A 574,307-nucleotide genomic window follows, 5' to 3' on the forward strand; every position below is an offset into this window, starting at 1 on the left:
GGAAACCGGCTCAGGGGAGGGAAGAGCTGCACTCCCCAGCGGGTATTTCCATTTTAGCCCTTCTCAGCCCTGTCTCAGAGCCAGGCTGCTGCTCGGGGGGAGGCAGCACACAGCCGTGACTCACAGGACAGGTCCTGTGACCAGCACTGCCCCGACCTTGGGTGACCTTGGGCTTCATCTCCACTGTGTCTTGGCATCATCCCCCTCCCTTAAAATGGGGGGAACACCCTCTATTTTGTTTAAAAAAGCCTATGGAGACACGGGAACCACTCCTGAAAACTCCAGTACCCAGCAGGGCAGCAGCTCAGCAGCTCCTGTCTGCTGTGGGAGAGGGAGGGAAAAAAAACCCAAACCAACCAAAATGAACTTTGAAAAAGCCCCAAAAGGGGCAACATCTGTGGGAAAAGTTTCACAGGACAGACCTGCACACCTTGCACCCACCACAGCATCTTCCTGGGTGGGAGGACCGGCTGCCCTGCAGCATCCCAAGGGAGCACAAACCCTCCCCACCCCACTAAAGATGCTCTGACTCCCCCCCCACACGGGGTCCATCCTTGGCCCATGAGCCCACAAGAGCCCTGCTCTCCTTGACAGAGCCACCAGCCCCCACCCCCAGCCAGTGTCCCCCAAGTCCATGTCCCAGGAGAGGTGGGCAGGGCTGGGCTGGGGTGGCAGAGGATGGGCGCAGGGTTGGGCAGGCTCTGCAGGGGGAGCTGCGCGGTCCAGCGAGGTCATTTTGGGGGTGAAACACAGACGGGGCAGGAGGAAGAGCTGGAGGATGCTCAGGCACCAGCAGCTCATGAGCGGGGGCATCTCCCACCCAGAGCCCAGAGAGCACCCAGCCAGTACCCACCCAAAACAGTCCAACCCCCCCTTCCCCTCGCAGGTTCCAGCTGCAGGAAGAGCTCTGTCCAGGGCAGTATTTGCCACGTAGGTGTTACTGCTGGAGCTGGGGTGTCAGCAGGCGTTACAAATGGGCCCTGGGCTCCTCTCCGGGCTCCCCAAGGGAGCTCAGGTGCCTTCTCACCCAGTGACAAATTCATCCTGCCATCTCAATGTGCTAACTTAGGCAAGACCCACTTTCCTGCCTCTTAACGAGCTCCAGCTCCCACACCCTGCTAACGACTCAGCACCGTGTCCACGCTCCCAAGAACGGAGGGAGGGAGAGGCAGGTGGTTTTTTTTGGCTCCTGCCCTCAGAGAGGGTCTGTGCCCAGCGGGGCACGATGCACACGTGTGCTGCACAGCAGGGAAGGGGGGGAACACGTCCTGCCCCATGGCTGCAGCTGGGCAGGGAACAGCCGTGTCCCTGCAGAGCAAAGCTGGGGGTCCTGGGCCAGGGCAGCCAGAGGAAGCCCCCAGCATGGAGCTTCCCTCTGTCCCCGCAGCCTCCAGAGGTGCTCCCAGCACCCCAGCGCTGCAGCCCGGTTACAGCCCCCATCCCCCCCCCGAGCCCTTGTCATTCAGCCCCGCTGAGGGGGGGTTTCTGCTTCGTAAAAGCCCCCGGACACCCGGCCCAGCGACACAGCGGGCAGGGAGCAGACTCGTTACCGGGAGCATCCCGGGCATCTGTCCCTGGACGGGGATGTTTTAGTGCTGGGGAACAACAGCAGCTGCGGCCCCAGCACGGCCCCAGCTTCGGGGACAGGAGCTCATCCCTCACCTTCCCCCATCCCAGCCCCGGGATGCTGCGCTGAGGCCGCTGCTGCATCCCGACACCGCTCCAGGTACCCGGGGAACCCATCGCCCCGCCGGGGACTCCTGCCTGCCAGGGTCCCCGCGGGCTCCCAGCGCCCGACCAGGGCACCGGGGACACGCAGCGAGGGGCCGCGGCAGAGCGGGACGGAGCCCGGGCTCCGTGCGGCGCCCCGGGGCCACCCCGGGCAGGCCGAGCCCCAGCCCCCGGGGTGTGTGTGTGGCCCCGACCCCTCCGCCGCTCGCCCCCCGGGGTCCCCACTCGCCCCCCGGGGGGTCCCCGCTCGCCCCCCCGTCCCAGCCGGTGCCGGAGCTCCCCCAGCGCGCTGCCCCCAGCGCACCGGGCACGGGGCACCGGGAGCTCCCGTTCCCCCCCCAGAAACACTCCCGGAGAAACTTCTCCGGCGGAGCCCGGGGCACCGGCGCCCGGGCCCGGGTCTCCCTCGGAGCGACGGCTGCCCCTCGGCTCCCGCTGCACCGGCAACGCCCGGTCCCCCGCCGCCCGCCCCGGCCCCCGCAGCCGCGCCGGTGCCGCCGGTACTCACATGAAGACGTGGTAGATGAAGGCCCAGCCGCGGGGCCGCTCCAGCACGTTGTACAGACAGTTCTGCAGCCGGCGACGGCAGCAGCGCGGGGGCCCGGCGGGGCGGGCGGCGGCCCCGGGGCGCGTCCCCGCCAGCAGCCCCCGGCGGCGGGGCGGGGCGGGGGTCCCTCCGGGCGGGGCGGGGGTCCCTGCGGGCGGCCCCGCGCCCTCGGTGCGCACCGCCGTCAGCCGCTCCCCGCTCCCCGCCCCGGCCATGGCCGCCGGCCCCGCTCAGGGCACCGCCGCCCGCCGCATGGCCCCGCCGGGGGCCGGCACCGCGGGACGGGGCGACCCCCCCGACTTCCCGTCCCGTCCGGCCCCCACCCCCAGCCCGCCCCTCCCCTGCTCCCGCTGCCGCTGGACGGCGGCGGCTGGTCCCGCTCCCCGGTGCCACCTGCCTTTAGCTGCCCGTCGCCACCGCCGGGCCCTCCCCCCGCTACCGCCCCGCCGGGCCCGGCCCGCCCCGCCGTACCTGGCCCCCGCCCCCGGGGCTCCGCCGGCACCGGGTGGGTGGGGAACGGATGGGGGGGAGGGGTCGCGGGGCCGGCTGCAGGAGCAGCACCCCACAAGGGGGTGGAGGGGTTCCCCCACTGGCACCCCCCCGGCCCGGCTGGGGGGACCCCATGAGGTCACTGGGGAGTGGGGACCTCCTGATGCTCACAGGGTGTCCTGGCCACGGGGCCTGGAGCATCCCAGCAGGGAGCATCCCAAACCACGGCGTGTGGAGCATCCCAGCAGCCAGCATCCCAAACCACGGGGCCTGGAGCATCCCAGCAGCGAGCATCCCAAACCACGGCGTGTGGAGCATCCCAGCAGCCAGCATCCCAAACCACGGGGTGTGGAGCATCCCAGCAGCCAGCATCCCAAACCACGGCGTGTGGAGCATCCCAGCAGCCAGCATCCCAAACCACGGGGTGTGAAGCATCCCACAAGTGAGCATCCCAAAGCACACACGTGGTGTGAGCATCTCCGGAGCCAGTGTCCCTGGGTACCAAGCAAGAAGTTTCCCAGGCATGAGCGTCCCATGCCAGCCAGCACCCAACCTCCCAGGCTGTCTGGCTGCCAGCCCCCCAGGCCAGGGCATCCCCCCTTCTCCTCCCTTGATCTAGATCCAGGAATTGCTGGAAGCACTGCAGTTTGGGACACCCCCCCCCCCCACCCCTAAATACCTACAGAGGGATTTTGTGCGCCATGGGAAGGGCACATCCTCATCCTCCCTGTCCCAGGAGCCCCTCCAGAGCCCGTTCCCCCCTGGGGGTCCCTGCAGCAGCCACACGCTCTGCTCCATTGCTCAAGACGGGGTGCCTGTCGCCCCCTGCCCGCTGCCCGGGGTCTGCGCTCCCGGGGAGGGGAGCAGGGTAAAGGCTTCGGCCAGTGAATTATTTAGCGCGGTGGTTGGAGCTGCCGGCGCTGGCACGGCCCCCGTGAGCACTGCGGTATCCGGGAGGGAACCACACACAATGAATAGATGGGTTCATTTACCCAGGCACGGGGGAAATGGGGCAGGTGACCCCCCCCAGCCTGCAGCTCCCGCTCCAAGGATGCCTCTCCCTCCTCCCACCCCCATGGCAGAGAGATGGGGATGAGCACTGTGGCTCTGGAGGGGGCCAAAATCCCACAAATCAGAACCAAATTCTCCCCCCATGAATCCACAGTGTCTCCTCTGGGATCCCCCACAGCCCTGACTGCTGCAGACCCCAGGGTGCAGCCCCTGGACCGTGGTGCTGGCAGCTCCCTGGTCCCCCCCCCAGCTGCAGCAGGAGCACCCTGACCTTCACCCTGCTGCTGTCGGGTTCAGCGTCTCCCCCTCCCAGCGAGGTTTAGGTTTCACCTGGCCATTGATTAAAGCCTCCTGGGCTGCAGGCAAGGGGAGGGGTGAGGGGCGGCAGAGTTAAGGTGACCTGGAAAGGACTCTGAGGTGGGTGCTGGCTTGAGAGGTGTCAGGGGAGGTGGGAGTTGTTTTATCCCTTCAATTGCAGCCAGATGGGGAATATCCCAGCCCATGTCCTGGCTTTGAAAGGGCAGCATCGGTGGGGCTGGGGGGGAGGAAGAAGAGCTGCTGATGTGTTTCTTCTCCCTTTACACAAAGACATCACTTCTCTAAATGTTTTGCTGGGAGAAGCTGTGCTATCAGCACCCACAGCTGCTTCCTGGCCTCGTGCTGTTCTGCTGGTGCAGGCTGGACCCTGAGCAGCCCCCCTGGGGGGGGTGAAGGGAGCTTTGGAAGGCTGCAGGAGCAGCCAGGTGGGACCAGCGATGCTGGGTGCTCCCCCTGGGGTGGTGGGTTAATGGGAGCTGAGCTGGTGCTGTGGGTCCCCACGCACAGGGAAGTGGCAGGGCCCATCCACACCGTGTCTCCTGGTCCCACCTCGCTCCTGGAGCTGGGAAGTTTGGGGATGGAGCTGGGAGGTTTGGGGATGGAGCCAGAGAGTCCGAATCTACACGGTACCAACCCCTCCATCAGAAGCAGGGGAGGTTTTGGGGAGCTCTGCCAGCTTTGCCCCTCACTGGTCTGGGGTCCCTCAGAGCCACTGGCATCCTCCAGCCCTGATGAAGAGGATACTTCCAAGGGAGTGGGGAGGCCTGTGTGCTTGGAGCCTGCTGCCCTCTTGGGATTGCAGCTCGAGTTCCTGGCACGGCCAGGAGGGCAGGATTTGCATCTACAGGATTTCCAGTAAGTTTTGCAGTCCTGGTATGCGGCTGCAGGGCCCTGGGCTGGGGAGAGGGGCAGGCGGGACTGGGGGGAGCCAGGACTCCTCTCCCGGGCATGGGAACCAGAACAGAGTCCCAGCCTGGCTCCCTGGATGGGGGGATGCTGGGGAGCCCTGGGCAGAGCTGGGGTGGCATCACAGAGGGGCGATGCACCAGCCCCTTCTGTGCGAGGGAGCCTGATTTGGGGCTCAGGGGCTGGGCCAGGCAGAGCTGGAGGGAGGTGGCCTTCGGGGGACCCAGAGCTGGCATTGCCCCAGGAGCTGGGTGAGCACTGGGGACAGCCGGCAGCGCTGGCAGCAGCACAGGGAGGGCTGCAGAGCACCTGCCTCTGCTGAAGGCTTGGCCTCTGCCCAGGGCAATTAGCTCCTGGCGTCGGTGCTCACAAATGCTTTGACAAACAAGTGGCTGGGATGTCCCAGCCTCGCTTCAGAGGGCTCCTTCTCTCCCTCCTTCCCTCCTTCCTTCCCTCCCCTCCCTCCCTCCTTCCCCTCCCTCCCTCCCTCCCTCCCTCCTTCCCTTCCTTCCACCCTTCCCTCCCTCTTTCCCTCCCTCCATCCCGCCACCAGACATGGGACCAGGACCCCTCCGGGCCAGGGGCTGTGGGGCTGTGCTGCCCCAAATCCCAGGCCAAGCCCGGTCCTGGCTCCCAGTGCTGCTGCGGGGCAGTGTCAGCGCTCACCTGCCCCGACCCTGAGCTCAGGAGCGTTGCTGGCAGCTGGGGCACATCCCGGGGTGAGACAGGGATTCTTCCACCCCACTCTGCCACAACACTGCCCGTGTGGGGAGCAGGATGAGTCAGGGACCCTTCTCCCAGCTCTGAGGGTGAGGAGGGAAGAACAGATGAGGACTGTGCACCCCACGGCTCCAGCAGCCTCTGGATGGTTCACAGCCAAATCCCCCCAGCAGCCCCCAGTCCCTGCAGACTGGAGAACCTCTCAGTGGAGAGGAGCCAGTGCTGGTCCCCGAGGAAACCCAGCTCGGGGGCACACCCAGAGCCCGTGCTGGGAGAGAGCTGAGCGGGGGGCAGCCTCACCCCAGCACTTTTCCCTACGTGCCCAGTGGCTCTTGCAGTCCCCGGCCCTCAGGGCTCCCAGTCCCCGAGGCAGCAGCGTGCCCTTCCCCGCAGCCAGCGTTGCCTTGGGAGAGGGTGGCCAGACGCAGCACCCCGAGGAAGGGCAGCTGTCAGCAGCAAACCCCGCAGGAAACCGAGCGGGACGGCTCCTGAGCATCCCTCTCCTGCACGGAGCTTTGTGCTGAGCTCATCAGCCCCGAGGAGAAACGGGAACCCAAACCGCTCCTGGGGGAGGAAAGTGCCGCATCCTCATCAGCTTCCAGCCCCCGGGCCCCTGAAGGGGCCGCCCCCCTCCCCACCCTCACACATCGTCACCTGCAGCCCGGTAGCACCCGCAGAGGTGCCCAGGGAGGGTCCGGTGTCCCTCCCCACCGGCTCCCCCAGCCTCCTGCACCGCCCCACACCGCTCGGTTTGTCACCAGGCGCCCTTGGGAGATCAAACGAAGTTGTGTGTCCTTATAGGGAAGGTTTGGCTCTTATTAAGGCCCGAGGTTTACAGTACCTGTGACAGACAAACGAGGGCAGCTCCCTTCAAAATGCCTTTCCTGCCCGGGTCAGCCGGGGCACTCCTCTGCCAGCGCTAATTACCCCCGTTATTAGCTAAATATTAACACGATCAGCTTCCCTTAACTGCCCGTTAAGTGCTCCTGGATGAGATCAGACTGCGGGCAACCGTGGGGATGATCCAGAGTGTGTTGAACCCGGCAGAGGCTGCGGCTGGGAACCCCCCTCCGCTCAGGGGCAGCGTCTCGCTCCCGTTTTCCGTCCTTCAAGCAATTTACTCCCATTCAATCTGAAACTCTTTCAAGCAAGAGCAACTTCTCTGGGTAAGGAGCTTTCCCTCAGAGGAGCCTCGCCCGCTCCCTCTGCAGCTGCCCGCCCCGGCTGCCCCTTCCCGGAGCCGCAGCGCTCCCCGGCCGCACCAGCCGAGCCCCCGGCTCCGCTCCCTGGCCCCAGCGGAGCGGATCCCTGCCAGCCCAGGATGCTTTGCCAGCGGAGCTGCTCGGGACAGGATCCAGCTCCTCTCGCCGCGCTGGGAGGCACCTTTAGCCGGGACAGGATCCGGCTCTCGGGGACCGACGGCAGCTCGGGGCAGGGGGCGGGGAGGATGCGGGTACCGGGCTGCGGAGCTCCCGGCCGTACACTGGCCCCAGCCTTGGGGAGGGGGGGGAGAAGGAACCGGCCCCCTCGGCCCCTCCCCGGGCAGCGGCCGCCCACGGGTGCCCTCCGGTGGCTGGTCCCGCACGGAGCTTCCACACAAAGTACCTTCCCTGCCCCTATTCCCGGTCCTTTCCGAGCGGAGCAGGAGCCGGGGAAGGCGCCGGGCGGCCCCGCTCGGCTGCTGCAGGGCGCTGCTGGCTCCCAGGCTCTGCGGGACCGCGGAAAAAGGCGAAGAAAGGAGAAAACCGCGATTTCCAAAGCCCAGGAGGTGCAGGTAATGCAGCAAGCTCCCCGGCCTGGCGGGAACAACCTGGCCCAGATTTCGCAGCTGGCACCAGCCAAGTGCTGAAGCGTTGTTTTCCTTCCCTAGCAGCAGCTGCCCCCCGCAGCTCTGTGCTGCTCGCCCCGCATCCCCCCCGCCTGCTGAAGGGGGGGTGCGGCCAGCACCGGGATGCTGGGATACAGGGCTGCCAGTCTCACCCTGGCAGAGCCACAGCAAGCCCCTGCTTCTGCCAGCCCAAAATAGGGGGGGTGGGAACCAGCCCCTGGCTCGGTCGGGGTGCTGCACGGAGCCCCACAGCTTCTCCTGGAGAAAGCCCCCACACAAAGGGTTGGGGTACAAACTCACACCCCTCTTTTAGCCAAGACCCAACACTGCTGGGAGTTGACTTCAACCCGGCCTCTGAAGTTGGCTCAGAACTACCCCAACCCCCCCAGTTCAGTCAGACACCCACCCAGTGGCTGGGGGAGAGGCCTTGGCCCTGCAGGTGGAAGCGCTGGGCTCCGGGGCCCGGATCACAGCACAGCATCTGCATGGAGCACCCACGGCAGGGCAGGCAGCCCCCACCTCACCCCTCACCTTCTCCGGGCAGCCCTTCACCCCTCTTGCTGTTTTCCAGGGACTGAGGATGCTCTTTGCCCAGATGGGGCTCTGGAGCTCAAAGAAAGCACACACATTATCTTACAAAGGGCATTTATTTCATTTTAGGAAGCTTATATATTACATGCATCAACTGAACAAGGGCTAAGGGCAGGGCTGGGCTTTGTCCAGACTTCCATGAGTGTTTCTGGAATAAGCCAGATGAAAAAATCTTTCTCCCTTAGAGAATAAAGTCATAACACAAGGAATGTTTTAATTTTTTGTGTCTTGTTTTCACTTTAATTACTCCTCCCCTACCCCCTCCCCTTGAGCCAATGCTCCAACTTACCAAGAAAGGAGGCAGGAGAAGAAAATCTAATACCTCCCTCTCCCCAAACACCCTAATAAACCACTGAGGGGGGGAGGCCTGAATCTAGCTCTATTCAGAGAAAAAGTACAAAACCAGAACACCAGGAATAAAGCTCTTGCAACGAAGCAGAGGCAGTACCCTTTAATAGTTTTACTTGATAAAAAGATTCTACAAGTTGTTGGTTGAGATGCTACACATCCCTTTTGCTTAGTTCTCTGTGTCATGGGTCTGAACAAGCAGCTGAGTACACTGAAATAGTGATTTCTAAAAATAAAAATACAAATATTGCCTTCTTGTCAGTGTCTGGTGGATATTGTCTCCTACCCACCGGAGGAAGGTGTATAGTGCAGCCTACTATAGGCTGAATATCAAGTAGAGATACAGAGAAGCAGATGTATTGGGACCAGGTTGGTACAGCACAGGTCAGGCTGGGGCGTGTTCCTCTCTGCACAGAGGTGACTGGCTGTCAGGACCCTGCTCAGTCCCCGGTCACCTGCGTGGCTTGGCCGTCTGAGGTCTGGTTGGTGGACTGGATGAACATGGGCTGGGTGATGTCCTGGCCTGCAGGCATGGTCACTTGCTGGATCTGATAGAGTTGCTGGTGGAGACAGGAGGGGAAGAGAAGGGCTGTCAGTTCTCCCCCCAGCCAGCTCGCTCTGTGCACACGCCGTGCATTAACCCCGCGAGTTCAGCGGTGGCACTGACAGCAGCTCTCAGGTCCAAGTAAAACCTGACCCCAAAAACCAGGCCACAAATTGCCAATAGGTATCTGCTGCTAAATTCTAGCACAGTAACACTGTGAATTTTGGATGCCCAAATTGAGTCCAGGCTGCTGATGCAGCCATCAACAGCTAGACGTTAGAGCCTTCATTCCTTAACCAGTCTGGGCTATACTGGATCCCACCCAGAGGGCACTGGAGTAATTTGGAGCAAAGGCAGCAGAACCTGAAGAATCCACCTGAATTAAGATGGCACAACACCCACTCACCCGGCTCCTGGTTAAGGTCTGGAAGCAGTATCAGCATTTTATCAGGAGAAGCCAATTTGCTAGAGCACATGGACTTTGGGAGAGTCTTCCCAGCCCCTGACTTCAAAGGGATGTCACACCAAGCATCAGGTCCTTACCTGTCCATCTGTGAACTGGCTGAACTGCTGCTGTCCTTGCTGGACTTCTGTCTGCGTTATCTACAAGGGTAAGAGAAGAAGGATCATTGCCAGCACTCTGGAGAGGGTTACAACCCCACTAACAAGATTCTGCTGCTGCCTCTCAAGAGCTGTTTTTGACTCTTTCAAACTTCATTACCCACCACGTGGCAAGTTACGGCTCATGCCGCCGGCCCGCAGTCATGCTGGTGCTAACCATGAGCCAGGAACAAAGGACACAGGATTTGGCCCTTACAAAACCAAACACAAGCATGTCCTGTCAGGACTTTCAGGAGGAGAAAGCAGCCTTCAGGATCACAGAAAAGCAGCAGCCTTCCCATCCTCTGAAGGCAGAGAAGAATCCCACAGCGACCGGTCCCAACAAGACCGTGAGACAACCCGCTGGCAGCCACGCTGGTCCTGATGTTCCACCTCTGCAACCGCTTTCCCCTCCCCACCAGAAGAGGTTGTGCCACTGCTCCTCCCTCACCCAGCCAGAAGGAACAGAAGTAAAGAGAAGGCTGATGAACTCAAGTTTTACCTGCAACCAGCTCAGAAGCAGCATGAGACACACACACATACAGATACGCATGCACCACGGCTAAAGGAGACTGCTGCTGTGCTCCTCGCTCCGTTACTCTGATGAAGGGAACAGGAAGGAAAGAAACGCAGGAATCCTACCCCAAGAGTGGCTCAGTTTGTCTGGGATTTGCAGTTTCAGGAGCTAGGGAACAACACTTTTCAACAGTTAAATGTCAGCCCTGCTGTTTTCAGTGCATACCTGCTGTGCATTGGTTGCAAGCGTCTGGATCTGCCCCTGGACTACCTGGGTGCCTGACACAGGTTGGGCTAAGCGGATATACTGCAGCTGGCCAGCATTCAACTGAACCTGGAGACAAGCGGAGGGGGCAGGGGGAAAGACAATTAAACAGGGAACTGTGTAACCTCAAACACACAAACTTGCCTTCTCGTGTCCACAACAGAAGCCAGAGCAACAGATGACACCGGGGGAAAAGCTTCAGTTGGTGAGGAACTAATCACAGAGCCTGCCCAAGCAAGGATGAAGTCTGCAGAGCTCCTGTGGGCTCTTGAAGTTAAGACTTCTTTATCCAGAAGGGGAGCAGTCAGTTAGTAGCCAAAGCATATTAAATCCCTAAATTTCAGATGGGTTTTGTTGAGAACACTTATTTCTTTTTTTCCTTTTGGGTTACAAGAAGCTGGTTACTTCTTCTGATGTATCATTTCACATAAGGAAAACTCAGGGAGCTGAAGGTAACGACACTCCTAGTACATCCTGCCAATAAAAAAGTTATAAAAGAATACAGGGGAATTTTTCACATGAGATGACAAACCCCAGGAATACGGCAAGGTAACACCTGGAAGCTTTAGTGCAAGTTTCTGCCAACACTTGTTGTCCATCCCACTTCACAGGCCAACACTCTGTGTGTCCATCCCTTCTTTGAGAACAACATTCAACCCCTACTTTAGTTCCTCCGACCCTGAGGATTAGATGTCTGGGGGAGTGGGATGAGAAGATGATGTCATCATGGTCCCCTCAGCTCTCACCTTGTGTTTTCTGTGGTACCAGCAGCCAACTCTACCACTACACACCTGGGGAGCAGTACACAGGTCACAGCACTGCTGAGACTGATGCTGAACCGTTCATTTAGTGGTATTTAACTTTAGTACCTTTGGAGTCACAGCTTTAGGGTTAATTATGTATTAAAAAAGTGTTTTGAGGGTTTTTTCATTGGCAAAAGGGGAAAGAAGGACATGGGAAAGCACTTGAAAACTGCTCCCTGACAGAGGTTCAAGTGCCTAGAACATGGTCTTGGCATTTACACAAACGCCACTGACTGCACCAGCTGCATCTAACAGCTCCAATATAATTCCAAGAGCAAATAAACTCCACATGAGCATAAACATTTCAATAAAGAATTTGTTTCTGCACCAAGATCTGCCTGCAGATCATGTTTTCCACACTGGGGGCTTCCTGCATGGATTTGTAACTGCACTGGTGTGGGTGAAAGGCATTTAAAGAGAGCATCGTTCCAGAAATGAGAATGAGCTTCAAAAGAACTCACCCAGCGAGGTTTAGCTAAAATACAGGTTAAATTTAACACAAAGACAAACAAATCATTACCATTTAATTGACATAAACACTTCCAGGCTTTTCTGGCTTTAAAAACTAAAAGCTACCTTTCCAGAGGCAACCCATGGCTCTTGAGTAACTGGGAAAATCGCTGCAGAGAAGCACACTGAGTATCAGGAGCGTGAGGAAAAGCAGCAGAGAACACCAGTAAGATCCTCTCAAGACTCCAGAGGCACTGCTAGTTTTATGAGTGCTTCAAACTGCCCTGTTTGTGTTACAAAGATTCTTTGCAGGAGCGAGAAGGAACCACCAGGAGACAGAAAGAAACTCTAGGGAAGAATAACCTGGGTGCAGAGCAGAGCAGCACTGAGGAGACCCTGTAATGCTGTGAAACTAAACAAGCTGCTCCCCAGGTTTGGGTGCTAAAGAGCTCTTGTAGTGAGCACACGGCTCCATCTTCCATTCTACTCCACGTGCTGGAGGTGAGCAAGGGGAGATGCTTCCTTCAGTATGGTGTGATTCTTCCACACGCTGCCATTAAGGAGAATCCTCTTAATTAGTCAGAGCAGTTCTTCCCCTAGATACAGAAGCGCAAATTGCAACCATCTAACTCAAACACTACTCCTGAGCTGCTCTGGTTTGCAGTCTTGTGCTTGTGAGAGACCCAAGGGTGCCCAAAGACAAAAGATGCCACGCTCTGGCACTCAGCAGGGTCTGTCCCATGCCTGCAGCACAAGAGGACCAGTCACAGGTACCTGTTCTTAGATGCTCCCAGGCAAGAAGGTGGCAGAAGCATTACCAAAAACCAGACACTAATTAAAGAGCTTCCAGTCACACTCCTAAAACACAGGAGCACTTGCAAGAGGATCTACCCATGCAGAGAACAGTGCCTTCTGCACTCACAGCTATGTTTGACCTGGATGATCTCCAAGCCCCCTTCTTGTAGGGAGTTAAGCCTTCACTGGAGACAACTGGAAAACAAAGTCTGATCTGTTCTTCTATAGCTGAAGCAAAGGAGGAGGATGCAACAGTTCAGTTGTAAGGGATTCACTTAGGCTGGGGGTGGAGATCTCCTTCCAAAATGCTCTGAAGAACAAGTATCTTGGAGAGACTTTCATCAGGAAAGGAAGGAAGGGAAGAGCAGCAGTGTCATGGCTTCAGCTGGGATGGGGTTAATTTTCTTCCTAGTAGCAGCACAGTGCTGTGTTTTGGATTAAGGGCAGGAATAATGTTGATAAGGCAGTGATGTTTTGGTTGTTGCCAGGCAATATTTACACTAAGTCAAGGACTTTTCAGCTCCTCACAGCACCTTGCCAGAGAAGAGGCTGGGGGTGCACAAGGAGCTGGGAGGGGACCCAGCCAGGACAGCTGACCCCAACTGGCTACAGAGATATTCCACAGTCACACTCAGTACACAAAATTTGGGGGAAGCTGGCTGGGGGTTCAGACTGCAGCTCAGGAACTACCTGGGCGTTGGTGGTCTGCGGGTGGTGAGCAACTGTGCTGAGCATCTCCTGTTTGGGATGTCCTTACATCCTTATGATGATTATTCTCCTCTTCCTTTTCTGCCATATTGAGCTGTCTTTATCTCAACCTCTGAGTTTTCCCCCCTTGTTTTGCTCCTCCCAATTCCTACCCCATCCCACCAGGCTGGGAGGTTGTTTAACTGATGGCTGGGCTAAGCCATGATGGAATGTAAGAAGAGAGGTGGTGGATAAGGCAGAGAAGAAGAAAGGTCACTCGTAGTAAAGCACCACACGTGGCAAAGCAACTCACTCCCTGTCTGACCAGCACCTTCAGCCGAGCAGTAGGAATGAGCTGAAGATTTAAGAGATGAAAAGAATTTGGAAGTGAATTGGCAAAACCTGGTGACAACCACAAGCTAAACCTCTTCCAAGATGCTGCCTCGAAGCACAACCACCGGCCAGACACGCAGAGGGGAGCTCAGCAAACCTTAAAGAGCCAAACCCATGGGAAAGATCAGCTCTGCCCCAGCTGTGGGGGCACCTCTAGATAACAGAGATCAAAGTGAAACGCTTGTCTTGGTCCCTTGGGCTGACCTTTGGTTGCTGGTTAAGTACACAGAACTGGATGGGGTTTTTTTATTTTAAGAGGTGTGAAATTTTCCAGATGGGAACCAAAAGACTTGGCTTTGTTGTGACTGAGTTACAGGGGGGTGGCAGGGGGGGAGAAGTGACATTTTTCTGACCCACACGTTTACCTAGAACGTTACTGCTGATGCTGAGTACTCAAAATCCCACTCTTAAGATCACAGCAGGTCTGTACTGATGTGAAAGCAAAGAGATCTTTTCTGGTTCTGCAAAGCCATCCTTCCAACCAGCTCTAAGGATTTTGTAGAAATATTTCTTATAGCATAAAATTTATTAATAAACTCACAGATGGCCCCTTTCCCACTCAGCCTGCCAGGTCAGATTGCAGAGGCAGAACCAAGTAAAGGCACAAGAAGTTAATTATGCTTTATTGAAACCACGCTGTAGTAAAGGAGTAAGGTTTATCCAGGAAATATTTCATTTATTGCTTCCTAATCGTAACTGTTTCACTCAGGGGGAAGCGTTGGGGCAACAAATCTGCACTGGATGGGTTAGATTTATTTCCCCCTTCATGTCACACCCTGTTAGTTGTCCTCTCTCAGTGCAGGAAACACACCACTCAATCCAAACTTCCTCTTGCAGATAAAAAAGCATACATATACCATCACACCAGCAGACAGTTTGCTCACAGGACTGTTAAACAGTTCTACCAGTAAAGCCTTACCGGTATCTGCTGGATCTCTCCTGTATTGGTGATGATCTGCTGCATGACTTGCATGGTCTGCCCAGTTCCACTCTGAGCCTGCTGGGTCTGTCCTTGGGGCTGGGCCTGCACTATCTGTACCTGCTGGCCTTCTCCAACCTGCATCGTCACGGGGGTGGTCTGCAGTCAGAACAGGGACAGGGACCGAGCGGGGACTGACCACCAGTGAAACACCCACACAGTACAGAGGCTGCAATGGGCAGAATGCTTTCTAACCCCACCCCCCCCAGGTATGTGTCGATGCTTCAATCACCACAGAGGCAACCCAGGACCTAACGATCCCTTATCAAGGTGTCTCAGCACCTGATCACGACCAGAAAACCCATCTCTGGATTGGCATTGCCTGTGGGACACTGCAACAGGAGCGAGTCCAGGCTCTGGCTCCACAGGAGCACAAAGCCCCTGAGCGCTGCTGGTGCCTCACCTGCCCTTGCTGGGGCTGGGCGATGATGATCTGTCCTGGCTGGATAGTCGTGGTGGACGTGGTGGTCTGTTGTCCTTGCTGCTGTCCCTGAACCTGCACTGCAGCAGGTTGCTGAGCCAGGGTGAAGTAATACTGTACGGGCTCAGCTGGGGTCACAGCCTGACGCACCTCTTCCTGTGGTACAGGGGAGAGAGGGGTAAACAGGGAGGGAACAGGTCAACAGCCCAACACCCCCACCGTGGCTGAAACACCCCTCCACCCTGTAAGCACTTTCCCATGGAGCATGCCTTTAATACCTTGTTTGTAACACTTTAACTAAGTCAACTGGCAATGATAAATCAAAATGGGTTCCCTCATTTATTCAGCTGTATGGAAATCCAGACCATCCCCAGTACCCCAAGCAGAATAACGTAGCCACCAATTTCATTATGAGAAGCAAATGAGTAAAATTACCATTAGTTGGAAACCACACAACTCCTCATCAGTGAGCTCCATCACTACCTGTTATCTTAACACAGGATGAATTGCAAATGCACCAGGAAGACTTACAAACCCCTCAGCTGTCAACTCCCCTCTTCTTAGCCTATGTGCCCAACACCAATCTCAATCCAGCTCCAATGTTAAACCACCAGGAATAAGTGTCATGGACTTGACATATACTTTTGTGCCTTTATTTATTGACTTAAATCCAGCTTTTCCAGAATTACAACTACTTCATTTTATACTGTGCCTTAACAGCCTGATTCTGCTGGTGGCCAGAGTATCTCCCACAGCATGAAAAAACCAGAAGCTCGCTCCCAGAAAGCACAGGCTGTGACACTGCTGGTTTGTTTTATCTAAGCATGTATTTAGGGGAGAAAAACTCCTTATGATTAATGATATTTCAGGCAAAGAAGCAGATTTTCAGAGACTACGTTAAGTGGCAAGCCGTTAACACTCAAGAATCAAAATTCTTAAGCTCCCCAGAGGAGCAGTTGGATCTTGCACCTGATGGAAGATGTGGCTCACCAGATGTTCACTCCATGGCAGAAGGCGTAAACAATCCTCTCCCAGCCACCTCGAGTTCACAGCTGAGAGTGTAGGATGTTTACACGTGCTACTACATGGTGGATTCCCCTTTACACAGGTCTGCTTGCCTCCCCTGCATTAAATGAGGTTTGTTCCAGTATATCCAGCTGGATGGGAAAAGAAGAACTCAGATTAAGCAAGATCAATGTATGTTGTCTAGATGGGCATCAGGCAGGAGTGAAAGAGGCTGTTTGCTCAGATGCTACTCGCTCAGAGACAGCAACTCAAGAAAAGCCTTACTACTGGGATGTTTCTCAGCAGCCCACCTGAAAAACCCCCTCCAAGGATGAAGCAGCTTGCAGGGAGTTGTAACCAAGAAGCGACTTCCAAGCCTGGCTCTCAGAGCCCACACCAGCACTATCCCACCACACCACAAACCACCACAACCAGACACTTCCAATACTTCCTACACGTGGTAGTTTGCTCATTATTCCTACCTGCTTCATCAAGAAGGATTAACAACACATTTTAAATACACATTCAGCAGGACCCATCTCCAGTTAATCATAAAACCACATGCACAGAAGAGCTGTGGCTGTGCCTGGAAAGCCCAGCCCTTTGTTCTGTTCTTTCTAGAGCTCTCCACCCCTCAATTCCTGGCTGAATCCCACAACAATTAAGGCAACCGAGTACTTCTGTGAGTACCTACTCCAGGTTCAGCTGCATTTGCTACAGGCAAAGATGGCTTTTAATCCCAACCTGCTGGAACTACAGGGTATCACATCGTTTGCCACCTTTTATTTTCCAGGCACAGCTTTAGTTACCAGAGCAACATAACAGTGGTGGATTCATTCCCAGCTCTTCCACGGAACCAACGCTGACTTGTCAAACAGTCTTTTCCACAGCAGAGATAAAATACAGATCACACCCCCAGCCAAACAGCACAGGCTGTCAGAGCCTCTAGCAGCTGCTTTTCAACACCGTTGAATCAAGGGAGTGTTTTGCATTGTGAAGTCCTAAGATGAGTTCTGTTGGGCAGCTATTTCTCCACTAAACTTCTCTTTAAGTTCTCCTTCTCTCATGAGTGGTATCTCCAGTGGCTCAGCAGTGTTCACAGGCAGCAGAGGGATTGTTGGGGCCCACAATACAAGATAGATGTAGAACTGTTGGAGAGGGGTCAGAGGAGCTATGGAGATGATCAGAGTGGAGCACCTCCCCTATGGAGAGAGGCTGAGGGAGCTGGGCTGGGTCAGCCTGGAGAAGAGAAGGCTGTGGGGGGACCTCATTGCAGCCTTCCCGTCCCTGAAGGGAGCAGAGGAACAGGAGGGGAATCAGCTTGTTAAAGGGCAGAGACTGGCAGGACAAGGGGGATGGAGTGAAGCTGGAGGAGGGAAGGGGGAAAGGAGATATTAGGGGGAAGTTCTTTCCAGAGAGAGTGGTGAGGGGCTGGAACAGGCTGCCCAGAGAGGGGGTGGGTGCCCCATCCCTGGGGGTGTCCAAGGCCAGATTGGATGGGGCCCCGGGCAACCTTGTGTAGCTCCAGGCCTGGAGGTTGGTGTCCCTGCCTGTGGCAGGGGGTTGGAGCTCTGTGATCCTTGGGGTCCCTTCCCACCCAGACCAGTCTGGGATTCTGTGATTTCTAAAGCCTGTTTCAAACTGAAAACCACAGGGTTTCACTGCTGATGCTGTGCCACACAGGAGACCCATCTCTGGTGTGATGCATCATCAAGACACTAACTGAGCAACCCATATGCACCCAGCACACTACCAAAACACTCCTGGCACTCGTTTGGTTAGAGAACTCCCATGTTCTGTAATCACAACGTTACAATTCGAATCAAAAGGCTCCAGCAAGGAAAAGATGTGAGTGATGTTCTCCCTCCCAAACATGGAGTACTTCTAAAAATAGCACTGCAAAGTAGAGTACCTGAGGCACCTAAAAGAAAAGAGGATGAGAGATTACAACTCAAGTCAGGGCATCAGCAGAAAGGACCAAGCGTGTCTCTCCTCCCTTTGGCTGTCACTTCAGGAGCACCATGAGGACTTCAAAGAAAAAACAGAAAATAAACCAGCAGCCTCCAAAATCCAGGTCCACAAAGGAACTGCTGGTGCCAGCACTCAAAGCACAGATATGTTTGCATGTTACCCAGATTTATATTGGAATAATGTAGAGAACCCATCCCAAACCCCCCACATGTCAAAGAAAAAACTGAAAGTAAAACACATGCCAAAAAAATGTTTAAAGTATGCCAGCCTTGAGTAGCACTCACTGGAGAGGCTATTTTAAGGACCACCTTGGATTCTTCCAAAGGTTAATACACAGCAAACCTTCTGAAACATCCAAAAAACCAGCTGAAGGAATTGAGAGCAATTGTTATAACTACTGAAATTTCCTGTTCAGAGAAGAAATTGCTCCTGATGAGTCCTGGGCTTTGATTCCAGGAGTTGCTGGACAAGGAACAGCGCTGTGTGAAGGGAGCTGCTCCCCACTGATGGCAGCCCACCCATTTTATCTCCCAGGCAACTTGTAAGGAAGACAGATGAGCAATTACCAAACTGGTGATCTCCCAGCAGCAAAACACCAAGCTTTTAGGTGAAGGAGATAAATTAGTCCAGCAGGAGCTGGATCTGTTTCTTTGTGCATCTGAAGCAGTGAGACTGAGCTTCAAAACCACCTCACCACATTTTTCAGCAGAGGGAAAGGAGCTGCTTTATAAAACACAAACCTGTGGAGTGTCCAAGATCTCGTGCTCAGAGGACTGCAGCAGCCTGCTGCTGTAAACATCCGACTGAAAGCTCCTTCCAACACCTTACAGCTTCCAGTCAAGGATGTTTACAGTAGCATTAACTGCCCCAAAGGATGCAGGAGGTGGCACTGCTAAGCAAAGAAGCCTCTTTACCCCTCTACAAGTCAAATCATGCATACTCAGCAAGCTTTTTTAAAGTTCAAATTTTTAACTTTAAACACATTTCATTGAGTAGTTTTTTGTGACTTAAGTAAATCCCCACATCAGACTTTTGTAAACCTCCACCCAGGCTCTACTTCCATTAAAAAAATCATTAAGAATGTGAAAACTGCTGTAAACACACATGTGAGAGAGAAGAACAAGTCTCATGTTTAAACTTGATTCTGTATTGCTTTCTAGGCTCTCTTAGAGACTGAAATCACACCAAGGAAAGGACAGAGAAGGTGGCAATCATTTCTGAGTCTCACCTGGCGCTTCGGAGGCTTCAGTTCATCTCTGGGAACGATATCGATAAGAAAGTCAAACTGATCAAACTTTGTAATTGCCATGGCAATGTCATTCCTCTGCAACAGCAAAAAGAGAGAGAAATCCTTCAGCTTTACAAGTCTGGTTCTGCTAGAGCTTTTTAATTGAGTCAAGTGAGAGGGTCTTCTCCAGATCCTGAGCAGGATGACTGCTCCATGTATTAGGAGCAACACGTGCAGAATCTGAGTTGGGGATGGGATTAAAGAGAAAATAAAAATAAAGCATTACAAGATCTTATTTTGGGCAGGGGAATCCCAAGAGGTGTTGAGAGAACAAGCTTCAGCATGTGGAAGGGCAAAATGGTTAAAAGAAAGCATGAAGATTAAAACATATAGTCAGCAAACTGGCCAAACATGTATCAGGAAAGCTGGCAAGGTGAGCATCCCAAAACAGCTGCTAACTTCACTTTTATAGCTTGCCTGAAAAGTAAATCCAGAGAATAGCATCAGGTCAAAGCATTAATGAAGAACTACCCAGCAGTAAGGCATCACTTAGATGGGTTTGCTTAAGATCTGAAACCACCCCCATGACAAAAATAAAAAGAACTTGTAAGGCACCTTAAAAAGCAGGGTAAATCAACAGGCTGTTAGGAGTCTCACCCTCATTAGCTGATGATAAATTTGTAAGGGTTACATAGGAACAGGGTTTGAGAGGAGGATGCCTGTGCTGCCTGATGAGTAGGTACAATCTGAAAGACTATCAATCCTCTCATTTCAGGCTAGCTGATGTTTCTAAGCCTCACAGTGTCTTGGCATTTAATTGCCAAACAGTGATCACGTAGAAAGCACAAGAGAGAGATTTCTGTTGTTCTGCAGGCAGAATACATCATAAAAGATTCTTCACCAGAAAGAAAACCTCTACTGAACAGATGATTCTCATATTTCATTCTCCATGCTGAGGACTGGGTGCAATCCAATTTCCTCAGGAACAGACTTCCAGAACTCAGACCTCTCCACTCAAAATTTTCTTCCCAATTACTTGATAAGGAGAGTCTGTGGCTCTCCAGCTGCATAGTCCATGCAGAGAGCAGCTGTTCCTGGAGGGCAGCTGCTGTGAAAGGCAAGGCAGTCAGAAATAAAACCTGAGTCAACTCAAGGTCTTCTGCATCAGGATTAAAGTGTGATTCTGAAACAAACGGGTCCATCTAGGCTTGAAAACTGTTAACAGGACATGCCTGAGTCAGCACTTGTACTCAGGAAGCATCTTGTTGGTGGGATACATATCACATACAGCCTTCCTACAGCAACTGCCTGCAAACCTGGGTTAAGCAGGTAGCATCAGCCCAGCTGAGTGGGGACTGAGCAGCTGGTGCCATCTGATAGGACAGTGATGGTCTGAAATCAGACATCTCTCCTGGCACCAAAGCAATCTCTGCACTAGTGTAGAGGAGAGCTGACGTGGTCCTACACATCACAATCCCCCACCTCTGATCTGAGGGTCTGCACTGATGGCTGCTGTAATTTCAAATAGTTCTGGTTTCCATGTAAGACAAAGTGAATGCCTTTTGCCTCCCCCCCACCCCCCAAAGACTCTGAAGAGGTCCAGTTTATTCTTGAGGTCACCCAGTGACCTCTTTACTCAGGTCACAAACGGCTGCAGTTTTGTTTGTTCTTGTTTTTCTGGGGGTTGTTGGTTTGTTTGAAAACAAATTAAGAAAAAAGCATTTCAGTTGCAGTGTCACTCTGGGCCCCACGCTCAGCAGGCAGGCGATAAACACAGACACTCAAGTTGCTGTCTGCAAAACATGCCTCATGTTATGGAAACACAGAGTTGGAAACAGTTTACAAAGCAGCTGAAGGCTGAACAGCTCTGTTACCTGCAGAGTCCTGCGCTTGTTGTCCTCTGTGTGTATCCAGGCTCGCAGTGTCAGCTCTGTTATGAATATCTGAGCTGCCTTGGCGAACAACACAGGAGCTTCTGCACTGATCATCTGCAAGGCAATTTAGGATTATAAAAAATTGCTCTTTCCAAGGCTGCCATTAGTGCTGTGACACTGTGACACGGTCCTCTCAGTCCCTTTATCATCGCAGCCAAAGCTGAATGCTCGCATTGTTTAACCCTGAGGCTTGGGGAATTTCCACATCAGAGTATCTTTAGGCCTGACAGCCTCAGGTGAAGTGGGGTTTAAAGAGTACTGGGCACCTAAAGTTTGCCTGGAAAGTTTGTTTCCCCTGTGATTAGGCAGATGCCAACTCCAGACCGTGCTGGATTACAGCAGGCCAGCAAATGTACAGTCACCCTGGGGCTGTCAACCAGCAGCTTCTCCAGGCAGCACCTGGGCATCTGCATGAACGACTCAGAAACTGGAGAGGACAGGTCAAGGGCTCGTTTTATAACCCAGTTCTTACTTTATATTTGGAGTATTTATGCAATTTGAAATAAATGCTGAAGTTGCAAAGGAGGCTTGGAGGCCTTGGTAGAGACTGTCTCACTCAAGTCCTTTTCCTTAAGGAGGATCTCACTCAGGTTTTACTCAAATCAAGCAGTTTCATTATTAGCCAGCTTGGCATTAGTGCTTTTCCCCACTCCAGCCTCCTCATTCAATAATATTCCAGGCAGACAAGGGACTTTCCCTCCCCACCCCCCGCCCTAAAACCCCATCTCCTCTTCCATCATCAAACCGTTGGCACTCGTTTGGTTCAGACAGTGAACTGGGACCCCGGGGGCCAGGGGCCGGTCCCTTTCCAGGCTGGATGAATAGCTCCCTTGTACAGGAAGACAACAGACACCTTTTTCAGGCTCTCATTTAAATGCTAAAGGTTATCCTCACAGAAGGATGGTGTCACATTGAAAAAAAGACACAAGAAGAAAGCCCAAACCATCTCCTCCCTCAGGAGTGAAGGGTCTGACAGGCTTCCAACTTGGAAAATAAAAACAAATAAATGGGGAGGAGTGGAGCAGCTCAAGAGTCAAACCCCACAGGCCATTTCCTTCTCCTGCCTTTTATGTCAGTCAATTCATGTGTTATCATCACCAGTCACACATCAAGGGTTCAGCAGAAATACTGGTAGAAAACCCACCTTACCCCCCTCAATTATTACTGGTTTTAAACTTCAGGCAGCGTAGCACATACTGAGTGACATCACCTCTCATGCTGAGCACCCTCTAGCTTTGTGAAAGGAAGAGTTGAGAGAAACAAGGAGGAAACACCAGGAGAGACAGTTAAGCACTAGGAACACCAGGGAACACACAGAGTTATGCCACAGGCTGGTATTTACCAGAAGGGAGCAAACCTCTCAACTAAAGATCCAAACAAGCTTTCTTTCCCACCCCAGTTTAATTACACAAAGCCTCTTCATGTTGTATCAAAGACAGCTGTTCCAATATGCTTTAAAAATAGTAATAAATAATAAGAAGTATGGAATTGCAAGGAATTATAGCTACAGCATCCACCAAAAGGATCATAAATACTTCAGCCAAAAGCCCAGGAGCGTACCTTCACATCTTCATCTAACTTCATTATCTTCTTAATGCGAGCCAGAGGGAGCTCCTGAACTCTGAAGTCTTTCTGCAGAGAGATTCACATTGGAGACTCTTTACTGATACTTAACTAAAAACAAAGGTAAGATAAGAAACATCAAAACAAGTCACAGATTTATAGAAATAACTGATTTTCTCTGAGGTCTGGCAGGTTCTCCTCAGGCCTGAGGATCCTCAGCTGCTTTTCTGTATTTTATACTGATATAACTCTACTTAAACCTCCCATCAGACACTGGTATCGACTATTTCACCTCCAAGCTGAAGTCACTCTGCAGAACAGAATGTTTCCAACGTTACACATTTCTGCATCTATTTATACTTGAAGCAACTAATTGAATTAGGTGTCTTGGGACCCAGAAACCATTGGAATTTACACAAAGTCACAAGAGAAAATAAAGGCAAACGAGGGCTCTGTGGGGCCACAGGGTGAAATCTTTGCTTTATTTGTACTTCCCTGTTGCCCAATACCAATTTTGGCATAAAAACCTTTCAAGAATCTTGTTAAAAAGAAAAAAACAAAACAAACCATCTCTTCTATTCCTGCTTTAAGATGGATTTCACAAAGAGGAGTGCTGACTCAAAATGATGTAATGGTGGTTTAGGAGCCAGCGCTGTCACTGTGCTGAGACACCCACTATCTGCACTAACGTGTCCCTTGGAGACCCTCGTGTTGAGGGGGCAGATTCCCTGCCCACAGAGGCCTTCTAAGAAGAAATATAATAAATGTCTTCCCTTCTTAGCAGATGTGTCAGAGGAAAGAAAAGGAAACTCATTTCTCTAGGGAAGAAGGCGCTGCAAGACATGTTAGTGAAACAAAAGAGGGGAAAAATATGCTGGAAATGCTCTTCCCATTGAGGCAGAAAGACAGAGGCTGGGCATGGTCTAGTCAGCACTCCCACAGGAGGCATCTCATTTAATTCATCTATCAAATCTTTATGTATATTTATATGCATTTTTGCAGATACTGAAATCTATTTTAAGAAGTGTTCTGTGCCCACGTTCTGTAGAGAAACACACTCCTCTTCCCATCCTGTCATCAGGACTAACCTGGAGTGGGAGGTTGTGTCATCAGGAGTGCCCAGCACCCTGCTGGGGTTTTGGGCAACGGGAGGAGAGGGCAGCCAGGGCTGGGACCTGTGCTCAAACACACAGTGGCATTTTCAACCAGTAAGCATCATATAAACAAGTTCAGGGGTTGCCAGGGCACAGAAAAATAGCCCAAAGCTTTTTTTTTTTGAGGTTTTTGTTGTTTTTTTATTATTTTTTTAAAGCCTGTTCCTTTTTAAAGAGCCCTGTGAGCTTTGAGCAGGGAGATGAGGACACAACTCCCTGTGAAACTCAAGTTTATTAACTTGTATGAACAGCAGAAGCACAAGGAGATGTGCACAGGCACGATGCTATTAAAATCTTTAGGGAAGAGAGACAGTGAGGAAAAAATTACAGGTCCTGTATTCCTTTAAGGCAGACAGGCAAACGTCACATAAATCACAATCAATACGCAAGTACCATGGTGAAGGGAAGCATGGCCACTGCTGGCTACTGCCCAGGAGAACAGGCTTCAGACACCAATTCTTCATCTTTTCTGTTTCCCAAATTAGGTCTCAATGCTTTCACTGGCCTCTTCTAACTCGTTGTGGAGCTGAAATGCACGTTTCAGCCTAGTCCTGTTTCACCAAGTGCAGGCTACAGTCCTTCTGGTTGGATGGGGCAGAGAAGAGGGAGCTCTGGTTTGTTCTTCTAAAGCAGCTCCCTTGTTTCTCCCCATGAATTTTTGGCTATTGGTGGCACGTGGCAACCACACAAACCCAGGCAGATAGTCCTGAAGAGCAGGCAACCAATAGCAGGCAACAGCTGCTCCAGCCTCCACCATGCAGTACATGTGGATGAGCTTTAACTGTGCTTACACTGTAAGATGCACAATTCATTTCAGGATTGGATTCTGCACAGGGATGCTTTGCAGTTATCCCTTTCCTTTCCAACTCCGTTCCCTGCCCTCAGTTAAAGTTTCAATGACTTACTAGCTGGCAATGCAGTAAACAGATTCATACAGCAGTTAAAAATTAAGCTGCCCATACTTGATAAGCTGCAGAATAAACCCCCTTTCATGTGGAGATGGAGACAAACTACAGCTCTTGAACACAAGAATTCACTGTGCTGAAAGAGGAAAGTAATTAATTCTGGTTATGCATACAAATTTCTACATCTGTTTCTTTAATCAACTATCTGCACACAGACTGAGGGGGAAAAAAAAAAAGCAGCTTATCTTCAGACTACTGGATTGGGGGTTTTCACTTTGAACAGCCCGAATTCAACTGGAGTTCTTTTGTTTTCAGCTACATTAAAAGCCCAGGAGTGTGCTTTCAGGTGTGCAGTATCACAGTGATCTATCAATCTCTCTTCAAAAGTCATCCTTGCTATATGCCCTTGTTCTCATGCACATCCCTTTTGGGGATGGAAAAAAATAGAAGCTACTTAGTCCTATTCTTATTCTCAGAGTATGCATGATTTTTTTGATCAAATGGCTTTAATAAAGCACATGATAATGATGCACTTGGTATTCAAGTGATTTTCAAAACTTCAAGCTCGCTCAAAGGAGTTGGTGCTGGAAAAAGGCATAGTAATTCTACACAGAACTCTAAACCCCAAAATTCATTCATAAAACCAGAACTGTCTGCCAACAGCCAGGTGTTTGGGGGGATGAAGGGGTGAAAGACTAAGTCGCAATTTGAGCAGCAGCATCTCCCAGAGTGTGCTGCTGCAGCCTGTCCTTTGATGTGGATAAGGGTTCCCTCACACACTGGTCACACACTGCATGTTACAGAACTTGAACAGTAGTTAAACAGCTCACAAAGTACAACATGAGGTGTGTTCTCAAATCCCTCCATCTTCTGTTCACTAAACCAGCTTCCAGCAGCTACATTTATACCTGTGGCTGCTTTAAAATCACATTCCTTTCATCCCCCAAACAGAAAACAATTCCTCTGCAACACCCCAGGACAAAGCTGCAGCTATCACTGAGCCTGTTAACAGGACATTTGAGTCAACTTTGTCGCCTTCCTTAGTCCAGAAGGACCTGCAGGTATGACTATTACATCTCATTATGTGAGGAATCAGCTGCAGTCAAGTTGTGTCCCAAGCAAACAGTCCGGCTGAGCGATCATTTACCACCTTGCAGTGTGTAAATAGCCAACTCTACTGGATCCCATAAGCAGCAGGAATACATCCAGGCTGAGGTTGATCTTGCTACCAGAGCCTGGAACTATTCGCTGTCAGTTCTACTGGAGTAACAGACCCAAGGAGGGCACTCACCACGGTGAGGTTGCGGATCTCCTCCATGACTCGCGGCCAGAAGGACTGGAGGCTTTGCTGGGCATCGCTGTTGCCAGCTGTGCCGAAGCCGCCATCCGTGGACATTCTGGGAGCTGGAAGAGACAAGCAGCAGCGTCAGCAATGAGGGAAGGAGACTGGAGTCGAATGCTGCCAGGTTCCCTCCAAGTCCCAGGAATACAGGAAGGGACCAGCCTGGCTCATGGCTCTGGAACACGTGCAGCTCTCAGAGCATCAATGCAGCGATCCTCACAGTCTCTGGGGTTTTTTAAATTTATTTTTCCAAAGATTGAAAAAGAACATAAAACCCAGGAAGAATTGAAAGCAAAAATAGTCTCCTTATTCCCTCATTAGAGCTGTGCCTTTTCTCAAGGAGCTCTGAAGCACACCCAATGACCAGTCACTGCTCACACTTCAGTGTGTGCCTATTATAACATCATTTTTTTCTTCTTGCTTGTTACAGCCAACAAGAGTGCAGGATATGGCAGTAACCCCCCCCCCCTCAAGCTGAAACCAGAATGTCAAGGTCAGCCCAGTATTATTCCTAAAAGCCTAATGAAACACTTGCTTCTGTGCCTATTCGAAAGGTGTCAGGTTTTGTGGCTTTACACTCTTTTTAAAAGTGCCTCTTTTCTTGGGGTTAATCAACAGGAGAAATTAACAGTCTGCATAATGCTGAATGCCAAAAGCAGGAAGATTTCAAAGTTAAATCTTTTAACTGAAACAATATTTTAAAAGCCCCATGTCTGTTGTTTAGTGTTCTGCAACTGTGGGATGAGAAGTGAGTCTGGCTACTGTTGAATTCACACTGGACGCTGCCTGTGCTTTCATGGAGACTCCTATCCGTGCAAGCAGCTCTCTAGATATTTCCAGGATGTAGGAACAGTCATCAAGGTGTTACATGGAAAAGACAAAGGGACAACAACTTGGTTCAGACCTTCCCCATCACTGTGCTGCAGTGAAGATGGTGAAGAGGTCAGGGCACCCAGCATCGATCGGCCTTGGGTGACCGAGACAGTGCCAGCCCGTGTGACATCGTCCAGGCACGTTTCAAGCTCCACTGACACGATTCCCTGTCCCCCAAACTCCTAGGTCAAGCTGTGCCTTTTTGATGAGGAACTCAACAGCTCTAGTTAATATTAAAACAAAGCCAGACGTGCAACTCGGGGATCCCTTGGAGCAGGAGGACCAGCCGCCTCTGTGCTCCCTCCTGCCTGTGGCTCCAGCCTGGAAGGATGGGGAAGAGGCACCAAAAGCACACACAGGACCTGCCCAGACACAACCCAGCAGGATGGGACTTGGTGCTTCCCATGCCCTGAAACCATCTTGCTGATGCCAGAAGTCACCACTCACTTCTCCAGTGAGAGAAGCAGAGGAAGCCAGCGAGTTCCTGACGTTGGATGCTCTCGGGGTCACCCAGAGCAGCTCTGGAGTCTTCATGATGACAGACACCACATACAAGCTGTAAGTCTCTGTCCCTCGGGTAATGGAGAAGGGAGCTCCATCTTCTGTGGGGAAATATCTCAAGGGGCATGCAGATGTGTCACCATGTAATGGGAAAAGACCCGAGGGCAGACTCAGCTCCAACAAACAGGCACGATCCCCCTTTCGGTCCTTCCTCGAGCCGAAGGGAAGCACAGCAGCACCATACAGCACAGAATCACAGGGCTGGAAAAGACCTTGAAGATCAGAGTCCAACCATTCCCATCCTAAGCTAAACCATATCCCTAAGTACCTCATCTACCCTTTTTTTAAACACATCCAGGGAAGGCGACTCAACCACCTCCCTGGGCCGCCTGTTCCAGGCCCAGACAACTCTTTCAGCACCAAAACACAGGAGGCAGCTGCCAGTTGCCAGCAATTTCAAAGCCTGCTGTTCCAAAGCCACGATGATCCACCAAATCTTCTTACCAGATCAAAGAGATGACGGTCAGACCATTAGTTCATTACCTCCCACAGCCCAGGCAGATTCTGAACCATCCCTATTTTTCTTTCATCAACCTGAGAAGGGGACACAGGAGGCGTGGGAAGAGCCAGAGGGGATTCTGACAGGGGATGTCAAAGAGGAGGGCAGAACGTAGTATTTGCAATCTCAAAGCACCAGTTCAAGACAGGAAAAGCTCCAGGTAAGGAACCCACAGAAATAACTGACAAGTTATTTTATGGCTCTTCAACAACTATTTGCATGATAATACCATCCTCCTACAAATGAAGAGATTTCAAGTATTTATAAGAAAATACAGAGAGATAAATATTCTAATGAGCGTTAAATTGGCATTTGATTCTTCCCTCCTTGATCTGCATTGTCAAATGTAGACAAAAAACATAGTTTAGGCACATAAATACAAGCTAATCCTTGAAGTCTGCTCTGTCCTGGCAATATTTCAATGCTAATGCTAGACAGGGTCTTTTCTGCAACCGGAGATGCAATTCATCTCAAAGACAAGCCAAATCACTTTTCAAGGCTTTATTTAAAAAAAATACAAATTACTCATGTTCAACCCACTTAAATTCTGCGCTGGAATAGAGTGCTCTACAGAACCCTGTGGATAAACACCCCAGCAAACCAACAATAAACCCCATGTTAAAAGGCAAAAGAGCTACTGGAGCAAAAGAGGAAGAAAATTCTACCCCCCCTCCACTCCCCAGCTTTACCCCCTACCACATGCAAAGTGAAGGGTGTTAAACACATGCCCTGTGGTATTCATCTGGATTTCAGGAGAGCCAGAAGTGGTTTCTAGTTTAAGAAGTCCTGGTGATGAATACAAGAATATTCCTATCTTCAGGGTGAACATGGGATGATGCCCTACGCTGCTGGAAAAGGAGCAGCCTGACACCCCACCCAAGGGACAACTGCTGCTTCAAGTGATGGTTTGGGATAACTGGTAGGAAATTGAGTAAACTTAGATCCACGAGTCACCAACTTAGAGAATTCAATCACTATAAACTCCAAAATAAAAGCTCACCAGAGCCAACGGGAGGCAGTTCCTCTGCTCTCATGGTATCAGTGCCTGAACTTGTCTGTGTTTTTCAATACGCAGCTCGCAGGGAAACGTCAGAGCTGTGATACACTTCATCCTTCCTCCTCTAGAGATCTCCTCCACAACCCTCCCGAGGAGGAGAGCTGCTCCGAGGACCATCGAATCATCAGATGCCTTAGGTTGGGAGGGACCTTTGGAGCCCATCTAGTCCCACCCCCCTGCAGTGAGCAGGGACATCTTCACTAGAGCAGGTGGCTCAGAGCCCCATCCAGCCTGACCTTGAATGTCTCCAGGGATGGGGCCTCCACCACTTCTCTGGGCACCCTGTGCCAGTGATCCACCACCCTCAGAGTGAAGAGCTTTTTCCCAATATCCCACCTAAATCCCCCCTTTTCTCGTAAATTGGCTACTCTGACACCAACTTGTTGCTGAGTAACAGATGCTGAAGTCCATCTCCTGTACCACCTGGATGGCACAAAACATAACTGCAACCAGAGAGAACACGCTGATCCCAGCAACACCATCTCCAAGTGGGCAAGTACCTTGACACCCTTCTGCTCCATACTGAACAAAAGCCATCAGCTGAGGCTGCAGAAGCAAACAGGGGTGTTATGCTGACCTTGGATTTGCTAAGCCACACCAGTGTGAGTCCCAGGAGCCTACAAACCAGGCTGTGTGGAGATGCTATTCAGGGATGCCCTGGCAGAAGAATCCAGATGAGGAGGTCCACACACACACAAACCACACTGACACGGCACTGAATTAGATACAAGCAACTCCTCCCAAAATGCACACACAGCAAGAAACAAGGGTGTAAGAACAGGAGTGACAGTGATATACCAGCTTCTCAGCAGCCAAGCCTGTCCCCACAGCCTGTGTGCCAGGAAGGCAAACACTTTGTTTCCAGACCGAGGGGAAAAAGAAACCCAAGGCCAAAAAGCTGAGGCCTACACATAACTGCCTGGAGGTGATTACAGAGCAGATTAGCAAGCACATCTCAAGAACTAAGACATCAACACTTTGCAATTAGAGCTTTTCTGCTCACCGGAGCAGAACACCTTTTACAAACACTAACCTTACAAAGATCCCAGGGCAGCTGACAAGGGCTTAAGAGCTTCACTTCACAGAAGCACAGAGCAAGCATGAAGACACTTCTGTGGCTGTGGTTGAGGTTTTTTTCGTTCCTTGTTGGGGTTTGATTTTGTGGTTTTGTTTTTTTCTTATTTTTTAGAGATGCTAGTTTGTGCTCTTTAATGCTGCTGAATCAGGGAAGCAGTCAAATGAAGCTCTCTCACCCTGGATGCCTACGCTCTGCACGCTTGAGCGAGAACCTGCTATTGGAAACACAAGCTGCAGTACAATCACAAATAAAAACCCAACAAGATCCCTGAACTTGTAATTCTACCCAGAGCAGGTACCCAGCTGGAAAAGCAACAGCCAGGAACAGCCCACCAGGCCCACCAGACAAGCAGCCATGGAACATTCCCAGGCATCACCGGCACGGCTCGCCAAGCGAGCTTGGGAACTGCAGGGCAACCTCCCTGGCCAGTGAGGACCACATCACAGCTTCTGATGTGCCTACTTTTAAGTTACTCCCAAGCTGGCCTTGGCTAAGAAATCACCCAAACAAAGCCTGCTGGGAGGAAAGCAGATCTAAATGAAATTTGCGTATCCCTTCAGATATTTGGATACACGGGGAATGCCGGAGGGAGGTGCTGGCAAGCCTGCAGGCTCTCTGTGAGGGAGGCACTAACTCAGCAACCTCATCAAGCACACAGACCCTGGTGATAGCAGAAGTGTCAGGTTCTTTGCATACAGTGCAGTCACATTCCCATGACTTTAGGTATGGGAATGGGCCTGTTTTACACGCTGGTGTGTTACATGGCAGGAGCAGCACGCTCCATCCAAACCTCAGCGAAACCCAAAGTGAGATGGAGACTGAAATCTGACAAACTTTTTGCCTCAGCATCCTTAGATTATAGCTACAAATAAGGACAAGACACAAACATCTCTGAAAAATGACAGTGCCAAACCAAACTCCCCCCACCTGATTCCAGCACCCCCCCAAATACAGATTTAACACCTCTGCATTGACAGAAAACACCCCCCACAAAATATCCCCACACAACACTTCTTAAGATGCTGCTGGTTTTACAGCCACCCATAAAATTCACACATTAATAATTAGGAATTAGTGTTATAAGAGAGGAGTAAATAAGCAAGGCAGTTTTGTTTGGAAAAATAGATACCATCTTTACTAGCAAAGAATAAAAACCCCAATGCCCCAGCACCCAGCAAAAACTCTGGAAGTCTGAGGAATTAAAAATAGATTCACAGAGCTGAAAAGTGAATATTTAGAATAAAAACCTAATCCCGGCATCCTGAGATGCTTCCAGTCTGATGTGCTAACTCTCCAAACTGTAATGTTCTGTTTTGGGAGCCTGTCCCTTGATTTAAAAGTAAAATGTGCAGAGCCACACTTGCATATCTAAAGAATGAGCTCTGGGTAGCAATAAGTGCCAGACACCTGATCTTGCCAGAATCAGAAGGAACAATCTAGCAACCAAGAACTAGTTTCACTAGAAGAAGAAATGGAGTTTTAGGTTAATTTAGTAACACCTCTCTATAAATGCAAGCCAGGGTGGCTTTGCTGTATGACAGAAAGCCAGAGAGCAGCACGTGTTGTGAGACGTCCCTCTCACGACTCCAGTTAGAGCAATTTACAGTATCAGAATATCAAATGCAGGATACACAGAGCCTGAAGTGGACTGTGGCAGCAGCCTTCGGTCTCAGCAGCAATCAGAGTGGCTGAAGGCATACTGAGAGGCTGTCTCTGTGCTGCAGCTCTTGTTTTGCATGATACCATGCCCTACGCTGTCTTATTTGAAAAGAAACCTCTGAGTAGTCATGCTAATGGGCTCAAATTGCTTCCACAGGGGTAGCACACCTTGATTCCATGCACATTTCCCTCTGCTTCAAGATCTACTCAAGTCAACACAGATGTTTGCAGCCAAGCCTCCTTGCAGAACATAAGATGCAATTTATTTCCATCACAGTCCCAAACTACACTGCCACTAAACAGAGGCCAAGCAGTGCAGGTGCACAGCAGGGCTGGAAACACTGAGGTGCCAGAGCCACTGCCAAGAATTACTTTTACTTGCTTTGGTGGTGTAAAAATAGCTCATAATTGTGTTTGAGATCAATGGCTTCTTCTACCTTAACGCTGATGCCTTGCACGGTCACTTATGTAAGAGGTTTTCAGTCAATAACTCAATTCTGGAAGTTGAGTCACGTTGGCACTGCAGACAGACAGGTATCTCATCCAAACCAGCGCTGTGGGCTGGGTGTTGTATCTGTTTTCTGCACCTCCTGTTCAGCACAGCTCCAGATTTGATCAGGAAAGCAGTAAGAGCTACTGGGACCTGCCAAGGGAACTCACCTGACTTGTGTCAGAGCACGTGAAAAGGAACCCAGTCTCAGATGGGTACCTACATTGGGGATCATCCTCTAGAGAAGGCTTCCCAGCTATGAAGTGAGGCACCACAGCTACAAGACCTATCAAAACCATACACGAACCCAACCTCCGTGGCCAGAGCAGCTCCCCTATGAAGAGAGGCTGGGGGAGCTGGGCTTGGTCAGCCTGGAGAAGAGAAGGCTGTGGGGGGACCTCATTGCAGCCTCCCAGTCCCTGAAGGCAGCAGAGGAACAGGAGGGGAATCAGCTTGTTAAAGGGCAGAGACTGGCAGGACAACAGGGAGTGGATTACAACTAAAGGATGGAAGGTTTAGATTAGATATTAGGGGGAAGTTCTGTCCAGAGAGAGTGGTGAGGGGCTGGAACAGGCTGCCCAGAGAGGGGGTGGGTGCCCCATCCCTGGGGGTGTTCAAGGCCAGGTTGGCTGGGGCCCTGGGCAACCTTGTGTAGCTTCAAGCTGGAGGTTGGTGTCCCTGCCTGTGGCAGGGGGTTGGAGCTCTGTGATCCTTGGGGTCCCTTCCAACCCAGATCAGTCTGGGATTCTGTGATTCTATGGCACACTCCTGACTTGATGACGAATCAGTAGCTGCCATCACTGGCAAGAGCTGAACCAACAAGTTGAAATCTTGCTATGGAAGCCTTAAAAAACACCCCCAAAACCCAACATCAGGCGTTGCTACAGCGTGGCACACAACTCTATAGCAGATGGAAGAAGCACCAATGAGATCTGTGCCTGGCCCTGCGAGACAAAAGGAAAGGCACAAGCTGCAACACGCCAGGCTCCGGCGTTACGACACACGAGCCTTTGGCTCCCGGTGTTGTGAGTGATTCCATGAGAAGCCAGTGAGCACAGGGCTTGGAGAGCACCAGGTGGGTGCTGCCACCCCGGCGTGTGCCAACCACCTTCCCAAGGGAGGAGGGACTCCAACGTACACAGCCCGTTGAGACTCATGTCCAGGGTCGGTGTGTTAACAAGGCTGCACAGACCGGGCTTTGCTGATCAACCATCACCTGAGGAAGTGCAGGGGGAGGAGGGAGGGGAGCAGCACATTGGGAGAGGTTCATGCAGTGGGTTTTTTTGAGAGATCAGCTTTAAGGAAACACAATACTCCACCACATAACAAAAAGGAAGTGGGGACACTTTAATTTGGCTATATAATCCACAACTGTTTCTGCACCTCACAGCAGTGAGGATGCTGCTGTTACAGCATAAAACTCCTATCATTACATATGGACAATAAATGATGAATAAAGTTATGGCTAAACTACAGGCCAAAAATCATAAGGCTTAGACTAAGCTTAACACTAGGATTATTTATTCAAGGAGAACTCTCTTCCTTTCCTATAAAATATCTCTACAAAGCCTAACACAGCCTTTCCAGCAGCAGGAAAAGGTGACGATCCCCAACTCAGGAAAGTCTGAACTACTCCTCCTGATGAAAACATAACCTTTCCACTCTTTAAAATGCAACTTCAAGAGGCCTTCAGTAAACCCAACATAATTCAAGACACAAGCACTTCCTCCCAACGTGCTGTTCTAAGAAACTTTTCCAATTCCTCTGCTTTATTTTCATCCCTCCCCTCTCCTGGTACTACAGACACACAACCCTCTGAGCATGCAGCTGGCACAGGAGTGGTTGATTTCAGCTGATGGGAGAATCACTCTGGGCTGGATAAGGTATGCACTCAGATTTCTCTTGTTCCATGTAATTAAAATTGAACAGAGCAGTCAGGGTAGTCAAATGCTGCCTTAAATGACCTATGGAGGGTATCAAGCACTTATTGCTAAAGGTTTTTAAGAGAATGCTGTAAAATGGTGTTTAAGTTGAGTTCATTTTGCCTCAGGGTAGAAAAAAATAAACAAATGACCTCTTCAGGTGCCTTCCAGCTCTTTTCTCCCATGAATATTCAGCAGCAGATTATTCCAGCTTCAAAGCACTGTCTGAACACTTAGCTCCCTAATACCTCCCATGCACTGCTTCCCTTTGCACTCACAGGAGTGACAGCTTTTAAGTCCAAATAGTTGTAAAGACAGAGGAAAGGAGCCTGGATCAGACCCCTTCCAACTACCCACAGCTTGTGTTAAACCAGCAAAGGTTCATTTCAGCAGCCCCAGCAGGGCCAAAGCAGCTTCACACAGCTCCCACTGCTGAGAGCACTGCAGCTGATGGTGCCGGGTCACAGGCAGTGGTACCTCCTACTCTCCCCTCTCAACCCCAGTCCCTACAGCAGGAATTCTGCTCCTCCCTTTTCCCATCCCCACACACTTGGGGTAAGAGCTGCCTCTCCACTGCCCACTCCACAGGGAGAAATCTGAAGGAGCAGAGCTGATGGTGGCTTCTCTGGAGGGGGAGGGGGCAGAGCCAGAGTAACCACCCCGACTTCATTCGTGCGGAGCAGCAGTGGGCCAGATAACCTTCCTGATAGAGGTGGTTATGAGATCACAGCCCTGATCTTGCAGAGATCCGGGCACTGAGGCACCCACCTGGGAATGAATGGCCTCACAGGGACAAGAGCTGAGTCTCCAAAGCTGCTTCAAGTGGCAGAGGACAAGAGAACATCCTGTATCCCAGACACCAAACGCACACAGGAGAGCCCAGAGAAACTGTTGAGTCTGATACCTTAACACAGCAGACAGCACGACCTAAGCAGGTGAAGGGAATTGCCAGGGCAGACAATGGTAGGATGAAGGCTCAGGCAGGCGACTGTCAGTTGGTTTTACTCCTTCAGGAGGAAGAAAAATACATTAAAAATTAGGAATAATGCCTACTTTTGCAGGAGCCCTGAGTTTCTGTACCTAAGAGCACAGTTAAAAGTTCTCTACCCAGCTGCAGTCAGCATCAGTTTGTGCACAGAGAGAGTGAGGACACACACAGACTGGGTTTCACTCTGGGCAGGGTTTGGGGAGCACACACCAATACAAGAGAGGCTGGCACCAGAAACGCCCCAGAAGCACAGCACGGCACCAGAAGCCACGCTACAGAATGGGAAAGTGACCTCTGCACAGTCCAGTGCTCAGACAAAAAGGAGGCTGCAAATGTTAGAAAACCAGACAAAAAAGCAGCACAGGAATAGGTTTTGGGGTGGGTTTGGTGGGGTTTTTTAAATGGTAAAGCAAACAGAATAATCTGAATTGTTGTTTGTGCTGGTTATTTTCCTTTCCTTTCTTCTTTGAATCACAGAGCACAAGGGTCACCCTTGATATTTGGTGTTTCAACAGTTAAACATTATTAAATAGCTGCTCTTTGCAGTGCCATGTTGGCAGGAGAGCACAGGGTATGAAGGAAAGGAAGAAAATTCCCAGACAAACAACAACAAAGAGCCTAAGACAGATGTGCCACCTCTCCAGCTCCCAATTTAAACACCCAGCAGAAATGGAAAAGCTCTTTTAAAGTAAAGCATCTTCCAGTTAGCCAGGTCTACTTCCCACACCAAACCAGCTGGCACACACCAAAACCCCACTGAGTATCATGTGCTTCACCTTACAATCTTTAATCTCAACCAGCTCAGCAAGAGAGGGATGTTATGCATTGTGGGTTTGAAAGTTTTAAAGCAATGACAAGCTACACACCTCACAGCGTGATTCCCAGTCCTGGTACAGGTGTGTTTTACTCACTTCCCATTCACAGGAGCCTTAATGAGGATAATAAGACCTAAAGTGACACCAAACTCACCTTAGCAAAACTACCTGGCCTTGGTTAGAGTTGGGTGCTTGCACTTTGCTAGGAAAAAAACATGTAGCTACAAACACTGATGCAGGTGGCACCTTGCAGGACTCACCTCACCCAGGCTCCTACTGCATGGGGATGAAGTTTCACAACTGCACTGACAGCAGACAGGCACAACACACACACACTTGCCACACCCCCTGAACTTGTACAACACCCACGGCACATGGTGCTTTAATAAGGCAAAGTTGAAATCCCAAAGAAGCATTTTCAGGTCTGTTGGGATGATTTCAGCACCAAGGAGCAGCGTTCACCAAGTGACAGGCTTTGTTTCTGCAGAAAGTACTTCAAATAGTCCCCAAATCGTTTGCAGCTTTGGTGGTGCCTACCAGGACTCATCACAGAGACCACTGCAGCCTGCTCTCCCCAATCAGAGGGGTGGTCTGACCCACATGTGGGTTGGTTTGCCTGTTTATTTTGTACTTTAAGGAGAAATTCTGGTAGTGTAACATACACACTTACTGCCCTGGAGAACAAGCAGAAGGCCTGTTAAGTCAGTAGGGATTAAACGGACATCCAGCCTGGGGGGGGGGGGTTAATGTTAGTCCTTAATACTGGGAATTATTTATGAATCCTTCTGCATTAGGAGATTTTATATAAAAAGTTCTAGGAGTCTCTCTCATCCCTCTGATTAGCCTCACCATTTAACTGGCTGCAAAAGCTGAACTGGGAGCTTGCTATCGACCTCCCAGCTACAGCAGGGCCCTCCCAGCCATCACACGATCCTGCACCAGCACAGAGGCTGCAGCACACTGAGGGCAAAGTCAGGCTTTCATTTCAGTCCAGCCCCAAGAGTAAGGTGCTGCTTTGCTCTTCTGCTGCGTTTTTAGGCTGAACCATCACCGTGCTGCTAGAGGGGAAGAGGGAAGAGCAGGGAGAAGGATTCAAACCACAGCAGGACAGGGGTGGGTACAGCCTAGAAAACCTTGAATGACAAACACGAGCTGTTCACAGGAACTTGTGGGGGTTTCAAAGCAGAGGGAGAGGCTGAACCAGCCTAGAGCTGGGCCCATCTTCTGCACACCTGCTTATTTGGGGTAGAAAAGTGGAATAAACGTACTGCTTCTAGGGGGGCTGCAGCATTTTCTAATATTCAATGTTCCTGTTTCTTTCTTCACTCGTTTTCACAGGTTCAAATATCAGATGGGAGCTTGTGAAAGTGAAAAACAATCATTTTCATAGCAAATTTCCAGAGGTTTTGTGTCTCCTGAGCGCAGCAGATCTTACTTCAACGAAGCCCAACCAGCACTGCTAGACAGGGCAGTCTCATCAGGCCTATTTTTGGTTTTAAACAATTATCCTGCATCATAAACATGCAAATCTCTCACCTTCAGTGAGGGAAAAGATGACTGAGAGTGACCCATTCTGATTTATCAGGAAGGGAGCAAATAACAGGGTGAGTTGTAAACAGACAAGGGGTGAAAATTCCCCCCTCCATGAGATCTCATCAAAAACATTAAGTGTTTGAGAAGAAATTAAACCCCCCAAACTTCCTGTAACTCCTGGGAAGCTTTGGCAGGTATCCTGAAGCTTGATCTTGCTGTCACAGTGCTGCATTTTTGACCCTCTGAAGCACAAGGTGAGCTGTTGTCTTTATCAAAAGATAGTAATTAACGAGTTTCAGTTAGCAGCCATAGGATCTTACTTCACTTACAACACAGGAGGATTGCTAAACCCCGCAATGAAGCCACCACTTTGCATGCCCACACTGTCAGAATACAGATGTCACGCCACATTATATAAAAGCAAGATGGGAGTCTGATTAAAACGAGAAAAAACCAACCCCAAACCCACTGGCTTGGAAGGTGACCTCCTGTGGGCATCCACCAGCATCCCAGCAAGGCACACAAGCATCCTCCTCCCACAGCCACTGAGGAGCTCAACCCAGGAACGTCCATTTCCCACAATAAACTCGTCCTTTAAACCTTCACTATTTGTACTGCCAGTTATATTGGTGCAGAAAGCCCCAAACCCCAAGCAGGGATGGCAAGGTCCCTTCAACAAACCCAGGAGCCTGTTTTCTGAGCCTGCTTTTCCAGCAGGTAAATCTACCAGGAAAGCCCAGAGCACCTTTGGGACACAGAGGACACACAACTAACTACAGTGAGCAGTGTAAAACAGGACCCAAGGACCTTCCTTTCCCTTACAGAGCTGCAATAAAAAGTCCAAACCTGGTATAATTTGTTAATAAATCTCTTTACAGTGCTACCAAAAGCTTTAGGTTTTTGCCTGCTGCTCTTGACCCAGAAAGATCAAGCAGCACCTATTCTTATGGGGCTACAACCTCTTGTAAGCTGCAGCAGTGAAGTGTAATGAACAAAAAGGTGTAACAAAGACCTCAGCAGGGTTTCTTCTCTCATCTTAGGGTAATGGCTGATTCCCTCACCTTCTGCCACCCCTCAAAAGAACGTAGCAGCTGAATGCATCCTAATGCCAAGGCACAAAATACATCTTAAAATATCTCATTTTTACTTAAAAGATGCTAATGATGACCTTGGTACTCACAATAAATCCCCTGATTCTGGCTGACAGCCTGCCACAGCAGTTCCTGCTACTCCACTAACATACCAGAGCAGCCACCATTATTAATAGATGACTTATGGTGACGATTCTCATTCCAGCTCCCTTCTTGGATTGAAACTAGTACGACACGCCAGGCGCCACAGAAAGTTGAACAAGCTCTGCCTGAGACAAGGGGATGCCAGTCACCAGCCTGAGCTTCAATTAAAATACTCCAAATAATCCTTGAAGGCCCTAACAATTCAAAAAACATCCAGGTTGAAGTTCAAGCAGAGATGCAGTCCTTTGTTAGCAGCTGACACCGACGTGGAGGTTGGGTTGGTGTGCTGCAGCCCACTCCTCAGTTGCACAATGTAGTTACCTCTGATTGTCAAAACAGCACGTTTAAGGTCAACCATTAGCAATCAGGAGGGAAAAAAAAAGAAAAAAGAGAAAAATAAGAGGCTGAGAGGCTTGAGAACACTGAGCTGTGTCACCCAGCTCGCCCCCGAGAAGGCAAGGGCGTAACAGCAACATTTAGCATCTCTCCCTAGGAGCGGGGGAGCAGGAATGTCTGCAATGTGCCTCGACTCCTCGCTGAAAACTAACTTTAATTCTAATCTACAAGCTGCCCTCTGTGTCCTCAGTGCCCTCAGCCATGGGGAGTAGCTTCATTTTTCAACTTGGGTTCTTTTTTCTGGTCCTTTTTTTCTTTTTTTCCCCTCCCCTCCAGTGCAGAGTGCTGTAAACAAACTTTGTCCTTCATTCTGGAAACTCGGAGCAGTGGTATTTCAAGGTCACTCCTGCTAGTGAAGGAAGGCCTAGCTCCCCAGCTCCAGCAACTTCAGCTGCAGCGCTGCTCTGGCAGTGGGAGTTGGGCAAGAGCCCAGCTGGAGCCCGGGGTGTCACCGGGATAACGGATAAAGCCCTTTATGCCGGAAAACTTCTAAAGCTGAGGCGCAGCCTCACCCGGTTCCTCCGCCTGTCACCGCCGGGCTGCGGGGCTCCCGTGACCTTCAGTGCTTATTTGCAAATAAAAGGGAAAACAAAGGGCTGCTCAGACGTGTCAGGAGTTCGGTTGGCGGTTTAGGGGGTGATGGGGGGGTCCGGGTGCCCCCCAGGAGCCGTGTGGCCGATGGGTGCCAGACGAGTGCCTGGGGGCCAGCTCCCAGCCAGCCCAGCCCAGCAGCCCCCTCCAAGGGCGGCCGGAGAAGACACCCACCACCTCCCGCGGCTCGGCGGCTGCCCCGGGAGCAGGAAAGGGGGGGAGGCGCTGCTATTTCGTACCCCTTCACTCTTCCCCCACCCCGGTTACCGGCTCCGGGACGGCGCGGGCCCCTCGACAGGGCGCGGCCCCGCGGTGCCCCCAGCCGCTCCGGGCAGCGCCGGGGGCTCAGCCCCAGGCCCCAAGCGCCGCCGATACTCGGACTCCACCCGCCGCTCTCCGAAGCTCCCGGGCTGCGCATATCGTCCCCCCCCCACCCCCTTCTCCCGCCGCCGGCACACCTCGAGGCCCAGGCGGGCAGCCCCCGCCGCCGGGGCCTGCTCCCCCCATCACCCGCCCGGGCCGCAGCCGCCTCCCCCCTCCCCGCCGCCGCCTCAGCCCGGCGAGGCTCCGACCGCCGCGATCAACTTACCGGGCCGCGGTGGCCGCAGGCCCTACCCGCCGGTTAGGGGGAGGCCGCGGCGGGGGGCGGCGGCCCCCGGGCCTCCCCGCCATCCCTTTGTCTTTGAGCTGACCCCTGCCTGCCGGGACTCCGCATCCCCGCCGGACCGGGCCGCCGGCCCCTTTAACAGCCGCCGCTCAGCCTACCCTGCTGCGCCCGCCCGGCCCGGCCCGCCCGCGCCCATTGGCTGAGCGCCGTAGAAAGGGGGGCGCGTCCCCGTAAGCTGATTGGCTGCCGCGAGGCAGCGCAACCTCGCCGTCCACTTCCTGTTTTAAAGTTACCTTGAGAAGGCGGCGCAGGGGTCAGAGCGGCGCGCGCCCGCCCCGCCGCCCTCTCCGCAGCGCGGCGGCCGGGCCATCCCCCCCCCCCCCCCCGCCTGCTCCTATTGGCCGTTGGGCTCGTGTTGCAAAGAGGCTGAGGGGTCGTGAGGCCGTCGCCGATTGGCCCGCCCGCCCGTCACTCCAGCAGAGCCCACCCCACTCCCCCCCCCCCCCCTCCAGCAGCCGTCGCCGCGTCACGGGGCGCCGAACGCACCGGCGGGTCACGGGGCCGCGCGCGCGGGCTGCGCGTGCACGCGCACGCGCGGCGGCTGTGCTGTGCTGGCGGGAAGGCGCGCGCGGGCCCTCCCGGCGCTCCCGTTCCCCCCCCCCCCCTCCCCTCCCCTCCCCGGTACCGGCCGTTAACAGGCGCGGCCCCTCCGGCGCCGTTATCCCCGGGCAGGCGGCGGGACGGGTCCCTCCCGGTTTGTAGGGCAAGAAGCCCAGATCCGCCCCGGTGGGTGGACGGGCGGAGCCGTGCCCGCTCGGTCAGGGGGTGAAGGGGGTCGGGACGGTGCAAGCGGCACCCTGAGGATGGGAGCAGCCGAGACACCCGCAGGGAGCGACCGGTGGCGCCGCCCGCCTGGGATGCGCCGGGAATACCGGGGCGGTGGCGCGGGGCATGGAGGGAATGAGACACACACACACACACAGAGACCGGGAAACTCACCCCGGAGCCACGGCAAATGCAGCCACACAAACCCCAGCTGGGCCGGCGGCCGCCCAAAGGCACCTCCCGGTGCAGAGCCCGGCCCCGCTCAGGTAGCCGGTACCTCCGACATCCCCTCCCCCACCCCGGGACGCGAGGAGGCTGCTGGCAGAGCTCTCCCCTCGGCCACGCAGGCTGGAGGGTCCCCTCCGCACCCTCATGGACACAGAACACATCCCAGCAGCCTCGCTTCACCCGCGACACCCTTCTCAGAGCCTCCACGAAGGCTCCAGTAGCTCTTGGATGGGGCTGAACAGCAGGAACAGCCTGTTCCTGGAGCACAGGGGGATGGACACAAGGTTAGCAACACCACCCAGATGGAGTTTGAGTTCCTTGGAAATAACCTGGGACAGGATCACGGATGGAGCAGCAGAGGGAAAAGCTGTTCTGAAGCAACGACCGTTTACTGGTTCCACAGACTGAATGAGTTCGGATCGGATAGGAAGGAGAAGCTGGTTTAAAAACACATCTGCCCCTGCCTTTGTTAAATATAATTAGTTAAAACCTCTCTTAGAAGGAATGCTGCCGCTTCGCAGGGCTTTGTCCTCTCCCTGGGTCGCTCCCTGGACTATCAGAGGTATGTGAGGTACCCTGAGGTGGTATGCACAACAACCCCCAACAGCCCTCTGCCTTTCCTGTGGGGAAGAGGAATGCCTGGCTGGCATTTCCAGCTGTACACACTGCCTAACGCGTTCCTGGCACCTGCAGCCCCTCTCCTGTACACGGGTCAGGGGAGCAGCCCCTGTTCTCACTGTGTGTAATAAACCCCCCCACACAACCCCATTCATTTTGGGAAGCCCTGCAGTAAAGGGGTTTGTTCCAGGCACTGCAGCCGTTCCTGCTCCAGAAGTCAGGCAGGGCAGTTGAGCAAATACTTGGGAATTGCTGAAATCCCACTTGCAAGATTTAACTACAGAGCTGCTGCATGAGGAGGCAGCCACACTCCTGATGTGGGAACTGTCACCCGTCACCACACTCCTGACGAGCATCACTGCACATTATTCAGCCAAGGCAGGAGAATGTCCACTGATGAACACGACTTATCCTTATAAAGTACTAATTAACGTGAGGGAACAGGTTGGCTGTGCAGGGTAAACAGCTCGAGGTCACCCAGGAACCCTCAGGGTTATGCCCAGAGCTTCCCGTGCTCTGCAGGAGTTTCAAAGGTCCCACTTGAGGTGCCGCTTTGTGCTTTGACCAAAAACTTCACATTCACCCCAAAAACTCTGCTCAAATCCTCTGCTCAGCGTGGTCACAGCGGCCCCAAGGCCCTGAGTGAGCCAGTCTGCCCTTGTAACAGTGACCCAAAACCCAGCGTGGTTATGACAGAGCTAGAAGTGAGATTACATCAGTGTCACCAGGGTGAGCAACAGGTCACCCCCCTGGCCCCAGAGAAGTTTAGGCTGGTACTGGAGCACAGCTCAACTGGAGACAAATTCAGATCCAGAAGTAGCCCAGTCCAAAGACATAACCTAGTTTAAGAAGGGCCTGGGTAAGCCTAAGAAAAGACGCCTGGTGTTGCCAAGGGCAACGGGAACAAACAAGCTGTGTGACCCAGGAGGTCTATTTTCTGGATGTGGGACTAGGGGAGAAGTTAACCACAGGGTTGTGGCCTCACTCTGCACTGCAAGTGAGGCCAGGGGAGACTTTCCTTTCAATTGCCCATACCCAGCCAGCTATTGAGACTGACAACGAGTATTTATTCAGGAGGAAGCACCGAATACTTCACTCAACAACTGGCTCAGAAGGTGCTATGTGCAGTCACGTTCCAAAAGATGTGGCCAGCACCACTGTTTCTTCTGAAGCCTGCCAAAGCCCGGGCTGGGACACAGCTTGGCCACCACAAAGAGTGCTGGCACCCAGCCCCCCAACACCCCCACAGCACTGATGATGCAGAATGAATGAATCTAAACGAAATCCAGACCAACCAACAAAGAGTTTGCTTTCACCTGTGCCACGCTCACCCTACTTTAAACAGGGAGTGCTTCACCAGTTACTGGGGGGCACCTGGTTCATTTTCTCAGCTCAGGAAGAAGCAGAGTCTACAGAGACCATATTTACGTGCGGGTATCTTCTCAGCTCTCAGTGCCCTCGGGCGGAGATTAAAACACTCCCTCGGAATTTACCGGAGAGCCACAAGTGATCCCTGAGCGCTGTGTGGCCTGGCTCGGGCCCTGCCCCTCTTCCCACCAAGTGCTGGGGCAGACCCCGGGAAGCCCCTCAAGGGGTTAAACCCACCCCCCAGCACCACCGGCCCGTGACACCGAACTGCACCGCAACGCGTTCCCCGACCGGGCCCGGCGGGTCGGGCCTGCACCGCCAACGCCCGCCAGCCGCCCGGGAAGGCCCCGGCCTCTATGGGGAGGCCTCCGGGCCTCGCCCTGCGCGTCGGCAGCCGGTCGGCAGAGGTGCCCGGGCGCCCCGTCGGCCCCGGGCCCGCGCAGGCCCCGGGCCCCTCCCCCACCCCCGGTCCGCGCCGAGAAACGGTTCGGTTTCCTGTCCTCTCCCCGGTCCGCTCCTCGGTAACCAATCAGCAGGCAGCTTACCTCGCCCGCCTCCCCCGGCGCGGACCAATCAGCGGGCGCGATACGGCTCTGCCAATGGGAACGGAGCCGTTGGGTAAGGGGAGGGGGGGGGGAAAGAGGAGGGGGGGGCGGGAAGAGCCCCTCGGGCCGCCCCCGCCTCGCGCCCCCTCACGGGCCGCCGACTCCCCCCCCCCCTCCCCCGCCGCGCCCCACCCCGTTCCCCGCTCACTCACCGGGGCAGCCGGCTCCACGACCTCCGCCTCCTGCGCCCAGCGCCCGCGCTGCCTCCGGCCCGGCTGTCGGGAGGCGGGAAGGAGGGGGAGGGAGGGAGGGGGGGAGGGGGCGGCCGGAGCAGAGCGAGCGCCCAGCGGCCGAGAAACAAGATGGCGGCGGATCCGTGAGGCGGCGGCGCCCGGGCCCCGCCCCTTTCCCCTTGGGCCGCGCTAAGGCGCAGGCGCATGACCCGCGGCTGGTCTCGCGAGAGCTTCGCAGGGGAGCGGCGGGGAGGCTCCGCAGGGCGGGGGGGGGTCTCGGTGAGGTGGGGGGGGGGGGCGGGACAGGGCCCCGGCTGAGGGGCCTCGGCTGAGGGGGTTGAGGGTCCCGGCTGTGGGGACCCGGCGTGAGGGGGCCCGGGTGTGTTTCGAGGGCGCCCCAAGGCCCGGCGAGCAGCAGGGCCCGTTCCGGGTCCTTCCTGGCCTAGGCCTGCGCGGCCCCAGAGCCGAGGCCTGGTGCCTGGGCCAGGAGCCCGCGGCCTGCCGCCCGGCCCGTCTCCTGGGGCGCTGGGGGAAGCTGTAGCCGTTGCCCGCCGTCCCCGAAGTGCGGGGATGCGGCACGGCCGGGCTGGGGCCGGCAGGTAGAGCCCTGCGCCCCTCGGCCAGCCCCGCCGCCCTGGAGGAGTTGCTGCTGCTCGTCCCCCAGGGACATTCCCAGCCCTGCCTGTCACGGCCCGGAGAGCTGTCCAGATTAAACCCTCGGTGAGCTGTCCAACACTTCACACAGGCCCCTGGGCTGTCATCACAGGGTAACCGCTGCTGTCCTCCCCGAGCTGGAGCAGATTCAAGCAAAAGCCTGCTCTGGCCAGTTCAGCTGGCTATCTCCTTTCCCAGGCACTGCTTTTCTGGCTCGGGGACATGTTACACTGTAGTGTGACTCATGCCAGTGTTTTTCCCATGAAAATAATGCATCCTGAAGAGCGACTCCCTCTCTGCGTCCTCACAGTCTTTACTGGTGCCCAAATGGTTTGCATCCAGTTTACAAGTAGAAGGAGGTATTCCCAGTCTCAAACGTCACTTGAGAGGTGGGAAAGTCAGGTCCTGTGTGGCCTCTGGCCTTCCCCTCACCCTTCCTGTGGAGTTTCCCAAATGGATGATGTCTCCTGGTGAAGTTTCTGGTCTGGTGGGTTGCTGTGTGGGCTCTGCACCCTGTGTGAGAGAGAATCACAGAATCCCAGACTGGTCTGGGTTGGGAGGGACCCCAAGGGTCCCAGAGCTCCAACCCCCTGCCACAGGCAGGGACACCAACCTCCAGGCCTGGAGCTACACAAGGTTGCCCAGGGCCCCATCCAACCTGGCCTTGAACACCCCCAGGGATGGGGCACCCACCCCCTCTCTGGGCAGCCTGTTCCAGCCCCTCACCACTCTCTCTGTACAGAACTCCCCCCTAATATCTCATCTCCCCCTTCCCTCCTCCAGCTTCACTCCATCCCCTTGTCCTGCCAGTCTCTGCCCTTTAACAAGCTGATTCCCCTCCTGTTTATATGAGGGAGGAGAAAATCCCCCCAGCATCCTGCACCCACTGAGAGTTCAGCCCTGTGGTTTGAGTCGTGTGTGACATTCTCCTGAGCAGAGGACACAGGACAAATCCCTGCCTGGGCATTTCAGAGCTGGGTGGCCCTGCAGACAACGTGCTGGCGCTGAAGAGGGAGAGATCGTGCAGCAAATTCCTGAAGCCTTGTAGACAGTCCCACAACTCGGTGATCTCAGGGCTCTTGCGAGGCAGCCAAGGGAAATAAAAGCCACACTAGTTGTTTTTCTCCATCCCTCACCCTCTCTCCCCTTGCCTCCTTCTGCTGGGAACACCCTGCTACACGGCCCCTCCTCAAGAGGGACTCATTTATAAACCAATTAGCTGCCCAGTGCTGCTGGCTTTGCTGCCAGGCACAGCTGGCCAGCCAGCCAGCTGTTTCTCCTGCCGGGCACCAGGCGTTTCACCACAACAAACCCCCTTCCTCCTCCTTTTGTGTGCCCTTGTGATGCTGCGTTTCCCCCCCACCTGCTCTCTCAGCAGCAGTAGGTCCATTGTCTGGAGCTGCCTGGCTTCCCCAAGAAGGAGCTCAGCCGCCTGCAGACACAGAGTGCTCTGTGTCAGCCTGCCTGAAGCCTGCAGGGGCCAAGGAAAACAAGAAAAGGGGGGGGAAAAACCCAAAAAGGGGCGTGCTTTCCCACTCTCTGCTTTGCATAAATCGGTGGCTTGTTGATGCCACACTTCACCAACATCTGCTACCTGCTTAGCTGATCCCCTCCTGCACCGGCACCGGCACCCCGAGGAGCTGTGCTGTGCTGGCAGCACCCCAGGGCTGGGTTTTGGGGGGGGGCTGGAGTTGTTTGATGCTTCAGAAAATCATCCCTGGGACGTGTGGCCCTTGTCAGCTCAGCCCCATCCCACCCCCCTGCTGTTAGAGCAGCCCCCTTGGACTCGCCCCAGATCGGAGGGTGTTTTGGGGTGATTACCCCCCAAGCCAAGGGAGCTGCAGGAAGGAAACCCCTGGGTGTCAATGTTGTACAGACACAGATGTGCCACCTTGTAAGATTTGAGGGAAAAACAGGCTATTTAGGGTCAGATTTGGGAGCCCAGGTTCTCCCAGTCCTCCATCTCCAGGCTGGAGATGACAGAAGTCATTAACCCCCCCCACCCCTGCCCTGAGCTATTGAATCTGGAACCTTCCCATCCAGAGCTGCAGAGGAGCCACTGCCAGCCCTGAGCCCAGCTCTAACTGGTTTCTAACTGGGACACCGCACTGTTCCAGGTGCCCACTTCCACCTCACGGGCAGAGGATGCAGCTCCCACCTCAGAGCTGGGATCTGGGATTGGGTTTGGATCCTGTCACCCCAGTGGGCTTCCCCGTGCCCCGCAGCATCCCGAGGAGAGGCAGATGGTGTGCCAGTGCCTCTCCCCTGGCTCTTGCCCAGCACGGATCAACCACGCCGGCTTTCCCAGTAGGATACTGGTGAGCCCACGTGATCTGGTTTCTCCCTGCAGAACGGGGAAAGGAGATGTGCTTTTTACAGCCTCTCCACACAGCTCCTTCTCCTGCAAGAAGTGGGACACGGTGCAGGAGGGAGAAGCAGGCTGCAGAGCTGACGCAGCGCCCAGAACCTCACGAAGCACCGGCAGCAACGTGCCCTCCCCTGTGGGCTCCAGCCCCTCTCTGCCCCCCCAGACCCAGCACAGGGAGTAACACCTGCCCAGAGCAGCATTGTTCTGGAAAACTCTCTGCAAAACACGCTGCATTTACCCAGTCCCAGCAGAAACCATCCCCTCACCATAACCCCTCACCAGGTACAGCTCTCTTCCTCGCCAGACACGCAGCCCCCAGAGATGCCCCAGAGCCCCTAGGGCAGCCCCAGAGCCCCCAGGGCAGCCTCAGGGCAGCCCCAGAGCTGCCCCAGAGCCCCCAGGGCATTCCTGTCCCCTTCCTTCTGTTTTCTGCTGCCTGGTACATCCCCCTCTCACTGGGAGGAGCAACAGCCACACCATGGGCAGCTCTGCCCTGCAGAGGTGGGGTGAAGGGGGAACGTGGCACCCACAGGGTCTGCAGCATCCTGGGGGTCACCCATACAGGGACACCGTGGTTTGGGGGTCCACAGGACAGCAGGGCTGGCAGAGCCTCTTCTGTGCTGTGTGTTAAGCCACGGGCAGCTCACACGTCCCCCTGCGGTACCCTAAAGCCAAGCCCCAGGAATCCTCTTACCGGGGGTTTTACTGGAGTAATCCCATTAACCCCACCCCTTTTCCAAACCAAAACGTGAAGGAGAAGGTGGTGAGGAGCTGACAAACCAGAGAGCTGAGCTCCTTAAGGAATTAAGAGACATCAGAGATGGGAGAGTCCTGATGGGAAACCAGCACAGCAGCGAGTCTGGGGTCCTTGTCCCTCCTGCTCCGAGGAAGCACGTTGCTGGGGATCAGCTGGGGGGGGGGTGTTGGTACCACACCAACGAGCCATCCAGCCTCTCCCAGTGGGATGTCAGCAAGCAATCCCGGAACAACCTGCCAAAGGAAGCAGGAAAGCCGTTGGCCAGAGTATTTCCCCCAGCTCCAGCTGAGAACTTCATCAATAGCACTTTATCATCGCCACACAGCTTCACCGTTTGCTGCTGGAACGTGGTGCTTGAACCAAAACCTGCGAGGAGGAGAGGCTTGCCACCCTCAGGGCACGTGCTCCCACCGTCTCATCCCCCAAAACAATGTGTTCCCAGGACTGACCCCTTCCCCACGAAGCTGGAAGCTCCCTGGGATGCAGCAGCCCTCCCTCCCGAGAGATTTTCAGCCAGTTTTTTTCTAAATATTACTCACAAAGGCCCCCTCCAGACAACCTCTCTCCCTCCCTGAGTTTGTTTATATGCTTTGAATTCTGTTAGGAAACCATCTCCCTACTTCAGCGATGTTTTATCCAAGTTTCCATATTTAGTTCTTTCAGCTATTCCTGCTCCTTAAGCAGCTTCCCCCGTGCACAGCGCCGGGACCCGCTGGACCCCACCTCTCCCCGGTGCCCCCTTCCCCTCCACGGTGCCTGGGGGGGTTGGATTCCCCCCCATCCTCCTTACACCGATGAGTATCTGTTGATCACTGTACAAGCCACGATCCCAAATCGCCCCTCAAGGTCCTGACACTGGAGAACCCAGCAGAGGTTTTGCCCACGAGGGTCGGGTGCTTCCCCACAGCCCGGGATGCGGGTGGCAGCCCCGGGGACCCCCCAGCATGGGGAGCCCACCCACTGGGATACCCAAACCTGGCATTATCCTAGGCAGGGACAGAGTTAAAGCTGGCAAAGGAGGGTTTCCTGCCGGCACGTGGCTCCTTGTCAGCCGCAGCCTGCGGAGGGAACGCAGGGAGAGCGCTGGAGGAATTTACCATGAGGAAAAGGAGACGCTGCTTAGAGGGAAATTAGCTGGAGCCAAGGTGAGTCCAAGGGCAGCGCAGGAACCGGGGCTGCACCTCCGCTCAGGCTCCCTCCTTTGGGAAGGGGCTGGGGCAGATGTCCCCCCTGGCCCTGTCCCCTTGGGAGGGCTGTGCTCGCGCTCTGGTGGCAGTTGGGAGGGATGGGAGTCGGGAAGTTCACGTGTTCCCCAAGGAGCTGACACCACGGCCACCCAGGCTGAGCAGGGACTGGCTGGAGGCCCCCCCCGGTCCTGTGTGCAGCCCTTGAGGGGGGGCTGGTTGACAGGGGTGAGTTGTGGCTGGTGACTTTTGGGGTCTGGGTGACAACTCTCGGGGTCCAGGTGATGGTTGTGGGGTCTGGCTGGTAGCTCTTGGGGTCCAGCTGGTCGGAGAAGGGGCGGGTTGGCAGCTGCTTGAGTCTGGCTGATGGGGTGTGGGTCCCGCGGGTGGTCTGTGGGCTCCAGCTGATGGGTGTAGCACCCGGCTGGTGGCTCTTGGGGTCTGGTTAATGCCTGGAAATCCTGCCTGGAGACTGCTGGTGCCCGGCTGGCAGGTGCAGGGTGCAGGAGCAGCCCCTCCACATCCAACTGGTGGCTGTAGGGTCCGTCCGGTGGCTTTTGGGGTGCCGCGGGCAGCTCCCGGGGGGCACCCGACAGCCCCGGGCTCAGACCCTCGTGGGGTGGGGGTGGGGGGAGGAGGGATGCCAGCCCCTCTCCGCGGCAGCCCGGGCCGTCGGGGCCGGGCCCGGGGCTCCCCCGCCCGCCGCTCCCAGCAGCCCGCCGGGGCCGAGGGGAGGAGCGGGCACGGGCGGCGGCGGCGGCAGCGGCGGTGAGTGCCCGCGGCGGCGGCGCGGGGTGGGGCGGCTCTCGGGCTCCCGGGACGGCGACCGCTCCGGTCCCGGTGGGTACCAGCGGGGAGCGAGGCCGCACCTGCCTCCGAGCATCCCCCGCCGGCGGCCGGGAGGGAGGCGGGGGGCAGTGATTTGGGGGATGCCCGTCGCGGATGCGGAGCTCGGGAGGAGCGGGACGGGCGCTCCGGCAGCCCCGGGAGAGGAGCGGGGCGGGGGGGACACAGAGGGAGGAAGGAGGGGTCCCGACCCCCGATGGGACAGCCCCGCTGCTCCCCCCCCTCCCCAAACCACGGCTACTACCGAGGTGCGCCTGGCACCCCTGAAACCTACCCCAGGCTCCGAGCCGGGACGTGAACACCCCAAAAACCTCGCGGGGGGCAGGGGGGGGGGCTGCTGCGGCCCTGCTACCCACCCCCCCTGCCCCCCAAAGCGCTCCCCCGCCGGGCGCTGCCGGGGCCGGTGCACCGGAGCCCTGCCCGGCTCGGGGCGGCCGGGAGCGATTCCCAGCCAGCAGCTCGGGCACGGGAGCGTTTTCCCGTGCCATCCATCATCCCTGCTGAAAGCCCGTTGACGTCAACCCCGTCCCGTGCCCGCCGGTCCCCGCTGCTGGGGAAACGGGGGGTAGGGACTGGTAGTGGGGGGGGCGTCCCGCCTGGGGAGGGTCTGCCTTGGGGCCGCATCCTCGCGCCGTAACGCTGGCACTCACCTCTCCCCGGGCTTCCCAGCACCGCCAGCCTGTGCTTCGTCCACCAGTTCGACTCTGCCCAGGTTTGGGGAGCCTGTTCTGCCTCGCAGGGTGTCTGGGGCAGGTGTTGGGGCTGGTTCTGGAGGGAAGCACATCGAAGAGCTGGTGAGGAAGAGTCAAGTGATGCCCCAGGACGGGCAGAGGCCCCTGTGCTGCTCCCTGCACCAGGGGTTACACGAGTGGGGAGCATCCTGGGGGCAGCGTGGGCATCGCTCATCCCTGCCTGGATGGGCCTGGGCATGGGCCTGGCTGTCTGTGAGGTGCTGTGGAGCTGTGGCTGCTCTGCACCCCAAAACGGTCCCCAGGGCCAGGGACACCGTGTGGGTGCTCACAGGGGGCTGTGGGGCCATCCCTGGGGTGGTGGCCATGCTGGGCTCTGTGACAGCCAGCGCCTGCTCTGGGGAGGGGTGGGGGGGGTCTGGGAAAAGCCATGAGGGGTCTTTGGAGGCTGAGCAAAACAATCAACTCAGGGCTGAATTGCATCACTCTGCGCTCAGGGAACGTCCCGTGGGGCCAGGCTGCTGATTTCATTAGTGTGCTGAGAGCAGGAGCCTGCCCACCCCCTCGGGCCCCTGGTGTGGGGATGGGCTTTGCTGCCAGGGTGGTTCCCCCTGCTGCAGGAGAAGGGGCTGCCTGCCTGACCCCCCCACCCCTTCCTGGCACGACCAGCTGCATCACACGGCCCCTTCCCCGAGCAGCACGGTGCCTGTTCCTGCACCTCTCCCCTCCAGCCCCAGGTTGGGTGTGTGCTCGCTCCTTTCCCCACCAACACCTCTGGAAAGCCTTCTGCTGTGCTCACACCTCTCCAAACAGCGACATACCTTCCCCAGCACCGCTTCACGAGGCCAAACGCCTGCTGCCTCCCCCAGGCCAGCGCTCCCCTCCGCAGGGACAGCGACCCAGGGCTCTTGCTTCGTCCCCGTCTCCATCTCATCCTCACGGCACCAGTCGCAGTGGCCTTTGTGGGACACAAACAGAGGATGAGATCGTGGCATCTCGGTCTTCCCCCCTTGCTCAGCCCCAAATCAGGGGGGGAAACACTGACCAGCATCCCCCACAGACCCCAGGTCCAGCCTGTGTGGCTCAGGCCCTTGGTGGGCTCCCACCAGCTCTTGCTGCTCCTCAGCTCCCCGGGAAGCATCACAACGATGTGAGATGCTGCTTAAGGTTCTGAAAAGCCCTGATTTCCCTGCTTCTTAAAACCCAAGCCGTGCAGCACCGTCTCCTCACCTCATTTCAAGGTGTTTTGTCCCAGCACCTCGAACAGCAGGGACACGGGCTGGCGTGGCAAGTGTTTTAAAGGGAGTTAGCACAGGATTGACAGCCCTGCTGACACACCCTGCTGGGTCTGGGGGCTCCCCACCTTCTCCTGGGATGCTGCCCCGTGTTGGGATAACGGTGGGAGCCTCTCTGGGCTCCTCTTCCATCCCTCAGGCAAAGGGACTCCTGGCACTGGAGATTTTTCAGGGTGTTTGGGCCCCTCTCCAGGCACCCTCATGCTCAGGCCCCAGTAAGCAGCGTCCTGCTGGAGCAGCAGCTCCAGTGCCCCAACCTGCCCGGGCTGCTGGTGCTGGTACCAGCCCAGGGGAGCTGCCCCAGCTGCTCTCAGCTCCAGCACAGCCCACGGGTGTTGCTGTGGACGCTGCCAGGCTCCCACTGTTTTGGCATCACTCCTGCTCTCCGAAGTCTTCCTACAGCAGCAAGTTTTCTGCTGATCCTTGAAGCAGCTTCGCTGTCAGGGTGCAGCCTCAGCATTTGACAGGCAACTTTGTTTTGCAAACAGCCTCCTTTACCCCCAGCTCCTGCTGGGCTCTGGAGCGAGCTGGGACCTGTGGGATGGATGTAGCCAGGCAGGATGCATCGGACCCGGTCGGATGGGCTCTGGGCTGCTGGCACCAAGGCGTCACAGAGCCACTCTCACCATCCAGCTGCTGAAAATAGGGTGGTGGGGGCAGCATGGGTGGGCTTGGTGACCCATCCTGGAGCTGTGGAGCTGGTGACTTGATCCTGGGTAGCCCAACACCCCACCACAGGCAGGCTGAAGCAACCAGGATACAGTCAGTGCTTTGATTTGACCCCAAGGGGACTTCGGTGCTCTTGGCCCACACGGGACGTGGACCCCCTGAAGAACAAGCCACAGCTGCTGATGCAGAAAGGAGAGGGAAAGGGGAGGCTGCTGGGTGCTGGCTGCCAGTGGAAGGAACTCAGCTGTTCTCTGCAGGAAGAGGAGCGCTGGTAGGAGCAGTGGAAAGCCAGAGCTGATAGCAGTCCTTTCCCTGGAGGAAGCAGCCCCATGAAATATTGATGGGATTCACACAGAAGCAGCTGAGTGGTGTGAGCTGCATTGCAGAGCTCGGAGCTGGGAAGGCAGCGGCTGCTGGATCACAGGAAAAGCTCCTTCCCACGGCCCCTCCAGTCCCAGCTGGTTGGTACCAGCCCTGCTGTGGCTGTGCAAACCCTCAGCGCTCGAGCTCCAGGCGAAGGGTTGGGGTCTGAGCATGGGTGAGCCCATCCCTGGGGCTGGTGTCTCAGGTGCCCATGGAAGCCGCCCTGTTTTGGGGGCTGTGGGAGGCATCGTGCTACCCAAGGCAGCTCCTGGCAGCAGCCACACTCCTCCTCGTGAGCATCCCCAGCGAGGGTCCCGCTCCCTCCCACCCATCCCACCCAAATCCAGCACCAGGGTGCAGCCAGCGCAGGGACACCCAGCCCAGCCCCCCGGGGAGCCCGTGATGGGCAGCGTGTGGAGCCGGGGCGTGGGGGATGCTGTGGTGTTTGCCATCACGCCACGACCCCTCCTGTGCCGGGCACCTGAGCCAGCGGCCGGGCTCAGCAGGAGCCGGCCACCCCCAGCCGCAGCCCCGCGGGTGGCTCTTGCTCCTCTGATTCTTTTATGTTGCCTTGGAAACGCCGGGATTCGGCACAGATCTGATTTAAGCGCCCGGCAGACGTCACGCGGGGACAGGGGGGAAAGGGGCCGCACGCTCCGGGCACCGGCCCCGGGCTCCTGGCAGCTCGGAGGGGCTCAGCCCAGCAGCACACAGGGGTGGATGTGGGTGCCCCCAGCTCCCCACAACGTGTCCCCCCCCACCACCCATCAGGCAGCAGCAGGTGGCTGCGAGGTGCCTGTGGGAAGATGCAGCGTTCCTTCCCATCCCTCCTGGAGACCCTCAGCTCCATGGACAGGTCTGGTCTGCCAGGAGCATCCCTTCCCCTGGAGCTGCGGCCCCCCCAGCCTGGCTGGAGATGGAGAGGGGGGTGCTCTGTGAGCAGGGATGGCAGGGAAATCCCCACAGAGGTGTGTGTGGCTGCAGCCAGGACTGAGACAGGCGCAGGCTCCAGCCTGTGTGTCACACTGTCACCGTGCCAGAGACCCCCGGGTCTCCAGGCTCTGGTTACCTGTCACTCCGGGGTCATCCCCGTGCCCAGGAGCATCCCAGTGGTGTGGAGAGCAGCCTGGCTGCTCCCAGGCTGGATGCTCACCGTCCCACTGCTTACCTTGGGAGAGATGCCACACGCCACTTGGGCGGTGGAGGAGCTGGTCTCCACCAAGGCATCTCCCAGCCCATCCTCAGCTGCTGCCACCACCGTCCCATCAGTACATCTGAGGACTGGACTCTTCAGCCCATTCTGTGGCCACCAGCGCTTCCCATCCTGGGGCAAAGCCTCCACCAGCCACGGGTGGACCAGGCTGTGCCAGCACGCTGTGACACAAGCAGCACCCAGTGCTGCTCTGCCAGCCCACCCAGAGAGCAGCCCCGATGCCACAGGGGTGGCTGAGCAGCTCTGGTGCCCCATCCTCCTGCTCCCACCTGGCCAGGAGCAACCTGGCAGGGTCATGCCCTGGGGTTTGCCTTGTCCCCTCCTCATCCTCATCCTACCAGGCACAGGCTTGCTAAGCCTTGCTCACATCAGGCCTTTCTCCCAGTGCAGGAGCTGCTCTCACAGGATCCAGCCAAGCCCAGCCCCAGCTCAGCCCCATCCCACCTCTTCCCCTCTGCTCCCCTTTCCCCACAAACAGGGCCCATCTGGGTCCATCCTCTCATTCCCAGGTTTCCATGTCCCACGCTGATCATGCAGGAGGACCAGTGCTGTGCCTCCAGCACTTCCCAGCTGGAATTTCCCTTGGATAACCTGCCAGAGTGGCTGGATGCAGATCTCAAGCAGCTGGGGCTACGTGCAAGTCCTCAGCTCCCCTGCACTGAGTTACACCTCTTGCCGGGCAATTAAATTCAAAGGAGCCTATCAAACCTGAAGCAATTAATTAGAATTAAGTACTTTTAGGGAAAATAAGCCTTTGCCTTCCCAGTACAAGGAGGAGCACGGGCTTGTGAGCTGCACTGCTGCAGCCTGCCCCAGCTCTCCGTGCCCTGCTCAGGACTGGCTGCGCTGCAGCAGCTCTGATGAGCTTTTCTGTCCTCAGGAGGGTTAATTGCAGGGTTAAATTTAGGGTTTACCTGCTCCAGACGCTGGCAGCACTCAGTCCTCTCTCTCCTGGGTGCTGCAGGGGCAGCCCAGGGCCAGAAGGACCATCCCTCCCTTGGGCCACCCACCTCTGGGCTCAAGGGAGCAGCCAGCTCCCCCAACTCACCCTGCATCCTTCCCCAGCAAGGCAACTCCCCAGGCAGCCCCAGCCATGCTCATTTATCACCTCCCTCCTCTTCCTCCTCCTCTTCCTCCTCCTCCTCTCCACACCTGCTGCCAGGGGCCCTGCCCCCACCTGTCTCCCACCTGCCCGGCTCCTCCCTCCTTTCCCTCTGCCTTTGCCGAAGCCCCGGGTCTCCCCCCACCCATGTCCTGCCCCCTGTTTCTGCCTCGGTGCCGTGGGAGGGGTGGGGGGTCCCTCCCAGCCCCTCTCCACGTGCAGCCCTGGACACTCTCTGGTGGCTGGGATGTGCAGCCCCATCCCAGCTCCCACGATGCCACCCCCTCCCCACCCATGCCACCCCCCTTTCCCCGGCTCCATCACCCCCTGCCAGCTCCGTGATGATCCCCTCGGGAGGGGGGGGGGACACACACGACATCGGGCCCCCCCCCAGCCCCATCAGGGCGCATCCCAGCCGGCTGGACCGCTCTGCCCCTGCTTGGGGCTGGGAGGAGAACTGGGTCAGCGGTGTAACCATGGAGATGCTGAAGGAGATGCTGAAGCGGCGCCAGCGCAGCCCCGCTCTCCAGCAGCCTTTAACGATTAACCAGACCCGCCACCCTCCGTCTCCAGGCGGGGATGGGGCTGGGGGCGCCGCAGCAGCGCTGCCCACCCCTCCTCCGGCAGCGCAGGGCGGTAAGACGCCTCCGGCGCCTCTTCTTTGAGCGGGGGGGTGCGGGAGGGGCTGGGCCGGGCTGCGGAGCCGCGTTCCCTGCTCGTCCCCGCGTTCCCCGCTCGTCCCCGCGTTGTGCAGCGGGGCCGGGTGCTGCCTGCGTGGCACCCCCGCAGCACCCCAGGAGAGGGGTGGGGGGGATGCTCCAGCCATGACACCCCCCGGCCGGTGCCCCGCAGCATCCCGCAGCCATCCCAGCCCGCGGCCGGAGCGGGAACTTCAGGGCTCTGGTGATGGTTGTTGTGGTTTCCCGAGAGGATGGGTGGTGCTGAGCGTGGGGTGGGGGGGTGTGGGTGCTGCCCCCCCCCTCCCACCCCCACCCAGCCCTGCCAGCTCGGGGGGCTGTGTTTCCACGGCAGTGAGGAGGGGGTTTGTGTGTGATCCGGCTGCTGGGGGGAGGGGGGTTGTTCTGAGAATCGGGGTGTTCTGCAATATGGAGAATAAATAATACATGGGGTGGGGGGTGGGGGGGTGAGGGGGAACCCGGTGCTGTTCCCTGCATCCCGCTCCAGGGCTCCCTGTGCCCCAGCATCGAGGGTCCCAGTGCCAGCCTGGGATGGATGCCAAGGCCAGTGGGACCCCCGGGCTCAGTGGTGAGCACCAGGCACCCCCAAACCCAGCACCCCCCCTCCACAGAGGCCAGAAGCAGCTTGGGAAGGGAGATACGGGGTAAAGCCAGGGGCAGGGTAGAGAAAAACCCTTCCTTTGGGCTGGGGAGTGTGCACGCTCCTCTTCCTCCTCTCTGCCTTGAGTTGGACGTGCTCCCGGCCGTGCTGCGCTCCCCTGATCTGATTTGCTGCCCCTGGAGCCTGGTGCTCTCCTGGCAGCCGCCCTGGAGCCGGGGAAGCGGCTGCAGGAGCCTCTTGTCTTCTCCCGGCTGGGGCGGGGTTGTGCCAGGGTTTGTGTCACCCGTAACTGGTGTGGATGAGGCCCGAGCTGGCTGCTGCGTGCTGGTTTAGGCACAGCTGCTGCCTCAGGTGGGGAAACTGAGGCACGGGGGAAGGGGCATGTGACTGAGGGTGCGCTGGGGCTGCAGTCGGGGGATGGGATGGGATGGGATGGGATGGGATGGGATGGGATGGGATGGGATGGGATGGGATGGGATGGGGACCCACTCCCTGCACAGGTGCTTCCAAGCAGGAACCCCTCGTGTTGGGAGCCCGAAGGGTCATGTGGGAACCTGCTGGTCCCAGAGGTCCCAGTCTGGACTGGGGGCCACTGGTGCCAGCGCTGCTGCTGGCTGCTCTCACCCACCTCAGCTCACCCTTGGCTCTGGCTCCATCCCAGGGGCTCAAGTGGTTGTTCAGCAGAACCCCCCTGGCAGATGAGGGTACAGGAGGGGGTGCATGTGGTGAGAGGGGTGGGTGCTGCCCAGGGCAGCCTGGGCAGAGCTGGGGAGGGGCTGAGGGGGCGGGGAGGACACCACCCAGAAGGGCCACACGGGATGGGTGCTGCTCTCTGGGAGCCCAGTAATGATTTTAATGACTAATCACCCACTTGCCCTGGTTTGTATTCCTTCTGGAATGGATAAATCCGCGGGACTGGGGATGCTGGAGCTGAGCCCACAGCTCCCATTCAGGGCCCAGCCCCACCGAACCCCCACAATGCTCCTTCCCCCCACGGCAGCAGCAGCAGAAGCCCCCCCAACACCCCCCAGCACCCCCCAGCCGTGACATTCTCTCTGTTCGTGGCCATTTCTCTTGAAAGAGAAATATTTTCCCAGGCTCTGGCTCCATCCATTATCACAAAGTGGCTTCACTTGGGCTGGAGTTAATAATTCACCTTTCCTGGGAAGATGGATGCTCCCATCCTGCCGGGGCTGAAGTGTTCTGGGGAAGGGAAGGGACACAGCCCCTGCCCCGTCCTGGCAGCACAGCACCCTGGCACGGCTCTGGGGCACCCCAGAGAGGTGTTTGGGCTGGGGGCAGCCCCGTTCCCCCAGGCAGGGTGGAGCCGCACGCCTGGAGCAGCCCCCGGGGATGCTGCGGCTCGGAGATGATGCGCGGGAGGGACCTTGTTGCTTTGGGCACCTTGGGCTGGGGTGGATGGGGCTGTCCGTGGGGCAGGGCGGGGGGGGGGGGGGCATCCCTGTGCCCCCTCCCTTCCCCCACGATGGGGACCCGCAGTCCCGTGGGGTCCCATTTGTCCCCCCGGGGCTGCTCTGGGTGGGACCGCGGTGCCACAGCCGGTGCCACAGCCGGTGCCACAGCCGGTGCCACCACCCAGCTTTGCTTCCCCCCCACCTCCAGCTGATCCCACCCAGCAGAGCCGGGGCCGGCGAGCGTGCGAGGGGCTGAGGATGCTGAACGGGGATGCCGGCTGCTCGGCGGGCAGGAGCGTGGTGCGCAGCTGCAGCATCAGCGGCGAGATGTTCAGCCTGGAGAAGAGCCCGCGGGGCAGCGCCGACGCCGGCGCCCTCAGCGCCAGCAAGAAGCGGCGCTCCAGCCTGGGCGCCAAGATGGTAGCGATCGTGGGGCTGTCCCAGTGGAGCAAGAGCACCCTGCAGCTCAACCAGACCGGTGAGCATCCTCCCCCCCGCCCCCCCCGACCAAATTCCAACCGCCACCTCTCCAGCTCGGCCCTTTGCCAGCAGCCCGAAGCGATGCTCTGGCTGCCCAGGTCTGATGGGGAGACATAAATCCCAACCCCCCCACAGCCCACTGGGGCTTCTCCGGGTGTTAACCAGACACAGGGATGTTGCCAGAGCTGTGGCAGCACCGGGGGGGCTGCGCTCAGCATCCCCCCTCTGAGTCCAGGCAGGGCAGGGTTGGGGTGGGGGGGGGGGCAGCTCAGAGAAAGGAGCAGTTCAGCTCTGGGGAATCTTGAAATGCTTAAAATAGATTTTTTTAAAGGGTGAGGGAAGCAAAAAGCTCATTTTAGCACCATTTTTTCCCCCTAAATCCTTTTTGCTCTGGTTCTTGTTGGCATCTCGTGGTTTGATAGGGAGAGGAGTTAATTTGGAGTCCCCCCCCCCCCATCCACGGTGCTTCCCAAGGGGGTAATTATCCCCCAGAGCCACGTCAGAGGTGCTGGAGCTGGGCAGAGCCACACCTGGGGATGGCAGGACCGGGACCCTCACGGCTCCCTGGGGAGCTGTGCCCGTGCTGGGGGCAGTGCCAGGATCAGCCCCGAATTCCCAGGACAGACCTGGCTGCCCCAGGAGCAGCCACACGCGGTGTGAAGCCAACACACACCTGCTCCCGTGGCAGGAGCAGGGCTGCTGGCGGTGCCAGGGGGGGATGCTCGTGCCACACTCCTCCTCCCACCATCTGCCACCCCCTGGGACACGCAGGGACGGTGTGAATGTGTGGAGAAAGGGAGATGTCAGTGTCGGGGCTGCACCTGCTTGTGGGTGCCCATTCCCCGTGGCATGGGGCACCCAGCGAGGGGCCCGTGGGGGTTTTTGGGGGCTGGGAGGTGGGGCTGCAGCAGCATAGGCCAGGTGATGGGCTGGGCTGGTGGCAGCACCCATGAGCTGAGTGTGGCAGGTCTCAGCACGGGGAGGGGGATGGCCGAGGGGCAGGAGGGCTCTCAGCAGGCGCAGCAGTGTCAGTGCTGAGCGAGGGCTGTGGGGCCATGGGGCTGGGACACAGGGGACACGGGCAGCCCAGGGCTCTCTGGCACTGGGACACACAGGGCCCCGCAGGGATTCATCCCCAGGGAAGGTTTAAACCACCACGAGGAACGTACCGAAGTGGGGAGCAGCACCTGGGGTGCCCAGCACTGTGGGTCTTCTGTCCGGCGTGGTGCCCATCCCGCAGCAGGGTCTGGGGGTGGTGGGTGCTGCCCGGGCAGGAGATGCTCACCCGGGGGTGGTGGGTGCTGCCTGGCTCACCCCATGTCTCGTCTCCCAGAGGGTGGCCCCAAGAAGCTGCGCAGCAACATCCGCCGCAGCACCGAGACCGGCATCGCGGTGGAGATGAGGACCAGGGTCACCCGCCAGGGCAGCCGCGAGTCCACCGACGGCAGCACCAACAGCAACAGCTCCGACGGCACGTAAGGCGCTGGGGGGCTGGGGCTGGGGCTGGGCACCCTCTCCGTGCTCCCGGGTGGGGGATCCCACTGGGGATCCAGCATCCCGAAGCTCCACGGAAACCCTTCGCTCTCCCTGCTCAGGTTCATCTTCCCCACCACCCGGCTGGGTGCTGAGAGCCAGTTCAGCGACTTCCTGGACGGGCTGGGACCCGGCCAGCTGGTGGGACGGCAGACACTGGCCACCCCACCCATGGGTGAGTGCTGGCTGAGCTCCCGACAGCCGCTCCCCCCCTGCTTTTTGGCAGCACCAAAGGGGAGAGCTGGTGAGGAGGTGGGGACGTGGCCAAGGGGGTGGGTGCTGAGCACCTCTCGTCCCTCTGCCTAGGAGATGTCCACGTGGGAATGGCTGACAGGAACGGGCAGCTGGAGGTGGAGGTGATCCAGGCGAGGGGACTGATCCCAAAGATGGGCTCCAAGTGCATCCCTGGTAGGTAGCTGGGTGGGGAGAGGGTGGGGATGGAGGGGGAGCGGTGGGGATGGAGGGGGAGTGATGGGGATGGAGGGGGAGCAGTGGGGACAGGCCCTGGGGACAGACCACCCCAGGACCCTGCTCCCAGGCAGCGTTCCCAGCCCCTTTCCCGACGCAGCCACCTACGTGAAAGTTTACCTGCTGGAGAACGGCGTCTGCCTGGCCAAGAAGAAGACCAAGGTGGTGAAGAAAACCTGTGACCCATCCTACCAGCAGCCTCTGCTCTTTGAGGAGAGTCCCCAGGGCAAAGTCCTGCAGGTGATGTGTAACCCCCCCAACCTGTATCACCTCGGGGACAGGGAGGGAGCAGAGGACTGACGGGAGGGCGCAGAAACCCAGAGTCCTTCAGCTTCATCACAGCGGGTCCTTCCCAGCCAAATTTGCCAAGTTTCCCCCCCCAAACTCCCAGCCAGGGAGCAGGGCGGGTCCCTTAACCCCCCCTCACACCCCCCTTCTGCCCCACAGGTAATCGTGTGGGGGGATTACGGGCGCATGGACCACAAGTGCTTCATGGGGATGGCCCAGATCGTCTTGGAGGAGCTCGACCTCTCCAGCGCGGTCGCGGGCTGGTACAAACTCTTCCCCACCTCCTCGCTGGCCGACTCCAGCATCGGACCTCTGACACGCCGCCTCTCCCAGTCCTCCCTGGAGAGCTCCACCAGCCCCTCCTGCCCGTAGGCAGCAGGTTGGCGGGAGAGGAGAGGCCGGGGAGGGGAAAGGAGACATCGAAACTGTTCCTGGATGGCTGTAAATATCCTGCCCTTTTTTCCCACCTCCTCCCTTTATTTTTTTTCTCCTTTTTTTCCCTTTTTTCCCCTCCCTTTTTAAACATTCTCCTTCCCCAAACGAACCCCCTCCCGACACGCCCCTCCCCGAGCACGCGTGCCGGCGCGCAGAGCGGGACGGCGGAGAGGGAGCGAGGGCTGTTTGAGGGGGGGGGCGGGCAGGAGAAGCATCAAACCCCCCCCAAACCCCCTCCCCACAACCCTGAGGCAGCCCGATCCCAGACTGTTACCACGCCTGATCCCAGCACCCAGTCGGAAAGGAATCGCCCCCTACCCTGGGGAGAGCATCTCGGCGCGCCCCAGCGCCGCGCCCGCGAGGCCTCTGCCCCTTCGCTCTCGGCTCCGAGGACAAGGAAGCTTCCCAAAGGGAAACCAACCCACCTGGGACAGCGGCTCCACCTCAGCACTCCGTGTTCCTTCCCGAGGAATGTAGCATCTTCTCTTATGTAGCTTGCCACGTGCTGACCACACACTCACTCTCTGCAATACCCGAAAGACTCCGAATCGAGCGGAACCATCTGCCAGTCGCTTCCCCTTCGTCTGTTTCCCAACACGAACCCTGAACGCTGCTGGTGGCCTCGTTTCTTTCTCTTTTTTTCCAGGTTTTCTTCTTCTTTCCCCTCCCCTCTCCCCCACACCTCTCGTTGGGTAACATGTAGCCTGTGACAGCACCAAAGCCAGAGAGAACAGGTCAAGGTGCGCTCGCCTCACCGGAGCATCCCGCTGGTCTCACCCTCGTGTCTCACCGTGGTCTTGTGGAGCTGAAACAAGACCCCCCACCCCCCCTCCCCAAAGTGTAAACTCTGCGATGCCTCACGTGAAAACTCGAGTCAGGAGAAGGTGACCCGATGGAGCAGGGACAGCGTGATGCTGGTGGATCGGCCACTTCCCAGCTCCTCCATCCCACGAGGGCCAGGTTTGAGGGCTGGGATGCTCTCCTCAATACTTGACCTCCAAGTAGGAGCAGCAGAGGGTTTGCCAGAGCCGGGGCAGGACGCCCCTTCCTCTAACTCTTGACTCGCTGGTACGCTACAGAGGAACATCTCAACAGCATCTTCTGCTGATCTGGAATTAGGGTGACTGAGAGGTTACACACAAAGGACTTGGATGCTTTGTCATTATCAGGATGAGTGTTTGGGGTTTGTTTTTCTGTTTGTATGTTTTGTTTGTTCGTTTTTAAAGCAGCATTTTTGGTTCCTCCCCCAAGGGACCAGATCTTGTAGCAAAACCGAGAATTACGGAAGCTTTTTTTGAAGGTGCCTAATGAAATTTGCTGAAAATACTCAGGGGAGACACCACTAGAGACTCTGGTTTCTTCATAAAATATACTTACAATGACTGTCCTGAAGGATCAGTTTCCAAAAGAGAGAGAAATAAAACCAACCCAACAAAAACCCAACCACCACCACAAGATGAGCAAGACTGGAGGAGGACTAAAGGTTACTGGGGGATTTGTACTGGGGGGATGGCTCTGACCTTCAGTCTTCACCACAGACCAACCCACAGCACAGTTGGGATTTGTTATTTTTGTTTTTAAACAGTTCTTTATGGGCAGAGAACTTCACCACCCACAGAGCACAACAGAACCAACCCGCCGTTCTCCTGGCGACACCAGGGGCGCTGGACCAGCTGCACCACGTTGCTGCCACAATGGAACAAACCCAAACCTGAAGGAATAAAGACTGTCCCAAGGGAGCTGTGTACCCCCCCTCCCCTAAAACCTGGGAGGGGGGGCAAGCAAAAGCCCCAGCAGCTGGTTTACCTGACACCAGGTCGAGGAATTTCAGCTGCTGCCGTGGACTTTGGATATTTACAGACTCAAAAAATCACTGGAGACCTTTGAGAAGAGCTGCTTGAGCAGGGATGGAGAGGGCTGTGCTCTGAGGTGACACGGGATGGATGAAACCTTCACCTGCTCAGTGCTCCTTGGAGCCCCACACGCCGCTTCCCGAGCGGCGCCGCCGGCACCATGGGACGTGTGACCCGTCCCCAGCAGCCTGAGGAAGCAACGTGGGGCCCTGACGACTGAAACCAGGAATAAACAACAGCCTGAACACCACGTCCCTGCCAGAGCACGCAGCAGTTACACGAGGTCAGTGACGCCTGGGTGAGGCTAAATATTCTCTGCCCTGGCACGCTGGGTTGGGGAGTGTAGGTGAGGGAAAGCATCTTCAGAGGCAAAGCTTTCCCCTCCTGCAAGCTGACATGGTTTGTTTCTGCTTTACCAACTCTTATTTCAGCAGCAAGGGGGGAAATCTGCCTGTGAGGGGACAATAACCACGTCCAGGGGGAAGGGGGGTGGCAGCGTGGGCAGAGCTGGGAGCGCTGCGGGTATGTTCTGCTCACCGGTGTGGAGACAGCATCCTCCAGCCTCCATCCCCCTTCCTCCCCACAGCTCCAGCGAGTCCCAGGGCTGTGCTGCTCCCCCTCTCCACCAGCATCATCAATGCTTTTCTAGAGATAACAAAGGGAAGGGGATGAAGAGCAGTGGGAGCACTGGGACAGCCGGGTGACATCCCCGCGGCAGCAGATGCCTGAGCTCTGGCAACAGGCTCACTGGTGCTGTGCCAGTTGGAAAAATCAACGTGCCCTTGCCTCAGCATGTGGAAAATCCAGAGGGAAGAACTCTCTTCTGGAAGGCAGAGCTGGGAATGGGAGAAAACCACATAGTTTGGCTGATTTTCGTATCATGGGTGGACTGAGGACACATCCCAGGGTCCCAGTGGAGTGAAGAGCTGAATGAACCACGTCCCACTCCTTTCTCAGGGTGGGATTTGCTGCAGCACAGTGGGAATGATTCCTCCTGCTCACAGAGAGCTCGGCGAGCTGGAGCCACCATGCCTGGGATGCCAATGCCTGTCGCTCACTGGGGCCACCTGAAACCCATCAGAACCTTAAAATTCATCACTTTTTGGCTGGAACTCACTTTTCTGGGGGAAAACATCTGGGTCAGCACTCACCTTAAGGCTTGAGTGGAGAAACAAGAAGATCCCACGTTGTGCCATGAGGATCTGGCAGCATCGGCTCCTCCTCACTTTCAAATGCAGGAGACCAGACATCAGAGGATCTCCCTCCTTGAACAAGGAGGAAAGCACCAGGACACCCAGTTGCTTTCTGCACACCAGAAAAGCCCCAAGCTTCTGGGCTCCAGGTTTTCCCCTTTTTCCTGGGGGAGTGTTTGATTGCAAAGGGCATTTTTCATTCCTTTGGATGTCCTATTTGGTTTGCAGAAGGGGGCTGCCCTGAGCAGGTTTTATGCCTTAGATTATTTCCTCCCTTTCCTCCACCTCCCACCAGGAAATTCAAACTTTCCAGATATTTCTTCCCTAGAAAGAGTAATTAATACTCAAGTGAATCGGCTTTGCAGCCCGTTTTGGACCCAGCAGTGAGCGAGCAACACCCACCTGAGACATGGAAAACCTTAGCACAGCCCACAGCAGATGCTGGTGTCAGGATCAAGGCACCCTGCCCGAGTAACAAGGGAGGATTTTTGCCAAAACAGCCTTGAAATGGTACTTAAACACCCCCCAAGCTCTCCAAAAACATCTCAGCCACACAGCAAAGCACAGAGAGCACGCTGCGGTTTCATGCCCAGGCCTGAGCTACCCCTGGGGTTTTCTAGAAGCCCAGAATGGGCTTTACTTGCCAAAGTTGAGTGACTGAAGAATTTCCAGGGCCCCAGAAGGTGGGCCAGGCTTCTGGGCTCAGTCAGGAAGGAGCTCGTTTCACTGTCACAGCATGTCCCAGGCGGGGGGGTGGGATGCTCAGATGAAGCTTTCCTGAAGTGAAGTCAGACACAGCACCAGTTACCTGGCCAGAAGACTAAACTGATCTGCAAAAGGTGCAGCTGGGATGTGGGAAGTGACCCCTCCACAGCTGCCTCTTCCAGCTCTGAATCCTTTCCTCCAGGAGCAGCTGGAGATGCAGCTCTTGCTTGTGACCAGAGATCCCCCCAGGAGCGAGATCAGGATGCTCTGGCTGGTGGGGAATGGCTTTTGCTGTGGTCTCACACGACTGCTCACAGCCATGGGATGGGGAGGGTCAGCCTGTGCTTGGAGGTGTTTACACACATCGGTGCACACAGGAGTTCCTGTGCTTCAACACCTGCGCTGCCTGAAGCCGGCTGGCGGGGAGCACGATCCCAGGGGCTCCACTGACACGAGCCCCCCTTGTGGGAACAGCCCCAGTGATGTTTTTCCAGGCATACAGGAGTTCAGCTTCTCTTTTCTTCCAGTTGACTCAGATGCTTCTCCCCAGGCTGATGAGAAGCGCTCGGATGATGCTCACCTGGCACCTCCCCTGAGGGTGCACGTTTGGGTACCAGCCTGGGAATCACCAGGGTGTAATGGTCACAGCACCCTGATTCCCAGTGGCTGAATTCACAACCCAGATGTCTGTTGCATCACAGGATGGAATAAGCTCTGCTCTCCTCTGGGGTGTCACACTTCCAGCTGGACCTGTGAAATCACCTTCAGGAAAAGCAGGGCTCTGTGTCCTGAGGCGTGCCCAGGGCACCACGGCTCGCTCCCACCTTTCAACTGGAAGTCTTCCTTCTACATCACGTTCCCAAGCAGAGGAAACCCCCCCCCAACCCTCAGCTGGTTGTTGGAGGTGTGAGCATTTGATCTGTGAGCTCAAGGGGAGGGTGAAGGGCTGCAGGAGAGATGTCCTCTGGAGAAAGCAGCACCTGCAGCGAGCCGGGCTGGACACACAGCTGAGGGGACGCAGAACAGCCCCCGTGACCAGACCTGACCATGAAGCTCAGCTTCACCCAGCTGCCCCCCTGTTTGGGGCAGATGTTTAGGTTAGAAAAGTGGACTTGGAAAACATGTACAGCAAAGGGCCGACGTGTTTGTCTCGCTGTCTGAAAACCGCCACACTGTTCAACCCCGACCATCCGCCGCGGGCGCAGCCACCAGGACGGGGCACAGGAGGGGCCCAGGAGGAAGCAGCTTGGTTTGGCAGCTGCCACCAAGCCCCAGGAGCTGGTGGGACCACTGTGCCTGTCTGGAGCGCTGGTTATTGGTATACCTCATTCTTTTTCTTGGTTTCCCCCCACCCCGACCCTCCTTTTCCTCCTCTTTCCGTTCCAGAACCAGAGCTTAGTGCACTCTACCACATTCAGGTGATTTTTTGTTGCTGTAACTGTGCAATGAAGAGCAATCCCAGGGGGTGCACCTTTCCCACCTGCTCCCATGCCAGCTCCCACCCTCTGCTTCATTTAGCACTTGCACTATTGATCGCTCAGCTAAGAGGGTGAGGGAAGAGAGGGGCCAGGGTGCTTCTCCGGAGGGAGGGATGATCCCACTGGGCAGGAGGGTACTCCTCTCATCTCTCCTGGGTCCAACAGCCACCCCTTAGCCCCACACGGGTGCGTTTTGGCAGCCCTGCTCCCCTGTAAGAGTCCTCCCCTCCCAGGAAGGGCTGGTGAGGAGGAGGTGAGCATCTCTGGAGCAATGAGCAGAGCACAGTGAGGCTGCTGCTCATGTAGGGGCACCAAACCCCACTAAGGCTTTTGCCAGAGCACTTCTCCAGAGGGAGGGACGATCCCTCATCCCAGCACGGACAGAGAGAGGGAGCCCCCAAAGCAGGCAGAAAGGGGTGGGGGGCTGTCCCTCCCGTGGGAGGACAGGCACTGAGCATCAACCCCATGTCCTAGCAGGATTGCTGTCTGTGTATAGAGATCCCTGGACTCCCTGGAAGAGAAGGGAACTTTGCCCTAACTCACTTTGCTGTGATGCAATGCTCGATGTCAGAGGGACTCTGGATGGAGCAGCACCCCCCTCCCTGCCCCTTGTACCCACCTGGCCAGGGACCCTGGCAGCGGATGCCTCTTGAATGTTAGCACTTTGAAGTTGGTGGCCTTGTTTTCTTAAAAGGGCTTGATGTTCTCATGCAGTTAAAACTAAACAATCTTCCCCATCATGTTGTCCTACTCCCTGCCTCAAAACTGAGGGATGAACAAGAACCTGGACTGTTTAAGATGTTGTCCAGGACTCAAGAATCTGTCATTAATCTCAGAAGTTTATACCTCAAATATAAAAACATATACATCTGTCTTGGGTAAAAACACTTGGTAAAGGAGCAGCTCCAAGTTCAGGTTAAACTCTGCCCTTGAATTGGATTACTAAGGGCACCAGGAAAAAAACCCAAACCCAAATCCACAAAAGCACCCAGAAAACCCCCCAGTTGATTTTCTTCTTAAGAAATACCAGAACCCAAGTGTCCACCCCATCCACAAACCCAGAATTTGCATTCCCAAACAGGACAGGAGGGATTTCTCATGGCTCAATAAGGATTTACACCCTACAGACCTTTAAACACAGCCTATGCCTTTTAAAACTGCATTACCCCCCTCAAAAAAGTATGAGGGGGGAGAATATTATCATGCACTGGTAAAGAAAATAGACATAAAAGGGTCCAAGACTGTTAAGGTAGGAGGCAGTGAGATGCACCCAGAACTTCCCAGCCAGCCACTCGCTTCTAGCCACAGCCTTTCTCCTCCTGGTACAGCTTCAGAAGGGCCACACCACCACCTTGCCAGGGGTGCAGCACCTGGAAGCAACACAACCATGCAAGGCCACTGAGATCTCTGCTACTTCCCATACTCACCCCCCAGAGAGTGGCACTGGAAAGGAATTACCTGAACTAAGAGTCCCAGTAGGCTGGGAACTCGCCAGAACCCCCTGAGCCACGAGCTCATCGCTCCCACAAGCTTCACCTTCAGTCCCTAAGGAGGAAGGTAGCAGGCAGCTCACCATCTGAGTACACCAACTGTGCATCTCTGTGTGCATCCATCACCTAAGGGGAAAAGGAGAGTTAGGCCAGGACTCACACGAGGACTAACAGCCACCCTGGGTAGCTTTGTCCCCTGGGAAGCCAGGATGGAACCCTGTCAGTGAGCAGATTTGGCTGCCTTCACCTACCCACTGGTATTTTGTGATAAACTTTGCTTTGATGACAGATTCATTAAGCTTAACAACTCCACCTTAATACAAACACCACAGAGGGGTGAACAGAGGGGTCCCTCAAGCCCCAGCTCCACCTTCGAGACAAGGGGCTGGGCTTGTGATGGTGACTTGAGAATGGGAATAGGTTTAAAAAGAAAAAAAAAAAACACAAAACAAAAGCAAATGGCAATTTTCTACCTGTGTTCTGTAACGTTTTATATGTGTGTGGTCTTTCTTAATGTCAAACTCTTGTATTTTTGTGGTTTATATGCAGCAGGACTGATGGCTGTGAGGGTGCACGCTGTTTTGTAAGATATTCTTAGCCAGATTTCCCCAAGAAGGGGGAAAAAAAGAACCCCAACCTGAAGTATTCACATTTTCATTGGCTTGTACCTGCATGTACAGTATTGGGGCAGCAAGTGAAGATGATTAAAGCCAGCTTGAAAACTTGTTCTTGTGCTTGAGTTGAAGCTTCTCAAAGCATCCAGCCCAAACCCATGTGTGTAGCTTAAAAAAGCCAACCTCCCCCACCCCAAGCTGATGCACCAGGGAGGAGGGGGATGAGGAAGAAACCCAGAAAGCCTCTTTTTTCTCTGAAAAGAGCAGGTTTTGACTTGAGGAAAGAAATCCCATAATTAATATGCAGAGTAGCATCAGCTCCAGGCTGAGCTGAGTGCTCCCCAGCTGCACGTAGCCACCCACAAGCCTGTGGAAAAGGGGTGTTTTGTATCCGTTCTTGGGGTGACTCCCAGATTCCCCCAACCTCTCATTTCTGTCACCACTTTTGTGAAAAGCTTAAGATTTACCTTTCAGTCAGGTTTTATGGACCATGGGGGTAAAGCTGGGGTCTCAGGGAAGCTCTTCCTGCAGCCACAGGAACACTGTGCTCACCCACACCCCAGAGCCATGAGTCTCTTGGCTATAAAAGCACCAACTGACCCAATTCTGCCTCTGCTGAGCCTGGTCCTTCCCATGCTGAGCATCCTGAGCTTTGAGGCCAACACCATTCCTGCTACAAAAGCAGATGGAGAGAGTTTGGATTGGGATGGAAAGCTCCAAACCTCCCCCCCCCCAAGCAAACACCTCAGACCCCAGGGCTGGTGTTTAAACACAACCTGTCCCACTGTGGAGGAAGAAGCCAGACTCAGTTGAGGTTTCACTGTGATGTTTTATTTGGGGGTCGAGATATGTACACAGGAGACAGTTGACCGCCAAAGTCTGACCCACACTGATGAGTTGAAGCGGTTGTGGTTCTACTGAAGATGAGAAAAGAAACCTGACCCACCTACTTTTCAATGCCTGGAGGTTAAAATGTCAGAAGCTAGCTGGGAAAGAGGTACCAGGGCTCCACAGGAATGGAAGGAAAGAGATGAAAAAAAGTATAAATTAGGATGTCAGAGTCGTTTTAAAAGTGTAAGAAAACTTGCAGTGGGCTGTGAGCCCTGGATAAGTTAACTCTCAGTGAGACTGTTAAAAGTTAAATACACCAATACCACATGTTAGAGAGAAAAGCCACTCTGAAGTGCAAGTTTCACATTCCAAACAGCCCCCACACTGCGCGAGAATCCTGCTTGCTCACGGGGGGAGGGAAGAGGGGTCTTCAAAATGACTTTGGTTCCAATGAGGGTTGGAGAGCCAAGCACAGCGAGGCCTCAGCTCTGGAGAGCTCCACTCAAGGGAAGAGGTAGCAAGGCTTGCTTGCCCCTGGGCTTGGGTTAAAATCCAGTTCCTCAGCACCAAACAAGGTTTGCACCCCTCTGCTAACCAAAACCCCTCCTAACACTGGTGTTTCAGTGATGAGGCCTGACACCACAGGCAGAAAGGAGGACAGGTTCCCCAAATTCCTCAGTCACACCTCTGCTAAACCACCCAGCAGGACATTTAAGTGCTACCCAGAAGCATTAGTGGAGGTTTGTGCAAGGAGGGGGTCCACCCCAGAAGTGTGCATTGACTGTGCTAAATACAGGGGAGCTCATGTTCTGGTCACTGAGGTTTCACCGTGTCTGACAGTGAGAAGGCAGAGATGGGTCTCAGGGATGGAAAGAGGTTCAGGCTGGGCAACCAGCCAGAAAGAAAAAACCCTGAATGTCTCATGGAGCAGTTTTGAAGAACAGAACAGAAGGCAAAACCGGCCACAACGTTAAGGGATCATTTCCACATCTGAGTGCTGAGGGACTGGTTGCTCCCCTGGGCACCTCCTCCACCCATTGACTGTCCATATCCCATCACGCCATTAGCTCCATAGAAGTTCATCCCAGCCATCTGCTGGGTCATCTGCAAAGGGGAGAGGAGAGAAGTCAAGGTGATGTCAGTGAGTTTGCAGCAGTCAAAAGTACAACTTTGGCTCCCCAACATATCACCAGCTCAAGCAGGTTCACAGAATCACCAGCTTGGGAAAGACCAACTGTCCCTGTTCCTGTGCTAAATCATATCCCTGAGCACCTCATCTCCCCATCTGTTAAACACACCCAGGGGTGGTGACTCAACCCCCTCCCCCTGTTCCATGTCCTGACAACTCTTTCAGTGGAGAACTTCTTCCTAACATCTGCTCTGCCCCTGCCCTGGGGCAGCTTGAGCCCATTTCCCCTTGTTCCTGTCCCCTGGCTGAACAGACCATCCCGCACCTCTCTGTACCCTCCCTTCAGGTAGCTGTAGGTGGTGAGAAGGTCTCCCTCCTCAGGAGTTATAAATGGAAGCCACCACCTCCTCAGATGCATGCCCACCTAGCAAGCTTTCAGTGTTAGCTGGTGTCACACTGATTGCTGCTCTCCACCAAGTTCCTCCTTCACGATCCCACAGTTCACCCGCGGGATCAGCAGACCTCACCCAGCCAGTCTAGATTTCATCCTCCTGCCCTCCCACCCACCCCAGGGCCAGCAGAAGCCACCCCTCACCTGAGCAATGTTCCACTGAAGCTGCTGTGCTGGCTGCACACCGTAGACGGGCTGGGGAACCGCTGCCATGCCAGCTACATAGCCAGCCTGCTGCGCAGCCATCATGCCGTTGGGGACACCGATGACAGCCGCCTGCACGTTCCCCACGTACCCAGCTGGTATGGCCATGGGAGTCACCATCCCTGCAGCTCCAGGCTGGGCCATCATTCCCACCGACGGGGCCATCATGCCTCCCATCATGTTGCTGGAGGGAGCTACTCCTGGAAAGCTGGTGTACGCCGCCGCAGGATAGGCCATCTGAGCTGGGGCCATGAACATCGCTCCTAGAAGAGACAGAGCAGGGGTGGAGGGGAGAACTGCTGCACTGTCAGGGGCTGCAGTGCCAACCTTCCAATCAGAGACTATCACAACATCCACTTGGCCATGGCATCCAGACCAAGCTGCTCATTATGCTACTCACTGGTTCTCAAGACCACCTACATCCCCACGTCTTCACATGTCAGCTGTCAGGACATCCCACCCACCCTGAATTAGCGTACTGCTGCTCAACAGCTCTGAGATCTGTTACCTTGTGCAGGCAGCTGAGGTGTTTGAGAGCCATACAAGGAGAGGATCGAGTCTTTAGAGAGCTGCTTCTTCCCCACTTCTTCCCCTTTGCTTCCTGGCTCCGGGAAGAGATTCAGGTTTTCAGGGACAGAACCAGCACTCCCAGCTGTTGGCATAGAGCCCGTGACCTGAGACAGAGACAGCACCAGCACAGCAGCTGCAGTTAGCACGAGGGGAAGGCACACATCTCAAGCATCTAAGTAGGCTTGGTCAGGCACTGGTGTTCCCTACGTACCTTCCTGGAGTCAGAGCTCGATCCCACCGATGCAAAAAGATCAAGATCCTTCTCCAAGCTGCTAGGCCTGCCATTTGTGATGGTGGTTGTCACAGGAGCATCTGGGAAGAGACAAAGCCATGTGAACATCCATCACAGATGGCCTGGGGCTGAGGGGCAGCCTCTGTGCCAAGGCAGCAGTCTGCACATATGCCACTCAGCCCAGTGACCCGACCTGTGACCTACTTTAGCCATCACACACACTGCCAGCTCTTCGCTCATCCTTCTGGTGCTGAGAAGCAACTGGCTCCACACCAAGGGAGTTCACTGCACCATGTCTGTCCTATTAACCTCAGAGCAGCCAGGAGCCAGACACTGCAGTGTCTGGGGACTGCAACAGCTGCTCTGTCAACTACAGGCACCAGCGCTGCACAGGCACGGAGGAAAACACACGGAGGTCTGTTCCTGCTGTAGGGCTGAGCAGGGTGCTCGACCTGCACTGCAGCAGTTTAAGCCAAACATCCCAGTATTCCTACCAGCTACTGTCCTCTAGGCATGGAAAGTCTGGGCTTCAAGCTCACCACATCCACAGGACCAAAGACAGTGTGTGGGGACATCGTAACAAGCAGAGTAAGACCAGAAAGGCTCTTACCAAGTCCTAGCAAGTCCATTACTGGCTCAGTAGACTTTGGAGAGCTTTTTCTAGACTGCTGTGTTTCTTCTTTCTTTTGAGGCTAGGGAGAAAGAACACCAGAAGTGTTGTTCAAATTTAGGTTGTCCTGATACACTGGAGAGTTTAACAAGATAAACCCTCACAACCCTTTATTCCAGCAGGTGTAATTGCTTCCAAGTGAGCAGCGTTTCAGAGTGAGCATCACCCAGTTGTTTTATCATCCCATTATGCTGGAACCCATTGCTAAACTTAAGCATGTGCTGAGGTATGAAAAAAAGTCCCTGCTCAAGCTGGAGAGTTAAGCAGGGAGTAGCAGGATTCCAATCTGCTCTGCAGTGCAAGGCAGAACACATCTGCTTAGTATCTGGGTTGAGCAGTGGAAAACAAGCTACCACCATTAGTGTGACTCAACACATCCACTGCTATGACTGAGGGCAGAAAAAATGCTTCCATATCAAGCTGGATTACAGAATTGTAGGGGTTGGAAGGGACCTCAAGAGATCATCAGGTCCAACCCCCAGATTACCTCTGCTCTGCTCAAGAGACGTTTTTACAACTGACCCATGACCATGCCTGTTGGCCTTACCATTTTCACCTTCTCAAAGATGATAGGTTCCAGTTTTCTTTCTGATACTGGCTCGTTACTCCTTTTCCATTTGTCATCCTTTTCTTTCTGTAAGGGGAAAACATACAGGCAGGAGGGTCAGAGCTCACGTTGTCATACCAAGAGGAAGTCCCTACAGAGCCTTACACGATGCTGCTACTAATTGAGAAAGCCTCAATGACACAGCTGAAGACCTATATTTGAGGCTCATCCTGCTTTGAGCAAGGAGCTGGAGGCACCAGCCAAAAGGTCCCCTCCAATTTAAATTCTTTCTACACAGCGATTGAATCAGCAATCAGCTTGGAGGGGAGATTAGTCACTGATACAGGAAACATTTCAACTGCATTTTCATGGAGTCACAGCTTACTCAGACACACACTTAGCCCTCAACATGTACCCAAGCCTCTGTAGCAGTGATCAGGCACTAACCCTAAAAGCACTGATGTCAATACTCCGGTCCATGTACTTCTTCTTCTCGTACTTGTCCCGAATGAAGCTCTCCACAGCTCTGCAGGCAGCTTGTTAAAGACAAATGATTCAAGAATAGAAGCCTGACGTAGCATTGTTTGACTCCTGGATACAAGGTACAGGCTGTAACTAAACTAATGACTGTTTAAAGAGCATTTCCAGCAGTAACTTTCTTAAAATAATTTAGTGTTGGGTCCAACTGCTTCAGCTACTCAATTTTTGCCCCTGGGTTATTCCAAGCACGACAGAGCTATAAAAGGTACATTAAATCAGGGCTTAAATTCCTAGTGTGCTTTCTCCACTGATGTGTATTTACTTCCAGCACAGCTCAGGAGCATGCATGTCACTAGCACACAGCACAGCAGTCAGAGAAACAGGTCTGTGCAGGCAAAGGGGCCTCAGCCACCAGCCTGGGACAAGAGTGATGGCTGAGATGCTCCTGTGTTTCTTTAGGTTCACATCACTACAGGCCTGCTGGACCAGACACCCAGAAACCCCCCCCTAAGGTAAAAGTTACTGCTTGATTTTTCAGCTTGTTAAAGCTTTTTAGCTGCCTCCACTGAGAATTTTAAGTCCTCAGCACTTGGAAGCCAACCCTCCTGTTTGCCACAGCCCCTAGAAGCACATCCCACGCGATAGCTTCAGGTTGTGGCATCTTTGTTCCAGTTCTCCACCCTCACAGCTCAGAAGCAATCCTTTAAAGCTCTCTTCTGCTTCCTTCTGTAAGCAGAGCTTGGGGGGTGTCTAGCTAGGGACTCATCCTCACAGCTGATGCCCAGGTACATGAAGTGAAGCCTCCTATGCAAGGAGTGCTGCTACTAAGTGCCAAGATGAAAAGACTCCACGTTGCCTCAGCAGCACAGGAAGAAAGGATGCTGGTCTGTTTGAGGTCTCCTGAAGTTCTCTGGCAGGTAGGCTTCATAAAGACGATTTGCTTTTCCATTTCCCATCTCTTGCATGCACTGCAATTCAAAAAGAGCTCCTGAGCCGTTTGCTTCTCAGACATGAAAGCTCTGACACAGACTGGCACACCAGGCTACCAAGCAAGATCTATCCACGTTCAATAGAAGGCCTGTGTAGGCTTTTAAAGTCTGTTCAGTACCCCAGAGTCCCTCTGCAGCCTTTTGGTGCAAGCCTACAAGCTGGGAACCCCTGGTGCACTTGCTATGACATGCTACCCCACCTCCCAATACAACCAGCCAGCCCTAAGCACCACTGCACAATAAAGACAGGGATAAACATCACATCAGCAACCTAATGTCACTCTGGTAGTCCAAGGCTTGTCTTCGGGGAGGCTGGAGGAGGCAGGCAGCAGCTCCAGCCCCAGACAGCAGCAGCCTGTGGCAGTGCTGGAGATGTGCAGTGCTTGGTTTCCCCTGCTGCTGTTTGCTAAGCCCGAGGTCACAAGGTTTTCCCTCCCAGTCCAAGTGGCCTCCTCCTGCCCTGCCTCCCACACGAGCCCCGCAGCGCACGTCCCGCCCGGTACCTGTATCTGCTCCTGTGTCCACTGGTCGAGGTTGACAGACTTCACCCTGGATATGTGGACCCCCAGGTTCCTGTGGATGCCAGCACAGCGGATGCAGATGAACACACCGATATTCCAGGACGCCCATCGTGGCCCTGCAGAGACACACAGGCGACTCTCACCATCAGCTCAGCCTGTAGTTTGCTCCCTCCAGTAACTGAGAAACTGTACCAAGTGAACTGGGACTGAGGTGTTTACGTTTCCATCCAGATTAGACATTGGAATGGGGCATCAGCAGGATGTTTAAAGGTTGCCTCCCAATCATTGTATTGTGAGCTCGTATTTTATTGCCTCCCTCTTCCATTTCAAGAGCTCTATGGCAAAACAAACAACTCCAAGAGGAGGAAGAGGGAAGAAAACAGGCACTCAAACCACCCAAGACAGTGCAACCCCCTAATTTCATCTTGCTTTAGCTGATGTTAACAGTCATGTCAACATAAGTGTGTTTCTGCTTTAGCAATAGAGAACCTCTCAGACATTTCTGCAGTCGAACCAGCCCCAGAATATTCACTATTGCCATGAGAAAAGCAGCATAAACCACTCAGCTTCCAACACACAGACTGTGCTATTGAATCCTGACAGTCTTATGCAGGAAGGCACAGCTGAGTGGGGGGAGCAGCACAGGTACCAGCCACCAAACCCCTCAGAGCTGGGGCACAGCCCAGGCTGTAACCCTGGCACAAGCCTGAGCAACAGTTCACTCCACAGTTTCTACAGCTCTGATCAGACCCAGGGTTGGCATGCGGCTTTCAGACAGGCAGGAGAGCTCCAAGGTACAGGAGAGACACCATGCTGTAAGGGGTAACACAAGGGGAAGATTAACAAGCTTAGTCTTACTCACTGCAAGCAGCTCTCTGAAGGAAACCTGGCAAAGCATTACCCAGGGGACAGCAGAGGGCCACAGGCACTCCCAGCCCCCCTCCCAGCAAGGGCCAACAGACCCTGGCCATCAACACCCTCAGTCCCACTGAAGGAAGATCAGCTTCAGTACTCATCCTGTGCAGGGCAAGACAAGCAGGATTTAAACCCAAATCCTCTGGGCAGAGCTGCTGGCCAGCCAGAGTTATCAGGGCCAGCTCCCACCACAGCTCAGGGACACCACTGTCCACTGGTAACTGGCCCAACAGCCACATCCCAAGTAGGGGACCCATCAGCCCCCCAAAAAGCTGGGCCAGCCCTTTTGGTAGGGATTGCAGGCAGTGCTGCAAATGAAGAGCTGTTCTGGCTTTTCTTGCCACAGTTAAAATAGCAAGCCTCAAAGCTAATGAGCCTGAGGTGGGAGGGGGAAGAGGGGGAAAGTGTAATTTCAAAGCCCTAAAAAAGCAGTGCTGTATTTGACTCCCCTGGATATGCTAGGTGGTTGGTAACAGCTTAACTCCTCTTTACTGGGGAAGTAAGAGATTCCTGATGGATCTGGTGCTGCTAGTGACCAGTGGCTCACGGTCCCTTCCAGGACAAAGACGTGCAGCCTCCAGCTCACCTCCAGCACCTATTCCAGTTAATTTACATGACAATTTTCAAAAAGCATTAAGTTTCCTGCTCTGCCCTGCCATTGCTTTCTGCTTTTGCACTAGAGGAGCAGCCCTTGCAAATGACACTAATTTAATGAAGCTGATCAAAGTCACTGCCCAGCTCAGGAGCAGCTCAAGGGCCTCAACAGAAGCAGCTCAGCTCCTGTATTATACCCACCAAAACACAGGGCTGGGTGCATCAAAGCAGGGCCCCATCCTTTTAGCAGCACCCCATCCTTTCAGCAGCACCCCAGTACAGTGACAGAGGCAGGCATGGGAATGAGAGGCTTGTTCAGTGCCACAGCCAAGGTGCAGCAGGAACTCTGACCCCTTGTTTCATCTCTGGAGTTCTCTCCCAGATACACCCTGAAGGTCATAACGTGAGTCTGCCAGCAGGATTAAGCATGAGATCCAAGGTTAGATTTAAACTCTAGATATATTTAGCCTTTACAGGACTAAAAGGATTAATAGCCAGCTAGATACTCCATCAGGGCTGTAGCAATCAGCTCACTGGTTTGTCACACGTGGTGGCTCGAGCCAGCGCAGCCCCCTGCCCCGCGATGGCACCCAGGAGGGACCCGGTGGTGCAGCTGGTTACACCCACCCTGCTGTAGTGTCACTGCATTTGTGATGTACAGTCTGAAGCAGCAAGGGCTGAGCACAGCACCAACAGCTGCCCATTGCTGCAACTCACAGAGCCCAGCTCTGGCAGAACCTGGTCCCAGAGCAGCTTCATTTCACCAGTGGATTTAACAACAAGCACGTAGCCTTTCAAGAGTGCTCCTAGGAGTAATGCTTCCTTAGGTGATAGACACATCATACAACCAAGAGTGGCTCTCTTCACATCCTTGCAGTGCCCAGATCTGCAGACTGGAAGTGCCAGAAGTTTGGGATGTGGGGTTGTTTGTGTGCAGAGCCAGGAGGAAGATGGTGATCTCACAAGTTCAGCAGTAACACACAGTGGTGACCCAAGGCACATGAGCAGGGTATGTGGACAGTTCTCAAAACACCCCCTGAAGCCTGCAGCCAGCTCTGCAAGGCACATGAAGTCCAACGCTGGAGCTGAGCCTCCCCTGCTTCTGGATATAACCAGCAATTTCTTCAGCCCAGTTGCACAGCCCTGTATTCTATCAACACTGTGATAAAAAAGGAGCAAGATGCAGCTACACCCCTTGAGAATGAAAAGCTACTCTGAGATAAGCAGCTGCACAAGAGAACCACTTGCCTCCCCAGCAGAGAAGGGCTGATACTGGGAGGCTCCATACAACGGGGGAAGAGCTGCTGCTCCAGTAATCAGCACTGGGCAGAACAGGAGCCTGTCAGCAGCAGTGTGAGGCAAGTGAAGTCTGTCCAGCTCAATCAAACTCCAAATGCTCATTAAAATAATAATTTGGGTAGTGAGGAAGCTGGAGGCAAGGGCAGTGCATGTGGGACAGCCCATCCAACCCAGGCTGCCACGGAGGGAGCAGCGGTGTCCCAGGGGTCCCAGTTCAGCTGGGACAGATGCAACAGGCAGAGGCACCACCCCAAAACACACTGGTACCCACCCCTCAGCTTTGACAGCATCTGAGGTCCCCAGACATAAAGCCAGACCAACAGTTCTACCATTTAACTTCTTACAAAGCACTCGGGCTCTGGGGGCAAGGGAGGGAAGGGCTTTGACGCAGATGTAAACAAGCCTCCCACTTCCCTCTTCTGAGGCCACGGTGAAGGAGCTCACATTAGAAATCACAGGAGGAAGCACCCAGCAAAGATCAGGCTGGGGAGAGTTTTGTGCAGTCATTTCCCCCCAGTTTCACACGCTGTTCTCAAGGTGACTGACTCACAGAAAGCCCCAGGTGGTGTTTACTGACACAAGTCTGGTCACACAGCATCTAACTTCCCAAAAACTCAACCCAGCTGAAGCCTGTGCAGAAGCTGCAGTGACTGAGGACCAACAGAAGGGGCAAAACACTTTAGTAGGACACAATTTTCCAGAGAAAAGTGGGGTTTTTTCTACTGGCAAGTCCCTTTAGAGGACTATGGTAGCATTTATCAGCATCGTTCCAGCCCAGGTTGGATGGGGCCCTGGGCAACCTTGTGTAGCTCCAGGCCTGGAGGTTGGTGGCCCTGCCTGTGGCAGGGGAGTTGGAGCTCTGTGATCCTTGAGGTCCCTTCCAACCCATTCTACGATTCTATGATCACTAGAGCTGCCATGGAGCCCCTATCTTCCCTCACAGCCTCTGTGCACACCCTGACACCACTAATTGCTTGCACGAGGGCACACACACTGCAGGGAGCACCTCACCCTCTGGTTGGGTCAGTCATGGATGCTGATACACCAGAGGTTTTAGGACAAAGCTAACAGCAGCATTGAGCTTGTTAAGCCACTGGAAAGAAGCATGAAAGGAATCATCCCTCACATGAGCACTCTGGCTAGTGTTACAAAAATAGTTCCCCCCAGGCTGGCGTCCTCGAAGCCACCAGATGGTTTTAGAGCTTTAAGGCCCAAAGGAGAACTCACTCCTCATGTGCAAAACCAGGAGGAGGTTGCTGCAATGACAACCCACCTCAGACACCAAGCCTGGTGCTGCAGTCGCTTCTGTTCCAGTGTTAGAGCAAAGCAAGTGAGCTCAGCACTAACCTGAGCTGGGCAAAGCTTTCTCTGCTCTGCAGAAGCATCTTGTGCCCCTGTGCATCACCTTGGAAGTGCTCAGTTCCTTCCTGGAGAAGGCCAGCTGTCTGCAGGTGAACGTGAGATTCAAGAAAATGACAAGTTTTGAGGAAGAACCCAACCAGACTGAAGAGCCCAGGAGACACTCAGTTCTGGCACGCTACCCACGGCAGATGAGGCCACCTTAAGATACATTCCTGGTCTGGCAGCAGCTGCAGGAAGATCATGAGTTTAAAAGCACCTATTGCTCAGTTTTCATTTCAGAAAGCTGCCTGGCATGCTTGAGCATATTCCTAAGTGAGGACACGGCCCCATCCAGCAGAGAGCAGAGAGCTATGTGCTACAAACTCTGCTGCCCAGGCAGCGCTTCCAGACAGCTTCACAGCCTGTTTCATATCCCAGCCTGTCAAAATAAACACCACATACCAAGCTGGTCATACCAGCTGAAGTTAGCAGCTAAGCTGGAATCATTAATGCCCACAAGGACTGGGGGAATGATCTGCCCTGGCTGAAAAGGCTCCCAATTCCCCTGAACCCCCCAGCACAGCCTGGCTGACCCACACCACATCTTAGTCACTTGCTGGAAGTTTACACCCTTGAGTGGTTTTAATCCCAAGGGGATTCGCTCCTCACCCTTTATTCAGGCATTAGATTTTTGGCTCAAGCCTCTCCTGCAACTTTCTCTGTTAATAACCCTCCAGAAGGCATTTAAAAATAAAACAGAAGTTGGCTGCAAAGCCACTGCTCTTTTGAGAAGCAAAGGGGGGGGGTTTGCTTGAGGAAAAAAATAGATGCTTTCAGAGGCAGGAAGGAGAGAGCATCACTATTCAAAGCCTAATGAAATATTCTCAGTGCAAACAATCCCTGCCTGCAAGCTCTCCAGCAAGAGCCCAGCTGTGAGAGGGAGCTGTGCCTGCTCAGCCCATTGATCCATGTGTTGGGCTACAGCATCCCACAGCCATCCCCTCTCAGCGCTCACTGGGCAGGTAGATGTGAAATTCTCCCTGGAGTGGGATAATCCCAGCAGGATGACATTCACAGCCTCTCACACAAGCCTTCTCCAGCACTTGGGAATGGCTCATCAAGAGTTGAAAAGCCTTACTTTCCAAATGAGGAAACAGCCAAGGATCCAAGAGCTTCCTTTGACCTCTGGTTTCCTCATTCTGGAAAGAGATTGCTTAATGACTTACTGAAATTCATTCCACCCATAGAAAAGCTATGACAAAGCCTGCCTTACACAACAGCTTCCTCTGCTCTTCACTGGAGATGCCTGTTTGACAGTTGAGTGTTCAGATTAGCTGGGGGGAAACAAGGGAAACTCTGCCAGGGAGTGAAAAGTACAGTTAATCTCCCTGAATTATGCTGTTTATCTCGTACAACAGGTAGTAGTTACTGGCCTGAGCACACACCCAGGCACAGGGATCTGAGATTCATGGAGCACTAACACATACCCCAGATCTAGTACCACACTGAGCTACTGGTGGCATATTCAGGAAGCCACTGGAAACCAGTGAAACATGGATGCTAGAGCCAAAAATCTCTGGTAACAAGGGAGCTTGATAAGGTTATACACCTAATTAAGTACTGTGGTGGTGCAAAACATCAACTTTATGCCATCCTTTGAAAGGAGGAAGGGCTGTTTTGGGGGTTATGTCTTTTAAGTAGAAGGTTTCTGCAGTATTTACAGGCTTCAAGCACTTCACAGGAAAAAGGAAGCATCTCTGAGGGTTGGGAGCATCGCTTCAAAACCAGCTTTGCCTTAAAAAGCTTTGCTGTAGTAGCAGCAACCACTATACTCTCCACTTCCCCAAAACACAGTGTTTGTTACTAGCCAAGTCAGACCAAGCTGGCTCCACAGGACCAGGGTTTGAATCTTCTGGTTTACCAGACACATGGAATAGTTGAGTGGCCTTGCAGGCAGCTACACTTGCTGGAGCAGCCTTCAACACACATCTTATCACTGTCAGCATCTTGTCCTTTGAAGAAGCACTGAGATGATACAAACCCAGATGGAGCAAGGTGGAGGAAATGAAAATAGATGCTGTGAACAGCAGGGTGGGGCTTTCCTGCTGTTAGAGGAGGTGATGCTTGTTACTTCAGTGAAACACTCTGAATGTGACAGTTTCAAGGAGATGCTGTAGAATCAGACTGGTCTGGGTTGGAAGTAAGAGCCCCAAAAGAGATGATCAGTATCAGAGACTGGGATTCCACAGCATCCCAGAAGCCACAGTTAACATCTCCAAGCACGAGGTTTTAGCCAAAACCTCACACGTGTCAGACTCAGAAGTTCCCAGGGTATTTAAAGCCTGAATTCCCCTGAAAGGCAAAAGGAAAACCCCATACATAATAGGTAAACCCCATCCCTGTGTCCAAACTCACATATAAGCAGAGCAGCAGGATGGACACTCACACTACCACTGCTGTTTCACACCATCAAAACTCAACTTTGAATTTCTCCAGCACTGAATCCTTTACAAAACATCTGGCTTGTGCAGCTTAAAGATACCCTAGACCTTCTCTTCCAGTCTAATTTGAGTCCTGGAGATATGCAGAAGTCACCAAGTACTTAAAATAGCTCCTGCCAGAGGAAGGCAGCTCAGCTCTGGGCCCCTTTTTTGCCCAATTGAGAATCTCTTTGGTTTCTAGAGCTGAACATGAGCTATTTCTATCAAAGTTACCAATCAATTCCTCAGGAGAGGGCATGACCTGGCCAGGAAGGAATGGCATGCTTCCCCAAAGAGACAGAGGTAAGCAGTTTAGCAAGGTCTGATCATCACACAGGTGAATCCAGCTTCAGCCAGAGGAAGCTTTGCTCCAGGACAGCTCCAACTTTTCCTGTCCTAGATTTCCCAGGACACATCAAGTAACCCCTGTTCTGGATCATTCTGAAGGAGACTGAAGCTATTCTTGATTCTCTAGCTGGTTTTGATAACCTACTTGTAATTTCAAAAGATGAAGCACCTTTAAATTGCAGAGGCACTTGCTGAAGAGGCTGGCACACCAGCTCCTGAGCACATTCCATACCTTATGTAATCCATCTGGCAGTTACTATAGGAACAAACTTTTCCTGAAGTTGCAGCTATGCTCTAAGAATCACATGGACCCCTTATTTACACCCTCAGCTCCACAGCCACTCCCCACACAGGCTCTCCATTTCACAGGCAGCTCGATATAGCTGGTATTAAAGCTGACATGGTTTGCTGAGATGCCCTCTGCTTGGGGAGGGGGGATTATCTTTGTTATCTATTTCTGGCAGATGTAGAGACATGGCTGGGTGGGTGTGACTCAGAGCTCTGTGTAGCTCTCCTGACAGGCTATCTGCCCACAGCTCTCCTAAGCACAAGCCAACTCCAGGCTAAGTCCCTGCTGGGAAGGGTGATGCTTTTCTCCCCTTGCTCTGTGGCTTGAATGGGAAGTTACAACCTCAAGTAGGTGTGTGTAGGGTCAGGCTCCCAGCTCCACAGGGCTGTGCTCCCCTCCCAGCCAGCCTCACACCACAGCAGCACCGCTCAGACCTCTCAGGTGAGGATCACCAGGGGCTAAAAATCAGTCCTGAAGATTCACATTCCCTTGAAATTAGGATCTCCTGGTGTGCAAGACTACTCCTTTCACACCTGACTTCAGGAGAGCAGCTAGAACCTGAAGGGAAACAGAGCACTCATTAAGGTAACTACAGCTGAGAATTAAAATGAGATACACAGCCCCAAAGCAGAGCTGCCATTACATAAGACTGAGCTTTCTCCTCATACAAGACCTTCTAAAGCAAGCTGAGAAGCTTTATTAGTCTTGCTGCTTTGGTTTTTGAAGCCCACTGCAGGCAAACAGTATGCATCACTACCCACTGCTCAATCTTCCCTAATTATCATTTCTTCATCATATGCAGTTGTTCTAGGCAGCTATTTAAAAAGCAACTCTTCACATGGGTTTCACTGAAAAGGAAATTCAGCTGCAATTCAATAGTCTGCTGATGGAGGAGTTGAGTCACAACAGATTTTGGTTGAATATTAGCAACATGTTTTACATCAATACTGGCTTGGCTGGACTACCCCAACTGGAATGGGCTACCTCCCCCAGTTCACTGGGAGCCACCCTTCCTTAACTGCACCTTAATGTAGCCCCAAGGCTTTTATCCTGCTCTTCCTGCTCCCCATCCAGTGTTTAACCACCTCTTACCACCCCTCCTGCAGACAGGGCTCCTTGAAGGGCTCTGGGTTCTCACTGTGTTCACAGCAGCGAGTCGTTCCCACCTTAAACCACCAACGTTAGGAGCAGGGGCTGGTTTTGGCATGGAACCCACAGTTCTCACAAGACAAGGGATGGAGGGAAGAGTCAGACAAACCCGGAGGAGCACAGGGCAACCTCAACTGATGGCCAGATCCAGCAGTCCTTGCTGGGGCTCCCTGGGGAGGAACCTGCTGTTCCGGCGTCAACGCAACGGGATCCAAGGAGCCTGTTGGATAGATGGGACTGGAAGAGCAGAGGGGGGGAGTTTGGGAGAAGGAGAGAATCAAATAGAGTTAGCTGCAAATCACAACACCAGGTCAGCACTGAGCTTTAGTCAGAAAGGCAGAGGAGAGGCCAGTAAATCAGTGTTGCTCAACACAAGACACCTTCCACTGCCTGGCAGACATCTGAGCACTCCAGTCAAGGACCACTTTGCACATGTTACCCCACATCCCCCCTCTCCATTGGAATCTCAGCCTCCAGACTCACTCTGATGTTCAGTGTGTACCTTCTGACAGATACTCAGTACAGTTGGACTGCCTGGTGGTCACTCTCACACACACAGAGCCACACCTGAGGGCAGGTGTGTTGCTGGAGACACTGGATGAAGAGATCCCACCCACCATGAGCTTGTTTCTCTTTCAAGGTGCTTTGTTCAAGCCACTCATACAGCAAAGGCCTTCCAAGAGAGGAGGATGGCAATCCACCACTCCAGCTGTTAGCAGAGACAGCCAGGCTGGGGGGTCACTGCAGGGGGTGCTGGGCTCCACAGGGCACCATGGCTTTTAATCATTAACAGTGATATCCTGAGAGCATCAGGGCTGCAGGTAAAAAAGCAGAGACAGGTAACCTCTGATAGTGCTTGCAAGAGGCAATCTGCTGCTCTGCTTGGCTAGACCACATCCTAAAGGCTCACAGAGCTCCCCAGCCCAGTCACATAATGCAGACACCTCTCACTCCTGAGCTCTGCTGCCAGGACAGCTTAGCCAGGTGCTGCTCTGGCACAGGATGCACTGCTCAGTACCTGTCCCCACATTCTTCAGCAAGTCACCAAGCTTACTCACTCTGGACAGGAATTTTGCAATGCAAAGAGGAAGCAGCAGGTGAGAGATCTCACCCAGCTTCCTCCAAAGCAACAGCCTGAACCACAGCAGTGTTTGTCCCACACAAGCAAAACCCACCCCCAGCTTCTTCTCCCAGTCTCCTTGTCCTTTTATCCCCCTCCAACAAGAAGGATCCAGGACATTAACAGCTGTCTAGGGAAGAACAGCAGCCACCAGGGTCAGGCTCTCCTTTCCAGCACATCTCTGTAGCTCTTACAGCAGATCTGTGCAGAGTGTGGGTCTCCAACTGCTCCCTGGAAGAACAGCCTTGGGTGTTGAGCTCCACAGAAGTTACATCCCAGACAGGAGGGGAATATGCTGGAGAAGCAGGATTTCCCCCTTACCACGCTTCCCTGTGCAAGTTGGACTGGGAATCACTTGTACACACTGCCTGATGGAAAGCAAGTACCACCCCAGGAGGAGACCTCCTCTCTGAGGAAGAGGGGGATGGGAGAGAGAGGGATGACACCCAACTGTTTCCCAACACAGCACACCACAGAAGCATGTTTGCTATGCTGGTCCCAGAGCCCAGGGCCCAGCCAGCTGCCAGCACTGGTGTTCCTGAAAACTGGACTTTTACCCCAACACCATGAGAACAGGAGGGTGCATGCTCACACTGCAGGCTCACCCCAGCAGGGACTGCAGCCTCCTGTGCTGTATAGAGATGTGGGGGGAAAACCACAGCACTGAAACCCAGCAAGAGTTAGGTCACTGGGAACAGGCATAATGGAAGTGTGGGTGGCATGTGAACAGTCTCTGCCTGTGTGTCACACCAGCTGCCACCCCCCCGGTCAAGCAGCAAAGCACCACAACATCCAGGAACTCCAGCAGCAAAACTGATGGCCAAAGCCCAGGGTTGTACTGGGAAAGCATCTTGGTGGTGCTGTGTGAGCTGCTGGGCTCTTACTCTGCCTCCAACTCTGTTGGAACTCCCCACAGAAGTCCTCAGGATCCTGAATGTGAGCTGGCAAAGGAGGGAGCTGCCTTCAGGAGCCCCATCTGCCTCCACTGGTAGGTGACAATTCCAGCTGTGACCTTGGGAAGCTGATTGCAGAGCTGTACACTTGTCTCAGCCAGAGTCCCACCGGCTGAGAACAGCAACCACCAGCTGCATGGAAAAGCACCTGTCCTTCCAGGCAGCACTGGGAATGCTGAGGGAAGCCATGGGAACACGTATCTCTCACCCTCATCAGGGCAGACCTACACAGTTGAAGTCTCCCAGCAGCTGTGGCTCAGCTGAGGTCTGCTCTCTACTCCTCACAGGTGCTCCTGGGGCTCGTTTCCACACACAGATCAGAACATCACAGGTACTTCCAGCAGCTGGGAGAACAGAACAACCATCAGGCCAGCCCTGCCACCACTGCAGACCAGTGCCGTGCTGGGAGAACACCCCACCAAGCCACAGGAACCAAAATGCAGCCCAGTAGGATGCTCTGACTGGCACCAGCTACCCTGGCTGGAGAGCTAATCCCACATCCACCTCCTGTGGCCACAAACTCCAGGGGTTGCCCTCAAGAAGGGGATCTCACACCTCTCCTTAGTGGGTAATTGTTTCAGCAGGTAACTCTGCACCAGGAGAAGCCTGGTCTCCACAGCCTGCCCATCCCACCAGGCACAAGCAGCCCCCAGCACCAGGGCTGAACCACACACTGGGACTGTTACACAGGATGGTCTGAAAGCTGCACCCCGGGCTGTGCTGCCAAGGGGAGAGGCTGTATCACCCCCCCAAAACAAGCAGCCTGGGGCTGTTATGAGAACTTGTTCCCATATTGTGTATGTTACTGTCTGAAGCCTCAAACAACAAGATAAGGCAGCTATTCCTGCCCTTGGGGCAGGCACCAGGAGCCAAGAGATAAGGGATTTGCAAGCCAGAGGCTGGTCCTGCTCCCTGCCAACACCATCATGTGCAACCCAAGTGCTCAACCAGAGCCAGGTGAGAAGCATCTCTCAGCACACCACCTCCAAGGACAGGTTGCTGGCAGTGAGGTTACTGGGTTTTGACACTGTTTTGGGGCTTTTTTCTTCAGGGCAGGGCTGAAAGGAAACCTTAAGAGCACCGTGTAGGTGCTTTCCAGCAGCGCTCACTGCAGGTTTTAGAGGTCACACCGAGGTGACTGACTCAGTCTCCCCCTCACAGAGGGACAACACAGCCCCTGTGCTGAGCTCATTCGTTGCAGTTCTTGTGCAATAACAAGGCTCCCCTTTCCATCTCCAAATTGTTATAGTGACTCGTTAAAAGAGGGTTTTGGAGAGGCAGGGGCAGAGCTTTAACCCCCACGCTGCTGGAGAGCAAAGTGTTTCAGAGTGGGAGGCTATGGAAAGGCACCTGCAGCACCATGGAACGTGTCAAGAGCTCCATTCACCTGGTTTGCCTCGCAGGACCCAGGGGTGCACACCTGCCCCCCTCCCCAGCCCGCTCTGCTCCCTCTGAAGGGGGTGAAAGGGTCTCTCGGGGCTCCAAAGCAGCGTGAGGTCAAAAAGGAAGCAGGGGGCAAGCACCCGACCCCCTCCAGCGCTGCCCGGGCGCAGGGCTGGGTCACAAGCCCTTCCCTCCCTTCCCCCGGAGCCTCCGCAGAGCACCCGCCGCTCACCCGCGGCCCTGACCCGCAGGGCAGCACCCCCGGAGTTGCGCAACGCCGGCTTCCCGGCTCCTCTCGCCGCAGGACCGGTCCCCGCGGCTCCGGGCCGAGGCCCCAGCGCGGCGGGGGAGCCGGCGGGTCTCCAGCCCCGGCTCTGGGGCAGCTCCCGGTGCCGGTGCCCTGCCCGGAGCGCGGCGGCTGCGGGGAAAGGGAGTGCGCCGAGCCGGGGCAGCCGCGCACCGCGCTGCGACCCCCAGCCCAGCCCGGGGGAGAGCCGGGGGGGGGGTGGGGGGGGCCCCAACGCAGCGGCCCCGGGCAGCGCCGCTGAGACCCCGCGGGGGACCCCCGGGGGGGGAGGAGGGAGGGGGGACCCCCGGTGGGGGGGAGGAGGGAGGGGGGACCCCCGGTGGGGGGGAGGAGGAGGAGAGGGAGGGGGGACCCCCGGTGGGGGGGAGGAGGAGGAGAGGGAGGGGGGACCCCCGGTGGGGGGGAGGAGGAGGAGAGGGAGGGGGGACCCCCGGTGGGGGGGAGGAGGAGGAGAGGGAGGACGACCCCCGGGGGGGAGGAGGAGGAGGAGAGGGAGGACGACCCCCGGGGGGGAGGAGGAGGAGGAGAGGGAGGACGACCCCCGGGGGGGAGGAGGAGGAGGAGAGGGAGGACGACCCCCGGGGGGGAGGAGGAGGAGGAGAGGGAGGACGACCCCCGGGGGGGAGGAGGAGGAGGAGAGGGAGGACGACCCCCGGGGGGGAGGAGGAGGAGGAGAGGGAGGACGACCCCCGGGGGGGGGGAGGAGGAGGAGGAGGGGGGAGACCCCCGGGGGGGGGAGGAGGAGGAGGAGGAGGGGGGGGAGACCCCCGGGGGGGGGGAGGAGGAGGGGGGGGGGAGACCCCCGGGGGGGGGAGGAGGAGGGGGGGGGGAGACCCCCGGGGGGGGGGAGACCCCCGGGGGGGGGGGAGGAGGAGGAGGAGGGGACAGACCCCCGGGGGGGGAGGAGGAGGGGACAGACCCCCGGGGGGGGAGGAGGAGGGGACAGACCCCCGGGGGGGGAGGAGGAGGGGACAGACCCCCGGGGGGGGAGGAGGAGGGGACAGACCCCCGGGGGGGGAGGAGGAGGGGACAGACCCCCGGGGGGGAGGAGGAGGGGACAGACCCCCGGGGGGGGAGGAGGAGGGGACAGACCCCCGGGGGGGAGAAGGAGGAGGAGGGAGGCCCCGGCGGGCCCCAAGAGCCCCCCCCACCCCCGCAGCGGGGCCGCGCCCCGCCACACGCCCGGGCCCACCGGTGCCGCCAGGCCCACGACGCCCGCTCGGCCCGGCGCGGCCCGCGGAGAGGCCGGCGGTACCTTTAGCCTGGCAGTCGGCGCAGAACTTGTTCTCCTCCTCCACCAGCAGGCCGGCCAGCACCGCCTGGTACCGGTCCACGTCGCGGACCGACTTGCCCGTCATGGCGCGGCCGGCGCAGCCCGCCCGCGGGTCACGACGGCGCCGCCGTCCCGGGCAACGGCCGCTTCCTGCTTCCGGCCGGCGGTGGGGGCGGGGCTAAGAGCGGGGAGGAGCCAATGAGCAGCGCGGTGCGGGCTGTAACGCCTTTCACCCGCCCACCCCCCCTCCCCCCCCCGCCGCTCGCTCTCGTCGCTGATTCGCTGCGGCGCGGCCGGAGCCCGCCAGAGCCAATCAGAGGAGGCGGGGCGGTGGCGGGGGGGAAGCATGAATGGGCAGGGTCACGTGACGGGATGGGGGCGTGGGGCCGCGGGGGCGAGAAGGGGGGGGGGGGGGGGCGTGCAAGGGGGGCTGGCTGCGGATGCGGGGGGATTCGGAGGGGCTGGGCTGCTGGCTGGGGGGGCAGTGATGCTGGCTGGGGGGCTTGGGGGGTCTGGGGCTGCTGGCTGGGAGTGTAGGGGGGACTGGGAGGGTCGGGGGGGGGTGTCTGGGGCTGCAGGCTGGGGATCTTGGGGGGCTGGCTGGGGGTGCAGGGGGAATTGGGGGGTCTGGGGCTGCTGGGATACTGGCTGGGGGGCTTGGGGATCCGGCTGTGGGACAAGAGAGGGGGCTGTGGGGGTGGGGGGGTGGTGGGGGGTTTGGGGGCTGAGCAGAGGGGTGCTCCCTGGAAAAGGCAGGGTGGGGGGTGTGTGGTCCCTGCTCAGCGTCTCCATCCTTGCCCGGGGCAGGCTCTGCCCCACGGACACCCGCAGCTGCCCCACGACTCTCCCGGCAGCCCCAGCTCCTCCTGACGCCGCTTCTCACAGCGGTCTGTGCCCGGTGCCAGGTCCCCGTGTGCCCCATCCTCCCCCCAGACCCCCCAGTCCAGCCCCGAGGTGCTGGGGAAAGGGGAGAGGGGGAGGATTCGGGAAGAATCCCAAAATCCACAATCCAATGAGCAACGGCATCAAAGGGAGGGGAAAACAGTCCCTGTGTAGCAACGTGAGAGGCTCTTGGAATGACATCACCCTCCCAAAAGTGCCACGGGTGTCCCAGAGAGGCGCTGGGCTCAGTGGTGGTGCTGGGGCCACATCTGCCTGGGGCAGGAGCAGAAATATCCCGGCGGCTCCAGGGATGCTGGGGATCCAAATTTAGATGTTCTTAAACATCCTAAAAAGGGGGGGTTCATCTCAAAACACCAGGGTTTTGGTGGAAGAGCTTCCCTGGTGCTGGGGCTTGGAGCAGCTCGTGTTGCCCACCGGGGGAGTGGGGAAGGCCGGGGCCCATCAGCCTTCCCCATCCCAGACTGGGATGTGGGGGGAAAGAACTGGAGGGGAGATGTGAGCCCATCACTGGTCCTGACTGGTCCATGTGCTGGGGTGGCCCTGTGCCCACCAGCAAGGACGCAGAGCCCTGCTCTGCCAGCCCGGATGGGCAGCAGCCTGGGGGAGGCCACCGAGCCCCCCCAGAAGCGATGAATCAGCCTGCAGTGGCTCGCTGCAGAGCCTGGGAGCCCTCGGGGAGGAGGAAGAGGAGGAGGAGGAGGAAATCGCCAAGATGAATCATCCCCACGTTCCCTGGGAGCTGGGGGGGCGGCAAGTTTGGGGGGGCGGCAAGTTTGGGGGGGCGGCTGCCAGTGGAGGTGGGAGCTGGGTGGGGGGAGCTGAGGCACAGGGTGGGGGGGGGTGATGGGGAGCAGCTGGTGACCCCCCCAGCACAGCCCCCTTTCCCTTCCCAGTGCTGCACACAGTTCCCAGGGGTGCTGGGCAGCGGGGTGGTCGCCCTGCCCAGGGCTGCACGGGAGCTGTGAGGGCAGAAATAGGGGTCAGACGCACCCAAAATCCCACAGGACCCTCCCCAGGGTGGCAGGAAGCAGCTCCCAGTGCCCCTCACCCCACCCCACCCCAGGGTGTGGGGGTAACCACAGCCCCAGCCCGGGCAGGACGATGCCCGTGACACTGGGGATGTGCCAGGGGACAAGGGGCACCCCCGGGGCTGCCCGTTCCCATGTCCTGGCTGGGGGGGCAGCCCCAGCAGCACCCCCCCAGCCTCCCCCTCTCCTCTCCCAGCCCTGTCCCGGCACTAAAGCCCCTTTGTGCCCCTCGTGCCGAACCTCCAGCCCAGAATAACCACGGGCGCACCTGAACGGGGCAGGAGGGGGGGGAATGGGGGGGAGGGAAGGCGGCGGGGGGGTGAGGGGGGGGAGGCCAGGGCTGCCCGCCTGCCCTCATCCCACTGCTCCATATTAATGAGCCCCCTCCTCCTCCTCCTCCTCCTGCTCCTCCTGCTCCTGCTCCTGGTCCCGGTCCCGCCGCGGGGCTGCTGCGGTACCTGAGCGCGGCGAGCCGAGCCCAGCGCAGCCGCCCGGTGCCGGCCGCCCCCAGCCCCGCCATGGCCTCCTGCTCCCCCAGGCTCCCGCTCTGGCTCCTGCTCCAAGCCGCCTGCCTCTGCCTGGCCCAGATCGTAAGTGCTCAGCCTGGGGCCCCTCCGCGCCGGGGTGGGGGGCAGAGAGGGGACGCTGCCCCCATTTTACCCCCCCCCCCCCCCCCCCCACCTCGGCAGATGCTGGAGCATCCCTGGGACTTGCTTATTCTCCCAGGGCTTTTGGCTCCCTTTTCCTGGGAATGGCCCAGGATGGGGGGGTGGGAGCAGCCCCCCCCCCCCCCCAGACCCACCAGGGATTTCTGTGCCCCCCGGGATGGGCACGGCCGGGCTGCACTCCGGGCAGCTGGGGGCTTGTCAGTTAAGTTCAGTTTTGGGGATGCAGTGTGTGAGGGGGGGGCTGTCTGTCCTTTCCCCTCCCAGGAGCTGCCTCCTATCCCCTGGGAAAATGCTTATTCCCTTCTGCTTTGCTGGGATGTGCTGCAGAGTGGGGCTGCAGGGGGCTGCAGGGGGATGTGGGGGGCTGAGAGGGGCTATGGGGGGGCTCTGCCTTTCTCAGGGCTGCCCTGGACTCCGTGGGGACTTGCCAAGGAGCAGTGGGGAGGGATGGTGCTGGGGTCTCTCCGGACTCACCCAGGCACAGGAGGAAGGGAAAGGGAAAGGGAAAGGGAAAGGGAAAGGGAAAGGGAAAGGGAAAGGGAAAGGGAAAGGGAAAGGGAAAGGGTCCCTCTGCTCCTCGGGGTGAGCAGGACAGGCAGTGTCCCAGGATCCCACTTGAATGGAGAAAAACTCTCCTGGTCTTGCAAGCACGAATATTTAGACCAGATTTTGGGGAAAAAAATCTGCCCCTGTGGCTCCTGAGGGACCAGCATGGACTGGCTCCGAGAGCTGGGGGAGCCGCTGCCTTCCCAAAACAGCCCCCCTGGCACGGCCACGGCTTGTGGCCATGGGACTGGCCAGGGGAGCGGGATCCTGCCTGGGGTGGGGGGGAATGTGGGAGCTCTGGGAACAAGGAGCCCTTTGGAAAAGCTTCGTGCAGCACAAAGGTGCCATTCACGGGGCTGGGGGTGGGGGGGGGGGTGCTCGCTCCCACCCCAGCTGTGGGGTTTGCTTCCAAGGAGAACCTGGGGCTCTCCTAGTTGTGTGACCCAGCCACCTCACACTGCCCAGCTTTACCCATTTCCCTTTAAAATAAACCAGCCTGGAGGGGCAGAGGGGTCCCAGTGCCTCGGCCCCAGCCAGCCCCTCTGGGTCCCTTTGCCAGGAACACGAGGGCTTCAGGCTCTGGGATCAGAGTGTCTCTCCCCCCCCAGCCATCCCGTTAGGATAACAGAGATTTCTTTGCAAAAATTGCTCCTGTGGAGTCCTGAGCAAACCTCAGAGAGGGGGTCAGGCTGCTGGGGGGGGGTGTCCCTGTGCCGGCTCAATGGGGCTTTTGTGTGATGCTGCAGGCAGCGGGCAGAGAGCCAGCCCGGCGCAGGCAGGAGGGCTCTGATGGAGGGGCTGGGGGTCCCCATGGAGGGGTTGGGGGTCTCCCTTTCATAGCAGGGCTTTGGGCACCTAAATCCTGCCGGTGCCATTGGAACCCAAGCGCTGCCATCCCCTTGTTGAGCCCCAGCCAGGGCAGGAGCCCCACGGGCAGCGGGGCAGGAGGGGCAAGGATGGGGTAGGAACCAGGGAGGGAGTGGGGTTGTGCTGGTGTGGAGGGGACACCCTGGGGGTCCCCAGCCATGCCTTTGCTGGGGGGACACCAGCCAGGCAGCAGAGGGGTGTGGGGAGGGGCAGAGCCTTGTGGTGCTCGCTCCCTCCGAGCTCTCCAGAGACTGGTGCCCAGCACACGCCAGTGGTGAGCACTGGGCCCTGGGCTCGCTCACTCTCAGCCCCATCATCCCCCCTGGTCTGGATGCTCCTTCTTGACGTGGGTCCCGTTTTCTCTCCCCTTAGCGAGGCCCCCCCGGAGAGCCCGGCCCACGAGGGCCCCCCGGCCCCCCAGGAGTGCCGGGAGCCGATGGCATCGACGTGAGTACGGGAGGGAGGGAGGGAAGGAGGGAGGGAGGGAGGAGACCTGCAGCACAAAGAGGGACTTTGTGTCAGGGCAGAGGCTCTGAGAGGGCAGGCAGTGCCGGTGCCACACGGAGCATCCGTGGCTCCTCTGGCTGTGCTGATGTCCCTGGGCAGCAGTGGTGGGCTGGGGCAGCACAGCTCCTGCATCCCGCTCCACCCACCCCCCCAGGACAGCAGCTCACAGCCTCCTCCTGACCACCCTGGGAAATGGGCCCTGAAATGCTTTTTGGGGAGCACAGCAGCAGGGACACCTGGGTGCAGGGTGCTTGGGGCAGCAGAAGATGCTCAGAGGGGCCAGCACAGGGATCAGCCCAGAGATGCCCAGTGAGGGGGGTGAGCTGGGTGTGTGGTGGGGTGCAGGACCCCCAGCTGGGTGCCTACAGAGCGGTGACGTGGCCAAGGGCTGTGGAGGGCAGCCGTGGCTCCCACACCCTCCCCAGGGGGGAAGCTTGAACAGGGGAGGTCTGTGCACCACAGAAAGCACCCTTTCTCTGCTGCTTGCCCCGGGGTGTTATTTTAGTGCTATTTATACCCAGCCCTCCCACCAGCCCTCCCCCTCAGCACCGGCCCCATCCTGACCTGGCTGCTGCGCTGGGGGATCCAGCATCTCACTGCAGCTTGGGAAGATGAATGGGAGACACAGGTCCTGAGCCCCCCTGTGCTGCTGAGCCCGGCTCTGGGGGGTGACAGACCCCTCTTTATATCTTTCTTCCCTCTCCCCCAGGGTGACAAAGGCTCTGCTGGAGCCCCCGGGTCCCCGGTGAGTACTCATGCCTCCCCACAGCTCACTGACCGTCCCTTCTGGAGGAGTCCCTTTCACCCTGCCCCACACCTCTTCTCTTTTCAAGGGTGCCAAGGGTGAGCCTGGAGCCCCCGGCCCAGACGGGCCCCCAGGGAAGCCGGGCATCGACGTGAGTACCGACCCCCCCAGCACCCCTGGGTCTCAGCAAAGATCCTGTCTGCCAACCCCCCTTTGAGTGGGACCTCATCCCACATCACAGCAGGACGCAGAGGCAGAGCCCAGGCAGGGCTCCTGCCACCCCAGCCACTGCCCCAGCTCCGACAGCCCTGAGCAGGACACGGCTGCTCCTCGCCCTTGGGAGTGGTTCTGAGCTGGGGTTCGGCTCCTGTCTCCTCCTGAAGGAACCTGGGGCGATGCTGTGACCCCTCCCTTGGCCCCCACGTCAGTCACTCCCCCCACTGTCCCCTCCTTGGCTGCAGCCCAGCCAGGGCACACGAAGGGGCCAGAGCTGCCCTCCTGGCCCTCTGTGGGGCTGTTGGGTGGCTCCTGGTCTCTCACTGCCCCAGCTGGGGTGCACAGGGGTGTGAGATGGCACCCAGGGGGGGCTGGGATGGGTGCCTGTCCCCCATCCCCAGTGCAGTGACACCTGTGAGCATCAGACTCTCATCAGAAGGAAACCCAAGCTGCAGGCTCTGCTTTTGCACCTCTGGCTGACACTTCCTAAACCTTTTGGGCTTTATCCTTCAACGATGTAAAGGAACAGAACCACCACTGTCAGCACAGGCACACATCACTCACCCAGGCTCACCTGCCTGCAGGAGGGTTCAGCAACTCCCAACAGGGGTGCTGAGCAGAGCTGGGCTGAGCAAGGGGCTCCCCACCCAGCGGGGAGGATCCCATGGGTGAAGCTCGAGCTGCAGAGAGCCAGACCTGGGGATGAGGTGGCCTGGGAGTGCCTCAGAGCTGATATAAATGGGATCATGGGGAGGCTGAGCTCCCTGAGCTCTGCCAGGGCTGGGGCAGCCCTGCTGGGTGCAAGGGGACTCTGTGCTGGGGGGTCTCAGAGCTGTGCAGCTCCTGGGGGTGGTAGAGCATCCCTGCAAGGTGCTCAGTGCCAGTGGGGTGGGGGGCCAGTCCCCAGCCCCATCTCTGGGGTTGCTGCGTGATGTGCTCAGCAGTGAGAAGCACAAAGCCCCCACCAATAACTCAGCCCCTTGGGGTGGGGAGAGCCCCAGGGACCCCCCCAGCTGGGAGGCAGGAGCCTCTCACCCACCACGTCTCCTCTTGCAGGGCCTGACGGGAGCGAAGGGGGAGCCAGGGCCCGTCGGTGGGCCAGGAGTTAAAGTGAGTGAGGAGCTCTGGGCTCCTGCCTTCCCCCCCCACAGCTGCCACGGGGGGTGCAGGAGCTGGGTGATGGAGTGTGGGGGCACTGAGGGGGCACTGGGGGGGGGCTGGGGGAAGGGTGTGAATTTTGGCAGTGCAGCAGGACTTGGTGGGGCCAGACCCCCCCCTGTTTCAGCCCCTGACTCCCCCCTTCTGTCCCAACAGGGCCAGCCTGGGCTCCCAGGGCCACCGGGGCTCCCCGTGAGTATCTGCCCCTCCCGTGGGTACCAGTGATGCTCCTGGCTCCAGCACCTGTCCCTGAGCAGGGTGGGAGCAGAGCTGGGATCCAGCCTTAGCCCCCCAGCCTTGGTGGTGGGGTGGGCATTGCCCTGCTCAGGGCAGGGGTGCTGGTGGCTTCAGGAGGGGGGGGGTGGAGAATTTGGGTCAACTGCTTTTCTTCTTGTTGCAGGGTCCTTCACTGCCAGGACCACCTGTAAGTGGGGTCTGGGGGGGTCTGGGGGCATCTGGGGACCCCATCCCGGGTTGTGCTGGAAGAGTTCAAATCTCAGCAGTCCCAAAGGGGAGGAGGGGGGGGGGGTCTTGGGGCTTGATCACTCACCTGATGAATGTCTCTCTTCTCCTTAAGGGGCTTCCAGGCCAGGTTGGGCTTCCTGGAGAGATTGGGGCACTGGGACCCAAGGTGAGAGATCAGGAGGGGATGCAGACAAACCTCCCCAGCATCCACATCTCTGCACTGCTGGGGTAAACTGGGATGACCCTGCAAAACCAGCAAGACCCAACAGTGAGGTGATGGGCTCCACACACAGCTGGGTCCATCCCCTCCCAGCCTGAGCTCCTGCTGTGACAGCCTGGGTGCTTCATCACCCCCCTGCACCCCAGCTCCAGCATCACCTGCCACCTCCTCACCCCTAAATCTCCTTCCCTGGGGTTCTTTCTTAGGGTGACCCTGGACCCGATGGCCCACGAGGTCCCCCAGGCCCCCCAGGGAAGCCTGTGAGTATCTCCCCAGCCTCAGCACTTTCTGCAGGAGGTTCAAAGTTCCCCCCTCGAGCCCAGGGTTTGGGGCCAGGACCTGGGCTCTGGGGTGCACCTCCCACCCCATGCCTCGCTCCCCTCCCCCTGGGTGTAACATCCCCCCCTCCTGTACAATGGTGCTGTGGATGCTGATGGTCTCCTTCCCTCCAGGGCCCCCCAGGACACATCCAGGGACTGGAAGGCAGCGCTGATTTCTTGGTGAGAGCTGCCATTGCCTTGTCCCTTCAGCTGCAGGGGAACAGCAGCTGCCTGGGCTGAGGCACGGCCACCAGTGCCGTTTGGTAACTGGGAGCTGATAGAATGGGGTGGGGGGAGGGCAGAGTCCCAGCTGAAATGATGCTGCACGTGCTGGGTCCCCTGTGTCACCACACAGCCCCACCCTCCCCAGCTCAGCTTCCCTGCAGCCTCCAGGCCCTTTCCCAACTCAACCTGTGTCTCTTCTCCCCCACCAGTGCCCGACCACCTGCCCACCAGGACCCAAGGGTCCCCAGGGGCTGCAGGGACTGAAGGTAAGGGAGCCCTGGAGCTGCCAGGGACCGTCTCCTCCAGCAAGCTGAGCCTGAGCAGAGGAGCCTTCCCTGCTCTGGAGGCACGAGGAGCTGAGCTGCTGCTTGGGGAGCAGGAGGACACACATGCACAGAGTCCTGGGGGGAAAAGGCGCTGTGGGAGGGGTCCCCTGTGGCTCCTCAGCTCCTGCCAGCCCCTTCCCTTTGGGGTGAGACCCCATGCCAAAGCCCCAGCCATGCTGCTGCCCAGCTCCTCTGCTGCACATCCCAGGGTTAAACCCAGCAGGCATCACCAGGGGGATGCTGAGCCCCAGCACCAGGGGGATGCTGAGCCCCAGCACCTCACCAGGGGGATGCTGAGCCCCAGCACCTCACCAGGGGGCATCCCAGGCTGGGATGTCATGGCCAGGGTGGCTCCAGCTGACAGGGCCATCAAGACACTGCCTTGGCCCTGCTGCTCTGCCAGGGATGCTCATGACCTGTCTCTTCACCCTTAGGGACACAGAGGCCGCCCTGGTGCCCTGGGGGAGCCTGGCAGGCAGGGCAGGCAGGTGAGTGAGCAGCTTCCCAGAAGGAGCCAGGTTTTCCTGGCACTGGGGGAACTGGGGCTGGACCAGGGGGAGGGGGGTGTCTGGGGAGAGAAAAGGGGAAGGGAAAAGAGAGGTGGGAGAGGGAGGAGGGAGATCTGGGGCTGGGAAAACGGGGGGTGGCAGGGTGGTCTTCCCACGGTGGCTCCCTGGGGGGATGACACCTGTCCCCATCCCCTGCCAGGTCCCAGGTAGGGGGGGGTTGGGTGCTCAGGGAGGTCTGTATTGCCACTCCACCCCACCCCAACACTCACCTGTTTCCTCTCCATCCCTCCCCAGGGCCCCAAGGGTGATGTTGGAGCCTCTGGAGAACAAGGCATCCCAGGCCCCCCGGTAAGGTACCCGTTCCTCTTCGCTGCTCTGCCCCTCGGGTGCCCCAGGGGGGCTGGGGGCAGCTGGTTTGTACTCGGCCCCAGACACCAGGGACAGGATATGAGTGTCCCACTGCTGGGACCAGAGCAAAGCCTTCACCCCATCCCTCTCCCTCCTCCCAGCCCCAGAGGGTGGCAAAGCCGCATCCTGACTGATGGAGACCTGTGTGGTCAGTGCCTGGCCCAGGCACCTCAGTACTTAGTGCTGGTTAACAAGGATACCTCACAGCCTTGGGACAAATGGCCTGTGCCCACCGAGCCCCCCCTCCCCTTACCCCAGCTAAGCAGGGGCTGTGGAGCCCAGCTCCCCATGGGGCTGTGGGGATTAGAGCTGTGGGAGCTCGTTAGTGCTTTGAAGATGAACAGCAATTAACAGGCTGAGCCCCTGGTCCAGGAAAGGGCAAAACCCCTTTGAAGCCAAGAGCTTTGTGGGGACACACAGAGCACCAGTTTGGGCCCCTGGCTGTTATGGAACTGACAGCTGGAAAGGTGCCCCGTGGGGTGCTGAGGAATGGGGGTGTGGGGGGGCTGAGGTACCTCCTGTGGGGCAAGGCTGGGCCCGTGGCCAGCACTGGGTTCTGCTTTAGTTGTGGCTTCCCCTGGGGCCCTTCCCGAGCTCAGCCAGGGGTTGTTTCCTTCCCCACAGGGACCCCAGGGCCTGAGGGGTTACCCTGGCGTGGCAGGACCCAAGGGTGAGACGGTAAGTGCTGGTGGGGTGCTGGGGTGGGTGTGCCTGGCTTTGGGGTCATGGGGGGACACACACCAGCTCCCCAGGGCTGAGCTGTGGTGATGCTTCCCAGGAGCATGGGGAACGGGGCTCCGTGGCCTCCCTGGGGAGCTGCCTCTTGCCAGGGGGGTGGGACCTGGCTGGGGGCTGAGGTTGGCATGGGAAGAACTGACCCCCCCACCCGTGTTCTCTTTGCAGGGTCCTGCTGGCTACAAGGGGATGGTTGGGACCATCGGAGCGGCTGGGCGGCCAGTGAGTACCCTCCCTCACCCCTGGGCTGGGGCAGGCAGGGGACCCCATGTTTCACTGCTCAGCACCCATCTTTCTCCCTCCCAGGGCAGGGAAGGCCCCAAAGGACCACCTGGGGACCCTGGTGAGAAGGGAGATCTGGTAGGTGACCCCCCATGTCGGGGGGGGGGGGAGGGGGGCAGTGCCCTGCCCTGTGTGATGTCACCACTCCCTCTCCCCATCTTTAGCCCCCTCCTCAGCACAGAGAGGGGCTCTGCCCAGGGTGCCCTGGAAGGGCATCTCCTCCTTCTCCCCACCCCACCCCCCTCCCCAAAAGGGCACCTACACTGTCCTCTGTTCCCTCCTGCTCTAGGGTGGCCGTGGCATCAGGGGCCCCCAAGGAGACATCGGCCCCAAGGGGGAGAACGTAAGTAGAGCCAGCAGCACCCGTGCCCCCACCCAGGGCTGAGCCCCTCGCAAGGAGAAGACCTCCCTGTCCTTCTTGGGGCCACCCCACGTCCTGACACCCCGGCTCTGCATGGGGCTGGGGGGCACAGAAGCCCCTCTGCCAGCCTGGCTGCTTTGTGAGCCCAGCTCCACCCAGGGCTGGAGGTTCCCTTTCCCTTCCCAGCCTTTTCCGTCCCTTCTCCTGAGCCCCTCAGTCCTGCCCAGGTGTCAGACCCAGCAGCTCTCCCCCCTTTGCAGGGTCTCCCAGGCATCGATGGCAAAGACGGCACCCCGGGTATCCCGGGCGTGAAGGTGAGGTGCTGGGGGGGAGGTTGGGGGGCTGCTGGGGGGGAGCTGTGGGCAGGGGCTGCTGGGGGGAGCTGTGGGCAGGGGCTGCTGCCCTTGTACTGGTGTTTGCTGGAAATAATGGGGATGGCAAGTCCTGCTCCTGCCGTGGCATCTCCTGACTCGTGGAGTGGGGCTGTCCCCACGGGGTCAAGGGTGGGGTTCCCCTTCATCCAGGACACCCTTGTCCCACCTGTGGCTCCCCCAGTTCTGCACCTTTCTCTGCCACGAGGTAACTGTCTGTCCCTCACAGGGCAGCGTGGGACAGGCTGGTCGCCCAGGGCTGCCAGGACACCGGGGACAAGCTGTGAGTATGGGAGACCCCTGCCCAGGCGGGTACCCTGTGGGGCGGGACCCCCACCCCTGGGTTGTGCCAGGGTGCAGGGCCAGCACCCAGCAGGGATGCTGCCTCCAGGAACAGGGCTCCAGGCAGGGCAGCTGCCTGTTTTGATCCTGGCTGTGTTTCCACAGGGCTTGCCAGGCCAGCCAGGAAGCAAAGGTGGCCCAGGAGATAAGGTGGGTTTGGGGACCAGGGTCACCCCTCAGGGGGCCGTGTCCTCCCTGCAGCCCCACTCACCTCTCACAGCGCTGCGGCGGCCTCCACACCCCATCCCCGAGCCCGGGGCATCGTCCCCAGGCCGTGTCCTCCCCTGTCCCTCAACTGCCCCCGTTTCTGTCCGCAGGGTGAAGCGGGTGCTCGGGGCCAGACTGGTGTCACCGGTGCCCCGGGGCAGATCGTAAGTACAGAGATGTCACCATCAGCCTCCTGGGCTCAGCCTGGGCTACCAAACAGAAAACAGAATCAGGCACTTCATCCCCCTCCCCAGTCCCTCTTCCTCATGGGAAGCCCCTGGGGTCACTTCTCTGGCCGTGCACCCAGCACCTCCTTAGTCACCAGCTGCAGTGGCAGCCCCTTGTGTGGCTCCAGGGGACAAGGACAGGGCCACATGCCCCTCGGGGAAGGATGAGGGGCAGATGGTGCTGTGTGGATGGGAGAGAGAAGCAGCTGGTGTGGGTTTGTTCTTCCTTCCCCCCCCCCCATCTCAGGGTGAACCTGGACCTCGGGGTGAGCAGGGACCGCCGGGCGTCCCCGGGATGAAGGTGAGTCTGGGGCTCTGGGGGGGGGTTCATGGCTCTACTGGGGGCTGCCCTGGACTCTGCTCTCCTCCTCTCTCCACAGGGTGACCGGGGTGAGCGTGGCCTCGTGGGCCCCCCCGGCGAGCAGGGGAAAGTGGTGAGTCCTCCCCACAGCCAGGCTGGGAAACGGGCATCACCCCAGCACGGCTCTGGGATGCTCAGCCCAGGGCGTGAGGCTGGGGGAGGGGGGGGAAGGGATGGGGGGGCACAGGACCTCTCATCTGGCTTGGGGCTGGGGTCGATCACGCGCCCCATCCCGCTGTGCCTGGCTGCTGGGCTGAGGGATTAGCCCACGGGGCGAATAGGTTGTGCAGGGATTAGTGGTCCTGGGGCCACGCTGGGTTTGCAGCCCCAGCGGGGAGAAGAATTTCCTGGCAGCCCAGTGGGAGGGGGGAGGCTGCCTGGCCCCCCCGCACCTTGGAGGCTTTCCCAGGGTGGGAAATGGCCACAAAGCCACTTTCATCCCTCTGGTTTGCTGGGGGCTGGGAACCTGTCCCTGGCAAAGCCCCTCACCACTTACACTGATGGAGAGGAGGGTCCTTCATCATTTTCTGCCCTGTACCCCCACTGAGGTTGGCTTGAGGGTGGGTGGGATGCAGCTGGAGCTGCTGGAAGGGAGTGGGGAGCTGCCCATGCATCTCCTTTCCGTGGGGAGTGTGGTCCCAGGGGGGTGGGGGGGTTTCCCATGAGCTCTTCTCACTCATTTTTCTCTTTCTCCCCCTTTCCTTGATCTCCAGGGACCCAAGGGTGAGCAGGGTCCGCAGGGGATCCCAGGACCTCAAGGCTTGCCAGGAGTCAAAGGAGACAAGGTGACTGCTCCTGGCTGCAGGGCACAGGCTGCTCTGGGGTCCGGCTCAGGGAAGGGGTGCTGACCCGAGCTCATCCCCTTCTCTCCTTTCTCCAGGGCTCCCCAGGGAAAACCGGCCCTAAAGGTGGCACTGTGAGTACATCACCCTCTTGTCAGGACCAGTGATCCTGTCAGGATCTCCACAGGCGCTTTCCCCATCACTACCCCCAGCATCCTGGTCAAGCCTGGCAGAGGGAAGGGGGGGGAGGTTGGGGGGTGAGGGCACTGGGGAGGAGGTGGGTGCTGGCAGTGAGGGGTCACATCTCTCTCTGCCTTTCCTCTAGGGAGACCCTGGTGTTCATGGCCTCGCTGGGCTGAAGGGAGAGAAGGTGGGTCCCTGCAGAGGGATGGGGTGGAAGGGGTGGGCTGGGTGTGGGTCCCTGCCCATGCTGGGGGGGATAGCCCTGGGCACCACAACACAGCCACGGTGTGCTCTGGGGGGGGCGGGGGCGGTACCTGTGCCTCCTGTGCAGCTGCAGCTCCAAATCGGCTCTGTCTCCATCACACTCCTTGTGTCCTGTGTCCCCAGGGTGAATCGGGCGAGCCGGGGCCGAAGGGGCAGGTGAGTGACTGGGGGATTGGGAGCCAGGGGCTCCCCGCAGCATCACGGGGGGTGGCTCTGCGGGACCCTCAGTTCCAGGTGATCCTCCTGGCCGAGGCAGCGGTGCTCCATGGAGCTGCTGCACACCACTTGCCTGAGGACAGCTTTTCCCTGGAGATGGGCTTCACAGTGACTGTGCTCAGCCCTGGATCTGGGCTCAGCCCTGGATCTGGGCTCAGCCCCCATCCTGTGTTCTGGGACAGGTCCTTGGGGTCTCGGGGCACAGCCCCTGCGCTGAGGGTGAGGCTGAGCTCCCCCCTCCTGACTTTGCTCTCCATCCCCACAGCAAGGCATCCGGGGCGAGCTCGGCTTCCCTGGCCCCTCAGGGGACGCGGGTGCACCCGGGGTGAGAGGTTACCCAGGACCCCCCGGCCCACGGGGGCTTGTCGGGGAGCGTGGCGTCCCGGGGATGCCCGGCCAGCGGGGCGTAGCGGTGAGTACCCCCAGCACCCACATCCCCCCTCACCTCCTGCACGGGGTGGGTGGGGACCTGGGGGCTGCCACCACCAGCTTGTGCAGCTCCAAAGGGCAATTGCCCCAACATTCTCCTACCGACTCATTCCTCTGGGATGCAGCTGCTGGTCCATCTGGGAGGTGCCAGTGCTCCCCTGTGAGCTCTCCAGGAGGGCTGAGCTGGGATCCAGCCTATCCAGGGGACAGAGTTTTTCCATACAAGCTCATTTAGGGTTGTGAAGCATCCCTGCAGCAGCATGGTGGGGCACAGCCTGAGCTGAGGCTGCAGCACTTCTACCCCTGGGAAACAAAGGGTTGGGAAGGTGGCATCGGGTGCAGGGAGGTGTTTGGGATGGGACCGGCTCTGTGGGTGCAGATGTGGACAGAGGCAGCGATGTCCCTTTACAGTGTGTCCCTGCTCTTCTCGCTGCCAGGGCCGGGATGCTGGGGACCAGCACATCGTTGATGTGGTCCTGAAGATGCTGCAAGGTGAGGGGGTGAGCGAGGCTCCTCTGGCCAGGTGGCTGTCACCACGTCCCATGCCACACCGGCCTCTCTCTACCCTACAGAGCAGCTGGCAGAGGTGGCAGTCAGTGCCAAGAGAGCAGCCCTGGGTGGAGTTGGTGCCATGGGACCCCCTGGACCACCTGGTCCCCCGGGGCCACCTGGTGAGCAGGGTCCACACGGACCTATGGGCCCTCGAGGTGTCCCTGGCATCCTTGGTGCTGCGGGGCAGATCGGCAACATAGGACCCAAAGGTAGGTGGTGGTGGTGGCCATCCCCACACTGTGACACAGAGTCCTCCCTGGGGCTGTTCCAGCCTCCTCCTACCACACACATCCCTCTCCTGAGTCCCTGAGTGGGGGCAGCCCCCTCCCCTCCTCTCCCCGCCCGTTTCCCACTGTGGCTCCAGCAGCTCATTCCCAGTCTCTCCCCACAGGGAAGCGAGGTGAGAAGGGCGAGCGGGGAGAAGCTGGCCGTGGCCACCCAGGCATGCCGGGTCCCCCGGGGATCCCAGGTAAGTCCCTCTACTCTCAGCACAGGCAGGGCAGGCAGCAGCAGGTCCCTGCAGCCCCCGTGCCCCTCCTGAGGCAGTGACCCAGCCAGCAGCACCTTGGGATGCTGTCACCTCCTGAACCTGCACGGTTCATTCCACAAATCCCCAGCATCCATCACTGCCTGGGGCTCGCCAGGCCTCTCGCTGTCACCCACATCCCATCCTTCCCAAACCCATCCTCCCCAGCACCCTTCCCCACACCCTGAGCCCACCTCTGCTCCGGGCAAGGCTGGGCTCAGCACCCACAGCAGGCACCAGGGACCCACCCCTGGCCCCCATCCCGTTGCAGGTGTCCCCGGCATTCCCGGCCACGCGCTGGATGGCAAAGCTGGGGAGCGCGGGCTGCCGGGCTCCCCGGGAGAAGCCGGCCGGCCGGGCTTGCCCGGTCCCACCGGGCTGCCGGGATTCTGCGAGCCGGCTGCCTGCCTGGGAGCCTCGGCGTACGCAGCCGCACGCCTGGCAGAGCCGGGGGCTGTCAAGGGACCCGTCTACTGAGGAGGCACCGTGGGCAGATCCGGCTGGGAAACCCACCCCGGGGCTGGCAGCAGAGAGACCAGAACACTGCAAATCCATAGGGAGCAACCCCAGCCCGAGCTGCAGGAGGGCACTGGGCTCAGGGCAGCTGTGGGGGGGTGAGAAATGCATCCTCTGGAGACTGATTTTAGTACAGGTATCCCCCTCCCGCCCCCACAACCTCCCACAGCTCAGGGGATGCTGGAGAATAAAGAGAAGTCACCCCAAGCCCCATCCTCATTAATGGGGCTCGTTACCTGCCCCCTCCCCCCCGTCCTCCACTCCCTGTGCTCCTTCCCAAAGAAATAAATTGTCTTTTATACAAACCCTCTTACTCTGGTATGTCCTGCTTGGTGCTGAAGCGGCTCGTTGCTGGCTTTTTTCTTTTTCCCCCAAAAAACCCTCAAAAACTCAGAAAAAATTGTGGTTGGATTATTTAAGGGACTCGCCAGATCCAGCCTTGTTCACTGCTGGGCACTCTCAGAGCTGTAAATCTTTGTAAAATAGGATTATTTTATAACTATGAGAAGGAAAACACCAATTTCTGGAAAAAAAATGGACAATAAAAAGGAGATGGATTGTTAATAAACTGAGCTGACACGTTGATTTCTTTGAATCAAACCAAGACCATACTGGGGGGAGGGGGGGGGGTGTTATTATTTGTGGGCTGAAGTTATTGTTTTGTGCTGTTTCAAGCCACTTACCAGGTGTCTCAATCGCTCATTCCCACCCCCAGGGATCATTTCAGCCTCTCAATAAGTTTCTTAAGGAAAAGCTCCTTCTTCCCCCCAAAACACAGAGGAATTTGCCACCCATGAGTCCCCCCCAATATCAGAGGCTGAGTTTGCCTGAAATGCATCAGGCACCTTCAGGTAAGACTGAGCCCCCCCCCCATCCCCATCCCCAATCAACAGGCTGGAAAACTATTAACAGCATCGCCCAGGGTATCGATCCCCCCGCAGTTCAACAGGCGGCCTGGGGCTGGAACAGGACCCGCCGGTGTCTCTCTCATTACTGCCATCGACAGCAGCCAGGATTAGAGCTGCTCAGCAGGAGCACAGGGGCGCCGCTCTGTAAGATAAATAAAAATCAATTTTTGTTTATTAGCAAAGCGTGTTGGGCTTGGCAGGGGAACAAATCCCAGGGAGAGGCGCTGGGAAAGGCTGGCTGGGGCCCTCCCGCTGCTCCGAGCATCTCAGCCCAGCCGGGGATGCGGTGGGATGGGATGGGTTTTGGCTGGAGGGGGTTGATCCTGCTCAGGACCAGACCCAAATCTAGGGATACCCAGCACCACCTCCTCTTCCCTCCCCATAACACAACATTTTCCCATATGGATCCTTATCCAGCCTCAGAAATGCTCATTGTCCATTTAAATTGCCTTCTCCGAGGGCACACCCCTGTCTCATCACTTCACATGCAATCAGATAACTTTAAGGGGGCTGTCTTCTTTTTTTTTATTATTTATTTTTTAAAAAAATTAATAATTTGGAAGCGAAATGCAAATGTTTTATTTGCAAGTTGGGATTTAATCAAGGAATTAAGAAGGCTGCATATAAATCAGGGGCCAGACTCCGGTTGCCTCCAATGAGTGGCAAACCCACTCCGAATCTGCCTCTTCATCAGAGCCCTCATAAATATTCATCCAATAAATAGCAGATTAGATGCCATTACGGAGACAAGAGAGATTGAAACCCAAGTATCTGTGGAAATGAAGCAGCTGGAAGGCATCCAACCTCAGCCCCAAATAATAACAAATCATTACCGGAGAGGCGAAGGACCAGGAGAAGGACCAGCCCTGCTGAGCGCTCGTCTCCACGGCTGGAAAAGTGGGGAGCAGCAGCTTGATTCACCCCAGGGAGGAAGCGAGGTGATCAAACCCCCACCCCGGGATAGCCCCAGGCTGGGCTTTGCCCCGGGGTTCCAGCTGTGCCGCACATCTGGGGCCGCATCCCGGCTGCGCATCCCGAAAAGAGCCATCCCGGATTTCTTTTCCCCCACGAGAGGGAGCTGCCTGCCCGCCGATCCCACCAAACCCAGTTTGTGTCCCTGGAAGGGGCCGGCTGCGGGGCTTTCCCCCACCCCCAGGCACAGGGCTGTGCTCTCCCCTTTGATTTGGGGAGGGGGTGAGAGGTGAACCCCACCTTGCTCATCCCCTTCCCACCTCTGAGGTGAAGCAAAGCCGGGGTGCAGGGGTTTGCTGCGGGGATGTGGGTACAAGGAGGATTGAGGGGTAAGAGCAGTCCTGGAGCAGGGAGAAGCCACTTCCAGGGATGCCAGGGGGTTGCTGGAGGCAGGGAAGCACCTGCTGTGCCTGTAGAAGGTCTTGGGCTGCCTGGGAGGACGTGGGATCCTCACCAAGGAGCCCCGGGGTCTCCTCACACCCAAGCGTGTGCATCCCCAGGAGGGCTGCCTGGGAAGGGATGGAGCAAGACCTGGTCTCACTGCCCTCGCTGCTGCTCCCAAGGGTGCCCATGGCAGTGCTGAGCTCTCAGCTAGTGAGAGGCAACCGCGCTCCCCAGCCGCATCCCGGGAGATGCTGCAGGGCACAGCTACAGAGGGCTCTGAGCAGCCTCCCAGGCCAGAGCCTGGCAAGGCCAGTGCTCAGGAAGATTAAGATTAGGTTGCAATTAAAGCACCAAGGAAGCAGCTGCCTGGGGCTCTTGCTCTTTCCCCCTCTCTGTTCACATCCGAATTGGATGTCGTGGGTCCTGCCGTGGACGTGGGAGCCAGCCCAGCTCCCGTGGGTCACAGAGGCTGAGAGCAGCCCAACCTACTCACCACCCCCATGGTTCCAACCCCAGGAGTGGGGCCACAGCCAAGCCTGGCTTATTTTCCCAGCAAAACCACGTGGAATCGTTTACAGTTATTCAGAAGGGTGTAAGAACCTCTCCCAGGCTCGTCCCTGCAGCTACACAGGCTCCAGAAGCCTGAAGGTGGGGGATTAAGCATCATCACATGGCTCTCATGTGGTGGGGAAGGGTAAAGGGGAGAAACAGGAGGAAATCAAGGCAGATACCTCCAGGGTGGCACTGATTGCCCCCCCCCCCCCCCCCAAATCCTGCTGAACCCCCCTGCAAGAGTCTCTGCTTTCACTCTCTTCCCCTCTCCTTCAAAAGCTTTGGGGGAACAACAGCAAAGCCCACCACTCTCTGTAGCCTGGAGTAATTAGGGGCCCCTGCATGGCCCTTCGGGGCTGGCAGTGGTGGCCAGGGTTTGCATTCAGACCAGCACAGAGTGACACAGCTCCCTTCCACACCCAGGAGAGAAGCTAAACCCTCCCACACAGCTCAGGGTGGCCAGAGGGTCCCAGCAGCAGCCAGGAGAGGGGACAGCCAGCACAGGGGTGAGACCCAGCAGCTCACAGACCACCCTTGCCACACAAAGGGGGTTTTCCATCTCTGGGACACCCCTAGCAGAGCCCTACAACCAGCATGGTTATCCAACATCACCCACCAGCATCACCCCTCCTCCCATCCCCCCCAGGTGACACTTCCTGGGTGCCCCTGGCCAGGGGCAGCCAATGCCACATGAATAATTCAGGGACCAAGATAAAAGTTTCCTTGAGCAAGCTAATGCATTGATTAGACCAAATTGCCTCCCTCACCCTCGAGGAGGTAAAAATGAGCTAATCACCGTTTGTTCTCTCTTGATAGATGATTAACCACAAATTAGAATATTAAACAGAGGACTTGGGGTACGTAAATTAACAGCTGAGAACTAAGTTAATTATTGGAGGAGCCATAAAACTGCTTATTTTTATCCTTGGGATTATTGTTTGATTTTTTTCCTCTCCCCCTGTTAAAAAGAGGAAGTTTATTTTTAAAACAGCTCAGTGCTGCTGCTTGTGGTGAGAAGGGCTGGACACTCAGGGCAAAGACATCTCATGCTCCACCAGTGACACACAGGGGACATGAACCTCCCCTCTACTGCCAGCCCTGCCCCATGGACAGGATGCCCCAAGCAGGGCACCCAAAGGCACCCAGGCAGCTTGGGGAACCCCATCCTACTTCTGCATGGAAAAGGTCAACCTCCAAAAGCACAAGACTCTGGGATAAAGGGTCTCAGGGAATTAACTTCGTTAACAGCCCGCTCATTTAAATGTAAATGGGGAGCCTGGCTGGTATAATGAGGCCGGGAAACCTTATTAGAGACCAAATTAAAGGTGCCCCCACACAGGGTGGTACCCGGGCAGAGAGCGAGTGGGGTGTCTGTGGGACAGGAGGGGTTAACCCCTGCCCTTGGCTTGGTGCTGCTCCCATGGCTGATGCCTGCAGTGGTCCCATGGCCAGTGCTGGTGCAGATGGGGAAGAAAGGGGCCAGGGGGTCATGCCACTGACCCCTCATGGGCAGAGCAGCAGCTCCACAAGGAGCTGGGGGCTGTGGGTACTCCTGGGCAGAGCAGGGCAAGGACACCCACCCACAAAAAGGGGTGCAGGTCCCCAGGACCTTCCTGGGGGGGTTTGGGGACAGCAGCCACTCCGAGCTCCTTGCAAGCAGGTCCCTTCCTCCCCAGTTCCAGCCAGCAGGGCCCTGGCAGGGTGGGTGCTCTCTGGGGCACACGCTCCCCCCTCGGAGGGGTCCTGCCACGCCGCTCGAGCCCAGCGGAGGAGGAAGGAGCCTGCTGACAAAAGGCTGATTTAATTACTAGAATTGTTCTGATTACAGCCTGCAAACACTGTTATCTTGTAATTATTGCCAAGAACATGCCATTAGTACATGATTAAACACAACGTCTTGTGGGCTGCTGGCTGATTGTCTGATGCCTTATGAACTTAATTACTTCTTGCGGATAGAAAGCAACTGCAAAGAAGGAGCAGGGCAGGGGCTCTTTGGGGGGGGGGGACTGGGGGCTCTTCTTCCCCCATGGTGAAGGGGCCCTCAGCTCCCTTTCAAGATGCTCAGCCCATGTTCACAGGTGCACTCATACCCTGAGCCCCTTGCAGTCCCTGCAAGCCTCAGCCAAGGCACAAGCAGGGGCAGGGTGAGTGCCTCTGGGCTTTCCTTGCTCTGTCAGATGCCACCTGTGCCACATTCAAACTCCTCCTGCCAAAGCAGGATGGTGAGCTGGACAGAGGCAGGATGCTGGGCTGGATGGATGCAGGATGCTAATCTTTGCTGGGGCATTGCTGCTCTGGGACACTCAGCAGGCAAAGGGAGAGGAGATCCTGCTGTTGATGGGTGAAGGTCCTGCCTCCCCCCTCACTGGGAGCTCTCCAGATGAGCACAGCAGGGCCTTGGTTTCCTTCCATGGGAAATCAAGTAGCTCCCTGCCTCAGGGACCCCTCAGCACCTCTCACACGCTGTCACCCTGCCCCAGTGACAAGGACATACAAACGAATCCTGACATCTCATTAGCAGGATTAATTCTCAACCTCATTCTCCTCTCAGCTGAGAAATTGGCACTTCCACTTGCTGCTTCCCAGGACACCAGGCTGCCCAGGCTCAGAAACCTGCAGGGAAACAGCCCCCCTGTCCATCCCTCTCCCTCCTGCCCTGGTACCCAGCACTCAGGTCCCCAGCACCCCCACCCCTCTCCATGCCCTCCACACTACCTGCTTGCAGAGGAGGGTCTCCACCTCCCCATGGGCACAGCATCCCCTCAGCAGCCAGGACACTGCAGACTTTCCAGGCACCAACTCCACACAGCTTCTAAAGACAGACATGATGCACCTGGTGGGACACACCCCCAACCTCCTAGGGGGGGTGGGTTACCCCTCCCCAGGGGCATTTATAGCAGAGCAGCCCCGTGCTTGAGCTGGGCTGGGGAGGCAGCTGGGCTGGGTGCTGCCCACCCTGGCAGGTGCCACAGGAAAAACTCATCAGTGCTGGTAATTGCTTTCAGGCTGCTCATCAGCTGGACTTCCTCATGCTTGCTATCTACAGAGGAAGAAGGAAAGTCCTCCCAGGAAAGGGAAAGTCAAGGAGACAACTCACAGCCCCTCTTCTCTGGGAGAGGTTCTCCCCCTGTTTCTCCATCCCCTGCTCGCAGTGCTGGAGTTCCATTGGCACACACGAACCACCCTCTGTGTGTGAGTGGTGACAAATCACCCCAGGAAAGGCAAAAGAAAAAGGGGAAAACACACTGGAAATGGATCTGTTTGCCCAGCCCGGGCTCAATAAAGGGCCTATGAATAAAATATGAAAAGCAGGAATTACAATGGCTCATAAACATTTAATCCCCTTATGCAGAACATACATATTTTCACATCCAGATGTATGGGCTGTGGAGCACTCTGTTTATGGAAGCACAGGCTGGGTGAAGAGCCAGGGACTGCAGATCGCTGGGTATGGGCCCACCCAGCCCCTTCCTGTGCCTGGACCCCCCCCTGGAGCTCAGCAGTGCCCGGAGGGGGATGGCTGCCCATGCCCGTGGCCCTGCCTGTGGTGCTGCTGGGATGGGGCTTGCCCAGCACTGGGAAAGCTCCTTGGGAAGGGGCTTGGGATGATGGTGGCTGTTCAGATCTGCACCACCCAGGGCACAGAGCGGGGTGTCACCCTGCCACCCTCCCCCCTGTGCGGGATGGAGCCCCCGTGTCGCTGCGGCAGGGATGGGGGGTGATGCTGGGGCTGGTGCTGGTGCCTTCCCCAGCTCCTGCTGATTTACCCCGGTGTAACTCAGGGCAGAACCTGCCCTTTCTGGGCTCAGAATGGTGATAAATGGAGAAAAGCAGAGGAAGAAGGGGACTGGCCCCATGTGGGGCAGCGCTGCCCCAGCCAGGTTCCAGCTCTGGCTGCTGAGCAGTGTGTGTATCTCTCTTCCAGGCTCATTTCCATCGCAGGAACTCTGCAGCCTGGTGTCAGCTCCATTTTTATGACCCGCTGAAAATGCCTTGTCCGTGCCCGTTCCTTCTCCAGCCTTTCTCTCTCCTGCCCTTCAGTTCCCATCTTGCAGGGAGAGGAGAGCAAATCCCCAGCAGATTTGCTGTTTATGGAGTCGTGTTCAACACGAGCGAATCAATACAACAAACTGCACTGTGTGATCCTGGGCCTCCAGTAAACACGGTCCCAGGCAATTTAGCTGGGTGCCTGTCATGTTCAGGCACTCTCTGGATCACAGCCTGGAAGGAAACTCAAATGTCTCCTTGCAGGAGTTAATTATGGCTCTAAATGTCCCACTTCTCCTCACCGTTGCGTGGTGTTGGGGGTGCAGTTAATCCTGCCCCGGTTGGAGGGGGCATCCTGCAGCATGTGTTGCCACCAGTGGGTACTGGTGAGTGGGGTGGGACATAGAGGGGAGGGGATGGGGGGTGAGGGCAGGACTGAGCCTGGCTGGGGAGATGCTTTGAGGGGGAGCAGTGCTGCCAGGAGTGACTGGGCAACCTCGTGTAGCTCCAGGGCTGGAGGTTGGTGCCCCTGCCTGTGGCAGGGGGTTGGAGCTCTGGGACCCTTGGGGTCCCTCCCAACCCAGACTGTTCTATGAATCTATGATCCTTTAATAACACCAGGGGTTTCAGTGGGAAAGCTCCTTCCCTGCAGCACACAGCGGGCAGCAGGCTGGGCCTGGCAGTCCTGAGAGGGGGAAACCTGCTGGGTGCTGAGCACCCACCAGAGACGCAGCCTCCCCCACCCAGCTCCTTGCCAAAGGCCAACTGCTGCCCCCGGGGTCTCTTGCACACTGCTGGGCTTAGGGAAGAGGACAAGCAGGTCCATAGGCAGCAGCTTCACCTCTGCTCCTCCTGGAAGGACTGGGGGCGGTGGGAATCCTCTTCCTGGCTGCGCTGTGCTCTGCTCACCACCCTAACCCTCCCTCACCTCAGGGCCCTGCCATTGTCTGGGCTGTACCAGGCCCCGAATCTGTGCTCAGGTCTTTCTGTGTGCATTATTAATCCTGTGTCTCCATTCCTGTGGAGATGGATTTAATGAGGGTAATTATGATTTGCAAGAGCAAAACTGCTCGAGCCGCAAATGGTGCCAACAATTCCCCTTCCCTTTCTCCCTCTGCAGCAGTCACCCTGCAAGCACCAAGAAACTCCCTGTTCCTTGGCAAAACCAAGGTCCTGCAGCTTTAACCCTGCATGGAAACCCCCGTTTCTGGGTGTTAAACTGTCTGCTGGGAGAGTTGCCCCCCGTTGTGGTGTTAAAGCAAGCTGCTGATGAGTTGGGAGCCCAGTTACCCCCCAGCAAGCTGCTGATGGGGTGGGAGCTGGGATACACCCTCTGCAGATACACCCAGCGACCTGCTGCAGCCCCCCAGGCTCCCTCTAATATCTAATTCAAACCTTCCTTCCTTTAGCTTTAATCCATCCCCCTTAAATCTCAGATGTCTCAGCTGCAAAGCCCGTGTTTCAGCTGCACAATGGCCAAAGGTGGTTGGGGGGACACACCTCTGGGTTGTGCAATTTTTTCCCCAAGGATTTGGCTGGGGATGGATATGGATTTTCATGGTTTGTCTCAACGCAAAGGGATCTGCATGTACATAAATACCAGTGCAGACTCAGCGCTTGTAGCGCCCGTGTCTGCTCTGCTGCACGTTGGTGTGAGCCAGGCAAGCCAGAAACCGAGACAAGCTGTGTCAACAGCATTGTAAGGAAGCAGAAATACAATGCTTCCCATAAAAATCCATCTTTCCATAAAGATGGATTGAAAGGTGCACGGCTCCTCCTGGGATAAACTCCCTCCCTATCTCCAGAGAGCAGACGTGGGGTTTCATGGCACCGTAAATCCAGCTTCAGGGCTTCTAGCACCAGATAAAAAGCCTCTGTGGCTATATGACATAACACACTGATCCAGTATAAATTCACTCTGCCAGTTCCTATTTGCTCAGGCCGTTTTGATAGCCCCTGTCTGCGTGACAGCTCTGTGCCAGATCAGGTATCATCCCTCCTCCTGTAAGCTGCAGAAAACTGGACTCAATTTCCTGTTGTCTGCTGGGGGCTGAGCTGTGTGTGCCGTGCTGATCCTGCTCCCAGCCAGGCTGCCCTGCCACCCAGGCTCCCAGCCAGGCTGCTGTGCCACCCAGCATCGCACCCACGCAGTGCCCGGGACTGGCATCCCTGCTGCAGGGGGCTCAGCTATCGACTTCCTTCCAGGGCTGGCTCTGGGTGCTGCTCGTTTAGGAGGGGAAGGAGTGGAGAGATGGGATATTTCCAGTCTGTAAGAACTTCCCAGCTTGCCTGGGCCCAGCCCCACAAGCTTTCAAATACGGGCAGCAGGAGCATCCTTATCCTCATGCCCATCCCAGTCCCCATCCCCATCCCCATTCCAGTCCCCATTCAATCCCATCCCCATCCCCACCCCATCCCTCTCCTTCCCCATCCCCACCCCATCCCTCTCCTTCCCCATCCCCATCCCCATCCCCATCCCCATCCCCATCCCCACCCCCATCCCCATCCCCTCCTGGTCCTGCGGGCGATGCTGAGCCGGGAAGGATGAAGCCCACAGCCCAGCCTGTCCCGGGGCAGCACGGCCGGTCCCAGCGCACCCCCGGGGCCGCTTCCCTCGCCTCCCCCCCGGCTCCGACACTAGGGGGGGGCCGAGCCCCGCGGATGCGGCCGAGCCGCCGGGATGGCCGGGGCGGAGCGGCCACGCGTGGGAGCTGCGGGTACCGCTCCTCCGCCACTTCATCCCCCTCAGCCTTAACGAGGGCTGATGGAGCGGCCGGAGCTCCTTTGCAGAACGCGGCTGTTTCTCTCCACCTCCTCTTGCTTCCAGCCTAAGCCCAACCGCCCCAGCCTCCCTTAACATCGTGGTCCAGCACACCGTGGGCTCCCCCAGCCCACCCAGGTTCTCCCTCAGCTCTGACCGCCCTGCTCCAGCTTTTGGCTTTAGACAGAAACCAGCCCGTGGTGGACAAAAGGAACCTCCAAAGCTCTTAGAAGGAGCCAAAATACATTAAACTATAAATAACTTTGTCCCTAACTACTCCGCTGGCTGCTGCAGATGTTCCCTGGCATTAGGAGTCCCCTTGGCCCTTCTCAGCTTGTACATATTTAATGGAAAATTAGGTCTTAAATCCTCCGTCTCCTGGAGCCCTCTCAGAGGTCAGGCAAAGGTTTGGCCTGTGGCCAAGTGTGGGATGAGGATGCAGCATTTCTGTGGGGAACCGGAGTGCTGGGCCCTTCCTCTGGGAATCCCAGCTCTGCTTTGTACCCACCCCAGCCATACCCAAGGGCCGTGGGAGCCTGAGCCAGACCCCCAGCATCCCCCCAAGCATCCCTTTTACCCTCGTTGTTCTCCAGCCTGAAGTACCTGCTGGAAAGCTGCGATGTCCTAGGGACCCTGCTTTGGCAGGGGGGTTGGACCCAATGACCTCTGGAGGTCCCTTCCAACCCCTGCAGTTCTGTGACTCTCTGATTTTGTACTTATTTCCTTTCATTTCAAACCCCTAGTTCGTGCTGTGATGGGGAAGCTCCTGCCCTTCACCCCACAGTGTGGGAGGGAGGCAACTTCCAGCACTCCAAAATCCAGCATCACCTCCTCCAAGCCCAGGTGAGCTCCCAGCGCCCTGCTGCAGCTCTGCTCCAACACACAGAGGTACCACAGAACCCCAAAAGCTCCCAGGGATCCCTTTGGGTTGGTCCCCCTGGTACATCCCAGCGCCAGACACAGGGATCCCACGGGCAGGGAGAGGCAGTGATTTCAGCTGTGGCACCGCAGGGTCGAGTTGCTGTTCAGGGCCCCCAGGCAGCAGCCAGCACCGAGGGCTGAATCGATTCTGTGCAGCCTCCACGTTAGAGCCAATTATACCTTATGATCTGGTCAAAGCCAGGATTTATCTCCTGCTTTGATAGGCAGCCCCTTCCTCCCTGTAGTGTTTTAGCTGTAAATCTCTCCCTCTCATTCATTGAATCCCAGACTGGGCTGGGTTGGGAGGGACCCCAAGGGTCCCAGAGCTCCAACCCCCTGCCACAGGCAGGGACACCAACCTCCAGGCCTGGAGCTACACAAGGTTGCCCAGGGCTCCATCCAACCTGGCCTTGAACACCCCCAGGGATGGGGCACCCACCCCCTCTCTGGGCAGCCTGTTCCAGCCCCTCACCACTCTCTCTGTACAGAACTTCTCCCTAACATCTCATCTCCCCCTTCCCTCCTCCAGCTTCACTCCATCCCCCTTGTCCTGCCATTACCTCCCCTTTTAAAAACCTTATCCCCCTCCTGTTTGTATGTTCATTACACTTTATCACTGTGCAAACAGGTTTGGGAAGGATATTTAAAAAAAACACCAAATTAACATATAAATGTAAAAAAACCCCACCTCAACCCCCAACCCCTGTGCCCTTCAAGAGCAGCATAAATACAGGGAAGAAAATAATTGTGCATTAATGCTAATTGAAACAGTGAGGGCCCCACTTAAACCACTTTGAATATGCATCAATTGAACAAAGAATTAATGGAACTTAGAAAAAAAATACCCCACCACACAACCCAACCCCACAAAAGGGCCCCTTGCTCCTTTTTCACCATTAATTTTGTTAAAATGCTTTACATCCTGGGATTAATTGTCTGTTTGTGGGTGAGAATTAACCCATGAGTCAGCAGATCATTGGGGATTATTATCTTTAATAGCTGTTATTGTTTTCACTCTCCCCAGAATGGTGCCAAACACACCACAGAAATAAATCAGGCCCAGCACTTAAAAGGAAAAGAAACCAGCACTGACCTGGCATCCTGTGTTAAGTTGCTTCCTTGCCTCAGTTTCCCCAGTGCAGCTGGAAATAGTTGGTCTCCTGCTCTTTTCTTGGGCAGGAGCTGCCCTGTCATGAGCAGTGAGGTTGCTCCTTCCTAAACCCATCAGCATCTTCCCTGGGTCGAGCTGCACCCTCAGGTCACCACAGCACTCTGCTCACGTGTGTGTCTGCACCCACTCCAGGGCATGTCAGGAGCTGAAGCTGCTCCTGGTATTTGTTTGATTTCCAGATGTGACCCTGGGGTCTGGGTATCCAATTAAAACCCCTCTATAAATCACCACATATGCTAACGGTGCTGGAAGCAGCTCAGTGTAACACCTGCATTCTGCAGATTATTTTTGCATTTCATTGAATTTTGGGGTTTTTTTTACATTATTTTTGCATTTCTTTGCAGTTTTGGGGTTTTTTTTTCCCCTTTCACAGACATTTAAACAAAACATTCCCACCTCTCTCCAGCATCTCCAGCTGCACTGTGAGTAAATCCCAGCGTCCTCTCCATGGTCCAGGCTCCTCCTGCAGCCCAGCCCGTTGCTCCTCGAGGCTTTGCTGGCTGCTGGCAGCCTGAAGCGCATCTGGGAGTTTGCAGGCTGCTCCCTACATCTTTAGTACCTTGAGGCCAGGCTGGATTTCTGGGAACATCACTGGGTTAGAGGAGAAAACAAAAGAAAAGAGAAAAAATACAGAAGAAAGAGATCCTGGCGTGTGGATGTAGGGCAAGGAGGCCACATGCTTTAGTCATCTTCAGGATGATAAATGGGAGAGAGGTGGAAAACTTTGTCCTGTCTGATATACCCTGTATGTATAGATATATATATATGTATTTTTATGGGTTTTTCTTTTGCCAAAAAGGCCATTTGTGGAGCTGGGAGCAGACCTCAAGCAGGATATAAAAAGGAGCTTTCCCAGGCAGGGCACTGAAGCCTTCCAGCTAAGCCTGAGCAGCCCCTGCAATGCCAGTGATGAAGAAGCAACCAGTGCCTGGGGTGGTCCAGCACCCCAAACCCAATGCTGGCATCACCAGGGGCTGACAGGCTCCCATCTCCCTCTTCTCCCTCCATCCATCCACCCTGTTTCTCTTCTTCCCCCGTGTAGTTTCTCCCCAGCAGCATCCCTCCCCACCTCTGAGCTGACCCAGCAGGGCAGGGTTTCAAGGGCATCACCCACACCACGAGCTCCTTGTAGCAGGTGCCACACCCTGCCAGCGGCTCCAGGCTCCGCTCTGAGGGTGCAGATGGTGTTTGTGTGGTGGGAATAACCCGGGCTGGCTGCTGCTGCCTGAGCCCCTGAATGCCAATCACAGCTCTGACAAGCTGCCCAGTCCCCCCAGGGCAGGACCCAAGCTCCATCTCCCCCGTTTCTGGAGAGCATCCCTGGTGCAGGGATCATGGGTGTGCTGTGCCCAGGGCTGTGCTGAGCCTTGGCCAGGCTCTGCCTTGGGCTCATCCTGCCTCTCATCGCACCCCTCAGCTCGCTGGTGCCTGGTGCTGAGCCTCCCTGCAGCGTGTGCCCCTGCTCACTCCTGCAAGGCAGAGGAGGGACAAGTTCCCAGCCCAGAAGGGCAGGGCAGGACCCTGCTCTGAGCAGCTCCTGGCAAGGCTGGAATAGTCTTCAGGTGCCTTAAACCCAACCAGGCACAGAGGGTGGTGGGTATAAACTGTGTGATGAAGCCAGTTCTCTCTGCTGAGGGGGAAAATCAGGCACTGGGGAGGCTGGAGAAGCTTCCAGCTGGGCTACACTGTGACAAGAAGAAATTCCTTATCTTTTAGGAGGCCAAATGCCTCTCTCCATCCACCCACATCTCACTTTTCCCATCGTCTGGGAGGCTCTGGCTGTCCAGAGGAGGATATCTGAGCAGCTGGACCCTTCCCTGGCCAGTGTGGGGCTGTGGGTTTCCACCCAGGCAGCTCCAAGGATGCTCAGAGCACTGTGCATCCAGCCAACTCCATCCCTGGGGCCAGGGGGCTCGGTGCAGGGCAAAGCAGAAGAGATTCCCATCTCTGTGGGCAGCAGATCCCCAACTAAATCAAAATCCCCCACGATGCCAAGGTGTGAAAAGGAAACCTGGATCTTTTCCCTTCTGGAGCATCCATAACACGCCCTGGAGAGCGATGGCAGGCTCCTTCCTGACGTCCTCTCTGCTTGGCAGGGCTGGTGAGCTGCACGAGCTGTGACGAGGCCTGTGACAGCTCCAGGATGTAGGACAAATTGCTGGGGACAGTGATGGATGGCTCGGTGCAGCTTGTGCTGTGCTGCTGCTCCCTCAGCTGCACAGGGTCTGCTGGAGTTGGCTCCAGGACAGATTGGGTGCAGGGTCGGTCACCTCTCTTCTGACCCAGCTGCAAAATTCATTATCCATCTTCCCTGGAAGGTGGTGTCCTCACCCTGGGTAACTCCCACCCAAAGGGGATCCCAGCACCAGCACTGCAGTGCAGGGATGGCTTCAGGAGCCAGGAACAGCCACCCTGGGAACATGCCCCACATCCTGCCCCTCCTTCAGGGACTCAGAGCTGGTGAAGGTCCAAGGGCTCCTCCCTGTCCCCACCCAGCATCCCAGCACATCCCACACAGATCCAGGCAGCAATGTGCTGCCCCAGCATGGGAAAGCTCTGGGAAGCACCGGACAGGTATGAGCCCAACACAGCCCCACACCTGAGAGCACACAGCAGAACCCCCTTCCCAGGCAGCCCTGCAGGGAGGGGTTAATGCATTTTAAACCCAGCTCTGTAAGCAAGGGGGGGGGACAGCTGCTTCCTGTTTATAAATGAAATAATGCTGATTGGGCCTCCTAATGCCGGCTTGCTGGAGAGCTCATTAGCTACCAGATGCTGAGGCTCAGCAGATGCTGGAAGGGGTCTGATCCCAGTGAGGCAGCTGTCATGCTGACTTGTGGGGGGGAGCAGAGCAGGGTCTGGGATGTAGAGACAGCCCAGCACTGTCCCAGGGAACCTGAGCCCTGGGGTGCAGCATTCCCAGGCATTATTCTGTTGTTATTACCCTGCGTCGACTTCAAACCCTGGCAGCTCCATCACTGGCTGGAGTGCTCTCTTCAGGCTGGAGACAACGTTTCAATGAGGTACCTTTAAACCATTCTATGCTGCCAAAATAATTTTGCTCCCATCTGTTTACCAGGGGGTTTCCTATGCACCACAGCCCAGCTCCAACCTGGCAGCACCATCCTGCTCCAAAAGCTGCTTTGCTCGTGGCCTGTATAGCTTTGCACAGGGCCCACACCTGCACGTGGCCAAGGGGCTCTTTTGTGGCATCAAAAGGCAGATTTTAAACTCTTCCTTTCAATTTTTGGGAAAAAAAAACTTGCTGGTAGGACAAGAGAGTTGCATGGAGGTAACCTGCTGCTGAGCCCCTGCAATGACAAGGCTGCCCCAGAGTGACTATCAGTTGCTACAGAGATGTTTTCCAGGCAGCTGAATAGTGTTAGAAGGAGGAAAAAAATCAATACCTACAATCCCATCGGCTTGGTTTTCCTGATGAGCATGCTTTCTGCTGAGAAAGCTTCTCCAACAGAGAATTACTTTATGGAGCAGGAGGTTTTTCAGTTGGCCAGGAACCATTCAGCCTGTGTGCAGGGAGAGGTTGGGGGTGTGAAACCCCCTCTGAACTTCTGAGGCTTTCAAAGGCCAATCTGGTGAAAACAACCTGATTAAATGTTGTAGGGCTGCAGACATCACCTGCTTAAACCTGCTCCGGTCCCTTCCTGGCTGGAGGAATTGCAGGGAGATTACAGGCAGTGAGAGGAGGAGATTTACTGACTCAGAGGGAAGTTTGGGGTCTGAATCTGCAGCTCAGATGCCACAGACAGTGATGCAGCCAGGGAAGGGGGTTTCTTCTGCTTGGCAGCCTGGGGATGAGCAGGGCATCACCCTCTGCCCTGTGCAGAGGGGCAAAGAGTGAGGAAGGAAGCCTCCCCCATGGTCACACTGGCTCCCAGGGGGGCATTATCTTTGGGTGGTATTTTCACACTGCTGCTGGGTGAGGTTACCATTTTCATGGCCCCGTGCCTCAGTTCCCCTTCTTGCTCTGTCCTGCCTGTTTAAAACATGAATTCCCTGGAGAAGGACCATCCCTCACTGCATGTGTGAGCCATGCCTCCTCCATCACCACATCCACAGGGGGATTTAAGGACACGGTGGGACAAGGCAGGTGGGACCCCTCCTCAGGAGCCCAGACTCCTCAGCCGAGGGGCAGTTAGTCACCACCTCTCTTTGGGGTCTAAACTGAGAGTTCCTCCCTTGTGGACTGGACTTTGGGCTACTCCATCACTTCCATGCTGCAGTGCCCAGACCCTGAGCCCAGGAAGCAGGGACAGGACCAGAGCATCAAGACAAGACCAGAGCTCATGGTCTTCAGCTCCTGGGGACAGGGAAGGGTCTGAATGTGTCTTGATTCTGCTGGGGAGCCACAGCGACTCCCCTGCTCCCATCTTCCCCCCTTCCTGGCAGCACACATCGCTGGCAGAGAAAGCAACGACCTGGTGATGCTGGTGCCCATAAGCCCCAAGGGTTTCTGTAAAGATGGGCTGGTGCTGCTCCCTTCCCCATTGGGAAGGGGGCACAGGAGGATGAGCTCCTGGCAGGGGAATCGGGGCACAGCTGAGCCAGCAGAGAGCGGAGGCAGAGAGAGCTTCACTGGAGAATAAATCACTGTCACAACATGTAAATGAAGATCACTCAGTGCAGGTGGCTTCTCCCAGGCAGCACAGACAGCGTTGTGGGATCAGGACCCAGACAGTTAAAAATCAAAGGGATTTGAGTCTTCCTTTAGTATCTGTCAGAGCTCTGCCCTGGGAAGCCTGCCTCCTGCAACGAATGGCTGGGATGCATGGCATCCCGTGCCCTTCCCCTTCCCAGGACAGCCATTCCCACCACGCTGCTGGCTGATTTCCTGCCTGGCTCCTCTCTGCAGCTGGAAAACGTCTGAGAATAACCTGGGAAGGCTGGCTTGCCTGTCAGCCCAGACCTTGACTAGCCAAGCAGGCGTCCTGGGGACAAAGCTGTTTGAGAGCCACTCAGTGCCATCAGCTTCACAGCAGTGGGTGGAAACTGCTGGTCAGGGGAAGCAGAGGCCAAAATATGCTTTGTGTGAGGGTTTGTACTCAGGCACGTACAGGTCCCATGGAGCACGAGGGTCTCTCCACTTCCCTGTGCCACAGGCAGCACAGGAGACGCAGCCAGAGCCAAAGAAATCATGAAATCCTTCTCCCATCCCTCTCCGTGGTTAACACTCTCCTGGATGGCTCCACCAACACTGGAAATCGGGTACCAGTGTCATAGAAGAGGGCTGGGCACTGGCATGATAACCGCTGCCTGACCTCACGCTCTAGGCAAGGGCTCCAATCCTCACGCCTGGCGAACGTTAGGAAGTTGTTATTGATACTGGTCTGGGTTGGGGTCACTGGGATTACCTTCCTAAGCTCGTGAGGAGCATTTGCAGGGTTGCTAATACCTTCTCTGCAGTATGGAATTAAAACACTCCTACCCCACAGACGAATTAGCCTCGTTAACGCTGCAAAGCTGCTTAAGGGCAGAGCTGCAGCATCGGGAGAGCCCAGCACCGGGGGTGACTGCACCCAGGCTCGGCGTTACCGTGCCTGGCACGAGACAGCATCCTCTCCCTGTGAAGGAGCTGCCCAGTCCAGCCCCTCCTGAGCAGCCAGCATCTCCCCACGCAGCACACAGGGCACCCAGACCAGGCAGCTCTGTACAGCAAGGTAATCTGCACGGGTACAAACTTCCATGAGGCTCTTCCAGGCAGGGAGCAGAGCCCATCCATCACCTAAATTACATTTCTGGCTACGACGCTGCCACGCACGTTGGGAGCTGAGGCAGCAGGAGAGGGCAGGGGATGGGAGGATTACAGGAGGGTTTTGTCACCGTCCCTTTACCAAGGAAAAGCTGCAGCGACGAGGCAGCTGCAGGGAAAACCTCACGTTCCTCAGACCTACCACAGGACTCTCCAGCCCCTGGGACAGAGGGGGCACAGGAGGGTTTTTTAGAAGCAGGGGAGGATGCTCCTCGAGCTGTCCTGGACCGCTGCCTCAGGGTCTGGCTGGAGCACGGGGCTCACCCCTGGTGCCTCTTCCACTTAACCTCATCTCTCCCCAGAAGGTGCCAACACGCCCCTCCAATTTCGGAGGCTTAATTTAATAACCCTGCTGCTGTGCACTGAAACCCTTTAATGGGAGAGAGAGAGAGAGGGGGGCCAAGGATTGCTGTGTAGGTGAAGGATTTCCAAGAAGCCACAGCGACTGTTGGGCAATGAGCTGAACTGTTTAAAAGGGCGAATGGAGCAATATTTCCTGAGAGCCCTCCTTGGATGCAGCATCCCTCTGCCCACACACCCCCTTATCAGGACATCTTCAGGCTGAGGAGCTAACACACAGTTATATTCAATTTATAAAAGGAGTAGTAGTAAATCACGTCTGGGGGAAGAAAAACCACTGCTTCAAGTCTTTTTGCTTTCCTGCTTGTACTTCACAGCACACACAGTCATTGCTCAGGGAGCTTTCCGGGGCTGGTATTATTTTTGGATGGCAGATGGCTGTTTTCTAAAGGAGTTTGTAGCTTTTGGGGATTTATTTTAAAATGGGAAAATTCTAATTAAAACATCTCATGAGTTTCTGGAACGAGCCAGCTGCTGATGGTGGGGCACGGATCTCCCCAGCGCCCATCACTGCGGGCAGTGAAGGCAGTTAGGGCTCTGCTTGAGTGACTGCAGGGATGCAGGAGCTGGGGGTCCCATGTGATGCTCATGGTAAAGCCCTCAGATATACTTCACGTGGTCCCCGAGGCCCTTTTACCCACGGCTCTGACTCAGGAGTGGCTGGAAGAGCCTTTTGCAGAGGCAGGGATGCTCCCCCCGCGCATGGGGAGGCCCCAGCACTGATGGGCTGGAGGATGTGGAGGAGGTGACATTGGGACCACCAACCAGGAGATAATCCCACTGATAAGCCCACCCCCTCACCTGCTTTGGACACATCTGCCCTCCCCATCACTGAGGCAGGTGGTGGAGGCTCAGCAGGTGATGCTGGGCTGCACCCACTGCTGCCATAGGAAGCCAGCTGAGAGTCGGGGCCACGTGTGCATTTTAAATGGCCCAAACCCCGACCTGCCTACAGACTTAATGAAGTGTTAATAAACAGAAATCTCCCATTAAAAAGCCAAACTGTGGGGACTTTCAATGACTGGCTGGCCAGACTCTAAACTGAGACCAATTAGACACACAGAGTTTCTCCAAAGACCTTCGTCTCCCCGCTGCCAGCTCACTCCCCCATCTCAGCACCATTTTTTTTTGTCCCCAGAAGACACCAGGTTGAAGCTCCAGCTCTGGGCACAGGGGTTGGTTTGCTGATCCATCTCCAGCCTTGGGAGCGAGGTGATGAGAGCTCCCACCCCGCTGTGGACCTGTGGAGGGAAAGCCAGGAGCCAGAGACACGGCTGCTTGCTTCTTGGCGGCGGCTGGGGCAGCACAGGAGGATGCTTTGTGTGTGTCTGTGGTTAGATCAGATTGTTGAGGCAGGGATGGAGCTGGTGAGATGTGGCTGGAGGGCTGTGGGCACAGCCCAGAGGGACAAGGAACACGCACCATGCTGGGTGCCCTGTCCTCTTCCACCATCATCCCTGCAGACCTGGCACCACCGTGGGTCCTGGCTCCTCATCACCACGAGCCTGCTGAATAATTCATCCCCGCTGCCCCCACAGAAGATGGAAATGGAAAGTGCTGTTATTCAGCTCATTTTTTATGTTCTGTTTCCCAGGGAGGGAGACAGCACATTTACTTTTAGTAGGGGCCATAAAACACGCTCCCAAGTCCTCCCCCATCGCTGCTGGAGGCAGGAGGGGGGTGAGGGCACGACTGTCCAGCTCCCTGCACAGGGCACTGGGGATGCTGCTGCTCACAGCCTGACACAGCCTCCTCCAGTGTCTCCTCTGCCTCCATCTCCTCCTCCTCCTCCTCAGCCCCACAGTGGATGCGCAGAGGGACTCGCTGTAGGGTTGAAGCACCCAAGAAGAGGCATGCTTTGATGAAGGAAGCAACCCCCAAATTTCATGGTTGAGAAAGAGCAAATTGGACACCGTAACAGGGGCACTGCTGAGTTATCTGAGCCCAAGGAGCCTGAATCCCCAGCACGGAGGGTGAGTGTTGGGCACACGGGTTGTCTGCACTGCCCCAGGCTTGGCACAGGATCCCCACCATGACGGGGTCAGCAGCCAGGGTGATGGTCCCCATGGGGACCTGTCCGAGTCGTGCTGGCATGGAGAGGCTCTTCCCACCCCTTGATGCTAAAGGTCCCTTTGACAGTGATGGAGATGTACAATGGCTCTGGTGTTGTCATACGTTGGTCCTGCAGGAGTGGGGTGAGGAGAGAAAACACCATTGGTTATGGTTATAAATGGGGATGGGTGGATGCAGCAGGCCCTGGGATGGGCTGCAGCTGCTGGGGCAGGGGGTACCCCAGATCCTCCTACACCCAGAGCAATACCCAAGCTGCAGATCTTGAAGCTTGTGCTGCCCACCCAGCCCCCAAGCTGCGTTATCCCTGCCAGCACCCACCCCGAGTGATGTGCTGGGGCCCTGAGCGAGGGGAGGGAAATGAAGAAGCATTATTGAGACACGAAGCTTATGTGATGCCTGATGTAATTAACTCACCTCTGTCCCTGCTAGTTAAAGGTATTAAAAACCCAACCCCAGTCCCCTGGGATTAACAGGAGGACTGAAGCTGAACCTCTGCACAAGGAGTGCTGCTGGGGGGGTAAAAACAAAAGGGGGAATGGGGGCTTTGGAAGCCACTCGTGGGCACAGCCAGGAGCAGCCATCAATCCCTGCATTCCCCAGGCACATCTTGCAGCAGCTGCTTCCCAGGGTGCTCAGGATGAGCCCCATCACCCTCTCTTTGGGTGTCAGCTGGATGCAAGGGGCAGGGATGGCACAGTGGGTGCCATGCCCTCTGCTGAAGCAGCCCTCCTGTTTTCCCTCCTCCCAGTACCTTTTCCTGTGTGTGGATGAATTATTTATGCAAATGTCTTTGCTATTTTTAAGTACTCAACAGATAACTTGGACAAACAGCCCGTGGCGATGGAGCAGCAATGCCCACTTCTTACCTAGCACGTGTTGCTCAGAGATGACAAAGAGTTTTACTGAGGAGCCCAGGCTTTGGTACCAGGACCACAGACCCCTGTAAGTGAATTACTTTTATAAAGTGCCTGAACTAAGTAAAGAATTAATATTGCTGGTGAGCTCACATTTACTGCCCAAGAGCCTGTGCCCTCATTAAAATGAGTAAAGGCTGAGTACCAGCCCTGTGGAGACCCAGGCTGTATAAATACTGTATCCTCTAACTATGGGGTTCGTGAATCTTAAGGACTTTTTCTCCCTGATTTCCTGCATGAAGCCTTTAAAGCAGATATATAACAAATAACAAGCAAATCTGCTGCAGGGGTGAAGAACTAGGTGAACTCTCTCTCTCAGGATACAGGGTCTCAGAGGAAGAGGGAGCAAGCAGGGCAGAGCAGCATTCCCCAGAGCTCTCTGAGCATCACTCCAGCACCCTCTGCAGTCATCCAGCTCTTTCCCAGCTTCCTTTTTTCTTCAATTAAAGAAGAACAAAAAAAGATGCAGGCAATTAAACAGCTTTTCCTTTTCAAGTGAACATCCCCTTCTCCCATTTTTAGTTACTCAGGCAGGTCTTGGTCTTGGTAGTGAATTGCATGGCTCCTGTTTTGCAGGAGTTTCTCTGGTTCAGCAGGAATTACCCTGAACGTGATTCAGCATCTTGCGCTTCCCAAGGCATCCCACAAGAGCGCACAGGCAGGCACTGCCTTCACTCAGAAGGGCTTTGGGCAGGACAGAGCTGCCTTGGAAGCACTTTGCTTTGCAAGGATGGAGTGTAAAATTCACAGGCAACCACCTTACTACCACCCAGGGACCGGTGATGCTCCGTGCCCGAGTCTTGGCACTGCTAGAAGGGCTTTGAGCGGCGCTGGCAGCGCACAGGGACCATCCGCTGCCCATAAATGTGATTTACACCCAGCTCAGAGCCCCAGCACATGTTGGGAACGATGTACGACAGGCTCAGCAGGTCCCACTCTTGTGGAAGCAAAGGGGAAAGCAGCCTCCAAAGCGCTGCTTACCCCAGGCTCCCCAGAGCCCTTCAGCGTGCAGCGAGATGCCACCAAGAGCAGGAAAACTGCTTTGCTGAGCTGGACCAGGCTGGGCTGCAAGAGGTGGTGGCAGCCCAAGAGATGCCAAAATCCTGTCATCCCCCCTCCTCCTTTGCTCCAAAAGCAGGCTCTCCCTCCTGGCCCATCCTTGGAAACGCTTCGAGGATCATGAGCCACCATGAGGACACCTACACAGAGGGGGTGCAGAAGCATCTTCCCTCTTACCTGCTTAATGCCCCTTTTGCAGAAAATCCAGATGAAAAAAAGGAAAACAATCCAGAAAACCTCAAACAAACCCAAAGGAGAGAGGTAACATCTCTCTCTTTCTCCTCTGCCACAACAAGTTTCTAGAAGAAAACTCTGATGATGGACATGTGGCTGTACCAGTGTTGACAAGAAAACATTTCAATGGGTGTATTAAAACTGGCATCCTGTCAAACTTCCAATTTCTGAATGATCGTGCTTTCCTTCGAGGATGCACAGCAGCATTGCACTCGAAAATTACTGTTCCCCTCCACTGGAGAGCCAACAGGTCTAATTATCACCCAGATCTGCCGAGGCCGGGCGGCTTGTCAGCGTAACGCTACGGGATAATTAAAGTCCCAGCTTTCTCTAGTGGGAGAGAAAAAGGAGCTTCTCATTAAAACGGGGTTTGTGGATCTTTTTTGATGCCCCCTCCAGATATAGGAGTGACAAACCTGCCAGGTGTTGCTGCTGGTGGGGCTGGCCTGGGTGTGGAACCCAAATTAAACCCCAAACTGAATAAGCAACAAATAGAAAAGCCCTGACTGCAGCTGGGGGGCTGGCAGTGGATGCAGAGGTGCCAGGTTCTGTGGGCACCACGTTGGAGTCTGAAAGGAGAGGTGGGAACTGATGTGGCTGAGCTGGAATAGGATTCCACCCACTGCTCTTCGTGCCAAGACAAAGCTAAGGAAACATCCAGAAAAGCTGATCCCCTTTTATCTTGGAGCAGAGTGAGCAAGCAGGGCAAACAGGGGTGTGGGTGGCCAGGACTGGAGGCACTGGGCTCACCGGGACCCCCAGTCCTCTCCCAGCACGGAGGGGTCCCGATGGGAGCAGCGGACACCCAGTGACTGCTGCCCACTCAGCAGCCAAAAGCATCCTGTGCCTCTGGTAAGGGCTCAGTGCTGGGTGTGTGTGCCAGGGGGACACGGAGCCACTGGAGCGAGCCCTGGGCAGGTGTTGCTGCCCACCAGCACCTCGCCCTCCCCTGGCACACAAGTGATGCACTTTAAAGAAACTGTATTTAAATAAATCATGGAATCACCAGGTTGGAAAAGACCTTTGGGATCACGGAGTCCAACTGGACCCATCCCCTACTAACCCACATCCCTGGGCATCTACCCATCTGTTAAACACACCCAGGGTCGGTGACTTGCCCCCCTCCCTGGGCAGCCTGTTCCACCACCGGTAACCCTTTCAGGGAAGAACTTTTCCCTCATGTCTAAACACACAGTATAGAAGATAAAGTGATACCATATACAGCTATATATGCACACATACACCCCGTCCCTCTCCCCAGACACCCCTGGCACGCCAGCCAAGCCAGACCTGCAATCGGCAGCGCGTCTCGGACGGACTCAACTTCACAGAAACCAGGAGAATGGGTTTTCCAGCCGGAACCACTGGTGCTGCTGCTCCTCCCAGTGCTGGAGGGTTCACTTGGGCTGTGGCCAGTCTAATGGGGGTAATTATAGTCCACTGCCAGTTTAAAAAAGCCTCCACACATTCCTGGGGAGAGATACCCATCTACACGGCGCCCATCCGCACAGACAGCAGGGAAAGCAGGAATCACGTTAGAGTTTGCTCCATGGAAGCGTCCAAACCTCCTCGTTACGTATTCAAGTGAGTAACATGCTACTAACTGCCTCTCCCCCAGCGCTGGAACACGCCTGCCTCACATTACAAGAGTAAATTTGCTCTGGCTTTGGCATTCGGGGCGCTGTAACGGCACGTCCGCTCCCCTGGCCCAGGCTCTGCATCCATCCCATCCTGCTGGAAATCAGGCGGCCAAACTTCCCAGCAGCACGGGGCTGTAATCAGATGACACAGCCCAGTATTGCTGCTGGAGATTACCATTGCAGCGCTGGTAATTAGTGGGGGTTCAGCAGTTGGACTTGGCAGGCACTGGTGCCTGTGTTCACCAGCGGGGTCCGAGCGCGACGCATCGGGTGAGGTAATTGATTTATTTTTTGCCTTTTTTTCTCTCTCAAATCTGGAAATATTTTTTTTTTTTCAGAAAGAGGAAAAAAAAATCGCTTAAAAAAATTGCAGATGCCTTGGAGAATAAACGAAACAATTTTTTCAACCTCAAATTAATGGCTTTGCTTTGGATGAAAGGGTTTCCCTAACAGAACCATGGCTTGTGAGTGAAAAAATACAAACCCAAGTGAAGACTATGGGCAAACTTCAAAAAATCCACCCAAAAATGGTTTGATGTGTTCAAAAGCTGTGGGTTTGATTTGTTTTCTTTTTGGCACAGGCATCCCAGCAAGGCCAAGATGCATTTGCAGCTGGGTCTGGGACAATGGAGCCCAAGCTGGGCACTGGAGCGCGATGTGGGGAGAGGACAGAGACCCCGACCAACAGCTGCAGCCACCAAATAAATCATGGAATTACAGAATCCCAGACTGGTCTGGGTTGGAAGGGACCCCAAGGGTCCCAGAGCTCCAACCCCCTGCCACAGGCAGGGCCACCAACCTCCAAGGCTGGAGCTACACAAGGTTGCCCAGGGCCCCATCCAACCTGGCCTTGAACACCCCCAGGGACGGGGCACCCACCCCCTCTCTGGGCAGCCTGTTCCAGCCCCTCACCACTCTCTCTGGAAAGAACTTCCCCCTAATATCTAATTTAAACCTTCCTTCAGCTCCACTCCATCCCCTTGTCCTGCCAGTCTCTGCCCTTTAACAAGCTGATTCCCCTCCTGTTCCTCTGCTCCCTTCAGGGATGGGAGGGCAGCAAACCTTTTCCCTCCAGGTTTTTAACTAAGAGTACAGAGTTATTTGAAGGAAGCACGGGTGTTGTTTATGTGCCCCTGGAAAAGGCTCGGCTGTTACTTCCAGTGATCTGATCTACAGTCCTGTGCTTTTATAATAACAATCGATAAGGCAGGCAGGCCTCATGCACAGGGGGAACGTATCACCAGGGAGCTAATTAGTTTTTATTACTGTAATAACTCAACGGGTGGACCTGATGCTATTAAAAATAATGAAAGCTTTATCTCTGCGATAATTATTTTTCCTTGGGAAGCGCCTGTGGATGCTGCCTGTGCACACCTACGGACCGGGGATAAGAGGATGAGCTCCAGTGATTAACTCTCCAAATAGGAAATCGGGATTTATTGGGTCATTTCGCTTCCAAGCCAGACATGTAACAGCACTCGGGGGGCGTCATGGTATGTGGGGGGCAGGAAAGGGACCCTCCAGCATTATGGGAATCAGCTTTTTAAAAGGGGAGATAATGGCAGGACAAGGGGATGGAGTGAAGCTGGAGGAGGGAAGGGTTAGAGGAGATATTAGGGGGAAGTTCTGTCCAGAGAGAGTGGTGAGGGGCTGGAACAGGCTGCCCAGAGAGGGGGTGGGTGCCCCATCCCTGGGGGTGTTCAAGGCCAGGTTGGAAGGGGCCCTGGGCAACCTTGTGTAGCTCCAGGCCTGGAGGTTGGTGTCCCTGCCTGTGGCAGGGGGTTGGAGCTCTGGGAACCTTGGGGTCCCTCCCAACCCAGACTGTTCTATGATTCTATGATTCCCCCTGATCAATTCCCTCCTCATTTCCCACTGCCCACCCATCAGCACGGAGAAGAGACCCAGCAGAAAGGCTGTCTGCGTGCCCCGAGGCTGGGGTGGCAGCTGCGGGGGGATGTGATGGACGGTGGCTGTGGAGCCCCCATCCCTGCTCTCCCCATGGGATGCATGTGGGTCATTTCACCCCCCTCCCCTGCCCTTTTCCTGCTGTTCTCCCCTAGCAAGACCCTCGGTGCAGGGCCGGGCACCGTCTCCTCTCCGTGCCCAGCTGCTCTCGGCTGGGGCCGCTGGGACAAACCTGATAAGGAATCGTAATCACCACCACGTCCTCTGGCAGATAGAAAAGCAGAAAGCATTTGTCCTAATTACAGGGCTGTGAAAGAGATGGGCTCAGGCATTTCTGGGCTGCTGAGGGAACATAACAAGCATTAACACGCGCAGCGGCGGGAGGCAGGAGAGGAGATTACAGCGCGGTGAAGGCAGACGGAGTACTAATGCATTCAGCTGCCTCTTTAACCCAGCTAACAAGCACCAGCGCTGCTATTCCTTGTGACAGCAGCCGCCCAGCGCTGGGCCGGGCACCGTGGCAGCAGTGACAGTGCTGGCTCTGTCACCCACTTCACTGAGGGGCTCAGAGACCTCGGTGGGTCACTGAGACAGGATGGGGGTCCCTCCCCTCTGGGAGCTGGAGCGGCAGCTCCTGCCCGTCTCGGAGCAGCCCCACATCCATCTGGTTTCATTCCTCTCCCCACAGCAGGAGCAAGATGCCCCCAACAGAAAACCTTTGCTCAGCACTGTGGGGAGCATGTGGGGCTGCTGCTGCAGCAGTGGTTAAATCAGGGGCACGAAAGGCCCATCAATAACCACACACCCCTTCCCCATCAGAGTACGGATGGGGTCATCCACAGCAGTGCAGCCACCCCTGGGAACCCTCCCTTTGGCTGGGCTGGCATCACAAGCCACTCCTTTGGGGACCTGATGTTCATGTGATGATGCTCTGGGCAAGAGGAGAGAGGGAGAAGGTGGGAGGATTAATTTTCAGCTCCCCTAACCCCCACTGAGCTCCAGTACCCATCACAGCAGCTATTAATGAAAGCTGATTGCTGGTGGATTGCACAGCTCAGGGGACAGTGACACGCTGCAGCCACAGCACCAGTCAAGTCACCGTCTGTGAGGAAGAAAAGGAGCAGAAAAGCAATAAAGGAGAAGTGGAATTAAGCAGCAGCACGTGGTGGGGAGCGGGGCTGGCCCAGTGGAGGGACCAGAGCAGCTCTGCTCTGCACCACGTGGTTCACTTTCACAGGTGGAAAACACAACTGGATTCAACACCCCTTCTCTTAAGGGCAGATGGGTTTGCCTGTCACACTTGTGAGCTTTCTGGGAATTTAAACCTTCCATCGCTCCACCTACCAGCTGCTTAGTGAAAAGCAGCTCTGGGTGTTAATTCACACCCCCCCCTAAGATGCTTCCCAGCTGCACCCCTCTGTGCCAATTCACCAGTCTCAGCCCTCTGACAACCTCAGCCCAGCACTGAGCACATGAGTCGGCAGCCCAGAGCCAGCTGCTCACCCACTGGAGCATCACTCCCCAGGAACGGGGTGGGAGCTGAGAAGGAGAAACATGTGGGATGCTGGGATTCTCCAGCACAGCCACTGCCTTGGATCAAGGGCTCGAGCTGGCACTGGCAAGGCCGAGGGACGGCGGCTGCGTGTCCTCAGCACGTGAAAATCTCTTCATGTCTCAAAGTTTCTCCAAGCTGCAGCTTCTCACCCTTCAAGCAGCGAACACCCCGGAGCCCTGCAAGCCTCGCTCAGCACCTTCTGAGGGGGGAACAGGATTTGGCCAAGTATAGACTTCGATAGCCTAATGGCACGTTTGAAAACGTGATGACGTAACACAGCGGCGACTCTCATCTGATTCGGATGAAGGGGAGGGGAAATTCTCCCCGAATTACCTGAGCAGGTGTAGATGCTCCTGTTTGCAATACCCCTGTCATTTCACACACCTACTGCCAGCCATGCCTCCATCCTTCCTGCTCAATCCCAGTAGGAGCCTATGGCAACCCGCAACGAGGGAGAGGGCAACACGGGGGCTGTTGGCTGTGCCTGATTTATGGTGCCATGCCCTGCCCAGCTTCAGATCCTCTCTATTTCACTGTGCCACCCATAAATCTGCCAGCAGCTGTGGTTATTTGCTGTGTCAAGCTCCTGCCCTCACTTTTCTCACCAGCTTGTCCCTCCTGGCTGTGGTCCATGTCCCACCGAGGGGTCTGTTCTCCGCAGCCCCTCGCAGCCACGCTTCTCCCTCACTCCTGCAGCAGGATAATGGCTTTCCTCTGCTGAAAACAAATTAGAGTTGCTTCTCAAGAGCTAAATCATAGGACATTTTTTTCCACCAACAGATCAAAGGGCTTGTAGGATCCCCGATTTTGAAGTGCTCCATCCAGCTGGATGACAGCAGAAGGAGTTCACCAGTCTCTGCATCGCGCCTCCTCGCCCTCCAAGGGGTTTTTATACCAACTCCTCTGATCAGAAATGAACTTCTCCTGGGGAAGCTGCTGAAGAGACACCGAGATGTGATTAGAACGTCACCTTCCCTGTCCTTTAATTTGCAGAAAGAACTAACAGGAGGGAAAAAATCAGCTGGCGCAGTGGAGAAGACCCCAAAGTTAGCTGCCAGACAGAAGATGATGCTGCAGGAAGTCTCCCAGTATTAAGCACAAGCCCCTGAAACGTGCTGCTGCTTGGCAGTTTTCAGATTATTTATGGCCTTTTATGCAGAACAAACCTGCTGCTGTCGCTGGCTTCCCTGTCAGCCGGCTGGCAAACAAGCTGACATGAAAAGCTTTATGAATAACACATGGAAACAGAGAAATGAGATGGATAATACAAGGTAGGAGGGAAGAGAGAGCCACCAGTTAAATAATTCTGCCGTACCGCCACCTGCCATAAATTATCCAGGAAGGCACACACGCTGAGGGGAACCCAGGGCACAGCTCACGGGGGGACTCAGCCTCAAAACTGCCTGGGATCGCCCTGGGAATTGGCCTTGGGCTGCTCTGAGTGAGGCTTTGGGTCTGGTCTCGGGGGTAAAGACATTTCTGGAGGCAGGAGGTCTGCTCTGTGGTGCTGGCTGATGATGAAAGGTCAGCAGCACCCTGTCTCTCCCACCCTTCCAGGGTCGTACAAGCTTCTCCCACCTTGTGCTGTGACTCGGAGCACATCTGGGAGCTGCACAGGCGTGGGCAAGGACTGGTGACCAAAGGGTAACGAGCTAATGGAAGAGTTAATGAGATAATCAGTGAAATATGGCAGAGGACAGGAGCCAACACACAAGGTCAGGGCTGCTCCAGAGCCCTTCCCTCAGGAGCTGGCAGCGATCGCAGCCACGCTTGTGGATGGAGATGAGCAGCTCACAGCCACGGAGCATCACACGAGCTCAGACCGACTTGTGGCTTGACAGTAACATTCCCACAGGTGAAGACCCTTCCTTGCTGTGTGAGCATGGCTGTAGCTCGCTCTGGGATGAAAGCCACCATCTGTGTCCCACTATCCAGCCCTGGATCTCTGAAGAACCAGCCCTGACCCGGGACAGGAGCCAGGACCTGGCACGCTGCTCCCGCAGCCGTCGGCTCCGTCTGGAGCCTGGGATGTGGATCAAAGATCTGTGCCTGCCTCAAGGTCCAGCCGTGGATCAAAGCCACCTTCTGCTTCTCCAGAGCTGCTGCCCAGAGACCTGTGCTGGGAGCAGGCATCTGCCCAGCTCTGCCAGGAGGGACCCAGGGCAGAAGAGATATACCTGGCCACTCATCCCTCCCCACCTCTCACTTTGATCAGATCTACCTCTACCACGTCCAGGAACCTGGTTCATTGCTGTTTCCTCCTGTGGTTTCCAAGAGCTGAGCCTCTCCCCTCAGAGGGATGCCCAGAGAAGGGCTCTGCCACCCGTGGATGCTTCTGCTCCACCCATGGGGGCTGGAAGTTTGGGCTACACGTGGTAGCCCCCAAAACCACTTCACTAGTCCACATCTACCTCAATCCTCTCTGCCAAGGGCCATCCAGATCCTCATATGGGTCTGAGCACGAAGAAATCTGCAAAACACATTTAAACAGTGGCACTTCCCAGCACCCCAGACCAGGCTTCTCGTGCTTCATTAATTCACACAGACTTTTAAACAACTTCTTCCCCCCCAACCCCTTCCAAAAACTGCTGCAGCTTATCAAGAGATGAAAGATTGAAGGACATGCATAATTAATGGCCTGGCTTTATTTAAATAATTTAAGTTTGCCATCCCATCTGCATTCTTCAGGTGTGGCTTTAATTCTTTAATTACAGACAGCGTGCCACAGTGCTTTGCCTGATTAACAGTTGAAAATTAAGGCAAGATTGGAGTGGGAGAGAAGGATGTGTCAATACAGTAATAGGAATATAAAGTAGCTGGATAACAGAGGGAAAAGCAAAGAGCTTGGCAAATCTATCCACTTCAATAGTTCTATATCCCAGGGCATTGCCAGGGGGATTTCCTGCCCCTCAAGACAGCTTGAGGGGTCCTGGGGAGTGAAGAAAGGTCTTTTGTAGGTTGATAGTCCCACTGCAGGCTGGGCAGAGTGATGCCCACCCTTCTCCTGTCCCCAGCACCGGGCTGGCAGAAGCCTGATGGGTTCAGTGGCTCAACAAAGCAGGCTGGCTTGTTGGCTTTTTTACCAAGTTTTGCAGAGTTCTCCCTGCTGATGCTGAATTTAGAGGCAGAACCGATGCTCTGGGACCCACAGAAGCTGAATACCCTCATCACAGGCTGATATTTTCAACTTCTAGAAAGAAAGGGGAAAAAACCATCCCCCAGGGTCAGGTCCAGCAAGTGAGTTTGCTGGTGATTGTCCCAGGCCCAGTACCCATGCTGGCTGCCAGAGACAGCTCTTCCCAGCAGAGGTGCAGCACACTGGGGTGGCAGCACAGAAGATACAGAACTAAAAAATGACCAGAGACATGGCACATGTTCCTCCCATGCCCAGGGCTATGGGACCAGGGGCTGAGCAGCCCCACCAGCCCTGTTCATGTGCTGAGGCTGCCAGCAAGGACTCCAGAGGATGTATCTTAGGGAGGATGCTAAAGCCCTTGTGGAAGATTCTGATGCCAAAGCCCAGCAGCAGCAGAAGGCTTGGGAACAGGAAGGATGCTCACCTGGAAAGGCAGCCCTGAACCCCCAAGAGCCCTGAGCTGAGCCTGTAGCCAGGGCCAGACCGTGTACCCCTCAATGGCCCAAGCAAGGGAGACAAAGAGGACCACTGATAACCCATGGGCAAAGCTCTGTGGAGCTCCAGGAGGTTGTGCCCATCTTTCCTCCATCAGTGGCCCCTTAAATCCAACAGGAACACTGCTGCTGCCCCCAAACTGAAAGCCAAGCACACCCCAGGCACGTCATACCATGAACCAGCTGCCCCAGACTCCCAAACAGCCCGACAACGTGGTCCTGGCTGCTGAAACCTCCCAGAGCCAGTCAGCTCCATCCTACCACCTCCTCTGCCAACCTATTTCCAGTACATCAGCTGAGGCCAGACGAGAAGGGAACGGAACTGGGAAGATGCAGCTCCTGTGATCTGGGAGAGACAAATAAAAGGCAACGTGAAAGCCACAGAGAGCATCAAACCCGCGTCAGCAAAGCCGGTGTGGGCAGAGCAGGAGCAGCAGGAGGACATCAAAGGCTGCAGAACACCCTTGTCTTAGAACAAGTTTTGTCAATCAGTGCCCAGGCGCAAGCTAATTGCTGCCAGTCATGGGCAAGGGGGAGAGAAGAGGCGTTCAGCAGGGAAAGCAGCTTAATTAAAGCAGATTGGAGCATCCTGCAGCAGAAAGGCTACAGCACAGGGCTGGGGGGGAGCGTGGGAAGAAACAACATATATATTTATATATATAATGCACCTACCACAGTATTGATAAACATTCTTTGGGGTGCAGAGGCTTTGTAGACCCCCTTATCCCACCTCCACTCGCAGCCTCACTCAGCACTGTGTGTGGTTTTCCTGCCTCCCTCCACAGAGCTGACTGGGCCTGATAAAAACCTGCTGGAAGAGCAAAATCCCACATACAGAGAGGAATTAACTCCATCCCTGGGAAGGGGCAGCGACAAAGCCATTATTTTCTGGACCATGTGGTCCTGGGCTTGGGCAAGAAGGATGCTACTGGAGCTGGGGAGGAACCAGATGAGACAAGGTGGGAGCATCTCACGTGGGAACCACAGACACTCCATGTGTGGGTTCCCAATGAGGTCCCCAGGACCGATGGGCTGCACTACACTGCTCTGGCAGGAGCATGGAGCTCTTCCTTCCAGGCTGATTGCTGCAGCAATTAAGTGACTAATTTGTTGTCTGGCTGTGCTGCTCTCCAGGGCTTGAAGAGATTAAAGTTTTGCCCTGTTGCAGATGTCTCATTTTCTAGTCTTGGCTTTTAAACTCCAAAACATCTCATTTGGAGTCCCAGCCAGAGGTGGGGTGGGGATGGAGAAGGGTGTGGAGAAGGATATAGGGCTGGGGTTGTCACCCCATGGTGTCCCCTAAGCAGCATCACTCCACCTCCCTGAGCTTGGATGCTGAGCTGCTGAGAGCTCCCAGGACCCGTCCCAGCACGCCAGGCACTGGGATGCCCATGGGATGCAGCAGACTCCCTCCTATCTTCAGTTGATGGTTCCTACCTGGGCTGCAGCAAAGCAACTTTGTACCCTCCTTGGTAGAAGAGGGGGTGATACTTGAGCCAAAGTAGCAGCAGGAAAACCTCCAGCACAGGAACCCTGATGGGAAGGCTTCACATGGGGCAGGGGAGAAACACACCAACAAATCCCGCTGGGGAGACCAGAAATCCTCCACCACCCCTGCTGCTCTCAGAAAGCGTGACAGGAGCCACGTTACACCACCTTCAGAGCCCCTTTCCAACTAGAAAATTCCCTGCCAAATTAATTTCTGACTTCAGAAGCAACACGAATCCAGCCCCAGACCTGGATGGAGAGAGACGTTCCCAGCGGTTGGTCCCACTCTGGGCGCCTGTGCTCTCCTTTCCTCTCCCTCATAGTGATGCTCGAGCACAGCCCCCGATTTCAAGGGTTTTGTTTGTTTCTTGGAGGATCTTAAGTACCTGTTTTTCAAAGGGGCTGTGCTGATGTGCTGTGACAGAGCATCCCCCAGCTCCAGAAGCAAGCATCGATTCCTTGCTGGAGGGGCGGGACCGCAGCTGGAATAACATCACATCCCATTAGCACCGAGCAAGTGAGAAGAGAGGAGGACACCCAGAGGGACAGCAGACAGATGCCAGCTTGGTTCAGCTCCCTGTGGATGAACCTGCTGCTGGTCGAGCAGCACCAACCACATCCAGACCAGGATTGTGTTCCCTGGGCACCGCATGGGCTCCCGGGGTGGGAGGGAGAAGCCTGGTGATGGGGAGGAGGGTTTGGGCTTGCCTGTATCCTTTGCTGAGCCTTCCTGAGAGCCAGGCCACGCTCCTGAGCAGCCTGAAGTTGAGGTTGGGGTGGGATCAGAAGCCTCCAGCACAGGGTGCACACGTGTGTCTGTGGGGGGGGGATCAGCATCCAGCAGCTCCTAGCAGAAACCTTGTGCAGCTCATGAAAAAGGCACCAGAAAAGTGTAAGAAAAGCAATGCAAAAATTTATATTTTATTTGAATTCAAAAATTTAAAATAGCTTTCAAATTCAGTAAAGTATGCCTGACACCATGAGAAGCCTCATATACAGAGACAGATAAATTAAACTGTATATACCGCAGACAAGCCCAGTGTATGTATAGATTACATATTTACACCTCTCTGTAAACCAGATTTATACATTTTTTTATTACATTTACAAAAAAAAGCTGATCTTCCACTACTGCTTACTACAATAATGAAAAAAAAAATCCATTTACATTGTGTCTTTTTAACTGTACAAACTTTTGATTCATAAAAATATATCTCTGTACAAAAGAGGGAGGGTTGGGGGTTTTTTTGTTCCTTTTTTTTTTTTTCCTTTTTATGGTTTTTTTTTGGGTTTTTTTTGTTAATTTTCCTTTTTTGTTAAACATAATGCAAGTCCTCTGGGCACAAGTATGGAGAATGTCACCTATGGGGTCCCAGCCAGCTTGCAAAAAAATGGGATAACACCCCCTGCGCTCCCCCGTTGCCTGGGCAGCAGGGGGGGGATGGTGCTGAATGGGCTGAAAGCAGGGTGTCTCCAGCCCGCTTTGGTGTTAAAGCATCTCTAGGGCTCAATTTACACACCTTGGACAAGCTCCTCCTGGCTCTTCCACTGAATGAGGGGGATGTGGGAAGGGCTGAGGAGCAGCCCTGGGTGCTGCTGTGTGTGCATCCCTGCCCTCCGTGCCCGGGGCTCAGCACTGCTTGCTGTCAGGAGAGATTGTTCTTGGGCTCAGTGACAGCCCTGGAGCGACTCAAGCTCTGCTGTTGAGGGGTAGTAGGAGGAGTTTGAGTTTTGGGTACAGGAGAGGAGCCAGGACACTGAGGTCACTGGCACAGGAGCACCAGGTACAGCGAAGGGAGCCCGGTCCCTTGGCTGCGTTACGGGAGCTGCACGGTGGCCAGGACGGGCTGTGGGGTCGGCCAAGGGCATGAACCACAGGATAACCGGGGCTGGAAGGGACCTGGGAGCTCGTGTATGGGCCAGGAGAGCAGACCTGATGGTAGGAACGAGCTGCCCACGTGCAGATGCAAGGGAGCCAGGCCGACACCCCGTGCTCGTTACACCAGCACCAAGGGGCAGCAGCTCCCTGCTTCCCCCACAGCTGCTCAGCTGGGGAACTGGAGGGGAGACATGGCTTGGCCCCCCGACCCGAGTGCCACCGCACCCTGGTCAGGGTCCCCTCTCCTCACTTACCCTTTGAGCTTGCTCTGGGGTGCACGTCCTGCGAGCTGGGGGTGCCCAGAGGGGCACAGGCACGGCTGCTGGCCCGGCATAGCTACCCAGGGAGTTCAGTCCCACACCCAGCTAGGAGATGAAACCGTCTCCACTGGTACCTGGTGTGGGGCTGGCAGCTCCATGCCACAGGACATGCTCTGTATGGGCTGGCACTACCCGTGCGCCCACATCCCTGTGGGCAGCATCTCGCTGACCTCAGCCTGTGCTGGACCAGGGCTCCCACACCCACCCCTGAGGGGTGAGTGAGAGTACCTCTGCGTGCTTTGGGGGGCACAGACGGCATTTTTTGGCAGGCTGGCTGTTCAGCAGTTAGGCTGTAGAAGGCTGCTTAGTCTAACAGCACTAAGAGACAGAAGTAAAAAAAATAATATATATTTATATACATATACACACACACACAGAGTGAAAGAATAATCAAAACAGGGGGAAAAAACCCAAAAACAACCCCAAAACAAGCTACCCTGTGGTTTTCATTAGACAAAACCCCAGCTGATGTGGGGGGGGGGGGGGGAAGCCAGCGTTGAAATGCAAGCGTGGATGTAAACACCACCCCCTCTGTCTTCATCCTCTTCTCCCTCCACATCTTCTGTAAGAAGCAGCTGCTTGGCTGACACGTCCTGCTCTATATCAGCCACGTCCTGCCCGACTCTTGCTTGGCAAAGCAGCTCTGTTGCCTTCCTCAACTCCAGCCTGGCCTAAGAAACAGTGATTCCAACCAAACAAGACTCAAACCCCGAGCCAAACCAGAGCAGCTTCTCCTCTTGCTCAGAGGAGGACGAGGTCGTTGCAAAAAGCATCGTTCTCTTGTAAGGGAGGAAGAATGTCAAAGGCGCCTCATCGCCTCTCACGGAAGCCAAGGCAACCTTCCTGCCCCTGGGAAATAAAGGGAGCAGCTTTGGAGAGAAATTAAAACTCTTATTGCATTGCCATTTGGAGGATCAATATGGAAAGGGCAAAGGCTTCTGAATGCGACTGGGGGTGGGGGGGAGATTTTGTATTCGTTAGGAGTTCTTTTTGAAGAGGGTTTTGTCCCTCTGTGCCTGCCAGTGGTTCCCCCATCAGGGTGTTTGGGCACAGCTAAAACCAGCAGCTGCTGGGACAGGGACCAAGACAAGGGGGGAACGTTTGCTTCCCAGCCCTGAGAGGTGCCTGCAATGAGCACGGGGCAGAAGAAACCCAGCAAGAACATCCAAAAGGGAAATAAGATGCAGGGAAGAGGAGAAAAGCTTGCCAAGTTTTGCTTTTCTCACCAAAGAGGTCCCACTGGAAACCTCTCCCCCTGCAGAAGCCCTGGGTTAGAAAAACACCAAAGAAAAACCCCACAAAACCAAATGAAGACAAAGCAAGTACTCATCCTGTCCCACACCGGTGTTTTCCAGTCACCCCAGTCAGCACCTTGGGTGGTGCAACCTCCTTTCGCCTCTTTGTTGTCCAAGTTCTCCACAAAGGGGGCATTGGTGGGACCCCAGGTACCCCACCGCTCCCTCGAGGAACCCACAGCCAAGAGCAGGGTGTAAGAGCCTTCCCATCACCTTGCCTCCCAGCTCCTCCACTTCCCCGGGTCCTGACGTTGGGTTGAGACCCACGGGGAGGGTGGGAGAGAGGAGCCACGCGCCGGAGCAGACCTTTGGTTGGCTTCATTATCCACGGCGGGATGGGACAGGGCGGGTGAGGACGACAGAGGACGACCCAGCAGTCTCTCAGGAGTTAACACAAAGTCCAACGAGGTGTAGCAGCTTCTCCACAGCCTCAACAAGGTTGGGAGGAGGGAGGTGGGGAGGGAACGGATGGAGACTAGTGAGGTGAAACACAATCATCCACCAGACACCGACCCCGCAGGAATCTGGGACAACAGGAAAGGAGGAGGGGGGAGAGAAGCAAAAATGCTTGTTATTGCACACAGACGTGCTGGGGAACCCTGTGATGCCTTCACTATCTCAAACTAAGGACATTCCAGCCTCATTCCAACCCTTTGGCTCCACAGGGGACTTCATGGCATTCAGTTATCCCTCCGTGCAGTACAACTTTCCACCCCCTGCTGATCGCTGGGCAGACCACCCCACCTAAAGCTGGTCCCCAAGCCAGCAGAGAGCACTGAGACCCAGAGCTGCAGACGCTGCTTTGGGTCTTGCAGAGATCTCGGGGGTGGGGGGGGGGGGGCAACACGAGCCACCCTGGGGTGCTCCCACGACCCACTGCTGGGAACCGGCCCTTTGTGCCAGGGGGGAGGCTGGTGTGAGTGTCCCAGCTCGGGGTGCCCCCCGGCCCACTCACCGCGGAGGGGATGGGTGCTATACAGCTGTGCACACAGTGCTGACTGTGAACTCGGTCTCGTTGGCCATGATGTCGGTGGGCTGCAGGTTGCGGTCGTACATGGGGTTTTCGAACGTCGCTCGGACGTTGGTGTTCTCATGGCCCGCGTAGCCGTTGAACGGGACTTTGGGTCTTCTCCTGAGGGGGGTCGGGAGAGAAGAAGCCAGAGAGGTCAGGGCTGCTCCTGCCCCAGACAGCTGGAGAGCCCTGACAAGACAAGATGACAGACAGGGGGGAAAGGGAACAGCTGCTTTTGAGGAGGGCAAACCCCTGGGGACAAGGCAGGAGGGGTCTATAGAAAAGGCACAGAATATTAAAGGTTGGAAAAGACCTTTGAGATCACAGAGTGCAACCATTCCCGTCCTATGCTAACCCAGATCCCTGAGCACCTCATCTCCCCTTGTTTTAAACACACCCAGGGTCAGTGACTCAGCCCCGTCCCTGGGCAGCCTGTGCCACAGCCCCACAGCTCTGCCAGGGAAGAACTTTTCCCTCCCAGCTGAGCTGACCCTGCCCTGGGGCAGCTTGTGCCCATTGCCCCTCATCCCATCTTCTGTCCCCTGGCTGGAGAGACCATCACCCACCTCTCTGCACCCTCCTGGCAGGCAGCTGTAGGAGGTGATAAGGTCTCCCCAAATCTTACCATCGATTGGCAGCAGAGGCAGCTCCCTGGGCTTTGCCACAGCCCTACACATGCTGCCTCTGCAGAGCAGCCAAGTCCACAGCAACACACCAATGGGGAGAAATAACTCATTTACAGCATATGCAAAGCCACCCTGAACGCCCAGGTGTGAGATTTACTTTGCCTTATCCTCTTTAACACTGCCACCAACCTTACTCACAGCTGTAAAAGCCCTCAGCACCCTCTGCTCCCACCACCCCTCACCCCTCCACCTACCCATCCTCCTGCCATTACCTTTCCACCTTCCGAATTAAATGAGAGAACAGGTCTAGGGGGGATGCTTTTAAGCCAAGCTCACAGAATCTGTGTGTCAGCCCCTGATGCTGTTTTGCCTGCTGCATCACTCCCAAACCCACCTGTGTTTGTAGAGATAAAGCACAAACCCTGCAATAATCAGGGCGATGAAAGGCACGAGAATGGCAGCTGCCACCGAACTGCTGTTTGATGCAAAGTGGTGTCCTATTGATTCTGGATCGTTTTCCATCATGCTGATGTCTGGAACAGAGCAGAGGTAAAGGCATTTCTAAAAGCTGCTGTGGGAAATGGGGTTTGCTTGAGTCACAGGTTGCTCCTGCAACAACTGAGCAAGGCGGTGGGAGTGCTGCTGTGAAAGGGAATCAAAACACCCTTTGGAGCCACGTGAGGGGTGGTTTGGAGGTCTTGACTAGCTTAGACAACATCTTTTATTTAGAAGTGCAATTAAAGGGAGATGTAAGTAGATTTGTCTTAGCAAAACGCTCCAACTTGGATGCTCAAAGTTTGGCTTTAAGGGAGACTTTCAAAGGCTGCAATAATGAGCATCTAGTTCTCCATAAAGGTGACAAGACTCCAGGGTCAGATTCCAGAAATCCCAAAAGACTGGAGAGCTCAAGCTACATTTTGTGAGATATTTAGGAGCTTAGACGTTGGGTCACCTTAAGGTCTCAGGTGCCTCTGTGATTTCTGAAAGAGAGATGGAGACACTGTGTGTGGCAGCAAAGGGACTCAGGCTTTTAGGAGGAAAAAATGGGTCCAGGTGCTATTTGTGGCTCCAAAGTCTGTCTCTGAAAGGAAAACATTTATCTAAATGCCTCACTTTTGTCCCCTCCAACCAAGCTCCCCTCCAGGGACCCCTCCTCCCTGCACAGCATGGCATTCCTCTGCCTCAAACATGAAGACACAGAAGCTGTTCTAGATGCCACCACCTCCCAGCCCCTGGGGGACAGAGATCTGAGGGCAGCCCCCCTTCTCCATCCCGGTGCCCAGCTTGGGTTTTGTGAGCTCTCTGAAGAAAGGATGTGCTGAGAGGAGCTGGGAAGGGTGAGGTTAAACCTGATGGTTCAAAAACATCTATAAAGATCTGGTCTGTCAGGGTGTAAACTGAAGCCAGGGACAGGAGAAGCGTTTCCTAGTTGAGCCTCTGCTACCACCAAAACTCAGCTTTTCATAACCCGGAGAAAAAGGGGTGGTCAGAGGCACTTTACCAAGTCTCTGAAGGCCAAACTGCCCGAAGCCTTTGCCACGCACGAAGCCCTGGTACACAAAGGTGCCGCTTGACGACTCTGAGGAGACCTGCAATGACAGGAGAGCAGAGATGCACAGGCTCACTCGCTGCTTCCCTGGGATTCTAACACCCACCCTGTCACAGCCTCTTTCAAGTTCACAGCATTAATTTCAGTCAGTTCCCCAGAACTGCTGATTCTACAGTGACAGCGAAGGCTCCAGGGCACCACTGGCCAGGGGTCACACAGACACCCGCTGCTCCCCAGCTCCAGTGGGTCTCTTATGGGCATGGGAAGTTAGCAGGCACAGGAACTGAGGTGAGAAAGTTGACTCCAGAAGATGTTTCATAGACAGAAACTGTTAAAATGGAATTAATTGTGGTTTCCTCTTGGAAAACTTAGAGATTTAAAACCACAGGGGAATTAAAAAACCAACCCCATGCAGCTGCAAGGGAACAAGGAAGAGCTGACTGCCCTGTAACATTATCTCTCGTGATGGGAGAATCACAGACTCACAGGGGTGGGAAGGCACCTCCAGAGCCCATGGGGTCCAACCCCCTGCCCAAGCAGGGTCCCTAGGACAGGTCACACAGGTCGGTGTCCAGATGGGGCTGGAATCTCTCCAGAGAAGGAGACTCCACAACCCCTGGGCAGCCTGTCCCAGGGCTCCCTCACCCTCACTGGGAAGAAGTTCTTCCCCAGATTGGTGTGGAACTCCCTGTGCTCCAACTTGAGCCCGTCGCCCCTTGTCCTGTCCCCACAGACACTGAGAAGAGGCTGCCCATGTCCCCCTGTGTCCCACCCTTCAGCTATTGATCCCCATTGATCAGATCCCCTCTCAGGCTTCTTGCTCTACGTCCCCTTCGAGCAGCCGGTCACTGGAGGACAGTGGCCCCATCTTGCCAAGAGCTGGGGTTGTGAGAGCAATGGGAGAGGCTGTGTGGGTGACTCTGTGTTTGAGGTGTCTGTGCACTCACATGTCCATCTAGGGCCCATTTATCATTTTTGAACTTGTTGACAAAAATCTCCACTGGCCCCGTTATCTGGTAAACCTGGAGCAGCAGGTGGACATCTTCCTTCTTGTAAACACCTGGAAAAGAAGCAGCTGCTTAGCACTAGATCTCAACAACTCTCTGAGTTTGAAGTAATTAACTTTCTACCTGAGAGAGAAATCACCTCATCAACTTAAGAGTGGACAACAACTCCTCCTCCCACCCCTAGCAGGGGGGTGAACCAGGAGACACCCCACAAACACACAATCCCACCTTCACCACCCAGGATGTTAAAGACACTCTGTACAAGGGAGGAGACTCAGCTGCAAGCTGAGGTTATGTCACTGGACCTGCATCAACCTGCTGCTCTGTGGAGGGCAGGGACAAGGAGCCTGTGTGTCATTTCATCCCATCCCTCTCAAACCACCAGCCCAGCATGAAGGGAAGGGATGATGGACTGGGCCGAGCTGCTGTCTGGGGAGAGTCAAAGCCAGCTGAGGTTCAGGACTTGGTTTGTCTTGGTCCAGTCAAAGATTGGAGATTTCAAAGCTGGGTGGTTCTGTAAAGCTCTATCGAGCATCACCCACCACATCACTCCTTGCTCTGTGAGACCACTTGAGACAAGGGTAAATCCCTAGGGATGGCCACGCCAGCTCCCTTACCAGACACCTGGAGCTCCACGCCGCTGTGGTCTATCAGCGTGGCATTGACTTTACTGGTGGCAGGATCGAAGCTGGTGACAGACAGCATGGCAGGCTGCTTTTTCCCCATGTACTCATAGGAGCCTTTCCAAAGGGAATTCCTTGCAAACACATCAGCAGGCACTAGAAACGGCAGCAGTGGGGGATGCAGGGAAACAAGGACAGCACCATTTATTTCTGGTTTTCAGAAATCAAAATAGAGCAAATTTCTCTCTCTCTCTGCATTCCCAAATACACATTTCAGCATCTCAAATCCCACCCACTCTGTTACCATCCCTGAGCACAAAGCCAACAAGAGAACAAACAAGCTGATGACTTCAATTTTGTTGTTTTGACAAAAAATGTCACTGAAGTTTTAAAAACAAACCAACCCCCAAAATCATGTCTTAGGGAAAGCTAACGAAGCGATTTTTCTTTCAATACGAGGTCTGACAGAAGACATCCTAGAGAGCTTCAATCTCCAGGGTGCCATGGGGATGGGGATGCTGGTGCCCGACTCCCTTAAGGCTCCTGTCCTCCAGTGAAGCATGAACAGGACTGGGCACGTGGGCTGCTTCCACCAGCAAGGAACAGCCGTGGTTTTGGCTGCCCCAGGGAAGGGGATGGACCTGGGAAGGTCCAGGTCTGGTTCTAACGTGTCCCACAGCAGAGCCAGCCCCACTCTGGTACCTGACACCTTGGTGAGCGGCGGGTCCCGCGCGGTGCCCACCGGCCTTCCGCTGGGGCGGACGTCGGCTGAAAGAGAAGGGGGGAAAGCACAGCTGGTGAGTACCACAGCATCTCACATCGCTTCTGCTGGGCTGGGGCTGGCAGGGGACAGCCTTGGGCTGGCATCGCTCACGCTCGTGACGCGGCTGCGTGTCCCTGGGGACAAGGGCTTTGGAGGTGGCCCTGCCCAGCCCATGGAACAGCACCAAGCTTCCACTTCCTCCATGCCCCTTCACTTCCTCCACGCCCCTGCACTTCCTTCATGCCCCTTCACTTCCTCCATGCCTTCCCACTCCCACCTGATCCAAACCAAAGCATCTAACAGAGAGCCACCACACTCCACAAGAGCCTCACAGCTTCATTTCCAGATTAGACCATTCTAAGTCCCTGACCTAAGGCTCTGAGGAAGGTTAAAGGGTGGGTAACATGAAGAACAAGCTTTGCCTCCTGCAGATGCTTCTAGATGCAAACCATCCAGCAGAACCCCCCAGCCATCTCTCCACCAGGACCCAGCGAGGGCTGTGGTCTCTACAGCCCGCTCAGCCATGCCTGGGAGATGTGTGGCGTGCTGGTGGAGGTCTGACAGCAGTTTCCTCTTGGGCTGCAACACCCTCCTCCACAGAGGTGTGAAGAACCCAGGGGCAGAGCTGTTTACCCAGGCAAATGGGTGGTTTTCCCGTCCAGCTGCCGTCGGCTTTGCAGGTTCGGTGCTCAGAGCCTCCGGTGAGATAGTACCCACTCTGGCAGGAATAGATCAAGGTGTAGCCCAGAGATGGCAAATCCAGGGCACCGACGTTGGCGTGGGACGGCGTCTCCGGCTGCTTGCAGTGGTGAGCTGGAATCACAGAACCACCAGGCTGGAAAAGCCCTTTAAGATCATCAAACCCACCCGTTCCCATCCTGTGCTGAACCACATCCCTGAGCACCTCATCTCCCCTTGTTTTAAACACACCCAGGGGTGGGGACTCAACCCCCTCCCTGGGCAGCCTGTTCCAGGCCCTGATGACTCTTTCCCTGTGGAAGGCACAAGGAAAACGAGAGGTGAGAGACACCTTCTGCCTTTCTGAGTATGATGGGAAGAGCAATGCCACGATGGCAGCAGGGACAGAAATCTCTTAGAAGAGCTTTCCTTCAGCAAAAGCTGTCCCTGCTCACTCAGGGAGACAGTGCCATGCTGGGATTTTTCCTGGATGGATGAATGAATGAGATGCTTCCCATGCTTTGCTGGCTAGATTGCTCTTTGTGCTGAAAGCTCTCCGGGGATCCTATGCTCACTCTCAGTTTCATGACCTGAAAATTGGGCTCTGCCATCCCCCAGCTTTTAGGGAAAAATAAAACCAAACCAAACGATGCTAAGGACACCTTCCTGTGTCCCAGGTCTATCTCCAGACCAAACCCAGATCCAGTAAATTAAGCCAGTGATCCCAGCAAGCACATTACAGATCTGGTTTTGTAGAACCTCTCTTCATAACACCAGCATCCTACTAATAATTTGCACCTACCCATCCCCAGCATCACACAGCAAGTCCTCAAGTGTGCAATAGTCATAAATTCCTATAATTGCTCAATAACTTTCAGGATTTGGCTCACAGAAACCGAGGCTGAGCCTGTCCAACTCCCTGCCACCAGACCCAGCGTGCGCCCACACTGCTCTATCAGGTCCTGCTGTAAATGTGTCACCACTTCCCTTGAGAAAGTTACGACACAAATGGAATAAATCAGAGAGCTGGGAAGCTCCCTCTCACCCCCGCTGTAAATTTGGCCTTTCTGTAGCTCTCAAAGTGCTCGTGAATGAAAACAAATCCTTGGCAGCCTTCGCAGGGCATCATCTTCATCCCTGTTTTACAGGAGGTGAAATACAAACCCCTGAAAGGCCAAAGCCCAACCCCAACTCGCCCAGCTGGGAGGCTGCAGTTCAGCCCTCAGCAGCAGCTGCATCCAGCTCTGCTCAGCACTTCCCCATCTCTGGATGGAGAACCATCCACACAAAACCTAAAGCCAACAGCTCCCTAGTCCTTGCTGGCACAGGGAAATCCAAACCACAGAATCATAGAATCTCCAGCTCTTTCAGGGCAGGCAATTAGCACCCTGAAGCACACCAAGAAACCAAGACAAGAGTGTGCTTAAAGACACCAGTTTCTTTTGACACAAACCCCCTCTCCCAGGACTTACGGACGCAGTCGGGCTGCACGCCGCTCCACGTCAGGTTGGGCAGGCAGGTCCTCGTGGTGGAGCCCTGCAGCAGGTATCCCTTCTGGCACTTGAAAAAGATGATGCTCCCCACCTGTTCCAAGAGGAGATCAGACACTGAACTTCCCAGCACAACACGATTCGCCACATTCAGAATAACAAAAGCACTTCTGTGATTCTCCACCTTCTGCACGCTGGGGAGGGCAGCCAGGTGCTCTCTGCCCCCAGCACCCAGAGCCTGGAAACCTGTGGCCTTTACCCATGCTGGGATTTGCTTCTTTTAATGACAGAAGCAAGGCTGCTTTGTCTTTTAAGGATGCCCAAAGCCAGCATCAGACATCGATGCTGTGAGAAGAGGATGACATTTTTGCCAGAAGAGACACTCAGTGCAACCAGCATCCACAAACGCTCCGTGCTGTAAACACCAGTCTCCAGGGTGAAGAGCAGAAAGGACAGCAAAGGCTTTCCAGCATTTGTCAGGCACATGTGCTTTTTGCAGGCTATCTGCTTTTTTGCACTTAGTTTCAACCCATTTGTTACTATTTCCCCCAAACCATCACAGTGTAAGGGAGCCCCCTCCCTGCTTTGGACAGGTTGGCAGTGCTGTTCAGCTATGAGCCCCGTTACCACAACTGCATTTGCTTTGAAAACCAGAATATGCTGGAATAAAACTGCTTTGAGTACCTTTCCCATCCTCCCTGGCAAGGTGGATCCCCACCCTCACCAACCCTGCACCCAGGGTTTATCCCACAGTCACTCCCAGACCCTCAGCTGGTGCCTGAGGTCCCCAGGGTACCGCTTCCCCGCTCCAGCCACCTCCCCATCCCCTGTGGCAGCTCCGCTCTCTCAAGCTGGCAACTCTTACCCAGACTTATTGTGTCCCACTATTAATTAAAAACTAGAATTAATTCCATAAAACACAGGATTAAGATAACTAATTAGCAGCAAAACTGAAAGATCCACTCTGGCAGGAGTAGCCCCATGGAATTAACTATCCCAGCCCCGTGCCCAGCTCCATCTCGGCAGGGAACAGGCACCCACGGGGCTGGCAGCAGAGGCTGGAGATGCAGCACCCCAGGGAACTGCTTTGGCTTCTTCTCACCACTGATTTCACACTGTACAGGAGCTGAGATTAAGAAAACCACCTACGGAATTTGGTCTGAAAACGAACGTCTCCAATGTGAATGCTAATTACACTAATAACTATTAATTAGCACTGTGCTTAATATCCTAAATAATGCATTGCTGGTTAATCCTGCACAAATGTGCTCTGAGGTTCCAAGGGGGCACACCGGGATGTCCTGCTCAGGGGAGGACACACGAATCCTCAGCCAGGCTCAGCCACAGACTAAGCACAGCAAGTACAGGGTGACCCGTGGGGACCCGCGGCTCAGATGGTACCTGGTAGCCCTGGGAGTTGTTCTGCATCCCGAAGAGAGGCACGCCGGGGTCCGCGCACGTCGTGAGGCTGGGGTCTTGAAAGGAAAGCACAGAGGCAAGGTTTTAAGGCAGGGGTTGTGAAAGCCACCTCGGAACTTGCCTTCCCCTGATCATTGTACATCTTTGCAATGGGACAGAAATGGTTTGCTACAGAAGAAATACACAGCAACAAAGAAAAACACAAGGATCTCCCCAGTTCTTCCATCCCTGGCCATTGCACACTCAGCAGAGGTGCTCCACCAGCCAGCAGGAAAAATAAGAACACAAGCCTTGTGTCAGGGACAACGGTCTTCCCTTTTCTGTAGGCCATGAGCAAAGCCCCCAGCTCACCAGTGCTGTGCCTTCTGCTGCTCTGGACTCCCAGCCTTCTTCCCTCAATGTGCCTGGCACTGCTACAAGGAGAACCACAAGCCCCACAGCAAATCCCTCTCTACAGTTCAATGCCCCAAGGAACAGGACCGTGCAAGGCAAGGAATACACCAAGAGACATCTCCCCAGTCTGACGCAGTGGGACAGGGGTGGCCCATCACTGCTGCCTGTGGCCACAGGGCGACAGGGCTGTGGCCACAGCAAACCAGGGCCCTTCTCCATGGTGACATCCCATTGCAGATACCGATGCTGTGCATCTCCAGAGAGCAGAGATGGAGGCTCCTCAGGAAGCCTGGCAGCAGCCCAAAGCCCATCGCTGTGCAAAGACAGCTGACTTGAGGTCAGTGGGGCCATGAAGGCATTAGCATGGTGCAGGGTGTGACCACAGCTTCTGCACCTAACAGCACAGCTGGTTATATTTCTGCCTTTATTCCTTACAACCCAACTACTGGGTCTCCTCACACTGACACACCACACACTTCTTGGTGTTGTCCCCAGGCCCTTGGAGCTGCAGCGTGTTACTGAACGTGGGATACAGGATGTGGCTGATCCGGGGCTGCAGCACACGAGCCAGTTCATTTTCCATCATTCAGTTCTGCTGAGCTGTGCTCATCTGTCACGGGCACAGCTTCCACAGAAGCCCCCAGATAAATCAGTGTCTGAAATAAATAAATAAAGAGCCCCACTGGCGGGTGAGGCAGCGGGTGATGGATGGGGGGAGGCAGAGCTGCGGTCTCCTGGATGCACCTGGAGGGGGGTCTGTGGTGCTGTTGATCGCTGTATCTCAAAAAGCAGGTGAGATCTGGCTGTATACAACCCTGGGGGTTCAGCTGCTTGTGCCCGAGACTGACATCCCAGGTTAAGGTTTTGTGGGCACACAAGTCTTCTCCCTTGTCACAGTTTGTTTTAGGGACACCAAGGACAGTTCATCAGCTCTATCTGCTGGGTGGGAATAACCCAGCCTCCACAGGGCTGGGTGCTACATACAGATGATAGCATCCAGGGCAAGGCTACATGAGGAAGTGATGAAGCATTTGAAGCCAATATATACAACAGCAGGTGGGTGCTCCCAACTCTTCACCCATGAGAAATCAATAGGGCGCTTGGGAGGTTCAGGCCACAAGTATTTTTACGTGCTGTAACTGGTGATACATTTCAGATGTAGCTACAAGGACTGTAAACTGTGTGTGTGGGGGACAGCCAGAGCTGTTTCTGCCCCATCTGCCCCCATGGGGCGATGATGGTGGTGTTCAGGCAGACAGTTAAGGCAGCAGCACGCAGCCCGTGCAGTTTATCACTGCAGGAGTCTTGGAGTTCAAGGATGTAGCCAGAGTTTTAAGTAGGTGAAGAATGCTGTGACTAATGATGATTATACACTTCCCAGAGGTTTCAAAGGGTTTGGAAGCCCCAGAAAATGGGCACCTGAGGAACACGTGGAAATTTCAGCCAGAATCCCAACACTGCAGCTGGGCAAAGCAATGGGCAGGACTGTGATCGCTGCATACGGCACCTTCATCCTTCTGGGAGCTGCAGTTCTGCCCCTCTGGATAGAATTCAGAGGCAGGGGGGAGTAGCAGAGCTCTCACGTGCACCCTCCAGCAGAGCACAGGTCTGCTGTGGTGTCTGTGAGCAGAAGAGCTCCACTCTGCAGCAACCCAGGGCCCTTCTCCATGGTGACATCCCATCGCCGGTACCGATGTCGTGCATCTCCAGAGAGCAGTGATGGAGGCTCCTCACGAAGCCTGGCAACAGCCCAGAGCCCATCACCATGCAAAGACAACTGATTTGATGTTGGCAGGGCCGTGGAGGCATTAGCAGGCTGAGACCACAGGCACAGCACTGTGCTGGTGTCCTGCCACCATCCCCAGCCTCAGCGGGAACTCGGGCAGCACCAGCCCTTGGGACCTCTGCACGCTCCCACACAGCCCTCAGACCTCACAGCCCAGGGCTGCAAACACTGACCTGGGAGTTCTGCCCACCAGCAGCCCAAGCACAGTGCTGAAGGGCACTAACAGGGATGCACTGTGTGTTGAGTGCCTGTCTCCATGGTGGTCAACCTAAGCCACAAGCCCCGAGAGCAGGAGGTGGGCTCCTTACTGGAGCCAGTACACACAAACCAAAGCATCATCCTTGTACAGTCTGTTTTTTGGGGGAAGAAAGTGCTAATTTCTGCAACCCCAGAAACGAAACCCAACTTTCCCACAACAGGAAGGGCAAGGTGACTGCTCAAAGCTCCTCACTTGCTGAGGGAGGAGGGAGGAGTCTCCCCTTACCTATGCAGCTGGGCTGGGTCCCGCTCCACGTCCCATCCGACTGGCAGAACCTCCTGGCTGACCCCACCAGCACGAGTGGGGATAAGCAGGAGAAGGAGACTGAAGAGCGGTACGTGAAGCCTCTGTCCTCCCTCCTGCCTTGAGCTGGTATCCCTGGGTCACCACAGAACACAGCTGCAAGAGGCACAGACACAAGGGCACCACGATGAGCCTCCTCCAGAGCAAGCCGTGTTAATAAGCTAAAGACTGGTCTGTTACTGGCCCAAACCTCCCCACTCCCTGCCATCAAACCCAGTGATTGACTGGGGAATTAGTAGTGGTAGAAGGCGTTGCTGGCTACTTCCCTTATAATTCTCTCTTTTTGTCAACTGCTGTTAATTAACTTCCACCTTCTTCCCCATCTTTTATTTTTTCCCCCTCTTTTTTCCCCCCTAACAGCATGCTTCACTTGAAAATGTATCTCTAATTGCACGATGTCAAATTGCTCCATGGTTCCATGTCACACAGAAAGCCCACTAATTATACAAGATCCAGGGAAAGGTGCAAGGAACACAGTGAGGGCTTTGTATGATTTAATACGAAAATGGCTATTGTGCAGCTGCCAGACACTCAGCCAAGAAAAGAAACTCCAATCTACCTTTATCATGAGACATTTAACTAATTTTTTTGCATTAGCTATTGTATCAAGCACACAGGTTGCCACCCAGCCAGAGCTCTGCCCTCACAAAGCGTTCCCAAACTTCTGCGATGCCACGGTGACTTGTGCCAAAGGTTTTTCCCCTACGGAAAAAGAGCCTTGGCTGCAGAAGGCTCAGTTGCTGGGGAGACACAGGGACAAACAGCCTTCTAAAGATGCCCGCTGGACAGGAACATGCAAGATCCTCAGGCTTGTTGTAAACTCTGGTATAGGAGATGGAGCCACTACCCATGTCCCCTTGGATGCTACTGCTTTCTTGTTACAGAGACTGCAAACCAAGACACCCCAGCAACAGGGCTGCTGCTGGAGATGGGGGAGAGCAATCAGACATTTGGTTACAGGTAACTGAGCATCACCCTGCTTTGCTCCTGGCATGCAAAGCTCCCTCTGACTCCAGTTAACATCAGACTTCCCTCGGGCTTAGGGCTGGGAGGCACAGCACCCTTTAGCTTCCCACAGACTGGAAGCAGGACCTCCACACCCTCTGTACCCTCTCCAAAACTGCCAGGCAAGGCAGAGTCGACACTAAAATCAGCCTCATGGAGATGCCGGAGAGAGACAGAGCATCAAACCACCAGGCTGTAACCACAGCCCACCACCCAGCTCAGGTGTGCGCACGTAGCTACTCACGGAAGCACTGGGGAATCTCCCCGCTCCAGGTCCCGTTGCCCTCGCAGGTGAGCACAGCGGGCAGGGAGAGCTGGTACCCCTCCAGGCAGGCGTAGCTCACGCTGGAGCCCCAGCTGAAATCCGAGCCCACCACTTTCCCGTTGGGGATGGCTTGTGGGGGCTTACAGATGATAGCTGCATGGAAAACAAAGGCACCATCAGTTCCCCCACCTTCTCTGCGTAGTTAATTCCATTAACAAGCAAATTCACGTAGGATCAAAGTTATATTCTGCTCTCAAAGAGCCCCCCCTCCATGGGACTGGCCTAGCAGGGGGCTGCACAAACTTTTCCAGTTGTAACCCCACAGGATTTTACTTTGAAGTTTGGGGCTAACCAAATCCCTGATCTCACAGTCAGATTGCCATGTCCGTGCTCCTTTCCAACCAGAGGGAAGCATCTACCCTGACTTGGTGTGAAAACTCCTCTAAGGTTCTCTGAGAGGCTCCTACACTTTGGACAACCTGGCTGGGTTTCAGATTAGTGGTGGAATCAACACCCAGCCTGTATTTCATCTACTCTAGGGTGTTTTAATATGACATTTTTGCAGTGCTTTGCTTTTCAGCTCAGGGGAGCACTGAGAAAGATGCTAAACTCATGCAAATCAGCCTGGCCTCCAGATGAGACTGGCCACGTCCTGTATTATTCCTGCAACATTAGCTCAGCAGAGAGGAGAGAGGAGTGAAAGGATTGCTCTTTACAGCCTCTGAAGGAATCAGGGGTATATTTGGGAGTTTCAATGTGGTCTGCATTTCTATCAGACTCATGACAGGTGTATTTTTCAGACTGCTGAAGTAGTACACAGGCGCTGCTACAAGCCTTATCTACGACTCGGTGGGCGAGTAAAACACTCGCAGAAGAGATCCAGCCTGTCCTGCAACTGCTCTATTATTTCCCTTCCCTATCTCTGAACTACAGAGGCAATCTCAAAGTGGAGAAATAATGAAAGGAGTCGGAAGGAACATTTTTCAGACTTCTAGATGATGCCAAAAAGCGTGTGCTTGCAAAACACTATATTTCATTTGAGTCTGATCTGGGTTTTTTGAAGCCACTGAACTCTCTGTGCTTCACTCTTCCTTCTCTACTACAGGAGTTGCCTTCCTCCCAGGCACATGGTGATGACTGATGGGCCTGAAGATAGCAAGGTGTTCATGCTGTGTTGACATGAGTGCCATAAACACAGGGATAGATGGAACGATAGGAGAGAGAAACTCCCAGGTGGGCTCCAGGCACTACATTGCTGTTGCCTCCTGTTACCTGTGTGTAAAACTTGCACCCTCCTCTATTGACAGTGACCGGTCTTACCCTTGCAGGCAGGTTTGGTGCCATTCCAGGTTCGGTCTTTGGTGCAGGTTAGAGAAGATGCCCTGTCTGACTCCATCATGTAGCCAGGTGTGCACTGGAACACCACTGTTTTGTTGTAGGTGAAGTCACTGCCCAGCCTAACACCATTGGCTGGCACACCGGGGTCACCACAGTTGATCACTGCCAAAGAATAAGAAAGAAGCGTTTCTGGCTTCACCATCCCTTGGCCTCACACTTCAGAAGCTTCAGTGAAGTAGAAGCCTGATGGCCCTGAGCGTTATTTAATGCAGGATGTAATCCAGTCATCGTGGAGAAGGGAGCATTTGGGGAGGATTTGGAGTAGGCTGGGCTACAACACTGTGGAGAAGACTTTGCTCCTACCCAGCAGACTGAGCAGTGATCCTAACAGCACATTAAGACCTTGCAAGGAGAAGCATTAGCACACATTAAACATTAAAGAAAATGCGGGTCAAATCCAGGCTGGTTGGAAGGTGGTTTGCCCATGACACCCCCTCCTCTCTTTACCCCAGTTTCTGCCTCTTATGTAAGAGCACATTTGCCATGACCGTGTTCCTGCTCTGGGCAGAAGCCATCAGGAAAGGCACCGGGGTCACTGCAGGCTTCTGAGCCAGGGGGCTCTGCCCCAACACCCCCCAGGAGCCAGCAGAACGCTCACATTCAGCAGCAGCACTGGAGAGCCCCTCCAAGTTGGCTGACATCTACTCACGGAAGCTATTACAGAGTTCCCTTCATCCAGCTGGAAACAAAACAACCCCAAAGCAAGAGTTTTCCATTAGGTACTCGCAGAATCCCAGGCTGAGCAGTGGCTGCTGCTGCTGCCAGGTGGTTTAGCTGAGTTTCTCAGCACGACACCCGTGGGTGTGCACGTCTACCGCGAGCATCCAACACACCCTGACAACCGGTCCCCAGAGCCCGGCAGCATCGTTCAGCTCACCTTCCAGGAATCCATCCCAGCGCTCACCTGTGCACTCAGGACTGGTCCCAGTCCAGGTCCCGTTCACTGTGCAGTGCCTGCTCAGCACTCCTGTGGAGTAATAACCCTCCCGGCACTGGTAGATAATGGAACTGGAGAAAATCAAGCCGTCGTTGAATATAACCCTGGCGTTGCTGGGGGTCCCGGGGTTCCCACAGGATATAACTGGAAAGCAGAATGGCAAAGTTAAAAAATCTCCCAAACAACCGAAAAACCAGCCACAAATAACCCCCCAAACCAACCCCCCAAGGTTTTCCTCCTGCAACTGACTGTTCTCAGTGGGTGTAAGATGAGCTGTGAAGCCCCTGGATCGGCTCTGACACAACGGGCTGTTCAGTGGGAAATCAGCTGCATTAATCCAAAGGATCCCAGACTCCACTCCCCAGCTTGGAGGCAGGGCTCCCCCTTGCCAGGCAGAGTGTCCTAAGGATGCAGCCAGCATCCCTGGGGCAAAGGACTGGAACAAACCCACTCCTCCTCAATCCCTGCAGCCAGTTGGTTCCCAAAGCCCCAGCCTGGCTCCTGTCCTGGGGGCATCCTGCAGCTCACGCCCAGGGCCAAGTATCCTCCTCCTGCCTGAGGGAAGAACTTGCATCTGCTCATTGAGGAGCTCTTACCCCAGTTTTTAACTTCCTATCTAGTCCTAGAGCTTAACAAAGCATGTGGAGACAAGCCTGGAGTCCTTCCAACTTCCAGGAGTTTGGAGCACAGACCTGAGCATGCCGCTCGCTTCCAGCCCCTTGGAGATGCCGACAGCTTTGCAGACTTCAAAGGAAGGAAAGCAGCAAGGGAGCCTGCTGCCTCCCCACTGTGGCAGTGCTCATGGCCTGGCTATGTCCAATTATGCTTTCAGAGGAGGGAGAATATTGTGGGAACACAATTATAGGTTTGTCAGCTCCCAAGTTTTATGCCTAAAGTACCTCGGCACCACAGCAATAAAAGGGCATCGGAGTGAGCGGTGCTGCACAAAGCCCTGTCATGACAAAATAAGCACCTGCAATAATTGCATCCAGCCCTCATTTACTCTGAAATTACAGGACATAAAAGAAAATCACATGAATCAAGGAGAGGCTTAAGCCTCATGCTCCCAGCTCTGTGACAGGGAAATTCCTCGCTCCCACCCCTCCCCAGCAACGGGCCACAGCCTCTGTGGGAGCATCAGCCTGTGCAGGCACAAGGTGGGCAGGGCACCAGTGTGACCTGTCCTAGGGACCCTGCTTTGGCAGGGGGTGGGACCCCATGGGGTCTGTGATCAACCCAGCCATCCTCCACGGGCAAACACAACTCAGAGCCCCAGCAGAAAGCAACAAGCACAGGCCACCAAGGCAAGGAAACAAGTCTCCCTCAGCCCACAGCTTGGTATTGCTGACAGCCCCTTAACACAGCAGCTCGCTGGAGACGGATCTGTTTGACAGGAGGAGACTAATAACCGCCCAGGACCGCGTGGCGCAGCCACTCTGCGTGGCACTACAGCCACCCCAGCCAACGTCTCCGTGATACACGGTGTTATTTCCAGGAGATGCTGGGATAAAAGTCAGATTCTATCATCTCAGAAAAAGCTCTGAATTAAGTGTTTCTCTGCCTGCCCATACATCAGCTGCTGTCTCCTCTGCCGTGTATGTCTGTGGCTGAACACGGGCAGGTGACCCAGAAAACATGACTTCTGTGGCTCCTTTAATCACAGCCTGCATCAGCTGTGACCTGTATAGGCTGGATACAAAAAAACCACACCCCATAAATAGAAGGATGAAAGGATTGAACTTTTAAAGTAACTATTTAAATATAAATAGGGTCTACTCATGCACCTGAGCGGTAATTCATTCCCTCTGGCCTCAGTGGGAGATGTAAAACGAATTGGGCCCCAAAAGAAAACTCATCTGGGGGTTGGTTTCTGAGCAGGGTCTAAATCCTGAAGAGCCTGGAAGTACCCACTCACCCCTCCTTAAGGATCTCACACCCAACTGACTCTAAACTAAGTTAAAATTCAAGAAAATGAGCTGAAAATCAGGTGCATCAAACAGGTATTTCTAAGAGATGCTTCTGCTTTACCCGGGGAGTATCTGAGGACATGATGCTTGGTTGAAATGACTGATGTGCCAAGAAAGGTCTGACTCTGCTGCAGCAGGGCATGTGAGGGATGCTGAGAGCTCCTCCCGCTCCTCTCACCCCAAACTTGGGGTGTGCCACACTGCAGCAGACACAGCAGCCCAATGCAGGAGTCCAGACCCTTCAATCCCCACCAGCACATGCCTGGGCTGATGCTCTGAGAGCCCTGAGCCCGAGCACAGACTGTCTGCCCCACACCAGCCCTGTCCCCTGCCTGGCTGAGGAGCACTGCAGAGCACTCCAGCGATGCCAAACCCCACTGCTGCTTCTGAAACCTTTCAAACCTCCCTGGGACTTACAGACTGGTACAAAACTCCTCACCTTAGGGTTTTGGGGTCTGTCTCTTTCTCAAATTTTGTTCCTGCAGTTACTTTATGAAGTCCTGTTTGAGCAACCCCCACGGCAGAGCTTGCTGAACACAACTACCTCCATCCCCACACAGCCTGCCCGCAGCACGACCTTCCCCAGGCAGCGGGATGGGGGGAGCTCAGCCTGGCAGGCTCTGAGCTCCTCTAAGTCTAACAGGAGATGGCACAGCGGGGACCAAACACTTGAAAACGCCTTCCTGAGCCCTCCTGAGACCTCAGCTGCTTACCCTGACCTGGGAGCTGTAAGCTCCTTTCAACACTTTATTGCTTCCCTGGGGCTGTCTCAAGGTCAAGGGCACATTGTGTGTGTTGTTCCCCCCCCTGTTCCTTGCAAACTCTGACATCTCCCATTATCCAACAGGACAGGCTGCTGACGGGTGTTGGAGCTGGTCCTGAGACTCTTCCCCCCTCCCCAATTCCTCCTCCTAGAGAAGAACCAGTTCTGACTTTGAGGACGTGTGCTGTGTGCCTGTGCTGGGGCGGCCCAGGAGCAGAGGCAGCAGGGACAGACACGTCTGCCTTCGCTCCGGATCACAGCCAGAGCTGCTCCCTTGATCCCATCGCTGCTGGGGGGAGCTGGGAAGCTTCTGCCTGCTACAAAGTGGCCTCTGCTATATAAAACATCACAAAGCTCAGAGGCGTTCCGGAGCTCAGCAATAATTAATTTGATTCCAATCCATGGGGTTTGGGTTTTTACCCCCCCAAAAAGCTTGTGAAGATTCCCCCTTGCCTTCCTGGGCTTTTTTTTCCTCCACATTTCACAGCGAGAAGCTGCTGGGCAAAGAGAGTTTTTCCTGTGGGTCCTGTCCAAGCTCAGAGGCAGCATCCCTGCACATGAACAGAGTGATGCTCAGCATATGGTCAGAGGGGGCCATCGAGCTACTCCAACACATACCCCTGTTCTCCAAAGCACCCCAAGCCAGGGCAGGGTGAGGGGAAAGCCCTGCTGCTCAATCGTTACAACCATCAGTTCTCCTTCAGGGCTCTGCTGCCATCCCACTGCCTGGCTGAGATCCCCCCTAATGCTGTCTTTGGACTCTCCAAGCCTTTGCTTCAGGAGCTGATACTTCAGGAAAGGTAATTTCCATGCTGTTTAATTTAACCAGTAACCCATCAGCCACCTAACTACACAGAGAGAGGAAGGAAAACAAGCAGATAGGACCCAACTCGCAGCCTGGCCCCTTTCCATGTCTGCAGTGGTCAAACATGCTCAAGACCAAACTCTTGGGGTTTTTTCCCAGCTTTATCACTTAAAACAAACACATTTCTGTCTACTGAGGCTGCCAAAGAGCAGCCCAAGCCCTGCTGTATTTTGGATGCAGTTTTAATTCACCTGGAGAAACGATAAACAGAAAAGCAGATGTTCTGCTTGGCTTTTAAGAGGAGGAGGGAGGGGGGAGCAAGGTACAACTGATGAGCCTCCTCCTGCACCGCTCCTCAGTGAGCACAGATGTGGCATCAGGAGGAGGAGAAAGAAGGGGAGGAAAAAAAGCATCTAAAATTTCATTTACACTTTAAATGCTTGCTGGAAATTAAAGCTAAATGAGGCCTGAAATCTGTGATTTTGGAAAGCCAGGGAAGCCACTCTTCCTGGGCACGAGAAAGCCACAGCTACAGAAGAGAGACTGAAGCAGGACTCCCCGAAGGAGTCCCTGCAGTTAATTCAATTCCAAACCATTTCTGTATTTGGGAAAGAGCAGTTACAACTCCTTCCTGCCTCTCTATTCCTCTGGTTTTCTGAAAAAGTCTTCCAGAGGGGAAAAGGTGTCGGGATTCAGAGCTGATGAGTTTCAAGGTGACCCTCAGTGAAGCTCAGTGCTCCCTGCTGCTGCACACCCACCCTCTGTGGATCAGAGCTGTACCTGTCCCAGTCCCTGAGGATCAGAGCTGTACCTGTCCCTGCGGATCAGAGCTGTAGCTGTCCCAGTCCCTGCGGATCAGAGCTGTACCTGTCCCTGTGGATCAGAGCTGTACCTGTCCCAGTCCCTGAGGATCGGAGCTGTACCTGTCCCAGTCCCTGCAGATTAGAGCTGTACTGGTCCTGGCACAGGAGGACATGGACAGCCAACCACCAGCCCCCTGACTTCAAAGCCCAGCTCACGCTTTGCAGCTGAACCCATTACGGCAGCACCCTGGCTGTCTCCGAACCGGAGCCATCTGCTCCTCTCCCCTCCTGTCTCCTCTGTGTGCTCCTTCACAGAGGGCTGTCCTCTCCTGCCCAACGCACCCAGACCCTCTGTGCTCATTTAGCAGCTAATCTGGAGAGCAATTTGCATCCCATTCCCGGGGCAGGGAGCGCTGCTGACCTGCATCAGCCTTGATTTCACTCCATTATGGTGGCTGCCTAAGTCAGAGAGCTGATGCACCGCCCGAGCTGCCCAGCCGCCCTGCAGCTCTTCCACGTCAGCAGAGATGCCTGTTCCTCCTTCCAAAACACCTGCCTGGGCACTCACAGCCCCTCATCTTCATTTGCCCTGAATTCAATCCTAAAATTAATCTCTCCTGGTCCCTCCCCTGTTCCAGAAAGCTGGAGGGCAGCGCTCAAGGCGCAGTCAGAGGAACACCGTGCGGCGCAGGCATCTCGCTGGGAGTGCAGATGACAGGGACACAGCACACCACTCACCACTGTAAATGACTTTCCTACGTGGGCCAGTCAGCACTTAACACTAAATGACTACATTATGGGCATAATGTTATTATTATTCATAAAATGTGAAGGGAAAAAAAAAAATAATAGATCTGCCAGGGATCTGCATTTTGGTGCCTCTGGAACCTGATGGGTTATTTATCCTGAGATTAATGAACAGAGCCTTTCCACCCAAAGAAAAAAAGAGAATTAAAAAAACCCCCACCCTGAGACTGAGTGTATTAATAACATGATTCAGTGTCTTTTCAATCAAGAGCTCCATCAATTTGGAATAAATTTCCAATTCATTTCTAAACTCTCTCTGAGCTTTTTGGCTTTCAAATCAGCTGGAGAGCAGCACTTGCCCAGGTCTCTCTGCGATTGGTATCCTGCCTTGTTCTGGCTTTGTTCTTTCCCCAGCTGATTTTTAAACGTTTTTATAAATCAGTAGCAGTGAGCAGCACAGCTCAGAGAATCCGGCTGGGGGCTTATTAGATTGGATTATAGGGTCTTACTCGATTCCTTCAAATGGAAAAATAAGGGGTTTGGGGTTTTCAAACACAAAAATATGCTTACTGGATTATAATTTGCATTTTGCATTTCTGCTTAATGTAAATGACTCCTGTGTGTGCCAGTCCCAGCTTTGACATTTGTCATCCTGCTGAATTTCCTCAGCAAAGAAACAACTCAGTCAGTGGTGCTGGACCCACGGATCTTACACAAACTGGGGTGTTTCTGATCATCTGCTTGTGTGTGTGAGGCACCCCAGTGACCCCCAGAGCGAGCATCCCCCTCTCTTCGGGGGATGATGGAAGCGAGGACCAGATCCCAAAGGCTCTTCCTACTCTAAACCTCAGTCTAGATGTTGCTGGGAACCTGGATGACCTGAAACTGTTTGCACCATCCCAACACACCCCACATGGTGAAGCAGAGTTGGGCACCCAAACAGCACTGAAAAACTCTCCTGTGAGATGTGACCTGCAGATGTTTGACAAGGGGAGAACCACAGAGTCACCAGGTCGGAAAAGACCTTTAAGATCATTGAGTCCAACCATTCTTGTCCTCTACTAAACCATATCCCCAGGTACCTCATCTACCCATCTGTTAAGTGCCACAACCCCCTCCCTGGGCAGCTGTTCCACATTACTTAGAACTGGGGCTCTCAATACACAGAGTATTTGGAGGAGATCAAGGGTACTACTGCTCACAGCACCGGGCTGTCCCCAGCAACTCAGAGGTGGGTGGGCTGGCTGGGCAGCCATCCCTACTCAGGAGTCTGGGGACACCCACGGCAGGCTTGGTGTGCCTGGGATGGAGAAGTTACCTTCACACTCTGGCTGCGTGCCGCTCCAGGAGCCGTTGGCTTGGCAGGTCCTCTCGGATGAGCCCCGGAGCGTGTAACCGGGCTCGCAGCTGAACCTGACCACGCTGCCCACGTCGAAGTCATCTCCCAGCCCGATGCCATGGGATGGGATCCCCGGGTCACCACACAAGCCCTGGCTGCCTCCTGGGAAGAAGAGAGCACAGTATAAGCAAGCCACAGGGCTTGGCCCCTCTCCATGACACGTGTTCAAAGGGCCGGCACACAAGCGCATCGTGTGGCCGACTCGGTTTAACTCCGAGCAGGGAAGTTCCAGACAAAGCATCTCCTGACTCTGGAAGCCCACTGGTTTGGAGCTGGTTGTGAAACACAGCCATAACTCCTGAATCTCAAGACGGAGCCCTCGGCAGCTGCAGCTGCTTTACCACGGCAGCTGCTCCAGCAGACAGCAGCTCGGCTGCCAGCGTCAGTCATGTGGATGCTTTCCCTGCGAGCAGAAATTACGACATGCTCCAAGCCACCCCAGCACGCCCTATTGTATTTGCAGAACAAGAAGCTGTTGGGTTTGGAGCAGAGAGGTGGGAGGGATCCAGCTGAGAAACATCCGCTCCTACAAGTTGCAAACACTTTGAGCTGCTGGCTCTGGGCGAGGGGGACAGGAGGAGGGGAGCAGCTGCAGCAGATGCCTCGCGGGGGCTTCTCCGGAGCAGGCTGGAGAGATGCCCACCTCCTTTCGGCCTGACATGGGCTCACACAGCGTACGCCTGTTCTTGGCTTTCTCCACTAATGATCTGTGTAAACACATCCTTCCCCCAAGCCAGAGAACTATTTCACTCCTGCAGCTAGTAATGAAGTTCCCAGTCCCTGGCCCTTCTGTGCCTTGCTGCAGGTATGGCCTTTGCAGCACTACATGTGATACAAACCATAATGAGCATATTCATCATCCAAGGAACGTACTAGCTTGTAAAAGGGAAGGGGGAGAACGCTCCAGGTTTGGTATTTTCTTTCACATCAAGGCTGCTATCAAAAGTCTTTTGTCTCATCTTGCAAAAACTGCTGTGGCACTGCAGGGATCTTCAGAGATGGAGAACCTCTGGCAAGGGATGCTCTGAGCTGTGTTCTGCCTCTTCGCTGCTTTTCTAATGGTGCTGCCTGAGTTTGGTGTAAGAGAGGAGCCTCTTCCCAAGCCCTCAGGTGACAATTCCTGGCTCTGAGGTACCGGTCAGCCACTTGGCCCCAAATCAGAGACGACCTGTCAGATGCCATCAGCCTGGGTCTAAAGCTGCCTCCATGAAGTCGCTCCGAAAAAATCACCCGCAACAGATGTCAGCAGGAACTAGTCAGAGCAATGCTGAATGTCTCCAAAAACCCACCCGCAGAGATGACAGGAGAGACAGGGAGAGCCACATGGGGAAAAGGCACGAATTAGAGCAGAAAACCCTTCCGAGCAGCTGCAGATCAAGAACTCTGCAGACACGGCTGCCGAATACGAGGATGACTCCGCCCGATGTCTTTTTCCCTACCAAAGCAGAGGTTAAGCTTGGTCAAGTGGAGCTGCTAAATCTAAGTGGCATAATTAAAAATTAACACTTGTCCCAAATGCTCTGCTCCAGCTACGTTCCTGTTCTGTCTGCCTCGGCGCTCTCCAAGGAATGAGTGATGGGATAGTGCGGGGAGGGCTCCGTGCAGCATCCTCCCAGTCCTTCAACACCCTTCCTTCTACCGGAGGCCAACAGCTGAGCTCTCAGTCCCCCAGGGTCAGGAAGGGTTGGCAAGCCCATCTCATTGCACCCCCATGACTCTGACCCAGGTCTGACCCATCAGGGACTTACTTTTTCCTTGCTTGTTGCAAGCTCCTTCTCAATACAAGACCTTTATCACTCTGGCACAGGAATGGGGATGAACTCTTACTGCCAAACGGCTCTCAGTGGAGACGCTGATGATGTGGAAACTCATTGTACCAGCTTCCACTTGCCTTGTGCAGACCTGGGACTACTATGGTGCTGTAACAGCAGATGTCGGGCCCTGGAAAGGGGCCACATGGGCTTATTCTATTGGAATGGCATGAGAAAGAAGGTCAGATGCTGCAGTCGGGATGCAAGGGACTGGTTTTGTGTAAGACACATTCATCCTGTTCAGACTCTGCATGGAGAAAACTGTAAAGCATCAGGCTGCAGAACACCTCCTACCACGAGCATTTGCTGCAGTGATTTATTCCTCATCTTGTGAGCTGAGCAGTTTACTCTCTGCCAGTGCTTATCATCCAAGTTGCAGGAGCCAGGCTAGCTGAGGCACAGTGATTTCCAGTCTCTTCCACCATCTCCCTCCGTAGCACAAGCATTTCTCCAGCTCAAAGCACATCAGGCTGCCCCTGTGCTGGATTAAAAGGGGCAGCAGAGGACAGGACTGCCCCCTCCCGAGCTCCCCAAAGCCCACCTCACCTGAGCAGTGTGGCAGGGAGCCGCTCCAGCGCCCGTCCAGCTGGCACATCCGAGTGGAGTTGCCGATCAGGGTCCGCTTCCCGAGGCAGCTGTACCGGACCACGGAGCCCACGGTGTACTTGTCCCCCGAGATCTGAGCGTGGGGTGGGGAGCCGGGGTGGCCACAAGACACCACTGTAAGAGACAGATGCAAGAGCTTCAACCATGAGGAACCACCCACGATGCTCCTTTAAAGGCAGATGCTGCCTGTACCCAGCAAAGTTCTACATGTTTCATTGCTGCACAGGATATTGGCACCTCAAACCCACTCCAGATGCACAGTGGCTCGTGCCACAGTGAAGATGTGGCACAGCAAACCTTGCAGCCATCTCTGGGGGACATGAGCTCACCCTGTAAGAGCTGCCAAGGGTTTGTGTGCAAATGAAGAAATGAAGCCTTGACATGAAGAGGCATTTTTGCAGCTTATCCCTTCTTAAACACAAATATTCCCAAGTCCCCCCCATCCCATCAGCATGAGGTCCTGTGGCACAGAGCTGCAGCCGATGCTGCTGGGTCACCCCTGAGTAAAACTACACCCTGGCAGATTCAGAGCGCTGCTTGTTTGACCCCTGCTAGTAAAACCCCACCGCTCACACTAATTAATAGGTTTGCTTTAGCTCTGCAATCAGCGGTGGAGACAGCGTGGCTGCTGACAAACACGCTGACAGATCCAGGGGGCTGCGAGACAGGGTTGGATGAGGATGCTCAGCGTGTAAAGACCGTGCACCGCTCGGTTTCTGAAGGAAAGCGTCAGCAACGGGTCTCTTCTCTCCCTCTGCCAGTGTCTAAAAATACCAGCGCTGGCATTAGGTAGAAAACATGATGTATGCCTCAATAAAAAGCAGAGCACGCGGCTGTTTGGGCACGTGGGCGTGGAGATATACTGGTGCAGAGCTGTGACTAAAACCAAGGACGCTCTGCAAGGAATGGGTTTGATAGCTAATACTTAAACTCACACTGTAACTAACAATTTAATAACAGATACTCCAGCAGACTCAGCTCAGCTTAAAACCTGTGGCGGTACCGAGGTTTTTAAGGGATTTACGTGCACAGTGGGGAGGATGTTTTTCCTGGCGTGCTCAGCTCTGCTCCAGTGTACTTTACTTATTGGACTCGCTCTCCCACCCCTCAAAGGGATCAACTCTGGTCTGCTCTTGCCTCCTGAGATAACACTCGCAACCTCAGCTTGTCTGGCATCCACCTTCCCCATTTATTATCCTCCTGGTAACTTTAGGTACCCAGCTATAAACTCTTTAAAGGGTTTCAGCACTGAAGTCTGACACAGAAAACAGATGATCTGCAAAAATCTCTTCCTCTTGTGTCCTTTAAACTATTTAGCCCATGAATCCACATCATCAGTCATAAAACTGGCCTGAGTTTCCAGTTTTGAGAACACCCACAAATCTTCCAAGTCTGTGGACACCCAATATTTTAAGGAAGGGGCTCAGTTCTATGTGTCTGTCAAGCTGGGGGCTGAGGGAGCTCGAAACATCAGGCTCCTGGGTCCGACAAGGTAACCTGCATCTCGGAGCCCCCGGGGCTGTGGTACCCGCTGCTGTTATCACTTGTCAGTTCCCCGGGGCCTGTGCAGGGGGCTGCAGATGTGGGAAGGTGACATGCTGCTAAGGAAGGGGAAGGGAAACGTGCCAAGCACCACTCTGTGTGACGAGGTGTCGAAGGAAAACGCAAGATAAATCAAAGAAAGAAAGAAGAGAAGGATGGATCGCAGCTTTGGAACAGCTCAGTGGATTCTGAGTTAAGGGGCTCCCTTTCTGATGGCTTTGGGGGGTTTGTTATGCTGGGAACAGGAGATGAAGCTGCTTTAGTACCCAGGACAGCACACAACTTCTGTATTTTATCTTTCCACACGCAGGTTTTCTATGTTAAAGCCAAACCACCCCCCCACCCAGTGCCTCCTCATTCTCCCTGCAAACCCCCATGGGCTGAAAGGGCCAGGATCCTGCAAGGGGGACACACACATAGCAAAAAGCCATAGCAAAGCCCCTTTAGCACCTGTGTCGCAGCAGAATCAAGGCTGCATTTATTTCACCATCACACTGTGGCTTCCCTCCCCCAGAGCTGCAGGGCTGAGTGGGTGTATGGAAACTCAGCCCTGCCTGAGCCCTGCTAAATACACTCCCATCCTCAGCCAGGCTAATTGCACGCTGCTTCCTAGGAAGATCTGTGCTGGAGAAGTTCTGCTGCCCCTCTCCACCTGTGATGCTTTTCCTGGAGCTGCACGGAATCGGAAAAACTCAGCAGGAGCTGCCTTCCCCTGCAGATGGAAACCACCTCTAAGAGGATTCCTCTCCTCACACCACCTATTTCCCTTCCACGGGCAGGATCCAGAGGCCAGCGAGCTGATGGAATAATTCCCAGGGGTTACGAAGGGTTTGGAATCCAAGACCTTTTCCATGAGCATTCAGCTAAGCAACAGAACCCCCCCCCCCATGGGATGAGAGCCGGTGGTGGATGGGTGGTGTTATTCTGTAGCACTTACAAAGACACTGCGGGAGGGCCCGGTCCCAAGTGCCATCCCCCTGACAGGTAAGGACATGGGTACCCAGTAAGTAATATCCATGGCTGCACTGGTATGAGACAGTTGTTCCAAAGCTGAATCTGTGAGGACCACTCGGCTGCACTTGACGGATGCTGTTTTCCAGGTGCCCGGGGTCAGTACAGTTTACAACTGCAAACAAACAACAACAACACAAACCAAAGGGTGTAACAAAGAACAAAGGATTCTCCAAAAATGCGCAGGAAAAGCAGGGGGAAAAGTTGCAAATGGCATATTCAACACTTTAAAGTGTGGGGGTTTTTTATGGCTTTGGTCTTAGTTTTTAAGATTGAGGCAGAATAGAAGAAAATCCTTATTAAAAGGAAAAATAGAGAGCTGAAGGAATCCTCCCAACCCTCACAATGCTGTGTGAGGCTCAGTGGCTGTGCCTTGTGCTCAGGACCCCGTTACCCAGCTGAGAGTAACTCTTTCCTTGACTGACACAGGACCAGTGTGGACAGAGACAGGGGATTAAGGGCTACGGGGGGAGAAGGGTGTGTGGGGAGGGGAGGGAATTCGGTAAGTGAACCGGAGTGCTAAGCAGGGCAGCCTAGGAGGAGGAAAGGCTCTGCACAGAGACCAGGGTGTTTGCTTTGAGTAAACCAGCCCAGAGTTACCAGGATGGGCTCTGCTACGGGTCTGGCCTCACCCCCACTCACAGCCCAACGCCTGGGAGGGTGCTGGGCTCCGCTCTCAGATTTGAGTGCAGCCCAAGGGAACGAATAATCCGACTCACAGAGTCCCCAGAGCTCCAACATCACTTGCACATCCCTGAGGTTACGCTGGCTTCAAGCAGGGCTTTAAGGAACCCAGAGCAAGCGGTGGGGAGGGCACAGGCAGACCTGCGTTGCCCAGACTGGGTGCAGGCTTACCGCGGCAGGCGGGCAGGGTGCTGCTCCACTGGCCGTTGGCCAGGCACTGGGACTGCGACGCTCCCTCCAGGCGGTAGCCGGTGCTGCACACAAACTTGGCCACATCATTCAGGTTGAACTGACTCCCTTGGGTCAGGCCGTTGGCAGGGTTGCCCGGGTGGCCACAAGTGATGGCTGTAAGCAGAAAACGGAGACGGTGCTTTTCTTTTTTTTTTTGGCCCTGAAAAAGGTGGATTATCCTTCCAAAACAGGTTCCCGAGCAAGGAGACCATAAACCACCCCCCCATCAACCCCAAAACCCACACGGACTTCAAAGATTTGCAGCCAGCTCTGTCGAAACACCGACTCCAGCTGAGAGCACGGTACCTCTGTTCCTTTTCCCGGCCTAAGAAATCCTCTGAACCGCTCTCTAAGCAGCTGAGTGCCAGCATCCCACTGACTGACGCCGTAAATCCCTGGAGCTCCTCTTCAAAAAGCCCAGCTACTGCTATTAATCTATTGCCTTACATTACCCTGGGCATCACACACAGAGTCGTGAAACCTGATGTTTTCCTCCCTCTCCCCGGTGTAAGTCAGATGTACGCTCGCTGCAGTGTAAAGTTACACCTGGAGGGATGCTTAAAAGAGAGGGAAAATATGAGAGAAATCAGGTTTCTAGTGTAGGGCCTGGAAAGCTTAAATCTTCCTGCTTTAAGTTGGAAAAGCTTTGGGGGGAAAAACCTTTCCTTCTAAATCCCCCAAACGAGGATTCTGGTGTAGCTCTTGTACCTGTGGCTGATGTCAGCACAGGCCAGCCAGGAGTTAAAGGGCTAAAGGGTCCCAGAGAGGCTGTGGGGAAGGGAAGGGAAAGGATGGGACGGGAAAGGATGGGACGGGAAAGGATGGGACGGGAAAGGATGGGACGGGAAAGGATGGGACGGGAAAGGATGGGACGGGAAAGGATGGGACGGGATGGGAAGGTGTGGAGGTAAAGGTGGAAGGGAAGGGAAGGCAGGAGCAAAAGGAAGGGAAGGCACAGAGGCAAAGGTGGGAGCAGCAGCCAGTGCAGACAATGCTGAAACTCAAAGTGCTTTTGCCAGGGCTGCTCTGCTGGGCTGGCACAGGGAGGCTGCAGCCCAGAGCCCTTTGCTGGAGCCCAGCAGTGCGCTGCGCCGCGCCGAAGCAGCGGCAGGACGTGCCACAGAGGGGGTTTGGCTGCTTAAGGAACATGACACCTTCCCACAGCCGAGGACGAAGCAGTATTGATCACTGTCAGGCTGCAGCAGGGTAATGGCCCATCAGTACAAGTCCAGCAGTTCAGCTGTGCAGCTGCCAAAGCCAGAAGCTGGAGGGGAAGATGAAATTCCCACAAAAGATCCATAACACGTTTGACTGCCAGGGCTGGACTGTACCACAGGGACGGGAATTTATTCCTTATGCAAGCTGGTGACAGGCACGGGGTCTAAAAAATATGAAGCAAGACAGGCTTTCAGTGCTGCAGGAAGCAGATGTCAGGTTCTCTGAGGTGCTTTGGAATGTGATTATATATGTTTTGAAACAGGTGATGGATTCTGTCCCAGGAAGAAGGAAAAAAAAAAACCCCAAAAAGGCTCCCTGCAGTTGGCAGGGATCAAAACGAGCCGCTCGCTCCGAGGGAGCGACTGAAGCAGGTTTAAAGAGAAAATATCAGGACAATAGAAATTATAATGTGCAAACACACGCAGTGCCCTGAGCTTCTTCAGAAGCCATAAAGCCTCGAGGCATCTAATTTCAGAGCCCAACAGCGAGCTGCTTTAACGACATGAAATTTATGTTATCCATAAGGCCTAATGTAGTGCAATAACTTCAAGGCCAAGCTCTGCACCTTTACACATCTCTGCACAAAAGCTCGGTGGGCTTTCAGGTGCCGGAGTCAGAAGCTGGCACAAAGCAGAGCCAAAGGCACAGCACAGAACCAGCCCTGTACAGGTTTAGCAGTCAGGAGGCAGACACAGCAACGCTCATCTGCTTTGTTACAAAGGGTTTGGTCCCTCCCCAAAGAAACAAGATGATCCATGAAGATGGATGCTGAGAAAATCCTGCTCTTCCATAAACCTGCCCGACAGCAGGAGCACCTCTACCGATACCGCTTCCTGAGCCAAGGCTAGTCTGGATGTACTTGGCCAGTAAAAGTGAATTCAAACTTTTCCAACAGAGCATCCTCAGACACAAGAGTAATTCAGACCTACTTACAGAGCCAGGGCCAGCCTCTCCAACAACTCTTCTCCTAAGAAGCTCATGCAGAACCCCAGACAGCCTCCAAATTTTGGAGTCTCTGCTCAGCTTGACAACTTCAGTCTGTTTCTTACTTTCAGGCTGGGATCTCATTTCTTACCGTGTATCTTGGTGTTACTGTGCCTCAGCACATAAGGCTCGAAACCAGACAAGAGAGATCAGAAGCAAACAACTGGAGAACCACGATATGAAATACATGGATCACACCGTCCGTTGATAAGACGATGCTTAAACTTAGTAACACCTTAAGAGCTCCAGAGACTGACTTAATGAGCTTATTTACTGGAAAGATAAATGAGCAGGTTGGACAAGGTGACTCGTGACTGTGGATTAGAGGGGGAGAGAGACTGGTTTTCCTCCAGCACAGAGCGTGGGTCTCAGCTGGGCTGTGCCTGGGAGGGATATGTCTGTCTCTAACCTCCCCGCACCTCGATAAAGGGTGGTCTCCTCAGAAACCACTCCAACTCAGCTCACCTGTTAGGAAGTTAACGTAGGAAACCCACCAGAGAAAGGAGGCATTTCCACAGCAGAGAGAAGGAGCAAAGCAGCCAAAACAGCAGCAATGCCGCCCCAGCCACACCTCCTGGTGTCCTACATGACAGCAGGGATGCTCGTGCAGCACGCTCACTGTGTGTGTGCAAAGCACTTGTACACAGCCAAGGGGGGGTGTAAACTCTGGTCAACGGCCTTTCCACGTGCTCCTGTCCTCTGCCCATCACCGGGGCTAAAGAAATCTGACGACATACTTACGCACACAGACAGGCGTCTTCCCAGACCAGCGGTGATCCTGCTGGCAGATCCGCACCGACATCCCGATCAGGCGGAACCCGGGGTTGCACTGATACACCACGCTGCCCCGGTAGTTGTAGTTCTCCCCGTTGATCTGCCCGTTGACGATGGGGCTGGGAATGCCACAGTGCCCCGCTGCAGGAGGGAGACAAGGAGAAGCACTAAGAGCACGCGCCCGAAGGCACCCCATCCCACCCTGACCCTCTGGGTAGATCCGAACTCCAGACTCTGCAGTCATAGATAAACCCGGAGCAGCAGGAGGAAGAGCACATCATTTTTTAGAGCTCTCCTCTCCAGTCTCAGCACACCTCTGCTGAGCAGTAAGGGATCAAAGTCTGCTTTCCTTTCTGTACCTAGGTAATGCCCTACTGCTGGAGCAGCGCTGAGCCCACTCTTGGCTTCCCTCATGAATCAGCATCCAAAATTTCACGTTCCCTCCCAAAACACAAGCAGGATCTTTTACTCCCCCCTCCACCTTCAGATGCTCCACACCTACCCAGGCACCTCACTTCTGCTCCGCTCCAGAGCCCGTTGGCCATGCACTCCCGCACGCGGGACCCGACCAGGGTGTAGCCGGTGTTGCAGGAGAAGATGGCTGTGGCCCCGTAGCTGGTCAGCGTCCCGATCTTGTTCCCGTTCGGTGGGGTCGGCAGGTCTCCACACGAGATAACTACGAGAGGCCCCAGAGGACGGGTCAGCAAAGCCGGGCAGGGAGCTACGGGGGGTCTTTTAAAGACACGCGCTCAGGGATGCCCATCACCACACATCACTACTGGAGTCAGAACGGAGTAGGGACGATCATTAAAGAGTTACACAGCCAATAACAACAATTCAAGTCATGTCACACGAGGTGACAGATGTAAGAGCTGTTAATACTTCTGCTTCACAGTGCAAGGGAAGGACCAAAGATAAGACACACTGGAAAGGAACTATAGAAGCTTCTCACACAGGACTATTTCTATTATTAACCTGTTGCTGGTTAATATTATTATTACAACTATTCATATATTATTATTATTAACCAGCAATGGGTTAATTAACCCATTCCAGGAAACCTGTCTCCCAGGAAAGCCACAGAAGGTCATGAGATTCCCAACCAGAAAGCAACACCCAGCTCTTTCTCATGCCACGACTTCCAGGACAGAGCTGATTTCTGAAGTTCAGACCCAGAGAGGACACCTAGCTGAACGCCTGGTTTGCAGGGCGCAGCTGGAGCCTGGCCAGGAGCCCATGCCAATGCAGCTCCCAGCCACAAACTTCAACTCTTTATTTTATCTACCTTAAAAAACAAATCTGCAAACCCTCCAGAGCGTTCGCACTCAGCAAGACATCAAGAGACTCGTGCTGGGTGCTTCTGACCTTTGTGCTCTGCCAAGATCCTGTCACTTGAATTTAGGTGGCAATAATGCTAAAGAGATAAAACGAGGTCAGGCTCCTGCTCCTGGATCTGGCTGAAGAGCTGAGCAGGGGTAAAACTCCATCCGTCACCGCAGCTGGCAGTGGCATCTCTACAAACAAAAGGGAGGCACAGGAGGGAAGGGAGAGCTGCCATTCTGAAGGAGAGATTTCTCTGTCTCTATCTGCACTTAGAGAGAAAAAAACCCCTCCACCCTTGTCAAAAGGAAAGATCCAAAGCACAGCAGTCGTGTCGGAATGACTGAGTGAGCTCCTTGTCTGCCAAGAGAGCGTTTTGTGATTTACAGGTGACACTGTTACCCTTGTAAACTTGGCTTTTGCATAAAGCTGGAAGAGGTTAGGGTTTAAATCAGAATTTTTTATTTTCTTTCTTAAAAGGAAACTTCAGAGCATCTGGCACCAGCGACAGCGAAGCTGCTGGGACCCGACAGCAACAGATGAGCGAATGTGCCTGAGCTCCTGCAGAACTGCTTCGATTACACCAGGAATCAGATCAGCAGATGACCCCTCCCTGCATCCAAACCCTCTTCTACCGGAGCAGTTCCCCAGCCGCGCTCTCAGAAGCTGCCAAGAGCTGCTGGGGGCTGTGGTGTGTGTTTGCACACTGACAGCAGAGCTTGCACACCTGCCGGATGGAGAACAGAAAGCCCATCCCGAGCCAGACACCCTGTGAAGCTGGACCTGCCCCAGCACAGCTCCTGAGCCTCGCTCCCTCTTACTTTTACAGGTCGGCATGGGTTCTCCTATGCTCCACTTGCCGGTGGCTTGGCACCTGATGACCCGCTGGCCTGTGTAGTAGTAGCCAGGGTCACAGATGAGCATCAGCTGGGCGTTGTAGTGGTACTGGATCTCGTAGGTGAGCCGCCACCGGCCGTGCTCGACTGCGATGCTGTTGATATCAGGACAGGTGACAGCTAAAAGCCAGACGTGGTGAGCCAGGGAAAAGAAACAGGACAGACATGGATCAGTGTTTAACTCCAGGGCATTTGGGGGAGCTTCAAGCAAGGGGGATGGTCTTAGCATCTCTGCTTTACAGGTGGGAGGCCAAGACACCCTGAGAGGGGGCACCAGACCCAAGCCACACAGGATTAGAAACCCTGTGTCCTAAAACACTGCACCCCTGAGGCACAGCCATCCAGGCTGGAGCTGGCTGATGTTACTGAAGGGCCCTCCAAAATCCCCCGTGGGGCCGTGCTGCCTGCGAACACTCACCCACACACTGCGGGGGCTGGTTGCCGTTGCTCCACTGCCCTGCCTGCAGGCACTCAGCGCTGGGCTCCTCCCCGGGCTGCAGCTGGAAGCCCTGGTTGCAGTGGTACACGGCTTTGGTTCCCACCGTGTACTCCTTGCCAAAGACAACCCCGTTCTTGGGGGCTCTGGGAACTCCGCAGGAGAGAGCTGGGAAGGAGGAAGGGGGAAAACACAGCTGAGGAATCAGTCTGCTTCCAGGTTTATTTAGGGATTTGTGGCGAGCGAGATGCAAACACCCAGATCCCCACACTCCCCTGCTCACAACAGCTCCAGCCCCTCTGCTCACAACAGCTCCAGCCCCCCCGCTGAACCCCAGAAACTCCAAGCAGTGCCCACTTCCAGGGAGGGATGAGATTTTCAGCTCCTGCCTAGCAGTGAGGTAACAGCAAAGCTGAATACCAATTTCCCCTGGAAGAGACTCTGGCTCTTGCTCTAATATCTGTAACACAAAATGCATCAACACACAATTCCAAAGTTTTCACAGCGAGATAAAGGATTAGATGGCAATAACACTTTGTATTTACATCCCACAGCAGCAGCAACCTGAAACCCCTTTTTCCAACAGCACTTCTGGGTTACATAAGGCAGCAAATTGTATAATTATGTTGTGGCAGAAGGAAGGCTAAATATAGCATCACGGCTGAGAAGGTAAAGGGGGAGAATTCAGGGGAAAAAACTGATAAACAGGCATGATGCCAAATGGCTGCTCGAGATGGAAGCACTTTGGAGATGATGCTCAGCACCACTCCTGCTGAGGTCCTCAGTTCTGTGGCCAAATAGGGCAGAAGGGGGACAGGCAGGGCACAGAGATACGAGCAACAGCCAGGTACCCACAGACCAGAATCATGTTCATGTATGCTGCAGGAGTTTTGCAAGGCATGAAAAGCCCTGGTGCCCCACCAGCATGGGGAGTCTGGCATTCAAATCTGGGTTTATTTCTCCATCAGCATGCAGAAGAGCTGGGACACAACCCAGACTGGGCTCCAACACCACCACGGAGGATCCCAGCCCTCTCCACGTCTTGGCTCTGGGGGAAGCCCATCTCACTGGGGCTGGAGAAGCAGAGTCAAAGTCACCTCCTGGTGTCACAGACCCCACTGAGCGCTCAAAAGGAGCCACCAAACTTCTCGTGTGCAGCACCAGACGAGCCACTGGAGCTTTCAGTGGAGGGGACCTGGGAGGTCCTACCTCCCTTTCCCTTCCACTCCAAGTCCAAGATGCTTTCAACCCACTGCTGCTACACATACCGGCCAGAGCCCCAGCCCAGAGCACGATTACACAGCACCTTGCAGATGCTGGTGTTGCTAATAGGTGTGAGTAATTCAGCAGGCTCATATTAGCAGGATCAGGCACATCCCTGGGTGAAATGATAATCACACGTATGTCACTTCATCGAGCTAAGGAGCTTGGCGAATCTCTCTACAAGGCTGGGTGTCTAGACAAGCAGCCACGCTGAATACCAATGTCATTCTGAGGCAAAAGAAGAGGGGACCTGGGAAGTCCTACCTCCCTTTCCCTTCCACCTGGCAGTTCTCTTCTGATGGCTTTCTGATGCTGCATCCAACCAGAGAGGCTGGTGAGAAAGCTGACCCCCATTCCATGACGCTGTCCCCAGCAAAGCCTTCTCCTTTCTCTGCTCAGCCCTTTTCCAAAGCTCATCACCTCTATTTACCACCAGGAAACTGAGGCACAGAGACTGAGAGTGAGGGACCAGGAGTGAAGAAAGAGACCGTGGCCAGCTGTGCTCCAGGTCACTGAGCTGCCACTCACCTTCATCTCTCTGCAGAAGGGACGAGTTACTGCTCCCTAGTCCTGTCCAGCAAGCCCCCTCTGCCCCTCAAGCAGCATTTAGAGTCCTTCCATTGCATAGTCCCTGCCCTGATAGAGATGTTGGCAATGCCACAGCACTGCTGGGCCAGACACAGGGAACAACAAAGTCCTTTAAAGCCACTAAAAATGAGTCACCCTCTTCACCTACAGACGGTCGGGCTACACCACCAAGGAGGACAGGACCAGGGAGCCAGCCAAGGTTGTGAGCACTGCAGCATCACGTGGGCCTGATGCCCTGCACCCACGGCAGGACCCTGTCTCCCCCACAGACCCAACATCCTTGAGCAGACCGTGCTGTTAGCAGGGTTTTATTTACAGAGCTCTGCACGAAGCAGAGAAGTTGGATTTTTTGGGGTGGCAATAAATTCACCATCTGCTCCAAAGAGCATTTCAGAAGCTCAAACCATGGGCACTGCAACCCAGGGATGACACGAAGCAGTAGTTGTTCCAGGGGAAAGCAAACCACCATTTGGCTTGGAGAGAGCCATGGAGAGCAGGGTTGAGGGAGAAAGGAGTGCTTGCAGGGGGGTTCAGAGGTACAAAGACTCTGTCTGCAGGAAGATGATGTGCTAGGGAAAGGGACAGAGGCTGTGAAAGCAAATTCTGCAGCTGGGATTCCAAAAAAACAAAGCAGCTTAAAAATAGGCAGCAGAGACAAAAAAGACACATGAGATCATCTTGTGTTCTCCCCCATTGTGCCAAAGCAAGATTGTTCCCTGCAGAGTATTCTCTGCTCCTTCCATAAATGTCAGCTAGGACAGAGCACGTAGTAAAGATTATTCAGAGGGGATGGGGAAGGGGGAAGAGGATTATGGGCTGGCAGAAGGGAGCTATGGGAAATGCCATTTGTTAACTAGACCATGTGTTTACGGGCACCCCAGTTCCCCTCCTCCTGACACAGCTCATTGTGGGAGCAATTTATGCAGTGTTACAGAGTCCCCAAACCTCTGCCATGTGGATCTGGCCACCAGAAAGGATGAGAAGTTGAGCACAGCCCAAAACAAGAGGTTGCCAGTTGGCTTGGAGAGCAATGCATTAAAAAAATAAAAAAATGTCAAAGGAAAAAAGGAAAAGGCTGTTGGGTTTGATGTAGCTGGAGTGAGGAAGAGCAGAGCCAGCCCTGGCTATCAGCTGCTCGAAGCCAGGGGGGGGAGCTGCTCTGCCATGAATTCTCCTACTGCTCCAGCTTCTGCCTCTCCCTCCTTCCCTCCCCTCCTGTATCCATCTCTCAGCACCTGGTAACCATGGGCCAGTGTCACGGTTCCTGGTGGGAGTACAGGGAAACAGAGGGAGGAGGTGACTTTCCCAAAGGTGTTACAGTTCCTTCAGCCTCGGGATCTAACACAACCAGTGAGATCTCATCACTGGATGGAGACACGCTCTTCCAGAGGGCCATCCAGCACCAAGGTCCAGCTGTGATGCTAGGAGCTGGACCCCAATTCTGCCTCTGTTGGCAGAGGGAAGTCCTGCTCCAGCAGAGCCAGGAGCTTGCCAGCACCCAGGAGCCCCCCACATTGCCACTCGGGCGGTGACAAGTCACGGGCGGTCTGGTCCTGACTCCTCCTCTGGTGGCCTGGGCACCATGATCAGGGACTGCTCAGGGACCAGTCCTGCTCTGAGTCTGTGCTGTCAGGCGATGCCTCACCCCAGCATGTCAACCTCCCCACACCCCCTGCCCTTCTCTACCTCCTCCCCACCCCAGCATTTAAAATCCACTCCCCATTTAAAATCCATTCCCTGTCACACCTTCTGGAGCTGAGAGCAAGGCTGAGGTGGCAGCCCAGCACACCTGGGCAGTGAGGGCTCAGCAGCATCCCCACCTATTCCTGATTACAGCCCTTCCTCTACAAAGAGAGACGTGGTACATCAGAGAAACTCCTTACGCTGGGCTAAGGATTCGGGAGGCACAGTTGCCATGACAGCCCCTCGCACCTCCTGCTCTTGCTGCTTCATTCATTTGCTCCCCTCCATGGCATCACAGAGGTTAAACTGCTACCTTGGTCCTGCCCAGTTTCCCAGCTCCCCTTACAAATGGGATGGGGCTCAGGGTCTTGGTTTACTGCTTTCCACTCCCCTTTAAATACAGACACCCTTGAGAGGGCTCGGGTGGAGGTAGGGCACCCACAGCATGAAATCACCCTTCCAATGCAGGGCTGCCTGCACCCCCAAGGGAACTAAGGGATTCAGGAGCACAGAAGGGATTCTTCAAGGCTCTATGGTACCTCCCACACCAAATAATCCTTCTTTTCCTTATGGCTTGGACTGGGCAGCGATGCAGACGCTGCAAGGAGATTTCTCCTGTGCTGTCTCTGTTCTCTGGCTAGTTTCCAGGGAAGTCAATGCAATATTAATCCCTCTGGAACATGGATGAATGTTCAAAGGCACTGAAAGGCTCCATCAGAATAAAGATGGGCATTTTATCAACACAAAGGAACAGGGATGATTGGCGGATTGAGAGAAAGGTGCAATCAGAAAGGCACCACAGTGAGGGAGACAAACTGGCACAGAAGCCAAGCCCCCCCCCCAGGGTGCAGCGCCCCGTCCTCCCCTCCGCTCCCACGCCGGGAAGGAGCCCTGTGCTGAGTGCTGCATGTCATAGAGATTGCAGTTAATGAGGAGGACATGGGGAAGGAACAACTAACTACGTGCCTAAATCTTACAGGAAGCCAAGAGAAACCAGGCACCAGCCCAAGCCCAAGGAATTTCTCTTCTCCCAGGAGGGCACTTCCAGAAACACCAAAGGAATTCCCAGTCACTAAGACCCAGTGGGACCTGTGCTCCTGCCAGGCTTTCCCGATTCTCCCAAGCAACAGCTTCTCCCACCCTTGGCCGAGGCTTGGCTGTGTCTCTTCCCAGAGTTAAACACTTCCAGCACAGAAGCCCTTGCAGAGGATGTGCTTTTCCTTCCCCACCCCAGGACAGACAACGACCATCCAACTCCTGACCAGTTACTCCCTTCCCTCCTTGTTCACCTATTCCCAAGCACTGGGATATAAGAGGAGCCCCCCCATCCCTTCCCACCTTCAACTCCAAGCCTGCTCTCAACAGGGAGCTGGGGGCATTACAAGAGGTCTTTATTTTCACACCAGATTCTCATGACAACACGTCTGCCTCCTCTCACCTTGGCACAGAGGGATCGCTTCGTTCCAGTGGAAGTAGCCCTGCGGGTGCTGGGTGCAGGTGGTGGTGCTGTGGCCAACAAGGCGGTAACCGGTGTCGCAGGCAAAGCGGACTGTGCTGCCGGGGAGCAGCCCTGTCTGGCTGAGAATCAGCCCGTGGGCTGGCGGCTGCGGGAGGCTGCAGTAAGGAGCTGGAGAGAAGGGCAGAGGGGAAGAAATAAGGCACAGAAAGGGTTGGTGCATCGAGATGAATTCCCTTCCCGTGCTCAAGAATTACACTGCCCTTCCCCTAACCTCAGGCTGTACGAGAGAGAGAGAACTCGGGATGGATAAGTACCAAGTCAAAGGGGCACAGTGGGCAGGGCTACTCTCCAAGTTTCCCTCTGCTCTAGAAATAAAGACTAATTTCTGATAATTAAATATTACTTAATTCATTTACTGAGCAAAGCCATTATTTATTTATGACATGCTGGCAAGTTCTCAGCCCAGTTCTGGAACTTCTGTTAATTAAGATTTGCTAAGTTCCAAACCACAGTAATTCATCTGAAAGGAGTTCTCAGCAAACACCCAGCATCCAGCAGTGGTTTTGTGCTGAACAAGCAACTGAGGCTCCCTGGTCCTGCCCCTGTGTGGGCAGCAGCACAACACCCGAGCAGGAGCACAGTGTTCACTGTCACATGTGTTGTCACACAGTGTCACATCTAAGTCATGCCTCGTGCACCACGCAGCTCCTAACATGAGTTCTTATGTTTTGTGATGTTCATCTTCAAACACCCCAAGACAGCCCCACTGCAAGGATGGGGTAATCCAGTGGCACAGCCATCTTTACTGGGAATTGCACGGGATGGGTTCTCTCATCCAGAGCCATGCCACCTATGGTTACATACTCTGGTCCTGATGCTTAAGAGGGGTTGAGAAACCCGCCAAAGCCTTGAGGTTCTTCCTGGAATGAGACCTGCCTGCTCCAGCCCCTCCAGCTCAGGAGGAGCCCAGCTTTGTGCGCCTTCCCAGGCCCTGGCAGCTTCTGCTGACACAGATGGCCTGTGCCCCTCCACAGCAGCTTCATGGAGTGCCTTCGCTGAAGGGGTGGCCACGCTCTGGGCAGAGGCATCATCCCATCCCTGCTGTGTGCTTACCAGAGTAGCGGATTTTGAAGCCTTTCCTGTTGTAGGCATGATCAGAGGACCAGCGGAGGTAGACTTTGTTCCCGCTGCTGGTGACGGTCAGAGGGGCAGAGTAGTTCCCGCTCAGCGAGAGGAGCAGCGGACTGTGGCCAGAGGGACCTGTGAGGATGGAGGGAGGGAGGAGAGGTGACGCCTGGCACACGGTCACGGGGGGGCAGGTTTGGCAGAGGGAAGGGGTGCGCTGGGAGCTGCAGCTCAGGCGCTTTCCCGGTGAGCCCAGGAACAGCAGCTCATGCTCGGGGTTTTACTGAACACCAGTCCCAGTGCAGACACCTGGTTCTGGGGAAACCAACGGCAATTAAAGCCCAGTTGATGGCAGCAAGACGAGGATCTTGCTCCAGGCAGGATGCCTTCGGCTCACGTCCCAGTGGGCAACCAGAGGAACATCAGCAGGTTACAAAGCTGCCTCGTGAACACCGACAGATCCTCTCGGGCTGTGAGAACGCTCACGGGCCCAGAAAATATGGTCTGCATCAGCTTCAGGGATAAGAGTCCTACCTTCTCAATTCACCCTCTGCCAGCAACCCCTGCTATGATTTCTCCCAGGAGCTTGCTAACTCCTTCCCCCTGGAAAAATACTGGAGATCCAGCCAAAAATCAAATCCCTGGTATTTGCTTATCCAGAGAACCAGTGAGTCTTAGGAGGAGCTGTACATCCCACAGAAGGTTACAGGCAGAGCAGTGGAAAGCTCTCCTGAGCGCTCTGGGAACAGAGATTAACAACTAACCAAACCCTTCCACTGATTCCCTTTCCCCTCAGCTGCTGCGTGAGTCAAACCAGCGAATCTCTTACCATCAAAGATTTCAAACTCATCATACTGCTTCTCGCTCAGGAAGTACTCGATGGTGAGGGAGATGTTATACCCAGGCTCCACCTTGACCACCCAAGAGCAGGTCTGAAAGTGAGGGTAGCTCCCCAGGAAGCTCTGGCTGAGGATGACGCCGGTGGAGTCTGTCATAACCTCGTTCATTGGGCAGTGCACTGCAGGGAGCACGAAGGAGAGACAGGAGAACATTAACATTCCTGTTTTGATGAAGGAGGGAGGAAACATGAGATGCTACGTCTGAGAAGGTTTGTCTTGAAGAGCAGGGTGAAGATAGAGTGCAACTCCCACCCACGTACATCCACACTACACACCTTGATCCTGGGGGGCTCCCAGAGCATCCCCACACCCCAACACAGGCTCTGAATGAAGCACACTGCGTTCCCCCTGACCTGAGCAATGCCCACATCAACAGGGCAAAAAAGCAGCCAACCAATCTCAATCACTGCTGCATCATTCCACATCTCTTTCAAAACCAACAGCACTGTTGACTGAGAGACTATTCCCAAGTTATAAAGGGCTCCCTGGGAATCCCTGGGAACTTTATTACCCAGGTTAGAACAAGGTGTGGAGCTACAGGCTTATCCCAGGGCACCCACCGAGCTGTGAACTGGGATGTAAGACCTCCCGTTTCTGTAATCACTAGACTCCTATTTAGCTCCTGGAAATACTAAACCCAGCTGAAAATGCTAAATGAAAAGGCCAGCAAAAACAGCCCAGAAGAGGAGGCAAACACACAAAGTGAGTGAAAAAGCATAAAAAGCAAGGGAACTTTACTTACCCATAATCGTCACTAAAGCCTGGTGCAAATGCTGTACTTGTATTAACAGAAAACAGCCAGAACTATCCAGAAAGAACAGCGTATTCTTTCCAAATCCTTAATCCCATCAGTGATTTTTTGACCTCTATAAATTGGTGGCCAGATGTAATTTAAGCAGTCCCTTTACCCCCAGGCTAACAACCATCAGTAAATAATTGAATGACCTCCCTTTCTCTCCTTCAGTTCACGCTATTTCAGAGAGAATCGAGCTATAGAAAAATATCCCATTATATGGTAAAAATGTTCAGATAGGAGGGAATGAAGGAGATGAAATAATCACGGCTGGAGCGAACAAAAGCACCAGCAGGAATCCAGAGGATAAATAAGGTAACATGGTAGCAGGGAAACATCTTTGGGATCCCTCCTGAGCAGCAGCAAGGTGTACAACGCAGCGTGCTCGGGGCTTTCATTTCTCTCCCATGTAATACATTCTGTGGCACTAATAGAGAAGCTGTTCCTCGCAGGATTGCCTTGCTGGAGGAGCTTGTCTCACTGCAGCCTGCTCTTCCTTTGGCTGTTCATGTGTCACTGGCAAACTCAGCACAGAATTCCCCCCTCCCCACCCCGGGGTAGGGACATTTGGGTGACTGTTCTCATGATCTCACCATCAGAGATGCGGTGTGTCAGCCCTCTGCTCAGTCTCCAGTCCAGGAAAGTACAAGTTTAAGGTGCTTTCCTGAACCGGGGGCTTGGGGTATAATCCAGGGGGACTTGATGGGGGGAAACAACCCCCCAGACTGTGTGGAGACCCCACTAAATCCCTGGAACAAGTAAGGGGTGGAGGAACTTTCTGTATCGCTTATCAGAGAGCTGTTGCAGCAAGTCACACAGTGAATCTCCCACTGTGGTGGGGGGTTGAGTCTATTTGGGATGCTCAGCCCCGGGACAGGCTGTGAGCAGGTCAGAAGAACAGCCTCTCCCAGCACAGAGGTGTCTCGCTACCCTCCTCACAAGGTCCTGATGGGTGGGACTGCACTACTGGGACCCTGGAGGGCTGAGAATCAACCTCAGGGATGCAGGATGTGCAAGGAAACCTCCCCCAGCCCATCGTCTCGCAGCAGTGTCTGGGTAGGGAAACTCTGGCTGCCAGGCTGGGCACCCTCAGCTTTACCTTCACACGTGGGTGGAGGTCCTTCAAACTGCAGGTGAGTGCCCAGTTTGCAGGTCAGGATTTCATTTCCAATCAGGGTAAAGCCAGGAAGGCATCTGTACCTCACCACATCACCTACAGACAGAAACACAACAGCCTGAGCCAAGAGAAGGACCAACTGACCAAGGCTGAACTGTGCCCTGGGAAAGGGGGTACAATGGAGCGCCTTGACCATGCCTCTGCCATCGAGCTCTGGCATGACTGTGGGGAAATAAAGGGCAGGGAAAGAGCCTCAGCTGGGATAAACTGCTGTCACACTGCTGAGACTATTGTGATTCGTTCCCTCCAAGAAAGCAGACAGGGAGAAAAGCTGCTTTCAAAGAAAATAATAAATAAATCACAGCTACTTCACTGGTTCCAGACACACTTAAAACGTGGATGTAACCAAGGGCAGCAGCAAAAACCACAAAAAGCAGAGTGGACACAGGTGAAAGGGTCTCAAAAAAAGTAACAATGGTCCTTAAGCTTTCACACACCACTTTGAAGCACCTGAAAACCAGCACTGTGGCAAAGGTTTCTGCACGCTCCAAACAAGCTCAGGGCTTTCACAAAAGCCAGACCTCTTCTGTACTAACACAGGAGAAGCCTCAGGACAACCGGATCGATCTGACTGCTGGGTGTTGAGCAAGGTCACCCCATGCCCCACACAATTCCACACGTGGTCTCCTGTAACCCCAGGGATGGGGTGGCAACATGCACGTGTCTTCCTGCCCCAGCAGCTGGCGAGGGGGAGGGAGGGCTGAGACCCCCAGAGGTACCTATGTTAAACTCCTCGTTCTCGGTGATGATTTCTGCGTTGGGAACGATGGTTGGAGGCTGACATCTGAAGAGCTGGTAGGCTGAAAGAGCAAAGGAAGAGCAGCAGATGTTAGGCTGGGGGTGAAGGCAGCCAAGGCCATCTCGGTGCTGAGAGCAAGAGCCATCAGGGCAAATCGCCCTGCTCCACAGGCAGAAGGAATTGGCAAAGCCTGACCATGGTCCCCTTCCTGCCCCAGTCCCTACTGAGATGCTCTGGGTATTTGTGCCCCAAAGCTGCTGCCTCCAGCTCCTTACACCTAATGGGAAACAGCTTTTTCCCAGTCTGTGGAGGTGCTCAGACAGTGTCAGTCCCTTTGGATGAATGTGGAATGATGACTGGTGGGCGCTGATGTGAGGCCACGTTGCCAGCACCTTTTGGGATACTGAGTCAGACAGTCGTGGTGACCTCGGTGGCGTTAGGTCAGTCACAGCAGGAGATTCACAGGCTGCTCCATCACCAAGCAAATGACAATAATTCATGAGACAATTTCCCCCTCACTGCCTGTCCTTGAACAGAGGAAGCAAAACTCACCAATTTACTTTTAACTCTGAATTATTCAATGATTTTTCTTCTGGAAATGATTCCAGGAGGACTCATGTTTCCAACCACAAATCCTACACGTAGCTTGCAGGTCACAAAGTAACCCAGGCAAGGTCGATGCTGGTGCCACACAGAGGACACAACAGGGCAGACCTTGCACTCTTTGCACAATTAAGTGCTTTTCCAGGGGTGCCCCGTGGCTAAACAGGTAGAATAAATCCACTTGAGGAGCAGCAACAATTCCCTGTGGCTCCACACCCGACCAGATACACTGCAAATATCAAATCCCCCCCCTCCCAGATTTAAAGAGCAGCTAACGTGGAGCAGAACAACCACGCTGCTTACAAGCACGTGGGTGCACGAGGCTCCAGCACTGTGCTGCTCATGGAAATAAACACCCGAGAGCTGGGAGCAGAGTGAAATTGAAAATACAGTCCTGGGAGCGAAATGAATATTAATGCCAGACATTTCCTGCTATTTGCTCAGCACTTCTCTGCATCTTTGCTCCCCCTGCACCTGACCCTGGCCAAGCATAACTTCCCCTGAAATTTATATCAACCCTTTAATTTAAGATACTGAAGCTCAAGCTGCCACTGAGTATTAATTCTTACTAACTCCACGACGTTGAACTCCTCACGTGGTGGTGAGGCTGGTGGTCCTGCCAGCACCCTCACCGAGGCTTTGTGATGATGGTACCTGGAGAGGAGGAGTCACCCCACTGTCTTACCCCAAATTTCTGACCCCTGATGTGGAGTAGGAGAAGACTTTCCCAAAGGGTGATGTTTGTGGTCCAGGGGGATGTGCTGGAGGGAATGCAGCCGCTCCTGGTTCACAGGAGGGATGGGCGTAGGTATCCCATGTGTGTGAAGGGTAGGGAAACAATCAAAACATGTGCTGCTGCTCCAGTGAGCTAAACCCAACCGGGGGGTGGTTTACAGGAAAGCACCAGCTCTTTAATTCAGACAGCCCCTTCTCCATGATCTGCTGCAGGGGCAAAGGAGCATGTGGGATGGGAGAGGAGGGAGAGGCGGTGGGGACAGCCCTGCTGCCACACAGCAAAGAGCCATCCCAGGAGGGAACACACCTATTTACAGCCTTTGTTAAACAGATGTCTGACAGTGGGGGGAGAAGGAAACCGGAACAAAAATTTAAATTAACTGCTATTTAAGAAGTGCTTGACAGCATCTATTGAAGCGGAAAGATAACCCAGCTTTTACAGCATTAATCTCTGCTCCTTAATGGGCCATATTTCAATACCAAGGTGTGATTAAGGTGGCTTCAGCATATGGGTGATACAGCACCGGTGAAGCTCCTTTCAACAGCACATCCATTTGTTCTCACCACGACAAAAGAGAGCCCTGTCCTTGAAACCAGGCTGGGACCCCCTTGAGTTACTGTGCCATAAACTCCTTTCCCATCACGCTCACACATCAGCTCGTGCTGGCACCTCAACTAACCCCTTCAATAATAGGTGCAACACCATCATTTTTCAAGGGACTCTATTGAATCTCTAAGCTCTGTGAATCGTTCTTTTGTTTCCCTCCCTCCACCCTACAGAAACGTTTCTTTGGAGGCATTCTAAAAGGGCACTGGTTCTCTGACATGGTGCTGATCATCACCATACAGGAAAAGACAATTCAGAGCTGGAGAAGGATGTCTCTGATGTCCCAAATCTGCCAGACATCGGAATGAAAGTACACTTTGCTGTAGATCCTGAGGAAATGGTGTTTCCTGCAGTTACACCCCAAAGGGTGATGCTGAAGATTTCACTGTTGGCACTGCTGGAGTGCGGTGTGAAAACCTCTCCCCTCCACTTTCTCCCACACCTTTCCTGGTGTGTAAGGCACCAGCATCGAGAGGAGAGCATGGCAAAGAGAAGAATCTCACCTCCATCACTGAAAATCTCTGGGATCAGGTGTTACTCTGAAGTCCCATGTAAAAAGGGAGAGAGAAGCCAGCACACAGAAGGCCAGGCAGTCACTGCAGTGCCAGAGTGGTTATCGGGTCTGTAACAGCCTCTGCCCAGCACCAACTCCAGAGCTCTCAACCTGGAGATGCTCCACGCTCCAGCCACGGAGACCAGGGAACAGTGACCTGTGCTGACGGGCTCTAACCGCAGCAGCATCTACTTCTCATTACGAGGGGGAGCGCTGGCCGATGGGCAGCGTGTTCACACACTGCTCATTTCTGAGCCAAACTGCCTAAACCAGCATTTTCTGCACAACTTGTATATGCACCATTGTCTAGCAACAGGAATCCTGCAGCAATAAACCGATTCCCCCTCCAAAAAGCCTAGCAAACACTCTCCAAACCCAGCCTGTCTAACACTTGCCGTTCGGAGCTGAACATAAGCTAAGACATTCTGTACCACCATGTAAGACTTTGTGGCTGCCAGCTAATTACCAAAGAGAGATCTCCCCGTTTGTGCCTTCCAAAACTCCCAGCCCTGCCACAGGAACTCGTTAGCTAATCCAATTTCAAGTCGGGCTCTTGTTCAGTGGTGGAAAGCAAATGCTCTTGTTGCCACGCTGACGCCCAGCGTCTCCCCAGCGCAAGCGGCACTCGCACCAAGGCATCCCCAGGTAATCTAGGGATTTACACCAACCCCTTTTACTCCCTGGAGGAGTGAAGTCACCTCTCAGCTGGAACACAGATACCGTTTAAAGCAGGATGCTGAGATGACCACACTGTGCTCAGTCACCACTGGGGGGGGAGGGGGGATTTAGGCAAACAAAGTGGAGCTGCCCAGAACATGATCCACTGTGGAGAGAGGATGGTATTTACAGACACTGGGAGAGCTGTAGGGTTGGTGTGGCCGTTTGCAGGCACTTGATCTCTGCTGGAATCACCAGGATGGTGGAGGATGTCTACAACTGCCCAGACTGCCTGACCACCAGCCAGCACTTCACTACCTAAGAGACCTTCAATTGCAAACCGGCAGGAACTGGGTGGGCCAGTTCTTTGGGCCAGACTCAAGGTCAAAGTACAGCTTTTTGCACCTTGGATGGAACTGGTCCTCCCCCCATCCACCCCTCTGTGTCCCACAGCAGGTAACACAGCCCCTTGCTCAGTGAGCGATACTGACCGTAGAAATAAATGGCAAAGATCCCTCCGTTGGCTGCATCGCTGTGGAACTTCATCAGGACCTGATTGGAAGAGCTCTGGGCTGATTTCTTAGCAGAGTTGCCAGTGAACACACCAAGCTGTGGGGCTGTTTGCTGTGGACCATCCCTAGAAATCATGTCAGAAACACAAGAAAAGAGCACTGTTATATGTCTTTAATCCTAGGCAGCAACCAACCTCCTATGCTCCCTGCACAGGAGCTCCTCCTTGCTCTTCCTTCCCTGTCCTCCCTTTTCTACACCTGTACAATGGTCTCAGCAGCTCCCAGAGCAGCTGACCTGGATGCTCAGACCCTTCTCTGCTCCCATTATACTGGCATAAGCTCCTCTGGCAGCACAATTACAAACATCACCTTCATTTTTAACCTCAGTACTTGGAGAATCGGGGCCAGTTTTCCAAAGGAGTTGCACTCCCTGTTTGCATAGCAGACACTGAGATATATTTTTAAAATCAGATGCTGTTTGAGTGCTACAAGCTCAAGACTTTGGGCAGAAGCTCAAGAGCTGTCTGTGCTGGCTTGGCTGACTGAGGTTGGTCACACGCCATCTCTCTTCCCTTCTCCAAACAGCAAAGGGAGATCCCAGCCTGTAAGGCTCCAGGGGTGAGGTCCTCAGGACATGGGACATCAGTGCTGCTTCATTAACAGCAGCAGAACTGCACCCATTTTACATCAGAGGCTGCAGTTCCCAGGTGCTGCTGTTTAAAAGGCAGCTGGGGGTCACAGCTGGTTCCTAACCCCTCAGCACAACACAGAGGAATAAGGTTGTTGAAAGCTAAAGATTGCTGTCCAGACACCTCTCCAGAGCCAGGGATGCCACTTCCATCACTTGGCACCAGCAGCTGCGTGGTCCAGGGATCACTCCCCTCACTGACCTTGCACTCCTGCCTTTTGCAGGGCTGTAACATCACTGTGCTCAGAGTCAGTCACCCTGGCTGTTTTGCTACCCCCTCAGTCCTTAATCTAATGGCTCCATCCTGCACCTGGAGTTAAAAAAACCCCAAATCCTCACCCCAGTGTGCCCAGAGGATACCCCTACTCTCAGACACAACGTGGCAGTGGGTGCTCTATCTATCAGCCAGATCTTTCCAAAGCTGAGCCACAGCAGCTCCTCCAGTCAGTCCCCAGACCCTCACTGTACCCACCACACAGTGATGAAATCGTTGTAGGGCTCCGTCTGCAGCAGAGTGAAGTTCAGGTGGATTCCATATCCCACCGGCACTGTAAGGAGCCAAGTGCAGTCCTGGGAATTAGGGTACTGGTTGGGGAAGCCAGGAGAGTAAACTGTCCCATTCTGGGTGGTGATGTTCCCCCCACAAGGCACTGCAGGTAATCAGACAGAAAGACAAACTAGTGAAGAAACATCCCCCCAGATAAAAACTCTTAGAGATCCCCTATTCCCCCTCCTTCTTGTTTTTGTTTGGATACAAACATAGCAGTTCTGGATACAGGAGGACCCAACCCCAACATCTCAGCCAGGATGCCTCAAGCAATTCCCATCTGTCAGGACTACATCTAAGCATTTTAACTTCAGCCCATTACAATAAATCCAAGTGCTTCAGAGCTGAAAGGAGCCTGTCAGGGTGTTTCATACAGATGCAACAGCCAGGTGGGTAAATAAACTTTATCTTCTGCCCTAGTAAAGAGTCTTTGGGCTCTGCCAGCTGTCTGCACCCATGCATGGAAAAACCCAGCTCCTGACAAGATCACACCAGTGGGCAAATCTGCCCAGTCGCTCATACAGCACAGCCTGGACCCGAACCACCAAGCATCTGGCTTTCCACAGAGCACATCTGAGCAGGGGGGAAATGATGATTTGTAGGACAGCAGCATCCAATTCATTAATCAAGATGACAGTTCCATTGCACTAGGTATCTTCCAGGCCCAAATGAACTTGCAAACTGAAGAGAGGCAATTAGAGGCAGCCTCAGCAGCGAAGAGGAGGGACAGGAAGATGACACCCTACAGAGAGGCCACAGCAGGTCCCCGGGTCTCAAAGTCCTGTGTATGGAGCAGCAGCTTCTGGTCCTCCCTGGCATGGGAGTTCAGCTGCAATGATGGGAACATCTGCAGGGGTGAGTGCAGACAGTGTCATCTGCCTGAGCCAGCTCTGTCTGTGAGGCACGTAGCTGCATGAACCCCATCCTCAGCTCCAGCTAACACACTCTCCCTCCCAACACGACTGATCCAGGCTCAGGGCTGAACACACAACTCTTGTGCAGGCAGGAGGAGCTCCACAGAATTCTACCACCCTGGCCCTGTCCTGATGGGCCAAGATGTGAGGTTAGAGCTGAGCTCCACACATTCCCTGCTCTTCCTGCACATGGTCTCTCAAGCTGAGAGAAGCACGTGTGTGTTTATATAACCCCATATTCATTTGCTGAAACAAACACCCAAAAAACCTCAGGGGCCAAGGTCTTTCCTGCCCTGAAAAGCAGCAGGCAGCCTGCTGATGGCTGGAAGAACTCCCTGGAGCAGTGCTGGAAACCTCAGCCCCCGTGCATTTATTTCCAAATTACAGCTTCTCTTTTAATTAAAAGGCCTTTCAGTTGTGACCTGTGTGGGGAAGATGAGGTGGTTAGCCTAAGGCAGCACGTCTGCACCACTTGTTGCTATGCAAAACTAGAGCATTTAAGGAAAGAGTTAGAAAAGAGAAGTTGAGAGCTGACTTTCTCATCACCAGCAGATGTGCACACAGAGGAAAGATGCCAATGGTCCAAACTGTACCTAACCCCTCGGCCCTCTGTGCTATTGGAAGCGCTGCAGAACAAGAAAGCTACTTAAAAAAGCACAATAAAGGAGGAAGAATTGGCTGGTTGTAGCTGGTGGAGGTGATGCCTGAAGTAGAAAAGGGCACAATCCTGCTGCCACCCTCCCAGCAGCACCCAGCTGAGCGTGGGACAGTGTCTCAGCTACTGCACATCCCTCTTGTGCTGCTGGGGTCAGTGAAAGACCAGCTGAGGATCTGGTTCTTTATGCTTTGTGTTCTCTGGGGTTTAAGGACTTCGGACTTGAAACGAGGGAAAATATCACCTCTCTCCTTCCCCAGCGCTCAGTTCCTGCAGACCACGAGCTGTAAAGAGGTTGGGATAAAGGTCAGTGCTCCTGGGAAGGGCCGTGGGAAATCTTCAATAAGCAGCCTTGAACTTCTAAAGGGTTCATAGAAAAACCTTCTAGAGTAAACCCCAGAAAACTCCATCCGTGCGCCCAGAGGATGAAAGGCTGAACCAGCCACGTTGCGCTGGGAAAAGAGAATGTGGCTGTTTGAGTTTCAATGCCTGGAACACAGATCTGCTCCTTCACCCTGCACGGGCCCTCCTAGCTAGGTGGTCTGCAGAAAGGAGACCACAGTCAAGGGTACCAAAGAGCTCACGTCTGGGTCATTCTGGAGATGCCATTGCTGCCACACTAAGGAGGCTACAGAGGGACACAATCTCCCCACGCTCAGAGCTATGAGGGTCTTTTACCAGGGATTGTTTCTATTTAGCAGTGCTAAACTAACAGAAGCTGAACATGGCTATAGAAAGCAAGCAGGCAGTGATTATACCACTTCATGCTGAAGGCGCAGCTCCTGCTGCCACGAGCAGAGTGACAGCTACAGACAGTCCTCAGCCACCACACAGGAGCCAGCCACACCACCCCAAAAGATGCTCCTTGAGCTGTTCAAAGTGTTTGCTTGGACCAGGCTGAAGCATGCTGGACATTAACTCATGGAGAACACGACTTCAGCATCGCAGGGGCTGAGGCTTTATTCGAGGGGCACGTTCCCAGCCTGCCTCCAGCAACACTTTCATTTCCAAAGATAACTTTTAGCCCAATGAGAAAACAAGGATTCAAAAGGAGCCCAAGAACAGGGCGCCAACACCTTTCCTCTCCCCAGAAGTGCCCGTCTGGGTGCTCCCAGGGGGACCCCAAAGCCATACCTTCACACCGGGGCAACGGGTGGTCCCAGTTCCTGTTGGTGCCGTGCTGGCAGGTCAGGACGGGGTGGCCGATCAGCTGGTAGCCAGGCAGGCACTCAAAAGAGATGGACTGGCCAACGTTGTAACCGGCTCCTCTCACCACACCGTTAGCAAAAGGTTCAGGGTCGGGGCATTCCTGCAGCTCGTAGGCTGACACAGATAAAAAATTAAGGAGGAATGTTTCACACTTCATATTTTCCTCAGAAAAAAAGCAGGAGCAGTACACCCACCGTGCTGCTTGGCTACCTTCTCCTCATAGAAGGATTTAATTGAAGGAGATAAACTTTAATGAACCGTGCACGCATCTGCATGAAGGTTGAGGGAAAATCCTGCTGCTTTGGCCCAGGCTCAGCCCTGAGTGTGGGAGCTGCCCTGGTCCAGAGGAGTCTATGAGCCTGTCTCCACTAAGTCACCCCTGCACTTCGCTTCTAATTGGGAAACCTGCCTTGTTTTTCAAGGAAACGTGGACAACCCCCCATGATGGATACAAGCAAGTTGGTTAACATGTTCCACCTGGCATTATAAATTATTGGTCAGCCTCCCTAGAGCTAATTTGCATAGCAATTTCCATGAGATTACCCAGAGTGCCTCACAGAGCACATTCCTTCCTAAATTGTGCAGCAGCGCATGAATTATATGGTGCACGGACAGGACAGCCAAGGCAGAATTAATGTTTTCAATTAAGTATGAGTAGCGGCTTTTATTGCTATTTCTGGGGAGTCAGCCCTTTGTCAGTCCTTGGCTGCATCACGTGGCTGAAGACACAGGCTCCATCCTTCCCACCCCTCAGCTCTCTCCCCCAGGCAGTAGCTGGACCACTTGGCCGTATCCAGCAAAGCGCATCCTAATCCTGTTCAGTATCTGCCCAGGGCAGCTCCTTTGCCCCTTTGCATCCCCACATGCCATGGATGGGTGGCTACAGAAGATGAAAGGGTTTTTCAGACACAGAGCAGCAGATCCAGGAAGAGGAGGAGACTTCCTGAGCCTCATGCTGCTGTCTTTGGAGAGCAAGGGAGCTGCTGCTCAGAGGACATCACTCAAAGCTGGAGCTGCCCAAGGACTCGAGCTGGGCAGGAAGGCAGGCACCAACATTGCCCATCACCTCCAGGAGCCAGACTGAGTGCACCCATTGAGTGTACTGGCTGATTACTGGCACCCCCAGTATCCATGGGAGCCCCATGATTATTCTCTTTGGCTGTTGCCTGATTTACCCTGTTCCCTCCAGCAGCCAGCTCAGGACAAAGCAAGGCCGCAGCAGGGATGGGTCCAGACTTCAGCTGAGACTGAAAAGCAGCTGCAAAACTGCAGAGCAGAGTCAGGGGTGCTGAGGCCTCTTCTCCCTGCATGTGACAGTCGACAGAGCCAAGATCTAAGTGAATCTGGCTGGAATTAATTCAAAGGCATTTCACTGTCACAAAGCTCTCCAGGAACATTTGTTATTTGCCGTAGGCGTGAGTCTGGGTGAACAGATCCCAATTATGAGGATGAAGCGTGGTCTCCATGTAACACCTTTCCACTCATTTGGATTAAGTCCTCATGGAATTAATACAAGAGAACAGCAAGAACCGTGCTGCCTCTGCCCTCGCTCCACCGCCCGCACCCTCAGCGCCCGGGGATGGGACGGTCCCACTGCTGCTGGTCCAGCGCTCTCCGTACCTTGGTATTCCAGCTTGAAGCCCGGCTTGTTCTGGGAGTGGTCGCTGTGGAAGTACACGGTGGTTTCGTGAGACGTGGACAGGAGGGAGCCCGGGATGTCAGTGCCGCTGAACCGCCCGATGACGTTACTGGTGTCGTACGGCCCGTTGCGGATTTCCACAAAGTCGTGGTTGGGCTCCGTGGAGAAGTTTAGGAACTGGATGTGAGCACCTGGAGAGGGGGAATGAACAGCCTGTCTCTGGAGCTGCACCCGAGCCTGAGCGCATCAGCACGGCTCTCCCAGGGATGCGTGATACAGCCCAGACAGACCGCAGCAGGACACTGACCCCCTCGGAGGCAGAAGGTGCCCGTAGGTGCACATCTGGGAGCTGTGGGTTTCAGACAAGCTCAGGCTATTAATGCCTGTAGTTTCATGCTGCTGGAGCTCCTGTGCACACCCCTCTGCCCAACAGCAGAGAAACTGGGAAAAGCAAGTACAGGGAATCCCCCTGGACAGGCTGTGGCCAGCTCAGACAGCCGGCCAGCCTGAGAGGCAGGGCAGCCCGAGCTCGGTGTCTGCTTTCCCCAGCAGCTACACCAGGAGCAGGAGAGTTAATTCAGGAAACCCGGAGAGTCAGCGCTTCTTCCAGGCCTGATACTTCCACTACCATTCAGCACCCTGATGGGGCTGGTCTGAAGAGCCGAGCTGCAGGTGTGCAGGTTTCTGCCTCACCGAGGGCTGGGGAGAGCCCAGTTTCAAATGTGCTGATACCTTCATCAGGCAGGACATAACCTGCAGGAACTCTAGCTGAGGCAGGACATAACCTGACACAAGCTTTGGCCACTTATCACGTTTATAAAGGGTGATGTGATGAGGGATGCCCTAAGGCTACTGCAAACACGAGTAGCTAAGATGGAGAAGTGCACAGGCACGCTAAGGGAGGGTGTTGCAGCTGATTCGGAGCCGTGCTCACAAATCCCATCACCCTGCTACGCTCCACAATGACTGGTCATCACCTTCTGCAGAACTATCATTTCATAGTACCCTATAAATGCAGGTTTACTGGAGAGCATGGTCAGGGAGTCAAACAAGAGAGTTTCTGTCACTCGTCTCAGCAAGCCATGCACCCAGCACCGACTGAGCAGGGACGGGATCACCCCATCATCCCTTCCATGAGAGCATCAAGCCAAAAGCAGCTGTCTCACCAAACCCCACTGGCAGCAGTATCCTCCACGTGCAGTCCAGGTTGCTTGGGTAATTTCCTGGAAAGCCTGGGCTCAGCAGCACTCCTTCCATCTCTTCTGCTGTTCCTCCACACTGGGCTGTAAAATCAACAGCATTAACGGGCAGGATCACACATGGGTCCTTCTGGATGATGGTCGTGGCCAGTCAGCCATGTGGGAAATAAGTTAAAAAACTAAAAGGAGAAAAAGGTAAGCCTGTCTGCCCAGGGGGCTGTGGGCTCTCCTTCTCTGAAGATATTCAAGACCCATCCAGACGCCAACCTGTGCGAACTGTCCTAGGGACCCTGCTTTGGCAGGGGGTTGGACCTGACGAGCTCTTCAGGTCCCTTCCAACCTTTACACTCCTGTGATTCTGCAATTCTGATTCTAGCACAAAGTTTGCCAAGCCCTGCACGTCCACATGCTTTTTTCCTGCCCTCTGGAAATAAAAACAGGGGCCCAGAGACCCACTTTTGGCAATCACAGCGGGAGGGAGAGACCCGAGCTGCAAGAGGAGGCATGGACACTCTGTTCTGTCCACAGACTTTGTAACAGTGCATTTGTTGGAGTTTTTAACCACCTAAAAAACCCCCTATTGTGAAGAAACAGACTAATCCCATTTTGACTCCAGTTCCCACTACGTTTTCTCCTGGTTACCCGCTCTTCCTTGCCTGTGGTACTTGTCAATCTCTGGGCAATTACTGGTAAATACTGAACAGAGTGTTTGCACACTGACTCAAGTAAATTCCCTACCAAGAAGCCATCCACAGATGACAGCACAAAATATGTTTACAAAAGGCATCACATAGAGTTTAAGCACAGATAGCTCTTCTTGTGCTTCTCTGGATGACCTCTGCCTCGTTACAGTAACACCATCCAGCAGAATACACCCCAGGCACGCTCCTAACACCTTCTGACAGGCAAGGTGCAGGCTCCCCAGGTCCAGTATCTCATTATGTCAGTACTTGCTACTAACAAGGCTTCTCCCAGAAGAATTCTCTTTCTTTTTTCCTCTTAATGGCTCTTTAATAGAACTACTTCTGAATTATTTAGAAGCTGAGCATCTGGATGAAGTAGACCAAAAGAAAATTGGCAGGCTTTGCCAGGGAAGCAAGCTGTTCTCTGCACAGGAGAAGAACCACAGCCTGGGCTTTGTGCAGCCAGCGGGGTCTGGTCAGGGTTTGGACACAGCAGAGAGTGGGATGTGTCAGCGTGGGGTGCTGCAGCATCCCTGGAAGGGATGATGGTCACTCATGATGATCTGCACTTGTCTGCAGAGATGTGTTCATGCCCCTTTTGAGCTGGGTGACCTTTTTTGGGGCAGCATGATGCAGGCTGAGGGATAGGAGCACTCCAGGTTGATGGGTTTGTACCTCTGCACTCATTTGGGTCACAACTGCCCCAAACCCAAGAGTGTCAGTCCCACTGCGCTGGTGTTTACACCCCACAGTGCCTCAGAGGTGCAGCCCAGCCACCCCAAATCCTCCTGAACGGGGTCACCGATGCCATAAAAACCTGAACCCTGAGCTAGTCACCAGCTGGATGATAATCTCACCATCCTCCCCCAGGCTGGGACCCCCCAACTCTAATGCTGAGCTGAAGGGCTTCTGATGTCTTTCAGAGCAGCTCCCATGGGTACGAGTCCTTTAGCTCAGTCATCCTGCTATAAATGTCTCTTTATTTATTCCTGGCCTGCAGATCATCGGATAAAAGAACTGTTAGCTCTTATAATTACTTTAAAGCAAAATGATGTAAGCTAGAACAGCAGGAGCCTGAAATAACTGTTAACTAAAGCTATTAAATGCATAAATGTCTCTCTCAAAGCTGTAAAATGTGCAATATGAATATTAAACATCCAGATCTGCTAAAAGCACAATATTGAGAATAATCCAAAAACTCCAGCAAGTTCCTTTCACCTCTGTGACTCTTCCCCTAAGGCTCACTTCTTCTGCAGTCGAAATCCCCTGCTGAGTCCCCTTCTCCCAAGGGCAGAAGCACTTGGAGGGTGCCAAGGCAAAGAGCTGCCGTGCTGAGTGACACGGGACCCACCAGACCCCAAGGTGGGGACAAGGCACCGAGTGCTGTGGTTCAGAGTAAGGTGCCAGTAAAAGATGCAGCTTTATGATCTTAAAGGTCTTTTCCAACCTTGTGATTCTGTGATTTTAGTGACAGCAAGATGCCTTTTGTTAAAATAAAACCCCACTCCTAAGCAAAGGCCTTAAGACTGAAAACAAGCCTCAACCTACTCTGGGTCTAAAGCAGTCTGAGGTTTTCCTTTTTGAAGGAGTTTTTGTAGAGGAAACCTTTTGTGTTTTACATTTTATGCTCTAGCCACATTTTATATTCAAAATGAAGAGTTCTGGGCAGCTCACAGGGCCTTTTTCCTTGAAGTTCCCCCTGGAACACACAAAGATTTTTCCTCACTATCTCACTTCCAGAACATACAGGCATTGCTCAAACTCAACCCCCCCCTTTTTTTTTCCTTCTTTTATCTTTCTTTAATAAAAAAATTATTGAGAAAAGCACTAAAACAGTCTGGTAGGTACAAGAGAACAGGAGTCCTACCGATGCACAGGGGCGGTGGGTAATTCCAGCGACGGACAGTGCCTGGCATGCAGGAAATGTGAGAGTGGCCCTGGAAGAGAAGAATACAAGGCACAGGGCTGGGGGGGTCTCCCTGTATCCCGGGGTGGTTGTTACCCTCTTTGTTGGAGAATCTTCAGTACCTGGAGGGCGTAGCCTGGTTCACACTGGAAAGACACGACGTCGTTCACTAAGTAGCGCTCGCCGATCTTGAGCCCGTTCCCAGGGACAGGGGGCTCTGGGCAGCTGGACAGACCGACGGCTGTGGAGGCAAGAGGAGGATGAGTGCTCCAGAGAGAGGGATGGGGTCTGTGCTGAAGGAATGGAAACACATCCCTTCATTTATCCCATTTCCCTGTCTCCCAACCACCTCCACCAGAGCGGGTGGGAAAGTGCAGTGGCCTTGGGATTCTGCACCAGGACAGCCCTGATCAGGTGGTGTTCCTGGGACACAGGGCATGTCTGGGATCTGTATTCACATCTACTTGCCTTCACTTTACCTGGAACACACTTTTTTCCACATACAAATGCATCACAAATCACTCTGGGATTCGTGGTCAAAAATATCTCTGACCGAACCCTGACACCTCCATGGAGACAGCCCAGTTTCATCCCAGTTTCCTCCTCCAACCCTATTCCTCCTGCTTTCACTTACAGACTGGATCCACCTCGAGCCAGAAGCAGCAATAAGCAGGGCTGCTCCTCCACACCACTTGCAGGACAGCCCACCACAATCTCATCCAACCCCGCTTCCATCCCAGCCCTGTAATTCCCAACTGGGAACACCCTGCTGCAAACCCAAGGAGCCAGCCCCAGAGTCGCGTGTCGGCTGGCGTGCCTCCCTTACACACACGTGCCACCCCCTCCTCTCCCTTCTGCAGAGAGAAACCCAAGCCGGGTGTCTGCAGCCACCTCGCACCCTCCGCAGCCCAGCTGCCTGCCAGCACCTCCCTCGCTCTCAGCGCCGGCAGCTGCCATGGGAAGATAACCTTCTGCATCCCTGCAAGGACTAATGTGCTGCTTAAACTCCACAGGCCCCAGGCTGAGCCCAAAGCAGATGTAAAGAGAGGGGGGGGGGAAAAAAGCACTGAGAAAGGAGCTGCTGCCTTCTCCTCCTGGAACGCCAGTCACGCTTCCCAGCAAGAAAGCACATAGTGCCTTCCCACACACGGCTGTGCTGCCTGACCTTCAGAGAGAAAACAGCTTTAAATAGCTTCCCAGAGCAGTGGACACTGAATTTTGCTCAGCCCTAGATTGTTCTTGCTCTGCTTTGGCTTTGCAGGGTGCAGAGGTAAGAGCTTTGTCTGAGGAACCCAGCGAGGGAGAAAAGGGAGGGGAAAAAAAAAACCCCATGTTTTAGCTCAATTCAAAACTTCCTGGCAGCACCTCTAACCCAAGGCAAAACGTGGGGCTCAGGGATGTGAAATTCCAACCATACAAGCAAAGCAAAAATAAACTATTTCCAGCTGCCCTGAAAAACCAACATCTATTGATTTTCACAGCAAAGGAACCAAACGAGCCTGATGACCCCAAGCCTTCCAAAGAACCTGAACGTGATCGTTGCAACAGGGAGACACAATCCTCCAAGAACTTACTGGCTGAAACAGAAATGGAGAAGAAAAGAGTTTCAGCAAGGAAATTCTGTAACAGCATCCACTTTGCCAGCTCCCAGAGAGCAATCTGGGGTGCAATCTCTCTCCCTGATCTTCTTGGTTGCTGTGATTTTGCTGGATCCATTCATGTGCTTGGTCTCAGCCTGCAAACCCAGTAAAAGCTGGAAAGCTGAGCACTAGTTGCCCTCTAAAAGCACAGGCTGTGCAGCCAAACAGCTACACTGGTTCTGCAGACACTTTACAACACGAAATTCATTCTCAAATCTGTTTGCTGCTCCGGAAAAAATAAACAGAACAGGGGTTGGCTTCAGAGACAAGCACAGGATCTGTCACCAGGACCAACTGTCAGACACGGCGGCCAGCAAGAAATGAGGATGTTTACATTGCCCCAAGGAAGATGGTGTGAGCAGGGACAGCAGCGCCAGCACCCCTCTCATCAGCTCTCCATCGCTCCTACCAGCGCCCGAGCAGAGCCAGACCATCGCCAGGCACTAACTGGTCCCCTGAGAGATGCACGAAGACCAGACCAGCTCCTGGCCCCACTGCACCTGTACCTCTAGCACACTGCAGAGACACGAACCTGCTTGCTTTCCTGGCTGCAAGCTCAACATTCAGTGTCCATGATGCACTGAACAGAGCTGAGAGGTGCCAATCTGCACCTGCCTGACGCTGGCCGTGCTGCAGCCAGGCTGTACATCAATAATTCCAGCCCTCAGTGCTGTACCACGGGCGAGGGAACAGCCACCGACACTGGGACCCGCTGCAGCTTGGCTGCAGCACACCTTTCCTGAACAGACATCTGCTCTGATGGCAGCAATCAACACACAGACATGGGGGAGAAGGAATTTTTGGCATCGTTACCCAAACCTGCCAGCCCTTCTCTCAAGAGACTCTCTTCCCTGCCATGTCTTCCAGTTTGAGTCTGGTCTGTTCTCCTGCCACTGAGGATTGCTTCTCTGTACTGTCTCTGTGTATCATCATCTATGACGATGTTTTTTGGTCTGGATACCCCAGAACTGAAGGCAGCTTTGCATCAGACCTACCAGAAGCAGAGTGGTTCATTCAGTTTAGATGTTGGCATAACCCATAAGGGATGCACCCCCCAAGTGTCCATCACGGAGGATGGGGGAAAGGAGCAGGTGCCCACGCTTCAGGGGGGGTGCCTCCTTTGGAACACGATCTCAACACTTCTCCTTTAGCTCGTGCCAGTGATTCTCCCTGAGTTGGAGGCTGCAAAAGGAGTGTGACTGTGCATTCCCACCAGTCAGGATGGAAATGATGCTGTGACCAGTACTGAATGCCTAGGAAAGCCTGCAGAGAACAGGCAGTCCCTCCCAGCCTCTGGCAAGCATCGTCTGAGGCACTTCCCAAGCAAAGACCCCAGTGCCACGCTGAACAGGCCAACTCTCCTTGAGTTTTTAATGCTTTGGCCTCTACAACTCCTGTGCTACAACACAGGAACCCAACCAGTGCTACCAAGTGCAGCAGCAGCAAGACGAGGGTCACCCCGTGACCCCACATCTCCTCTGCTGCATCTGCTCTCCATCTAACCCTCGCTCCCTCTCTGCAGCTTGACAGCAGGGAACCACACAGGCACGGGCCTCAAAGCTCACTGCCCTTCCCCACTGAACAGCCCTGCTTCTACGAGGCACCGGCTCCGTAACCGTTCCCCCATCACTCAGAGGAACCATGAGATCAAGGCTGAATTGCTCTTACTTTTGTATTCCAGGTGAAAGCCAGCAGCAGAGACGCTGATATCCGAATAGAAATGCAGATAGAGCTGGTTTGAAGTGCTGTTCAGCAGCGCAGGCACTGTAGTTCCTGGGAAAACAAGAGGTGCACAAAGATACTGAAGAGGATTCTTTCTTCCTCCTCCGTGTCCTCCGAGACTTGCTGCAGAAGAGGCTGAGAACAGAAAGTCCTTTAACTTAACAAGCTCTGTTGGTTTTGATCAGGTTCTAATGAGGCCAATTGAGAAATACCAAGGGCTCTCTGCAACGGCCTTTGCAAATCTTCTGATGAATTCCATCATGGGAAGTTTTGCCACTTACAGACCAGACAGACTCAAAAGCATCAAGAAGGGAAACAGTGATGAGAAACAGCGTGGGTGGAGTGTGGGTCCCCATCCCCCTGAGGTCTGGATTCTCTCTCCTGCCTCCTCCCCTGGAGCCGTTGGCAGCAGCAGGTCAAAGCAGCCCTGGGTCTGCTGGGTTTTTATGCAGGACTCTTCTCCTTACCACCCTCAAAGCAGCTTGAACACCTTTGTTCATTAAAGCAGCAAGAATCAGGGCTGTTGTTTTGGAGCAGCTCTGCTATTTTAAAGCTTTACGATGCTCTTGGGGCTGTTTGCTGCTCCTTGCTCTCCCCAGAGCCACTGTCCCACTGCTGAGCAGAGGACAGGCTGGTTTGTAGCCCTTCACCCAGCGTGGTGCCTGGTGAGGACACCCTGCTGAGCGCAGCGGTCTGGGGTAACCTCACCCAGCCCCACAGCGCTGCAGGAGCTCCCACGCTGTGGAAGTGCTCAGGGGGTTTTCCAAAAGCCCCCAACACTCACCCACTGGTCTTGTGTTCAAGGCTCTGTGTTTTCTGCAGGAAAGCAGCAGCCCAACACCCAACTCAAAGCCCAGGACTCCCTTTAGTGACATACTTAAATCTGTCCCCAGTTTCTGAAGCACTTGAGCCTGTGCTTAATCCTCCAGACGTGCTGAAGTCCAGCTGATGTGAACAGGGACTCAGCATGCACTGAGGGGCCTCACTGAGCACGACGCTGAGCACGTACCAGAGAAACTCCCCAGCATGGTGGCTGTGTTATCTCCTCCATCAAACACTTCCAGGGAATCCCAGTTCTGCTCAGTTACAAAACTGATCACCTGTATCTGAAGAGAAGAAAAAGAGAGGACATCACACCTCCTGCAATCATGCTAACGAACCAGGTAACGCCAATTAACAAGGCTTTAAGTCAGCACTGCTGTTTATCTGTGGTAATGCACTAGTAAAACTTGGAGATCAGTTGCCTTTGACAACCACCACTTCGTTATCCAGCTGTTTCCAGCAACTCCACACTCCAGACTTCCATACTGGGGGCTGATTTCTGCTGCTCCCTAACTTCCCAGCTACTTTACAGCAGCTGAGGACCCCGAGCCTTCTCTTCCTCTGCAGTGAGAAGCCCCTGAAGGCTTTGACACCACTTTCACAGCACAGCAACCACTACCAACCCAACAGCTACAATAAAAACAAACCCACGTTAAGACACCAGGTTTTTTTAATCCCATGAAGCTTCTGCAACTGTCTCTGTGCAGAGATTTGTGTTCCTCAGTTACCATTAAAATGGGTTCAGCCTTTCAGTGCCCCACTGAGAGGAACAAGCTGCACTGTACGTCCTATTGGTGAATGGCCCGAGGGAGTCAGACAGCAAACCTGAGAGAAAGCCACCAGGATTCAGGAAAAAATCCCCAACAAACAGCTTTATGGGCTCTAGATAGAATTTCCCAACACTGAGAACCTCAAATTCCACTCCCCAGCCAACAGCCTTGCTTAAAAAGAACCCATAAAGACACATCAGGAGTGTCACTGGCACGACCTGGCCCCAACAGAAGGCTTTGTCAACTCTTCCAGGTCTCTTTGGGTGAGGATTCCCCACTGATGTATGGCAGTCCTGGGCAGCTCCACTTGCCTTAGCACAGAGCTCAGCAGGACTGGGAAGTGCGGAGAGATTTCCATGCACCCCAAGTCTCAGCTGCATGCACACACAGGTGCACACCCTCTCCCTTCCCTCTGTGAAGCCCCCATCCCTGTTATCCTGCAGTGTTCTTATTCTGGATTTACTCATCCGCTCCAAAGGTCTCACTTGCCTTTGCCCCACCAAACAGAAACACACACTTAAAAACATTAATAGTAATTTAAATTAAAAAAATAAAACTCAAACCCCATTACTTCTGCCACTTCCACCTTTTCCTCCCTGATTTATTCCCAATAATAAAGCAGGCCATAAAGTTCCTGCAAAGTCTTTTTATTGTTGGTTATTTTTTATCCCCCAAAAAGAAGTGAAGTTCGTGGAGCAGAAATTGCAGTGACCCCTGCAGAGCCATTACCGATCACACTGACCAAGTCAATACCTTTCAGTCTGCATAATTACACCCCTATTGTGATTTACATTATTGAAGGAGAACAGGGATTGAGAAGGTGCATTTTGTTTGCTCTTACATTTCCTAAATTATTTATTCCCCCCCCCCAAACTTTACGGAATAAACATTTTTAAGGTCCTAATTCTAGTCTGACGTGGATTCACAAGGGATCTGCATCTATTTACTGCCTTGTATAGAAATTAATTCGCTCAGGAAGGTTTGCTACAGGATGAATAATTCATGGCAGAAGTGCCAGCTCGTACACTGATTGCATAAAAGTCCTGCTAGTGACTGGCTGCTACCAAGAAAGCTTTAATTTCACCTCCTCCTCTGATTTACAGTTGTTTAACCTTTAATTGTTGTACAAAATGAGGGTAAACTGCTACTTAAATTAGCACCTAATAACTGAGAACGTCTGGCACACAGAAGCTGTGGCTGACCAGGGAAGCAGAGCCCATCCCAGCTGGTCATCGTGCTGCGAGCAGGTGGAGCACCGGTGGTCGGGCTCTGTGGCCATCACCCTGCCTCTGGGCTGCTCCCCAACCAACAGCTCCTGCATGGGGCCAAACGCCTTTCCCCACTCCCCAGATGACTTCCAGTGGAAGCCCCAGTGTCACAAACCAACACGACTGAGAGGAGATGTCCTGAGGCTGGTCTATGGCTAGAGCCCAGAGGCGATGGGTGCACACGGTGTCCCCTGTGCAGCCTGGCACAGAGGCAGCAACCCAGGCACTAGTGTGGGTCCACAGGGACTCTGGCAGAGCCCCAGATCAAGGGCTGATGCTAAAGCACCACAGCACTGCCCCTCACCAAAACTTCCCACTCTAGACCTCGAAACTGGACTTAAGGCTCCAGCGGTGCCAAAGACAGACTTTTTGTTTGCCTCCATTCTGTGTTAGACCCCAACACATCCATATCCCTGGCAGGAGGCCACATCCAGCAGAAATTTAAAAAAAAAAGAAAAGAAAAAGAAACCTTTAAAACCACTTTGGCATTACATTTTCCAGTTTGACATGCGAGAGCTGCATTTGCACAGCCAAAGAGGTGAGAAACAAGTACTTATGAATAAAGACACGCTTTTAACAGCCTGCTGGAATACCCACTTCCCTCTAAGCTTAGCAGACATGTGCAAAAACAGCTCCCCGGGCTGAGAAGTGGCAGTGAGCACTCAACACAGCACTGACATCTATTTACGTGGTGTTAAAAATTAAGGGAATTATCACCTCCCCATCCCAGGAGTCCTGAACAACTTGCCAACTGCCCCAACTGTTCAGATGCCTGGCTGAGTTATATGGATCCTCCTGCCACGCTCTGGAGAATGGCTGAAATTTCAGAGGAACCACAAAGGTATCGACAGTGAGCTCTGAGGGTTCTGAAAATGCTGCTTTTAAAGGGCTTTGGAAAGGGAGTGGAATTCCTTGGACCAGGCAAAGGAAAAGCCTCTACACCTGGCAGAGGGCACAGAATCATTACTCCAGACTTGTGCTGTTTCCCTGTGGTGCTCCTGGTGCTGCTCCCATTGGCTCTGCTATCCCAGACCTTGGTTCAGGGTTTGGTTTGGGTCCTTATGGCAGTACCTGGTCCCAGACCCCGGTTGAGGGTTCAGTTTGGGTCCTGATGATACCACTCAGTAAGAATCCCTGTCTTGGAGAGCAGAACTGTGACCCAGCCAGGCAATGCTGATGCTGTGTGCCAACGGCTGAGTGTGCTGCCGGGAGGGAGGAACCCACCTACAAGTCTACCAAGCTGCACTGAGAAATTAAAGCACTTAATGAACAAAACCCTTGCAGACAAAGTGGAGTAAAGGAGGAGAAGGAAACCCTTTGGTAACGAGGTCCATGGGATGAATCCATCGCCTGTGTATCAGCTGATGTCAACGAGATGTCTTGAGGATGAGGCACACACGTGCTGGAGGGGAACTTTATCTAAGGTTTGGTCTCCAATGTCGGGTTGAATTCCTGACATCCTCTAGCCTGTGGGGCTATTTCTGCTGAGGAATGATAAGGACCACAAAAAAGGCCTGGAGAGAGAGCTCGTTTACCTGGAGACAATGAGCAGCAAAGCTGTAATTGTATAATCACCCTGCTGCATAACAAATCCACGCAGGCACCACGAGCAAGCAACTCTTGGTGGTGTAGCTTACACTGCTCTCAACACTGCATAATTAATGGGTATGAAGATATATCCAAAATACCACAATTCTTTTGTTACTCCAGAGCAGCCACGTGGGCTCCAGCTGATTTCCCACAGAGAGGGCCTCCAGGAGACAAAAAAATCCTGTGAAATATTGCCCACTTTGGGCAATCACGATGTCAGTTGATGTCTGGCTCCAGAACTCCACACATCCAACCCAGCTCCTTCCTACGAGCAACTGCGTACCACACAGCCCCTTCGAGCACACTGGATGCCTTGTGTGCTCCTCTGGAGCTCAGGCCACAGCTGCTAACACCTCACCTGTATCCCTGCTCCTTCGGGGACCGTTATCTTCCAGACGCAGTTGAGGCTGTTCAGGTAGGGCTCGGGGAAGCCGGGGGACAGGATGGTGCCCTTGCGCTCGGTCAGGTTCCCCCCACACGGCACTGAAAGAAGCACAGTGACACGGGAGGATGTCACACAACACCCCTCTCTTTACAACAAAACCAGCAAGCGGAACCGGCTCGGGATTAAGGAGTAGGATTTGTGGGAAGAACTCTCATTGGGGTGACTGCAAGATCCACTGGCAGCAGCTGCAGGGACCGGGAGGGGATTGTCCCTCTCTGCTCTGCACTCGTAAGGCCCCAGCTGGAGTCCTGTGTCCAGAGCTGGGGCCCCAGTACAGGAAAGATGTGGAACTGCTGGAAGGGGTTCAGAAGAGGCTACAAAGATGATCAGAGGGCTGGAGCAGCTCCTCTACGGAGAGAGGCTGGGCAAACTGGCCTTGTTCAGCCTGGAGAAGAGAAGGCTGTGGGGCAACCCCATTGCAGCCTTCCAGTCCCTGAAGGGAGCAGAGGAACAGGAGGGGAATCAGCTTCTTAAAGGGCAGAGACTGGCAGGACAAGGGGGCTGGAGTGAAGCTGGAGGAGGGAAGGGTGAAATGAGATATTACGGGGAAGTTCTGTACAGAGAGAGTGGTGAGAGGCATTGCACCTAAAGTTCCCACCACTGACTCCTGGAGCCGAGCAGAAAGGTCTGAAATGAGGCTATTTTGGGGTTTTGTTGGGTTTTGGGTGAGTCACATGGGTTTTTTTAACCACCCCAAAGGATTTAATTTCTTTTTCAAGCACCAATTACAGAACTCTTCTGCCTTTTCTCCCCTAAACCCACAGATACCTACCCACACAGGTGGGGACCGACACGTTCCACTGGGCCAGCGCCCCGGGCATGGTGAGGCACTCGATGCTGCGGGAGCCCTGGAGCGCGTAGCCAGCGCTGCACTCGAACCGCACCACCGCCCCCACCGCGAAGTCGCTGCCCAACCGCCGGCCGTAGCGGGGCTCCGGGACGGAGCTGCACTGGGTGGCACTGGTCCGAGGAACCGCTTGCATGGCAGGCAGGAGAAACCAGCAGGTGAGGGTGGAATCACAAAGGAAGAAGAACAAACAAAAACCAAACCACAAATAGTTAGAGCCAGCGGGTTGGGAAATACAAAGTGCCAAGTTAAGGAGCCGTTAAAAACAACACAGGAATCTGATTATACCCAATCCCCAGACATCCATACATGACCACTGAGAAGAAAAGGAAATAACATTTCATTGCAGCTCCTGAGAATTCAAGTGATACTTGAAATAACAGCAGCTAGGACATTAGAGAACCACGCGTGCTTTCTAAGATGAGACTGTTTGCCTTCAGAATACTTATAATCACACCAGAAAGGTCATTTCTAAATAGGGAAACCAAGGCATGCAGCAATGGCTTTCCAAAAAAACTTAGATTGCCACCTAATGCTAGAGCTTCAGTAGAAAAACCCTTTAGTGCTGCTGAGCCCAGCCTCGGAACTACAAAGGAGAGTGGTTTTAAACAATCTTCTTCAGGGTGGGAAGGGTGAGAGAAAGAAAAGGGGAATTTAAGTTGTGATGCTGCAGCGCCAATTGCTGAAATTGCCTGTGCTGCTGTTCAACACCAGGAACAACCAGCAAAGAAAGAAATGGAGAGGCTGACAGACAAGCGAGGGGGAAACCAGTCAAGGAAACGCCTGTTGCTGAGGAAGGAATCAATCTGTGTTTTCCTCTGAGTTGCTTTACAATTTATTAGTGTTTAATGCCCAGGCTGCTGGGAAGGGAAAACCATGGAGAGGATGAGCACGTTGGCTGTATCATTTGATTTTAATTGGATTCAGAGAGATGTCAAATGCCAACCCCACTGTCAAAGGCATCACGCTAAACGAGCGGCAAGAAGCTGAAGTCCCACGTGTGCCAGTGGTCTGGGGAGGGGAATGGAGAGGCAGGAAGAACCTGGCTGCTTGGGGCAAATCCCTGGCAAGCAGGTGACTCGTGGATCCACAGTCCTGCCCTGATAACCCCAGCTCGGCCTCTCTCCACACCAAGGACAGAGTTGTGCCCGTGTGCCCGACACTGCGGCTCCACTCTCCAGCTCTATCTCCTTGTGACCCGGCGCTTCCAGCTCCTTCACCTCAGGGAATGGGCCATGTGTGGGCATCGCTGGGAGGGAGAGGCTTTGGGACAGGGAGCTAGCTCCTTGTTTGTGGAAACAGGGGAGTAAACGCCATCACAGCCTGGCCAGGCAGATCAAAACCACGGCTGGCTCCTCCTTTTCCTCTGGCTTGCCAGGTGGTCATCACCAAACTGCATGCAGGTCCTAACTGCTGGGCAGCAGGGAGGAGCCAGGCTCTACTGATTTCATCAAAACCTTTGCTTGGCTGGAATCTTTAAAGATTTACTATCAGAACTACAGTTGTTTCACAATAATTAGGCAGAAACTCAAGAGGACGGATCTCTGGATACTCCAAAATCCAAACCATACTTCACTTCTCCCCCAGAGAAGGCACAGGGTGCCCCTGCCACCTTGTCCCCACTTGACAGCAACATGCTGGGCTGAAGCACGTGGGTGACAAAGCCCTTCTGTCTTCCCACCAGCCTGGGCATCCCTTTCTATTTCCTACTTGAAAATCTCTAAGTGGGACTTGCCCAAAGCATTGCAAACTGCTGCCAAAACGATCAAGGGGCCAAAGTTTGAGAGCAGGAGACCCAAGCAGAAGGATTTTACAGAGCTGCCAGACAACTGTTCAGCTGCTTACACCCAGCAACATGCTAAAACACTGGTGGGGAAGATTGTTTGGGTATAAACCCCAAGAACTCGCTTTGTCCTTGGGGCATGACTCAGTGAGATCCTGCTGACGCTGATCCTGGGACATGCCAGGGTTGAGGCTGAGTGAAAAGGGAAGGTCTGAACATCAAGTATCTACAAAAGCCAGGCAGTAAAGTTCACTGTCACTAAAATAATCTGCTGTGAGATGTCCTGGTGGGATGGGAAGCGTGCAGCAGGCGCCAGAAGCGCTTTGGTTTGGGATGTTTCATGACATCACTGTTATTTTGGACCATGAGCCTTGGGACATCTCCAGAACATGACTGTACTCACCTTGGTAGACAAAATGAAAACCTTTGGCTGTAGATTGACCTTTGGAACTAAATTTGATGAGAATCTGGTTGGTGGTAGCTAAGGGTAGTGATTCACCTAGATAAAACAGGAGAGACAGCTTACAGACTGCGACTGCACAGTGAGGTGCTCAACAGCAGGCTGTGCTTTTACCTTGCTTTTCCCAGCAGCAACTGGGACATGATCCCTACCTGTATGAGAGCCTGAGAGAGAGCTGAGGAGCCGGGAGTGCTGGTTGGGGCCATCATGGACTTCGATGACATCGTTGAGCGCCGTCTGGAAGAAGGCGAACTGCCCAAAGACCACTGCCAAGAGAGGGAGCACGGGTCGGGGCGGGCAGCAGGCTGGACCGTGCTGCCATCCCCACGCAGCCAGGGCCCAGAGCAGAGGCATTTCAGCTGCTTTTATCTCAGGAGCTTGGCAGAGATAAAGAGGGCCTGACTGACAGCCCTGGAAGATGGGAGCCCTTTATTTATCCACAAAGTAGGCACAACAGAAGCAGCAACCAGCCTCCCCCGTGTTCACTTGCCAGTACGCTTTAACACTGATTCATAGGCCAAAAGGGATTCTTGTATGAATCATCCCATTTGCCTGCCTACAGAACACAAGGTATATAATTTCACCAACGGATAATTATTATTTATTATTTGTATTGAACCCCTGGCACGCAGCTGGCTCCTGCTGGGGTGGGCATTGTACAGAACCTGAACAAAATAACAATCCCTGTCCTGAGGAACTTATTTTCCTAGATCAGCCCTCTCTGCTCAGGGAGGGTGGCTGCAGAGAGACGGCCCTCCCATTTTAACAGCAGTCAGTCCTAAGCCTGTCTACAGACCCCGTGAAGAAGGGAGCCATGTGGTGCTATGGGTCTTACTGCACACGCTGTAAATGCACCCTGGGGCAGGCAGAGGTCAAAAAAAGGGGAGAAAATCATAACAAGACGACCAGAACAGGTTTTTAATTACAGCAAAGAGACTGCAGCTATTTATCTTTATTTTTCAGACTGTAACAACAGGTTTTTTCCTCCCAAACCTGCACTAAGAAGGTATTTTTTCCCCCCTTCCCCTTGTCTCCTCTCCCAGCTTTGTATTTTCAAGCTGTAAGTGCCCAGTAGCACATTCACAATGTGAGAGGGGCCCTTGCTGTGAAATTCATCATCCACCAAGCTATGACATTTGATTCCTGCACACTCTGGTTTCCAGCACAGCTTTGATGCTGGGAACCACTGAAAAAGTTGACGGTAGCACAGCCTGCTGTACGCAGAACCTGAGAAGCGAAGGAGATGGGAAACGTGTTAAACATTCACTCCCAAGGCTTCTTCCTGCTTGTTTTTAATGGAGCTATTGAAAAGGAAGCAGGTGGGGAAGAGAAACTCATTTAGCTGTCATCCTACCCTAGGCAAGAGTCAGCCTTGCAGATCACGGCTGTCTAGCCCTCTGGTTAATCTGGTTTCGCGATGGTATCCAGATGGGCTATGGCAAAACAGGTGTAGGAGAGCAGTGTGGGGTTTTAGGCAGGTGGACCCAGGAACTCAGCTGTAACCCACACACACAGTGGCAGAAGGGTGACAGGAGCAAGCAAAGCTTGTAACTGACACCTGATCCTTCTTTCACACCTTGCTATCTCAGCAAAGGAAATCACAAACAGCCGAAAACACCGCAGGGACTCACTGGATCGATACCGTGCGCTGAGCAGCGGTTTTCAAAGAGCAGAATTTAGAGACCTTCACCTGCCAGAGCTGTCAGCACAAGTGTTCCTCGAGAACTTTAAATTCCCTTCAAACAAGGAAATATGTTAACCAATCCTAATATCCAGCTAGCTGCCTCAAAGGTTTCCACAGCGCTGCTCCTTCTTGCATTCAAGCTCTGACCGAAATTAAGCAGCGCTGGAGCCTGTGAAAAGAATGTCTGTCTGCTGAAAGGGATCTGGCTTCTGTTTCCTAGACTCACAGAGTGCTTTGGGGGTTAGATCTAGTGTTAAAATTGAACACACACGTTATTCAAAAACAAAAATTAGTCCTAGAGCTCCACGGCCCCACACCCACAAAGCTGTGGGCTCGTGTGCGGCTCCACACAGATTATTTAGCACCACACTTAGCGTGTGTTTATGGTAAATACATTTTGTAGTCTCAGAGGCCCTCTGAGGCTGCTGCTGGCATTAATCACCATGAATTATTTTTTGCTGATTTTTCAACTCTGCACGACTGGATGTAGAGCAGGGACAGGAAGGGGAATAGCACGACGGTGGGGTTTGTTTGGGTGTGTTTTCATCCCCTGGTTTTGATAAGATTTTGGAATTCAGAAGTTCCCACCACCCTTTCTGTCTGCAACAAAGTGTGAACAGCATCCAACAGTGCCACTTACTATCTTCCAATCTCCCTTATCACCATTTATACACACACTGCTTTGTTCAAACAAGGGAAAAAACAACCCAAATGAGGGAGTTGCCCAGACAGTGGGACAGACTTTCAGAAACCATCCCACAACGATACCGTAGTCCTTCGGCACAACAATGAAGTACAAGCAGACTTGTCCACTGGTGTAGTTCTGGGGATAATTCGGAGAGAGGACGACACCATCTGAGCCCGTGTACTGACCGCCACAGGGTGCTGTAAGAGAAAGGCAGGAGGAGATCACGGAGCCTGGACCTTCAGACCTTCTCCTGCTGCTCTGCTCTGCCCACGTGCTGCGGCGCTGAGCAACGGCAGCTGCCCCCAGCCTGATTCCTGCTTCAGGCACCGGCAACTCTTGCTGCAAGTTCTTATTAAGAAAAATAAGGCTTAGCCTAACCCGAGTTCATGCCTGCTTCACATTTAATTACCAAGACTGTGGCAAGGCTCAGGGATGCCACGTACAGTGATGTAGACTAATGTGCGATCTACACCGCTCTCCAACCTGACCTTAAAGCTCAGGACCTGACAGAATTAACTCCTCCACTTTCCACCCTTTCTCCAGCTCCAGTGGGAATGGCATCCTCCCCTTTCCACCTTTCCAAGTCAGGGATTTCATTCTTACAGTCACCACAGACTGACAGCTCTCTCTCAACTCACTCCTCAGATTAACAAGTTCCAACCGCAAACCCATCATTTAAACCATCTTCTCATTAAGCCAGAAAACAAAACAAAATAGCCCAGAACTCCTATGAAAAAAATACCTGTGCTTTCTCAGCTAACCCTGACCCTGCTCAGGAAAGCACATGCTTAAGGGCTTCAATTAGTGGGGAACAAGTTAAATGAGTGTTCACGCAGCTTCCTGAATCCAGCCCTGCATTAGGGACATGGGATTTGACATGCACATCATCTGTTGTGTCCTGCGCTCTGTCTCTCTCAAAAGAAGGTTCAAGAAACCTCCCATCAGTCAGCTCTTCCTGACCTCTGGGTGTGAAAAAAATAGAATAATGATGAAATGCCAAGAAAACCCCTCTCTGCCCCTCTGGCAGTGGCTGAACGCAGCAGTAACGTCAAGTTTATTATGCTACAGGCAGGTTGGTCCCTACTCCCCCTTCCCCTTGGGCCTTACCTGTGCAGGTGGGTCGAGGTTTGTTCCACGTGGGTTTCCCATCCCCTCCCATGACGCAGGTCAGCGTGGAGACCCCTTCGATGTCATAGCCACCGTCACAGTAGTAGGTGATCGTAGATCCCAGCTTCAGATCCGTCCCCACTCGAGTGCCGTTCTTAATCGCCCCGGGGTCGAAGCACGACTCCCGGGGGTTTTCTGGGAGAGAAAACAGCCAGGGCCTTTACTGCTCTGATGGGGCCCCTCTACAACTTTGGTCAAAGACATGTTTTTTTGGCTTTTCTCATCTGCCAATCTCTCTTAAACACATCACAAAGGCTAAACATTTCCATAGTTGTATTTCCAGTGTTCTCTCATGCTGCTGAACCTGGGGAATTACACGGGCCAGATTCTGGTCCAGATTATTCTCTGATGCTCAGCTCCAGCACAAGTGCCCAGGAAGAAGGAAGGCTGAAGATCCCACATAGATTTACCAGCACCCGAAATCCAATCCAGGAGGCGAAGCTGTGATTTAACCACCCACACTCCCGCTCCTTCCTTGCACAGGGGACAGGCTGCAAGGAACTTTGCAAACCAGGGTGTATCAACACAGGCTGAAGGCACACCCTGTCTCAGATGGGCCACATCTGCTCACGTCGTCTCCTCAGCACACCTATCATTCCCGGGGCTAGGAGCTGCCTGCTCTCACCATGGCAATCCCCGTGCCATGTGCTAGCTGGTTGACTCTCCAGATGTGCAGCATGGCTGCAATTATGGCAAAATGATTACAAGCAGTTAGACAAAATGAAGACATTTTTCTCTCTGTTCACTATGCCCTGCAGAGTTAAAAACCCCATTTACATATGAAAATTCCAGTAAAGACTACAGAGCTGTCAGGTCTTGGATATTTCCTTCCTTCTTCTTCTGAAGCCTTTTTTTCTTCTTTTTCCTTTTTTTTTTCCTTGTATTTTTTTTATCCCCCTGCATGAAATATAATTAGAGGCTTTGATTAATCCTGCTCCTTTGTCATTTGGAAATTGCTCATTAAAGATGAGGGCTTTTCTGAGAGCAGTGGATCTGTGAACAATTATAATGTGTTTAAGCATTAAATCATAGGCTTTTAGTTTTTGGGGAAGGGGTGAAGGGAGAAGCAGAAAACAGTAAAGCCCCCAGATCTTGCTTTTGTTTCCTTGTTTGCACTGAAAAAACAGGATTAGCTTTTCCTTCACACAACAGCTGTACCACTGGTGAGGGATCCAGGTAAACGGGGCACAAAAGGATGTGAGATGTTTCCACCCTGAGCTGCTCGAGGAGACCACTGGTCCCTGTGCCACCAGTCCCCTATTTTGGGAGGCCCAGGCTGCTCAACCTCGATGCTCCTCACAGACCATCATGTGCTTGTAGCATCAAACTTGAAATTCTGAAGCCCAGGGTTCCCCCCTGTGTTAGCAGCATTGCTGCAGGGACTTTGGACATGCTGCTTGTACTTCAAGCTGCCCCATTCTCCAACCAAAGAAGATGCTCCAGTTTATTTGGTCCTGGGAAAAGACACATGTACCTAGATAACTACCAGAGCTCTCAAAAGAGCTTTGATGGAGAAGATTCGGGTTCTAAGATGAAATGCTTCTGGGCATCACTCAGCCAGGGGACTGAAGATGAGCAGTGCAGTTGCATGTCCCAGAGCCCACTGGAGCACACAGCCCATCTGCAAGTGTAAATGCTCCATCCACTGTTTCAAAAAGACTCCTTCCCTCTGCAAGTCATCGTTTCTCAGCATCACTAATACTCATTCAACCCTTCCACACAAAAGCTGCACCCAACAGCTTCCTTCTGACCACTTTATGCCTCTCTTGTTATTTCCAACAGTCTCACTGCCTTTCATCTACCAAGTTGATGTGGCTTCAACCTGTCAGTCAGCCTCCCACCCGGCTGTCAGATGCCTTAGCCATGTGCTTGATCTCAGCCTCTGCTCTTGCTTTGAGAGCTCCTGACATCCAGTCGCTCTGTTGACTGCTGAAAAATGGGTGGGGGGGTGATTGCTGAGCAACAGCCCTGCTGCTTTGGTTGTGTTTTCCTCATTGACTGTTCCTCTGTTCCCTGGAGGGTCTGTGCCTCCAGGGACACCACTCACCTCAGAGGACAATGCATCCTGACACTCTAGTCCCACGCATATCTCTGGCTGAACACTCCTCTGCAGAGGAGCCACCCCGGTGAGCCTCAGCAGGCTACAAGGGGAGGTGATGGGCTCAGCTTTCTGGAAGTATTTGGGTGAGTGGTGACAGCAAAAGGTTTGTAGAAGGATGTGGGAAAGCCTCAGCTTTCCCAGCCTTCGGTTTACGAGGCTATGAAGTGAGGACAGCATGGCTTGCTCAGCTAGAATTAACATTTTATTTTCACTCAGACACTTCAGGAATCGAGGACTTTACCCTGATGTCCCAATTAACACGGATTCAGGCTGCCAAGAGTCAAGACCAGTGCCATAAGAACTGGCTCATTAGTCCACAGAAAGCAGAATTTTCTGTGATTCCTCTCTCCTTTCCCAAGGAAAACTCAAAGCCTGGAGGAGCTCCTAGACCAGGAGGTCAGGCTTTCATCTGCATGTCTGAGAACAGCTTCACCAGAGAGCAGTTGTCCGCCCAGAACATCTGTGCACATGTGCAAACCTTTAGTAAGAACTAAGCCTTAAAAAGCAACCCCAGGAGAGGTTGTCTAGAAGCCAGGGCTGCAGTTTTGGTTGGGTTTTTTCCCCACAACACTCATCACACACTGAAGACAGGACAAAGAACATCAGGATTTTGAAGACAGGGTGCACAAATGTTACCTTGGTTGAAAAGACAATGTATGCAGAGATACCAAGTGAAAACCCTTAGTTTCCTGTACTCTTTTAGCAACTACTGGAACAAGAGATGAATTCTAGGTGTATTTCAAGCCACCTCTTCCCTGGGTTTTGTAACCGTCTTCCCTATTCTGTAATCAAGAACATCGGGTCCCCCTTAGCACTGGCAGACTGGGGCTGGGCTCAAGTGAATCTGCCAGGAGCACAGCTCACTGCTCTCACAGAAACCACACCGTTACCTAAGCTGATGCTGCAATCACGCGCTTAGTTAACGATTATGACTTGAACAGAGTTTAAATGGGATCCCTGGGCATTTCCTCCTTCTCCTGAACCCAAAAATCTCCTCCCTACTGCCAAGCCATCCCAAGAAGCAGCTCCTTCCCAGCTGAAATTCCAAACTGACGTTGCCCCTGACCCTCTGAACCATTCCAAGCCGTTCCACAGATGGAACCCCAAGCTCGGTCACTGTGCATGGGGGAAGCACACTTACAGCATCTTTGCTAGTAACCTTAGCTTGATTTTCCATTCTGCTTCACAGCTGATGGTGCATCACGGGTGCAAAGCAGAAGGGACATGTTCATCTATCAGAAACCCTTCTAGTGGGCTCCATCAGTGTAGCTAAGCTGGGAAATTGCCCGGCTGAAGATCTGCCCTCAACCCCCCTTTCTACAGCATCGCTGCATTCCCACTTCACTCTCGCTGCCACACTCTATGCAAAACCTGACATAATAAAAGCCAAATTCATTCTTCTCTCTCTGTTTTCTCCATTCCTCCTAGCCCCAGAGGACAACTTTCTCTTGAAGAGCCATTGCCCCTGAAACAATTTCAAATGAAGTGCTGCGGCTGTTTGAAATTCACCCGACACACCATAGCTGCAGGCTAGAGCACAGTCCCAGTCCCAGAGAAGATGCAGGATTTCAAGGAGGGACTGACAGATGGCTGCTTTACCTTTTTTTTCCCCCCCAAAAAACATTACCAAAAGAGGACTACAAAGCCCCTGGTAATTAACAGCACTTCGCAGGCGGCTGACACAGGTGATATATGGTATGTAAGGAGCTACTGGGGCAGAAGCCTACGTGGGCTGCAGCCCTGACCAAAGCCAAGGAGACGGCTGGGAGAAGGACTGTGTCTTTGAACTGTACTTGAGATCCCTCAGTGGCAAGGAGCTGAGCTCGGCATTTGATTTCCTTTCACACACGCTCCCCCCCTGCATTTCTTTTCTTCTTCCTTCCATTCCCCAAAGTTCTATTTTCTGCTGCTTCTCCGACTTGAATCCCAGGTTCCTTTTAAAGTGCAGGGAAATTAATGAGCGAACTGAAAGCCTCATTCTTTCCTCCCAGCAGTTTGGCTTTGTGGGAAGGACGTAGGCGCGATTAACACTGTAGGACTGTTTAGGAGGAAAACGCATCACACAACCACCCTAATTTAATGAGATTTCATTTGTTAACTACTTTCTGGCTGCCCACAAAGGAAGGGGGGGGAAGAAGAAAACCCAAGACTTCATTTTCAGTAAAATTAATTCTAACGAGAGCAGAGAACTACAGATCTCTTGAACCTGAAGCAGCACTAATTGTCTCTGTCTTATTATTTCATAACTTTAACTAGAGGGAAACCCATCTGAGCAGCGTCACCAACAGGAATTGCTGTTTCACCGTTAATTAACCTCCGGTCAGGTAAATTCCAAAGCAGGAACCACAGACAGAGCACAGGAGGAGGGAACTGCCCCAGCACAGAGAGGAGGCGGCACCAGCCGCCCATCAGCTCTCCCCAGAAGCTCTTGCTGCTCCCACACACACAGTTGGGCCAACAAGACTCAACAGCCTGTTTCGCAGCACGCGCCACGGCGGCACAGCCGCCTCGCGCAGTGGCACGCATCCAGCAGTTCTGAAGCCATCAACGCTTTATTCCCACACTGCAAACTAGGCCCTGAAGGCCAGAGCAAACCTGAAGAACCATTTCTTTCCAGCCCTGGGTTTTTTTCCCCAGTTTTTAATCCTTTCCCCTGTTCTGCACAGCCCTGGCTCATCAGATCTGACTTTTCAGAAGTTCTTTTCTATTTTCACTACAGTTTGTAACAACTCCATTCTCCCACCTACTCAATGCACAAACAAGTAACACGCTCTGCCAAAGCCTTCCTTGTTTTCCCCCCAGCTCCCAGAACAGCAGTGCCAGGTCTGTCACTTCTCAGCTTGCTCCATCAACAGAGCGCTAAAAGCACCCCGGGAAAACTCTAACCACTGCCCTTGTCTCTCACCATTAGAGCTGAAGCCACCACAATGTCCTACTTGCTCCTCAAGCATGAAAAAATGAAGCCACTGCTCTAATAAACACAGATACCTGTGAACAGAACGAACTGTGTTAATCTTCCTAAGTATCACAAGATGGGTACACAGATGTTTTAGAATCCCAAGTGAAGCAGAACACACAGATTTGAGAAGAGCTCCACTGACTCAAGAGTGCTGAGCATCCACCTCCAAGAGCCTTCATCTCTACATACAGCCACCCAATCATCTGGCACACTCCTGGATGACAGTATCAAGAATTCAGACTGAGATCCTGTAATGGATGGGTACATCTGCACCTCCTTTTCTCGGACAAAACTGCTCTTGCTGCTAAGGATAAATCTTAAATCCACGGCAATGTGGAGTATTCCCAATGACCAGCTAGCAGTTCAGCTCTGAAAGTTCACATCTGCAATGGAGCAGCACGCTCTGCTCACTGAGGAGAAGACAGAGCTATTTAAATGCAGTGTGGAGCAAGGAAGATTATACAGAATTCAGCCTAGGCATAAATATGTATTTCCTTGGAACGTCCCTTGACTTTTTTTAAAGACAAAAGATGTAAAACCTTTCTTTCTTCTCCGTTAATGAAAGCCCTGCATAGAAGCAGCCAGATGTGACTGATGCTCAGCCACGTGCCTGTCCTTTTATTCTGCTCTTACCTAGTTTACATGCGCTGGCCCTTCTGCCAGCCTCCAGGATCCCCTCTCCAGCTCCCAATTTTCCCTCCCATGCCCCTTAAGGGGCTTTGGCAGTAGCAAAACAGACTGGAGGATTACTGTCTGAAGAGAGGTTCCCACAGGGGCTAGAGCTTCTCCCCTTTGGGTCACGTAGGTGGTTTAACTTAAGAGCAAGAGCAGGTGAGATCCAGCTGGCTAGGGGCACCCCAGACGGCTCTTACCTGTGTAGTCAATGACAAATCCGGTGTTGCTGACTGAGGCATCGCTCCGGAAGGCAAGGAAGAGGCTGTTACTGCTGCTCTCGATCCTCTCGGGTAGCTGGGACCCATAGAAGCTTCCGATCAGCGGGCTGAGCGAATCGGGGCCATCGTAGATGTGAAGGAAATCATAGCCAGGCTCCAAGCTGAAGCTGCAAAACCCAAGGAAGAGTGTTTCAAGCATGAGCTACGGCAGCCCCTGGAGAACACCAGAGACCGTGGTCTTGAGGGCTGGGTGGGCACGTGGCTGAGAGACTGCTGCTGCCCAGCCCAGCCCTTGGCCAAGCACAGGACGCTGCCATCTCTGCTCCATGCACAAGGAACCAGGCACCAGTTTCCCATGCCACACCAGTCACCTGGCTGTGTCCCACAGAAGCCAAGTGGGGATGGAAGAGGAGCTGCAGCTGGGATATGTGTATGCTCCCCAAATTAAGGTAATGCCTGAGAGCAGATGAGAGTCCTATGGGTTGCGTTTGGTTCCTTCGGAGAGGAAAGGATCCCCGTGCAGACCCAGCTCGCCCAGGCAGTGCCCCCACCACCGGTATCCCCTCCCTGTCCTCACAGGCAGCCGCAGAAGTGGGACCAAGGAACTCTCAGATACATACGTATTAAATACCAGGGCAATGACATAATCAGGAGAGACAGTCAGCTTCCAGTCACACTCCTTCCCCGGCGGGTAGGGCTCCGGGTACTGCGGGGACAAGATCACTCCCGCCGGTCCTGTCAAGATGCCGCCGCAGGGAGCTGAAGGCAATCAAGGAAAGGGATGAGGCTTTGTCATAGAGAAACTTGAGAAAGGGAAGATGGGATACAGAAAGGAAGAGAGAGATGGACACAGAAGGGCACAGAGAGGCAGTTAGCACGGCTGTTTGATATTAAGACAGGTATTACAAGAGCCTGCAGCACCCTTAACAGAGATGAGGGCTCTTACTCCAGGCAGGGTGCACACACGCTATTACCATCCTCCTAAGATGTACATGTGGGTAACCAGAAGGAAAGATGCTTTATGCTTTCCTGCTGCATTTATTTAGCCAACTCCTGGTCCAAGTCTGGATAGCTGCTATGTAAGAGAAAACATGTTGTCTGGGTGTAATGGCCTGATCGTGTTTATTACAGCCACCACCACGTTAAATGCCAAGCTGATTGAAAAATCAATTATTACTTTTTTAAGGCTGAGAGTGCCTGCATGTATTTCCAGTGCAGCAAATACTCACGACTGATTTATTACTGCCAGCCTTTCTGCAGCCCCTTGGACAAGGGCTGATGCTCTCAAGACTCCCCTTGTTGCTCAGATCCTCCAAGATTTAGGAAGGGGAGAGAGAGACAACGAGGAGTGCTGGTTGTGTTCAATTCAGGTGCCTGGCACCAGCCAGCCTACAGCAATGCAAGCACTGGCTGGGAAATGAGCTAGCATGGGACAGAAATAACACTACAGACCTTGGAAGGATCCTTCACATGAAGGAGTCAGATCCTGTGGGCTCTGCTAAAGCCCTGCAAATACACAGGAATCCCCAGATCCCAGGTAAAACATAGTGGGGCTGCTCTCTAAAGATCCCAGCACAGACTGAACTAGAGACTCTTCTCCAATGCCCAAAAGCAACTTGTTCAGTCAAGTCCTGTGCTGTGGGTTCCTGCAGGCACGGAGAACTTATCCCACTAGGACAGGCCAGGAAGCACCAGCACAGACAGCAGAGAGTTTGGTAAGAGTCAGCATAAACCCACGGGAGAACCACAAGCACCTATTCTGTGTCCTTCTACCTCAACCTTCAGGGTGTGTGCCTCTTCCAGGCCGTACTCAGGGGAAACTTCAGAAGAAACTAAAGCCCACGGACTCATTTTTGAGAAGCTGAAGGGAAATGACTGTTCAACACCCCCTGATTTCTTTGAAAATCCCACCCAGTGTCTCCAAAGGATTGAAATTAGAAACTGGTCCAAGCCATAGCTGTTTGGAGCTGGGTCAGGATACAGACTTCAAATGCCCCAAATCTCCAGGGGCTGTTTGAGCTGAGGCTCCAGTTCAGCCCACATTGTTCAGGGACTGCTGAAGTTGTACAATAACGATGCGAAAATACATTTGAAATGCTAAATACAAACATAAATTCCATCCCTACATTAAAGCCTGTTCTCCAATGCAGCCCTAACTAGCCTGTTACACAGTGACTACACCACTGATATCACCCAGCCACCGATTGTTCCTCCAAATCCTCTGGCACCGAATAGAGGGAAGGAGTAAAACACTGCTTTCAAGTTTTTCCCAGAGCTTATGACTCCTGGCACAAGGCTGCCCAGGCTTCTGTTCCAAACAGCCCCAGCACAGTAATGCCAAGTCAAATTGGAGACGACCCATGGGAATTCTCCTCGCACCGAGATGAAGCCACTGGCTACGTTCCTCTGGAAAGGACTGAGCACCCAGCTTCTGGTGTGAAAGACACTCAACAGGAGAATGACATGCAACAATCTGATTTAGTTATAGCTCTGGGAAGACTAAAAAGACTGTCTCTACCAGGCTGAAAAGGTGCCACACTAGATCATCAAGACAGTCATTCAGAAACCAAGTTATCCCATGGGGAGCATAAATCCTGCACGTGCTGTAGACGTTTCCTATCTGGCTTTAAATCAGGTGTTAGAATCAGAATTAACTGATTTTTCTTGCTTGGGATAACAGTGCATAAACAGGAACAGAGGTTACAGGGTATGTAATTTGCAGCTAGCATTTAATTGGCCAACAAATTTGATGTTTATTGCTCCTATGTGCTTAGCATGACTATTTTTATGTGTTCTGGACATACTAAAAAGAATCCCTTTTATGAGCTTCTTTTATTACTTTATGAGCTCAAAGAAAATGTCAGGTAGTTCTTTCTCGTGACAGAATTTGCTGTCTCCTCATGCAGAAATTATTCACCCATGACCCCAATCCTCTCTCCCAACCTGAGTTTTAAAGGACCCTTTAATTTCAACTTGTCAGGTTAAATACCATCACTTACATCGCATTATGTGCTACGAGCTTCCAGCATGGACTAGATTCTCCCTGTCCCAGACACTCTGGGGATACACCTAAAAAGCAGTTCTATGAGACAGCAACCTGAGATAGACATATATATATATATATACACACACACACCTTGTCATACACCTCTCTGAACCAGATGGGACTTGTCCCCTTTGGATACCTTGCCATGGAACAGGGCAGAGAAGCCAGTACAAGGGGAGGATGGATGAGTGCTCATACCTGTGCAGGAGGGAGGGTCTGGCTGCCAGAAAAACCTGTTCTCAATCTGCACACAAGTGATTTTGGCCTCCCCTTGCAGAGCATATCCTGGATTACACTGGAAGACGATGGAGTCTCCTGCCTCTTTGCTGTCACCACTCCGGCTCCCGTTTTGGGGAATTCCTGGGTCATTGCAGGAAGTGGCAGTAGAAACTGGAAGTATCCAAAAATATACGTTTAATATATATAATTAATACAGGCTTACAGCACCAGCTGTACTTAGACTCTGTCCTTAAAGACATATCCAAGCAATAACTTCATTCTCCCTCTCTCCTCCTTCTGTATCCCTTAAAGTCACCACACAGACAAAACCTGGCATTTACTTTGCACTGAGCATCTGCCACTCCAGCTGGTAAAGGCTCTGGGGACCTGCAAGTTCAAGTGCACTACACAGAGTGCAAGTTTGATGTATAATTGTGCACATGCACATTTACTTAATAAGCCTAGACATCCACTGATCTTACATGGCATTTCTGTAGAATTCTGTGTCAGACACAGGCTGCAAAATAAACAAATCCACTAGCACTTTTCACTTCCCTGAAGTGGCAGAGCAATTTAGCCTTTAGCCCTGTGAAGCATCAAGCCTGACCTTTCCAGAAACACACGCTTGTCCCTCCCAGTCTCACTGCTGTGTCCCTCTGAGGCGTGTGATGACCCCTCACAGCTCCTTCCCAGCTGGGGGTGGGCAGCACAGCTCCACCGCTGACCGAGCTCAAGGCCTGTCAATGCTGCAACTACTGAACAGTACTGGAGTAATAGAAGTTTTGCAAGCTTATATAGATCATTAAAGTTCACAAGATCCGAAACTGTATCCTTCTGAGCTTAGGCCTGACGACTTAGTCACACCTTGTGAACAAAGGCTTTGAGCAGAAGCATTCAGTAAAGACCAGCTCCGTATCGGGCAGTGGAGCAGAGCTTATTTCCTGCTAAGTTGATGAGAGTCTATTACACCTAGGCAGTTTAGAGCAAGCTCTTCTTAAAAGAGCCAGAGGAAATCCCCCTCTCTCTCTGTGCCACTGGAGATAAGCAAGTTAGCAGCCCGCTCTGGCTGTCCTGGACAGCTGAGACACAAGTCTGGTGAAGGAAAAGCAGAGCTATGCCTGGTGACACCGTCTCAGAAGGTGTTGTACCCAGCAGAAACTCTTCCCAAAGAGCTGGCCTCCTCTCCAGCACCCAAACAAAAAGCTATGGGCAAAAGCTTGGGAGAGCCAGCAATGCTTAGATGTGGCTGAGTCCCCAGAAAGCCGTGTCACCATTCACCCAACAGCCCCCAGTTCATTACCATCTCCAAAACAGGCATCTACTGGTCGGTTACTGGACATGTCAGCGGAGGAGATGTTTCATCCTGGAAACATCTGTGCCATCAGTACTTTGTAGATGTGAAATCTGAGATCCCTTCTCAGCAAAGCCAGGTTTGGATGGTGCTGAGGACGCAACACAAAGCCTACCTGAGAACTGAACTGCAAAGCCCTGCTTGCTCGTGAAGAAGTCAGTGTTGAACTGAAGGATGACAGAGTTGAAGGTGCTGTGGACATCACTGGGTAAGCCAGACCCGCTCATCTCTTTTAGGAGGATGCCGTTCTCCACTGGACCATCCCAGATCCTCAGCACATCGTGGAACTCCTCGGTGTGGAACACCATGAAATGGAGCCTGTGTGGCAAAACGAACTGCAAGTCAGACCAGGAGCTGAGCTCTGCCTTTTCTCCTGGAAGGGCCAGAAATGTGATTGGTACCAACCTAAGGTAGCTTGGCCCACAAGGAACGTGTTCTCTCTTGCTGTCTGCAACTCAGCTTGGACAAAGCACGTTGCCCCTTTACCAAACTTTGTCCTTAAAAAAGCCAGGAGCTCTCACATCACATGCCAGCCTGGTAACACACATCCATAAGCAAAACCCACCTGAGTAACAGATACTAATGTTTTCTGACAAGTTGGATCCCCTTTGGTATTCTCCCCTGAGCAAATAAAATGACTGCTCTCTCCTAAAAACCTTGAGAAACACAGTAAAGGTCCAAAAGCCCATCATGAGCAGCAGCTATGTCCCTAGCCAGAATAGCACTGCGTGTTGTCCCACACCAAAGGTGCTCGGACACCGTGGTGAGCTGCTGTCACAAACAAAATCCTTGGTCAAAGACATATGGGGACCCTGCAGCGGAGGCACAGGGGCTGTGGAGGAGAGGATGGGACTGTGCCTGCAGTTTCACTGAGCTCTGGAACAGATAAACACTGAAGTATCAAGAATCTGAATGAGCAGAAAACGTGCTGGGGTCCCTTCAGACACCTCACATACACCCACCCAGTTCCTACACTCCCCCTGTGCTGCACATGGCAACAACCTTGGCTGTCCTTTTGCTTTTTTTGGTATCCTGCAAGGAACAGCTTATTGTCCAGAGCCAGCATCTCCTGATAAAACGCATTGATTTTTGTTACCTCCACTCAGATCAGAGAATGTGCTCCTGGCACCGAGCTAATTGTATCGGGGTCGGGGGGAAGGAAACAACCAGCATCACTCAAGTCAAATGGCATCATGCTGGAAAAGAAACCCTTACCAGGGTGGTAACGGCCCTGGAGGTTAATAAAAGGGGCAGAAAAGGGTGTGTGGGATAGTGGCAAATAGGTGGGGGCAAATTCTGCACACTGGATTGCAGCGACTCCGAGGGTCTGGGAGATCCCAGTGTGACACTTCCCTCCTCCCACCCTGGGCTGGGGAATCACAGAATCACAGAGGTTGAAAGGGACCTTGAGACATCATCAGGTCCAACCCCCCACCAGAGCAGCTCCTCAGCTCATATTGCACAGGTCGGCATCCGGATGGATCGTGAATATCTCCAGAGATGGAGACTCCACACCCTCCCTGGGCAGCCTGTCCCAGGGCCCTGTCACCCTCAGTGTGTGTATCACACTGCACTTCTCCCCACCAAACCAACCCCTGATGTGGAAGGATGCAAAGCAGATGGATCCAGGCTTTGCAAAGAGCTTTGGGATCCTTCAAGATCGGAAAGACCATCTAAGCCTGAGATACCATCATTATTACTGGTACTGCCAAGGGAGTTATCAACGACAGGCTGTGATACATCAGTCCCTTCCACTCCTCACTTAAAACACCATCTGAAGAGAAGGAGTTTAATTGCCTCTGTTTTTCACTGTCACGTTATCACTGGGGGAAACACGACCCAGCACAAGGAAATCAGGCTAACAGAGGGGTCACTGGAGGCATGCCACTCAGAAACAGGGACAGAGCTCTATACACTGCACTGAGGAAAGCTGCAGAAACAAAACAGTCAGGTACTGGGCTTAAAACCCCGACAGCCCACGGAGGAAAACAAGGAAGCATTTGCTTGGCTGCTTTCCCATTTATCCGGGGCAAACACAAACACATCAGGTAGGACCATAAAAGGAGAAAAGGAAAAAAAAAAACATCCCTCCCAACCCAAGCCCACTGCGATGTACTCAGCAGCAGAATGATGTCTGCAGAATCCGACAGAAACCAAAAGAGCTGAATCAGAAATCTAGCAGAGTCCTTGAGCAAAGAGAAAATAGCTGGAGAGGAGTTAAACTGGCATGGTCAAACCTGCCTGGCTAAACCAGCGTGGTTAAACTCAGCTACTGGCACCTGGCCCTCATGATGTTTGCTCCCAGGTGAAGAGGTTCTAGTCAGCCAAAACCACTAGAGAAAACTCATTGCTGAAGACCTTGGAAATGGGGAGATGCTGCCAGAGAGCACCCTGGGGTGGGGGGACACCCCAGGACTGCCACACAGCACCAAGGCTGCCCACACTGACTCCCTCCTCCCCGGTTCTGGGGCAGTGACTCGCAGGCAGGCTTCACCACCGAGCAGGTAACTGGATGACAGGGGGCAAAGCAGAGGTTGTCTGACACCACTTGGTTCAGGACTCCAGTGGGATACCTGATTTTATTGAGAAAATTGGTGTGCTCTGGAGCAAGTCAATCTGTTCCACAGGCACACCTGTCACCAAACAGCATGGATTCATCAGCCTGAGTCCATTCCCAGCAGGACTTTAAGACAAGGTCTAAGCACTGGTTTAGCAGACAATGGAGAGGAGTGGAGTTTAATTCTGGCACTCTGATAATCCCAATTTCATGTGTGAAAACGCAGCAAAAAGCAGATCAGGAATTGTGGCACTCACTTGATAAATAAATATATATATGTGAGAGCAGGAAAGTTCTCCCAGCTTAGCAACGAGCCAAGAGGAGGAGAGACCAGCTCTGCACCAGCAATCTGTATCATCTCTGGTGAGCCACTGAGCCCAGCCCTTCAGAAATCACCCCCACATCCCGACTGCCCAACCTGAGGCTCTTTCTGCTGCTGTTCCCCATCCAAGCTCTGGCAGCCCTGGCTTGGCTCTGCTCTGCAGGAGGCTGGGCTCCCATCTGGAGCTGGCGGTAGCCGCCGCGCGTGGCTCAGCACCCTGGGAATGCCACACAGCTTGCACAAAGCCAGGGCTCTCTCACACCAACAGCACTTTGCAGGGCTGCAGGCTCTCCCTCTAGCCCAGAGAGGGTTCCCAAACTGAAGAGCTGTTGAATGTTACATCCCTAGAAATCTCCAAGGAAGCAAACTGGAGCTTCCCAATATTCTTGCTCGTCCCTCTAATATGAGAGTGAAAAATGAAACCTGTGCATTAACACAGGATTAGCAGCATCATCAAACTCTCTTACAACACCAAGGTCACCACTACACAACAAAACACCACTGCCACACATCCGTGGGTACTCAGTGCACAAGCAGTACTCACAGGCAAGGATGGTTCCTCTCCCAGCACACCCTCCCTCCTCCGCCTCTTCCCAGAGTCTCACAGAGAAGCCAGGTCACCTCAGTGGATATTTTCATGTGGTGTGCACACGTGTGTTTGCACACATACACCACGAATCCCCTCTCAGAGTGCAACCCTCCAACTTGCATGGCAACGGCGCACAGGGTAATTTTTCTCTTTCTCTCTCCTTCCTCCCCTTCCCCTCATTCTGTGCAGATACAGCTTTATTCAAAAAGCTTTGGTGATTAATTTTAATGTAAGTTATAAATGAGAGCTTTATACAAATGTATCAGGCGTGAAGAGGATTATTTTTCCAATGGATTACCATAAAAATGAAGTCGCTGAAAATGTGCTCTCAACTACCCAGAGATCATCTGTTCTGTTTGAGCTGCCAAATAAAGGAACAGAAGAAGGGAGCTTTCATCTCTGATGAAAGGAAGGGTCAGAAGGTACATCACCATACTATGGTCTGGCATCGTTTCATTTCAGTCTTGGCCCCTTCCAAGCCTCTGCAAACACAAGCCCATAGCTCTGCTCGTCTGAGTACCCTTGCACAAGCCAACGGTGATTACACATGTGAGTAAAGCCCCCTGTGGAAGCAGCCTCTGGATGAGGTGGGTTCTTACCCTTTTAGGGGAGAGGAAGAGAAGAGGGGCTCTCATGTCTACTGTGTCTTACAAAAATCTTTGGGTTCTGCAGAATCTTTTCCAGGAGAATGGAAAAAAAAAAAAGGAGAGTTCAACTGGAAGGTGCCTGTGCTGGGGTTAAGCTGCACTGGCTATGCTCTTTCTTCTGGGTTCAGAGCTGAACCCACCCCTTATCAAACCAGCAGTCCCTGAGTGCTGATGCAGCGAGGAAGCTGCCGCGGAGATAAAAGGGCACTGACAGTGAAGGAGCACAGGGCTGGGACAGCAACAGGTTTGGGTCAGCACAGAAATGGGGCTGAAGTCAGCTAATGAGCACTAGAGATTACGATGGGACATGGTGGGAGAAGAGGACTGTTGTTGACTAGACCCTGTGCTCTGCACTTCTCCCCCTCGAGCCCCATCATGCCACCAGAACTTCACTTGCCAGGACCCTTCTGTTCCCCATCACTGGATCGCTTTAGCTGGAGTGGTGTGCTCAGGTACACACAGAGAGGTACAAAAATGCCTTGCCAGGGCTTGGGCAAACTTTGGTGTGGGAACGGTGGGTGAGCAGCAGGAGCACGGGGGGGGGGGGGAAGTATCATGGAGAAGGAAACTGCCTGAATTCTGCTGGTGACTGCACGAACTCTATGAGCCCAATGTCCTCAGTACCACACTTACCCAACTGCCAAATTCATGTAATTTCTAAGCAAATTACACTTCAGACTGCCCTTTTGCAACAGGAAAGTGGCAACAGAACAATGAGAGAAGTCAGAGGGGCAGGAGGAAAAAAGAGTCTTGGGTTCCTGTCCAGACCAGATATTTAGAAACCATCGGGAGTCTTTCCCTTCAGGAGGAGGATGACATTGTCCGTGTTCTGTTTGTTATTAAAACAATAAAACAATGCAGTTAGGGGGTGAAGGCTAAGTGCTGTGCTTTCCAGCTGGCCACTCACCTCTGGGGACCATCACACCTGACCATACAAACATATCGTGACAGAGCTCACCCCTTTCAGTGTTAATTTACTCTGGGAGGTGAAGCAAACCCTGAAGCACCTCCCATTTATCCTTCCCTGAGATGTGATCTTCCAAGGAATATTATACAGGTGCCCTCAGTTTAGGACTATGTCACTTGGACATGTGTTAAACATCACTGGGAAACTCAACACTGATCTGGTGGGATGAATACACCCTGTCAGGGCAAGGGGTGACAAGCACTTACATCATGCATGCTGCAGCAGCTCTTGGATGTTATTTTAACACAGTCATACCACAGGCAACGACAGCAAATACTCCAGCTTCACCACCCACAGCACAGGAGCTGCTACCAGCACAGGTCATACAGGGCTAAAACGTTTAAGAGAAAGGAGAAGTGACATCCCACCTGGCAAGGAGTTAAATCCTTCATTTCAGACTCTCAAAGTGACAGGGCATTCCCTCCACCTGCCTGCTATCATTATTGATCTCCTTCTGGACAAATAAACCACACGTGGGAAGAAACCCAAGTCACAACAGCTTGGCCAAACTCACCCTATTGTGCAACCAGCTTCTGCCTCTATTGTCCAAATGCAATTCAGGTTATGATCGTAGGGCGTTGGGTAGCCAGGAGACAGTATCCGTCCTGATGACTCTCCTTTGATAGTACCCCCACACTCAGCTGAAAGAAACATATGGGTGAGTGAGAAGATTCATGACATACTACTGTTCTTACTTGGCAACTGTGCAAATCTCATCCTACAAGCACAACAGGGAGTACTTCTTCCCATTTAAAGAGATTCTCAAAGCCTATGAGACAAAGACAAAGGGAGCCATTTAATTTGGGTAAAAGACTGAGTTATCAGGATAACTCTGTGCTGCTGAGCACACTCCCAACGCCTGATGGGCTGTCAGAGCTTCCCTCCACCTTTGTGACTCTGTAGTGAACAAAGGCAGGGCTTGCCAGCATCCTGCATCCCCCAATTCACACACGTGGGGGGAGAGGCATTAAGACATGAATCATTAAGGCATAAAATATCTTAACGATTCCTGGGCGTGATAAAACGAGGCAGCCAACACGTGTCTGTAATAAATGAGCCTCAAAAGCATACAGGAATTTTGAATAAAGTTCCTGTAGCTTTTCAGCAGTTACTGCATAAAGAATGGTCCTCACTCTTGGTTAGGTCACAGTGCCAGTGTCTGAGCACATCACTTGTGACCGTGAAAGTGGCCTTCTGGCTGTTGAGTTCTCTCAGAGGATTTAGCCTGTGAGAACCTCTCCTCCATGTCCTGGAAACAATAGCTAATTATGAAGCTGTCAGGGAACAGAACAGCAGCACTGCATTTGTATACACAAAATTTGGTAGCAGAGTTTTCCAAGCAGGAAGGTATCCTTCTGGAGGGCTACAGGTAAAAGGGAGCTCAAAACTCAGCCAAGAAAAGGCTGAGAGAAATAAAACCTCTGAAGATCTGGAATCAAACACCACCACATAACTCTCAAACAAACATGACTTTCAACTGCCAAACGCCTGGACACACAGTGACATCTGCTATCACCAGAAAGTTTAACATTCAAGTGAAAGGGAAAGGCCTGGAGAAGCAGCATCCTCCTTGCAGTGAAGCAAGAAACCCTGTCACACCTATGCTCAGAGTACAGTGCTTCGCATTAAGGCACCTGTACAAGCTTTGAAGAGATCAGTGTTCTCAGTTTGAAGAAGCCTTAGGTCCTTATAATGGTCTTTATTAACCTGGATGGGCACAAGCAGCATCAGTCAGCATCATCTGTATTAGCAAAGGAGGAAGAAAGGGCGTTGGGTGCGGTGCTGACAAGCCAAGTCCTCGCCAGAGGACACTTTAAAAGCAGGAGTTGTCTCACCTACACAGGTTGGCAGGGGTTGATCCCAAGCTCTCCGCTCCCCAGTCAGGCAGACCAGCACCCTGCTGCCTCGCAGGGTATAGCCAGGGTCACAGCTGAAGGATACAGAGCTGCCAGCAAAGTGTCCCTCGTCATGGACCTTGTAGCCGAACTGTGGGATGCCGGGGTCCTCACATTTAATGAGTTCAAAGCCTGGAGCAGAAGAAGCAGCATCTGTTTTCATCAGCTATTTAACAGCCAGGAGATATTAACACGAGATCATATTAATATTTTCTTCTTAAAATCGTTTGCTGGAGAGAACAAACACCATATTGAAAATTAATACTTTGCTAATTAATATTTGAACGAGATCCCAGAAATCTGGTATCTCAGCTCTGGTCCAAAGTTTCTGTATTGCCACCGCCTCATCCACCACAGAAGAGGTCTGCCAGCACAATGCCTCCCCCACTCCAGTTCCACTTCAGATTACAAGTCCAGCTTCCTCCAGTCGTGCAACTCCAACACCAGCATGCACCAGGACAGCTCGGATTCCCACCTCACAAGCATACTGGGCTAAGACTCACTAGAAAACTGCAGCTCGAAGCCTTTACTGGTGTTCTCGCTGTTGGTGATGAACTCCAGCCACATGCTGCTGGAAGTGCTGTTGATGCTGGTGCCCAGCATTTCAGCGCGGCTGAAGGAACCCAGCAGGCGGGCAGAGCTGTTACTCCCATCATAGACCTGGGAAGAACAAGAAACACATACTAGAAAGCACTTCTTATTTGCTCGAAGTCCAGCCAGGAAGAGTTCCTTGGAAGATGGTGAAATGATCCCAAGTAAGGCTGTGAGGAGCAGGATTCATACCCTGGAGATGGGCATCCTTACACCGGATCTCCTTACCCTGGAGATGCGCATCCTTCCACTGTACTCAGGGCTGTGCTTTCTGAACAGAGCTGCTCCAAAGGTGCAGCACAGCTACTGGGAAGAACAATTTCTTCCTCCAGTGACTCACAGATGTGCCCCGACCCTGCTATCATTTAAGAAAACACAAATGGCTTGGGATTTTTTCCCCCCTTTCCTTTGGATAGCGTGACTCTCTATGAGGATAAAGTGCAACTTCTCACTAGTGGAGATCGATAGCAACTTTCCCCAGGAGCAGATGAGAAGCTGATGACAAACCTGTTGAGGGGATGTAATTTCTTTCACGACGAGTATATTCATCGCATTAGCTGGAAATCTTTTCTTTCCAGTCACTTCTGAGCTGAAAATACCTGGATTACACCTGTCGTGCAGTGCAGAAGTATGGCACTTGAATAAGGACAGAGGCGTTCTCTGGGAAGATGGCTCAGCACAGCAGCAGCACATCTTGTAACATTAATGCCTCCTACAAAACCGTTTCTCTGCGGTTAATAGAAACTCAGCCTGGATTTGTCTCCTATACGGAGTCCTGAAGCTTGTAAATGCAGATTAATCTGAGGATGGGAACGCTGAAGAGCTTGAATCTGGAGTTCTGTATTTAAATAAACCTCTTTTTTGGACAAATTGGCCTTGATTCTTAAAACCACAAAAATAACGCCCAGAGCCTCACACTTCCTCATGTATTAAGAGCTTCCCCTGCACAATTACGCAGAAGGAACTGAAGTTCAGCTGCCATGGGAGGACCCCTGGCATTCCAGCAAAGCTCTGCATCTCAGGGAAGACTTCACAGCAGAAGCACAGAGATATGGCAGATGTATCTCCCATTTTTAATGGATAATTTGTTTACACATCCATCTGCAGACTCAACCAGCCAGGAAGCCTGCAGTGGAAAGGACAGCCTTTTCCAGAGCTCAGCCTCAGCTAACTCCATTACAACTTCAGAACAGCTCTTCAGATCCCACTCTCGTGAGTGGCACAGTAGTGCTTCATGGCTAAAGCCAGAAGAATTACCTTGAGGACATCTCCTGCCTCCAGTTCAAAAGTCCTGGCTTTCAGCTGGATCCCCTTTCCTGGCTGGGTCTGGATGGAGTAGATGCACTCGTGGTTGTTGTTATAGTTTATTGGGTAGTTGGGGGACAGCAGAACGCCTTGAGTTCCAGTGACAGATGAACCACATTCAGCTATATAAAGACACAAAAGCACATTTTAATATCCACATGTGTACTCTGGCCATACAACACATGCAGGTGACTCCTCCAAACAGCCACAGATGCTCACTCCTTCCCATGCCCATCTGCTCACGCATCCATGGATGCTATTTCCAAGCACAGTCAGTAACTGAAGCAGTACTTGGTTGCACTGCTGTCATCATTAAACCTCTGGTGCCTTACGGGAGAGGTAATATCCTCTCCTGAAATGGGCAGGGAAACTGAGTCACGGAAAGTTGGCGTGCTCAAATGCTACCTTGGGCTCCCATCCAGAAAAACATTCCAAAAATCCCTGGAAAACCACCACCTGCTCAAAACAGCGACTGTGTTTATGTTCCTTCCTGATTCATGAACCAGAAGGGAAGTAAAAAGATATTATTAGACTGAAATATTTAAAGCCTTTCCCTGTGTTTATACAAAGCTCATCACATACCTAGACAGCACATACAAACCCCGTGGTATCACATCAACAGCCAGCACAGCACCCAAAGCTCCTGGGCAGACACCACTCTCTCTCCAGACCCACCTCTAGGACAGGAATTCAATACAAAACCTCTGGGTTGTCTGGCAAAACCAACTGAATCTCCTGTGATCTCAATGGGCAACTCTCCAACACCCATCTATTCCCAAGGGTGAGCATGCAGATCTGAGCGTGCAGTGGGGATGCTGGGGACAAAGCTGTCACCCTGCCACCAGACAATGGATCTGGCCCATTACTGGAAAACCAACATGCCAACTCCAAGGCAGCTGCCCAGGGAATTGGGAAATGGAAGCCAGCGTGTCCACCTCGTGATGATGTCCCAGGATCAAGTCTAAACCCTTGTTAAGTACAATTCCTTCTGATTTTGATTCCCCTGATCAGCTTTCTCTACAACCTGATTATTATTCATGCCCAAAAGAGGCTGCTTGTCACAGCAGGATGATGCAACCCTGTGACCTAAGCATTAAGCAGTGCTGGGAAACGCATTCAGCATGACACGACTGAACAGCAAAGCTCAACAGACTGAGAAAGTAGCCTGGCTCTTGCTGGGATGCTCTCTTTGTGATGGCCTTCAAAGGTCACCAACAGAGACAGGGAAAATATTCCTAGCAGGCTTTGCCAGAGTGAAAACAAGGACGAGAGCTGGTCTGATAGGAACAAGTCCTTCGTGGCTCTGGGTGAGCCAGGCAGCAGCAGAGCCTCCAACTTAAAACTGAAGAAAAAAGAATGTTAAATCCTTTTACAAAGGCCTGAAGCATCCTCCTGCCTTTCGGTAGGATCGTAGCACATTGCTACTTCAGATGTTTCACACTGACAGTTATGCTTGGAGGGTCCTGCAGGCTGGGCAGGGGGTGCTCTGCAGACCTTGCCAGACACGAGCATCTGTAGCCCATCTGCATCAGGGATGGACGCCAGAACCCAGCTCAGTGTTGCAGATGAATTCCTCCTCTCCTCTACCCTTAGATTGATTTATTTAGTGTAAATAATGGCTGGAGGGGGTGCAAAAAAAAGGGCTTGGTGGAGAGGAGGGGAAAGGTGTACAGTGCAAGAAAAAACTCCAGAGGGTAAAGCAGAGGTAAAAGCCAGAGGGGGTTTCGCAGAGACATCCATACTAACAGGGAACTTGCATTGCCTGGGATCACCCACCCAGAAGCAGCTTCCTTAGGTCTGGACTATTAAAGCTTTACAGCACTGATTCAAAGGGAGGATGGCCCTAAAACCATGCTGTTTTACAGAAGCTATCCCAAAAGGGATGATGGCTCTCCCCTGTACCATCACTGGGGCTCACCAGTGGCCAGGCTACAGAGGCACAGGGCTCCTGCACTGCCTGCCCTGGTCTGCTGTGTGCTTGGGGCACCCCAACCTGGGAATGCATCGCAGCCCTCCCTGCCACAGGACAGACTGCCTGTCCCTCCCTTGCCCAGGACAGACTGCCTGTCCCTCCCTTGCCCAGGCACAGCCACAGGTCTGAAAGCTCAGTTCCAGCTCCCTCTTCCCCGTCCCTGCACCAACCACCCTGCGAGCCGGGGGATGCCCCCAGCCCGGCCCAGAGCACCAATCCAGCACAGTGTAACCAACCAAGCAAAATGAAAGCACATGACCACCTACCAACACACCTTGGCAGAGGCGAACTCCACACACGCCGTCTCCCCCCGAGGCAGGTGATGCGGGATGCGCCCTCCAGCCGGTACCCGGGGAAGCAGGAAAAGGTGAGGACATCCCCCACTCCGAACTGCAGGCCCTTCCTGATGCTGTAGGCTGGGACCTCTGGCTCATCACAGGGCTCCAAATCGTATTCTAGAGGGGACAAAAGGACATTTACAGAATGGCAGGGTGACATCTTCCACATCGCCCTTCTCCCCATGGAGGGTACCCCATTCCTGAATACGAGGATGAAGAGGGAGCTTTGGTCCAGCTGTGAGGAAGCTCTGTGGAGGAAGCTCCCAGGGAAGATGTGGGTCCTGTTTGAGCTGTGAAGACCAGCCAGGCTTCACACTCAATATGCAGCCCCAGGGTGTCGCCAAGATCTCGACTCAGCCCAAAACACAACAGGTTTGGTTTTCTGTCACTGTTGTCAGACAAGTGAAAAAGTGACATCAGTGGTGACAAAACACGATGGAGATTTGTCATTCTCCCTCTGGTTTAGTCAAGTGAAGATTAATTGATCCAGGTGGGATTTCGGCTGCCTCTGCATTACTAACCCTGGGAATGAACGAGCACAGCCTCCTGCTTGAGGAACAGGAGAGAAGATTCCAGCTGCTGCTAAATGAAAGGTCAGGTAGCGCCACAGCTCATCGCCAAACACATACTTTGGACTGCAGAACATTCTGGAGGAGCCCCGTTTTGAGGGCTGTGATGGGCTGGAAAACAGCAGACCCTGTGGTGTACGATGTACGTACCTAAAAGGAAGCTAAAAATGTACCTGACTCCCATTCACCTTCTCCAAGAGAGGAATGGCATCCCCTGAGACATTAAAAATAACTCCTCTAATTAGATCTTTTGATGCAATTTTTTTTTTTAAGAAAAATATAAAGCCATTTTTCCCCCCATCAAACCGAAAGCTGACTGGAAGTTTCTGCCTGCTTTCCACAGGGCATCCTATGCAAATCCCTGACTTCAGAGGCCATAACAAAGGTGTGGGAAACCAGTTCTGTCTGTGCAGCAGGTTCCATCTGCATCTCTGGCAACAGGTCTGTCTGTCAGTGGCTCAAGCACTCCAGCACCAAACTCCACAACACCATGGGCCTTTCTCTTCCACACCGGCTCTGCCCCGGCGCCCTCAGGGCTAAAAGGTACATTGAGATCCAGAAAAGATCCGCAGCAACACAAGGAGCTTTTGTCTGGTAGCCGATGGTTTACACACAGCCTGTCGGGGCACTTGGGCAGTGAAGGGGACATGTGCTGAGCCAGCAAACACTCAGGCAGTCATTTGTAGGACTCTGGGGTGAAGGACACAGTTAAACACCTTGAGCACTTCAGGCAGAACTCCCCCACAGCAAAGCATTTATAAGCATGAGGACCTGCTCATCACAGGCAAACACGCCTTTACTCAAGCCTCTCCCCAAGAGCACCATGAGCATGCTGCTCCTCACTGAGCAACTTCCACAAATTGGGAATTTCCCTTGAAGGAACCAGTGGTTTGTATAAGCACAGGCAGTTGAAGCCTGCATCCCATGCACAGCCAGATCTTCACCAGCACAGCAGGAGCGAGAAGGGCTGCTGCGCTCAGCAGAACCCCACATCCCTCCATGTCCTGCTACGTGCCCCTGGAGGTCTGCTGGTACCTGCTATTACAGCAGGTCAATTAGAGTAAGCTCAGCAAAAGAAAATACTGTTTCCAGCTCCCTGGCAATGCCAGTGGGCTTGTGGAGACCTGGCCCAGGCTGCATGTGGCGAGCGTTACCTCTAGGACAGGCCAAAGCCAGCTGCAGAGGCCGGGCTGTGGGATGAGCATCTGAGTGGAACAGTGAACCAAAGGAAAAAAGAGACCAGACGGACAATGGGAGTGACCAGCTCTGCTTTGCTCCTTTATCCAAGAACTCCAGATTGCTCAGCGTTGCCTTCCAAAAGATCCCATCTGCCCCAGCTTCCCCTGCTGTAAACGCTGTGCCTACTGCAGTGATTGTTCTCTGATAAACAGAGGAGGAAGGCATCTGGAGGAAAGGGGGCTAAGTGTACCCCACAGAAAACGTGAGCTGGAACAGCAGGGACAGAGCAGGAAAGATGATGGTGGGAAAAGGCAACAAACATGGGGCAGGGGAACAAGAGGAGTGGCCATCAGTGACCCAAATCACATGCACGGCACCAGCAGAAAGTTATTCCCATGGTTTGCAGAAAAACGGGAAGGCAAGGAATGAGGCCTTTGTCTGTTCCTCTCCTTACCTGAGAAGGTGATGTTGAAACCCTCATAGGACATGGAGAAGTCTGAGATGAAGCGAATTTGTGCTGAGAAGTTCCCGAAGAGCCCTGCACTGAGCGGGGCAGGGAGACGAGAGCCCGTCAGCTGCTTCAGGGGCTGAGCAAAGCTGGTATTTTCGGTGATGAGGAGGTAGTCGTGGCCATTCTCCAAGTGAAAGGTATGGAAGGTGAAGAACACACCTGCAAGGGAGTAAAGGGAGAGATGACTATCTCTGGTCTTCCCAGCAGGATGTCTGTCTGGCCGTGTTCATACGGCTTCCCTTCATCCCAGGGCCAAGGACCCCCTCCTCTCCCTGAGATGACACCGTTATTAATTCTCTGTTTTCCAGTAACAGCAGCCCAATGGAGAAGGAAAAGTGCATTCATGTTAGAAATGAACTAGATGAGAAAATCAAAGCATGGGTATGGCACCGGGGCCAGAACAGAGCTTGTGTAAGTCAGGAACCGAGAGGACACGGGCTCACTTGAGGGACAGACCAGCTGAGGAAAGGACCAGGTCTGGCAGCTCAGAGCAGAGTCTTATTTTAAAAGTATTGGCCTTTAGATGGGGAGCAAGAACAGCAGGAGCTGTAGCTGTGAGGACTTAAACCCAACAAAACCAAGTTATGTTCGGGAAAGAATTCATGCCTAGAAAAATAGGACTTAAGCCAAATATCAAGGTCAGAGAGGCTTTTCCAGAACACAGAGTACCCAGCAGTGTGACTGCAGGGATTTCCTACCCTGGGACCGGCTGCTGGTGGCTGCAGGTCTGAGGACACAGGATGAATCACACACAGACCTGTGTTTCCTCAGCCACAGGCGGCTCATAACCCATCCCCATGCACGGCCCACGCGAGGGACACACCACAGCAGCACCGTGGGAAGCCACGTGCAGCCACCACAGAGCTGGGCACAGCATGGAGGGTCCCCACGGTCAGCCCAGGTCTCTCCAGCAGGACTGGATCTTGGAAGCAAAGAGAACCCTACACTTTTATTCACGTTATATGGGCAAAAATAAAAGCCACAACAGATCCAGCTACTGAAAGAGACACCCAAGAGAACTGTGTTGCCTCTTCTCTCCCAAATTCAATTTCCCTGATTCGAAGCATTTCAGCAAGAAGGCTGTGACCTCCCTGCTTTTGTAACTGAACAAGAAAGGAGGAAGGGATTACTCACAGTATCCTTCCCACCTACAGACACAAAACAGTAAGTACTCCAGGCTTCATGCTGGAATTCAAGCACAATTAGAAACACTTATTCTGTGGAAAATAATCCCAACTTTGAAAAACAATAAACAGCAGTGACAGCTTCCTGAGAGCAAAGCGAGGCAGGATCATCTAACAGACACCCTGTCACATCCCCTCACACCAAGTTAACAAGCCCAGGCGATGCCTACCCATCGAGAAGCCTCTCTGCACTTACACGGCTGCTTTCACCCACAGCTCTCTGCAGTCTGAGCACCACAGGCCAGGCTCCCAAGCCCCCCCCTGCTCACACCAAACTGAGCTTTACACTCCTCCCAACCCCACTGAACTCAGCAGGGTGACGTGCCTCCTCTGTGCACACACATGAGCTGTGATCTGCTCGTCGGGCACCATGAGAGCCCAACCTCTGCGCACACATCAGGGGTGCCCAGTGGCATGAGCAAGTTGCTTCACTTAAGCCCATGATGGACACAGAGACCACCAGCCTAGAGAGACCAAGGGTTGTCTTGCTCTGCATCCCACCTCTGCCAAAGCACAGCATCAGCTGCTTCAAAACCAAGCACAGAAGATCTCTAAACAAGGACCAGAGGAATAAAATCCATCCTTGCTTCCCCTCCCCCATTAATTTCTGGAGGATGAGCCCAACCTAGAGATTGATTAACACGCTGAAGCATTAGATGTAATATCCATCCTAACAGCTTTTTATCAGCATCAAATTACAACTCTGAATATTCCTTCTATCCTGACATCTATCCAATTTCTTTTTGAAGATGTACTGGTCACATGCATGCGGGTTTCCTTCCAAAAAATGAAGGACAAAGAGATTGGTGACCAGTACAAAGCCCTTCCCATGGAAATCACTGGACTGGGAAGCAGCAGGACCCCCAGGACATCCCAAGTGCCCTGTTCTCACCCCATCTTCATCCCTGTCACACAGCTCCTTGCACCTCATTAACCTTCAGTGTCCCAAGCAGAAGCATTTGTGTGACTCGGGGCTGAACAGCCCCCAGAAGGGGTCTTGACTGACAATCCTTCCTTTTATCCAGCTATACGGAGCCTGGCAGGAGCTGTTTGATCCCATTGTTCTCCCCCACAGGTAGGAAGCATCTAACCACTTCCAGATGTCTGGTATTCTTTCCAGCTGACTGAGAACAGAGATGAGCTGCTCCAGCCTGACATGTGGTGAGACGCAGCGAACACCAAACGTCTGAAGTTCTCCCTGCTTACAGACTGACCATACATTTACACCCTGGCCTCTACAGAGCCCAACCTAAGGAACAGAAATAGCACCACTCTACTGAAATCAACACAGCAGCAGAGGAACATGAGCGTAATTCAGCCCCCAGAACTGGGAGGACAGCCTCTGACTCCAGGTTTTTTAAGAAAACAACTCCAATGACAGGGCAGGAGGCCCCTCCAGCAGCAGTGCCAGTTAAGGGCTGTGTAACTGCAGCCATAAGGGCTAATTGCAAACCCATTTTAAAGGATTTGTGACTCTGATTAAACCTTTGCTCTGCTTTGAAATTTACTGTGGTGCAAAATGCCTCTGCAAGAGCAAAGGCTTTTTTCCCCACTCTCTGTAAAAGGAACAAGAAAACAAATTATAAGGAAAAGAAATCACTCTGAAGTTCTTGGATTAAAAATGATAGTCTCTCTTTAAGTATTTAAATACCTTTAAAATTAAGCTGCTTTTAGAACTCAAATTCTACAGCTCCTGAGTCCATAAAGTAAATCAGTGTCTGCAGTCACATAAAAATAACTATTATAACAACCAACTTGTTCAATTAAGGGACCCGTGTGCCGGCCACGCGCGAGATGTTCATAAAGACCCCGGAGTCAATAACCTGAGACCAGCTTTTATGGGGCAGATCATCCCTGCTCAGTCACCAGCTTGGCAGCCAGCAGCCTGCTGGTGTGGGGGCACGAGCCCTGAACTGAGCCCTGTGGGAACTGAGACTGCCCAGGCCCGGGACAGCAGCAGCACTGTGCACCCAGGAAAACATCAGCAGCACAGTGTAAGACTAGAGGAAGACAGACCAGGTGCAGTGGCAAAGGGTTTAGGCACATAAATATATCCCCTGCTCACAGCTGAGCTGTTAAAGCTTCAGGGCTCAGGAAGCACCGATCAGCAATCACTGATGTGATCCCCAAGAACAGGGAAGCCCAAGACAAGGACAAAGCCCCAAGAGAAGGCTCTGCTGCGGTGAATTTAGCCAACAACTAGAATCAGCTTTTCCAAGAGCTTGATATCCAGCTTCTCCTTGTGTGACCAACATGGTCAGGTTCAGGATGTTCAGAACCAGGGCTGAATTTTTTGGGTGATCCTGAAAGAACAGCATTGCTCTAGGGGGTGTGCTGCTTCCTGTCACACTGAACTGGCCACAGCAGGGTCTTTTACAGGATGGGAGACCAAAGCCCCCAGCTTTGCGCAGACACACCTTTGCCATCCAAAAATGAGCCGTGTTTTTTCAAGCCTTGCTCAGAGGATTCCCTTCTGATGTTGGCATGAAAGCACACAGGCCATCAGAGTTACACTTTCTCACATAAAAGAGCGTCAGTGAGTCTGCTGCATCGTGCTTAGCTTAGCTACAGGATAATGCCGTGCCTCATCCCGGAGCTGAGCCCAAGGCAGAGTGGATTAATGAAGACTGGATTGCTGATACTCAACAGAATACTTTTCTCAGCATGTGATGGTTCCCTTAATGCACTGTGCTGCTCGCTGACAAGTTTATTTGCTGTAATACAAATGGTATTTGCAAAATTGGCTCATGATAGCTCCTGTCGTGCTGGTATCAGGTAGGATGAGACAGTGATATAAGAGTTTATACCCTCTGTGCTTAGCCCAAGCAGGTACCGACTGGATCAGGAGAAATTACCTCCCACCCCTGTACATAAGACTTGCTCCCTAATCGTCAGTGACTCATTATCACAAAGTTTTCCTCCAAGACAAGAGATCAGCCTGTGCTGCACAGGAGATTGGACTAAACAGGTCCAGACTTGGCAGGACAAGGATGGAGCTGAAAACTGAGAGCCTAAGTTCTGTCCCCCACATTTGTTTCCCCCTGACTGCTGTCCTCTGGTCCATCTCTAACACCACTCTAAGGTGAACGTTTCTTACCTTTTCCATGTGATGTTTCTATTGTCCATGTGCAGTTCAAGTTATTTGGATAAAAATCAGGGAAGCCTGGGGATAAGATGGTACCACTGGAACCCCGAATGTAACCTCCACATAGAGCTGAGAAAGAGAAAGGAAAACAAACCAGAAGGAATTCAATAATTCAAACCCCATCACCAGCCAGAAGAGTATCTGTTCTCCTGAATGTCAAAACAAAGCCCAAACATGGAAATCAAACAAACTACCCAGACCAAATGTCACTGCCAGCTTTGCAACTCCTGCGTTGCTTTTGCAGTTGGTCTGGAAAGGAAGCGTGTGCTGCCTCCCACAGATGTTCTCCTCACCCTCACAGCTGGGCAATGGCCGGCTCCACTGGAAGTTTGGCTCACACTCCAGGGCTTCGCTGTCACTCAGGGTGTAGCCCGAATCGCAGCTGAAGGTCACCAGTGCTCCCACATAGAAATCATTCCCGTGGCGCTGGCCGTTCACTGGGATTCCCGGATCCAGGCAGTGGTCTGACTGGAGCTTCACAGCTGTGGCAAACAAACCCACCCGTCAGACCACTCAGAGGCTGCAGAGCCCGATGTGAGGGGAATGTTCAACTTCTCCTACGAGCTCAAACTCCTACTGGTTATCCCCCAAGTCAGGATGACACAGACAGAGGAACCCAACTCTGCCTCCTAAAACCAGTAATACTGTGTAGATGCTAAAATAAAAATAAAAAAACCCTCTAAGCATCCAAGATGGACAAAAAGCAGAAATGGTCACTTCACTTGCAGCAGGTTCCCATCCTCCCATCACCATGAGAGGGCAAACTGTGAGTCCACAGGGCCTCTGATTGAACCCATTGTGCTGCCCGAGGCGCATCGTGACCTGCACAACCTGCACTTACTTTCATATCGGATCTGAAAGCCTATGTCAGAGTGGCTTTTGTCAGTGGTGAAGAGGAGGTAGAGGTAGTTGCTGGTGCTGATGAGGAACTGGGGCACCTGAGTCCCATCATAGATGCCTATCAGTGGGGAAGAATAGGACCGGCCATCTCGCACTTCCAGGGTGTCGTAATTCACCTCGGTCTTAAACCTGAAGGGGACACAAGGATGTCTCTGTGAAAAAGCAGCGTGACTATTTTAACTCATCACAGTCCCACACACACTCTAACGACTAGAAGGAAACACAGGCTGTGGGGCAACATGTGGGTCTGGGTGTTTGGGCCTTTGGCTGGCTGAGCATCTGAGGAGAACACGTCACCCCCCTCAGATGTGGTCGGGTTTATTGCTGATCCTTCACCTGCTCCATCTGCTGAGACCAACCAGTCTTGGCAGCAACAAGTGTCTTAATGCCACATCAACAATCGTCTCTCGGCTGTACAGTCCAGGTTCAGGAACGTACAGCCCTCCTCAAACAGCAGAATGGAGGGGCACAAGCCAAGAGACTCGGCACTCCCCAGTCTGGGCCAGATTCCTCACTGCAGCTCCTCCTGGCAGCCTCCAAAAACCTGTCCCACACACGTCTGGAATAGCACTGCAAATCAACAGGAGTCAGTCGAAACAAGAAGGGAAAGGTCCCCGTTTCCCACCTTTTCTCCTTGAACATGAGGTGAATTTTAACATCTGGGCAGGAGTTAACAAGGAAAAAAAGGAGAACAAGAGAACTTTACTGCCCAACACAACGCTGAGCTCTTCCCTTCCTGTCTCCTCTGAGGGTGCCCAGAGCTCAACACTGCTGGAACCACCAAACCCCACCACAAACCCAGGAGAAGCACGGGCTGAGGCACCTGTCGAAGGTGATCTTGATGGGGTAGCCCGGCTGGGCTTCTATGACCCAGGCACAGCTCAGGGAGTCCTTGTAGAAGCCAGGCCAGCCTGGGGACAGGATGGTCCCGCTGGGTGACGTCAGGTGGCCTCCACAGGGCGCTGGGGACAAGGAAAGGACACAATTCAGGTGAAGGACATCACGATCCACCCTACCCTCCCTGCCAGGCAGCACCGTCCAGCAGCTATTCACACGTTATTATTTCTCACACGTCACAAACGATCAGAAGCAGATGAAAGGACACCACCAGCTGTAAGAAATTGCCTTTTCAGCTGAAACTGAGGATGCAGCAGCCTGCTCGTGCTTCTGTGGGAGTCAGTAACCTGACCTTGGGCAGCGGCTCTAAGGGGACAGCGTATAATAATAATTATTAGATATAAAAGCAGAGAAAACTGCAAGGTCAGTTTGCATTTCACTAGCTGCAGGTGCCAGAAAAATCTTTCATATCTGTGGTAATTGAGTCATGTCTTTCCTTCCACAAGGGACACCATGAGACTGTGGTGTTCATGCCGCTCCGCGGTCCCTTGTGCCGTCTCAGCAGCTAAAGGCACATTATTATCTTTTCCAGAGAAAGGACACTGGATCTCCTGGACCTGAAGTACAATAACTTATAGCCCTAAATAACTGCAACATATTGTCCTTTAGAAATCAAATGGGATGGAAAAGCGCGTCTCTGCTCCCAAGGGTTTGCGCTCCCCAGCCCAGCACTTCACAGGACTCATCACCCAGACGTTTCCTCACGTCCTGCTGAGCCAAGTCACCGGTGCTGCTCACACCATGTCACCATCAGAGTCTCCTCCAGGAGCTCTCGCAGGGCAGAGCGGGCCCATCACCCCCCAGCACACACCACATCGCGTCCCTGCAGACCAAGGGGACCGACCCTGCTCCCCCAGAGCAGCTGCTGAAGCACCAGCCCAGGGCCAAGCCCGGTGCCAGCTCTGCACGGGGCTATGGAACATCACAGGAGGTATGACCTTAAATACCTACAGAAGTCTGGGCCTAAAGCCTTCCCTGCTCATCTGAAGGATGCCAGAGGATCTGAACCAGTTGTTTTGCACAAGAGGCTCCTTTCTGCCCCAAAGCTACCCAACTTCCTGTCCACACTTCCCCTTTTAACTTTCTTTAGGTCTCTTTCTTTCCCATTCATTTTTTCCATCACTAAATGGTACTTTACAGCTATGTACTTCCTCCTTGTTTAAACAGGCTAATTAAAACATACACTTAACAAAATGCATGCTGAAGGCTGAGTCAAAGAAATCACCTCAGCATCACAGAAAAAACTGCACAAGTTAATGGCATAAGGTTATCAAAGCTTCCAAAGAGAAAAGTTGATGGAAAGTGCATTATTGAATGTGTGTTTCTCTTCTGTAGCTACAGATACATAAACGCCCATGCTTGGGAAAGTAATAGAAACTCTGAATCAAACCTAAAGATATCTTATTGTCAGCTGCTTGCAAAAGAAAATTACATGATAATATAAAAAAAAAAGTCTGGCTTCTCACTACAAAGAAGTTATTGAATCCAACTGACACCTCCTCCTTTGAATATGAAAGGCAATGGACCAGCTTGTGCGACTGCTGCTGCTCATCCACCTGAACGATGCACAAGCAGCTACTCAAATCATCGCTCAGCAGCACGGTACTTGTTATTCAAACTGCTGTAAACACCAGTGCAGGGCATCGCTGCCCTGAGAACACCGGGCAGAGAGAGACTTTCCACTTCTAATGAGCTCTTCCTTCACTCCCTTTGCCACAGCAGAAGCTTTAGAGGTCTAGGGAAAAAGCTTTGGAAGCTGTGTTAAAGGCTTTAATTCAACCCACCTCCCTCAGCTCTGGGCTGTCACACTGGTGTGGCAAAGAGATGCCAGCTCCAAATTTCTGGCTCCTGATGGCCAGAGTCTGTTAGACAGGACGGATGCACCACACAGACATGATGCAGGTATGTGTGTGTACGAGTGTTTGCAGCAACAAGTTCACTTCTCAGAGTAGAGATCTGTACCTTTGACTTCTTCTGTTACACATATTTTATATGTATTAAAAATCAGGACGGAAAAAGCATCACCATGTATCTCTGTTCTTTAATTCCCTTCATGACAAGAGCGGTTGGGAAGCTTTTAGTCATCAATAAATCAAAGCTTTTTTATCACTGTTATTGGAAAAGCACCTGTTGTAACAAGATCCAAATAATACACATCATTTATTTCACTCAACAACAGAAAACAAGAGCTCAGTGCTTGTGGCTATTGGACCAATGCTTTCTCCTACACAAAGTCTCCTGTGCAAACACCACCTTGTAATGTCCTGGCCAGAGCTAAGAACCAAGTCCAACAGTCCTTCAGCTCTCAAGGACACACACCCCTGGCTGTGTGCTGGCAAAAGCCCTCCCACGAGGTCAGATAACCTTCACTGTGGGTTACCTGACAGACACCCACATGGACAAAACTCCTCTCCTATTTTTCCCAGAAGGCTGCAAGCACCAGGAGGTCCTTCTCTCCCTGGGGCGCATGTCCAGACTAGTAGGAAAGCTAATCAACTTTACCTTCACATCTGAGCACTGCATTGTTCCAGACCACATTCCCTTCCTTCAAGATGCAAGTGATGGTTTCTGAGCCGTGGGTCCTGATGAAGCCCTCGTCGCAAAGGAAGGACACGGAGCTGCCGAGCTGGAGACTGTCCCCAAACCGCTTCCCGTTCACGGGCACGCCAGGGTCAGGGCACTCGTTGTGCCGGAACGCTAAGAGAGAAAGGGGAGAGAAGAGTGAATATAACCCGCTTCCCCCACGTGTGCCCAACTCAAAAGGAAGCATGTTGGACCACAAACTTGGGAATTAAATGGTAGTTTCATGTCTTTTCTGTGGAGACAACACTTGATCGTCCCCCTGGACATGATCCTTCCCTGGGGCTTCTTCACAAAGAGCGTGGGACTTGGATTTGGCTCAGCAAAGGTGTCTCCCACAGGTATAAGTCACCCTGGGGTAGAAATCACATCACCACCTCTTCTCTAAGCTGCTGAGACACCCAAGAACATGTTCCCGCCAGTCAACTTCTCATCTAGCTGAAGGCATCTAGATTCTTCTGGTCCCTGTCTCTACTGCAAGTGCTCATTTGCAGAGAGGAAGGATGAGGTTACAATCATTTGCATCCAGGAGGTGTGGAGGTACAGGGGCCAGGAAAGACCCTGCACAACCAAATTAGCACCTATGAAAAGTCTTTCACCTAGGAAAACGCACAGGTTCTCAAAGGAGAGGAAGATTTTTACCAGCTCAAGCAAAACCACAGTGCACACGTGTGTCTGCATAGGGGGAACATAAGTTAAGCGTTAACGAGGACAAATGAAAGCTTTAAGGCCCTGTGGTTAAAAGTAAGGGTCCCCTCTGCGTGTTCTGAGATTGACTGCCAGACAGTCCCCGACCTTGTCATCGTTACCAGGGTAAAGCGAAGGACACGCAGCAATTACCTCCCCCGGTGCTGCAGAGTCTCGCACGGAGCCGCACAGACACGTCGCTCTGTTTAAAGGCCTGTCCTTTTCCAGCAGTTAAAACAGGGCCAGCCAACCAATCAGAAAGTAAGTCTGTAGCCTTAATTCCCTATTAAGTGCATAATTATGTACTATATCTTCATATGCTAGGAGGTGGTCCTCAGAGATGAGCAGCATATGAAAGATTAAAGCCTCCAGATTAATTACACACACATGCTTTTAATATCTTTAATGCACTTGACCAAATTCAGATGAGTTCTGGATTTCCTACAGAGCATCGTTACTCTTATAATACCTTGTTAGATACCTTGCTAAAGGGGAAAACACAAGCTGAATCCATTCCTTGTGCTCTTTTATCTGTCCCTTGTAGCAGTATGTTGTCTGCCCCAGACCTACACCGAAGGGAAGGGCAGCAAGGTGTCTGAGGAAGGCTTGGGAGCTCCCTTTACAGACCTCAAGCACTCAGAACAGATTAGCTCACGTATACTTAAGAGTCATTTACAACAATAAAAAGATGCCTTTATGAATGTCTTCATAGAGGGGACAGGCACAGCTCCCAACACAGGTGTGGATGTATCAGAGAGCACCCGGAGGCACTGCTGGTGGTTCCAGATGAGGCATCTCCCTGCGTACAGGACCAGGACTGAATCCTGGGTATGTGATACTACCACACCCAACCTACTTCATCAGATGAGCCTTCAGCCTGCTGTACTGTGGCAAATGATTTCTTAAGACCTCCGATTTTTTTCCTTTAAACAGAGGATTTGCAATCATAGCTAGAAAGGCTATTAATTTAGCTGTGCCACTAAAGGCTATTATAACAAAGTCATTTATCAGTTCTGCTGAATAGGTTTAATAATGCTCTTTAGAAAATTATAGGACAATACGAGGATAAAATTACTGTAGCATTCATTGGAGATTTGAAGACTGGACTTACGTGAAGCCAAATACATCTGCAGAAGTTTCAATGCTCTGGACTCTAAGGCATTGCTACGTGCTTTCCTTTATCTTCAGAGTCCCACATGCTTTCATATGTCAGCAAATGATGGCAGTGCTGATAGACAAACACAACCAGGAGAGAGCTAATGGCTCCTCCTGATCTGCACCCAGCTGCCCACAAAGGTGTCTCACCTCAGTGAGCAGAAGGGAGGCAAGAGGAGCAGCGAAACCACGTACCACCACAGGCTGATGGGGGGATGGAAACCCCACCCAATCCATGTACAGATAATCCAGGGCCAAACTGCTTCTGCAGGCTTCACAGACAGAAAGAAACTGCACCATCAACTCGAAGCTTGAAACCTCAATTACCCCAGCACAAATGGGAAGCAACCCCCAGTTTTCAGATTTACTCTGGATTTGTAATGGTTGAAGTGAGGCCAAACTCTCACCCTTTAGTCCCCACAAGAGTTCAGAGCTCAGAATGGAAACCAGAAGCAAGGATGGGGCACTTACTGGTGAAGGTTATGTTGAAGCCTCTCTTCTCCATGGAGTGGTCAGTCTGGAACTCCAGCCTGGCTACGTGACCGCTGCTGGTCAGCGAGGAGGGGATCTGGTTTCCTGAGAAGGTCCCCAGCACTGGAGACTCAGCAGTCCCACCATCCTTCACAGCTAGGAAATCAAACTGGGGCTCCACATCAAAATCATTGAAAGCCAAGTGAATCCGGCTCTCGGGTTTAGCTATAATTAACCAAACACAGTGCAAGCTGCTGCCGTATTCTTCAGGGTAATTTGGTGACAGCACAATCCCAGATGGGGTGGTGAAGTTGAAAAAGCAGGAAACTGCAATGAGAAATCACCATCAATCACACAGCCCAGTGCTCTGACACGCTGCTGTCTCCCCCTCCCTCCCTCCCTCCTACCCCTCCAGCTGGGTGATTCCCCCAAATTCCCAGCCCCTTTGCTTCTCAGAGGGGATTAAAGGAAGGAAGGGCTCAGTGCTCCATTCACTGCTCGGTGTCAGTGATTTATTTGCGTGGGGAAGAAGCGACTTCAAAGCCAGTCTCAGGTCCTGCTTGGTCTCCAATTGTCCAGCCTAGCACAGTGCTGTCCCTTTCCCAGCAGTGTGCTTCCCTGCATCCGTGAGGGGCTTCAGACCACACACAGTGGGCTCCTTTCCCACAGGAAGGCAGGTGGGGATTTGGTATTCTGCAGGTGAATCCTCCTGCGTGTCCCTGAGAGAAAGGCCACGCAAGAAGCCAACGTGTGACTACAGCTAGCACAACACAGCACCAGCTGTAAAGGAGTCAGACATGGCAGCAAGGCATTACAGTCACAGCTCAGCACAGCCTGAGGTAAGGAATCCACTCGGCTGGTACCCCACACAGACCTCGGGGCTCCTCTGCCGCTATCCCTACCCAAGGCTTTTTACTCCCAAGCGCTGGGTAAGCTGCAGGGCAGTGCAGGCTTTTCAGGGCTTGGCTTAAAAACCCTTCTAGTTTACCTTTCTGTTTGCTAAATGCAATTTTCAGCCACGCTCCTCAAGAGACCTAACAGCACCTGGGAAGTCCCACTGCATTTCAACAAACTCCTTGACATTCAGACTATCCCCATCCCACTGGTGTGGCACAGGAATAAATCACTGATTCCTCTGGAAAGGAGCTGAGAGTCAATTTACCTTTGTCTGTCTCCTTGGGCAGCACCAGAAAAGGGAAGATGCTGGTTGGTTTTGGTTGTGACTTTGCTACACAGGACAAGCAACAAGCCCAAAAACTTTCCCAAGCTTCCCCAAGCACCAGGGGCTTGGGATAAGTTGGTGTAGGGGCAGCTTCCCCACCCACAGCAAATAAATCACTGACTTGTGCTGGACTAGCACGTTACCAAAAAGAGGCATCAAATTAGACTGCCATTCCCATGAAAACAATTAGAACCAGTTTGAAAGTGAAGTTGAGGGGAAGAGTGCATATGGAGAATCCCTTTAGCTCTCAAGGGTTTTCAATATATACTGTATTTCAGCCGACAAGGTCCATTAATGTGAGAAAGCAAGGCTGCCTTTTAAGTGGTACCTACCCAGTGGGTTTGATATTTTATGTATGTAAGCTTTACTCATCCTTTTTTCCCCACCGTCACCCTTGGTAAAATCCATTACTTGGAACATGCACCTCACCATTCCTGGCAAAAGGACATCACACAGAGCATGGGACTGGCTTCAGTTTGGCATTTATACGATTATTTGGTTCAATGCTCACCCTCCCTCTGTTATTTTCCCCTCTGCCTTCCTTCAACACTTAATGGTTTCAGATCAAATAAGATGGACGTTACCATGACATTATCAAGGCTAAGAGCTACACAATCTATTTCCTGCTCTCAGCAAAGAGAACAGATTAAAGAGAAAACAAACTGCAAAATATCCGCAGGATTTTGGCTCTTTGCTGGATGCTGAAATATCAAGGGATGCTGTCAAATAATTCTGTCAGCATAAGCTGGGTATAATCTGCCTAGGAATAGTCACTGAAAATAAATGCATTCACACACAGATACATCTTAGGGGGAGGAACCCCTCAGAGGAGGTCAGATAGACTGCACCCAAAATATCAGCATTCACGTGGGACCTAGAGAATCACCCAGCCAGCAGCAGGGAGGTGTGGGTGCTAGCACAGCTCTTCGGGCACCGCGCTGGTGGCTCATCTCAGGAAACAACAACAGCAACAACAAAGGACTTGCTGACAAAAGGAAGAAAAGCAGAGCGAGGGGAGAATATAAAATTAACCTCTGCTAGACAGAGCAAGATGACAGATTAAAAGAGTAACGGATAAAACCCTCCCAAAGTCGACACCATGGGGAAGGAAATGACAGTTTCAATTTTCCATAAAGCACCCAGCGCAGGAGAGAGCTGAGCTGCAGGACAAGGGCTGCCATCCCACACAGCCATGGCCCTGCGCCAACACCTGAGCTCTCCCCGTGCAGTGGGGAGCTCGGTTCACCTCCCAGAGCATCACATCCAGCCCAGGAAGTGAAAACTGATCCAGAAGGTTCACAAAAAAGATCCCTGTGCCCACAGGATGGAAATTTTCTTTGTCTTTTTAAGCAGGGGAGGTTTTTCTTCAGTGTGCAAAGGGGGTTTTTGGTCTGGGGCTGCACCAGGACCCACGTCAGCCTCTTCTGAGACAGGAGCAGATGCTCAGGTAAAAGCAGCAGCTGTTTAACAGCGTCACAGGGAGGGAAATGCACTATCAGAACAAAGACGACAGCACCCACGGAAGGGGGAAGACAGCTGAGTGGTACCTGTCTCATGCTGCTTCGTGCATCCCAGACAGCGGGGAACAAAACACCCCCGAGGAGTGAGCCATCCCTGGAACACGATGGGCAGGCAGAGCTCAGCCCCGAGGAGTGAGCCCTCCCTGGAACACGATGGGCAGGCAGAGGTCAGCCCCGAGGAGGGAGCCATCCCTGGAACACGATGGGCAGGCAGAGCTCAGCCCTGCCGCCCGTCTGTCGGGAGCACCGCGGCTCTGAGGCCCTGAGACTGCAATTAATATTTATCATCAGCGTTCCCAAGTGTTCCGAGAGGACGTTTCATTACGTGCACAGCATGGATTCCAGTGTATAAGCCATACTGATCTCTGTCAAAACCCATCATTACTGATCGATCAAGCACTGCAAAAGCAGCAAGAAAAATCCCTTTATTGAAGACAGAACAGTCACAGCAGAACTCGGGAGGAACAGAGCGCCCAGCGACACCCCGAGCCCCATGGCACTGCCAAACACACACAAGGGATTTATGCAAAAGATGGCAAATGTTATCCAGGTCCTGCCTTTATTCAGAGCAATCAACCAGTGAAGAAACAGCACCCTGCTTCTTGTCTTGGGAAGTCGGGGGGGAGGAGCCCCACGGTCCCAGTGTGTGATGCTCACGTCAGAGCTGAACACGGGGGGGGGGGGGGATCTGATGGTTTCTCACCAGCTCAGCTGCCTGTTTCCACACTTTCAGCCAGGAGTAGTTCTTGCACTTGTCTGGTCAGCCTAAGCACAACTTGTTTCTCAGTTGTTCTGCTTTCAGAAGGTCCTGCCTTCTCACAGATGGTCTCGGTCCTGTGAGACGTGTCTGGTGGTCCCAGACTCCCCATTACCTCCCATCCTGCCCATGAAAACGCAGGCCTGGTCCCAAGGACAGGGCAGCACACGGGAATGGGGAAGGCACCAAGTTCACGAGCTGGAAACCAAGCAGGGAATCACTGTAATGATTTCAGTCTCCATGGAAACAATGAGAAATCCTGACTCCTCTCTCAGCTTTTAGATACTGTTCCCACCAACTCCGACCACTGTGAGAGAGCTTGAAGACAGGGAGGGATTTTCTGCCTCACTTTCCCTATTGAAGCAGGTCCTTCCTCTAGGCACAGCCTGGTGATGGACTGGAAAAACAGGACCTCAGCAGGAACCTGGTTAGTAACCAGCATGCCTCACTCAGGAGAAGCATACATCCCAAATCGCTAGCAGTGCTGGAAGCTCAGGGCACTGCTCCAGCTGCGAAGCAAAGTGCTTTTACACTGTGTGTTTTCTTCTCTCTGTATTTGCTGTTTCAACAAACACATCTGCATCACAATGCATTTCCCTTCCGAAAACCCTGAGGCACCAACAGGCAAGTGGGAGGTGAGGGAAAGGAGTCTGGAGCAAATATTAACTGGGAGAAGTTTTTTGTATTTCAGAGCAACAGACTCTTCAGCTTAGTCTGATGGAGTAGCTGTGGCTGCCAGCGTGTGGCTAACGGGGGGGGGGGGGGGGGGTGGGAGAGGAGGGGTGTTAGGAATAATGGAAACTCAGCAGGGTCTGGAGACCAGATCTTGAGGCAAATCTCATCAGGTAAAGCAGGGGGTACAGGAGCCTGTGTGCACGTGGAAGAGCACAGCGATACCAAAGCGGGTTTTGTTTGATCCCACTCAACGCAGGAATGATGGCTGGGTCACCAGGGAAGTTGAAGAAACTTACTGGAAGATGCTGATCCTCACTGGGAGTGCGCTGGGCTGCTGGGTGCCGGGGTATCTGCAGCCATCTGTTGTTCAGGAGATGCTCCACAAAGACAAAATCCTGCCCCTTGTGTCCCTGCTTTAGGGGAACTCTCCCCCTCCCCACAGCCTCTCTCAGGAATCGGTGGTGGTGTCCACAAGATGACAGACCTTCAACTGTCGCTTTTTTGGCAGTCTGGTGCTCTTGCTGGGTACCATCCCTGTCTCTCTCCCTCGTGGCTTAGCAGAGCACCCTTCCTGTGCTGCAGCACCCAGAGTCGTGTGTCACACACGGGTCTCCCGTGGGTTGGAAGCTGCTCATGCAACAGGCTGGGACTCGACTTTCCACACAGTGCCCCGGTCTGGGCACACCGAGCGCGATGGACCCGCCGCAGCCCCAGGGAGGTGGCCAAAGGGTGCCACTGCCTCTGGGCTGGGGGCAGCAGCACCCCAGCGTGGCAGAGGGTGTGGGGGGCAGGTTCAGCCACACGTGAAGCTTGTGGGGAGCAACAGAAAGCCCGAAAGGTAATCCTGCACACACAGACCTGGCCTGCAAACTGGAGATGTTCTCAAAGACCAACCCCAGAGGAGTAACATGAAGTATAAGGGAACTTCTCTGCAGACCAGGTTGAAGATGCCGACATGTTTTCTCAATATAGAGACAGGGAAGGGGACAGAGACAACCTCCTGGCCTGAGAAAACCAGTGTCAGATTCAGATTCAGAGTCATGTAAGGAGAAGCAACTCATCATGCTGAGCAACTGCTGTCAGGAACACGGACAGATGCCTTGGCACAGGACAGCTCATTTATAGCAGCATGAAACCCTACTAGGGTAACAGTTCAACTGACTCAATCAGTAAAATAACAAGCACGGAGACAACCCAATAAACTGCATCCCCCCTGTCAGTGCTGAGAGAGCAGCTGGGAGCACCACCAGTGACCAGTGTGTGCAGCGACATGTCCTGACACTACTGTGACATCCTGTGCTCTGCCCACGTGCAGGAGGAGCATCCCTGCTGGGGCTGCCCGAGCCAGCTGCATCCACTGCATCCTCACCACAACTTCCCTCTGCACCCTCTGGCCTTAACTCTGCACCCCTCCTGCTGACCAGGCTGGCTGCACAGGGAGCACAAGCCCCTAATAATTTGGTATCAACCAAAAGAATATGTGGAGCAGCAGCTCACAGCAGGAGGCTCAACTCCTCTGGCTCTACAACTACCAGAAAGAACTCGCCAATAAAGGAAAGCCAAGGAGAAAACTGGCTCCAGTTTCACAGAATCATTAAGGTTGGAAGAGACCTCCAAGATCACCCAGTCCAACCATCCCCTTACCACCTGTATGACTTACTGGTTTGACCCACGTGACAAGAAAGGGACCGGTTAAGCAGCCCCTTAGAAAGTCACAGCAAGGGAAATGGAAAATTTTCATATAAATTACAAAAAATACCCAGGGAGTTAACAGAGGACAATCAGAACACAATTCATTGTAATTAAAAAGGTGCTTAAGTGCATTCCTGCCCAGCACAGCACTTCAGCCCAGCACAGCACTTAAGCCTGTATTGCTACTTAAGCAAACATTCAAATCTCAGTGCTTCGACAAACTGGGGCTGCAATGCAGAACAAGGGCTTGGAGGGAAAGTGCCCTGCTTAAAATTAAGAAGGGAATGGTCTTACATGGCTGCAACCGTGAAACAAGGTTGTTAACAAAAGCTCCAAATCCCACACGTACACAGGATCATGGTAATCCTGCCTGCCTTGAATGCGCTTCCCTCACTGCCAGAGAAAGGCTGGATCGCAGCAGCTCAGGGGAACAGGCTGAAGATAAGGAGCATTTCACCACCGATTTGCTGCTCTGAACCCAACTGGGATCAAAGGCAAGCAGGAGGTGTCACAGGGGCCACGAGGGACGCGCATCTGTTGTGCAAGCCCAGAAACCACCTAAGCCTGGATGTGGCCTCAGCAGGGAACGAGCCCATTTCTCGGCCAGATGCTTGGCCAAGGTCAGAGTTGACATGTTTTGGTTAAAGTTAGCTACCAGTTCCCTCTCCCAACCCATCCATCATGGACAGTTAAGAGCATCTCTGCTCTTCTAGCAGGAAAATCCTACCAGGGTGCTTCATAAAAGCATCAATCAAAAAATATAAACACCCCACACACAACAAACCAGCTTGGAAATAAAAATTAATAGAACCCCTACACCTCCAAAATCCACTAAAAGCAACTGCACCCACAAGCAGACAAACGAGTCCAGTGTTAGCTAAGAAACCACAAAACCTGTTTACAGCAGGAGGGAGAAAAATGTGAGTTAACATGAACTGTTCCAGCAGCACTGCAAAATGTATGAGGCATTAAGAGTAACAGAAATAACACAAAGCAGACAAAGGATCAGATTCCATCACATGAACCAGAGCCTACAGTATGGTCCACAAGTCTAAGAAATTCTCCCACGATGAAAAAGGACCAACTCCTTTAGAATAAAACATTCAGGAATTTCCAATTCATTAACTATTAGACAGTAAAGGATCATTATTCTCATCACCTTAACCACCCTCCTCCTCGATAACCCAACTCCCAGTTCCCACAGGTTTCCAGAAAGGAGCATCCACGCTCAGTTTATCAACGTGTAGGTATGGAGAACCCATGGCTGCCTTCAGCAGGCTGCTCCAAGGGTTAACTACTCGTGCTGTTAAGAAGCTATTATGTTTAAAAAGGAAAACCACGCTTTTGTCACTGCTAACTTGAGACAGGCTTTTCTCCAAATTACTCTTCCCAGGGAAGGCTCCATAGGTTGCTGTGAATAGTGGGCAGGAAAAGAAGAAAAGAAAGAAAGAAAGAGAGAGAAAGGAAATAATGACCAATTGACAATTTAATTTAGAGGTAAATGAAAACCTTGTCAAGTGATAAGAAATTACACGGTTCTGTTCAGTACGTTGCTGGGAAAACATCTATTGCACTTTGCATTTCCAGCCACTAATCCTGAGTGTTTGTACCAGACAGTGCACACAAAAGGTCAGCAGCTCGGCTCGAAACTCAACTCTGCAGTCTTTACAAAGAGGAGGGAAGATTATTCAGCAGGTATAATAGGCCAATATGGAATTAACCAAAAAAAAAGGGGAATAATTACCGCTAAGGAGGAGAGAGATTTTATACTGCTATTAGGGAAAATTAGATGTTTAAGAGCGTGGAAAAACGCACTGAATCATGAAGCCTCTGAAGAGGACAACTGCCTTAGCACCGTGTAACTGCGTGGAAAGCTGGGGGGGTCCTGGGCTGTGCTGACCGCCCCAGGGAGCTGCCTTGGAGGCAGGCTCTCAACACCACAGAGGATGTTGGTGGTGCTCAGTTTGGTCCCAGAGCATCAACACCCCGTTCACAATGAGACAAGGCAGATCTCCAGCATCAGTGGGCACTGTGGTGCTGCTTCCCAGCGTTCCCGCAAGTCACCGCGAGCGCACTGGTGAGGTTTTCAAGCAAACAAGAAGGGAAGCAAGCAGAACATCTGCTCCAAAGCCAGAGAGGAAACCACACAATTTAACATAATTTCAATTGGAAATGCTTTGGGAAATGCCTTCCACTCTGTTTAGAGGAACATTATGCATGATGCTGCTTCAAGCGAGTCTATAATACAAAGAGAGTTTACTGTAACACAACAAAGTCACTGGGAACTAACGAAGACCCTAAAGGAAAATCAGAGCCAGACCAAAGCCCCTGCAACAACTATCAATCAAGGGATGCAAAGCATCTGGGGGAACCCCACAGCTCTGGAACAGCACAACTGATGGCCCCTCCATTTAAACACACACACACACACACACACACACACACACACACACACACACACACACACACGTATTTATCCTCAGTCTTTATGGAGTTGCAGTCGAGCGATGCCAAACCAACACCCTCAGCTCAGTGCCGACACCTCCACCCCAGGCCTGCTCAATGCAGTCACAGCACACACACTGTTTTACTCCCCAGTGGTTTATTCTCCTCCAGAACACACGACGGGTCCAGAAAATCTACAGTTTGTAAGTCTGAGATCAACAAACTGAACTCCTATCAGAAAATAAGTTGCTTCCAGCAACGACTCTCCCAGAGCAACTGGCAGAGGACAGTTAGAACAAGGCATAAGCTTTGCCTTTATTCTGTGAGGTGTAGGACTGAACTTGGGAGTTGTAGGTCACAAGCTCCCAGGGACTAGGCTGCACGAGGAGGAAGAGAAGGGAAGCGATGCAGAACCTTGCAAGGTGTACTGAACTGCCCTCCAAGAGCAGAGTCCCCCGCAAAGGGGATCTTGACTCTTCCTTTCCTTAACACAGAAATAAGAATGTCGTGAAGCAAATTTTGGCCCTAAGGAATGTTTGGTGGCAGGGCCTTCCACTGCAGTAGTTCTAATAAAACTCCGATAATGAGTTTTCCCCTCCTGTGCACGAGGATATTTAAACAGTAGTTCCAACCACGTATCAAAGTTACAGCACTACAGCTCCCTGGCTACAGCGAAACAGCCTTTCATCACCATTCTCACTGCAGCATCTGAACACCTCACCAGCTTCCCGTTATAGCTGCAATTATGGGCTGGTTCCCCATTCATAAGCTGCTTAATCTCCTCAGGCACAGGTAACTCTAGACTTCAGCTGGGATATTATATCCCTTATGAGTTCCTACCATCAGAGCACAAACTTCATCCGAGCAGCACAATGGTTTTCCTCATGTAACATTTATCTGCGTGACATCCCCCCTAAGCCCATTTCACTGTCCTTCAAGAATAAAAAAAAACCCTGAACATTGCTCTGTATGAAAGCAACAGCTCAGGTTATCCTGGGTTAGGAGAACTGCCTCAGCCCCTGGCAGACACCACAGCTTGGTAAGTGGAACAGTGTCAGAGCAAACGGCAGGAACTACAAAGACAGTTCTACAAGGTACTACAGGATACGCAGGAAGAGAAGTCTTCAGTATACACTGCCCATGGACACCCAGACACCCACATCGCACAGAAGCAGCAGACAAGCACAGAGCACAGTGCTGCTCATCCAGCTGCAGCACTACAGGCTCCCAGACTCTGGTGTAGGTGTTCCAAGCATCTCAGATCAGCAGAGAGAGGCTGAACATACACAGCGAGGCCAGGGATACCTTGGTTAGTAAAGGGTTTTGCAGAAGACGTGCGCTAAGTAGTCTTGCAAAGTTTCTCAAGTGCCCTACGTGCTGACCCTGGATGGCTGAGGGATGCAGTGACAACACCGAGGATGAGGATGGAAGCTCTGTTATCATGAAGGCACAGACAGTCACGAATTAAGAACCCCTTGCAATAAGCAGATGCATTACTTAAATGGTTTGCGTTGCTTTGTCATCAAAGCCTGGGGAAACGAGTTCTCCACAATAAATTCTGTCTGCCCATAAATCATTTGCTCGGGACCGCAGGATGCACCACACACGCTGCTTAATCTCCGTCTGCATTTGTCACGCATTTGCAGCCAGCATCAGAAGCAGGGAATTGTTTGCATATTCCAACTAGCACCACATCAATCGGGTTACCTTATTTTCCCACCCCGTGCCCAACGGTCTTCCAACACTTACAGAGTCTCATCACTAATCCCACTGCAGATTTCATGCCAGGTTACGCATTTTGCCATCTCACCTCTTCCAATTCACACACACTAATATGATGCTGTCTAGAATAAAGGCAGGGAGGTGTAGAGAGGGCTATGAAAGGCTTTTCCTGCTATCTACATGTTGTCTTGTTGATTCATAAATATCTAAAGCTGGAGGGATGCAGAGAACAGAATACAGTGGGATTATTTTAACTAGAAGGTTAATGCCTGTGCTACACCTTGCATGGGCCGGTTTGATGCCTCCCTTCAGGAATTACTCTTACTTTACTGGGAAGTCTCCTTTCCATACTAGTACAATCAAATCCTCTCTCCCTGGGCACAAACTCCAGGTTTGGCTTCACTGCAAACCGTCAGCCAGAATCTCAACCAAGCCTCAGCTGCTCAAATGCACTTGAACTTCTTGGAAATGGGGAAAAAAAAACCCCACCCAAACTACCAACTCCTGACACTAAGCACAGAAACAGTCTAACACTTCCCACTTCAAAAATAACCAGGGAAACTCCGTTTTCCTCATCAGCATCCTTAGCTGATTTGCTTACAGCGACAAGCAAGTGGGAAGGGAGTCATGGCATCTGGAAAAGGCAAAACTCATAAAGTAATTGCTTCCTTTCCCCAAATAGACAGTCTCGAGGCTGGGAGCTTAAATTAGTGTTTGAAAAGAACGGCGCTTCCTTCAGTCATCTCTCACATTCCCCCAGAAACCGCCTCCCCTTCTCCCACAGCTTGGCAGATCCCGGCTCAGCTCGGCAGTAACCCGGTCCCCCCGCAAGCCCAGACACATCACAGGGTCCTGCCAGCATCTCGTGCTGGGGTGTCCAACACCAGAACATCAATTTATCTGCATAGTGAATACAGGTTTTTCCCTATCCTTTTTCCCCACACTTTTGTCCTCCATCTGTTGCTCCCTCCCCTAGTTTTTGCTGTCAGGCTCAGCCCCACTGCCCTACACCACAGCATCCATTCAAGGGCACAGACTTTCCTATGCCCAAGTAAGCAGAGAGGAGACACAGAGAAGAGTTTGCTTGTTGCCAACTGGGGAAAAGAGAGGGGCTCGTGTGAGTTTTGGCAGTGCTCAAATGCAATGTAGCCTGAGTGAAGGTTCAGTTGATATAATCCCAGAATCACAGAATCGCAGGGGTTGGAAGGGACCTCAAGAGATCGAGTCCAACCCCCCAAATAAATAATAAAGCTGTTCACCCAAGGCACCTTCAAAAGACAGTGAGGCCGTTAAAACCCAGCAGGGACTGTGCATGGAACTCCCACTTACATCTGAAAACGTTCTCCTTCGTCACTATAGAGAGTGTAATATCCTACTTCTGCTGAGAACTCATGCAACAAATTAAACACTGAGGTCAGCAGCAGGGAGCCTGAATATTGTCACATAATGATTCCATGATTCTATAATGAAGGAAAATTAAGTGGCTAAAAATAGACTCAAGGTTGATGTTATTGCTGGGTGTGTGCCCATGGCTCCTGGTTTGCACCCCAACGCCGTGCCCCTCCGCAGAAGGGATGTCCACCGGAGTGAGGGAGGGCAGGGGGCAGAGCAGGGAGCACACACAGGCCCAGCACCAGCCCAAACCTCCACCCAGGCGCTGCTCCCTGCTGCACACCCCTTCTCTGCTGAGAGAGGAGCCAACCCAAACTCTCCCCACGGCCTCAGGGAAGTGAAGCAGCAGCCTGGTGCCATCCCTGCCACCACGAGTCCTTCCCCAGGTACCAAGCACAGGGCACAAACACACCGCTGCTGCTGCGACCGCCTCACCACACCAAGGTATTTCAGAGCCGTCTCCTCACTGACTTACAAACACAAACTGGTTTCTGAGCAGACCACTGGCTACTCTTTTGGCAGGTAATTGTTTTCTGTCCCTTCAACTCAAAGGCAGGCTGGCACTCAAACTTCAAACTGTCCCCGTGGCGAAAGGTGGCTCCTTCTCTCCTGCCGTAGGCTGGGATCCCGGGGTCACCGCAGCTCCCCTGGTCAATCTCTGAAAGAAAGAAAACAGAAGTTGGGGGTGGGGGGAAGCTCTGAGCCCGAGCCGGTGCGATGCCCACTGCACATCTGTGCTGGTCGTTGGGCAAAGGCATCGCATCCCTGTGGGATCAAAGGTCCCTCAGCACCACCTCCCACGGGAGGGGGACCAGCAGCAGAGATCTGCCTGTAACAGAGGAATCTGACCACTGTTGCTGCTTCCTCACTCTTAAATTAATCACAACTGAATGAAAGACTCAGTGACACCCAAGGAGATCCCCATCTGCTTGAAGGGCTTTTGAAGCAGACCATCAACGAGGCCATGAAGGGACCCTTGGGCAAAGAGGACATGGCTGGGATGCATCTGCTGGACTGCGACGGCTGCAACCCCTCCTTTCCTCCCTCCCCAGCTCCGTGTGTTTCTCTGTGTAGTACTGCAGCAGACAGCTGACACCTTACCACCCCGAAACACACAGTTAATCTCTCACTGCACATGTATTCCGACTCCAAGTAAATCAGGGACACAATTTCCTGTTATCTCCTGCTCTGTACGATTTCATTTCGGGGGGGGAAAGGCCCTGCTCTGTATCACCATTAGCTACAGAACTTCATTCCTCCGCAGCCCCCTTAGTGCTCCCACGTTATTTATCTGCATCACATTCCCCTCGCCTTCCACGTTTCCTCTAGTTTTTATCCCCATCATCTCTGATCAGCCTCGCTGTCTTTTCTCCCCGGTTTCAATTTCTTACACCAAATTGGAAACTTCTTTTATGACATTTTCTTTACTGAGGAAAATGGCATAATCCGAGATTTGCATTACTCCATCTAATATTCCAATTTGGTTTGAATACCAACAAGCCCCTCGTTATTATTCTGACTTCAGGCAACTTGGGTACAGGTGGATTTTGAATAGAAGTCACAACAAGGCTCCTAGGCTCCTGCTACTGCTGTACCCAGCTTGAACTAAAAAGTCACTGCCAGGTAATGAAGCATCCCCAAAATAATTTAACATACATTAATATTAATGTTAAAGTTTTCATCAAATAGGTTTCTTTTTTTGCCTGTCAGTGAAAAGAGTTTGCCAGGATTTACGGATCTTCCTGCAGACTTTGAAAATCAAAATCTTAAATGACTTGTACTTGCATATTAGAGACAAAAAATAATAATAATAATAGAGTGGGATATAAAAGTAGCACAGAACTGTATGTTACTCTCCAACAAAAGGCAAGAGACAAATGGAGCGAATCATGAAAAGGAAATTCAGCTTTAAAACTCAAGGAATAGCAACAAGATCAAAGTGCTGCATTTTAAACACGAATCACTGCGCCCTGACAGAGCCACCGATCACTGATAGTGCTTTCTGCTGCCTGTCAACAGCCTGTAGCAATTAATTGCTGCTGCTCCTTCAAGTCTGGAAACAGCACTGGGAAGAGCCACTGGTGGGCAGCTGTCCCGCAGGGCACCTTCACCCAGCGCCTCCAGGTCCTGCTGTCGCTGACACCGGGATGCTGGGTGCCTGGGGAAGGAATGCTGCATGTCCTGGCTGCTGTTTCCTCAGCATGAGGTAGACATGATGCTTACACACACCTCTCCAGCTGCCTCTCAAGGCACTCAGTGCTAAGGGTGAGTGATGCAGTCACCATGCAGCCCACCCTGTACCCAGCACCGCTGCGGCCAGGGGAGCAGAGGTGCCAGCACTCCTCAGGCTGCTCCTCTGCCAAGAAGCAACAGAGCTCCAGACATGCAGCACGCTCCTGCCTGGACCTCACCCCAGAGAGGGACCTCCATCCTCCAAAAGCCCAGGGATGTTTTGCCATGAGGTTCAGCTGAAGACCTGCAGATCTTCCCTCCGCACGTATCTCTGGCTCTGGAGGGATGGTGGCCACAGGAACCCCAGAGAGATCTGCTCAGCAAGTCCAGCTACCACACAAGTCAAAGCATTCAGAAGAGTCGCTGCCTTTGTCAAACAAGGACAGGCTCAGAAAAAAACCCAGCCAAGGGAAGAACACCACCTCCGTTCTGACCCTCTGCTGAGCAAGAATAAAGGTGACAGAGATGTTCTCTGATTGAATGGGCTCCCCTGACTCGCGGGCTTGTGTATTATCAACACTGCATGAACCCAGCCAGAACTTCTCTACAGAGAGACTGAAATCAAGACCAGGAGTGGAGCAAAGCATCAGAGCTCTAATCTTCCACCCCACACATGGCCTCCTCGTTAGGAGACAAACACTGCATGGCGTTAGAGAGGGCAGAGAGTGGCTTTTCTGCTTGAGAAAGTCCCCTGGGTTCCTCCACTTCTTTTCATACACAGTAAAAATTCATGAAATATTGAGCAGAGCAGAAATTCCCCCCAAAAAATGACTGATGCAGAAATATCAAAACACGTTACTGCAACGAGATGGAAACATTCCTCCTGATGAATGTTTAAGTAAAATCACTTCCACATTAGAATAATAAAAGTCAAAACCAAACAAGAACATCTAAATCAAGTGTTTTGACATTATTTAAACGAAACCAGCTGAAACGAATCTTTCAAAACTTCTCCATCAAATATTATATCAAGCAGGGAAGATTTTGACAAAAACCCAGCGTTTTCTAACAGAAAGTGTTTCACCTGAAATTCTTCATCAGCTATTTATGCTGATTGTCTTCGGGCAGTGGGTGGGGGAGGTGGGTCCCTTTGCTTGGTGCAGAGGAGGCAGCCTACACCTCGGAGTGACTAATGAGAGCGAGATCCTCAGCCCGCGTGGGCAGGGAGCCGGGTTTGGGGAGCGCCAGCTCTCCCGGCTCCGCTCCCCTTCCACGCGGCAGCAGCTGTACAGGAACACTGCAGGCACCCAAAATTTAGGTCAGGCTTTTCTCCCGGGGTGCTGTGGGAATTGCTGCTCCTGCCTGACTCAGCTCTGGAGGAGAAGGAGGATTTTTTTTTGGAGCTGCAAACTCTGCGCTAACGAAATTTTAGTTCCTGGGAGGGAAAAAGTTCGGCAGAAGGGGTGGGATCTGTGAGGGCTTCGAGGGTGTTCCTGAAGGAGGTCACACGGGTGGCACTGCTGGCCAGAAACGACCCCCAAGATCGCATTTAACCTCACACACACACTAATTTGTACATGCATTAACTCTGCTTTAAGTTACCAAGTTAATAGTGTTACGTAAGTATCCAAAGAAACCAGGACCAGGGTGTTTCTATTGCCCAGTTCTTCCTGTTGATTCAAACAGTGAGGAAACAAGCATCTAAAGAGGAAACATGAGGAGGAGGAGGAGGAGGGCAGAGACTAAAGAAAGGGCTTTTCTGCATATCTCGGTCCCATCCCTCCCATCTAAAACCACTGTTGCAGGGCAAGTGCCAGAACTGAACCCAGCAGGCTCATTAAAGCCCCGCAGCAGAACATCAAATCTCCCCTGCTAAGGCTTAGAAGAGACTTAAATACAAGTAAGATGACCCCAAGAGCAGTTCAGGTCGGCACATCTAAAAGCCTCCAGGTCTGCTGGTTCAGCAGTACCTCAGTGTTAGTGTTTCATGACACGAGTCAGTGTGTTTAATGGAAAAGCAGAGCAGGAAAGATACACACAGGCTGTTTTCTGACACACTTTTATCATCAACAGTGCTGGGGGGTTAGGTAATGGAGAACCTTAAGGAAAAAAGTAAATATACATTATCAGTGAAAAGCACCTGCATGTTCTCTGGGTGGTCAGTGAAACCTGGGAGCCTTTCACTAGACCAAATCAGGGGGTGCTCCATGCAGGGGGCTTCAGATGTGAATTCTGAACAGCAGCAGCATCAGAACCAGTTTCAGATCAGTGTACTTTTTCCCTAAGTATCCTAGGATCAAGTAACTGGAGCTGTTATTGCTGTCCTCAATCTGACATATGTGTGTATAAGCACACATACATGTGGGCATCAGAGCTCTGTATTTACATCTAACATACATCTGAAAACAGACATGGAAACCCAGGAAGCTCATCCAGCCAAACTCCCCAGGCAGCACCAATGTGATTAAAAGCAGCAGGGCCAGGAGAAGAAATCTTCAGGCTCCAGCCCTGCAGAGCCCCTAAGCCTCTTAGCACCATGGGGCGAAGCCTCAGCTCTAACACTACGCTCTCCAGAGCCAAACACTTAGTCAGCATTTCAACAGCAATAAATATCATTTAATCATCCCCTGCCTGCAGCATGCTGGTAGTTCAGAACACAGACCTTAGTCAGCTCTACCCAGACTAAGCCAATTCCAACAGAAATCCAAACCAGATTAGTGTGTGTCTGTGTGTGTGTGTCTAAATCTAGTTTTCATTTTAAATTACTGTTTTCTATTACAAAATACACAAATATAAATGTCAGGTTAAATTAAAAGTCTAGCCTTGCTCTATTTTTTTCATGTTTTAGTATTTGTTTCTTCCCACAGAATTTTATACTATCGATATACTACTGCTTGAGGTAACCCTTGAGTAACTGAGATGTGCCCTTCCCCACACCTCCCCTTGTCAGTCCACCAACGACAAACAACCACAGAAGTATTACAGGTGAGATTATGGGAACCACCTGAATCCTCTCCAACAAGCCCTGAATTCCTTGAGAACTTTGGAAAACGTTTTGAAAACATTTCTGAAGGATTTATACCCAGCCCTTAGGAGGGCTCGACCCAGGAACATTCCAAGAACTGTTTCAATGCCTGTGGAAGGCACCAGCTCTAAGGGAAAGGTATTCTCAGGAGCCACCTGAGATTAAAGGGAAGAAGGGAGAAGAGAAGCCCCAGGACCCCAGGAGGCTGTAAGCCCTCTCACAAGTCAAGCACTAAATTGCAGCATCAATCAGCTCACTACAGTCACAAGAAAGAAAAGACTTTCCCAGCAAAGTGGAGCTTAATACAAATTTCTTCTGACAAGCACTGGAAGTCCAAACCCATTGTTTGCTATTATGAGGGAATGTCTGTTTAAAGGGATAAAAGTGGCTGAAGTCGAGACATGGGAGATTTAGAAGTAATCTTCATGAACATTAATGAGCCAGATGCTCAGCTGGTAAAGACTGACACAGCTTAATTGAAAATCAATGCTGTCACACTGATTTACACCCGCTGAGCGTTTGTTCCGCGCGCATCCAATCTCACAGCACAGATTGGGAAAGACCCAAAAATCCAGAGACCTTGGTATACTCTTCCTCATGCAAACGTGCTTTCTCTTGACTCCCAGGTGAAGCAAAAGGCCCTGGCTGGCTTCCCCTCCCCAGGAACCCTACACGGAAAATCTCACTGCCCTCCCCAGCACGTTCCTTCCAACAGGTCCTGCCATCTGTGCCTCAATAAATCCCCTCCGTGTAACTGTTCCAGCAACAGGCTTTATGATCACATTACAGTTCAAATGTAGGTGCTTCAGGATAGATGGCTACTTAAAACATACTCTGGAAGCAGTGCTCTGCCCTTGGATTAGGCAGATTTTTTGGTCTTGACTTTATATAGCTCCATTAGCTGTAATTTTCCTCTCCCAATTAGAAAGAAGTGTGGCCATAAAACTGCTACTGAAACTTGTTAGTAAGTTGCATATAATTTCATAATGTATCTGGCAAGTGCTAATTGCCTCTTACTTAAATGTCTCTTGCTTTGTAACTCAAAGTGTTTCCAAAAAGCTAAGAGAGTTTTATGGACCTGAGGTTGGACAGAGCCAGCCCGGACCTTAGGCATGGGCTGTACTTCTTCATGCACAAACCCACTTTGCAAGGTCACAGAATCACAGAATCATAGAGGATGGAAGGGACCTCAAGAGATCATCGAGTCAGTAAGGTACAAGAGCTGCCCAGAAAGAGACCATCTGAACCAAAGGCAGAGTGTGGCCCCTACTTCTACTACGTGCAAAGGACAGCTGCTCCCCAGGGACAGGTCCCTGCTTTCAGGCTCCTCAGGGCACAGCAGAGCCAGAACTCTACTTGGTTTTCTTTTCTAGGAGGTTGTGGACATGGAAGGGTACAGCACAACAGGCAGCAGCGATGACCAGAGAAGGGAGAAGCACGTTTGACATTGGAAGCTCCACACAACAGGACTCCAAAGCATGAATGATCACAGTGAACCCCAAACTGACTGGTGAGGTCACAGGGAGCCAGAGCAGCTCAGCCTGGCTGTAGATCAAGCTACCAGTAACACCCAAGCAAGTCAGAGGAGGAAGAAGACAAGCTCCTTAGAGACCCAAAGGTCACAGCAGATGAAGAGCAGTGTAAGGAAGTGCCTATATCATGTGCTTTGCAACTTTATAGGCTGTGCTGTAGGGTACACATAAGATTCATCAGGAGACTGAAGGAGCATGTCCCCACTGCCCTTTGGGTGAGACTAACCACCCAGACAGGACCGTGGAGCAGAGCTGGAGTGTGCTCTCACCTGCCCACAGAGGATACTGCTGATACTCAGGCCTTGCAAGGACCAGTCCCCTCATGGGGACCAAGATTTGTGTGCCTACTTTCAAGCATCAGAACCAGAAGCAGCAGCCATCCCTGGTGTCAGCAGGTCACAGAGAGAGCTGAAAGGCATTCAAGTGCCTTGAAAAGAGATTCAGGGCGACAGCAAGACCAAAAAGCAGCTGACAGCTATCAGATGGGTTCTTGTGGGTGTGCACCCAGGAAGCAAGCCCCCTCAGCAGGCATGAGGCTGTTGGATGCAGGACAAGAGCACGGTCTCCTGAGCCACACTGGTGGGGGAAGCCAAGGAGCCCAGATGTCCACACCAGATGTGGAGAGGCAAGACAGAGATTTCTGGAAAGATCCAAAGCCAACTCAAACCAGGAACCTGAGAAACACTTTGGCTATAACCACTAGTCACTTCCACGAGTTAGAAGGAATATTTTTTCATCAAGCTTAATCTTTAACTTTGCAAATACCTGAGATGACAGCACACACAGCAGCTTACAACAGGCTTCAGCATTCCCATCCTAGTGCATTTCAGGAGTTTCCTTTGAAAAAATCCCAGCATTAACTTTTATTTCATTTGTAATACTCCAGACTAGTCAAAGTCAAAAGTACTTGATAGCACTAATCTACTGGAACCAGTGATTCCTTGATCTCATTTTCTCCTGCAGACACAGCCTGGTGCCATCAGCTGCCATTCACCAAATCTTTTCCAACATAGCAGATGAAACATCAACTTAACACTACCCACCCAGTCTGCTTTCATGGAAAAGAAATCATGAAAGCTGTTCTTATTGGAGCAAAGCTTCAGTTTTAAGGAAAAAAAAAAATCTGCAGAGCTTCAGTGTGTTTAGAGAAGCTTCTTTCTCTCTTTTCTCCCAAAGAACTGTACCTATCTCATCCCTGAACCTTTGAAAACAGGTAAATCCTGAGTGAGACACTTGAATTACCTTCATATGTCGCTTTGAATCCCAGCAAGTTGCTGACACTGTCTGTCTGGAAGAGGAGCCACATCTGGTGGTGGGTGCTGACGATGAGATCGGGGACTGTGGTGCCTGTCAAGCTGTAAAAACAAATAAGAACAAGTAAACAGCCTGTGTGACTCCACAAAGTTATTTTCCCACCAAATTAAAGGCCACACACAGCTCTGTAAGAGCAGAATTACCAAGAGCAACACTAACACAACTAAGAATCACCCCAAACCAGAAGACTGTTCGAAAACCCCACAGACTTCTCAAGCCTGAGGAAGCTCTCCTCCTATTTCTGCACGCTACCTCAACAGCTGAGTCTTCCATCATAGCTGAGGGCCTGCAAGTTATCATCACTGTAACAATTACAATTTAGCACCATTATTACAATATATTACCCAGCATTGAGAGTAATAATTTCCTCTCTCACTGAAGCAAAACATAAGCAAATAAAATTCCCAGAACCCCTACCAGCAGCTGAATCCTCTGAAGTGCCTTCAGAGCATTTCCTACTATGACAAAAAACGTAACTTCCAAGGCATTCTCTGCTACATTTCTACCCCCATGGAGAAGCTTCCACAAGGATTTCAAGAAACCCCCTGGAAGGAAAGGCACAAGCTGAATCTGCTGAATGCCCTGGGAGCCCTTGAGAAGCGTTACTAATCCAGGCGTAGGGGGCGAGGAGGATGCTGCCTACACGTCAAGGATACTCCTTGGAGACCTGGAGAGATTTAGAAGAGTGTCACCAATATATCTGTCTTAATGAGTCGCGTGCAGCTCATTCAGCCTCTGGGATTAATCACCTCCTTGTGGTTCAACCAGCTTTAAGCTTTATCCCCCACCCACACGAGCGCTGGTGTAGGCACTTCTACGCACCCAAACGCCGGCGCTGAGCACAGCTCCTTCCCTACCCCACCGTTCCTACAAGCAGTAACGCTGCGTGGGAAGGGGTCGTTACTACAGGAGTGTGAATGTTACACTGTCTGCCTTAGGGGCAGTGTTTGATGGTGTTACAACACTATTTCTGCTAAGGTTGGAATCACACAACACATAAGGTTGGAAGGGACCTTTAGAGGTTACCTAGCCCAACCCCCTGCAGTGAGCATCACCCATGATAAATTCATCGTTTACCTTAAGTGCAAGTACTGTGATTGGATAGGTGGCTGGGGGTTCTTTCTGCAGGGTTTGCTCAAACCTGAATACATCCATAGGCAGGGATAGAGCTTCTGCCCAGTGCTGGTCTCAAGCACAACAGCAGCATCTGAATGACTTCTTGGTAAAATTGATCCTCAAGCTCTCACAGCAGAATTACTGCAAACCAATACTGCAAGGGAAGGAACCCAGCAGCTGCGCCTTGATAGCATCCTGTGAGTAAATGTAACTTGCAGCCTCCAGGCGTAATTGTTGCAATTCCCAGTTTCCTGAGCAATCGGAGACAGAACGGCTGATGTGGCCATTACCGCTGTTCCGGAGCTCAGCCAAAGGGCTGCTTAGAGGGGCTGTGCTACTTCACTCTCCTTGCTTGACTTCCCCAGCCCGGGCTCCCTGCTGAGTGCCAAGCTCTCTCCTACAGCCTTACAGGTACCCAACGTTAATGGGACTCTGAACTCTCCTCCCCAGCCCAGAGATGTTCACCTGTCACGTACCCACTGGCACTACTGACACCAGTCACTGCTCAAGCTCTGGCCATGGAATCAGAAGGGTGTTATTACCTGAAATCACATTCAGGTTTCCCCAAGCCCATCAAAACTCACCCAGTTCTGCCCCCACCTTTGCTCTGTTATCGCTCTGACCTGCATCAGAAGTTATTGATCCCAGAGCGCTGGTAAATTAAGAAGCAATCTTGTTTTAATGACCGTTTTGCATCCAGAGAGTTTGATGGGGAGTGCCAAAGAAGTGCTATTGTTGATTCTTCACAAGTTATTTCAAGCATCAGACAGGCAAAAGCAAGGAACTTACCAAGAGAAAAACCTCCAGAAAAAGACACTTCAAAGGTTTCTGCATTCTTTCCCATTCCACTTTAACAAGCCCAATGATTGATTCGGGTGCTCGTTACTTTGGGGAATAAAAATCCTCTCTGCAAGTCAGAAAGCTGAGCCTGACAATCTGTTAACGTTCTCCAAGATGCATCTCACAGGGATGAGAGTGAGACTGGAAACAAATGGTCCTTCATAGCTCCGTTTGGGATAACGTCTGCTGCTAGGCAGGCTGATCCAAAGGCATTTCTTGATTTGAAAGGCTGAGCACCTCCTCAAAAGCCAAAAAATTAATATATTAAGAGTATTAAGGAACCTGTTTGACAGGGTCAGGTTTCTGCATGTTGTCACCTCCACAAAACCTACAGCTTGTATGGGATGGATATGCCCAATACCTGAATCCAGCTGACAGTGGACAGGAGGGCAGCAAATGCTGAGGAAAATCTGTCCACGGACTTTGAACCACACTCGTTACACCTGGAGTATTGCTGGGGTCTTCACACCTCTTCATGTTCCATTAGTTCTCAACCCAGGCTCACAGATCACAAATAAGTTGCCCTGTTAGCATCAGTGATTTGAAAGTTCTCCTGCACTGGGAGAAGATACCAGACACTACACCTTGAGCAGAGAGATGCAGATATTCCAAACCTGCATTAGCAAGGTGATGAGTAGCTAATACAGGGTGAGAAAATGTGGAATGATTAAAATCAAATCTAGGAGAATCTTCACGGGCTTTAGGCAAACAAGAAGGGATAGAATGAGAAATCATTTCAGCAAGTTATTACAAACTACTCCCCTGGCAGTAATTTGCACATTTTGACCAATCAGCTGTGAAATGTTCTGTGACACTTTAATTACAAACACTTTTGCAATAATCAGACTTTACATTTATGTACAGGGTGGGTTAGAGTTCCTGACCTAAAGTATCACTGGTGCTGTGCACAAGAAACGTGCAGGAAAATGAACCTTGGAGAAACAGAGACTTGGGAAAGAGGAGCCAACGTGAAGAGAAGTGAAAACGGAGTGGGAGGCTGAGTTGTGTAGAAAAACAAGCAAAGAGGAGGAATTAAAAAAACAACATTATGAAATAGTCTCTACCAGTTGGAAAGAGTACAACAGCTCTGCTAGAGCAGCTCTTGGAGAGCTGTTTGCTGTTAGACAGTTTTGATTAGATAAAGAACAAGGGAGTCTTTCAAGTCAAGCTACTAAAGCTGGATGCTGGGGGCCCTGGTTCCAACACCCCCTTCATCAGTTCAAATGCTCCTTCCAAAAGTCACAGAGACTTTTCCCTGCTTCTGCTCCAGTAGAAGCCTGGCCTTGCAAGTGCCCTCAGAACATCTGAGGCTCTGACAAACACTGCTGGCTTACATCTTCACCCCAGAGAGGCGAGAAGCCACACGTTCAGAAGCGGTCAGGACCTGAACAGAGTCGTGGGGCAGGACTGAGCTCCAGAAAAAGGACAAGATGCCTGTAAGGTGCTCAAAGCTGACCCAAAGTCAGTAAGTTGAGGCAAAGCAGCCCTCCTGTGCATCAGCACAGCACTGTGCAGAGCTCATGTATGCACACACATCGACATGAGTGGGTTAATGAGATTAAACAGCCTTCTGGAAGATGATCAAGGATTGCTTTTTGCCAACTGCAGCATTTCCTAGAGGCTGCTGTCCAAGAGCCCAGCTTACCCCTGTGCAGCACAGGGACTCGCTTCCCCTGCTCCCTCTTCTTTAGCACGGTGCACACCCAGCCGAGCACACTGTGGACGTAAAGCTACAATTCAGACAGACACAGAGGTTTGGAGGGGTGGGCACAGTGACTGACACCCTCCAGCACCACGCTGAGGTCCCAGCACACACCTTCCTCAGAGCGGCCAAGAGCTCTCACCAACCTCAAAGCTGCCTAAAAGACAGCAGACACCCCAAATTGATGCTTACATGGTGTAAAACACGTGGGTGAGGGAAAACCCTTGTCTTCCACCTAACCCTTTGCAACATCCTGATTGACATGCTCCTTCCATCTGAAACTGAAACTGCCTCCAGTTATTAAGCACCAAGTAGGAGATGGCACATGCCAATACAGAGCCCATTTCACTTCTACCCCCTATAACACTTGGTCTTCAAATCTCCTAAAAACAAGAGACTAACACAGAAATTCTTCAGTCTAAAATCTGGCAGCATCAGAGATTTCATCTCTTCAACACAGCTGGATTGGCCCTGCACTGGTCCAAGGTCTTTTCTTCATACTTAAATAATAAAATAACAATACAACCCAACTCAAAAAAAAGCTGGAAATAGTAAAACAAAGCCCAAAAAACTGTATTTAATTGGCAAACACTGATAAAGGAGGGCCTGGAAGGGAAGCAGGACTAACTACAACGTGTGCTATACAGAAGAAACCTCCAGAGAACACCATATCTACAAACTAAAGGACATGAATTGAAGGGGACCAACTCTCAGCCTTGACGCAGCACGTGTCACCCTTCACACAGACACACGCTGGGTTTGTCACTCAAAAATAAGGGACTGACAGCCACTCTGCACTGTTCAGGATGACTGCCCAAGGACAGCACAGGAGGCAGAGATCCAAACAGCCCCCAGGTTCTGCTGCATTGCCTCATGTTCAGAAGCTGTACGGGTTCACCTGGCTCCCCAGCCACTCTCTAAGGGCTCCCCAATAACAGCAGCTCAGGAGAAGCAGCGAGGGAACAGCCTCTGCCAGCTGAGGCTGAATAAAGCCTGATGAGAGCAGAGAACACCCAGAGCAGTCAGCTCCACCAAAGCCTTTCCGAGAGGTGCAGCAGGCAGACTGGGGCCCCATCACCCAAACGCATCAGCTCGTCAGGCAAACCTCGTCAGGGCAGGGGGGTCTCACAGGGACAAAGCACGGGCTACTTACACGTAAAGCACAGTTTTCTGGTCTCCGACTTGTCCTCCATCACCCACTGTCAGAGTGTCATATCCTCTTTCTAGTTCAAATTCTTCAAAGGTCAGTTTGATAACCTGGCAAAGACGCAGCACGTTAATATGAATCAACTGCCGAGGCAGCCAGCAGATCCTCTTGTTTTATTTGTTTGTCTATCGAGGAGGAATTTACAAGAGCATTAATATCTCCAGGACATCACCAAAGGTGACTGTCCTCGCTTTTTATAGCATTGTAGCAATTCTCTCCAGACAGATTGAGCTCTTACTGAAATTACCTCTCAGATTTTTCTGCTTTATCTATTGATTTTCTAGATGACTGTATTGATAAAGCTCCCTGCGTGGGGATTCCAGCAGGCTCTTTTCCACCAGGTACCGCCACTATTTCTTTCATAAACCTGAGATTATGGTGATGGATTTGGATGTGCATACAGGGCAGCGTGCTTGTTACATACAGTGCAAGCAGGATGTTGCTCTGAAAGCTCCCTTGGCTTTCAGAAGCTTCTGTCAGACCAAGAAAAACTTCATGTGAATTAGTGCTGGGGCAGCTCAAGGACATTGGCTCAAGCGATCTGCAGGCACCATCATCACAGTGTCTGTCCCAGCTGCCTGATCCCTGTGTTCTCTCTCCTGCTCTATCCTAAACATCCACCCTGACTTGATTTACACACCACCCTCCATTTGGGAGCAGAGGTCCCACAAAAGCAGAGAGGTTCGTGTCCAAAGTTTCTTGGCTGCTTTGGAAATCTCTTAGTCTCAATTAACTGAAAATTATGATGTGACTCAGGGGACAAAGGTCTCAATCCAGCCTCGGACAGCACAGACAGACAGAAGAGGAAAGAGCTGAATTGATGGCAGTGCTTTACATCCACCCTGTCAGGAGAGACCCATGGGAACACTTGTTTCCCAGGGTTTTTAACTGACCAGATCCAGGGAAACACAAACACCTGAACCCACCAGACCTTTGTACACGTCCCTGTAAATATATTACCTCTCCCAACTTTTAACAGACTAAGTTCCCCAGTTGGGTTCCACATCCCTTTCTGCCATTTCACACAAGCATAAATTATCACAAGTGATTAACAAGAAGGGCCCCAGGCACGTCCTGTCACCATCCATCTCCTGACCCAGGGCAAGGAAAGGAACACCCATGTCTTGTAGACTCCTTCAAACACTTGAGCACATGTACCATCACAGGGGCACAAGAGGTTAAAGCCAAAAGCAATAATTAACTGCATTAACACAGGCCTCAAGGCTCGTGGGGGATCTCCAGCAAGCTGATAACATTCTTCTCCCCAAAGTCACTCAACTTCAACCCCTTAAGGAAACAGCAGTTAAGTCAGACGTGGATTTGAATCCCTTGAGTGTTCTTTAAAAAGAAAGACCAATGGGGGTCTATATAGTTCAGACTAAACTGTTGTGTGCAACAATCTTCCACCTATAAATGCAATTAACACTTCTCAAAAGCAAATTAGGTATTTTGGTGGCGACATTTAGCTGTATCACCCAAAAGCCCCAGGATTGTGGAACAGGCCTGGGTGATACTTCCCAGGAGTTTGGAACCATTAATTTCAGTAGTAGCACCAAAATATTAACCTGGGCAGAGTATTATTAAACCATGTAATGATGGAATAATGCAATTAATACAAAGAACACACTGCTGTAAAATGGCACACATCGTTAGTTAAATCAGTCATTCAAGTAAACTGCATTCTAAGGAGTCTGACCCTAATTAAATAACTAATTACATTCTAGTATGCTGAAGAGACTGCAACCTTGTGGCACGGGGACAGGATGCAGAATACAATATTTATTTACCCATTTTCCCATTTTCTTTTTGGTCTGAAAGCTGGAAATTATTTAATGATTCATTAAACAACAACAAGAGAGGTACCAGCACACCCAAACACACGGATGACACAAAGCCTCAATTTTAAGCTACTGAAGTGACAGGAAGCAATTATCAAAGTCAAGAAAATAGGCTGGAATGTGACACCTGATTTGGAGGCTCTACTCTGCGAAGCCATTTAGAGTGCAGTCACATTCAGAGGGAAAAACCATGCTAATTCTCTCCACAGAGAGCAGCAGCTCTTGCAGGAACATTCAAATGCTTTACAAGCACGCATTACTCATCCCCCTTCCATCCTTCTCCCCACTCTCAAGCATCTATCTTCATTTGGGATGAATCATCCCCTGGAGGGGCCCATCTCTCTCCGCCCATGACACAAGGAGCTTGGACAGAGCTTTATTTGGTGAGCCAGGCTCCAGGTGAGAACAAGCCCTGGAGAAATATCAACCAGCAACATCCATTATGTCAAGAAGGTTCAGAAATAGTTTTGATGCAAATTCACCAATTATCATATGCATATCTCAGTTCCCAACTAATTTATTTTTCCACTCTGGTTGAAATTGAGTCCCATGGCGCTGGGGACCAGGAACAAACCCTACACAGCCTGAACACCCCCAGAAACAGCTCTGATGTCACCTCCATACAGGAAATAACTCCAAGCTGCCAACGGCAGAGCGGCATGTCCTTAATACCCGTGATATGGAGGTTTCTGAGCAAACTTGGAGGGGATTATGTAGCTCAGTGAATCTGGCTCATAGTTCTCCTCCAAATATAGAACAGATGACTTGCAAATGAGTTCTAAATTCAGCTCGGTGGTTTTCCCATAGCTCATATTAAAAGCTTCATATAACAGGACATGATCCAAAGACCACTCAAGTCAATAAAAAGATTGCCACTGACTTCAGCAGGCCTCAGCTCAGGCCCATTGTGCTTTTATCTTCTAAGTATTTTACAGGCATTTTAATTAATTCATCCATTCACAATTCCTTCCCTCACTCGTGCCAGGGACTGTGCAGTGACAAGATTTGCACCTAAAGGCACTGGCAGTCCATAAGGTGAGTTCACCGACCATGCTCCCTGTGTGAGCCAGCGTTACTCTGCCAGGCAGGAACACCAGTGACTGAGTGGGCACTGTAACTCATACACCAGCACCTCCCAGCTTTGGTGTCTGGAGCCTTAAGGAATTCTCTGAACAGCAGAACACACTCAAGGGCAATTGATTTGCTTCCACTGCATGCCAGCTGAGGAGCACCAGAAGGATGGCCACCCATCACCTGAGCTCCCAACACAACACAGAGCTTGTGCTGCTGTTCCCACGAGCCCTGCATAGCTCAAAGGGACACAGGCAGAAGCACAGGGTGAGGATCGAGCAGGCACAGCAGCAGCTGTCCCACAGCAACTCATACTCTCCTCTCAGCCCTCCCCATTGAGATCCATCTGGAGATGGAGAGCTTTTCCCTACCTCTAAGTTACACTTCCAGGATGAAACATCCAAAACCCAGAAGCCTTTTACAATCTGATATTACTAATTAACTATTTATCACTTCAAAGAACAGGCAAAGAGCGGTCTCTTCGCAGAGTCAATACAAGCTGCTGATCTGACCATTCTGTCCTCATCTCAGTCGTGTCACCCCTCTCCACGTCTACGATGTTGCAGCCCATGAAGCCTAAACTAGAGCTTCTTTTGGTACTTAATCTCTGCTCCAAGTCAGTGAGTAGGGAAAGGAATGGGTTTTACCCATTTCAGCCCCTTTGTGGCTTATGAAAGCAGAGGATCAGGGCTTGCAGGTTCTGGTTTGTAATTAACAGTTTGCTATTACACAGGTTTAAAAGCCAAGGAAGAACTTGTCCAGGGGAAGGAGAGAAACTTTCCATAACTAGAAATTCACACAGACAGTTTGGCATTTGGAAAATGAGAGAGTCTGCTCAGAGAACTTACAGAAGGAGAAGCTCACCCTATCTGAAGGAAAAGCAGAAGAAGTCTGGGCACAAGGCTGACAGCGTTGGAAGGCAAATGCACAGAGCTGAAGATTAGGCTCTGAGGATTCAACATGAAAGCGATGTGACAAAGGGTCTGTAAAATAGGGGACATGCCCCACAGGCTATGACAATTGACTGCCATCTCCTCCCCCATCATCTGCACTGGAAAACCCAGGTGTGGAAGTGCTCACCTACACAGCACCCAGGGCACACCTGCATCCAGCTCGCTGCAGCCTTACAGGTCTGTTTTATACACACAAAACCTGGGTTTTGCTGATGTGTGAAGACAAAGCTGCACAGAGATGAAGGTTCGTGTAATACCCATAGCAAGCCTATGATGCTGCAGTGTTAGACACCCCCCCAGAGGCAGGGTGTGCCCAAGGTCTGCAGGCCACAGGCTGGAAGTACAGCTGACACTTGAGCAGTAATAGCTGCTGCTGCATGGGGTCCATTCTCTAGTTGCACATTACCCTGATGAAGGAGAACCTCCTGGGTCTGATTAACCAGTAAATCACTCCTAATAAATCAGTGCTGGAAAATATCCTGATTCCACACTCCAGTGTCCCAGGATTGGGGTCATTACTGCACACCAGTGCAGCCAAACCAAGACATCTGCTGGATGAATCGACCGGCTAATGACAGCCCTTGAACCACAAACCAAACTCCTGATGCAGAAATTGGAACCTAGGAATGCTCCTCATTAAAACCATAACCCACCAGTGATGTGGCCTTATTAACTGCCTGAACCGAGGTCAGTGGAGAGCTCAGCAGATCTCAATAGGCTCTTGAGGAGCCCCACCTCTACCTGCCCTGCCACCGCCTCCACCCTGGGGATGCTGAGCAATGGAGGCTGGAGTACAAGAAGCCATCATGTCAGCAGCAGCGAGCAGGATACAACTGCAGATGGGTGCCAGGATTCCTAAGGAACAGACCGATTTGGAGTGCAAGATGAGATCCTGGGATACTAACCCGTTTGGGAGACGCCTTCCTCGGAGCAGCGGCAGAAGGCAGAGCACCCAAACACAGGACTGTCCAGAGGCAGGCCCAAGGCATAACTGAGTCTGAGCTCAGTGCCTTGGCATGTGGGATTCGCTCATGAGCTAATGGAGATGATGTTAGTACAACCCCAGATACTAAGAATGAAACTTGCTGCCTTCCCAGAGCAGAAGATGGTGAGTGACACCTCAAAGCGCTTCTTGAGCTACACAGCAAAGTAACTTTAGTTCCTATGTTCCCATACAGATCTGGAGGAGAGGAGCAGGCTGAGTTCTCAGGGCTGGAAAAAGGTGCCAGACATTGAACATTGCCCCCCTCCCAGCCAGGGAAAACAGAAAGGACCTGAACTCCTGAGGGCCAAGGCCTGGTCCTCTCTGGGATCGGCAACCACACACGTGAAGCACACATGCAGACTGGTGGGGACAAAAATCCCTCAGTGAGCACAGAAAGGTTATAAATTTACAATACTGCCTAAGTAGCAGCAGAGAACCATACCTCCCCCCAGCCCGCTGGGGTGAAGCCCCCGTTGGTTAGGGGCCAGTCAGAGGGACAGCAGAAATCAGCATTCCTGGCACAGCCTTCCTGCCCAACTGAGAGCCAGCTTAATGAGATGCTCTGCTAAGGGGTTTGGCGTTTCACCACCATTCATGCCAAGATATCAAAGAGGTTTCGATTTAAAAATAATTACATTGGCTTTTAATTACATCCTTTAACAAACTCAATTTTTAGCAGAGAGGGAATGTGACGTGTCGCGGTCTTTAAAGACACATGGAAGAAGTCTAGGGTGGGAAGAGGGGGGCACATCATCAGGAACAGAAACCTGAGTGGCAAAATACCCAAGCAGAGTCCTCAGAAGCAGCGTAGCTATATGGCATTTCCACTGACAGGGTGGTGCAGCTCCAGACCTACCTTGGCTGGGTTTAGCGCCGTGATGACCCACACGCAGTAGGCGTTGTTGTCGTACTGCACGGGGTAGTTGGGAGACGTTATCACCCCACTGGGCCCACGGAGGTACGTGTCACACATCCGAGCTGTGGGGAGGAACACAAGACAAGTGAGGGCTCAGATTTGGGGTGTATACTGTGTGCTCTGCTCGGGAGAAAGAGGGATGTACACAGGGGGAAATGAAGAATTGCTGCTCACTGGCTAAAGGATTCCTTTTTGCCCCCAGGTAGCAGACATGAGGGATTTACCTGGGATCAGGAGCTGTGTGTGGTGTTTCCAGGGGCTATCAAACCAGACAGACCTCCAGACCAACCAACAACAGCCCTTTCTCTAGCACTTGGCTGATTTTATTAATTTTTTACTGTATTAAAGCCCTCACAGAAATACTTTTATGAGCAGTACAATGAAACCAGCTACAAGGAATATGCCAGGCAAGAGGCCATTCCATTTAACATCCCTTGGAGTCGTTATTTCCTTTCTTCACTGCAGGCAAGTATTTCTTTGTTAAGGGCTGACTTCATTCTGATGTGACTGTGGACTCAGAACCAGAGTGGCAGCTCAACTTTGTATCTTAAAAACATCTTAAGCAAAGCAGAAAAGTGCTTAAGCAGGACATTTTTGCCTGTGGTTCTCCTTTGATGTAATATTTAACCAGCAAACGTGAAGAACAGCGTCCTCATTTTGTAACTGGCTCTGGTGTTGTGATGGACCCTCAAAATCAATTTACCTCAAATCTCAAAGGAGCCAGATTTGCACATGTGGCACCTCCAAAGCCTTTTTATTGCCTCCCATCCAAACAGCAGTGAAGCCTGAAAAGTCACCTCCTGGCCAAACTGTTTGACTACACGAGAAGAAACACAGCTCAGGAAGGAGCTGAGGGCACCTATGATGCTTAAACTCCACCACCCCTGCCCCATCCTGGAGTCTGCTGCATACATCCTGCCCTGCCCTACAGAGAAAAGGAAAACAAACTTTTTAAAAAAGAAAAAAAAAAAATAACAAAGTTAGCAGTTAAAAATTTAAGTTGATTCATAGAATTATAATAATGCAGGCAAATCCTTTCTTATCTCTTGCAAGAGGACACCATAAATTTCCTTTATAGTGTCACATATTTATGCCAAATATCCTCTTACACAGATTCAATGTATTCCAGGCTTGTTTCAAGAATGAGATGGGATTCCAAAGCCTTGAAAAAATCTGCAGATGAAATTAAAGGCAAAAAAAAGAACTGAAAAAATACCAATTTATGACTTTAGGAGCTTTGGAGGGATTTAATTAAAAAGTATTACAAGTTGTTCATTAGTAGCGTTACAAATATCACAATTATGCATGCTGCTTTTTAGAGACAGGGAATAAAAACAAAATGGCCAAGGGCAAAATGGGCATTAGGTGTTTTTCCATCAAAAAAAACCCCTCCCTCCATTGAGTGATGGTTCACGGCTGGGCCACAGGATAATCTGGATGATGCTCATTAGAAACCAGATTAAGTTACCCCCACATTGCTGCCTAGTGGCATCAAGTCCCATCTCAGAGACTCTCCCTCTATCTGAGCTTTTCTAGACCTTGTTTCAGGCTTTCATCTTTCCTCCCCTCTCCTCCTTGTTCCATAAAAAGAAATCCCTGCAACAGAGAGCAGAGAAGGGCACGGAGAGCGATGCCGAGAGGTGAGGATGCAGTACTCAAGGACAAATATAATCCACATGGTGCAGACCTAATCACTTCTTATGAAGCTCCATTGTTAATGGAAATAGATTCATTAGTCCCATTGTGCACAGGAACAGGTGGGTTTTTTTTCTTAAAACCTGATTTTCTAGAATTAAAAAACCTGCATGAGACCCAGGTAAAGGTGTGACTCAGGCTGCAGAGACTGGAAATCTGAACCTGAGCTTCTCTCTCACTCAGCCAGAGAAGAATCACTGTTAGGAAGGAATCAAGACCCTACTGCCTTGGGACTATGAAGCTGACCAGACCAAGCTCCCATCTCCAAGAGCACAGACACTCAGCACAGCGCTGAGCACGGAGCAGCAGCACTGAGCTCTCCCCCCAGGCTGGGAACACAGAGAGAGGCTCTTCTCACTCTGCCCCTTGCCTGAGCCTGGGTTTAGGGACAGATCTGCACCCTGGAGCACAGGCTGAGGTTCAGAACCCAACCAAGCAACGACAAACTTGAGGACAGGACGGGCGAAGCACGAAGGGGATGTGAAGCAGATGAGTGCTCTCCACACTTCTAATAACTTGGAATTCTTCTCATCTTCTCACCTCTGCACACTGGCCGGTGGTCGCTCCACGCAACGATGATGTCACTCACTCTCTTACAGGTGATGCTTTTGGACCCTTGTAAGTCGTAGCCCTCGTTACAGGTGAACTGGATGCTGGAGCCTAACCTGGCAGACAGAACAAAGGGTGACATCAGCAACGGAGACGCTTCTGCAACTTTTTAGCATCCCCATGATTCTCCACATTGTGAACAGAGAGAGTTCACCAGCCCTCCAGGCAACAGCAGGAATGAATGAGGGGCAAGCCCATGCCTCGTGCTGGGCACGGTTTGCCTGAGGTGGAGATGGTCTAGGAACAGATCTGAGTCTTTCAATGCTCCTTCAGTGGGAATTTTACTCAGCACAGGAGCACAGACTCAGCCCCAAGAGATGCCACACTTGGGCTTCTTATGAAGAAAAAAAACCCCTTCTTTATCTGCCACTGAAAAGTTTGTTCTTTATCACTTTGGATTCTGATCCTTTGCCAGCTTAAGCCAGTGCTGCCTTATTCACTGAAGTGACACGATGCAGGTTTACAGCAGCTGAGAATTTATCCTGTGGCATTTAGGGACTAGCGGGAATTCCCTTTCCTCCACCCGCACCCTTCCCATCCATTTTCTAGGTTTTCAGGCGAATTTGATAGACTCAGGTTAAATTGAAAGACACTTTCAGTGCACAAAACAGCCATTGACAGCAAAATAAGATTAAATATTGATTCCCTGCTGCTAACAGCGGGGCGATTCATCCCTGCGTGCTTCAAATGAACGCCGGGCAACTACAAGGGAAGGAACAGCATTGTTTTAAACTTCATAAGAAAACAATTACCTAGCACCACACATACTTATTGACAAGGAACTGTACCGGTGCTTTGGGAAGTCACCTCAAACTCACTAGGGGCAGAGCCACGCTGTGACTTCAGCTAATTTGAAAGTGATGTTTTCGCTGGTTAAGACAGTTCTTTCCACACTTAACTGGAAGGGGGGCTGGGGGGGGAGGGGGGGGAATGAAAACAAACATTGATTACAGGAGACTGGCTGAATGCCCACGTTGTGAAAAGAGAAATACTCTGGAAGAGGAGAGATCGTTCCAGATCCTCATGTGGGACCCGGGTCTCCCAGAACACACACACGTGCAGGTTTATACACACTGGGTCTTTCACAGCACTGGCCTGGGCAAGCTTTGCAGCAGCAACACACTGAGGGGTGCAGATGGGTCTCTAAAAACAGACTACACCACGCCAAGGAGCACACACACAATGGGCACAACCGGGAGCTTTGCAGCATGCACAGTCACACACGCCAACGGTTCTTACCTAAAATCGTTGCCTATTCTTTTGCCTCTCTCGGGAATCCCAGGGTCTGGACACATATTATGTCCCTGGGACACACCAACCTGAGTTACTACAAAGCAAAAACAGCACATACAGAGACAGAATAGCAAAAGAAACATTCTTTCATCAACTGTCTTGGTGGATGTGGAGAGAAAAATGGCAACTGGTAGCTCGAGAACCTGAACGTGTTCCGTTTTGCTTAGAAAAAGCAGCTTTGGGAACCAATGTCACTGGAACCATTTCAGCTCAGTTTACACACCAAAGTGTTTTCCAGGCAACGCCAGCTAGGGACGCAGTTTTCCCTCCGTTCCACTACAGAAGCACCTCTGAGAAGAGTTGGTTTTTAGGGTTTTTTTTTTTTCATTCTGCAAAAATCACACCAATTAAACAGCCCATTTCCACGGCCTGTGATTAAAAGGGCCGGCTGTGACACGACAAGGTGACAGGCTACCGCCCCTTCCAAACCCATCGGAGTGGTGCCAGGGAAAGAAAACAACTCGATGAGAAGGTAGGTGTATGATACCAGGGGGGAAAAAAACCAAGCACAGAACAAAAGAGAGAAAGGAGAGGGGAAATGCAAGTCTAGCATTTTAAAGCAAGTCATTTAGTTTTCACTATGGAAAAATTTTATGGAGCAACCCTCAACATAGCTGCTGGCAAACGTGAAATCAATGAAGTGCTGATCAGCACTCAATAACCCCCTTCAAACTTTGTTCTCTCTCTCCCTGCTCCCACCATCCCTCTTCAGCCCATCCAATGGCGCAAACAAGCATTTGAGGATTGACTTGGGGGGGTGTAACCTGGGGGGAACCTGCCACGGATGAGATGAGATCTGGTGGTATACAGATTTCAGTTGAGAACTACGATCCTGTGGGACAAAGGGGTGATGTTGTCAGGGAGTTGTAGATGTTTATGTGACTTGGGGGGGTTTATTCGTATCGCTAAGGGAGGGATGCAGAGAAAACCGCAGCACTTCTTGGCAATGATGTGGAAGCAGCAAAGCATGAATTTGAACCGAGCATGGCTCTGTTCTGCCTGTCACTAGAATAAAGGGAAGGCATCTCCATTAGCCTTCAGAGCGTACTCTGGTAGCCCAGCATCCTGAGGACCACTGCCAAACAGGCGATGGTGCAGCCACACAAGTGTGTTCCTCACACCAGGTACGTTGGCTCAACAACCTGAGATCTGCATGGCCCCGGACACGGTGAAAGCCACGAGGTGTGTACACATAAATACTGACGTGAGAAGGAAAGCACATGGAGCATCTACACACACACAGACTGCACAGCATGAACGCACAAAGAGGCAAGGCCGTCAAATATGGTAATTATGTACTGGTTAATTACAGCTGGCATGGTCCAGCTGGAAGATACAACACCGTTCCTGAAGGACAGAAGGATGACTCTGCTCCTGCTGGTATGGAGCTTTCATCCCATCCAGCACCTACTCCAGCCTGCCCACTACCTCACTGAAAACATTACAGCTTCTGATGCCAGGCACTAAACTTTCATCCCACCACCTCCCACTGTGAGAGGACCTGTGTCCATCCCGGCTTCCCTTTCCACAGCATCTCCCACCCCCTGTGGGACCTGGAGCTGGGATGCTGCTGGCCCCGTCGCTGCATGGAGCTCCAAGTTCTAGTGTGCCCTTTGGTGCTCTGCAGACTCCTGCATGTGTTGGAGGGCAACAAGAGCAAGAGAGATATGGCTTTACAGGAAACCAGGCTGCTGGGAGATCATTCTCCCTCCTTGGCATACTCACAACCTCACGTTAAGCTCACTCACATGGACAAGCAGGGACAGAAGCATGAAAGCAGCAGGGTCTCTTTTGATGGACACGTTCTGTAGCTGCAAAGCTTCACTGCCACCTTTCACAGACTCCCATGATGGAGCATACACCAGTCTGAAGGAGCAGGGGTCCCTGCTGGAGACTTCCAGCACCTGCAGCAGCCACAACAAAACCTGCTCCAGGAGTGGGTTACCTCCAGCGAGTCTCAGAGATGCACAATCATTCCATGATCCTTCTGCACATGAAGCCACTGGCTTCTGAGAGCCCTTCTGATAGTGAGTGAAACGACGTGCAGTGCCTGAGGAGCAGAAGGCCAGCTGCACAGAGCATGCAGCATCACCTTTCTCAGGGCTTCTGAAGTCCCTCCCCACCTTGCAGGTATGCTGACTGTGTGCACAGGTACCTCCAAGCAGAAGAATATTAACACTTCAGAGCATATAAGCCAGGGCTGTATGTCACAGCTCCACACGGTATTTAAGGAACAGTGCTAAGATTTCTCATCTTACTTCTGTACCTTCTCCAGAGTACAACCACACTAACCAAGATACACCTGTGACGTACACACACAGCCACAGCTTCTAGAAACAGGCTGCCCAGAGAGGGGGTGGGTGCCCCATCCCTGGGGGTGTTCAAGGCCAGGTTGCATGGGGCCCTGGGCAACCTTGTGTAGCTCCAGGCCTGGAGGTTGGTGGCCCTGGCTGTGGCAGAGGGGTTGGAACTGTATGATCCTTGGGTTCCCTTCCAACCCATTTCCAAGGCATCACTACAGTTCTATGATTCTACACACACGTCTGCATTCAAGCACTCTTCGGCCCTTCCTTCCAGAGCACGTTACCAGATTGCCTTGCCGCACCAAGTGCTTTCCCCCACGGTCAAAACACTATCCAGACAACATTGTTCATCCCCACAGGAGTTACTCTGCACTGGCATCCCATCCGTTCCTTACATCCCACACCAGACGACAGCAACCTCAAAGCCTCCAACACAAAGTTCCTGGGAGAAGCAAGGCTGCAGGTAACCACCCAAACCCAGAGGCACCAGGAGGGCAGGTCGCTAGGTAGCAACTGCATTGCTGAAGACTAAACCCAGGTTTTCTTGTTAGCCAGCGTTTTATTAATATCCATATAACACACGGAGATAAAGCAAAGAACAGATAAGATAAAACAGAGCAAGGGGGAAAGCAAAGATATCTCTGTATCATGATAGCTGGGACGTTTTACTCGCGATGGAGAGCACAAGAGAAGGAGAGGCTGGATTAGATGGTCACTTAAGAGAAACTTTACTTCTGCTATCTTTGGCTTTAAACACACACACACAAACACAACTAAACCAAAGATTATAAACAGTATTTGTTATGCTGAGAACCTGCTGTCAGTACAGCGTCCGCCTGCCTCACGGTTTGACTGATCTACACCCAAGCTGTATCACTCCAAAATGAGCTGTTCGTGGTTACCAGGAAAACAACAGATCTTACAAACTGCAATGAACTGTTCAATTTCTACATTACAGACTCCAGGCTTTGCTCCCCCAAACCATGGAACTACTTTGCCACCCCTTCACTCTCCTCCTGATTTTTTCACCAGCTTCCTTCTCCTCAGGTATCTGCTAACAGCCACTTACAAGCGCTTTGTCTGCTGCAGAGATTTACTCCATCTGCTAAAAGAACCCAGAGCCTCCTTCAGTTCTCTGCATCTCCCCACGTTAATAAAGAAAGTTCACTGATGGATTCCCGAGGGACAGGTTTTTATTGACCTTAGGAACATAAAATACAAGCTACAAAATAAAGCATCTTCTAAAAAGGTTTTACAAAGACTCAACGTTTCTCAGCATGAGAAATACAGGGAAAGCAAGAGAGCTCTTCTACAGGCACAGCAAGGGGAGGGGTGCAGCAGTCATTAGTCGCTGTAAGGAGGTTAATCTTTCCCACCACGTTAAGGCTTGCAGTTCCTCTGTGGCTGGTCATGTTATTGGGTTACAAACCTCACCTAAGAGCTGACCACGCAGCTCGGAATCACGCAGGTCCAATCCCCATTTCCAGACGTCCAGATCTCAAGGACGTCTGCTGCACGCCCTACTTCAAGCCAAGCACAGCCCCTTCCCAGCCAAGGAGCCCACGGCCGGCTCCTCTGCTGCCCAGCACCCCCCACAAGCTGCTGCAGTGCAGGAAGGACCCACGGACACGCGCTCGAACCCCAACGCCTGGCGCACAGAGCAGGCCGACCTCAACGTTCGCATCCGGAAGCTTCCACGCGCTTGGCTGAGGCCTAAAACCGGTTGACGCTTGTGAAATGCCTTTGTGCTCGCACCTTTTAAACAGGTTTTGATGAGTGTGAACGCACACAGTGCCTCACTGATCCATACACCCCTCCCAGTCCCACCCAGCAGTGCGTTCCCAGGTATCCTGGGTCAAAGGTCAGCACTGGGATGCTGCTGTGTGAAGGCAAAGCACCACGTGTCACCCGCTGGGTGAACATGGAATAGACACGCTTGGTACTTCATGCAGCAAAGGAAACCATCTCCTGAATGCAATCTAAAATGCAAAAGGTGCTTCTTATCTCTTATCCTCTTATCTCCAGAGCAGTGTTCTTCCTTCTCTAGAAATGACTGGAGCAAAATGTCTTATTTTAGGGATGGGGAACGGTCTGCAGCACTCGATTTCAATTTCAAATCAATGCATTTGACCACAACCGGGTACCATCAGCATCCCCCCCCTAAAGGCCATGTTTTTCTCCATGCTTTCTTGAAAGGAGCACGAATAGCTGCTGCACCACTACGTTTTGGCTCCATTCAGACATGAGGCATGCACACTTTCGTCTGGCTGGGCTGGATCTGGCAGCTAACCACAGCATCTGCCCAGGGAAACAGAAAGCCTCAAAGACCTGCTGGGTATTAAGCCCATAGCTACGAGCTGCCTTACGTGGCCAGAAATTTGTCAAGGGAGAATTGTAGGACAGGTACAAAGAGCTCTGGAAAGCACTGCTGGTAAGAAAGTCTTTGGAAATAAAGCTCTAGCTATTACCAAGAGACACAGAAATTGCTAAATTTCTGATATTGGAGCCAGATGAAGTAAGAGCAACGGTAGGAAACTTGCACGATCTTTAATCAGCCTGTCCCACCTGTGTAATTATCTCTGACACATACGCAGGCTCAGAAGCTGGTGGAAGGTTGAGAGCAGAAGGGGATGGCTAACCGTGCAAAGCAAGGAAGCAAGGGGAGAAGAAGATAATGTTTTGGGCTCCTTTTTCTGAAAATGAACCATTTTCTGGAGACATCTTCTCCGACTCAGCATTTCTGAAGCTGGAAATTTACTGTAACAGAAGTGTGACAGCAGAAGGCTGCTCAAGATAGAGGTTAATCTGGGTTTACAATCCAGCCCATGCTGAGAGCAGTGCACATGGAAGGAGCTGAAGGCACAAGGGTTGTGGCAAGCACCATGTTGGTAATGGAAAGGAATTTGGGCCACAGCACTATCACCATCTATATTATTATTATAACTTAATAGCTTTCAGGCTGAGCTGCCTTCCTACGCCCTGTTTTGCCTTATCAAGTATGACAAGATTAGCGCTACACAAGATGCTGAATTGACAGCTCTGAAGACAGGAGCCTGCTCTCTGTTGGGTGAGGATAAACCAGGCAGAGGCAACAAGACCCTCCTACACTTCCCCAAAGTGCAGCATGGCTGGGACAGAGCAGGATACGCTGGAAAGTCCTTACTCAACCTTCAGCAGGGGTAGTGCTGACACCAGTCATTAGCAACAGGTCAGACTACTACAGGGAAGCATCCTAGTGTTCCCAGGAAGGAGAAACAGGAATTCTATACATTTTCAATGCCAGAATACTTACATACAGTAAAGACTCCCTTCCCCACACTCCCAATATCCCACTCCAAGCACATCCCTTGGTCTCCAGTGCCCAACACAATCAAAGCTAGTGGTGTTTTCCCACAGATTTATATTCTCACTTAAATGAGCCAAAAGTGTTTATTACCATTAAATTCTTCTTGGCAAGAATATATCATAGGACCAGGAACATCTTGCACACAGGGCTTATCTTAAAATTCAATTAATTTTCTCTAAACACGCCCCATCACTTTCTGCTCTGGAGATTTTGGGCAAAAGAGGGGACACTATGTACTCTAATATGGCACTAGAAATGTGCCATTTTCGTTTCAGGCAGACAGCAAGTCATGCTTTAAATTCAGTTGATCCATTTTTAAGTGAATTTTGCATCCAAAATTCAGGTGAGTGAAATGTCCAACCGGTACCTCTCTGATGGGTGTGATGGACTACGCAGCAAACCGAGCAATTACCTCCTCTAAAAGCTATTCTAAGGAATGCCACATCCTGCTCCTCTTCCCATTTATATAAAATACAAACCCAAGTTAATTCACATCCCTCTTGGTTAATCTTAAATCCCCTTAAGAGCCAAGTCACCTGTCCCAAGTCACACACACAAAGAAAGCCTGAGTCTGGCTTCGGATTTGAGAGGAACCAACTGTGAGGACAGAAGGACAGACCTCACCGATGCTGATACCACAGCAGGAAAACACCCCAGCGACCTTCTGAGCATACTTCTGACATGTCTAGTACCAGATGTGACTCACAGGAAGACCATAAAAATCCACATCAGCTCTTGCAGGGCAGCAGTATGGTTTTTCTGAGGGGACAACTAAATAAACCCCAAAGAGGAACAGAGAGAGACTGCTACTGCCCATGTAGATCTTCTTGCAGGTCTTTTTTGGGTGCATTCCTTATCCCTACCTCTCATTTTCCAATAGAACCATTAATTCAGTTTTCAGAACTGTTGATTTTGACACTTGCCACACTAAGAGACGACAGAAGGCACCAACCCCAGCCCGTCACTGAGCAGGAAGCATACAGTATATATTAAACACACACGCACCCATCCCCTCCTTTCCCACTTCAAGGGGTTAGTATATGCTTGTGAATAGAGCACTGGAAGGAAGTGATGCAGTAATGCAGAGGGAAGAGAGGGGAAAAGCATTAAAACTTTTAAGAGTGACAAAGTTTTTAGAGATTACTGGAAAGTCAAATGAAATGTTCAAGGAGATCGTTATACAAAGAGAGCATAAGGAAGAGCCAAAAAACTTACACACTGATGTCTTCTGGTTGTTGTCCTTGCTGGGCATTAGCTTCACCCCTCTGGACTTCATTTCAATTTGCTTTTTGACTACAGAAACACATTTAAAACAAAGCAAAGACAAGGCAAAGTTTTAGCAAAGTATTAGGGATCATTTTAAAGAGCAAATGCAGCAACCATCCCACACTGCCAGAGACCCCGTGTCCTTCCCATACAGCTCAGACACCCCCAAAACCACCAGGGCCCCCTTTTCATTTACCTTGGCAGGTCTGGACCAGTGTCTCTGGGGACCTGAGCCAACCTGAACCAACTGGAACATGAAAATTGGGCACACAACCCCCATCCCTCTGTAACCACACCACATGGCTTAACACCCCCAGCACGGGGAAGAGGAAATAGGGAAGCAGTAAGGTCCTTCAGGGATGCCAAAAGGACGATGCTGAGTTAGTTTCACCCAGTTTTATGATGCTGTTACTCCACAAATGCACCACACATGAAAACCATTCGCCACTTCTAGTGGCCTACAAACAGCCTAAACCAGTACATGGTAGAAACAAGGCAGCAGTTAAATGGCAGAAAAAAGGGCTGCATGAAACCCACGTTACTGGCAAAGAGAAGGGAGGATTTACAGCTCCACTATTAACAGCCACAGGCACAGTGATTGTAAAATCTGCCTGGTGCCTCTGCCAGGGGCCCCGGTGTGACCATTCCCCTCCCTGCTCCACTCCTCACCCAGCAGATGAAGAAAAACCCACGAGGGTGGCAGTGAGATTTCCATCCACCCATCGCCAAGAGCCTCCCAGCACCTTCCTCCCAGCACGAACACTCCCCACATCGCTGAGCAGCTCTTTGTTTTTACGATCTGGACTTGGCTGCTGCAGAGGCTTCTCTACACGAGAGGGTTTTGCACAAAACCTACACTGCCAAAACCATCTGGATACAGCAGAGACACAGACAGACAGCGGCTTCCTGCAGCGTACACACGGGTACCTCTGACTAACACACAGCAGAGTTTTTACTGGCATATTTTAAGTTAATGCAGCTGAAGAATAACTTCACATCAGGAAGCACGATGCCCAAATCACTTTACAGAATCCTTCTCCTGATGAGCCAGTCCTTAGCTATGGAGAAAACCCAGTCCATCCTCCACTTCAAACTGTTCTTTTCCTGTTCTTTACCTTGTCATACTTTCATCTCTAAATTAACACATTTCTAAGAGAAAGTTGTCAAGAAAAATTACCAATGTAACTAACAAGGGTTTTTTTAATCATCCTTTTCTGGCTTTAAAAAAAACCCTAAAATCTGTTTATAACATCTGTTTGCAGGAGCTTCAGACAGGGAGATGTCAAACATCATTCCTCGAAGCTTACCTAAGCTAGTGCTTTTCTGAGCGAGATGTTAGCCTGGAGCTTGCTGTTTATCGTTTAGTTGCAGCTTTCTGCTTTCTCTTTAAATAAAGCAGTTTTAACTTCAAACTGAGGTCTGCATTAGCTTAGAAATATTCACAAAGGAAAGCTTATGTTGTTCAGGTCTTTCTTATTAGTATCTTTAATCTGTCGGGGGTTTCTTGCCTGCTTTAGGAGGAGAAAAATATAATTAAGGGTATGGCACTTTCAAAGCAAATTTAATACACCCCCTTTCCTTTGCACTGTAATCCACCTACAGATGCACATGGAGAAGAGCAGCAGGTTCCAGAACACCTATTCCTCCAGGTGAATGGAACACCTCCTCCGGGTCCCAGCATGACCATTCTGGGATGTTTGCAGCCTGCACACTGCACCAGGGGACCAAAGAAAGGACACAGGGCTACAGAAGCTAACATTTCTGGGTGAGCCCAGAACCTTCTGTCCTGAGGTGACAGCTGTAAAACACACAGGAGGGCCACCAGGCTGTACTACAGACCATGGGACACCTCACACCCCCTCCTGCCTGTGCACAGCCAGCATCCCCCCAGTGATGCTCTGACACACAAACTCCTCGCAGCAGCAGACTGACGGAAGAGGTGTCAGGGTCCCTTATGGGCACACCACAGCCTTTTCCCAGTACACCTGAGGGGGGTCATGGCTACCACTGTGTTCTGGGCAAACCCCCCTCCACCCTTTTGTTCAGTGCAGGGGGAGCAGGCAGCAGTCCCCCACCCATGGAAAGGCTAAACCCCCACCACCCGTGGCCGCTGCCCTGTGCTCGCTGCCCGGCCACCCTGTCCTGTCCTGCAGCACCTTCCTGGGGGGGTTCCATCCGCACAGGGCAGCGCAGCACCAGGGCTGGGGCTTCTCCTGCTGATGCTGCAGTGCAGCACTCAACCTGTCACCGGGATAAAGCGCTGAGGAGGTCCTGGTCTGCTTATCCTCCGTAATGCTGCGGCTAATGATTCTCTGGCACTTTCCAAGCAAGTGCAGGGATAACCTCATAGTCACGGCCAATATTCCCTCCCAGTCAATAAAACACAGTCGAGCCCAAGTATCTAAGGCTCAATTTGAGCTATTGCAGGATGTACAATGGCTCATGACTTTGCAGTATCTAATTCATCGCTCTGTACGGCGCTTTGGGGAACCATCGGTAAGAAAGCAGCTTTACAAAAATCATTTCCATTTTTATACTCTCCACAACTTCCCATCACCAGTTACTTTATACAATTACCAGGGAATTTTCCCTCCCAGCTGCACTTGGAAAAGCACAGGTCTGCTCATTTCCACACCATAAAACAAGGCTGCAGCCTCAAAGGACAAACCAAGCCCCGTGCCCTGCGCATGCCGTAGTGATGCTCACACCATGGCTGGGTAACACACCTTAACACTGGTCTCACAGGGCTGCTGAACATCCCAAGGTCCAGCAGAAGGGAACCACTATAGAGACCTCCCAGCTCCCAGCCATGCACACAAGTGTGTATTTTTTAAAGCACACACTACCAAACCTCACCCACAACCACTCCCACCTCCCAGACCCCAGCAGCCAGCCAGCCCCACTCCAAACCTGTCACTAATGGAAAGCCTAGCTCCAAAACACCCCACAGTAATGAAAACAAGCAGCAGAAACCAGACATTCATTACTAAGGACCAATCCTAAAATAGAGACTAAACTGCATTACCCATGAAGTATATACTCCTCTAATTGCATCGAGTCTCTTTCAACAATAATTGATAAAGAGAGATCGCTGCACACTCGCCTCTTAATCCTTCATTTTGTTTGCGACATGGAGACAGAATGATGAAAGCCAGGCTCTACAAACTACTCAGATTAGAACAAGTCAGAATACATTATCACTTCCTCTTTTAAAAATAAAAAAAACCCCAAGAAATAAATAGGAACAATTCTCCCACTCTGTGCCCTCAAAAGTCTGCTATATAAAAATCTATTTTGTTTATAAATTTGAATGTGGAACAGTACTACAAAGGGCTGTGTCAGGGTAATTGGATGAACAGAGATTCCTCTGTTTTCTGGAGGTTTTGCTGCTCGTACGTATCTGATAGATCTAATGGAATACTCAGTGTCCTGTCAGATTTGAGAGATGACATTACAAAGCTTTTCCAGCAAGCAGGCAGTCTGGGGTGTTTCTTTTAAACCGATTCATGTTGCTCTAAACAAGAATTTAAGGAGACATTTATTTTTAATTTAGAAAACAGCATTTCAGCAAAAAGTCTGTTCCATGAAGCCCCAGTGCCCTTGCTGGGGGGTTGCCTGAATCCCTTGTCCTCTTGCCATCATGTGGGATAGTATGGCTGGTTGCTTTCAGGGATTTTTACTTGGGTTGGAGGTGAAGAGAAACACCCCAAAACATAACCCATCCTTGGAAACTGCTCGTTCATCCTCCCATCAGCCAGCCTGAGCAACAGGGACTCAGAGCCCACAGCAAGCACCAGAATATCCCAGTCTGCTTCTTGCCCAGGACACTCAACAGGTTGCACAGCATAAGCTATAACCCCTTTGCAGCCCAGATCTGCCAAAGATTAAGCATATATATCAAACAGATACATATCCATAATAGCCACACACATCATCAGACCATAGTAAAGCTGACAGCTCTGCTGCTGCTCTGTGTGGGGGCTGAAACGTGCCCACATTTGTCTTTCTACCTGAGGGTGGGGGACAGAAGGGGAAGGGAATGGGGTGGGAGAGCAATGGGACATGTTATGTGTTGGAAACAAGCAGCTAAAGAGCAATTTGGGATCCAAGTTGAGTAATAAAATCCGTGGAAAGATGGACTACACTGTTATTTAGATCTGCTTGGCATCATTTTAAATGCAGCAGCTTTTTCATTGCCTCATCACTTCTCACGGCTTCTAACCCCTTCACTTGTCCCCAGAAAAGGCATTTGTAGCTTCTCTCCTTCCCATCTGCAGGTACATGACACCTTCATGGGGAGGAACACAGGAGGAGTTGGAGGAAAGACGGGAGAAAAGGACCCTTTTCCCCAAAGCCCCTTTTGGCAGCCCTTACACAGGGTGCAGGGAAAAAGCATTGGAAGGAGAGATTCATCTTACATCAAAGGGGAAAGAAGATGGATAAAACTTTAACTCTCCCTGGAAGGGAAGGAATTGACTGTATTCACAATAAAGAAAACCTGTGTACAGCCTGATTGTATCTAACCTTGCTTGTACCTGCATCAAGAGACTCAAACTAGGGCACGGATTAGGAGGAGCCGAAACGGAGCGCGCAAAGGCAGCGAGCTGCTAGAACTCAGTGCCAACGTCAAACGAGCTGGAAGGGAAATTACTTTGTTAAAGATAATCAGGAAAGCCAGACACAGCCCTCGAGGACAGAGGATGTTAATGAGTGATGTGTGTACACATCTTCAGAAGTGGACAATGAGTTAGATTCAACCTACCCTTCCCTGGGACGAGCCTGGGGTCTGCTCATGTCTCTGCTGGGGACAAACACCTTGCAGCTGCTCTACTTCCCATGGCTTATGTACCCTGGTATTTATTTGTGCACATTACAATATTTTATGTTCAAACAAGTTCATGTTCCTCTGAAAAGGGTCCTGGGCATCTAACGTTCTACAGATAAAGAACCCACTGACTGCAAAAATCCTGCCTTTATCCCTGGGGGCTGGGGTTCTTTAGCTTGGTTTCTTGGTTTGGTTTTGTTTCAGCAGTGAAATCTTTCCCACCAGATGGAAAGAACCTGACAAGCTCCACAAACACCAGCAAGTGTGTGAGGGGCGAGTGTCAGATTCCTTTTTTCCAGCCAGACACAGGTCCTGCTTCAATGCCACTTCAAGAGCACATTTTTAAGTTCATCTTTTAACCACTCCATACACAAAAGCACAGTTCATTACATCTAACAAAACAGTTTCCAAGGAGTGTGCTAGATGAGAACCCCCTGACATTTATCTAATCAGAGGAAATTATAACATTAATCTTTACTTTTCTATTTTAAAAAAAGAGAGGATGATTCAGGTGTTTTAATAGAAAGCAGCAGTCCTGACAGCATCAGAAAATGTCACATCAGAAGCCATCAGCCGCACGCAGCCGTTTATTAGACAGAAAAAACAAAGGTGTTTTTTCTTGTAATACAGAGTTCTAAGTTAAAGGAAAGCAAGGGAAGTGAAATAACAATGGTGATTCATAAAGTAAAGCCCATGTGGAGGCCACGACAACAGTGCTAGAGCTAAACAAAGGGAAGCACCAGGGCAAGTCTGCCCATTTATCCAAGGGAACTCCTCTCCCTTCGTTTTGTTCCTGTTAGCCTGGGGATACGGTGCTACTTCTGCTCCCACTTCTTCCTTTCGAGGGAAGCTACTGAATGACACTGACACAAACCTCTGGAGAGGGGATGAGGAACTGGATGTCTTTCCTCCTTCCAAATCCTCGGCTCCCTCAAGCAGTGCTACAGCCACAAAATCCTTCCAGACCCTTAGAGAATGGTGTAAAGGGTCCAAAGGAACCCACTCCAACCCACTGGTGACAGTGTGGTCCCAGCTGCAGTTCGCCATGAGTTCCCTACAAACCTCAGAACACATCAGCATCTTCTCTCTGCTGGATTCCTACAGCAAAAGATTTCCTCCCCCCCTCAACAGCATCTTCAGGCCCCAATCCTGGGATCCATCCTTCTAGGGACAACCAGCAATACAGAACAGTTTACACCTGACTAGAAACTGGTGCAGTGTAAACGCAGTCATGGTCTCTGTGGGACCTCAGAGTGCCCTTGGCCTGGTGGCACCGTGTCCGTACGGCCACGACCACACAGTCTGCAGAACCACAGGCAAAGAACCATCCCCTTTCCCCTAACGAAGCATCACAGCATCTTCCCATAGCTCACAAGTGGTTTTCACTCTCCACGTGACAATACCTGGATGCTCAGCTGGAAAAATCCAAGTTAACACGATGCAGAAGGACCATGCAGGACGTGAACTGTATGTCCCAGGAGAAAAGCAGCCTGGCTAAGCCCGCGCTGGGAGGGGTGAGCCCGGGCAGTAAGTGTTTACCTTGATACTGGGCACTGAACCCCTTCTGCCTGTGGTTGCCATCGGACGTGAAGTGAAGCCGCAGCCAGTTTTTACTGCTGATAACCGGGGCAGGCAAGTTCATCCCAGTAAACCTGCAAGAAACCAACCAACAACAGCCAAAGGTTATTCTGACTGCGACTGACGCCCCAAAACCCCCATCCCTTTGGGCAATCCTGCTCCTCCAGGAGCGTGGGAAGCCCTGAGTGAGAACCACACGCTCAGAGGTCACACCCCACTGCCCTTTCTGTAGGCCCCTTCTTTGTTTTCCCATGGGATGGTGACACATCTGTAATCCCAGGGGTTTCCATACAAGGGGCTGAGCTGCATAATCACAGTGTGGTACCAAAGAAATGAAACAGCTGGACCAGCCCAGAGGTTCCATCTTCTCCTGCACCACACCAGGCGAGCGGAGGCACAGAGCAGCTCTGAACAAGAGGAGCTCTATGTGTTTCCTCAGAGTCTCAAAGCTCTGTCACCTTCTGTATCTTACTGACATCATACAGAAGTGACACGAAATCACCCCAGGGGACACGCTACACCTAAGGTACCAAGGCGAGCTTGACCCTCAAGCTTACTCAGTTCCTGTTTTCATATTTGTTAACCCTGCTACAAAAAAGTATGTTTATTTTAAGTGAGGAAGAGAAGAGACTGCAAGAACAATTTTCTTTTACTGGAAACAGCCAGCAAGAAGCACTGATTTATGATCCACCCCAACCCGGAGGAGATTGCAGCCATCAAACACGAGGTGCAAAGCTCTGCAGCCCATTAGCAGTCCTTCAGCAGCCGTTCTCTTCGTACCTCTTCATACTTTTTTTATTTTTAAAGTATTATGCTGTTTGCTTTATTAAACCCCAGACCATAATTCAGGCTGAGCTGTCACATGCCAAGTCCTAGTCTGGAACGATGTTTACCGAAGTCACAGCGCTCCCGAATTGAGGTATATGATGGTAACATTAACCATGGCACAGGGAACAACACTACCATGACAAAAGCTATTATGGGCTCCTATTATTGTTAATGAAAGCCCATTTAATTACTGTCACTTATTTAAGAATTATCAGCATTCCCCCTCCTTTTTAGATGAAGGTAAAGGGATCCTGGAATCTATTCCATTCCAAAGGATGCTCTGGGTTTCATTATGACACGTTTTCAGCAGCAGAACCAACAGCCTAGAAATGTTTCAGAAGCCCTTGGCTCAGCCAGCACCTCCAGAGGTGAGCTGACCTTGTTCTAAGGCAAACGGTACAGAGCCAGGGTGGCACTTGGCAGCACATTTGTTAATGGCAGCTGAACTGCAATGCAATCCTGCTCCACTGGTTAATGAAATAGCAGGGATGATTACGCTGCATAACTAAAGCATCTCTGCCACCTACAGTACAGACTTTAAACCTCGTATTAGCTCCTGGCTGAATTCTGCATTACAAAGCACGACCCAAGCCATCCTTCACACTACCAGATTGCTGGAGATGGTTCTTGACCATTTCCCTGGTATTTTCAGCTCCATTTTTGCATACCCTTTTGAAATACAAGGAGTTATAAAAATATATTCCATCTGGCCTTCTGCCATCCTTGGGTAACTCCAAGACAGCTGAACCAATTTCACTTGGAACTTTTTTCAGCTAACGAAGTTCAAACACACACATTTTGGGCTGAGATCAAACATGGGATGCCTAAAACCAATTCTGAGAAAGTTACTGTGGCTGGTTGTTATGACAACATGTTTAAACTTAATACTCTTACCCCCAAAGGCTATTTTATTATTCATTCTGAATCAATAGTCAAACTTCTCATAAATAAACTTTAGGTATGCAGAGCCAAATTGTACTTTCATAACTGTGGAGAGCAGAGTAATTCAATTGCCTGATACAGGAACCAGAGAATAATAAAATTAACCTGCCTGAGTGAGGCAGAATTTCCCTCTCCTGTCCCTCTGTCCCATTTTTCTTTTAAATATACACCTCCTTGTGAGGAGTGAATTCTGTAGCCTGCAGACTGGGAATCTACTTACACAGACGCTTTGGATTAACTATGTGAACAGACCACTATTAACTTCTGAGGATCCCACACATGTGAACTACTCGAATTCTACCAGCTGAGTGAAGTAACACTTTGAAAATCAATTAGAAAAATTAACAGATTGCACTTCTTGCTGCCTTTGCAATAAGTAATTACTGAAGGCAAAAGCAGGCGGAGAGAAAGAGAAAAATAATCAATCGTAACCTCAGTGCTCTGCACCCACTTTGTGCTGCTAGGAAGAAATACAGGAGATTTGGGGGGAAGGGAAATGATCCCCTGAATTTCCCTGCATGGAAATTTTCATCAGCACCATATGTCATTTGCTTAAGACATTGACAGCTTTCTGAAAGGACTAAATCAGCCAAGAAATCACTATCAGGTCCTCATTTCCATACACACCACTGCTCAAACCCTCAGCGCACAAAAAGACCGTATTCTCCAGGGCTCCAGTCTCACAGACTCCTTTTTTCCCTTTTATCTTCCTACCCCTTTCATTCCTGAAGTTAAGCAGCTCATTGTTAGCATCAGGCTGCAGGTTGCAGCATCTGGAGCTACTTCAGATCCCTGGTCCTCAGCATCCGACCCAGCTGAGACACACCAACAGCGATGGCAAAGGGGAGGAAGCTGCTTCCTTCTTCACACCCTCCAGGCCAAACCAGTCTGTCCCAGCAGCAGAGCACCTGAGTGCCAGAAATCCCAGTGAAATTCCTTCTCCCCAAGTCCCCAGGACAGTGACCACAGGATGAAGGGCCCCATCCCATGGAACTGCACATTGCCCAGCACCAGATGTGCTGGGGCAGAACTGTTCTGATGGGAAAGCAGCAGCAAGGCTGGAACTAAGGCATTTCATGGAAAGCACCATGCTCTGCTGCAGTTAACTACTGGCTTCCACCATTAGGCTCCCACAGGTTTAAAATAATCATTAGGAAGCATTAATGGTTAATTGATAATGGAATATTTAATTACAGATAAACACAGTTGAACCGAAGCAGCTGCGTGGTCTCGGAATGCAAATGCCCTGGGTTGCTACTGATGAATCTCAAGTGAAACTGGAAGGATGCTCAGCAGGCAAAAGCCAACTGGAACCATGCAAAGCAGAGCATCAGCACCCTGAGTCCCCCACCAACCAGTCCCGTGTGTGGGCATAACACCTGGCAGCACCCATAAGCACGGCTCAGCCCACAGGCACACCAATGACAACCCAAGACCAACAGGACAGATGATAAAGGCTGCAACAAGCTCCTGGAGAGGACACCAGCCACGCTGTGACACACAGCACGTGACGTTTGTGCCACCGACTTCTCAAGGTCACGTTCTTTTTCTTTACAAGCCCAAGGCTGCCTTGCTGTCTCCATGAGAAGAGGAGGAGCCACGTTCCAGAGCCTTAGAAACGCTCAGAGCTGATTAAAAGAAGCTGGAACTCCTTCCCACATTCCCCACAATACTTCTGCACTACATTATGTGCTCTGAATTCTCAGCACCTACTACGAGCCCAATGAATGATTGAATTTCTAATCGTCCAGTGAGTCATGTAAATAAAAGCCCTTCTGCCCTGGACCTCTGCTGCTGTGTTTTTCAGTATTCCAGACTTTCTTTTTAAATTAAGTCTATTAGCAATTTGCAAACCTTTTCAAGCCTCTACGGCCATTTTCCCCTCCTCCTCCTCCCCTTTTCTTGCTGCCATCACCAAGAGATATGAATCACTTGATTAAATATTCAGCTTCCTGAACATGGCAACATGTTAACTGAAAACTAAGTCTTTGGAATGACTAAGTAGCAATGTAAGAACTGTTTTTTAAGTAAAATCAATAATCATTACTCCCTGAAGGGGCTTTGGGACCCATTTTATACATTAAGCATCTCTTTAATCCTGAAGTCACCTGGGGAGAGAGACACAAACTGAGCTTCCACTCCAAAATTTCATTTGCCTTTTTGAGTCTGGAGGATAGCAGAGAGGATGCTGAGGCAGCAAGGTTGGGCAAGAACCAGACTCTTCCCTCCATCCCCCTGGCCTGGAGGAAGATGTTCAAGAACAGCCCTTCTCCAAATGTTATTTCACCCATGTCTTCAGTTCACTCCCACAAGGTCTATGGTTTCAGATGCTCTGCCCTGTGCTCTACCTGGGAGAAGTCCTTGAAAGCACAAGGAACCCTGTGCACTGAGAGAACCTGTGGAAGATACCCAACAGTTCAGGCCCTACGAGGTACCAAATAAATCTGATCAACTTTCAAGTGTCTCCAATGTCAAGTGCCCAGTACACAGGAATTTCACCTCACCTCAAACGCTGTCCTCAAGTTTAGATAGAATCATAGGATGTGTTAGGTTGGGAGGGACCTTTAGAGCCCATCTAATCCCACCCCCCTGCAGTGACAGGGACATCTTCACTAGAGCAGGTGGCTCAGAGCCCCATCCAGCCTGACCCTGAATGTCTCCAGGGATGGAGCCTCCACCACTCTTTGGGCACCCTGTGCCAGTGACCCAGCACCCTCAGAGTGAAGAACTTTTCCCTAATACCCAACCTAAATCTCCCCTCTTCGAGTTTAAAGCCATCACCCCTCGTCCTGTCACTCCATGCCCTCAGGAGCAGTTCATCCCCAGTTTTCTTACAGGTACTGAAACGGTCCAAGACAGAACCATCTCAAGCAACTCATTTTATCCCAAATGCCTCCCAATAGGTTTTTTCTAACTGGAGCATTAAGACTTTTTTTTTAAGTGCCACTGAAGCCTCCACACCAAACACAGCACCTCGATTCCTTCCCTGCCTAACACAGGAAGGTTAATGGTACCAAAACTCCTCTTCAGCAGCAGCAGTGAAGTGTGATTTTCCTCCACTAAACTGTTTTCTTTAATTCTTTTCTTGCTCTTATATTTCACATTGGATTCAGGCATTAAATATTTATACCATTCACTCAGCCATCCCTCCCTTGGCACCATTAGCATTACTGCCCATGGATGGGCTGATTAATCTGCATTCACACCCCATTATCTATTTACAATCCCAATTCCTGCTTGGATTTGATTCCACATGGAGACATAGAAAGGAAAGGAAAAAAAAAAATCAGTAAAAACATCAGAAGGTGAGTTAGAGGCACTGGAAGAGTGGAAGGGGATATCTGCAGACAGAAGACACAATTTTAACCACCTGCAAGCTGATTGAGGTGAATTTGACCACAGTTCTTCTTGAAGAACCCAAACACAATGAGCAACTCATTGTGCAGATGGGATGCAGGAGAGCATGGAGTCAAAGGTGGTTACTGAAGGGAAGAGCTCTGCTCAAAAGCACATTGTGTCAACTGCCTGACTCTGAGACAATGGGTTTAAGTGTGAACCTGGAGGCCCACAGGTGCCCCAGTGCTGTCCAGAACTGGGATGTAGTCAAAGACCAGTGTCAGTGAGCCCAAGGAGATGAAAGGCAAAGGGAACATCACTGGGGCTGCCTTTATTTTGTTGGAGTACAGGCACAAGGCACCTCTTCATCCCACCTGCCTATGCACATCCCCTCTGCACGTGCACGTAACTACACGCCTGCCAATAATCAATAATATCAGACAGTCTGTGACGGACACCAGGTCCTGCCAGAGACTCCAACACCAACCTTTAGGCTTCACCTCCTCCTGCTGTGGCTGCAGATTAAGACAGACCCAAACCAAGATCCACATTGGCTGATGCAGCTGCCTACGATGGGAGATTTAGAAAGCAGAGCGTGTGCTCCTTGAGCCTTCAGAGAAGAGAAAAACAGACACAAACTACTTAAAACCTGGGGCTGCAGATGCTCAGTTTAACCAAAATCCTTCTGGGTACAGAACTGAGGGCAGCCCAAGCCCCAGCACTGCTTTTGCATCAGCCTTGACAGAGCCTTGCTCTTCCTCACAGTCTTTATTACACTGAAGCATCCTGCCTATTCAGAGATTAATTTTCCTTTCAGTACAACTAGGGGACATACTGCAGCAGCTCTTCATATCTCTGTGTATGATTATTCACTTCACCTGTATTTTTAACTTTTCATCCAAACCTCTACTCAAATTATCATGAGAGCTGTACCATTAATTCTGAACATCTTATTTCAGCATGTCTCCTCTCTTAAACAAAGTATACTTAAGCACCTCTAGACCTCATTTTTTTTTTGGTCACGAGAGACATCCCATCACAATGGACTTTTACAAGGAAAATGAATAATTAGATCAAGTTATTGTTCCACACTAAATGCTGCAGGGATGGGAAGAACATGCCTGCATCTTAAGTTTCAGAAGCACCGTTACACAAGCCTAGGAGATGCTCAGAAAATGCAGTGAGAGATCAGCTTCCCACCCCAACCCCTCCTGCACGTCAGGCTGTTGATGTGTAAATCCCCAGGGACTCCTGACTATGGAGCACCCTAAAGAAAGGCAGGGTGAAAGCAAACTTCTTGCCCCCCTCAGGCATGGGTCTTGTCACCAGAGTAAAGACCTACCACCATGGAAGAGGGGCTTCAAAGTCTCCTCCACCATCAGCACCTTTTTTCAGACCCACAGTGGGGCTCAGGGGCCACCTTAACCCCAGGGACAGATTCTTCCACAGTTCTTTCCTGCATCTTCTTGCAAAAGGAGAGAAAACTCACTTAGGAGAGCAGCTTGTTTTAGAAATGAAGCTTCTCAGCATGTTCAGAGGTACAGTGACCCTACAAACTCCAATGAACCTGGTGACACCAGACCAGCTTGTGATTATTAGAAACTGCAGAATAAAAGAGATCTGCTCAAAATCAATCTGGCCCAGGAAACAGCACTGGTACCGACTCAGGACTGTCACACTGAGAATGAGAGAACTCTTCCAAGTCACATTCCACCTCAGTCTTGGTTCCTGGATCTTTCAACTACAGAACTCAGCTTTAGCCCTAAGTGCAACCAGCCACTCCTAAAGCCTTCCTGTTAGAGCAATACCAGCTTTTGGTGCTTCCAAAAGCCAGTGTTGGAAGGGAAAGCCCATTTCTTTGTCACTCACAGCTTGCTTACTCTTTCTTCCATTCCACTGAAAGATGAGTGTTTCCATACAGCAGGAAAACTTCAGTCATCGACATCAGCTTTAATGACTGCCTGCTCCTAGATAAATCTGTTGGACAAACCCAAATCAATACTTTTTTTCTTTCTTTTTTCCCAGAAACCTTCACTCTGAAGTTCCTCCTTCTTCACTTCTAGTGACATCTCCCCAGCTCATCTTTAAAGGAGTGAAAGCCAAACCCTGGGCTGATTTGAGTCAACATAGCACCACTGGAGGCAAAGCCAAACTAATTTACACTATATGGGGGATCTGACAATCTCATTTCTCTGCTGTTTTTCTTTAACTGTGAAGTGCTTCAAAATTATTTCATTCTCTCATTAGTCTGAATTCTCTTGAATCTCTGTGCTAGATTAATTATGGTCACTCTAATGAAAGGAGTGATTCATTAGTCCACATACATTTCTGAGAGCGTCACAACGGAGCAATTCAACAGGTAGGATGGTCTCTGAGGAATTCTTATTAAATTTAGCAGATATTTATGCACCTACCCACCCACCAGGGATAATCAGCTTCTTACATTTAATATATATAGACACAGTGCTACAGACACACACAGATGTCAGAGAAAAGCAAACGGCTCATCTTGCAGGGAAATACTTCCAAGGCATTAATGGAATTTAGATTTTTTCCCTTTTGGAGTAAAACCAGCCTGAAGGGAGAACTTTACATACCACAGGCTGCAGCAGCGAGCAGAAAGCAGGTGGTGTGGAAAGGCAGCACGGATGTTGGACATGAACAGAAAGTCTTTGGTCCTCACCATGATGCAGCTGAAGCCACATTATAGCTTCAACTGCAAAATGTTACTGAGGTTGCACATGAAGTTTAAGTTCCAAGCTGGAGATGTCTGGAGGAGCAGGTGCCTACATGTAGATCACATGCACTTGTTTCAAGTGGGAAGAGAAGGGTGCACACCCCACCTCCTCTTTTTTAAGGGTTAAAGCCCTAAATGTGATCCCCCCACACTGCAAATTGACTGACTAGAAGTCAACCAACAGAGCAAAAGTGTTTCTTTCCGGCTCAGAACAAGACTGCAGAGCACAGCTCCATCAGCTGGGATGGCTGGCACTGGGGGAGGACAGCACACTGCTGCACCGGGTGCCTGTGATGACACGAAACTACTCCCCATAATGCTTTTACCATGGAAATACCATTTGGCTCCAGTTATACCAAAAGAAGGTAACAAACACGATTATATTTATTCTATTCAGGAGGAAACAAACACTAATTCAACACAACAGACGAACGGCTAATGCAATCGCAGCTTACTAATACCACACTGCAAATCCCCCAAAGAAACCCGCTACAGCTTTATTACAATTTCCTCTAAACCCTTCCTGCCTCACTATCACTGCTGCAGAGACTGGGTTTTCATCAGTGCAGCGTTAGATGTGTTGATAACGAGGGAGGCTGTATTTATTACTGGATAAATAACAACCATTTCCATCCCTGCACGCACAGATACACTCACGGCTTTGTCAGTCTAACAATGAGTTTAAGTTCCATTAAACTGGGGCTCTTTATTAACAGATTAGGTTGGAAAGCCATGGGGCATGTTCTCACAACATCCAGCCCACGAAATCCTACAGACTGAGACCAAGAAGTTAAAAGGCAAGTTCAAACCTCTGCCTCCCACTTTTCCAGCACACCAGCCGGTTCCTCTGGGATGTGGTGCCCAGTCAGGTCACCTCACCTTTGGTTTAAATGCACAGAAATCACTGAGCTGATACTGCCTTCCGCTGCCTAACTTTACAATGTCACATGAATAATGGAAGAAGCTACACTTAAGTGACAAGGAGAGTCTAGGTTGAAGCTCAGCCAAATTCAGACCAGACATACGAGTCCACAATTGTCCTGTTTTCTCCTGTGGACTCTGCCTTCCCATCCCAGCACTGCCTGCAGTGTCCTCCACTGGCAGGTATGCTTTTGTCAAGGCATTCAAGAAGAGAAGAGGGACATATCAAGCCTGCTCCAGTAAGATTTCAGGCTCTTGAAGCAGAAGTATCTTTAGAAAAGAGGTGGGAAGACAGCAGTCGCATCTGTGAGACAGTGATCTCTCTGGAGTCCCAAAGGATGCTTATGGGTTACCAGTGTATTCAGGATTTTGGCCACAAGTCATCTATCAGACACAACAGCACGTCGGGTGTCATCGCTGCCACCACACCAGCCCATGTGCCATCTCTAAACCTACTTTCCCTGTCTTTTTTCATTTGTTTGTGTAGTTTCTAGAAATACTCTTCTACAGCATAGCAAAACCTCCCAGAAACCAGGAGAAAACAAGATTTGGAAGCTGAAGCTTGGCTTACTGACAGCTCCAGGAAGACACACTAAAATTACAGCGAAATGCAAAGCAGCCCCAGGAAGAAAGGAACCAGCAACCACTAGTTCTCTGAAGCAAAGACTTATTTTCTGGTCTCACATTCAGCACAGCAGGATATGAATGCTACCAGAATTTCTACATAAGACTGCAGCTTAATGCTGGTAATAAATAACGGCACACGAACGCTGAGAGACGTCTTCATGGGCACAGTGCTTCTGCCTGCCTTTGAAAGATGAAGGGAACTGATGGGCTGTGTAAGAAGGTGAGGCAGTAAAGCCCCCAGAGAAAGGTCTACGCCAGGTCTAATGGCTGCTGCCTCCGGGCAAAAGTCTGAACGTATCAAGTGATGAGTGGCCCCTGGGTGCCCGTGTGTCTGCAGCCGCCCAGTCCCCTGACCATTCCCACCAGTTCCTCCACAACCGGGCACTGATGGATGACAGCAGCACAATACAGCTGAGGGAATACTACAGGCTGTAGTATTCCCTGTCCTCCTCCCAATTCCCATCAACTCAGAAGAGGCTCAAGGTTTCATTATTTTTATTTTTGATAAGTTTGGAGTGTACATGAACCTGAGCCTGGCAACATCCCTCATGGCCAAAAGCTACAGCCTACCTCGATTGCTTACACAGTACTCAACTCTTTACGGTGTTGGGTGTTCTTGGCCCTTGCTTAGACCATTAAAAAACATCACCTAGTTATAGAAATCACAGAGCAAGAAGGAACCAGATCCACCAGCTCTGGGCTTCTGGGTATTTACATAAAGCAACTACATTTCCCATCTTTTCAGCAGACAGAACTATTTTGAACTATCACGGTCAAGACTGTTTTATTTGGTCGCTTCCAATTGCAGTGGGGTGACAGTGAGACTAGAATTTCTGTTGAAAAGGGCTTAGTAGAACCATCTGCTTATTTACTCTAGATATTAATTCAGCATCAAATCCAAAACTGAAGAGAAGCTGCATGATGGCTTTAAGCCAAACCCACAGAAGCCACTTTGTCCCTAAACTCTAGCTTCAAACCTACTCTAAATTCTCCAAGGGCCTTCTTGTGTCCTCTCTAAAGAGCAGCCAGTGCAGCAGCATCCTGAAACACCTCAGCACTCCCAGCATTCAGCATCACCACCCACCGCCAACCCAGTGCCAGCAACTCCAGAGCTAAGGCCAAACTCAGAGTCTAACCCCAAGATCTCTCTTGTGATCACACCTGGAGCTGAGATACAGCTCGAACAAATACGACACTCTAGGGCAGAGTTCCCCTCAGCTTCAGCAGGTTCTCAACCAGACCATAGACCCATGTTTTGAGTATGTTTTACAAGACACAACAAGGATGTATTGCTGCTTATGCAGAGTTGGCCAACAACAAGCTGGAGTCTGCTCCATCATGTACATCAGCTGCATCCCACCACCCTGAGTAGCAGACCAAAACCTGTTCCTCATTTACACACTCTCAGCACCACAGGATCATGAGCCAAGGCTATAAAGTACAGACAGCATCCTCAGCCTGCAAGCAGCACACAACCCTATTCTCTTGAACATCTCTCTCTGACAGTGATTCAACATGGTCCTTGATGAGCTAAAGGGCCCCTTCCAACCAAGACAATTCTATGATTCTGTGATTCAAAACTACCATGACATGCATGGAATAGTTCCTTCCAACCTTCAGCTACTACTAGGAGAAAGTAGTTTTCCTTCCTCCTTGGTATAGCTACGCATGTTTATATAGTGACTGTGTCTGCCTTCATCATCTTTTACATTCATCTCCATGGCAATTTTCTTTTCCAGACCTTGTTAGCTGCCTTTCTGGGAATTTGTTTCCAATCTTACATTTATTCAGAACTGGCACTCCCTCCACATGCGACAGCTGCTGGAAAATTATATATATCCCGTTAGCAAACAATGCAACAGCCTCTGAATATTCTGTCCATAAAGCTTGAAGAGCTTTACTGGAAACTGGGAATTTATTTTTTTCTTTACTCTTTTTTAATTAAACTCACCCATTTCTGAATACAGACAGATTCCAGGTAGAAAGGAAAAAGGTTGTTCTGAAAATTCTTCTATGTGACAGGTACCTTGGTAGATGCATGACATCAGCTCCAGGACATCTCCAAAGAACCTGCTCTGTTTTCCCATCCTGCTGCACCCCTCCTCCCAAACCCTCACATATTGGCTCAACCTTTCATCCAGAAAGAACAAATTGAACCCTTTTTATTAAGGAAAAATGTTGCTTCCGCTCCCCCTTTCCTAAGTTCACTCTTGTGCCAGAACTAATGGGGGCAAGAGAGAAAGAAGCCTCCCAGGAACCAGCTCCAGCCACAACCAACAGCCGTGGGGGTCGGTCAGGACCTCAGCTTCCCTCACACCGCACGGCGCAGCGCACACAAACCCAGCTCTGCCTCCTCCCTGCTCGCAGCAGCACTCAAGGTTTGTCCTTAGACGATCGCTTCCTGGAACAGCTCAATCACCAGAATGACTTCTGTGCTCAACTTCAGCTGCCAAGCCTTAAACTTCAGAAATAACTCAAGAGTGCATCAGATAGGCTGCAAGTGCCTGTGCTCAGACAGGAAACCACGTAAAAATACCTTCCTCTGAACGCCAGCAGAAAGAATTCAGGACAAGAATGTCCTGGAAATTGGGCAGTAAGAGGAGGCCAAATGAAAGCAAGTCCGTTAGCAGCATCCAGTATTTCAGAGCTCAGCTGTACCATTACCAACTCAAAGTGCATGGCAGGACTATGACAAGACTGTGGTGTTCTGGTACCTCACTTAACAGATGTAGAAGAGCAACTTCGCTGTGGAAGATGGAATAAAGATGTGTTTGTTTCGCTGCACGCTCAAGGCAGGAGGAGAAATCCAGAGAGGACTGTGTTGTGTGACCATGTTGTGTTATTTCCTCTCTTAAATCTGGAAGGGATAAAGATATCCCACTCTGAAGCCAACCTAAAACTGATAGAGCTGGAAAAGAAGTGAGTATCTTCATCTTCCTCCCACTGAGCCCACTGCACCTTCCCCTGGATGCCAGCACGGGCACCGGACCGTGTGATCCTCATCTCCCATCCCCGTTGAGGGGAAACTACTTGGGAGCCACTGAGAGCTGACAGACACACACAGTCTGTGTCCAAGCCCTCCCACATAAATCACTTAATTGACTTGTCTTCAAACCAAGCACAGTTAACAGCAGCAATGTGCAGATGCAGCTACATCCTTGTGAAACTGTAGTACAGCACCAGTGCAACCCACAGGCTACGGGCAGCACATCCCAGTAAGTCCCCTTCTGCACCTTCCCATGGAAGGTGGAAACGCCTCTGTCACCAGTACAAACCATCAATATTTCGTGCCCATGAGGAGGTGGCAAGGGGCAGTGGGAGAAAAGAATTAAATTACTCTCCAAGGTCACTCCAGCAGCCCCAGTAAATGAGGCCTCCCAGAAGATTCATAAACCCAAAATATACACGTCCTGTATATTAAAACTTCAGGAAAAGAGAGAGAGATCAAATATTATTAAAGCTCTGAGAGCTATAAAAGGCAGGAAACCCAGCGTTCAGTCAAAGACTGGATCAAATTCAAAAGGAGCAGAACGCAGGAGAGAAAAAAAGATACAGATAAGGATTGTTTCCAACCCTGGGCATGTTTACCTTATTAATTTCTGATACTCCCATCCTCTGATCAAGGTGCTTGGGATTGGGCAAAAATTAAACAAAAACTAGGCACAGTTCCCAGAAAGCCAGCCTGGGAGCAGTGTATCTTCCACAGACAGCCCCTCAGTAAATCTCTTGGTTTTACACAGAAGAGGTCAGAGTATAATTATCTACAGCACGGAAAGGGGAAGCGGCCAAGGTGACACAACATGCCGATGGCCCAGAGCCCACGTCCCCAAGCCCTGATCCGGTGCTCTTTCCTCATGTGCATGCTGCTTAGAAGTCTAGACACGCCTGGGGTAAGACCTTGCTCTGGAAAAGTCACATATAGATGCTGATTTATCTGTTCTTGTGTTTCCTGTACAATACATAAAATATTTCTGTCCTGAATTTCTTCTGGGTGCTGGACTGTATTTACCCAAGAACCGGGGGATGGAGAACAGACCAGTTCAGCACGCTAATGGACCAGTTCAACATGCTGACAGACCAGTTCAGCAGGCCAAAGACTTCAGGAATGACTCACAGCCCACCAATGACACCAACTTCATCCACCCTTTCCAGCCATCCTTGGCAGGACAAGGGGGGATGGATTAAAGCTAAAGGAAGGAAGGTTTAAATTACATATTAGGGGTAAGTTCTTTCCAGAGAGAGTGGTGAGGGGCTGGAACAGGCTGCCCAGAGAGGGGGTGGGTGCCCCATCCCTGGGGGTATTCAAGGCCAGGTTGGATGGGGCCCTGGGCAACCTGTGCTGGAGGTTGGTGGCCCTGCCTGTGGCAGGGGGTTGGAGCTCTGGGACCCTTGGGGTCCCTTCCAACCCAGACCAGTCTGGGATCTATGAACCAGCCCAGCTCCAGACGGCACCAGTCACGGAGACTTCCCAGCCCAGTTCCCCTTGGCTCCTTCCTCCCTCCAAGTGCATCAACCCTGTCCTTACAAAAAAGCAAGTCCTTCCCCGACCTCCTCCCTCCTCTGCAGAAGGGCAGCGCTGTTGTCACACGGTTACGGTAACAAATAAAAGAGACAGGCAACAAAAAGGATTATCTGTGGAATCACTGAGAGGAATTTTTATGAGGGAGTAAAGATTCAGTAATGATGATGTTGAAGAAGCAGTCGTTTGTGCAGAGTGGTCCCCCCGGAAATTTCCACGGTGACTCCAGCAGTATAATATACAGGATTATTATGGGGAAGCCTCTCCTATAATGAAGCAGATCCGTAACTCGGTTTGACATTGTCATTTTACACCACACGAGTGAATGTGAGACTCACAAAGCAATAAATACTTATTTTGCCGGGATATCCAAGCCCTGTGAGAGGTGCCAGCCAGCAGCTAAAGCAACAAATCGCCAAGTTAGACTCTTGTTTTTGCCATGAAGACCACAGCATCCCCCGTGCCTCTTTGGGAAGGAAAGGAGTTACCTGCTTAAACCCAACAAGAAGCTTTGAGACTGCATTTACTGATAAACTAATGCTCCAGCTTTATTGTAATCCAGCAGCAAGACAAGAAAGCCCCTTCAGCAACAGCCAGTCAATGAGGCTAAGGAGGAAATGAGACTTGTTTTCCCCATTCACTCACCCTCACACTTCCTTTCCCAAACCAACATTAACAGCTTCATCTCATCCTGTCAAGAGAGACCTCTTGAGGAAGTGCTTGCAGTGTCATAGAATGGTGTAAGTTGGAAGGGACCCCACGGATCACAGAGCTCCAACCCCCTGCCACAGGCAGGGACACCAACCTCCAGGCCTGGAGCTACACAAGGTTGCCCAGGGCTCCATCCAACCTGGCCTTGAACACCCCAGGGATGGGGCACCCACCCCCTCTCTGGGCAGCCGATTCCAGCCCCTCACCACTCTCTCTGGAAAGAACTTCCCCCTAATACCCAATTTAAACCTTCCTTCCTTTAGCTTTAGTCCATCCCCCTTGTCCTGCCATTGTCTACCCTTTTAACAAGCTGATTCCCCTCCTGTTTCTCTGCTCCCTTCAGGTACTGGGAGCAGTCCCCCCGCAGTATCGTGTATATTTACTTAGCAAGCAACTGAATAATTGGAGCAGAAGAGCATAAAACAAGCCTGCCCCTATCCTTTTTGGTAAATTATTTAAGCAAATCCATTTTCGAGGGGCTGGTGTAACAAAATACTTTGTTGTTGAGAGAATTCCAAGCATCTGATCAAGTAAATAAATTATTGTTCCTGAGGATCAAGTGGCACATTCTCATCAGCAAAGTGAGGGCTCCTGTGCCTGCCCTGAGATGCCAGCACGGCCAATATAACTCAGAGTAGCTGCTTCAGAGATCCCCCTGGTGAAATCTTTCAATAAAAGGGAAATAAACTCACTTGAAGACACGTGCTGTTTGATTAATCAGGTTATCAGTGACAACCCAATCACTGCCTCCCTAGACAAGGGACCACACCTCGCTGGTCGATGCACTCCAGGTATGGAAAGGAAAGACCAAACCAGCCACAGAACCAATCTATCCTTCAGAAGGGTCTCTACTGGGCATTTGACGATTGTGCTTGGTGATCCACTCTCCACACCCCACAAACAGGGTGTTTGTTCTCAGGACTTGCCAACCTACAGCCTTCCCATGCAACAATTTCATCTCAAGAAAGATTAGAGCCTTTCTACTGCATTGCTCCTGCCAAAAATGTTCTGGTATTAGCTTCATCAACAGGAAGAAAGGTCTGGATATTATTGCTGCAGTATTAATCACCCCAAATATTCAAAGCCATGAGCAGGTTTTGAAGAAAAATGCTCTTGATTAACATCCTAAAACACCCACCCCTAGATTGTTGTTGGCATCGTTTTATCATGCAAACCACAGCATTGTAAATTTAATGTTTGCAGAAGTCATTTCACTTGTTGAATCAGCTGCATTTAAGAAAACATTGCAAAACGATCCCAAAAGTCTCCATAATGGGAACGATTCCTATTACAAACCAGACAGCCCATCAGGACAGACCCCACGGCTACCGGCAGTAAGTGATGGCAGCGACACAACCAGCCACGTCCCCAAGGAACTTAAATCTTCCAGACAGAAGAAGAGAAAGAGGAAAGGAATGAGCCAAGGTTACACAAAGGGATGAGAGGCTGTACAGTAGGAGTAAGCCAGTAAGTTTTAGAAGCCATTTAACATACAGAATATACGGTGCAGCTCTGCAACAGGCCCTGAAAAGCATCTGATGTTTATAAATACTCCACTCAGTCAGAGGTTTGGAGGAGGGAGAGGGATTTGTTAATTTAGGCTGTTTTGTGCTGTCTGCTTAATAACAATGGATTTCGCTGGTGTCTGTTCTGGAGTTGGACAGAGAGAGTAACGGAGATTTAACTGGCGTGAATCCTAGAGCAGCCTCTGCCAGGAGCAGCTGCTAGCTGTCTGGGAGGAAAGCCATTCCTTTTTCCCAGAGTCCTACCGTAGCAGGACAGAAAAGACCCAAAAAACCCTGTATGACACGTTTCCTACCTTGCAGTCCCAGGCCTTGGGGTTCACACAACACACACACGTGCACACCAAGGAAAGAGGCTTTGGAAAGGGAGTCCCTGTGCAAAGATCATGGCAAGTGAGGACTATGTAACTGCACAACCTGGCTGTGTCCGGGCACACGCCACCAACACGACCTGTGGATTCACCTGAGCATCAGCAGGACATGGGGGGGGGAGGCAAAGACCAAACCTCTCCTCCCACGTGCTTCCACACTCCTCACTTCTCCCAGAACTACTCTTCTAACACAGCCCTGCACCACACAGCACTTCTTGAACAGTTAAGAGCAGCACAGGACACGCGTCAAGGTTGACTAAATGTTGCCTTATGTCTGAATTAATTATGTCACCCACAGTGATAACTGAGAGTTATTAATGACGACAGACCTGACTGTCCCATCGCTCTTCAGTGCAACCCCATGGGAAACCCAGTGTTCTCAGAGAAGGGGGGAAGGGTCAGGCAGAGACCATGTGGACCTGGCACCGGGATGCCACTGCAGCTGACTTGAGAGCAGCAACATCTCCTGCCAGGAGCAGGAGAACTCCCATTTACTGTCTATCACCCATGTCTACTGCACCTTCTCCTGACCGAGACCTGCCCGCTGCCTGCAACACCTCAGGGAGCAGAACCAGCAGCAGCTGCAAGACCATATTCTCATCTCAGCTTTAATATTAATCACAAGGTGTAGAAATGCTCTCTTCTGTCAGGCAGCAGTGGCTGAGAGCTGGGGCTGGTGGGCAGCGAGGGCTCTGCGCAGCTCGATGCCCTTGGTGACAACAGTGCTTACACCAACACCCCTGCCCTGGATCACAGCAAAGCTGTCTGCACAGAGAATCCTGATGCCTGACCAGCAATGGTGGGGAGGACTTGCCAAACCTTGCACAGGGATCAGGGCTGGGTTTTGGGGAAGCCGTGACATTCACAGCTCACACGATGCTTTGATTTCCAAGCTACTGCACACACTAAACACCCAGACAGCCATTCAAGTTCACAACTCTTCCACGGACCACAACCCTCCTCCTCTATTTTTAGTCACCCAGTTGTACAAACACACCCTCCCATACAGCTACCCCAAGGTAGTAATTCAGTAGCTGCCTTGATAGCACCGTGACAGATGAAAACATCAAAGATTGACAGGTTTAGTTTTCTTCCAACCGATTAATTTCTATTCTCTTCCTAAAAGCAAGTCTCCCAGCAATCCTTACAGCACCCAAAGATTTCATCCATGCTCCTGCAGCCAGCCAAGGACAGGACAAGTGCCCTAACCACAGAAGCATCTTCAGTTACAGAAGGTCTATCTCTGCCCTAGGAATTCCTTGGTAGAAATCCACCCTTCACGGCTGAGATTGTTTCCTTCTCCTCTCCTAAACATTATTGCTGTTCCAAAATCCATTCCAGGACTTTCTCCTCTAGCCTGTTTTTCTGTTGTTAAGATAAAAGCAGTATTATTTTATGGACCTCTGGATGGCTGTAGGTGAAAGCACTGCGGAGAACGCAGTTCCACATGAAGCAAATCTTGTTAGTGGTTGGGGGGGGGGGGGGTAATCAATATCAGAGCAAGTGGGGAAAAAAAGATGTATAGCTGCAATTGTTCGTAAGATATAAAAATTTAGAGCAACTTCCCCTACCTGCTGGTGTATCTGAGCCTTCATTATGATAACTCTATTAAAGTGCAGTTGAGTCATTGAAGATTTGCTGCGTCACAGTTAAATTATCAACAAATACAACCAGGAATGGATTTTTACAGCCACAAGATTAAATTACACACCCTCGCTTCACTCCCGGAGAGGACTCTTTCTTGTGAAAGGAAAGGCTCTAGTAAGAGCAAACAACAGGTACATTAACACCAAAACCCAGGCAGGGGGTGGCAGCAGCATCTTCTCAGTGCTGTTGACAAATATTACCCAAGTAGAGACCCCAAACCACAGAGGGCACAAGAGGGGGGTGATCTCACTATCAAGAAAAACCAGGCAGCACGTTCAATGCAAACACTGCTGCTATCAGGAGACATTCCTGAGATCAGTACTCCTTGAACCCCCGTTATCTTACCCACCAGCATCTTATCTGGGGATTCACAGCACTCTGCTCCACAGCATTTACATACAGCACTTAAAATAACTCCTGTGACATGAACTGCTTATCAGCTCCAGGATGCCCCTTCCCCTCACTTACAGGAGGGCTTTGCAGGCTGTCCTTTATATCCCCCCCCTTCCCAAAGTACCACCATGTCCGAGCTGGGGCTCAGGTTAAACAAGAGCAAAGCTTGTGACACAAAGTCCAAGGGACATGAGGCCACGGCCAGACTGACAGACACACAGACAGCCCCAAAAACAAGATGGTACAGTAGGAGTTCAGCTTCACATCTCAGCACATCGCCACAAGAAGTGGTGTCATGGTGGGAACCCAGAGAACAGGGAATAGGCACAAGCACCTGTGGTCCCAATGACCCAGTAAGATGATGCCAGCAAGAAAACGTGGTGGAGTCAAATCAGCATCTTCCCATGAGTTAGCCCAGGGTGAACAGGAGAAAGAGCTTAACACCTTCATCTGTGTATCAGCCAAATACACTTACGTGGGGGAGGTGAATTGGGGTGGTGAGGAGATGCTGAATTCTCCTTGAAGGCACAGCCCGTTTGGCACCAGCCAGTCCATCATACAGAGCCACTCCTGCACTCAATCCTTTGTCAGAGCACAGATGCAGAGGTCAATACAAAAAATAAACCATCAGGAGAGTCCCTGCTACCTTCCCAGGCACCCTGGGGTGGTCAATAACAATAAAAAGTGCCTACAGAGCTTTCAGCCTAAAACCCAATTCTCCAGGCGGTATCATGCAGTCACTCTTTAATAGCATTTTTTTATGGCGTGGAAGAAAGAACTTAATATTGCAATTACTTCATTTAATGCCATGTAATGGCTGAACAAGCTTGTCAGCTACCTGGAATAGAGGAAAGGCAAAGTATGGTATAATTGCATTAAAGTGGAAAACATGAGTAACTACTCATATTAAAAGGGATCAGAAATAAAAAGGCAACATAGTGTGAATTATAGAGAAAATAAATAGTTTATGACATGCAGCTGAGGATCTGGCATCTTTTAGCAGCATCTCAGAACCAGTTCAGCACACGAGAGACCATTCTCCTCCCAGTCACCTTTGCCTGCCACAGGCAGGGCAATAAAGGGGGGGAAAGGAGAGGGAGGACTTGAAAGCAAACCTGTGACGGGGCAGGCGAAGGGGATGAATTGGGTTCACACTCAGTTAGTAGGTCAAGGACAAGGCGCCTCAAGAGAAGCGATTCTCCTGCCGTGCTGAGGTGGTGCATTGCAGCATCAGCGCCCGCTGCCAGCGCCACGCCGGCGCTTCGCATTCTGATAGCCTGGCAGCCCAAGGTCTTAAAGCTGTTTCATCACCAGCACACCCCTGGGTAAAGAGCCCTTCCACCCCACGCGACAGGACCCACACTCACCTCCCACAGGCACGGAAGGGGAAAGGAGACTGAGACACCAAAACGAAGGTTATTCCCCTTGGAAAGCCACCTCGGGCAGCCCTCGGTGCTGCCAAAGGTGTCATTTCACACCTTCCTGAGGGCAAATACTCCTGACTCCAGCTTGCCAAGTGCAGAAGCCAAGTGCCCAGCCTTGGAATCAGAGCGTGGTGCTGATGGCTGACACTTTCAAAGGCTGGACTGAAAGCGCTTTACCTTGACAAGAGGAGAAAGCAGTAGAAGTGGTGAGAAGGGGCTTTATTCCCATGTGCTTTGTGAGCTTCTGGGCAGGAGGAAAAGCAGCAGGATCTGCCATCCCAGGCATGGCTTACACTCCAGGGACTGCCTGAAAGGACCATGGCTAAAAAGGGAGATACTCAAGTCTTCCTCACCCTTAGCTTTACACAACTGAGAATACTTGTGTATTGAATGCAAAACACTCACCAAAGCATCACGTTTTGAGGAGTAACATGTTGCTTTGCCACCTTGTAACTTTTTAACAATGTTAACTGTGCTGGGACTTTTTTTCCTGCAATCACAAATCTGAGTAAAAAGGCTCCGAGAGTGGTGAAGCTTTTAAAAGTATCTCTAGATTCACACTGTATAATTACAAGACCCAACAAAGACAGACAAGCGCCAAACCTTTTACTTTCTTCTGCTCTTACATGAAGCTTTCAGACGTTACACAACTTCTCTTCTTCCCTACGTACTTTACACAGATCCTCTACACCTCAGAGCGTGTCTGATCTTTTCAGCTGAACTCTCAAATGCCAACATTCATTTACCTTGTAATTAACATCATTATGAGCTCTGACATTTTTCTCATCTTCCTGCATTTTTTTTTTGGCATCTCAACAGTTTCTGTCAAGGGGCCGTTTTCATGTGCAGATTTTTTTTAAAGAAACAGTAAAAAAATTGTTATTTCAAGCTAACAGCCAATGTATACTGCAAAGATTACCAGGGATGAGGCAGGAACTCAGAGCACTGCTGGAAGTGCTCGGGCGATAGGTTTTACCTTCACACTAATTGCAATTCATGTAGAGTCTTCCACTTTTGTTAATTTTCCTGTGTTGCCTTTACGTTAGTCCTTCTGGCATGAAATCCTCGCAGCACGGCAAATTGGATCCCATTTCATACCTTAATCAACACTCATTAACAAACAGGCAGAGAGGGAAGGGCTTCAATGAGTGAGCTGTTTCAAGTGGCCGAAGCCCGCGCGGCGTTCTGGTTTGGCTGTGGGATTTTAATCAAGTGTCAAATACAAGAGAAATGTTATTATGTGGTGAGTACGAGCTCTGTAGATTCTACTTTCCACTGGGAATCCAAATCAGTTCACAACAAAGGTTTTCTTTAGCCAGGGCTGATGCCAGAATCTTTTATTCCATATCAGGTGTCTCCGGGTGCACATCGCTGGGTCGGTATCACCACTAAGGAGGTTCCTCCAAACGGCCAGAGGCCTCGTTCAGGTTCAGTCAGGAACACTGAATGCTTTTTAATTCATTAAAATCCACAGGAATGAACAATTTCAGGATGCCATTATGTCTATTTGCATGATAAAACAAGCGACCCAGTAGCAGTTGAGGTACCACAGCTCCAGACATACCCAAAGGAATTCTTCATCCCATCCACTTTCCAGCCAAGCACTATTAAGAACCAGTAAAACCCCTAAATCAGCACCTCACCTAGAGATGGCAAAGACAACTCCAACATCTGACCTCGGGTGAGACGGTATCTTTTGGTTTGAAAAGGCTCCAGCTAAGCCTTCTGGTTTGTTCAAGCTACATGTGCTTTGGGTGCCCCTTCGTGCTCACCCACACCTCCTCTCCCCACCCCAAACCCTTCCAGCCATTAACCCATGGGCACTGCACAGGACAGCACGTGGACATTAACAGAGAGGAAGCCAAGGACTCTTCTCAGGAATGCAACAGCAAGCAAGAAAGCTTCCACATCCCAGGGCTCAGAAAGAAATTCATCCTGGAATAAGATGACAGGATGCTAACAGAGATAAAGCAGGGCTCTTCAGTAAACCCTGTCAAGTGAAAACAAAGCCTAGACGCTTATTAAGGCACAGAGTCTCTTTCCTGGTCTGCACTCGAGTTTCCCTCAGCAAAACACACAACAAACTTAATGTACCTTGCCACGTTATCAGGAAGGGAGAGTCATTTTTAAGTTATAGCTCCCTATAAACTCCTATCAGATAACTCTTCTTCTACTTTATTGTGATGCTCCTGACTTATCATACATGACAGCGGTGGAAGGGGGGGTAGCAACAGCCTTGCAATCATTCCTAGCTGTAGTCAACTCCAGAAGCACTAAGACAGGAGTAAAACCTTCTCCTGAGCTGAAGGAGGGAGTTGAGCTGTGGGCAGCGAGATGCAGCACGTGGCCGACCAGACACCACGCTGCAGGGACGTCAAGTTGTCACCTCTGTGAGACTGTGGAGAGAAGATCAGCGGCCACAGCCACGGGTAAAGCTTTGCACAGGGTCTTAGACACAGACCCATCTGAAGTTGGGGTTTGCTGGGCTCTGCCGCCCACAAATTACTCATTCTTAATTACTGTTCTATCCCAAAAAACCTCCAGCACAGAGGAAGTTGTGGAAATGAAGCCTCTTTACCATAGAATATTTGCCTGCAGAGGCCCTGTGGAAGTGGCAGCATCTTAAACCCTACTACAGCTCTCCACGCTGGAGGAGAGATGCAATAGACAGCAGCATCCCCACACCCACACCAACCTGTGCTCATTCCAGCACTCCAATCCTCGGATTTACCACACCAGAGTTGGCCTATTTTGATGAATTATGTAGGTAATTCAGGGCCATGAGCAAACATTCTGCTGAGATCAGATTAATGGCCTCAATTCAAAGCGAATTTTGTAAGTGACCCAAACCAAGCGGGACACACGCTGTCTCGTGTGCACTGCAACACAATGCACTCCTCCAGGCAATCTGCTGAATCCCATCAATTCCACATTTAAACCAAATTCCTGGGGAAGATCTGGAAAGAACACAGATAAATGAGGCTAAATAAACCAAATCAGGGAAGGAGCAAGAGAGCTTTATTTGTAGCTCCTGAACTCTGGGAACTGGGGAATCTGAGAAGTCTCTCAGGCTGAATTATTGGGATAATAAAGCACCTGCTGAAGAGGCCTCTGAATGCTGTAATGAAATTATTTCATTGCCCCAGAATCATCACAAATGCAGGTTCACTTTGGAGAGCAGGAGAAACAACGGAAGGGAAAGTGGGATAGATAAATGGAATGCAAATCACCCTCAGAGAGCCCTGGGACATGAAAGGAGCCTCACAGATCTACAAACAGCCTGAGTTTGTTCTAATTCTATTTACTACTGCGGGGTCACTCGCAAACAGCACAATGTAAACACAGGAGGGGAACAGACACACACACCCCATCGCATCGGAGTGTGCTGCCCAGGCTTGGGTTTGCCACCAGCTTCCACACAGCCTGCCCAGTCTCCTGCCCCAAGCTCTGACAGAACCACACAGCCCAGTAATTAGAGCCCAACGAGCCACGACAGAACCGGGTGGTAACGAGTTACCTGTAGCAGGGGATGACTCCCTGCTTCCAGCCTACTGCTCCAGCCTTCACCTTTCAGAAGGCAGAGTTCTGCAGATGATGGGGCCGTTCCATAATTTAGCACTTACACAACCCACTACATATGAATATTTAACTGGGAACTTCAGTAAGTCATCTCGTCCTTACAGAGAACGGTCCAAGCCTTACTTTGCTTTATTCCTACCCCTGTTCCTACCCACGCGCAATCTGAGGGGGCAGAGGAGCTCGCCCTTTCCTGGGAACAGCCCATTTCACCTTTCAAAAACAAGCAAACAACACACAGGACATTTCTTTCTTTCATCCCCACACAAACCTGCAGACCCTTGCTACATTTTCATTTACTAAGATGTAATTAATGAAGGCTTTTAAACCCTCAGAACCTTTCAAATTAATGAAAAGTCCACCCAAATAAATTAGACATGTAGTCCAAGAGCTGCAGATTTAAATTACAGTAGTTATCCTGACAGGAACCAAGAAACAGCTGTCACATACAATTATTTTTAGGGCTGCTACTAAACCATTTTCACATTATGAGCTGCCACCTCTCAGCAGCTAACAGCAGCTTCGCATTTTATCATGACAAAAAATTAGAGGCATCCAGTTATCTCCTTGGGTATTACACACATTTGTAATATACTGTGTGTTAAATGGAGCTAAATCCCAGTGCCAGGGGAGGAACGCAATCCGAGGCCAGCACGGAGCTGGGTTACATCACCACAGCTATGACTTCATCCCAACCCTTTAGCCAATAGAGCTACAAGGAAGCAGATCTGGCCCATAACGATTGGCTCTGCAGCTCTGTGTCACAATTGCACAATGAAGTCATCACCGCTGCACACCCCAAGGTGCTCCAGCAGCCACATCATCCTCCTCATGCTAGAGGAGTAATTCCATTCCAAAGAGGAGGAGGAAGAGACACGTTTATCCCCACCATGCTCGTCACCCCATGGCTCGCCTAGCAGCCAAGCTCCCAAGGGGGAAGCACGTTGCTCATCTGATGCTCTACATCTCCATCAAGGCAGTCAAGCCCAGGAAAAAGCCCAAGACTCGCAGAAAGATTACAAAGAAACAGCCAAAAAAACAGAAAACCACATCCAGGGAGGAGAGAAAGAACAAAGGCATGGCAAAGAACCGCAGGATGAAGCGCCCGAAGCAGAGAACATGGGGTCCTCCAAGGGGAGTAAGGAAAAGGAGCAGAAGGCAGCAGAGGAAGAGAGTTAGCTTCGCTACCATGAAGCAGCCACTACCTGCCTTCTTTCTCTTCATGGCACAGCACCGTCCACAGCTTCAGAAATCCCGTCCACACTGGACAGTGGTAGACACTGTCAAGAAGTTAGGGAAAGCATGGCACCAACAGCCAGAAGAGGACAAAGAAATGTACAAACAGCAGGCTGCACAGCTCAGGAAGAAAATGAGCAAGTCAGGACACGGGCCAGGAAGAGCCAGGAACAAAAAAAATCCAGGAGAAAAGAGGAAATGAAGACTTTTGATGGTCTGCTTCACTGATAAGACACTGACCCTCTGCAATTTCACCTCATCACTTCTGCAACTGCAGCTGCTCTCAGTATAGTTCATAAGCCTTAGTAAAGTAACTGCAAACACCTGATAACCAGGGGTTCCAGGCATGGCAATAATTTAGAATTAATATAGCTGGCTCCAAACTGATGGCAAGAGGAATGTGTCCTGCTTATGCATAAATAAAACAACAGTGAGGCTTCTCTGTCTCCTCTCTTCTCCAAATGGTGAGTTAAAACACACTCCTTCTGCAACAGAGGAGTTGTAGCCCTCCAACTCAGCAGGTCCTGCAGCTTGAGACACAACAACTCCTGCAGACTTGCCTTGGGAGAAACACACGGGACTGTCCCTGCCAGGGCTCTCTGGCCAGTGACCCGCTTGCCTGTGTGTCCTGTCCCCAGCACACATTACTTGTGCCTCAGCCCTGGCAAGGTTTGGTGGCCACCCATTGCACCTACTGTATGTGTTCATCTTCTGGGGAGATGCACTGGTACTTTCTGATGCTGCTGTAACTAACCTGCCAAACGACAACGGCATGGAGAGTGTGGATGGCCACGGGTTTGGTCCCGGTCCTGTTTGGGGAGATGGTCAACTACCTTAACGTACTAAGGTACATTAATATATACAGCAATATGCCAAGTTAAAATGCAGAGGGTCTCCTACACAACCCATCTGAGCAATGAGATGGAAATAAGCTTGCTTGGTTTGGGTTTTGGTTTTAACTTTGAGCCTTTTGAACAGCAGCATAATTTGGAAGGGATGGTGGCTTCTGCTCAGGTGAGGAGACTCAATTGAAGTGGAATGCCCCAAAACATTTCCACATTGTCCATGATGGAGCACAGCCTCAGCATAAGACATTGTACCATAGCAAAACATCACCGTACCTTCTGTGTGCATCAAGGGAAGCCTTGCAGCTCCAAAAAAATCACAAGCACATCCAAAGCCTGTGCCTTGTTCCACACACCAGGCTTTGTGAGGGTCTGAGCACCATCTACTGTAACATCTGGAGATGAAGCCAGCGGTCAGCAGCTCTCACCACTGGGACAGTTACAAATCCAGCATATGGCCCCAGTAAGCCATGAGCACAAACAGGGATGATATGAAGCACCAAAAAAATTACACTCTGCTATGACTTGGCAGCAGAGTGTTTAAGTGAGCAGGGACAAGATATACCACTTCAATGGCTCTCATGACTTCATGGCCACTAACAGCGTGACAGTACCCATCAATTAAAATCTATTCCCAGCCACCCCAGTGATGGCCACAGCTCACTGTGCAGCTATTTTTGGGCACATTACAAATATGAAGCAGTCAAAATAAAAGATACAAAAGCCTCAAGATATTACCCATCCAATTCCCTTTTTTAAGGGAATCTCTGTGCCTTCCATCCCTCAACCTGCATACTTCATAAACAACTGGCATTCAGGCAAAACCGTGCTCTGTGAAGTTGGCACACAGGTTCCACTCAATTTAGCACATCACAGTCTGTTCATGAGTAATGTCTTCAAATACCTGCAGCACTGCCTCAAAACATACTCTGCCTTGCAAACACACACACTCCAACCAGCTCCCAGTACGGCTGTTTGTACCGGTCTCTTCAGCTGAAATGCAATCTGAGGGGCTGAAGGACAACTCTGCCAGCGCAGGATATACAATCAAGTTCCAGTTACCTGCAGTGGGAAATCCCTTGCTGAGGGGAAACTGGAGGGCCTGGAACACAGCCCACTTGAGCTTTTCACCCCCATCTGTTTTCACATTGCTGGTATATAAACTATAGGTGAAAGTTGTTAGAGCTAAGCATTAACAACTAAAAAACTCCAACAGCTTTGGAGGTGCCTCACCATAGCAGCAAGGAAGCTGTGGCCTTCAAAGAGCCTGTGGGCAACTGATGGAGAAAGGGGGATGGCTGATAATTACGGCTGCTATAGAGGAACATATCTGGGAGGCCAGGGGTAGGTTCCTCCACCCACCCTCCACCGAGTCCCACCACATTACACGCTTCACTACTAGCTGAAGCCTTTGGTTTCTTTCCCTGGGCACCCTGTGTCAGTAATCCACCACCCTCAGAGTAAAGAACTTTTTCCTAATATCCCACCTAAATCTTCCCTTTTCAAGTTTAAAACCATCACCCCTGGTCCTATTGCTCCATGCCCTCAGGAACAGTTCTTCCCCAACTTAAGATTCATCCCAGGAGCAGGCAGAGTCAGCTTTTCCTGCTGCTGTGGTGTGGGGACTTCCAAGGGGCTGAGTCAGAGCAGACGAGAATAGCCAGAAGCGTTCCATCTTTATCCAGCCCTTCAGAAAGCCACTTCCCTGGGCTTTGGCTGGAGGCACAAGCACACATCTGTCACCAGAGCCAGAGCAGCTCTTGACCACATTTGATCACAGATACACCTCACACCCTTTCAGGCTTCAAAGTCTGGATAAACAAACCAACAAACTCCCAAGCCAAAATTCTACATGCTCCTCCAGCTTCCTTGGGAAAGGAGGGGAAAAAAAGCAGCAACCTAAACACAGAACCATAAAGTATCAGTAAGGAGACATGGATGCCACACACACTCCTACTGACATCGAGGGAAGCTCTGCAGATATTCCCTCTGTTCCTTGTTGAATGGGAACAAAGGCACTTCATCCAGCCTCCCTCATTTCGCCTCCTCTCTCCCTACGACAGCAATTTCCTTCTGTGTGTGTAGAGGACTAGTCCAAAAGTTCTCTTATTATGGCAACAGTAGTAGATGCTCTAGAGTGTTTCTGAGCAGCAGATGTATTGATGGATGTTCTCTGCAGCAATGCTTCCACACCCTTGCCTTATCTGCTGTGTAACACCAGCACGAGAAGCCGTGCCTGCAGCAGCACACGGATACCCTGGGTGTATGACAGCGTAGGACTGAAAGCAAAACAGAGCCCAGAAACAAAGCCCCTCAATTCTTTCTCCACTTTGCAGGGAGGAGTTGGGCCTTTTGAAGCTCTTGTTTGGGTGCAGCAGATGCACCACTAAAGATCTGGCACCCCTCAGCATATAAAATAAGTTACCAGCCTTGCTTGCCTTTGAGAGCGTTAAAGGAAACACTAAAAGAACATAAAACTGAATGATTGCACCCAAACCCCACACAAGCACAGCACAGTTCAGCAAGCCACTGGCAGCATTTCAGTCTCCAGAGGGTGATGAGTGAATCACCCCAGGAACCCACCCACCCCACAGCCTTGGGGCAAGAAGCAGCCCTAGGGCTGGGACCTGTCCCAAAGGAGGTCCCTTTCCCTCTCCTCTCCTCTTCCCCAACCACCCAAGAACAACCCACGGCAGCCAGAGCCTGGCAGAGACCCCCCCACCCCAGCTCTGTGCTTAGTCAGGAACAGATTCATTCTGCAGGACTTTGAGGCTCCGTAGGAAGGGCTCTGTCAGGAGTTAATTGAGATGTTACAACTTCACCACTCTCAGAAACCTCAGGAACTGGAAGTGCTCTTTGCTCATTAACCGGCTGGCAGAGAATCTTTTTGTTTTAGAGAATCAATAACCCACTTTTGTTCACAGCTTGATTTTAATGTGACCAAAAAGACACCAAGTTACGAGACGCTAAACAGCCACCAGGACAGCGGTGAGGAGAACAACAGCTTGCTGCTTTTAAGTCCATCTTGCAACAAAGCCCAGATTGAGCATCACAGAGCACACACCCATCTGCACAGATCTGAGAGAGGCAGTGCATCCCGCCACCCTTGTTAACTTTGATTTAGATCACAAATCACTGCGGTAACAAACTCATCCTCTCCCTGCCAGTACGACACTCGCAGCAGAGCCCTGCTTTGCTGATGGTAGCTACTACAGTTTTAAGAGCTGCTCCTTCCCCTGCTCTGCCCAACGAGGTATTTAGCACGGATGATGATGCCTGTTGACCTTGCAGCTCTTGGTGAGAGGGCATCTTCATTCCAAATTGGAGTGAAGATAATGAAACAGGTCTTCAACAAGGTGCCACTCCCACCGAACTGCAGACCCATCTGTTTCTTCTATTTGATAAGAGTTCCAAGAAAAAAGCAGGTGCTACGTTATTATCAGAGCAATTAGAGCAGCAGCCTGACAGACCCCATTTAGTCTTTCCCAGAACTCACCACTTAGATGAAAACAAGGATTGGGTTGTGCTCTGCATAACATCACATAAAGGCACAGTGGGTATGTTCCAGTGGGTGGACAGACACATCAGACTTGCAATACTCAGGGGGAAGGTGATGCCACCTATAAAACCCCACAGAATACAAACATGCACTGTGGGGTTAAAATATTCATTGTATTGGTGAGGAGGCCACAATCACAACTTAAGATAATATTAAATCCAGGCCAATGGTATCCTGGGCTCCATCAGCAGAGGGGTGGCAGCAGGGACAGGGAGGGGATTGTCCCTCTTTGCTCTGTCCTCAAGAGGCCCCAGCTGGAGAAGTTCTGTACAGAGAGAGTGGTGAGGGGCTGGAACAGGCTGCCCAGAGAGGGGGTGGGTGCCCCATCCCTGGGGGTGTTCAGGGCCAGGTTGGATGGAGCCCTGGGCAACCTTGTGTAGCTCCAGGCCTGGAGGTTGTTGGCCCTGCCTGTGGCAGGGGGTTGGAGCTCTGTGACCCTTGGGGTCCCTTCCAACTCAGACCAGTCTATGATTCTAAATGTGCTTAATAAGTTGCTCCACAGTTTAGATGAACTTTCTACCCATTCAATCAATAAAGCACCGTTAATGACCTATTCCAAGCTCTACATTGTTTATAGCACTGGGGGCTTGGTGCAGCCATGGCACAGTCTGCAGCCCGTTAAAGATGCTCTCACTCAACTGTATTAAACTTGAGCTCCATATGACTTTGCTGGGAAGAGTCTGACAAACCCCTAACTCTGCAGACTCAGACATCTCTAACCCCCAAGCCAAAGGGAGTTTTTCAAAGCTCTGCAGAGGTCAGGATCTGGTCTCTGATTTATTATGGCAGCCACATACTTGGAAATATTTTCCATTACTTTTATCACTACCTATAAACTGCTGAAGAAGCTGATGCTGATATTTAGAGAGAGGAAGAAACAGGAGATTTGCAATTCTAAACACTTCAGACTAGCTTATGTTCCAGCTAGGGAAACCTCAGAAGTTCAGGGTGAATCAGGGTACAGCCTCCAGTCCATCCCTGACTTCTGCTCCCCTGGAGCAGCTCTGGGTTGTTTTACACTCAGAAGGAAAATAAAAAAATCCAATTTGAAATCTCCTGAACTTCATCACAGGTCACACCCTGGAGCCAGCAGAGGTGAGCAAGCATCAAGCCTCCACCAAAGTTCCACTGCAATCTTTCAGAGACTTTTTTTGAAGGCAAATCCATGATAATTTGGCAGAAAAAGCAAAGTAGTTACTTTTTTTTGGCAACTTATTGAAATCAGAACTTGCACAAAGGAGGAGGGAAAGTGCCAGAAGCAAAGTGAGCACTGGCATCCGCAGCAAATGCAGAATCTATTCCGTCCCTCTGGACTCAATTAGTTCAAATTTACAAAGAATGGCACCCATAAAGATGTTAAACATTAACAAAAACTTCTGTTAGCTTGCTTCAAAATTAATTTTAATTGCAAGCTCAGTTTCATACATACTCCAGGGTTGCAAAGTTTAAGTAGGTTTTTTAGTTCTTCCAAAAAAAAATTCCAATACACTAATTTCATGCTAAAAATCAATAGTTCCTTAAGAGGCCTAATAAATATATGTAAATATATATATATATAAATACGTTCTGAAGAATAAAGGTTTCACTTGAGCTGAAACCCCACTTTTGAGGGTTTCTCATTGGGGGTTAGTAGGGATGGCACAGAGATACTGAGTAGCAATGGTTCTTCTGGTTTAAAGCTTTTTATTTCCACAGTGAATGTGGCAGTACAGACCCTTATGAACTTTCCCTTTCCAAAACTAAAGAGGCTCAAATCAGAGCACACATTAACCAGGCTTAAAAAGCCCAAAGGATTTTTCCCACGAGCTTTCCTCTACCTGCAGTAATTGCACAGGCATCAAGCAAAGTGGCCAGAGCTGCCCGAGCTTCGCATCCTGATGGTCTCACAATCAGGAACCACTTCCCATGGTAGCCTCATACAGCCCATTAACTACAGTGAGAAACCAGCCAGCCTTGGAAAATCCCTGGGGTTGGGTTGCAGGAAGAGGCTTGTGAACTTCTGGCACCACTTAAAAGCAGCAAGATGCAAAAGCCCTGGGTGCCTCATCGGGCACGGTCCAGCAGCGATGCCCGGGGTTGCACCGGGGCAGCAGCTCCGCATCCAGCAGCACCACGTACCCAGAACCGTGTCCCAGCAGCACGAGCAGCCCAGGGGGCAAAGGCAGAGGGAGGTGTGACAGGGCCCAGGCAGCAGAAGGAAGCAGGAGGGACAGCAGAGCAGAGGGATCCTGAGCATCACCCGGTGCAGCCTCTCTGCTCATTCCTGCCTGGGAGATCGGATGCAGCAACTCACCATTCATCAGGGGAAGGGGAGGCACCTGTCTGTCCCCCTCCACTCCCACCCTCACTCCAGGTCCTCAGCCACCCTCACAAAGCAGTTTTAACACCCATCACAGAGTCACCTAACACAGCTCTGGCTGGCTTTGAAACTGCTTTCAAGATCATTCATTTAGTTTTCCCTCCCCTTTTATTTTCTTCAGGCTCCAGAAATTCCAGTGTGGCTTTAAAAAAAAAAAAACCAAAGGATATTTGTTCAAAGTCATACAAAGCATCTGTGACTGGGAAAAAAAAACCCCAACCCAACCCTCCTCGAGCACTCTCCTGCCCCAGCAGTCTGCTTGGAGCACAGGGCATCGCTCCAGGATCGATGGTGTTAATTTATTCAGTTACATTACAGAGCGAACAACCTTATTTCAGAATTCCTCTGTGCCAACTCCCAGCCTGAAGCACTTATTATTTTTTTTTCCCTTTTAAGAACAGCTGACTTATCAAAACCAGGTTTTTCTAACAGAAAACCACAAGCTAAGCCACATTATGATAATTGAAGCAATTAATTACTTTTATGCCTTTCTTTTTAAGGGAGATCTTTAATGCAGGTAATTCTGACTAAAAGAGCTAATTTGAACTGCTCCATCATTTAAAAGTCGATTATAAAAATTAATTTAGAGGGTGCAGCACGAAGACAAAGGGATAAAGGAAACCACGCAGAGATGGGTATTTCCCTTGGGCTCCAACTGGGAAGTATCAAACCAACGTGCCTGTTTTAGAAGCGTGGAGAAGGCTGATCAAGTTTTCAGGTCACCAGTAAAAAAAAACCCAGCTCTTAACAATTTACTGACATGTCTCAAACTGGTGGGTCACTGTTTAAGACAATTTAAGTTAAGCTGCCCCAGAAGTACTCTCTTCAGGGAGGTGCTGGGTGCCATCTCCAAGGTGTCTGGTTGTCTTTGCTCTTCGACTTCCCCAACTCAGGTACCTGATGCTCGCCCCCAACACAGACTTAAAAGCAAGTTAGATATAAAAGTAAGCTCTAATAAAAGTAGGATAAACTGCTTCAAACTGACACGAACTTACTGCACTGGTAACAGTGGGGGTAACGGCAGGGCAGCCTGGAGAAGAGGAGGCTGAGAGGAGACCTTCTCACCACCTACAACTACCTGAAGGGAGGTTGTAGAGAGGTGGGCGATGGTCTCTTCAGCCAGGGGACAGGAGATGGGACAAGGGGAAACGGGCTCAAGCTGCCCCAGGGCAGGGTCAGATTAAATATTAGGAAAAAATTCTTTACTGAAAGAGTTGTTGGGGCCTGGAACAGGCTGCCCAGGGAGGGGCTGAGTCACCTTCCCTGGATGTGTTTACAAAAAGGGGTAGATGAGGTACTCAGGGATCTGGCTTAGCTTAGAATGGGAGTGGTTGGACTTGATGATCTTTGAAAGTCGTTTCCAACCTTGTGATTCTGTGTGATCCTGCGAACTTCTGTTTTCCCCATTTGGGCTTCTGCATTCACTCCATGCAGAAAGCCACCAGCAAAGCATTGTGATGCCTCTAAGTTTTCCAGAGACTCGGAAAATTCCAGTTTACTGCAGCCAGGAATACAGTCATTAGACATGAGCTGTTGACAACGTTTTGTCTCTTACTAATGCTCTGATATTTACTGATGCCCTGGCATCTTCCTGATCTCCGCTATAAATCCAGCCACAAGAGAGGTCCCTGGGAGGAAGAATCAAAACATCCATATTGTAAACCAGCCAAGACTGTCAAAAACAAACCCAGCATGAGCTAAAGAGATCGCGACCTGCCATGACAAAACAAAACGCCGCCAAGAAGCAGCAGCAAAATATAGGAGCCACATGAAGCCAAACCCAGAGTTTCCTTCCCCCATCGGGGCTCTGAGATGGCTGATTAGATCTCTGTGTACAAGATATCCAAGACCTGAACAGGCAGGATGCTCAGATCAAGCATCTGCATTTAATAACTGATATTGCTCGTTTGCAGTGCGCTCGAATCAGAGGGAAAACGTGTCTGTGCCACGAGCCATCAGCGGCTGAAAGCAACACACTGGACCTGAAAACAAAGTACTTGCATTCCTCACTACAGCTGGTAAATACAAGAAAGCATCCATGAACAGGCCCCACCAAGGAAGCCCAGAAGAAAGAGGTCTTTGAAAGTATGGAAACAGCTGCAGAGGTGTCTCTGCTCCTTCCCTTTGAAGTTGCAGATAAGGTGAAACACAACTATTATCAGCTGCTGCAGACAGCTTGATGCACAAATCCAATTCCTCCACACAGCCCCTTGTTCCCCTGCAAAGGGAGGTCCCTCTGCAGATGCTCTGACACCACGGCAGAGCCTCACACAGAAAGTGACATGAATTGGGTTTTGAACAAGAAAATAACATGACAGGTAAGGCAGAGACATCTCCTGGAAGCACCTTGAAGTGAAGTCAGAGATCTTTCCCACCAATATTTGCCCAAATTCTGGATTAAACTGGGAGAGCTCAGTGTCCTGCTGTAACAGCAGAGGAAGAGACACGGTGTTTTCACCAGGGCTCCGGATGTCCAACTTTTTACAACCTGTGACATCATTTGCACTTATGTAAAGTCGCTTTCCCCTGCCAAATAAGGGTATTATTCACCATTTTACAATCTATATGGTCACTGATATTTTTGGGTCACATCCAGAAGGTACTCTTGAGATTACCAGTATTTCTCTCAGCTTTCAGCCAGTTGCATTACACTAAAATGCACAAAGTCTTAGGAGCACTCAAACTCATTCACTTGCAGGTATTGAGCCTTTTTTGCTATTTCCTGGTACAGAAATAGCTAAATATTAATTTCTTCATGTTTATGAAGAATGTTAAGCTGTAAAAACTAAATAAATGAATTAATAACAACAATGCTTTGGGGATTTTACCCACTAGCCATCCTGCACCTCATCCCTGGAGCTGCCATCCACACACACAGAGCCGGCTTGCAAGGTTCTCCCTCTGCCTCAGAGGTGACCAAACACTAAAGAAGGACAAATTGGGATAAAAAGGACAATTAAAGCATGATCAGGGTAATTTTCAGCCTAAAAGCATCTTCTTCCTTGGCTTAAAGAGTTCGCCTGAATATTCATGAAACACTCTACTATCTAGCAAATAGAATTAATCATATTAATGCATGGAAAAATAAGATTAGCCAGAAAGCAGAATATGAAATCTAATCATGTTTTACTGAATGAAACATGAGTGGGAGAGGTCACACGGCCCTTTCATTGTCATTTGTCACAAAAGGCACTCTCTGTGCAAGGAGCTGCTCAGGCTCTGGGTAGCACTGAGCACACATCTCCCGGAGAAGGATGGGCAGCAGGGAACAGCCACTCCTGCTGCCTCTGTTCTGCCACACTACGACTTCAGGAAGAGGTATGCAGAGCGATGAGGCATCATGAAATACCCCCTCACCCCCATCAGCCCTTTCCTCTGGAATTTCCCAGTTATTTCTGCAGTGCAACAAGCTGAGGAGCACTGGGACAACACACAGCACGACTGAAACTACTTTGTACCAGGCATTATCAACGCTTCAGCTTCAGAACAGCACTGGAGATGCTCAGGAGCCATTTGCGTTCCCTGGGGAAGCAATCAGCTCTACCTCACAGCTACCACCAGCACCGCACCGGCTGCCTCCCAGCACGGAGAGACCAGCTCTCCGACCTACAAAGTCCTGTTCTTTCTGCAGATTCATACTAAAACCCAGCCAGAAGCACAGCACAGCAGGCGAGGGCTGGCACATCCCGGAGAACCCATGTGCCAGAAGCCGCTCAGCACCAGCATCACCGCAGCATCCGCCAAGGGAGCTGCAGGCGTCGCACGAGGTGGCTGCGTGAACAGGGACAGACTCCCCCAAACCATCAGCTCCAGAGATTATACCACAGACAAAACAGAAAGGGTGGGTTTTGCAGTAGGACTGTTTCCCACTACAGCTATGTTTTACAGCTTTAAAGCCTCTGTTGATTTTTTTTTCCAATTAAAAGCACTATGAATGCTTTATAAGAAAAAGAAATTATTAAATGGTACCACTCAAATAAGGAAATCTATTTCCCAATGAAGATGTAACTGATACTTAAATAGGGATTTCAAAAGCCACTTCATATTTTTTTTAATTCATTCCCAGTCCTATGGAAGATATTACCATGGAAGAAAAGCATCTGAACATCACAGATAAAGCATCCACAAATTACCCAGCTCTTACAGGAAGGAAGCTCAATTCATTGCCCAGGAAAAGAAGATACCTGGGCTTCAACTAATGCTGAAATCAGTTGTTTCAAGACACACAACTCCAGTTTCCAGCCTCACACACGCACCAGGACAGGATAACGCTTGTCAGCTTTCAAATAAAAGCAATTACTGACTGGGAGGAGAGGGAAAAAAAGGAAGTGGCAAGTGTGAGATGAAAATCATTCTGAAGCAGTCATCAGGCAATCTGTTTCACTGAATCCCTGCAAAGAACGGCAGCTGCTGGGGAGGACGTGGGGACGGCACAGCGGAGAGGGGCCCTTCCCGGCTCCCACACGTGTTGGGCAGTTGTTTATTGCAGTGAGAAGCCTCCATGGTTCCTCCAAGCACAATCCTGGGTACCAGCAGCATCGCTGTCAGCAGCAGCAACATCGGGCAAAGACCCAGAGCTCTGGGCTGCTGTAAGGTGGCAGGAGGAACATGGGAATAGACTAACACCCGATTCACAAGCCCTTTGGAGCCAAAAACTTCACTAGACTTCAGCTGAGGTCTGAGATGAAAATACGGGCTGAAAGCTCCGAGACAGCTCTCTAAGGATCAGAAGCTGCTTTGATATAAAGAAAATAGGTTGGTTCATTAGAAGCACACACAGAGAAGAGTTTTTCCACCAACCAACGTTAGCATCATCTGAAAGACTGACCTTCAAGAACACAGGTACTCTCATCTCTTGCAGGTAGAGCACAAGATGCGCAAAGAGATTAGCCCGGCCAGTGGTACTAAATAACTGGCATCAAGAGGGAAGCACAAAGCACATCTCACACAGGACAACTTTAATGACTATCAGAAACAATTTCGCAGATAGACAAGGGTGGTGGGGAGGGAAGGGTCAACTGCAGGTAATGACAGGGAAAGAAATGAAGTCAGCAACGGACACATGGGTGATTCTTCCACCCATTCCTGTGCTGAACTCAACTCTTCAGAGGCATGGCAACAAGGCTTTTCTAGTCTCTGAGCGGGGCTGTCTGTCTGTCTTCCAAGGGTATGGATTTGAACTGTCAAAAACTGCACCCACACTCGGTAAAAGCTGTGGTAAGAAATACCTGGGACACCATTCAGTCCACGGATAAGCAACCCAAGCTGTTTCCATCCCCAAACTATGGGGCAATTTCCACAGGCTGGGCTAACAAGCTCAAAAACTTGCCAGAACAACAAGGGCCCAGTGTCAAACAAAGGCAGAAATTCAGAAGCAAGTCACATTCCCAGGTCAGCACGCGACTCCTCAGCGTGATACAGCGATGCTCTGCCAGGTAACACTCTGTTTCAGCTGAGCTCAAGCAAAAAGATTATGGGAAATAAGGTTATGGAGGGCAAGGGGGAAGAAGGTTAATTGCTGCACTAGAAACTAATACAAGGCTAAAGAACAGACCAAGAAGGTTCTGGCCCTTCACATGCTCTAGTATTTTTGATCTGAAAAACACCACACTACAATATAGCAGCAACAGGAACACCTTTCCTAGCTAAAAGCCCAGTCCCTCCTACCAATTTGGAGTCTCAATCTATCAAATGCAGTTGCAAAATGCATCACAGCTCTAACAGACTTGAAAAAACCTCATCATTAAAGAAGCCATCTACACCTCCAAGTAAATTTCCCATCTGAAAATTAGAAATAGATAATGAACAATGCACCAGTTTGTCACAGTTGGACAAAAAAGATGCTTGTTAGGCTGGGACACGTCTGCCACAGAGCAGGTTTGGTGGCATTTAGGGCCAGCCTGGAGACTTATCAGCAACTGTCTTTGGATGCCTTAGGTGTTCAGTGTATTTTCAGGGTAGCTGAGCACCCACAGGGATTTTTCACCACTGATGAAAGCATTAAACCAGGTACCACGAAAGACCATAATCAGCAGACATCCCCAAGAAGCATTAGCCAAGGGATTCAGTCAGCTCTGAGCAGATGCTGACACAAAGCACACGATCAACAGAGCTCAGCCCCCCCCCCAAGGGCTGGAGCCCAAGCTGCTTTGAGGGATTTTCTTCTTTTACATGTATTTAGAGAGAAGAATCTCATTAATCCTGCCAGATCTCTCAGCTAATACAAAATGAGGGGGAAAAGAACCCCAAGTGTCAAAGCAGAACAGTGACACCAGAGGACACAGATGCTCCATGTGCCTCTCCATGTCCAGCACATCCTGAAAAGGGCTGTGATGAGGATGGTACCTCCAGCTACGGCCAAGCCTTCCACCTTCCCATTCCAGCCTGGAGACCTCTGCAGCGTCCTCTCTAATCTGCCAGGCTCTTTTTCACACTGCTACTTCCTTCTCCTCCTGTTCTCTGCTCAGCAGAATTTTATTTCTCACCTGTCAAAGAAATCCCAGCCCAAGGTCCCCTGACAGAAGCCGCGATAGCAGTTAAAAGAGCTGTAAATGTGGTATTTTATTAATATGTCTCAAATAGCTACTCAACCTCTATTGCTCTGCTTGACATACGGATGCTCAGACTGCAGTGCCCTTTCCCTTTCAAGACTTATTGCAGGATTCGCAGCCGACAGGTCGGGGACCAAACGCAACTCGTACGGGGCTTCTCCAGGGAGCATCCTCTGCGCAGAGATCGACACGCAGCCGTGGCCACCGCTGTTGGCCAGAGGGTTCAGGGAGCCTGGCCCGTAAAAACAACCCCAACAAAGCATCTATTTTTAATAGAGGGGAGGGTGAACCACAGCATGAGAGATTTTTAGTGAGTGCAGGCCAAGTCAAGCTTGCTTAACATGCTGAGTAAGCTGTCTCGTAAACGTTACTATTATATAATATCCCACAGCTTGAAAATACATATGGATTATACTCCAGATGAAATTTAATTTTGTTTATTTGTGTACATCTCCAAACCAGATTAGAGCTATTTATAACGCTTAGGAAATGAAATATTTAGCTGCAAGATACTTCAATAGAATGTTTTATTTGGCCCCAAGTCTATCTGCCATATTACTGATAATTAAAAACTAGGTTTCCATAGATGGAGGGGGGGAGGAAAAAAAGGGGGTTTAGCTGTATTTTCAAGCTGAATCATATCAACATGTTTAAAGAGGAGATATAAGCTCCGTTTTTTCCCCCCCTACGGGCAAAAATTATTAAATAATGGGAAAAATGAGTCATCTGAATTTAATTATCGGGCTCTGAGTTGTGAAGGCCAGCTTTGAAAAATGAAATTCAAAACAAGACTCTTTGTAATTCCGCTTATGGGACTGCAAAGTTGACTTCTCAAGAATATGAAATGAGGGCCCTTTGAATTGCCTGGTGCATGTATCTGGCCTGTGTGTATTTCACGGTGCCAGAAAAACACCGGATGAACCTCAAAAAGCAGGAACAGCAGCTTCTGAGTGGCCTGGATGTGACTCTGGTCAGTGTGACCTGTGCCACACTCATTAGCACCGCACTACATCTCAGCAGCAGTGTGCCCAGGCGGCCAGGAAGGCCAGTGGCATCCTGGCTTCTATCAAAAATAGCGTGGCCAGTAGGTCTGGAGAGGGGATTGTGCCCCTGAACTCAGCATTGGTGAGGCTGCACCTCGAGTGCTGGGTCCAGTTCTGGGCTCCTCAGCATCAGAAGGACATTGAGATCCTGGAGGGAGTCTAGAGAAGGGCAACCAGGCTGGGGAAGGGGCTGGAGGGCAAATCCTCTGAGGAGTGGCTGAGGGAGCTGGGCATGTTCAGCCTAGAGAAGAGGAGGCTGAGGGGAGACCTTCTCCCCACCTCCCCTGCCCTGCCAGGAGGGTGCAGAGAGGTGGGCGATGGTCTCTGCAGCCAGGGGACAGGAGATGGGACAAGGGGAAGTGGCCTCAAGCTGCACCAGGGCAGGGTCAGAGCAGATATTAGGAAGTTCTCCACTGAAAGAGTTGTCTGGGCCTGGAACAGGCTGCCCAGGGAGGTGGTTGAATCACCTTCCCTGGATGTGTTTAAAAAAAGGGTAGATGAGGTACTTGGGGAGATGGTTTGGCTTAGGATGGGAGTGGTTGGACTTGATGATCTTAAAGGTCTTTTCCAACCCAGTAATTCTGTGATTTCACTCTGCCCAGCCAAACAAGAGCCCACGGTCACTGCAGCTCACCCACCTCCCCACACAGACACGTCTTGGAGGAAAGGCAGCATGAAAGATGCAGCACATGGACACCTGGGGGGCTGGGGTGGGTGGGAAATGGGAGAAGAAGAAGAGTAAATACATTATCATCCCTGTCACCAAGATTCCCAAACTGACCTCTGGACAACACACAACCTCTGAAATAACCACTAAATCCCTTTGATACAAGAGGGCACATACATCTACTACTGAAAACCAAAAGGGCTTCGTTTTCTAAGGCCCGTTTGCCATTTAAGTGCCTCCACGCTGTATTTATTGGTACTTCACTAATTTTTTTCCAGCAGGTTCTCTGACAGGCATTGTTTTATTTTTGATGTGACAAGACACAGTGCTGCACTGGCAACACCTCCGGGCTGAATAATGTTTCTTAACTAGCTACATTCATCTTAACCACATACCACAGATGACTGATCCTCACTGCAGTACATAATGGCTAAAAAAGAACCATGCCCTAAAATATTAATGCATGCTAATAAAACCAAGGGGTTTTTTTTTTTTTTTCCTCATGAAACAGCAACATCTAATTTTCAAAAGGGGTCCTGGGAACAGTAAACAATTGGTACATGGTAAATGGCAAGTTCTCTCACATCAATACATCCTAAACATTCAAATCCTATTCCCCCATAATTGCCAGGCAAGTACAAATTACTTAAATGAATGTTATTTGTAGCTGTGACAGAATCCTCATAAATAATCGTAATTTAACTTCCTGCTGATAATCCCAGGCAACACCTAATTATTTCAAACACTTAATTCCTCCCTTCCAGAGGGATGTTGGGTTGAAGACTACTCCCTTCCACGTGCTGCTAAGTCAGGAGGTTTAACTGTTTGTTGAGTGCAATCACAGTGCCTCAATTAACCAGGGGCAGAGCTGCCCTTCGCCATAGACACGACACAAGCAACATGCCAAACCCCTTCTGCAGCCCCGCTCTGCAGACTTCAGTGTCAATCATTTGGGTAGCAATACTGTATATTGGACCAAAAAAGAGAGCATGGCATTTATTGTAGCTAAAAGCAATATCTGAGAGCATTGCTTATGCAAACAAGAGGAGGAGAGGGGTAATGAAACTCCACACAGAGCCTCCAGTCTAAAGGACAAGAAATGTAGAAACATTTGCCACCAGTTCATTAACAGTAAAGGCAACTTGTCAAAAATGTAGTTAGCAATAATCAGAAAACAATATAGCAAAACCCAAGGTCTGAGCAGGGTTTCTTGTGTTTTTGAAGCATTGGGGCTTCTTGGTTCTTTATTTCTTCTAACCAGCAACACTACAAAACCTCATTGCAGAGAAGATGATTTAAAGTAAACACCAGTCACTGCAAAGTTTACCAAGCAAATAAAAAGCATCCCAGGGAGTTTCACTAGAAGGTAGCAGCTACAACCAGGAATAACCCACAACTACCTTCCTCTGGGCACAGAGTCACCCTGAGCATCCTGTAAAGTCCCATCTGCACACACAAATCATACTACATGTATGTACCAACCACCACAAAGCGCGGCCAGCGGTAACCTACCAGAGCGAAGATCCCTCTGTCCCAGCAACTTCTAAAACATCATATCCATCTTCCAGCTGAAAATCCATGAAAACCAGAGCAATAGTGTCTCCAGGCTCAGCAAGAATAGTCCACGTGCAGTCTGCGTTATTGCCATACTCCAAGGGAAAGTGAGGGCTTGAGATAATTCCGCTCTGTCCCCGCAAAGTCCCGCCACAGGCATCGTCAGCTGGAAGCAGAAGGAAGTTATCAGATCTTGCTGCAGTGCACAAAGCAGTACATCAAAAAAAATAAAAAGCCTGAATTCAAAGGAAAAGCTTTAAAAAGGCCTTTTGTCGGGGGTGGGAGGGTGTGTGTTTTACTACACGCTGTTGGGAGAGAAAGATGTTGAGGGAAGCAAAATCCTATTAGGTCAGCCAGTGTCTCCTGGCAAGTGCCAGCGGATTCCCCACCGTACACTCTGCAGTGATTTGTTTAGACTAATTTTCAACAGCCCAAGTGACAGAGTTTCCACTACATCCCTGGGGAGGCAGTTCTCAGCCTAATGTGTCTGCTGTCCAGACATTGTTCCCTCACACATCGCTGCCCATGTCCTCTGTTCCATGCCTTACTCCTGATTAGAACCCTCTGAGATGTTTCCTGAACCTTTTCCCCCAGAAAAGCAGGAGGAAAACCACCAGGAACTCAGGGACTGAGAAGGATTTCAGAGAGATGTGAAAACTCCCCAGTCCCAGCAGGTAGGGGCTGGTTTCCAACTCACACAGTGCTCAGCACCTTCAGTAGCAGAAACACCCCTAAGGGTCTGGACAACAGGACTTGGAGCACAAGCACTGTATTTAATAGACATCTAATAGAACAGGAGGGGAGTATCCCACACACCTGCCTCTGCACATCCACGTTCTCTCTGATTTCTTAAGGAAATGGATGTTTCACCAAAACCTTAGTGGTAAAATCTCAACCACTCATTCAGAAACCTAGCAGTGCCCTTCCCTGGTTACATACTGATCTCATTTGCTGCAGGTTCTTTCACTCTCACAGCCTGAATTTTGTCAGCAGGAGCTGTTAGAGCAATTAAAGGAGGAGGATCTAAAGAAAACATGGGCAGGAAGATAGAGGAGACCAAGAATTAAATTGACTAGCACCAGGGCAGCTCCCTGCTTTCGTACGTGCAGCATCAGCCCGGCATTTATTTGGGAAGGCTGCTAAGAAAAGCCTGTTAACTTACAGCATGCATTACAGAGCAGCATTACAGATGCTTTAGTCAAGGAGCTTGGGGCTTTACATTATAAACACCAATTTGTTCGCTACAAACTATTTAATAAGCCTCTTCCAAATGGAAACCTGACACGAGGGAGAACATCTGTTAGGAGCACTGGGTCGGGGCACCTAAGGGAAGGGCAGGGCAACTCCACAGGGCTGCTCCAGGGAATCCTTCTGCTTTGGAACCTTCTTCAGGAATTAGTGGCTTGTGCTATCAGCAGGGCTGAAGCTTGCAGCCTCTACCTCATGAAACCAGGAGGACAATGCAAGACAAGCATACTCCAGCCCAGAAAGGAGAAAGCACAAACAGACAATTCCCAGTGACTGAGACAGGAACACTCCAGGCTGTAACCCCTAACACAGTGTCTGCACCACATCAGCACACTACCAGGTTGTGCTGGCACCTCCAAACCCCAGCACAGGCACAGCCCAGTGCTCAGAGCAGGGCAGCACATCTCCGATCACTGCAGAGCTCACAGCTCAAAAGAAGTATGAAAAAACATCAGACATCCAGGCAAGACATGCAACTCCTTCTGGGCCACTCCAGCAGTCAAAACTAGGGCTGGAAAAGGCCACTGAAATCCCAACTCAATGCTTTATTCCCCAGTATTCTGTCACAACAGCTGAATTTTGCTGCCACCGTATTGTCGGTGAATTAAAGTTACTCTCAGACACAGAAGTGCAGTTAGAACCATCAATAAATTTAGGCTGAAAGAGCTCTCATCCAGCCCAAGCACCACAATATCCTTCAAACCTGAATGCATCCTACACGTTTCCTGCTGGGGTCTGGGAAGTCTGAGACTGGATCTGGTTTGGTAAAGTTGTTCTTGGAGCAGAAGGAACACAGGAGGGGATAAAGAAACACACAAAATCATTCTGACTCTATGCTATATTAGAATTCTTAAACAAGGGGACTAGTTTTGGAGAAGGACTAGGCTAAGACAAAGGTATGGTGGTTTAGGATTATTTTAATTAAAAGGAAGGGTTTCATTTCAATTCCTTGAAATTTTTTCATTGCAAAAAGGTATTTAACGGAAAATATATTCCCTTCCCATCCACCCTAATACACACTTCCCAAGTCTGTAGAGCTAGTTATTGTTAAAATGAATTCTACAATCCTTTAAAATCTTCTTGAACAGCCCTTCAATTATTTTGGGCCCCGTGCAGTCTAAGCTGCTGTGTGAGTTACAGCAAGACAGACCATTTTTAATGAGATTACGCCTGTTTGATACGCTTAAAGTGCAGCTTCTCCAATGTTCTCCACTTTCCAGCTGCCTTACTGAGTTTTTACTCAACCGCCTACCAGAACCATAAACCTTTTGGTTCTACTTGAATTCAGCAAACAATCTGGGCAAGACTCCCCTCCACATGCAGAAGAGTGTGTTATAAAGCCAGATTCAAATGTTTCTGCGTATTCTTCTGGTGCTTTCACACACACTGTCCTGCTCTGTGTGAAATTAAGTGGCCTGGGTGAGGGTTGTGGCTACACTGGAACAGCAGACAGCACTGTGGGTCTGCTGGGGTTTGGCCTCCAGCACACCAACTGTCAAGACAAAAGTAAAGTCAAGACTTGTGGGATTCAGCTTCATGCCCCATTTAGATCATAGAATCCCAGACTGGGCTGGGTTGGAAGGGACCCCAAGGGTCCCAGAGCTCCAACCCCCTGCCACAGGCAGGGACACCAACCTCCAGGCCTGGAGCTACACAAGGTTGCCCAGGGCCCCATCCAACCTGGCCTTGAAGTGAAGCACCCGGCCTCATTTCATTCTGCGAGCACAGAAAGCCTGTAGAAACACACAGGACAAGAAAGAAACCACCCCAGGTACGTCTGGCACACGCCACAGAGCTGGGATGCCAGTGCAGTCCAGATCCTACAGTCTGACCCAGACTGGCCAAGGACTTTCAGTCCTCAAGGCAACTTTCCAAGTCACACATGGACTGTGCCAGGCAGAGCCACCCTTCTCCAGGCAGCCACAGCCACCCCCCAGCTCTGTGCTCCCCCACCTCACAGATCAGCATGGAGATAGCATTCCCTGCTGCTTTGGTGCTCCCTGAATGAGATCACCACAGTTTTAATCCTTCCTGCCACGCAAGCAAGAAATATAACCCACCAGAGCAGAGTCTGCACCAGCTGAATTTATTGTCTCTCTCAGCTCGGAGTCCAAGAATCAATTCTGATATAACTGTGCTTTCAAAGCTGCAGCACCAGCTCCTGCCACTCGCTCTGCAAAGGCATTTCACCAAGACACTCTTTCTGCATCTGGGATTCCTTCCTACATCCTTTTCCCAGGGAGATTACACTTGTTTTTCTTGTAAAGGATGAAACTTTACTGGGAAACAGAGTCACATAAAGGGGGTGCACGCAAGTCCTCAGAAGGGAAAGTGGTTGAGCCACAGCACCCCTCAAAGCTTCTCAAACACAGTTGTTTCCTAGTCCTTTTTACCACGTGTTTCCTTCCATCTTTGAGGATTTCAGTGCATGAAGGCTGAGAGATGAGGCTACCAACACTCAGAAAGGACGTTACAGTGTGGAGGACAAGCACAAAGCAAAGGGCATAAAGACACCAGAGGAGGATATCGATTCACATGGTACAAATGCTGTTTTCAACACATCTTGTACCTCTGCTGTGGCACTGGGCAGGGGGAGGGAGTGAAAGGGCAGAGTCCCCAGGCCAGGCTTTGTTCCTTGCAGTGACATGAGACAAGTCTATTCCCAAGACAGCAGCTCCAGAGACTACACCACCTGCCCAGGACAGGCACTGTGCATGGGCACAGTCAGAGCCTGCCCCATCTCCTATATCCCTTGGAAAATAAAAGCCTATGTACAAACGCATTTAATGAGCTTTCAGGTGACAGCTACTAGTAAGCCAGTATTAATAGAATTAATTATCAGCTACACAGGCCTCTAAGATCTTTTCTCTCTCAAGGAAATGTATTTTCTTCTTCAGGCCAGAGTTTTGGAAACATTCCTGTCCCTGCAGAAGGTGCAAATCTGTTTGTCAGCACACAAATCTCACTGCCCCGTGCAACAACCACAGCCTGTATCACCCGTTCATCAGCCAAGCACCAACCTCTGCCTGACGAAAACCTACTTGGGCAGGAGGAGTGCAGCTGGATTTCAAATACCTCTTGGGAAAAGACAGAAACCAGAAATCTTCTCCTGAAACGTTTTATGGCTCCAGAACAGGCCTTGCAGATTTTATTTCAGGTGAAGTCTTGAAGGATCAGGACCAAACCTACTAACAAGGAGTGGCTACCTGCAAGAACATGCAAGCACATCATCTTGCTGCTGCACATGAAGCTACACGTGTTCTGCTGTGATTCACAGAGCCCCATGAATAGAACTGAGTATCCCTCCGCCTCTGAAGGGTGTCAGATGCCACCATCATCATTGCTGGACTCAAGATTAAAATGGTGGTGTTAAATGTTTGGCAGTTCAACACAAAAATGGTCTTTTATTCCCCCTGCATCAGGGACCACAAAAACTTGCCCTCTCAAGGACACACCTCAGGGAATGTTTTTCCTGCACTCAGTTCCAGTGAAACTGGGGGGGGGGGAGGCTACAATGAGAGCCCCAATTCAAAGGAAAAAGCAAAGAATCATAATCGTTCATGCTAAAATGGCAACAGTAGCTGCCATTGAGGGTAACTCCTTCAGAGCAATAATGTCTCCTTGGCCCCAGAAATAGTAGCTAAGGTGTAAGAAATACACTCAGCAGCACACACCGCTGCTGTGTATTTCAGGAAAGCATTAAAAACACCAGGCAAACAATATTTGCTCACTTGAAATTCAAGATTTATGCTACAGCTTAGACCCGCTGATTGATTGCACAAGCAGAGTCAATAAAAAGAATCAATATCAGATGCTCTGCTGAAGTACACAAGGAATTGAGGGGAAAAGACTTGAAAGCAGCAGCAACTGTTGTGGTAGAACAGCAGAGACACTTGTATGTTTACAGACTCTTTAGTCCCTCGTGGCTTGAGAATTAGCAAAAGCCTCTCTGTACCAAGACTAAGTAAAATAAAGGAATCTAAGCTCCTCTACCCCAAAAAGGGTCTTGCTGGAAAGCTGGCCAGCCTTTTCAAACACACCCCAGATTTCACCTTCCATACAGCATCATCTCCTGTCCAAGGCTGCCAGCCCCAGGGCCAGCAACCCACACACAGCATCGCTGCACTGCACAGGCACACGTTTCTTTATGGGCAAAGCATCAGGATCACTGTGGAACTACCCACAGGGGAAACCAGCCTGACACTGCAGAAGGCACAAAAACCAGTCCCATTTTTTAGTGTTTGATCTGGAAAACCTGCAATGTCTCAGGTAGGTGCATTATCTTGGGGCTAATCCTCCTGCTTTCCCACTTTAAAGAAAGAAATTCAAGTTTAAGTAGCTGTGGAACATTGTGAACACTCTGAGCACTTTATAACCTTCCCATTATTCACCCAAACCCAGGCAGCTTTCAGGAATCCAATAATAATGAACCTCAATATTAACTACATCATGTTTACTTCTCCAGTCTTCTAAATCTATCTTGCAGCACATGAAGCTTTCCCCCACCTCAAAGAGCTCATTAAATCCTGTTTCATTGTGGCTTTGCTGCAGATGAAGAGAGGACACTTTACCTCTGCAGAAGGGGAGAGGAAAATCCCAGGAGGCACTGTTTTCCGAATTGGCATGGCACGTGAGCAAGGCGTGTCCTTCCAAGAAGAAGCCTGGGTTACAGCTGTATCTCACTTTGTCCCCGATGCTGAACGTCGTCCCTTGCTGAATCCCGTTCTGCAGCCTTCCAGGATTTCCACACGTGTGACTTGGGAGAACTGCCAAAGAAAGTTGCCTCTGGTTAGGGATGGGGTGTTGTACCCGAGCTGTTGGGTGAGGAGAGGGGAACCCAGAGGGAAGGTTCATCTCAAAGGAAAGGCATCGCTTCAAATGACGAGTGAATAACCACAGAACTCACCCTCCTGAATGGCACCAGAATTCATCAGGTCTGTTACAGTTAACATTTAAGCACCATTTCTCCCAAAATACATGTAAGGAAGTAAAATCATTCCCCAAGCAACTGAGTTGGAAACTAGCTCCTCTCTTTCCTGACCCATTTTATACCAGTTTCTACACAATACTCCTCTTTCCTACACCACCACCACCCCCCTGCAGCTCTACCCATTTCTCACAATTACAGCTGATTAACACCCAGAGATGACATTCCTATTTCAAGTAATTTCTCAACAGACCTTTACCAGGCACCCCAAATGCTGCTGCAGTGTCAGCAGAACTGTGCTACGCCTCAGAACCACACAGAAGACAGCAAAGCTGTAATTAACCACCACTGCCTGGACGAAGAGAGCAACACTTCACCCCACAAGGATTTGCATTCCATCACACCCTGTGCTGAACCAAGTTTTCACATCTTTGCATCAAACTGGACCCTGAACAACCCAGCCAGGCACAGCCCTGATGAAGGCAAAGCGGAGTCAACTGAAGTTTCCATCAGAAAGAATAAGGACTACTGGACCACCAGATGGAAAAGCTGCAGCTGAAACACCAGCAAAGCCTCACCCAGTGCCCCGTGCAGCCGTTCAAGAGAATAAAACTCTATTGGTTCCCATAAGCCACAAGGCAATCAAAAAAGATCCACTCAAATCATGGTTTTAGAGCACAAAATAAAAATCCAATGAAGACAACTAAAAGACAAGACCAACTTAATCAAATTTGATTCAGGCATCTTGTATTATTGTTCTGTTTTCATTAAGGTTGAAACATCAGAGGAAGGAAAACACCAAAGCTGAGCGATAGTTTATCGGGGGAAACAATTTTGTCAGGGGCACGAGCAAACCCAGAGCAAAAGGAGGTTTAGTCTGCAGCTCTGCCAAGGAAAAGAGGGGGATCAGAAGGAAAATGATACGCTGCATGCAGTAGAGTAAGACACAACCAGAACACTGCATAAACACGTGAAATAAAGCGTAAATCCCTAAGTGATAACTGATGAGGAGACCTCTCTGTCCTGCTGTGGGATGGTGATTTAGGACCAGGATGGAAACATCCCTGGGCATTTCCCCACCAGCAGCCCTGCTTCCCCTTGGAGCGGAGCTCGGGTGCCCGGGGAGGGCTCTCGACAGCAGACACGCAGGCAGCATCCCTCGCAGCGAGGGAAATGAGACTAATCTGTAATGAACACAGGATAAGCCTTCCTGCATCCAGACAGGCCACCTTGTTTTCTAGTTAACCCACCTCCAGATTAAACGCACCCTTGCCACCTTAAACTTAATTAATTTGAACAGCACACACAGCTCGACTCCTGCATCGCTTCAGCTTCGTTCCCCTGTCATCACCACCAGCCCTCACCTCGCATCCGCGTGCTGAGCAGCCACCTGTCCCAGGACCCCAAGAGCCCAGAGCCCCTGGGACACAGTGGTCCCTCCATGCACCAAGGGGCCAGGGACAAGCTCCAACAGACAAGATTTCTTCCCTTTCCTCCCCCCTCAAACACCATTTTCATCCCCCCACAACGTGCCTGGAGCCAGGAAGTTCAGCAGCAACTTTCACACAGAAATATTAATGATCACACAGGTTCTGTAAGCAGGAAGATACTATCAGGGATGTCAGATGGGTTGAAAAGCAGTGTAGAACTAATGTTTCATTTTCTGTAATGATACTCAAAACCCCAATTTAATTAAATTACCAATGTCACTTTTTTTTTAAAAAAAATGAACCGATTTCTGCTTTTATGCTCCCTTCCTTGAAAATTAATGACTCGAACTTTGCTATAAATAAAAATCTATCATTTTTAAAAGTCAATCTCTAACACTAGCTGCTCTCTACTTAATGAACTGTGAAGAATCAGACAACCCTGACCTGCATCGGATCTTAAAATCGTACTTGAAAAACAGGATCTCATTTAAAAATTCTGCTTCATTTGGCTGCCTCAACTGAAATCTCGTTCCAGGACAGACAGCACACACAGGCTTTGGGGGGGAGGTGACATTAACTCCTTGATTGCTCTGGATCCAGCAGGGTTCCTGCAGGAAACACTGAGCTTGGATTTTTATTTTTTAAAGCACCTGAACACCACTGATGAAGACAAAGACTTCTGCAGTTTGCTGCCTTGTGGACCGAGAGACGGGCTTCTGAAGAGGTTGGTGAGACATCTAGAGCTGGGTTTAGCACAAAACCAGAGGGGGAGCCACAAGTCCTGCCCTTGAGGCAGTTCCACAGCTCAGAGTGGCCATCCCCCCGGAGATGCACTCATGGAGCAACACCTTCCCTCTGGAGAGGGATGGGAAGGGTCAAAGGACACACCATCCGCGCTTGTGACAGAAGCCCTGCAGCAGATGACAAGGCAGGAGCCCAAAGACGCGAGTGAGGGGCCGGAGCTGCCCTCACAGGGGTCACTCAGCACGGGAGGTCTGTACAGGCCTTGGATCCGCTGCCTGGTGTGACACCAGCACTGGTACAGCCACCCCTGTCACAGCAACGGATCGGTGACTCCACTCCAGCCTTCCTGAGAAGAGATAATATTATTGCTCATACTTGGCTGCCTCTAACAGCCAGACTCTCTGATTGCTTGAGAGATTAATAGAACTGTATTATTTACATCAGATGTCGCACAGAATAATATTATTAAAGCTTTGTCTTACCCATTTACCAATTCCACTGTAGATTAGTAGCACGGATTTTTTTCCTCCCCATAAAAGCTTTGTTCCCAGCAATCAACATAATATTTTCCAGTGATTGTATGGAAATGAATGCAGCCACAGACCAGATTTGTACAGATGAATAGAAGGTCCTGTTAGTCATTTTGTAGCTAAGTGTGGGGTTTTTTTCCAGTGATGAATTTAGAGCAGTTTATTTTATTTGTCTTGATTTGAACAACTGCCAAACCTCTATCTTATTTTATGACAGAAGAAAGGAAATAGGATTATCCTGTTGCAGTTGCACCTGGAGAGCTCCTGGACATACCCCAAACATTGGCTGTTCACTCGGGCTGCCCTCAACACCTCCTAGGCACTGACATCAGGGTGCCTCTACCATCAGGTTGGGCTCTTTTTGTCCCCACACACTCTCCACTGATTTATCACCCACCCTTCATCTTACCCCAGCAGCATCCAAAATCTTGTGTGTTACGGAGCAATGAAAACGTTTCCCTCATGGAGCTGCTCTAGGTAAATATTATATCCCAATCTATTAGTACAAGACCAGAGATGTCTCTGAGATTTCACAAGGTGCTGCTTTGAAAGTCAACTGAACAAACTAGAAATGAAAACAACAACTTTGAGGAATTTCCACCAGCCATTCCTACGAGCTGCTGACGAGCTGCATCAGCCAGAATCACTCATCTGCCTCAGAACCTTCACACCATTCACCCACTTCAACGTTTACCCCTATTTCCTTCTGCCCTTTTCAACAGCCTCACTACCCTGTTCCCAACTCTTCTCATCCCCAAGACCACCACACTGGAAGTTTTCAAAACCAGCGGCTTTCAACACCTCATACTCCTCAAGCCACGTTTCCTTGTTCCAGTTCACTCGAAATTAATTAGTAGTTTTTAAGTCATTAGATGTGACTCAACGCATCCTTGGACAGCAGCCCACCATCAAAACACATTCAAGCCTAATCACATCAGCCTTCCTAGAGCCCCAGAGATCGTTTTGTCAAGAGACTGAAAAAAAGAATGGGGGGGGGGGAATAAAGGCAGAGAGATGTTTCTCTTCCTGCTGAGCACATGGATACCCTGGAGTTCCCTCATCAGTTTAGTTAGTTTCAAATGGAACTCAAACACATCCCTAGCTTGCTGACCATTCTCAAGAGAAATCTTCTCTGTTTCCTATTCAAATTAATCTTCAGCTCCATTTTCTCAGTTTATATTGTTTGAATATAAAATAACCCCAACATTTAATACATCCAGCAACTGCATTCCAGTCTATTACCCTATTTACATAGCTAAGAGAAGCTATTTTATTGCTTGAATTATCTATGGTAGTTTACGACAGATATTTCAATGCTATCATTGTTCTAACCTTGAAATCTTATCAAGGAGTGCAACTTTTATGATATGAGGCCATACATTATCTCCTCATTCCCAACCAATTTTCATTCCTAATAAAAAAGAAGAGAAAGCAAGCAAGCCACGCCAGAGCAGGCACTTACAGCTCCTGAATGCAGTTATTACAGCAGGAAGAATTTATAAATCCCAATGAAAGGATGCTACATGGAGCAAGCAAAATAACAAAGCCATTGACCTCAACTTCTTGGCTCAGTCATCACAGTGCACTCATTCCCAAATTAATCTCCATTATGCTCTTTCAAGGCTTCTTTCCGTTTTCCTGCACTCTGAATCATGTGGGGGTCTGAATCTAGCAGGGGGTTGGAAGGCAACTCATCCAAGGGAGTCAACAGAAAGGTCTTCAACAGAGAGGTCTTCAGCAAGACCTCCAGGCTGGGCAGAGCAATACCTCACTTAGAAGACAACCTGTATGAAATCTATTACCTTCCTAGAAATTCAAGGAGAAGATCAGACTCTTTAATGAGTGTATCTCCAAGATGTCCATCACAGCTTCCAAAATTAACCAAGACCCCTGTGCATGGCGTGGCCAGTGCACCCCTGGCCAGCACAAAGGGGAACGTCAACAGGACAGGGAGAACCACACCAACCCATTTCCTCTCCCTCTTCATCCATCACTTCTGGGCCCAGGTACCACAGGGATACTCCAGGACTATTTAAGACTTCTCCGCAGTGTGTTTGGAGCAATCTGTTTTAGTTCAGAAGAGTTTTAACCTTCAGAATAAGTGTCCAGTGTGCGCTACAGGAAAGGAAATAAATGGTATCTTTTTCATTTCATTTTATCCTTTTTTATGTCATGATTCATTTCCAGTACAGCCAACAGAGATAAAGCTAAATGGAAACTATTTTTTCCCCTCTAATATTTCTTTGTTCACTAAAAACCAGCCAGATAGTTACTTTTGGATAATAACAGACCAGAACGGTTCATCATCCATCTTCTTTGTGGTAGTAGTTCTAGGGCTTTTTTGGAAATTCATTTTCAGTTTTCAATTTACCTTCCTGGAACAAGCTACAGCAACTTCAGTGCAACTTCCAAGAGCAGCACGCAAGCTGAGACAGGATTACTTGAGGTCTGATTTAGCCATCCCACTACAGAACTAGGAAGAGATTCAAAACATGAAAGCAGCAAGATCCTGGGAGATATGGCAACAAACAACCCCACCTATCTTCAGAGATGCAGTGAGCAGGCATCCTTAACATCCAGGACTTCATTCCACTCATCATTTATTCTTTTAAATAATTGTGGCTGCTTCAGAGTCCAGCAGAGGAAGCGTGGCCAGCAGGAAGATGCAGATACCAAAGTCTGGCTACAGAATTCATTTGCTGGGCCCTGAAGAACACCACCACGCTGGCAGATACTTGGTTTCCAGAACCAGTGGTCTCCCTACATGTCATCCCAAGCTAGGATGCTCTCCTGCATCAGGAGCCTAATCAGCCAGGCACTTGACAACATGCTTATCTGTGAACATGCTCCAGTCCTGCTGCTTCTCAGTGCAATGACACTTGAACACAAGCTTAATGTAAAGTGTGTGGTTAAGTGTTTTGCTTTGCAGGAATGGATTTAAGTGTATCCTTAAAGGTTTCATTGAACTGGCATTTAACAGCTGCAGAGTGACTTGGAAAAAAACTTCCCTAGGGACGAGGGGTAGTTTTACATTAGTTTTCTCTCTTCCTCCCCAAACTAAGGTCAACCATTCCAAGGGAAACCTGCATTTTTTTGTAAGATAAAAGACAAGCCAAGAAAAGCAATACTGCAGCAGTTATCAGCACCAGGAGTCAACTGCAGGAACCAAACGAAAGCAGAATTAGAACCACAGCCCTGGAGAATTCAGCTGCCATCTCAGATCAAGCACCTCGCTCCATCGCTCACATCAGGACTGAAAGGCAAGGCACCAGCCTGAAAAAAGGGTGTCAGATTTGGAAACCCAGGTTTGAACCAATGCTATCCAGACACTGGGTGCCAGTGTTGGTCTGCTCTGCATTTCACTGGAGAGCATCCCTGGACAAAGAACGCTCTTTGTTCTGGTAAAAAAAAAGCCACTTCCAACTTTAGAGCCCACATTGTTTATCTGCTTATTGATCTTCTCGAGCTATTGGCTGATTACCCAGAAAGAGAAACTGTAGCCAGCTACATCCCTTTTCATAAATATTTCACAGCAGACGAAGGGCATTCACCACAACACATCATTCCTGGCTTCCTCAGCCACTTCTCTGGAAGCAGCAGGTACAAAAGCGCAGGGCAGGAGCAGCCCCTGCCCGGGAACTCTGAGGTGTTGGTGCTCCCCAGGTCTCACCTACAGCACTATGCAATCCCCGGGCCCAAACACCCCACCAACCAAGTCTCCACTCACTCCAGCTCTCATGCAGCTCTGTTTTCCTTCTATTAGTGGCTTCCACACATCCTTCCTACCCCTCTCTCCTAGCTTTGAGGCCCTTCACGAGGCAGCTGGGGATCACACCCCCGCGACAGACTGAGTTAGCTCACAGCTACGCTGAGGTTAAACTGAGAGTAACCCTTTTCCTCGGGACTGGGGCCAGGAACTCCCATAATTCACAGCTTCCACTCAAACTACGTTAGATCTGGCTCACCCCCACAAACACACAGGAAACAACTAGTTTATTTTCATTGCTCAACTGCCTTCCCAATTTATTCCTTCCAATGAATTCCCTGCAGTTCTCTTTTCTGTACCATCTCCCTGTGCGATTTAGTCCAGGTGATCCTGCTCTGGCAGGGGGTTGGACTAGATCTTTCCAGGTCCCTTCCAACTCCCAAGTTAGGAAGTCTGGTTGCTCAACACAACATAATGGCCAACACTGTTGGCATAACTACCTGGGACATTGAATACAGAGCAGCACCTGGACTGATACTGAATGATATCACCCAGCTTGCAGGGAAACACCCTTGAGAACAGAAAAGGTGAAATATTACACCCTTGAGTAGAACAGTGAATAGTAAAAGGAACCAGGAAGGCTGAGCTCCCAGCACAGACACCTCTTACTGATAACCACAGAGCAAACAGATCAGGATGGCGCCACGGAAGAGCCCACCGAGCCGCCGTGGCAATTAGCCACTCATCTGCTTCCAGCACTACAGATTCATTATTAATTTGCAGTCATAACTGATCAAAAAAAATAATCTAGAAAGTAATTTTATCCTCTTCACTGAAAACAAAGTTAAAGTGATCTAATTATGTCATAAAAACATGCCTGGGGCTCCGGCCGGCTTCCTAAATTCACAGGTGCCTACCTTGCACAATTTGCCACGAGCATAATTTGCAAGCCACGCAATAACATGCACTCATCTCAGAGAACAAGTTCTTAGCCCCACATGGGACCTCCCCAGTCCCTGAATATATTCAGAAGCAAGAGCTTATCCTGACTCCAGGCGCTTATTCTGACTTCAAATCCTTGCCTGGTACTCAAAGGTAGAGAACACGGATCCGGGCACTGAGATCTGCCCTGTCTTTTGGCTCGTACATCCCAACTTATTGAATGGAAGTTAGAGAGACATTTATGCTAAAGGTTGGTTAGGGCAGACATAACCCCCCTAAGAGTGATTTAAGGGGGAAAAAAAAAAAATATATATATATATATACACAGAAGGGAAAGAAAAGCAATAGCCAAAAAGCCAGAACAAAATAAATCACAGCTTGAGAGTTCTGAGTGGACGTCAAGAAATATCCCTCAGCAGAAGGGAAGTACAAGAGGCTGTTCACAGGCTTCCCCGGGACCCCATGGAATCACTGTCCTTGGCATTTTCAGGATGTGGCTAAACAAAAGCAGATGCCCTGATACAGCAGTGGTCAGCGCTGCTGCTCTGAGGGGCAACCTGCAGCACAGCCCTCCTGCCGTCCCTCTGTTCCGGCCATCAGGAGAACATCTACTGCTTCCAGGATCCACTGGCTCCTTCCAGAGCCACCGCCGTGCGCATCCGGAACCAAAGCACATGAACAACTAACCCTGCACCGCCTCCGAAGGAGTTCTGCTCTGACACAAGGCTGGCCACTCAAAGTCAACATCTTGAACTTCAGTTGGAAGGTGACTCTCCTGTCACTTCAGAGCATGTGGCTCGAAGGATGTGGGTGTAATCCCAGGCGCTTTTGAGACAAGACGTGGCTGAGCTGCACTGGACGCCTCTCAGATGCTGCCAGGCCAGATGCAAGGCAGGTGCCACAGGGCCCCTTGCAGCCCATCTGCCAGTTCAGATTATTACCAGCCACTTTGAGACCTCTGCACTGACACATGTATTTGAGAGGGAGGGAGAAGCATCCAGCCACCCACTTTTACTCCAAGGCTAAACCTGCGTGTATGCAGAAATACTCACTGACACTCTGCCTTGAATAGAGTATGATGGTCCTTCAAGGAGACCTTAAATGTACCAGGAATTGATGCCCAAAGATGCTACAAATGAAAAATCCATACATAGGTGGTACAAGAAAGGCATCTATTGTATAAATGTTGTCATGGAAACAGGATAGAGATTTCCTTTAAAGGACACTCGGAGCCCACCCCTGCAATGAGACAGGGCTGGGACTGACCATAGAGAAGAAGATACCTCAGGACCTCAAAGCTGGCCTGAATCTCGTTCTGCTACAGTGGGCAAACCTACACATTGCTTAGATTTCACATCACTCACACTAAAGCTGAATGTTTTGGCTCTGATACTGTGACTCTGCACTGAGAAAAATAAATTGAAAGAGTTCAAACAAAAACACTGTGTCAGGTTCCCACATGCAAATAATGAGGAGGACGAGAGGTGAGCTTCACCCAGCATTCAGCATCAAACAGCTCAGAGGTCACTGTTTCCACTCCTGTTTCCCCTGCAACTTGAATTACACAGTGTATACACAACAGCCCGAGGGCCAGAGACAAGTCCTGCTTGAACTTCAGGTGGGGAGCATGGGCAGCAGACACCCCAAGCCACCCAGCCCTGCATTCTCTATGCAGGATGCTCCTGCTGCAGAAAGGAAGGAACAAAATCGCTTTATTAGAGAGTTCTCTCAACCCTTGTACCACAGAAGAGGCCAATACCCAGCTTCTGTGACTATCAGTTTACGCCTTGAACATTTTCTATTAAGAAAACACTAAATCTTAATCTAAACAGTCTTGGGCTCTTGAACCCTTCAAAGAGCTGATGCACATCCAGGCAGAGCATGGAAGCTCAATCCTGTCAATCCCTCACGTTGGAAAGACGAATTTACACAGCACCTATCTGACATGCAATTCAACCCAAACCCAGTAAAGCCTCTTTTCTCTGGAGCTCACACCAGGAATTCAGAGGGGAAACGCTGGGAAGTCAAAGCAATACTTGAGTGGAGAAAAAAAAATAGGGCCCAATTGTACAAGATAAACTAGAGAAGGTGACACATGAGCTTCATGCTCAGCAGCAGCTTGGTAAAGCTGGCAAGGGAGTCATGCAGTGGACTTGTCTGTGACTGCCACCACAGGCTTCACTGTACTGGTTCAACTGAAACAGGTATTTTTAGACTAAAACCCTTTATGAGATTTTCACCTTATTACTGTTGCATTCCATTCATTATATTTTTAATCATGTCCAAACAACTGAGCTATTAAATAAATTCCAAAGCAGCACAGCAGGCTGGGGCTTACACAAGCTAAAGATCAGAGCAGTAGGAGAGAGAAAGGCTACTTGGGATGCAGATTAAACTCTCCCATCCTTGCAAAGCACAAAGCAACTGCTGGACTCAACTGCCGTGCTCAGGATTACAGGCGTTTCTCAGCCCCATCTCCTGCTGACAGCCTAAAAGACATTCAGGATATGATTCACTTGATAAAAGTTACAGGTATTCTGCAAAGAAGGAAGAAAGTCGCAGAAGTATCCTCTTAGTAATGTTCTCCCCACCGCAGAAGCCTTTGTCAGCCTCCCCCAGAGCATCTTTCAAGTGCAGGTTTCAATACTGAGCCCTTCCAGACAACTTCAGCGTCTCCTACACCACCTCGAAATGAGAAACTCCACAGTGCTGGGACCACAAGAGAGCCACAGCATGGACAGGCAGCTGGGCTCTCACAGGGATTACAGGCTGCTGCCTGGTGGAGTTTCTGCCATGACACAGTGTCCTAGCGCTGGAAAGGTACCCGAGGCTCGAGTGAAACTGGATCTAGTCCATGGTAGAGACATAACAAGAAGCTTAACACCACGTGGCATTTATATAATATTTTGTATGTTCAAAGCATCATTTCAGCATTACCTGCAGCTCAGGGGAGAGGTCTGCCAGGCTGGAACTCTATTTGGAATTAATTCCCATGGGAATTCTGCTAACATGGCAGAAATGCTGTAAAACCAGACCTGCTTTGGGCTAGCACAGTCTGTACACTTCCATTGCAACCTGTGGTCCCCAAAGACTAACAGACACTTCATCAAACTCTAAAGCTTTCCTTTTAATTTGATTCCTAAACAAGAGACATCTCGTTATCCAAGACACTTGTCTGCTGTCAGCACCACAGCCTGAAACCAGAACTCCCTGGGAGAATGAATGGCCATCGTTTCTCTACACACAGGTTGCACCAGGCTTTGCCGTGCTTTGGTCTGATGCACTTGCAGCAAGAGAAGATTTTTCTGTAAAATATAAAAATCACAGCTGGTTTTGCCCACTGAGAACCTGCTCACACATAATTACACGTCTGGAACTAGAATCCTGACTTCCATTAAGTTTTCATTTCCACTCCCTTTCTTACCTACCAGCCTCCCAGTAGCTGGACACCAAGACGCATGTGTCACCATGAAAACAGGAAGGGATGGAGATGCTGGGAGGTGATTTAGGATAAAGGCATAAAGAAAGCACGTACAGACAACATGGCCATGTATTCACAACAGAGCACAACTGCTAATGAGATTACAGTATGAAATACGCTAGCACAAACTCATTTTCCTCCCACTGTATGTTCCTGCAAGGCTGGTCTAATTTTATAGGATGAGAGGTTGCGTGGGAGGAAGAGGATAAAAGTGAGATCAATGATTGTAAGAAATTTTAATTAGCATAAAGGTTCCTCTGTGTTAGTTTACAGAACTGAAAAAAACATGACAAAATGTCTGGGAGATTCATTTCAGAGAAGCAAGACCTGAATCTCTGCCCGGGACACTGAAAAACATACAGACACCAATTCCTGACACAGCACGCAGAACAAACCACCCTCTTTTCTAGGAACCCACAAGATAATTTCAGAGTCACCTTTGTGTCACTTCCATTAGGACTATGGAAACTCTTGTGCTGTTTTCTTAGCAGTGAGCAGGGCTTATGTAATCTTTTAATATAAAGAATTCACTTGATGCCAAGCTGCAGGGTCTATTCTATTAAAATACAGGATCACTCCAAGCGCTCAGCCTCAGACAGTGCTGAGCTCTAGCCAAGATGTATGAAGCATGAGCACTAAAGTGATTAGTCTGCAGGAGGTGAAAATTCATGGAATTTAATGACACAGCACTGAAAAGCAAGCCAGCAGCAAGTGCTCCAGCTGAGGGGGAAAAAGCTAGCATCTGAAAAGGATAAAGGGGTCAGAAAAGAGCTGAACCATGAGATGTTCCCACAATCAGAAGATAAATGGACAGACGTTTGCACCTTGGTCTACAGATGGTCAGCAACTGAGCACGCAGCCATGGAAACACCTCTCAGCTTGCAGAGTGGGGAACTACTAATGGAAAGACAAGCATGAGCAGGGGAAAAAAACACCAAGGAAAAAAAAAATCACAGAATTAATGTGTTCTTCAAACTCCTATGAGATCCCATTTCCACACAGGCATCTCAAACAGGGCACCAAGAGAAGTTATGAATCCTGGAAAGGGAGAAGAGGAAACTCATCGTATTTCAGTTGTTACACAGTACGTAAATAAGCATTTGAAAGGCTAATGGTCTTAAAAACCATCAGCCAGAAATAACAAGCTAAAACAGCTCTGCAACTCGCCACTTCTTGCAGCAATAAGCTCTAATGGATTAGCTGGAACCCATGTTTTTATGCTTTTTATACCCACCCTCTTTCTTTTCTTCAGCTTTTGTGCTCAGCTGAAAATATCCAGCCAGCCATCCCATCCCTGCTGTTTATGGAAGGAACGACAGAACTGCCAAATTCCCCTCCCTCCATTCTCAATTGCTTATTATCAAGAATGGAGGCCACAATATTGAAGAAGCGATGTGTATTTATATCTCTCCAGCAGAAAGATCTATTTTGAATGAATGAGCTCATATTTCTTCCCAGTCTGGAATCTACTAATGGTATGTGGTTTGTCATCTGGATTCAGTGTTTCCCAATACAGAAATACCTGGAGATGAAGATCTGACCCAGCAGAGAAGAAAATATGGATTTACACCAATGCAATAAACCACTTGTCATCGCTGTAATTGTAAATTCCTTTATTAATCCTAGTGCAAGAGGCACACAAGACTGCTTAGCCTTGAAAGGAGTTGAAAAGATAGGAAGAAACAGCTGGAACCTCTGCTGTACAAACCAGCCCAGCACTGAAAATGGACAGAAAAGGAGTTGAGTGGCAGGGGGGTTGGAACTCGATGATCCTTGGGGTCCCTTCCAACCCAGACCATTATGGGATTCTATGACTGAGTGCATCCTGGGTGCACACAGAGCAGCTGATTCCCCATCAAACCAGACCAAAGCCCAGTACAACATCCCCTCACCGCTGCAGAACAGCCCCATAGCCAGGAGACTACTCCTAGACAGGGGAAACACCCTCAGAGTCACATCAGAACAAGGGGACTTGAAGTGTAGGGAAGCAGAATGAGTTACCTTTGAGTGAAAGGTATTTTAAAAGACCTCATCTGTCAGTTGGCTGTGGCCAGGGCTGAGGGAAGACTCCAAGGAGGCATGAGGAGGGGTAAGACCAAACTGCTCAGCTCCATCCTTACAGGGGATGAGTTTCCAAGACGAAGCACGGCGCTGCCCGCAGGGCACAAGGCAGTCACCGTGACTTTATCAAGTAACTACTATAATTTTCATGCAAATAACAAGAATAATCAAGTGACTCTCACAGCTGTGGCAGCCTGAAGGAAACAACAGCTATGAGCTGATCAAAGCAAGCAGATGACCTCACAGAAAGCACGTTCAAGATGCTATCTGTCCCTATGCAATTCGTTTGGTTCAGTGAGAGCTAAAAGGAGAAAAAATACCTCTGACTAACCCTGTGGGTGAGGCTGCCACAGACTGTGCCCACCAAGAGCCCCCCCCACTATCATCTGGCCGATATTCAAGGGGCCACAGGCCCAGGGATCCACTTCATCCTCATTTCTGACTCTGCTGGCACAGAAACACAGGCAAAACACAGTTGCCATCCCTCAAATCTAAGCAGCAGACAAGTCTGCATGGTCAGGACTGAAACTCTCAAACAAGGAAGATCAAATCATCAGAACGATGATTTCTGTGTGTTTGGGGGGAAGTGGGGTGGTGTCCCTTTTCTATTAAAGCAGAGTTGGCTTCTTATCTCCACTGATTGTAGGGGAACATCCCAAGAAGGAGCTTTCAGGCAGCCTAGTCAAGCTAGAACAGCTTCATCTCTCCAAAGTGGCCATGGCTGCTGTTGTTTTGGGGTGTGCATTGTTGCTTTTCATGTAAAACTCACAGGACATGAATTAACTTTCACACCATTTAATCCATATTAAATTTAGTTGAAATTCTAAGTTAAAATTACGAGTACACACACACAGGGCAGCACAGCATTCCTCCCATCTTTCAGAACCCAATCTAAAACCAACGTGATTAATTTTATGACAGGGATACTCAGACTCAGCACATGAAAATCTATGCTTAAGGACATAAATGCCCTTAGTAACCCACGTTTTACTTCCCAGCTATTGCATAAATTAGAGGTTATACGCTTAACTCCTACAAACCAAATGATTTCTCTTATAATGAAGTTTATAGAGCATGTCACAGGACTGGGATGGATGGATGACGATGCAAGCCAGGAACATCAACTGAAAACATCCATTTTGACCAGCTGCAATTGGAATAAACATGTTCACTGCCCAGAGAAATGTTTTCTCAAAGCATCCTCTTCACTGACAGCTAACCAGACACCTGGTAATCTGGGGTGAAAAGGTTCAGGATGCAGGGATGCACTAAGATCACAGGACACTGGGTGCTGACACCATTTGGAATTTCTCCATAAAGCCCAGACAGAACAGGCACAATACTTGGTATTAGAACCTGATCTAGTTCTAGAGAGAGAGGTTCAGTTTCATTCCTTACAAAGGGGTGTTGGTCATATCAGACCAATATATCTAATAATTAAGCACCGTTAAGTAATTAAAGTTTTTGCAGTAAAAACGCAGAATCACTCAACAATCATTAGGGATTAAATACTCCCCGTACAAAAGAGAACGTGTAAAAGCCAATTTTCAGGAACAAATTGGAGCCCGTTGCAGTTTTCCATATAAAATTGGGGAGAGCCAGACTGTTTACATTCAATTTCACTATTTTCTGGGTTTTGCTTTCCCACCAGAAGTATTTCTCACTGGCCAGAGTTACCCAGTAAATTAAACAGGTTGGATAATTTTCCCTAAATATTTTAATCTGTGCTACATCTAGTTTTTCCATTTTGTTTTTAATTGTTGTATTCATTTAATTCATTTTACATGCATAAAATTATATATACCAGGCTTAACTATCATCTAAACAACATGCCTCCCAAGGCTTGGTAAAGCAGAGCCTCAGAGAACCATGGATGGGACCTGTTTGTGCTCCCACAAGGTGAAAGCAAGCCAGGTCGTATTTATTTCTCTCTACATTTCAGGGATTGCTGATTGACAGGCCCTATTCTTATGAATAATAATAATAATATCACTGAGTCTTTCTGTGCTTGAATAAACCATTGTTTTTCCTCTCTAATACCAGGTTAGGGCTTACACAGAAGACTCCAAGAGCACAAAGCCACAGTGACCTTCCCCACCTGAGCAGGAGCTGCTGAAAGTAACAGCTGATAAAAACCAGAGCAACCAAGATAAGGCTCCAGCCATCCCACCTCCAGACGCATCAGCCCACAATAATCTGAATAACAACAAACTCAAGATGATGATGCATCCTCCTCCTCCTCCTTTAAAGGGCATTTCACCTCTCCACTTCCCATACTGGGCAAAGAACCAATTTGCACTTTCTGCACCAGTTATGTGCCCTGAGACTCCCTGAACAGAGCCCCAAACGCTGAATCATCTCAGATCTGGACAGCAAAGCAGATACCCATGTGAAAGTACATTTTCATCTCAGTATCAGCAGTGTTGCAGGTGCTGTTTCCTGCCACCTCCCTCGAGCCGTTGTTCACAGTCTCCTCACACAGCAGCAGCTCAGGCTCCCAGTGAAGCATCGCTGCCTCTCCTCAGCCTCAGATATCTGGATGTGGCATTTTCCAGACACATGAGCTGTAAGCATGTTCAAGTAAATGCCTTTTTCCCCTGCCCAGTTTTTAGATACACTAATGAACAGCAAGAACTGCACAGGCAGTTGATACTTAAGACACGAAGAAAATGTTAAATCAAGAGAAAAATCATCTTACACACAGCACACACAGAGACACCCTTTCTATTTATATATAGGAAGCTGAACCATCCCCAACATAGCTTATATCTGCATCAACAGCTTTTGTGCAGCGCAATACAAAACCCCTTGAGTCAAGGCATGGAAGAATTAGTGTAATAGAAGCAAAGAGCTCCATCCATGAACCTCTCCACAGGGCCTGACAACAGCATTTCAAGGCAAAACCCAAAACAATTGCCCAGCATCCTCCAACATGTGGAGCTTTGCCAGGCTTGGCCACATCAGTCTGCGTTTGATTCTGACATGGCACTGACTAACAAAATACAAATCACTGATGGAATAAAGCAGAGCCATGAGGAAAGGGCTTTCTGCTGGAGGGGTCCCTTAACACACACCATGGACAACTACAACTTGATTCTCCTTGTTAGACCTCCACAACTTCCCAGACTGAATTTGGAGTTCCTCAATTAAGTAACTGATGTGTTCCAAGTGAAGAGCAGCGGGTCTCCTTCCAGCTGCACACAGCAGTCCCCTGCTCCCAGGGTTTACATCTACTCATTTCAGCAGAACACAGCCTGCACAAAGGGACATGCAAGGAGGAGGGGGTTTGGTGGTGGGGGCTTTTTTTTCCACATCTTAAATGGCTGACAGCTAATCATACTGCTTCCTTCATCAAAATATTATTCAAGGTGAGAACGCAAAGCAATCAGAGAGACACAGATCACCAGGTAGCATGTGCATTCACTTCTGGAAGCAGAGATAAAGTTAATTAAATACTCATTTAATTTGTATTAAGATGGATTCAGCCTACTTGAGCTGATCAAACCCCTAAACCAAAAGGTATACTGCATGTAGTAGCCTTCTGTCACCTGAAGATGCATTAACTGTGTGGTCCCATACATACATATAGGCTTTTTCATATCATCTGCCTTAGCTCTCAACTTCTCCTCTGCTTTTCGAACTGTAAAGCAGGTTACTGAACAACAGGAGAACCCTGTCTGTTCCCCAGAGGGCAGGATGAGCCCTTAAGAGCTGTTGGGATGTGCAAGACACCCCTATGTGACACCCTGTAGCTCACACGTTGACCATATGCAGGAGTGATGAAAAGACCAAAGTGATGTGGTGGAGGATATAAGAGGTCAAAGCAGGGAATACAGACAAGAACAACACCCACAAAGAGAGAACACCTCCACCACTCTCTGCCCTGAAATCCCTCCTGCTGGCCCACGTCCTGGTCATCTGAAGAGGAGCTGGAGGTCCTTCTGCTTCTGTTTCATGCAAGAAGCCACCGATATGTCAGAGCTTAAGCTACAGACAGAGCAGGGCTCTACCCAGGAAGGTGGGTCCTTGGAAGTTACTGACTTATTTACAGTCAGGTTCTACTTGGACAGATGACATTTTAATCTCAAAACTGGAAAGAAATACCAGGGGCAAAGAAAAGGGGAAGGATTTACCATCCAGGCTAGGTGGATTTGAACGGATTGAGAGGAGATGTCTCACAGGAGCTTAGATCCAATCAGCACACGTCAGAGGATTTTGCAGGATAGGTTTTCCATTCCTTAGTCAAGCTGGCTTCCTTTCAGTGTCTCTGCAATCTGCTTTTATTTCCCAGCCATCACTGCTAGGAACAGCAAGCCCAGCTCACAGCAAGCCACTAAAACCAATGCTGGTCAGCCAAAGCACTTCCTCTTCCTCAGCAGGAATCTCTTTATCTACTTAAAAGTCAACTAGTCTCTGACTAACAGAGAAAGTGGAGCTTCAAGTTAATTCTTCCTGTCCAAATTAGTGGATATAGACAGCTTTAGTCTGTCTTCTAGCAACACAGACACAGAGCTTCCACTGAAGTACACCTGATCTGTGTATCACATGAAACATTCATGGGCCTAAATCAAGATGTAGGCACCCAAACACATATCTCACTAAAGAAGAAAAAATATGAGCCACTGAGAGCAGCTTGAGATGATGAGGAGTCTTGCTGAAGTCCCAGCTGGTGCAAGACAGACACAAGCTGATCTCTCCAGCTGAGGACCAGCCTGCAGAGCTCCTTTCTGTACACAAACTGATAAATTTTATACACAGTGACCTCTAAAATTGCATTTGTGAATCCCATGGAGCAGGAAATGTTTTCCAGGCTGGTGGATTTCTGCAGGCAGCTACAGGACTGAACTAGTATTCAAAGCTCTGGTCACATCAGAGCACTGAAATAATAAAGCCTGTAGTTACAGGGAGCTCTCTTCCCTACCAAGGTGTGGAGTTCCGTACAACATCCTGAAAGCAAATTAAATCATAATAAAAACAACTAAACATAGCAAACTCTCAGAATGCAAATAGAGACATACAGTAAGGAGCCCCAACACCAAGGACACAGAAACTGTCTCCAGTGGTGGATGTGGACCCTCAGAAGTGTTCTACAGAGGGAACACAGGACAGGCTGAGTGAGGTCAGAGGCTGGGACTGAAGTTGGATCACTGACCACAAACACTTTCCAAACAGGAAAATGAAAGACCAGGATTCAGATAACTCAAAAGAATTTCAATGGCAGCATATTTGGAAGACAAACTGACCAAAACCCCCCTCAACACTCACTATAATTACAAGCCACATCAGCCAACTCCAGCTATGAAGAGAATCTCCATAGCTTTTGGGAAGATCTTTCTTAATTCTCCCAACCTTGATCTACTGACAACTGGGAAACCAACATATGGAGAGTAAGTAAACCAAAGAATACCAGCCATATTAGCAACAACAAGGCTTTTTTTCTCCACAGATCTGAGATGCTACCTTCAGCATCCCACCTTCCTTTTCATAGCTACCACGCTTGTACCTGCTCTAGCACAGTGTGCATGTGTGAGGATCAAATGGTGATGAAGGACGGACAAGCCTTTTAACCAAATTGGCTTGGCAGGAAGTCTGAAATTCTCACACAGCTCATTAGCAGTGACTTTTTATGGAAATGTATGCTGAAACAAAACCAAACGCATCTAACAACCCCATGTTCTGCAAATAGATTCCTTGATTGAAAAGAAATGGCTCTCTATTATATGCAAGGGGGAGAAAAAAAAAGGAGCAAGGAGGGAGAGGAAAATGAAGGTTTTAGGAAAGAACCACCACAATGAGAGTTTTTCATTAAGTACCTCACAGTGCTGTGCTGAGAATTCCAGGTACTGGTCCCCAGTGCCCTTCCCCTGCCCAGGCATATCCAGCAGCCCACAGGTCAGGCACATCTATCTCAAGCACGAAGAGCCCTCCAGTGCCAGACATCACAGAAGCAGCAGCAGGATCAGTCACACACGTTCTTTATAGTGCTTCAGCACTGCTTCCACACACTCTTCTCCCAAACCAGCCCATAAGAACAGACACACTGGGAGGGGTGGGGGGAGGTAGCAGTGGGACCTCCTTGACAGCAAAGTGCCCTGTACATTAGCTGAGCAAGTGTCACGATGTTTAAATGCTCAGTGCTGGAACCTATTTGCAAAGCATTAGCATTCCTGTTCTCCTGCGTCTGCACTGATTGATCTCATTTGCATATGCAAATCAAAAGCCAGTATGAGACACTTAATATTCCCTCGACTTCATTTAGTGCCGCAGCAACGCGGGTCAATATCTCACTCCATCCTCCAGTACGTGGGGAGGGTTCTAGCTGAGTCAGCAAATGCTAATAAGCTTTGCTGCTTTCAAGTCTTAAAATCAATTAGTAGTATATTAAGGCAGACTTGCTGGGAGCTCATTTAAGTAATAAAAATCTTTTGTATAGCTAAAAAGAAAAAGAAAAGGAAGGTTGACTCTTCCTCCCCCTGTTCCCCAGGGAGTTGTTTTAATCTGAAGTCATCGTGGAGAGCAAGGCATCTGCTGCGTTCACCCAGCACAGAGCTGCTCTGCCATCTTCACCAGCTTCAGAGGGAAAGAGGCAAAGGGATCCAATAAACACCCTGCCTTCAGGACAGGTTTTTTCCCCTATGCCTGTTCAAACAATCCTAAGGAACACCAAGAGCATGAGGAACCCAGAGAGCAGTGTATCCACAGCCTCCAGCCATCCACCACTGTGTTCCTGACACTAACCCTGCAACAGCCCCTCACCTGCGCTCACACTTGGAGCAGCAGCTCCAGGCTGTCACAGCACAAAACATCCTACACAGGCTCACCAGTCCTAACACCACAAGCTTCTGGGACAACGCACAGCCACAAGAAGCTGCATCATCAGCCTGCAGTCCAAGCAAACCCCAGCCCACAGCCTCCCTGCTGCTCAGGACATCATCCATGTACAGCAGCTTGAAACCCCCCAGCCAAACCCACACACTCCACGTTAGCTTCCCCATCCCAACGCATGCTCAGCACCAGCCCTGCTCTGAAACTCAGTGACCGCACCAAGAAGATCCACCACGACTGGAGCAGGCACAGTTGACACCAGCCCAGTACCACTCAGAGCACAGCCAGTGGTCACTGGCTTGCTGCCATCTGACAGCAGACAAAGTACAGACAAGGTGACTGTCAGCAGTGGAGATTTTAAGGTATTTCCCCTCACTCAGACACAGATTCTGCAAGTCACTGGGCCCAGAGCTGATGCTTTGTTACTCCAGAGCTACAAACAGCACCAGCCAACAGGCACTTGACCTTGAGCACCAAACAGCATCTCAGCTGGCAACACAGCTCACCTCAGCTTCACGCACCTCAACACCCACCCAACCTAAGGAAGGGCTCATTCATAACCAGGCACGAGTATCCCTGGCCACCCATCCCAGGGAGAGGCAGCAGCCAGCACAGCTATTGACACTCATTTCATCTTCACCTTTTGCTGTACGAGCACTTGGCTACCTGATGTAGCACCAACACCGCAAGGGGCAAACACCCGGATGGCTTCGCTTGATTCTACTTCAGCAGATTTATTGGGCATCATCTGCAAGTATCAGCCAGAGCAGCACTGACACTGGTTCCTGCCAAGGCTGTGAAAAATAATTGAGTCACCACTGTCATGCCAATTTGCTGCTCGTTTCCCTTTCAAGGCTGAAATGCCACTGATGACTGGAACACGCTTCTGACCACAAGAACTGTTTCCTCCACGGAACAAAAAGGAGTAAACAGATAGAGATAAGTGGAAATAAATAGCAAAACAGGGTTTACAAGCCAATTTTACATCTCTCAGGTGGGTTATTGCCCTTTACAAGTTGTTTATAGAACAACCGCTCTGAAATACTTCTGAATTCTGAAGTAGTGGTGGTGTTCACATCCCAGCTAAGGCATCAAATCCACATATTCATCAGTGGCAAAGGGGAAGCACGAAGGACTGGCACAAACTGGGGCTAATTTGGGACATGAAGCCCAGTTGACTGACTTAAACCAGATATTTTACTACTTGACTCATCAAGTTTGCATCCACCACTCCCAGCACGTGACCCAACAGCAGAGTTGACTCTGCAAAATCCCTTGTTTCCAATCTGCATATGGCCCATTAGCTGGAACAGTCGCTGCACGTTGGGAGCAGCTGATGACAAACAAGGACACGGTGACAGAGCAGAGATCCTGGGGAAGAATTCCAGAAAGCATCCAGAAAAACAAATCTGAAACCCTCTGAGAGGCAAACCCATTGCCAACCAATTTTTTTACATGAGGTAGAAAACACTTAATTGGAGACAGAATCAATCCAATGCTATGCTTTAAATCTAATTATAAAACTACTTCTCCTGCAGACACTCCACTGTGTAGAACAACGCTGTCACTCAATATTATTGACAATGCCACGCTGCCTCAGTGCTTAGTTGGTACCTTGGTTTATCATGTAGTCCAAATACTGGTACCTTGCAAACAAGCAGCAAATTAAACCTCACCGTGCTGACTCAATAGCTGCGTGGTTCAGCACAGTGCTGATATTCCCAAGGCAGCCTTATGTCCCTGAAAGGGAAGCAGGGAACACTGCGGTGCAGAGTCCTCACCTGCTCCTCACCTCTCCATAGCAAAACGGTGCTGGATGTCCCAGTAGAGAGGGGTAAGAAGCACAGCTGCTGTGGGGCCATGTTATCCTCCAGCTATTAGGTGTTGGACAGTGACATCTCTCTGGCAAGACTCCTCCTGCTTCCTTCCAGGTTTATCTCGAGTTTATTGCTGCCTGAACACCACACCACCATGTTCATTATGACCAACCATGTTTTTTCAAACCCCCCCTATATTAAAACAGACCACAACATTTCAGACATCAGAATATCAACACTCAAACATGATCTGTGAGGTTCTTGCTTTGTTCCTAGAACAGTCATCTCTCTTACAGCCATCTGGAAACAGCAACGTGACTCAAAACAACTCAACTCATCCACAAACCTGCTAAGATATAAACACTAACAGCAAGATAGTGACAATGAGCATTATGGAGAAGTGCCTGGGGCCAGCACAGCCAATTTAGGATCTCAGCTGCTGAACTCTTTGGTTGGTTAGAATGCTCTAAGCAAGTTACTGCAGCAAGATAAACTAACATAACAAATTTTGGTACGTAAATCAGATGAGAACTCCTGGTTCACCTACACTGTCCTCTGCTATTTCACTGCTTCTCTACATGGTAGACCTAATACAGAAAATACAGGCAATTTCTCTTTATAGCACTTGATATCATGGGCAACAATCAGGATTTAAACCTTTTGGAAAGGTTTTAAGGTTCTGCAGTTCTACAATGCAACAGACAGGAAGTTTTCTAAAGTTTAAATTCATTACAACTGTTAACAAATTAACTATAAAAAGAATAATATGCAACAAGCACAAAAAATATTCACTTTAATATTTTTACCATCTATTCAACACAACTGATTCCATCAGCAGGTTCAGGCTGCAGCTCCTGGACCAGCAGCACAAGCACAGCTGGGCTCCCTGTCTGCACACAAGCTTGAGACACATGAAAGACACTGTAAGGAACCAACCAACTGTACTTCTCTGCTGTGAATTTCTTCAAAACAGTAACAAACATCTCAACGTTATGGTGCCAAAGCCTCTTAGAGGCAAAGGGGCATTTTGAACCCACTGTTTCAGTGCTGGCACCGCCACTTTACAGCTTCCCATGCTGTTCCTCTCCATCACTACACACTGTGAGGGCTGCAAACTTTTTTTTTAATTAAAACTTTAATTCTCAAGCACAGTGCTCCAATAATGAAAAGTCATCAGGGGGATTCAGCATGGAGCTCTGGCCATTGGTATCTTTAGGAATCGTTTCACCAGTTCCAACCACCATGGAACCAGTACGTCCAACAGCATAGCCTAATGCTGCTCCAGCTCAGAAAAACCCACCAAGCACTCCTCACCCCAACTCAGGAAAAGATTTAGTACAATAAATATTGTCTAAATGGGAAAACACTGTCAGTATACAAGGCACATTTTGCATTTAGCAGCTTTGCATTTAGCCCACCACCTGTGGGCTTTGAAAAATTAGATGAGTATTTCCCAATTTATCAGAGGACGTCACCACACTCCCTTGAAGAATCCACCTTTTTTACCAGGTTGGGTTTTTAGGTTTCCTCAGGTGGGGTTTTTTTAAAAAAACCATAACCAGAAGCTGATTTGAGGCTCTCTGTTTTCACAATAACCCTCAATACTCTGCTTCCAAAACCAGGGAGAAACTGAAGTCAAATGAATGTCTCAGGCCAACAGGAACAACGCAGTTTCACAACTCATGCACAGTGACAAGACACCCACAGAGCAGCCCAGAGGCAGGAAACCTCCTTCAGGTTCAGCAGAAGGGATGGTCAAAGAGGGACAGGACCCAATTTTTAATTGTATTTTCTAAATACATACCCAGGACTCCACAAACAGCCCCCTGAAGAATGTGATATTTGTGCTTAAGAGGAGGGTATTTATTATGAAGGAAAACAGCACCATTTACTTGGGGCTGTTTCCCTCTGTATTTAAACGCTTCTAATTTCTTAAAATAAGCAGTGTTCTTCTAGGGATAATTGTTTCTTTTCAATCAGGCACTTAGTGTTTGCAGCTATCAAATTTGTTGCAGCTGTAATCAAACACGATGCCTCAGAAAGGGAAATCTTCACCTACTGTGAAATCTGGCTGGATCACACAGCGCTGCCTCTGCAGCACCCCAGCCCAGAGCACTGCTGTCCTTTCCAGGGGCTCCAAACTCAACCTGGCTTTCAAAACAAATAAACTAGCATTAAAACCTCAAAGTTACGCAGACAAGGGTTCCTAAAAACATGTATTCAACATCACTGCAGCCCTTTTACATCTCGCTTCCATCGCTGCAACTCAAACACTTAAAATCTCATCCTGTTTGAGAGAGAAACTGAGGCACTGTATAAAACCATGACTCATAATATCAACACAGGAGGACAGGGGCAAAGCTGAAGCGAGAATCTAATCTCTTACTGCTCCAGCTGGGAATGCAAGCCACAGCAGGTGAAGAAAACATCTGGCTGGCTGGCAGACCAAGGAAGGACCTGCTGCTCCGGGGACATGAATACCATGTGCATTCTGCACTGCTCCATGAGCTCAACCAGCCTCTGCTCTTTCCTGTGCTTCAGCTTCCCATCTCCATGACACCTTTTCCTCTTTGCTCCTTGTCTACTTTTTCTTTTCCCTGCATTCAGAGCATTCAGACGTTGGGCTCCAAGATGGGTCCAACAGGGATGCTGCATCACTCCAATCCGGCCAACTATCAAAACACCCCCAGGGTCCCCAGACGTCATAACACACGGTGTCAGAGCAGAAGGACCTTTTGGGCAAGAGGCTCAGGCCCTGACTGCTTGTTTAGTGTTCAACAGACACCCAGAGAGTCTGGGGAAGGTCCAGCACAGCCTGGAAAAGCATTAAGTTTCATTAAGCTCATGAGCCTCAGTGGTTTATAGCATCACTCTCCAGGTGTGTACGATCAGGAGCAGGTTTGGGTATCTTTCCTGAAAGCCCTTTCAAGTTTTCATACCCTCAAGACTTACAAGGAGCCAAGAGGTAACAGTATACAAATAACATAGTTTTATATCTACATTAGTAAATGAAAAAAAAAACCCTTGCTATTCATCATGAACTGCTGTTAGCATTATTGAGGAAATGATGTGGAATTTATATCAATTCTCCCCTTATTGTAGAAGACTTGCCCGATTTATTTCACATGTCAGCTTAGTATGTATTCATCAGGGGTGCAGCAGCAGCCATTGCAATTAATTTCCCATTGGAGGCCAGGCATGTGACTTAATATTAGCTCCACACATCTTTAGGGGGAAGCAATAAATGGAAGCATTGGTCATTTTCAGTCATTAAATCTTCAGAAATATTTTTCACAAGATGAGACTGTCAAGATTCACACCCTAATAAAATTCTAAACTTGGATTATTTATAGCTGTCTCTACTTCAAAAATGAAATGCAAACTCCACAACAGCTGCTTAGGAATTCTGAAAAGAATCATTTAGTCATTTAAAGAAAGGGAAAAAAAGTCCCACAGTCTGAGGGTGAACCAGGCTAATTGTGAAATTGTGTTGAATTCAGGGACAGTTTAACAGCAAAAACAAGTTTCAGGATGCTAAAAGCATGAAAGTATTTAACTCAAATATTTTCTAAATCAGATGTTCTGAAATGGAGCTTTCCTTTGAACTGCTTATAGGAAAAGAATCTCAGTTTAAAAAATTACCTTCAAAGTGTTATATTTAAATGGAAATTAAATTCTGTTCAATGCAGCAAGAAAAAGCTGACAGAATTCAAGAAAACACAGGAAAAAGCAGCGTTATCTTCAGTCACAACCACATCCACCCCTGGAGAGACAGCTGGGCAAGGAGAACATCAGCCCTTCTGTTTGCTCTCAACATTGTCTTCCACAGCAGAAGAATGACTCTAAACTCCCTACTGTTTGCTGGGGTTTGAAACAATATTTGGCACCTAGAGAAAAATCACAACAAACACTAAGAGATCAGAGAAGGGGAAGATTCAGACAATGAAAACAGACAGAAACAAGCTGGCAACACACACCAAACTAAATGAAGAAAGATGAGGAAGTCAGGCAATGAGGAAAAGAGGATTAAGGAAGATCCAGCAGCAAAGCACAATAACCCAGAATGAAGTCAGAAACCCGTGAGCTCAAGGAGGAGGCAGCACAGCAGCCCCAGAGCTGGCTGTTCCTCAAATGCCACTGTCACCTCCAGCACCTGTCTTTCCCAGGGCTTGAGAAAAGCTCTGCAGGCTTTCAGAAGCTCGCTGTGCTTAGGGCATCTCTGAACTTCTCACTATGGACACGGCACACAAACCCTCCCTGCTCTAGGCAGTGAAACGTGCAGGTGAAGCACATCCCCAGACACAGCCAGACACAGAGATATACAGGTATGAGAGGAGATGTCTGGGCTGCTTACAAGGAATTGCTTGTAAGAGATCTTATCACACAGGCATCATCCTAACCAGATAAGCTAGGAAGATGTTGACTCTGATAAAGCCAACCTCAGTGGCAGTATTTCCCAGAGGGTCAGGGCAGAGCAGTCAGGGGAAGCACAATGTTTTCATGCCATTTGGATGCCTCCAATAACACACTTTCCTCCTGTCCTCATTGAAAAAAAGTTCTTGAAATCTTTTGTTCCAGTTGGAAAAAGTCTGTTTCTTTCCCTGCATCTCCCAATGATTGCTTCAAGGGAGGAGGAGAATAATGAACATGCTTTGATAGCAGATCATAAAGGAGCCATTTACTGCAAGGACTCTGATGCATTGTTCTGTCTTTAAACATGAATTATCGAATCACAAGCTATTCACTGAGTTGTAGATTACCAATGAACTAAATGGCATTACAGCAGCAGCATGTCCCTTTGATCAAAAGCACACTCATCTCCTCCTTCAGACTTAGTTAACAGCAAGCCAAATGGCAAGTGGCTTGTTTAGAGGCAGGCTGGGCAGGGCAGGGCGAGCAGCCTGCTCCGCTCCCTCTCCAAATGCAGCTTTCACTTACACCAAGGCTCTGTGTCACTCAGTGACTAAGGTGAAGTGTTCACTAATCTCTTTTTTCCCTCTGGAGATGTACTGTGTTACCTGCTTCAAAGCCTCCTAATCACCAGTCAAATAAACTTCAGATAATTTAAGATACATGTGACTAAAGGGCAGCTGAGAATAAGCCTTTGTGCAAGATGCTGCATCGAGGTAATAAAAAACCTAACTTAAAAGAGCATGTAAGTAACTAAATGCCAAAAAATGAACTCTAAGCATTAAGTAGAAGACCAGCTACATGTCCCCTGTCACACAGTTTGGGAGCAATGTGCTGTCACCGCTGCTGGACACGAGGAGGGACACATGTTCTCACAGAGATTCTGCAAACAGGCAACGGGACCCACCTGCTATTCCCACCCTGCCACCATCACCACCACATCCCCCAGCATCCACCCACCCTCCAAGTACACAGCACCCTGGTCCCCGACTCTGAAGAGCTTTAACACTGCTGCTGAGCCATTGCCGACACACCGATAGCTCCGGGATGCGTAAGGACACGGCAGCAGCACTGCTGCCTCGAGGCAGCACAACGGGTTCAGTCAGAAATGAGAGGTGTTTGAAGAGAATTCTCCCCAACAATCGTCAAGTGCAGAGAAGGCTGAGAGAGTCCATCATCTCAATGAAGGCATCTGCTTGGTTTAATGTATCGGGTAATTGTCTGATAGGAGTCGTTACCAGAAATGATCGTTAGGACTGAGAACTTCTAAGGACTCCAAAGGAAAACATTTAGTGGGATAAAAACAACATTCTGGGTTCAGTAATCAACATAAATGGGTATATCGAATTTTTACATGGTTAATATTCCATTTACCCAGCAGTACCAGCTCATGGTACAATTGCAACCTGTCCCCTGCTACAAACAGTTCTCCCTGGTGACTCCCACCATCTGTGGCTTTCTGAAGCCACCCAGCCCTCGCACACAGTCCTTTACCTCCAACCACACCACACGCTACTTGCAACCAGAGACGTGGGAGGGGAACTTAAACACTTGGAGAAGGTGCAAAGGAAAGAAAAAAAAAAAAAGGATTAAGTGAAGAGAATGTGAAGAAAAAAAACGCAGTAACATCCAGGCATCCTGTGCCATGCCTCAGCTCTAAGTGTGGCTCCACAGGCACCGTGCTTGCCACAACCCTACAGGTTCCACTGTCCAACCCCACACTACCCTTCCTCACCAGGCATCCTAGCTTCGCTGTTAGAAGCAGCTTTGAAGTTATTTTGAGCACAGATGCTGAGAACAAAAAGTACATTACTCTCAAAAGGAATCAGAAATGTAAATTCTGGGGAGAAAAAAAATCATTAAATTACACAAAAAGCAGGCACTCTTGTCTTGGATTAAGTGTCTGTGTACACATAAGCCCTGGTCTAAGCTCTGCACCTAGTTTCACATCCTACCACAAGCCAAATGCAAATACAATTCAGGAGAAGGCCTGAACTGGGCACACTTACCTTCGAAGCTGGCCTGGAAGCCTTGAGCACTGACTGCGTAATCGCTCACAAGCCACAGGGACAGCACAACTCCTGTGCTCACGATAGGAGCAGGCAGCTGGAATCCCGTTAACCTGGAAGAGATCGAGAGGAACGTTACAATCACCACTGCTGCCCTTGACCAGCTACAAAATCAAAGAGCCGGGCCACGGCCTCTTTGGGCAGCACACCCCAGCTGGCAGCGGGGAGCTTCAGAGCCGGGGAAGGGTCTGGGACAGCTTCTCCTTACACTCAGCTGAGGTGATGTACATAGATTGACGCAAGAAACATCTGTTTTAAGGCAATCTCAGATGAGATCCTTGCCTGCTGTTGCCAAGGATGGAAATTCAGGTGCAATCCCCGTTGCCTGATAACTGTCCTAAAAGCCAGACTGTACAAAGCAGCAGCAGGAACAGCAGAACTCGCTGCCACACACGATCATTTCAGATCAGGAGTATTGGGGCTGGATCACAAGGACACAAGTAGCACAGATAAACAGGCTACAGTAAGAAAGTACAAAGCTGCTTACACACATCCTCAGAGGTTTATCCCACATCTCTTAATACAGCAGCTAGTCTTTCTCACAGAGAGGGTAAAAGATCACTCATGATACAAACCACTCTGACCCCTTAAGCAATACCTGTCAGTCAGTCCTTGATTCAGAGTATTTCCTCATATATTACACAGAAAGAGAAAAAGCAGGAACAACATCAGACCCTGAACGTTGGGGGCCACCAGCCTCTCCCTGCCCATGGGGCCAAGTACCAGCACACTGCAATTTCCAGCCCAATTCCTCCTTAAAGATGCCACCAGCCTCCCAGCAACTTCCAGAGACAGCGAGTGAACTTCCCTATGCTTCTTACTCTGGTCACAATTTAATGAACCTAAATATTATTTCAAACAGATTCAACTCTGCCTAATGAAAGCTGACATGCTCTGCCTGAGAACCTTATTAAAGCAAAATTTCCAGTTATTGGCAAAGTTCACACAGTTACCAGCCAATGATGCCAGTCAAGTTTTAATGTCAGCAGAGACGTACTTACCACCTTTTAGCATATAATCCATTCTCTGGACAAGCTAGAAGAACAATTGCTCCTGTTTATTAAGAATAAAAGGTTCTGGGATTTTTAAGGATTAGCAATAGCTTTACCATGTACTGGACTGAAGAAGAACACCATACTCTTTATTAATTTATTTTGCAGTTTAATTAAAATCATTTATTGAAACCTCCATGCACTCAAAAAACCCAAGAAAGGCTGGTTTTACTGAGAACATACACAGGAGAGCAGAACCTGGCAATCTGTGCCCCTCTGATCACACAACAGTCTATCCTGATCCAGTTACCAGCAGCCTGTGGGTTTTATACCCAACACAGATCTGTTCTCTCTGAACCAAGCTGTTTGCAGAATGAATTCTGATCACAGACTCTACCAGGACCCCACTTTGCAGATGTTGCCTTTAAATCAGGGCACATTTACATGTCATCTTACCTGTGAAAAAGTGCCCACATCCCATAGGGGTCAATGGGAATTAAGTGCTGCCTATACCAAGGCTACCCTGGAGCTTGTATCCTATTGTCTAGTTCAGGAGCCTTAGAATAAAGGGATGGCCTGTGCATCAGGGCATGAAGCAGAGCTTGTTCTCAGTCTTTCTACAGATCCCACTTTGACTGAAGAGGCAACCTTCATGGAAACCTCTGGGCTTCCTCAGCCTCTACAAATTAACAAAGCCAGCCAGCTCTCCAGGCCCTCAGCTTCAGATGTTCATTTGTGGCAGCCTGGAGTCCCCAGAGCGAGCAGAAGACAAGCTGCCTGACAGCACAAGAGGTGGCCCAGCACTGCCTTCCCCTTCAGATCAAACGGCCTTTCTGCCCACAGAAGATGAGAAGTGCCCCCATTAATGCCAAAACTAAACTTAGTCAGGAGGAGGCAGGAAATACTCCTTCAGGAAGAAAAATATCTTACGTAGCAACTCCTACCCTCCAGGCCATGATTTCCATATCCCCTCCTACAGTGAAAACCTGCACTGGAAATAGGATTAAATTCCTCCTGTTCCTCGCTGGAAGCAGCTGAAGTCGAAATAAAAGGAATTCCTCCTCCTGAGCCTTCAACCAACACACACAAATGGATTTTTTTTTAGTTTTTCTCACGTCCTCATCTTCTCCAACTGAGAGCTCAGGCAATATCCTCTTGAAGAAACAATGATTTAACAAGGCTGATGCACAAGTCGCTCCATAAAACCTCAACAACTCCTATTTGCAAGACCCAGAAACAGCCCAGCTTGGCAGGACACCCTGCCTTGCTCTGACCTGGCAGGTAAACCATGCTCACACCTTCCTCCCTACACCTGCTGCCCAGGCAAAGTTAAAGTATGAGGATCAGTGTGATGGCAGACAGAACACAAAGTCATTCCCCAACGGCCTCATGCATGAAACTAATCCCAACATCGCTGTTATTTAGTGTAGCAATATAATATATAGATATGCTGATGAGAAAGAAAAGCAGCAAACTCTGATCCTTGTTTTTATTAAGGGCCATAACGAGGAGGTGAGGGCAGTAATAACAGCACAAATAATCATCTTCCATTTCTTCCGTACCTCTGGCCAAATGGATTATTGAGTGATTATCTCCTTAAGTTGCTTGGAGCCAACACTGATTGTGTGAGATTCTCAATGTGTTTTTCATTGGCTTAATTCTGCTCCTACTGTGAGGAACCAAACTAAACCAGTGCCAGAAACACCACTTCACAAGCTTGCCCTTGCTTCACAGTACAGCAAAAATCAATATACCAAAACAAATCGACACAGAAATCCTCCACCCTTATTTGCATCCTTCTTCATTCCTGGCCTGGGGTTTGCCACAGACATCACAAATGGTGCTCAGCTCTCAGTGTGCAGCCAAAGAGCTAAGTCTGCTACAGAACAGCTCTGCTAGAACCCATGTGGGGACAGACCAGCTGCTCTTGGAACCACCATGGGTTCTCTGTGGTGCCACAAGCACCAAAGCCCCTCACACAGGGGCAGCTCGAAGCCTGGGCTGTACCCCAAGGTCTCAGCACACTTCCTGCCACCTCCCAGCTCCCCCCCAAACACACGCTTCCCCTCTGTGAAGGTGCTGGAACAGGCTGCCCAGAGACAGGGTGGGTGCCCCAGCCCTGGGGGTGTTCATGGTCAGGTTGGATGGGGCCCTGGGCAACCTTGTGTAGCTCCAGGCCTGGGGGTTGGTGGCCCTGCCTGTGGCAGGGGGTTATAGCTCTGTGACCCTTGGGGTCCCTTCCAACACAGACCATTCTATGATTCTATGATATGTCATCATCCTCCTTAATGCCTCCAAGTCCATCCCTAGTGAGAAATTTTCCCATCCACCTATGAAAGGAGCAGAGCACCCAAGACCCACTGACTGCTCTGCAGGTTCAACCAACAGGCAGGCAGTCCACACCCCAGTCCCTTCACAACACTCTCCCTTCCATCTGTTGCATATTCCACTTCCCACCGTCTCGGGTAGGACTGTAGCTCACACAGTGACGCAGGCTCCCATTTTGGAGTGCAGGTGCCATAATTAAAACAGAGCACATTATTTTTCTGGTAGGATGCCCACCATCAGCTCAGGCTGCAATCAAAATAGTTATTGCAGCTGGCAATCCAACAGCCTTTAAAGCATAAATGCTGGAGAAGTGTCTCAGAACATCTAATGAAAACGCATTGGATTGCATCGTTTAACCCAGCATTAAATTACACTACACCATACTTGGGTGATTTTTTCCTGCATGTAATTTAAAGGTACCTATTAAAGAAAATTTCCCATCAAATGAACCACTCTCTTCACTATATACGGTTTAAATGACATGGTTCTCTAAGTGCCAGTCTGAGGCCCCTGCTCTATCCCAGGACAATATTCAAGCTAAGTCAGGTGTAAGGGACTGTGCTGAGCAAACAGCAGCTCAGAGCTGCTTGTTGGAGCAGGCTCTGGAAAGGTGCATTCATGACATCGTCAACTAAGCCAACATCAACTGGGACCAGCAGGAAGATCCCAGTGACTTCCATCTGACTTGGAATCAAGATTTATACACCTTTATTCATCCAGACAGCTGGCTTGTGCCTGGAGAAGTGAGGAACTCAGTCACTTGAAGGAGATGCTCAACGTATGGTCAGTCCCTACTCTGAAAAACGGGTATGAGTCACGTTAATGAACATCTGCAGCTTTCTCCATCCTGCTGAAAAGGATGTGTAAGCACTGCACTCCAGCTGCTGCAGGGAAACACACTCCTACATGTGCTGAAAAACTGAAGTCTTGGGGGAAACTGGAAGCAGCCACCTGCAGAGCCAGTGGTGACTCAGAGATGTCCTCCCCATGGCTGCTTCATGGGATGAACATCAGAATAAAAGGGCAAATGCAAGAGATCAGGGGATTGATCCACAGCAACCCATCCCCATCATGGATCTCATCACAAGGAGGAGATTTTTTTTGCTTAAACACATAATTGCTGGTGAGTGTATCTTGCCATTTCTATTAGTATCTTAGTTTTAGAAACACCTCCTCCAAATCAGAGGCTAAATCTCAAGAGAACCACCATGAGTTTCAAATGCTACTTTACAAAGCTGGGAAAAGCACAGAGTGTGGATGCCTTCGGACTTCACCACGTGTGGTAAAACCACAGCTGGCAAGTCATTGTTTCTCATGTATCACTGTCTGCAAGACAGAGAGGCAGCCTGTCTCCAGGAGGGTTTTCTACACCATCACCACTCACGCTGTCAAGGCAGGAACCAGCATCCCATCACCAGTACTTCCCTGCCTGGCTTATCCCCTGCAGCTGTACCACAGGCTGCTGCTGCATCTGCCTCCCTCACATCCCAGCCCCTCTATTTTCAGCCAGAACTGTGCAGATCTTTACCCTGTTCTCAGTAAGTGTGGATGAAAGACGCACACCTGAGGAGATGACTGACTGCAAGCATCTCCTCAGGCTCATCTGGTTCTGAGGTTTTTTTCCCCAGTGCTGGTAGCTTTTTCTCCTTCCCTGTAATACTTTATTAAAGAAACAAGCAATTACAAGGAGATGTTCACTTCATTTTTTTTCAAACCATATTGACAGAATAACTGGTACCATAAACATTCTCATTAATCATCAATAAAACAAGCAGAGCATCATCTGAGAGCACTTCCAGCTCATGCATGCTGCAGACACTGAAAAGCCAGTTCTGTCTGCAAGGCACAACTCGCTGGTTACTCAGACAGTTGTCCTTTAATTTTGATCCCTTTAAGGCTGAAATGATGCTCCAGACAAAAAAAAAAAAAAGAAAAAAAGAAAAAACCAACAACTCTCAGCCAGCTTTAAAGGATTCTGTAATAACAGGAGAAAAACAGTATCAGTCCACATGTGGATTTACTCAACTTGCTGGAATGATAATGCTCAAAACCAGGCTGCTTTTATTTTTGAGTCAAGCTACAAACAGATCCTGAACAAATATCCTCAGAGGCGTGTTGTAAGCAGCAGTAACTCCTCAGCTATCCTCCAAGCTACTTCGCTGCCAACCAACACCACAGGTCCCATTTTATCCCAGACCCCTTTCCACTCATCCCCTCTGACCAGCTGGGGGTAACTAAGTTACTTCTAAAATGCTATAATCCATGGGCTCTGACATACATTACTGCACATTTTTCTTCTTGAGAGAGTAAAAAGCATTAGGGAAGGCAGCTTTCTGTCCCTTAAACCTACTCACAACAAGAACTACTACACCTTCCCCACCCACCCCCCAAAGTCAGTCTAGCACTCTGCAAACAGCTCCCAATCTAACACCATACAACCCAATCCCCCGTGCCAGGATGCCCAGGGTGTCAAACACACTTTCTTCCCTTCTCCAAGCCAAGTCTAATTCCTCAAGCCACAGGGTCCCTTCCTCGCCTCTGACAAAGGCTTCTTTAACTAACAGAGTCTCCAGGGAGAGTCACAGTTCTCAAATTACTGCCTGGATGGATTTCTTTGCTTGTTTAAAATGGGGTTTGGGTCAATTCCCACTAGAAAAGTGTTATTTATAGATCCTAAAGCCTGCACAGCCACCTCAAACGGCTTCACAGCTCAAGCTGAGAACAGCACTAAGCACCACATTGCAGTAAGCTCCATGTATTCCATAGAATGTAGGAGAACAGGAAGATCATGGACTTGGATTCATAATTTTTATCATGTCCCTTCCACGCTCATTTTCCCTCTACTTCCTAGGGTAGCAGTGAGATACAACCAGATCAAGGACAAACTTGCCCATCTACATTCTCCATCTTCCTACAAACCAAAAAGAAACCTAGACCCAGAGAAAGGTTCACCAAATTTTAATGAGCTTCTGGAGATTTTCAGGGCATATTCTGAGTAAACAAAGGCAACTTTGGATATAAACCATGTAGGACTCAGCAGTGTCAACTCAAAACTCAACAGTTTTAGGTTATTTCTGGCTTTCCTCAATCAAATCATCAGGGGTGTGGAATCCAGTAAATATGGGTCAAGTTCTTGGAACTCACCCAAGGGTTATTGCTAAATGCAGAGTAACTGGTGAGCCACAGGAAAGCACTGCTGTACCAGAGGGGGTGTGAATACCCCAATTTTCACACCAGCCCTTCAGTAACATCAGCTCTTCTGCTGCACATTGTACAAAACCAGCAGCTTACGGCCTCAGGAACTTTAGATGTAAGCAGAAATTAGTGTTCCAAACAGCTTTAAATGTAAGAAAAGAGACGTAAATATAAAAACTCTCAGGCAGCACCAGCCTGAACAGAAATACTCATTCCTAACTCATTCAAACCCATTCATCTGAGAGGCAGTTTTTCAAGCCACAGTGCTCAAAGTCCCAACTCCAAGGCTGCACTCTTGAGTACACCAGTAGGAGGCTCCAGGAAAGCCTCTGAACCTGGGCTTCTCCTCTCACAATCCCAACCACCCAGTCCTGTGGGGATGCTTTGACACCTCATATGGATGTCCCCAGCAGAAGGGCACCAGGCATCTGATTTATGGCAAACACATAGTGCAGGACTGAAGAGATGTAAGCTACCATTAGCTTCAAATGCTGTCACAGGTGACACAATCAAGCAAAAACTTCAATTATGGCTTTGTTAGTGTATCTGCTTACCACACACATCCCTGTTCCTCCTGTTTTCGCTACATAAATCCCCAGCAGCTAAAGCCATACAGCTGTAAAGAGCCTAAGCTGACACGCAGAGTGAATCCAGGTCTCACGTGCCAAGTCTGCGCATCCCTTCTACTCTCTGTGCATACAAAATCAGGGACTGAACTAGACTTTAGTCATCAGCCTTGAAAGAATCTGTACTTCCCCCAAGTGAATACTAAGCAACTGCTGTTCTGCCTACACAGCCTCGGGACAACCAGCAGAGATCCATCCTGGGCGCTCCACAGAACCCAGCATCTCACTTCCCACCACAGCACAGGTCACCCCTACACTAATTCCTTAAGATCTTAATTTATAACAATATATATAACAAAAACACAATGGCAACAGCAGACATTTCCTTTCTATAAGGTTCAGAGTCAACCAGAAGCACCCAAATGAAACAAACAGCCCAAGTTGTCCTCCGCAGCCAGCGCAGTTCAACAAAGTAGGTTAATAAGAAATTTGATTTTTAGAAGATGTGTTGTATGATGAAAAGAATGAAACAAATCCCATTGTTACTGCCAATGAAGATTAATCCAAAAAGACCGTAATATTGATTCATGTCATATCTGATTCTCGATAAACTTGCACCTTGCCTGAACGCTGAATACTGAGCAGAAACAGGATGGAAACGTTGCTGAATACTGAGGAGAAGCAGGATAGAAGCGATGCTGACTGCTGATGCTTCATCAGAGAGGCCAGTAGTGCACTGGAGGTGCACAATCACGGCTCTCAATCCAGCAACAGAGCTACTGCTCACCCTGGACATCAGTCCTTGCTGTTTCCATACTTCTCTGCCATGCATACATGAACTGCGAAGAGCTTCAGTGAGAGGATGACTTGCTAAAGGCCTGATTTCAATAGCTTAAAGAAATACTATATAAAAATGCTCAAACAGCAACACTTCCAACTTCAGTTTACACATGCATCAGTACCCAACAGTTCAGAGGAAAATATTTCTCTTCCTAAACTTTTTATTCCACTGTAGCAGCTCTAATCAGCTCTAAACCTAAATATTATAAAAATCCCTAAAGATGTAAAGACAATTACTGCATCTTTGGACAGCAGAAGCCTTTATGTTTTCCAAACAGCTATGAAATCACAAACAGACAATTATATTCTTTATTAAGAAAAAGGACCAGATGTCAGCAGTTGCTCTTGCAGCACACCAGAATCCAATTCTGAATCGTCTAAAAGGAGCTGGGCCACCCTCTGCCACCCAACAGGAGCAGAATGAATTGGAGTCAATGAGCACAGGAGATTTGTCAATTTTCTATTTGAGACTGCAAGTAATAGCGCTCCACAATTCCATTGTATCTTCAGCCATCTAGGAGGACTGCATCATCTCCTGTAGACTTTCATTAATTTTGATAAAAGGGAAATACACACTGGCTAAAGAGGTGCTTTGCCTGAGAAACTCTCAAGGTCAGACTTCACAGATACAAAAACTTCTTGACCTAAAGATTCACTGCAATTAAAGATAACATGGAGTGCAATATCTTGCCTCCCTTCAGGAATACGGATTAAAAGGCATGGCTGTGAACTTCATCTGGTTTGTACTCAGATGCTCTCTCCCCACCCTAGCACACAGACCCTCCAACTGGGGCTTTTCAAGGATCTCATGAATTTAACTTGTGAAGAAATAAAACACTATGTCATTTTACAGATGGGGAAACTGAGATGAGTAATTTGCCCAGTGCCACTTGAGCCTAACAGCTGCCAGGCTCAGACCAGGACCAAGACACCAACCTGACACCTCCAAGCACAGCTCCCGGCTCTGCCAGCCTGCCGGGCACCCCCATCGCCTCCTGCGCTGCTCACCGCAGCCTCTGCGCAGGAGACCGACGCTAATTACCAGCGAGGAGAGTGGCCGTCTTGATGCTAACTGATGTCAATGTCTATTGATTAGAAGTTAAATGATTTCTGAAGACCCGATTGTGCTAAGGAAGTCAAGAGCCCGTCTGTACAGGTTCTTACGCAGGCAGGAGCGGGCTGTGGTCACCCTCTCAACACACAGCTCTGCAGTACCGCAGCAGTCGGGCAGCGTGAGCTCAGCAGCTGACAGCTGACGCCTCACCATGCTGCCTAACGCAGCTCACCGAGCTCCCCTGGGCTGTTTCTTCTCTCCTACCACAAAGCAGGAGACCTGCTCCTTCTCAGAGCACTAATCTCACATGAGAAGGCACCTGGCAAGGGCAACAGGTTCCATTTCTCTCCCTCTGCTGCTTAAAATACCAGTGACTTCTCAGTCTCTCTCCCCCAAAGCTCACTGCTGGTGTTGTGAGCTGCCACTCCAACTACAGGAATAAGAGGAGTTCTGCCTAAAACAAACGACTCAAGATAACTAACAGTGCCTGTGGATGTATCATTTAAACACCACACACACAAAAAGGCAATAAACTTTCTCTGTATAGAACATTTACTAGGAGAGCGGCAGCAGATAAACCACAAGATAAGATGAGCAGGGAAGTGCAATGGTATCAGCAGTCAAGTCCCATCACACTCCAGCCCAGGTCTCAGTGTGCTGCTCCCAGACTGCACTGGCCAAACTCCTCAGCACTGTCCCACGGCAGGACCCTCCTCAGGCACTTCCCGTTCCCCTCCCTCCTGAAGCTCAACACCAAAGGAACAGGAGACCTTCATGGGTTGCATCAACTTGGGCAGGGAAGGCGAAGGACACCATGAGCCTCCCCAGAACATCCCCACACAGCGTAGACTCACCCATTTAAAATCAACCTCAGTCGCTACCAGCAGCCAGCGCTCACTGATCTATCAAAAGCAGACTTCCACTGCTAAGTCTTAATTAAAATCTACGAGATGTCATCCAATTACAGAAGAGCTTTCTACACTTAAGACACTTAGCATACCTTAATACCAAGCAAGAGACGCTGTCAAGATTTCCTACCAGATTTAGAAACAACTTTGAAAGCAAAACTATTCAGGTAACAGCAGCACCACCAACCCCTTGTACCAACACAGCAGGGACAGCCAAACCTGGGAACGGCTCTGTAGGTCAAGAGACAATGTGCAGAACCACCACCAGCCAGGACACAACTTCCCCAGTTACCCACAGAATACTGAAAGGATCCAATTTTCAACAAGATCCTATTTTACCAGATACAGCAGAGGCCACAAGGCAACGGCAGGCCCTGCCACAGACACACTGTGTTTGTACCAGACAAGAGATGCTGGGAGAGCAGATCCTTTACGCCTTAAGCCAGGACCAACGCTACTCAACCGTCTTATCCCTCCATCTGCTTCCCAGGCTGCAGACAGATCAGTCCGGCTCCTCCCAAGCCTGCTGCATTCAGCATGGTGGCAGGAAAAAAGCTCCCACCCTGATTTAATCATCAGCTTTTATCACTCATCCTGATGCACACTCTCCTCATAAATATGGAAAAAATTGAATGCAGCCTCTCAAAATTGAGCAGCCCTAGATGCAGTTGCATTAACTCCATTAGCTTCCCTGGACTTTCAGATCTGGTTCCATCAATTATCTCACAGACAAAGTTTAAATATTCAGCACTTCCTCAGAACAAAACGACAGGGCCACTGGCAAAAGGCCCTAATGCTGCTGGAGCAGCTCAAACAAGGATCTTATCAGGGGAAAAAATGTATTTAAAAAAAAAAATGTGTATTTTACTCTCCAAAGCAGAGAACATAAATTTAAGTGGGTCTTTTGTTGTGAGGTGGTTTTTTTTTCCCCATTGAGTTAATGCAAAGTGACAAAGACTCTGCTAAGGGGAAAAGGGAGGTAGGATTCTGAAGTTCACTAAAGATGACAGAAGGATTTAGCTGGCCCTCTGTTTTGTTTATCTTTCCCCTTAGTACAAAGAACCACAGCCACCTTGGAGACATGAGGCAGCTAGGAAGGAGCATGTCACAGGGCTGCAGGTGACTCGAGACAAGCTCCCAATACAAGGTGTCACCAGATGGGAGAGGCTCTTTCTCCAGCAATTTCTTTAACTCACAGTACCGACCCCCAGCAAGTCAAGTACCTGCAAAGCCCGAGCCCCACAATGTTATTCTAACACAGGTTGGTTTGCACCTCCACAAGCGAGAGCATATGGCACGTGGGGGGAACTGTCTCCTCCTCTCCTCCTCCCTTCCACGGTTTTAAGATCAAGAGCTTTGTTCTCTTGATTGGTAATTAAGTACAAGACACTCAGTCCAATTTTCCAAAGAATAATTAAAAGGTTATCAAGGAGAAACAGGCAAGATACAGGTATTCCTGTTGTATCTGTAAATAGGTCACCCTGGTAGATAATTCAACTCCTATCATGGGTACCACGGAATTTTAAATTCAAACAAAATGCTTAATCTTTCAGTCAATTAAACACAGCCAAGAAGATCATATGGTTTGTAACTGCATACACAGCACATTGATGCCAATCCTATTAACTCTTCAGTCACTCGAAGGATGGAAGGATGAGCATTCTAACAAGCAGCAGCACCTTTAACAAGAGACAATGAACATCGTGTTGAGAGGTGAGCGTGAGATGTTACGGTGCCAGCAAGCTCAAGGCAGTATGGATTTCTCTTTGCTTTAAATACAATGCTACTGCAGTAATGATCTGCAAATGTTTTCTCTAACCCTATATTGTCTGTAGATAGCAGAATACACCACTTCCTCACAGCTGTGTAAGTATACACCTCCTAGTAACTTCAGCACCTCTGCAGTTCTGGCCATAATAAAACCTTTTTCCTGATACACTGCCTCAAACACTGAATTTATTTGGCTAAGAAATGTTTATTACCAAAACATTTGAACAGGAAAGGCAGAGCAGAAGATGATGTGATTATCTACCCACATCACACGGGAAGGAAAGCCCACGGTTTGCAAGATCACACAAGTTCCCCCAGCATTGCTCAGCCTGTACGCAAGTGAGCAGTCCGCTGGTAAAAAGAAGTTGTGTATCCTGTCCCTTGGGATTTCCAGAGTGGCTTTAAGCATCTTGGGAAAGAAAAAAGCATAGATCTGATTTCCTCAATTGACCAGTCCTATTTTGACTGTAAGTTCACTGGCTTCCTTCAGGACAGCAGAATTCAGTATCCAAAATGACTGCCTTCCCAGATATATGGTAAATGTATTTTCCCCAGAACTGACTGCAAGTGTGAAACTTCAATAGGGAAATTAGCAACTAATTTAAGATTCTCACATTAAAAATGTCCTGCAAATTATCAGCAGCAGATGAAAAACCCTGAAGATGTCATGTGGGTTTCTCATTAACTACTGTCTGGTTATGTCACTTAACAAGTGTCTGACACAAAAAAGGTGCAAAGAGTCTCCCAAATCCCATCGCAATCTTAGATCCATAAATAACTCCAAATATTCAAATTTTAGTCAGGTCTCTGCTGAGCTTCTAAACCCAGCACGGTGGGGAACCAATCAGGAAGCTAACCTGATTGGAGCATCCTCTTCACAATGGCACAATCAGCAAAGCACAATGGGAATTTGCAAGAAGACTCTTCTTGAGTCACTGTAGTTTTCAGATCAGGTCTCCACATGCATCCCTCTGATCCCACTGGCAGCTCAGAATACTTAAGAACTTAAAGGATGAGCATTTTTGAGAGTTTGGTCCAGTGTAACAAGCACAAACAGAGCTTAAGAGAAGGGAAAGGCACCGAAGGGAAGTTACAAATACCATCCAAACTCATGAACACACACAGCTCTCCTGCTCAAGTCATAGGAGACACAAACATGCAGCCACCACTGTTCCCAGGTTTCAAAGACGACTGTTGCAGTGGTCCCTGCTGAAAACCAGTGTATGGCACTGGGACAGAACAAGTTATTTCAGGGAAGCTCAAATTATTTGAGAGAAAGGGCTCAAACAAGCTCAGATTATAACAAAGAAAGCAAGTTATGGCACTGGAAGATGACAACAGCCCTGGATGTCTAAATTAAGACATTGAAAGGCATTTAATATTCACACACTCATCACAAACGCACAACGCAAATTCCCTAATATACAGTAAAGCAGTTTATTAGCAAATGTCTCATTGGATTAAGTCTGCTCTTATTCTATTAGGGAACTTTCACACCACATTAAATTGCAAGACAACAGCGTGTTTGCCAGCACAGGATGAACACAGTTATTAACCCTTTCTCCACATACACATGGACACAATGCTGATATCAGGCTAAGGAAGCTCTTGAGAGCACACAGCTTAAATGAACACCAGGATATTGAGATAACTAACCATTCTCCAAGCCTCAGCACAAGAAAATGTCACCAACACTAAGAATATTCTCAGTCAAGCAGGTGTGACCTATTGAACTACATCAGTGATGCTTATCTATGTACACTCAAGAGTACCAGTGAAGAGATACAGTTCCTCTCCATCACTCCTCCTGTTGATCAGCCCTGAACACACTGAACCAAACTGTTACTACCTTCCCTACAGAACCATGCTGCTCCCCACCCCCTTTACACTTGCTCAGGGCTTATTCTGGCCCGCCTCCTGGTAGCATGAGCTGTGATGAATGACGCACGGTCATCCGTCATCCAGCGATGCGCTTCAATGATGAATTGAGTCCGTTTGGAAAGCAGGCTGAGAAAAAAGACAAAATTGATAGCCACAGGGGGGAAAAAGGAAGAAAAATAAAACAGACCCGTGTTGGGCAACTGCTACAGGTTTAATGAGGTGAGATTGATGTACTAAAAAAACCCATTAGCTGAGTGAGACACCAAACAGCACAGAGAAGTTCCAGGCTTTCAAGTCCCTGATCTAAAAACATCCAGAACACCACAAGCATTCATCATGCAAGAGTCCATCTCTCTTACTGGTATGAGTACTCTGCAAGTGCTTTCAGACCCCTACAAAGCCACCTCAAAACATTCCCCCCGCCCTTTATTCCACTTTCCTCCACTGTCCCTAAATCACACCATTTCCTGAAGACCTTAACTCCTCATCAGCGAGGAAACATCCTCACACTGCTTTGTGCTGCTGACTACATCACACACCTCACATCTCCTCAAGCTGTGCATGAAGCTCACCACTGATGCAGAGGGAGGACCATATTTGTCTCCCCACCTTCTCCCAAAATGCAAGGCTACAAATAGTCAGGACATCATCCAAGCTGTATCACAGAGTTCCATTGAATGGGTCAGCTAGAGGAAGATGCCCTTGATGTTACTTCTATTATCACACCATCCTTACAACTAGCTCAAAGGAATGCCTGGATGGTACTTGTCTAACAGTGTCTTTCTAGTTTACTCCACCATGACCCTGCTTCTGAATTAATTTCATTAATGGTTTTTGCTTCTTCAGCAGAACCTCCCACTGACATCTAGAGGCCAAAAGGAAACATCTGGCACTGCTGATGCACACAGAAATTTGCCAGGAGGGTTCTCAGGGCAAAAGCAGCATTGACTCCTCACCATACAAAGTCTTCTGAGCAGAATTTCATTCCAGATGTAGGCGTCCTTTACGTAATACCCACTATGCACTACACCACCTTCTGATTAAATGACGAGGTACCATAATTAAGATGATTCTCAAGCACAGTTGCAAGATGAAGATATGATTTATTTGCATAACTGAAATCATCTACATAAAGAGCTGATTCTCACCAATGTTTCTTTAACTCAGCTTTTCCAGTTGGGTTAGATAGGACACTGAGGTCAAAGGATCTGTCTAAAGTGGTCTAAAGTAGAATTCATTTCCAGGACTGCCCACGACTACAGAGCTCTTGACTGGGGATTCTAACACTGGATGCTGCCACAGTTTCTATCACTTTTGGAATATATTGCTGTCAGCCTTCAGCTGCAATCAGACACCACATCAGACAACAGCAGTGATGTCACAAGTCACCAAGCTGATTTCATCTGTGCCTCAGATCTGGAGGTCTGAGATCATGACTCCTTCAAATGTAGGAGTCTGACATGTCATATAACATTTGCTACCACAGCAATGTTATCTTTTCACAGTCAGGCTCTCATTAACTTTTCATTAATACCAGGATGGCACCTGAAAGTCTCAGATGATAATCCATTAAGAGTCTTCATACTAAGCTGTATTACTCAATAAATCCTTACCCCTACGGATCCAGCAGTTAAGTCAGATGTGAGCATATCACCCCAGTCCACCTGGTGAACCGACTGCAAGTTGGGGCATCACCCAAATGCACCCACAAAGCATCTGGCAGAACTATAAACTGAAACCCATTATCCAGCCTCCCACTCAGAGAATCTCTTTTGGATTGAGGGAAGCTCCTCTGCACATTAGCTCTGCTTCCCTCTTGCTCCATTTTCTAATTAACTTCTCTGGGTGTCTAGAATGACTCTTGATAAATCATTACTGTCAGGCATTCAGAGAAACATTTCAAACCTTATCAGGGAAGAGAAATCAAAACAACTCCAAGAACAGCTCATGACGAAGCACTCCCAGTTTATTGCTGCATAAACCTCCAACCTAGATTTAATCCCAGTGGCAGAAATGGGAACATGTTTATAAACATCACTGTTATGAACAATGTACCTTGTTCTCAGGTTCCCCTGCTGAGGCAGTCCATCGTAGATAGATAATACATCAAAATCTTCCTCTAACGCAAAGGACTGGAAAACCAGCTGTATCCTGTTCTGCTCCTCAGCAGTGATTGTCCACGTGCAGTTTGCATAATTTGGGTATCCATAGGGAAAGCCTGGGCTCTGTATGGTCCCGTTTGGGCCTTGCAAAATGTGACTGCAGTTCTGGGCTGGCAAGAGAAGAGACAAAAGTACAAGTCAAACGGCGTAGGATACACATTTAATATCTTCACCATCAAAACAGATCACCCAGGATTGTTTCCACTGAATTTCTTCTCAGTTCATGGTCCCAGGGAACAGATAAACGTAAAATCTGAAGATGTATCTCTGTCCCCTCTGCAGGAACCTGGCCCCCAGATACCCATCTCCTGAGCACCGCTCCCTCTAGCTGTAAGCATCACGTGCCAACAGCAGCTGGATTGGGGCAGCTGCTGACTGTAACTGGAAACAGATGCTTGTTCAGACATCCTTTCACAGCCCCAGACAGTCAGATCCATTTCTCACCATACACCACGCATTTTGGGATTTAACACGGTTCAGGGGTGCCTGGCCATGCTGGGGACCACAAGTGTGAGGGGTTCAGAGGCCACCAAACAGCAGGATGATAATACCAAAGCTGATCATCTCTGCTACCCTTAGTTACGTTCAAGTAAGAGACAGAAGATCAGAGTTCAACTGTGTAGGCATAAAGAAACACCAGCCCTCACCTCAAAAGGCCAAAATCTGCAACAGACATAATAAACTGAGGACCTGAGGCAGCAGAGGAGCAGCCTGGCTGGACAAGACTACATGAAGATCCAGTGGCAAAAGATCAGAAATTAAAGTTGCCCTGACTCCAGAAAAAGGAGAACACAGTTCAGAGGCTTTAACCTGACTATAGTTATCTGTAATAAAAGCAAAAACTTCCAATCTCTGCAGCTTTCCTTACAACAGCAGTTGTTCTTCCCCCATCCACGCTCTTTCAGGGGAGCACTGCTCTGAAACTGCCCCAAAACCAGCCCAAAACTCCCTCTAACAGGGAGAGAAGCCCCTGGTTTTTACACAGGGCCTTTCCACACAGGCAGCCATAAGCAAAAGGCACATTTCCCCCTCAGCCTCTGGTCTGCACACGCCAAATTGGCAACTGTACCAAAGCAAAGCAAGACAGACTGCAGCCCAGAGCCACTTCCAGTAACACTACACACCCCCTGTTAGGCCTGATAGCAAAGACATCACTGGCTAGACCCAGCCTCCCCAGGCTGCCCTCAGCCAGTTCTGCTCCTCTCACCCACTTCTACAACACTTCAGCTCCTCATGCACACAGCAAACGTCTTCTCTTCCTAAGGAGAGGAGTTAGATCTGCTGGGAACAAAAGCCCAGTCCTGAACCCACCAGCTGAAGAGTTAACACCTCCCTGCAATCCATTTTCCTTCCCCAAAGCAGCACCAGTCAACACCCCATCCCAAAGATACAGATCAGCTCACACGATGTACAATTTCTGGAAACACAAGATTTTCTCCTCTCTGGGGACACCAGAACATGAACATGCTGGGAACAGCCTCAATGACAAACTCTCCTTAGTCTTTTTCTCTCTCCACTGCCACTTCACCTGAAGGTCTTTTGAGGCACACACACACAGAAAAGATCACCCCAAACTGGTGCAAGTCCCACTGGCTTTAATGGAGTAACTCCTCCAGACCACAGCCAGCTCACAAGGCAGCTGCTCTGAAAGCAGAAGCAGAATTCCACCTCTATGCTGTGGGCAGTATCAGAGCCCTGATCACTGCTGCCTGCCCTTGCTCTGGCTTTCCTCGCTGCTGCTGGATTGTTTACCCCTGCTCCCATAGCTAACCAAGGCCTTTCAAGTTGAAATGAATTAGATTAGAAATTAATTCTTTGATTTCTTATTGCTTTTTTTCCTCCAAAAGGCAGCAATGGCATTTGCACTTCTGAGTGCCGACCAGCCACAGGTAAAGAACTGGGGAGTAGTGCTCATTAAAGCCAATTATAATGAGATTGACCTACTTCGGCGTAAAAGCGCTTAGTGGAACTTCTCTCTGCAAGATGAAGTTCACACCTTTATGAATTTAGAACAGTCAAATCATATTTACTACCCAGGGAATCTTTCTGTGTCATGTTTATGTTACCACCGGCGGTGAGGCCAGCCCATAATCCATAGAGCACTAAAGCCAGGCTGGGCACATAACTCATTAGGAAGGGCAGGCTAAAGTATTTTGCATTTCTAGTGCACCTGCATCTGCCTCTCTGGGGGCATTTTGTCAATATATAATATGTACAAGCATGAAATCCACCTCCCTCCTCCTCTTCAGTTCATTTGTCACGTTGGCTCAAGGGATGTTATTTACTTGGTGCCAGAAAGCTGCACAGAACTGGGAATCCTACAGTTGTTACTGAGTGGTAAAGCCAGGCTTGGTTTGGGTTAGTAACTTGGAAACTGCCACAGAGCCATAAGCTTCAGTTCTCTCAAACCCAATCACATCCTCTCTTCTTCAACCAGACTGACACTCAATCGGCAACGGGGGGATATTGAATCTGTCTCCACTGCACAGTTCTTATTTTAATCATAAGTAAATGTCATCAGAACAATTTAAGGAAATTGGGAAATTAAAGAGGCTGTATCCCTCAATTTCCTGAGAGTATAGAAGCTACTGATGCTGCTTGAGGTTCAGAGGAGAATTTCAAGGTCAGAGACACCGTGTTCCAGACGCTTCCAAGGTCACACGAAAGGCAACGAGCCTTAAGATCAATACACATTCATGCTGTCCTCACATAATTAGTGATTGAAAAAAGAACATGAGCCAGAAAAACGTACATAATCTTAAACCTATCTGAAAAAAAACAAATAAATCATAGAAAAATAGGACAGGGTTTTATGCCATATCAAATCAATCTACTGAAGTATTTGTGTGTTCGTGATCTTGACCAAGACGTGCTTTGGACACAGTGAAAAGAAAATTGCTTATTGCAAACAAAAATTAGTTTTCCAAACACTGACAAACTGGAAGGCAATATATTCTTCATCAGCTGTAATAGTCAGGAACTTAATTTATATTGGATACCGCCAGAAAAAGTCAGGAGGCACTGGAAAGAGCCAGGAAGCCCCAGAGGATTTATGTATACTCCATAATTTGCTCTCAGGCTTGAGTTAGTTCAGCTCAGGCTGGACTGACAAAACCTTACCTAAAATCTAAGGTACATGACAAAGAAACACTTCACTTTTCTGAAGAATTGCAAAACCAATTCTCTTTACCCCTTGGGCCCAGGAGCACAAACAAGGAGAGAGGCGTGGAAGGACAGTGCCAGTGGCTGTGCTGGGAATTCACCTGGAGCTTCCTGACACAGGAAAACATCCTCCCCAAATTCCTGGCACATTCTCTCCACTTCAGAGGTCTAAGAGACACCTCCACACATCCCATTCAAGTACTGGGGATGCAGCAGATCCGTCAGAACCCAAGCACCCTCCTGACCCACCCTATGCCAGGACACCACAAGGGATAGAGCAGTGCTGGGACCAGCCATAGGCAGGAACCACCTTTACCCCCACCATGGATTAACCATCAGCCCTGGCACCGGAGGAATCACAACCCTTCCAAAAAGGTTCCATTTCGCCCTCTCCACATCTGTCACTCGATTCAAAAGCTACAGCAGCAAACAAGAAGGGTAAATACACCGAGCGAAGGGATCAGCTGTCATTCACCCGAAGGCTCAGCCTGGCACTGTAAATATTGATGTAGCAATTCCAGCTTCCAATACTGTTGTTCAGACTCCTACTTCCTGAAGGTGTAACGCCAACATGAAACTCATCAGTGGATATGCATTTGTGGGCACATGTCCTACTTTTGTAACGGAGACGATTGGCCTGAGAATGGAGCTAATTCTAACTCGTACCCTGCCAATGCAACCTGCTATTTTCAATTCTGGAAAGTGGTTTATTATGAGAGTATATCTTTTTAATGAATGCATCAGAGTAATTCTACTGCAGTAGCACTTAAAAGTTTCCGGACAAGGACGAAGACATTATCATATTTGGCATTGTTCAGCAGACAGAGCCTCTCTCCAAAGGGATCCCAATCTAAGGGGGAGGAAAAACACACACCCCAAGGAAACCCACACTTGTGGAGAGCTTGGGGCTTTGCAGATAAACATGTTTGTCCAGGGGCACAACCATTTCCTCAATGATAGAGCTTAAAAGTCAGCTTACCTGTTTCTGTTTACAATGCTGTTTGAACTATGGAAACAGACTCAGCTTCCTTGGAAAAGGAGGCACAAGGAAAAGGATGAAGCATTTGTGTATCTGAAGATACTCAGAGGCACTGATATGGGACTGTCGTCATGTCAGTCCACCCTACTTCAGCACAGCCTCTGCCCAATGCAGCACAGCTCCTGGAGTTCAGGAGCACAACCAGTTCACCCCCATGACTACAGCATGGACAGCACACAACTGGTGCTCCCATCTTTGATGCCTCATGACCAGCAGTCACGATGGCCACTGTATATTCAAACCAGTTTGCATTTGCAAAAGAGGAGCCTCAATCATCCAGGCACATTCAGAGCAAGAGAATTGTGTTATTTCCTTCAAATAAGCAACTCACAGACAGGACTGAGCTGCCTCAGCCACGATGCCCTTCAAGGCCCTGGCTGGGACTGGATTTCATCACTTGACATAGAACATCAGCAGCTCTGTGGACTCAGATACAACTTGTACATTCAAATTCTGTCACTGCAAATCTCCACCAAGTTGTCAGAAGCTAAATAATAAACAAAGGTGTTGTCTGACATTACGAGAGCAAAGGAAATGGGTACAAAACATCTTCCACCTACTTCCAATTCCTTAAACTCACCAGGCCAGATCCACGGTGGTGTAAATCAACAAAAGGCTTTAACTATGCAGATTTACAGCATATTAATATCTAAGGAACCAACACTTTATAGGGGAAATGGAATTTAATTTATTTCTGAAGTGCTTCCTAAAATACAAGCTGAGGTACTTTGTTTCTCAGCAGAGACGAAACCTAATTTAGCAAACATTGATGTATGGTCACTGCTCAATTCAAAAGGAACAAATATCAAATCATACACACTGACTTGCTCTCAGCAGCATCATCTATTGGTGATACATGGCTGTCTTCTCCTTAATGCAGTAGGCTTTGGTATTGTCATTTTCTTTAGTTATTGTTACTTTGGCACAAATGTTTCTGTTTTGTGCTGTTCTAGCCCACTGCAACACAGGGAAACATAAAAAACCCCTTTCCCCAAGAGAACTGAAATCTGTATCCTGCAGTCACACCAACACATTCCATCCTAGACAACGACAGCAGGGCCAAAGCCTGCTCATACATCAGTAACTCCTCAGTATTTTCTATTTACAACACCATTCAGAGTCATTCACCTTCATCACATGAAGTTCTTCACATCGAGACACTAAACCCCAGCCCAGGAACAGCATCCAAACGCTGACATCAGTTTTCAGCATCCCCTGTGAGCCCATCTGGAGGGCAGTGATGGGCACAGAAGAGCTCAAGGATAGAGACACAGAACTGGCGAACTCAGTGCAGAAGTGGCCCAGCTTCCTTTGTGGGATGACACACATGAAGCCACATCAGGCTCCTTCAGCTTCTCCAGCTGGATACACACCTCCGCACGGGATCAGTGCCTCAGGTGCCTGCTGAACACTACTTGTGCCACAGAGCCACAAACCCTGGTCTGGCCTTGGAATGTAACTGTCAGGACTGGGCTGGGAAGCATTCACAGCCAGCTCCTTCACACAGGGCTTTTCACAGCCCTCTCCCCAAAGCAGCATACTAAAACCTCACCCCTTATATTCAACAACTCATCTTTAAGAACTTTCTCAAAACACTACCACTGTTTGATCTGCCATCTGAACAGGAACAAGATTAATTTTCCTAATGTTTACTGTTTTGAATCATTTATCAGCAGCTAATTATACTTCCGTACATAGAAGTATTATAAATTACAGGTAATCACAAACACTAAGTAGTTTACCAGTGGCCTAGCTTTGACTGCCTTGTTCACACAATTTAAGTGCACAAACAGGGAAAGCACCTTCACACTTCATAAATCTAAGCCTTGTTTCCCTAAGTATTCACCTTTTCATAGTTTTAACTTAACCTACAGTCTTATATCAAAGCCTTCTGGGTAATAAATAATGCAGACACATTCCATTAACCATAACTTTTAATCAAAAGCCAGTGGATCCAAGCACATCATCAAGAAGATGATTTACATCCCCAATAGCCAGTGCCTTTTTCTCTCTGAACACCCAGAGTGATAAACTGAAGAACAGGAGGGCAAAGAACATGCATTTTATCTGAATCCAGCTCATGCCACTACTGCCAAGTCCAGAAAGAATTACAACACCCACCTCAAATCAAAAGCAGTATGTGAATTTTCAGCAGGATGGCACAATACTGTGATCCTGCAAATCAAACACATCACTCCTGCAACCAACTTAGTCACCTCCAGTTCTCCGGAGAGAGACATCATTTCCCTTCCATTCCAACAGTCTTTCACTCCCACTCTGTCATCACTTTCCGTCCCTTTTAGAGCTGCCCAGGCTTTTAGACTGTTATTGCAGAGATCTGTTATATTTAGGCATTGTTCCAACGTTAGCATAACAATTCAATTTTAAGGGCTTCCCAAGAAGAGTGGAACAGAAATGATGCTGGTGGGGTGAAGATGCTGCATTGATGTATTTAGTTTCTCTCCACAGATAACCTCCCCTCCTTCTCCTAACTAAGAAACATTGTCATGGAAAATAATGCAAGTTTCCTACGTGTGTTGGATTTCTAGTCACATCACTGACCTTGGAGCTCCCCATCAGAAGCTCAAACTAAACCACCTACAGCTGGAAGCAACAAGTGCCTGCTCAGAAGAGGAAAGGGAAGTCTGAACTTGCCACTGCCATTGCATCACCCTCACACACTGCTCTGACTGCATAATCCTTCCACTGTATCTTGGAAAGGACAAGGACATTCTGCAGAGGAGGAAAAACCTGCACAAAAGCATCACAGGCCTCTCCATTTCCTTAATGTCTGGCCCAGACTCAGCCTGTTATTACTTCAGACCATGGCCTGTTCTCCCACCTACACTGGACTCCAAGAACAGTTAATTCTCCCAAGCCATCTCCTCTGGAGACAGGTGGTCTTCAATCTGCAGCTCGTAACACCTGTGGGCATCTGTACAAGGCAAGACAGGAAAATACCCTCACATCTGGTCTTTCAAGTTCTCTAGAAACGTAAGTAGCACCTAAAGGCACCTAACACTGCAAACAGAGGTCAACAGATCCAGAAGTGAAATCAATAAATGAACCCAAGCTGTTCAGTTCTTACTTGTTCAATGATGTTTGTGATTCCCCCAGCAAGGTTCTGGACCCTCCCTGGCTGTCTGTACCTGTCCTGAAGTGGACAGTCAAAGCCTGGACTGAGCACTACAGCTGAGCCCAGGTGGAACACTGCCTCGTCACTATGGCTGCCACCCCATTGGCACATCCCCTCCTCCATGCCAAGCTGACCTTCTCCTTTGAAGAAGGCTTCTCCTGCTTTATTGTACTTCGCCTTTGTACTTCGTGACCGAACCTCGTAAGAGATGTACTGGCAGCGTCAAGCTGAAAGGAGCCCAACACGCTGCGGAGAAAAACAGCCCATTTCAGGTAACATCAAAAGCCACTGCAGGACAAGACTTGAAATCCCAAGAACATGACACCGCACATATGTCCTGTCTTAGAGCTGCACTGCAGTCCCCTGACATGCACAGAGGCCAGAGACTTCAGCTGCTGGAATGTAATGCCTCATTTGGTTAAGCTGGAGATCGCCTAAGTGAGGACACGGGTCGTAACAGCAGCTGCCAGATCTTCCCTCCAGGCTGAAGTCCTCTGCTCGGAACAGAGGGGGAGAGGGAGGGTAGCATGGCACGCTGACCTGACACAGCCTGTCCTCTGCCAGTTTGCTCCATCCCTACCCTGAAATGCCCTGGAAACACAAGGGATGGACATCAGCCTTCAGGACCCACATCCAAATTATTTTGTAACAACAAACCCAAACCAACAGGACAACCGAAGGCAACTGCTGTCAGGGAAGGCCCAAAACCACACCACCTCTTGTGTGGATGCTAAGATTTTGAGCTCTACTGCAGCAAATACCACAGCACCACTCGTGGGGTTATCCAAGACACACCACCATACTGGCTCTGCCCAGGCACTTGCTGTCTCCCCCCCAAGCCCCCCCCCCTAGATTTACACACCACTTGCCCAAGCTGAGCAGAGTCAGAGCAAGCCAGAAACAGGACAAGCATTTCAGAGCAGAAGCTTGCACAGAACGAGAGGAAAGGGTGCTGAATTCCCTCCTATTTAACTGCTAGGAAGGGAGGCAGGAGGGCTTAAGGATTAATAATAGAAGATATTAAAAAATAACTCCAGAGTTATTTTAATAAGCATCTAGAAAACCCCTCCTAGCACATGCTTTTGAGTCTAAGTGGTACCAGAGTCAATATTAGAAGTCTGTGTTCATCAAGACACATTAATGAATATATATTTTCCTGACAATTAACAACAGTGACTTAAAAATACTGCACTTTATTCACATTAACTCACATTAGCGAGCTGGAGACAGAGGGGTGCGTAGTGCTTCACACACCCCCAGCTCCACCATGACAACATTTCAGTCCACAACACAAGGTTCTCAGTATCTTTTCACCATCTTTCTTGTACACACAGTGACAAAGCCCACATTGGCTGCTTCACCTGGAAGGCTCCTGAAAACACACATGCAGGGAACAAGCAGAGAAAGGAGCTCTGCCTGATCTATGACAAAAGATGAGATGGTTTCCACACTCTACTGACCTACAGAGGCCATGTTTAGCCAAGCAGAGTTCATTAATGAACACAGACAGAAAGAAAGCACATGAACCTTTTAACAACGAACAAAGCACAAGACTCCAGTCAGCAAGGCCAAGGGTATTGCAGCTCACACTGCTTAAAGCAGGGCTGCACTCCATCTGCAGAGCTACTCTCAAAGACCTGCCACACCAGCATCCCTCTGTAGCTGCCTGAAACCAGAGGAAAGGACTCAGGAGTAAGATTCCTCATGTAGATTTAAGATCTATGTTTCTTCCAACTCTGTCCCACAAACATGACCTAAATCCAAAGGCTACAACCACCGTGTGAAGTAGCAGGCCAGAGCCTTGCACTAACAACACCCTCAGAGCCATCAGCAAGGGAGACACTTGCATCTGTCCATAAGCCATGTCCACTTAGAGCCCAACACCGACTGCTGCCAGCTCCAGCCAGCCAGCCCAGCTCATGCTGCTCTGGTCCCTCACTGCACCCTGTTCTAACTGTATGCACTGACAAAAGTAACCAGCATGACTTCATAGCTGGACTCGATGATGCTTATAGGTCCCTTCCAACTCAGTACATTCCGGGATTCTACAGCTTCATGTCCTTTGCACTAGGATGAAGGACATCCATTAATCCTTTGCACTCCACAGGTCACTCTGACTTACCTTAAGGGGGCTTTTAAGGGGCCCTGGCTGAAGTAACTCATGCATTAAGATTCTGAAAACCCCAATCAAACAAAAAAGCCTCCAAGCTGAATACCCTAGGAAGAGGCAAGACCTTTAAACATGTTAAAAACAAATTTAGCAGGCACAGCAGCCAATGCTTTAGGCATACTCTCAGGTTCTTCCTTCTAAGACAAGCAGACCCATTTCCTAGGGCAGATGTTATGTATTTTCAGGGCTGCCCCTCTGTTACTGCAGGAGGGTATTACACACTGCAGTGAAGTTACAGTGCACAGGACTTATTCACATGCACACAGCTTACCCCACCTCAAGAACAAGGCAGTGTGACTGGGCTGAAAGACTACAGAAAAAGGTTTCAAAGCCCCCCACACCATTTATAAGCATTTAGCTACCAGGCAACTCTCAGCTCGTCTGATTTTCACAGGGCAATGGCAGAAAGCTGGCTGTAGGTATTCAAGGAAGCCTGAAGGTCAAGAAATTAAGAACAAGGCTTTGCAAGCCTCATGAAAAGAGGCTCCAGTATCTTTCATCACAAATTACCATTCTAACCAGCGCTCTGACAGCCAGCGGCTCCATCCCCAATGCCGGGTTCGCTGTGATGCCGTGACGTTGCTAGGCAGAGTTGCTAGGCAAAGGCACACATTCAACAGCTCAACCGCGGCTTCATTACAGGGCAGCCATGGCAGAAAAAGGAAGGGAAGGAAAAAACCCACCTTGGTTTTAGAAAGATACTCAGAAATTTCTCTAAACGTTAAGCAGCTAGTTGACCGAGCTGGGCACTATCACAGACAAGCCAGCTTGCTACTGTGTGGTGCCACTAAGAGTCATGATTAGTATTCTTCCTTCACAATATTCACGCTGCTGGTGTTCAGGGACATCATCATTTGGGGGTTTCTGCTGAATTGTGGCCATTGCAGTATGTCCAGGGAACTGGTCTCGAAGAGGCAGCAGGGGAGACAAGGGAAAGGGCATCCCCAGGTGGGACTGTTAGCAAGGAGCCTTACACACACAACTCAGACATGAATTTTGGCCTCGGGCCTCTTAGCAGCAGGGCTCAGATGATGAGCCCACCAGTAACGTTTTAACCCAAGCCAGAGGCTGCAGGTGTTCCACACATCTCCAGGACACAGGATGTGGCCTCTTCTTTCCAGCACTAGAAACAGGAACAGACAGACACTCGTCCATCTGCTTGGAATCAAGTCTTTTATCTAGATGACACAGTATGAGCCACCTCCAGGACCAGAAGGACAGGATGCTGCTTAAACACCAGTAAGAGAAAACTCAGAACAAAGGTTAGAGCCACGATGAGTCATTAATACAAAGAGCAGATAAACAAACAAGCATCTGGAGAAAAAAATCAGTAATGGGGTCTATCATTGTCTGACAGGCTGCTCACCACTCACCTGCAACACATCTTAAACAGAATATTCCAGAGTACATCACCCAGACCCACTTAAAAGTGCAGTTTATTCTTCTAACACCTGCTGGAATGCAGAGAAGAGTTTCTGTGCTGGGAAGAGGGAGATTCGCAGCTTTATCAGGCAGTATTTCTGCCATTCAGTATATGGAAGCAAGAGCCTAGGCAAACAGGTACAAACACGGGCTTACAGAATACCAAGATCCCTGGACCAGTCAATTACAGCAACACAAAAACCTATCAAGCAACTGGGAGTTTCACACCCATGCAGCCTGCACTGTTAGAGGTCACCTTGAAGCATCCTCTGCCATCCGGTCATTAGGGATGCAACCCCCTGAAAACCACTCCCAGATCTGTGAGAACACAAGACCCCAGACTCATTTATGACAAGTTGCTGGGATAAACACACAAGTCAGCACACTGAGAAGCACCAGCCATGGCAGTGAGTCAGACACACACACACTTCTGCTCCTCCCATTTCAAGGCAGCACCAGCACTAGTGTACCTCAGACAGGCTGCAAAGATACCAAGATCACAGTGTCAGGGGTTGGAAGGGACCTCAAGAGATCATCGGGTCCAACCCCCTGCCAAAGCAGGGTCCCTAGGACATCCAGATGGGTCTGGATTATCTCCAGAGGAAGAGACTCCACAACCCCCTGGGCAGCACGAGAAGTTCTATTCAGATAGAAGAGACCAGCATCCTGCCCTTAGAGCACACTTGGGTTTATCAGTTAACAGCCCTCACCACACCACTGAGTGACCCTGGACAATTCCTGCTTCACTTCCCCATGAACCCCACTGCTGGCACACGGAGCCTGTTCTCACCCTGTACCCGAGAGACTTCCTGCCCACATCAACCACATGTCTAACACTGATCTATTCTGACAGCAACTACAAGCAATGCCTCTTGTGATCACTAATACCCCTGTTCACAGCTCAACATTCTTCACACCAAGTGGGATTTCACGAAACAGAAGAGGCACAAAAGCCTTCGGAAGGCTGGTCTGGCTCCGCTTCCAGCGTGCCACACCACACACAAGACTTCCAGAGGCTACTGTGGGACTGGTTCAGACAGGTCAGACAAGATGCAAAACCAGCAACTGAGGGTCAATGTTCACAAGTCCAGCTTCTAAGTTTTGAGCCTTTAACATACTGACAGACAGCTGGGCCTGTGCTCAAAGTCCCAGCAAGTAACATGTTGAGTGTTCTTTGCCAGCTCAGGTCTCTGGAGTTTGTTTTCTGTAACTGCATCCACTATTACAGGCGTTCATTTCAGAAATGCAGAGATACAGCAAGTGGCTACAAATGTGAAGCACATGCAGGGACATGAGTTCAGGTGCATGAATGCAGAGGTAAAACATCACAGACTCAGGTTAGCACACACAGTCTCCTTCCAGACTGGGCAATCACACCACATCATCCCATTTATAAATACATTCGCTTTCCCCTCCTGTACCTCACACAGAAGATTTGCATTTGAGCCTTCCCACTCTGGTGTCTGTAAACATGATTCTAATTTCCAGGCTAAAATTAATTCATGATCAGTTTACGCCCATTTGTTTTCATACCAAGGCTTGCTTTCTGGTAGGTTAAACAGTCCTTCTCCCTGTTTTGTTTTCACCTGGCCTTGATGTAGTTATAGAGAATAATTAGATCCCCCTGCAAACCTGTTTGCAAGGCTAAACAAGCCCCATGCTCTCACTCCAACATTTACCCACCATTCCTCTGATCGCCCCCCGCCAACCTCAACCCATTTCAGTTTATTTCTCCCTGTGCAAAAGACACCAGACCACTCCAGTCCTTCCAATCAAGGGTCCTCAATACCTTATAAAATATTCTATCAACTCTTTTCTCATCTCTGCTGGAAAAATCCACTGGAGTTGCCAACACACATATTGAAGCTTGGGATTCATAATGCAAAAAAATCAGTTTTCTGATTGCTCTTGGTGGAACTAGATTTCCTGAGTGAAGTTTAAACTAAACACTATACAACCTTCATGGTCCTAACAAGCTTAAACAACCAGGTTTCCTGAAGCTTGCAACAGTTCTGCCCCTCACAAGTGGCTGCTCATTAACAACCTGAGGAACAGGCATTATCTGCAGAAGGTCACAGCTGCATAATCCCCAATGAAACTGGGAACCCTGCACAGACCATCCACTATTTGGAACCATTTGCTCCTCTCAGAGAAGCACCACAGTTATCCCAACGTTCAGCCAGAACAGCCTCTTCTCCAGGGATGCTATTTCCTCCCTTCAAAACTTTCTCTTTCAAAATTGTCTCTTAATCAATTTTGACTGCTCCCTTAGCGCCACGACTCTTCAACATAGCCATTGTCAGCATAATAATAACACCAAGCACTTATATAGCTATTTCCATCTTCAAAGCACTTCACAAGCATTAACCAATTAATGCATATTCTTCCCATGCTGTCTCCAGCGTGAGCAGCATCCTCCCTGGGTTTTCCATCTGACTTCCCAGCTTTCCAGCTGCCCCAGTATCCTCTAACTGCACCTCACCACCAGGCTCCTTGGGAGTATTTCTGCATTCCATTTTGAAGCAAGCCAGGAGTGCTGCATCCTCCTCTGGCCCTGCATTACACCATGCAAGCCTCCACACACTTCCTAACTGAAACCAAGGCTGAGCCTAAGCAAACACAGTTTAAGACATGGTTAAGGTACTACCCTCACACTTGGTTTGATGCTGGGCTCACGGCCAGGCATCAAAAGAAGTCATGCACTTCCTTTGCTTAAGACTTCACAAAACCAAAGTAAATTCACCCAAGGGCCACAAGTCCCTTCTCACAAGGAACTTAAATGGACCAGATTTACAGACCTTTTTTTATTATAACCTAAGAAGCACAGACAGATGCCTTGTAGCCTTTACAAATACACCTGAGTTTCTTTGCAGCTAACATATCCTCTTATAAAACCCCACTGGGCAAGTATACACTTATTTAGGCATCTAAACATCCTTGCAAATCTTGCCCCAGGAGCCTGAGACTCAATGAAAATGTTCAGGATGATTCAAAAGCTTCTTAAAATTTTACTCTTATTTTCTCTCCGCATCTGTAGAATGAACATACTGAAGATTTAATGGTTCCCCACCAGTCCAGACGTCCATAAAAAGGACACAGGGCAAGTGTGGGTTCCTGCTACGTCTGATTCCCAATATCTGAATTTTGGGAAGCTTTATCTGTCTCACACAAGTTTGGTGCTTCACCTGGCAGTTTATCTCAAGTCATGACTGAAATGAAATCTGAGGAAAGCAGCTAATTTGATGAAACACAAACCCCTCCATGCAACTGGTCGCCGCTCATAAGCAGCATTTTTTTAAGTCAGTCTCATTTATACTGTGCTAATTATGATCTCAAAAATAAGTTTTTCAATTTGTATTTCAATTATTTCCCAGTAAAACAGTATTTGCATGTAAATGGCTTATCTGTTGCACTCAAACACACTCATTTTCATCTCAGGTGTTAGGACTCCTTTATCTCAAAAAAAGTGTAGGAAAGGTGAAATAAGGTTCAAGGTGAAATCCACCCCTCAAATCACAGCAAAAGCCTAATTTAAAGATTTCCTCACGATAAATTTTCATTGTTAGCCTCTTCCCCCTGTTCCCAAATCCCTATCACCAGGGAAAGACTTATAAGTAGCTGCAATTTCATTTGCCATTATTAGTCATGAAGCTGTGTGTCCATCTGTAAAGTTCAATGCTCCCTCAAGGCCAGTGAGAATGGAACTTGCTCCAAGAGACATCTTTGACCCAGCCACAAATCTCATCTCGCTAGTACTTTAGAAGACCTCAGTCCCTGAAATTCTCACCATACAAACCATTTTGTCATGACACTGATAGATGAGAACTGAGAGCTTAAAGAGAACACTACAGTGGGCATCAGAGAATCACAGGGCTGGGAAAGACCTCTAAGATCATCAATATGGATATATTCTTCTTTAGAAATAAGTTTGCAGGGTTGCAAGTGTTTTTTTTCCTCCACACCATGCTTACACTTCTAGCTTGTATCTGTAAATACCAGAGTAACCTGGGTATTTCATGCAGTTGTAGCTACAGAGACAGCACAGAAGTTCCTCAAGTCTCTACATGCTCCTGGTAGTGGCAAAAGGCCCACCATCCCCTTCTAGTACCCAGAAGGGCTCCAAACAGGAGACACACAGAAGTTCTGTAGAAAACACACAAGAACCAACTTCAAATAACTCCACTTATGAGAAGCTCTTCACTATCACAACTCTCACGTCCCCACGCTCTCTATTGAGAGATGTAATGTGCATTTCTGAGTGCTTTGAGATCTTCCAACAAAACCCTCTGCCAGGCATTTGTATTACAACAGCTCGAGCTTGTATTATCCTATTTGAATTACAAAAAAAGAGGCAAACAGAAGACAATTTCTCCTGGGAATTTTTGTTAGGATATAAATCCAATTTTTACTTCATTCTGTTAACAGCACTTTCACATTCACTTCCTTTAAGTATTGCTGCACTTGATATTTATTGCCTATTGCCTACTTGTCACCTTGAGCAACGAATGAAAGTCACCAGAAGTTGCTGGTACACAGAAAAGCCTACAATTCACTTCACCCAATGGGACAATAAAAAACTCAAACACAAAACCCCCCAACAAAACCCACTACGTGCCCTATGCAATAAATAACTAGAAAACCTTTCTAGCATTATCTGTAGAAGGTGAAGCATTTCCATTATATCAAAATTTTCAGACCCTTTCAACATTAGTTTCACACACACAACAGCTAAAACCGAGTTCTTAACACTATCAGCTACAACACCACACGTCCCTCTGTCCAAACATCATCTTGGCAACTGATGGATGCTCTGATACTGCACAACCAGACTTATTTTTATCCTATTGATCCCATTTACAAAAATCCCCATGCCAGGTACCAATCTACCACAAGCTGTACACAAATATTCCTCCTGCCTGCTGTGGATCCATCTACTCGTATGCAAAGTCCAAGTCATTTCCACAGTTTCTGTATCCTGTGACCTCCATCCACGTATAACTAAGAAAAACCCCTCAGAACTTATACCCATTAACATTATATCGCTCTATTTTGGTTTTCTTTCACCTCCTCCATCTATTTAAAACCTCATTTTCACCCTCAGACATATTCTATTTAATCTTAGTTTTCAATCCCAAAAGCAGATCAATACCTTTCTTCTTCAATCTACATAGCTCTCAATCAAAGAGTTAACAAGGGGTAAATTGAATCGACTTGTAGGTTCAAATTGGGTATTTTTTGTGAAAAGTCTCATTTGCTAACTGCACTCATGGAAAAGAAGAGAACAAGCCACCCCATAACAGCAACCCATGCTGGATTGCTGGGCACAAAGCTCATCATTCATTCTCTAGTTTGAGCCTGTCCCAGCACTTCATAGGAACAAGTGACAGACTATCATAAAACATTCTTTTCTGGAGCACTTTAAATCCAGTGAAATGAACTTGCTCTTCCTAAGGCGGCTTTGAACTGCTTCAGCTGTTTGTGGAGAGGTGGGAACAGCATGGGCCTCCGTTATTTTACATCTTCAGTCTTGCCAAGGTGAAGAAACCAGCGCCGTATGTGCTACTAAAAGAAGATCCCTTGGTGTATGAGGCACCCATGTCAAAGCACAAGAGGATCTGTCTTCATGATGAAGATCCAAAAACCTTCACTTCATGCCAGAACAGCATCCCTGTGCTTTGGCTCCAGACCTTAACCAAGACACTGCCTGCAGCATGGAGACTATTCCACACACTGGTACCTCAGCCCAACAGAACCTGAGACATCTTCTTTTAACCTATTTTTGTTAAAACACCCTAACCAAAGGGCAGCAGCCCCAATCCAGGTGTTTTGCCATCCATGAGGAGCCACTCCATTTGCACAGCAGGGTAGCCCAGCCTGCAGAAATGGAATTGGAGCCCTCAGGAGAGGGGGCAACTCTGGGAGGGGTGGCATAGAAGTGGCACGTGGTTCCCCCTTGATCGCTCCTGGACTGCTGCCTTCAGAGGGCATCTCAAGCCCTACATTAGAAATCAAGCCCCAATGTCATCAGGGACAAATCCCCTATCCTTGAAATTCTTACTATATCTCAGCAGGTGGCCTTTATTTTAATATTAACAGAGTCCTTTCCTAAGTCATGCTTAACTCCAATGAGATCATCCCAGGACAGTTGCTGACAGATGTCCAGTGTCCGCAATCAGTGCCTAACCTCTCCTAATGGAGACAAAGCAACAATAGAGGGATATAAACAATATGCTGCACAATGCAAGTAGCATCTTTAAAAACAGCATCGGCTTTGGAAAAGCACCAGGCTTCATTATCCTTCTGAAGGAGGAGATTTCCTCCCAGAAAGGAAATCTCTTTTTCTTGGTATTATTATTCAGTGTATCAAATGGGAAATGAACCCTGAATCGTGCCTTTGTTAGGGAAGAAATGAGCTTCCATTTTCTGTACTCCAACTTGGCTTTAACCACTCACCAGTGTCTGTCTAACAAAGGCCCAGATCCTCCTCTGCCCTCCAGCCACGAGAAGAGGGAGGAAGCCTGCTGAGGGTAAGGAGCTACGGAAGCACGGAGGAGGCAGGGCTGGGAACAGAGACCCAGAGCATCTTCACATTCTCAATCCACAAGACCAGCTTTTCTGCAAGATGCTTCAATTGCCAGCTAGCACTGCTTGCTTCAGAAGGAGAGGGTAGAACAGTCCTTCCAGGCACGTAGGTCTCAGGAGTTTGGGAACACACAGAGGTAGGAAGGCTCACATGCTGTTAGCCCTCTGCCCATTACAGCACAGCACCACACTCCCCACAAGTTCTGCAGCGAGCTTTCTACGAGCGAAAAGCCAAGTGGGACATGAAGGAGATGCACTCATCCAGCTTTTCCTCCACCTCAGGCCTTCTGGCTCCAAAAGCAGTGACATGGATGCCATAAAAAATAAAATTAAACTCTGCTTCTACTAGTTTAACTAAAAAGCCAACTGCTAAGCAGCTTGTAACAGGCACCATTAATCAGGAAACAAGTTCTCTATCTGATCTCTGCCATCACCAGTGTTTGCCCCTCCAGGCAGAAAGCTGAAGCTCACACATTTAAGCAACTCCTTCAAGCCAACAAGTCTTCAGCAGGTTAAAACCTGAAGGTCCAGACCCTCCTCTCCACCAAGACCCTGCTCTTGCTGAAGACCAGTATCCAATTCCCTGGTGCTTCTGGCAAATTCTTACCCTGCCACACATCTCCTACCTTCCCATCTCTGCTGGGGGATGATGCTATGCTTCCAAAGGCTGTGCTGCAGTCTTTGGTAAGAGGCACAAATGTGGATCTAAGCACAAACCCCATGCAAGTGATACAGCATAAATTACCAAAGGAGCTGAACAAGCTGTGCAAATACTTGCTGGAACAGAAACTGCATTTCATTATTTCTCCTGACTTTTTTTTTTGCCACAAATACTTTGCTACTTGGAGTTCAGTAGCAGACAGACAACTTTCACCTCAATGTCATTCACAATTAATCCCAAATTGTACATGAAATGGTTGAATTCACTTCATGCAATCAAGGGAGAGAACCAAGAGCATAAAACTTGTGTAGCTAATCAACCTAGCGCAATTTTTATCTGCTGAAAGCTTTTCACAAACACCCTAAGATCTCTCTGCAGAATAAATCTGTAAATCACTTCAGGATTTCACAAACTCTACTTATCCCCATTTTACAGATGGGGAAGTGAAACGATGGCAAGGACTCACATCCTCAAGGATATGCAAGTACCACAGCCATGGAAAGAAGCAAGAACTGGCTTTAATGACTTCAGCAAGTCAAGACAAGAGAGCGTGCCAGTCACAGGAGAGCCCTGAACCACAAAATCCCCAGTTGTGGTTAACTCTCTAGCTGTGATTAACTCCTCTTCCTCTATTTCAGTACTTCTTGCATCTTCTAGTACAACCAGCTCTGTGCACAGATGGGGTCGGGATCACCAGGCTGTGAGGATGGTTTGGTGGAAGGGCCTGTTGGGCTGCATCTCCCTGAACTGACAGCCAAGCAGCAGCTAAATTCTTAACGCTGGAAGAAACAGAGGTGGCAGTAAGGCAGATGGATGAAACCCAAATAAAGCCGTTTCATTAGGACAGAATAGACTTAACATTCCAGAGAGCTAGTGCAAGCCAGAGGCCAGGAGAACCAATCTTCTCTTTCTTTTGTTTTAAAATGTTCTGAAAGACACCTTTATTTGATATTCATTGTTGTTTTATCTGCCTTGAAATGGGAACTGCAGACATTTTGATAAATGGATTGAGAAATTGTTCTGTTTCAGTGTAACTACTGTAAAATGCCTTCACATCCCTACTGCAGATACAGCTCAGTCCTCATCTGCAGGGAGAAAGTGACAAAAAACATCTCTGGGAAGCAACAGCGTGGCATTTCTGTGCCACTGCTCAGCACGCAGTGACACACAGGAGAGAGAGGACTGGAAACTGTTCCTTGCTCTGCTAGCAACCTGCTGCATGACCTTGGGCAAGCCTTGCTGCATCTAGCTCTGCCTCAGAGGGAAACATCTCTGGGCACAGACTAGTTCTGCCCAGCAGCTTCTCTTACAGGGTCAGTAAAGAAGCAGGAGCAGCAACACCTCCTTACAGGGAGGGAAGGAAAAATAATTGCCAGCAAGGTATAGAATGCTGCTAATCTCCTCCTGATTAGGGATGGAGAGAAGGAGCTGCCTGTCAAGGTCCCCAAGGAAGACAGATGCCAGTGAAGGCATCTCCTGAACCCCATGAGTTCCTAAGACAGATACCAGAGAGGGTTGAGGTACCAGCACTTGGCTGCAGCTCCAGCCTACAAATCCTGCACAGCACCACTCTTACCAAGGCCACTCTGATGTATGTGAAGGATAAAGCTGGTTTCTGGAGGAACTGTGTTCCTGTTCTCATGCATTGTCCTTAGACAAACCTGCCTTTTCACACCACTCTAGACACATAAGGACCACTGCACATGAATCTGAGAACACCACTCTATAAACACACTAATACAGGTCTTCCTTCAGGTCCCATTCCCCTTCCTTCAACTCTAAATACCTGCTTCCCCCAAACCTAGGCCACCAGTTCATTTTCAAGTAGGTTTTTGCAGTTAATAATGGGGAAAGGCTTTTTATTTTTTAAATTACTGCCCTATCACACATCTCCCTGGCAACCACAGCTCCAACCAGACCTCAGAGTCTTGCAACTTCTCCTCTTCCAGTGAAAGTCTCAGGTCATCGTATCTTACTCCACAATGACTCTGACCTCTTGGAAATTACCAGCAACACTGACAGCCCCCAGTTCTCTTTCCATCCAGCAGACAACACTGGTACACACACAAAAACCAGACAGGTGGATTATTACTACAGTGATAAGTCTGTAGCTCACCTGGAGAGAGAATGGCTGCAGCCACCACTGCAAGGGGCTGAGCCAGGGAACACACCTGATACTGGGGAGAAAGAACCAATGCTCTACAACTCATGGTGAAATCACATTAAAAAGGGGGGGGGGTAAATCTCAAGCACCCTCTTTTCCACTTTAATGCAAGGGAAGTATAAAAAACACCTCTACATATAAGCTCCCTGCAGATACTGTCTCCATTCTGGCTGGCTGTGTCCATGGCAGCAGCAAAGAGACTGAAACAGAGTTAATTTGATTTCTTTAATCAATGGGATTTTCCCAATTACACATTAACCACTATCAGATCAGCCTGCCACTGCATAGCATGGCAGAAGCACATCTATTTTGCAGATTACTGCACTGCATCATGTTTATTGCAAGCAAAGTACATCCATTTCCATAATTCTACTGCACTTCACTCCTCCAGGAGCATTGTGTAAACACACAAACTGTGGGTGCTACTATCACTTTTTTTAATCTTTGCATCCTGATTTTCTTTGAAAGCCACACAAGTGCCTACTACTCAAAGTGCCTACTACTCCAAGTAGGCACTCACACACCACAGGAGGCTTCACAAATAACTTCAGAGTTGCATTGAAAGCACAAGAAGCAGTTTCCTGCTCCTTTGCCAAGAACCAGGCAACAAAACAGGAGAAGGGGTCTTGAGGTTATGGGTGAGAGCAGCCTGTTTTGCTCTGCTGCCAGTTCCCCAAATGACCCTGTGCACGTTGGTCGGGGAAGTGAGTTGCTGCCACCCAGGAGGCAGGTCCCTGGGCAGCCCCGGGGGGGTCAGGTGGCACAGGGCAGAGCTTCCCCCATCCATCTCTCTCCACTGGAGCACAGGGAACACCACAGCAGCAGGAAAGCGTGGTGGAAAACAGCTTGTACATAGCTTCTAGGGATGATGCTGGGCTGGCAACAAGAGTATTTTACCCACCACATCCACAGCCCCCTTCACTTCCTATCAGTGGTAAATGCAGAGTCAGAGTGCTTTATGAGGAAAGCCCTTTAATTCTCTGTTTGCCTCTACTGGAAGAGAGGTCAGATGTGTTGGACGGTATCATACAGCCCTCACTGGCTGGACTTATGCTGTATTAACTGGACTGTAATACTCAGGTGATAAGTATTTAGTGTAGATATCAATTCTCAACAAGAATATTGAGGGGAAACATTTCAATAAGCAGCAATACACAGGCCATTAAACTATCCTGCTAGACTATGAAAGCCATTAACAGGCAGGACTGAGGAGGTCACCTCCACTCCTATCACTGCTCAGGGTGGAACAACAAATCTTTCCTGGTATTAAATCCCATTAACGCCTGACACTGTTCACCTTCCCATCATTCACCTGCACCCACCAAGGCTGCATCTGGATATTGGAGCCAACAGGTAATTACAATACCTCTGACACTTTTGGCCACTGCATGTGTCAAATGGACAACTTAATGCTGGACTTCCCAGTTCAAACAACCTTCCTTACTCAACCATTTCTTTTCTGTAGCCTTTACAAGTGAAGTCTCATCTTTCCTCTTGCATTTGGATTTTCCCACTTTCCACTGGGCAAAAGGCTAATTCACATCATATTCACAGTATTTCTGAACCTCCCAACGCATGGAAACATGTAGGATAGTAGAGTAGTACCAGTTAAAATCCACTCAGCTAAACGTAGCTGTTACAACAGCAGTAGAGCCTATGAAAAATTATTCCAGCCCTACATCTCACAAAACCTTTGGTAAAAACAGAGTTGGAAAGATTTCTCCTGTAATACTATGGGCAGAGAGGTATCTATCAGAGTTTCCTCCTCAAAAGAGCTATACCAGCTATACGCACACAATATGCCTCTTCACTATGCATTGAGGTGAAAGCAGAAGGTCCAAGGCTTTCCTGCACAGTCCTAAGAACAGATGTAGGTCTAAATCCAGTACTGGGCTGGCCAGAGACCTACTCATCCTCTCCAGCTCTACAGAGGATCCTTGTGTCAGGCCATCTCAGGGCTCAGCTGTGTGTGACAGGAGCAGTGATGAGACTCACCCTTCAGCCCGCTCTCCCCAAGGGCTGTACTGCAAAGGCTGGATGCTACAATCAGCATCACAGAGGCTCCTGCCTGACCTTCCCCCAAACCTAGCTAACCCTGAACATCGTCATCACAATTTCCCCTGGTCAAGATCCATGCCAAACGTAAGCAGGCTTTGGGGGGGGCTCAGCAGGAACAGACACAGCTGTGAAATGTGGCATTTCAAACAGGTGGCCTCTCAGGAGCCAGTGCAAGGCAGCAAACACCACACACTAACCCAGCAGTTGCGCATCCTGGGGCACAGGTAGAAGCAGTTGATAACACCTGAGGCAGGAGGAAGAGTATTATTCTTCACTTGTCCCTGAGAGGGGATTAATCGAGGCAGCCACTTCCACATAGGGAAGGGTCTTCCGTGCAGCAGGGGTACTACCAATCCCCTGATAAACAGCTCGACTACACCCTGAACCCCAAAACACCCTATGAAACAGCATTATCTGCTGGGATCCATGGCAGACTGCCTGGCTCACAGTCCCTGCACCCATTTTGACAAGCGCCTTCTTTTGACAGAAGCTCCTAGACAACTGGAAGGCAGCCACTGAGGATCAGCTGAGCAGACATCCACCTCTGTACCAGTGCAGGCTGGCTCGGCTGGGAACCATCAGCCAGCTGAATACAAAATTTCCCTAGGAGGGATCTGACATGACAGAGGCTGAGTTCAGTGGCAAGGAAAGCTTGAGCTTAGATGTTCTTCAGCAGCACTGAGAGGCCACGACATAAAATATCAAAAGAAAAATATATAAAGTCAGTGACAAGCAACAAACAATTGTACAGCAGAGGAAAGGCTCCTCCACCCCTAATGATGAACCTGAACCGGTAGAAGACCAGCAAGCCAAAAGTGAAATTGCTTGCCTGCAGTGCCACAGCACAAACTGGACTCAGACCCAGCCACCATGCAGCAGCCTTCCTAGCAAGGGCTCCTCTTCCCCAACCCTTCCCTACCCATCGTCATGGGTATGTACTCCATGGAGGAAAGCATACTGAATTTGGATGTCCTCCTCTGTGAACTCACAGCCGTGCACACCAGCGTGAGAAGAACAAAGTACATTCCTTCACTACACTCCAGCCAAACCCAAGGGCTGCGTGGCAGCCCAGCCTCACACACACAGGCACATAGCAGGGGAAGGATCAGGCCCTATTCCCATCCACCTGCATTACCACACTGCCAAGTGCTGAAAACCAGCAGATGAGATGACATCTCTCCCCCAGGTCAGGGAGGCAGGTACAGCAATGCCCTCTGTGTTCCCAACCTCCCTGAAGACCAAGGGGCCAGCCTGATCCCAGGCAGAAAGAGCTGCACCCTCTCAACATCTGCACCCTCTAAATGCATTCAGTGAATTACTCCTTTCCAATAACAAAAGCAATAGCAAGGCATGGATGAGCACATGGAATCATTCAATCCATTTAGCACTGCTACACCCGCTGCTTCAGCGCTGATAAGAGGACTCCGATCGAAACAATATGCTCAGCTATTGCCATAAAATACTGTAGTTTCATCATATGCCACAATCAAATGTAATCAGGTTGGTGACTATTCACTTCCCTCCCTCCTACAGAAAAAAAACCCCACATCTATGCAACACTTCAGAGAATTAGTATCTCACACCCTTACCCCTTAAACACACACTCAAATCACCCAGCATTTCACACTGAGGTCCCTTCCCTGGTAGACTAAGTGCCCCCAAACCACTCTTCATCCTGTGGAGAGGTAAGGCAACAGAACAGAACGGAAGGATGATTTAATACATAACACACATCATAATTCATAAACACCCTCCAGAGGGAGAGTCTACCAAAAATATCTTCCCATCAAGAAAAATGAAAGTCACTCTGGGTTTGAAGGGATTAGTCCACGTTCTGAGCTGGTGCATCTTTCCATAAGCCAATACAAAACAGGATGCTGACTACTAACACAGTGTGCAAACAGTGGTATCTAGACCTCCTTTGTAATGAGCCTTCAAATGAAGCTGTGTGTGTATATCCACACACACCTGGCTAATACATGGCCCAAACACACCTTCTAGTGCCACTCTGTAGCTAGTTCCCCAGCAGGGAACAGAAAGGAATCCTGCTCCTACAGTCAGAAATACAATTCAGCATCACCACACACGCTGTGTCTCTCTCGGGCCACGCACAGATCACAGTCAGCTCACAAAGACAATTCAGTGTCCTCTGGAAGCCTTCAACACCATCACCATCCTTACTGCACCCTTAAAACTGAAAGGGGAAGCAGTACAGATTACTTCCTCTCCCCTACTCCTCACATACACAAACTTCAGCATACACAAAACGCCACCTTCCCCTACAGCCCAGTCACTTCTTCACACAGCCCAGAGCTGCATCATCTCACTGTCAGACACAGCAGCAGCTGAAGAAAGCCCACACTCTGTGCCTTTTTTAGGGCATTATTGGGCAACAGGACTACTGCCACGGCACAGCTGATGTGATGCCAGGAGGATTTAGTTCCCTCTTAACATGACCAGAACTACTAACCGATAGTTTTACATATACAGCTCTACTGCCACACTATGGGTACTCTTGGTTACTGCTACCCACACAAACCCTGGGAAGGGGCGAGGTTAGAACCCAAGCCTCTTAGGAACTTTGTTCTGAAGAGGTTCAGGATTTGCTCAGCGAAGGTACTGGAAGTCCCAGGCCAGACTTCTTCATGGCATCAGACCCTAAAACCACCATGGGCTCTGCAAAGGGTGGGTCCATTCCCTCCCTACACAGTCACAGTGTTCTGGAGACCTAGCAGCAAGCTGCTGATTTCAAAGTTGGTATCTTGCTTTAACAAAACGACTGTTACCAGGATGTCAGTGTGTTAAAAAACAAGGTCTAGGAAGGACAAGCCATTGACCTGTGCCCACAGCTCTGATCAAAATAAACATCTGAGGTCTAGAAAGCTATTGCAGATCTGCTCACAAAGAAAAAACAACACAGAGCACCAACGTCTGGGTGAAGGATCCAGAACAGCACTCAATGCAGAGAGAAAGGGAGCCAGGGGCCTGAGAAGGAAGGGTTATATACTGAACGGGCAAGTAGAGAGAAGCATGGAAGATCTGGTATGAGAGCTTTGAGAAGAGAAGAGGTATAAGCCCCTTCTAGATTAATACCTTACATATTTAATATATACCTTACACATTTAGGTACCTCTGCATCAGTCTACTTCTATCAGAAAAGCGCAACAGAAGCTGCTGGAATGGTCTTTCTCTTGTGGACAGACCAAATGCTCCTGGTGAAAGAAATGGAAAAATATGCACTAAAATAAATACTCAGCCTTAATCAGGGATTGTAGGTTGTTTGGGTGGGTTTATACCCTTCCCTAATAGATACTTCCAGTTTTCAAAACTCTCCAGGTCCACTGCAAGACAACTCAGGAGGAGCTACTGATACCTATTCTGGATTCCCTTAGAGAAAACCTGCCTTATATAATAAAACCAGCATTGCATTTCAAATAAAAGTTTTCAAAACCAACAAAAACCCACCCCAAACAAAACCCAAGCAGCTTTCATACCCATCAACACACAAACACACATTCCTCTAGCCTAAGATACCGCAGACAAGACAAATGTTACTTGGAAACTCTTGGAAATCGGGGCACTGCACAGTGTTGAAGGAAGACACTGCCAAAGACTCAGCTCTCCCACTCTTCCCCCTCCTACACACACATAAGGACAGTCCCTAAATATTGGCTGTTTACACCAGAAATAGATTTGGGTCCTTAGATATGTTTCTGCTACAAGGGCAGATGCGGAAATTAGGGAGGAGACATGAGCAAACTCCCCCCAAATTCAAGTCTTTATGGACTTCAAAGAGAAGAGATTTTTTTTTTGGCCAGAAAAACCCCACATATTTCACCAAAAACATGATGCTGAGGCCAAAGAGCTCATACATAGGAGATAATCAACTTGAAAGACAGAAGGACTAAGAGAAAAACCACTTCCATCTTCATGCAAGGAGCCCTAAATCTATTTTATGGGCGAGCACCAGGGTAGCAAAATATTGAATTAAGATGCAAGGGAAAGACAGAGGGGGGACCGTGCTGGCGTTTTTCACAGTCATCTTGCATACAATACAGCGACCACGCAGAAATGATGTGACCCACCAGAGATGGGGAAGGAGAGCAAATAAAGCCACCTTTTATTATGCCATCGCTTCGAAATTGTTGCTCCCATAGAATACAGATGGCAACTATCCTGTAACAAGGCGACCAAGGTCTGAATATCCTCCGGATTGAACGCCCCAGGGAAGCATGTGCTGACACACAAGTGCATGTACACACACACACACACGCGGAGTGTCACCCCCCCTTCCCAAAGGATTAACAGTGGTCCTTTGATCTATGGAGCAGGAAGAAAAATGCTCCCTAAAGTTGCCAGCTTTCTCCATTACACTTACCAGTCACCGAGACAGCCAGCAGCCCCACGGAGAGCAGCAGCACCCGGCTCCAGGAGCTCACTTCCACCGTCATGAGAGCAAAGATCCCCAATTTCCCCCAGATCCTTCCGAAGCCGCAGCTGCATCCCGGCTTGTCCCATCCCAAGGAAGGTTGCATGTCAAAGGGCAGCAGGAACGGGGCGTGCTGGGGGTTGGCGGTTGGTGATGGGTTTTCCCCCCTTTTTCTTCCCCTTGGCGATTGGGATAGTCCTCGGCTCGGCTGGATGAAGAGGAGAAAGGAAAGAGGAGGAGGAGGAGGAGGAGGAGGGGGGGGGAAAGCAGGTCAGGCTTGTGATTATTTTTTATTATTATTATTTTTTAATTATTTTTTTTCAGCCCAGGAAAGGAAAAAAAAAAATCCCACCGCATGGAAAGGCTCTGAGCTTCTGCAGCTGGAATGAACCAAGTGTGGCAGCAGCTCGGGGAGAGGAGAGGCAGGGAACGGCGAAGAGGGCTGGCTCGTCCCTCCCGGTGCCTGTCTCCGAGCCAGCTCCTCGGCATTACCAGCACACGCTCCCCAGGGATTTATACTTTTTTATTAGCCAGTTGATTAATCGTTCCCATATCTTTATTCTCCTCTTCGCTAAATGCTGGGGAGGGGAAGGAGGGCACGGCTGGCGTGGTGAGGGGGCTGCTCTGCAGCCACCCAGCAGCTCTGCCTCAGTTTTGCAGCCCCAGACCCAGCACCAATCCTCCCACCGGCACCCGCCCCACCACAACCAACAGACCACAGAGGATGCTTTAGCCTTCTATTTATTTTTAACACACACACACTACAGGTTTCTGGTAGAGGAATAAGCCCCCCCCAGCCCCCCATTTTGCCCGGAGCACAGCAGGGTATGTGTGCCTGTGTACATACACACACAGGCAGCAGCTCTGCTATGAAGACATCTGCCAGAGCAATGCAGCCTCCTCCCGGCGCGCCCCCACCCCTTCTCCTGCCTCTGTAAACAACTTGATGGTATCGACACAATTTTTGTGATGAAGCAAATTTTGTTACAAAAACACGAGACCACAAAAGAGCCCCCCCCTCCCCCCTTCCCAGTCTGCGATTTGTCCTCGCGGCATGGATCCCAGCAGCAGAGCAATACCCCGACACTGGGAGAACTGGTCCAGGAAAAGGTATCCTGGAGCTGGGAAAGGCTGTGCCCCCTCTCCAGCCCACAGGCATGATGATGGGCTGGAGCGCTGCTGGCCCTTCGCAGGGCTGGGGAGAGGGGCTTTGCCACCACCCCCCCTTTTTTCCCTTGTTTTTTTACATCTCAGTACATTTGTCCCTGTAGCCGCATGCAAGATGGGGAAAAAAACGCAGCCTGTTAAAGCCACATTCAGGAACTTCATTATCTTGGTAATGATGCTCAGATCTATGGACAAGAAAAATAACTCCAACATGACACCAAAGCTTAAAAAAAACCCTAAAGAGACACCCTCGGATATCCTCCCCCCTTCCCGGCAAGGACCTACTTCAGTGAATCCCAGTGGCTTTGACAGACAAGGAGCAGCCCCTCTCCCAAAAAGCACCGGTCTCGCCTGCGGAGAAGGGGGTGTTTACCAGAGCCAGACTCCCCCCTTCCCCCTCCAGCCCTCCCCCACCCCGCTTTTTCCCGGCCATCGCCAGCCCCTCGCTCCCCAGGGGGGCGACGAGACGAGACGAGGGGGTCGGCGGCGCCGCAGCGCCCGCGGCGGGTTGGGGCCGGGACCGAGCCCCCTCCGCTCCGGCGCCCCCCGGGCTCGCCCAGCCAAAGCGGGTGGCTCAACTCGCCACCCATCCCCCTGCCTCGGTGGTTTGCATTTGCTGCAGTTTCTTGCTGCAAACCCCCCTTCTTCAGCCTTGTTCCGGTTGCCTTGAATGAGCTTATTTGACAGCTAAAAAACAAATTATATCGAGGGCTTGCAAATCTGTCCCTCCACCCTCAAATCAATCCTCTTTCTCACTCACTTTCCCTGTGTCCCCTCTGCATTTCAATCCTTCCACTGCCTACATTGTGAACCGATGCCAAGAGCCAAGGCAACCAGGGCTGTTACATGAAAGAGTTGCTTTATGTCTGTTTAAACTGCAGTGTCCTATTCAAATAGACCTTATTGTTCAAAGGCACGGATCCAAATAGAAAAAGGATCAGAGAACAGGATACCACACTTCACAGCTCCATACATTGGCTTTCCCTCATACAGCTTATTCACCTCGGAGGATCCCCCCATCCCAAAATCGCATTCAGCTGAAGATGTGACTTGGTTGCTGCACACAAGCAGGGTACAGGCTGAGCCAAAGTCAGCCAGCCCTGCATCAAAATCAATCTACAGGCATAATAAAGTCATTGAGGAGATACAATCCCACTTTCTTCCTGGTTAATACAATCATATCTATTTCAAATTGAGGGCTTCCTCCCAAGCAAGTTTCCTGCTCAAAACCAGTGAGTTTGAGGGTCTAACTCGAAAAAAAGCTAAGAAAAGAAACCAGCAACACCGCATTTCTTTGCTCCATGGACAAGAGCGATGGATACAGCCGAAAGCATCGCTGCAGCCACCAACTTCTTTGATGGCAACCCACCTCGAACAAGGAGGCATCCGCAGGTTGTGGGGAACAGCCTATTTCCAACCCCCAACCGCTCACTTGGCTTCTCACCTTGCAAAAATTCCCTCTCTCCTGAAAGAACCAGCCCTGCGCTCAGCGTGAGCACCCACCGGGAGCCGAATCCTGCTCTGCACTGCCACCCGCAGTCAGAGCCCGGGCTGCAGCGAGCCCGCTGCCTTCCGGCTCCAGCCTTCCCCAGCCTCCGCAGGCATTCAGCCGACTCCTTTATATTCCCTTTACCACACAGTGCCTCACCCTCCCCGCCAAAACCAGGCCGATCTGTTTCGCCATTCCCCCAAATAAAGTGCCTAACAACGGTCACAGCATCCCCGAGTTCCAGTTTAATCCAGGGAGCCAAGAGCAATTCACAGGTATGAACTGAGTCCTCACAACACCTTCCAGACTCCCAATAAAAATCAAGGACTAATTAAACAGAGCAAGTGCCAAAACCTGTTTTTTTCCCCTCTAGTTTTGACTCAAAGCCACATCCACAGGGCTCTTTCTCTCTCTCCCCCGTCTCCTACATACATCACGCTCCAGAGAATGCAGACAGTACCCTGGCTCACAAATAAAACCACTCTGGGGATACAAGGAGCTCTAGAAGGCATTCATGCTGGTACCATCATCATGTTCCCAAAAATCTGAAGTGCCACAGTTAGTAATTTGCTATGGAAAAAACCCAAAACATCTTACTAAGCACCACACAATTTCCTTCATTTGTTCTCTTAACCACCTCTTCTCACTAGTGGGGGCAAATTTATGTGGGTACAACCACGAGTTAAGAGATAGCTGCAAATACTATCTCTGTTAGCAAGAAACTGCAGGCACTATTAAACTCCTAGGACAGGAGAGTCCAAGTTCTGAATTATCTGAAAGTAGTAGTACAGAGCCAAGATCGTAGCATACAGTGTAATGAGTTTGGTGGCAAGGAATTCAACACACAACTGTTGCTTCTGAAGGTACAGCTCACATTTTTGAAAATACTTTCCCTTGTATTTTCACACCTAGATCCAGTTTCACATCCCAGCACCCAAAGTGCCACAGAGGATGTGTAAAAGAAACAGTACCCAGAGCAAAATTCTGTAGCCCTGTCGCTGAAAAACAGGCAAGCTCCAAACCTGAGAGCAAGGTCTTTGTCCACAGCAGAGGAAGGGCTTACAAAGTGGCTAAAGATATTTTTCCCCCCTCCATCAGAGGGGCAGAAGTGACACTGTGCTTCTGGAAACGTGGGCAAGTTAGAGAAGCAGGGATGCCACTCCTCCTCTTCAGGCTGTGGCAAATAAGTGCTAAATCAGGGACAGCCCTTCTGTCTGCCTTCCTGCCCTTGCACAAGGCCTTTGCTTTTCATCACAAGCCAAGGGAAAGATGAGGAGCTAAGGGAAAGGAAAAGGACCAGAGGGACAGTCCTCTGCATTCCACAGGGCTCAGCTGCCTGCAGACCGATGAGAGGTGATACGGTGCTCAGGCAGGAACCACCAAATGCTGCAGCCTGGAGTCTGTTCAGATGTTTATGCCAGAGAACGGGCATAACCACAGTAAAGGACACAACACTGCCACTGCCATCCCTGCTGCTGGATGCCCAGCAGTCCTTGTCAGCTGTTAACCCTCCACAGGCCCCAGTTCCACGGTTGCCATGGTTCTTCACTAACACCACAAACCGCCTTCCAGAACAACCGCTTGTCAGTGCGGAGAGGCTGAACGATGCTCTTGGGTGGGAACAGGTTTTTCGCCCCAGCAGAAACATCTGAAGGTCCATTCCCATTGGGACCTTTCCCAAGGAATATCTGGATCCACACCAACACTCCTCAGGACAGCTTGGACCAGACCTGCCACGAGATCTGGAAACGTTTCCAACGGCTCTCTGAGGAGCTGCAGCCCCCATGGCTGGTGTCACCCCAGCAGCATGCCGTCTGCTCCGACCTGGCAGGGACCCTTCAAAGGGACAGCACCAGCTTCCAGAGCAAGTAAGTGACCTTTAAGTGTTCCCAAGCTCTAGGGAAAAAGGCCTCTGCTTTCCTTCCTACACCTTTCCTCAACCTAGACTTTTCTAACGGGTTGAAATGAAAGCCCAGGGCACAGGGTACATCGATCGCTCTCTGACAGCCTCCTAATGAGGCAAATTTATCCCACTTTTTCCACTCAAGCCAATTTTCTTTGGGAAAAAAAGAAGAGTGTGTCCCATGAAATCTGACTACTTCAAATTCTGAAGCACCATAAGCAGCTGCTGCATTCGCTTCCCCACAACATTTAAAGAAAACCAACCACACACACATCAAAATATTTACAGGAAGAAGTGAAAAGCAGCATTCAAAGGAGCAAAATCGAAAATTAAAGTGTTATAAGGAAGCCACTGTAAACAGCTGATCTTTACAAAGAAAAGCTGGATTTAGCACAGACAAATTTATGCCAAATCATGTTTCACAGGACAAATAACGGTAAGAGGGAAGCGTGCTCTTCAGATTAATGGGATAATATTGACTGTACACTCCTACCGTGGAGAAAGTAGAATTTCTAAACCCAGCTAACAATCAGCACCCATTAGTACTCGACCACTTCACACCCAAACAAGTCATCATGCAAACCTGGCCCGTCTGGTGTGGTTTGGGAAGCATGTACACAGTTATTCCATCTTTAAAAACAGTAACTGAGGAAGCAGGAATTGCACCTCGGAGTCCCAGCTCCTTTACTTTCTCCTCAGTATCCCAGAGTCAGAGTCTGCAGGGTCTCCAGATGAAATGCAGGAAGGTAGAAGCCAGGTAAATCATGAATAACCAATGAAGCCCAGGGGGTTGCCTGTCATTGTCGGTTAAGTGACACGTCTGAAATATCTTTGCCATTAGCACATACTCAGCCACATATTCTGGTCCTTCCAGTTGCTAATGAGACTTAAGAATGAGGACATTGTACGAACCAGACAAGAAACCATATTCTTTAACGACACATTTAGCTCTTCAGACAACTAGAGGGCTGGTCTTTGGCAAGAAGTCTACTGCAGCAAGACCAGTGTGATTTCTAGCCCCTCAACCTGCAGGTACCTTGAAACTTGTGCAACTGGACAGAGGCAGCTCATCAGGAGAGTTTTCACGTTGCTGCTTTAAGTATTTTAGGAATTTTACTATTATACTACTTAGTATTTTAACATGAATTTTAGGACCCCGTCATGAAGCAGTGGCTGAGACAACCACAAGGACCTGAGACAAACTCAGCAACTTTAGACAAAACTCAAGACAGTGATGCCCAGTGGCTACTGGGCTATTCTTGGATTCAGGCCCCAGAGTCACCAAACCTTCCAACAATAGTAAAACTCAAGTGCTAAAACCAAATTGCTGTACAGAGCTCTATGAGCTGCTTTAAAATGGAAGCAACCCAAGTGAGAGCCCTAGGTCAGGTTTCCACCTTCAAGGCAGTAGCTTCCATAACACCCTACCTTGGCCACCTCTGTTACTCCTGAAAGATTTACAGAAAGACAGATTAAGAGAAATCTTTCCCCATATACCAACTGTCAGTAGAAGTGTTACCTCATTCATCGGCTGCAGCAGCATCAGCGGCCAGAGATTATACTGCATGACCTTGCTCAATTTAGCAATCCTTAATTATTTCAAAATATTGACTTATGCAAATTAGTACTACACTCATTTTGAAATGTATCTGGGATCTTTTGAACAAACAACAAGTTTCACCTTCCTGGTGGTGTTCTGGAGTGTCTGGATACAGAAGAGCAAGTTCTGACAACACCCAAATGAGGTGGTGACAAGAAGCTCTTTCATTGAGGATGGCACTATTTACCAATAGAGGGATTCATAATCATCCACAAGAAGAGGCCAAAGCTGCATAGGCAAGCATCAGAGGTAGGAACAGTCACATCTTCAGGCACACTCAAACACAGGACTCCAGTAACCAACTACATAAGTCCAGGGGAGACAAGGAGCACAGCTGGCACCTCAGCACCAAGTCGTTCCAACTGTAGTCAAGGCACAACACCAACAGGTTGTGCAAAGCAGTAAGTGGGGACCCAAAGAATACAAGATTTAAATGAGTACAAGATCTGAGTAAGAAGTTGCAGAATTGGGGCTGCAGCCTGCGACACCACCAGAAACCAGAACCCGACTGAAAAACGGGGTGAAAAGTACAATCCAGCTCTGAAACAGCCTAACAGTTCTCTGTTTCCATATCCAGTGTGAATCTGTTGAGGTTTTTGTTAAAGAGAGCATCTATTTCCTTTAAAAACGGGGGAAGCAGCATCCTACTAATTAAAGTGATCCTATGATTAGAGCTAGGAAATTCTAAACTGTAACTCTAATTTCAGCTGTTTATGAACCATATATGTATCCATGCAGTGTATGCACAGACCATCAGTCTTCCCCTCAAGCCAAGAAGAGTAAGTTGATAATACATTAAGTTATCCAACATAGTTGGATATGAAAGAGCAACCTGGAATTAAAATTTCAGTTTTGAGTAGGTACTCCCAATAGGCACTAATTGGTATTTTGAGCAGGTAACCATTATAGGCACTTAGGTGTGCCTTAGAAGAACAGAAAATTGCTCAGCTTTGACAGCAGTCCCACTGGAAGGTCCCAGAGGACTCCGGGGGTACCAAGGTGCTTTGTGATGCACCCTACAGATTAAACCATCTGACAGTCTTCTCTCCCGGTATGGAAGATGGTTCATGAGCTACAAACACGACACCACCCAGCCCTGTTAACACCTTACAGGTGATAACCAAGATGACAGGTAAGTCCAAGGAGATTTGGGCCATCACCCTGCAAAGATTTAAGGATCGGCTGAGCCCAGTAGGCTGAAACCATGCAAAGCTGGAGCCTGGAGAGCAAATAAGGTTTCTCCTATTAGGGAACTGGGATGCAAGGCACACAATCCAGAAAACTCTTGTAGTGTCCAGAGTCATGAAGCTAAATTTACTCTCCTTGACAGGCCACATAACCACCACAGGACTTACCACATAAGTGAAGCAAGGCTTCCCCACTTCACTGACTATTGTAAGGATAACTTCACTAGGTATTACAGCAGTAATCATGTCACAGAGATATTTAGTTCTGCCTCAGGGCCAGTGTAACCCACCTTAAAGCACGTTTAACTTTCACACTCACTGCCAGCAAAGAATCATCTTGCTTGATACAAAACTTAGATTTTTATTTACAAGCAACATGTGTTTCAACCCACAAATATTTTTTAGTGTACACTCTATAAACATTCTTTGCAGACCTACGTTTCTGCCATCCAACTTCAGTTATTCTTAGATAGATGCACTAAGGAGATGAACAAGACTTTTCCCCCTTTCATGTGGTTCTTCGGAAAAGAACAGAGTCAAAGATGAAATTTTAGCCTGGTTAAGACTAAATACTTGACTCTTACATAGAACACCAGTGAGATAAATGCTAGGTTTAGAAGGAGGTAAGAAAAAGTAGCTTGAATAGAAGTAGTTTGAAAGTCAAGCCTCCTTTAACAGCAGCCGTATTCCGCTTTCTTGCAGCAACTACTTGCTGGAGGAACCAGGGGGCCTTGAAAGCATCTACAGAGCAGTGATTGGAACCAGAGAAAGGGAGATGAAATTAAGAGCGCTCTGTGATGCTCAGCTTTCTGCTAAATCTGTTACAACACGCCTTCTGTGGTCAGCAAAATCCCACAAGAATTCCGAGGGGCTGGAAGACGGCAGCGTGCCAGGTGCTGGTGGCACAGGGGGCACCAAGCTGCCAGTGCCGGTTCTAGTGAAACACCCAGGCACTGCCAGAGGGGCAGGCAATGGCACAATGGCCAAGGAGACACAGGCAGCGACGGAGTTCATGCAGAACAGCCTGTTCAGCTCTGCCAGGAGCAGTACAGCTGCATCAACAGCAGCAGAAAGTCAGGCTGCAGGACAGAAGCTGCCGCTCCCACCATCTGCCAAGATTCCCTCCAAAATGGATTCCAACGCAGTCACCAAGAGTCCAGGTATGGATCTGGTCTTTGAACATCAGCTGGGACTCATGGGGAAACCAAGAAATAAACCAGATGCTGTTGAAAAGCAGATGGCAGGAGCTAGTGGAGCATCACCACAGTTACTCTACAGTGATGCCCTTTTGAGCCTCCTGTAAGAGGCTGAAAACTACCAAACATCCTTTTCACTCAAGAATTCTCATTTTACATTAGGACACTGATATCTCTCTCCCTTTTAACTGGCACCTATCCAGTGTCCTCCTCACATGTTAAAACAGAGTAGCCATAGGAAGGTCATACCATGGAGATGTATTTATCTGGTCAGTATTTTCTAGAAGCCAAGGTTTTTTTTTTGCTTGGGGCATTTTCAGTTGGGTTTTTGGGGGGGTTGGTTTTTGTAATACCATGATCTTAGGGTTCTCAGTGTGAGCCATTTAAAAGATCTTGATTTCCACAGAGTATTGACAACGAAATTCCTTGAAGCATCTTAGAACAGACAAAAGCAATGGTACATATCCAGATCGACCATTTACATCTCTGGACTAGATTTATCAGTCTGGAGACCCAAGACACAATCAACTTATTCCCTGTTGTAATTTTCTTATCTCAGAGTGTTTTGAACTTTGGGCAAAGGTTCTTGTTTTAGCCCTACAATTTCATTTGTTCTTATGGCTCAGGCAATTAGCTTTATTCCAGGTCCTGTGGGTCAGAGTTTAATGGCCCTACAAGTGAATTTGAACTGCTAATTGCCAAGTTTGGGTCACCGTGATGCAGAACCACAGCCTGCAAAGGTACTGGACATCTTAAACAGATTTTGCATACAGGCAAGGCATGTCCTCTTAATTGCCAATGTTCCACAGATTAATGAAGAGAATGCATGTCTATTGGTATCCTTAACCTTGTTTTGTTTTGCAGGAACTACTTCAACATCAGATAAAAATGTTAAATACAATGCAACTCCTCCAGGCTTTTCTATTCCTTCAGTGACCATGGCACCAAGTCAGACAGTGTGGCAGACTCTGACCTTCCCTCCATTTTCCATCTTCACTAAGTACTCTTCACCAAGCTTCCCACAGTTTCAGGTAACTTAAATCAGACCCACGTTTTGGGAGAAGAGACTAGAACACCCCAGGCCTGTAGTGACAGTCTCTGAGCACTACCTACTGCTATCTGAACTGCTGCTTGCTGGTTTGTAGGGTAGAGTAAGAACCAGATTGCTCTTCTACTACAAGAAGTGGCTTTGGGTCACAAGCAAAAAGCTTTATCAGCACATCCTCCAAGATGGACTGGAAGTTTCCCTTTTCCTTTAAGCCAGTGATTAGTTAGCACAACAGATTCCTACTTAGTATAGGATGAGAACACAGCCCATCCAGTCAGCAGGGAAGCAGAGATTTTCCCCAGGCAGAAGAGAGGAGAGCAGGGTTCTCTTCTGTCTCCCAAAGTCTGGTACCTCAAAACAGAACACCTCTGGCCAGAGCTGAAGAATAAACTTACCTCTACCTGGTTTGAGAACAATATTCCCTTAAAAAACAACTTACACAAAAGGAATTAATAGACTAAAGTCAGACTGTTTTAAAAATCACACCTTACTTCTGCTTACCAGGGTCCCTATCAACAGAGAGCAAGGATCCCATACCTGCAAGCTCTGAACCCTTCCTTTGGATGCTACTTAAGACAGGTATGTTGAAATGGGTATGAACATGCTTTAATCTGCAGAACAGGGATGCTAAGCAGAATGGATTAGTCAGAGCAGTTTGTCATGGGCCAAGATTGACATTGGGGCCATCACAAAAATAGAGCTGGGGACAAGATGCTGAACTGGTGCAAGTTAATGCAGCTTACTGGAGAACTGTGTGCCACAAATAGCTCAGGAGATGGCCTTAAGCCTCTAAAAACATTTATTGCTTCTGCTCCAAGTTTTGCATAAAATTGGGAGGGACCTCTGTGTGTGTCTGCAACAACATTTCAGCAGCTCCAGCTTCCATTTCTGGGTTTACTGCTCTGTTGGTACTCCTGTCCTGCTTCTTTAAGTGGATGCTATTTCTTTTTCCTCCCCAGGTAGCTCCATACTGCCCACAGCAGATTCTCCCACCACCTTACACTCCGATATTGGTTCAGCCTGGTTATCCATACCAGCAGGTGACCCCACCTGCACTACCCAGAAGCATCCAGGATCTGTCACCAATGGCAGGCGATGGGACCAAGTACCTCCTTCCCCATGGGTATGGCCATGCAGATATGGTTGTTGGGGGGTTTTTTCCCCCCCCAGAAATAGGTTTTTAGTTACTGAATAAATCTTTAGCTCTATGCAGGTTTACTGTAACTGGGTTTCCCAGTTATATTCTCACCAAATTCCAAATCTGAACAAGATTTACTGTAAGGTCTAAATTCTGAAGTGATTTTGATACAAACCCAGAGTAATTAGTTTTGGGTGAATGAACCTGGAAAACTGCACTATAGGAGATGCCACCTACAACCTCCAATCAATATCACAAATAAAAAGTCTAAACACTCTAACATAAAGGAAATGATTCAACATGAGAGAAACAACAACATTTTTACACTGTCAGAATGTAATTAAAGGATTCCTTGATAACCACAGCTTTTATAGAAAGGTAAAATCAACTTATTCCAAGGGTCTGGTAAAATAATCTCCAGAGACTCAAGTTCTATATATCATCTTCTGTTAAATGCTTATGGGATAAACAAGAATAGCATGTGCTTCCCCCTAGATTACCCCCTTAAACCATAGTACACATTAAAAAAAGTGGATAAACGCTTTAAGAGCTTCATTATTACAAAGAAAAAGTAGTAAATTGGAAGTTAGATGTAAACTCCTGAAACCTGACTTCATTTTATTCTGTTTTAGGTGCAGTGCTACACCTGGAGGAGCCGTGACAACCACCTTCAGCTACTTTTCCAGTAGACCTGTGTGAAATTTTAAGTGAATCCAGTTTTCCTATTGTACTATTGACAGAAAAACCTGCTTTAAGTCTTAAGGTCCTGTAAGGACTTCATGTTTTCCCCAAAGTGAACGTTTCCATCTAGAATAATCCCCTATGATTTATATGGTAACAAACAGCTGCATGACAATTCATCTGAAATAATTTTTTTTTAGGATGACAGAATAAGGGGCTTTTTTTTTGTTTTGGAAGATGGAGACAAATAATAAAAATGTTTTATTTATGACAAATGTCTGAGCTGCTTAGAATTGAGTGCTGATGCAATAAAAGAAGGTTGATAGGAAAGAGGCTTGGCCACAAATTTCAGAGATAGTAACTTTAGTTGTGTATTCTAAGTGAAATTAGACACAAACACATTCAATAGCTGGGTGGTGCAGCTCCATGCATGACATATTCCTGGCTTATTACCTCAAAGTCTAATGCTAATCTAGATGGTAATCTGACTTTATTATAGAAGATCAAATCGTAAAGCTTATATGGAGAAGCTTGTTAAACTCTATTCCCTTGGTTATTTAACTCAGGGGTTTTGAGGCTTTAACTTCCGACTACAAACCACCACCACTGCAAAACAGCATCTGCTTCCTCTGGAGCCTGCACCACTGCTGCAGCAGCAGAGCAGCCAGGCTTCCTCCAGACAATGGCTGCAGCTCTCCCTCTGCTTTACCTCAGCCACAGTTTGCTGGCTCAGAAGCAGAAGGGTGATAAGATGGGATTCTACAGCCTGTGCCATACATGTCAGAACAAATTACCACAGAGGTCTCTCCCAACCTTAAAAGCAAGGAATAAGGTCTCAGTCACAAAGAACTGACAGTCTGCAATCATCCAGCCCTGTGCCCAGTAGCAAGTCAGTCTGCTCTTCGATTCAAGGAGTCAGTTATACTTTGCTTAAGGATGCTGCACCCATACATTAACTCTTCACACTGCTTAACAAAAGCTCAGGTGTTTCACAAACAGGTCCTAAAAGTTGTAGGACATCATTCATTCCTGGAGGAGCTGATGGGACCAAATACACTTCACCTCAGTAGACTCGGAGCACTTTGAGAGGAGAGACTTCAACAGTGGCTCTTAATTCAAGCAAGGATGGAGCATCCTTCCACTCAGTGAATTTTAGGCTTGGCCCCACATACAAACACACCAGGGTTTTTTTTTTTCCTCTCTTCACAGTAAATAAAACTGATCTTCTAACTTAAACAATTTTAGCCCTTCCTTCCCTTTAATGCTGTTAAATGTAAATAGCATGTATTAGTTGTGCAGACATAGCTGAAGCAAGTAAAGAATTCAGAGTATGTTCACTCCTGTAAGGCTGACAAACCATCTTACAGCGATCGATCCTTCAGGTGACATTTTGCACATCACAACTACTTTACTCCTCACTGTTCCTCTTCCCACACTACATGGACATCCCGTTTGGGTTACTTCAGATGGCTGAGGTGATCTGGGACAACTTCCAATAAGAAATTCATGCTTTGGCAAGACATGCCCACTTGCTGTAGGCCAGAGTTTCAACAAACATTAATTAGATGAACAATTAGGAACTTGTAGTGTTCCCCCAAAGTGTTAACATTGTTCCCTCTCCTTGCCTTCTGGCTAAGGCAACAGGTTCTGAAAGACTGTTAAAGTAATATGAAGGCAGCCAGAAGAAATCAAAGCCCATACACTGCTCACAAACTCCCACCAGCATCAGCAACAGCGTTCCTCTGGTTTCAGTGTGCCTCAGAGAAGACAGAGGGGACACTGTGGAGATCCCACCTCTGCCATTTCACCAACACTTGATTTGTCAGCAACAAGCAACCCAAACCAGATATTACACTATTGTACCACAATTAAGGCTTAGAAGTCTGTGTGATCTCTTCAGGGAGCTAAAGATTAGCCAGCAAAAATGAGCTACCTCCATGGTCATTCCTGTGAATAATGAGGCTGCAGGATCGTTAAGGCACAAGAGCTCTAAACCACAGCTGTATCCCTCAGTCAATAACATTGGCACACCAAGGCAGGGTGGCAGGGGTTTTCTACCCAAAATGCTTGCCTTGCTTTCAGCTCAGGATCAAAGGTACCTAATGAAGATGCTTGTCGATATTTTTCTTTCTTCCCCCATTATTCATCACATGGCTGTGAGCCCCATGTAGAGCTATACAGGGATTCCAGTTCTCTGAAACCATTTGCTCATGCTCAGAAATCCACCTTTCCCAAAGCTCTAAGAGGCAAGCAAGGGAAATGATCCCTTTCTTAAAATAAAATTTCCCTTTCTTTAAGAATAAAGTTACCATAATTTTATTTTTACAAATGAAAAGCTGAATACTGGGAAATGAGAGCTCAAGGATTTAATCCATCTGGTTTAAGGACACTAACTGCAGGGAGTCAAACACATTCTCAGGAACACAAACCAGTACCTAGAGGGCACAAAATTCCCCATACACTTTCCCTCTAGTCTTGACCCTTTTTGCAACTCCTTTCAGTGCATCCTGCTGCTACTTGACATCACATGCAGCTCCTTTGCCAAATCCTTATTTCTTTGCTAAGTCAATCCTGATTTATTTTCCTGGATTCCTCTTGCAACACACTCACCATATCCTCCATTCAGTCTGTTACAGGTTTCCTTTCAAATAGAATTTTACACAACAAAATTATTTACTAATGTTTTTCAAAACCTAAACTTGCTTTGGCTGAAGTCAGATACGTTCTGCCCCAGTAAATTCCCATTTTCTTTAAGTAGAAGAGAAGCTTGGATTTTTCTGCTCTTAAATCCACTGGCTGTTTTTCTCCAATATTCCTAATGCAATTAGCATAACACGATAAAGGAATCATCAAGTCCTTTTCCATTTTTCTTCCTTTATAAAAGGACTGATGACAAACTGGGAATCAGAATCTGTATTGAATTACATTTGCCACAAAAGAGTTCATTAAGTAATAGTACGTAATAAAAATCGTCTGTCAACTTGAAGGATAGACCAAATCCACTTAACGAAACAGCTGGTTATTTTCTAGAGCACTCTATAGCTCATAAACAGTCAATAGGAGCAAGGAGAAAGACTGAGGCAAAGGGAAACAGGAACAGATATTAGCATGCTAACCCACAGTTTGAAGGCTCACCTTCTGCACAGTTGTAGCATGACTGGAGGTAAGACCCTGCCTGGTGAACCCTGATTTCCCCCTTGTTATAGTGCTGGCAATGCTTGTTTGCCAGGAAAAGGATTATGAGGCTCAAGGCATGACAGACCATGAGATGCTTCATCAGCTAGAGCATCAACTGCTAGAAGCATGTAGCTTCAACAGCTGGAGCATCATCAGGCAACCTTTCTGTCCCACACCAACATATCAAATGGTCCATGATGACAGTGGGGTCACATCTCTGCTCCCAACTCTGTCACACAAGGCTGAAGCTGCACTACCACATCCCAGTGGAGAAGCAGCTCTGCTCCCAGCCTCCCCAGCCAGGAAACTCAACCATAAAGGTGCTTCTGACTTGCAAAGTCTGTGCTCCCAGCAGCAACTCTGGGCAGGGAAAGCAGAAGGGTAAGTGCTGGTCCTTGACTCTAACAGGCTCCTGACAGAAAATTTACCTCCCTTTCTACATTCTGCTCACTCACCAAACACTACAAACCCACACACACTGTCTGCACTGCTTTGGCTCACGGGATCTGTTCCAAGATCCTTCAAGTCCCATAACACGCCACTTACAGTGAGAGTACCACAGGTACCATTCAGTGCCACAGAGAGCACTCGTAGGGAATAAAGGTCACCCATGACATGGCATCACTGTGAACCTCTGGTACCCTTACTTGCATGTATTTAACACAACAGCCTCCAAAGAGCAACCCTTCTTAAGAAGAGTCAGCTGCATTTTAATCCTGTTGATTCTCCACCATTTAGGGATTTATTACAAGACACATTCTTAGCAGTCCTGTGCTTCCACATATCTACAGAAGTTCTGGGCAGCAGATTTATGTGGTGCTTTATTAGTCTTAGAAGAGAATGGATGCAGCCCTACTGTGTGCATAGGGAACTGTGGAGTCCACCCATCTGCATCTCTGATCCAGGCAGAACTTCAGAGCTTTACAAAGCCCAGAATTACAGGACAAACTCCTACCTGGATTATTATCAAGAGCTGCTTTTTTGAAGCAGTGCTCAAGAAAAAAAGACTGTCCCAGGTCAGCCTTATTGCTTTGAAACCAAATCCTCTTCACAAGCTGCGTACAGCTTCAGAGGACTGATGTACACAGATGAATACTGCCACAAGAAAAATGAACTTATTTCAGGACTTATTAAAAAACTCATCAGAAATCCAGAGCCTAGTGAGCATGCTGACAGCTTCCCCTCCTTCCCTGGCTTTAGCCTCTGTCTCCTCAAAAGTAGATTTTAATAGTCTAAACTTTCCTGAATTCCTTCAGAAATCTCAGGATTCACATTCAGTTTCTATTGAACCCAATTCCTTGTGGATGGGACAATACTGAAAACAAACCATGCATCAGGGGCTGTAAAAACTTCTTGCCTGTCTCCTGCTATTATTATACATAATCATATCAAAACACAACTTGCCTCTTCTACCCTGTGTCATCATCCCTCACTGCACAGGATGGAGCAATCTGGTTTTGCAATTTATATTACTTTACAGTGACTCTGACTCACGAAAGCATTTGTTTACATACACAGTAACTGGCATTATTTTTAGCACACAAAACCACAACCAGCATTATCCAATTCTCTAGAAGCACTGTGTTCTTTACCTGCTACAACAGGCCAGAAGCCATTGAGTTCCTGGCTTCAAACAACCAATTTTCCCCATCAAATAAGCCCTCATATCTTGCCCTGGTCAGATTCACAGAATCCTCGCTGAGTAGTACTAAGTTTTGCTGAAGATCTTCCCCATCAGACATTTGTGGGAACAGCAGACACCCAGCATTGCAGGATTACTTTGGAGATGGAACCACCTTCTTCAGCAGGCATGGAACAGCATTTCTCTCCCTTTCCTCCAACCTTCTCACACAGCTCGTCTTGCTACTGCTGCAGTTCTTCCCCAAGTCGCTCCGTCCAGCTACCCAAAACAAGCTCCTCCAAAATTAGCTTGCATGGTTCCCGAGTCTATTAAACTTAAGATAATGTGGGGAGGGGGGGATTGATTGAATAGCTATTAATCAAAGGATGAGTTTTATTCTTGTGATGTCATAAACTGCAGAAATAGAGCTCAAGCAGTTTATTAAATTACAGGAATGCCAAGAGAAATAGATAGCTTTAATAATACATTTTTGCCTATCTGTTATATTTTATATGGAGCTTGCAGAAGAGAATTAAAAAGTTTTCTACTCTATAAAATTACTATTTAAAAAGGGAAAAAAAAAGCCAAACTAGATTCTGTCACTGATAGAGAGTACAATTATTCCAGGCTAAGAAGTTTATTCTTTTGCTAACGTGTTCAGAGCCTATGGGAGAGGAGGGGGCAACATTCTGAGGTGAGAAACGGGCTCTGAGCTCACAAGAGCAGGTGCATCACCTAGGAAGGCACAGCAAGGGCACAGATGTCTCCTGCAGGCAGGCCCATGTTAAGGGAGGAAGCTCTCTGGCTGCTGTACCCTGTCTACCATCATCTCACAAGCTGCACCCACCATGGCACCCAAGTCCAGTGGATGCTACTGGAGCAACAGAGTATTGGGATGCGTACGGATCGCACAGCAAGGGGCAGCTTAACAGAGGTGCCTGAAGGAGCAGGGGGCTGGCCAGTAACCTCTGCTCCTCACCAAGGCCTGGCCCATCCTAGAACATTGTTATTAACACATCCAAGGCCAGACAACTTCTATTAACACTGTTTGCACAAAGCATTGCTGCCCACTACTGACAAGCCTCTCTTCAGCAGGAGAGCTGCCTCCGCTGCTTCAACTGCTCCCACCTCTTCATTCACAGTTCAACAAGCATTCCCTCTACCCAGTCCCAGGCCTAGGAAAACCCTTGCATTTTATTGCTCTGCCTTCATCCTACGTCCTCTCAATCTCCAAGACTTTTTGTGCACACCCATCCCAGCTCCTGGAACCTGCAAATTAAGTGACATTACCTGGGTGGAAGGTTTCCAAAGAACACATCTCAATAGCACTGATGAGCTGAGTTGCTTCCCTCTGGTTGCAGGGCTCAAGAACACTCCCAGGGGATGTTGTGCTGTGGTATGTCCAGCAGAACAACCAGAAAAAATACATTTTGAACCCCTACCCTTAAGAATTGTAATGCTTTTAAAGGGTGACAAGCAATACATCCTACACATTCCAGATTGCTGATTTATGCTGATGAACCAGAAGCCAGTTTCCACATCTTAAATTCCTTCAGTCTCAGCTGTGCTTTATATATTGCCCTCCAAACACTGTCTTGCCAAGACAGACATTGATAAGTACATTGTAGTATTAGAATCTCTTAGTAGGGAGCAGACTACATGAAGTCTAGATTTATCAATCTAACGGCAATTGCATAGGGGGTGCCTACGTTATTTAAGAGGTAAATCCATCTGACAGAACTCCACGGTTAGGGATAGCCCAAGGTTAGGAGAAACACACTTAGAAACACTTCCAACATGCTGGTACGTGAATTTAATCTTCTTTTCATATTCACCCCTCAGAAACATGCCCCTGTTAATCTTTCACAGATGCTTCTGCAACAGCAGGGCTTATCAGCACTGAAGTGTTGTATTGAACATGCACTCCTCTCTCACCTCTGAGAGCAGATTTGGTCTCCTGGGATGAGGGAAGTATCCAGCTGAGGAAGTGAGCAGCAGGAAACAGTCTATATACATTTTAATTTCTCACACTGTGTTTTCCTTTTGGAGGTCTCTGCTCTGGCATTCTGATTTACACACAGTATGTAAGGCTAGAAGGAAACTACAAAGGTCACTTAGTCCATCTCCTACCCTAAGGCAGGATCAACATTACACAAAGCATCTGCCTGGATGATGTATATACAGCTAACATAGGCAGAGCTGATGCTACCTTGGGCAGAGAGACTGGGGAGGTGGTTTATTGCACATCTCAGTTATTCATCTTTACATGGCATGTTGTCTTTAACAAAAAGGAGACCAACTGTCCACCTAAGCATCCCTTCCCAAATATCTGCTGCCAACATGTCTCATCCCTATACAGTAACTCTCAAGACCAGCTTCTATAGTACCTGTGCATTTCCCCCCCTTGAGGTCTCACAGCCTGCCTGCTGCAGGGCAGTTCCCCAACCTAAGCACACATCCCCCACAAGTGTTTTACCAAAACCTGCAGTTAGCTGGGGAGCACTAGCTTGGGTTTTCATGGGATATTTCTCGTTGGTTTTGAATTGAAACAAGACTGGATAGCATGGTTAGATGTTTATGGCCACTGGTTACAAAGCACCTGACACAGATTCTGAGAGAAAGAGGGGAAGGAGGATTTTTAATCCCAGTCACTTCAGCATTCCAGCTCTCCACACACCCTGAGATACCATCACAGCTCAGCCATGGGAAATACACTCCAGTTTTCCTGAATTTGTTCTGGCAGAAGCTGCTACATTCCTCTTCTCAAGCCAGGAGAATGCCTCTGTCACCACGTCCATCCCAGGAGCTCAGCTCATGCCCAGCACTCAGACACACTGCTCTGGAGCAACAGACCTACACAGGCTGCAGAGGTTTTCTGACCCCTCTCTGCTCATTGCATTTCTCTCCAGAGCTCTTGAACAGAACAATCTCCATGCCTGCTAAAACTGCTCACACACAGGTTTACTCCAGCAGCTCCCTGTAACACCCCTGAGCTCTAACACATTGTAAACAGATTGCAACAGACTGCATCACACCTTAAGTAGCAGTGGGAGGCTGAAGGGCTGAGCGTCTCCGCCTCTTCCCCCACCAGCTCATCCCATCGTCGTGCTCAGTACAGGATGCATGCCTGCTCCAAGGCTTCCCTACCAGGGCCTGGGACTGAGAAATTGAAATATGTAGCATGCTTTAAAAAGACTGGCTCAGACTACTAATAATTCCTGATGTATGTGAGCAAGAGCAAAGCACATGTGGATAGGCACAGTCCTCCAGGAGGGAAAAAGCTTCTCAAGACAGTGTGACATCACCGTAGGTGAAATGGTGAGCTCAAAAAACAGATCAACTGGCCCCACACTTGAGCTCCATGGTTGGTTTTTAAGCATTAACCAGTCCTTCCCAGTGGGCTGGTACCACCACTCACTTCTATGGGCTTAAAACCAGGATCCATGGGTGGGTGCACATCCCCACCTGAAGAAGATATCTTGCATATTGCCCAAGTCACTGATAAATGCCCACTTGGTGCTGTGACAGCGCCTCACCATTTGTACACTACTGAATTAATCTTATTAGGAAGTATAATATTCAGAGCATTTGTTTCTTACTTCCTTTCATTTGTATAAATATGTTGCTCTGCCATGTTCTCTAATTGCTTAACATCTGTTAGAAGGAAGAGAAAATAAACACATTATGGCAAGAACAAACTGTAATACCCTTTAAAAATGTAGAAATGTTTTATGGTGGGTTGAGAAAAACAGGAATAGTAAAGCAAAAAAACCTGTCAAAGCTGCCCAGCCCATGGAGGGAGAAGTCTTTGTGATCAGTGCTGGGAGCATCCTGAGACAATTAAAGTTCACTTAGTTTAATTTTCGCTTTTGATTCAAGTGTTAATTGACTCAAAGCAGTGTCTGGCCCAAACCTCATACAGCCCAACACACAGGTCTGAAAGAAACACCTTCTGCTCAGCCTCTGCTAGCAGCATCCTGAGCAGGCACTCGCATACAGCATCTCCTCAGGTCCCTGTGCCTGTACCATTTGTATGCTGAATATTTAAGGGTAGGCTGCTGGTTTAGGGCTAATCAATGACACTGGCTTCAGACAGCCACTAACACCCCTGCCAATTCACAGTGAACGTGAGCAGCATCCACATCTTTCCACGAGAACTAGGGACAAGGAAGAGCTACAACCCCCAAGTGAATCCTACAGCCACAAACCAGCAGGATGACTCTGAATTTGGGGTTTAAGCTAGCTTTGGCCTTCAGCTTCCAGGCTTGCTCAAACAACTTCTTGGTGAACCCCCCTAACAGAGACACAGCTTGTACCCGTAAAAAGGAATCACAGTAACTGGCTGGATCCACCAGAAGGAACAGAATAGCTAGGGTGAGTCTTAATTCATTTCATTTTGCCTGCTCAAGAAATACTGCCACAATCTTTTCTTCCCTTCAGTCTGTATTTTACATCCTGTTTAAAAGAGGAAAACGATGCCTAATTCCATCTAAAATATTGTTCAGTCCCAAGGTGTAATCTGAACCCGCTGTACATCGCTCCTGCACTTCAGTGTCATTCTGACAGAGCTGACAATGCAGCTGGGTTTTATTGCATGATTTCATGAATGACTATTAACCATAGGCACAGAGTCCTGTAAATTGCATTTCATTTTTGTGAGCTTTATTTTAAAATTACTTCTCCGCTCCTGCCATTCTTTGCCTTACTCTCAGAAGCATGCCAGTTATCAACTGGGGACTACATTGTGTGCAAATGACAAATGTATTGACTTCTGTATTTTCCCCTCCATATTTTGTAAGCTGCAGTCAAAGTATTTGCTGAGATAGAAGCATCTTGTAAAAAAAAAAAAGAAGGGGGAAAATATGTATTGCTTCCAAAAGATATCTCACCCAAAACACTACTCATGGAGACCAACACTCCCAGGCAAACAAAGGAGGGTAACAGACACACAGCAGGGCTGGTGTAAGTCACACAGTGGCAGTTTTAGACACCACACCTCCCCACATTCCTCACATCAGACATGAAACACATGCAGGCCCAGCATCAGTGATGGAATCAGGACAGTCACCTCCAACTCCAGACAGCTGACGTGCCCTTTCCTTCTGCTGACCATAGCAATGGGGATGGGCAGCTTCATTTCCCAGGGAGATGCCTCCCAGGAATTACCACTCCACTAACACCACTGCTCAGACTCCTGTGCTCTCCACCTCAGGTTTCATTCTCTCCCACTGATCGCTGATGCTCTTGGCCAAGGCAGGCAGGTTTTCTGCTCATTTATCCAGTACTTAACATAAGAAAAATAAATTACTAACGATATCAGCAACACTGAAGATAAGGAATGGATATTTTAAATGCCCATAGATCTTCCAAGCTGCTGTTTTCAAAGGTGTCATTATTAAACTACAAAACCAAGGGCCACTTGTGTGGGGAAGAGCAGCAGGACAGGCAGCACTGGGTGAAGACAACCCACATTTTTCTGTCCGTGTTTTGCAGATAATTGAGCTGCAAATCCTCAGAAAACAAACCAGGTTATTGCAGCAACTGATTGCAGAGAGATGTGGCTTGGTGGTGAGAAAGTCAACACAACGCAGAGCATCTTTCCTGATACAGTTATAAGTACCACAGCAAGATAAGCCAACCCCCCCCCCATATTTATCTGTGTCCTCAGCTACATGCAGCAATAGACCAAATTCTGGGCAGCTCCACATAGTGCCCACACAGCGGGGGAGGCACAGCATCCTTGCTAAGGGCTATCACACAATTAGCCTGTGTTGGGACAACTCAAGTTTTATGATCAAGCTGGGGGCCATTCCACACCAACTCCTCACATGTGCAACAAAGCTCAAGTCCACATTGAATAAATCTCCAAAGCAGAGGTTTATTGGACTGAAGGAGCACTATAACCACACAAATCTCATCAAGAAAGCAGGATCTGCAACACAAGCTGCACTAACAAGAGCTACTGGGGTTAAATGAGAGGGGAAGAACTACAAATTTCTATTTAGACAGGTAAGTCTCACCAGTTAGGTATGAAAGTGAATGAACTGCTGGAAAACACACTGCATACTTCCCCTCAGATTCTGCTCCCAGACATTTTACAAATAGATGAAACTGTTCTTCCCTTGTTTGACCTTTACTCCCAGCTCAGCACACTCAAGTCACAAGCATCACTACCTTTTGGCTGATGGGCACAATTTCATTTCTCCACCCTCACTGGAGAGATACCAAGATAATGAATACAAGCTGGGATTTCTCATGATCAAATCCATCATTTGCCTCCTGTGGCTATTGAAGCTTTCAGTTTGCTCTTGCCTGGTTATTTGCTCTAGAAACATGCCACCACTTCAGTTTTCGTGGGAAAGCGAACAGGAGATACTCGCTGCTTGATGAGGACAAGCCTGTGGAAGCAGGACATGTCTAGATACAAGCAGTCCTTCCTCACTTCTGGCCAATCTATCAGCGTGTCTGGCTGCAGCTGAAGATGAGGGACACTGTTCTGTTACACTGTAAAGGGCAGGGACTGTGACTGTCAGGAGCTCTCCCTTCACCGACCACACCTTTAGTTCCCTGTTCCCGTAACAGGCAGAAGCTGACAGAGGTGACTTGGATGGTTTGAAGCCACCCAAGTTAAAGAATGGTGCCTGGTGGGTACAGGGTTAACCTCTCCTCACACACACACACCAGTACCCACAGCACTGCCAGGCTGCAGATGTACTGGCCATTCCAAAACACCTCCCCTAGCACTGGGACCCCTCAACCAGAGCTCACTGCCGTTCTGCTCACCATGGAAGCTGCAGCTTGGCAGCACCCTGTAACTCTGGACAGTCTTTATCATGCCAAAGGACAAACTAATGCACACATGGAGTGATGGATGTAATCATCTCCCCTTTTAAAGCCCATTTCTATCCTTAATTGTATGCACACAAGGACCATCTATTCCCTTGAGCACATCATTGATATTAATAACTTGCAAATACAGGAATAACCCTCTCTCTGCCTCCACCAAGCCAGGCTTTTCACTCTTAGAAGTGGAGGCACCAACACAGCTTAACTTTTTAGTAATATTTCTTGAAGTCCAACTCAATGTTTGCTTTTCTTTCAAACTGGGGGGATAGAGAGGCTTGAACACAAGTCTCTTTAAACCCATAATGAATAGACAACACGCTGTGCCATAGAGGACAGGGAAGCTGCTCCCCAAACCCCACTTCTGAATGTGGGGAGATGAGCTCAACTCCAAGAAGTGTCAGAATTTGATTTGTAAAAGCCACTCAAATATTATAAATGTATCAATCAGGAGAAGCAGCTTTCAAATTATCCTCAATATTTGTCCTCTTTACACGCCTGGGGGAATATATTGTGTAATTCACCTTTCCTTTACAAATGGCCATGCACAACAGGGGAGGGGAAAAAAATAATGAAGCATGAAATACAAAACCTGCATTTGAGCTGAACCATTAAACAATAAAGGCAACACAGCTGGATCCAGTTAAGTGCTCTTAGCCAGATTCAGAGTGCACCAGCCCAATTTAGAAGCTAGGGCTAAAGCACCCTCACCCCCCCAAAACAACCTTTCAGCAAGGGAAAAGGATTTGGGGTAATAAACACAGCAGCCAAGTTCTCTTTGGGTAGGAAGAGCCACACTGAAGGCACAAGGTGGAAAGTGCTGAACGATCTGCACCAGATTAGAAGTTAACTTTTGGCAACAGCAGAGGAGCAATTACAGGCAGGAACGAGGAGCCAGCTTTAGCTCTCATTTGTTCCTGTGGAAATACAGAGTAACTTCAGGGAAATTACTGGGCTAATGCTGAGTAGAAGCGCTAACACCAGCCCGCAGTGTTCTTCTCAGCCTAATTTCTCATCGCTGCTCTTTTACAGTCATTTACTAATTTGCACAGGCTCACAGGAAACCACTAAAATTGCTCTGCTGAAGATCTGCATTTTGGTTATCCTGTGTGAAGCTACAACAAACAGCAGCAAGTACATTCCCCATCATGCAAGCTGGGCAGCAGACAGCTGCTGCTGCCTGTGTTTCACAGAATCCCAGCCTGGTCTGGGTTCAAAGGGACCCCAAGGGTCACAGAGCTCCAACCCCCTGCCACAGGCAGGGACACCAACCTCCAGGCCTGGAGCTACACAAGGTTGCCCAGGGCCCCATCCAACCTGGCCTTGAACACCCCCAGGGATGGGGCACCCACCCCCTCTCTGGGCAGCCTGTCCCAGCCCCTCACCACTCTCTCTGTACAGAACTTCCCCTAATATCTCCTCTAACCCTTCCCTCCTTTAGCATTAATCCATTCACTGTGCAAGCAGCAGAGCTGTCCTGGTAGGAAGGACAGATGTACACCTGAACCCAAACAGAAGCTAGCACAAAGGATCAGAAGTCTGGGGACAGCTTTGTTCTAGCCAGGAAGGATACTACACAGCCACAACTGCAGGGAAGTCTGTTTGCTAGTAGCCAAAAGCCTTAGCAGGGCTGTGAACCAGGCCACTTGGGAAGAGCTAGTGTGGCCCACCTACCTCCAGCTCCAGGGGAGTAGCAGCTTTTTCAGATGCTGGGGACAAATGAAGGCCAGAAAGAGCAGGTGTTTCTTCAGAGTCATTTCTATTTACTATAGCAGACACTGATTCAGTATGAAGGGAGGCTGTGAGGCTATTTGGATCAAATCTGGTGGGAAGGCAATTGGCTCAGCCACCTGGCACACTGGGAACAGGAGCAACCTCCGGCAAGCAGCCAAACTCTCAGCAGAACACATGGGGGGATTTTGCTTGGGGTTTTTTATTGCTAGCATGGATGGGACCAGGCTGACAAATGGAGAGAGGGAGGTTTACACAGGTACATAATCCACATGCTGTGGATCTCGGTTGTTTCGAGAGGTTTTTGGATGGCACAGAGCTCCTCATCTGTATCCCTCCCCATTTGTGCACCTGCACAGGGAGCTGTACAGCCTTTGGCATCACTCAGATGGCTATGCCATCACTGTCCCCTTGTCCTGTGGCTGGGAGCATCTCTGACCTGGAGCCATCCCGCTGGTACAAAGCAAGCCCAAGATGGGACGATCCCAGGTAGCCCAGAGCCACCCCAGGACTGCAGAGGCACAAAATGGAGTTTAACGACCTGAAGAACCAGGTGCATGTTTTTATAAAAGCATATTGCTCATCTGAATTAGATCCAAAACTCTTCAACCACTTTATATTTAAAAATGCAGCTTCCCATTGCTGTGGCAAATCGCATCCCTGCCTCTTTGTACTGCCTGTTCTTGAAGGAGATCGGATATCAGCTATCAATTGCAGTAGCAAGCATCTAATTTGACTTTGGCAGCAAGATGACAGTGTCTTGAATGCTAAATTACATCTGCAAAAAGGTCAAACCCCATGGATACCTGAGCATTTACATAATTCAAACAGCTCATCATCAGTTGCCTCCTTTTTTTATTTTTTTTAAAGCTACTCCAAGGCAACGATTTTGATGTGACTTTCGGGAAAGTGACTTTTAGTGGGTAATGTTCTTGGGTTTGACCTTGTTTCTACAGTGTTAATTACCATCATTATCGACTGCTTGCATCTTCAGGAAAAAAAAAGGCAATTAGTTGTAGGAATCAGCCCTCCCCTACAATCATTGTAATAAACCAGAACCCCCTGCCCCAGGTTGAACAGCATTCTGTAGGCTACCATCACCTCCTGGACCCTCCTCTCCTCACAGAACAGTTATTTAATTGACAGGTACATCAAGGAGGACAGCTTTCCTCACTGGTGTAAACCAATACACAGTGGTGAAAGCCATGAGGGAGTAATGCTGCTGCCTGGGCATCAGACAGGTTCCTCTCAGCAACGCCACCAGTTTCCTGCACCACTTTGGATTCTAATGCAGGGAAGAGTATGATGAAAAAGGATTTCTGTCTCCTGTTCTGCAAGGAGCAGAGCCAGGTCTTTCAGCTCCCATTCCCATCCATCTGGTTTTCTGGATAACAAAGACCAGGCACTGTCTGTGTCTCAGTGCCTCAGTTTCCCTTTCCTCCCCATGCCAGAAGCACAGGCTCAATACCTTGAGTGTGCAGTTCTAAGCCTACCTCATCACTGTTAACCTACTCAAGCTTTCCTCACGGTTTATATTTTGCAGATGAATTACAGCTTTGTAATTAATCTTCCTCCTTATAACTCTATATGTTAATTACCATGATTATTTCTGGTAATTCCATTTTATAAATGCTCCTAAAAGTGTGAAGAGCTGACTGCACTATCTGAAATGAAATCTCTGCTCAGGAAATGCAATAAGGGAGCACAGAGTGCAGGGCAGTCTTTAGAAACACAGAAGCAGCTGTGTTGAGTGCCAAGCACTTGGTTCTTCACTGGACTCCTCCTGCCTCATGGCTCCTTAGCCTAATTATCACTCAGAGCAGGAGCATTTTGATCTTGCTTGCTCATAAGGCAGAGATCACTCACTGACAGACTACCCCCTCCCCTCAAGTCTCAAAAAACCAGTTCCCTCCAAGCAAATAACTTTCCTGAGCAAGCAAGGAATGTTAAGACACACCCCCCAAGTTCCACACACACCCCTGCCATCAAGAACACAAACCCAGCTGCCCACCACCACTGCTTGTGATGTTACCCAGCACTAGTTCCAGCACCATCCAACCACCTTTCATGGTCTATCGTATTAGGCAGCTCACTACTTCCCTCCCAGCTTGGTTCTCCACCCAAATCCTGCCTCCTATCTGATTTTCAAGGGATGGGTTGTTTGGTTTTTTTCCTTGAGACCTGAAAGTATGATGAAAAGACATGTTTAGGGTTAATAAGTATCTCTATCAATAGATTATTCAATCAGTATGAATAACCATCACATCTCTCCCCACCCTTCTGACTGATGATAGCTAAATTACTTCTAAATATAGTCCTTAAAATCTGCATTAATCCTGTCTGCTCAAAAGCGTTGGTTTTATTGACAGCATGAAGATTTAAGCCAAGCACCTGCATGGAACACAAGCTTATAAAATAGGAAATAAGAGCGATCCAGATGAAATGCTACTTCCATTAACCTTGTCTTTTTGGTTTTGCTCCTCCAAAAGACAAAACTACCACCAAATAATCATTTCATTATGGACAGCTCTGGACTTCAACTTAACTAGTGAACTGCACCAAGGTACCACTTCCATTCATATTGTATTAGTCTCCAGCTTAAAGACAACCAGAATGAGAACATCTTAGATTACTAAAAGAAAGCCAAAACCAGTAATTTGATAGAAATTCCCGTATCTGACTCCTCTTAAAACGTATATTAGCAGCTCCAGCATATCCAAACACTACAGCCATCACAAGCACTTCAGTCACAGCAGCAAACAACCCTAATCACAAGCTTTGAGCAGATCTTGGAGAGCTAGTAGGTGAAAAGAACTCAATTGTTAATGACCACATCTGTTTAGGGTTGACTTCACCCAAAGGCAGCATGATGGAAAGCATGGTTTCTCAGCTCTTCTCATGTGTGTGTAGTGAACAATGTACAACTACAGCTATTTCTTCTCTCTGCATGACTTGCAGTTCAGTAGGGAATCATCCATGGGGAACCAGCTTGTTTGGAGCAAGGCTTTCAGAAGGATGACTGCAGAAGCAGGTAGGACTGAGCCTTCAGCTGCTGGCCATACCACCAGCTGGCTGATGCACGGTGGTTCAAGAACTGCACAGCAAGCCTACAGATACACATCTGGAGTCAACCCGTTTTGTTCTGGTGTAAGTTACCAATAACTCCATTGACTCCTGGAGTTGCATCAAAGCAAGAGGTAAATAAGGCCCTGAGCATGTTCCCTCTAAGGACAGCCTGCCCATCACAGTTCGGGTTAATGCGCTTTGCTGCTAGTTCTGGGCTGTTCGCCATCAGTAGTAATTGGATTGCAAGAAAGGCAGATATCTGGTTCCAAATGACATTTTTATCAATATCTGTCTGTTTACAGGTATCTGTCATAACCTTCAAATACACTTAAATAACTCATTCATCCAAGCATTGAACATATGCTGGGAAGAAGATTCATCAAGCAAATGCACAACTACTGCACAAGTTTCTCCCTTCTGAAAAATGTTAATGGAAGAACCTTTCCTTGCCTGAACCTGAGAGGCAGCAGGGACTGCAGGGCAAGTCTTGACAATGGGGCTGGTGAAGCAAATATTTGCCCCAAAATTAGTTGCAATTTTTTGTTTTCATTATTTTCAACATGAATTATTATTAAAGGTTTTCAAAAGAAAAAAAATCTACTTTTCTGGAGAGTTGTTACCAGTACCACCAGCCATCCATAGCCTTAACACCTTCACAACCAATAGTCAGAGTGGTTGTACAGCAGAGTTAAATAGATAAACCTTCATATGGGTAACTAAACCTTCAAAACACTTAAGTGTTTTGAGTCTTACGAAGTACTTGATGCTCAAGTACAGTTAATGGCTCAGATTCCTGCCCTCCTGAGGCAGAAAGAGCACTCCACTCTACAACACACAGAACCACACAGAACACACCATGTATTCAGGACATCAGGGAGTCACAGTGGGGTCCCAGAACCTCACCTTCCCCAAGCCCAGGCTCAAAGTTAGCACGAGGAAGCATTTTCCTGAGGAGTCACCTCACACCCAACAAAGCCCATTGCATGGATCCATCTTGAGGGGAGCAGCGTACTCGCAGGTCACTGCCAGACACAGAGCCATTCTGACCTCCCAGGTCACGCAATCCATTCTTCTTCCTGATAAGCCTCCTTGCCATTTGAAAGGTCTTTGCAGTGAGTTTGACACAGTGACTACCCAAGGTGTACACGGGGGAAAGGCACCTTCTATCTCCACAGCTGACTGCTACTTCTGCTTCACTGGAAGCTTCAGTTCCTGTAGCGGAGCGGTCGCTGCTTTCATTGAGCAGAACCAGACAGACTGCGCCCTCAGGACTGCAGGAAAGCCATGTGAAGAGCTAAAAAAGGGCTCAACAAAACCACAAGTCAAATTCAAATATACATTGAGAAAGCCTTGTGGCACTGGAAGGAGAATGGGGAATCCCAGCTCTTGGATTGGCATTGCCAACTCCCGGAGCACACACAAGTACAACTGCCACACTTGGCACCGCCACGCGCGACGCTGGTAACGTGCCAGGTTCAGACGGCGCCGTGCTGCCAAGCCCACTCAGCAGAGCACACGCTCACTGAATAAAACCAATAGCCCCATCCTCAAAACGTTCAATTCCTGAAGCATTCTTACCTCCACATGCTCGCTTCTGTTTATTTTGCCTTGCTAATGACTCAGCCAATTAGAAAGAAGCTTCTGCGTGTCAGATTGAAGCTCCACAATAACGTCTTTAATGTTTTACTTTAATATTAAATTTAATTAGGACAGCAAGGAGGTGGTGAGGGAGGAGGACTGAAACCTGGAAAGTGTCACCAGCAGCTCCTTTTCAACATCTGAATCGGAATGGCTTTCAGCCAGATGAGCAATTACTCCAACAACACGCAGACAACCCATGCATGCGAGGCCCATATGCTCCTGCCTGGCCCCAGTGAGGAGCTCTGGGAAGTTCTGTCACTTCCCACTGTTCTCCAGGCAGCTCAGAGAGGCACACTGTGCTTGGAGCATGAACCCTCAGAGGGCAGGGATCTTAAGACAACAGCCACCCCCAAATCTTTTTGTCCCTCTAGTTTTTGAAGTAGCTGCCAAGCGTCATTTGCAGGAGGTGGCAGGGATGGAAACCTTCAGGTCTGTGTGATCTCTCCCTGCTCTAGCTCGGTGGGGAGGATGTGCTCAGAGCCAAGTGCATGACCCTCAGAGCCAGCGTCCTTCAAAGCCAGGCAGCAGGGCAGCCAACCTCAGCTAGGACAGACAGGCCACCCTGCTGGGGGGAAGTGACATGACTTAACCCCCCCAGCAAACAGAGAGGATAAAAAGCAGCTCTTACACTGCACAGTGCAGGAGCTCCTTGCAGCAGCAGCACAGACATTAAATGTCAATGGCACTGCAGAAGAGCCCTCTGCAGGGAGGTCCCAAGCCCCTGCCTCCTTCACACCATCACTGACAGACACATCCTGGTCACCCACATCACCATGCAGACAGGTAGCTGCCCTCAGAGAAAGGCAGTTCCCCAGCCATATCAGCAGCAGCTCGCGTCCTTGGTGCTCACTCAAGACAAGGTTATGCAGTTTCAAGTCCCCATGACATCCTTCTGTTCTGAAGTACTGTGAGGCACTTGCAACTGCACAAGGGCTGCTGTAACTCAGACCCTGCCACTGCCATCCAGGCAGCAGGTGACCAAGCTGCCCACAGTCAGGGGTGAGGTACTGCTTTGCTTCCTCAGCTAAAGCCTAACCATGCACAGGCTGCTAGCACATTGCACTGATGGAGGAAAGCCACTCTCTCATGGATTAAGCTAATGCTCGTCAGTATCTGAGGCACATAAACCAACTGGCAGTTCACAGAGGGGCTGCAGTCCCAGCAGTTGCAGTAATTGCCTGCTATGGAGACACGCACGTTGACAGCTGCGGTGGGCTGATCGCTCCCAAGCAGCAGAGAAAGAGCAGCCCAAGTCTCATGCACACCCCAGCACACAGAGGGCTTCGAGTCTTCTGCCATCACAGCAACCACACCATGAGCCAGGCTGCCAATCTCCCCTTTTAAAAAAAGTGTCACCAGGGTGATTCTCTTTTAAAAACACCTCATGTCCCCTGTCCATATGAGGCTGGAACAGCCTGCATTAAGAGCAGCTGTTGCATATTACATTCACACAGAGCCCTTTGTCCAAGGATTACAGACTTTCCAAAACTTAATTAATTAAACTGTAACCCCCCCGCCCTCCATAAGGTGCATTAAATTCTCCATCAGCATTTTTTAGACTAAAGCACTATTTTATAGCAGTTATTAATTGGCTGTAGGTTTCAGGTTCCTCACCCAAGGAAACACTCAATTCCTGCCTTTGAAGCACAGAGCTTAAAGTCAGGGTTCTTGGGGCTTCCAGTTTTAGGTTCTGGCACCAATTCGCTTTCCTGACATTAGACATGAAATTACTGCTGCTCCAGCCAGCTGCTCCCTTGGGGAGGCAGAGACATGCAGTAGGTACCCAAGGGATTAAAGTGGGTACCAAGAACCCTCAGCTGCATACCTGCTATAGCCTCTCATGTCTGAAACTTGATATTCAGGATTGACTTTTCCCTTGGATGGCCTGACATCATGGCACAACTGGTTTCTTCCTCACTGTGCTGGCAAGCTTCACCTTTATCCTTCTTGATTCATCCATATATTTGGCACTATAAGACACGGATGCTACAAAGCCTCTTGGGTGACTCTGGCCCAGTCTATTCCACTGAGGCTACTTTCCAGGGATCAGGAAATATGGACTGGGAAACGACTACCAAACAGCTGGAAAGAGGAGCACCTAGGAAAAAGAAACACCCAGTTGAGATAAAGGGTGCCCCGAGCAGAAAGAGTTTCCCTCAACTCAATCCAAGTTGTCCTGGGATGGGCCCCACAGATGTTTCACATCAGAGCATCACCACTGGGTTCAGCACAAAGTGGAACCAGCTGATGTGTGGAAGCAGAGCCCCTGCTTTCTTCTGACCCAGCCAGACTGGCCCCCCACTTCCAACAGAACCTTGTGCTCAGCTCACAACTGCTCACTGGCACAACGAAGGGATGCTACGCCGCTGGGAAGAGAAGGGTTATGAGGACAGGGTTTAAAAATAAATCAACTTTTGTGTTGTTTGGGAAGTAATCTATGAAAAGGATTTGGTTGTAAAAGGCATTGTATAAATGGAGGCACTATCATTGTTTGACAATAAAAAAAGCAAACAGTTTTCTTATATTTGCTTGGAATAAAACCATTTTGCAGATGTCTTCAGACAGGCTTCTTAACTGCTTTCCGCATCTTAATTTTCCCTTTTAGGTTTTTATTACATTTAAATTAAAATTATGCCTGTAAGCAGTCAAGGGCAACTTCTAACAAGTCTATCATTGCTGAACTTCTCACTGCTCATATCACCTTTGCTCAGGAGCCTGTAAACAAAGCTTGCCCCCTTCCCGATACCCCTCCTCTTCTCTGCTTAAGCAGGAATGCTGCCAAAGCAGCTCCTTCCTGTAGCTTATTACTGCTCTAGTTACTCATCACAACAGAAGAGCTGAAAGTGCTTCTGCACATTTATCCACAGCACTGCTTTTTAGGAAACAAGCTCTATCCCAGAGAGCTGGAACACAGGAAATAACATGGAACAGACAAGTAAAGGTACCATTTCCACTGACCTGTTGGGGTTATAGACATGGTCAGGAAAAGCAAAGCAAAAAACCCCAAGCCCAACATCTCTTCCCAGTGCAAGGTTTCAGCTTAAATAAGTCATCTTGGGACAGGCAAAGATTTCTTAAAAACACCTTAATAAAGTATCCCAATAAGCAATCTGTGTTGCTACAAGAATTTGGCCAGTAGCTTGGATAACTGGTCCTGCTTCCCTCAAGAGCAGCACTGAAGTACTTACACATTTTTCTACTGGTTTATACTTTCTGAAGCCCAGAACCAGGGACTACATACAGCATCAGGCAGTAGCCTCATAAGAGTCAATGCATGGGACTGCCCCACAACAGATGTTATGGGGGAACCACAGTTTCCTCAGCCTAATTTGCTCTGAGACTCCTAACAAACAAAATCACCCCGTATCACAGCAGAGCTGGCAAGAGCAGATCGATGAAGAGATGCTCAGGTGCAGATTGTGTTCCCTGCCTGAACAGCCTCTCCCCTACCTCCTCCAGGACACAAGAAGCAAGCAGCTTTCTTTCCTGAGTATTGCTTTGAAGTAGCCCGAGTGCAACTGTCTGGCAACCCTTTTTAAAATAAAAGCTGCTTCTAAATCACCTCAGCACACCAAGAGATGCCAATGGGAAATGCCTCCACAGAGGCTGCCTTCTTGCTCTTGCACCTTTATGTTTTCCAGGTCCTTCACTTCAGTGGGGGCAGCTGCAATTGCTGCAGGCCAAATTAATGTGGCATGCTAAAGAGGAGTTCAGCACACCTGCTCTCTAATAAAGATTTCACTTCTGTGGCTGTATTTATTCATGTTTCACTCAGTCTAAAGTAAACGCCATGCAGACTCAAAGCTGCTCTTTGCTTATGGGGAACAGCAAGAGCCCTCAGGTACATCCAAAGCACAGAATTAGGTAAATAATTAAGTTACCTCATGGACTCTCAGTTAATTCCCACATCTGGATTTAGTTGATATTTTCTGGGTTGAATACATCTTGTTACATTAGCTATAACTATTCCATTGAAGTCATCCTCAGACTGGCAGTTCTCTTGATTAACAAAGTTTCCCAGGATGGATTCTCCCAGGAAGAAAAGATGCTTTTGTGTATTTAACACTTATTTCCTACAGGTGCTGCCAGGTCTGCAGAGCTACAAACAGTCAGAAAGACAGACTTCATCTAACAAAAGGATTGCACAGCCCATTCTGCAAAGGAAGCCAGCCCATTCTGCTCAGCACAGCCTCATCACCTGAAAATTTAGGAGAGGTGCTTCACAATGCACACAAGCTGCCAAACACAGTAAGTCAGAATTACAAACAGTACTTCTCTGCCATCAGAGGGAAGAGCATAGTGCATTTTTGGGCTCACCCACACAGGTAAACCAACCAAACCATGTCCCAGCTACTCAGAAAAGGAACCCAGAGCTGTTACTCAAATAAGCAGCCTGCAGTACCTTGTTCTGCAATATCTGCAAGAATCTGCTTCCCTAGCCAGACAAACCCTGGCATACATAAAGCCCTAGTACAGAGCTAACTCAACACTTACCAATAGCATACGTAAAATTTAATTTTCCCATCTCAAAGAGTAAGGATCAGGCAAGGACAAACTCCTCTACAAGGAACCACTCCACAAACCCCATTGCTTACAGCCCACCATCAACCAGCCATTTGCCCTGTAGGCTAAGAAAAGGCTCACACTGTAAGGAAAATGATACAGTATTTATCAAGTTAAGCTAAGTATGATGAACCAACAGCACTGAATATTAGTTGTAAGTAAATAACAGCATCACCAGTTCATCAATTAGACTAGGGGAAAACGAAAAAAGAATGAGCTGTAGTCAGCAGATTGTTTTGATGGCAAACATTAACTCTGAAAGGTTTTGGTTATTAAGAGTTGCAGCAGCTCAGCGTGGAGCCTCACACTGTTTACTCTGCTTATTAACACTTGGGGTGCATGTTTGAAGAGGGTGCCGTGGTGCACGCATACTAACAAACCTGTAGCCTTGAGTAAAGCATCCCTGAACACTGTTCAAGAGCTGTAGAGAAAAGAAGTGTCTCCTAGCAGATCCAAACTTGCCAGGGCTGTGTGCCTGGGTACCAGCTCAGTGAACCTGGCAGCACCCAGTGCTCCTCGGGAGGCACCCAGGGCTCCACGTTCATTTCTGCATCACGAGAACGCTCAAGGCTTAAAGGTTTAACCACAAAGCTTGAGGTAACAATCTTCACCCTTAAGTTCCTGGTTTTCTAAGGAAAACACCCTGTGGACACAAACTCCCCCTGACCTCCGCTGAGCACACAGCAACCCCACCCAGGGAGCGAGCAGCCTGGCTGCCCAGGGGAGAATGAGAACGCGGCAGCTGCCCCAGCTCACACAGGGACAACGGCACCACCAGGAGAAAGGAAAAAGCCCTCATAAAACAAAGATAAACCACAAAACATACCTCTAAGTTCCAGAGCAACACCCAAAAGACCTCCTGTAGAGCTCCCAGCACTGCTTCATGCTATCTCAGCAACCAGAATCTTCTGGAACGCCCCTCAAGCCCTTTTCACTCCTCCTCTCGCAGGTGTTTCTCTCTCACTGTCAAGTGGCCACACCTGAGGCTGCTCTGCCCCCCCCTGCCCCCGCCCCTGCCCCGTGCCAGCAACGAGGGCCACAAACGAGCTTCAAGTGGATGGGGGGGTGGGGGCAGGCACGGAGAGGGTTCCTCTGGGGGGCTGCTGCTCGCCAGCTCCCTCACAGGACTGCAAAATATACGTACCCTTTTTTTTAATTTAAAAGTAGAAGTTCTTTTCCAATTTAATTTATTGATTATTCACTCCATGTTGGCAATTTCTTCCTTAATTGCTCTCTGGTCACACCTGCCCCTGGTTCTGTAAGTGTTGCACTTTAATCGCACCCAGATTTGATTCCCGTGCACACCAGTCTGCCATTGCCTAATTTGCACCAGAGATGTTATTTATAGCCCCGGGGGAAGGGCAGGGAGGAAAGGTGTTTGTTAGGAGTTCTGTGGTGGTGCCCTATCGGTAAGTATCGGAATCTTGGTTCCTCTCTGAGCTCTGTTGAGTTTTGTTCAAGAACTGTTTGCCTTTGGCTGAAGCTGGGGGTGAGTCTCTGTGCTTCTTTTTGGGGTTCAGGTGATGGTTGTGTTGTCTGCTGATACCAGTTATGGTCCATATGTGGAAGTTACTCTGGAGTGGGGCTTGTTGTGCATCCTTCAGGTTGCAGAAATTATTCATTCATGAGCAGCTGGTTTTCAGCCCCCAGATGGGAAGCTGTGAGTCATGTCTTAACTTTCAGTGCAGAGCTGAATGAAGGGTGCACTCAAGGTTTGGTTCTTTGTGGCTTTTGCTTTTTTCCTTAATGTATGTAGTGTCCAGGTATCCCTAAATGCTTGCCTAGTTTGTAACTTTTTGCTGGGCAGGGTGGTCCAGGTCCAGTAAGAGCAGGTTCCTGGTGCTGCCCAGGCACAGGTGGGGTTCTGGTGCCTTTTTCCTGGGTAGGGGTGTACAGCTTTCTGTAGGCTGCCCACACAGGGCAAGCTCTCCCTGAGGGAGGTGAACCTGTGAGTCCCCACTACTTATCTCTCCCTAAGTGGAGAGGGACTAGAGGCTCTCAAAGGGAAAAAACTGGATGCTCTGCAGAGTTTCTGGTCTGTTCCTGGTGGTGGTGGTGGTGTAGTGCTAAGCTGGGGCTTGGTGGTTGTCTTAGTGCCTAGCAAGCTTGCTGGGCCTGGCCCATGGAGGAGCAGCAGTGGTGTCTGCAGTCAGGGTGCCTCTATCCCAGCTGCAGCAGCTTGTGGCTTTGTGACCTGAGGGTGCACATTCAAATGGTGGTTTTCATGTGAGAGCAGCAGAAGCAAGCTGAGGCTTAGGAGCATTGTCCAGGTCTGTGAGAGCAAACTATCAACCTCTGTATGTAGGTGGGAGTAATAACCTTGAGTAAAGCTGCAGTGTAAGCAAGTCCCTAGTAATTCCCAGACACTTCTCCTGCCTATACTGTCATGTATTGTTATGTTTCTGGGATGATAGTCCATTTCCAGGCATGAGCTCTGTGAACCTGCTTCAGCATTATAACCTGAGTGCCCTGATCCCACGTGGGACCTGCTGCCCTGAGTTTTCTCCCTTATACAGAATTACCCTAACTTCTCTCCTGAGTTTAACGTGAATCAAAACATGAGCAATCTTGTGAATAGGAAATGTGGTGTTGCATGGTACGTTTTTAGCACTCTGCATTGGGGATTAGATGCACAACTCCTGTTGCCATAGCTTTCATCCCTCTGAGACTTCAACGTGTCACGTCAGCTGAATGAGGTACACAACCAAACGGGGGGGAGAGGGAGAGATGCAACAAAGGAGGAAGCTACAAGCAAAGCAGGAATCCTTTCTGTTAATTTCAGCCTCATGATTCAACGTTTATGATGTCAATAATTTTATGCTGTAAACAGCAAACTAACAAAAGCCATGTGTGGGAGGGAGTGAACTCTGAGCTCAGGATGACTGGCGTTCCTGGCGATCACTAGTCAAGCTTGCTTCAAAGATCTGCGTGTTCATTACAGACTCTTATTAGCACTGACAGCCTCCCCAAAGGAGATGCCAGTACCAGAAAAGACCAACGGTCCCTTTTAGTCTCCCTGTGCAGTGGCTGATGCCTGAGACTGGGTAGGAAACTGTTCCCTATTCACCTAATTACTGGCAGCAGTCCCGGGTGCACCCCAGCACTGCTGCAGGAGGGGAAGATAAATGGGAATGTGTCTGGAGGAGTTGGTTCATTTTTGTTTTCTTCCTCTGTGGAAGGTGAAGGGAGGAAAAGTTGCATTTCCATCAAGGAGGCTTCCTTGGGAACCTTACAGATGAGTAACAAATTGGTCTCTTTGACAGTGTTTGTAAGAGGTGCCAATCCACACTTGGGCTGTTAAGTAAGCAAGAAGCAAGCAGCTGTTCTGTGCTGGTAACCTGGGTGGCTTGGCTTTTGCTTGGAATGAGAAGCATGCCACTAAAAACAGCAAAAAGCAAAGGAGGGGGGGACCCCAGTGCCTCTGGGTAGGTGGAACAGCTGTAACAAAAGGAAAGGGCAGAAATTAGTTTTCATCTGCTGCTCGTGTCAGTCTCTTTCATTTTTAAACTTAAAAAAACCCCAAAATCAAACTCACAGAAATATTTGTTAGGTATTTTTTGAGCTTATTGTAAGGTGAAGCTCTTGTAATCGTTTGATACAAGCTGTGTCTGCCCTGCCTGGGAAATGATGCTCAGCCAGTCATGAGTTTAGTTAGCAGCAAGGCTGCTGGGTTCAGTATCCAAGGGGTTGGCAGCGAAGGAGAATGGAAGCGTGTGCTTCCCAGGAAGCAGCTGGGAAGCATGCAGTGGGTATGGCTGGAGCAAGGCTGGGGCTTGAGGCCCTTGTGCTGGGACACAAAGGTGTGGAAGGCAGGGGATGGAGGCTGGGTGTGGACTGGTGGGAGTGTGCGCAGAGCCCTCTGTAATGGGTGCTGCCTTTCCAGCTGTCCCTTCTGCCCTTTACAGCTCTTCAGACCTTTCCTCAAGGTCCCTTTCTGTGACAAAGCCATGTTGGGGCTGGCAGGCAGCTGTCCTAAGGTTCAAAAGGGTTAAAAATGAGACATCTTTGGGGAAAAAATAATGAAGTGATGCAGCTTGATTGCTCTCAATCCATTTGCCTTTTAATTGTGTGATAATGGGTGCCAATTAGCTTATGGAAACACTCATCTTTGAAGTGTTCATTGGGATGCTACAAAATGGGCTTCAATGTGTTTCATCTTTTTTGGGAGAAGTCTCAGGAAAGGGCTGTGGTTTGGGTTTTTAATGTAGGAGAGATGGATATTACACTGTTGTGTTTTGGCTGTTCCAAATGTATTTCTCCCCAAACCAGTGTCACCTCTTGCAGGTACTGCTTTCCATCCGGGGACACCTTGATTCCAAGGCAAAATGTCACAGCTTTATTGGCACTGTGGGTGTGGAGTTGGAACTGTTGTTTGTCTTGATGCAGGACTCATAATGAGGAGGAAAAGCAGCTATTTCTGAGACACTTGTTTCTTGGACTCTTAAGTGAGCTGCCTTTAGGAAGTGATGTCCAGCAGGTACATTGTGTAGGTAGCAGAGAGCTTCTAGTGTAGTCTGAAGTGGGTTTTTTCTTTCCAGAATTAAAAATCTTCACTGAAAATGTCTTTGCTAAAGATTTTCTGCTCTTGGCCTCATGTAACCTGTCACCTTGCTGTCACAGACAAGTTGTATGTTCTTGTTGAACAGCAGTTGCCTGAAGTCGGTTCTCAGCCTTTCACCACAGTCTGACAGACCTGTGAGGGCTGATCTGAGATGTTGACTGTAGAGCTCCAGGGTTTGTTCCTCCTGGAACAGTCATGGCCAGCCATGGCTCCATTTGAGAGCCTCTTCCTCTGGTTCCTTAATAACAGAGCAGGCTGCCCAGAGGTCCAGTCAGTCACGTTCCTGTGACCCTCACTTGAATGAATCTCTGATTCATTCAAGTGTGCTCCTATGGCTACTTCTGGTGAAACTCCTCTGAAGATTGCAAGTACCAAAGAAACTCTTCTTGTTCACAGGACCTTGGAAACAGGAGTGGCACAAGAGTGTGGGCACGTGTGTCCCCTGTTGTGTCCCTCTTCCTTTTGGGGGGATCCCAAGTTGGGCGAGAGACCTCCCAGACCCCCTGTGGTGGGCAAAAGTGACAGTCAGACACGAGGTGAGAACCAGTGAGGGCTGGATTCACTGCTCACAGAGATGTCTTTCCCAGAGGTTCAGCAGCTATGAGGTCTGTATCGATGCTCCAGCCTGTTCTGTGTGCAGGGAGTGCATCGTGCTCTGGATGTGTGTGCACAGATGTGTGCACATGTGGCATGTCCACAGCCAGCTGTGTGGGAGGCACTGGTGCTTTCCTTATGTAGAAGCTGGTAATTAGCAGATGTAGTGTAAGCTTCCCCAGGCCTTGGCCTCCCAATAGAAACCCCTGCAAGACCTGCACAGGATTGTATCTTGATGGCTTTAAGCAGCACTAAACATCTATGTGATCTCAACTTGTTACATAGCTCCACAGCAAATAAGTTTTCCTACCTTAAGGAACTTAATGTTAAGATGGATGGGAGTGTAATGATGCTCTTGTAACCAGACAGCTCTGTTCAGAACTTCCCAGTGCTGTACTGGGTGAACTGCTCTTGCCACTCCAGCAGCATCAAACTGTGGGAGGTGTTTGCACAGAACCATTTCTGGTTTCTTTGTGTTTGGTATTAAATGCTGTGGCTGGGGAGTTCTGACTTACAGACTTTACTCTACACCAGTCTATGAGTAATGGGTAAATACTGTCTGGCTCAGAGTAGACCAATTTACAAGGAAGCTACTCTTTGACTGTGTGTGTTACATTCTTATTACAGCACAAGAGAACAAAAGCCAGTCTCCCACCACAGGTATGGCTTCAAATGTGATTGCTTTAAAAACCCAATAGATGTGAGTGCGTTGGATGGCCAGAGATATTGCTGCTAAAGCACTAACCTGGGCAGAATGGAACCAAGATTCAATTTCCAGATCTGCTGCTGCTTTCCCAGAGAACATGATTCAGTGTTGCTTGGTGTCTGTGCCCAGCTTTCTTCTAAAACTGGACTGAGGCTTTGCACCTTTTGCACGTGTTGGGTACAGTGAATGACAGTCCACGTAGATTCAGGGAAAATAGCTCTTGTCAAAATGACCTGGTTTAGTTGTTTGATGTTATAAATTTGGTTGACAGTGGTAACAGCAGAGCTATAAAAAGCTTAAACTATTTTAAGGTGCTTGGCTGCAAGCTATATGATACTCTGATTAGAAGTTGCTTGAATGCCCCACAGAGAGCACACAGTAAATGGTTAAGAACTGTGGAGTGGGGCTTTATTTGTTTGGGTTTTTTTTTTCCTAGAGCAGTTTCACAGAAAAAAAATGATAGCAAGGCTAACAATTTAGGAAGGACCATAGGATAGTTTCAGTCCTCACTGGGCTCTTTGCTGTCTGCCAAGGGGCGTTAGCGGTGCTTTGTCATGCCCTGAGCAGAGTAAGGAGTTGGGATATCAGAACCCAGATAGAAAATGTGTACTGTGTTCAGAAAAATCCTGGTGGTAGAAGCCCAGGAAGCATGAGATCCTCTGCAACCTAGGTTTAGCATGATTACACTTACTAAACAGTTTACAATATTAGGAAGGTTGGTCCTACAGTCCATAGGTGTGTGAATTGCTGGCAGAGCAGGATGGGTGTACTCTGTGATCAACAAAGCATATGGCAAAAAGTCTGTCTGACCTTAGGTTTAGATTGTCTGCCTTGGCTGTCATTCCCTGCTTGTAATTATCCCAAGGTGCTGATGCTTAAATAAGGTGCTGTGAGAAGTAGGACCAGGTGAAAATGTGAACATCACCTGTTCCTCCTGAAAGTAACGGAGCAGCTTATTGGGGACTGGGAACTATGGAGTCATTCCTCTGGGAAAGAGGATGGAGAGAGACTCCACAAGGTATCTGGTCTTAAGCGGAGACAGTTCTAGACTGTTCTAGAAGATGGGTGTGTTAGAGGATAAGGCAGTGGAATCTGTTTTACCTTTGTGGGTTGATGCTGATCTATTAATTGTGTAAGAAAAGCTGGGGGGAGAAAGCTGAAATGCTGGAGTTCTGAGTTCTGATAGATGCTCTGCTATCTTAAGTTCAGGCTTTTAACAAGGCAGAGAAACTAAGATATAAGGTATAAGAAAATGGGTTACAAGGTGCCCAAAAATACTGCCTTGTATGCACACTTGAGGCTTTGGGCTTAGTGCTGGATGTGTTTAACTCGTGTAGTAATGTGTTTCTAGCAGCAATAACACCCATGTCTAAAACCTGAACCTTTCTCTAAGTCAGGAAACACTGCAGAGGAGCTGCCTCTCAGATGTGAAAATAATGAGGGCAAGATGTAACTGGCACTAACGTGCCTGCAGGTGTTGGAGAAGGCTAGGTTTGGGTCTAAATTTAGATCTTGTTTGGGCCTATTCAGAACAGGCCATCACTGTAATGTTGCTGCCCAAAAGGACCTCGGTGTATATGAATGGGCTTCTTGTGTGCGAAGTAGAAAGACTTTGAAGAAAGGCTTGTTGGAGCACAGTGTTTGGCAAGTGATGCACCGCCTTTGTCTTCTACTGGCTCCATCAACCTGAGATGAGAGGGTGTGGGTTGGGACAAGGTCACTTGTGCCGTTAAGACAGCGGGTTGTCAGCAGCACTTCAGGGTTTTAAGCATTGCTGCACACAGTTCACAGCAGCCTTGGCTTGAAGCGTTACTCTGGGCTATTAAACTCTCTATTGAAGCCTTGAAAAGGCTTTGAGCCTTGAAAAGATTTGAGTGCTTCTGATTCCACAGTGCTTGGCGTAGCGTCTCCCTAATACTCCAAGCTCAGTGCATGGCACATAGTGGGTGCACCAAAGGTAAGATGCTTCTAATATCTCTCTTTTTCCATGGCGAGATGAATGAGGAGGACAGGGAGATGTGTAGCTTCGCCCGTTTACAATGAGCAGCTGGTGCTAAGTAGGCTTCACAGGAACTCCCCATCAGCTGGGTATGTGATGTTCCTAGGATGTTTGGATTATTTGCTTCATAAGCTCTTTGTGCCAACTGCTTGTATGTACGTGACCACTGCCTTTGGGAACTAGAAATGGAAGAGTAATCACCATAAATATGGTATAGCCAGAATCTGCCTGGGTTTAGGGAGATATCCATGAATAGGTGGTTTTTGTGAAACTAAATTCCCCGATGGCTAAGGAGAAGGGAAGCACGATCACAGCTGCTGAGGACCAACTTAATTTTCTGCCAAGGATGGATGTGCCACAGACTGTGGAGCTTGTTTGGCAGTGGGTTTGTTTGTAACGTGTTTTCAGTTCCCTTGAAAACAAGACGCAGAACTGTCTGCGCTGGATGTGTGATGTTGGAGGGGAGCGGGAGGCTGGTACTACTGGGAGGCTGCGTGGCTCTGACATCTCGCTCAGCATCAGGGAGACGGTACGTCGGGGAAGGAGAGTACAAACCTCGTAAAGTTTAAAGCTTGACATACTGTTGCTACACCGATTCGCCTTTGCACAGGGGATTTGCCATAACAATGAACTTCACGAGGGGGATCTGGGGACTGGTGTGCTCCTGGTAAACGCTGTGACTGGCAGGCGGCTCCTGCCGAGGCTTTGGGGAGTGGGAGTGACAGCGGGTCTCCCTTGGTCTCGTGTAGTGCCTGGAGACACCACATTGGTGAGGAGCAAAGTTACAAAGCCAGAATTCAGGCTCCCTGCGGCAGATGGGGAGTTCACGCGGTCACTGCACCCACCTCAGCCTGACTCCTGCTCTCAGCGCTGCATGAAGTCAACGCTCAGGGCCGGGAGGAGCCTGTCTGCCTGACACTTGGCATCCCGGCTGCTTTGTGTGGCTTCACGCTGCTTTTTCTCAGTCTCTTGCGCTCAGAGCTTTTGTTGTGCAAAGGACACGAGCCTTCCCCCCAGTCCTGCTGTAGGTCCTGGGAGCTAGCACCAATTGTTGTGTGGGCTCCTCTGGGGTTTAGGGGCGGCTACTGCGTGACTGGCAAACTGGGGAAAGCCTGGTGAGAACCCAGCCTGTGCAGCTGAAGCATCTGAGCTGGGAAACGATGTCTCAATAGGTGTTTAACCGAGCTCCAGCGTTCCCCTGTAGGACTGAAAAGCTGCTCAGTGGAACTAATTATGGCTGTTTGGCCTGACAGAGTCACCTACAATGCTGAACAAATACCAGCGAGACTTCAGTTTCCTCCCTCAATTATTTGTCTATGATACCAGAGAGCTTAATCCAGGTTTGTTTATACCCAAACTACAGCAGGAACATCAGCGGTTCTCTGAAAAGCAGCAGCAGGGTTATCTGAGCGAGTTCCACTCTGATATCCTTCAGACTTTGAAGGGGCTACATGCAACCCCCTCGGTAGGTGATGTTCTCAGCAATAGCGATGCTGTGAAAAGCCCAAATCAAAACCCTGATATCCTTGGTGACTATGAAGCAGGGATTCTTCATTACAGCGCTGGGCGCACGTGAAGAGGCAGTGACACAGCTTTTATACAAGACATCTGAATCTCCATAAATACGTGTATCTATGGGGTTTCCGAGGGTTGGTTAATTTTTCGGTTATGAGAGCTCGTTATCACCCACTCACCCCACCCCCATAATCGCTTGGTGGGCTTCAAAGACACTTGATGGCTGTTTACTTCATTTACTCCTCTTGATTAGGGGTCCTTTTGGCCAGCTTTATTAGCTGTTGTCTCGCTAACAGCCACAGAGCTGGGTCTGCAGACTTGAGCCCCCCCTGTTCTTTCTCTCTTTCCCCCTTTATCACTCCCCTCTCATAGACAAGCTGTTTCTCCTGGGGTACCACAACGCACACAATGCACTAACACTGTGGTCCTTCAGGCAGAACTTTGCGCATCCCTTACATAGTTTGCTGCCGACCAACTAACATTTATCCGTAGGACTTTTCCATTCCCATTTCCTCAGGGCTGTTCCCAGTGTCTCGGATAACTGCAAATTCCCAGTTGCAGTTGGAAACACAAACTGATTATTTTAATGGATTGAAGCTTATTCTGAGCGAAGTATTACTGAAGATTTTAGAATAATTATTCTCTTTATTTGAAACTACCCCAGGCCTGCAAACATCTATTGCCTGAAAGGAGGAGTGTTTTCTGTCATATCAGTCTCAACAACCTCCTGTTGAGCCGCTTCTCTGCGATTTGCGAGCTGTATTGAGCTGAAAAACTCTGCAGCAGCTGCATGAAAAATCCATCCTCCGCTTTTCTCCCAGGGCTTATCAAACTAGCAGAGAAATTGTCACACATCAGAGTGACAAAGACGATCATCAGCATTGATGTTCTGAGGGAGAAGAGTGGAGTGGGAATTCAGGTAGCCCTTTAAAAAAACCTTGGACATCTGTTGGGTTTGTGTTTTCTTTTAGTCTCCCCACACGGAATTTCTCACCTTTCTGGCGTGTTTAAGCTGATAATCAGCAGTGTTATAGATGGAGCAGTTGCCTCTGCAGGAAGAATTTGGCAGGTGACTGTTGGAAGGACTGCTCCACAGCTGGTGGAGGCTGAGACCAGCGGCGTTGTGCCAACTGAAGCCACAACTGTGCGATGTCTTAAGGGGCTGAGAGGTACCCGAATTTGGAGTGGTCAGAAAGAGTATCCAGACAGGGAAAGGGGAAGCAGGTAGAAGTCTCAGACACTGGCACAGGGTGCCCAGACAGGTTGTTGAAGCCCCATCCCCGGCAGTGTTAAAGGCCAGGTTGGATGGGGCTTTGCGCAACCTCATCTAGTGGAGGGTGTCCCTGCCCATGGCAGGGGGTTGGAAATAGATTATCTCTGAGGTCCCTTCCAACCCAAAGCATTCTGTGGTTCTGTGTGCCTTTCCTTGGGCCCTGTGTTGTGTGAGGCAGTTGTGCTGCTGCTGCTGAGTGCAGAGGATGGTTCTGCTGGTACTCGCAGCCCTTGCTAGCTCATCGCACTGGCTTCGTCTGCTTCCTCCTACGCTCCTTGTGCAGTGTGAGTAGGATGCCCTGAGGAGAAAGCACAAGATGAAAAACACATGAAAAATTCAAGGAATTTTTTATTAATAATAATAAAAAAAATCCCCATATGTTTACATAGTTATTAGAACCAAACAGTCGCATCAGCTATCGGATATTAAATTGAAGTCCCTCTCCAAAGCAGTGTCTGTAGCACAAGGGGAAGAGAAGGGAGTGGTGTGATGTTGTGGAGGCTTGGCACTCCTCACACTGGGCATGGAGTCTCCTACTCTGTGCAAAGTACAGCACCTGGCCCAGCAGCTCTTCCCTACTGTGAGCTCCTGCTGCTCTTCAGTGTGTGAGCTGACCCTCGAGGAGGTGAGATGTAAAGCAGGCTACGTGCCCTCCCCAGCAGCCCTTTCCTCTTGACATTGAGCCTGATTCTGTGTTGCTTTTCAGGTCTTTGTGCCTTTATGAAGGTTTCTAGTGCTTCCTCATTGTTGGATCTGTTTGTGCTCCAGTGTGGAGTCATCGGATGCTGCAGGCAAGCAGTGTCATGTGAAGTTGCAGGGGCTGTGGTAAATCTGAGCGCCTCGAGCTTAACAGGCATCTGGGATCTTAGTGCCGTTGGACTTGTGCTTTCCTTGCTAGCTACAAGGCAGTGGTTTTTGTAAAGCCTGGGCCTTTGAATCTCATTCTTATGTCCTTTCCTCCTTTCATTTTTCCTCTTTGTAAAGGAAATGCAAGGCTGAGGCAAAGACAAGGAAACACCCTGCTCAAAAAGCCATCGTTTCCTCTGCTGAGCATCTGAGCCAAAGGCTCATCCCCATGGCTTGGGGATGCTTGAAATAGTTTCCTGTCTAATATAAAGCAGAGCAATGTGTAACTTGGACTCCTGATGCGAAGGGATGAGGAGATTACAGGTGAGCAGAGGACCGTGAAGATGCTTACGAGTCTGTCATGACATTTGGATGTTTTCCATCCAGCCACACAAACCAAACTTTTGCCTCACCTGAATGTGAGATGCCTTGTCCAGGGTGGAGGGAATCTCTCTGCTTAATTGTGAGAGAAGTGGAAAGGTCAGAGCATCTGGACACTCACCCCCGAAACAGTGATGGCCAAAGGTTGCCACAAAAGCTGACAGAGTTCCTTTGCTCTGGTGTGGGAACTGATGTTCTGCAAGGAGCCAGGTCCCCTGCTTGTAAATCAGTTCAGCTTGTAATATCTGCCAAGTGTTTGGGGACACCTGGGTATCTGATGCTGTATAAATGTCAGTTGCTATTACAGTTTCTTGCTTGGGTTATTGATTTCCCCCCTGCTGTTCTCACTGGGATGGAGTGATTTGAGGTCTTTGGTAGATCAGCTCTTCCTCCTCCAGCTTGTATTGCATACACTGTATTTTGAGCCCCCTTCCCCAAACTGCATGTAGTTAGTATCTCTCATAACCAGATGTGGATTTCCCTGCTGTAGCTGCTTCTATCAGTTCAGTCCAGTGGGTTAACACCCAAGTCCTGAGTACCTGTCCTCTGGGGCAGGGGATGTCTTCAGTGGTCCTTGTAGTAATCATCGCTGGACTTTGTATTCTTGCTCATCTTAAGTAGTATCCAATGTTTGCCTGGAGGCCCTTCTTGGATCCACACATTATGCCAGGTGCTTTGGCAACACAGCATGAGGGGCTGAAGTCCTTCAGTGCCCAAAAACTTCAGTCTGCAGTGCAATTACAGGAGACTGCTGCTTGAATCTCATCTGCTGATGTGGAGCACAGCTTGGGTAATTCCCCTGAACACCACCCAGGTAAATCTTAGAGCCTGTGCTTCCTAACACTGATCTCCTAGCTGTGCTAATGTAAAGCCTCAGTGGCAAGTCCCCAGCTGCTGCAGTTGTGTCATGTAGTGCCATGTAGATCTGACCAGGTGTATTTATGATTCTGAGCACAGTTATGTGACCTGACTGGGACAAAGAGCAGGTTGGTGTCAGACAGGAGCAGAAATGACATTTCACAGCTTTTAGGCTAGCTTCCTGCCTGCTGCATCTCTGCTTCAGCTGCGCTTCCTGGCAGAGCACTACAAGTGTTAAACACTTCTGAGGGAGCAGAAAGGGCATGTGGTTCCGCTGTGCTTGGCAGGGATCTTGGTACAGACATGGGAAGGACAGGGAAGAGGAGCTGTTTCCACCTAAATGTGAACAGGAGACTTTTATGGGTGTCTCTTTCCTTTTTTGTGTGCACTGGGAGCAAGGGGCAATAAATTGGAAGGTTTTATATCTTGAGCAAAAGCTGACATTGCTAAAATAGCACATTATCCCAGGCAGCTGTAAATGAGCTCTCAGAAGAGCCCAGCTGGACTCTGTGCTGGTGGAAGTGAGCGATTACCAGAACCCATCCGCACTGGGAGAACTGTAGGAAAGGCAATAATTTATTAGCACGAGTTTCTGGGTTATCTGGTCTCCTAAAGAGATTCCCTCGGTCGCTGCTCCAGTAAATGGTGCTTGTACTGTGCAGAGCCACAGATTGTCATCCCCTTTACACTCCCTGTTCTAAGTTCCTGAACACAGAGAGAACAGGTCTAAGAAATGCCAAAGGCAAGGCAGTCACAGCTTGGGGTTTGGGTAAAAGTTGCTGTTCTCCCTCTTCATGCTGCCTGGGAATTTTATCTTGTTCCAGAGACATCTGTGGAGGCTGAGAAGGTGGCTTAAAGGAGATGCAGGCAGCCCCCTTCCTGGGGGTCCCTGAGTTACTGTGGCCAGTGGGAATGGGACACCCACATACTTACACTGAGGCTGGTCTGGAGACAAGTGTCTTCACTGAGTTTCTGTAGGAGCAGCTCTGCTTTGTTCCCAATTGCTCTGAAACCTGTGAGTGATGGTGGCCAGACTTAACCAAGGGGTTTGGCTGTTAGAGCCCTTGTGCTTTTACAGGGCTTTAGGAGAAGAGCAGATCCCAGCTGGGTGCTTCACCTTGGAGCTCTGCCTGTGCCCAGGCTGTCTCCCTTCCCTGATGCCCTGGCTGTGCTTCAGCTCCTGTCCTCCCCTTGCCTCCCCACCCCACTACCAGCAGACAGGAAAAGGGGGCAGAATGCTGGAGAGGAAACGTTTAACAAAACCTGCTTAAATATTTACCACCTCTGCTGTTCCTCTGTACCAAACACACATGATGGAGTAGTTTATGTCCTGAAATTATAATCCATGGGTATTAGCCTGCCACAAATACATCATTTCCTAATAATATAGACAAGATGCTTCAAGGAGTGATGAGAACAGCCCTTTCCTATGTGTTCTGCTTTACTTGCTGAGTAATTATCTAATCACTTTCTTGTAATGATATGAAAGGGTTTTTATTCCCCCTTCCCACCACTCCCATAATGAAACAAGTGCCACTTGGGTGCTGTGCTGTAAAACAAGGCCCAGAACTGGGCAAGATCTTAAGTGGGAGCTGCTACTGTGGGACCACTCGTGTTCCTCATGCTCGCACACCCTGCTGTGGTTCTGGTAGCTCGTGCTACCTACCTGTGCCTAAAGCAGATGATTTTCAACTTTTTTCATGTGGTTTATTTGCAACCAGAATTCTTTCTCAGAGCTGCCTTCCTGCCCTGTGTGTTGCACAGCATCAAGCTTAGGGGTTCACTGAAAGGTTTGGGCTTCTGGATTCTTCTGCAATATTAACTGTTGAGTTACTAACTAGTGGGGAAAACCCTGGGCTAGGTTTTTCCTCTCTGTTCCCCTTCCCTGACTTGCTGACTTACCTGTTCACCTCTGAGGCACTTGGTGATGGAGGTGTCTCTCCCTCACCCATGTGCAGGACCTTGCATAATCCTGTTTGGCTGCATGGTGTTACCATAGTAATAAGGAATGATTAAGAAACCTTCTTTGAATTCTCTTCAATAATGTGAATCCTTGCAGAGCTAATGATGGGAAGGGTCTGGGTGAGCATGCCAATGCTTGGCTTGCTTTCTTTACTCACAGCACGTAGGGTGCCAGATTCCAGCCAGAAGCCTTGGAGGAGCTGTTGTTCCGAGGTGTCTGTGCTGCTCCGGGCCAGCTGTACTGGCTGCTTGCTTAGCCTGAGGTGTGCTGTTTATCAGCGTTTTTAAAGTGCTCCAGAGATGCTGGAAGAGCCACAGCTCTTCCATCTGCAAATCAAATAGAGCTCCTCGTCCCAGGGATGTGGCTCGGTCCAGTGCCTCTGGGAGCAGTACTTGTGTGTGGTTAAGGTGGTACTGATGTGTTTTCCAGTATCAGAGCCTCCTTGTGCTGCAATGCTAGTTAGAGACAAATCGCAGTATGATTTCACCCTGAGCCTGGTTTCTTTGCTGAGTGACTGTTGCACATACATTTTCAGGAGCTTTCTTACTCCATTTCTCCCTCCTTCATAGCTGTCATATGACAGAGAGCTGTGGTCATGCTGATGCATCTTGTCTTATGCTGCCAATTTATTACCTCTCCAAGATGTAATAATCATTGTCCAAATGTTATCCAGCCTGTGGGCAGGGGGGGGAATCAAAATTCAGCAGTGTATGAGGGTCTGGGAGGGAAAAAGGGAAAAGAGCTCCCAGGCTTTTCCTCAGTTGTTTAACCTGTGGCCCTGTAGCCATAGTGGAGTGAGAAATGACTTCGCTTCTCCTGCGCTCTGTGGTGCAGTGACCTTGCTGGGTAATTACTTTCAGGTCATTGCAGCCACCTCCAGTACAGTAAGGGAGACAAGAAAACCTCCTGCATGTCAGATGCTGCTTAGGCTCTGGGTGTCATTGTCCTGGGAGACAAAGCCCGAGCACTGAAATCATGTCAGCATAACCTGTTGGCACCATTAATAAAACTTCATAAATAAGCAGATGATCAGTTTGCTCTGTCCTTGCTCAGGCAGAACTCCCTCTTACTCTTTGCATTTGCGGTTTCTGTTGCTAAGAGCTTGCTGCTGTCCTCAGCTGCTGGGGTCCTATGTGCATGGCCCCATGTGTGTCACAGCCTTACATTCAGAGGAGCCCTGCAGACACAGGGAAACCTGAGGGCTGGGGCACAACAGGGTTTTCCCAAAGGTGTAGAGAAGGTGTGGAGCAGAACTGGCAACTTCAGGATAAGGACCTAAGGTGTGCCTATGATGTGATCTCAATGGTACAGGTTTGTCCAGGCAGTAATTCCTTCCTCTGTGAAGCCCTCTTGCTCCTGCTCAGGACTGGCTTGATGGCTTCCATGTTTTTGTAGTAGTTTTGCAGGGCTTGTTCCACCCAAAGTGAGGGTGAGGAAAAGCCTGTTGGAGACTTGTTGCTGGACCTACACTTATTTAATTTTGTTTCTTGTTAAAGAAAAAGGCTTTACCATAAGGCTCTGGGCAGCTTCATGTGACTGAAATATGAAATCCATAACAACAATGAAAAGCAGTCAGCCTATCAAGTAATGTGTATTAACTTAACCGACTGCTATGAAGCCTTTCAATGAGACAAAATTAATAAGACAATATATTGTAATGTGATGAGTTGCCCTTCATTGTGAGTCAAAGTACGTTAGCACATTTACAGCCTCAGAATGAATTGTGTCTCTTGGCTGTGTGGGCTCTTAATTGAGATTTGAACTCCTAGATACTATTAGCATGCAAATCAGAAATAGTGGGGATAATAATAAAAACGATCTTAACCTACTGAACTACAGTAACAACACTGTAGCCAGGAAGGATTGATCATGTGAGGAAGATAGCAGTTTGGCTTCTGGAGGTGAAGATTAGTGAGACCAGAAAAATACACTTGGCCTGCCCAGGTGCTCCTGGGTATGTTATAAACTGCTTGTTGCTCTGCCATGCTGATGCTCTGTGCAGATGCCTCAGTGCTGAAACAGGCATTGAAGAAAATGATTTTGAATTTTAAGGCTGGTTAACCCTTGCTGTGCTGTCAAAGGTTTCATTTTACTGGCACTGCTGGTAAGGTGGGGTTCTCTGGGCTCTTTTTATTAGCTCTGCAATATTATTTACAGTTGTAATTAGAAGAAATGACCATTTCAGCAAACAATTTGTTTCATGGCATATCAAAGCCTCTAGTACAACAGGGATGAATTATATTCCTCTAGTAGGCATGAATTACTGGTGAAACCATTTCAGTCTAACTTATTGAACTGCATGTCAGGGTCAGCCCTTCTGTTTTCTTCACTGATGTGCTGGATGAAGAAATGGGTCTTTCTGAAGCTTTCCTTCAAGTGCCAGACTTGTCTGCCTGAGGGGTGGGGGGGATTAATGCAAAAGATGCTCTGTATTGCATGTTCAAGGGCTGACAACTGTTAAGAGCTTATCATGTTTATCTGTTGCTTTCAAATGGGGCTGCCAGACTGAGCTGGCTCCAGCCAGGATCTCCCTATCAACCTTACACCATTATCTTGGGTTTCTAATGGCATCTTGTCCTTTCCATTGCTCCTGATGGTCCACTTTAGCCAGGGAAGAGGATTATCATTCCTATTTTATTACTGATGACAGCATGAGATTTTTCAACCCCCCGAAACACTGTTTGGCTGATCACTGCGTAAGTTATTGGGTTATTGTGAGTTATGGAGTTCTTTCCTTTTACTCCCAGCAGATAAAAATGCATTTCCTTGCAGCTAATCACAATGTGAAAACCCAACTCTGTCTCCATCTGCAATGTGTGATGTGATCTAAGCACAGTCTGACCTGAAAGAGGCTTAATGAGAGCAAGAGCAGTGGATGTCAGGTTTTGGGTCTGATTTGTTTCTCACTGGGGACCTGAACTGAAGGGGGATGAAACTGGCCAGTGAGTTTGATGGACCCAGTTATAGAGACTTTTACAGAGGAGCAGAATTCCTGGAGTCACTTGTGGGATGTTGGTTTGGCACCATCAGTGCCAGCTCCTTGTGAGTCCTTGTCCATAATCCTGTCTGTGTTGGGCTGAGGTTCGATGGCTCAGTAAGTGTTTGCAAGGGTATAAAGCCCACCTGCAGTTGCATGTGGTGCTTAATGCCAGCGCACTCTGAATCCCTCAAATACCTGTACAAACATCTCCTGCTTTGTTTTCTTATCAATATTTAATGTTAGAACCAACAGATAAGAAATGTGCTCTCTCCTCTTTCCCCTTATTTGTTGCCATGCTTGGATTAAAGTGGCTTTTTTTAAATAAATAAAAATTTAAATTGCATTTGATTTTCTTGCCAGCTGCTAACTCTGCGAGACAGATTGGGAGATCAATTATCACAGCGGTGAATGAATCTAATTTTTCAATATAATTTACGGTAATTCTCTATTCTCTGCCTGAGAAGCAAATAGCAGGGTGGGTTTTTTTCCAAAAGTCAGCTTGCAAAGAACAACAAAAGCCTCCCAAAACCAGCGATGCTCCTGTTGTACAACAGCAAGGGCTCCTGGTTTTCCAGTGGTGGGGACACCGTGCTGAAGGTAGGGACTGCAGTGTGTCTCATGCCTTCGCAGAAGAAACGTCTGTGCCAAATTCTGGAATTGAATCTGGGAGGGAGATAACCACAGCTGAATTCTGAGTGTTTGTCAGGCTTTTGGGGGGGGATTATGGCTTTTGGGATTATGTTGTCTGAGCTCTACTCGGCTCCTATTCAGTGCAACTTTGCTGGACTTCACTGAGCTCTGGACCACAATCCAAATGTCAAATTCCTCCCCTTTTCCTCTTACCCATCCAAGAAGGGGGGTATGGGGCATAGGCTGTGTCTCTGCTAGGACTGGGCCAGACAGCTGCAGGGGGTGACAATCTTTAGCAGGGGACCTACACTCTGTGACACAGGAGTTACAGGAGAGGTGTTGGCAGGATGGCAAATCTAACTGCTGGTCCAGCTCTAGGATGGCAAATCTTTCCTGGGTACCACTTCAGTTCTTGGTTCCTAAGGATGTTGCTTGGTGTTTGTGTGGTGTCACACCTGAATCAAGAGCACCCAGTGCAGTGTGGGAACCTCCTGTACTTGTGGCCTTTTCCAGTGTGTTTCTGGTTGATCCCACCGTGTTGCCTTCCGAGCACCCTCAGGGTGCCAACAGGTTGTTGCAGGCTCCCTGTGATCCCGGTGTGCCTCTCCAGTGTCAGCAGTCACTTGTGATCCGAAGCAGTTTATTGACGAACTATCAGTAGAGGGAATTGAGGCAACCCAGTTCCATGTGGGTGGTGGATCTTCTCCCCACTCCCTTCTAGCCTCTTCTGGCACCAGGAACAGCTCCTGGAAATCCATGGGAAAACCTTAATGTACCTGCCCAAATTCTGTTTTGCTTGGATTGCAGTCGGGATAGTGCTGTTTGGCAGGGGAGGCCGACACTGTAAGCAGCTCTGATCACTTGTGTAATTTATGAAGTATGTCATTTAGTGTGCACTTCAGATGTGTTTAAATAATTTAAAAAAAAAAAAAGACATGGCATGCATGGGTTAGACAGTGGTAGGAAAAACAAAGGAGTTTGCAGCACTTGTTCTCTTCATTTGAAAACTCAGTGACTAAATCTCACTTTAAATCTACCAGGAATACAAATAGTGCAATTAATTGGCAGTAATTTAGAAGCCCTCCATTTCAAAAGCCCCAGGACATACAGACTGGGAGTAAGGCTCTCCTAACGTCAGCAGTGGTTCTGTTCCACACACAGCCTGAGATGCAAACAAGTGGGGAGAGGATTTTGCTGCCTTCCCCTGTGTTATTTATGGCTTGCCCTCACACAGCGACAGCACGTTGTTGTATGTTGCATTGAAAATTGCTTCCCAAAGCTGATCAGATTGATTTCTCCCCTTTCCATTAATGCACAAAGCAAGAGATGATTGTATTTTTTTCAGTGCAAAGTGGACTCTGGATCCAGTAACTATTTAAGCTGTAGCACAAACACTTGAAGCTCTCAGAGAGCACAATAGGATGAACGATGTCACCTGCCAGGTCACAGATTTATCTTTTTTTTTGCTCATTCCCTGAATAACTGCAATTTCTGTTCTGTTGTTCTTATGCATGTACAATCACTGTTGTCCTTTGCAGTGTCTATCATTTTCCATATTAGAACTGAGACCTCTGTTCTCCAAATGACGAGTTCAAATCAAGTAAACACCACACCCTGCATTTTTGTGCCATTTGGGGGATGTGCTGCTTCAGTCCTGTGACAGATGGAAGGGACAATACCTCTTGACTCCCTGGTATTCTTTCTGCAGGGGTGTGGAAAGCACTTTTGAACACACATGGGTTGTAAGGTGCAGTGTGTAACAGGAGATACAGAGCAGTGTTTCAGCAGCAGACGTGGTAGTTGGTGTGATCCCAGGTCTGGTGAAGTGTGAGCGAGTGAAATGCTGTGATTGAGATGGGGAATGGGTACAAGGCTCTGCTGCCTTGCTAGCAGAGCAGTGCCACCCTTTTGTAGTATGTTTAGTTCACCAGCTGCTTGGGACAGACTCACTGCTAGGTGCACGCAGCGGGGTCCTGGAGTTGTTCATACTCTTGGAGTGGCTCTGTTATAATTAACAGTGGTAGCTGAATTGGCCAGAAGGGCTGAGAGAAACTTTGGCTTTGATGTTTGGAGTGGAAGCTTGGTCTCTGAGCTACTTTCCGGGTGCCTACAGAAGTCAGTGTGGTTAATGTTCCTTCTGTGTGTTAGCACAAGCAGGATCTGCCCACACTGGTGGTGTTCAGGGATCTGTGTAGACTCTACCACACTCTGTGACATTTGCAAAGGACTTGATTGTTTGCACCTCTGAGTATTTAGGCCTATAAATATTTATTAACCTTCTCCCAAACGTGTATCATGGGCTAAGGCAGAAATGACCTTCCCCATCTGTGTGAGTGGGGATGAGGGGAACCCCTTCCATGGAACAGTTCTGCAGGCACAGCATTCACAGCCCCTGGCACCTGGCACCATGCAATGTGCTGCGGAGCTGGAGGGAGCTGGAGGAAGCAGCAAGGGGTCAGAGAACGGGTGGAAAAGGGGCTGCTGTGAACAGGAACAGCTCTGAGCTCTGCTGGTAGTACACCCAAGCTAAAACTCTACTGCAGAGCTGCTCTGCTACTTCAGGGCTGCGTGGGCTTTGAATTGCTTTCCAGTGCCTCTTCATTAAGGTGGATTGTCTTTGCAGCCTTTGCAGAGCAGGAGAAACTATTCACTTCACCTCTAAGACTTGTATTGGATAGCTGCTGGTACCAAGTGATGGAGGTGTTTCTTTTGTTTCAGCTACATAGTTTTAATGCTGAAAGTCCTTATTTTAAATCTCCTGGATGGTTGCAAGGGCTTATTTCCTTTGTCTGAAGTAAGCAGTTATTGACAGTAAAATGAAGGGTTGGCAGGTGTTTCTGCTGGCGTTGGGACAGGTGGACTATCAAGGTGGGTGGTCCTGGTGCTGTGTAAAGCACTTGCCTGGGAAATGATGTCCTGGTGCACAAGATGTGGAGAGGGAGTCTAGCTGCATGGAGGAGCTGTGATTAAACCTGACCCGAGGCAGTGGATTGACCAGGGGAAGTGGTGGACAGGGCAGCAGAAATGTTCTTAATTTGTGGAGAAAAAGAGAAATTAACCCAGGTGTCTGGAGGGAAATGTTTATTAACTTCTCAGCATAGCAGTCAGCATCCTTCCATCTGGTGTGCCCTGAGTTAGAACATCAGGGCCAGGGGGGCATGCTGGCATATGTGCCAAATTAGACTAGAAGAAGTGTCCTCCGTTGCTTTAGGGTAGCAAAGAGCGTGGGGAATGAGAGATGGAGGAAACAGGAAGCCTCCTCACAAGGTAACCATTGATTATTTAATGAGCTGATAAATAACAGGCCACAGAATAATTGGAGGCTTGAGCTTCTGTAGCCTGAGCTGGTCACTGTTTCTCAAAGCAGGTGAGGACTGCAGTCAGGGGCTGTGTGAACAGGTTGTGTGCAATCCCCAGCACCCAGCCTCTGAGGGGTTCCCAGGGGAGCATCTCGTGCCACTCGTGCTGCATCAGGCGGTACCAGGGCATAAAACTCCAAACCCTGTTGAGCTGTTCTCTACCAGGTTTCAGTAGCAATAGCTGTTTCTCAACCTTATGTTGAGCTGGGGTAACAGTCTTACCACTGACAGTATTTCTAGGGCTCTGGAGCAGTGTATTTATTCCCCTCTCCCTGCTCTAGCTATTACCTGAACCGTGCGCTGTGCTCCTGGGCTTTTCAGCCCCGGTTTCAGTGGTGCTAAATCACAGGGCCCTAATTCTTTCTACCTTCAGAACAGCTCCCATGTCACCTGCTTATGTGGTACATCAGCAGGATCTTGGGAATAATATTCCTTTAGAAAATCCTGAATACAAGAGGAGCAGAATATCCTGTGGAGCTGAGGTGGTTGGAGTGGCCTCGTTACTGCTGTGAGTAGTTTGCTTTGCCAGGACACACTCATGTCCATGTGATGTTGGTGTTCTGTGTTCTTAATCCAGGCACTGTGGTTATAAAAGCTTGAGGTCAGTCTTTGTCCTCACATGAATTCTGGGTTCCCCATGTTAATTGTACTTGGATTTTTTGCCTTGGCAAACCAGTTCACTTTACAAGCAGACACCAAAATTGGTTTAAAGGAGAGACAAACCAGTTCTAAACTGGCATCCTAGAAACAAAAGCAAAGTTTGAAGCCTGACCTGAGACAGTGAGTGGAGGATCACTTTGAGCCTGGACCCAGAGGAAATGCATCGATCTATGACACCAAAGTGGTGGCCAGTGACTCCTGTGGACAGCCCAGTATGAATTTGTGCTGCTTGGGACTGTTCCCATAAACAATTTCCCGGCTTTAGGTTATCTGAACCTTGGACTGGAGTTGAGGGGTAGGAATCCAAACAGAATTGGGGGAAGGAAAAAAAGGAAACTAAAAAGATACAGACAACACACAGCTAATGGAGACTGCAGAAACATTTTGATGTTCATATGCTAATTGCATCCTACTTCCTTACAAACTGCAATCACTTCATTGTTTTTGTGCTGCCTGTTTTTGAAGATTTCATTGAAGCTTCCTTAATGAAGCAGACACTGCAAATGAAAGAGGTATGTTAGGGATGGAAATGTCTCCTGGGTACTCCATGTTAATTCTTCTTTGATTTTTGTCCTGGCAAACCAGTTCACTTTACAAGCAGACATCAAAATTGGCTTGATGGAGAGACAAGCCAGTTCTAGACTGGCTCCTGGAAACAAGCTGTGCTCCTTCTGTTGTGTGCCTGGACTGCGCAGCGCATCGGGGAGTTGATGAAGGTACAGATATGCTCTTGAGGTCTTGCTGTCTCTCCTGGGATGCAGGGGGTGTGTGGTGTTCTCCCTCAGAAGAGCTTAAAGAAGACAACCCAGCAGACTCAAGCCCCCTGAGAAATGGTGCATGTGCTGAAGCAAGTACTGCTCAGGTGTGGCTGCTGGAGCAGCTTTGCATCACGGCAGGGTAGAGCCCAAGCCCAGCTCATGGTTATTGGTGTGATCCTTGTGCTCTGTGAGGGCTGCTGGAGCTCAGAGCTGCTGCAAGAAGGGGTGTCACTAGATGTATGCTGGAAGGAGTCCTTGGTGCCATTAATTACGATGTCTACAGGCTATTTCTCAATTCTTTGCATATGCAGAGAGTAACCCTGTGGGCAGCAGTGGAACTCAGCAGCAACATAAAAAGCCTTTTTATTCTTCCCTTCTAAATGTGGTGCTGCAGTAGAAAAAAGTAGTTTTTAATAAATGAGAGGAGAAGCAAATGAGGCTGTTGCCAGGGAAGGGTGGTTTCTATTTTGTGTCTGTCTTGGTTTTATTTATTTCTTTTGTTTTGCTGCTATTGGGGGAGACAATTCAAGTGAACTGTGGAATGCATAAGTGTAGCTTGGTAAAGATGGTTTAGCTGGGGTATAAGTAGACCTAAATATCTAGCAGAGGCGTGATGAGAGCCCCAATATTCCCAAAATTGAAGCAGTGCTTCAACTGTCTCCCTTGGCTGCCACCATTCTCTATCAGTTGTAACATCAGCTGATAGAATTGAAAGGATGAGTCTGTGTTTCTTGCCCATACAGAAATAGATGCTTGGGATCTCCTAAGATTTCCAGACCTAAATGTTTTCATAGTAAGTAGCTCCAGTTTCTGAAATCAGCCTGCCTTGAGGGTGAATTCACATCAGGACACCTTTCTTCCTAATTTTAGCACATGCATCATGGGAAACGATGCCACAGAGTCTGCAGGAGTCTGAGGTTTTTAGGGCCAGGATGAACTACAAGATCACCTCATCTGACAGCTAGCATAATGAGGTGTTCAGCAATTACTGCATCAGGAGGGTGCCTGGTGCCCCATCCAGCAAATCTTTCACTGATGCAGGCAGTGATTTAGAGACTCCATGTGAGGTGGAGGCAGCCACCACATTGCCGAGTTGTTTCCAGTAGTTAATCACTCACTCTTTCCCGAAGCCTTTGGGATGCAGTTATCTGTGGGGAACAAATGTAGTCCTTTGTGCTGCCTAATGGACAGGTAGAAAAGTGACAAGAAGTCCAAAGGAAATGCTTTTTGAAGCTGCAGCCATATGATGAGTTCAGTGGCAGCTCCTGGTTCAGAATGATAGTCTGTGCTGAATTTAATCTTTTGTCCTGTTTGAAGAAAAAACCCCACACACCCCTGAAACATTCTGTTATTCCCACATGAAAACAATGCATCCGAGTGTGACAAATCACATCCCACTCAGCCAAGTCAAAGCCTCCGTGCTCATTAGCTTTCTGCTTGTTTCACTCCTTTTGATGCACCTGGCTCCCACCTCCACTCCTCTTAACACATTCCATGTTTTCCCTTGTTCAACCACACATTTTTTTGGAGTCAAAGATGGGCATTGCCATGTTTAAAGAACATAAATCTTTAATGTGATGGCATTATGATCAGCTGAAGGCAGGTTCCTTTTGTTCATGTTTCCTTGCTTAGGTACTTGCCAAGACAAAGTGAGATGTAAAAATAGTTGTCCTTGTTTAAGCAATTATATTTAATAAGGCTTGCAGGAAAGTGTGTTCTAGGAAATACAAGGGGGTGAGACCTGAAGGACTCTTAGGATTTTTGTCCAGGCTTCTTTTTTTTATTATTATTTATTGATTTGTCATTTTGCTTGGACTCGGTGGCAGAACAAGGAGTTCATCACTGGTCTGTAGGTGTGTGCTTAAGCTCTGCTGTGTGTCTCAGCCTATCCAGCCCAGACCTTGAAGATCACTTCATTACATCTTAGTGACTCTCCCAACATATAAGCATGTACCAGGGAGCTGAGGGGTTAGTTTTGAAGTAGGTGATTTGTTAAGTCACTGGGAAGTTGGAGACACCTACTCTTAATTTCAACAGGCCTGATGCAGTTGTACTTGGATGAAACGAGTGGCAGGTCTGAGTGCTTTGGTTCTGGGGCTGTTCAAGCTGGGTCACTGAAGTTTTTCATCCTCTCATCTGTGCTCTTAAGGCTATAATGTCTTGAGGACAGGGATTGCTGATTGAATCCTGCAGGAAACATAGCAGGACCCGATCTCTGGTTCTGACTGTTATACACATAATGGGGAAGGGGTCTTGAGCCATCTGAGACACAAGGCTAGCCCAGAGGCAAGGGAGAGTCAGGTCTTTGGGGCTTTAAGGGCCTCTTGGATAAATAATGTCCCATGAAACAAATAAACCCACATGGCCTCATTCCTTCTGGTCCTGAGATTCTCAGCAGCGTTTTGGATCCAGTCCCCAGTTACTTCCCGAGCCTCTCCAGCACTTAACATTCCACCAGGCTGCCTGTGTGCTCCCTTAGATGATAGGAAGTGACTGCTCGCCACTCGTGCAACCTGAAAACCCCTGTTTCCATTCCCACAGTTTAACAGCTCGACTGGAACAGCAGCAGTGAGGATGGCAACAACAGGCACACAGCAAGGCTGGGCGAGCTGATCAATTGGGATTGATTCTTCCGGAACGATGCAAATAAACCCCCCCATCTCCCCAGCGCTCTGTGCAGAGCTTATTGTAGGGTGAGGTAAAATATTTATGCCAAATTCATTTGGAAGCTGCAACTTCCATTATCTGTAAATGAGTTCAATGAAACCTCTTCAGAAAGCGTTCTGCTGTTCAGCAGGGAAGTGCTTTGCTATCTTCAGTGTTGTGTGGTTTGGATGCCCACCCCCTCCCTTAGTTTATCTGTCCAGGAACAATTTGCATTTCAGGGAATGGAGTTTAAATTTTTTATTTCTTCTCTGTTTGGGAAGTCTGTGTCACTTCGGGGCTTGTTTTCGGTGTTTCTCCAGCCTGGTAAGTGGGTGTTTTTTTCTCTCTCTCGTTTTTTTTTAAGAGAAGAAAACTAATACTCGATTTAAGTTCTGGAATTGGAGAATCAGCTTTGCATTTCCAGCTCCTCTGCCACAGGCTCCCTGGGTTTCCTTGGGCAGATCTAGCTGCTCACTGAAACTCGGCTCAACTTCATTATCAGCAGATGTTTGCATCTTTTAGAGTTCAATTAAATTATACTCACTGTACCTCCTGTAGACAAAAACTATTGTTATGTTTATTTTATAGTTAAAGGAACCAAGAGGCTTAAGGGCCCATCTATGCAAGGATATGAAAGTATCTGTGTTGCTAAGATGAGGATTCCTGTGTTGGCTTCAGTGTGCTGACACAGGTGAAGGAAGCTGTGCTGGGTGGTGTTTAGTCTAGATTTATTGGAGAAGAGGTTAGACTTTCTACTGATTCTGAAGTTATTCTGTGCTGGCTCTTTTTCATTCTCTGCTGAGTTAGATGAGCTACTGTGGAATCGCAGAGGAGTGGTGTCCGGATTTGCAAGGCTGCTTTTCAGGGACACTTCTCAAAGGAATGAAGCTTTGCAGGGTTGTGTGCTGTATTAGGAAGGGATTGGTGGGACAATACCTGCTGGTTCCTGGCCACACCTAAGTTTCATGATAACTGATAATTATGTGTTGGAGGCATAATGAGACTTCTTTGTGCAGTGAGAAGAAAGGGACCTTTTCCCAGCACCCACCTGGGCAGCCAGCCTTTGCCCAGCTCCAGCCTGACCAGAGCTCTTGCTTGACTTGGTGTCACAGAGAATAGCTTGTGATCCTGGCAGATCGGGGGAAACAAGACAGACCTGTGAGAAACCAGGCTGTGTTCTCCCACTGCTTATGTGAACAGCTGGCTACGAGCAGCAGTCTCCTGCCAGCCCCCCTGAGTGATGTAGTACTTCAGTTCGCTGCCCTGGTGCTTTATCCTCACACAGTCCAGGGTGATGCCATGAGTCCCACCCATGCTGGTTTCTTAAGGCTGCCCTTGCCTTCTGGAAGAGTCTTGCTCTTACTAGCATCAGTCCTTTACTGCCCTGATTCACCCTTTAGGAAACCCTTTAAAATTGCACAAAACAAGCAGCTGGTTCACTGGTGGAATTTCTGTGTTTGCTGAAAGGACTGTCTTCCATCAAAGAGGAAAATTAGGTTACACCTAAAAGGACCCTTTGCTGCATCCCCAAAAACATCCTTGTGGTGAGAGGATGCTGCTGCAGTGATAAATATGCTACTTTCATGACTTTAATAATTAAAAATGCACTTTAAAAAGAAAAAAATCCGACTGCACACACTGTGGAAAGGTCTAGTGCATTTAGTCTAGCCTCTCATGGATCCTTAAGGCTTTATGGGCACTTTAAAACCGAAATAAAGAGCCTTTTTTATATTCAAAAAACAGATGTCTTTCAAACTGCCACCCCATTCCACGCAACTGGAGCTATTTTCCCTTTAAGATGCTGCATCTGGACCGCAGTGTCTAGAAAAGGGAGGGCAAGAGATGTGCAAACTCAGGGCAGGAGAAACATCCCTACAGACCAGAGTGGCTCCTTAGCTGCTTGTCCCTGTTGTGTGCTGTCCTGCATTGAAATGCAGTATTTCTTTCAAAGGTGGACTCACAGATTGAAGCAGAAGTCTTCAGAGAGGTCTACCCCCTTCTTCCTCCCCATGTTTCTGGTCCAGCTCAGAAGCAGGTTAAATTCTAAGATACTTAGGAACTTATAATACAGATGCAGCAAGTGTCCCTTTGCTTCCATTTTCCATCTGTAAAATGAGGATAAAGCCATTCTGTTCCCAAATGGCAGCTGCTAATGAAGCTCCCAGGTCCTGTGAAGTATCCAGATCGGTGTGGGTTTGTCTCTGAAATTATCCTGGAGCTACAGGGGGAGGAGGTAACTAAGAGTATTGAAGTAACAGACATTGCACAGCTTTGTCTGTAACTGCTGAATGTTAAAGGATAAGGGAATCCAAGGAGTTAAAAAGGAAGCCCTGTTTTGCAGAGTCATTATAGCAGAACAAGGTACATGTGGTCAGTTGTTCTCTGAGAGCAAGAGAACTGTTGCGTCTGGGCTGGGTTATATATTTGTGAATGTTATTACTTTTTTGGCAGAAAAGGTCTTCCAAAGGAAATAAACAGAGGAAGATATTAGATGGGAAGAATTGGTGACTTTTAGGATCTGCTTGCTCTCAGGGTTTGTGTGCTCTCTTGTTTTGAGAGCTCTGTTTCATTTATAATGAAGTTTCTTTAAGTTTGGCAGCTGAGGACAGGGTGCAGCACCTCAGCTGCAATGTAAGGCTGCTGGGATGGATGGCTTAGGAAAACACAAGGAAGAAAAGCACCAGCTTCACCAGGGGGGTAGGCTTGACAAAGAAGTCCTTTGGCTTTTGGTAGGTTCCCTCTACTCAGAGCAGGTTTGGTGCAAGTGGCTTCCAGTGCTGAGGTCAACCACGAGCATCTCCACCACCAGCGCTGACCCCAGTACTGCTGGGCAGAGGTACCCATGGTGGTGTGCAGCTGTCACCTGCAATGATGCTCTTATCCTTTGGCTCCTTCATCCCACCCTTCCCATCCAGTTCTCTTTCCATGCATGTTCAATGATGATTGATTCAAGTGATGATCTTTCACGGCTCCTTCCAACTCCTGCTCAGGGCTGGGCTTTCTGGGCCTCTCCATGAAAACAGTTTTACCATTTGACTTCTGAAGCATGATGGGAAAATCCCTGCAGCCCAGGACAGTGGGAGTGCAGGCAGGATGGTAAACTGCATTTCCTAGAGGAATCTGATCTAAATCAAAGGAGGTAACCCTAACCTGCCATCTACTCCTAAACTCTGTCCCCCAGCACCACATTTAACTGTCTCTTAAATACCTCCAAGGATGGAGACTCCACCACCTCCCTGGGCAGCCTGTTCCAACACCTAACAACCCTTCCTCTGAAGTCTTTTCCTCATATCTAATCTAAACATCCCCTGGAGTCACTCAAATGAGGAGAAGCTTCTCTGTGTTTGTTTTTGCTGCCACTTTATTGTCCTATGAGCTCAGGAGAAGGTAAAAGATACCTTGATTGCATAAGCCTTTCTGGTTCTTTATTAGTATAATTGCAGTAATAGAAACAAGAAGGGTGGTCAGGTCAAGCATTAAAAAGGCTGAAATGGTGAAAGGAGACACCTTGAGTGGTAGCAGCTTCGGAAATGATTCTCTGGAAGGGGGTCAAAAGGGAAAACCAACATACTGTGTGTGCCATGCTCTGCTTTCACTGTTAATAGCAGTCTGAGGGATGGGAAACTCACCCATCCTAATGCGGTGCTGTTACCTGACTCTCCTCATAGAAAGATTTCAAAAGCTCTTAAGAAGAGGCTGGATTAATCCCTTCCAAGGATGCAGGGCAGGGAGCAAAGGAATTAACAGGAACATGCCTGGAGCCGCTCAGGGTGTGTGGTGGAGTTGAGAAGCCTGTACCTGCATCTGAGCTGTTTGTCCATCCATGGGTGAGCCCAGGCCCCTTGCAGAATTCTGGGGAAGAAGTCAGATACTTGTAATTTTGAAATAACTGAATGGTTTTTTTCTTTTGAAAACTCCAAATGGGAAAAACTGTTGTTTCTCAGAAGGGAAAAACTAAGAAACTTAAAACAGGGACCAAAACCCACAATAATTCAGTGATAAACACATCTTAAGGAGTGAATATGACAGATGAAACATCCCAAGGCTTTATATCCAACTTCCAGTGAGCAATTTCCTTGGGATTTCTGTCCTTTTTATAGAGCTCCCTGTGGTGGGGGATGGTTTTGTAATTTGTGGCCCTTGGCTCTAAGAGCTCAGAGTGAAGTTCTCCTGGAGAAGGTTTGTCTCTGTCTCCCTCCCTCCCCCTCAGCTGTGTCCCCATCCTTAAATAAGCTGAAGTTTCAATACCAAAGACCCTCAGAGCTTTCACCCAGGAGGGCAGAAAACAGATTGCAGCAATACTTGTGCTGCCCAGCAGCACGTAACCTTCATCTGCTGGGGGTAGTTGGCTGAAGATCCTCCCAGTATAGCTCTTTCCCTTGCTCTCTCTTTCTTGTTCTCTTTAGTGTCTGATTTCTTTAAAGAAATAGGATTCAATGCTTCATTTGTAGCCAATATGCTTAAAATAATCTGCAGGAGAAGCCAGACAACTCTTAGTTCCCTGAAAGTCACACCGTGATGCATCCTACAGCAGCTTGTCACAGGAGGCAGAGGTAGGGGACAGGGAAGTTTTATGTCAAAATTGAAAATGGAGCAAGTGCCCAGATCCTGGGAGATCTCTGACACGTTTTGAAAAGGCACAAGAGGAGATTGAATATTTTTTCCTTCAGCTTTACAGTAAAAAGTAGAATTTTGCGGCTGGAATATTTTTAGCTGTCGGTGTTACAGGGAATAGCACAGCCTGATCTCAAGATATTTGGCAGGCATCTTTATTACCTTTGAAAAATCTGGGTAGGACGTGATCTTTGTGATGCTGGGAGGAATCCAGGAGATGCAGATCGAGGTGTTTTTGTCTCCCAGCCGCTTCCTTGCAGTGCAAGAAATGCAAATGCAATCATCCAGCCTTACCCCCTCCCCTCCAAACCAAACCATAATCAAAGGGGCTCTTGGAGGCTGACATGCCACAAAAAAACCCAACAAACCCCAAGAAAACAAATGAGCGTGACCAGGGCACTGACAAATCCAAATACATCACGTGTTGAATCACCCCCCAGCCCTCAACGTGCACCCCCAACCACACCCCCATCCCTGCCACCGCTGCCAGCAGCGGGTTACGTGATGGGATAATTTCCATTTCGTTCAGGCTTTGTCGTGTTTGCATCTTGGTGGGAATTTCATCAGGGCTGTTTGTTTTTTAAAAAGGGCCTGTGTTCATTGTGACATGATCTAGGGAACCTTCAAAGCTGTTGTGAGGAAAGAGGAGTCATTATTTTTGATAAATTATGTACCGTGGTCAGGGTAAGGAGTAGCTCAATCTGTCCTTCCTCTCTTAGGACTTAAAACACAAAAGGAAAACAAGATTTCAAGCTTTTTGAACATTGAATCAGTGACAGAGACAGTACACATACATTTTTAAGTGACATTAAGGTCACTGAGCATTCATCCTTAGAGAAAGGGTCACGCTGACAAGGCAATTATTGATTTTCAGTTTTTATCCCCCTGCCCAGAGCTCTCTTTGGACATTTCTTCTAGTTTTCCTTTTTCCTTGTGCCTCAACCTGTCACCATTTTTCAGGCAATTAAGTTACAATCCAACAATGACCAAAGGTGTGCGAAAGGCATCATGGTGCAGCCCTGTAAACAAGTCCCTGGTACCCAGGGGTGCCCCCTCCCAAACTGCAGCCTTCCTGCTGCTCCTGGGGAGCATGGCTTGGGGTCTCAGGGTCTGTGTGTTTGTGTAGACCTGGCTAATCCCGGGGAGAGATTTGTGATTAACAGTGTTCTGAGTCTTGGGGCTAGGCTTTAAGGGATATAAATCACTGAGTCTTCAATGAAATCAGCTGGAACAGAAGGGTTTGGAGTAATAGTGCCAAGCAGGATGTGAAAGGGGAGAGTGACTCTGAGGGATGGAGAAAGCAAAGGCTGGGGCTGCGGGGTGGGAGCCAGGAAACATTGAGCAGTGAAGACTGTAGATGAGCTTTAGGCTGAGAACTAGACCCCATACCTGGTGTTACTGAGCTATCAGTGGGTGTGCCACTAACCATCACTGGGGAGCTGAACCTCAGCTCTGTGAACAGGCATCGGGAGGGGGGGCAGCTCTTGCAGAGATGTGGGTCTGGGTGACCCACCTGCCAGCCCTGACTCTGTGCTCCCTGCTGGGTGCTGGGCTCCAGCCACTGCTGCTTTTAGATAGGCTTCTGCTTTCAAAGTGCCAGTGTAGCACTTTATCTTCTCCTGCTGAGACACCCAGTGTCTCTATTAGCTTGATAATTACTCACCAAAGTTCCTGTTTTCATAGCAGTGATAACAGTTGTTAATCACATGCTGTGCTAGGATTATACCTTCTATGCCAATCCCATGCATTATTCTGAAAACTTGACACACACCAACCTGGGAAGTTTATTAATGCAACTGCAGCAAGTCATTAAGCTTTAGTTATTGTGGGCGTGAAGTGTGTGAAGATGGAAGTCACGTTCAAAGATACCTAATGGGGAATCTCAGCAGTCTTAGGGACAGCAAGTTCATTCTCCTCTCTTTCATCTGGGGATGTGATCACAGCTGGCAGAGAAAAGGGATGAAAGTGACCATAAAAGAGAGAACAGCAAACAGTGGAGAGGCATAAAGGTGATGCTGGCTTGCTGCTCAGTTCCTGGAGCTGCAGGGACTGCTAGTGCTGGGCTGTGAGGAGAAGTGGAGGCTGCATTGACTGGATGGAGTTTCTGAACCAGAGGACTAACTTGATACAATTAGTGAAACAGCAAGTGAGCTGATGCTGCAGAAACCACAACTTACTGGAGCATCCTCTAAAAATAGCTCGGGTTTAAGTCTGTCAAGCAAAGGAACAGGAGAGTGACTGTCTGCAGTCTGTCCATCTATTGCCAGATGAGAGAAGAAAGGAGGACTGAAGGGACAAACAGCAAGTGTATCTTTTTACAGGGAAGAAAAAGACCATAATAAGTTGTCTTGTGTTTGTGAAGCATCGTTCAGTTTCACTAGCACAAGATGACTGGTTTCTGCCCAGCTTACACCTGCCTAAGCAGGAAACCACTCCAAAATACCTGTCAGAGTGGCAGCGTTGCATGGGTGTCTCGTGCTGCTCTTGAATACAGGTGTGCCATGTGAGGGTCGGGCTTGAAACACTGAGGTGTTGAGTTATGGCTCAGCATTGTTTATTTCAATATAAGATGTTGGGGAAACAGGACTTGAAGGATCTGTAAAGATCAAATGATAAATGGGCAGAGAAACTCGCAAGAGTTGCAAAAGAGATGCCAGCACAATCTAAGGTATAGAGAAAAGATAATTCAGTTCTCACCTACTAAATCCCACTGGTAGCCCTCCTTGGCAGCCCTTTTACTGCCTGGTCCTTAGCAGCTTTGGCAGGCAAGTCAAAATGTAGCATAGGATGTAAAAAATTGCCCACTGGGAGTACAAAGCTGATTTCACTGGTAGGATGTATTCACTGGACCTGCACTGGTTATGGACCTAGTCCATATACAAATATATGTGTGTAAAATCTAAATTTAGATCTCAAATTCAGTTAGTTCTGGTCTTCACTAACCTAAAACACTCTAAAGGATTTTTTCAGGCAGCCTGATGTTCTGCTCAGGCAGCTGGGATGTGATCTGGATGCTTACGAGCGATTTTATCCGCACGATATTGTGCGGATGGTTTGGAGATGCAGGAGGAGAGGGAGTCAAGTGTTCAGGCAATCAGGGAGAGGTCCTGCTAAAGGAATCCCAGCATTTTCTTCCTTCTTCCTGAACCCCTGAAAGAATACCCCGAGTAGAACAGATCCAGCTCTGAAAAGACACCAGGGAAGGTCAGTTGAGTGGTTAAATGTAACTGGGCAGCAAAGGGTATTCCCCTTCAGTTTCCTGTGCTCATTGTCCTCTAAACATCCACAGCACAACAAACTCTCCAGTCCTACAGCGTGTCTTCCCCTGAACCAGGAGGAAAGAAAGCCTGGGGAAGAAGACTTTTGTCCAGCACACAGCAGAGTGAGGCTTCGCTCTCATTAGGTGGTCGGTGACCTGCGGCACGGAGCAGTGAGATGTGTGAATGGGATGCTGGAGGTGATGGACTGTGCTGAGGGCTGCTGGCTGAACTTTCTTTTCAAAGTGTTTATCCGAAGCGAAATGCAGAAGGGGGGTCAGGGGAAGAGACAAAACACAGCTCAATGACAAACTGACTGCTGGAGGGAAGGGAAAAGCTGCTTTTATTGAGCGATGCTGGCACAAATGAAAACCATTTTCTTCCCCTTTTGACTTAGTTTATTTCCTTGCTTGTGTTTTGCATAATAAGCCTGTAGAGCCGCTGCTGTTTCAGGCCAAACTATGGGGCAGTTTTTTCCTTTTCCTTCTCCTGCTCTTGCCTATCTAGAGAGTTAATCAGATGGGGCTGGTTATGACACGGTGGATGCAGCCAGCATATCTTGGCTGCAGGAACTGATAGGCTCTGAATGTTGTTTGGCAGAGCTCCTTCCAGATAGCAGTGAGGGTTGGTTCTTTGGCTCTGCAATGCACAAATATAGATCTGTGTGCTGTCCCTGGGTTAGAAAAATCTCTTTAAGGCTACTTTTCCAAACAGAAGGGATCGCTCTGAGAAATGTCTCTTTGCACTGTGCCTGTGCCTGCCTGCCTCGGATGAACGGAGATGTGTCCTGCTTTATTTCTTGTCATGTGGCAGGGATGGGATGAGGGAAGGGCTGCTGGGAGCGCTTTGCATCTCCAAATGCAGCACTGTCAAGACTCCTCCTGTTTTCCCCCTATTTCTGCGTGTCACACAATCCTGTGCTGAGCTGCTGTGCCCCCCTGTCTGACTCCTGCCTCTCTGGCAGCGCCGTTCGGAGCAGCAGGGTGAGTGTTCACCTGCTTTCAATGCCCTTTGTCTAATCACAAAGCCTTCTGCAGCCAGAGCTGAGGTTCTGACTTGAAGAGTAGCTGTGATTCTTGGTGAAAAAGGCTATCAAAGTGATTTAGGAAGTCACAATTGGAGATGGGAGATCTCCTTTTCTACAGAGAAGGTTCTTGTATTTAGTAAGTCCAACTGGAGATGCTCGTTCCTATGCCAGAGAGGGTGGGGGCTGCTGAGAAACCACAACCCAAATGACAGATTTCTTCCTTTTATGCTCTGCAGCAGCAGTAGCAGTGTGGAGATGGGAAAAAAGAGTAACCAGGTCAGGTGAAAACAGGCAGTGAGCCCAACAGCTGTGTCCAGCCAGCTGAAAACCTTCTGAAAACAGAAGATGAGAAAGCTGATGTGTGGGTCTGCAATTGCCACGTCCAGTGCAGAGTTCCCAGCAGCTGTGCCAGACCCTTGTCTGCCCAGAGAAGCTGATGTGTCTTACAGCTCCAAAGTAAAGGAATGAAGGATGTGCAGTGATGTACCCAGAAGCAGGAGAAAGTCTCATTATCAGCAGCAATATGGTTCAGCCTGTTCTCAGCCTCGTGTCACTGCACAGGGGTGGGTGTTTGCCTCTGTCCTGTAGCCTTATTGCCCAGCATCCACAAAGCAACGTCCGTTTGCCAAACACAGGGATAAACAAATTCGTTATGTAACTTTTCAATTGCTGGGAAACGTGATGATTTTTGACTCCTGATGTCTGACTCGAGTAATGGATTTGGGATGGGGAAGGTGCCTACAGAAATGAGTGGTTTTCATTTATTCCAGGACACAGTTGACATCATAAATAAACTTACAAGGCCAAAATCTGCAGTTAGGGGTAAATAACTGTGACTCTCTGCTCTGCCCTGTAACATTGCTCGTGTTTATTTACCATTATAACTTAAATTGTTACAGCAAACTGCTTAATAATTGCTATGTGCAATGCCCTGAGCTATCTGGCTAGGACAGACAGAAACCACCATGCATTATTCACAAATGTCCTTCAGGACCTATCTGAGAAACCTACCACCCTGCCACGTTTGTTAGGAACAGATAATGGTTCTGAGCAGTGTTATTAGTGGCCTTTCTCCTTCCTCCTGCATCCCATGGCTGAATTTCTAGTTACAGACACTGCAGACATAGAACTTGTGCTCAGCCTGTGCTGGGACTGGCTTTACCAGAGCCTTGTCTGGGATTTCAGATGTCCAGGTCTGTGTGTGCCTGCCCTGTGGCAAGTGGATGTCACTTAGGTGGGTGTAGAGAACTTCTAGAGACTCTTTTCCTGCCTGGCTGTGCTGTACTTGTCAGACAGCCCCAGTGCCTGGTGGTCATTAAAGACTGTTCTTCATTTACTTGGCAATCCAAAGCAATATTACAATGGCAGGACAAGGGGGGTGGAGTGAAGCTGAAGGAGGGAAGGGTGAGATGTTCCCTACAGAGAGAGTGGTGAGGGGCTGGAACAGGCTGCCCAGAGAGGGGGTGGGTGCCCCATCCCTAGGGGTGTTCAAGGCCAGGTTGGATGGGGCCCTGGGCAGCCTTGTGTAGCTCCAGGCCTGGAGGTTGGTGACCCTGCCTGTGGCAGGGGGTTGGAGCTCTGGGACCCTTGGGGTCCCTTCTAACCCATGCCATTCTATGATTCCATGATTACAGGAGTTTATTTGAGCTTGTGAAGCACAGGGAGGGAGTGAGATGATGCTGGGGAGATGTGAAACGATTTTATTTTTAAAAGCTCTTTTTGTTAAAATAATACCATTTCATCTCAGGGGTTGTTTAAAGTGTGTAATAGTCCATAGAACTCTTGTGCAGACTCGATGCATTATGATATTTTTATGTACTGCTTGAAAAATTACAAATGGAAGGGGTTTACTTGCTTAAAACCCTTTCCATTTAAAAGGCGTCACAGCTACATCTGATACCAGGTGATTTTGTTGTGAATAATAGAGAACAGTAAGTGAATAGTGTGATGTGACTTCTCTGTGATGAAGTTCCCCTGTCCCAAAGCACTTATCAAAGCTGTTAGGAAGTATCTTGAATTAATGACTAAACTTACTGGTAACGCAGTGATTGTGTTAAGCACGTAGTTGGATGTTACAGTCCTGATCCTGGGTGGATTTGTCAGTGTTGTTCTGAAGGAAGGAGAGGGAGCAGCTGAAGTGTGGGTGAGTTAGGAAGTACCCCAGCACTTGAATAAATCTTACAACTTAGTGATGGTGTTTCTGCTGGGATCTGGGTATGTCTGAGTGTGGCCAAGATACACCAGCCCAACCCTGAGAAGGTGCTTGTGGAGCCCAGCAGCGTAGGGTGTTGCAGGTCCAAGTGAATGAATCAAGGAGAAAGGAAGGTCCCACACTGCCTGGGCTTATTCAGCAAGGGGCTGAATACCTTGGGTTCCCACCTGCCATCCGCAGGACTCAGGGGCAGTTGATATCCCTGCGGGGTCAGGGGCTCCATCATCACAGGCTGATCAAATAGTATTTGAAAGAATCTTTAGGAGCTGCTGCCTTCATGTGAGACTCGAGCTGTGAGCTGCAGTTTCTGTTGGGAAGGTTGAACAGAATCTTTGCTTTTCTGGCGTGTAATCAGTCATCTTCTGGTATATACAAACAAAATAGCTTGTGGAAATCAGGGGAAAAACAATGACTAATGATGCTGTGCTCAGGCTGTGTGGATGCTGGTGTTCCAGTTCATCCCCTGCCACTCCAAGGTTACTTTCTCTTTCCTTTACAGATCACAAATCCCAGCTTGGGTTTTTTTCCTTAGGTGACAAAAAAATCTTAGATCTTGGCGATGGTGTTTCTGTGGGGATCTGACTGTGTCTGGGTGTGGACTTGGGCAAAATGAAGTCTTAACTCTGTCTTGAGTGCTGCAAAACTCTGATCTTGAGTACTCTGCTTGGGCAGGTTCCTGAGGATTAAGGTCAGTCACTGGCTTAAGGCATGCTTGCCCTCAGGTCCTTGTTACCTGCAGTGTAACCAGCTCTTCTTGGACTGATCACAGAGCCAGCCTTCAGCCCTTGTCCAGCTCGTGGGCAGAGGCACTGAACACACTCACCATGCTCAGAATACCTGTTCAAGCCATGAGATTCTGAACAGTAACCTGGAGCTGCATGGCTCTCTTGGTGTAAACTTCATCTTAGGACCAGCATCTTGCAGAGAGCTGGGCACAAGGTGAAGAACCCTGGAGCTGGAATGGGACACTCTGGGTAACCTGTGCAGCAGCTGCTGCTCTCTGGGATGTCTCATCTCAGGCCAGACCCTGAATTTCACCTCCACTCATGGTGCTAGTGCAAATCTCTGGTTGTAGAAGCCGTTGACAACCCCATGCCAATACAGAGCATGTTTTAACACCAGCCTGGCTTCCCTCAGCATCCTGCTGGCCTCATCTCCTCAAACCTGATTTTACACACGTGGCTGTGCATGATCTGTGCCTCTGGCTGTGGGGGTCTGTCTCCCCTTCTTGGTGTGGATCACAGTGACAGCTCTCATGTGCTAGCAGCTTACACTGCTACACCTCTGTGGTTACAGAAATCCTCAGGGCTCAACAAGCTCTTAGAACATCGGCTCTGTGGGCAAATGTTTGTATGTGATGTGTACGTGCATGTATGCACACACATATAGGTGATTTGCAAAGCAAGATGCTAGGCAACACAGACAACAGCCAGCATCATCTGCTGAGGAGCCCCAAACAGCTTGCACTTGTTTGGGAGTGAAAATCCTCCAACTGCTCCCGTGTCACCCCTGTAACGCATCCCGAGATGCTGTGCTCCTGGAAACAAAGGTGTCTGAGCACAAGGCTGATGTGATGGCTGAGAGAAAACACCACACTCCTAAAACCACCCTGTGCTGAAAAACTGCTGAGTGGCCTGGGCCAGATGCTGATGTCAGCTCCTCTGGCGTGTTTCCACTCCTTCCAATGGATTATTCCAGCTTTACATTGGAAGCTGGCTTCTGGCCAAAGAATTTTGCCTTTGAGATAGACAAGATGATCCTCTAGGACAGAGGAGACCTCACGAGATAGCTGGGGACTGCTGCAACCTGCTGCGTTCTGTAGGGAGTGGGAAGCCAGCAGGGTGCTGGGGCTCCTGTGATCGAACCAGGAGGTAAATTAGGGGGGAGAAACAACACTGTCCTGCTGAGGAACTGACGCTTCATTTTCAGTTTGATGGAGATACCTGTTAATTCCCAGAGGTTTTCTCTTGGGCAGCGTGTTGCATTAGTGTGACCTCCTAAAATAACAAGTGTTTCTGTTTGCATGAAGGTCTGTGTGTGACCACATGAGCAGGCAATGTGTTTATAGCCCGTGTGTCCCGGGGCTGAGCTTGCTCTGACCTTAGCTGAGGTCTTGGGACAGAATGTGATTTTCTTGCAAGACTGAGGGTTGTGTGTGCCATCATAGACTCGTACATCAGAGCCAACGAGCCTTAGCCTGTTTAGGAAGAGGGGAGTGCTCTGTCTTAGAAGGTATAGAGTCTCTGCTGAGAGATTTTTGCTGCGTGCGTGTGGCAGGAGACAAAGCGAGCTGTAATGTTATAAGTCTAAACAAGTACATGGTTGTTCCCTGTCACCAAGAGCTGGGTCATTCTGGCTGCACATCTAAAGCCTCTCTGACTCCTCAGCATTAATGAGGAGCTCAGGGGTTCCTCATCAATGATGCAGTTCCTGTTATCACATTGGAGAGGCAGGGATGCTACACAATGCAGGAAAGAAAGACTGGGGACACTTGAAAGAACAAATGTAATTTGGGGGAGCTGTGTGGAGCCTGATAATAAAGCTGCAATTGTCTCTCTTCTCCCTTTATTTAGAACTACCTTGTAGCTGGGCTTAAAGTTTAAATAATAATATTAAAGAAAACAGAAATCAAACACCAGACAAAGCAAAGTGCTTCAGTGCTTCCAATTTAACGGCTGGTGTGAGAACCTGAAAAGAATCCTACTTGATAATGAGTCATTTCATCTCGGTGCCTGTTGATGAAGAGCTGCTGTTTGTCATGTCTGCTCTTGAGGGGCTCTTCAAAGCTGGAGCAGTCCCTGGCTGGGGGCAGGTTGCAGATGAGAGGGGCCAGATTCCTTTTAGGTCGGCACAAGAGCTACTGGTTGGTTCTCAGGGACTTCAGATCAGACCTGGGGCATCTGATGATGTGATGGTGCTGCTGTGATGTGTATCCTGAAGGCTGAGGGGACCTGTGGCTGAGCAGCCCTGCTTTATCCCCAGAGCTGTCCTAGCAGCTGTATCATACAGCACTGCAGCGCTGCCTCGTGGGGCTCTTTCTGCACTGGATCTGCAGTGTCACTTCTTGAGGTGACAAGTTCAGAAGCAGCGGTGACAGTAGCAGAGCTCTTCAACCTTAATGTGTCCCCATCATTTTCTCTGCCTTGCCACCGTTCTGGGCTGCTGGGAGAAGGCTGTGCCATGCAGGAGAACAGGAGAAAAGTGAAAACAGGAAGGAGCTGGGGAAGCATTCCCTGGCTCCTCTGGTTGGTGTGAATTCTTGTGTTGGCAGGATGAAGCCATGCTTCAAGAGAGACCTTCTCAGTAAACTTGTGTGGCTCAGACTTTGGGAATATCTACTTGTAGGGAGGTTTAAGAAGTTCTTTTTCCTGTCTGCATCATGTAACCGAATCACAAGGCTGGGCAGGAAGATGTTTGTACTATTTTGACCAAATTTATGCAAAGAGACCAAATAAACGATGCCCTGTGATATTTGTCCAGTCAAAGATGGTATTTGTCCACCCAAAGCCAGTTGGTACGTACTCAGAGGACAGCAAATGTGTATAAACTTGCTCTTTAAAGGTAAGGTGTTTTTTTTATGTTGTATGTTCTTTGAAAATCTGGCCTCTATTTTCTGCCAAGACTGGCTTTTAAATCTCTGCTGGGCAACCGTACATTACAATTCATCCCTTCTGAGCTCTGTTTTGGAGAACTGAATCTCTACCTCTAATGCATATTACTGGGTATGGCTTTCACAGCCAAGCTTCTTGAAAATAGTAAATCTGAAAAGGAAAATCCATTTTTAAATCATTAAAAGCATTAAAAATGACCTTTACCTGCTGCAAACGTAATCCGTTAATAATGTGCCTTGTACTGGACAGATAATGGGGATCTTCCACCCAGGGATTAAGGGATTGTGAGAACTCAGAGCTGCTGATTTACTGAGAAAATATGTACTTTTTAAAATCACAGGTGGAACCATACGGGTACTAACACTTATACTGGGACACACTGGTGCCTATCCCAGAGTTTATAACTTGCACAAGTGTCTGCTGGATTAAGTCTGCTGAGAGCTTGGCATCTCTGAGTAAGGGATGATGACACAAGAAGTATTTTTGTCATTAAAGAGTATTTGCATCCAAATAGTATCTGGGGCCCTGAAACACGGATTAGGCTCTTTGTGTTCCTGAGACATATTTAGGATGGCTTAAATTCAGGTTGCTTGTTTTACTTGTCTTGCTCTCCTGTCTTCTAAAGGAAGAAAATCCACCAAGAAATAAAGTGTGTAAGCAGTTCTGGCTGTTAAGTCATCCTGTTTGCAGCATGCAGAGCTTGGATAGCCCTTATGTTCTGGTGTGATCCTCTTTAGAAATCCTCTGCTGTTTATCTCCCCATGGGACACCAGCAGTCACCTTGTAGCTCTTGTCCAAAGTGGGAACAAAGCAGCTGTGGTTAAGTCATCTGAAGGCATGGGGAGGGCTGTGCTCTGAGAATTAATTAGGATTTTGGAGCTAAAACAGGCATCTTGCATTGGGAATGCTGCTGGTGTGGTCCTGGAGGTGCTGTGAAGGGCTGTAATAGCACAGACAGGATGGGATTCCCAGCTTTAAGTGAAGGGGGGGGGAAGGCAGGGGATGTTAGCATTGTCACCCTCATCAATCTCAGCTTGCTCAAGTCACTATTGCAAATAGAAGTTAAATGTTGAGAATGAACCAAGCAGTGCAGACAAAGCCTTGCACAACGCTGCTTACAGCTGAGGAGGCTTCGTGGTGGCTGGGATGTGTCAGGTTGATTTATCACACAGCTTCTGGAGAAAATAAACAATTCTGGTGGCAGAACAGAGCTTCCCTGGTTGAGGAGCCATCAGATTTGCCAGGACAGTAATGGGCCTGGGAGATAGCCCTTAGGGGGGTGAGTAGAGCCTGGATGGAGAGGGCCAGGTGAAATAGCAGCAAACACTGCCTCTCATGGAGAGCTTCAACTGCAGCGAACTGGGTAGAGAACTGATAAGCTTGTTCTCTGCCAGCTGCCTTCCCTCCCCTAAAAATCAAATGAAAATAAAGACCAGCTACTCTGACTATAAACCTCACTTGCAAGGCTTGCACAGCACATGTGGGCTGCCCAAACTTTGGGACTGACCCCTCAGAGCAGCTTTCTACTTGGACAGACCCTTCCCAGGTGCAGGCTGGGCCAGACCCCTCTTATGTGAGCCCCTGCTCACATAGCAGGGTGCCCATGACTCACTCATTAGAGCTCAGAGATTATTCTCCCCCATTCCTCTCCTGTTTCTTAACAAGACTCCTTCCACAGACAGGCCCTGTCATAATCTGCTCTCAAGGTGAAAGGAATTGCGACAACAGCTCAGTGAAAGGTGGAGGTGGGAGCACGTTCCCAGCTGTACTCATCCCAGAGGAAGCTCTACACAGTCAGTTAACGCAGGGTTAACTCTCCAGCATGGCTGTGTAATCACCTTGCCTTTTCTCTTGATACTCACCTGGATTAACTGTGTCTGAGTGTGGCCAAATGGAGTCCTCCTAATGCCAGACAAAAGCATCCTCTTCACCCAAAGGGGGTGGAAGGAGCCTGAGCTAATGGGGAAGATCTCTGCTCCTTTGTATTTCTGGCTGACTTGTGCTGCTGAGTGAATTGTTTTCCTGTTCTCCTTTTGCCTTTCACGTTGACACAGTCTTAGATCCTCCAAGTGAGGGACAGTTGTTGCTGTAAGGACTGATGTGATGTGGTATGCTTGTGTTGGTGTCTGCGTGTCCACCTGGGACTGTCTCATTTCTACTCACTGACTCTATGGTGCTCTCCAGGACCTGGCTCAGACATAATTTCATCTAAACTGCACGAATTCAGCTAAGGATCATGCCTGTGTTGTCTTCCTTTGGAAGATAACAGTATTTAAGTTATCACCTGCTTAAAGATGGGCAGGGATCTGTAACCACCAATAACAGACAGTTCTGTGCTCCAGAGCCTCAACTCTCCTCCTCGTGGGAAAAGTGGGTTAGAGTGGTGAAGTTTTCACCCAGATCTTAGTTGAGCTGGCAGCAGAGTAGAATATGATGCCAGGACATTCATTGGGATCTCAGGAACTCTCCTGCACTCTCAAGTCAACAGGCTCTTCAGATACATGCAGGCTGGGGGGCATCTGCTCAGCCAGTGCAGCCTGCTGTGTTTTCTGGTTCCCAGACATCCATGCCACTGGGTACATATGAAACCCATGGTGAATTTATTGTCAGTGGGGATTTCCTGAGCAGCTTAAGTACTTAAGGCCCAATTCCTGCTACATTTTAATGAGACTTACCAATCTCATTTGTGTGTCAGGAAAAACAAACCTTATGTTCTTTGTTTTTAAGGAGATTTCTCCTCCTCCCCTGGGTGGTTTGTGCTGCAGCACTAGGACTCCATGTATTCCTTGCCTCTGTGGTTTCAGAGCTGCTCACAAGGTGCAGCTGGGCTAATAAGTGATGCTTTAGCCCATTATCTAGGAAGTATGGTGCATGGGCTGAGTCAGTTAAGTGATTATCCCAGGAATATATGGGGCAATAAGTGTCTCCCTTGCTCATAACCCAGCAGCTAATGCAAGGAGATACTGCTGGGCTGCTCTGTTTCTTCTGGGCTCTACTGTGGGTAGATTGCAATTAGGTTGTATATTTAAAACCAACACAGTTCAGCTGTGCTGTGATTCACTGAAGGTGAAATTCATCCCTCCTAGTGCTGCAGACCAAGACCTGTGGGTTGTTAAATTTTCCCTCTGGGTTTTGTTCATGTTCTCTGCAGCATCGATGCTCTTGGTCCATTTGGTCTCCGTTGCCTTGAGATGAGCACCTTGGAAAAGCTGCTCCGTGCTTCAGGGGTCTGGCTGAACTGCAGCTGCTGGGGGCTGAAGGCAGCGGAGCCTCGAGGGGTTATTTATGCTGCTGGAAGCATCTGGAGGACCTGGATGCCCTGTGCTGATAGAGGATGCCCATGCTGCATGGTTCCCCTTCATATCCAAGCATCCAGAACTGCAGTCTAGGCTGGCTATGAAGTTGGCAAGTTCCTTGAACCCCAGGTGCTCGGGTGGATTTAAATTCAAGTCTTGTTTGCAGTGTGACTGGACCAGTCCCTGGATTTAAAGTTTGTCCCAGCCAGACAGCACCCTTGCTTTAAAATGCAGGTCATCCTGCCTGCAACAGTGACCTCTCCTCTTTTAACTACTGAATTTTGAAGGTTTACACCAAAGTCACATTTACAAGGCTTTCTTCAAAGGCACAAGGATGAGAAGCTGCATTTTAGTTCTGTTCTTTTGAAGGGTGAGCTCCTCATAATGCTGCACTAGGAAGTGGGAGCAAAAAATTAACGTGAATCATCAAACCCAGCGTAGTCTGTTAGGTTTGGAAAATACCCTATTTGATTTTTATCTGTAGCAGGGATGGCACTGCTGTGTCCTTATCACAGACATCTGAGAGCTGTGCTGTACTCTGAGTAATGTGCACTTGCAGGGTGTTGCAAAGGGATAAAAATCACCCCAAAACAAACAAAAAGCTGAATTCCTTTGGCAACCTTTAAAGAGGTTTGTGTGTGTTTGTTTTAAAGAGAACTGTCCCAGGCAGACAGTATGAGTATGTACCAAACTGGAGTTAAGCATCCCTGGATGCTGCTGGACTTCCATGGAGCTGCAGGTAGTCTGCCTTTGCTTTCATGTGTCGGTTCCCTCGTCAGACCTGTGAAGCTCCCAGGTGGATTCTTGCCCTGAAATCAAAAGCAAACTTCTAATTACTATCTGATCATTTGGAATTCATAACTCTGAAACGACCGAACGACTACAGGGAGCCTGGGAAACCCATGAGGCTGCTGTGAAGCCATAACTGCCCAGCTCAGGTGAGGAGCTCTGTCTCTTCCAGTAGCAGACTGGAGGGGCATCAGTAGCCCCAGCACAGCCCAGTCAGGCACAGGCCTGCAAATGTAATTGGCTTGGGAAGCTGAGCCCTGTACCCTGCAAGGCAGATGCTCATTAAAGAGAGGGACCAAAAGGCTCTGAGAAAGCTTATCATCATCTGTAAATAGCCAGTTCCTTCCCAAATTCACGTTCCAGCCTGGTGATTGATGGAGAAGTTCATAAATGCTTTAGATGCACATAGCTAGTGACAGCTGAACACTGCTCCTTCTGCTGGAAAAGGTTATTTCCCTCCTTGGCAGTAACTGTGGTTTTACTGGGGACGTGTGTGTCTGTCTTCCCTCATCTTTCATCCAGGCAGGCTGGTCCTACGGCTGGGAACTTTTTGCTTGAAAAACTGTTTGTTATTATCTCCTCCAGCCTCTCTCACTGCTCGCTGCCTTCCTGGGCACGCCTGGGAGAGCACCAGCAGGAGGAGAAAGGTCACAGGGAGAAGATGGGATGCAAGCAAAAAGCAGAGTAAGTGAGGAAGAAAGGGTTTGGCTCTCTTGCACGAGGAAGCACGTGAGTGTGAGCTGAGGGGGTGAAGGAGAGAGCTTGAAACAGGAGAAGCCTGGTCTGAGTGAAAAAGGAAAGAAGATGTGGAGCAGGAAAGAGTAGAGATGGAGAATGGAGGTTTTTCATGGTCAGTTTGTGCTGTTTCTGTGTCTCAGGTGGAAGTGAAGGTTCTCCTTCCTCGACAGCTCATCTCTCATTTCAGTCCATCCCTAGGGTGGCGTTGCCCTTCCTGTGAGGGACAGGAGGTTGACCTTTAATGCAGAGGAGGGGGCTCGGGGAGGCCATCTGCATACATCAGAAGGGCTTATTATTCTCCAGTGGGATGTTGTTGGAGCCCTTGTAGCTCACCTACTGCCTTCTGCAGGGCATCTTCCTGAGGCATCACATCCTTTCCCAGGGCTGCTAGATCTGTGGACCATTCTGTGGCTGGAAGCCAGCATGGGCAAGGAGGCTCATAGCCTCCCCTCCCAAAGCCTCCAGCCAGCATCCTCTGTCCTGTAGTCAGCACTGCACCAAAGGGGCTGTGGCAGGGTTGCTCCATGGGACCCTGGTGCTTTCTCAGCCTCCAGCTCCCACTGATAAAAATGGAAGCTCTGGGAGGAGAGTTCAAGAGGTTAAACCAGAGACCTTAAATCAGAAATGTTTTAAAGTGTAATAACCCCGTCCTACCCCCTCCAGAACAGCTTTGGAGCAGGCTGGGGCAGTAAGGGGTGCTGGGAATGGGCTGATAGAAGTTAATAAAGATTGTGATTGCTTCCTGCCTCCAACCTCCTCTTCTAACCTGCCCTGAGAATGAGGATTCTCTAGTGCAAGTCAGGCTTTGCACCACTGAGGCTGTTCTGCCTGGTGTAAAGTGGTGATGATCGCTCTTCAAATGAGCAGGGCTAATTTTCCTCCTACTCAGTCTTTGTAATTCCCTAGTACTACCGCTTGGGCTGAGTTGCTTCTCATTGGGGAAGGAGTTAAGATGAACTAAAATGAATTAAGGCCTCTCTAATTCGGAAGAGGAGGGTTTGTGTCATGGTCTAACACAGTTTAACTAATCTACTTTAAAATTAATTTGGTTTAATTTTCCTTAGGGCCCCCATGTGGATATACCCTTAAATACCTAGAATAAATAACAGGTAACTCGGTTGTAAATCACCAGAAGTAATTGTGTACCTACTTACCTATTGTAAATCAGCAGTAACTCCAGTGGGGCTGATTCTCTCCTTGTATACCTGGAATAAATGAAGAGTAGCTTGCTGTAAGTCAATAAAGCTAATTTTCTTTCTACTTTCCTGGGATAAACCAACAGTGAGTCTGGGGTAAGGAGCTCAGCTGAGAGAAATTCAAACCAGGAAGGTATATGTTTTTGCTTCTGAGGATAATTAACCACCAGAAGGAGTGGCAAAGGGCTGAGATGGATTCTGTGGGAATGCTGGATTTTCTTTTGAGTTGTGATTATTTTCTAAGAGCCTTGCCCTCATTCAAGCTGGCATTAGTATGGAGGCAGCACTAGCAGAGTATCATGCTAAATGAGCATATTACCTCTTTGCATCCAGCTCCTGGCTTCTTAAGCCTGGAAGACCCTGAGAAGGTCAGAAGCACTACTTATTTAGAGAGCTCCAAACAAGGCTTGTGGTGGTGGCTGAGGAGATAGTAAACTGGCTGTGAAAGGCTGAGCAGGGATTATCACACCCCTCTCCTGGTTCCTGTGATTGCTGTAGCCGTGGTCTTGCTTAGAGGGAAAGCTGGTGTGACAAATGAAGGGATGAGCTCGTGCCCACGCTCCTGCAGGTTCCGCTCCGGGCAAGTGACTTCACGTCGCAGCCAGATCGGACCTGCTCTCAAAATTGTCCTTTAAGGGATCTGCTAAACCTGGCTTTGAACCACCAAAGCTTTGCTGAGGGCTGCAAAGCCCGGGCAGGGGAAATGACTGTATGTTTGGGTGGTTAGCTGGGGCTGTTGGGGTCACTGGTGCTGCTGGGGTTTGGTAAGTGACCTTAGATGCCTACAGACCGGGATTTGCTTGAGCTCCCACATGAGCTAACTGCAGGATGAAGCAGCTGCAGTGATGTGCTCGTAAGGTAGGGCCAGGGAAGGAGTCAAATTTACACCAAAAACACTTATTGTGTGAGAACCAGAGGGAGGTTTTGCCAGTAGAAGGTCTGGTGCTCCAGCCACTGAGGGTCACTTCATGGCTGGTTGATGCCCAAGCTTGTTCTTGGCTCTCTGCTGTCTGTGTCTCCAAGCCCCAAGCAGGACCTATGACTTCATTACTGTAATGAGCTGTTTCTCACAGTGTATCACAGGTGTATCACGTGTTATTTTTTCCCCCCCCCTTCTGACAATGCAGCCTCTGGCAAAAATTCCACTCCCAGTCCAAAAATTCCATCTTGCTCTGAAGCAGACCCCTGTGCTGCCCATGCAGTGTGCACTGGTATGAAATGGGATGAGAACAGCAAACTGGTAGAGAACATCATTAGCAAAGTGGGTAGAAACCCCATCTGATGTTGTGGAGTTTCACACCTGATTTACGTGGGAATGGCCTCAAGCATGAAAGAGGAGGTGTTGCTGTATTTCCCTCTGGTAAAAGGAGGATTTGTCTTGGCTGGAAAATTGATTTAAAATCCTTACACTTGGATATGTTTGTCCTTACACTATGGTTGTGTCCTGGATGTGTCTGTGGGGCTCTGTCCCGTCTCACTGGATCTCACAGCTCCCGTGCAGCTCAAAAGTTATTCTTTCCCAAGTCTGGTTCAGCCTTGCATTAGTTGACCAAATCAATGTCTGAGACTCAGAACTGAACTCCAAACTGTCCTGGGATTTTTTTCTTGGTGTGGACAAACCTGGTGCTGTTCTTGTTTGCAAGATGACAATACCAGCAGCTCCCTGGCCCGGACCCTTCTGGAAGGTGTTTTGAGTCCTTTTCCTTTATAGCACCAGCCCAAAGTTAAATTGAGGAGTGAGAAAGGGCTGATTACTGTGTTGTCAAATACTATTGATCAGAGCTTGGCTGGCCTCTGCTTGCACTATGTTCATCCTCTGGCCTTAGAGTCATTAAACTGGGACGAAGCAGTGGAGCAAGGGGAGAGCTGGTTTCGTGAGGGCAGCAGAGTGGGTTTTCTGCTGGGGATCTTTCACCTCTGTGAGGAATCCTGATGGAAGGTGGATGGAGGGGGGGGGGGATAAGAATGGCTTTGTGTGCGTGTTCCTTAGAGTTGTGCCTCACCTGTGTGTGTACCTGCAGGAAGGAAGCTCTGGAGGGGTAATGTGTGTGTTATGGTGATGCACGTGTGTGTTATGGTGATGCACATGTGTGTGGCTGCAAAGAAAGGGGTTTGTGTGAAGTACTGTGTATGTATGGGCAGGGGCTCTGTGTGTGTGAGGATGGGAAACTCCACCTGCTCTTATGCAATATGGGAGAGTGTATACTGCACTTCTTGTGATGTTTGGGTATCTCAGCCCCCCAAGAAAGCTCCCCCAGGTGCAGCCACAGAGGTGGGACTGCAGGCTGACTTGAGGTCTAGATGAGTCTCTTTTGGGGGTCATTAACTGTATCAGAAGAAATATTTTCAGTTCTTCAGTTAAACTTTTTCTTGTGACTTCTCTTCCCATGAGGCAAGGTTTCCCCTTCTCCCTTGTATGTCTGAATCACTGTTTCTTCCATACCTTTCTCCCCAGCGTGTTTGTCCCTGTCTTCTCACTCCCCTGGGTGCATTTCTGTCCCTAAGAGGGATTTTCCAGCATGGTCTCTGTGAGGTGCTGTGAACGAGCAATTTAAAAGCTCAGCTAAACTTCCCATGGAAGAAATGGCTGGAGCACTGAGCTAAAAAATACTCTGTATACCTCTGATGGGCTGCAGTGATTCTCCTAAAATTACCTACCAAGCCTGGTTCCATGGCTGGGAGCCCCCTCCACCCCGGCTGCCTTCCCTTCCCGGGGAGCAGAGGAGATTCTGTTTGACAGGTCTGATCCTCACAGTTAAGAGTTTATTCCTCCATCAGCACATTAATGAAAAGAGAAGCGTAGCTGGGGGAGGGAGGCTTATGGAAAGAAAATCAAACTAAATCTATCCATTCCCTGTCCTGAATAAATGAATCCACGAGCTTGTACGTGGGGTTATCCTGGCAGATCACGGGTCTTCCAGATGCAGGCAGAAAAGAGGAAAAACAACCCCATCCAGCCCTTTCCAAAGCTGATGCTGAGCGCTGGGCTTGTCTCCTGTGTGCTCTCAGCTTTTCCATCCGAGTCCCAGTGTTCTAGTTACTGCCTGTGGAGAGACCTCTGCCTGCCGGGTGCGGGGCTTCGCAGGGAGCTGGTGGGGAGAGATGCCAATAGATGGCGCTTGGGAGTAGATGGATCAGGGAGATGCTCGGAGGGAGTGATGGAGGCTGTTGTCTTCCTGCGCTGCGAATAGGTTCCTTTTACCAGCCCTTACGCCCTGCCCTTAGCAGAAAGCACAGGGGGTGCTGTAAATGCATCTCCTGGAAGCCCTGGCCGGTCTGCCTGCTGCTGGGAGCAGCCACGGCCTCGCCTCCTGTCCCTCAATTGGGCTCATTCTGGTTTTTAAACAAGACAAAATCTTTGGAGATGAGACAAGCGGCGCTGGTAACGCCGGGTCGCCCAGGACCTGGCCTGGGCATATTGTGGGTAAATCGCTGTGCTACCTGCTGTGACAGGAGTCATTTGTCTCGGGCTGGAAAAAGCTGCTGCTTCCCATCCTGAGCTGTGAGGCTCATTCATCACTTTTTGTTATTTTTATAACAGAGGAGAGTGTGCTGGTTCCCTCCCCCCATCCCCTCCAGCCAGTCCCTGGGGACAAATTAGCCAGTCTGAAAATGGATGAGCTCAGGGGCTGTTTTCATGGGTGTTTTTAATGGCTGGTTCAGTTCTGCAGCACTCCTTCCGGCTGGGGTAGGTGCAGGAAAGCTTAAACCTCCTCTGGCAGAGGGATGTGGCCTTCACCTTCTACTGCTGACATGGCTGGTGGCTGCACTACAGCCCCTCAGCACGTCTGAAGCCGCCACAACATACAGCATGAGCCTGGGGACTCCTGCAAAGTGTGTATGGTCCTCTGGGGCTTCTCACCCTGGAGACCCTGCTGTTAGAAACAAGGGCTGCTCCGTCTTCTCCTGGCGAGGGTCACATCCTGCACTGGCTGCAAAGCTGGATGTTTGGCTGTCAGAGGAACACCCAGCTCTGTTCCACAGTGATGCTGTAACCATGTATGTGTTTTGCTAGACATACAAATGTCTGTCCCATGGATGGAAGAGCCCTGCCAAGCACACGTGTGTTCACATCAGACTGTAGCCCCCACCGTGCTGGGGGAGCTACTCACACTCCTGCAGCACGAGGAGGCTGTGGGGTTTTGCTCTTCACTTGTCTTGGTCTGTGGATCGTGTGGGCACTGAAGGGCTGCATCCAGACAGCAGGAGAGAGAAGGTTGGTGAGCTGAGACCTTCACGATAATGCAGATGCTACGTGATCCCTTCGTCACCAAAGGGACGCTGCTGCAATTACTCTGCCAATCACCTGCCTCACAGCATGCTCATCAATTATTGTACAAGGGAGGGATTCGCTGCAGAGTAGCCCGAAGTGGCAGAGAGTGATATCCCAAAGAGGCTGTTTTGCACAAGTCTGTGCACCAGGAGACAGAGCTGGGAGGCTGGAACCAGGGCCCTGTTGCTGTGGAAAATTTCAGGGAAGCAGGTGACACCTTTGTGTGAAGTGACTGGGACCCTGCAGACTGGGAAGACTGTTTGTAAGTGGTAGAAATTGCTGTTGTGTCTCATCACTCTAGTGGCATTTTTTAAAATCTCCTGTTGACTGTCCATGCAGGAAATCCTGTGACCTTGGTTGCCTTGCCTGTGACAGAGCAGCGATTACCTGTTGTCATTCATAATGACTCAGGGATGAGCAGAGACCATGTACAGGCACTGGGGACTTCTTTTTTTTTTTTTTTTTAAGGGGCAAGGTCTTCTGGGGAAGCCAACTGGCACTGTTCCCTCAGCTTGAGGGAGCACCATTGCTTTGTACTCCCTGTGGCTCTGGTTCACGGGTTCTCCGATAGCCGCCGTAATAGAGTCATTTGTCTCCCAAAATACTCATTGGTTTCACTGAAGATTTGTGGGTTCTCTTCATTATTAGTATCATTAATTCTTATTTAGACAGAATTTATGATCCTGTCCAGCGAAGTTTATCCAAAGTGCTATCTTGAAAATGCACTCTGGGGCTTGTGGGGAAGGACAGACCCGTGCTGTGCCCTGTCCCAGGCTGACCGTGACCTGGGATGAGCTGGACAGCCAGAGGTGCACGTCCAGATCCCTTTGGGAAAGTGCTTGTGAAAACTGGAGACAGCCAACACACAACACAGCACGACCATGTGGGTGGTACTTGGGCTGCCTGACTCTCACTCCCAGTAATACAGGATTTTTCTGTGTCTCCTTCCTTGGAAGGTGCTGCAAGAAGAAATGCCAGGCAGAGAGTGGAGTGGGGAAAGAGCCGTGTAATTGTCTTGGATGATTTGTGCCCTCTTTTAAAGGTGGTTGTTTCTCCATGAAGATAACTATCTCACTGCTCTTGTAGCAGTTCTTGCTCTACGTGGGGACCTCTCTCTGCCAGATCGTGGCTGGGGTGAGAGGATGTGAGCAGGAGGGCTGTGGATGGGCACCTGTGAGTGCTCCTTATTTCATCCTTCTCTTCCCAAAACCTGCCACTTCTGCCTTCTCTCTAAGCTGAGGGCTGCTACAGGCAAGGGACTGGGGGTAGCTCTCCTCTTGGGGACCACAGCCCTGGAGAGTGAGGATTGAAAACCCAGTGCTGCTGCCCAAGCGTCCCCAGCTCTGTTGTTGCTGGGAACCTTCCTGCCAGGTTTCTTTTAAATTCACTCTTCCACTTAGAGTCTTCATTATCGCTGCTGCTTTCTGGGACTGACAGCTGCTAACAAACACCCAGGGATTCCAGGCAGCTTTGCAGACTATCTTTGAGTGCCTCGGGCAAAGCCTGAAATGCACACAACACAAAGATAACCTGTTCTGTTCCCTCACGGGCTCCTACCCTCCTTCCTCCCTGGGGCAGGGAATGCTAGGTGATGCTCAGATCAAGCAGCTAGAGGTGGTCATGTGTTGTAAGGCACTGGGAGTCAATGCAGGGCTGTATTTTCATTCCCACTGGGGTTATTTGTTTAGGGAATGCTGTAGACCCTGGTTTGGGCAAGTGACCTGCTGCACCAAGCGTGGTTGGGTCTGTTTGTGCCCTCATGTTTTCAGAAGGAAGCCAGTGGAATCCTGCTCTGTACATGGGCCGTTCACTTGTGAACCACCACGTGCGATGAAGAGATGAGGTATTAAAAGTCCTGGGGAATGTTTCAGCTGTTGGGCAGGTCAGTCTGAGGAGGGAGACCCTGAATAGCAGCATTTCTTTGGTGTAGCTTTTTGTTTAGCTGGGTACAGCATCGAACCCAAGGGCCCCCCTTTCCTTCTGGGGCCTCGCAGGGAGCAGGAGGCAGGTTTTCTCTCTCTGTCCTGCTGCATCCTCAGCCTGTGAGCAGGGATGCCCAGGCTTTGATGGTGCAGCACTCGCCTGGAGCTCATGAAGATTCTTGACACTGGTTTGTGGCTTGGAGATTGTGCTGGTCAGGTTTATCCTTCCTAATCCTGCCTTATTCAGATGAGCTGCTCTGTCTTTCATGTTAAACAGGCAAACAAACAAACAAGCCCTAGGAAGCCAAGTCTTGATTCGTGGATTAGACCCAGCCCTGCTGGAATCTCATCCTAAAATCCACCTGAGTGCATCTGGGAGGCTCCCCCGGAGAGCAGCATCATTTTGAGACTTGAAGGGCTGACTTGGAAACCATTTGCATTCCTGTACAGATCAGAATGACCCGTGAAAAACAAGCAGAGGTTTGCTCTGTGAAACTGCAAGAGCGACTGGCAGGGGTATTAGTGGAGGGAAGAACAAAGAGCATATATGCTGGAACATATTTTTCCCCTTTCTGTTGATTAGCAGTTAAAATAGTAACAGATTCCTGACACTTTTTAGTGTTTAGTCAGGGATAAAAAGTGACCTGAAACCCAAAAAATTCAGGAAAGAAGGATTTCCTCCTTCCACACACCATCAGGAGAAGGTGGAGAAGATGTCAGTGTGTAGACAGGAGTTCTGTGAGTGTGTCTGCACTGGGAGAGGGGTGCAGCACAACTTGGACATGAGCTCCTGAACTCTTTTTGGTACTTTGCTGTCTATTTGTGTTAGAACGTAATAGAAAGTGAGGCACCCCTTCTTTCAGTTAACTGAAGAGCTCACGGTGCTTTTTCCAGGGCTTAGGTTAGGAGATCTTCTGATATAGTGAAAAGGAGCCCTCCTTAGAGCTTGGGATGAGGTTCCTCCCTCTGGAGCAGGAGCTGGAGGGTTTAGGGGAGCCCTTCCATGCACCTGCTCCTTCTGTCTCTGTGGCTTTTGGATGAAGATGGAGCAAAGGCTGGTTTTTGGTCCTCAACCCCAGCTCTGTTAACACACAGAGTGTTTATATTCTTTTCTTTCTAAATTGGTTAAAGCTCTTTTTATGTTCCAGGCTGTCACTTCATGATTACTTTGCCTCCTATTCCTGGCAACTAGGTGCACTGCATCCAGGTTTAGTTGTATAAATAAGGTCCCCTTATTTTTTCCATCTTCTCTTCCTCCAATGAAGGATACATGCCATAAGAGATTAATAAGAGCCATTATACCCATAGGGGAGTGTTCATGTTCAGCTGCTGTGTCCTGTCCAGTTTCAAACAGTCCCTTTCCTGCTTCCCATCAAGCACCACCTAATGTGTATGCATCCCTGCTAGGAGGCTTTGCCTGATGCTTGGCTTAATATATTCTGTGCACAGTTTTGTCCCATTATTCCTAGTTAAACTCTCTTGGATCACCCACAACATGAGGAATGTGCAGCAGCTTCCCACAGCACAGCATAATTAGCTACTTCAAAAACTACCTGCAAAGAGCGATGCCCTCATTATGCCGAGCAGAGGAAAACTTGGTGGGGTGAGATGTCTCCAGGAAGAAGATGCATTTCACTTCTGAGAGAGAAGGAGAGGCAGCCATTGCCCTCCTGCAGTTAGCTTTACCACTGAGTGCCCTGGGAGTTTGAAGGCACATGGCAGTGCCCCATGATGAAAGCAGAGACCTTCGAGCATCCATTAGTTTATGGTGATTAAAATAAAGCCCTGTGGTTCCTGTGCTGCACTGTTCCCAGGAAGGAACTGCAAGGGTTGTCTAAAAATGCTTTCTTTGCTCCTTTTGGTAGGAATCCCCCAAAACACACATGTGGGTACCAATTCAATAAGCCTCAGTGCTACACTGGTAACCCATCACATCACTGGCTGGAATCCACCCCTGCCACCACAGTTAAAACCAGTTCATCAGTAGTTCCTTCACTGGTAAAACCCAGCCCAAAGAAGCCAGCCTTGCACTGAGAGCTGGCCCTTGATTTTCCCCACTTTGTTGCTGGAGTCTAGAGCTGGCCAAGAAGTTTCTAGTGCGTGTCTGTAATGACAATAACACTTGATGCTTCCCCAGCATTTTTCATCTAGGATCTCTGAGTGCTTTGCAAACAACAAATAAATAAGCTTACTGTCAACCCTCCAGGGTTGGTATTATGATACTTAGCAGATGTGTAAACAGAGGCACAGAGAGCTCAAGCTTTCGATGTTCAAGGCATTTTGCAAATACTGCCTAATTAATCCTCACACTGGCCTTGTGAGGTATGTGTCAGTCCCTTTCAAGGGCAGACCAAAGTCATTGGTAGGACTAAGGAGTCCAGCCTGCCAGTCGTCTTGAGCTGCTGCACTAATTAACGGGGTGTTCATTGCACCCAGCTTCAGGCAGCTCGTGTAGCTGAGCAATAAGTCAGCTGGTGTCTCTGGGCTCCCTTGAACATCAAGGGAAACAGAGTTCAGAAGTAAGCTGGGCTTCTGTTGAACTTGATTAGTTTAATTTTCTGAAGCCCATTCATAGTCCTATCAGGCTCTTTCTTTGAAGCTTCTTAAATGGGTCTGGAATAGTTTTCAATGTGAGTTGAAGTCCGGAAATGATCCCAGCAGGAGCCAGGGCAGGCGTGGGCCATCAGTCAACCTCAGGATTAATACCAGGAGGAGGGCTTGTATTGGCGTTGAGGCTGGGGGCTCATGATTCTTCTGCCAGTGTCGTCATCTCTAAATACAATCCCTATGCTTTGCACCTCTGTAGGACATAAAAACTGCTTCTTGGCTGTTTTTATGCTAGCCTGTTGTCTAAGTGCTTCATACTGAATGCTGGTCATAGACGGTCTCTCTGTTCTGTGATCTGAGAACAGCTCAGCCTCTTTGATCTAAATGGGATGATGTTGATTACTGGGACTTAAATTTTACTGCTGTTCACAGATTATTTGTTGCAGGTGGAAACATTAGCCAGCATTATCAACCCTGTGAGTGTCGTGGGGATAAGAGCATCCCCAGTGCTTGGAAAGTTCTCAGGCAAATGGAGTGTTTTTCTGCCTGTCAGTTCTTGTGAGCTTTGGAAATCACGCTACGGGCGGCTGTGGACACAGGTTCAGACTACTCAGTATCCAGCAGTTACAGTCAGAGAGTTGCTACTTACTCATCTGGGGATTCAGGGCTCCTATTCCATAACTTACCATGGATATTTTTGGTCAATTTGAATCACTTGCTGACAATTCCAGTCATTAAGAAGAGTTTCCTAACTTTAAAAAAGGTGCTTCTGCAGCACGTTACAGTTCATGAGGTTTGTGAAAGACTAATCTGGATGAAACTGTGCTTAGAGAACAAAAGGCTTACACATGGGTTGGACATGTATGTGCAAACACAGGCGTACAGGTGAGATGTGGTCAGCAGATATTACAGTGTGACATCCTCAGGGGCCAAACCATCGTGTCCCTGCTGAAGTCAGCAGAGATGTGTGGACTGGCATTAGTGGCTGATCTGGTCCCATGAGTCTTTAAACCACGGATCCTGGAGAGCACTGAAACATTTTATTAGCCTTTAACAAGCCAGAGTTATATCAAGTTTGTTCAGCATTAATTATACTTTCTGCAGTGTTCTACCTACACCATCAATTATTAATTAATCTCACTCTATATTTTTAGCTGTTACCTGTCCCTAATCACCTTGCTGCTATAACTTTCTGGTCTTATGCCAACATGTGTTGCCAGACCAGTTGAAGACATTAGTGTGAATGTAATTATCTCTTTATTGCTTGTGTAAGTTTTGAGTCCCCTACCATACTTCTTGCAGATGGTAAATGCATTGTTCCCCATGCATGCACTACTTTTTTTATGGCAACAGCTGTCCACACTCAGAGGCAGGAGAGTGACCCTTGTGTCACACTGATGTGAACCCTCTATGCAATGAGCTCTAAACTGGCTGTTGTGAGCTTGTGTTAGTGCAAGGTGAGGCAGTATGGAGAAAGCTCTTCTGCAAGCAGGGTATGTGAGCTCACCAGCGCTGCTGTGTCACCTGGGTCAGCACTGCTCGCATCCCAAGGGAGGTACCCATGGCTGCAGCTCTTCCAAGCTCTGGAGAGAACCTTTTGCCATTTCTGGCCTTTGACATTTGTCTCCTCAGCCTTTTGCTCTGATTAATCAGTGATGCAGAGGTGCTGTTCTCATCAGGAAAGAACTGTGTGTGAGGGCTCCTTCCCCTGACTATTTCTGAAGCTGCCCCTTTGTCATGTAATGCAGATGTGACAACATCAGGAGGAGAGAACAGGGGGCAGAAGCTCTCTGGAAGCAGCTCCCTGGTCCCTGTATGAAGGGATTCAAGCTTATCCCATTCCTATACGAAGTTCCTTTTGCCTCTCTCATCGCAATTATCACATGGAGATGTTGCCACAAGCCTTCTCTCAAAGCTGCCCAGGGAAAGAGGGAGGGAAAAAAAAGCACCTGATCAATCATCTTCCCACCCAACTGCGCTGCTTTTGCAGCTGTGGCTGCGGCAGTGTGCTCAGGCATGTCCAGGACGGCAGGTTTCCAGGCTCAGGATAAAGCCCTGCCAGCCAGCAGACGTGCCAGCCAAGCTTTCCTTTCTTCTGCTATTCACTGGCTGCTCCCCCACCGTTCGGCTACTTGTTGTTCGTGTAGATGAACAAATGTCCCCACAGCTGGTTGCAGCAGCCATGGCTTGGAAGGAGACAGGGAAGAGGATGGAATCCTTCCTCCACACAGCTGTGTGTGTCAGATGGTGTTTGCATCCCTGTTTTGCAGCAGTTGGTGTGCTCAGGCTTGCAGAGCCAGCTCTCCAGCCTGGTGTAGCCCTGAGAAGGTCAGGGACTGGGCTGTGATGGCAAGTCCATCCTTTACTCCCTCCTGAGAAACACAAAGGGCTGTGGTTGGAGCTAAGCAGCTGGTTGCTGTTTCGTGCCAGTAAGTGTGTGTGGAGGGGGAAAGAAAGGGTGTGTTTCTTGGGGTGTAGCTGCAAAAGGAGAGTATTACTTGTGGGAAGGGGAAGTGGGAAGGAGTGCAGAGATAATCTGGAGCAGTGTTAGTAGAAAAGAAGTCATACATGCACAGCCCAGGCCTGCCTTGTGGCTGCAGGGTAAATATGTTCCTCAGAGCTGGGCAAACATTTGGGGAACTCTTTCCTCCTTGGATGCTCAGCCTTCCTTCACCCAGCCAAAATATTTGTGCAAGCAAAACTGCACGTTGGTTAGGAAGCTGAGTGAGACCAGTCCTTGGACTGCAGGGCTGGAAGCATCCAGCCCAACCAATTAAACCTCGCCAGGGTTTTGGAGGAGAAACCCTGCAGCAGAAAGGAGGAAGCACAAAACCATTAATTGAGCATAACAGGAAATACTCTGGGGGAGATTGAGAGGAGCTCCACAGCCACATGAGGCTCGGCTGTCCCAGGTTCTAGGTCTGAATGTGCAAGAGCAAACATCTGCTTCCTTTGTGCGGAAGAGCCGGCGGCACAGGGTGGGAAGGGCAGAGTAAAGGCTGTAGTAGTGTACATCAGAGCTGTGCTGGTGCCTGCCAGCAGCCAGTCTGTGGGCTATCAGGGTTTGCAGTCTAACCAGAAAAGCAAAAAGCTGTTGTGTGCAGGTGAAATCCACTGCTAGGATCATCCAGGAGGGTTTGCCATGGGTCAGGGAGGCAGTTGTGACTCCCCAGCCCTTGCTGCTGGGAAAGCCAGGGATGGAACAGTGAAACAAAAAGCATTAAAAATGCAAAATATAGAGAATTAGATCTCAGCTGGCACAAAGTGGAATGATAGTTTTTTGACATGGGTTGAGTTACACCTTTCACTGAATAAATCCTGGGCTGCTGCTTCTGCAGTGATCCTCATTGCTGACCTGACTTTGGAGTTTAAGTGGTGCTGCTCCACTCAGTTGATGGGAGCTGGATCCCAGGCTGTGCACAGAGCTTAGCAGGAACTTTTCCACAAAGCAATGCTGTTCTGTTTTCCCTCAGAATTTGCCAATTTGTCACATTTGTTTGCAGAAACAGAGCAGTTTTGATTCTGGAGGAACCGAGGCAGCTACTCAGTGCAGCCTGCTTGGCAGTGTTATCCCACCCCAGTCTGCTGTAGAGCTGGAGTCCCTGCCCAGCAACTCCACTTGCTAAAAGCCTGGAAGCACAAGAGTTCTGGCTGCTGGCTCTGGGTCCCATATGGTGCTCCTCAGGATGGGAGTTCCTGCTCCATTTCACACAGAGGTAAGCACATTTCCTCTGCTAAATGCAATAGTCCTTCTCCATCCAGCTCTAGCCTGAATTCCTTCATGCTGGATGGGGGTTCTTGCTGCTGGCTGTTGAATGGCTCCAGCACAGTGGTGTTGGTGCAGCTGAAATATTTACATGCTCAAGAGATACACTAGGTAGTAATGTTGAACTAGGAGACCAGAGAAACCTGTGAGAGTGCTGGGATGCTCCATGCTGGTTTGAATTCCTCCCAAACTTATATCTCTGTGTGCTGCATATCAAAATATTTCTTCCAAAATCCTGTTGGGTTTTTGATTCTTGCCTGGAACTGGGGACTGACTGGAGGAAGGACATTCCCACTGTCTTCAACGCTTGTCACATTTGTTGTGGAACTCCACGTTCCTTCAAGTCCCAGCAGCTGTTCTCCTGTCTCTGTGTCTCTTTCCTTCTGTCAGAAGTTAAATTAGAAGGCTATGATGCACTCCTGTAGATGTGGAATGGTGCAGAAGGCTTGAAGAAGAAAGGAGGATGTTCACTTTTCCCTGCTCAGAGCTTTAAATTGGCAAAGCCTGGCCACTCCCTGCCTGGTTCCTCATGTGAACAATTACACTCTTATTTCAGAAAGATCCTGGGGAAACGAGTTGAAAGCAACCAAAGAAAAATACCTTTTACTGAAGAGCAGGCAGGATGGACCTGTTATCCTCTAAAGACATCCACACAAGCTGTAATTTGGACAGATACACTCTGTGACTCTGATGCTTAACTACTGAGCCTGATGGTAAATCCATGTGACGATGTACATGTTAAACTAGTAAGAAGTTGGTAAAGGTTTACTGCCAGCCAGCACACCAAGTGAGGCAGGAAGAGCATATGTGGTACCTTGGTGGTGTGCAGCAATGCTGATGACTATGGGCTGGAAAAGGACAGCTGGACCTCTCAGGCTTCCTCTCCCTTTTGGCTGAAGTGGCTGTTAATAGTAAAATGAGCTTGAGAAGTTTTACCCTCTTGTTAGAGCCACAAGACTCCACTCAAAACCTGGAAGGGAAGTGGGGAAAATGGTGTTTGAGGCTGCAGGTATTAAGAGGCCAAGACAGCCTCAAGTCCCTGAAAACAGAGCAGGAAGAGAGAGATGCAAATACTCCAACCTCGGCTCTAAATAACCTTTTCATCGCTTTAGTCAAGCTTACTTCTGGTGTGACCCCGTGTCAGCTGTAAATGTCAGAGCTGATTCTGAAGAGATGGGAACAATGAGGATAATTTCCCTGTAATTCAGAGATCCTGGGTGGGGATGGAGGTTTATCAGCGTGTGAGGGGGAGGAACGTGTCCCTTCATTGCAGTGAGCAGCAGAAGCTCTGTTTGGTATTGGAGTTGAGTGACAGCCCTGTGTGAACTTCTGTGCCTTTGCCAGAACTTAGAGATATGAACCAATATGTGATCCTTCAACTGCAAATCCCATTCTAGTAAGTAACAACAAAGTGGAAACATTGAGATGGTTCCGTTTCAGCCCTGGAATTTCCTAACTTCAAGTGCTCATTTTCTGAACCTTTTACTTTCTTATAATTTTGGGTGCTTTTTTTTTTCCCTTTTCTTTTCCTAAACCTCAGTAACCCAACACAGATCCAGGGCTCACAACAGCAGAACTTCTGACAGCAATGGGGCCCAAGGGATAAACCACCCCGCTGTCGATAAACTCTTGATTCTTTCCTCCTTATATAACAATGCAAATGTAATAATTTCTTCTCTGCTCCAGTTGTTACTCAATCCCCGATTAATTCAGAAATGGGCCAGGAGTGAATATACAATTGCAACTCCTAGCAGTGTTTAATCTGAAGTTTGGTGTATTGTCAGGCTGCTATTAATAACGTCAGTGATTAGGCTGTGGCTTTTCCCTGAGCTGTTTAAATGTCACTGCTGGTATCAGAGGGGTGAAAGGAATCTAATCTCTTTTCCCCAACCCTCAACCTCTGTATCACAGGAACTTGGAAATGTGCAGTTTTCCCTATTGTTCTCCAGCCTATTGTAGAAGTGCTGCAGTGAGTAATTCTTGCATAAATCATCGCCATGACAACACCTGTAATGTATACTGTCAAACAGGCTGAGATTCCTTCAACTCAGCTAAAGGCTAAAGAGATGCAAACGTGGGTGAAGCAAGTGCAGAAACCTGCTTCTGGCAATGAGGGAGTGGTGAGCAGCAGGACTTGGGCTTTGGGGAAGTTTCCTTCCTTCCTCCATCCTTGGGAGGTGATAATGAGCCAGATATCGAGGATTAGTCTGTGTAGTGGTGAGTACCCTCATCGGGTGCTCACAGTCTGGCTCTGCAGTTGCCTTCTGTAGTAGCCCTCGGTGTTTTCCTCCAGCTCTGGTTGCTTATTGACTTCTTGGTGGAGCAGGAGCAGCTCTGTGGCCCTGTGCCCCACTCAGAGTGTGGCACAGCAGAGTCTTGATATCACATGGGCTTGTCAGACCCTCTGTAATGTGGATAACAGGGTTACAACTCAGTGTGGTCAATGTACAGTAGCTGAGGACTGGGTATTTCTCTTTTTGTGCTGGCAGCATCAATGATCTATTGATTCTCATCTACTGGGAAACAGGGCAAGTTGAGTATTGTGTGTAATTAAGGACTTTAAAACAAGGACTTGTAAGGTCATCAATATTTATTAGGGCAGGGTAATCTTGTTTTGACTTTTAAACTTAGTGGGTTTGATATATGTCATCACCAGGGTTGTAAATGTGTAGCAGAGAGATGTGCTTTTCACTGGGTAACATCTTTTATGATAACCCGAAGCCCAGCTCCGGTTTAATGGCAAAATATATCAACTCCGTTTTCTCCTGTTCCTACTAGCTCTTCTTTATTCTTTCTCAAAAAGAAAGCCTGTGAAGGAAAAATTGAGCAGAGAGGTTAGTGATTGCTATCTCCAGCCTTGTCATGAAGGCAAATTTACTAACAGGGGGTGACAGGAACTACTCACACTTAACAAATCTCATCAGAACTACGTTACAGGTAGGACTGGATGAAAAACGAGGTGGGACTTTAAGGCCAATATAGAATCCATCTGTTTAGGTCCATCTACTCTTTTCTTACACCTTATTCATCCCTATTGTGGGTAAAGTCTCCTGTGATATGTGAAGATCTCAGTTTCACCTCAGATGAAAGACAAGGCTTCTCTTTGGGCAGTATTTCCTACTAATGTACAAAGGGAAGGAGGAATGGGTACCACGTACAGAACAGTTGGTCCCTGCAGTGATGGCACACCAGGTTTTCTTCTGAAGTATCCTCCTATGGAGTGACTTTATTTATCCAGAGTCCTGGCTCTTGACCTGATTTTTCTACTCCACAGCATCTCCCGTGGTCACTGACATCTGAGTGTGTGGGAACGTTGCTATTCTAGTTTCTCTGGCTGGGTATAATGAACACGGTGTGGAGTAGTGGAGAATGAATGGAGTTTCAGAATTGGACCCTCAGTTAATGTAAAGCAGTGATGCTCCAGAGATCACGGGTCATTTTGGATGGTTCTTTGTCTAACCTATTCTTAACAACCTCCCATTATGGAAAATATAGGACGTCCTGATGTAAAGGTGAAATATGGGTGGGCTTGGAGAGAAAAGGGCTCATGCTTCTCCTGAGGGAGAATTGGGTAGACTTTGCCACCTTGAATGATTCTCAACCTCTGGGCTGTCCCTCAGTGATTTGTCTCTGTGCTTGAGTGTCCCAAGAGTTGCAGAGTTTTACCTACAGTGTAACTGTAAACCTGCCTGGAGACTGAGATTCAGTACACAGGTCCTGTGGCAGCATCCAGGAGATGCACTGACACGTAAAGTGAACTTTCCCTTCAGATTAAACATCTGTATTCTGGCTTTTGGGTTTGATTCACCTGCTGAGGAGGACAGCAGGAAAGGAACCCATTTCTGTGTGATGCACTGGCTCAGCCAGTCAGTAATCCTGGGGGAAGGAGAACAAGTGTGAACCTCCACGCTCAGCTGCAGCCAGACCTCCTGATGCCTAACGAGCGATGACTAAAACCGCATCCTTCCTCCCCTCTTTAGCTTCAAGAGAATTAATCCCAGATGATGAAAACCTTTGTTTTGCCTGGCGAGAGCCGGCAGGCTGAACTCTGGCTTGGAACATGTGTTTCTGCAGTGACACCGGCAGACCTGGGCGATTTGTGTAACAAAGAGTTTACTCACCGAGAAATGCAGCTTCTGAGTGGGAGGAGGCGGCGCTGTTGGTGAATTTGGGTCAGATTCAGCAGAATTTCTGCCAAAAAAATCAAAACCCCCCACGATTCTCTCCCTTTATGGCTTTCCAGGTAATCAAAATATTTCATTTTGTACTTCCCAAGCAGCAGCAAAGTAAAAATATGCCTCGGAATTAACATGTTCTTTGCGCTTGGGAGTATCCCCCACGGAAGAGGGATGAGTATCCCACGCTGGTCAGATGAGCAGTGCCCGTTGCCCGTGTGAAAATGTCTTATTTCCCAAAACCCACGTAGGGAAATACCTGCGTGGTTCGGGGGCGGTGGGCACTCGCCTTCCTGCCCCCATCCCAGCCCCGGGAGTGGGCTGGCGGGAGGTACAAGGGTGCCTGGCGGGTCTCCGTGGCTTGTGGATAGAAGGGGAGCCAGCAGATGGTGCTGGAGAACACGCGCCCTGGCTCTGGCGGCGCGGCTGGGGCGCAGGCAGCCCCCGGCACTGGGCGCAGGCAGCCCCCGGCCCAGCCGGGGTAAGGGGCTTCGCATGGCTCAGGGTGGTCACCAGACGAGGATGGGGTGGGGGGAGCGGGGCATCCACGGGGCTGGTGCCCCCTACGTGGCTCTTGGCAGTGCCTGGTGCTGCTGCTGCACCCCCAAATCCAGGTTGGGGCTGTTGGCAAGGAGGTTGAAGGCAGGCAGCAGTGGACGGGCTTTATCACTTCTCTTTAGAAGCTCAGTCAGGACTTCAGATGATTGTTTTCCTGTTTGGAGTTGTAAATGACTGAGGAAGCTGGTGAGGGAAGGTGTCTGTAGCCCTTGTTTTCATGGGCTGAGAAGGTTGGTTTTCTTTGTAGCACAAGTAGAAGCACCCACAGTCTCTCTTTGCCCCCCCAGTTCCAAGGGACTAAGAGTAAAAACTTTTAAGTGGCAGTCAAGGGGGGATTTGTGCTGAAGGGTGTCCATGTCTGTCACTGCTGCACCTTTGGGAGACATACTCCAGATTTATGGTTACAGAGTCCCCTTCTCCCCTGTGCCATGGCTTGGTAAAGGCAGCCTAGCACCTGGTGACATTTCCCATCCTGACAGCTCCTCTCTTTAGGAGCTGTGTTGCCAGACTGAAGTCTCTTTATTTTTTTTTTCTTCCCCCCTCTCATTTCCAGCACAAGAAGGATGATGTGAGCCTGCTACATCCGCTGCCTTAATGTGTGAATTAAGCACAGAGGGAAAGGGAAGATGTACAAACATCTGCCCTGCTCCTCTGCCTGTGCTGCGGAGATGCTCAGGTTGAGACAGGGTATTGATGCTGTCACATTCTGTGTGCATTTGGGACACATGGGGCTGAAATTACTGTGGCTGCAAATAAAGCCTCTGTCATACTTGAGGGTGGAGTAACTACTCAGTCTCTCTTCTTTCCATGCTTGCTTGCCTTCCAGACTGTGGAGAGCTGCAGTTTCTGAAGGCTCTGTTTGAGAAGGTGAAGGGGGGAACCCTCCCCTGGTGTTATGGCCAACTGCCCCAGCACCTTGGTGGTCATAGCAGGGGGTTGTGATAACATCTGACTTGTGTGATAAACTCACACTGCTGCTGGAGAGGTGCAGGGCAGAAATAGGCGTGTGCCTGGTCCTGCACCCCTGAGGTGAATCTATGTGTTCATATAGACGTACCTATATAAAAAAGTAAGGTCTGTGGGGTGCTTTATATCAGGTTGTGCTCAGTTGGGTGTACCAGGGCTTTGAGGCTTTGCATGCGCTTGTGAACACACAAAGGAAACTGGTGAGAATCTGTGTGAGCATTTACCCTACTGCAATGGTCTGGAAGAAAAGGGAAGAGCTTTACCCTTTCTGAGACCATTGTGGCACAAAAAGACTTGAGGGAAGGCTCTTGGGAGCTGTGCCTGGTGCTTTGTGCTTTGATTTGCTGCCTTTGTGGAAATCAAATCACTTCACTCTGAAAGTCTACCAAGCAGCAATAGTTTTGTTTAGTCCTGCTACTTTGGTTCATATAATTCTAAAGCATTTCCCCCAGGGGGAAATATTAACTTGTCTAGACCAGGGTATGGTATATTGGCTCATCTCCCAGGAAGGTTTGTACTTCTCATGGGCACTGCTCAGAGATGGACGTAGTGTGTGTGGATTTAGGGAGGCTGTTAAGGTTCCTCTACTTGGTTTCATGCACTCAGTGCCTTTAGCAAGGCACAGATTTGGAAACACCTGCTCCTGCCCGTTTCATCTCCTCTAGACAGTGTGATTGCCCACAGTGTGTTTCCCAACAGGGCACTGAAACACATTTCAAGTCCCTTCCTGACACTCAGCAGCTTGTCTTGGAGCTATCACAGGCCAAGAGTATTCTACAGCCTGGGAGCCACTTCCACCTCTTTGCTGCTCACCTGAAGGGCTTTCTCCCTCTCCTCTTTATGGAGTTTGTGTCCCTCCAGCAATCCCAAGACCTTGGTGCAGTCTCATTCCTCTTCCTAGAGCACAGTTCTTTCTGCATCCTCTGTGGGGATGTAAAGCTACTCAGTGACTTCTTAAGGGGGATGTGAGGTGGGAAAGGAGAAGCTTCTCGTTCAGAAGGGGGGGTATGGTCAATATGCTTTGTTTCAGGTTGGGTTTTGTTGTGAAAAAAACATTGAAATCAAATTTTCATCAGTTTGTATCAATTGCAGGGAAAATCCTTGTTTCCCCCTGGAAGAGACGAGTGCATCACTTCCAGTCAGTGCAGAGGCACTTCTATGCCTTGGCTCAGGAAAGTGCCACTGGACTCAGCTGGGATGAACTCACCTTCTGCCAGGTGAGCTCTGCTCCAGAAGGGAAGGATGTTGACAAGTGTATGAGGAGTAACCTGCCAATGGGTCCCTGGATGCTTCCTGCTTCCCATATCCTCTCCCCCTCCCCAAACAGTGGTTTATTTTGGCTGTTTCACCCAATTTTGGTGCTGTTAGATCTTGCTGCCTCAGATACAGGAGAGCAGCACCCACCAAACAGCGATGATGGCCTCAGCCCTGCAACTAGCAGCCTTTCCCTCTCTGCTGGTGTGTTCTGCTGCAGCAAAGCCTCTTGTCGTTATTTTTATAGGAAGCTTTCAGTGGGCTAATTTGCTATTCATATACATCTGTTCCACTGGAGTCTGTCATTAATCTCCTGGTAGGTTTAAGGTTTCCCTCTTAGCTGTTGTATGGCCAGTCATCAGAGGCAACTAAATGAATACTGATACAAACCAAATAGGGGGTTCCAGGGTTACCTGATAATTGTTTTCTTGTGAAAATATAGATGGTGCACCTTTCAGTGAAGGGAAATAAGAGATGGAGCATGCAGTGAGGTCATCCTGCCCCATCAGAGTGCAGAGCTTGGAGAGAAGCAGAGTTATGGTCCCTCAGCCCTGCCTGCATGAAGGGAGTGATGGGCTGTGCTTCTGGAGAACAGGCTGGCTTGGCTTTGCCCTGTATAGCCCCAGGTTTTCCAGTTATTGTTACAACCTGAAGTACTATCCTCATCTTCGAGAGATGTGATGGTTATTAGCCAGGGCTGCAAGCAAAGCTGTAAATGTTCTGCTGGGATTGCAGCATATGGGTAGAAAGGGGCATTTTTAAGGATCTTCCTGAAGTAAGATGGAAATTAAAAAGATATTTTTGTTGCAGGGCCAGACCCTCAGTAAGTGTAATTTGGCTCTGACAACTTGAGAGGAAATAGTGCCAGTTTATACAGCTGAAGACCCATCTATGATATTAAGAAAAAAAAAAACAAACCTCATTTATTCTGTGTTCTTGTTGGCATCACAACCCAGCTACTGAAAAAAACCCAGGAAGAAAACAGACCAGTCCTGCACTCCTGAAGGCAGCATACAGCAAGAGGGTTAAAATGAACAGAAGAGATTCTTTGTCTGTCTTTTTTTCTGTGTGTTTTTTGGCTTTGAGGTGTTCTGTGCCCACGTTTTCTTTGTAAACACAAGGGTGAGAGCGCCTTTCTCCTGCAAGAGCCCAAGAGGAGGTGAAGAGGAAAGGTTAGCTGAACACAGCCTTGAGTGGGGAGAGCCAGAGGGCTGTTTTCAGAGGGAACAAGGCAGGAACAGCCCCTTCTCCCACTTCCCCCCCCCCAGCCTGGTCTGTCACATCCCCCTCCCAAACTCCTGTGGTCTTGTCAGCAGAGAGTCGCCCACACTGGGTAGCAGTAGAGTCACAGAGCTGCACCCAAGTAGCCTGACTTGCAGTAGTAAGAGAATTTCTGGCTGTGGGTCACTGCAGATGACTTACTGGAAACAAGAGGTCGGTGGCTGTGGCGTGCCCGGGCGTGCTGGGACGTTGTTGGGTGGTTCAGGTGGGTGCTGAGCTCTTCTTCCCGGGTGTGTTGTGGTGTCCTGGCAGTCACGTAGGAACAGCGTGTGGGGGAACGTGACTGGTGGGACTGTGTTTCCCCTGCCTGCTGCCCTTTCCCAGCGTTTTGTTCCCCTGGGACCTTTTGTCTCTCACTGATGGTTGCCCTGGGCTCCAGCCTGCCAGTCGGAAGCAATAATTCTCCTCGCGCTCACAAGAGGCTTTTGTTTTGGAATTAACTGTTATTTGTAAAGTGCTTTAATGTTGTCTGAGGAAACCTGCTAGAACATTCTTCTTGTACCTCCCCTACGGAGAGAGGCTGGGGGAGCTGGGCTGGGGCAGCCTGGAGAAGAGAAGGCTGTGGGGGGACCTCACTGCAGCCTTTCCGTCCCTGAAGGGAGCAGAGGAACAGGAGGGGAATCAGCTTGTTAAAGGGCAGAGACTGGCAGGACAAGGGGATGGAGTGAAGCTGGAGGAGGGAAGGTTTAAATTAGATATTAGGGGGAAGTTCTGTACAGAGAGAGTGGTGAGGGGCTGGAACAGGCTGCCCAGAGAGGGGGTGGGTGCCCCATCCCTGGGGGTGTTCAAGGCCAGGTTGGATGGGGCCCTGGGCAACCTTGTGTAGCTCCAGGCCTGGAGGTTGGTGTCCCTGCCTGTGGCAGGGGGTTGGAGCTCTGTGACCCTTGGGGTCCCTTCCAACCAAGACCACTCTGTGATCTATGATTTTTTTCCCTCACCCAGATCAGCTTAAGTCGGACTCTGGGTGAGAACAGGGGCTCAGCTGCTGAACAGGCACTTACCCAAACACAGATAGAAGAGCTGTACACATGTGTGCAAAAGCTTGCTTTACCCCCTGTCTGCTCAGTTAATTTACAGCTCCCTCCTAAATGGTGAGTTTTGATACCATTTCCTCTCAGAGGTGTTACGTACGAATTTGCTGTTCCCGGTGTAGAGGCGTCTGCAGGCACAGAAATCATCCCTGTGAGCTGACTGCTACAGACTGATACATTTAGGGAGAAAAACATACCTTCCCTCCAAAGTGGAAACTCAGATTGTAAAATAAATTTGTCAATAAATATGGAAATGGGCTCCATTTTCCTCCTCTGCCCTGTGCTGCTGAGATTGGCTGTTCCAGTACCGTGCCGCTGGTGTGGCAAGAGAAATCACCGGCTCCTGCCCTGTCTGTGGCTGACAAGGTCCCGGTGTCAGGGTCTATTGTCACAGCTTTAGGTCAGTCAGCTAATTGTGCCTTCATCAGCAATAGAAATTCTTTAGGAACTGACTCTGGAAGAAGGTAATTGGATTTAAGGAACTCAAAGAGCCTAGACATCACAGAATCACCAGGTTGAAAAAGACCTTTAAGATCATTGAGTCCAACTGTTCCTGTGCTCTACAGTGTGGAAATGGTGGGGGAAGCAGCACAAATGTTGGAAGCTGGAATTAAGGGAAAGCAACTTCCAGAGAAAGGCAGGAAGAAGGTGTAGACTGAAGACCTAAAACTGAATATAATAAGATGCTTTAAATCCTCAGGTTCTCCCAAGGGGACCAAACAAACTCCAAATGATCAGAAAATGTAATGAAAGCCCATCACTTTGATAAATGAAAAAACCCCACCCCAGTATCAGAATAGAAATATAATTTCATTTTATCATCCTGTGGTCATTGGCCAGGAGCGCTGAGATCTGAGCGTGGGATGCTGTGTGCCCTGCCCAGAAACTCACTACAATCCCATCCATCCTGGCAGGGTGGCTGAGTTGGTTTTTTTGGTTTAGTGAAGTTCAAGGTTTGGTTTTTTTTTCCTCTTATTTGTTTTGTGCTTCATTGCAACGCTGCTGTGCCTGCCCAGTATAGCTGCCCACCCATTCAATGCACGGTGTGTTTGTTTTTCAGGGTGAGTGGTGGATCTGCTCATGTGGTTGTGTGATGTTTACAGGGATTTTCTCTAAGTGAAAAGGCTTCAGGAGGTTGTGCTCTGCTCTTCCCTCTCTGGTCACCCCTCTGCTTTTGGAGGCTCTGGCTGGTGCAGGATGGAGCCTGTGGCTGGGGAAGGGTGGCTCCGTGATGTAGATGCTGTGTTGAGAAGGCACAGAGGACAGTGAGGGCTCATTTGCTGTGAGCTGTGTGTCTGTCAGTGGCAGGCTGGCAGCTGACGTGGGGAGAGACGCTGACACTTGTTTTGCTGTTGCTCCTTTGCAGTGAGAGGTCAAGGAGCAGAGCTGAAGCATTTCAGCATCGTCACTGCCTCTGGCTTTGTGGCTCTCTGCTTATGCTGCCTCCCTCTCCAGACACCTCAGCGTCCCCCAGCTGTCCTACACTCCTGCAGTCTTTACCAAACAGCTTTTGCAGCTGACCCCCATTACTTGATTTTGAATCCTCCCCCCTTGCCCCAAAACCTCCTGTGCCCTGATTCCCCACATGCTTGTGCCTCCTGCCAGCAGCCTGTGTCTGTGTCACAGATCCAGCCCTTTTCTCCTTCCCACTTGCCTGCAACTCGTTACTCATCTTCTCTTGGGCCAAGGGATGCAGCCTGATTTAGGGCCAGAGCCCTGATCTGTGAAAGTTGCCTCCCAACATCACTGAGGGTCACTCAGATCTGATGTAAGTGCACAGATTAGTGATGAATCCCTCCAGCCCCCACCATGCTTAGCTGGGTGAACACTCTGAGCCAGAGAGGAGCTACAGCAAGAAAGAACACAGTGTGTTCCCAGGGAAAACAACATTAATTTCTTCTCCTCACCGTGCTGCTGCTGCCAGCCAGCATCCTGGGGTGTAAGCTGGCCTCCCTCTACCTCCTTTGAGAAGTTTTGGGGTTTTTTTCCTTCTCAAATACTCAGTTAATCGTGAAGAGCCACATGCCAAAGTCCAGGCTTTGGCTGAGAGTTAAACACCAAGAGTTAAACCCAAGCCATGGAGTTACAGAAGGCTTTATCAGGGAAGTGTCAGGCTTCCCCTCGCTGTGACTGCTATCAGTAATTAGCACACCCTACAGAGCCTGCTGCTGAACAGGCCACATGCTAAATGCTGCTTTGTCATCAAAGTACAGTAGCTTGTAACTAATTACATCCCAGCTTTATCTGGACCGGTTCTTCCTTTTAAATACACTTAATAACTCTGCTTTGAAGGTTCTAGGCACAAAAATAACCACTTCAAATAATCTCCCCAAGACACATGCCACATTAGGTACAGAGCTGAAGTAGGCACCTTGGATTATCGGAGCAGAACAAGAGCCCTGGGCTCCTGCTGGGACACGGGTGGAGAGCTGCGGTTCTGGTGCGCTGCTCTGTGTTGGAGAGGAAGGCTGGAGAGCCCCAGCTCGTGCTTACAAGAGTCCTGTGCTCACACTGTCAGTAAGATGTGAGGAAGGAAAAGGGGACAGTGCCAAAAAAGCTGCTGCTGGACTCCACAGCGCCTGACCTGAATTGACAGACTAACAATGTAAGGGCTGAACTTCAGCGCTGGTCCTGAGCTGTGTCCTCCATGACCTGCAGAGCATCCATTCCTCATCCTGAACCGGGTTTAAACATCCACAGTGGCGCTGGGTCCACAACACGGTGTCTTTCGTCATCCTCTCCCTGACCCCGTCCAAAGAAAGACCAAAGAAAACATTTAGCTGATCTTGGAAGTTCCTGTGGGATGGGAAACACCTTTGCAGAAGGAAGGGCTGCTTAGCACCGTTTGGAAACCGGGTTGGAAGTGAGAGTTGGTGAGGTGAGGATTCATGGACCTGCTGCCTGTAACACTGAGTCTTCACTGGTTTGTTTATGGACCACGTGCTGGTCGTTGAAGCCAATGCTGTGAAGTTTGGGTACCACTGTTAGGCACTAAAGTAGCTTAAATGGCAGGATTATTTTGTTGTTGTTATAGCTGAGTAATTTTGATGTGTATTTTTAATTATTACTTGATTTCCTCTTGTACGGTGGGACCATAAACTCTAGTGATGCTTGGGATAGATGGGAAAGTGCCAGTCTGTGGCAGCAGTTTGTGTCTCTGAGTCAGGGGACAGGCAGAAGTTAGAGAAAAGGCAGCAAATTCCAAAGCAATCTGTGTAAGTACCTTGACAGGAGGGAGGAACAGGGCAGAGATGGAGGCCTGCGGCTCCTCATGCGAAAGCAAGCCAAACAGAACCAGCAGCTAGTGAGTAGAAAGCCATGGCTGTGAAGTGCCAAGGAGGAAATCAGCGTTAAGAGGCAGCAGAAAGGGGGATAGATTATGGCACTTTGAAATTAAAGGTGTTAGGGGGATTCCTGGAGGGAAGAGGCTGGGAGTTATAAAGGAATTCATTACGGAGGGACTGAGTGGTGAATCACATGTATGGTCTGGGTCCATTAAACCTGTGTCTTACAGTGCCCTCAGAACGCAGATGGGATCACTCTGTGGCACTGACAGCCTGTTTATCTAATCTCAACTGACCTTTAGCAGAGGAGGCTCTAGAGGCAAGATGAATATTTACAACTCCAGCATCTCCCCTGCTGCCACCCCTCTAATTGCAGTGGGAAGGTGTTAGTGTGGTCCTGGCTGGTGTTCAGGGTGATTTATGTGATGGGATGGCAGGTGGGCTTAACAGCACCGTCAGGTGTCAAATTGACAGCGTGTTTTCTCTCCTTTGAAACAAAAAACCAGCCAGGGAAGGGAGACCTGTGTGTGTGATGGGGACTGCCAGCACCCGAAGGCTTCGGAGGGCTTGGGTCTCGAGGGGCTGTTTTCTGTTCAGCTGGGGTAAAATCAGGATCAGCCCCAGAACCGAAGCAAGTCTGTTAGTCTGTAGCATGGGCTGGGAGCTACTTTAACAGAGCTGTTGTGGATTTATGTCTGGCCTAACCCCACAAGAGTCACTCTGCTTTTCCACTTTAACTCCGCTCTGCCAGCCTGGACCAGCTCCAAGAGGCTTCACTTGGCTTTGCTGGGTAATGTGGTTTTCAGCCATTTCCAGTCCGATCGTTACTGGATATCGATACAGAAATCACAATTAGTGAACCCACTGCTTGTAGGAGATCTGACAGGTACGAGGGAGAGCTGAGCATGTGCTCCCCTGTGCAGCTGGGCTGATGCTCCCCTCTCCGTACTGCTGTTCCAGGTCTGGACTAAGTCCAGTCCCAAGGATGCTTTGCTGTGGTCCTTCTGTGGCCGTTCTGCCAAGTCCTTGGCTGTGAGGGTGACAGTGCAACTTCATGCTGAATGAGCAAGAGGGAGGTGCCTGTGTCTCACAGACTTTCCATAGCATTTTCCTCTCAAATGCCTCTTCAGTCGTGTGAATTCTCACCCACATCAAACCTTAAACTCCACAGAGTCATTTATATATTTATATTTTCCCAATACCTCCAGCCCTGAGCTGTTACCAGGTCTGCCCCATACCTTGTGGGCTTGTCTGCTCCATCACAAGAGCAGGACAAGGCAGTAAAACGTGTCGGTTTTCAGCTTTAAGACAGAATTGATGATTTGCCACCAAAAGAAATAAAAGAAAGAGCTTGTTTGTCACCACTCACATATGGTGGCTCACTCAGCTGTCCAGGACACGATCAATTTTTGGAGGCTGCTGTCTGTTTGTCAGAGCTCTGTAAAGGAAAGGGTTGGGACACGTTGTTTGTTTAATCTGCAGCATCTTTTGTTTGCTCTGGAACGGTGGGTATCTTTTGGAATTCTTTTTTTTCTTGTCTCACCCCTTTCTAAAGCTTTAATTCTCAGAACCCAAACAGTCTCTCTTCTCTTGTGGCCACTGATGGGTTTATCCACCAGATATTAAATTACCACAGATGGGAGGGTGGCAGCGGATGCCCCGCGGCAGCAGAGCCGGTGGCTGCAGCATCACCTGGGAGGCCAAGCGTGGTGCTGGAGCCCTAGGCTCATCCCTGCTATTCCTCAGGAGGTTGTGCACGTCGAGCTGGACTCTCTCAGGCTGCTGCCTGAGTCAGTGGCTAAAGATTGCCTGGGTGTGATTCAGCCCTGAGTCACTGTCTGTCTCTGTGCTGACTTACAGCTGGGTGAGGGACCCACCTCAGCAGGGCCCTGGAATGCTGCTTGGTGCCTCCCCGGAGGGATGGAGCCTGCATCCTGCAAGGATGTGTGATCCCAGCTCCCAGGGCAGAAGGGACAGTGGAATTAAGGGATGCAGCTAGATGAAGCTGCTCCAGTCTTGTGCGTGGGCACGGCGGAGCCCAGGAGGGCTGCCCCCCATCACCCGGCCCTGCAGGGGATACCCCTGAGCATCCCAGAAGTCTTGGCTGTCCTTCCCAGTGCCGAGGGCAGCTGCAGTGCTGGGGCTGCTGGGGCATTCGAGGCTCTTCCCAGACCTTTTCCCATCTTCCCTGCAGACCATGAGAAAACCATCCCTGCCCCTTGCTCCAAAGGGAACCTCTTCATGCCCTGGGCTCCTGGGGCCACTGCAGCATTCACAAAGCACTTCCAAAGCCGTGGCAGCACCGGGTACCTGTGTGGCTGGGACTAGAAACGCTGTGGTTTCCACAGACAGGTACGGGTCAGGTCAGGAGAGCTTTGGCTCTGGCTGTGTTCTCCAGGTGGCAGCTGCTATGAAGGAAACAGATGTTTTGTTACAATTTCTAAGGACCTGTAATAGCTTTGTTGGATCTTGGGGACCAGAGGGCTAAGGTCAGCAGCCAATTGCTGCAGCCAGTGCTGCAGGACTGATTTTATCACGAGGAAAATGACTGTTTGTTAGTGCAGGGGGAGAGTTGGGGAAAAAATATGTCTGGGGGGAAGATAAAGTTTGTGATTGTTGGCTCACTGTGCAAGCTGTGCACTGGCTTGGCTGTGTGTGAGGCTCCCTGTTACCGGCTGCTCACGAGGCCTGAGAGCAAAGGTCTGTTTCCAGAAGTTTCTTAGAAAGAGATCCTCTCATCCCTGGCAGAGCTGGGATGGTGGGGATTGTTTTGGTGGGTGCCAGGCTCCCCAAGTCCTGTCCCTGCCTGCTGCAGGCACAGGGTGAGTAGGTTCCCCCCCATACTTTTGGGGCTGAATCAAGGACGTATTGCCCCTCAGTTATACCTCAGCTCCAGCAGTAAAATGATGCTTTTGAAATTAAACAACCCCACTCACAGTGTGTCTTCCAAACCTGTGTCTGGCTCTGGAGTCGGGGTCTCTACACGATTCACTGATGTTTCCTTCCTAAACCTCAGTACCAAACCTCAGAAGTTTAACTACTCATCTGCACCCAGATTTTGCTTAGCTCGGGTCTTTATTTCCCCCTTTGATTCAGTTTGCAATGCAGCCTTCTATGCAGGATATTAATTTCATTTTTAACCAGCTGCTTTTATCCTTGAGACTTAAATGCACCTCGTGGCAAACTGGGTGGCCACGGGCTGGGAACAGGCAGCGAGCGAGTTCAAAGGCAGTAAAAACATTTCATCTGTTCAAAGACAGCTGTAGTCCCAACCACTGGTTTTCAGTGCTTCTCAAAAAATACTAATAATAGTTAATTAATAAAATATTTTTTTTAAAACCCAGGGTTTTCTTTTAAAAAAACTTTTATTTAAAAAGTTATTTAACTTCTTAAACTTAATTAACCTCTGGTAAGGAGGCGAATATCCCCTGCACCCTCCCTGGCTGGCTGGACTGGTAAGCTTCATGGATGTGTTATTTCCTGCAGTGACTGGGAGCTGTGGTTCAGGGTGTTTTCTGTTGCTGTGGGCCAACTGGTGTCGTTGCTGGGTGGACTGGTGGGACTTTCCAGAGAGACGGATGCTCATCTAATTCAGTTCTCCCTGGCGCTGCCTCGGGTTCTTGCAGGGGGTGGGAGTCTGGGATAGCAGAGTAACTCCCTCAGGGGGGTCTTGTTTTAAGCCTTTGTTATTAGAGGATCTAAAATGAAGTTTGCTTTCCTGTCCCAGACTTACTGGTTGGAGTTATAACTCTGGCCCTTCTTCTCAGTACAGATACTGAAAACCATCAAAACCCCTTTCTGCTTGGGAGGGCAGGGCTCTGTCCTGGGAGGGCAGGGCTCTGTCCTGGGAGGGCAGGGCTCTGCATTACAGAGCAGGCTGCTGTGCAGGGTGGCTAATGCTTTCTGGGCTGCCATTACACATCTACTGTGGAAATACAAGGATTTCAGCAGACAGTTTCACAGCTATTTAAAGGCTTTTTAAACTTCAGGTATCTGGCATCACATCTGGGTCTGCCACAGCTTTGCAGGTCTCTCTTCTTGGTGGCCTTTCTGTTCCACAAAGTTTTTAGCAAGTTGTTTTGTTAGACCAGGAAAGCTTCTGTAGCCACAGCATCCTACAGCTGGAGGACCTCAGTTCTACAGCATCTTTTCCTTTTCTATTTTATTTCTTTTAATCTTTTCTTGGTTTTGAATCTGGATGGGGTCTGAGCAGAGGGGGGGGAAAGGCACCATCTGCTCCCTTCATGTTTTTAGGCTGCACAAAGCAGGGGAGCAGCCCTTGAGGTCTCAGTGGTTTCTCCCAAGGATACCTGGGCTGGTTCAACAGCTTCCCAACCCCACTGCACCCCCATCACAGCCCAGAGCTCTGGGGCTCTATGGGCCCAACGCAGCAGTGAGCAGATACCCCCTCAGTGAGAAAAGCAGCGTATTTGCAGCACAGCAGACAGCACTCACCAGCTGTAGTCACAGACAGGCTGCTCTTTAAGATAAATGTTATTTAAATTGCTGTAGCTCAGCTGCTGTGGGAGCTGCACACCTCAGCTTAGCATGCTAAATATACCTTATTAATTGCCCTGCTCTTTACGTACACCAGAGGCTGGTGCATCGTTAAATACACTAGGAACATCTACTCCTTGAGGTTTTGTTTCTTACTGAAGTATTCCAGCTCTTAATGGCTATTCTGTTTGGGATCAGATTGGATCTGGAATACTGCAACCTGTCCTGGTTTTTTCCCCTTCCTCCTCTGAGTGCAACAGTCCAGTTGCCCCAGTATCTGTATTTTATGCTTGTATATCATTAGACTGGAGGAGCAAATACCTTCTGAAAGTATTTAGTTCTGCTGGTTTTTGGTATTGCTGCATTATCTAAAGGCCACAGCTGACACTGCTGACATTGTGTGAGGGGAGAGGCAGCCTCCCAAAGTGTGGCTTGCAATCTAAGTAGGCAATTAGCCAAGTGTCAGGCTACAGCCCGTATGCAGGTCAGAAACCAAGACCCTTTCAATTCAAGACAGTTCACAGCTATGACTCACTTCAGAAAGCACAAGGACTATAACCCAAGTCCAATTTCTTGCTCAGTGCCTTCGCTGTGAGGCTGGAGTAGCTGTGCTGGAGTTCCTGCTTTCAGACCAGTATATAATTGGCCCAGGAAGAGAATTTTGAGTGGTGATCAGCCCCCCTGGAAACCCACGCTGCACTGGGCTGTGAATGGAGTGTGTCCTGGAGTACTTTCATCCACTCTTTCTCAGCCTGTGAGCATCCAGGGGAGGGGGCTTGAAGGGGTTGTCAGAGGGGAGGAGGCAGCTTCTTAGGTATTCTTTTGAAAATACCTGCCTGTATCCATGGTGCTGCAGAGTAAAACCTGGAAGAGCTTTTCTTTCAGATGGGAGCCAACCTATTCTGGAAGATAACCTTGGCTCTGCTCTGTATCACCAACTAGAAGTGTCCTGGGGAATGGGCTTGCTTTACTTAGAGTAGGGGGAAAAAAATCCCTTCTCTGCTCCAAACAGCATGTGTTTTATTGAGAGCCTCTTCCTCTTTTACAGCCCTATTTGTTTTTGCTGTAAAAGATGGCAAAGTGCCTTTCACAGCAGGATTAGTTACACACACCAGGTTCAGCCCAACCCGCTGTTCCCTTCCAGTGCCACAGTGCTGGGGGAGAAACACGCTGGGGCTGTAAAGAGGGACAAGGGATGGGTGGGCTCTGAGAGCCCCTCGCAGACACGTTCCTGGGACAGGCAGTGATCAGCCTCTGGAGCATCCCCCATCTGCAGAGCCTCTGCCCCTCAGTAGTCTTCTTTAAACAAACCATTTCCTTCAGGCAGTTTCTAGTCTGCTTCCTTCCCTGGCTGCGTTGGTAAAGGAAAACACAACAGCAATCACCAGGCAACACGTTGTTGTATTATTCATGCCCTGTAGTTGAGCGTGATTGAGGTGGGGATAAAGGAGAAGAAAACACCCTGAAAAATTCATTATGGCTTCAACACCAGAGCACCTCATGGGACTTTGGGATATTGTGGCTCTAATCGGAGTTAATGGGTCCCTGTTGCACAAGAGAAGCCTTTGGGTGGATGTGCTGGATGGCTGCTGTTCCCTGCCTGGAGCCTTGTGTTGAGCACAATCCCAAGTGCCTGGTGCTGAGGCTCTGAAGGCAGCAGCAGAGAAGCCCTGGGAGGGAGCTAGAGTGATGATACCCCACTTCTCCTCCTGCATCCTCAGCATCCCCTTCCAGTTGTTCTGTCTGGCCTGTCGAGGCTGTAGGCAGAGGCTTTCCCACCCTTTGCCTCTGATGTCAGCAGTTGCTGCAAAGCTCAGGTGGAAATACAAAGGAATGTGGGTAACCTGTTTTAGCACAGACACATGAGCTGAAGCACAGCCTCCTAATTCAAGGTGAAGATTTAATTGTTGAATGTAATTTGGTATATTACTTTGTTTTCCAAAGCAGGCAGCTTTTGTATTTCCCTAGCCTTTAGATAGGGAAGGAGATGCCTATCTATCCAAGGTATTTATAGACCTCATTATCTTAGTACCTGCTATCTTGTATGTTTATCCTTGTATTGCCTTTTGGTTATCGGGCAGAGTTGTTTTTCCACTTTGAAGGGTGTGGGAACAAGGAGAGTAAATGTAGGCTGCTTGCTGGTGTCTTCAATGAGATATTAAGTTGGAGCAACAATCGTGACTTAGAGGCCCTTCCAGTCCCTTACCAGGCTCTGGGAGAGCTGGAGAGGGATGGGGACAAGGGCAGGGAGGGCCAGGCCCAGGGGAATGGCCTTCAGCTGCAGGAGGAGGATGGAGATGGGCCATGTAACTGGGAGCAGGATGCTGGTTACCGGTACTGTCTTTAAAGTATGATCATCAGAGAGCAAGCTCTGCCTGATGGAGCCCATAAAATTGGATAGTTAGTAAAGGATGAGCGAGGCTGTGCTGATACAGTCTAATTAACATCCGTTCCAGCCTGTGTAGTTTGCTGTGTTCAAGCATGGTTTCTCCCAGGTTTAAATTGATTATGAATATCAGCACAATGACAAAATGCTGCTTTTGAAATCAGACTTTTCACAGTAAATGGTTATTTGTTTTTCAGCACTAAAAATATTGGCTTATCCAGGGTGACACAATTCTCTCTCTCTCCTTCCACCTGATTTGTGCCTGTAGTTTAATTAAAATCATACAGTATTTCCACAACTTGGGCCGTCTCTTGCTGCTAGCCGTGGTACTTGATTTATATACAGCATTCCAGTGAAACTGCCTGGAAAAATTAAATAGACATGAATCAACTTGCTGCAGGCTTTTGAAATCCAGCATTTCACAGCTAACTCCCTGGGGACATCTCCTTTCAGCCAGATGCAGGATAAATGGTACTGTAAGCTATTAAGCACGGGGCTACGTTCAAATGCAGTCATTAGGTTTGGGTTTTGTAATTGTAGTTGTTTGCCAAATCATAGCTTAGGAAGCCAGGGAGCACTTTGATTCATTACTTATGATTATATGATTATTAAAAAAAAAGGAAACCAAAACTACTTGGGCCATTAGACTTCATTTTTTGTGTGTGTCTGGGCCTTTGGAGTGAATATAAACCAGTGGCAAATGTCAGGCGACTGTAAAAACAGTTTCAGTGTGGCTGTGTGTGATGAAGCTCTTGTGGATGTTTCTACTGCCTGTGTTTTATCTGGAGGTGGAAGTTGTTAGCTCCTGGATAGGTACTTGCTCTTAGCTGAGCAGAGTTAACTCATCTGAATCTTTTGGCAAGACTTAGGCTGGAGAGTTGGGTGGGGAGAAGCTTAATGAGGTTTAGCAAGGGCAAGTGTAGGGGAAGAACAACCCCAGGTACCGGTATGGGTTGGGGACTGGGCTGTTGGGGAGCAGTGTAGGTGAGAGGGACCTGGGGATCCTGGGGGACAGCAGGATGGCCATAAGCCAGCAATGTGCCCTTGTGGCTAAGAAGGTGGGACTATCCTGGGGTGTATCAGAAGCAGGGTGGTTAGGAGGTCAAGAGACATCCTTCTCCTCCTCTGCTCTGCCCCAGTGAGACCACACCTGGAATATTCAGTCCAGTTCTGGGCCCCTCAGCTCAAGAAGGACATGGAACACCTTGGAAGAGCCCAGTACAGAGCCACCAAGGTGATGGAGTGGAATGTCTTCCTTATGAGGAGAGGCTGAAGAGGCTGGGCCTTTTTAGCTTGGAGAAAACTGATGTTTATAACGTCTATAAATGTGTAAAGGGTGAGAGTTAGGAGGATGGAGCCAGGCTGTGCTCAGGGATGGCAGCGACAGGACAAGGGGCAGCGGGTGCAGCTGGAGCAGCAGGAGGAGTCTCCTTCTCTGGAGACATCAAACCTGCCTGGATGCTTTCCTGTGGGATTTAGTCTGGGTGATCCTGCTCTGGCAGGGGGCTTCGGCCAGATGATCTTTTGAGCTCCCTTCCAACTCCTAGCACTCTGTGATTTAGTCTTTGTATCAGAGTGACTTAAACTAGACCCAGACAAAGTGTCAGGCAGGAGAAAACTTGAAAGGCGGGTGCTGTTATTCTGTGTGCACAGATACACCTTTCTTAGGACCAAGAACAGAGATCCACAAGCAAAAGCCAGCTCTGCCTTTCAGCAAGGAGACTCAAAACAAGACCACAGCCAGCTCCTGGCCCCACGGGTCCTCCATCAGCAGAGCTGTGCTGGGCTCTGCCGGCCGATGGCTGGGCCGGTCCCAGCAGTGGCCGTGAGCCTTGTGTTGAATTTCCAAAAGGACAAACAGAAAGGGAACAAATCTCCTTTGTGCCTCCTGGATTGTCTGCTGGGAGCTCACAGATTCCCTGTGCACAGCCATGTGGTGAGCTGAGTGTTTCATTCAGGGCTGAGCTACTCCGGTGTTAAGTCACAGCAGAGCCTCTGAGATGTCTCTCATCCGTCCTGCCTCATGCTGGATGGGAGTTAATCAAGACTTGCCAGCACTATGGAAGACAAAAGGAGCCTACTGTGGGATTTGGGCTCAGCTGTGTCCTTTCAATAATTTATAAGTCTGGGGCTCTAACCTAATCATGAGGATTTGGGCAAGGAGGCAATGAATTTGTTTCCTCCCAGCCACAGGTGATATTGAAGTGAAGAAAGAAAAATTAATCCCCTCTTCTGATTTGTCTTATAAAAGATATGCAAATAGTATTAGGGGCTGATCAAAATGCTGGTGATTACTGGGTTGCTAAGAGTGAATAGTAAAGCGGTCCCACTGGAAAGCAGTGCTGTTGTGGCTCAGAAGTGCCAGTTGTGAAGATGCCTTCTGCTGTTAGATAGCAAAATGCTGGAGGCTGGAATTCTCTTTAAGGTCATCCATGGAAGGACATGGATCCCGTCAGGAGGATTTGACAGAGGGCTGCAGGGTGTGCCCTTGGCTTGGACATTCTAGGCAGACTGGGGTGCTAAACACAATGCATAAGAGGTGAGGTGAGTGATGCTTGAAGGAGCAGGGGATGCTGTATCAGACCCAAAGGTGTTAACTCAGCTTGATGAATACAGCGTTGGGAGCGAAGATGTGGGAATTACTCTGTGCTGTCTGCTGTCACGAGTGTGCTGGCATGAGTGGGAGGCAGGAGAGCAGGGTGGGTGTCTCCATGGTGTTTTGCAGGCAGAAGGTAGTGGCTGCCTGGGTGCAAGGCAGAGATTAGGGAGCCCAAACTATAGGGTCTGGGGAAAGGTAGGAATGGGACTTTGAAACGGGCTGTTGTGGCTACCAGCCCTCTGTGCTGTGCTGCAGACCTGGCTGCGCCAAGAAGCCAGGCATCGCTCCACAGCAGAGCTGGACTGCTCCATCACTGAGCTCGTGCACAGTGACTCGTTAAACCTCCGTGCCTTGTTTGTGCCTGAGAGAGAAAGGTAAAACGGTGGAGGAGCAGAAAGGCCCAGAACTGGTCACCAGGAGATGTGTAAAGGAGGAACACACCAAGGATGTGTTGCTGGACCTCAAACCAGAGTGATTTGTGAAGAGTGCCCTGAGTCGGGTTCCTCACTATGTGCAGAGCTGGTGTGGTTTGGGAGATGGGTGTCAGCCATCTCTGCCTTCCTGACCTCCAGAGATCCTGCTGCGTGGGAGAGAACCTGTCATCCCATGTTTGCAAGTGCTTCTCAATTTAATACATTTTAATCAGAAAATTAATCAGGAAACACCAGTTCAGCAAGATAATTGAACAATGAAGAGACACGATAATTACTGTTTAGTCTAATTAACTTTGTTAAGTCTTTATTGGGAACAGAGACTTCCTGAGTGAAACTTATTAAATGGTTCTCCCTGGAAAACAGAATCCCCATCAAAAAGCCTTTGTTCCTCATGCTGTTTGTTAGGATTTGGGTGCCTGTCTTTAAATGGTGATTAGGGAAGGCAGCAGGTGGGTTTTGGGAAGACTCTAAGTTACCTTTTGGTCTGATCTCCTACGTCTTCAATTCATTTACAGCTCTTTAAACCAGTGCTCTTCCCAGGTAGGAGGGATTTTATTGCAAACAATACAACGCAGCATCAGTCTGCATCCCCCTTTTGGCTTTGGTCCCACCTCTCGTCTTCAGGTGTGTGGAAAATGGACATGAGATTATCAGCTAAAAGGGGCTTTTCTTTGCTGTGGTAAATATGTAGAAAAGAACTGAAATCTTTGTTTGGGCTCTGAGAGGATGGAGCTGCTGGGAAGCCTCTGGCGCTTGATGTACATCAAGGGAGGGGGGATGTGGTTCTGTGGGTCAGGATCACGGGGTCTGGGGAAGGCCAGGTCTGAGATGGAAGAGGCGTCAGGGTAATTGGGCATTGTCAGAGCCCTTGTGCTACTCCCAAATACTTGTGTAGGGCCAGAGAATTTAACCTCTGTGAAAAGCCTTGAGGAACGAAGCCTGCCTTCGTGTCTGCTTTGTGCTCCTCAGCTCTGACCTCTGTCCGTGCAGGCTCTCGGGGGACTCGAATAAATAACCTCTGTTCATTGAGGAATATTAATGGGCATAAGGAGCGGCCTAGGCCCGGGCGCAAATTAGCATGAGTGAGTCAGTCTGTCTGCTCCAGCCTCTCCTCTGGTTTTGCTTTGCTTGGCTTTCCTGGTAAGGGTGTAGCATTAAATATTTATCATTTCAGAATGGAGGATTAAAAATAAATATTGAAATGAACTTGATTGGCTTTTGATCTGCTGAGAGAGCCCTTTGGCTGGCCACAGTCCCGTAAGCAACTGACCCACCGGTAGCTTGTGCATTATTCATATTAGGTTAGGTCAGGAAGATGAGAGAGACTCGGGATATCGACCCTTTAGGAGAAGCATGAAGGAATGTGATTTAATAATCTGTGGCTTGTGGGGTTATCTTCTCGAGGCAGCGAGCTATGAACCGGGGGGAACTCAGGAGCTTAGATCTTGCTCTTCATTTCAGTCATGCCAAACCTGAGACATCCTTTTATAGCCAAAGGATTTACATGCATGTAGCTGGGTGGAATCTAGCTTCCTCAGGGACAGGAGTGCCTAGACCAAGCCACAATCCCTCAGCTATTTAAGGTGAGGCTATTTTGTTTTCTGTCAGCACTAATTGTAAACCACAGCAACACTGTTACAGCAGAGCAGGTCCGGCTTTTCCCAAATCCAGGTATTTTAATGAGCAATTTTTAATAAGAAAAATGCTCTGAAAGACCATTTCCCTGCTTCTCTGTTCCTCAGAAGCTCGGTGAGCATAAAAGTAGCTCAGACTGCACCCGATGCACCCTGCCTTGCTTCAGACCTCGATGTTTTCGCCTCAACCAGGGTACAGCCTTGGTCCCCACAAATCCTGTTATCTCCTACAGTTAATTTGCGCAACTAATAGCCTGTGTGTTTTGAATTTCTTGTCTGGTGAAGGGCATTGTAATTGAATTTCTAATTTATTTGGTGCGGTTTCTAATTAAAAGAAGTACTCTCTCACTTATCGCCGTGCGTTCCCCTTGGGTTTTCCCACCCATGTCCCGGTTCTGGGGCTGCAAAGCAGCTTGTGCTGTGCTCAGCCCCGAAGCACAGGGGAAACAACATCATTACTGGGCATTCTTTCTGGGTCAGCCGGTGCTGGTCGTTGTTTTGTTGGGCTGAAGGACCTTCACTACTCCTATCGTGGGTCTGCTGGGAGCAAGTGTTCTTGGCGAGCTCAGCCGAACAGCCTTGCCTACTTGTTTATTTTCTTCTTTCTCTTCCCTCTCAGTTAATTATTGTGCAAACACTGCTGGTTACTGTAGGATGGCTCTACGGGTCTGGCAGCAGCATTCAGTTGCCTTTCACCAGGGAGAGGCAAGTAATGGTTTTTCTAGAGGGGCAGCTCTTGAGAAACCTTCTGATTTAATTCTTCCCCTCCCGCCATCTCCTGTGGTGTCACATAGAAAATAAAATTGCTGGAGCTTTAAAACACTTCCCTGGCTGAACAAGAGAGTTAATTATTATTTAAGAGGGACAACTGGGCAAGGTTAAAAGCTGTGAAATAAAAGAGAAGGGGGGGGAAAAGTTGAAGTGGTGAAGAGCGGGGGAAGGAAAGAGATGATTTTTCTGTAGCGTGGTATTTATGTGGAGCAATATTTTTAGTTACAAGGTGGAAGAAAGGTAGAATAATCCTTTTTCGTTTCCTTTTCCTTGCTACCCTTCCAGGATGAGTAAATGGCTATTTGCTCCTTCAGAAGCAGAGATGAACTGGTGAGCTCGCTAGCTTTGTTCCAGCCCCGTTTGGTGGCCATGCAAATGATCTGACTCGCTGTGCCTTGAAGACAGATACCATTAACCTTTGTGAAGCTGACTGTGGTGGTCTGGAAATCACATTTTAAAACTGTTCTTTGCCCTAAAAACTAAAATCCCTGTGGGCAGTAAGTATGTTTTGTCTCGTACCCATACAGCAAACAGCACAGCGAATCGAGAGCTTGATGGAAAGGGCAGGAGATTCCTTAGGCACCAGCACAAAGCAAGTAATTAGGACTATCATGAAGCTTTAAAAGGGAGTTTTGCCCCTGTAGACAGTCACCATTCGGCTGTGCTTAGAAAACCCCAAGGACTAAGGCAGTCATGTTGTGTTTGGGCTGCTCCCCAGTCTTACTCCACGCCGACACCGATGCAGAGCCGAAGGTGCCAGTGGTTACACAAGCCTGGCTCTAGCCAAGAGCATGGGGATATTTTTTTCCCAGCAAAGCCTGTTCCTTCCTGAACTCCTGGCGCCTTTGTGTTTATGCTGTGACATAGGAGATTTACCTCACCTCCCTGTTCAGAGCCACAAATACTTTTACTGCTCAATAGGTAGCGAGTCGCAGTCTGCTGAAGAACTTGCACCATGCTGCTCGGTTTTATCCTGTCCCCTGCAGAACAGCTTTTTCACAGCTACTTGTGCAGCCTATTTCTTTTGCCATAAAACTTCTAGTGCTGTGCCTACAGCACTCACCTCCATGTCTAATTTCCCTTCCCCAGAACAGGCAGGCTATGGAATCTTTAATAAACGCTCGCTGGTCATTAAAGCTGTATTTACAGAGACTTAACAGCTCCGTAATAGGCAGAGAACTTGCTCTGCAGAATTGCTACAGCATAAATATACCGGCATAAGCAGCTGGTAGTTAAAAGCTTTGTAAGGCATGGAGAGCTGTAATTTGCTGATTAACAATGGTTGATTGCAATTGTATTGCAATATCTATTTCCTAGCATCACCAGAAACCTGACACATCTCCAAACGGGCCAAATGAAAGGAAAGCCCTGGTAGAAGTGTAGGAGAGCGAGCTGTAGCTGGAGGAGCTTTGGACCCCCTGATGTTGGATTGGTTTTAGCAGAGATGGGTCTTTGCAGTGCTGCAGGCTCACTGTGGCAGGACAGACTTCTCATGGTGTAGGTCAGCGGGTGTCTTGCCAGCATGGCTTTGCACCAGCTGAAGATCTGCTGCTTTGTTGCTGAAGCCTAAATTCATGGAAAGCTAGCAAAAAGCCATGGTTTCTTTTCTAGCCATACTAATTTTCCACTGCTAATTTGTTGGAGTTCCTTAGCAAGTCACTTCACCCCCATCTGTCTCTTCCTTCTGCGCTTTGCCTGTCAAGGTTGCTGGCATTTCAGGATGCTCTTTGCTCAGAACCTGGTGTATGTGGAACTGTATTTTTTTCTGAAGCTTCCCTGTACCTCTGCAGCACAGATGAACTTGCTCATACTACTCAACTCTTTCTGCCAGGAATTCTGTAGGGTGTAGGTTTACTTTTTCCATGAACAGCCCTTTCACCCAAAGGTGTCTTTTAGTATTTATTTTAAATTATTTTGTGTTCCTGCTTGAAAAAAGAGGGGGAGGAGGGAAGAAAAAAGGAGCCAGGAACATAAATTAAGCCTTCAAATGCATGTGCAGTTCTCTGTGACACAAACTTTGCTCTTGGGGTTTATGATGCTAATAAAATACTACTTCACTGCTAACAGCTCTTTCCTTCCTAGCCTCACAAACTGAGACAAATAAGTGCATGTATTGAAAGAGTTCACATTTTATGTCTCTTTACATCAATACAGCCCTACTTTATTGACATTTTTAGGGAGAAACTTGCTAGTCATGCCTGGACTCCTTTAACTATTAATTATTGTTCGGACTGAGGACCTAAGCCCTTCTTGTTCTAGGTGGGTCTAAGTACAAATCAAAATTATTTGTATCCTAGAGAGTCTCTAAATATCATAAGAGACAGGAACTAAGTAGGATAAGAGATGCAGTGAGCCAGTTTGTGTAATATGTGATGGGGAACAGCACACAGAGCCACCACAAGCGTTGTCCTCAGACTGTGATGAGGGAACCTGAGCCCAGGGTTTGCAGCAGGTTCCCACAGACACCAGTAAAGGGTCCCTTGCACCCTACACTTACCACTCAACCAAAGGGCTTCTGTGTCTGCTGAGGACCTGCAAAGATCAAAGTGAGTCCCATCTACTTGTCCAGAAAAGAAAGTAGAGAGTCAAGCCCCACGTCTTAGAAGTTATGGATCTAAAGACCGGTGGTGTTATACTGGTCCAGATTTTGCATCAGAATCTGTGATCTTCTGTAATTCAAGTTCTCCCAAATTCTGAGACAACTTCATGTGATTTTCTGTAGTATGTATAGTAATCCTTTCCTATGTCTTCTTCCCCAGCTTCTTGCTGACCTGGACTAATGACAAATACTCTGTCTGATCCAGAGATTCATCTACGGAGCTGTTTGGGGAAACCACAGTGGAAACCTGATGCAGAAATCAGCCCTCAAAGTGGAGTTAACCTTTAGGAAGATCTCCTAAGTAAGTGGCTTGTACCCTTCAAGGTATTCTGGGAATCACTGGCAATACAACTAGGCTAATTTAAGCATATGTCACATAGATGAGGAAGAATCAAATTCAGTTGTCACTCGTGGGAGTGTAGGGAGAGGGGAGGTAGACCCATCGAAGGTCTGCCTTCCCATCTTGTTGACTTTCCTGGATTTCGCCTCTGATGGGGACAGCCCCAGCTCCACTGAGAGGGGGAGTCTGTCCCAGCTGGGATGCTTAAGGTGGCCAAGGGTAGGATGCAATTCCCTTGTGCTTCGGAATTCTCTGCACTTAATTCGTTCTCTTTTTAGGACCTAGACTTGCTTCTAAAAATAAAGCTTTATTCTTCGTGCTCACTTCCTAAAGGACAATGACAGAAGAGAGGGAGAGAGAGAGAGAGAAAATGCCATAAACTGGGACATTTTGTTAGCACATTCACTGCACATCTGGGAGCTCTTTTGGTACATAATTGCTGCATAATGCTGCTCACAAGCTCTAGGCTCATGCATGTCCTCTTGGAAGCTGTTGTAATGCCCCTGCTTTGGAAATAGAGTGTGACCCATTGGTCAGGAATACAGCTCACAGAGTCAGAAGTTCTTGGTTTCTTCTCTTTGCTCTATGAGACCTTGGCCAAGCCACTGCTATGCCAGTTTTTGAGGCTCTAAAAGCCTCGTTGCTCCCAAATCCACTGTGGAGCAGAGGGAAGTGCCCTACCGAATGTGTAGCTCTTTGCAAGGCTGTGACACAGGGAATCAGGAGGGAAGCTCCTCTGCCTAACTGTGTTTTTCCATTGCAAACATCAGCTTATAATGAAGTAGAGAAATTATTCCATTGTGTTTGTTATTTAAGGAAGGAAACCTGACTGCAGAAATGTGTTATCTGGCAACTGGATGTGATTAGAAAACAGGCACTGTGCTGTGTGTTCCTTTTCTGACAGCTAAAGGAAAGAAAAGCAAACTTTATTCAATGTCCTAACTTTCAAACCATACTTTAAACAGAGCTTTGAGTGGGGAAAGTCTGGTTAAGATGTTTCCCAACCTTTCTTTGGGATTGTGTACATCTTAACTAGTTAATCCCAAAATTTTGGGGAAGCTCATCCAAAAGGCAGGGAAGGCATGCCAGTTCTGGGGTAACTTCACACAGTGTTTGCTCCCCTTGGTGATGGCAGGGAGACTCAGTGTAGTTTGGACCTACAATGTCTGATAATGGATGAATGCAAGTGTAAAGCAAAGCTGATCGAGTAAACTTCTACTGTCTTAACTTGGAGTGGTGTCTGTCCATGCCACATGGTGAGGATGATGAATTGGTGTGAATTTGTGGTCTAGGAGCCATCAAATTTCCTCCCTGCCTTTCTTAACCTTGGGACAAATTAAATCAAATTCTGCTGTGAAGCCTAAAGACATAAAATTTGTTAGCTGTAACAGTATATTCTGCCAAGCAGTCAGAACCTCCCCGGTATTAATTACTTTATCCCGTAAGTTAAACAAATGATGTGCTATCTGGATTCAGGGGGAAGCCACCCAGGAGTATATAAAAGGATCCAAAGATACTCCTGTCAGTGAACATCCAAACTCCAGCTCTTAATTTGCTGTGAAGAGCAATAATCTGTCCTAAAGCTGCCTCCATTCCTGAGCAACACTGTACCCAGTATGAGCATCATGAATAGGGCTGCCTGAACAATGCCTGACAACAATAACCACTTGTGTGCTGAGTGGGGTGGCTGCTGGAGGTCCTTCTTCTCGTTAGCTCTCCTCTTCTGGAGCAAGCAGCACCCGCTGAAGGAGTTGCTCCCCCTCATCCCACACTGCTTATCTTTGCTCCCCAGCTCCCCAGTAATTTCCCACAGGTCTGCAAAGGGAAGGAAACGTATGACTGCCTCCTCCTCTGCCCCAGATAAAGTCAGGTGGGTCCACAGCACCCTTGTGCGTAGGTGGAGGTGATCCTTGGTGCTGTCAGCCGTGCACTGCAGCTCCCTTGTCCAATTCCTTTCACAGGCAAAAGCTCTGGGGATTGTTTTTTCCTACAAAAAAAAAGGTTTCTTTCAAAGAGACCCAGGTCTGGGCTGGGAGGCATGAGCTGATGGAGAGGCTACTGCTCCCAGGTTGTTCCAGTGATTCATTACCCCATTTAAAAAAAAGCAAGCATTATTTTGAATTCAAATTTGGCTGCTGTTAATTTCCACCAAGAGATTCTCTCCGTGCTCATCTCTGCTAGATTAAAGAGCCCTCAGTATCTGATGGCTTCTTCCTGTGAAAGTGCTTGTGCACTGTAATCAAATTATCTTTTGAATTTCTTCCTGATAAGTTAAAGAGATTAATCTTTTCAGTGTCTTCATTCTGAGGCATTTGTCTCCACGAGTCTGAGTCACTCATCTGCCTTCTCAGCACCCCCCATCTCCAGATTTGTGCCTTGCAACAATACACAGGTATTGCAGGCGGGTGTAGTGCTGTTACACCGAGCTCCAGACCAGCCCACAGAGGGGGTGGTGGTTCAGGTACTGCGCTGATTCTCCACAGCAGGTCAGGACCCTGCCTGGGACATCACAGTTTTGGGAGGGGGGTTGGACTCGATGATCTCTTGAGGTCCCTTCCAACCCCTACAATTCTGTGATTCTGTGATGATGCCAGTGCAAAGCTGCTCAGAGCATCCAACTGCCTGTGCCTGCCTATGGGGAGGGTGGGGAACCTGTAAGAAGCAGTTGTAGTGCTTGAAACCAAATTTCCTTTGCAGCAACACCCTCCTAATGCAAAGCTTTTATTAATTAACCTGGGCAAACCAGCCAGAGCTCTCCTCATAGGTCTCAATTCTAAATGCCTTTTCACTATCCCTATGTCTCTGTTCACCTTCAATCTGTGGGGTTTTTTTCACCTCCCCTATTTCTTTCCTTTCTGGTGGAAGATGGAGGATAGCTACTGTGAAAAAGGTGCTAAACAGACACCTGATTTATCATCTTCATTATTTTACTGAAGCAGCCACGTTTGGTATTATCCTCTAGGCAGTTGGTGTGTATTTGTATTCAGTCCTGTGCTGAGACCCGTCCTGCTCCAGGAGCTGGGTGTTTCCATTCCTGGGATGCTCTTCAGCCTGCTTGCTGGGGGGACCATTTTGTCCAGCTTATTAAATCCAAAGCAAAGCTTTCTAAGATCTTTTCTGTAAGATTTATATATATATATATAAATGAAGACCATTTTAAAAGGCTTAAGAATTGTGGCTATTTTTAGAAAAGATCAAGTATTAAAATGCAAAAAAAGCAAAGAGAGGCGAGGTGGACAGGGAAGCTGCCCTTGCAGTACGATGCTCAGCTCATTAGCTCTCTGCCCTGAGCAGCAGTGTACATTGCTCTGGTACTAAACTTAATTTATACTGTGAAAAAAAAAGCGTGGGGAGAGTTTAAAAAAAATAATGTGCAAAAGCTCAATCCTGCCAGATGCTGAGTGCTGCCTCGTGAAGCGCTGAGTTGGCAGAAGTCAGAGCTGCTCAGCACCTCTCAAAACACATCTCCTCCTCTTGCTTTATTGTCAGTTAGTCTGCAGAGCTGGCCATAAAACAGCACAGAAGATTTCCAATAAAATCAAAGTCGTGTCCAAGTGTTAAGGGACGGATACTTCACTGCACAGAGTCATTCCAGAGGGTAACATGCTAATTAGTCATCAAGCCTATGGAGAAGGGGGAAAGATGGTATGGTAGAGGAATATAGGGCTCCTGCACCCAGAGGGATGGGGATGAGGAATGGTGGAGGGAACAATGTTACCCCAAGAGATACACCCCTGAAATGTCCCTTAGTTGCTGCCCCAGCACCACTCTTGCTCGCTGTTGTCCCATGAATGTAGACTCTATTGGATTGTGTCAGCATCAGTGCAGGAGTAAACAGCCTGTCGAAGGAGCATTTAGACCTTAAAGTCATCACTCAAAATTACTGCCATGCATCCTGGCCCAACAAACCCTTCCTGGCCTTATTTATAATACAGGGCAGCAGACAGCATCTCCTTGGAGGCTTTAAAGCTGAAAGCGAGCTGTCGGTACGTAATGTTGCAGCATACATAAGGTGATGTAAAAGTGAGGGGGTGACTGCCAGCTCCCTCTCTACCTGCCTGCTAAGAGGGAATCTTCTTCCAAAGGATTATCTGGGTCTCAGGTGGTCACAGTAGGTGTCTGTCCAGCTCTCCCAGGTTACACAGTGGATAAAATGCTTCTGGAAAAAAAGCTGCTTCCTACTCTGAGTATGATGCAGGACTTGTATTACACGGCCTTGATCTTTGCTGTGAGCTCAGATCCTAATCAATAGCAATAATTAACAGTAACAAATCGAGAAGCAGAGATCAGAGCCTTACAGCACCGTGGCTCAGGTTCGCTTTGCTAGCACGAGGCCGTGCAGTTATTCGTGTGAGGGCTGTGGAGCGGTGGCTGCCGTCACCTACAGAGGCTCTTTGCTCCTTCGGAGAGCGGGTGGCTCAGCATCTCACCGAGCAGGACTGCCTGGAGAGGCTGAAGCATCAGCGAAGGCAATCACTGCTGAGGCAGAACAGGGAGAATAATTTCCTCTTTAAACCAGAAACTTAAGCAGCAAGCTGAGTTTTTACAGAGTCCCGTAGTCCTTCAGAAGGCACCTCGTGCCTATAAACAAGCACCCCCATCACTCCAGAACACCATAAAATCCTTCAGTAACGATCATCGTGACAACTATAAACCTGTTGTTTCCATTCTCTGTGATTTATTGGGCTGGTGGAAAAGGTGGGGCTGCTGGTTTATTGGAATGATCAAATGTTTGCAGAGGGAGAATGCAATCTGCATTCCTCCAAGGTTACTTTTATACACTGAATCATGAATAGATTTCCGTTTCCATTAGCAATTTAACTTTGTAGGAAACAGAAACACTTCTTCAAGGGATTTTTTAAAAATTTATTTTATTTTTTAAAGTCCTGGCTCTGTGGGAGTGAACACAATAGCCCTTACACCAGCACAGGAGCCTTCCCCAAACGGGGTATCCCTGGGTTTTATTTTTCTCAGATGCTTTTCAAAGTTTGAATTTTCATTTCTAATTACAATGAAGCCACATTGCAGAATGCCAGGAGCCTCTACAAAGCAGCGGTTTCCCTTCTCTGGACAGCTCTGATAATCATCTGCCCTGCCCTCCCACGATGTGATAATGGTGAAGAAGGGGACTCAGCAGCCACGGCGTGTACAGCACCACCCAGGAAAGGGGACTTTGGTCCAGAGAGAAAAGAGGATGAAGAAAAACAAACCCTTTGTGTCTCTCGAGCGCTGGATCGGCCAGGAGCACACAGAAAGGGGATAAATGATGCATGGGGCTAACACAGACTTTAGCCTTGCATTATCTGGCCATTTCTCTGTATTAAATACTTTTAATTGTTTTCTGCTGAGTTAAAAGTCTCCACAGGTACTCTAGAGATACTGCGTTTAATAGTTGCAGATGTGTAATCGAATACAATTAATAACAGTAATTGTAGTAACCAGCACGCTGTTGCAATTGACCTAAATGTTTCTTGCTAATTAGAACAGCTACAGTTCAGAAATCGTTCACAGGCTAGAAGTAGTCCTTTATATGGGGAAAAACAAGCTGGCCTCAGCCTGTGACACACGTCAGTGTTAACATAGCAACGTCCAGGGGCAGTTTTGATTTTATCATTGTATTTCTTTGCATTTTGTGGGAATATTGGAGCTGGGTGGGCATAAGGAAAATGTTCTGTGGTCATAGCAAGGGGTTAACTGTGCTCTGTTCTCAGCTTTGGGAAGAGGTGAGCTGGGAAAAGGGTGGCAGAAGGTGCTGGGTATGGAGCCAGCCCTGGGAGAATGTCGAGCTGGGACCCTGCTGCGTTCTGTGTGCCGGGTAGACCGGATTCCCTCTCAAAGCATTTAAAATGCTGACAACTGTCATAGCTGCAAGATGCTGACTGCCCCACGCATTGTGTGTGCCTGCTGCTCATCTGCCTGCTTACCATTCCCAAATGCTATGGGGTTATCAATTTTATTCTCCCTTCTGAGTCATGAGGTGTGGGAGCTTCAACGCAGGTGTCACCTGGTCCCACTTCCAGCAAAGACAATGTGTCTACATCCCTTTGGTTAAATGATGTAGGATCTCCCTAAACTCGGGGATATGGGTTAGTAGAGGAGGGGTATGGTTGGATTTGATGATCTCAAAGGTCTTTTCCAACCTGGTGATTCTGTGACACTCATGAAACTCCCTCCATCCTGCATCTCATGCTGTCATTTTTACTCCTCTAACATGAATATGAGCTACTTTTATGAAAGTTAAGTGAGAATTTCTTCTGGAGAGTTTCTTTCTGGCTTATGCACTGGTGCAGATTGTTGGGAAGCATGCAGAGCAGGGTAAAACCAGCCCCAGAGAGTTTGTGGCTGTGACTCCCCGTGTTATGGAGGTGCTGCTGCTCCAGCCCTGTCCGCTGCTTCGGGACGTGTGAGCAAGTGGGTCACTGAAGGACCATGACTTTTGTGATTGATGGCAGCCAGGACAGTGTTTGATGTTAAGGGCTGTATGAGTGCTTTGCTGGACAGCAGCCAGGGAGCTGATTTTTGCAGCCTTGTTCCTGTGCAGCATCCTCAGCCGAGCTCGCTCAGCCCCACAGGACCCGGCCAGGTAATCACCGGAGAAAACGCTACTTGGGCAAGCAGAGCATCACTAGAGCGGCATCACAAGGCACAGCTGCCGTGTGTGAAGCTCACCTCAATGTTGTTCTCATGTACTCTAGGTCAGAAAGAGATGCTGCGGGCCAGACCCCTGGCTGGTGTTCACTAGGAGAGAAATGGACCCAGGAGGATGGAGCTGGCTGAGGATCGTTGGCTGCCAAGAGATTCACACAGCGCCAGGACAAGCCGGTCCCCCCTGCACAGCAGCTCTTCCCAAAGTCATGCTGCTCACAGCCATTCCTTACCCAGCATCTCTGCCCAGCGCTTGCCAGTCCCCCCAGTAAGAAGAAAAAATTAAAAAATCAGCAGTTTTCCTTCAAGGAAGAGAGAGAGAGACTGGCTAAGGTGAGAGCAGCCCACGCTCCCACAGTCCCTGGGAGGCAGAGCGCTGGGTAGCGTGACTCAAATTGCCGGGGAGGCAGCGAGGTTGACTTTGTAGGAAAATCAAAAGAGAGCAGTTAAAGGCCTTGGCAGTTGGTTGCCCAAAGCGACCACAAACATGTGTCTCTCCCTAGTAGGTCTCATCAGCACAACTCAAATGTCATCTGAGCCTGACAAAGTGAGAGAGAGAGAGAAAAAGAGATGAGTGCCCTTGCTGGGAAATAATGAGAGCACTGCGGGGAGGGAGGGAGCAGAGAACTGCCCCCAGGAGGGTTGGGTCTCATTTGTGGTGTTCTCCCACTTTTTTTCTCCAATGAGATTAATTCGGGGGGGGGTTAAAAAGCACTGGTTTTGCTGTGGTACCCACACTGCTCTGTGTCAGGTGCTGGGTAAACACACAGGAGTGGAAAGCCCCAATGTCGCTGCCATGCAGCAGGCAAAGGCCTGATGGGCTGAGCGCTGATCCAGGAAGGTTTTTAGGAGATAAAGGTTCAATTCCCAAATTTAACACACGCTCCTCTGTATGATCTCTGGGCAGCTCTCTTAATCCCTCTGTGACTTAGTTCTCCAGGCTTAAGGCATATTAGAGATGGTTTAGGCAGAGCTGATCCTGTGTTAGGGGCTGCTCCATGTCAGAGGGGCGGGCAGCCTGTCTGGACTCATACCCAGCTAAAAAGCCAGCGAGATGCCCAAACATCTTCCATCCTTGTGTGCAGTGTTCAGCATGCTGAGATACCATCTCTCTGCTGGCACAACCCTGTTGCACAGAGCTGATCATTGGCAGTGTCCTTATATCTTTGCTCTCCATCCAGATTTGCTTCTACCTGTTTGATTAACCAGCAGGTCCCACTCAAGGGCTTATTTATTTATTTTCCACTTCCACCACATTCCAGGCTGAGGCTGAAGTGCAGAGTTAAAGGCACGTGTATACAGGACAGCAGGCTGGGGCATGGGGCACCATCTCTCTCCCAGCCCAGGGCCTTGTTAAATCCCCTTCACATCTCTGGGCGCAGCTGAATAATGGGTCTCTCTGCTGTGGAAATATGTACTGCTTTCTCACTGCATTAAGCATTGGCTTCAACTGAATTTCTCTCACAAGCAGAACTAATAAAAGGGACTAAAAACTGCCAGATTCCACTTGACAAATGGCTCAAAGGAGGACATCTTCTAAATGCTTTTAGCATTTGCGGTGATTGATCAGGGCGGGCTCAGAAGCAGCTGACCTGTTGAGTTTTTTCAGAGGGGGAATGATGGAAGGGTGATAATGCTCCTTTCTTCTTGATCACTATAATTTTTGCTTTTCTGCAGATAATGTATCCACTGTCCAGAAATCACCACCTGTGTTTTGGAACTAGCCCAGGAATACAATTTAAACCCGTGAGCACTAACCACACATCTATCCATCAATTCCCTATTCATGCTATCCGTGTAGCAGCACGCTGGGAACCAGATGACACGTGCTGCAGTTATTGCTGTAGGTACATAGAGAGAGAGAGTCTTGCCCCAAAGTGCTTTATGGGTCCAGAATGAAGGTCAAAGACGATAGCTGGGATCGGAGCCCGGCATCAGTCACTACAGCCTGTTCCAGAGAGGGTCTGTCTGCAGCCAGGCGCTTACTCTTCATTTAAACCATGTCACTCTCTCCTGCTAAAGCTCTGAAAGCCGGTGCTCAGAGATGGATGGATCTTTGCTTAGCTAGAGCCAGGTAGGAGAGGGAGCTCTGGTGCAGGGAGCTGTTGATGCTTGGCACCCCCAGCACCCATCTCTAGCCAGAAAAACTGGGGAGAGCTGCCCAGGAGCTGCCTGCCCCAGCACTGGATGAGCTGGACCATAACGCAGAGGAAAGGCCTGAGGCTGAGGGGGCAGATCCACCATTTGATCTTGAGCAAGTCACCTCCTTTTGAGAAAGCCACAATTTAACTCTTTTCATGAAAATCAGAGGAGTAATGCTGCTCCTGTAGGTCCTGAGTGCTTTGGAGTCCTGGGGAGCTGCTGAATTTTGGGTGGTCTGTGCTGCCTTCTGTCAGAACAGGGATGGGGACCTGGGATCTGCTCCACTAACTGCTGTAGTATAGTAATCCTGGAGATTTTCCTCATCAAATACATCTTCAAGCTACAGTGACAATTATTTTTCTCTTTAACTAAATTAGAAGAAAAAAAAAAATCCTAATTAAAAGGAGACACACTGTGATCACGTCAGGAAACCTGTCCCTTTCTCACTGAAGATTTCAGACACTTTATCTCCCAGGGGATCACAGGAAACCAGGCATGTGCTAACCCAGTCCAGACTGTCAGGTGGAAGAATCGATGGCTCTTCCTTGGGCTGTTTGTGCAGGTGAATGCTCTCTTGTTTAATTGATGTCCTATTTATTGTTGAAGTATTGCCCTCTTTTTTTCTGGGCTGGGGTTTGTTTTCTCTCTTTTCTTGCTTCTCTGTCCAGAAAGCAAGGTTTAGTTCAACGATCAGCCACAAGAGATTAGCAAACAAGCTAAGAACAGTTGCTCTGGAACATGTTTGAAATCAGACAGCTTTTCCTGACCCCTCTCTTGTCTCCTTCCCTCCCAGCAGCTTTCCTTGAATGCATTAGGAAACTTAGTGGAGACTTTCTGGAGGTTGATTTTCCCAGAGAGTCGGCAGTGCAGCTGCCTGATTTATCACTGTGTGCAGTAGATAAGAGCAATTCCATGTTACACTCTTAAACTGCTTGTTCATTTTATGAGTAACTCCTGTAAGTATCACCTCAGAAGCTTATCCAGCAAAGGAAAGGGGAAGGGACACAGATGGGATGTCCAGAAAAAAACTGAGACCAAACTCTGTCTGCAGCTTGGATGCCTGAGGGTGTTTCTGTAAACTCATCCAGGTGGGCTGGTGCTTAGGGAGAGCAGAGCAGAGCAGGGACCAGAGCTCTGTGCCTGGCACAGAGCCACATCTGCAGCTTCTCTTATTCCTTCTGTGACCCTCTAAAGCACAGAGATGTGAAACCAGGGCGGCAGCAGCATGTTCTCCGTTTCCAGCTGTTCTGCATCCTTTCAGAGCTCTGCAGGAGCCACTAAGGTGTGATGTAACTGGAGTTTTTGTTCAGCCTTCTGCGAGCATTGAGCAGCTGAAGTACAATCTGCCTCCTTTCAGGCTCTGCAAGAGACTGGCCCTGAGATCAGACGCTCTGGGTCCGTGCAGAGTGTCTGGAAGAAGGGCAGGAGGAAGTTCACCCATGGCATCACCAGGGACAAATGCCAAGAGAACTGGAGGAAAACCATAGCCTGTCCCAGAGGGGAAGGTGGAGCCCTGCCCCAGGAAGATGTTAATCGCTGCCTGGTTTGCACTCACTGGAGAGGCATTTTAATGAGCTATGGACCAGCTTGAGGGTAACTGGTTTAATAAAAAACCCCAGTAATGGGAGGAATCTGTGGCACACTCCTTCCGAGCACATTCCGAGCAGCATTTAGTTTGATCCCTGCCAGATCAGTCCTGGTTGCAGGTGGCAGCTGTCCCAGGTGACCCATGCAGAGGGTGTTTGCCCACCACGGTGTCATTACTGGTTTGGTGCCACCCTGCCAGAGGGTGCTTCGGTGCTCCATCATTTCAAAGCAACGTGTCAACGTGTTCCAGCTCGGCTGATCCACTTGCAGGTCCCAACTGAGACCAGCAACAATTAATATTGGTACATCTTCATTAAGGGGGAAGGACTCTGCTGTCTTCTGCCCCCTCCTGCAGCCACCTCTCCCCGCTGACAGAGTGGAAGGATGCTCTGGCTCACGTAGGAGGCTGCTGCTGAGAAGGCCATGGCTGACCATGCAGCACTCCCAGAGATTCCCAGTGGAACGGTTCCAGTCGCTGGGCTCTTGGCTACTGCCCAGAGCAGCTTACTTGTGCATGCAGATTTGTACATTAAATATGTGTGTTTAACTCAAAGGTCTGCACCCTGGTGAAGCAAACCCTAGCTCTTCCTGCTCTCTCCATTTTTAATTGTCATGATAACCGCCCTCATTCCTTGCCAAGACATAAGGCCAGCACAATCAGCTGGGATCTTCCCACCTATTTCTGTGGCTGTGGGGACCCGTCCTGACTTCTGATCTACTCTTGAGAAAATACTGATGCATTTACTCAGAGTTGCTGTGAAGCAGAGAATGTGAAGAGATCCCCTGGCCCTCACAGTCCTGCTCACAGTCCTTGGTCACTGACATTTCTTTTTTTAGGATTTTTATCTTTTTTTTTGCACAATTAGGCTTCAGAATTTTCTGAATCAGTTGAACTAGATTGAAATAAATGTGTCCAGCTGGGCTTTGGCAGCAGCTGAAAACTATCAAAACTGGTGCAACTGCTCAGTTCCTGTGTGCTGGGGAGGTCTCAGTTCCTTAAGGGGAGCCTGGAGGGGGTAGGGGCAGCTCTCTCCTGGGGAAGAGCTGTGGGGCTGGCCAAGCTGGAGGTGAGATTCTTCTTCTGTGTGCTCTGGAAACTGTAAGAAGGGTGTTATATAGCATGAGCAGGGTTAAAAACAAACCCTGTTGAGCTTGTTGAAGAGAAAAACCAGAGAAATGCTTGAGTTGAGATGGGTGTTGGGGTGGGCTTTGAGTGCTGGGGGGGTTTGTGAGCTCTGGGGGTAGGGAGGCCAGCTGTGATGCTGGTGGCCGCAGGCTGGGCTTGCCCAGGCTCTCCCCTGGCTTTGCTTGGGGTGTTGTTTTCTTTCACTTTTTAATAGAGAGCTGTTGAGAGCACGTGGATGCTTCTTCCAGGGCTGAAGGACAAGCAGATGAGAGTGAGGGGGATATCTGTGCTGCTTTGAAAAGCATCCCTGGGTGCGCTGAGGCCTCGTGATGCTCCAGCCTGGCTGGGATCCCCATGGGTGGGAATGTGAAGGCAGTGCTGGGGCTCTGGCCAAGCTGAGCAGGAAGATTGATCCCTCCTCTCTTTTAGAAAGAAAAGGAAGGGAGGAGAACACAAGCTACTGAAGAGCCTTCAAACAAACGTGGGCCAAATAATCCAAGGGAATGCATGTTTTGACTCTTTCTCAGGTAAAACAGATGGACCCTCAGCTGCTGCTCCCTGAGGTCTCTGCCACGTCTCAAACCCATGGTGTTTTTATTAAAAGGCCACATCCTGCAAGGTAAACCCTTTGGTGCCTTCTCTGTGGGTTAAGCTGTGATGTGGGGCTGGGGGGCATGACGCTGGCAACAGTGGTGCTTTGGGAATGCTCGTCAGCACTTCTTGTAGATGCCACTGGCTTTGCTAAGCAAGGCATTAATTATGCTTCCCACGAAGACTTGGCAGCTTCACCTTAATGCTTGAGTATGTTAGCACATCATTAGTCAGAGGGCAGCGAAATAGTGTCATTGTCCTCCCTTTCTCCCCCAGCTGCTGCCCTGTGCTCATTATTTCCTCGTGTGATTGGCGATGTTCCTCTGGAGGAGATGCAGGCTGTGCTCTCGGGCGGAGGGGTGAGCCATGCTCTGCGGGTCACCGGTTCCCTGCTCCAGCAAGTGTAATTGAAGGGATTTACTCCATTATCCAATTTGATTACAGGCGAGCTGCTGGGTAAACAAGGAAAAGAGAAGGCCTGGGTGAAACCACACAGCTCAAGTGGCTCTTTGGAGCTGATCTTAGCAACCTTGTTTATGTAGATGTGCTTGCCAGAGCCTCTCGGGCGCAGCCTTTGAAGGTCTCTTGCTCACTGCAGGTGATTCATCCCACCAGCTCTGCTGTGGTAACCGATCAGGCTGGCTTTGTTTCCTGTTGTGGGGAAACTGGGAAGTCCACAGAGCATCAGCTTTCCAACCACAGCTTCTAGTGAGCAAAAGCCCTATGGTTTGGGACTTCCGAGGAGCTTGGTGTGAATTATGGCATTTCCAATTGAAACAGCACACAGGGTGTTTGCTCCTCGAGGAGCTAAGTAACGCTTTACTGAGTGCCAGACTGATCCCGCTGCTTCCCAACCGACGGGAATTATTTGTGCTCGTACCAGAACTGGGCTGGAGGCTAGCTCACTTCTGGGGCATTGATTAGAGCTTAAGTTTCAAGAAAGTACAATCGAAGTGAACTTCTCAGTAAGGTTTGTGCCAGGAATGATGTATGGGTCGATGGGAACTGCACCGAGAGCTCTTGTTCCCTTGAACAAGACCTGAGCCAGGGCTAGGCCCTGCACCGGGAGCAGCGTGGGTGCTGCAGTGTGAAGTTGGAGGCACATGTGCTAGTGTGGAGATGTGGCAGACCTGGCGTTCCCCACCTGATTCACCTCACATCAATGTCAGAGTATTTATCTTGGATGAACCAAATCATTTGGCTTAGTGCGGGGACTTGGCAGCACGTGTCTTCCCAAGGCCACCCTTCCCGCTGTGCACAGAGCCTGCCTTCCTGCTCTGGGCTTTTGGTGAGGCCCTCAGGCTGCTGGGGAGGGTTATCAGACCACAGAGCTGAGGCATCGCTGCTGAATGGGGACCTGGGCCTCTTCTGTGGCCAGAGCTGCGCGTCAGCAGATACACGAGAGGGGAATGTGCGCAACGGCTGCCCGGTGGGCCCTCCTCCGGCTTCCTTTTGTTACTGGCAGGCATCTGAAGAGATGCATTTAATTTAAGTAGAGAGAATGACCCTTAAAACCAAGAGCAGTGCCAGCACTTGCTCAGTGGCTTACTGCCCCGAGGAGCCCTGATAGCAAAGCTCCTGCTGCGCAGGCAGCGCTCAGGTAGGCGAAGCCATCGGAACGGAGCGTAGCAGAGCTGAGCTGGACCCGTCTGCCCCTCACCTTCTTACAGATCATTAATCAAATCTGTGCTTCAGCAATGCAGAGCTGCCTGCAGCCTGATTACTTATTGCTTAACAAGTGCATTAGTGTAAATCAAGAGGCATGTTTCAATTATCTAATAGAAGAATTATTGATCCACACTCTCACTCTGAATGTTCAAATGTTCCAGTAGGAGAAACAATATTTGTATATGCTATATAAAAAAAATCTAAAGTATGGTTTTTATATTTCAATTAGATTCTACTGGGAGGGTTGTTGCAGGAAGCAGCCATGGCCGAACTGGGAGAGGTAGTCTGGGGTCCACAGCTCAGGTTCTGCTGCTGGGATGCTGGCTTTGCTTGTGGTCAGTGGTCTATGCAGCAGTGAGGGTTCTGGATGCCATTCCTCCCCTTCCACTTAGGATGCTGGGCAGGGAAGTCCAGGTCTTTGTTTTTTAACTCGTCATCCACTGAAAAGAGCAGCTGCTCCTCAAAATGCTAAATTTAGTTTAAGTATATTAAATCAAAACAATTTCCTTCTCCCCTTCCCTGCTCTGTGCTTCTGAAAGCTGCCAAGGGAGGAGGGGGATTTGTGCTTCTTGAAGACATGACATGAGTGTAAGGAGCCTCAGGCGTCTTGCTGATAAAACAAACATCCTGAAGGAGAGTTAATACAAAGTGGAGTTATTCTAAACCTTCTGGCTTTTAGTCCATTGTCCTTTGGTAACTGTAAAATGCAATTGAAGGATGTTCCTATTTCCCTTTGATATAAAACATGGGGCTATTATAGAAACGTAAAACCCATTCCAGGCTCTTTTCAGCACTTCTTTTTAAAACAGCTCAGTTCAGCTGTCAGTCTCTAGCTCCACTTTTAATTAAAATAGGTTTGTAGCCTTCACTGACAAGCAAGCTTCTGCAGTAAGTTGCAAACCACAGAGCAATCCTTCTCTGCTTAAGAAGGATGCCGAATAAAATGTTACTTGCCACCTCTCTAGGACTAGAGCTCTCTCTATTTCAGAATAAATACACAAATAAAAGTGTGACCTGGGAAGTCATTGATAACTGCTTTCTGGGACAGGGACCTCGGATGAAACGTAAGAGGAGTTGTTTCTGTGCTTCATGCAGTCCCAGAAACGTTGCTGGACTTAGTCCTGGCTTTGCTGGATCCTGGTCCAGTAGAGCTTTGCAGGAGGGGAAAGCTCAGCCCATCTCAAAGCTGGGGTGTCCCCTGTGGCAGCCCCTCCGTGAGCGGTGGGGTGGGAAGCACAGGGAAAGGTGGGAACAGCCCGTGCTTCAGAGCATGTCACTGACGGACTGGAGTTCCCCGCTGGTCCCAGGCACCTGATGAACCTGTCCCTGTTTCCACGTTCCATTTATTGAACACCTGGAAAACCCTCAGCCAACTCCAAAGGGACGCGTGGCGCAGAGTGGCGAAGTCCCACTGGGAGTTCATTCCTGTCACCGGTATTAATAAGCTGCTTCTCCTGGCCTGGCTGCTGCTTCTGGTGTCTTTCAGTATTTAAAGCTTTAAAAGTGCCCTGAAGGCCTTGAGATTTGGAGATGCAGATCTCTTCTCACCCTGGTGTGGGGGGTCAGGCTGGATTTAAACTGGATTTCTTTAGGGAAGGTTGAGTGTTCCAAAAAGCAACGTGACGGCTGAACTCCTGCTCCTGGGGTTAGAAACCTGGTGCTGTAGCTGTGTGGTTTAGTATAGGAGCTACGAGAGGTGCTCGGCTTTGGTGTTTGGTTTGAGGGGGCTGTTGGCTCAACGTGGTCCAGCCTGGGCAGGTTTCCCTTCAGTGCTGGTGGGAAAGGGTGGTTGTTCCTGGTTTCCAGATGGGAAACTGGAGCCTAAGAGGTAAAATAAAGTGCCTGAAGCTCAGGGGAGCTACAAATCGAACCTGTGCAATGCAAGCTTGTGTCGGGCATGCTGGCTCCCAGCCAGTCCTCTTGTGTAAAGAGTTTGTTTGTGACTTTGATTAATACTTGTGAGGGCTGCCCAGCAGTAATTACACCACTCCATCCTTCCCCCACCCCTGTTCCTCTTGGTTCATAACCCTGCAGGAGATTATTCCACACCCCTTTATTGAGCAGAGCATCCTCTCCCAGGCTGAGTGGTGGTGTAAATCTCTCCAGGTGGGAAGCATAAAGAGAGGATGGCAGTTGTATTTTTTCACTCTCCTGTTTACATACTGTTTTAATTAGGAGGGTGCTTTTGATTAGCTAAAGAAAAAAACCCAAACAACCAAACCCAACCTGTGTCAAATTAATCTCTCTCTGAAAAATTTACTCTTGTGAAAAGTTTGGCTTTGTTCTGAACTGGGATGTGGGCAACAGAGTGAGAGAAATCAATTTTCCAACCAGGTCTAATCATGACCGGTGTGAAATTAAGTTGTCACACGGCGCCCCTAATGTGCATGTCTAAGTGCATGTTCCACTGAGGCAATCTGCAGAAACCTGGTTCTTCTCCATCCCTTTCCCTTGAACTAGACTTCCCTTGTTATAAAACACTTAAGGGCAAACTGCAGCCTGACATGTTGACACCAGGGAGGTACAAAAGTTTCCGAGGAGAGAAGTAGGGCATGTAATAGCAATATAAACTGTTATGAATCAAGAAGCTATTTATGAGCCATTTACTTACTTAGCCCTAAAAATAGCTAGGGCTGTGTGTGAAAATAGGTTTGTGATTGAAATCAAGCCCTAGACATGATGTAATGGGAAAGGGGGGGTATGAAGACAGATGTAATCAGTTAGTTCATAAATAGACGTGCTGTCCTCTCTGTGGATGGGGCAGGAACCTGGTTTGGGCTCTTACTGCCAGGTGATGGAGGGGTGAGTGAGACCAGAGGAGCTGCCTTGTGATGGACCAGTGTTTGCTGTGAGACTGAAGGCAGTGGGAGCAGCAGATCAGGCTGAAGCCCACTGGGGTGACTGCTTGCCACCACCTCAAATCCCCAGACGTTGCCACCCATCTGAAGTCCTGTACCCCCTGGCTGGTGCTGTCCTCAGGGTTGCAACACTTCTGCAATGATAAGATACTTTGCTTTCAAATGCCGTCTCTCCCAGCTGTAAGCCAAGGCATTGGGGTCCTGGGAGTGTGTGGAGGGCTGTGCAGTGGTGGCAGTGTGGCAGGTGGGATTCCAAGGGGCAGCCAAAAGAATTAAGCTGACCTGTGCTGACAAGAACACTGTGTTAGGAGGGCCACTGGCTTTTGGGTGAAGCTACAAGTCCCTCCTTACCGAGACTAAAGGTGCTGAGTAACTTCTGCTGTTGTGCTTGCTGGAAGCAGCAGCAATCCTTTGCTCCCATCTCATAGTTTATTATTCTTGCTCTGTAGTTGCAATGTTTAACCTGTCTTTTTAACTCGAGAGGTGGCATTCTCCCTGTGGCCCATTTGTGGCCCTCTTCGATCCCTCAGCGTTGGTGCAAGCACAGCACCCTGGCTGGGTGGCAGTGAACAAGCTGTGCCTTTCTCCTCTGCACTGCAGGACCACTCGGAGAGGCACAGGGAGAGAAGCAGCTGGGTTTAAACTCCTACTTATCATAGGCAGTTAATGAAGGTGGATATGTATATGAAGCCCCCAGCTCTGTCTGTAGCCTGGCGAATCTGCCTGGTGACACTCAGAAGGTTTTCTGGCCTTTCTTAAAGTGGGTTGGGAAATACAACTCTGCTTTTGCCAGAGCGTAATTAAATAAATCCACTAGCAGCAATAAAGCTTAAACCCTATAAAATACAGCTGTGCTGTCCTGCTGGCTTTAAAAAGAAATGGTTTCACAGAAATGGGTCCAGGTGTGTGTCTGTGCCAGAGCGGCTCCTGAATGCTTGTTGGACGGGCTGTTGAAATATTTTGGCAGATGTTCCTGTTGGTCTAGGACATACTGCTGCAGGGAGGAGTGTCTCTGAACAGGGTAACACGTGCTAGCGCGGGATGAGAGCTGCAGCCAGTTTGGGTAGTGGAGGGGAAGTCTGTTTTGTTCCTCTCTGGTGCAGGGACTCAGCTGGGCAAAGCAGCATCCCCTGTGCTGTGCTGTGCTGTGCTGATGCCCTGCCGGCTCTGGCCAGAGCTCTGGAGAGAGGAGATGTGTTTTTTTCCTCATCTTAAGCACAGCGACAGCAGGGTGCTGCGTGCTCACACCAGTGTGTTTTACTCTATGTGTCTTTAAATAGGCTTGAAACACTCCAGCACCCCTGTAACTGGGGAGAGGGAGTGGAGACTGAGCCCAGCTTCTGTGGTGTGAGATGGGGTTTATAACCTGTGACCAGCAGCTACTCATTGGTATTATTTTTATTTTTATTTTGGTACAGTTCCTTCTCTTGGAAACATAACAAGCTGCCTAAAGCACCTGCTTTCCCAGGGATCCAAGGCCATTGCCTGCTTGTGCCCTAAGCACGGCGGCTGCTGTGCCCTGTGCTGGGCGGTTTGCAGCAAGAAGGGCCTGGAGGCAGCTCAAAGATGGGCATGCCGTGTTTCACAGAGCCTTTAGACTCAGCTCTCCTCCTCACAGCACTCCTGTTTTCCCCACAGTGTTCCACAATCCACCAGGAAGGAAACCCATTCTTTATTTCCAAGTTATGCAAAATACCTTTTGTTGTTCATGCCCAAACAGCTCTTTCTGTGCTGCCTGTTCAGTGCAAATAAAATAAACTCTTTCTATGCAAACCTGCAGGTTTTTGCCCTGAAAGTGCAGGTTTGATAATTTTTGAGGAAAGTTCTACTGGTAGGTGCTAAAACCATGACTATCTCTCTGCATTTGGGCTGGCAAAGAATAGTTGTGAACAATTCTGCTTCCTCTTGCCTTTGCAAAGTGAGCGTGTCAGGCACAGCAATGAATTTGGAGGAGAGAGCGGTGACACCACGTATCGCTTACCCTCTCCGAATAATGGATGGCTGGGAGACCTGGTTCAGTTGTTAGCTCTGCTGCTAAGTCACATCCCATCTGTGATTCTAGATATAAATGGGAACAGCATCGTTTTGTTTTATCTGCTCTCCAGAAACGGGAGCTTGATTAATACTCGCGAGCCGGTCAGGGATGTGCTGCGTGCAACCAGATACAGACGATTAGAAACTGGATGTCTGTCTGTGGCTGATGGGATGTCTTTGGACCTTCCAAGCTTATGCTTTGTCCAGTGTACAAACCTTGCTGGGCAATATGTGGGGGCAAAGGAATACAATAAATATTGCTTTTAAAACCCCCTAAAATTGCTGGTTAAAATCAGGATGAGATGAATTATAATCCTACATACGTGAAGGAAGGTAGGATGTTATTGCTCACCTCTTAAAGAGATAAAAAAGTATGCTGCACTGAAACGTAGTGAGTGACTTTAGCTCTCTCTATGAATATTCTGCCATTACTCACCTCCGTTATAGGTTTTAGATCCTAAAAGAGAAACGCTGTTTATCACCTCTAATTTCCACAACTGGGTCTGAAAACTAATTAGTAAAATAGACTGTACCATATGCTTCCTTGGTATGTGCTCATGCTATAACTATTTATATTTTAAGTTGGGTTTTTTTTTCTTTGTAAAATTGCTATTGCTTCTAAAATGGCTCGATTCTACCTATTGTTGTTTTATTGTGGAGTCGTGTTCTGCTTCTTATGTATCTGCATCTCTTCTTGGCATAAAGATTACCTGAGAGGAAGGAAACATAAACCAAGACTTAATCCTTGTCATTCTTACTGCACAAATGTGTCTGGTTTATATTCCTGGGGGCAACTATTGCTGGAGAAACATTGCAGACCTTGCAAGAAAGCAAGGAGTTACTTGCCTTACAAAGCAGGGAGGCTGATTCTTGGTGAAGGGGGAACAGGCAGATGAGTCTTGGTCTCCCTCTGACCCCTGAAAACAGGGATGGTACAGGCTGGGAAGATGGTGGAGCTGCTGTAAATCAGCTGTGGCTGCACATTTGTGGCTACTGGGTTGCCCAAACATGCTTAGTTTTGGCCAGTCCTGACACCCTTTAGGGCAGGACAGGACTGATGCTTCTGCCATGCTAGGGAGTGTTTTCCAGATCTGAGACTGGCAGAGCTCAGTGATGCTCCATGGTAGAGATTTCCCTTAATATTCTGTTTAAATTTTCCATTACTCATTTTATTATTATTATTATTCCTCTTTATACACTGAACAACTCTTCTTCCCTGCTGTTTCATGTCCTCATTGCGTCTGCTTTCTGGAAGAAAGAATCTACTCAAGAGCAAAATATTATCCTTAAAATAAACTCACCGGTGCAATTTTCAGTCCTGGTTTGCATCTGCAGGGTTGGGTGATGCTTCCCTGAGCCTTCCCTGCTCCCAGCAGCACAGAGTTTTGGTTTCCAAGCCATTGAGAAGGAGTTATAACACCACAGTGGGTGAGTGAGTGCTGACTTCTCAGCAGTTCAGTGAGAGCAGAGCTTCCCTTCTGAAATGGGTGACTGCAACGAGCCTGCCAGCTCTCCCCGAGGTGGGACAAGAAGATCAAAACTAATAACTCAGGCTAGCCATGTCAGAAATGACAGTCTGACGCAGAGCCAGGCGTTCTGATGTGCACCTTGCTGGTTTCTCCTTCCTTGCAGAAGTATCGACTGTTAACAAGAAAGAAAATTGAAGTGATGGTTGTAGGCTAGCTGAAAATCTATACTTGTGATGGATGCTGTTCCCACTTCCAGATGCCCAAGATCTTTCGACCCCCAGGTTTCTTTCAAGCTCATGAGATTCCCATCAAGCCAACAAGATTTATGCTTGTCAAATAATGCACTGAGGATGAGAGGAACAAGATTCTTACTCTGCAGGAGCTGAGCTGGTTAGATCATGCCCTGCTTTTATCCTTCCCTTTGAGATCTCCCAGGCTGGTGGCAGGAAAACCATTATCAAGTTGCTGTTCCTTTCCCTTGGCTTTGTGGATATAAATACCGATTCCTTGTGCCTTTTTTCATGCATGACTACTTTGTGTGTCCCATTCAGAAGAACAAAAGTAGTTTTGAGCTTTCTGAGCTTGGAATTTAGGAGATTTTGCTTGGTGGTGGCATTGCTGATTTAATTTTCTTGCTTTCCCCTCCCTTTCCATCAAAAATAGCTTTTCCTTTAGCTATGGACTTAAAGGGAAGGGGGAGGAAGAAGGTAAGAACTGAGATGACAGCGAAAGCTGGAGGAGGCTTAACCTGCATGCACGAAGCAGTAATTGAAATGATTTTATTGTTTGGGCTTTCTGACGGTCATCCCAAATCATCAATAAGCTCTTGCTGTCTCTCTGTTTAGCCTTCCTCGTTAGCTGAAGGTACAGCAGAGCGCAGGGTTTCTGTAGCTGGCTGGGAGATGGCTGCCTGCCTGGTTAATTCCCCCTCTCCCCCCTGCTTCTCCAGCTGGCTTTCATTTCCATTCGGAATATATATGGGACGAGAGGCATACATGACTCAAGGGAGCAGGGAGGATTTATGGCCAGCAGACAGTATTTAGTACAGATGTGCAGAGCAGCAACTATCAGTTGCCAACAAAACCTCTGGAGATATACATCATAGGAGAAAGTTGTCAGCAATTAATTTTCAGAGGGCTAAACTTCACCCATTTTTTAATAGAAGAGGAGTCTGAGGGACCACAGAGAGAATAAATCATTTGGACTCTCGGGAGTTTTTTTAGCTACTTTCCAGAGCAAGTGTTGCTACTTTTTCCCCCTTGCAACAGGTGAAACGTTTGTTCTTTAACCACCGAGACAAATACCCTTAAACGAGCAGGACTGAAAACTAAATGACATTGCAAATGGCTTTTCTTTCTGAGATGCCTTGAATCTCTCCCTCCCCCAAAAATTATGCCAAATACTTAAAAGTTCTGATTGATCTTCTAGGTGATGATCAGCTGCATGGTGGGGGGGGGGGGGGGGGGAGTTGCTGCATAGAGAAGAACTCTTCTCCTTTTCTGGGCTTTATTTTCCCTCTGGCTGTGACGTGGTGATGGGCATTTTGCTGATGGGATTGGGATGCTTCTAAAGCTAGCTTGTGGGTTTGGGGTCTGGTGGGTTTTGTTGAGTGGTGGGTGCAGCTTGTTAGCAGCTCAGTTCATCTGCTAGCCACAGACTTGGTGAGGAAATCCAGTCTCTTCACTGTACAGATGGATGCAGCCTAATTGCAGGACTGATTTATTGGCGATTCATGGTTGTAGTTGAATCGATAATGTTTTAATGAGTCTGTGTTAGGAAAGGATAGATTATATTCTTCTGCAGAAACTCAATTCATCAAAGCATTTCAGTATTTTGCTTACAGTTAAGCATATGTTTAAGTTGGTGTTACTGTGCACAGTTTAAATGGCACCTTAGTGTCACCAGATCTGCAGACACTATGAACACAGAGGCTTTTTGTTTTTCTGTGGCCATTGAATTTGACCATTATCCCCCTATATTAACAAAAACCTCCCACAATTAACCAAGAATCCCCAAATCCTCCTGTATTCAGAACAGCACTGACAGCTCCTACCATTTCCCCCCGCTTCCCGTTGCTCCGCTGCCTAAGTGTGAACTGTAACGGGTGGTAAAAGCTCCAGAAAGTCAGGAGCAGACCTTTCCCTGCCATCCACAGAGCTGCTTTGCCTACCCCAGGTGAAGCAGCGGGCTGGAAAGCTTGGGAGATAAAGAACTTGAGCAGAGTCATAGCTGAAAAATTCCACTCTGTCATATTTCTCTCTATTACCCTTTCCTCTGTGGCCATGATGGGATTAGTGATATTTCCATTTGTCTATTTTATGTATTTTGTTTTCCCTTCCCCTGAAGAATGATTACAGAATGAAAAGTTTGTCAGGCCTTGGAGTTCAGCAAGGTTCTCCCTGGAATTAATTTCCTACCGTGGAGGGTGAACAGGCATCTAGAAAAAAAAACACTATTTGATTAAACTTTTGGTTTAATATAAGGAAATGGTTATTTTAGCTTGTTGGTGCGTGTAGGACACAGGGCTTTGTGGAAAAGGCAGTATTTTTATTTGTCAGATGCCTGAAGACTTAAAAACTAAAGAAGCAGTAATAAGAAGGAAAGCTTTGGGGTGGGTGGAAAACGTGTTGCTACAGCTGGTATTTCCTAAATGTTAGAAATTCCACAGTGAAGGAGAGAAGCAATAGGGACAAGTATGTTGTCCTTGAATAAAACACAGTTGGAATGAAGAAAGATGTGTTGGAGCTCGAGGCCTAGCAGAGCCGGATTCAAACGGGCCTAGCGTGAAATGGCTTCTCTTGATTGGTATCATCCTCTCCGTGGAGTCTCTCAAGGCCTCGATCAAATTGAAGGGGTTTGTTCTGACACCTGCTGCAATCATAGCTGAATACTTTCCACATGACATCCAGTAATGAAGCCTGTGCTGGGCTCTTATCTCCATGCTGTCTCTCTAACACTGGTTTCCACTTGTTCCCAGTTGCGAGAGACCCTTCTGCTCCACCGCTCCTTCCACCTGGAGCATCTTCCCGGAGCCACCTCTGAGTGGGTTCATCCCTCCCAGGGGTCTGTGCTGCACGGCCCATTCTGCATCTTTTAAAATCCCTGTTTTGGGCACACTGTGGGAGAACTGGCTCCCTGTCTGGGGAAGGAGCCAGGAGCAGGTAGATGACTCTGTTTTTCTGGTTTTATTATTTGTTTCCCTCAGCCTGTATTTTAAAGGCAAGCAGTAAAGTAACTAAATCCACCTTTTTTTTAAGAAGAAGAAAAATGCTACTATTGTGGCTGCTGTGCATTGCAGTGCAGCTGCAGAACCCACAGTTACTGGAAGGCCTCAACACCAAAAATGGTGTCCAGATCCTCATGCATAGTATAAGCAACTTGTTCAAAAGGATTTTGCACCCATCAGCTTTTTCTGATAGTCAAAGAGGATCAAAAACCCCATGGGATTGTGGAGCGCATCCCTGGTCCTGTCCATGACCTGCTGCCAGCAAACACACTGGAGGAGAAGGGGCACGGTGGGATCCTTCAACTTTGGTTCACAGAATCATACACTGGCCTGGGTTGGAAGGGACCCCAAGGATCACAGAGCTCCAACCCCCTGCCACAGGCAGGGGCACCAACCACCAGACCTGTATCTACACAAGGTTGCCCAGGGCCCCATCCAACATGACCTTGAACACCCTCAGGGATGGGGCACCCACCTCCTCTCTGGTTACCCTGTTCCAGCCCCTCACTGCTCGCTCTGGTTGCAAAAAATAAATGAAGCAACAAACCCCAGCGCTGAGGGATGTCATCACTGTCTCATCGTGCGTTTGAGCTGAGCCCCAGAACCCCATGTGTGGAAAATCATCTCTCTCATGTTCAGGCAGGTTTGTGGGTGACTGCTGCAGGGGGGGTTATTATCTTGTTTCCTGTAATAGTGGAAATATGTTTTGAGATCCTCTAATTGTGCTTCACATAGTATCTACAGTAGTCTTGTCATTCCCGCTTGGAATATCATATCCTGTCTGGGCTTAAAGCGGATGAACAGCACTTGAATCCAGAGCTCCCACTTCTGCTCAGCCCCAGGCATGGTGAGGTCTGTGTCTGTGGGACTGTCAGGCTGTACAACTTCCAGGATCGTGGCAGGAGTTCTATGGGGCTTAATGGAGCCAAGACTTGTAAATTAGGTTGGTTTTAATTTATGGATCTAAAACTCCCCCCCCTGGAAAGTGCGTTTTCTGTTGTGAGGCTTAGAGGTAATTATAATCTCCTTTTCTGACACTGCGCTGTTGGGAATGAATGCCAGCATTCCCAGTTGAGGGTTTATTTGATTATTTTTCTCATTTTGCAAAGCATTATTACATTAACCCGCCACTCCTGAATCCTCATCCTACCACGGCATTTATGCATGAGAGGAACTGTGCTCTGAAAGGAACATCAAACTGAAGAATGCTCCATGATGATGGAAGGGCTTCTGTTTATCCTGTGGCTTTGGAGTAAGGGCGTATTTTTGGCTATAGAAGCAAATGCAGCCTAGTTTGGATCCAAAATGTAATACAATCCTTCATCTATGCATTTGAGATATTTATTGAGGGCTGAAAGTAGTCAGTTGAGGTTCTGGTTGTTTCTGTAAGAACTGCTTCTACGGCATGTGTATATATGCACACAGAGAGAATATCCAGTGGAGATCCACCTTTCTTCCATGGATGTGTTGGGTATCAGTGACCTCTGATACAACAAAAGATGCTTTTTCACTGGTTTGGAAGAGGCCCAACCCAAATGATGCTGTCTCTACCTCTTTTTTTTTTCTCTTTTTTTCTTTTCTTTTTTTTTTTTTTGCCTGCTTGCTTTTAATTAAATCTCATCACATGAAAAATCCCAAGGAAGAGCTAGCAGATCTTTAATTTGATTTTTATTTTCATTAAGCTCAAGCCTATATGACAAGTTTTCAAGAACTTCTGCTAAATGCAGCTTGTTTTCTGAACAAAGTCCTATTCCTGCCACTGGGATGTGGGCAAGAAGGAAACAGTCACCTGGCTTTTACCATCCTACCAACTTCTCCTTGTTATTATAAGCTCATGGCAAGCAGGGAAAGCAGCAAAATGCTCAGTTATCTGGAGTCTGCGGAGCATTATTTTTAAACTCTATAGTCATTATACATTGTGTTGGCATAAAAAGCCAGAGGAAGAAGATTCCTCATACAGAGCAAGCAATTCTTCTTGAACCTTATGAAATTAATTATTTTATATCCCATAATTGAGAGTTGTAACTCAGGGTAATTGGCAGGAGAAGTCCCGCAGTAACAATCGCGGGGCCCGTTATTGTTTCCTCTAGTACTCCGCTGTGGGAGCGCTGGAAAAGCAGCCTCCTGCTCTGGTGTTTGTTGGCAAATGTTGAAATCAATCATGCCAGCTTGTGCAGTAAGCAAAATGAGAAATAATTTCTTCTCTGGAAGCGTTGAGCGCTGCAGGAGGGCACGGGGCGGAGTTGGGTGGGTTTTGTGGTACCTCTTGGGCTGGGATTGGGGTTTGCATTTTAGGAGAGCTGTAAGGAGTGGGAAACTTGTTCTCAGTTACCTCACCGTGTGGCAGTAACAGGGATTAATCTTCTCTTTCCTGTTAGAATAACCCATTAATTGCTTCAGACAGTGTTTGCAGCCTTGGTGGAGGGAACTCCCCCTCCAGCAGCACCCCGTAGCACGGCTCCCATTTCCCACACGATGCTTCTCGGTACCTCAGCGGCTTCTTGCCCTCTGTATCCAGCCCAGTAAGGGCATACCTCCTTGTGCTGCCCTCATCCCAAGTGTGGATGACCCCTCCACCCTCAGCCAGCTGACTGGGCTTTGCTCCATCCCCATCCTGGAGGAGTCTGCATAGCTACATCAGACCCAGCTGCCGAGGTGGCTCCTGCAGCTGAGCTAAGCCCACGTAAGCTCTTTGCAGGGCAAGAGTAGAGCGTTCACCAGGGGCTGCTGCTGCTGTTCTGTCTCATAGGCCCTCTGAAGCTGCCTCCCTCTAGCAACTTGATATATTAAGATATATTTTACCTACCTGCCTCTAATTTCCGCTTATTTATCTCCCTGGTGGAGTCTACAGTGACAAGCTAAGCAGAGCAATGCAGCTGTAAGCACTAGCAGCTCCCCCACCCTGACAGCTTCCCGCTCAGTGCTGTCTCCCTGAGGTTCCTGTGTAGCTTGGGAAGAAGAGGAGGGATGATAACAGTGCTTTGCTTAACATCAGCCCTTGGTGTTTGATGGTGGGACAGGTAAAGTCAAGGGAAATGGCAGAGCAGGAGACCCCTGGTGAATGTGGCATCTCCACCCCGCTACTGGAAAGAGCACTGGTTGAGGGGTGGCTGAGGACATTACTACAATTTAATGCTTTGGTAGGGAAGGTCTGGATGTAACCTCAGCTGGAACAACCTGGCCTTAATTTCATGGGGCAGTTTACAGTGGTCAGGCGCTGACCTGTTGGTCATTAAGTCCTTCAAGCTCATCTGTTCTGCTGGAGTTCATGGGCTGGTAACACATACCCAATGCGTAGGAGCAGGAGTAGACTTAAGCACACACTCAGGATTGTGTAAATGTCTTACAGGAATGCATCTTGAGCAGCCAAGTGTCAGTTTGGATTTTCCCATGCCCTGTTTTCTGTACAGAGAATGTGGGTTCAATGGAATTGTCATCTTCATGGAAAACACACAGTCCTGGTGAAAGGCTCTTGCTGTGAAACCACAACAGTTCTGGAGAGAATTTAAACAAAAGGACAGCTTCTAGGGAGTTGCTGAATTTCTTTTTTTATCCTTTCTGACAAGAGAAGAAAAACATGCTCAAAAGCTCTACAGGTAGTGGTTTCAAGGCAGGATGGCTCCTGTTAAACTAATAATTTATGGACTATTAATATTTAGTAAATGACCTCAAAGAGAAAACCTTCCAGACTTGTTTTCTGTTTCACATGCAGATTGTTCTTGAAAACTTAAATCGAGAGTCAGAATGATCATCTGAGGCTTGGAGGATCTGAGGAGCATTTGATTGGGGGAGAGGTGGCTTGGCATGGGAATTCCATAGCTGTCTTCTCTGGTGACAGTGACTGCAGAGAAGAAAGCGGCTCTGGGAATGGTAAGAGGCTGCGGGTTCAGTCCTGCCTGGACTCTTTCCCAATTTCCGCTGTTGCTAATGGTAGGTGAGGAAAGGAGCAGCATGTCCGGGCTAACATCCGAGTGGATATGAAGCAATCCATCTGTAATGATGGCATCAGTGTGTAGGTGCTGGGATGTCAGAGGATGTGTAGCACTTGGGGGAGGCTGATGATGGAGCTCAGGCAGATGCGTCCGGTTGCAGCAGCCAGCTGTGTCCTTGCAGACAGATGTGCCCTGTGCCTCTGCAAGGGCCAAGGTTGCAGCCCGTTGGCAGGAGATGCTGATTAAGCCATCGAGCCTGGAAGCATCCCCAGAGAATGCTCCAACATTGTATTTGTGGGGATCCAAGCTGAGGAGGGTACTTCAGATGAGACGTGCTGGACCAGTTTGGGGTCGGACGTGTTTATCCTCCCCAGAAGCTCGGAGCCCAAACCTCCCTCCTGTTGCTCCCCTGGCTGCTGGTATTGAACAGCATTCGGTTTGAAGCAGAACCTCCTGCTCTGGGATTTGTTTGTACTTTGTTAAACCCAGCTCCTGGGGATTCTTCCTCCATTTGCTTTCAAAGACCTAGTTTCACCTTCCCCTTGACTCTGGGATGCCAATTAAGTAGCTTGAAGCAGGGAGGGCTGTGGATGTTATTGATTAGGGCTCTAATTGCTTATCTCTCCATGCTGTCCGAGTGCAATGGGCTGTATGGAGCTGCACCGAGCGAAATAGAGATGTGGCTGCCTGCCACCCTGATTGAAACGTACATTGTTCCTCAGCACAAGGGCTGTGGGGATATTTCTGAGCTACTCTTTCTCAGCAGTGCTGCCTTTGTCTCGCTGCTGTTGTCTCTTCCAACCTCGCTGATTCCAGGGAGGCCCCACGTTGTGATCAGCTGAGGGTGTGGGGAAGGGTCGTCTGCTGCTGATGCACCCAGTTTGCTGCCCTGAGCATCTCCCAGACACCCAGAGAGGCAGTGCCATGCAAATTATTTGATCATTCATTTTCTTCCAGCTTGGAACCAATATTTGGCGCTTTCAAGACGTTGCAGGACAGCAAGGGGCAAGTTCACATACATCTCCAAACACAGACCGGAGCCATGTAGTTTATTTTTCTTTATTTAATTTCCTTTAAATCCATCTCAAGAGAAGGTCAAAGTTTGGGGTGTACATTTTTATACTGATTAGCTGAACCCAGCTTTGTTTACTTGGTACCCATGAAAAGGAGGGGAAACCTAAACTAAACCACAGTAAGAAGTGGACAGCTGGCACAAGCCAGGACTTTGGGATAAAACATCCCCTCTCCCCATAAGTCTGCACCGCAGCTTGGTTAGGGAGGCTTTGGGCCATTACCAGCCAGGAGGCACAGAGAAAACAAGGCAAGCTGTTTGTTACTCACTGCAGGAAACTTTGTCCCCCTGTGAGCAAGGAGATGAGTACAGAGTCATCTAATTGAGCAGGTAAATGTTCACCAATGTTTGCAAAACGATTTCACATCCGTATCCAAAGGAGCTGGAATTGACCTGCAAAGGGAAGAAAAGGCTGAAATCCATTCGTGGCCTCAGCACAAAACTGAACAACCTGGCTGTGGATGAGAAGCCTCAAGCTGGCTCTCTGCTTGGGGTGAATTTCGTTGGAATGGGCTGATAATTGCGTTGTTAAAGACAGAATCAAGCAGGGTGGATTTTACCTTCAAGGCCCGTGAAGGACAAGAACAAACCAACCTCAGAACAATATCAGGCTCTCTCTTCAAGACAAACTTTCAGTGTAATCACTGAGAGGGCTTCTTGAACTCCAGACATCAGCCTCAAGGATGTTCCAGGCTTGACAGTAGCTCTTTTCTGCAAAACAACAAGCTCTGTTCAGCGTGGGGGGGTTGCTTTCATCACCGTAAGGTCAGGACATCTTTCAGAAGTGCAAATGTTTCATCAAGTGCTTCTCTTCCCCAGGGGAAGACTGGATGCCCTCAGTGGAGTGCATTTTGGTACGGTTTGGGGCATTCTGTGGACATGCCCCACTGCTTGATCTCTGTGTGAGGTGAGCAGGGAGAGGGGTCTAACCTGCAGGAAAGGCACAGAGCCCTTTGTTCCAGGGAAGCTCTTTTCTCTACCTGAAGGGTGCCAGTGCTCCTCTCCAGATGTGCTGCACCTTTGGGACAGACACAAAATGCCATAGTGCTGGAGGAGCTGATGATGACAGCACTGCCCTTCCTCCTTAGGGGATTCTCTGTGTGTGCTGGGTGGAAAGCAGCCAGGACCTTGGAGATAAGAGCCAATACCTTCAAGGCGACTACGAGAAGCAGTGCAGATACAGGGAGACTGAAGACAGTAGAACTGTTTTTAGGTAAACTCTTGGTTTTTGGATCAGATCTGCAGACTTATTCCCTGTGTATGTGCACACTTAATCCCCAGTTGCACTGGGACGTGAGAATCGACTGGTACTGTGAGCTCCATCTCTCTGCAATTTCCTGTTGTTAATGCAGCTCAGTGTCCCTTGTTTCTATTCCAGTCAAATTGTGCCACTTGTCTTTTCCGAGGTCATTGGTGCTGCCTTAATATACCCCCTGCCTCTGTGTTCGCAAGGTTGTGAATTAAGAGCTCTCTCTAAGGAGCTGCTGAGCCAAATTGCCACGGCCAAGTGAGCATGGACCTGAAGGGGCATCTTCATCACTTGATTAGCTGCCAGTCCCGCTGCTCCAAGCACAAACATGCTTGGCTTCAGACACATACGGGTGTGTGGGCTGACTTTAGGTACTCTTCATATCCAAATAGTCCTTAGAGAGCCCCACTTGGGATTACAAAGGGATAAGTAAGTTTTTAGCAGACAAAAATCGAAAACCTGATTGTTCTCATGAAGCAGACAGAAGCTGGAAGCTCTGAGCAATGGCAAACGTGTTTGAGATCTGTGTGTGCCACAGCCTCTTGTTTCCTAGAAAAAGACATTGGGCACAGAAGCCTCTGGCAGAACTGTTTTCCTTAACTTTTCACTTTCAGCCATCGTGTGGTGTGACATGAATTAGGCAGCGATCAGACGTGCCAAAACTCTGCGGGGATGTGACCTGGTCAGAGGACTCACCTCAGCCTGGCACAAGGCTCGGGCAAGGCCAAGGGGTGAGCTTCTCTTCCGTTTCTGGTGTTGAGTTTGGGCGGTCACCCCTTTCTTCCAAAGCTGGCAACAGTGGGAGGCAGCTACCCTCTGAATTCTTGCTGGCATCCTTTCCCTGACCTTGGTACCCCATCAGGAGCCTTCCTGTAACCTGGATGAGCTGAGCAGATTGTCCATCTGCCTCCCTGTCTGTACCTGAGTTTATCTGCCACACTGGTACACGTGAGTATGGAAATGCTTCTTCATGAACGGCACGTAGGAACTATAATAAAAAGCTGGGACTGAGATCTGTAAGTGTTATATTAAAAACAAACAAAAACCCAAGAAACCCCCCCAGGAGACACTTTCTTGGATGAATTAAAATCCAGACAGTACTGGGCTTGTAGCTAAAAGAGCAAAATAGGCAAACAAATGACTTTGTGTCTTGTGTTTGCTTTGATGTGAGTGTCCTTTTTGGGGTGGCAGTGCTGTTACTGTGCACGCTCTGGATGCTGACCTGCATCACACAGGCGCTCACTGGCTCTGTCCCTCCCCAGATAGGGACACTGCTTTCCAAATCAAATGCTGGCACTGAGTTCCAGTTCTTGGGGCTCTGGTCTTTCCCATGCTCTGCTTTCTTTTTCACTCAGCAAAACTACACAGAAGATTGGCAAGAGTTGTGTTCAGTAAATAGGGATGCTGGTCCTTCTCAAGTGCTGTGGGAACGGGCAGCACAGGGCCCAGCAGTGAGCTGAGCTGGGTGAGCAGGTTTTGGGCAATTCAGCGTGGCTGATAACTGGGAGAGGCTCCAGTGGGGAAAATTTTCAGTCCCTGTTTGCTTCTGGAAGTACAGGTGGATTTTCTGGGCTCCTTTCAAGTGCACTCACACTTGTGGGGCTACCAAGGAACTGGAGCTAGATAGGAAGGGTTGTAACATATTTGTATAATGCAGTTATCCATGGCCTGGAGACAGGATGCTCTGGGTCCCTTTGCCCCTCACCTGCCAATTTAGGGAAGAGGGGAGATGGTTCATAGAAGAGGCAAGGAATGGCTGCCCTGTTCAGGAGCTACTGTTCCATGAAGGTGCAAGAATTGATAGTCAAGGGAGGGAGAGCAAGGCTTGGAATTGGGGAAAACGGGCTGGATGGCAATAACAGGGAAAAAAACTTTGTTTTTCTTATAAGCAAGCAAAATCTGGAGTGGCAGAGGTGGCTTATTTCTGCAGAGCTGCCTCTGACAATAAACACGTTGAAATGTCGGTGTGGGGAGCAGCAAGTTGTATTCTTGAAGCTCTTTGATAAGTAACAATACCTTGTACTTTGTACGTGTTCAAAAGAGAACTGTTGTTCCTCTGAAGATCTTGTCCCACTTTGCAAAGTCTCTTTATTCCACTCTTTCTGAGTCACAAAGTGAGAGAGAGGAGGTCAGGCCATCTGGGTTAGTGTTGCAGAGAATGTGGAGAGCATTCCTGGCCAGCTTAACCCAGTGCTGTGTATCTGTGTGTGAATGTGCTGTAATAAATCCCTTGATGAGGTCCCATCAGTGAGGTGAGCAGAATCGACACATCATTAGATTAAAAATAGATATCCCCAGTCACAAAGGCTGTAAATTGGGTCCTGGCTGTTCCCCACACCTGCAGCTTGGGTTGCTGCCTGTGGGGCTGCAAGGATTCGCCCCTTCTCTGCATCTCCACTGGCGCAGTGAAACGACACGTCTCACCTGGGAGCATGTGTGTCATGACAGAGGAAGGCACCGATTCCCAGCACAGGGCAGAGCAGCAGCTTGGAGCAGGCTCCCAGCTCGTTTTCCTGCCAGGCTGTGCCCATCCCAAGCTGTGGTTGGGGCCCCTTGAGCCTGGCTGTGTTGGTGAGATGGTTTTGCCCCTCTCCTAGGTGGTTATTCCAGAGGTACGTGTTATCCTGGGCAGGCTGCTGGCATAGGTGCTCTCATGCAGCAGGCGTGAGCTGGAACTGGCAAGCTGGAAAAATAACAGTGTCCTTAGGGAAAATATCTACTCCCTTGTTGGTACCTTCCTTCCCTCTGCTGGCAGTTTCTCTGCACATATCAGAGCTCTCAGCCTGCTGCCCCTGAGAGCCAGAGAGGAAGATAAAACATTCTCATCACAGAGATGTTATTTTTCTTTCAGAGTTCTCTCTCACTTTCATATGCGGGTGTTGGTATTGGGAGCTGTGGATGTCAGGATCTGGATATATGGATAGAGACATACAGCTGAGTGTGACAGCTGGGTGTCTGACTCTCTTCCATCTCACAATCTGATCCCTTTCCTCTGCATCAGTTTGATTTCCTGACCCTTCTGACTCCTTTTCCAGTAGGCCTGGGAGCTGCGTAGCACTTGAGCCTTCATTTGCAATGAGCTTGTCAGGTCTCAGCCCTCAGCAGTGAACTCGTTAACGAAACTGACACTGATGATCATCCCTTGGTGATGGAAGGTGTCAGCTCGTGGTGTGTCTTAGGGACTGAGCTGCCCTTCTGCTGCAAAGGCTTTTCTCCTTGGCAATGCAGGGTCATGTGTTGGATTTATCATGCTGACATCGCACCGCAGTGAGAGACCCTTACCAGGGTCCAGCTCAGCTCACAAGCAATCCTCTTACCCAGAAGCAGCTCAGCATTCATCTCTTGCACTAGTGTGAGTCAGGAGCGATGGGTTTTAATTCAGCTGCTGTGGCTGTATTCTGGTGCTTGGTGCTATCAGAAGTAACAGCACCGAACTCGACAGGGGTGGATTCTCAGCTCAGCATCAGGAGAGGAAGGCAGGACAGAGCAGTTTGGTGGACTCATGTGGGCAGGTCTGTGCCAGTCCCTCTCTGGACCATGTTGGGGCTCTCTCTGCAGCTCCATCAGCACCATTCCCTGCTGCAAGGCAGAGGAAGCGGAATCGCTGCACATACAGCTGGAGCTGATGATGCTCAGCACCCCCTCTTCTTGTTTCATGTTTAATTAGCTGGCGTGGGAAGGATGGATTGGATAGAACAAGGAAGCAGGAGGGAGAAGGAAGGTTAATCTATCCTCGTGCCTTGCTATTCCTTCTGCCTTGTGATCTTGCAAAGCAAGGAGATGATGTGTCCTTTGAAGTGCAAAGTACTCCCCATCCCTCTCCCTGAAGTGGTCTCACTCCTCCTCCTCCTCCCAGCCTGGGTCCTCTGCTTTCTTCAGAGTGCTGGTGATGGACGAGGTGCTGGAGCCGCTCTGGGGAAGCTTAGAGTTTTGAGGCTGGCTTATCTAAACCCCCTCAAACCCAGTCCTGAAATATCGGGGTGCTGCCTAGATCTGGAGTTAAGGGTTTCTGAAGCAGGAGGAAGGTTTTGAGCTATGAGGGGGCAGAGCCTGTGGGAAGGCACAGGGCAGTGAGAGGGAGAAGGCAGCGAGCAGGCAGGATGCCCTGCAGCTTGCCATGATGCTGGGAAGCCACTGCGTTACCCAGGGTCTCACCAGGACCTCAGGACTTACAAATAGCAGCTCAATACCCGGAGATGGTGTTTTTAAGGAGAGAGAACCAGGCTCCTTCCTCCAGTGGTCCTCAAGAGCTGTTCAATTTTTCAGTAAACTCTTCCAGAACGCCGACTCGGGGATATCAGGGAGGTTTTCATGGCACAGCGTTACCGCACAGCCCTTCCCCAGGACCCGTGTTCTCCCCACGTCATAGTAATTGAATTGTTTTAATATTAATACCTTCTCTGGAGCTCTGCTGATGGGAAGGAGGGAGAGATGTTTCTTCCAAAATAGTCTTAAGCTAATGCAGAAAGTATGAATAAATCTCTCAGAGATTATAGCCCCTGGAAAGCTCCTGTGAATATCAGAAAGACATCCTTACTGCTACGGAAGGTTTGATTGAATTACAAATTTGAGGCAATTCCAAAGCAAAACTGATTAAGCCTTTTCTTTTTCAGTCTCCTGTTGTAGCTTTCTAAAGCTTTTTAATAATTAGAAATCCCCCCCGTCCCGTTGGTAAGTAGCTCTAATTGGCATCGTGTCCACAATGACAGTTGTGCACCGACACGGAGAACTTGGAAAGCCCCGTTATGAGACATGTTATTACTTGTTATCTCCAAAGGAGACCCCTGGTTCGTGTTACAGGAGGGGTGAGAAGGCAGGGGGAGATGATGTCCAAGAGATGAACCCATGGGTGCTGCAGACGGTGCCAGCTGGAGGGGAAACAGGGATCAGGTCCCAGCTCATCCCATGATGGAAGGAACCGGGGGACGTAGGGCCTCAGAAACAAGGTTTTTGTTGGCTGGTGTGGAAATAGCTAAAACCTCCTTTCCCCAGGCACCAATCGTTTGCAGGGGTGAGAGGGGAGGGTCCTGCCCGCTGGGGCTGGTTTGGCTCTTCCCATTGGAACCCGCGCCCACAGCGCCGGCGGTGTTTGATTAACATTGTCACTGCGCTGCCAGTATCTAACTCACTGCTTTGTAAAACATTGTCGGTGTAAAGACACTATAGAAATCACCTCATTCAGTTCCCTTCTATTATACCAGAGAGAGAGAGGAAAAAAAAAACCCACAAGAAAGAAAAAAGCATTGTACCACAGAAGCTTTGCATCTCTTGCAGGGCTGTCTATACGAAGAAGACAGCTGTGGTCTTTACCAGCCCTTGACAAGTGATTTTTCCAACAATCAGATGGGAGAACATGCTCTGTTAGGCTTATAATTGATAATATACCACTGTTGAAATATGCCTGTCAGTTCTGCAGGTAGATAAAATTATATCATTGATATTTCATAACAGTTTTCACAGGCAGCATCTGAAACCACGTCCTCCCCCTGGCAGATGAAAGGTTAGACAGGAAGATGTGTCGGCAGGATGCGTCCTTCTGCCTCAGCCCTGGAGAGGGGAGAGGAGCCTGCTGCAAACCTGTGGTACCCAGGCTGGCTCTGTGTGTATGGCACATCACACATGTGTTTGAAGCCTTCCCCAGGGCCCAGCAGAGACGCACAGTGCTGGGGGAACGCAGCTGGGTACCAAAATGTCTGTGGCACCGAGGGGTTAATGTAACGAACAGGGAAATGCAAATGATCTAACCCCAGTTGTAATGCTGCCTTTTTGAACAGAGAAAGCAATTAACTGCTGGACACGTCAGAAAGTCCCATGATTGATCCCCCCCATCTGCTGGGATGTTTTGAAGATGAGCCCAGGCTTTGGGAAGACGTTGCATGAACATTGAGGCTGCTGAGTGTGGACAGGCAAGTCTGCGCCATGGACATCCATTCGAAGGGGGTGAGGGATGAGCTGGAACTATACAGGGAGAGGATGGCTTTTGTGGAGCAGAAATTGGAAACAGGTTGTGATAGGGGAATGATGGAGAAGGGGACTGCAGGGGCTGTGGGCGTCTGTTTGAGAAGACATCACTCCAGGTCCGAGTTGGAAGGCAGGGAGGGGAGATGCTGTGTGTGTGTGTCTGTGTGTCTGTTTGTGTGTGTGTGTGTGTGTGTGTGCTGAATTGTGGTCCTGCAGAATAAAAATGAAAATAAAAATTAGAACATTTGAGAAAGGAGAAAAAGCAGCTCTGGAAGCCAAAGGAATAAACGATTCTCTTTTTGCTAGTGGCCAGGTGGGAAGCAGCAGGTGAGGCACAAGGCAGGGACCTGGCAGGGCTCATGGCTCCTTTCTGCCAGCCTTGGCTCAGGGGAAAGACACGTCAGGCTCCACTTTCTCAGTCTGCCCTTCTCCCTCTCTTCCCCTCACGCTTTCCTGCTCTCTTTTCTTGCTGCTTTGGCCCAGAACTCAAATCCATCAATTGCAAGAGCAGTTACATGACATTTCTGACACCCCATTTATTGTGCCCCTGAACCGTGCCCCGCTCTGGTGGGTGCTCAGCACCAGCCCCTCTCTGCAGCCCAGTGAAACAGCAGTCAGGGGGTTTGGACAGCGGGTTGTTCATCCATGGCCTCACCTATTTAAGCCCCAATTAGCACCTTGCACAGAGACACGGGGGCCTGCCTGGCATTAGCGCTTCCTGCGCCGCTCCTTCTTCCCATTCATTACGTTATTGACTAACATTTGGAGTCAAATGAAAGGCGTGTAGCTAATAGTGAGCTCTGAATTCTCTTCAGGGTTGGCTGCACTGAGTGAAATTAAAGTTCCCGACATCCCCGTTCCTCTCCCCCTCCCCCCCCTTGCTAATGAGCCCTCCCCAACTTTTAGAGGTTGACATTTAAAATGAACTCTGCTAAAATGAGTATTTTTGTAACTGGGGTTTTCAGTGTGGATAATGGGAACGTGGGCTGGGGGGAGCCCAGGCATAGAAAGCAGCCAGGGGAGATGCAGTGGAGAAGCCGGCTTCCTCGCTGCCGCCCCAGGTGCTGGGCAGCACTACTCAGAGCAGGGCAAGCCCCGATGGCACTGCACCCAGGTGCAAAGAGCCAAAAGCCTGGGAAGGGGCCACAAAGGTCCCTTGAATCACTGCATTAAGGGGATGGGGTTTTTCCTGACTCCCTGGCAAAGGTCCCTTCATGAGAGCTTTCTCCCTTCACGATACAAAAGCTGGTAAATTCTGGGCTAAGTCTGCAAATCCCCAGCTGATGTTTGTGACTTAACTTACTCTGCCGAGTAAAAGGCAGAGCATAAAGGCTGTGTGACCAGGCTGCCAGGCTCTTAAACCCCCAATTTCCTGGCTTTTGATGGGTATAAATCAGGATGGGTCTAATAATAATGATAGTTGGTACTTACACACCACTTTATCTTAAAAGCACTGTGCAAACATTAATTAATTATAGACACAGACAGTGTCTGCGGGTGTGTAGCTGCAGATGCACGCGGTGCCGGAGCCGCACGCAGCTTTCAGCCAGGAGTCTCACAGCATGCAAGAGCACAGAGTACAACTGCTGCAGCCCCTCTGCGAGCCGAGCTGCCGTGGTCTGGTGTTAGCTGCTGGGGGTGGCAGCTGCAAGGAGTCACCCCGAAAGGTGATTCAGGAGACAACCTGTGCCCTGTGACTGGGACTGTGGTGAAGGTGAGGGCTCCTCTGGGTGCTGGGGTACAGGCTTCCTTCACCCCAGTCTATTGACATCTCCCCAGTTAAAAGGAGGCTGGTGGTAGGTAATGCGTGCTCATTAAGCACGGTATCTTCCTCCATCTCAGTCATGGACCTGTAAAAAGCACCTGCTTCCTATTCCTGGCTAGAGAGGTGAGAAGCTTTGGGGCTTAGCTCCTGGTTTGGAGCAATTTGCTCTGGCTTGGCAAGACAGAATGAGTAACACAGTCCTGCCCAGATTATTGGTGTCCTTTATGATGTAGGTGTTGCTCTTTTGGGGGATGCAGTGGTCTCTAAAGTTTACAAGTGATGCTGAGATGAAAACTGCCTGTCTTCTGCTTTTCCAAATTAAAACAAGCACCCCAGCACTGCACAGATTGGCAGTCTACTGCTTTTGGCAGTTAGAAACCACAGCTGCACCAACCCTTCTCTCCAAACAGATGCTGCCTGACTGGGATGCAATGTGTTGGGGATGCTCCATGCCTGCCTGGGAGGGAGGGCAGCAGCAGCTGTGTAGGAAGGCAGACTGTCTTCACAACCTTTCCCCATCTCTGACCACATGCTGGACATGCAAAAGATCCCTGTTTCCTTGGAAACGGGTTCTTTCTGCATGTGCTGCAGTGAGTTGGGAAAGTTTGCCTTCATCAAACCCCCATGGTGAAGAGAATAAGCTCCAGAGATGCTGTCCTAGGGATGGCAGCCTGATTGCTGCTGCTTTTCTTATTTACATCCCTTTCAAAAAAGGGAAAAAAGAAAATCTTCCCTTCTGCCCCTTGCAGAGGAGATCTCTCCTGATTCCCTGAGAGCCTTGTCAGTGTCTTGAGGGTAGAGGAAATTGCTTCAGTCATAGACACATCGCTGAGCACCCCAAACCTCTGTGCAAAGCTTGGGCTGCAAATCCTGCTCCCCTGCAGTGGTGAACTGGGCAGTGTAGGCACATGTCACCAGTGGGAATCGGTGCTGGCCTTTGTTTCTTTTCCAAGCTGCACGCACAGACATCCCAGGGAAATCCCAGCAGAGACCCAGGGATGTGCACTGGGCCAATGTTTATCTGGCTGAATCATGTCTGAGCCTTTCCAGAGGGGAGGTGGGGCAGGGGAGCAGGTCTGCTGTCAGCAGCGTTGAGGAAGAGCTCAGCACAAGGAGCTTCTTGGAAGATGCCCTCGATGTAGCGGGTTTACATCTACCTCCTGCTTTCTGTGGTTTACCCCCTGTCACGGCACCAACCTGCCCAGGATGTGGCTGGGGTTACTCCTCTGGGGTGGTGCTGGAGTGATGCTCCTCGTGCTGGAGAAGTGCAGAGTCCCACGCTGGGTGCCAGGTGAAGGGAAGGGACCATGGGAATGGGATAGCACAGGGGCAGTCCAGTGTGGACAGCGAGGGTGGTGAAGTGGAGCCCGAAGCCTGGCTCAGAGCGGGTGCGTGGGTGTTTAACTCAGCACCCGTAAGTGCTCCAGCCCTCAAGTTTAGAGAAACCTCATCAATATTTTACCTCTGGGAGGATGAAAGGAAAACAAACAAATACAGGTTTGGGCCTTTGGGACATTGCTGTGACCATCTTTTTAGAGAAACAGTCGTTCCGCTGGCGCTTGGCTCTGTGGAGCGTGGGGGGACGTAGCTGACGCAGGCAGAGCCCAGGTCCCACCATGATGTGGGGCCCGAGCATCCCCCTCAGAGCTGGGTGAGAGCTGCAGGGGGATAGCTGGTTAAGGGGCTATTTAGAGCAGAAACACACTAAAAAAAGGCAAACTAACTCCAAACCCGGTTTATCCATTTTCTGAGGAGTATTCCCATCAAAATTCTTGATTTTGGAGAGAGGGAAAGTCAAGGAATAAGGGCAGATGTTTCTAATTGGGGTTTTCCTGCTCCTAGTACCCAACCGGGATTTGCCAAACTAAAGCAGTGATCCGAGCCTCAGGTTTTGATCCAGAAAGGGTGGGCAAACATCATCACCCTTTTTTTGCTGTTCCCCTGCGCTTGTTTTGACTGCCTCTCCCTCTAAAGTCTCGTTTGAATTGGAGAGTGAAATTTAATTTGATTATTTTTACAGCTAGAAAGCGATGAGGAATGGATAAATGCTCTTTGCTGCACATTTCATTTGAACAATACACTAAATCCCCCCCCTGAATTAATGATTGGGTGATTGAGGCTGTGGATTCTGGTTAATCACCGTTCTAAGAGCTATTCTGGTGTAATTTTGCAAGCTGAGGAATATCATCAAAGAGTTTCAGTTGTTTTGCTGTTGGAATCGTCCGAGCGAGACAGTGTACAGATGCGGCTGTTCTGTACGTGTCTGCACTGTGCTGGTACCAATCGCTCCGGTGACTGAGCTGTGCCAGGGCTGAACATCCACCACCACGGAGCAGTGTGCCCGGGTGGCCAGGAGGGCAAACAGCATCCTGGCTTGTGTCAGCAATAGTGTGGCCAGTAGGTCTGGGGAGGGGATTGTGCCTCTGGACTGGGCGCTGGGGAGGCTGCACCTCGAGTGCTGGGTCCAGTTTTGGGCTCCTCGCCGTAAGAAGGACGTCAAGGTCCTGGAGTGAGTGCAGAGAAGGGCAACCAGGCTGGGGAAGGGGCTGGAGGGCAAATCCTCTGAGGAGCAGCTGAGGGAGCTGGGGGTGTTCAGCCTGAAGAAGAGGAGGCTGAGGGGAGACCTTCTCCCCACCTCCACTGCCCTGCCAGGAGGGTGCAGAGAGGTGGGCGATGGTCTCTTCAGCCAGGGGACAGGAGATGGGACAAGGGGAAGTGGCCTCAAGCTGCACCAGGGCAGGGTCAGAGCAGATACTAGGAAGAAGTTTTCCACTGAAAGAGTTGTGGGGATTTGGAACAGGGTGCCCAGGGAGGGGGTCAAGTCACTGACCCTGGGTGTGTTAGGTGAGGTACTGAGGGATATGGTTTAGCATAGGACAGGTACAGTTGGTCTCAATGATCTCAAAGGTCTTTTCCAACCTGGTGATTCTGTGATGCGGAGCCTGGGGTGGGATGGTTTTGGTGGAGCTGTCACAGTGCTGACCGAAGAGGTGGTTTAGATGTCAAGCTTGCATTTGCACATAAATGCCAAGCATTAATTACCTGGGTCTGTTTGGAACCTGCTCACCCTGTCTCTGTAAATATTTGTGACAAAACATCCACAAAAAAATCTCTTGATTCTTGGAAATTCAGACCTTGGCCACCGAGACTTGCTGTGGGTTTGCTGAAGTCATTGTCAGCCTTGCCAATGATCGCCTCAGTTCGCTGGCTGCCGGCTGCTCCTGGGCTTATCTTCAAGAGAATCTGCTCCCTTTTCTGAGCAAATATGGTTGCAGTTTGTGGAACTGATGCTCAGCCGCTTCCTCTGGTTTCAGTATAAATCCCAGGAGAGATCAGTGTTTTGCTTTAAACTCTTTGTGCAGCTCAAACAGCGGGACGGATGAAGGGAAATGTTTGCACAATCTCTTTGCAAATCAAATCTTGAACGTGGTGCATTGCTCTGGAGAGGTGGAGAGGAGAGATAATCCCCAGCTTTTTTGACTTTGAGCTCACAAGGCAAAGCTGTCCTTCATTGTAGAATCAGTGGGAGTTTGTCCTGCAACGGAACCGGAGGATCTGGAGTCCTGAGACATCAAAACAAATTGCACCAGGATCTGTTTCTCAGCCTGACTCCAGGAGGTTGCGTCTCGTGCCAAGCTGCACGCAGAGCGTGAGCGTTTTGACATGTTCTCCTAATCCCGGGATTTAGAAAGCGCTTAGCGACACACACAGAAGTGATTCATTACTGCAGCAGCCTCCTGTAGCCTCCTATGCAAAGCAGGGAGAGCCATCAGTCGCTGCCTGCCGCGGCCCCTCACCTCCAGCACCCCAGCACTGATGCTCATGCAAAGAAACTTCTCTTGGCCAGGGGCTTGTGGTTGTTGCCAGGGGGAAACAGCTCCAGGGGAGCTTCGGGCTATCACCCAGCGCAGAAGCTTCAGGGCTATCGGTGCTTCCAGGTCTGGGCTCAGCACATCTCCATGCCCTCTCCTGCCACATGGAAAAGGGTGGAAAGTGCCAAGGGACCCCAGAGAAACCTCAGGGTCCCGATCTCCTCCGTGGCACATGGGTCCTGGGGTGCGACGAACGCTGGTTGGAAACCAGGGCAGCATTTCACCTTTTCCTCTTTACAAAACTCCTGATTCCTCAGCATTTGAAATTCCCTGAACGTCTGTAAACCTGACGTGAGGGCCCCTTCCAAATGCTCAGAAACGCTGCTGTCTTGTGCTGGAGGCTGATTCCACAGGTAGTGAATAAATTCTGGGGGTTTATGGGTTTGGGCTGAGGTTTGGAGGTGCAGAGGTGCTGCTGGATATCTTTAGGACCTTAAATGCCTCCACAAAGCTGGTGTTTGGTACCCAGCCAGGGAGCTTCACCCAGCAGGTGGCTCGTAGCCAGCCCATGGTGCAGGGAACCAGCGTAACGCGCGCTCATTATCTCTGCCTCGCTCAGAAAGGATATTGTGATTTTAATAACTTCTTGGATCCATTTTTTCCCCGGTAGCTCTTGTTGCCTTGGATACAGGCTCTGGAGAGGCTCAGCCCTGCTAAAGATGGTAGATCATTTAAATGGAATAGAAGATGAGGTACGGATTTGTAAACTGCTTTAGCTCCAGCTCTCGTCGAGGGCTGGCTGGGAGCGCTCCGGCAGAGCCGAGCTTCCACAGGACGTGCCAGTTTGTTAGGGTGTTGTTCATGGGAACGTGACACCAAAACTCCTTTTGGGAAGCCCACAGAAGGCTAGAGGTGATGTTGGATGTGTCTGTGTGATGGTGCTGGTCTGGAAAAGACAGAACTGTGAGGTTTTGGCAGGGGCGTTGCACCAATTCCCAGGGCATCGGGACCAGGAGCAGAGCTGGCACTTGGCACTTCTGGCACAGGCTTCAAGGGCTCTGCTGCCATCCTCCTCCTTGGTAACCACTGCTTCTGTCTCCAGTCTGGACTTCCC

The 574,307-nt window shown here is 49.9% G+C and overlaps 6 protein-coding genes across 10 annotated transcripts in view; 2 read left to right on the top strand and 4 right to left on the bottom strand.

Moving 5' to 3' along the window:
• Window positions 1-2,493, bottom strand: part of KCNQ4 (potassium voltage-gated channel subfamily Q member 4) — a gene marked incomplete at both ends in the record, with an annotated part of 16,598 nt that extends 14,105 nt beyond the window's left edge. Inside the window, one exon of the mRNA XM_084274346.1 lies at window positions 2,240-2,493. Within this exon, the coding sequence (XP_084130472.1) occupies window positions 2,240-2,493 (254 nt within the window). The remainder of the gene's footprint in view (window positions 1-2,239) is intronic.
• A 6,084-nt stretch (window positions 2,494-8,577) lies between these two features.
• Window positions 8,578-44,296, bottom strand: NFYC (nuclear transcription factor Y subunit gamma). 4 transcript variants are annotated; one of them, XM_084274350.1, is made up of 10 exons: window positions 44,145-44,296; window positions 25,994-26,106; window positions 22,641-22,712; window positions 21,021-21,134; window positions 19,147-19,242; window positions 14,925-15,098; window positions 14,462-14,599; window positions 10,376-10,483; window positions 9,577-9,636; window positions 8,578-9,049 (listed from the first exon to the last, which is right to left on the bottom strand). In XM_084274350.1, exons 2-10 carry the CDS (start codon window positions 26,096-26,098, stop codon window positions 8,930-8,932), a joined length of 987 nt encoding a protein of 328 aa, XP_084130476.1. In that variant the 5' UTR covers window positions 26,099-26,106; window positions 44,145-44,296; the 3' UTR covers window positions 8,578-8,929. The 4 variants fall into 4 exon arrangements, with proteins under 4 accessions (XP_084130476.1, XP_084130474.1, XP_084130475.1 ...); XM_084274348.1 differs by having other exon boundaries at window positions 14,462-14,620; XM_084274349.1 differs by lacking the exon at window positions 44,145-44,296 and adding an exon at window positions 40,331-40,464 and having other exon boundaries at window positions 14,462-14,620.
• A 13,981-nt stretch (window positions 44,297-58,277) lies between these two features.
• Window positions 58,278-61,160, top strand: RIMS3 (regulating synaptic membrane exocytosis 3; the record flags this gene model as incomplete). Its single annotated transcript, XM_084274373.1, has 6 exons — window positions 58,278-58,497; window positions 59,833-59,974; window positions 60,095-60,207; window positions 60,339-60,440; window positions 60,601-60,740; window positions 60,948-61,160. The coding sequence occupies 6 exons, from the start codon at window positions 58,278-58,280 to the stop codon at window positions 61,158-61,160; spliced, it is 930 nt and encodes a 309-aa protein (XP_084130499.1).
• An 8,205-nt stretch (window positions 61,161-69,365) lies between these two features.
• SMAP2 (small ArfGAP2) lies at window positions 69,366-88,736 on the bottom strand. Of its 2 annotated transcripts, none has more exons than XM_084274377.1 (10): window positions 88,614-88,736; window positions 75,163-75,296; window positions 74,553-74,638; window positions 73,638-73,716; window positions 73,191-73,277; window positions 72,584-72,665; window positions 71,953-72,053; window positions 71,680-71,845; window positions 71,112-71,434; window positions 69,366-70,491 (listed from the first exon to the last, which is right to left on the bottom strand). In XM_084274377.1, the coding sequence occupies exons 1-10, from the start codon at window positions 88,714-88,716 to the stop codon at window positions 70,366-70,368; spliced, it is 1,287 nt and encodes a 428-aa protein (XP_084130503.1). In that variant the 5' UTR covers window positions 88,717-88,736; the 3' UTR covers window positions 69,366-70,365. The 2 variants fall into 2 exon arrangements, with proteins under 2 accessions (XP_084130503.1, XP_084130504.1); XM_084274378.1 differs by lacking the exon at window positions 88,614-88,736 and adding an exon at window positions 85,877-85,975.
• A 2,326-nt stretch (window positions 88,737-91,062) lies between these two features.
• Window positions 91,063-104,057, top strand: COL9A2 (collagen type IX alpha 2 chain; the record flags this gene model as incomplete). The annotated part of the gene is made up of 32 exons (XM_084274380.1): window positions 91,063-91,152; window positions 93,016-93,090; window positions 93,860-93,895; window positions 93,984-94,046; window positions 95,168-95,221; window positions 95,426-95,461; window positions 95,670-95,693; window positions 95,847-95,900; window positions 96,161-96,214; window positions 96,407-96,454; window positions 96,709-96,765; window positions 97,260-97,313; window positions 97,629-97,682; window positions 98,367-98,420; window positions 98,646-98,699; window positions 98,784-98,837; window positions 99,049-99,102; window positions 99,381-99,434; window positions 99,721-99,774; window positions 99,939-99,983; window positions 100,151-100,204; window positions 100,515-100,568; window positions 100,648-100,701; window positions 101,342-101,413; window positions 101,509-101,544; window positions 101,736-101,780; window positions 101,981-102,013; window positions 102,339-102,485; window positions 102,940-102,994; window positions 103,075-103,263; window positions 103,446-103,523; window positions 103,852-104,057. The coding sequence occupies exons 1-32, from the start codon at window positions 91,081-91,083 to the stop codon at window positions 104,055-104,057; spliced, it is 2,073 nt and encodes a 690-aa protein (XP_084130506.1). The 5' UTR covers window positions 91,063-91,080.
• Window positions 104,058-140,843: 36,786 nt separating this feature from the next.
• CSMD2 (CUB and Sushi multiple domains 2) lies at window positions 140,844-411,325 on the bottom strand (the record flags this gene model as incomplete). The annotated part of the gene is made up of 70 exons (XM_084274397.1): window positions 140,844-141,003; window positions 141,904-142,042; window positions 143,011-143,098; window positions 144,006-144,118; window positions 144,683-144,844; window positions 145,391-145,456; window positions 146,085-146,264; window positions 147,602-147,713; window positions 149,021-149,094; window positions 151,702-151,875; window positions 153,029-153,202; window positions 154,370-154,549; window positions 155,352-155,528; window positions 161,788-161,970; window positions 164,226-164,399; window positions 166,765-166,953; window positions 167,694-167,867; window positions 170,697-170,939; window positions 171,232-171,405; window positions 172,871-173,065; window positions 173,364-173,549; window positions 178,354-178,542; window positions 179,488-179,634; window positions 180,329-180,517; window positions 182,291-182,404; window positions 183,088-183,168; window positions 186,754-186,899; window positions 187,935-188,112; window positions 190,713-190,901; window positions 192,408-192,617; window positions 193,593-193,709; window positions 196,176-196,245; window positions 196,337-196,455; window positions 199,523-199,627; window positions 200,586-200,682; window positions 204,385-204,509; window positions 205,244-205,447; window positions 207,505-207,600; window positions 207,714-207,827; window positions 210,014-210,130; window positions 211,041-211,235; window positions 217,033-217,220; window positions 217,674-217,812; window positions 220,298-220,489; window positions 221,785-221,987; window positions 227,266-227,392; window positions 228,587-228,778; window positions 229,150-229,306; window positions 230,495-230,664; window positions 232,781-232,969; window positions 235,055-235,270; window positions 239,393-239,509; window positions 239,734-239,922; window positions 240,282-240,469; window positions 241,164-241,302; window positions 243,740-243,934; window positions 246,131-246,457; window positions 258,031-258,213; window positions 265,527-265,639; window positions 270,410-270,513; window positions 276,167-276,288; window positions 278,462-278,586; window positions 279,770-279,857; window positions 286,688-286,765; window positions 293,103-293,215; window positions 334,469-334,676; window positions 340,330-340,524; window positions 368,641-368,753; window positions 384,290-384,506; window positions 411,169-411,325. The coding sequence occupies 70 exons, from the start codon at window positions 411,323-411,325 to the stop codon at window positions 140,844-140,846; spliced, it is 10,863 nt and encodes a 3,620-aa protein (XP_084130523.1).
• Between the last annotated feature and the right edge of the window lie 162,982 nt (window positions 411,326-574,307).

This window comes from Gallinula chloropus (assembly GCF_964237585.1).
Source record: "Gallinula chloropus genome assembly, chromosome: 22".
NCBI lineage: Eukaryota > Metazoa > Chordata > Aves > Gruiformes > Rallidae > Gallinula > Gallinula chloropus.

Bases quoted from the DNA above. Each gene is read 5' to 3' on its own strand.
- NFYC (XM_084274348.1), bottom strand. From the start codon at position 26,098: ATGTCCACGGATGGCGGCTTCGGCACAGCTGGCAACAGCGATGCCCAG. The intron at 14,621-14,924 runs GTGAGGCACCAG...TTCTGACTGCAG, and splicing joins CCCAGCCCCAGCAAGGGCAG to ACCACCCCCGTGACGATGCA. The intron at 9,050-9,576 runs GTAAGGACCTGA...TGTCTCCACCAG, and splicing joins GCCAGTTCACAGATGGACAG to CAACTCTATCAGATCCAGCA.
- SMAP2 (XM_084274377.1), bottom strand. From the start codon at position 88,716: ATGACGGGCAAGTCGGTCCGCGACGTGGACCGGTACCAGGCGGTGCTG. The intron at 75,297-88,613 runs GTACCGCCGGCC...GTGTCTCTGCAG, and splicing joins CGCCGACTGCCAGGCTAAAG to GGCCACGATGGGCGTCCTGG. The intron at 74,639-75,162 runs GTACCGGGCGGG...TTTGAATTGCAG, and splicing joins GGACACAGGAGCAGATACAG to TGCATGCAAGAGATGGGAAA.